The 576,716-nt window shown below is 43.9% G+C and overlaps 1 protein-coding gene and 3 long non-coding RNA genes across 25 annotated transcripts; all 4 read left to right on the forward strand.

Annotated features, from left to right (window-relative positions):
* The first annotated feature begins 37,621 nt into the window (after nt 1-37,621).
* On the forward strand, nt 37,622-395,500 carry MAGI1 (membrane associated guanylate kinase, WW and PDZ domain containing 1). 22 transcript variants are annotated; one of them, XM_075433242.1, is made up of 25 exons: nt 37,622-37,984; nt 219,074-219,190; nt 303,864-303,983; nt 315,875-316,081; nt 318,986-319,196; nt 322,708-322,790; nt 326,046-326,084; nt 330,590-330,647; nt 333,270-333,358; nt 334,397-334,489; nt 338,022-338,204; nt 339,280-339,900; nt 355,799-355,830; nt 363,399-363,615; nt 369,767-369,844; nt 372,573-372,664; nt 373,695-373,887; nt 377,025-377,318; nt 380,522-380,725; nt 385,660-385,750; nt 385,872-385,935; nt 386,946-387,092; nt 388,874-389,012; nt 390,986-391,074; nt 392,652-392,798. In XM_075433242.1, the coding sequence occupies exons 1-25, from the start codon at nt 37,699-37,701 to the stop codon at nt 392,706-392,708; spliced, it is 3,804 nt and encodes a 1,267-aa protein (XP_075289357.1). In that variant the 5' UTR covers nt 37,622-37,698; the 3' UTR covers nt 392,709-392,798. The 22 variants fall into 22 exon arrangements, with proteins under 22 accessions (XP_075289357.1, XP_075289358.1, XP_075289364.1 ...); XM_075433243.1 differs by having other exon boundaries at nt 386,949-387,092; XM_075433249.1 differs by having other exon boundaries at nt 326,049-326,084; nt 386,949-387,092.
* Nucleotides 395,501-470,908: 75,408 nt separating this feature from the next.
* Nucleotides 470,909-511,759, forward strand: LOC142362756 (uncharacterized). Its single transcript, XR_012765268.1, has 3 exons — nt 470,909-471,118; nt 502,002-502,089; nt 511,572-511,759. It is a non-coding gene; the product is annotated as an uncharacterized LOC142362756 (long non-coding RNA).
* A 114-nt stretch (nt 511,760-511,873) lies between these two features.
* Nucleotides 511,874-520,260, forward strand: LOC142362755 (uncharacterized). The gene is made up of 3 exons (XR_012765267.1): nt 511,874-512,006; nt 512,705-512,817; nt 518,916-520,260. It is a non-coding gene; the product is annotated as an uncharacterized LOC142362755 (long non-coding RNA).
* Nucleotides 520,261-520,506: 246 nt separating this feature from the next.
* Nucleotides 520,507-537,653, forward strand: LOC142362754 (uncharacterized). Its single transcript, XR_012765266.1, has 7 exons — nt 520,507-520,562; nt 521,927-522,008; nt 522,662-522,805; nt 526,006-526,295; nt 529,305-529,424; nt 530,688-532,371; nt 532,950-537,653. It is a non-coding gene; the product is annotated as an uncharacterized LOC142362754 (long non-coding RNA).
* The last annotated feature ends 39,063 nt before the right edge of the window (nt 537,654-576,716 follow it).

Consider the following 576,716-nt stretch of genomic DNA (forward strand, 5'->3'; position numbering starts at 1 on the left):
GCCAATAACTAACAGAGACAGTAAATACAATTTGATACCTTAGAGCTCCTCCAAGTCTGATTCTCATTGAGATGAAAGCCTTCAGGCAACCGAGAATTTGGCTCCTATGCTGCTGACAAAAATCTAATCAGAAATAGGGGTGGGATTCCCAGCGGTTCCCGAGAGATCCTTGCCTGGCTATGAAACAGGCATTTAGGGTTTCATTTCTGTCAGTTATCTTTTGGAAAAATAAAACCTGACATTTTAATGCGGGCCCTTCATACAAAAGGAGTTTTGGAAAGCAGAGAGGTCTGCAAAGCCACACACAAAAAGAGGAGAAGGGGGGAAAATTAGACAGAGGAAACATCTGCTAAAGTTTTCCTGTTATTTCAGGAATGTTTGTATAACTCCAGCATTCCCTAACTCTTTTCGTATCATGGACAAAATCTTCGCTAAAAGATTGTCTCGTGTCCCACTCCCCACCACATAACCTCTCTCCCTGCTTGCGTTTGCTTACACAGAAAAGCAGTATCAGGAACGTGCTTAATGCATCTGCGTTTTGTTTTAACGGAGCGGCGCAGCTGGAGATGAGCAGGGCGTTGCAGCTCGCTCCTCTCCGGCGCGCTGCTGGCGGCAGCTTTGCCAGCCACAACTGCAGACCCGCTGAAGCCCTTCATCTCCTCTTGCAGCTGTTAAAGCACACTGAATTATGCGGTGCTCCATAACCCAAGACTAAAGCAACTTTACGTCCAGTAGAGAGAAAACACTCTCAGAACTGAGGCAGCCTTGTGTTTCTTGTTATAAAGTTAATGCAAAAGGCTGGTCTCGTTAAAATTTTAGTAGCGGTTGGTTTTAGATCTGTGCATAAAAAGTGCTGAATACTGGTCTGATTATTGAATTTGCTCAGACCTTGCTGAAATTGTAATAGATGGAGTGCATTACATTTAGGATAAAAGGTAAAAACTCACTTGGATTGTCCTGGTGCCGTCATAAATGAATCATCACTTAGCTATTAAGACCCATGTTCGATCGTGCAATTTAGAGCATACTGAAAAGAAGCGCTGGCTGATTCATGTGACAATATCAGAGCAGAGCACATTTGGCTGCTTGTTCGCAGTGAAATATCCAGGAGGTTGGATGGAACTGGATGCACTGAGGTTGCAAAGCTGGAAGAGTGTTCCTGGTGGACGTATCTACCTACTTCCAGGTAGACTGAAAATCGTGGTCACCAAGGGATAGGCTGTCCCTCTGGGTGACCTGGTATCTGTTGTCATCTCAGGTTCTGACCTCACCACTTGTGCTGGCCCTGCTGTCACCTGCAATGTGGACACTTTCCCACTGGAGCGTGGACAGAAAACACCAAATTGTCTCAGTTTCTTGAGCAGCTTTCTGAAACAACTCCCCTAGCTGGGTTTTACACAGTAACATGGGGTCTTGGTCCTGTTACTAATCCTCTAAGGGTTTTCCCCTCCTCCATGCCTGTACAAGAGACATAACAAAATCCATCCTGTAAGGAAATGATTTTGATTTTTCTTGCTCGATCAGAAACATATGATATTAACCCTTGGGGAAAAATACATCAAGTTTTACATTTGCTCCTACAGTAACATTAGGAACTGATTTAGGACAGACTACAGCAGTACTACTTAGTACTTTAGCAGTACGGTAAAAATAGGTATCATGTTACTAGTATGGGAATCATTGCCTAGATACCATAATAACAGGCAATGTGGAAAAACCCTAAATAGACAGTGATTATGTATGTAAGTGAGAGCATGAAATTTAGTGTGGGAATGCCTGGGCTTAACACCTGTATTCAGTCTGTAAGTATGTTCAGCAAACTAATTTCCAGAAGCCTAAATTAATAAATTTTGTGGTGGTTTTGTTCTCATTCGACAGACTGGACTCCTTGTTTCCATTACCATTGCATGCCAAGTAAGGCACTTCTCTCCCTCAGGCCCAAGGACTGAGTAACAATTTCACACACAAAGCCCTCCCCAAAAGCTGCCTGTCCCTCTGCCTGCCCATTTCCCAGTGGGAGCGATGAGGTGGAGGGGGCTCCTGGCTGAAGAGTCCCATCCAGAGCTGCTCTTGAGATCTTGGGCAGCACAGAGGCCCTGGGCACCAGGCTGTATGGACGAGGAAGAAACTTATTCTCTTCCTGTAGATGCCAAAATATCCTGCTTATATATATATATATGTATATGTATATATATATATAAAAAGAACTAATGCAAACTTACACCTCCCTTAACGCCCACATTTCATACAGCAGCAAACACTGTCTGCTGGTAATGGTAAGCCTCTTTCTAGCACAGCTGCTACCCAAACCCTGCTTCTTTTCATTTTTTCCCCACTGTGACATTACCTGTGTGCTGTCTCACACGCAGACAAGCAGTACCTGGCAGATCCCCTCTGTATTCACACAGTTGCCTTCCTGCCTCACGTGTAATGTTTAGGCATTGGTTCCCGTTCCAGCTCCATGAGGACCTACATGCTCTTTTATTTGTCCTGAGGTAGGGTAGTGTGCCGTGCCACCAGTTTCAAGGAAGCTTCCCACCAACCTCAGTGTAATGTGTAGCACAGACCCTTCCACTGTGAACGTCATAAAAATCACTGCGATGTAGGATCAGCCACAGATGTTGTACAGCATAAAGTAATGTAAAATAGAATAACAGCTCTTAGTTTCCTTTACGTGCATGTGTATGGATGTAGCAGTGCACATGACTGTGTTTCTCTCTAGAAAGCAAGTTCTGTGAACATGAATGGAATAAAAGTAGTAACCCACTGGCTGAATTAGAGCCTTTGGGTAAACAACAGGGACCCACTGAAGCCAAAAAGAGTTTGCAAAGTTTTTTCCCCATTCTATGTCTCTGACAGCACTCCTCTGAAAATGAAAGCCTGTGCTAGATATGAAAACCAATTAGCAAGCATAGAGTAATCCAAATCTTTCATCTAGGAAATATTTTGCTGTATTTATTTTTACCCACAATCAAGCGATCTCTAAGAAGTTGGGTTCTGCTTTCTGTCAGGAGTAAATTAATAACCTCCATTTCTTCTTCCCTGCCTTCGAAAGAAGGTTTGTGTTAGTAACAGATCAGAGAACGCGCAGAGGTTTCTGATCAATTTGCAGCTGATGTTTGTTTGCATTGTTTCAGAGTTCGGTCATTTTATTAGATATCCTTCAGATAGCGCATGAAATATCCGCCAGAGCCCACGGGAGAGCTTGCAGCTTGCCTCTGCAGGCGCTTTGTTCTCGAAAAAGCATAAACCCTTTAGCAAAGAGCCGAGTGACCATGCAGTGCCTGGCTCTTGGCCACTGATGCCAGGGAGCGGTGTGCCCATGGATTTCTTTTAAAGATGCATCTGGAGTTTTAGCCAGAAAACAGGTTGGATCTTTAGTTTAGTGCACTTGGGGTTATTTACTGCATTGGCCTGAATCGGAGATGAAGGTTTTCAAAAGAAATTGGGATCTGAAAAGTAATGGCCCTGCTTATATTCATGGATTATGCCCCGGGAAGTGATTTACTGCACACCGGTCTGGAGAGCTGCAGCAGCCCCTCCGGAGCCTGGAGCCGTGGGCAGGCCAGAGGTACGGGAGCAGGAGGAGCTCCGGGATGCGATCCCGGCAGAGATCCACTGCGGCACTACCCTGCGGGACGGGGTGCACAACGAGCACCCTTCTCAGCACCGCGTGAGTCCGGAGCTGGGGCACTCGTGGGGGAAGAGGCAGCGGTCACTTACTGTTGGCAGAGCTGACGGATCATTGAAGTCACGCTCCGTCACCAAACGGTGCGAGACACATTGCACCCTCCGTCACGAGAAAGCCGTGCGGACAATCAGGGGGGTTAACAGATCAAGAGAGAATTTGCATGGTGTCAGTTATGACGGCTGCAAATTCTGCTAATTGCTAGCGATTGTCAGGAATTTCTATTGGACTGGGATCTCGATTCAAGTTTAGCCATAAAAATGTGTATTTTAACCAAGATAACAGTCAATGGTATCCTTGAAATGCTACAAACACTTTTCTGAACGGGCAGGTTGAACGCTCTGTTATTGAAGCTGCTAATCTAGCACATTGCCCAGCAGACACAAATCATAGATCACACGAACACCACCTTCTCGGTTCTTCAGCTAAAGGTAGTATTTCTTCTGGAGGCGTATTTGGACACTTTATGGTGGTCATTAATAATGCAGAACTTCAGCAGCAATTAAAATGAGAAAGAAGTATGTGCTCTGGTTTGTAGGACTGCTGAGTAACCGCAGTCCTAGTTAGAGATAACAGATGTTGTGGGCGTTCTGCACTTCGAAAATATCCTTCCCATGGTCCTCAGGAAAATGAATGGGCCTAATTTAAATGAAGAGATTCTTCAGTTTTCGGAAATATCATATGGATTTGTTTTATTGATTCATTAGTAAATTAACCCATTGATCCTTAAACTCTTGGATCAACGAAGTACACGCCTAGGAGTGTCTTGGGGCTATCATGGATACCATATCTAGTACAGTGGTTAGGCTGCTTTTGTTTTTTAATGAATTGCTTTGCTTTGGCTGTAAATAATGAACACTTTCCAGTGTGCACGGAACAAGCTTGGGGATGTGGAGGAGCCAAACAAATGTCCTCGGCCGCTTGCCACCACGAGAACAGCCACCTTGCATCTTAGCATATGCCGTTCTGTCACTGCTCAGCCCATGATGGGCTCCTCTTTCTGAGCTTCAGGATTTCCTTGTTTCCCTCTCCTGTAGTGTGCCCTTGCCGAGTGCCTGCCTTCCTTTGCCATTTCAAGCAGCCCTGTGTTTGCCAGGCTGGTTTTTCACAGCAGTTGGGTGATAAGGACCCAAGTTTTGAAGGGGTTAAGCTGTGTCCCCTTTTCTCTCTCCTGCGTGTGCGATCGGAGCTAGCTGCTTTCTCATCCCATGCAGGATTGCGTGATTAAACATGATGGGTCAAGTTCTCCGGACTAACCCAGCTGCTTCTAGCCCAGCTCTGAGAGCAGAGTGGTTGAATTGGTTTTAGGTCACCCTCTTGGCACTTCTCATTTTGGCTCAGCCTTAGTCTGAGCTCTGGGGAGAGAGAAGGGGGTCTTGGAGGCTGCAGTGGCTGACAGCAGCCTCAGCAATGGTGCTGGGGTGGCGATGCCTGCTGCTCAGGTCAGATGCAGCTGGGGAGCTGTGAGAGCCCTGGGCAGCGTGCTGGGGGGGCTGGGTGCGGGTCAGAGCCCCCAGCTTGGCCAGAGGAGCCTGAGGTGCAAATTTTTCCCTTCAGGTGCTGTTCCCTGCCCTCCCATCCAGGTCAGAGACATTTTAGTCCCATTTGTAAACCTTTGGTCCACTTCAGGAGGGCTTGCAGAGCTTGGATCCATTTTGGATGTGCTGCAGCTCCCCAGTTTGACATTGTAGGTTCTAGGTTTTGGTTTGGACTGGTCTGGAGTGAAATGTTGGGCATTGGAAAGGCATTACGCTTCTTCCAGAAAGCCTGAGCCTTCCTCGAGACCTCCCTTCGTTTGCTGGGTCTCAGCCAAACTTCTGACGTTGCAGGTGTTTTGTCCGCTGTCAGGATTTTTGCTTCTAAAGGCTGCTCATGAGTAATAAACTGCTTTCTGCCAGCATGAGCATCAGCTTTACTTTGAAAATGCCTGTTTTATTCTTCCTTATTAGACCATAAAAGACATGATAATCTGCTTTAACACTCTGAATAAAGAAACCATCGTATGAGCTCCCAATCCCCGTGCCCTAAAAAAAGGCTGGTTATACCTGTGTCTCCTGGAGTCCTGCAGAGCTGGAGCTAATCCAGGCTCCTAAATTAAAGGGAATTTTACATGTTCTCACTTTTTTGCCCGCTATCACAAACACTAAGGAAGTTGGGTGGTCTTAGATCAAGGTATGTTGATTATTTACATTATTTTTTTCTAGTGTAAATGTTCAGCTATGTCTTGGCTAGGATGATGAACTGTGGTTTTTTTTGCTTGATCTTTTAAAAGATTAGGATCAAAATGCAGAAGGATGGCTGTCCTTCTGTCTTCAAACAGGAGCAACAGTTTCAGGCTTTAATCCAGTTTATTAGGAGATCATGGCTGAAAGCTGGATTGTGAAGGTCTGTTGAATGCCAAAGTAAAAGCTGCAAATCTTTGTACTAAGCAAAAAGAACTGGTTTAAAATTAGGCGTTTCCATAAGGAAGAAGTCCTGTGGTCTCGCTTGTCCTAGCGGTGTCTGGGAAAGTTTGGTGCTCTTGTTGTTGTGTTGTATTGGGTAGAATAAAAGTGGCTTCATTAGATAGAAGCTCCATATGATAAATTATAGATCTAAAAATACCAATCACATTTAGATGACGCGGTGAAACCAATTTTCACTTACTAGCAGAAGAAAGAGAGGAACTTGATAAGTAGCAATTGGAGAAGACGTCTGCTGAGACTTCTGTGCTGTTTCTGCTAAACATTACGCACAATTAATTGCCTGTGTAAAACGCCATTTTAACCAGTCCCATACTTGGCCGTGCATCAGGATCTGTGCGTGGTCACAGAGGTGCAGAAACCTGGTGGGTAACATACTGAACTTTTGCTCTCAGCTTAATTTTGCAGCCTTTTCAGAAAAATAAGATTGCAAAATCCAAGCTGTCTATGGACATCACCTGGGGCTGACTGCAGGTATTTCTGGTCATGCAACATATTCTGTGGAGCTAAAACACTTCTAGACACTTTTTGATTGAATATGCCTTCACTCAAGTGACCTTTAGGGATTTACAGATTCGCTGCCTCGTTATATTTTGCATGTGATTTGCATTCCTTGGGGCGTGCTGAGAAGGGGAAGCCAGGAGCAGGCAGCTGGGTGATGTTGGACATCCCGTGCTAAGGACGCAGTCAGGAGCTCACGAAGGCAGGCTGGGCGGCCACGGTGTGCGTGGTGAGCTGGGACGTGCCTGAGGACAGCGATGGTCCCAGGTAGCAGTGTAGGTAAGGACTTTGGAAAAACTGCTGAGCCAAACTTCCCACCCAGCAGCCTGATACACATTTCCAAAGCAGTCTCTTGCACTGAAAAGGGCTAAGGAGCTGTAGACACTTAAAGAATGAAAGCTTGTATTAGGTGTGACAGGTACAGAAACTTGAAACTGAAGAAGCTGCCGCTGGAAGCCCTAAGGTCAACCATAGCTAGTGAGATCTCACGTCTCATTCAGGATCCATGCTGAAAACAAGTAGTTGTTACTCCGAGCATTGCTGGATGCTTCAGCAGGTTCCTACCATCAGAAGAGGTTCATCACTGTGGGCCCGGATTTTAATGCGGGATTTGCTTTAGGTGGGCTTTTCTAGTTTTAATTCATACAAAGTTACACATCAGATGTCACATCAGATGCCCAGTTAACCCTCCCAGCCTCACAGTCATAAATCCTCAGGTCTGTTGGCCATGGTTTTTTTTGTCTGTTTGCCTCCTACACGTAAGTGTTTTTGGTATCACTATCAATGTGTACCATTGGCTTCAACCCCGTGCTCCCATGCTTAGTGTAGGGCATAAATCAGCGAAATTAATTAATGATTCTTTGTGTACACTAATGCTTCCAAGTCTTTTAATGCCTTCCTTTAAAGAGGCAGTGCACTAGTAGCGTCATAGCCAAGGATGTGAAATGGTTTTTCAACTCTGCTGAAGCAACGGTCGTGGTGTGCATTGTTTATGTGGGTGACGGCAGGCTGCTGCCTTTAAATTCTTACTCAGTCTCCAGCCATTTACTGCAGGCCAGAAGCTGTAATGTTTAGGAAAGAAATTTGCTCTGTTCCAGACAGAGCTATTAAAAGAAAATTACTCTCAAAGTAATTCTTATCTCATGATGCGATTGCTGAATTACTGCGTATTATGGGAAAGGAAATTGCAAATGTGTTGGCTTTTCTTCCCATTAGAACTATTGTTTTATTACAGTTGTCAAACATGCAAGGACACATTTTTTAAAAATTCTTTTCTTAAGATGAAACCGTCCTGCATTAGGTACCGAACATAAGCTGGAGCTGGCAAAGTTAACGAGCAGACTGCTCAGAGAGGTTTGCAAAGGTGAGTGGGAATGGAGATTCCTTCCTTTGGCTTTGGAAGTGCACGTCCCAGACACAAGAAAGAGGGAGGCACGAAAGAACAACACCTCCATCCTTCTCGGACCACCCAGAGGGGTCATTCTGCCTAGGAGAGACAGCTCAGACAGTCTTGTACACTGACCCCTCTCCTCATTCCACCCCAGACTGTCACCAGGTTGCAAATCCATAATTAGGGCTTAATTAGCTGTCTAGTGTGGGAGTCTGCAGGCCAGTCCCACAAGTTAATCATGGTGAGAGCTCACTGCTTCCAGTTAAGGATCCTGGCAGCAGAGGGGTGCCAGTGCTCATGGTTTTATGCTGTCCCACAGGCAAAAAGGCCTTGCTCGTGCCTTCACATTTTTGGGTCGGTTTGTATTTCTAGTCCAGCCTGGCTCCTGTCTCCCACCACCCAACGTGCTGCTCGGTGGGGCCAGGAATCACCTCGCTTGCCTGCCCTTGCCCACGCAGCCTCCGTGGACGCTGCAGCTCCATTTGCAACTGAGCTGTGTGAGAAGAAACTGTTTTCACGCACCTCTGGTTTTAGACCAAAATACTAAATCTAAATGTGCTTCAATTTCTATCGCAAATGTCCAAGGCAATGGTGTAGAAATAATATGTAGCTTAAAAAAGAAATCAGAAGAAATACTTTTCTTGACCTCTTGGGTATTACACAACATTATTCCACCGACGCTTTCCTGCAGAAGTTGCTCAGGCGGGGCTTTTCGGTGTCGTTCCCAAAGCGTATGCCAGGTGCTTGGGATTTACGAGCCGAGCAGCGGCTGTGGGTCCGTCAGAACGCGGCCGTGCCGCCAGCCCAGGTGCGCGCAGCAGCACGGCGGACGCTCGCCCGAAGGACGCTGACCCGGGAGCCTGCAGCAGCCGCGACACTGAAACCTTTTCCTGTTGACGAAGGGCTTCGTCGTCTCTTCTCTTACCTTTAGTTTCCTGCTCCGAAAGCTTCTGCGTGATAACAGGACACAAATGTGAAATCAGGAAACAGCCTGATATGCCCCAGTTGACCAATTAATCACTGGTCCATGTGCCTGTGGTGATGGGCCCTGATAAACAGTGGTGCCACTGCCCCTTCCCCTTCCGACTGCTTATCTCTTCCAAAATGCCCCCTCCACGAGCTCAGCTCCTCTGCTCCCTGCTGCGGCACAGCTCTCCCCGCAGCACTGCAGCAGCCAGCTCAAGGACACAGCCTGGAGTTTCTCCCCAGAGGTTCCTCTGCTAAGACGACAGGCCATTCTTGTATGATAATGTGCATTTTTGTGCCCAAGCAAACAAACCCCCTATAGATCTATACATGCAGCTGCTCGTTATTGGCTGGGGTGGGATACCACAGAATCACAGAATCACAGAATGTTCGGGGTTGGAAGGGACCTCTGTGGGTCATCTAGTCCAACCCCCCTGACTAAGCAGGGTCACCTACAGCAGGCTGCACAGGACCTTGTCCAGGCGGGTCTTGAATATCTCCAGAGAAGGAGACTCCACAACCTCCCTGGGCAGCCTGTTCCAGGGCTCCGTCACCCTCAGAGTGAAGAAGTTCTTCCTCATGTTCCTCTGGAACTTCCTGTGCTTCAGTTTGTGCCCGTTGCCCCTTGTCCTGTCACTGGGCACCACTGAAAAGAGTTTGGCCCCATCCTCCTGACACCCACCCTTGAGATATTTATAAGCATTTATTAGGTCCTGTCATAGCCTTCTCTTCTTCAGGCTGAACAAGCCCAGCTCCCTCAGCCTCTCCTCCTAGGAGAGATGCTCCAGTCCCCTCATCATCCTCGTAGCCCTCCACTGGACTCTCTCCAGTAGCTCCTCATCTTTCTTGAAGTGGGGAGCCCAGAACTGGACACAGTACTCCAGATGGGGAAGAAGAACCTCCCTTGACCTGCTGGCCACACTCTTCCTAATGCTCCCCAGGATCCCATTGGCCTTCTTGGCACCCAGGGCACACTGGTGGCTCATGGTCAACCTGTCGTCCACCAGGACACCCAGGTCCCTCTCTACAGAGCTGCTCTCCAGCAGGTCCGCCGCAAGCCTGTACTGGTGCATGAGGTTGTTCCTCCCCAGGTGCAGGACCCTGCACTTGCCCTTGTTGAACCTCATCAGGTTCCTCTCTGCCCAGCTCTCCAGCCTGTCCAGGTCACGCTGAATGGCAGCACAGCCTTCCGGTGTATCCACCACTCCTTCCAGTTTTGTGTCATCAGCAAACTCTTCATCCAGGTCATTGATGAAGTTGAACAAGAGTGGGCCCAGTACTGACCCCTGGGGGACACCACTAGTTACCGGCCTCAGCCTTGGGAGGCAGAAACCAGCTGAAGCGAAGTGCGTGCCAGCTGCTCGGTTCCTGCCTTGCTCTGCCTCCCGGGATGAGGATAAGGACTCACATCGGCATGAAACCTTGCTGCTAACCTGGCTCCTCCTGTGAACGGTGTAGGAAGAGGAAACCATTTTTCTCTCCTGTAAGGTTGTGGTGTAATTTGAGAGTCAAGCTCTATGCAGATCGGAACACATTAGTAATGTCTGGAAAGTAATTATGGCATATATTATCATTTTAATATTTACTCAGTGCTGACAGTGTAATACTTTTAATAAAACTTTAGGGAGGGTGAAATACATACCACAAGGCATGGTGAAATGAAGATAGTCTTCTGAAATCACTCATTTATATTTCAATTTTGGAGTTGCTTTCCTGTGACCTACTTTTAATCATATGTTGGTTTATTTGTGTCTTAAATTATGTAAGGCGGCTAATGATTTTAATTTAAAATTCTTTATGGAAGAAAGCAAATAATATTTCTGCCTAGTGATGGCACACTCTGAACTTCTTATTGAAAAATGATTTATCATTGTATTCAAGAGCAGTGGAAGAGGTTTAACTTTGCTAGAAGCTGGAAGTCTTTCTTTACACTTACTACAGTCATGTAAGAGCAATATGCCAAGGGTTATCTGGAGAAGATCTCTGTGTTTAAAAAGGAACTGATGAAACTAAATTACTTTTGGCATCTTGTTTTTTTTTTTCTCTTCAATGAGGAGAATCAGCTAAAGTAATTTTGTATAATCGAAGTGCAGCATTTTCAGTTTTCTGCGTGTCTGGCAGGTTGAATAATCTAATCCAATCCAGATTTTCTACTGATTTTTTTTGCTCAAAGCAAATTTATCAAAGCCAGCCAAGTTAGGTTTAGACTTTCGGAGGATGTGCAGTTTTTGTCACTTGTCACCTAAAGCAATGGATTTCTTTATGGAGAAGCATTGGTGATAGTGATTTAACCCATTAATTTGCTGTCAAATTGATTATAAGCATTAGTGAACTTGATTTAGATACTCCATGAAGATTTGAGTCACAATGTCGGTGAACTGCTGAGGTGAGGGTCCTGGAACAAATGTTTGTGCTGCATCCAGACTAGGCTTCACCATAACATTTGGTAACTCAGGCCATTGGCCCATGACTATTTTAATTTAAAACAGGACCACAGACTTGAGAGAAAAATGTATAGCAATATAATTATATGAATATATGAACTTCGAGACAGCTGAGGGACACAAAAAACAACGAGACGCCCACAGACTACAAGAAATGAGTAGCGAATAGGTGGAGTTCCCCTAGCATCTGGGTTTCACTGCAGTGAAGCGTTGTGGAAACCTGACTGGATTGCAATTGCAGGCTCATACCCCATGGCTTTAGCTAAAACTCTTTGGTTTCATACTTTGTTTTAATTCCTAGGTTATTAATTGCCGATACAGATAACATGTCTTAATACGCGTGAGCTCACCTTCTATTGCATTCCATTAGGAAGACACTACATTTCAGCCACACATCATTAAACATTTCAAAATACATCCAGAAAGGCAGTTGTATATACGAGACACATTATTACAGGTAATATATTTTGCTGAGCCGCACAGCCCCGCAGATGAAGAGGCAGCGTGTGCCCTCGCCGCTGGCGCAGGCACGTTCAGGGATGCACGATGCGCGCCTGCTGACACACGTTGCAGCCGTGAAACACAATCAAACACTTTTTCGACTTCTTTTTCTCTGCCTCCCCTCCCACCCTTCAGACACCGAGGCTGCGCTGCCTTTGCAAGGGAAGAAAACAGATTGCAGCCCGAAAGCCAAAATCCTCGGTCAATACGAGGATAGATGCTTCACCACCAGGCCCCTTGTGTAGTTATTTGTGTGGGAGTGAAGTTCAAAGGCGGCAAGGTGCAAAACACTATCAACCCCCTCGATGCGAGGCGGTGGGGAATTGAGCCCTTAATCCACGCTGGGCTGTCTGGGCGGCGCTCGCATCGACAGATTTCTGCTTTCCACTAAATTGATTCGCTCTACAGTGCTGTTTCAGTGGTTCTGTGGGTTTGAGCAAGTCCTGTACCTATTGCCGGCCATTCTTCTTGTCCTCAGAGAACCTCGCTCAAAGTTCAGCGCTGCGAAGTTGCCCACAAGGTACAGTTATTATAGTCAATGCAAATATAGTAAGAGGCAACAGGAGAGCGGACAGGCTCCTTACACTGAGTGAGAGCTCAGGAGAGCTGTGATTTCTTAGAATATGGTACAGCAACTACACCACTGCCCTCAGATGTAAAAATCACCAGGCAGTCAATACCGTATTGAAGATTTGGGGTTTTTTTTCCCCAGCACTAGTGCAGCTGTGCTTTCTCAGAGACCTTTTCTGCAGCTATACGACAGATTATACCTAACATCATTATCATGCTAAAGGCAAGAAGTCTCCATTAAGACTCCTAGCTGGGCACACATGCTGGCATATTAATTTTCCAGACAGTATAGTACCACTGCGTTAAGCCACTGAGCAGGCTCAAATATATAAGGTTCTCCACGAGTCAGAAGATGCTCTCAGGTTCTTCCACGCTGCATGGTGCAGCTGCCCTGGGGGTCCAGGCTCCGTGGCGCAGAACTGGTCTGGGTAATCAGAGCAATGGGTAATCAGAGCGACGGCAGCCAGCAGGGGTGAATCTGTGATGGGTGCCCACCTCGAGACCATGTTCATACAGTTACTGCACACAGAAGGGACGGAGCACTGGGTTACGGGTAATAACTGAGCAAACTGTCTTTTTTTTAATATTATTCTTTGAGGGAAGGTGAAGGGATGTCTAGATTTGACTCATATCTCCCAATCTCCTTTCCCACAAGGGTGAAGTAAACGATCTCTGCTGTTGTGAGCGTTATTAGATGGCTTATCACACACTTAAATGCAATCCTTCAAACAGCAGAAGATGTCTACAAATCCTCTTTAAGCACGCTTTGAACTCTGGTGATTTACTCTTTCTCACCCACCCATGTACGCAGTTTTTGGTGTTTATCTGCTTTATCTTGCATTAACACCAGCACTACAGCCGTTCGCTGTGCCCGCTCCGGCTGCGTCAGTCTGCCCGAGCAGAGCTGTGCATCACACCGGCTGCCTCCGGAGAGGCAGTGGGACTTCAAGGAGGTTTTTCTTGTGTCGGCTACTGTAGCTGGATTAAAGAACTGATGTACCTAGCACTGCTTATTTTGTCCTGGTAGATTTACTGTAAATCTTTTCTGAAAGTCATATTTAGAAGGAGCCTGGTGGCATGTCTGTTCACACGCCTAGGACTGCAGCCGGTACTAAGATACAGGGCACCCAAACGTAGTGCTCTGGGTACAGACAGTGTTGGCACAGTTCTGGGTGGAATATTTTCCCCCTTCCCAACACATGCACCATGGGATATTCACCTGCACCTGATGGACTGGACGTTGACTGTGTCTGAGGCGGAAAACAGGATTTGTTCCCTCTGTCTTTAAAAGCTCTCTCCATGGCTGTATTTCTCCCTTTCTGTTTGCAAGAAATCCTCAAACCACATGGAAAAGGAATCGCATCAACGTGTGATAACGCATTCGCAGCCCAGCCTCGATCTGTGGAAAGCGGGGCATTCCCACAGCACACAGCCTGGCCGGGATTAGAGAAAACCCCAGGATGTTTTTTTTTTAATGCTAAAGCTGTTACTTGTATTTGATAAACAAACAGTTGCTTTTAGATATCAGTGAACAGTGTTAATGCTAGCAAGAACACCCCAAGGTGCTAGCAAACAAATTGCGTGTTGCAAACAGCGGGTAATTAGGCATTTGGGAAGGGAGGATCATGGTTTAATTAACTCTGCCACAAAGTGACAACTGAGTTTCGTGAGCCCAACACAGAGCAGACACCAAAAACCCGACGCGTCCCTGGGGGGCTGCAGGGTGCTGGTGGTGATGGTACATTTTGTGTGGCTGCGCATCCCCAGGCACCACCACCCACGAGGGACCGCAGCTGGGCAGGGGGAAGCGAGGGGACCCACGGAGGCAGCAGCAGCGTGGAAGGGGAGCAGCAATCCACGGAGAGATCCTGGAGACAGCAGAGTGAAGAGGAGCATCCTGCAGACGTCTGAACACGACAGGGGTGGAGGCGGGTTACGTTTCACTCCTGGTTTGATCACACAGGATGAAATATGTTGGGATCAGCATCCGTATGGGCAAGCGCTGTGCAGTGCGTGCGGCTCCCAAGGAACCAACTCCTGGCCACTGGCAGCAGGGAGCAAACTGGGAGACATCGGTTCGGCAGGAGTTTGGGCTACACACTGTCTCCTGAATGTAGTCTGCTGCTGACAGAGCCCGATAAAGGCAGCAAAATACGCAGTTTTCAGTGGAGCTCTATCATTAAGGCCCCATATAGAAAAAAACATTCAATTCCTCCATGAAGTCAGGTAACCCCAAACAGAAGGAAAATTCCCCTCCTGAATCCCTCTTTCCCAGAGCAGTTGCTTCATTTAGGTAATTCAGGCACCTCTGTTCCCTCTCCTCTGGGTGCTCATGGATGGAGGGGCTTTGCAGAGGGTCTGAGCCCCAGCGCACGCTGAGACGCGTGCCGGCTCCTCTGCAGGCACCGACTTCGGGCGACTGCCTGGGGAGGGAGGTTTGGGGAGCCCAGAAACCTCCCTGCTCTTCATTTGCTCTTCATTGCTGTACGTGCTGCTGCAGTGGAAAAAGCCATCAAGCCTCTCGGAGGGAGCAGGGATTGGTGCCATGCAGATAAAACCAGCAGCTGGAAAACTCTGGGTGAAAGTGTAATACTGTGAGTGCTTCTAGCTCGGTTTCATTCAAGTCCTGATACTGAAATTTTAGTATGATGCCAATTTTAGTTTGAATTGTCTGAAAGGTCCTCTTTGTGAACAGGAGCAGTATTGACAGAACAGCACTTTGTGAAAGAAAAGTGATTTTTTTTTTTCTCTCCAGAGAAAATAGACTCCATGTGTAATGGGTTGGTGCTGTTTTTTTTCCTTCTGAACTAAAGCTGCTTAAAAAGAAAGCCTGATAGCTGGCTTTCATTACAGTCATGGCTTTGAGTTTTCTGGAAGAATAGGTATCAATTATAGGATCTGAGTTCACAGTATTTTAGGGGGGTTCCCCTTGGAGTAATTGCTCAGGTGCTTTCTCTGGGACACTGGATGAAACGTAAGCCCTGGGCAAGTCCTGGCTAAATCCTGAGGATCCCAGGCAAAGAAAGCTGAAAATCACTTCATTTTTAATGTGGTTCTCATTAACTGTCCTCCTGAGCTGAAGGGGACCGTGGTGTATTAAATGATGTCAGTTCCATAAAGCAGAATTTGACCTGCAAGGTGATGAAGCAGCCCTTCACATGTGCGACGGCAGGACCAAAGGACCCATTCCCCCTTCCTGGGCTCCCAAAATCTTCTTCCTAAATACCACTTTGCAGTCCCCTGGACAGAGAAAATTATTTATGCTGGGAGAAAACTAACTGGCAACCCTCAATTTCTCTGCCAGGCTCCTTTTTCTTCATCGTACTTACTTTTTTTTCACATCCTGCTGTTCATTTCATGCCACAATGAGATGCAATGAGGAATGAGCTGCTGTCAATGAGTCCTGAATTCACATTGTGATGGTAAATCGTGAAGGCAGCATGGCCTCTGCAACCTGCAGCTTGGAAAGGGTGGGTGGACGGATGGACGCAGAGACCACTGGAGACACCTGATTTCCACGTACCTCGTCTGCCTGCAGCCTGCCTGCTGCAGGGAACTGTTTCCTTAACAAGAGACAAATAGATGGGAATATTTGACAGCCCCCTATGTAAGGCCCTGAAATATTCTTTCTAAGCACAAGGAGATCCAGAGAGAGAAAAGTCAGTATCATAATGAAAAATGTAATTAAAGTTTCGGTCAGATTGAATCCATTACATCTCTCACAAGTACCTGGTATTGATTTCAGTCTCAGTCCCAGGGGTATGTAGTCTGATACCTCTGATATCCCAAGAGCAGGGGCCTAAGCCCGGCATTCATGTCATTTGTATGGCTTAAACCCAAGAATATGCTTCCAACCAACTTTAACTCCGTAGGATTTGTGTATTATTGACTCTGAGCAAACGCAAGTGAGCGGAAGCTGTATCTGCCACAAGCAAGATGGCTTTTGAGACACAATCTGTAAATAGAAGGGAAAGGGCTATTTTGGCTGTATTTTTGAATTGGCAGAAAACTGCAGCAGATTGCGTTATTCAGGGGGTAATGTAATGTTAATGCAGCCTTGTAGCCGGCGGGGGGGAGAACTTAAGGTTTAATCATTTTGTAATGCACTTACATTGCCCATTTTAGATTTGTCAGCTGTCATAAGTGAACTGCAGTTTTATCCCGGGACTATATATAGAATTACTATTTATATATTTTTCATCTGCAGTTTATGCAGTTTAAACGAAGAAAAGGAAGAAAAGAGCCAGGACAGAGCGAGGGGGGGTGAGCCCTCAGCTCTGCTCCATTCAGAGAATTCCTCCGTGCCTCCACGCAGGAAAACGCTGCCTTCGCCTAAGCCTCGGCTTAGGTAGCTGGCATTTTCCATAAAAGAACACCCATTTTCAGCAAGCCATGTAATTTCATGGAGAGCAAGGCAAGCAAATACTGCATTTAGAAATAGAGACACATAGGAATGGCAGTTGGTGAACTCCTGTGTGTGTTATGTATTTATCATTCAGAAACACCAAACTCCGGGGAATCCTCTCCCATGGCATAGCTCCTCATTAGTTTTATTGAAAAACCGTAATATCCTATTGCATTCTAAATTCTGTCTAAAAGCCACCCACATTACGGCTTTTTGCATACATATTTTAGCACTTCTCAAACAAAGATGGTTCCTCCTTTGACCGAGTTTTGCTGCTTTCTCTGCTGCGTCTCCTCACAGCATCCCTGGAAATCTCATGGCGTGTTGCAGGCTGCCCAAGCAAGGCTTCGTGTCACTGCCAGAAAGAAAATGGGGGGGAAGTTGCAAAAGGATTTGCTGCTCCTATCAGCTCAAAGGAGTATTTGAATGTGTTTGCTTTTTTGGGGCAGCCATTTGAAAAAAATCCAAGGGAAGCCTGAGAAAGCAGAATGTCCTGCCAATCATAAATTTCAAATATTCCCATTGTCTCATCTTTTAATCAAATTCTTACTCTGGAAGCGATTTCTGTAGGGAGTTTTGCCTTGACTGTTCTCTCCACTTCAATGTCCTACAAGCCAAAGGATTTCTTTTCTCCAGCAATAATAATCGATGTTTTTTTAAGAAGCAAGAATACCCCTGTTTTCATCCATAACATTTACCTACAAAGAGCATGATAATTTATACAGAGAATTCAGTCTATCCCTCCTGCAGGACAGCCTGATTTATCGACTGTGCATCTGTTTCATATAAAGTGCCCGGAGTAGAACAAAAACTTCCATTCTACCAAAACCAGGACAGTCTCTTTAGTTTTCAATAAATCATGTTCTACCTGTGGGATACCTTGTTAACGATTATACACTAAATCCAGAGGGGGTTTTCCTTTTTCTTTTTTTTATTTTCCTTTCTCATTTCTAACTATCCATCACAAATATTCTGAGTTTCTGGGGCCAGCTGAACACCCTTGTTGCCCAGGCAAAGCTGGTTTTCATTTCTGAGGGAGTTTGGCATTAGTAAGCTGCCTACGTCCAATATATCATCAGTAACACACATCTCGCTAACAATCCATCTCGGAGTGACCAGGCTTCATAAACCAGCCTGGGAAAACCATAAGCCAGAGTCTTCCTTCATTCTGCTTGTTGTTAACACCTCTGCCTTTACCTACCCAACTATATTTTTTCTATTCAGGATGCAATTCAATTTTGATTAAGGAGGCTAAATTCTATATCTAGGGAAAATGCCTGGGTCCCCACTATGGGAAAAGCCTGCTTAGAGCGGGAGAGGACAGTGGCGTAAGCTAGAGAGTGAAGGAAGCGAAGGGACCAGCAGAAGTACGGAGAGTGGAATGAGTTTTCAGCAGAAAATGGGCTCTGTTCCCCCTCCTTGCGTGTCCCTTCCTCGCGGGGACCCCAGCCCCAGGCCTCCCCCCCTCAGCCCTCCTCCCGGGGACAGCCAGCGCAGGGATGCCGCAGGGCATTGCTCCTCGCTCCTGCTGCAAACCCCACTCTGCACCGTCAGCACCAACGTTCCCCAAACCCCCTGAGCTTTTAGGAGACTGAAGGATGGGAGGAAATCCATGTTTCCAGTGCAGCTCCACTGAAAATGCGTGAGCCGCAGCCAAACGGGACCCAAGGGGCCCGTGTCTGTCAAAGGCACTGCTGCAAAGCCGAAATCATCATTTGAAGACTTATATTGATGTAACTGGGAGTGGAAATTGTTTTTTTACTGAGGGCATAATTCATGCAGGAGGATGCTTATAGCATCCAAAGGCTTTAGGCTAGCGTTGCGATACTGTCAGTGAAGTACAAAGGTGTCTAGGGAAAAGGGAGTAAATTCCTGTAAAATACCAGCACAGTGAGCCGTGGCAGAGCTGGATCTCATCTCCCACCCTGTGGGCTGGACCCCCGGTGTGTCTGCATCCCCCTCCTCCCCAGCCCTTGCCTGGTGAGCCCCAGCCACACCAGCAGTTCCTCAGCAGAGCCGTGAGGTCTTTGCATGCGGCTGCAGTACCAGGTCCCTCTGAGGACCATCGTCCCCTCAACATCCCAACGACTGAGTGGCCCTCACTGGAGAAGGCTCTGGGGAGCTGGAGCCGGAGCACACGGCTCTGAGATAGGCACTGCCCCTCCTCTTTTTTTCCTGGGCAATGGGGGTCTTGATTTCTGACAAGGCCTCTTGTTCCCACTGTAATATAAATTGCAGTGTAGAAATATCACAGATGGGATGAGCTAAGTCCTTGACCTTGTTTCTTTGCTGCAAAAAGCCAGGTGGTGCTTCTGCCAGTTTCTCTATTGCCAGTCAGGAATCAAACAGTTCCCTGCCATTAAATTGCCAGTCCTTTGTCCCTGGGCAAAGAGCAAAATAAAGTCACCTTTCCAACAGTTTGCCAACTGTTGAGACAAGTTGCTATTTCAGTGTTTTCTGCAACGCTATTTCCTTTCTCAGGCGATGCATTGCCAAGCTGCTGGGACCAGACCTCAGGGATGAAGCGTGCAGCCTGCACATGAGACTGCTCTGAAAAGCTCCTCTTCTCTGCAGGGGACCTGAAGAAGCCCTTGGGCTTGAGGACACCTTGGTTTGCTTGTTCCTGTCCTCCTAGACCCGGGAACGCCCCAGGCTCCACCTCGTCCTGCCACCAGCGACCCAGGACGCCTGGCAGTGCACAGGACGTCCAAGGTGCCATTTTGGGCTTCTTCCTCCAAGGAATGCTTTCCAAAACACTTTGGTCTGTGACGGGGGTTGTGTTTATCCAGTGTTTTGTCAGGAGAGTTTCTGCTTTGGTCTTCTTCCAGCTGTTTTGCCTGCCTTTCTGATGCCTTTGCCAGCCTGGCCAGGACTGAAGTTGGCCCCTGATAAACATTTCTCCATTAATCAGATATTTGCCTCAGTGGCAGGGTTGTTCTGAGGTCTAATTAAGTTTGCAGTTTCTAATTAAATTGATTTGATCCTGGGGTGGAAGGCCTTTTAAGAGCAATCATTTATTAAAAAATTGGGATTTTTTCTCCAGCAACTTTTTGTGTTAGACTAATTATAGCATCGAGAAGTAAAGGATGAGTAATCCTTTCTCAGGCTTTGGCGATGTAGGTTGAAGCTTTTTCTCATTCACCTTAATCAAAGAAGCAATCAAAAATTGCTAATCACCTTTATGAAGGCACTTATGTCAGGGTGAAATATGTGGCAATCGTATACGCAGTCAGGAAGCAAATAATACTTGCTCAAAAAGAACAGAAGGCCCGGATCAAGGAGATGTGGGAGACCTTCACTGCAACCCCCATGTCCCTCTTGCTACGGGCATTTTTTCTCCCTGCCCCCAGATGATTAATAGGTGGTTTTCAGCAGGGTGTCTCACGTCCTGGTCCTGAGCCAGCCGCCTCGAAAATACTATTGCTGTGAACTGCACTGCTGCACACCATCCTCATTCAGATAAACTTTATAACTTCATTTCTTCAGACTCAATCAACCAAATCAAACATTTCCCATGGAAGATTTGATTAAATGTCATTCAGACATGGCACAGAACTTTCAAAATTGTCAAAATTGACCAATTCACTTTTCTTGCCTTTGTATGTCAAAGTTATCTTAACTCTTAATAACTTAACTCTTAATAAACCCTAATCAATGTCTACTTTACACTTACACATAAAAGCGACACTTTAAAGCCCTCCCTTGGGGGACTTTAAAGGAGCTTTGGGGTCAGACCAGGTGCTTACTCACACGGTGTCTGCTCCAGGGCCAACTGCACATTAGTTCACTTCTAGTCTTCGGAGAGTGAGGACCCATATTGCCTTTGTGCCCTGCTCGTGTCACAGCCTTTTGTCACAGGAAACTGAGCCACCCCATCGTGATTCTGAGAGTCAACGGAAATCTTATCTCCCCAGTCTTGCCTGTGGAGAAATGCTTGGGGTTTGACTGATATCTCATTTAAGATAACTAAGAGAATTTAAAGAAGAAAAGTGGTGGATAGATGAGATGTGGGAGATGTGGACTGCTGTCCTCCTGTCCTGCTTCACTTGGTCATATTCTGTTTCCAATGCCTGGATAATTAATCAAGGCTGTTTGGTGGGTTGTATCATTTAAGGCAACTAAGAAAACTTGTCATCCTCCAAGGTTCTTGCCTTTAGAGCTCAGTAATATGCAATGGATAAAGGACTGAAAGGGTCACGGATTTTTAAATGGAAGATTTTTCCCCAAAAAAAGTAATTTTGACTTGTTGAAAATGTCTTTTTCACCTCAGAAAGACATGTTTCAATAAAGCTTTTTACAACTTTGAAATGTTTTCAATGATTAAAATGAAATTGCTTTCCAGACATGCAGTCTGAACAGTGTTCTTCATAGTCAAAGGTAAAATAATTATAACACAGAATTATAATAAGGCCAGAGAGGAAACGACACATTTCAAACTAAGCAGATTCAGGGTGGATCTTGTCTGAAATTTCTTTCCCTCTTCAGTTTGCATTTCTTTTGTCCCGATTTATAACAAAGAAATATTTCAAAACCTTCCACGTGCAAAAACATTTCTCTGCCCAGCTCTAATTGCTCGATTGAGTTATTTGTGGACAGATCACAACTCCCTTCAATTAATCAGGCCCATGAATGCTTTTTTTTCCACAATCCCTGACCCATAGCTCATTCACAGACCTAATGCTTGTGCTGATTTAATTAGCCATTTAACTCACGTGGCCTGGGAGTGTTCCCTGTTTGCACAGACCCTCACTTGAGCTCAGGATTTGTATACAGCTTCTAATTCTCACTTAAAAACCACCCCTTCCAAAACCTTTTTTCCCCTCTGACCTCCCACGCTGGGATCCGTGTGGGAAGCTGATGGGAGCATGAACCCAGCTGGAAGGAATTTGTTTAAAAAGCTGAGAGGACTTTCACTGAGATTTTTTGGCATTGCTCACCCAGTTCTAATTGCTTTATAAATTTAATTGAGTTAATGCCAGCCACTGGGTGCTGGGCTGGTGGTGGACAAGGGATATAAAGGCAGCCCAGGGCCCCAAAACATCATATTTTGGTGCAGGGGTGGTGCCAAGGAGGGGAATGAGGAGTGGGAAGGAAACCTCATGCAAGTGAGACTTCAGACTCATGTGCGGTAAGTTGGCAGCCCAGGCGATGTTCTTCCTAAATTGCCGAATCCCTGGAGAGTCTGTGGGCTTTGGTCGGTGCCGTGGTGGTCCTGCAGAGCCTTTTGTCTCCCCTAAGCTGTTAAGGTGGTAAGCAACTACTTTTTTTTTTTGTCCAGTTTTGTTTGCAAGAGCTGATTACCTAGAGACTACTAGAAAATTGGGACTGCTAATATATCTCAGTTGTGCATTAAACTGTTGTTTGGGTATTTTTTTCACTTCAACCCATGTATGTTGTTGCTGTATTGACAATGGAAAGTTGAGGTTTTGATTCTGTATGAGAGAACTCTGTCATTCTCTGAAGAGTTAATAAATTAGATCAGGTTTAGGGTAATCTATAGCTCTCCTGTTCCTTTGCCGGTAGAAGAAATCTGCAAGTACATTAGATATTTCTCTTGCTGACTACTGCAGGGATTTTTACTGCAAGATAAATCTGCATTTTCACAAGCAGGAATGCTATCTAGATAGATGTTTCTAATATGCATCAAGGGCTATATCCGATAATGTTCCCCTCAATTGAAGGTGACAATAAATGTAGGAAAGAACTTGGTCTGCTTCTGTGCACATCCCAGAACACTAATTTCTTTGGTCAAATCAAGATCCTCAAGAACAAAATACTAAAACTGATCCAGATGAGGCTTAACACCCAATCAGCCAAATTCCCTTTGTGCCTCCTTACCTGCTCACCCAGCAACGTGCTGTCATCTGCTTTTGTACATGACTGAGGCTACAATGTGCAGAAAAGCGGAGCCTGATGTAACTCACAGAAAGAAAAAAATATTTGCAAAATATCTTGGCTTGGAAAGCTGCCCATGGAGTCAAACAGTATATCCGTGGTCATATGAAACTTAACTCTTGAAGAAAAGCTCCAAGTACTGGCTGGGTCTGGAGTGTCGGCTGGTGCACAGGAGGGTTGCTCTGCTCTTGCCCTGCCTGGGGCCATGCACAGGCTCTGCCTTCAGTTTGTCCTGTGCTCCGGCCTTGGGTACTGTAAGTAAAGCCCCAGCAGCCAGTTTAAGAAATTCATTTTGGAGAGCTCTGGCTTTATTTCTAGCTATTAACCAACAGGGCTGTCATCTGAGAAACTGTGTTATGGAGCCGCTCTGAGCGGGTTGCAGTGGGGTGTGCAGTCGATGGCCACACCAGGGCAGTCACAGAGAGTAAACAGCCCAGCTATAACTCTGTGTGTCACGGAGAGCAATAAAGCCCTATCAAGAAGGAATTGCAAGCACCTAATGAGAATCAGATGCAGCATAATGTAGGCCATGGGCATGCTCTTATCCAGATGCACAGGGAATTATGTACATAAACAGAGTATAATTTGGTTTTACATCTTATTTTTCATCCTCAGCTTCAGAGGGAAATGAGTTAGTTACTGGCAGTGGCGTGTAGGAAAGCTGCTGTTATGTACTCTGGGATTGCTCACGCAGCTTGGTGTGATGGAGCATCCCTCGGGCACCGGGCGTTTATCTCCACTCAAGGTGGGCTGGAGCAAACATCACAAAGTTCCCTGAGCAAAGCGCCCAGCTCTTGCTTGGCGGGGGGAAAAGGTAGGCCCTGCATCCGAGCAGCCTCTGGGGCAAGAGAGGTGAGCTGGGGACCCTCACTGCAGGGCAGGCAGTGGCAGTGTGTGGCTGGGTGCTGCTGCCTGGGGCAGCAATGGGACACGGGGCTGTCCCTCCACGCAGAAGGTCCTGACCTTAGAGTCAACCATCGAGTGGCTGGCAGACATGAAGGCTGCCTTTGCAAGGAGGTGCTGGTCTCTTCCTTGGGTGTTGGAGAAGAGGGCTCAGCTCCTCTGAAGCTGTGACTTTGGACTCGGCATTAGGGCTGGAGAAGGAGGATTTCGCCTGCTGTGCTTCTTGCTCCTGGTGTGCTGGTTGCCGTGGCTGAGGGTCAGAACGCTGTAAGGCATTAGCAGGAAATTTGCTTCCCGCATGAAGAGGAAAGCTGCTTGCAGCCTTGCCTGTCTCGCACCAGCTATTGCACATATGACTGCATTTGTTGTGATCAATGTAGAAAACCCTGGACTTAATGCATTCACCTTTCAAACGCAGAAGGGAAGGAGGCTGTCAGTCAGCCAGGCAGGCAGGGCTGGAAGGCAGATGATCTGAGTGTTAAGCCTTGCTTGGCCTTGGCAAGGTGCATAAATCTGGGCAGATAACCCCATTCCTTCTCCTTTAAACTGGGAATAACTCACAGAAAGTATTTACTTTTAAAAAGAAACCTGTCTTGAGCCACACCTCTGGGTGTGAAGTAGTATAAGCAGGACTTTATGTTGATGTAATGGACCTATGTCTCCTCTCCCGAGGCTACTTTAGGTTGGTTGACTTGTTTCCTGGACTGAGATTCCCAGTGTATGAGAGGGACCAGTCTGACCTCTGCACTGCGGAGGCAAGGACACTTCACCTGGGGGCCCAGCAGTGAGGGGATTTGTTGTCCCCAGCGATCCAAACCTGCTTGACAACCTCATTCCTCCCCACTGCATAGCTGGCTTCACAAAACCCATTCCTGATGCGCACCACAAAGTGGAGCAGAATTGCTGCAGGCCAACTGAGAGCTGCCTATCTTCCTACCACCAGCCCCAGCCTGCCAGGAAGGCTTTCTACCAAGTGGCACTGGTATCTGGTGATGCAGAGCAGTTGGTATCTCTTGGCTGCTTGGAGAAAAGAATAATATGTTTAGGGCAGATCTGCAGCAGTGTAAATGATGCTGTTTCTCCCTGGGGAAGTGATGCCCTCAAAGATTTGGCCCTTTGATTCCCTGTATCATGCTCAACTTTTGCCCGTGTATTTTTGAAGTCCTTTCCCTTGACCATAGCTGAGCAAGGATGTGGCTTTCCAGTGTGCTGCGGTCTGTGATCCAGGGACACCGCAGGGTACCCAGCCCCCCACCACCCTGTTACCAAAGGGCTCTGGGGATGCTCAGCATCCAGCTCCAGTACAGCCAGACCTGCAGTGCTGCGAGAGCTGTAGAGTCACAACAGATTTGTGTTGATTACCTATTTACCTGTGAAAACTTTAAGGTTCAGGATTAAGGGCACGGAAATTATACTCAGGGGATATTTTAATGAGCAGAAACACACTATACTTTGTCTCACAAGTTGCTTTTTACATTAAAACTTCCTGGGCTTATAATTAGAAATTAAATGTTTTGTGAACTGCAGTTCAGAAACTATGGGAAAACAGTTTATTTCCCACACCTCCACTGTCTTAATCAATGCTTTCAGGTTTTTTTGCCAGTCTCCTAATTTTGAAAATCTACCTGATTTTTTGACATGTCGAAAATCTCAGGAGACCGTTCACCCTCATGGCCCCGTCTTATGGGCAGTGTGGTGTGGGAGGATCTGCCCAGGGCAGGGACCATCTCCTCCAGAGGCCAGGGCATCATGCAGAACACTTAATAAATGTCATGGTTTAGAGGCAATTACATAATTATCTCTCTGCTGTGCTCCTGAGTTCAGTTCATGTTCCAGGCTCTTGGGCTGAGGCAGGTGTCACATTGCCTCCTGCAATGGTCACTTTTTGGAAAAGGGTCTTTCTCCACATGCTTTTTCCTCTCTTTACTTGGAGTCCAAAGACAGGAGAGCTGTTGGCCATCTTTTGCTCCTTCTGAGGGCACTGTATTTTCTCTGCCTTTCCTAATATCAACGCTGTAGCCCAAGCCATGCAAGCATAGTGTTTTAATGTGCAGCACTCCCGCTTTGCAAGGTAAATGCAGGTGTGGTGGTGAGGCTTGGTGTGTATGGAGAGACATCCTCCCTTAGACCGCTTCTGCTGCGGGACAGCACCATTGAAGGAAGCTACACAGGGAGGGAAGAGATCAGAAATAGCAACTAAGAGGCTGTGTATAGCTTCAGACTGCTGCCTCATTAATCTTGAAGTCACTTAAAAATAACCATGACCTTCTTTCCCCATCCATTTACATGAGGCAGTTTAATTGTTGGTGTTCCATGGAAAAGGACCACAGTGTCCATGGGCTGACTGGTTCTATAGCGAGCCAGGCTCAAAAGGAGAAAGGCTGGTGGGGCTTAGACTTGGCACTTTGGCGTTCAGGTGACTAAGCAGGAGGGAAAAGGTGCTTATCAGAGTTCGGTGGCTTGCAAAAGGCAGGAGGGCACAACCTTGGGGCTGGCTGTGCATGCTCTCTTGCTTGAGGAAAGTGGGTGCAAGGGATAGGTGTCCAGTGAGGAGGCAGCAGTGCTACGAGCCTGAGGGATGCTCAGCTGCGGGAGGAAGCTTGCAACCGCAAAAACAGATTTCTCAAATCTGGAAGCTGGGTTTTTAAGCCCAGAAGCAGACTTGTCGGTGGAAACATTTGGGGAACAGCTGGTATCAGCTCTTGCTGCTCCTCCTTGTCCATGGGGATGGATTGCATTGCTGTAAATTACTGTGTTGGCACTGCTCCCTGTTCACACCCCATGCCTCAAAGATCATAGGCTGGGAATGGAAGATGTGGAGCATCAGTCCTGGCTTTACGCCATCTGGGAGTTGCCTGTGTGAAGGCAATCCTCGGGTACCGTTTGGGTGAACTTTCTAGGAGATTTTTACTGCCTGAGAAGCCGGTTGTGAGGGACGAGCGAATTTGGACCTAGCTCACATTATCCGCATATAGCAGAAATCCAGATATACCCAGAATGAAAGAAGGGAAATCAGGACAACAGAAGTTGATGGGCTGGAGACTTAATGAACATGTTGCAAAATTGGACCTGGATTTGGGCTCTTTCCCTTTCTCTTTTCCTTTGTCCCTATTGGTGTGGTTGGGGTTTTGATTTTTAATGTTACTGCTCAGGATAAATTTTGCTCCTCATTTAGGAATAAGTTATATCAGCTAAATGTCAAGTGAATGTATTAATTCTGTTGCAATGCAGTGGAAAAATTGTATAACAGAGTTCCCCACTAATGTACCTTCCTCTGATTCACTCTGGCTCAGCTACTAGTTTCTCAGCCCTGTAGATTTCAAGTACCTGAATAAAAATCCGAAACTTTTCTCTGTATTGCATCCATCTGCTGCACTAGGATGAGGAACAGCTCCCTGTGATCTGCTCAGAATAACACATCTGCTGCTGTATGTTGCAGTACAGGGCCCTGGCCCCTTCTCTTACTTTCTATGACAAACAAGTAACGGAATGACAAATAAAGCTGTGGCTGCTTTTGTCAGCTCCAGCTCCTTGTGCTGCAGGGTAGATGAAATACCCACACAATCATGGCACCATCCCATATTTATTTAAAAATATTAAACTATTTATAATGGAGAGGTCATCAGCATGCTGCATTCATTAGCAAGGCCTCCAGGGAAGAGACAGTGGTGAGCAAAAAACACAAACAGGCTCTACACAAAAGCAGGAGCAAAGAAGTATCCTTTTGAAATGTCAGTGCTGAACAGCAATTAAAACCAAGAAGACTTAAAATACAAGGAATTTCAATAGTCTGAGTACAACAGCCAGCCCTGGCTGCCAGGGAACCCGTGGTGGGATTCCCATGGATGGAAGGACAGAGGATCAGATTTGTGCTACACAGTAAAATATAAATGGATTTTCTTTATGAAAGGAAGGATGAAATTTCTGCTTGTGTAGAGAACCGACAATGGCGGAGATGGGCACAGGGCACATTGCGGAGGCAGGCAAGGCTGGGTTCATGCAAGGGTTGGATGCTGCAGGATGCTGAGCACCTCTGAGCTGCGGGGTGTCTGCAAGCTGCACCCAGGTGAGTGTGAGGTCTCTGCCAGGAGCAGGCTGGAAAATGTCACTGGAGGGGAAGGTGCTACTCTGCATGATGGGGTGCAAGTCCAGCACTGGGTCAGGTTGCTCAGCAGGGGCTGTTTGACCTTGCAAAGTGCTCCTTGGCATCGCAGGGCAAGTGGGTGTCAGAGTCAAATGATAAAAGGGGGGAGTGGGGGATGTGCTTACTCTTGAAAATTGTTTCTGAGCAAACAGGAGTTTGCAGTGACTACACTTGAAATAATTTAATGCCATTGCGGTGGTTTTATAGCTCCTGGTCCCTTCATTCCATCTCCTGTTGAAATCTGTTCAGAAGAGCTGTTACACCTTGTGCAAGTGCCATCCGGTCTCTGCTGACTTTGCATGTAGGCAAAAGCTAGCTGTGGTACTGAAGCTCACATTAGGATAATGAATTGGAAGAGGTCAGAAAAGATGAAGAGATGAATATTTCATCTTTGGCTTGCCATGCCCTTTCAGAAATTAATTTGCATTGGGCAGTTGCATGGTACTTTTCCTTTTACATTTCTTTTTCTCATCCTTTTTTAAAATAGGCATGGATCACATCCAAAACCCAAAGCGCTCAGATGGGCTCTGGAGCTGTCCTTGGCTCTTTATATTTCCCATTTCTCAGGCTGCCTTCTGAAAATGTGTGTTTAGAGATTTCTCACTGCAACTTTTTCCTTATCTGTACAGAGCATTTTCATGATTTTGGTGACAACAGGGTTGCAGTGTCTGCAAAGTAGCCAAAACAAAGCCCAGAGCTGTATTTCCCTTCCTTCTCTGCCCCAGGGTTTTCCCCCTCCCTGGTTTCTGCCTTCGCTCTTTCTCCACTCCTGATCTGAAACTCTACAAAAGATTTCTCAGCTTTTAGGAGTCCCTGCAGACAGAGGGAATGATTCTTAATTCCCAAGTGCCATCCTACTGCTGGGCTCAGGGTATTTTATTTTAATGTGGAACTTTACAGGAATTCCTACAGGGACTTTTCACATCCATATTTCCTTGTAGCGCTGCTGCTGAATCATCTAGGCACTGAAACTTGCTTGGCTGGAGAGCAATGTGTTTTTGTAAATTATCGACATGCTGAAATTGGCCCTTGTCCAAAGCAAGCCTTCTACTTTGCTAATACGCCTTGAGTCTGATCCTTGTTGTGTTGTGGAGGACAAAGAGAGCTCAAGAGCTCATCTCCAGCTGGTAAGGCTGGACGTAGGGCCTAGTGACACATGCAGGAGATGGAAACCAGGAACAGCATTATAGCTAACACATTAGAAATGCAAAGACAGCTCTGTTGCTTCAGATGTTGTCTCCAAAGAGTCATCAGGGAGCAACAGCTCCCAAGAGCTGGCATGACTAATCCCCTGCAGGTCATCCTCCGACTGGCTTCTTTCTCCCAGTTCTGGCCCTCTGCTGGGCAGTGGGCTGTGTCTGTCACTGTGCGACACAATTCTGTTTCCATGGGTCCAGATCTTCAGCTAAAAGCTTATTTGATGCAGGTCAGGAGTGATAAGACTTAATTCTACAGCAATATAAAAGAAATGAGCCTAGCAGTAAAATGGCGTTAAAGGATGTATGGGAGACATGAAGTCCATCCATACGTGGTGCTGTACAGGTGAATTTCTTCCACAGGGTTTTGCTAAGTGGTCTTGGGATTGTGGAAAGCCTCCATGACCTCATGCTGACAACTGGGAATTGAGCTGTTCCTGTTGTGTGACGGGAGCAATATCCTGATTTATCCCTGCTGTGGTGGCTGCTGGTGATGGGTCTGGCAAGCTGCTGTCAGCAGAACCATGCAGTGGACGCCTTGACCTCTGCTGGGCAGAGCAGGAAGGTGGAGCTGCTTCCTCTTTGAGCCTGCCTGCCAGAGACATGATTCAGAATTTACAACTAATTGACTGTGCTGATCTTGCTGCCAGAAAAGGATAATATTCAAGGAGTTGCCTGTCTTTCAGTTGCTGCTGTCCAAGACCCTGCATGCATCTTATAAAACCAGCCCTGTGACTTGGCTGTATGGTCACATGGAGGTCCAGGTTCTCTCCCTTTCTCATTTTGCCTGCTGTTCTGCTTAACCCTCCACGCCTTGCAAGCACTCTGCTACCTGGGCAGGAGGTGGTGCCTATTTACTGAGTGACCCAGAGTCAAGATGGGATTTGTCATGATTTCACCATATCTCTGTGCTTCTGACTAAAGCCTCGCTCCACAGAGGTGGGAGTTGCTCTGTGAGAGGCTAATGAGCCCAGTGGAAATTAATGCTACTGGCCCCTGGTAGCAGGAGGAGCTTGACTCAAAGCCAACTGAAACTCGCTGTGGGAACTGGCTCAAAATGCCATCAGCCCGCAGCCCCACTGTGCTGGGTGCTGTGTCTTTCTATGGACAGCCCTGAGCTCGCAGCCGGAGGGCATGATGAGATAAGCGGCCCACGTGGCGGGTGCAAACTGATCAGCTGCTGAATATGAAACAAGGAAGGTTGTAAATACCACACCAAGGAGGCCAGCGTGTGCCATGAGGATGGGCTGGCAGTCGTACAAGCCCTGGTGCTGCCGCTCGCTTCTTGGTCTGCTCATGTGCCACCCACCCAGAGTTTATTTGGTAACACTTCTTCCCAAAGCTGACTCCCAGCAGGGCTGCCGCTGAGCTGGCTTTCGTCTGTGCTGCACTGGAGAGCGATGCCAGGCTGGAGCAGGAGCGAGCGCATAGCCGACAGCTCCAGGATCCGGCCCATCATACTTCTGTGGTGATGCGAGGGAAATATAGAGCAAACAATGCTGTGGGGATAACTTGGCCAACAAACGCTGTACAAGAGCTGTTCCCATGCTGTTTGCTCAGTCCCCGACTAATTTGGCACGCAGGACGGGCTGGCAGATTAGGCAGCGAGACGTGCTAATTCGGGCCTGTGGTTCGTGTGAAAGAATGACGAGCCGGTCTGGGAGACAATGTGAGCTAATATTAGGAGGCCAGGCAGGGAGTCAGGAATCCTAATCCCGACTGCCACTGACCTGCTCCCAGGCCCTGAATCCCTCGTTGGAGCCGCTTGGAGAAAAGGAGCGTCTCCCTTTATGCTGGGCTGAGTTAGCCCTGGGAGCTGTTTATCCCAGCCAAGGCTTCTGGCTGTTATCTATAAATAGTGAGGATGATCATAATCTTTCCATAGGGGGTATGGCACTGCAGGGGTAGCGCCTCGTATCCAAGATCCTGCTTTTGTTGGACCAAGCTCATATGTGTAGTGGATGCAGCGTTGGCACAAAGATGCTCCTCCAGGACCAGCAAGCAGTAAGCTGATCAGGGACGTTCCTGTGAAGATACAGCATCAGACACCGCCACGAATTCTTCTGCTTCAGTGCTTGAAAAAGCAAGACAGGGTTTGTATATCTTCCAAATCACTGACTGCTATCTTGTGGTGTGTTAATTGGCTCTGCTTCTGAGAACATTCATGTGTGTGCTCAGCCTGACACATGTGGCTTGTCTGGTGCCTGTAAATTACTCTCACGAGCAAAGTAACACCAGTCCCCAGATGGCTGCAGGATCAGGGCCGTGCTGTGTGTTGCTGCCTTATCTGTCATGGTTTTTGCCAAGATTATAATTATGACCCAGAGAGAGACCTCCCAGCTACTCCTCACGGTTGAAGGAAGAGCACATTGATACCCCTTGGGAGGAACTCCTTCCCAAAACCCCAGCTTGTCCCATCATCCTGCCTTACTGCTACCTATTAATATATTTCTTTTAATCTTATTGAGGGTACTTGGGCAAATTTTCTTGTAAGGATGAAATCAGTTCTCTATTGCAGAAATCTTTTCCCCCATTGAGAGTTTTTACTGGGTGGGAAGGGATTTCTGCTGTTTATTAATAGCAATTCTGTATACAGAATATTCTGTACTACGATTCTTCACTTTTCAGGAAAAACCTGCACAGTGGAGCTGGTGGACAAGATACTGCACTGGTTCAGTCCCATGTGCCAGTTAGTTTCGAGAAGCTGAGCCTTTGTGGCTAGTTTTATTTTCAAACCAAATCATGAGATTGGCACCTTTAATTTGCTCCACACAAGCTGTTTGAACCAGGCTGTGCTATGGGGAGAGGTGATTTTTTTCCAAGCTTTTTCTACCTGATTTTTTTTCTATGTTTGAGCCATCAGACTCAAATACACATCCATCACCAGGGACTATCAACTTACTCAACACGCAGCGGCTTTGAAAGGTTCAGAGTTTGTCTCTTTATAGTGCCATAAAGACTTCTAGCAGAAGTCTTTCCTGATTTAGCTGTCTCCTGCTGGTGTTCAGGGGTTTTAGGGGGGGTGAATAGCAAGTTTTATGTGTTGAAGATGCACAGAGAAAATAGAGGAGATACCGAGCATGGAATGGAGAGGTGGTACTGTGCAGAAAGCAGGGCAAGGACAGGGTGGCTGTGAAGTTTGAAGATGTGACATGCCTCTCTATCAGTAGAGGGACGGAGGAGGGTAACAAAGGAGGAGAGAACGAGACTTTCTGGGTCTGAAGTGAGTTTGGGTGACGGTTGGTGCCTTGGGCAGTTGTGCTGAGCTCTTGCAGCGCAAGTCAGAGGTGAGCCCTTTTCCTTTCGGAGCTGCAGGAGCAGAAAGGGGGAGGTTTATCAGCTGAGACAGATGAATTGGGATAGCTTATCTTAGCAGGGCAGAGCTATTGTCTACTGAAAAGTCTCTGGTAACTCATGTGGAGCCATTAAAATAGCAAAAGAAAAAATCCTAGGGAAGAATGTGACAATATCTGCCAGACTAGCGGCCGGAAGTTGCTCCTTCTATGACTAGATCATAGTCAAGAAGCCTAGAAAAGTCAAGACTATTCTTTTTCTTTTCAATTTTTTTCTCCTTTTTGGAAATAGTAGTTGGAAATGCTCTGATGTGTAGCAGACCTCCACTCCCATAAAATCAGCCTGAAATGGACAGTTGAAACATGTGGGAGGCTCAGCTTCCCTTGCAAAGTCCTTCTGATCCTTACTCCAACCAACAGGCTGTACCCTCTCCCCCCTGCTCTGGACTTCTCAGGAGCTTTCCAAGGCTGTGAGCAGCCTGATTTCCCCTTGCCAAAAAGCCGCACCCACAGCAATTATATCCTGGAGCAGCCACGGCTTCTGCAGGGGAGATACGCCTGAAAAAGACTAATAAACTCAGGAGCACAAATGGTCATGAAAGGTAATGAGATCTACAGTTTTTGATTGCGTAGGATTTTTGAGTTTTGCTTTTTAAAATGACTGGTTTCAAACTACCTGCAAGACACCCGGAGCCTGGCATCCTGGGGAGGGTGTACCTGCTGCCGGGTGGTCACTCGGTGTCCTTGTGCTGCCACCCAACCAGCTCAACATCCCAATATACCCATCCTATTGTGTGTTATTTAAGCCATGGGATATGACAGATCATGTTTTATGGAGCAATTAATTTATGCTATGGGTGACTTTAACCACCCAAGAAGTATATTAATGGGCCTATAAAATACACCCCGGAGTGTCTTAATATGGTTATGAGATTGATCTTCAGCTTTATATTCCACTGTATGTGATATTACAAAATAAATTGTAGAGGAAGATGACACGGGGGACCCCAGGAAGGGGTAAGATGCCTTTTTCTTCGGATCCCATGATCACAGATTCAGTTCGGGGAGTGAGCAGAAGGCTGAAGATGTCCCGCGCCAGGTGCTGCCTCTGGGGATGGAGTTTGCTGGCCCAGCTCTGTGAGTGACCTTAGGCAGTACCTGTCCGTGCCAGCTGACTGGGAGGTTTTCTGCAAATAGAGGGTTGAATCGATATCTGCAGCTTTGTCATCAGTTAAAACATTTGCCCGCCCCACGACTCAAAGCAGTGTCAGCCCGGCTCCTCCTTGCTACCAGAGAGCAGTAGCAGCTTGTCCAGAAATGCTGGATGCCACACAAAAAACTCTTCTCTGATAAAAGCTAGGTGGGATTGCTATGAACCACAACTGCTGTTTGGGAACTGCAGCAATTCAGGGCTTTCCTGTTGACAGATGCTGGTAGTGTGAGCATACCAACAGGAAACCTCAATGTCTGAAAGGCTGGACCTTGTTTAAAGTCTGTTTTTCTCCAAAGATCCACATACTCAGACTTCCAAAGCCTCAAGGCCTGTGATGTCCAAGTATTGAGAGTCTAGGGTTTAGCTGGAAAATAAGAATAAATTCTACTGTATTAAATAATCTGTATTCCTGTTGTAGCCTTAATCATTGTAATCTTTTTTATGCTCTCTGGTGGGAGTGCATGGCTCTGTACTGCCATAAACCCACAACATTCTCAGTGACTAGACATGGTTTTTCATCCCAAAACAAGTAAAACCGTGGTTTTCTCTAGTTTTAGTATGAAATCTGAGAGAGTGATTTGATGCTTGGGTGAGTTTTGACCCATTTTAAAATCCAGGACACAGCATGAAATTTCAGAGATGCTTGTGAGACCAAGATCGCGGGTCGATATTCTATTTGAAAGGACCATTTTAGGAGTGGTTGTGTGTTTGCAGTGGGGCCCAAAGCATGTGGGGCACCTTCTGAAGGAGGAAGAAAGCACCAACCCACTCATCCCAACAGATTAGAGGCTGCCAACAAATAGGCCACCAAACCATGGCGACTGCAGACAAAAGAGCAAGGGATTTGGGCTCAGCTTAAAGCTCTGAGCCAGCCCAAACCAGGTTTCACAGTGCTGTCATGGGCTGTGAGCTGTGAAGAGCGTGGGGCCCATGTGAGGTGATGCTGGACCAGCTGCTGCAGGTAAGGTAGGATGGCTGCAGCCAGCCCTGCTCGGACGAGGGATGTGCCCAAGCTTCTCCCTGCCCTGTGTCAATGTTCAGCTGTTCCCTAGGTGCCCTGTGAAGCTTCATTAACGAATGTTTATAAAGTGCTTGGAGACCTTTGCAAAAGGAGGGTATTGTTGGTGGAACTGCAGCTGTTGGAGATGAAGGCACTCTGTTAATCATTAAAGCAGTTCCCTGCCAAGGCAGGACCGCTGTCCCCTGGGAGAGGGGCTGCACTGCGCAGCTGAAATGCAAATACAGGTTTTTGTATGGTGTAATGATCTGATAATCCATCCGGCTGGTGTCAGGGGCTCTTCTGGGTAGGAGCAGCCCTGCCATGGGTCATGGGCTCAGCGCTGTTGACAGCTGACCCAGGGCTTCCTACAATAGAGGTGGCTGGAGCAGCTATGTCCTGAAACCATCGCATTGCAGCTGTGAGGTGCTGGGCAGTCACGGGGTCAGGAATGAGGACAACAAAATCTTGGCTATGTTGGAGCTGTTACAAGTGATGCCAGCTTCTAGCATCTAGGACTATCCTAACGGCTTGATCAGCTGGTCCTTACTGGATGCAACTAGGAGATAAAAAGGTAGGAAGTTGGTCAAGGAGGAAAGTCTCAAAATCAAGAGAAAGTTCTGGATGAGATTTGCGGGTTCTGCTAATTACCAGCAAGAACAATTTTGGGAACACAGTGGCCCAGACGTGAGGATGGCGTTAGGATTATGGTGGGAACAGCTCACACTTGCGTTAGTGTTCCAGCGTTTGGAAGTAAAACAGAAAATGTCCCTTGGAAATAGTCTCGTAAATCTTACCAGGAAAACTATGTTTCTAAATAGCGCTTTTTCAAAAATCTTTCCATGAGGCGTGAGTAGTTCTGCAAGACCTATTCAGGGCAGCCACAGCTCATGTGATACTCACATGGATCCCAGATGAATCTGAGCTTAGCAGGGCTGTCACATATCACATCCCGCAAAACCAGGGTGATGAAAACACGTCACACCCAGCCCTTGGCTGTGAACAAGGGTCTCCTTGCGCTATGAGCTCACACGTGTGACACAACTGTCAGCTGGCACACAGATGAGAGAGAAACCCTTCCCCGCTAGCCGTGCTGCCACTCCTCGGGGGTCGTGGGCCTCCGGAGCATTTATCCCTTGGGGGATTTAGCCTGATCGCTGATCCAGTTTTTACTGGTCAAGGTACAGTAAAAAGCCTGCTGTGATCCTAAGAGTGACAAATTGGGCAGCTGGTTACAGACCCAGTGGCAGCAGACCTAAGGCAACTACTGCTGCTCAAATAGAGGGGATCAGCGCAGCTTTAAGCGTGAAAATTAAGTATTAAAGTTCCACATGGAAAGAAGCGTCTTGGAGAGATGGAAGAAAACAAGGGCTAGACGCAGCGGGTAATTTGAATTTCATGAGTCCACGTTTGCATTTGCCCTTCACAGCCAGGAAGGCTCTGCCCCGCTCCCTAGAAGGGGCTCAAGGACTTACTCCAACTTTCTGAGCGCTGGTGATCCTGTCTGCTCCCCAGGGAGAGGAGCAGGGGATGGAGCTGGCTCACGGCTGTGCTGCGTGACATCGGGCAAAGCGTTCCTGCTCCCTTGCCTGGCGGTGGCTGTACTGCTTGGGCCAGAGACCTCGGCTTCCACAGCTGCAGAGCAGCGCCTGCAGCGACGGGGATTTTATGAAACAGCCACGTGAGAGATCTCAGTTGGAGGAAAGGAGTGATGGGGATGCAGGGTGTGGGGAAGGACAGGCTTCCCTGCTTCACCAAGGGCAGGGAAGGTACCCCTCTCACCCTGCTTTTTGAGGTCTGTGAGCTAAGCCTGGCTGATCAGCTCAGCCTGCACGGGAGGACGTTAGGCTGAGCTCCATCCCCGGCTATCCCACATGGGCTCTCCTGCACCACAGATCCTCTCGGTACATGTGTGGCTTGAAAGACACGAGATGAGAGAGCAATGGGGACAGCAGCAGCAGCCTGCGGGCCGTACGGGCAGCGTGAGGAGCGAGACAAGGCTCTCCGTTTCCCTGTGTCACTTCTCAGTCCGGGTTAGCAGCAAAATAGGGCACGTGCACATCCGACAAGTGAATTCCTTGCGGGAAGGGGGTTCGGTCATGCGTGAGACTGCTCAAAACTGAGGCCTGGCTTTCAGGTTTGGAAGCACGGAGCGTGACCTGGCAGGGACAGCTGGTACGCGCGTGCTTGCTTATTTTCCCTGAGTTTTGCACCAGTTCTGGGTGACTTTGAAGAGCCGTGGCCAAGGGCAGCCGGACGGGTGCACGTCCCCGTCCCCGTCCCCAGCAGACAGACCTTGCTGCGGGTCTGTCCGGCTTCCGAGCGGCTCCATGGGGGAAACAGAGCGGGGGAATGCAACCCGCATCACGCATTCGAGCACCGAAAAAGCGGGGAGCTGAGGGTGCGAGCACGGCTTCAACCCCGCGCTCCGGTAGCGTTCTCACGATTCCCTCCCGCAAGTTTTCCCTCGGGTCGCCCGCCTCGCCGCGCCCGCTCCTGGGCAGCGCAGGTGAGCGGCGGCTGCGGGGCTGCGCAACCGGGAGAATCCTGGAAAACCCTCCCGGGGGATGCGGGCGGGGGGAGCGCGGGATCACGGCCCCGCTCCCCGCCGGGACGCGGGTACCTCCCGGGGTGAGCAGCTCCGCTCCCCGGCCGGGAGCTCCTGCTGCCGTCGGGTCCCGCTCCGGGCCGGCACCCACCGGCTTCCCCCGGTGTAGCGGGGTGCGGGGGGGGGGGGGAGGGGGTCGCGGGGGGGGGGCGTGGCCGGGGGCGGGGCGCGCGAGGGCGCCTGCGCGGGCGGCGCGGAGCGCGGCGGAGCGGGACGGGGCGAAGTGTAACAAAACAAGCGGGGCTTTGTATCGCCTTAAAGGCGCCGCGCCCCGCCGAGAGCGGCCGCGGCGCGGAGCGGCGGCGCGGGAGGGAGGGCGGGCGGCGAGCAGCCGGGTTTGCTCTTTCAGCGCTTTTTTAAAAATTTATTTATTTTTTTAAATTTTTTTTTTTTTTTTGACACCCTCCTCCGCGGGCGCGGAGCCGCGCGTCCCCGCGGCGATGGCCTGAGGGGCGGCCCGGCGGCGGGTGGGGCGGCCCGCTGCGCACCTGCTCCCGCGGGCGCGGAGGGCCGCGCAGCGCCATGTCCCGCGTCGTCCAGAGGAAGAACCACTGGGCCGGGCGGGTGCGGCAGTGCTCGCTCACCCGCGGGCCCGGCGGGCAGCTGGGCTTCGCCTTGCTCGGCGGCGCGGAGCACGGCGAGTTCCCCTACGCGGGCGCGGCGGAGGGGGGCGGCGAGGCGGCGCTGAGCGAGGGGGAGCTGCTGCTGGAGGTGCAGGGGGTCCGCGTCTCCGGGCTGCCGCGCTACGACGTGCTGGAGGTGATCCGGAGCTGCAAGGACCCCATCGCGGTGAAGAGCGTCCGACAAGGTGCGAGCCGGGACGGGACACCCGCTCCGCGCTGCCCCGCGGTGGGGGGTGCGTGGGGGGGAAGGGCTGGGTGGGAGAGGCGAGCATCGTTAGGAAGATCGTCAGCCCTTCGGGGCAGCGCGGGACCGCGGACGGGGGTCTCCCGCGTGTGGCGGTGCGCGTACCTTTGCGCGCCTTTACCCCGCATCGCCCGGGGTCTCCCCGCAGTTTTCTGACCCGCCTCAAGCACGGCCAGCCGTTGCGTGAGGCTTTTCCCCACCAGCGCTCCCTGCCGAGGGCACCCACGGGTGTCGGGGGCAAAACCCCGTGTCCGGGGATGACCCCCACGGGTGTCGGGGGCAAAACCCCCTGTCCGGGGCTGACCCCCGGCGCGGCCGAGGCAGCCCCGCAGCTGGGGGAATGCGGGAGAGGTTCCCCCCTCCAGCAGCCGAGCATCCTTTCCAGCGCCCGCGCTGCTGGATGAGGGCTGGAGTCCGGTTCAAAAAGTGCTGCGTGTGACGGACGCCGGGAAGGGGACGAGCTGTGACCCTCCTGCGAGGGAAAGTCCCCTCTCTGGATGAACATCAGCTCGGGTTTGCTGTTTTTTGCCCCCTCCCAGCGCTTTTTTTCCCCGTGCCCAGTGCTCCCAGCGCGGCGGCACGCAGCTGAAGGCGTGCACAGGTCGCTTGGCAGGGGAAGAGGGTTGGAAGAGCCCTCCCGTGCGAGATGGGGAGAGGAGCAAAAGGAAGAATAAAAAAAAAAAGCCACTTCACATCCGTGTACACTCAACAGTCGCTCAACAGGTTGGCGTAACCAGGCCTGGCTGTGGGCTTGCCGTTTCCAGCGCAGGACTGGAGTTTGGTGCCAGGAACGCGTTCCCATTGCCAGGGCTGGGCTGGGGGAGCAGGACTGGGCTGGGGGAGCAGGGCTGCAGCCCCTCCAGGGCCGGAGGAGCGGCCGGGGACAGCCCGGAGCGGAGGGACGAAGGGAAGGCTTCTTCCTATTGCCCAAGAGATTCCTTAGGGGAAAGTTTATCTGTCGTCCGGACGCGCGTACATCCCAAAGTTGGGGGTTTTTCTGTGGCTGGTGGTGCGAGAGGGGGTTTTTTTTGCCTGTTCTTGGTTCAACCCAGCTGCTCGCTGCGGACACAATTTACACGGGGCTGGCAGGACCGTCACCTGAAGTCTTCTCCCCGGCCTCGCCGATGAGCAGAGCCGGAGGGCCGCGGGCACCCATTTCGCAGCCGTCCTTCAAACCTCCCGTGCCGGAGCAGATCGTGGCGATTGGGGTGTCGGAGAGGAGCTGGGCTGCGCAAATCCCCCTCTGCTCCCCTTTCTGGGGCAGCGTCAGCCCCAGACTGCCCCGGAGCTGGTGCACCGGAGCACGGCTGCTTGCTAGTCATTTCCAAGAGACGGTAGAAATATTCCAGCAAACAGTGTCGAACTCCAACTGTAACAGCTTTATTTTAAAAAAATGCCTATTTTCCCTGCTGCGTTTTCTCGGCTGCACGGGGAACTGGGGAGGGAAACTGAGCCTGCTGGCTTCCCTGCCCAGGCGGGAGGGGGAGGAAGGCATGGAGAAAAGTATGAGGAAACTAGGCAGGTGGTTTTGGTTTTTTTTGCATACTGATTGTTTTAGCAGTAGTGTTAAAATACAGCTCCTGATGTTGCAATGTGATGGGTGTTGGTGGACGGAGGAAGGTGCATAAAAAAACACTGAGAAATTTGTGATTAAACTTTCTGTTATTTTGGAAACACAGGTTAGTCTAAACAGAAACACGTCATGGAAATACACCAGAAATGACAGAATTTAGTGGTAAATGTGTCTCAGCTCCAGCAGGATATGGTTATAATAAGGGGCAGAGAGTGGAGTTTTAGCATACTAGTTGGGTTTGCCTGGAAGTTGGGAGGAAAAGGTTCAAAACCCTGCCTGCAGTCCAGGCAGGCTCTTGAACCTTGGACGATCCTCATCCAGAGAGGAGAACCCTGGTTACTGTGGGATTGTAGTTTCATTTTTTTTTCCCCCCATCTTTTTTGTTTTTTTTAATGCTTTAGTAGACAGGATTGTAGAATAAAAATATATATTAAAAAAAAAAAAAAATGTTTGTGGTCTGGAAAGCAGTTCCCTATGCCTGTCAATGATAGCCTGGCATCTGCACGCTGTTCTGCGCAGAGTGGGGAGCTCCCTTGTGGATCAGGATCATAAGCATAGAAAAGGAGAGTGTTTTAATTAAAATGCATTACTTCTGTGTTGATTAAAAATCTCATTATGGGAATCGCAACTGTCATTCCGCAAGAGGTGTGTGGTACTAGAGCAGACAGTGAAGGAGTATGAAGATAAGATCATAAACACATTTTTAGCTATGATTCTACTCCTCTTCCCGGTTCTGCGTGCCTAATCAACTGGTGCTGAAGTGCTAGGGCAATATGAGCCTGGAAATCTGTATGTTTTATTGCCTTGTCTATTTTGTATGACATTTACAAGGCTGGAAAAACAGGAAATTTACTATAAATCAGTCAGTCATCTGCAAGCATGAGCAGAGAAAAGAACTGTTCTGACCTTGCGCTTAGTGGAAGACCAGGGACTAGGGTGTGAAATGTAGGTGGAATAGGCTGTGCACGGGCTTTATTGTTAAACTAGGGTTTATGGACTTACAGGTTCACATGCAATATTTTTTCTCGCTTTTGTGAGTTGTAAGTTTGAATAGGTTCCCACAAAGTACATAAAGGGGGAACCTACATTAATTTGCTTAATTGGAATAACAGTATTTAGTATTGGTCATGTGGGATTGCTTGGTCCTTCGCTTAGCCCGTGAGGAAGCAGGAGGAAAGCAGAAGAGCTTCAGTGAAGCTTTCCCCTTTATTTTTTTCCCCATATGCACCCTTTTTTGGTATTACATTTGAGAAAAAAATACATCACTACAGTTGCCTGGGTTTTGGGGAGAGCGAGGAGAAATCTGCTGCCATGTATCTTAGTAACTTTCAGAACTGTCAAATGTGTGAAAAAACCTCAGTTAACATGTAGTGCTTTTATGACTGACTGTTTCCGTCTTACATCTGTGCCTAGATTCTGAAGAAATTGGCAATTAACTCCTGTGCAGTTAATAAATGCATTTTTATTATTACTTGGTCTGAGAGTATAGAATTAATAGATTGAATTGTAGGAGCAATGGTCGCATAATCTTTTGTGAAGCTGGCATTGCCTCAACACAATGATTTCTCTGCTGTATTGTGAATATTGTAGCTTCCTTGAATACACTCACTGTTTTCAGAATAGCTCACTGGGATAAATCGATAGCATGTAGCTCACTTGGATAAATCAATAATAAAATCGGGCACGCTGTTTCTTCTTATGTATCTTGATTAACAGACTCCAGCACAACAGAACAGAAGTTTATCGTGCCGTTCTTCACAAGGGAAGAATTAACGCTGTAGCTATAACGAAAAGGACCGTATTTTGTTGAAGGCAAGGTATCTGGGTTTGCTTTCTCCCTCAGTGAGAGATGGGCACATTCTGAGAGATTGCAGAATGCGGCCTCTTATTTTTTTCGCTCCTTGGTTAGATGACCTGTGCCAAATCAGACCAAGCCAGGTGCTTGGTGTGGGGAACTGTCACAGTTGATGTGTTACTGTGCTTATTTTTAAATTGTTTTCTAGTTCTCGGTTCAACGCTTTGCTTCCCTAACAAATCTCAGGATCCCAAGCTGTAAATGACCAATTGCTTTGAAACCTGGAGGACTTGAGATCAGTTTATGCAATGGATAATTTTCGTAGTACTCTGCAGCTGGGATGATCCCACAGTAGGGAGGTGGGGTGGGGTGGTTTGGTTTTTTTCAGCCCTGCACAGGGCAAACAGGAGCCGGCGTGGTGATCCCAAACAGAAACGGTCACTGTTTACCCGGCACTATCAGCTGCATTTGTTTCTTTTCAAACATTAACTTGACCCTAAGATAAATTCTGAAATGTGGTGCAGTGAGTTAACTCTTCAATGTCAGGCTGGCATTCGCTGTACGAAGCGATCGTAAAGAGTTGGAATCGGTTATGAGTAATAGTCTGAACGAAACCAGCATCCTTCAAAATGTTTGCGTGAGCTGGTCTTTGGACCTTTTCATTTTATTTTCCTGAGAGAGCTTGTGAGAGAATTGCTGTCTTGGATAATTTTTTTTTTTTTTTTTGTAGAGCATTAAAAAAAAAAAGGAGAGAGAAGTTGATGCATCTGTGATTTTTTTTTTTTTTTATGTGTTCAGTAGTTTTGCAAGGACTGGGAAGCAGGGTGTCACTTTGTTAGTGGGTGACGCTGAACACCCCATGTGAAGCGGGTTATGCCGGTGCCCGGCACTGCAGAGACCGAGGGCGAGGGCTGATGCCCGGTGCCTCCCCGAGATGCAGCAGAGCGTGCCTTCGGCTTAACGAGCAGGCAGCCGCCTCCGTTGGGCCGGCGAAGGGAAGAGCTGTTTGGAGAGCCAGCTCTTGCAGTTCCTAGGAGTTTTCTTCTGCAGCATCACGTGCGAGCTCCAAAAAGCGTTTCCCTTTAGTCTTTGCGTAGCTGACTGCCAGTCGCTTGCACGGTGAATTCTGTAAGTTGTTTTTCCACTTGACCCAAATTCTTTTAGGACCCAAGTGGATTTGGAGTGAAAGATTTGCCATCCGAAAACTTGGGAGACGTTCACGTATTTCAGATTTATAAGGCCTGTTTTCAACACTGGCCGGCTGGGATGAGCATTGTGCAGGGCTAGTCACTGCTAAAAGGTAAAATAAAAAAAGGCAGAATCTCTTCTTCACATCATTGCTAATATATTTTGCTGCGAATCGATAATCTTCTTTTAAGTAGTACTGCATTTAGTAGTTGTGAAGTGTATATGTCTGTGTGTTAAAATACTGCTGTGAGGAAGACCTTATCTTTACTCTGCCTGAATTTACAGTGTAGTGCTTGTCAGGATTTAGACGTTGATCCTGCTTGTGGCAAAGCAGTCATCCATCCTCTCCAGAGCCCAGAGGCAGCACCCCAGAGATGGGCCTTAGAGCCTAAGTGCCACATCTTTGCTCTTATAAAGATTTTCAGGAATTAATATGATCCTTTTAATGGTGTGAAATGGGATTATGTTTTCCACAATAAGGTTAATCTTTCCACCCGTTGAGATGGGACTCCAGGCTCCGTCTTTATGGCCAGTCAGATCACAGAGCAATTAAATCACAATTATAGTCTAATTATGAGCAGTCATTCAACATCATTGCAAAATAAGATGTTAACACCGTCCTGTGCGTTGTTTTGGTTTGTTTTTTAACACCCAGTTACAGCTCCTGCATGAGTGAATTATTGACCTGCTGTTGTGAGATTTAAGGTTCATCTTCCATGTATCTTGTTAGAAATTTAAGAACTGCTTTTAACAGCTTTGAAAGCCAAACCATCAGTTGCTCATCGTGTTCCTGTGTTTGGGATTGTCATTTTTCCCTGGTTCAGGCTGCAGTTTCACAGATCTCTTCCGAGTGTTTCTGTATCTCTTTACCTGATGCCTCCGAAATAGCCCTACTCCTTTGACGGTGTGTGTATGCAGAGGGAAGGCATTTGCCCAAGGGCAGCTATGTTAAGGTGTAAAGATCTTCTGAGTAGCACTTTTGTGGCTGTGCAGAACTGCAGATTTGGGCCAACGCGTCCCTCATTCGTTAGATTTCCGCATCCCTCAGTCTGAAGCCAGCGTGGAAACTGCAAAGGCGCTGCTGCCTCAAGGGCTTTTTCTACGGCATTAGCAAGGTCTGAGCTGTGGGCAAGAGTAGGAGCCTCGAGTCCTCTGTTGAGGTTTTTAAAATAATTGAACAAGTTTGTTACTGACATTTCCTTACCTTAGTCCAGACGTAAGCTACACTTGCTAGTTATTTCAGGTGTTTGGGGTATTTTTACACTTGCTCTGACTTTTTCTGGAACTTGTAAATGAAGGCATGTGGGTTTTGATCTTTGTCTGCTGTGAGTGGCTGAAATTTCTCAGTGAAAAGCATGGTGTACTGGTTCTGTATGAGCAGGTGCCATGAATTTATAGAGAGAATATAGAGAATTGAGGTAAAATGTTAGCTGAGGGCTGGGATCCTTACCGTGAGCAATCGGTGTTTGGAGGGCTGGTACTCAGACCCCTCCATCACATCTGAGCTCCTTCCAGCTCCGTGTCCCAACTCCTGGTACAGCAAAATTTGGGATCCTCTTGTTCTGTATTTCTGCCATCGTACTCTAGGTCAGCTGTAGAAGAAACTTTATTATTGCGTTTTAGAAACTATGAAGTGACCTTTTTGCAGCAAGGGCGCGGGGATGGGTCGTCCCCCCTGTGATCTGTGAAGATCTCGCCCGCTCCCGGTGCCCTGTCGCCGGAGGCACCGCTCGCAGGACGGGGAAAGGAGCCGCTCTTCGGGCTGAGTGACAGCGCTGCTGAGCGTGCAACGCCAGCTCCTGCAGAAACACAATTTTCACCGCTATCATCACTTTCTCTGTCTCTCTTGACACTTGGTGTTTTGTTTTCTCACTTTATATTTCGGTCTCGCGTGACTTGCTTTGGCTTTGCTGTTGTGGCGATTTGACGGGTGAGGCTCCGAGTCCCGCCGGAGCCGGCAGCCCACAGAGATCCACATATTCAGTGCTTTTGATGGTTGCAGTTTGGGATTCCCTGCAAGGATATGATTTTGGGAAACAAACCTAAGCCTGGGCTGTTGCCCAGAGTTTGTTTTCTACTGATCTGATGAAGAGCTGTGGAAGAGGCTGCCTGTTTCCAGAGCAGCTTTTACATTGGGCTGGTATGTTGGCTGATTTGTTTTGTTTTTTTTTTTTTCTCTTTGTTTTTCTTTTTTGCTTTTCCTTCTAGACCAAATAGGTGGGCCAGCATCCTTCCTGGCCCTGCAGGAGCAGCGTGGCTCAGGGTAGCTGGGATATTTCTGTTGAGATCCACCCCGCAAGTTTCCAAAGGTCAGACACTCCATCCATCCTCTCTCCTGTGACATCTTAAATGGTTTCCAGAGCTATTCTGCTGCTACAGGCTGGAATGATGGCACCGCTCGCTCTGCTAGTCCCTGGTCCTGACTTTGGCATCATTTGTGCTGAACTGTTTTGCGTTAGTAATATTATTTAAATCTACATAACTTCTTTTTTTTTTTAAACCGGCCCTAGCAGACCTTGGAGAAACAAAATAGTTTTTTCTTCAGGTCCTGACGTTTTGGGCTACATTTTTACAGACCTGGCCTTTGACTAAGAACAGTTCCTGTTTTTATGTTTGAGAGGGCTTGTATCGTAACTTAAAAGAAAAATAAGGTAAAAATATTTATTGAATTTCATTGACTGTCCCGTATTAGACTAAACAATAGCACTTAGTGTGAAAATAATGCAAAGTGCCCTGTCTTCATAATGGAGCAGGAAAAAAACCAAACAAAGCCTTTGGGATGACTTGCAAAGTGGAACAGATGCCCTTACAATTGGAAGGCATTTGAATAAGGAATCAGTTTTGCATGGTTTGCTAATCCTTGACTAAAGAGTTCATTGTCTTGGATTATACATCTGTAATTTTGGAGCCCCAAAGTCACTGCCTCAGTACAATTAGGTTGGGAAGAGACCGACTTTTCTTTCTTCATATCCTTAATCACAGTGGCTTGTTTTTTAAGGGGAAAACCTCAGCTCTGGGGTTTTAATTCAGTTATTAACAAAAAGCCTTTGAAAAAGAAGCTGCCTAAAATCCAGCCACTCCCTCAACACAAACAAAGCTGTGCAGATATTGTGTACTTTCAAAAAAAACAACCAGCCCCACTTTGATGTTCAACTTCTCTTATTCCAGTGGTGCAGAGCCCGTGCTAAGTGGGTGTTAGTCCGAACTGATGACAGACGCAGATGTCTGGGATTTTTTTGGATGCAAGAGAGAGAGAGAGAGGGGAAAGTTACCTCCCAAACAGGCTGAACTGGGCAGGTGAGGACCTGGGATGCAGAATAACTGTGAAGGCGTTTCTTAATATAGCAAGAAACATACCCGTCCTCCCCCTTTCCCAAAAGTGTGGGTAGAACTCCTGCTTAGGAACTTAAGTGGCAAGGATACAGGAGGATGCTCCTGGGACTTGGACTTGCAGAGGAACAATTCACTGAAGCCTTGCTGGAGGCCAGGGGTGGCTGGAGGGGAGGCGGGGAGAGGCGAGCAGCAGGAGGTACATGAAAGATGCCAAAAGCGTCAGGTTGAGGAAGGATTTCCCTGTTCACTGCTGGATTTGTTACTGACACTGAGGCCATCTCTAAAAGCAGAGGTAGCTGAGTGCGTTCTGCAGGACCAGCCAGGAGTGTGGCTGTCTTTCCAGCTGATGACAGAGTGGTCTAGACCAACATCTTCTTTTCTTGGGAACCCTAAATGCCTGTGTCGATGTGTAATATAGGATGCAACGTTGCTGTTGAATGCCCAGTTAGGATGCGGTGCCTCGAGCAGCTCGTGCTCCTCCGGGCCGTTGCTGGAGGACAGCCCGCACTGCTCCCCTGGGCTTGCTGAGCCTGGGGAGAAGTCTGTGGTTTGGCTGGGTTTGGGGACATTGTCATCTCCGGGCTGGGTCTCCCCTTTGCAGTGCTGGTGCGTGGGGACAGGACGCCTGATGGGGCTTTGGCAGCCCCTGGTCCAGCCTGGGCTTTGTTCTCTCCCTGTCCTCAGGGCAAAAGAGGGATTAATCCGATGCAAAACAAAGAATCATGTCCTTCTCTTTTCCCTGGTATGCATTTTTCCTTAAACAATAAAGTGACTAATATAGAATATCTTCTTAATTCGTGCTGGTTGTGGTTGGGAGGAGCAGCGGCAGCCTGTCTGCATGAGCACGTCCAGAGGCACCGCTGGGCTCACGGTGGGGCACCCTGAGGAGCATGGTTCAGCTGGTTTTGAAGAAAATCAGTAAGTTGTTTGTTTATTGGGAGGGGATGGCTTTTTTTGTTGTTGTTAGATTGGCTTTTGCCCATACCCTAGCAAACTTTGTGTGTTTATTTTATGTGCAAATACCAAACTTGCTTAGCAATGGTATATAGTGTTTTGTCAACTTCTATATAGTCTGCATGCGCTGTGGAGTCCTCCCTGTCACCTACTATCTGCTGTTACTAGTCAGACTGCTTCCAGCTGGAGATCTGAGCTGACAAATACTTTTCTACATCTACCATGGCTGTATTACCCCATTTTTGGTCTTTTTTTTATCTTTTTTTTTTCTAAATGAAGATGTATGGGCAGGCTGAAGCTGTTGACCTAAATTCACATGGAGATATTTTTCTCTGAACTTAACCATAGTCCGTATAAACCCTTCATGTAGCAGGAAGTGTCGTTTACTCCACGTGGAGTGAGGCAATTAAAACCCCAATAATAATGTCTCTGGCTTTCTGCGGGAGGTGCAGAGCTGCTCTGGGCGAATTCCGGATGGGTGTTGAGGACACCAGGGCTGTGCTGGTCCAAGGGTTGGCTGCTCGGGGAGGTTACGTATAGAGGAAAGGTTTATATCTACACACAGCCTGCACCCAGCCTAAGAGGAGGAGCTTGTGAAAATACTGTGTATCACCTATCAAAATAGTTCGAATTCTTGGGTGAGGCTCTTGGAACACGTGACTGGTGGGTATATATGAATATATAGATAGTTAATTTTTGCACTTTAGCATTCCCATTGTCAATGGAAACTCAGTGAAGAGTTCCAGAATCTCTTCTTCTTGTCTCTTTTTTTTTGTTTTTGTTTTTGATGGAAACTATTCCCATGACTCTGGCAGCTCAGGCTGTTAAACAGCCAGTGCCATAGATTTTGCCAGAAGTGGCAAAATTTGTTGTTGGCACAGCTATCTGAAAGCTGAAGAGTATGACACCCCTGCCATTATGGCTGAAAACCGTTCCCACGCCCGTTTCCTCACCACGAGATGCACCGGCAGATACTGGTCATGTAAAAACATTTAAATTCGCTTCTGTGGTCTTCCCGTGGTGCATCCATTTCAGCAATACTGGTCCTGTAAATCATCTGCAGGGACGCGTTGGTTTCGAAAGACAGCTCGGTCATGAGACCTCTCTCGCTTTCTAAGCGGGTTGTGCGACGTGGCTGCTGAAGAAGATCCAGATTCCCTTTTCCTGGCAAATTCTGGAGGCAGCTGCTATGTGGACCTTTGTCTGGTCCCTGTGAGTCATTTCCAGCGTGCGGGAGGGAAAACTTGAGCACACCTAGAAACGTTCTCTTGGGACGGTGCCCGGTTTCGCCACGCACGCAGGTCTCTGGCATTTTAAAGGCGATAAAGCGGCATTTAGCCCCCTCGTTCCAGGGACAGGTGGCAGTTACTCTTTAACAGAAAGTTGTTCCTGTCTGAGGGCGGGTGAAGTGGTGAGCACCCAGGTGCGCGATGGCAAGCCTGCAAGCCTGCTGAAGTTCAGGGCCCTCTTGCGCCAGGCAGCATGTGAACCCGGGCGAGTTGTCCCTGCCTGGGTGCTTTGCAGAAGAGGGAGAGCGAGGACCAAAAAGGCCCCAAGTGATGTTTGGAAGGGGAGAAGCCGAGCCCAAAGGCTGTGTGTGTCTCGGTCGGGATGCTTGTGGAGAGGTCGTGGACCCACAAATCTCAGCTCCCCATCGCGGTGCTGTGGGGCTCTGCCTCTTCCCAGATCCGCACTGGAGCAGGGGAAAGGGATGAATTGCTCCAGCTGGAGCAGCTCCCTCCTGCCTTGCCAGGCTGTCCTGATCAGGTGGAGGTTTGCCATGACAGTGTTTCCATTTAGAATACCTTACAGGTTTTTTACTGTGTGCTTGTAAAACACGCCAAAGGCTGGAATTTTTATCTGCAAAAGAGATGACCTAGGGACTGTCCAAGGTGGCTTTTCCATTTATTTTTGTTTTCTGTTGCCAGTTTTCCAGTTGTATTAGTTGATGCTGGAAATACACACGTATCAGTTTTTCCAGGAGCTAAATACAGTCTTAAATTTTTTTCACATAGTTCTGATCTGGGATAGCATATCTTGGTCACATTGCAGACTGGTAAGCGGTTAGTGTGTAAATTTGGATCTGCTGAAGCTGTTAGACATGAGAAAAGCCCCAGTAAAAATGAGAGCACTTAAATTTAAGCATGTGCTAACGTAACACATTGCAGAGGGCTTTTTCTGTCTGTCTATCTCGATGTAAAAGATGCTATAATCAGCGCTGAGGCTTGCCTAAACCGGTGTGGAAATTGCTGTTTGCCTAAAAGCCGGGCAAGTTGTCACAATCCCAGAAAGCTCACTGACGCTAAAAAGGTTGCAGCGGATTAACCCAAATCTATTTCGAATTGATTTAGTGTGGCTGGTGTGTAACTGGGCCTGGGCGTCTGTGCCCTGCTTTGGGACTGCCATGCTTCGCGCCGGCTGGGGTCCCGGGACCGAGCGGGTGGGTTGCGTTGCACCGTGCTGTAACAGTGCTGCCTGCTCTCCCCCGAGGATGCTGGGGAAAACCAGGAAACTCTGGCTCCCAAACTGGCCTCTCACAATTAACTTTTATTTTCAGTATTCTTCTTTCATTCGGTACAGCGTCTGCCACAGCGGTAGCTGCCCGGATTGGATCTTGCCCCTGGCTGGGAGTACAGATATTTTTCCACAGTGCGATGGAGTTGGCAGGGAAGGTTACATCAGCTGCCTGGCTGGAGCCCGGGTCGGGAGGCGCTGGATGCAGTAATTTGTTGGCTGATTTCTGACAAGGAGTGGTTCTGCTGCCTGCAGCACCTCCCGCCCTCCAGGTCCAGGGGGTTAAAAACTTGTCTTTAAAAAGTTAGGGACTTTTTGAGCCATTGGATTAAAAATGGCCTTCCTCTTTTCCTGGAGGTAGATTTTACAGACAATAGTCATGCCTCTGACTTTTGCCGCTGTTCTGCTCCTGTTGCTCCATTTTTATAAACCTCAAGCATCTTCCCAGCGACCTGTGGGCTGAGTCAGGCAGAGTCCGCTCCTCCCTGGGCTCCCGGCTGAGCAAAGCCTGCCCGTTAGCATCACCGACTGATAAACAAAACTTCAGCAAGGCCTCTAAACAACAGACCCTTCGGACACAGCAGCGGCGCTGCTGAATGCTGAGAACTGTCTGAACCGGTTGCAGGAATGGTGGGGGAATATTTGTTGTGTGTTTATTTTTCCTCAAAGTCCCTGATGTAGAAGAGACCTCAGCATTATCATGCATTGCAGTGGATCATGTTCGGATGACTTTTTGCTGTAAAAACATGTTTCTAGCTCAAGTTTAGTGAAAAGATGCTTTCAGACTCAGTTCTCTTTCAGATGATATTTCACACTTACGCCTTGTAACATCCAGAGGAGCTTTAAGTGGTAACATTTACAGAAAACATGTCTGAAGCTCCCCCCTCTTGGAGGTGAATAAGCAATATTCGCACTTCTTAGCACCCGCTCGCCAAGCTGCCTGAAACCAAGTTAGAAAATACAGAATGGTATTTGCATTGTTTTCCCCTGCTCTCAACTCTGCGTTTCCTCTTCACTGGTCAAATCAAATGGCAGTGACATTTCAAAGTCTTCCTGAATGGCAAAATTAGAAATATTCCTCTTCTAAGAAGTCTGCAAGAGGTAGTTTTAAACATTGCATGCAGCCACTCCGGTAGGAAGTTGTTTAACGTGTCGAAATCCCTCTTTTGCTACTGAACCTCTATTGAAAATGACAAATTGCTTAAAGCAGTTTCCATGTTAGTCTTTAAAAAATTCGGTTTCTTTCCACCCACAACACGTGGCAGGCATTTGTGCACTTGCCTGACTGTTTCTCTGTCCTGAGGCTCACGCTCCGTGGCTTTGGGCTTCATGTGATTTTCACACTCAGCTGCTTGGGTTTTTGTTTTCCTCAACTTTCTATTGAATGGGGGTTTCCCCCACCCCCCACCCACCCCCCCCGCCCTAGCTTAGACATGAAAAGTCAAGTATCTCCCTGGTTCAGACTTTGGGGACCACAGGGAGAGCAGAGGAGGAACGCTTGAAGGTCTTTACTTTTCAGAAGTGGTGTTCAGAGCATTGCAAAATCCATAATTTAAGCTGGAAAGTCAGCGTCTGCAGCCAAGCTGTTGTAATGTCCTTGAAAAGCATTGAGCGATGTTAACTCGTAACAAAATGATAAAACATCTTTTGCTTAAACTTTTTCAACTACTTTTCTGTAGCTGTCACATTAGCAGCAGGACACACATGGGCAGGTACCGGGTACAGAGCCATTCAGTTGGCTGTAACTGCTGTAAAAGTAAAAATTGCTCAGTTGAAAAGGCTTTTTTCTCTTTTTTTATTTTATTTTTTTTTAAAAAGAAAAGTGATTTCAAGTTACCACTGTGCTGGAGTGACCGTGCGCGGAGCAGCAGGCTGTGTGGGGTGTGTCCCGTGAGGAGGTATTTATTGCCAAGCCTTGCGCTTGAGCTTGTGCACGACGAGGGTGCGGGAGAGAAGTGAGTCTCCTTAGTGATGCCCGGTAAATGGCAGGGTTCGAAAATAAGGGGGAAATTATATTTCTGGAGCCTTAACAGGCTGAGATGAGGTTTTCTGTGCTCTGTCTCTCACCAGGAGCGGGTTACACCAGTGTATTAATTTGCAGAGCTGCCTTTTGGCGGCCCTGCCGAAGCCCCCCTGGCTGGTGGCAGGTCCTTCCCCGGGGCCATGAGCAGAAGGTCGCGTGCACCTCTGCCCTCATCTTCCAGACCTGGCCGAAAGGCGGGCTTTGGGCTGCACCCAGGTCTGTGAAACCGAGGGCACAAATTGTTCCCTTTCTGGCTGGAAGGTGCTTTGCCCCAAATGGCTTCAGATGAGAAAAAACAATCCGCGTTGCCCTGTTGCTCTGCTTGAGACAACCCTGTTGCTCAAGAGGGATGATTACCGAGTTAGACAGCAGGCAGGAGGGGATTTGAGGACAATCCAGATGCTTTTGCTATAACTCGAAGGCATGTCATATCCTGGCACTTCTATTTTTACCCACTTTTCTTGTATTACTGTTTTTCTTTTACCTGCTATGATCCCTGCATTTTCAGCAGGTTTGGGCTGATGTGATACTTTGACTTTTTTTGTAGCAATTTCTTTGTTGCTGTTTAACATTTTGTTACAATGTTGTTGTTTTCGCTAAAACGGTACTTAGAAAAAGTAACAGTTACAAATTTTCTGGGTTCTGGCTTTGTTTTTCTTCCCAAGTGGTTTCAGGAAATTCACTTGGTGCCAGCCCGATGCTGTGTTCTGTGGTGTAGGTTGTGTCACTGCGGATTCAGGTGAGCTGGCCCCTCAGTTGCTTTCCTGTTGGAAATACCAATTAAAACAATCTGTTTTAGCAGGTGACTGGCACCCACTGGTAAGAATAACCTGTCCTTGGGAGAGCGTCCTGAGCTTTTGTAGGCAGAAGGCAGTTTATGCCTGGAAGCATGGAGGCTTTCTATACCTTGTCTCTAGCATTTGTTGCCTTCTGTGGAATATGAAATGCTGCCTTCGGCTCTTATGTGAAGAAATGTCTGATCCATTTCTGAACCTTGCAGAACTCCCTGATAGCAGGTGTAAAATATGTTTTTGATGGGTATTAAACCTGCCTTGCTAGCTGTTGCATCTCCGGCTAAGAAAATCAGTGCATCTCAAGTACCCTGCAGTTAATTATTGCAAGTCCAACTTCTTTCTTTTGGTAAGAAAGTGAGGGTTTTTGTCTCTTTCATCTTGCCGTGTATTTGGATTGTTTTCTGCTTGTCCAACAGCCAGCATCATCAAAAGCAGGACTCTGTTGCTGTCGTGTTCCCACAGTTTCATGCCTGTGGTTGATAATTAACCCATTTCTTTAATAATGGTGCCATATTTACTCTGAAGACCTTTTTTCTTCCCTGCTCTGCAAGCACAAACCAGACTAAATGCAGTCTCTTCTCGGCAAAACACTGGAGTTAGTTAATATTCCACTGGAGGTGTGCTAATAAAACCGCTTGTTACTTGTGTGGAGGGAAGCAACCTCAATGCATTTGGTTTATTGGGTCAAGAGAATGCACTAAAATGCAGGAGTAAATGCCTTTAAAATGCAAGCTCATCACGTGGGTGGGGGTACCTGATCAGCAAGATTTGTAAGAATTGACATACCAGCAAGATTTTTTGGGGGGGAAAGTCTAATCTTTAGAGAATACAGATCAGAATTCCGTGTGCGACTGTGCGAGCTCGGAGGGCGGATTTGCGAGGGGCTGCGTCCCGCTCTGCTCGCTGTCCCTGCCAGGGCCGTGGCAGCAGTGGCTTTCGTGGAGCGAGCGGTGCAGGGGTCACTTGCATCACGAGTGATGCTTTGCGTGGGGGGTGATGCGGCTGGGGCTGCTGCTGGGTGCTTGCGAGGCCGGGTCCGACAGCAGCGGAGGCAGCGCCCTGCCGCAGCCCATTTCTGGGGCACGTGGAGGGCTCAGGGCCGTCTGGTCCCTCTGCAAACGTGCCAGCCGTACGCTCCGTGTGTTCCTAGGTGTGGGTATGGCAAAGCACATAGCATGAGAATTAATGAATACTCCTGCAATATTAACCATAATAAAAACTATTGCAAAACTGACATACTGAATAACACTAAAGTCTATTTTCCTGGGGAGAGGTGGGTGTTGGTGGAGCCACTGGGGCTTCTCTCCTGCATTGCTCCCCTTTCAAAGACAGCATGTTTTGATTTATCTTCTTTCCCCAGAATCTCCTTTCAGCCTTAAAAAAAGCAATGCTTGTCATCACTGTTGTCGGGAGCCTGTGCAGCAGTTTGAGTTACTGCCTTTCCATTTCTAGTGCCATGTAAGGAAGCATAAATCCGTGTATTATACCAAGTTACATTTGGTGGGATTTGTCCTGACACGTCCAAAGCTTCTGACTCTTGATTTGTTGTATGAGCAACTTCTTTAATATGGAGCCCTGGGGACAAGACCCAATTTAAAATAAAGTTGTGCAGGTAAAAACAGAAAGGCATGGACTGTACGCCTGTGCTCTGCAACTAAACTAACCGAGGAGTTTAAATTCTGCTCTCCGTTTCGTCTTGAGGGCTGTGCTCCCAAAGGCAAAGCGAGCTTCTGGCCTGAGCAGTGCCTTAGCCAGGACAGAAGCAGTCTGGTGCGGGCTGAGCGCGGCACCCAGGATTTCACAGTGGGAAGAGGCCGATAGCAGCAGTTCCTCGGCTGCTTGCAGGACGACATTGTCTTGTTTTCTCATGTGTACTACCTTTATTTAGGCCAACCTGTCCTCTTGAATTCAAAGATGCGTATACATTATCACCCTAAGTTTTTGTTCATGTGGATTTGGGTTGTATTATTATTATTTTATTTTATTTTTACTCTGCGTAGCATGCATTTCTTCATTCAGGAACAGGGTGGTTTTAAGTAAAGTGTAAACTGTAAAACTTCCATTAACTCTATCAAGGGATAGCAACGCACCCCTGCTAACTCTGTGGAACACCTTGGCTTGAAAATTTACTACGTCGGCTTTACGAGAGTCAAAGCTTTTTGGACCACATGAAAGGAAGGCTTTGCTGTAAAATCCTGTCCCTTACTAATCTGGCTTCTCTACACATATTCTGAAGTTAGATGCAGACTGTTATAGAACTTGCTGTGTGCTTTGTAAACCTGTAAAGGAGAAGCTGAGCGTACATGTGGATAACTGTGTTAAGTAAATGAAGCAAGACAACGTGCTGTAGTTGCTTGATAGAGGCTTCTGTCATTTGGGACTGATTTTTCAAAGAACTTCATTTCTAATTCTAGATAATGAGATTTTTCAGTATGTACTTAGGCTGTTGAAATCAGTGGCTCTAAAGGGCCAGATTTTAAGTGATACCTAAAATATACAGGTTTCTTATGCTGGGTGTTTTATACGTGCACCTAGCAGAAATTCACCACTGTGGGGTCAGGAATGGATCCCTGTACAGCTAGAAACTTCCAGGGAGGAAACTTAGTGTATTGCCAGTTTTGGGCTAACACTTTATTTTTCTTAGATACGTTTGCATTTCTTTTTATGGGTACTGAATCACTTCTGTGACACACCACGTTGCAGACAAGGGCACGAGTTTAGCAGTCTGCAGCGCAGAAGGGCTGATTCCACTGCCAGCTGCTGATGCTGGCTGTGCAGCCCTTGTACCAGCCAATTAAACCCACACTCATTACAGCCTTTGTGGTTTGGAAGTGAAGTGTTCCTGCCTTTAACTCGTAGTTTTACAGGATGTTGGTTTAGGCTGGAGGTTTGCAAAGCTTGAAATCTTATATTTTCCTCTGGTGTGTGCTCAAAGAGTAGGGGAGGTGAACAAGGAGAGCTACACAGGGAGCTGCGTACCATGAAATGGGAAGGTGTGCGTTGCTCTCCGACAGCATCGTGAACCTGCAGTCACCTCCTAAAATTTTCATGAAATACTGTAGCATCTGATGTACCAAGTTGCTGCAAATAGCAGTGATCTCTGCTGCGGTCTCGTGTTTGAAAAAATGACTAGTGCTGTAGGACATGCTGAGCAGCCCTTGATGAGCATATCCCTTCAGCTCCTCCGGCACAGATTTCTGCCTGCCTCCCTCGTGGGGAACTGCTGCCGTGTTTGCAGACGGCTTTGGGAAAGCTGCTGGGCAAAGAGGAGGTCGCAGAGGGGGAGGAGGCAGAGATGGCAGAAGAATGTGACCCGCTGAGCCGTTACTGGTAACTGCGCTATTTTAAAGTCAAACTTAATTTTGAGCTCTTCATAAACAAATCTTTGTGCCAGCTTTTTCATATAGCTCTGAAGTCAGTTGTGACTGCTGCTCCATGGCTGTATTCTCCCTGGGTGCCACAGGGAGAAGAGCCGACCTCCCCTTCCCAAAATGCCTCTTGGCACTCAGGAGGACCTTTGGAGAAGTGGTCTGCAGAGACACAAACCTTCCAGCTCTTCTGAACACTGCGTGACGGCTTCTTTACCCAGGGGTAAATACATTTAATGGGTGAAGTAAGATGCTGGACTCATGGCAGGTCACTACAGGAGCTGGTGTCCTTCATCCCGTGACCCAAGGGACCATCTTTGCCCCTAGTACCCTCATGGTTGACCTGGAAATGCAGTGTTTGCCCTGGAAATGCTGTATTGCAGCATGGGCAGGGAAGCAGCAAGGATCCCATCCCTCAAGAGAGGCTTAGTGATGTTTAGTTTTGTTACGCCGTTATAGCCCCGTTGATTTTAACTTGGAAACTTCAGTGAAAGCCACACACGCTGCTGTGAAAATTCATACTTAGTAACAAGTAAACAAGTGATCGAGCAGTCTGACTGACTCAGGAAATTCCCTCCAGACCTCGCAGGGAGGAGGAGCTTTGCATTTTTCTTGTCCCGTGTTTATTTTTAGTCTCGCCTCTAACATTGCTGGTAGTGCCATTACAGCCCTGCAGACTGAAGTCCCAGCATGGGGTAGAGTTGAAAGAATGATGCTGCAAAGCCGTCAAAACCTCTAGGATTTTGCAACCATGTCATGCTATGGGCAATTAATTTAGTCCGTTTTTTGCCTGCCTGGGTACAGCTCGGTGCCACAGCTCTGTGGCAGTCTTTTGATTTCCTTGTGCATCTCTTCTTGTCAGAGTTGATGTCTTCAGTGATGGCTCTGTCCTTGTGACTTGAAAGTGCCGTGCTTGTGATGCTAATACTCTGGGTGTAATAAATGTCTTTTGAGGCCCCTTCATCCTCTAAATATATTTTGCACTTGCTCAGAGGGTATTTTGTGTTTGAGAATGAAAATACAAGAGTTGAAGTCCTGTACAACCCTTGTATGAAGCTGTCAGTAACACTTGCGGAGTTTTGGGTGATGTTGGTGAGCACAGTCTTGATGGCAGCATCCGTCTGCAAGACCAGATGATTAACCCAAGAGCTCTTGGCCTTTCAAGGAGGCCCATTTTTTTCCAGGGTGAGCTGTGCTAGTCTGAGTCAACAGAAGGGTATTTGATCTTAAAGTCAAAGAACGGTGGTTGGGTTTTCTGAGTCGTCTTTTGCTGACAGTTAGTCAAAGTCCCCAGAGATGGCAGAGGACATTGTTCAGGCCTGTCTGGTGCTTGAAGACTCTAAGAAAGAGCAGTTTCTGTTAACAGCTGGTATGCAGTCTGGATTGTAGATGATTTCAGAGGAAGCAGTTTTGTCAGAAATAGCTGAATCTAAAGACATTTGTCTTCTGCAGTAATAGAATCTGTACCTGGTCTGCAATGAGGGACACATCGGAGTAATCTTTAATTACTGAGGAGCCTAATTCTGTATTTTAACCGCCCTAAAACTGGTTTTCCTTAGCTGTGAGCGGGGCAGCTGTTGCAACCTTGGAGAAAGTCACTGTGTCCCAGAGAACACATCCAGGAGACAGCCCGTGCTTGGTTGGTGGACGTGGTCTGGTCAAAATAAGGTGATGCAGAGGGCAAAAACCTTGTGGACACTCAGCAGTACAATGCTAACTTATGTCTTGGTAATTGTTAATGATCCTGGTGAGTCTTCTCATCCTCTGAGTTGATTTGGCTTCTGCTGATGTGCCTGTAGGGTGAGTGGGAAGGGTTTGCAGGAGGTTCCCAACCAGCATGTATTGTTTGGTGTTCTCATTAGTGGAAGGGTCCGGTTAACTGAGGTGGGAGATGGTGGGGAATGCGGGGCCTGGCTGTGCTCAGATGTAGTTCTGCTGCTACCCCGTGTACCCAAAATGTCACAGTGCCGTTGGGCTGTGGAGGAGGCAGCTGGTCTAACACTGGGAACTTGAAGAACACGTTTGAAGACTAGACCAACTGCTTTGCTGTTTGGTGGTTTGTGGGTTGTTTTTTTTTTTTATGTAGACTTCTGCCAAATTTGGGTGCTTAGAGAGCAATTCTTCTTGGCAAGCATCTGCAGGCTCTGATCAGCCTCCTTATAATTGAATGCTCTTCAACAAAACCAGCTTTTCTCCAAATGAACTGGCTGTTGGGTTTGCTTTATTTTTAAACAAAGCAAGATCTCTGGGGGCTGGTGCCTGTTGGAGTCTCTCTGTGATAACGTAGAAAGGTTCTTAGTTAAAATGCAGCTGAAGAATAATTTAAAAATACAACAGTGTGAGCAGGGGTGGTTACAGAAACTGCAGAGATCTGTTTCTCTGCTTGGGAATCTTGGGTTAAAGTATGTTGTTACAAGAAAATCCAAATGACAAGTTTTATTCAGTCTCTATTATTCATGCAGTGAATACCTCTTAAAGCTCTGCAGAAATACGTCCTTTTCTAGACTTACAATGAGTAGACAAACACTATGTGTTTATACCAAATGCTGGAGGATTTACGGGTAAGTACTATGTGGTTTGAAGTAACAATATACACAATGTATTGTAAATTATTCCCTTTTAATATTTGGCCTACGTTCAGTATAAGATTAAATGCAAGAATTTATAGGCTTAAAAAAAATATCTTTGCAATGCTGAAAGCAAAAAGAATGATCTATAATGAAGCTTTACAGTATATGGTATTTTTAAGAGCAATTAAAAAATTTCCTTACTGTATTTTCCATGTAAAAGTATTTGTTTTGCACTTCAAATAGGATACTGTTGGTTGCACTTACCAGCAAACAGCTGGGGGATTCTAGTGCCTCAACCACACAGCAGCTGCTAATTAAATATATATAATTCTACCCTGATTAGCTTATAATTATTATAATCCCCTTAAATTTGATTATTACCGCAGCCTGGTAACCTCAGCCACCCCCTGTTTCATTGTGGGGTCTGTGAGTAGCAAAACTAGTCATTAAGAGCTGATAGCTGGTTCCCGAAGGATCGCTTCCCAAAGAGAAGAGCGCGGGGGAGTAAAGATGCCCCGTTCCCACATGTCTTTGGAGGTGCTTGGTTTGAGTTGGTTTTCTCTTTTCTGCTCGGCTGGCGTCGGTTCAGCAGGGGCAGGTTCCGTGGCTGCGCAGGGAAGGGGGAAATCTGGGGAGCTGCAGGCGCAAGTATTGCGACTCCTGGTCAGAAATCCAGAGCCACTGCCCACGTCCGGATGCAGCAGGCAAGCGGCGTGGTTTAGGCTTGATGGTAGTGAATGTTCTCCAATGCTGCTTTGGTTGTTTGGTTGTGAGAAGTTTATTCTTGTGTTCTGATTCTTTTTTTTTTTTTTTTTTTTGTAAACCGCACCTGGTCAGCTTTGCAAAACATAAGTCATGCTTTTCAGCCCTGGGATTGCTTTGCTTTCATCTTGTGCCCATCTGCTTATCCTTCACCAGGTTTTTCTCAAGTTATTTTGTAGCCCTTGATAGCAGGGAATGGCTTCTTTCTTCTGCGGCACCTGGGTGCTCAGGAAGTGATGTTGTAGGACAGAGTAATAATAAATAACTGCTGCTGGAGAGCAGTTTGGAAAAGCTGGCTTCAGGACTGCAGCAAAAGGGGAAAAAATGGCCCAGAGACATGAAAAGAGGCCATGTCAAATGCCTTGTCAGAGAGATGCCCTGATCTGAAAGTATGGCTGCTTAGTGTCACTCGGAGTTCATCTCTGACTTGGGGATCTGCTATTAACGGAAGAGCTGAAAGGCCAGTCTTAATATACACAGGAGATAATAGAACCTGTCGTTAAAAAAAAAAAATATCCCTCAGAGCATGAAGAAGTGACTGCATCAGTGTGTTCATTAGTTAAGTGCTTGCATAGAGGATGGCTGGTGCCTGTCCCGGAGCGGCGCGCAGAGTGGCTGCGGGGGCTGGAGAAGGGCGATGGAGCAGCCGTGCCGGGGCAGGGGTCCGGCTGCTGCGCGGCTCCGGCGGCAGCTCCAACAGCATTCCCGCCCGGGTCCGACGGGTCTGAAAGCTGCTGCAGCCGGAGATGCTGGCTGCCCTTGGCCCGGAGATGCTGGCTGCCCTGCAGCCCTCGGGTAAGCTCTCGGCAGCCTGGCTGCCTGTCTGACCAGATCCCAAACTGGTTTGAACAGCAGAGGCGTGCTGGCCAGTGCAAACCAATAATTTGTCCCAAGATCTAGGTATTGGTGGGGTAGCCAGCCGGTTCTTCTTTTTACTTATTTTAAGCTATTAATGATGAGCTGTTCTGCATCTCAGGTAACAGAGCCTAGATGCCTTGCTGTAGAGCTGTTGTGGTCAGAGGTCAGGGTGAGGCTGGGGTGCCTCCTATGAGATAGAGGAGGAAAGAGGGTTTTTTTTTTTCCTTAACATTATTCTTATTATTCCCCTTAGCTGGTGTGTGTGTGTTTGTTTGTTTTTAAATTTATTTGGATTGGCACCAGATTTTTAGTGCATTTTTAAAAAAAAGTATGTAATTTATGTAAGGTTTTGATGCGCGCATGTTCCCTTCCAGTTTCATTCCACCACATACAGACGTTTGCATACAAATAAAAGGAAACGTTTTCTGTGCGTTTAGACAGTTGATAGCTATTCATTAGGTAAAGTCAGCTAATATAATGCTTGTTAATTTTAAAGCTCTCCTGCGGTTGGCAAGGAAGCAGACCTATCGATCAGGGTCCGAGAGGTGCAGTTCCTTGCAGCTCTGAAGGATGGTCTCTGGTCTGAGAGCTACAAGTCCACAGTCGACTTGTTCTCAGGTAAAAGAGGAAATTTACTGACTTCTAGCTTTCCCTTCAGACTCTGCCTGGGCTGCGAGATGGCTGCGGAAAAAGGACAGAGGGATAGAGATTTATGATTCTCTTCAGCGAAGAGACAACTTGCATTGCCATGACATCTTGTATCTCAGAAGAAGTTAATCACGGCTTTTTCTGTGTTGCTGGGTTACATTGCTTTGAGAAAAAACAGAAACTGCTATGAGCAATATGAATAGCTGAAACCACAAGTCCTGCTGAGATTACAGCCAACTCCTCCTAAAGGAAACGGATTCAACCACCAACATAGTTTTTCATTAGATGATTTTTTTTCTGAGTGAACAAAATACCCCTATTGTGGCATAATTGTTTAGCTTTTGGAGATGTAGGCAGAGTTGCAACTACATGACTGTTTAAAAAAATAATTCAACTCGATGAGGAGGGGAGGGCAAAGAGACGTTTGGCTTTTTATTACATTTTGTAGCATGTTGCAGAATAATGCAGCAGGTTTTAATTTTCTCAGTTTCTGTGCTTTTTGGCTGTGCGAGGAGGAGAAGGAGGAAAGTCTGTCTTGCATTTCAGGGCAAATTTAAATCTGATGGACAAAAGTTTTGGCTATCTGATTAAAACCTTTTGTTGCTGAGACTGAATGACTCTACCAGGCTGGCAGGGCTGGAGTGATTTGTATCTCAGATTCATTGTTTTTAACTGTTAAAATGTATTTACTTGTGGTTAATGGGGAAGTTAATCTTTTCATTATAGCAATATGATAATGGACAAAAATCAAGCTGAGGTGCAAGCAGGGAAAAAGCAGTATGGAAAAGCCATGGAAGTGGAGTTTGTACCCATGGATTTAATTTAACCTAAGCTTTTTTTTTTTTTTCATTTCTAGTACCTTGACCCTTCAGTACCCCAGAAATGTACCCAGTGCTTCAAGAAGTGCGAAACGATGGTGGTTTTCATAAACTTAATTAAACAGGAGATGGCTAAGTTTAGCATATTAATGCTTGTCAGCTGGAATTACTTCTGCATTTTAGCTGAAGGCCCAGAAATTGGTTTGGTTCATTCTTTCCCTGCCCTTGTGTTGACAAAGTACATGGCTGGTCAACAAAAGATGTTACTGTTTCATGCAGATGGACTCGTTAAAGGCAACGTCTGCTTAGGGGTTTAGGAAGTGCAGACAGTTAGGAATTTAAAAAGTGATTGAAGAATTGGGGGTCTTGGATCTGCAGTTGTTGGTGGGAAGAAAAGACACAAGTTTCCAAAAAGTGTTTGAATGTCTACCCGCTGGAAGCACGATGTCTGAAGATGCATCAAACTGGGCTAGCACAATCGCCTTTAATCCTACAAAGCCTTGGTTGTGCTCATGTAGTGTCTAGGCTAAATGTAGCAACCATACGTTAGGAAATTTTTAAATATAGCGTTAGCCAGTCGGTATTTCTTTGTAGACTTTTCTCATGGGAATTGCCTGGCTGGTTACACCATGACCACAAACTGTCAGACAATGCAAGGATCTTCCCCCCCGCCTTTATTTCCATCTCTCCTCACAAAGGCAGTTCCTTGGAGTGGTGGCTGTGGTTTGCTCCTTTTTTTTCCTCGGAAGTTTGTGAGCAGACTCTTGGACTTGGCTGGTAAAGTTCTTACAAATGTCAGATCTTTGCCGGAAAGCTTTCTGGATAAAGTTGCGCATGTTTCAGAATGCCTTTGGAAATTAATAACAAATGAGGGACTGCAATGAATGTCTTCATCTTTGTCAAAGATGGGTGTTTCCACGGGCGTTGCTCGGTGGATCTTTCAATGGCTGCAAGCTGCTGGGCTTGAAAACTGCACCATGAGCCTGCCCAGCACCGGGGCTGCCCGCGGCTCCTCGCCGGCCTGTATTTAAGGCCTCTTTTTAGGCAGGCTCTTGTCAGAGGTTTGGAAAGCACACAGCGTGTAGTAAGCAGTCTTGAAAGTAAAGAACGTCTTCACATCACTCTGGATTTAAATACTCTCATTTATTTGGTCTTTAATGTTCTCTTAACCATCTAAACCAGTTTAGATTGCAGCTGAAGTTTCAGCAGCAAAACCAGATAAAGCAGTGCGTTTTGCTAGATGGAACATTTGTTGGTCGGAGGGTATTCCTGCTGCTCTGGTGTGCTCCTGCAGAGAGCTGGATTGGTGAGGAGTGCAGCACGGAGCCCTGGCAAGGCCATGCAAAAGGTGAAACTCCAAAAGAGATGGAAACCATCCAGAGAAGACATATACTTCAAAGGGAGTAGAATCTAATTAAAATAATCCATCATGAGGAAATGAGCATGTTTGAGCCTTATTCAGCAAGAGGGAGTATAGCTGGAGGAAACCGATACGAGTAAACTTTGTCTAAATTGCAGAGGAAATTAATATAGACAGTTGATTAAAAATATGAGAAGGCTTTAAATTCAAAACTTCATAAAAAGCACAAATAAAATGCCATTCCCATAAACAAAGACAGACCAATAAAAGCCAAATCAAAATGAAAAACAGATAGCAAGTTATTTGTTTAGAAACAAATAAACAAAAAACCCAAACCCGTTTAAAAACGATGAAAAAAAAGCAAATTGCTCTTAGAAGATAGGAGACAGCTTGCGACTGTTGGTGCAGTGGCCCGTGTTCACATGAGATTTTGCAAATTAAGCTGCTGCTGCTTCTGGTCGCCGTCAGCTCTGAGCTCCGGAGGGCGGGGACGTACGTGGCTGTTTGAGATTATTTGATTTTTTTGAGGTTATGTGGTATTTGAGAGCAGCCTTCATCCCTAGGTCCCTGGCTCCCATGTAGGATGATTTGCTAGGGGATGGTTGGGATGGAAATTCAGGACCACACCATGCACAAGAGAAGTACTGTTTGACTGAAAAGTACTGGCACTCAGGTGAGGATGCTCAGCTGATGTCATGGCATCCTCTCCAGCACCGGCCTGTCCCACCCGCTGGCTCTGGTCCCTCGCTGGACCTTCAGTAGGGTCCCGCCGGGCGCAGGGGTGCCCGAAGTGCGGAGCAGCCCTTCTGGAGCACAGCCCGGCTGTGTTGCAAGGAGGGACAGCTCGATTTCTGCCTTTTCCCTCCGGTGTCAGCAATTCAGAAGCGTGCACTGAGGAAAAATCTGAGCGAAGCTGTACAGTGCTGCTTCCAGGAGCCTCTGGTGCAGATCAGCCATCCCTGGTCTTGCCTGGAGCCGGAGAGCTGTGCCACGGAGCGGGCGAGCTGCCTCTCGAGGGCAGATGCCAGCGATAACTGATCCGTGCGCTGGCAGCAGAAACAATGAGCGCGTTTGTATAAATAGAGCTCCCTGCAACTGCGCGAATATGATAACGCTGCTTGGGGTCCGCGGACTTCTGGGCTTTGTTACAGCTTGGAGAAGCGACTCCGATTTATTTAACGACTATAATTTTGTGAGCGTGCGTGGTGTTGGGGGGGTGGCTATTAACCGTTGCAAAACAAGCAAAGTTGTTTTAATCATCTCATGTAGCTTTTAAATAGGGGGGATTGCGTAATGTCTATTTATTTTTATGGTTTTTGAGACAGAAGGTTTGAACCTGCTGTGCTTTGAGGTGCAAACGGATCCCCCTGTATCTGCAAGAAGATCACTCTGCTCTGAAATGGGCCTGATGGGCACATCAGCAGCGGATTGCGGAGGAGCATTTGTCAATGGCCCCTGCATGCCAGAGCCAGCTCAAATCCAAAGGCAGGGGCTCAAGAATTAACATGGAAAACGCCTGGGATTTGCAGGAATGTAGTGTATGTGTATACCTGTGTGACAAGGAGGTCTGGGTGTGAGACTCCATCGCACAGCCACGTCTCACAGTGTTCCTGTCATCACGTAGCCTCAGGAAGCATCAGGGCAAGGCTATTTGCACTGATAAGGAAATGTCAGCATGTACCCTATGCAAATGTGTGTATATTATTTATTTTTATACCCCCCACCCCCTGTATGTATAAAATCTCTATCTTCCTTGAGAGCCAACTTTTTCACGTGCTGTGTGAGACAGTATTTGTCAAACTGAAGGTAACAGTGATGCAAGTCCCCAAAGCAATAAAAGGAGGTTCAAACGTGCACGGCTGCTCTGAGCGTAATAAACTGTGTCTCAGGGCTGCAGCTGTTTCAGGGGGAAAGTGAGAGGATGAGTATCTGGGGTTAGTTTTGGGGTTTTTTTTAATCCAGTTTTTTCATTGCACTCAATAAAACTGATGCATGTGCTTGTCAATCTGCGGTGTGTTTTGTAAGTACGTGCTGTAGAAGGAAGATGGAGGTGTCTCCTATGGAAGCTAGGTTTGTCCTTTCATATTGCAGAGGTGATTTAAATAGTCTGGAGAGCTGCCCCAAGGAAGACACCCATCATCTGGGGAAAACTAGGTCAGTAGATGTGAGGTGGGCCCCTCATGAGCTGCATTCATGGTAAATCTGGGGGAGAAGCGGGGTTATCTAATTGTAAATGGCAGCATGCTTTGGTCTGGAGAAGGCTAATTACTGCTTGGGAGATAGGATGGGATGTGTATAACTTTACCCACTGAAACCTCTGTAGTCTTCCTAGGGTAATTTTTCTTGTGGGTGTGCAACTACAGCTGAATGTTATACAAATGGCTTGTTGAGCTGAGGGCAGTCGGTATCGCACCTCTTGGGTGATCAGAGAAGGTGCAAGATCCTATCTGGATGGAGATACTGAGGAATTTTACCCCAGAAATATGTAGTGCAGATTTTCTGAAGTCGGAACATCATGACACCATCAATGCTTTAGCAGAGCTGTTGTAGTGCCTTTACCAAAACTCACTAACAAGAAAAGCAGTCAGCCAACCTACTCCTGAATACTGAAGTGACAGCCTTCCAGGAGGGTCTCCAAAGGTTATATGGACAGGTCTCTGTCAGCACACATGGTCCTGTCTCAGGGCAAGGGTTGAGATCATCAGTCCCTCCCCAGCTTGGACATGGGGACTCCCACAGTATCATGGTTGTTGTAATTACTCAACTGCAGGTAAATTAGAAAGTTTACTGTGGAACTTGTTCACTGGGGCAGTGTTTTTTTCTTCGCCACCCCATCTTCACCCGCTGCGTTTTCCTTGTTGCCGAACTGTTTTCTTACAGAGTGATATTCATCCATCTCGCCCCTGAGGAGAGTATTGGGTTACGTGTTGGAGTGATGGAGATAGCTGGGTTAGTCCCAAGCAATCCATTGCAATTTGCATACTGGTGAAGGTGGAGCACTGTCTCTCATTTAATGTCATGAAGTGAAATAATTGTTTTCCAACTGAGTGACCTGACATGACTTTGTAATTAATTTTGTAATTGATGGAACACATACATTCTAATGACATCGGTCAGTTGTTGGCCAGGACACAGTGCTGTGTTTACTACCAGATTGCTGCCTTTGACTAAAATCAACAGTTCCACACTGTGAGCACCGGATGATCCGTGGCACCGTGTCGCCCATGCCGCAGAGTGCTGTTGAATTGACTTACGGGGTTTGCTCTGAAGTTGTCGCTTAGCCTTGTAAACACTGCTTCTCTGCAAAATCATTCATAGCAGCTGGCAAGCTCAGTATAATTTTTGTGTGAAATACTTTATTTTTTTTTAATGTTTGCAGGTGTGGCTTTGCCTCCTCCTCAGGGGAGAATCATGTTCTTGTAGTGTTGCAAAGCAGTGTTGTATCTGCTGCGGGGCACGGTTGTGTGCAGGAAGGGCTGCTGATGTTGTAAAGTGTGTGTCTGTGTGTATGCGTGTGTCATTCTATCTATGTGTCGCGTCTCCAACTCTGCCAAGCTGAGAGGCATCTTGTACCAAGAGCTGCTGAGGGGTCACCAGTAGCTCCGCGGGGTGATGCTCAGCTCAACTCTAGGCACAAAGCAGCTGAGCAGAGTGTGGCCATCCTTGTGATGGATGAGAAAATAAAACAGGCAGGAGAAATTAGTATTTATTTGTTGGATAAAGATTGTTTATAGAGGGGAAAAGTTGATTTTTCTCAGATGATTTCCAGGTTTTCTGCTTTGTGGAGAGCTTGTAATCAAACCTGTTCTTAGCTGTAGTATTCCTTAACTTTCCCAACAGGGAAACCGCTTTGTGTTTGGCATTAGGGTGAGGCAGAAGCACCTTTGATGAAAATGTTGGTTCCAAGCCATTTTCTTACACATCAGTGCAAGTCCCAGCAGTGCTTAGCGATTTTCCTTGCAACGCTCAGCATACGACCTAGGTGACGTGCAGGAACTACTGGGAATGAAGCTACAAAAGTGCTCAGATAAGAAACTGTTACCACATAGATGAGGACTTGTGTGGTGGAAGGTAAATGAAGGTCATCAAGCTGTAAGGTCTCCTGGTGCAGAGAGTGTTACACGATGTGGAAGGCCATCTTTTGCGGACTGGACCCACGTGCACTCAGAGACAGGTCTTTGGTGGCTGCAGATGTCCCCTCCTGGGCACCCGGGTCCATGGGAAGCTGGAGGGAGGGTATCCTGGTGCCCTGGATGGCAGTTGGCATCGATGGGTCAGGCCAGTCTGCGGAGAGGGTATGGTGGCAGGTGAGTTTGGGGGATGTTTTGTCCTACTACCGTCTCAGCGAGCTGATGGGGTTTATATCATTTTCAGTCCCATAGGAAGCTGTTTTGGTCTGGTTTTGTGCCCAATGTAGCTTTAACCAGCACTGTATCAAGTGTGAGGGGGTATCAGAGCGTGGATCTCGGCGGAGACATGGTTCCTGACCTGGCTGTGATGGAGGAAGGCTTCAATCAAAGAGCTTAGTTTGTCTTTCGCATTTCCCAGATTGTGTGGCTGAAATCTCCTTCCTGCTCCGTCCACACTAACATTTCTCTCCCGTGGTCGTAACCGAGAGAAGCCTTGGAAAAGGCCCATACGGGCATGACCATGTTTATGCGGGAGATGTAATTAATGGCCCTCTCAGCGTGTTACCTCACTGGAGCACTGCTCTGAGTACCCACGGGGTCCCAGACCCTGAGCCGCTGCCTGTGCCTCTGGCTCGCGTCCCCCCTTGCTACCCGCATCGCTCAGCCCTGCCCCGGGAGCTCGGCGGCAGGGCATCGCCATCAGGCAACGAATTTGTGAGACCTCAGCTGACTGAGTGGGCGCTCGTTGATCAAAGGGGATGACACCCCTGTCGAAGCGCTATTACCCTAGAAAGAGGGGTTTGTGTGCTCTCCGTCGGTAGCGGGGTCGTTTCACATGCTGTTCCTCGTGCTCTCCCAGCACCGGTGTTGCTCTGGCCAGATCCGATGTAAAATAACCCCTTTGGCTGAGCTGTTTTCCCTGCCAGCTCCGTACCCTGACTTTATGCGTGCTTGCACAAACATTACGCGTATCACAAAAGGTGATAGGAAGGGGTCAGACAAAACTGGGTTTACTGCTTCTCCCCCGTGACGATTTTGGTTTCGATGCGCATCAGACTACCACCTAAGGGAAGGGGGGAGCTTAAATATTTGCCAAAGTTATGCTATTGCCATGGACAAATGTGTCGACTGTTGAAAGGTAAGGGAGGGTGAAGTTAACTCTGGAAAAAAGAGCTGATACTTCAGATTTCAAGGTGTGAGAAAATTCTTATTTTACCTAGTGCTAATTTGTAAGTGATATCCAGATGAGTGTGCCTGTTGCAGTTCAGGAGTGGCATATACAACACTCTTGATGGACGCTATGCACTTCATTTCAACCACAGAAGCCTAAGGCAGGTTGTTTCTAACATATTCCTTCGAGATGAACACTTTTCTGGAGGTCTCTTTAACTTTGGGTGGCCTGCATGGATTGTGACAACCCAGCACAGTAGGGATGAGTAATGTGAGAGTCACTGTTGTTTCTGAATTTCCTTGTCTTTGAAGACTGAGGTCAGATACTTGATTCTTATGGCTGCCATCAAAGCCTATGGTTTGATTTTTCTTCACTATATATATGTATTTCAAGTCTGTGCTCTCCCTTAAGAGTTTTGCTGGCCTTTTAGGGTTTTTTCTTCTTTCTTAAAACAAAAATGAGCTGGAGGTGTCTGTTCGACTCCAGTTGCTTTCGAAGTCTCACTGGGAGGAGCTGGTTGAAGGAGGGCTGTGGTGTGCAGTGACGTGGGGACTCCATCCCAGTTGCATCTTCAGGGTAGCTTTTGCCCCAGCAAGGTGCCCTCTTCCAGTGCTCTGGCAGAAACTCAACAACGCTGGGTATTTCACTGTCAAGGAGGCCCTACTCATCAAGGTATTTCACTGTGAGGAGGCCCTACTCGTGCCAGTCACTCCAAGCCTTGCTTTTATGGAGGGTGCTCGGCCCAGGCAAGAACCCTGGTATCGAGCAGACTGAGTCCTCTTCCTGCTGAGGCAGGGCCCTGCTGTGGATTGCGCTGGGAGCAGCCTGCAAAGGACAGAGCTTTCTTGTAGGACTAATCCAACAGTGGAAAAAAAGGGTTTTAGTTGCACCTTTTCCAGAAGGGCTGCAATTGCCTTTCACGTTCTTTGAGCTTTGCCCCATCCCTCTCTTAAAAGGACACAGAAACGCAAGGCCGTCACACCAGCATCTGCTTGGATACTGCCCGTGCGTCTGTGCCATGCTTGTGACATCTCATTCTTAGTTTGAAATGTTTGTATAAACTGTCACAGCTTTGGACACACAGGTTGCTCCTGCCAGACGGTCTCAACCGTGCTGCGTCGGTGCTTGGCTTGTGTCCGGAGAGCTCGTCTTAAATTAAAGAAAAAATAAAAGGCGGGGGGAAGGGGGTGTTATTTCATTTTGTGTGACAGCTCTTGAAGGGCAAATTTCGTTTTCTTCTTCGCTTTTTTTTTAATGTTGTGTGGTTATGGTCCCGCCGGTCTGGCAACTTCAGCTGAGGCTGCTGAGGGCTGTGCTACATTTTGGAGTGGGGAAGTTGAATTTTTTGTGTGACGGTTCTGGGAGAGAAGTGCCCGTTGGTTTGCTGTCCCCAGCCTCCTGGAAATCTCTTAATGGCCCAGATTTAAGCAAAGGTCTGCGGGACGAAGCTGCTCACATAAGCTGGTTTTGCTCATCGTTTGCTGCAGTTACATAGCCTTTGATTTTTATGGGGGTTTTTTTTGAAGTGAAACTACATAAAATTTAGTTATGGTGTTTCATTGATGTTTCCTCTGCAACAGTTCATTTAATATGTATAAATGCAGTGTTACGTGTTCCAGGTAATTTATATAATTACTGTGCCATTAAGCTTGTGTAGTTAGAATCAACAAAATTAGAAAATGTGAAATTCGAGTGTCTGCAGCAGTGGTTGCCTGGTTATGTTAAATCCGGTGTGGGATTCCTCTGTGAGATCCTTCTTTTCTCTTTTTTATGCATAAACCTTTAACACTAACATGAGTTGCTTTAAAGCTAAATGATTAAACAGGAAAAATATTTGATTGGAATGACATATATGTAAAACATGACTTCTTTAGTGATGTTATTAGAATATTTAATATTTTCATTTCCTGGCCTCTGGGAATTTAACTATGCAGCCTTAATGCTGCACTCCAAAGGCAACAGGGAATGTTTTCCCGCTTGTTAATTTGCAGAGCTGCTTGCCACAGGGTATTACTGAGGGCCAAAATTCAATGACATCTGAGAAGATGCCAATAATTAAATATATATGAACTGTTGGAGCAACTGAGATTAAGGCAAAAAGCCACCTAAAACAAAACCCAGCCCTTTGAAATTAAGAATATTGGGCGTCGTATGGCTTCATGCTTCAGGATATGTATCAATATTAAGTCTGGAGCTGGGAAGAAGGTTTCTCTGGAGCACATTAGGAGGCAACGCTGTCACTACTCCACCCAGTGTCCTGTGCCTCGTCTGGTCCAGCCGGGATGCTCTTGCTTGCCAGCAGTGGTGTTTAGCATCAGAGCATCGAGGGTTTATGAAAGAGCAAGGATTCCTCCTTCCTTGCTCCACCTCAACTGGAGGTCTTTGCAGCTCCTTCCTAGATGCTGTTTAAATCCCAGGACTCAGTGGTTGGTCATTTGTTACCCATCTGTGTTCGCTTGTCCCAGGTCTATGTTTCCACCTAAACAGCAAGTCACAGTTCGGGACCACCTGAGTGTTCTAGTGTTGGGGGAACATCTGTCCTGCTTACTGGCAGATGGGAAACTCTGCTGAACTGTTTAAAGAATAATAACCTGAAATATTTGAAAGATCTTTGTCTTTATGGGTTTTATGTGGCCATCAGTCACCACACCGCTGTGCTTCTGTATGAAATCACAGCAGTGGGAATAATTCTGAGTGTTTTCAGCCAAGGGCTATCAGGCAGCGCAATGTCACGGATGTCCTCAGTTCTCCCACACTTCCCTCAGCAGTTGTCCAAGGTCTGATGGCTCTTACTTCATTTTAAAATCTCTCAAATAAGACATGTGCCAGTCTGCAAGCTTGAATTGATTCTTTTGCCTGAATTGACAGGAGTTGCTGCCTTGATGGTGGGCCAGTGATGCAGGTCTGGTGCCTGAGAGTGTGCAGGGCAGGACCTTGGCTCTCAGGGTAAAGAATTCACTTCTGAATGGGGCATATCTTCACACACGGCAAGTTTGCTCCAGCTTGTTTGGAAGCGTTGTCAAGCCAGGCTTTGCTGAGGTTTAAACATGCTTTTTGACTGTGTTTGCTTTGGAGTTTTTTTATTCATTAAATTATAAAATCTTCGTGGAACAAGGGGGGTTGGATTCCAACTGGCACCAAAAAAAAAGCCTAAAAAACTGTGATCTTGTTTCCTTCATCCGATATCTTCCCCAGGTACTGTTTTCCTCAGACTTGGTCTTAGAAAAAGTATTTTTCTGCAGGAGTTAAAACTGGTTTATTCAGCCTTTAGGCCTTTCTTTGCTCTGTGGTGTTTTTTATCAGTTCCAGTCTAGAGCACAGTGCCCTTTTCCTTGCAAGAAAATATGAAGCTGTAGAGGGAGGGGGGAGAAAGAGAAGCAAGGTTATTTCCTCTCTGAAGCCATCGCCTACAGAGCTGCTACTGATGGCATTTTAATAGATGAGGTGCTCCCCATCCAATATTGTGATAGAAATTCATTGTGTGCAGAATCGGTGAAGCTGGGAAATAAAAAACAAAACAGAACAAAAAATTGATTTGTGTTGGGAAGAGGGGGAAGGGCAAAATGTAATAGAGGGGACTGTTAAATATTCAATGATTGAACGGCAGTTTCTTCGAAGAGCTCTTGGATCCTAATAAAATAATTCAGAAATCTTGGGGATAAACCTGCTGCTCCTCATAAAGCTCCTGTCCAGCCAAATTGTAGTCAAGTTTTTTTTGAGATTTTGCTTGATTGTGTTTAGTTTTCCTATTTGTGTTTAGATAAGGGTTTGACTGAAACAGGATTAACGTCAGGAAATTAGGGTGACACAACCATCAGTATAGGTACAACAATTTGCATTTCTCATGTGGGTTCTTTGCTTCTGTGGAGAATAATTGCTCAGGCTTCAGCATCTGAGCAATTGCCTCGGTTTATTATTTAGCTGTGCTGGTTTCTGTGTGCAAAGTCTCCCTTTTCCCACAAATTCCTCCTGTGGAGGCAGCTTTGGGGAAAGAAATTACTTCAGAGCATTGAAAAAACTAAAGTGCAAACTTTAACAAATTTCATCTTGGCCAAAAGCATTTAATACCAAGAATATTGTAAATGCTTTCTGTTGGAATTACTCCCTCCGGGCTGCTAATCTGGGAGCAGTCCAAGCATTTGCTCCTGACCTTACCCCCTTCCTGGAGATCTGAGCGCGTTGCTCATGGGAGAGCGAGACGGGGAAGGAGGGGCTGGCAGAGCTGTTGTTTTCCAGAGGAAATGAAGTAATGTCATTTTTGGTAGGAATTACTATAGGCTCTGCAACGTCTTCAGAAAAGGTGATGCTCCTCAGAAAGGAATAGCAGCTGACGAGAGGTCTTGAAGCAGCCTTGAACATTTGCATGCTTTCTTCTCTACCAGGCTGGCTATAGTTTTATGTCTGAGTCAGTAGTAGATAATTTTATCACTTAGTCCCTTTGTTTGTTTACCGGTGGATGGCAAAGACATCCCCCGGGATTAAATTAACAAGGTTACACCTGCAGGAGCAGGATGTAGAGCTGTGAGAATCCCTAGGGCGTGGAGAAGGTGGCCTTTAGTGTCCGTCCAAACTGTGGTGTAATGTGGTCCCACCTTACCTGGGAGCCTTCAGCCTGTCTCCACTAGAAATCTTATGTAATCTGCATTTTTATGGTATTCTTTAAGAGAATCCTGGTCCCGGTGGCGACGGACCCGGCGGGCGCTGCTCCATCCCATGGCACCCGCATGGACCCGTCGGACAGGTTTCCACCTGCGGAGCCCTGTTGCTTCGGTGCCGTTTAAACAGGGAGAGCGTTTCAAAGGCTTTCAGCCTTGGCAACAGCGTGCGCAGAGCACCGAAGCCAAAGACCGGCCTCCTGCAAACGGCAGCTTTGGAAGCCATCAGGTGGTTTTGATTTCTGCAGCAGGTCCTCGCTTCTGCTGCGGCACCGTGCTCCTTGGGACCGTGCTGGAGGCTGGGGCTTGCTGGGGAGAGCTTTTGTTCTGCTGGAGATAGCCATGCTGGCAGGCCCCCAGCCTATTTCAGTGATCAGCTGCCTGCTTCTTTTTTCTTTCTTCCATTTTTTCCCCCCTAGATGTAAAGTCTCAGTGTTTGTGGAGCCAATCGGTCTTGTGTACTTAGTTTTTTAGAACTAATAAAAACTTAAAATATTCCTCCCCCGAGCCCACAGCAGCCAGGCAGCACGGTGCGACTTGTAGAAGGGGCTGAGTGTGCTATGGTGCATCTGGGATGTTTGAGTGTTTGAGTCTGGTTTTCCTCAATTTTCTCCAGATCAACCAAGCATCACTAGCACTTCCAATGAGCACTTGGCCTTTGGATGCAAAACCTCTGCGTGCCCTGTGGCCTGTCCAGGGGGGACCTTCTGCAGCGCATCACTTGGGGAGGCTCGGGAAAGGTTAACAGAACTGTTTATCCATTTTTTTCTCAATTTTTTACCTCTTCCTGCCTTTCCTGTTCTTACCCGGCCGCTCAGCTATGGAGGGAGGAAAAAAAACACAACAGGTTTCCTCGCAATATTGGTTGAATGTTCTGGAAAACAGGAATCGTGAGTCATCGGTCCCAAATTAACGCCTGTGTGCAAGGCTGAAGTGACATGTAAGAGATGGGTCACCTCTGGAGACAGGAAGAGTGTGGTAAAGCACTCGTAAGTCTCAAGGCTACGGTGTGGCTTGTGTCGGCTCTTCCGTTGACAAGCCTCTCCAATGAGAACTTTATAAACACCTCTGTATACATTAGTCTCTCTCTGGAATTGAGTTGGAATTTTCAGCCTGGGAACAGGTTTTAAAAACAAACAGCCCTCTTCTGTGGCTCTTACACTTGAAAACTCGGCGTGTAAATGTTTCTTTACATGTCCTTGGAGCCTGCAGAGATCAGCAGTTTCTGGGGGAATTTGTTCTGCTGGGTTTCTTTTGAAAGATGTAAATACAAGCCACAGGTTTGAGATGGATTTCTGCATTTTGAGTCTCGAGGGTCTGGTCCTGACCTACTTGCTGGCATTGGGAACACCAGGTTTCTCTGCATTACCCAGGGAGTTTTTGCCAGTTGAAGGACACTGGGTTTTCTTCTTTTTTTTTTTTTCTTCCCTCTTTTCTGCCTTTCCCCATGTGCCCACCTTTTGCTAGACCCTGCCTTCCTCCCAGCAAAGCAGGCTGATGTCGACAGACCATAATCTCCTCCGTGTGAGTCACCTGGGCTGATGTCAGTGTTGAGCACGGGGGCACCCATGGGAGCACCCATGGACACCTCGGGGCTGCTGGGGCTGGAGGGGTCGGTGCTGCCCTCAGGGCGAGCCCTTGTTTAATGCCGATTTGCTGAACGCAAAACCATCTCTGCTTGTGGGTCAACGTCCTCATCTGCATGCGTCGGTGGAGCCGGGAGAGGTTGCTCCATCCAGCTTTAATCACCTCCCATGACAAGGAGGTCTGTGAGGGTCCTGTTCCGATTTCTGCCCAAATGAGGGGCTGTCTTGGCCGAGCAGTGGTCCCTTTGTCCGATAACGGTCCTCTCTTGGTAAGCTTGCTCAGCTACCGCATGCTGCTGTCAGGCACTGCTGGCTTTGGCTTTTTCTTCTTTTTGTTTGGCAGAGCACATATAGGACAATATTTATATACCTCTTCTGTCCATTGTGAGATCATTATCTTTTCCATAGCGCTTGACCTTTGTCACTTTGGTGACCAGGATTGACCTGAAGGGTGTTGGTTTAATCAGGACTTGGAGTTGTAATTGGTTGATATTGTTTAAGGAGCCAAAAAAGGCCCCAGAACTTACCTAGGTTAAAAACAAGTATCCCAAGTCAAGCTGAAATTCCTCCTTCACCGAAATGTACTGTGGAAAAATATTTCATCACTACAACTCCTTTCGAGAGGTTGACCTTGGATTGTTAATCTTAAAAATATGCAGTGCAGATGAGGTTTTTATCTAGAGAGGAGGAGAAATGCCACATTTCTCAAAGCACCTCCCTAGAATTAGGGAAAACAAACCCAAAAGCCAGAGTGGTTGATAAATGGAGTACAGGCTAACCTAGGAGTGCCAAGACTTTTATGCCATCAGAACTGGCTTTATTTTGTTAGTTTGCCCTTGTTTTCTTGCCCTCCCATTATTCTTGTTGCTGTTTGCTATTCATCAATGCGTGCATGCTAGTAAGTGCTTTAATTCTGTGTGAAATGCTAAAGCTGCAGCCTTGGAAATTGAAATGCTCCGTTTTTTGCCCCTGCTAATGTACCTTGTACCCAAGCTTCGTCCTGGCTGCTCAGCTCGGGTGGCCCAAAGCCTTCTGCTGAGCAGCTGGGGCAATTCATGTTCTGGTATCTCAGAAACTGCTAATGAACATGGCAATTTAGCAACAGCCACAGCCCTAAATGCAGCCCACTGTGTGCTGGGTGAGTGTGGGTGATGGAGGGAGTGGAGCTGTGATCTTTGGCAGACTGGATCAGTGTTGGGCAAGCAGATCTCTGCCTGGCCCTGCCGCCTGCCAGTGGTGATGCCAGCTCTCGGGAGTGGAGATGGTCACTCACTCGGGCCATGAAAGGGACTGGGAAGTGCCACGTTGAATGCTGAAGATGGTCTTTGAGGGTTTGGCTGGATTCAGCAACCTTGGACTGCTTTGAAGGGGTGGTGCAGCTGGGTGTGCCACTGGCCAGCCACGTGCCGGTGAGATCTCAGTTCGTGGTGGATGGTGTCAACCACCCAACAAAAACCACGCAGCCCTTGGTCAGGCGAGGGTGCCCTCCCCAGCTTGGCATCTGGACACGGCCATTGCTGCACGCTGTTGCCAGCACAAGCCTGCTCTTGTTTCTTCCACTGTTCCCATTTGTTTTGATCATCTGCTCTTTCTAAATACATTTAGGTATAATTATATTTTTGCTTCTCAACCCTATGTAGCAGCTGACTCTGTTAAGGCAGGAGGGCAGCGCTGGAGGGGTAAAACAGGGGCTGCCTGCGCTCCTGGACACAGATACGGCAGTGAACAGGACACGTGGGCGTCTGAATGTGTGAAACTCAGGGAGCTGGTGGAGAAATAGAGCCAAGTCCAGAAATAAGCGTGTTGGCAGGAGGAAGGTGATCAGTAGACAATCAACAGGTTTTGAAGCCACGGTGTGAAATAAAGAGGCAAACTCGCTTGCCACGGCATGGCTGTGCTTTTGGGAGAAGGCAGGCACAGAGATCCCAGTCCTCGTCCTGGGGAGTGGGGTGTGGGGCTGGGGGGCTCGGAGGGGACCGGGGAGCAGTGTGTGGGGCTGGGGGGTTCAGAGAGGGCCAGGGAGTGGTGTGCAGAGCTGGGGGGCTCGGAAGGGATGGAGGAGCGGTATGTGGGGCTGGGGGGCTTGGAGGGGACCAGGGAGTGGTGTGTGGGGCTGGGGGTCTCGGAAGGGACAGAGGAACGCTGTGCAGGGCTGGGGGGCTTGGAGGGGACCTGGGAGCAGTGTGCGGGACTGGGAGACTCGGAGGGGACCAGGGAGTGGTGTGTGGGGCTAGGTGCTTGGAGGGGACTGGGGAGCAGCGTGTGGGGCTGGGGGTCTCAGCGGGGCTGGGGAATGGGGCTTCTGGGGCAGAGCCCTGACTCTGCACTGAGCTGCAGACCTCAAGCGGCAGGCAGCCAGCCAGGTGTGGAAATGCTCTTCCTGGGCTGAGGAGGAGAGAGGTTTGGGCAATAGCTGTTCTCCAGCGCTGGCCAGTGAGCCCCCAGGGTGCGAGTTGTTCTGGTTTTTAATTAAAAACCCATAAGCGTGTGTAAATGCTTTTGGGGGGGGCGAGTATCATCGAAAATGTGCTCTTTGTTAAGGTTCTTGCTGATATTGGAAACTGAAGGTGATTAACTTTTAGACCTTTAATTTTTTTCATCTTTTATTGGCCGCAGATACGGAAGGAAGCAGGGCTTGTCACGGCGTTCACCGCTGCGGTGGCCGTTCCCAGATTTCACCCTGTTAAAGTGCATGTCATTTCCAGTTACGCTTTACAAAAGGGTGAGGGAATTTCTGTGTATTTATCAAGCAGATTTATTTTCCAGTCTTTCTTTCTCGGTTTTGAGAGCTGTTTTGCAGAGCTCAGTTTGCGTTGAGGAACATGTTGAGTGTTGAATAGATTAAAAAGTACAAATAAAGTGGTACAAAAATTGTGATGTGGGACTGGGTATGACTGAATATTGTAGCTGTGCTTTGAGTGCCGCGGACAGTGGACTTCCACTCACAGTGTATGGCATGAGCTGATGCGTTGGTTGGTGTTACTCCCACTTTGTCATCAGAGAAACGGCGAAGTGGAAAGGACTCGGGCGGTTTTTCTAGACGAGTGTTTCTTTGGAAAACATGTCCCAACAGGTGATTGAGCTGTGACAGCATTTGCTGCTTCTCTTTCTTGACTTAGTTTATTATTTGATAGTTTGGAAGTGCCTTTCCAGAGTGCTTGTGGGCATGAGCTCTGTCCCACTGCGGCGGTGCTGTGGCCAACGTGTCCTCGGGCATCTGGATGGTGAGACACCGTGACTTGCTGGGAAGCCACAGTGGGGATATTTTGGGATGTGCTCCTCGTGGGCAGCCATCCCCGGGGTGAGCACTGTGTCTGGGATCCTCGCAGCAGGGATCCCTGGTAGAGAGAGTGCTCGCAGGGAAGCTGGGGAGCCAGTTGTGGGGTTGAGGAGGACATCGTGGAGCAGGACTGGTGTGTGGAGCCTTTCCTGGGGGTAGTGGTACAGAAAGAGATGGGAAGAGATCATTGCTGAGATGGTCAGTATGAGCGTTCATGTATGGCAGACCCACATGCCTGCGAAGGTAGCTCCCAAGCTGGTGTAGGATACATCAGTGCAAATTCTAGCAGCGACTTCTGTCAAAGCTAGCCCACTCTTTTTGGTTTAACAGTGAAAAATACGGTTAAACTGGAGACCTGCCAAAATGCCCTTACGTGTGGGGTGTACAGGTTTGCTCGGCTTGGAGGTGCAAGTCCCCAAGTCTCCTTTGTGTGATTTAAGTGCTTGTGGATAAATCACGCCAATTAGGACACTGGGCAGAGCAAGTGTAAATGAACACAACAAGGAGCTGCTTTTGAAAGGAGCCTTTCAAAAAATGCTAGAAAAGTCATTAGACTCTCTCTGACCCTAGTGGAAAGTAGTAAATACTATGTTTTGCTTGTAGTTTCATACCTTCAAACTATTTAGTAGGCATGGTGGTGATGCGTTGACAGTTGGGCTTCATGATCTTAGAATTCTTTTCCAACCTTAATGATTCTGTGGTTCTGCTTTTCATATACCAGGATAGAGAAGGCGATGGGTACCAGGAGTCTATAAATTCCTTCTTGATTCTGTTTTGCAGAGTTGAAGTTATGTCAGAGATGTCCGAGTGTAGACCCAGTTGCACTCCCACAGTCCGTCTGTCTGATGGGACTGGTGCCCCTTGGCTGGCCGAGCTATCTGTCGGCAGCCCCGGCCCTGCCCGGTCTGGCAGTGGTGCTGCTGTCGGCTCCCAAAGCTGGGGCTGGGATTCACAACCTGCTGATGAGCACCTGCAGTCCTGCCCGAGGAGGAGGCACCCGGGCTCGTGTATACGAGTGACGGGAGGTCAGCAGCAGGACACTGATTAGAGCTGCTTGGTATTTCTGGCCTCTGCTTCATTAGGCTGTGTGAAAATTAGCAAAGGTGATCTTGAAGTTTGAATTGCACTGCTGGGGATCTGCATACGTGTTCCCTTCCTCTTTCACCAGATGCTGATGGTTTGATTTCACATATTTTAGTAGATGAAAATACTGAACTAGCACTTGAATGAGAATTAGGGCTTGAGCCAGAGGGTAAGAATTATAACCATGGGCTAAATTTCATTTTCTTCCCTCCAAGATACCGCTTCTCCCCACCTCTCTCACTGGAAGGGTTATCTCAGAAGGTACAGATGCTGCCAGGAATCTCCTCTACTGCACTGCGGCTGAGAAGCAGGATCACAGCCCTCTTAAAATCAGTGGTGAAACCAAAGTCAATGTGATAAAAAGTTCTTCAACATTTACCCCACACCTATAAATATTTTGATTATGAAATATGGCGTGCACATATGTAAATATTTGCCTGAATGAAGCGACGTGAACCTGCGGATATCAAGGGTGTCTTGCTCTTCTGGGCTTTGTGCAAGGATGTCGTGGGCGTAAGGGTACCTGGCACCAAGCAGCTGGCTGTGAGAAGGATGATCTGTAACAGGGAAGAGTTCATTTTCACTTTCAAGTGAAAGGGGAAACCTCGAGGGAGGAGGGAGGGAATTTGTGACACAGGAGTGGTAGAACTTCAGCCCTTGCAAAAATAGGCAACCAGTAGATGTGATAAAGAGGAGAGGTTAAAGTAATGCAATGGTGACTGGAAAAGCTGTGTGCACTGGGGAGACTTAGACATTTTAGAAGACACCCTGAAAAAAACAAATAAGAAGCAGAAAAAGGAAACTTTAAAAAAATAAATATATTTCTCTTCCCATCTGTCTTGTGCCAGGTCCCAGTTTGATATGGATTGATTTCTCTGTGCACCTGCAACCGTGTTATGACTGATAAAGGTCTGAGCAGGCAAAGGAGTCTGCTGGAATGGAAACGTGGGGATATTAGAATTTTTTTTAAATGCTGATTAATTTGGAGGAACCTTTTTTTTTAATGTGCCAGTGCAGTTCTGAATATATATGGGGTGTTGCACATCTATATTAACTGTATTAAGTGTTTCCACTGTATTATTTCTTATTTGTAATGCTTGAGGCCTTGTTAAAATGGGTTTTATGGAAATACTTGTTCACACATTTATATGAAATGGGCATGCATATAATTGTCCACTTAAAAATGAAGCTAGCAAATTGCAATTTCACGTTGTAGTATAACAGAAGTCTGGGTTTGGTGGGTTTTTTTGTGTGATTTTTTTCTTCTTTTTCACTTGGAGCCCCGTGCAACCCCTGCCTTTTGTTCTCCTGGGTCGCTTGCTCATTACTGTCTGTGTCTCCAGGTTGCAAGAAAACAGTCAAATGCTGTGGTTGTTCATCTCTGAAAGCTTATAATGAGCTTATCAGGAAAGAACTATAAATATATATGTTGTACCCCACTTGCATTGGGAGATGCTTCCTCAGGGCATGAATAATTAGGTTGGCCCACCTAAGCTAATTACAAGCTGTCTCACCATTCAAAATACCCTCTGGGTAACATTGTTAGGACTCTCTTACCAGGTTAATGGGTTCTCTGTACATGGGGCTGACCTTTACCATCCTGACCAAAAATGCACTGTGTGGGACCTTTTGCCATGCCAATTTGTGACTCGGTTGCTATGAAGTGCATCATCTTTCCTCTGCTTTGAGTGGTGAGCTCAGAGGGAAAGGGCACAGCTTGTCTTGATCAGGCACTTTGGATTCCATCCATCCAACATTGCAACCATAAAAACTTCTTGGAGAGTCTTTTGAATTGCAAGGTGGAAACAAGCAAGTCCTTAATGTCCCCAGTTGTGTTTAGAGCCACTGCAAAATTTGATCGTTTGCGCTTCTGATGTGATTAGCTTTCAAATCTGCTCAGTGTTGTCTGGCAAACTTAATCCACCCGCTTATCTTCAGGAAAACAAATGTACCCGTTATTGCCTACTAGAAAATGCAACTTGAGCTGTGTGGGTTGTTTTTTTTTTTCAGTGGGCTTGCTGTGATTTTGTTTTGACAGATTGAGCTGTGTTTCACTTTGCTTTCATTTTTCACCCTGTCAAAAGAATTTTTAGTGCATTTTTTTTTGCCCTTCCCCTGCCTCTTGCTGTCTGTATGGATCAGTGCACTGAAGCAGTGACTCCATCTCTGCGTTGCTTGCTTGCAGCTTCCCATGCTGCAGGGGCCTGAGCCGAACCTTCCCGATGGGAATCTTGGGTCGAGCCTTGGCCTTCTTGGTGGGCAGCATCTTCGTGGGCAGGACATGCAGGAGCACGTGGTAGGGCTGGGTGAACCTCCAAGGTGGGGAAGGTCTTCAGCAATCTGAAAGTTTTCTTTACTTTTCGCGTGACTTCTGACCTGCCCCAGGGAGCATGCCTTTGGCTGGATCATCTCCGCTGCTCGGGGTCGGCTCTACAAAATGTTGCTCTGCCTCGGTGGTGCAGAGGACGTGGGATGGTTGCTGTTCTCCGCTGCAGAAGGTGGTTTGTTGAAGTTGGAGTGTGTAAGAGTTTAGGGGTTCAACTTCCGTTCCTGCCCTCGGCTGAATGACGCCCCTTCATGAGCCCATACTGCAGTTACCAAAGGAATCTAGGGAGCCTTCAGGCTGTTGTTTGGATCAGTTGCCTATATTGGAAGAAAGCAGCTGTTTAACTAAATCAATTAGAAAATGATAGGGTTTACATCGAGCTCACTTGAATGTTGGCACAGTTAAGCTGACGTGGTGCTGCAGGGTTTAGCAATAAGTGAATGTCTGAGCTACACTGATTTAAGCAAGGGGAAGCTGAAATCAGCTTTAGGCGTACCATCTTCATGGCAATGGTTTCTGAATAGTCTTGGTAATGGAGCCTTAGGAGAATCAAGCGCAGGTGATGGTGTAAATCCGCAAGCGAAGGTGCGGTGCCTGCCCCTGGGGAGCCTCTGCTCCCAGGGGAGTGGGAGCACAGCAACACGCACGGCTGCCAGCGCTGCGGCTCGTGTGCTGCTCGAAAACAGCGTGTGCCAGATCCCCCCTGCACTGGGGGCACTCCCCCGTCGTACGTACAGCTGGGTTTGTTATTTAATCGGGCAAACGCGCCGCGTTCGTGCAGAGCGTGTGCACGGTGCTTTCCCTAGCCGTGAAGGCTGCAGGTCCCTGCGGCCGCAGCCGTGTCTGGTCCCTGTTGGGTCGGTGCTGGAGCTGTACTGGCACATTGCTCCGTGTCTCTCGCTGCCCTGGGATATGTTCTCCGAGGACCAGATATTGCTTCTCTGCCCATGAGGAACTGAAGTGATCATGATCACATATCAAATCCCTAAGTACCTTTTTTTCCACTTTTCTCTTTTAAACTTGAATTACTTTTTCTGGGTGCAGTTTCCCTTGTTTACTGGGCTGTATGTGCCATTCTGACCTGCTTAATACTTGAAACCCTTGCGTTCAGTCGCAATGCAGTGACCAGCAGGTCTGGCTATGTTGTGAAGTCTTCCAAATCCTCCCTCAGGCTCCAGGAGTGTACTTAGCACAAGCAGAGATTTATTTGTGTAACTGGTCAAATGGAGGTTAGAGTGAAATAAAACACACGCGTGTGCTCCTCTCGGCCTCCCTTGATGCCGGGTCAAGGCTGGCTTATTTTTTCTGGGTCCTCCCATTGTCAGAACCTTTTGGGGATCTGGGCTGTGGTCCGCTTGCTGTCAGTAGTAGTTTACTTTGCTTCTCAGTAAATTCTCTGAGTTTGCAAACCTCCCCCAAGGCTATTGTATGACAGCATCCTTCATGTGATGGGTCTGATAGTGGAGAAAAAAACCCCTCTGCTTTCTTGTAGTCCAAACATTTAGCCCTTTCAATTATGTATGAGTGAAGTGTTCAAAGGATGCAAATCCTTAGAAGTCAGCTCAGGTGTCTCTTGTCCCCCCTTGCTCGCTACCCTCCCTGGTGCCTTATCATAGTGATGGGGTGAATTTGACATTCCCTGGATGAAAGACAGGGAGAACAACAGGGAGAAACCAAACCAGAGTTACACCAAGACAACACTTCTGGCTTGGGTGGTCCTCGAGTCCCAGCCTCTGCGAGGGGGGGTCCTCTTCTGGCATTCCTCCCAAAGCAGTCACCACTGCTGTTCCTTGAGACGAGACCATGGAGTAGGTGGACTTGTGGTCTGACAAACTATGGCCTTTCTTCATAGGCTAAACGAAGCTGATGCCTTGAAGCAAGGCAGCTCAGTGCCTAAGTGACACACAACTAACGCTGTTAGAGCTCACTGAATGGCTGTCGGCCCAGTTCAGGTTTCCCCTCGAGTCCTGACCCTGAAATGTGCTGAGGCAATTCCCCTCTCAGACGTCCCTACAGCTTGGGACCCCAGAATGACAGATACGCCTGGATCTGCTACGTGAGGTGCTTTGGGCAAGGCCCGAGGACAGGCTGGGGTGCGGTCCTGGAGGGGAGTGATTTGTCTCTTGGAAGGTCTCTGCCTTCAAAAGATGGATATTCAATGGCACGTGCCCCTCCTGGAGCTGAGCATCCTGGTCCTCTCCTGGCTCTTGAAGTTGCAACCACAACACTGTCCTCGAGCAGTGAGGTGACCCTGGAGGAGGTGGCTTGCCAACGAGCTGCAAGGGCCAGTGTTCGCATTCTTGTTGGTCGATGTGTCCGTGGCCAGGGTGCCGGTTATGCTGCTTTTGAAAATGTGGCTCTGGTGACTATTGTCTCCTGGACTTCCCAGGCCCAGTTCTCATTGAGCTGTTGGTTGAGAGATTTGCTATCAGAATTCCTTTCCTTGATACCAGAGAGGTTGTAGATAAAAGGAAGGTGGTGTTAACCGTGGAAAAATAGCTTTTCCTTTCCACTCCTCTGTGACTGTAAAAGGCTTTATTCTGCCCAGAGTTTAGCTACAGGTTACATTTAAAGTGTTTGTCGAAGCTGAAAGCGGTTACACTGGTAGCTTAAAAGAAATAAAAGCAATGACTACAGATGGTAAGATAGGAGACGAAGCGGCAGCAGGGTTGTAACGGACTTATTTATTGCAGCCTGGAGAGTAAGAAGTATTACAGAGGACAAAATTCCTATAATGTTTGTATAAGGCTGTAAGAAATTGATTGCAGCTCAGATATGTTTTGTTACATGCTGCTGGGAGGAATCCGAAAAGTCATGCAACAAAGTTTTGAACACCGTGTTACTGCCCGTCCGTTTGAAAGCCTCACTGGCCACAATGAAAACATTTAATTTGTTCTTCTTGCCAACTCCAGTTGCGTTTTTTTCCAACTTCTGTGCCTTGCTGCTTGCAGGATTCAGGTCATTCAGGCTGCAGTCCTTCGGGGTGAATCATTTCTGATTTTCTCAGTCATTTAAAACCAAAAAAAGAGCTCAGGAATTTGCAGAAGTGTGTTTCCCCACAGAAGTGTTTTCTAATAGTTGTTATTTGTAAGGCAGGATTTGTCCTCTTCTGTCATGCTGCAAGCTTTGGAAAAGCCTTTCCTAATGTTCTTCCCAATTTGTCCCACCCAATCTCATGGTCCCACTGAATGGTGCAGGGCTTGGTGCATGGCACAAGGTGCCCAGCAGTGGCACGGGGAGGGGGCAGCTTGCCTGCAGCCCCCTGCCCACCCCGGCGGAACCAAGCCCTGCGCTTGCATCGCTGTCCTGGAGGATGTTGGGGTCCTCTGGCGTCCTCGGCGATAATTTGGGCCCCTGCCCCTCCCCCTCTTGTTACAGCCTTGGAGCGAGTACAAGTAACAGATTTCGTAAAGATTCATTTGGGTTTTGGCGTTTGAGACATGTTACAGCCAGAAATTCCTCTCTTGCTGTCCTCCCACCTGCCCAGGGCAGTATGTAATAAATCTCAGCGTCTCTGAGCATCCATAAGCCACTGCTGGTAAATGAAGTTACTTTCACCGGTTTACTTTCTGGTGCTCCCTTCCAGTGAATGTGCATTAAATAGCTTTGCAGTTGGATCTTCTCTAAAGCAATGGCTTTTATGTCCCTTCAGGAATTGCATCCGGTAGTAGAATGAAAGCTGTGAAAATAAAACACACGAGCTGCTTGTGTCCGGCAAGACTAAAGACTAAAACCGACAATACAAGAGGCAAGGGAGTGCTGTCTTCCCGTCTGCCACCTCGGAAGGTCCCCGGTCCCCCGGTGCAGGGGTGCTGGGGCAAGTCGGGATGGGTTGTATGGTAACTCGGCGATGGCTGTAGATGCTCTTTTAGCCTTTGTTTGCCAAAGTGTTGTTTGCAGAGCAGCCATGGTGGTTTAAGGGTTGTGAAGCCCATCTGCTGTTCGCTGGTGCGGTTTCAAATGTGGAGAGCGTGTGTGGGGACTGAGAGTGCTGACAGGCAGTTTCAGCACAGGTAGGACGGGTTTGGGCCAAGCTGTTAGTCAACACTTGGGTTGATGAGTTGCTGCAACTGTTTCCAGGCACACATCTGCCTGTGTTCTTATGTTACTTCAAGGAGAAATCCAGTAAGCTGGGCACAGGATTGCTAAGCTGCATGAAAGCAGCTCTAAAATTATTGACCTGCTAATTTGAAGCCATTGCAGTACTGTCACTGGCATCAATGAAAGCAGCACTTGCCACTTACTTTCTAGCACATCTGTGACAGGAGCGACGGAGAGAGGGATTTTAATTGCCATTTCTAGTTTTGCTGATGGTAGAGAATGGAAGGAGTCTGGACCTGACATTCTCTGAGCAATCATCCCACCAGATCTCACAGAAGATGATAGCAGCAAGCAAAGTGCCCAATCCCATTCACTCTGTTCATACCAAGAAGGAAAATCAAGGGAAGTACATCTAAAATAGCGGTGACCAGGGACAGTGGTCAAAATAATACGGCACTCAGATGTAAGGACTCAATTCTATTTGATATTAAGAGAATGGGGTTGAATGAGAATGTGTGTGCTGTTGGTTTCAGCACGTCTGGCATTTTGTAGTGTAGTTTTATGTGACAGTGAGGTGCAGTCTTAAGTTGCAGGATCCTGAATATGAGGATAATTTACTTGAAACGTCTTGAACAATAAAAAGGCGGTGCTATGGAAAGGCTGAGATTTCCACAAATCTGTGTCTGTAAAGATGGATTTCTGAGTTTATTTAAATACCAATAAAAGTGTCTTGACATTTGTTTTTATAATAATAAAAACATTACTATTATTATTATATTGTTAAGTGCTGAGTATCTTTGAGCCTTCATGGGCTGTAGAGGGAACTGCAAGATGTTCAGCACGTCTGATACTTCCTATGTACAAGGTCCAACCATGGATTTGAGTGCCTGGCACCTCTAGTAAACATCTTGATTCATGTAATGTAAGCTTAGGACAACAAAATTAGAATCAGATGCTGCTTTTTTTTTTTTTCCTTTCCCTGTTTCAGTCCTAAGCCGAAAGGTTTACTGTGGAATACAGCTGAATTGCTCGCTTTATCTCACAAAACAAATACGCCTTTGTTCCTCTTTCAGACTGATGTTTTCCTTAGCTCCGTGTTGTGGCTTAGCTGTACCTTACCTTCTCTCTTGTTCTTTTTGATTTTTCTCGGAGCACGTGCGGTTATAACAGTCTCGAGTTCAGCCTTCACTGGTAGCTGACAGAGTTGTCCTTTCCATGCCATGAGGAGATGCTGCGTGGGCTTTTGTGTTAGGTTTTTTGTTTTGTTTTCATACAGTATGTATCATTTCCCATTTGGACATGCTTTTATTGTATGGTTGGAAAAACCCTCTTACTTGGCATTGGCAAAGGAAGCAGAGTTGAAGAGGAAAGAAAAAAACCAAACACTTAATCTGCAGCATTTCATTTAATAAGCAGTATTTTGGGATTCCTTTTGTTACGTGCTACCTTTTGAACTCTGTAAACCAGCATGCAGATCTAATTCACAATAACGTCACTGTGTTGAGCTGCACAAGTAAACACTTTAAATGGGAGGAAGCACCTGCGTATCGCTATTGTCTCTCTGCTTCCATTAGCAAAAGTCTCTGGGCTGGTTCTGTTCAAGCCAAACCTTCCAGTGAGTGGAGATCCACGGGCAGCGGCAGGCAGGACGCGACCCTCGCTGCTGTCAGACTGGAGGAGTGAGTGCGGGTCGGAGGACAGCCCGTCATGGAGGGGAGCATGGAGGGGAGCATGGGTGCGCGGGTGGGCACCCGCACACGAGTGGGCTACCGGGCGCTTGCACATCTCCTCGGCCTGGGCCCCGAAAGAGCGGGCTGTCGGGACTACCAAGGTCGGCAAGGTAGGCTGGCGCAAGGCTTGCTGTCCCTGGAGCTGTTGGTGAGGCTGGGGAGGCTGACGAACCCCAAGGGCTATGGGGCTCTCATGGTACATAAAGCTCTGAACTTATTGCTGTCGTCCCACTTGTTGGGTTTGTGTGACCAGATGTTTGGCTTAATTGCTTTCCTGTTGAGTTTATACATTTCTTATGGACTGGCACAGTTCCTTGGTGAGGAACTGGTTAAGGTGTCATGGCTATGAATTCAGCCTGTAAGAAGTTTACAAGATAAGCTTTAAAGCTGAAAAAGCTGGCTTGTATAGAAGAGCCTTCAAGGCTAAAATCTCTTTAGTTTACCCAAGACGGGTCAGGAGGTGACTTATCATGATCTAAAAGTATCTGCAAACAGAAGATCTTTGATGGTAGAGAACTTCTTTTGATCCAGGAAACAAAAGTGTAAAAAAAAATGCAGTGACTTGAAGCTGAATTTGGCTAAGTTCAACTTAGAAAATAGTAGGATGGATTTTGTGTCTCCAGTGCTGTGTTAATACTGTGGCCTGTGCCTAACGAGAAGTTTGGGGCAGTGTAGAAGTGGATGAAGTGCTTAATGTGGTTGAGATCTTGTTAGAGTGGCATCACTTTTGGATGTCTAGGTTTCCGATATCTACGTATTAGAGATGTTTGGTGGTGTTGTAGTACCTGGAGAGTTGGAACTACATCTGAATTTATTGAGTGCTCATTTCCTGGTGTTTGAGATACCTTTGGTGAGATGCTAGTAATTATTTTATGAATCCTTCTAACATCAGTTTCCATTTAGGAGAAATTGTCTTTGTGCCCTCTAGTGGAAAAATTATTTATTTGGAGTCTTCCAAATTGGGAGAAGTTCTTGCAAAAGAAGTGGAATGTGTGAGGAAGGCCGTAGAGTAGCAGAGCAAGGCTGGAGAGGTGAGGGGTCGCAAGTGGCGGGCGGACGTGTGCTGTGCTTCCTCTGCTTCGGTCCTCACAGGACTGTGATGTTGATTACATACACAGACGTGTGGCTTTCTTTGGATAGGGGAGGTAAGGGAATGTGAATAGAGAAAGAAGAGACTATCCAATACTTGTGTCACCTGGGCTTGGTGAAATTTTTCTAGATAACCTGAGGAAAACCTGGTCTCAGCAAGCTCTGAAGCACTGGTGATTGCTGTTGATGTTCCCTGGGGTTGTGGGGCGGAGGGAAAAGGAGCAGAACAAAGCCCACGCCAGACCTGCAAAGGGAGGAAAAGGGAAGACCCAGAAAATGAAGGATCAGAGAGTCTGACCCTGATTCCTCAAAACAGTCCCACAGCAATATGTGAACAGCAGCGAGGAAGAGGAGGATGGGGACCAAAAGAAAATCTGACTTATAAGGAGACCAAAAAAAAAAGAAAAAAGGCAAATCTGTCCAACTTCCCTCTTTAATGGGATAACCTGTTAGTGCACGAGAGGGGCTGCTGGTGTGACTAAGGCTTAGGAGCAGAATTTCCGATCGTCTTGGTGAACAGCAAAACCAATCGGGCCACCAACATGGCGAGGTGTAGGGAAGAGGAGGGTGCGGTGGTGGCTTTGGAGGGAGCGGGAGCCGAACAATCAAATGCAAGCGGAGGAGCAGCGGGCTGGGCGGTGCGTGGTGACGGGGGCTGTGGTGGGTGGCCAGCTCAGAGTCAACAGCGTCCTGAGGTTTGAGGAAAGGAGTCAAACCTCTCTCCAGGTCATCGTTACAGAAGCACTCTGCGTAAGACGAGGCGGATAGTTACATCCTGCTGCACTGCGGGCAGTGCAAGGCAAGGGGGAACCGGCCACACTTGCGAGTCTGGCGTGACCTGGACAGGCTGGAAAGTTGGGCAGAGAGGAACCTGATGAGGTTCAATAAAGGCAAATGCAGGGTCCTGCACCTGGGGAGGAACAACCCCATGCATCAGTACAGGCTTGGGGAGGACCTGCTGGAGACCAGCTCTGCGGAGAGGGACCTGGGTGTCCTGGTGGACGACAGGTTAACCATGAGCCAGCAGTGTGCCCTGGCTGCCAAGAAAGCCAATGGGATCCTGGGGAGCATTAGGAGGAGTGTGGCCAGCAGGTCGAGGGAGGTTCTCCTTCCCCTCTACACTGCCCTAGTGAGGCCCCATCTGGAGTACTCTGTCCAATTCTGGGCTCCCCACTTCAAGAAAGATGAGGAGCTACTGGAGAGAGTCCAGCGCAGGGCTACGAGGATGATGAGGGGACTGGAACATCTCTCCTGTGAGGAGAGGCTGAGGGAGCTGGGCTTGTTCAGCCTGGAGAAGAGAAGGCTGCGAGGGGACCTAATATATACTTACAAATATCTCGAGGGTGGGTGTCAGGAGGATGGGGCCAAGGTCTTTTCAGTAGTGCCCAGTGACAGGACAAGGGGCAATGGGCACAAACTGAAGCACAGGAAGTTCCGTCTGAACATGAGGAAGAACTTCTTCCCTCTGAGGGTGACAGAGCCTTGGAACAGGCTGCCCAGGGAGGTTGTGGAGTCTCCTTCTCTGGAGATATTCAAGACCCCCCTGGACAAGGTCCTGTGCAGCCTACTGTATGTGACCCTTCTTTGGCAGGGGGGTTGGACTAGATGACCCACAGAGGTCCCTTCCAACCCCTACCATTCTGTGATTCTGTGATTCTGTGAACCACACAGATGGGCGGCTCAGCAAATGAGGCCGGAGAGGGAAAGCTGAAGGAATTGCATTTGGAAATAGAAGCCTGAGTGCAGGCAATGCATCTTCTGACGCATAAACGATTTCTGTAAAAAGGATGATGATCAGCTTTTAGTACCCACTGGGGGAAAATACCTTTATTTGCCTGAAAAAAAAAAAATCAAGGTAACTACTGGGGGACAGTTTCTCACTTGGAGGGTAATGAGGCAGTAGCGAAAGAAATGGTAAATCTGCTTCGCTGGAGGATTTGCAGAGCAGCCAAAACAAGGCCTCTCATGGATGGTGTGATTTCTTCCCCCATTCTGTTGCCTTCTGTCCATCCACCCACCACGCAAGGCCTATTTGACTCGTTAACCCATCAAGGTGAACTTTTTATTTCGGTTGCTAGAGGTGCTCTCAGGGGCCAGGGGTCAAAACCAGTAGCAGCGTTGTAGGCTGTTACATGGCTTTGGGATATAAATTCTGCTCTCAGTGCAGTCATGAAAACTTCAAGCACGGACGTAGATCACAAGAAATTGCTTCTGTCCCATGCATTTTTCCTTCCCTGTCTCTGTTTCTTTCTGGAGCTGCTCATTTGGGATGTTATGAGAGCTACAGATGTGAACGTGATGACGTCCCCACACCCCCCTCCCCATCACTGTCATCCTCCCTTTCCTTGTGCTGGACTGTCATTCTTGTTTATTTTCGTTTGAATTATAATTGCAAAAACTGTTACGGTGCTGTTTATTTGCTGTGTGTCATAAGTCACTGTTTATATTTGCTGCTGTTTGCACTGCCTCTCCTCTCCCTCTGTCTTACGCTCGCAGCCGCAGCTCTCCTCCAAGCATCTCGGAGCCTCTGCTCCTCTTTGGAGTCTGCCATGCTCTGCGCTCCTGTGAGGGCAGGGAAAAACGAGCTGACAGTGAAGATCCAGGATTAGGCTTTTTTCCTTCTTTTTTTTCCCTCTTTCTCCTGGCATTTTGCACGGGTCCTTGTTCGAATGAAAAGATTCCTTGGAGGCTCCTTCCCTGAGATCTCTGTGCTTAATTAGTCTCTATCTTATTTCTGCCAGGCAGTGAGATCGATACTGCTTTTTCTGGCTTGCAAATTTTGGGGAAGGGGGGCAAATCATGTCAAAAGGACCTTTTTTGAAGTTACTGAGATCCCCATGCACAGTTCCATCGTCTGCTGTCGTACTAGCGGGTGTTAATCCCTGCATCTGCACTTGTGACTGGGGTGCAGAGTCGAGCACCCTGCACGAGACCATAATGCGGGAAGGATTTTGAGGGGCTTTGCTCTCACCGTCTCAGAACAGCAGGATGTTGCTTTTCTTTGCCGTGCCTCAGTTTTCTGGTGTTTAAAATGGGGATAAAGTCGCAACATCCAGGCCCAGCTCCCGCTGCCACAGCTCCAGCCGTCACCCCTGGATGCTGAAGCACTTCCACCATCACTTGCTAGGTTTATTTTTAGTCCAGGATAATGTTTTGCGATGCATCAAAGCTTTGCGTGTCAAGATCCCTAAAGCAACCAGTCCTAATGCCTTTTTGTATTGGTCTTCTCTGGAGACAGCTGAAGCCCAAGGAGCTTGCAAGTGGTCGGTGTTCCAGCCCGAAGGGAGCAGAAGTTGTTCAGATGCGACACGTCTCTGCCAAATGGCACGCGGCAAGGTGTGAGGGAAGGACTGTGACCTTGGTGGCTGGTGACACGGTGCGTAGGGTGGCCATGGCAGCCGGTGTACCCCAGGGCTGCCCGAGAGAGGCTGACGTGTGCCTCGGTTTCCCTGCTGAAGGAAAGCGCTCGGTGACTCTGGCAGAGCGCTTTGAGCTCCGTGCGTTGGAAGTGCTGGGTAAGAGCTTGTTCTCAGCTGGAAAACCCCACTGACTCTTCATGGGTTCCTCTTCGTTCTCTAGGCTAAAATGAGAACAAAACTCTTCCTCCCAAGCAGTTTTAGGGAGGCTAAATGATCTCAAAAGGTTTGCTTTGAAGCTTACAGGCTTGGTGTCTGCTGCTCACACCACCAGCACAATTTCTGTCTGAGAAATTTGCTCTGGGTTGCAGCATCTGACCGCAAGGCCACGGTGTGGCCCCAGTTGCGAGGAGCTGCTGGTCTATCAGGAATGGGAGCCAAGCGAACTGGCCCCTGGGAGGGGCAGTGGGTGCTCTGGGTGGATGGGAGGGGGGGTTCTCCCAGCCTCCTGGCCTTGGGCAATCCCTTGTGCCTCCTTTTCTTGCTCCTGGTAAAGCGCTGTCACTGCTAGCCAAGAGAATCGTACAGCTCCTTGTCTTTGCAGTCTGAAAGGTAACGTCTTGTGAGTCATTCTGTGTATTTATCAAGGAGAAACAGGCAATTTATTTGTGTCAGATTAATAGAGCTTTGGCTTACAGGGAGTGGCAGAATTAATTAAAGACAGGTCCCAAGTCTGTCTCGGGTTGTCCACCAGCTCAGCAAATGTTTGATTGTGAATCCACTGTAAAATAGCTCCAAGTTTCTTGTGCCTCTGTTACCAGTCTTGGTAGAGAGCAGCCAGGTTTTCATGTGTCAAATGTCCGTTTTGACTCTTTAAGTGTTCTCAGGTGGCCCACGGAATGGAAATTTTTTACTCTATTTGTAATGAAAATCTTTTCATTATCTTCAATTTATAAATCCCCAGTTTGGTACTTGAGTGGCTGTAAGAAAATGCTCATCTTTTAGTGGATAGTAATCAGTGTCAGCGGAAACGAGGAATAGATAGCCTGTTTTAAATGGTGTCATTTCCAGCAACTGGAATGTATAATTTAAGTCACTTATATTTAATCATGCTTTAAACACTGAACTTCAGCCCCTGCTGCTTGACTCACAGGAAGCTGACAGCTTTGTAATGCCACTGTGGTAGCACATGAAATTTCCTTAAGCTGCTGTGCGCTGTGACGTGGCCCTTCACCGCGGGTGCTGGTGCTGCATCCGCAGCTGATTGTCCGAGCCTGGCTGCGGCTCGATGCAGGGCTTGGGCTCTGCTTCGCCTCCCCCAGCCCCAGATCTGGAAGTCTCAATTGATTTACCTTCTTACGGAGCTGTGATATCTACTGTAAACACCACAGCGAATGTAGCAGCTGCTGAGGGCGGGATTATGGATCTGGGGTCCACGCATAACGGCTAAACATCTTCTAGCAATTCAGCGGGTTGAAAAATAAAGCGGATAAAGCTGTGTGCATCGTGCTCCGGATCTATGCGGTGGGGATGCTTCCTGCTGGAGTGAGGTTGTGCCTGGTTCAGGCTGGGGTCCAGTGCCTGGAAGTGGAAAACTTGGATTTCCTGCGTTTCAGCAAGGAAAAGCTGCAATGTGGGGTGCAGCAGGTCCACAGGGCCTTGCAGGAGCCCACCGGCTGCAACCAAGTGCATGGGGCTGCCGGAGCTTCCTTTGGACAGTTGGTGACATGCCCGCAAGACGCTATCTATCCACTGCAGTGACAGTGTGCACGATTTAAATCTGCATTTTATGGCGGTGCAAGTATATGGATGCATATGTATATCCACCTATAAGTACATGGGCACATGTATAGGGATGACTGAAAATATTTTTAAAAAGCAGATGAGAAGCCCTGTATGTGTTTAGGATCATGTGGGATTCTGGTCCCTGGCTGCCTCTCCTCCACTTGCTCCCTCACCCCTGCCCCCATGGGCAGTCTGACTGTGGATGAAGTAATTTAATGCAATTCTTCTCTCAGCAGCTGGTTGATGGCGTTAGCGGAGGGAGTGGAATTTTGCCATTAAAAATACAACTGGGCTGCCGGGGAGTGAGCCCCAGCAGAAGGGGCTAGCAGCAAGGGGGACCCGTGTGACGCAGAAGTCGGTCGCCTTTATATAAAATTGCACATTGAGATGGCGTTACAACAGAGTGTTTGCCTACATGGGAAATAGGTAGGTTTTGTTGTGCCCAGCAGTCAGATTATATAGCCTTAAATTAGAAGCTGCCAGTTCTATTTAGAATAAAACTTGCTTTTCTGTATATGCATGAGAATATTAGCCTTTGAAGCCTGCCGAGCTCTACCAAATGTGCACTGGGTTTGCAAAGGAGCCCATTAGTGCTCGCGGAGGTTAACAGCAAGGAGGGGGCAGCAGGGGGGAACATCTTAATGAGAGAGGGTGAAGAGTTGACGCGAGGACACGGAGCGCTCGGAGCCACCTTCTGCTGTGGGAAGCATCCGGCTGTCGCTGGAGGAGCAGCGAACTCCGGGCGGTCCTGTCACCGTGAGGAGGAGGAGGAGGTTTCCAAACCGCCTCTCCGAGACTCTCCTGCAGCGCTGGAGGTGGCTCGAATGTGGATCGGGAGATGATGGAGGAGCTTTGGTCCTTTCCTGCTCACAGCCACCATGTGGCTTGGACGCAGAGGAGAGAAGAGCTCCTGTTGACCTCAGTTCCCTGGGGCTCTGGGTGTCCCGGGTCAAGCAGGGTTGGAGGGTGGCAAGTTCAGCCTGAGCTGTGGGAAGGACTTCACTGCCCTCCCACGAGACAGCCCAGTAAATGGGTGGGAGAACAGAAAATGAGCGTCAGCTAGCAATCTGTGCCCAGTGCTGCTCCGGAGCAGCCTTGAGGCTGCTCCCACCGGAGCTGCTGTGGCGATTCTGCTTGGGCACCGTCTGCTCGGGGCTGTGGTCAGAGCTGGCCCCTCTGCCTTCCACAAAACCCTCTTAGAAACACCACGGCTCAGCACCCGCCGGAGGTGTAACCACCTCTCCTCCTCCCCGCCGCAGGGTGTAGCAGCTGAGTGCATCTGGTGGAGGGGCGCAGGGCTGCATTTTCTGTTGTTATTCCTTAATTTTAGAAAGGTTTCAGTTCCTGAGGTGGCTCAGAGTTGGCAGGCACCAGCAGGCAGTGCTGCGTTGGATTTCAGTGGGAGTTTCATCTCAAAAATTGCAGGATTGGGCCTGGAAGCCCAATGGAAATCTTAAGAGTTGAATGGAGAAGGTATGACGGAGGAGTATGGACACCTTCATCTGTGCATTTACAGCTCTCTAGATTGTGTTTAATTTTTTATTTTATTATTTTAAAGACAGAGCACTCTGTAGTGACAGGAAGAACTGAAGGAATAATTGGGAATTTATTCTGTGCATGTCACCTTGTTTCGTACTGTTGAGGTAATGGCAGAGAGCTCGTCATTTCCTTGGATTTATTCACTGCTCAGAATTACTCACAGCATAAATTTCTTGGGGGAAAAAACCACCCTAACAGCTTAGATGTTCATGTAAGTTGTGAGATGAGCTCAAAAAAAAGCTTTTACCTTATTTAGTGCCTGCTTCTCCAAAGATTTAAAGCAATGGTAACTGTTGAAGGGTCTTTTAGCTCTAGGATTTTTCCCGTTTTGTAATGTAAAGGTTCATTTTTTTTGTTCCCTGGGCAAAAATGATGATCTAGAAGCCTTTTACTTAATAAAAGTGCATATTTCTACTTTATCGCGTGACTCCAGGAGCTGAGGTTTTTCAGAAAGCCATCAGATATGTGTGAAAACCATCAGTCTTGGCAGCGCTGAAGTCGTTGAGGAGTTCAGTGCTGTATTTGCTCAGCACCGAGCGTGTCGGGACTGGGTAGGGTGCAGCAGTCTGGCGTGCTGAGCAGCATGGCTTTTTTAAAGCTCCTAGTACAAGTGCATACCATTATATTTTGAAGTTTATTTTCTGCCACACTTGATAGAACTTTATTCACTGCAATGACTGACTTTTTAAAGGCACAATCCTGGAGCAGGTATCTTCTTTAGGGAAACGCGGATTTTGCTCTTTGCCAAGCTGTTGATGTCAGTAAAGCTGTAAACGCAGGTGCCCGGAGATGCACTGTGCACCATGCCTGTTTGGGGTGCCTGGAGGCTCCTCGTTTTCCTGTCTCTGGTGATACGTGCCCAGAACTGGGTGCCCTCGTCATCGTCACAGCATGGACGGTCCTGGTGGGCGGCTCTGAGCTGGGCTGTGGTCCCAAAAACGAGTCCCTGTGCACGCGACTGGGAGGTGACCCAAGCAGGGCTTTGCCTTGGGGCCGTTCCAGGTCGGGAGGTGAAGTAACGGGTAGGGTGGTGGCAAACGATGCAGATGTGGCTGGATCCAGGATGGCGGGGGCATGTTGGTGACATTTTACACCTTTGTTCAGTGAGAAACAGAGGGGATGGGGTAGAGTGAGGGTATTCTAGGGCAGGCGTAATGGAACTGGTAAGGTCTGATTTACTGTGAAAAGGTTGGCGGTCTCTTGTGATTATAAATTTTAGCAAAAGAATCAAACTGCTGATGACAAAAAACCCAAGGAAGCAGAAGAAAACCAAATAAGACCACCAAAACCTTGATGTGGCCGAAGTTTTCTGCGAGTGTAACCTATTTCCAGCCCCGTATGGGAATCACTATACTCTGATAAAGCTTCTTTTATGGATTGCAAAGTTGGAAGGGCCCTTCCCCAGTGTTGGACGCTTTATTTATTGTGTATGTTCTTCCTTTCACTGTGCCAGAAATCTTTCTTCCTTGGAATATATTGTACCCAACTGGCTTGAAAATTTAAAATTTGAACAACCCATGTTGTTCTTTCCATCCAGTATGGACCAGCAGGAGACCAAAGCCATTCTGGGGGAGACTGGCACGTCCTCTTGGGCAACATTACTGGGCCTTTGTAAGGAAAGACCCGATTTCAGCTGAATGTCTTTGAATTTCATGTTTTTTGAGAGCTGGACATTGACCCCTCTCTGCTCTGTGGTGAAGCCTGAGGCTGCCTGGTCCTGCCAGATCCTCCATCCCCAACATCACTGCCCTGAAGAGCCCCGTGGTGACAGTGACCCTGGCTCCTGGGGAGGTGTGTGGCTCCCGCTCAGGGCTAACCCTCACCTCCACCGCTCAGCTCTATCAGCCTCCTGGCCAACCCGCTGTGGCCTCTTCAGGTAGTTTAACTGTGCTAAGTTTCAATGTAAGATGATCCAGCCTGATATCACAGCTCTTGTGAGCACCAGGGGGACCTAAAGAAAGGAGAGGGCAGGATCACACCTCTGTTAGCTGTGCTCATGCTGATGGTTTCTGTCTGGGCCTCTCAGGCTGGGATACTGGTAACACTGGTTTTCAGTTGTCTACCTTCAGTATGACTGGGCTGCTTCTACATCGTCCTCCCCAGTAGCAACTCAACTGAAAGGGCGTATTTGCAGATTGGGAAGACCCGGGGAAATGGCATCATTTACAAGGCAGTTTTTGCTAAAAGTGGATATTTCCGTAGCTGGACGTGCAAGTCGGCGTTCCAGCTCTGCCCCAGCCAGCCGGCGGGGATGCCAGCCACCACGCCAGCACCCACCGGAGCCTTGGTCCCTGTCCCAGCCATCTGGCCAGATTGGCACTGGTGTCTTGCATAAATAGTACATTAATAAGAAGTTGGCTGATTTAGGATTTTCACCTGAGGTGTGACATGGACGTGCCGTGGGGATCCTGCTGTGGAATGGGCAGAGTGAGCCCTCCGACTGGGAGGGCAGCAGCTGTCCGGCCAAGCGTGGGTTTTCCTGCCGGGGTGCGGGCGACATAAGGAAACTGTATGGAAATTGGGTCGGATTCTAGTGCAAGATTGCTGGCAACCTTCGACTTCGGGGAAGCGGTAGTCCCTGAACCAAATGTGCGCTTACAGCTGCGGCAAAGCAGCCTGCCATTTTCATCCTTCTGCCTATTCCCCTTCCTGATCGATAGGATTTCACGTCTCGGCTCCAGCAGCTGTGGTTGTGTTGCCAGCACTGTTTGGATACTGGAGGAGACTTTTTTTTTTTTTGGCAGTCACTTGGGAGCTGTTCCTTATTTGCTCAAGTTCTGGGTTTACGGTGATGCAAGCAACGTGATACTATTTAGCAGCTGTAATAGAGGTCGAGGCCCTGTTTTCTTAGGTATTGTAAAAATGCCTTGTAAAAGGCTGTACATTATCCAAGTGTGCTACAGGCAAGGCAAGCAAAAGAAGGAATAAGCCAGGCCTTCACAGCTGCTCCTTATATATAGAAAACTGAGGCATAACCAAACCCACAGGTGTGTTTTGAGAACACCTGAAAGGGGACCCAGATCTCCTGTGTTTTTCTCTAAAGGACTTTTTATCTGTGTGGGTTGATTTAGAGTCAGTTGCTGAAACAAGCTACGGCTGTGTGCAATTTGCTCGCTGCTTTATCCCCTTTTGAGTTGAAATGCTTTGAAACGGATCCAGGATAAAGCTCCTCCACGGCTGGGACATCTCTAATCTGCTTTCAGGGAAGATTTCTATTTTTTTTCTCTCCCCTGAACCCTGGCCGGGGAGGAATGGGGGGAGCATGCTCAGTGTCCCGCGCCCAGGTATGAAGCAGAGGAGCGCCTGCGATCGCACCCGCTGCCAGCAGCTTCTGCGCCTCTGGCTGGGGATCCCACAACGGAGCGAGGGAGGCAGGTAAGGAGTGCCGAGCACAGGCTTGCACGGCGTAGCTGTGTCCCAGGGCAGGTTTTTTCTTTTCCACAAGATGCAAGGAAGAGTCTTGAGTAAGAGTGCGTGAGTCTGAAAGGAGTTTCTCAAGGTGCACCCCTGGGGCGGCTGCTGCGCTGGCTGCGGCCGCTCTTTGTTCTCTCCCTCTCCCGAGCCCACCCTTCGGAGCCATCTTGAGAGCCCGTGTTAATTTGGTTTGTCTCTCATTAAGTTCTTGGCCTGCTGGCGGTCAGGGCAGGGCTGCCCATCAGTCAGCCCAGCTTGCAGCGCACGTCTGTGTACTCGGTGCCAGTGTTGCCTTTGGCTCCAGCTTATGTTTTTGGGAATTAAGTTTACAAGCTGTAAGTCTTACCAACAAAAGCTCTTGGGTTAATTTATTTTTTTCTTTAAAAAGAAAAATCCTCTTCAGTTTCTTGCGTCTCTGAAAATAGTAAAATTCTTACGCTGGTTGTTGTTAGGTGGCTGCCAGGAAGGGCAGTGCTATAACCCTCTCCCCATGTTGCTAAGAAGTTGTGTGAGTTCTTTGCTGAATTGAAATCCTAAATATTTATGTTATGGTGTTGTGTCCTTGCCATGGTCTTTACTCATAGATCATTGTGGTTATAGTTCCTAAATGGCTTGAGCTCTAATAAATAGCCGAGTTATTCGATTTCACATCAACAAGACAAAATAATAATTAATCTTTCAGGTTATAAATTCCTTTTATTTTTTAAGGTATTGTTTGCTTGTACTATTAAAGTTGTTTACAAGAAAATGTTTTTAAGCAATATATTGTTCACTTGTGTATTCTGAAAGAATAATAATAAAACATTATTGTGCTCCTGATTTCCCTTTGAAAAGGCAAAGTAACCCTCCAAGCACAGTTGTTTTCCGTGCTGTAATGGTTCTATGCTCTTTACCATTGTGTTCCTTAAATAAAAAGCACAAGATGATCCTGCCTTACAGAAACCTAACAATTGTTTTTATAAACAGTGTGTGCTCTGGTAGCTGTTGCAAATAACTAGATTCTTGTTTATAATTGTATCATCATAATGAGAATTCAGGTTGTTGGATACTTCCGTGCTTTTTGGAACTAATTGTACTGTGATTTTAAAAAGTAGTTTATGTAATTGAGAGTCATTAACTTCTGATACAATGTGATGTAAATGGAGGAAATCCGTATCTGAAGGGCTCTCACTGCACAGATCATCCCAGCAAGGATTGCTCTGGATGCGTGTTCAGTGAATTCCGAAATTCAAAGCCTCTCATGGCTTGGTGTGGGAGCAGAGGTATGTACCAGCCTGTCCGTGGGCACTGGGTAGGGCTCGTGAAATTGGGAGGATCTCTGGTTCCTAGACGCAACTACCTTATTGAGTTCCTGTGGTTCCATAGGCTTAAATACCTTATTGAACTCAGCCTTAACATGTTCTCCCTTACTGCCTACACCTGCACGCACTGGAGATGGTGAAGAGGCCATGGTGAGGGTGGCTGGGTAGATTTTGTTCTTTGCTTTGAAGGGCTGGTGATAAATGTTAGAGTCCCCCCACCCCCAATCACCTTGTCAGGCAATGCAGATGCCTCTCTGGTGACTGGTGGGAAAGGAGAAGATCGATGTTCATAGCTCTGACCAGAGCTGCAAGAGAGTGCTCCTAAATCCAGCTCTGGGAGAGGCGAGGGCATGCCTGTGAGCAAGAGAGCCTGAGCTGTAAATCTGTCTGAAACAGTTGCAGGTGCTGGAAACTTGGCCGCAGGCACTTGAGCTGCAGCGGCGTGGGGTGGGTGATGGGTGCTGAGCTGGTGTTAGTGCTGCTGCTGCCCTGCCTGCCCTGCTCCTCGGACAGGAATGCGGCAGGAAAGTTGTTTTTCTCCAGCAGACGGAAAGGGCTGATGTATTTTCTTGTCCAAACCTTACTGCCAGGTGTGCTGCTGAGTTTCAAAGGGATAAGCTCGTCCTGGAAGTACTGACTGGTGTCGTTTGCTGCCTGTGCCCTACCCACTTTCCCAGCAGCATCTTCGTGGGTGACAAAAGCACCTAGGCTGGGACCGGTCTCCCTGTGAGGATCCCTGGGCTGTGGTCTGGGGGCTCTGCCCTTCCTCTGCTGCAGCATCGATAGTGGCTCTCCTGAGCTTCTCTCCATGTGTGGCTGGTGGTGGAGAGCCAGCACGATTTGTGGGAATCTTTGGGTTGTCTCGTTCATCTGTTTTAGTTGTGTCCTTTTTAACACAGATCCTCTCCTTCTTTGCTTTCTTTCTTTCTTTCTCCCTTTCTCTGTTGAAGTAATGCTGCCTGAGCCCAAAGGCTTTACCTGCTCTGTATAGGATCTTCTGACAGCGGAGCTCGAGGGATGCGTCCCTGTTGTATAACACTCGGTAATGTCTGATGATCTGGAACCTCCCCGCCGTGTTCGCACACCACAGCGGCGGTTTTGGGCGCGGGATGTGGGCTGTGCCTGGCTCCTCCTGGAGTCAGCCCTGCAGCGTCTTCCAGGGAGAGCCCTGGAGAAGAGAAAACTGCTTTCGCTTGCCATCGCCTGTGGCATTATCCATCTCCAAAACTATTCCTCTGTGAATGAGGTTAATGGTAAAACGAAGCCTGGCAATAAATGGCCTTCCAAAGTTGCGCATTTTGAGTCTGCTGATCTTGCTGCCTTTTGTCTCTGGCCTGTTCTGACCTGTGTATGTCAAGAGAGCAAAGAATCTGGGAGACTCTGATAAATCTGTGCAGCCCCTGCATGGTCTTGGACAAAGTCTAATTTGATCTGACGTTTACTAATCTGCCAAGACTTTCAGCGATTTGTTTTCATACCGAGTTGAATTTCACATGCCACAGAGAAATGGGTAAACATATTGTGTTGGTAACGACAGCCAGTATGAAGCCAAGTCTTTTGTATTCACACACTTGAAAATTCCTTTCTGCTCGCTCTTTATGGGGATTTATTCCTTTTGTTGATTGTCAGGTTGCTAATTTTGTTCACCTGGTGAAGTGCTGGCAGAGTATTTGCTGTGAATTGTGAGGCTTTTTGTTTGGTTTAGTCTTGCATTGCATTCATATTTTCCTAAGTCTGTCGCCTTAGCGTGCCAGTTGTAAAACCGATTCCAAATATCAGATCGTTTTTCTACCCAACGCGTGTGACTGGTCCAACAGCAACTTATACAGTGCATAGATATTCTTGAATTTGTGTCCTTAAATTGTTCTCACAATAGGGTGAGAATGTCCCTGGTTGTTTATGTGTTTCTGGCACTTTGTGAGTAAATTAATGAAACAGTGAAATTCCCCACTGTATGGTTTTCGTGTTTGGTGAGGTTTTTCGTGGTTTGGTGTTTTTTTTTTTTCCTTTCTATTGATTTAAGTATTTTAGGAAACCCTGGTTAGGTAACACTAGAAAGAGTTGGTTTTAGATCTGGAATCTGTATTCCCTGAAATTAAGCTAGGAGTTTATTCAAACCCCTGGATCAGAAAAACTCATTTTACAGTTCTGATCTTTATGTCTGAAATCCAGAGGGTGTCAGTCCCTTTTTTGTAAATACTGTTCCTTTACAGAAATCCGTAATGATGGCATAAATGTTGCACAGAAAAGTTTGTGCACAAGAAAAATTAATTGTCCTTTTAAGGAAAAAAAAAATCACACTACCTGCAAAACCTCTCACTATTAATTTTGATTTGAAGCCCCGCAGTGTATTGCCTGCCACAGAATAAAGCATGGTAATGGATCTGACAATAAAGATGCTCATATATGGGGTACCAAAGGAAGGTGCTGTCCTGGAGTATCCCATCAGTTTGTTTTCACAGCGCTGCAAGAAGTCTGTTTTGAAGCTGAGACACTGGAATGACGTTTCCAGGACTGAGTTTCAGGCTCGTGGGCACGTGCAGCCTGGCTGGGGGACACCGTGGTGCTTGAGCCTCCCCTTCTGTGAGGGCTCCGGCTTTGTTGCTTCTTTCAAGAAAAATCCAAATCAGTACTCACTGCGTGACCTTACATCACGTAAGGCCAATTTCTGTATCTGTTTTCCTTCCGTGCAAACCCTCCAGCTCCTTTGTGGATGGAAGACAGAAGGGAGCGCAGCAGGGGCTCTGTTCCCGTATGGGAATTAGGTGATGGTGCCTGCGAGGGCACGTGAACCCCCGCCATGGAGACAGAAAGAGCCTGGTGTCACTCTGCTTCCGTAACTCCCGTAACACCTCTGCAGCGCTTTATCTGGGGAAGGGGCTCCAGCCAGAGCAGCCGGCCCCGGGGCCTTGTGGCACAGTCATCTGCGTCCTTGTTTTATTTCCTCAGCTTGTATTTCGTTAACCTTTTACCCCGCTTGCTTTCTGCGGACTAATTTCCGACAGGCACGAGAGCGAGCTCGGGGTTTCTGGCCTCCTCTGCACCTGTGTGTGCATGATCAATACGCTTGGCCTTTCCGATGGACGCTTGGTGCTCCCGGAGCAGCCGGCGCTGGTGGAAGTGCCGAGCTCCTCTCCTCAGCATCCTCCTCCTCGCCTGCTGCCGCATCCCTGCCCGAGGAGGGGAGGGCTGCCTGCTTTAGAGCAATGCAGAGTGGTTTACAGCCATGTAACACAACAGCAACCGGGAAGGACTTTGTTCTTTCTGGAATTAGTAAAACGTTAATTGGCTGTCAATAAACCTGGAGTCGAGCGCAGCTTGCTATGCGTTTGGTTTGGTTTAAAAACTGTTTAGGATAAAATCTGTTGGCAGCTTAAAGTTGTGTAGCAAACTTTGAGGTTTTTTGCTTTGGTGTGGTGGGTTTTTTTGTTGTGTTTTGTTTTTTTTTTTTTTTTTCTTCATATTCACACCGTGAGTAAATTGGCAGAAGGTTTGAGATGTTCACCAGCTACATTACTCAGATTTTGGTCTCAGCATATTAACTGTACACCTGGCAATTTAAAATTGCAATGGCTTCATATTAAGCAATTCCTTTGATAATCATCAGAGGGATTCTGGCTTCAGAGAGCATCCATCGTGACTGGATTCTTTGTTAGGGTTTAAAAATAATACCAAGTTTTGAAGACAAAGGTTTTTAGAGAGGCCAACTTACTTCTCAGAGGGACTTTTAATAACTGACAGGATACCCATATCTCTAAAACTGTAGGGAAGCTCTGAGCCACCTCTGAACTGGAAGTCCTTTTGCTCCATTAGAATTTTTGCCATGTAAAAGTCATTCCTTAAAAAAAACCAAGCCAAAACACAACACCTTTTTGTTTTTTTTCCTCCCGAAGAGAGATTATTGTCCATTATGTCAAATGCTGTAAAGCTGGGTAGGTGAGGTGGCTCTGAGTAGAACTTTCTGCTTTCACCAGTGCTTCTTCTGACTGATGTCTAGAGTGACAGGGGAGAGGTTTGCATGTCCATTTTGGGGGGACACAGCCTGTCTTTGCCCAAATATTGTGTAGTTAGCAATGTGGAATCACAGGGGAGCTGTGCTGAAAGCCAGGGTGCCGCGCAGTCAGATGGAGCAGACTCTGCAAGACCTGAGCTGTCGCAGAAAGCCAGTCTTAGTAAATACATTTAAATACATTAATTGACAGTAGTTTGGACTGTGAATGGGAGGTGATGGTGAAGGAAAGGGGATTCTTCACTTAATTTCAACTGCTGCTGCTGTTTAGGCTTATCAGCCGTGAAACATTTGTACTCCCCCCTTTTATTTATTTGTTAATCCTGCGCGTCAGCTCACACCAATGAGCTGCTTAAGTATCTGCACTGCTGAAGTCTTTCCTCTCATTTGCAAAAAGTGTGGCTGTGGATTTTTGGTTTGGAATAGCCCAAGTTTTCAGGTCATCTCCAACCAGCTGAGGGCTGTCCACCTTTGTGGCCAAAATCAATGCTGTTATCTCCCAAACTGAGCCTCAGGAATCATGAAAGGCTTCATTTCTGGCATGGTCTCTGAGTCCCAGGTTGGTGCGTTGCTTGCTGGGAGCACTGTGCTGGTGCTGTGAGTCTCACATCTTGGTGCTTCTTGGCCAGGACCTGCATTGTTTTGTGGCCCATGACAGGTCCAAACCAGCACCGAAGGGTGCGAGGCGGCATGAGGTCACCTCTGGATGTCGGATATCTTGCCTCCTGAGATGAGGCTTGTCTTGACCTCTGGAGCAATTTGGGTCAGGCTGGTGACAGAGCTGATGTCTGAGACCTCACCCTTATTAAAAGAAGCCTGGATTGAAGCTTGCGTTACTATTATTGAGAAAGAATGGTCGCAGCAGGGATGTGGGGTGTTGCACTTTGCAGGGCAACCAGTAGATAATTGTTTAAAATAGTAAAGGCTTTTTTTCTTCTTTTTTCTCTCCTCCTTGTCCTTTTTTTTTTTATTATTATTATAAATGACCTAGGCAGTGCACTAAAGAATTTGATCCTGAAAGTCTTAAAAATGCTGGCTCAGGCCCAATCATTTTTATTTGCAAAGGTTAAGTAAGATGTGTGTTTTATATGCATCAGAAAAAGCTTATACATGCATGGCTTGTTTTATGTCTTCAAATATTTGACATGTGCAGAAAATAGAGCTTGTAACTCTTTGCTTGTTGAGATGCTTTTGTATGAGAAGCCAAAACTGAGGCACATTCTTCCCTGGCTTTTGTCACAGTAAACACTGCCTTACTAGTTCAGCTTGGTTTGATATGAATTATTAGACTGTAAGCTTGAGAAATTTCATCCCCACTTCACATGGCCAGGATGGGCTTGGGCAGCCCAGCTCTGCTTTTGTGGTAGAGCAGAGCTTTTTCAGTAGTCTGAGTGGCCTTTGGATAGGGCCTTCCACAGAGGAGAGTTTTTTTTATGTGTAGCAATTTGTTTAAGTACAACTTTCCCACCTGCACAGTTGCAATAGATCCTTTTTGTCAAGGTGTATCTCCTAGCAAATGAGTTTTTCCATCAAGGGCCTGGAGGCAATTATGCCGCTGTCACCAGAGAGCTTTGGTGCACCGTGGGTGTGCTCATGTCAACCCATGTGAGCAAGTACGTGGGGAAGGAAGGAGCGATAACCCACTTCTCCAGAGGTTTGCTTAGATGTGAAGGTGGATGTGGAAGTTCTCCGAGCAGATGAAGATCTGCATCCAGGGTGGTCTTGTTGCCCTAGCACGATGGACCCGTTCCTTATGAGGAGGAGCATGTTTGATGCCTGTGCGTTCTCATCCCAACCGGGAGGCTGTTTTAAAAGGCCAAGAGTGTTGCAGGGGGTCTTAATTCTTGTGCACAGGGTTTGTTGTCGGTGGATTTAGCATCTTTGTCAACTGTTTGGTGAACCAAGGTGGCTTTGATACAGCATATTAAAATAGTCATCTTTCACAGCCAACTGGTATGTCTGGGGAGTGATATGGGCCAGGTTGCTATCTGTTCATCTGGGAGCTCTTTTTAAATGTCTCTTCCTCATCTTTTCTATACAGTAGTATCTTCTTTTATGTCCTTTTTATTCAAGTGTATAAGAATGGGGTATTATGTTCTCGTTAGTCCATTCTTCAATAGCTAAGGATTAAAAAAGGCCATTTTATTAAAGCTCTGTTGTAATTTTACAAGTAATACATTGTCAGGAAATAGAATACGCTTTTTTTTTTTAACAGGGTGGATAATAAACCACTGAAGCAATTTATCAAGTGTTACCCAGTGGGTTCCCTGTTGTGGAAGGCGTTAAGTCAAGGATTGATGTGCAGGGAAATGCTCTAGTTAAAGCAGAAGCCAGGGAGGAATTGATTGATATGATGTGGCCTGTGTTATGTGGGGAGATGGGAATTGATCATCTTGGGATCCCTCGAGGCTATAAATCCATATGAATCTGTTACCTATAAAAATTGATAGAAGATTAGACCTAGATGTGTAAAATGTCTTCAATTTCTCTGAGTGACTGCAGTGCCATATTGAGTCATTGTTCAGGTCCTGACTCAGTGTCACCTTGTGAATTAACGGGGTGATTTAATGAGCAGTTCTGGGTGGCCGCCTCTGTGTGTGTTCACCAGAGCTGATGTGGCTTAGCTGGTGAGAGGGGAGAAGATCAGATGCTCGGAGACTGCGATGTCTCAGCAGAAAAGATTTCGCACTAGGAACTTTCCCCCTCCATTTGCGGCAATAAAACCCTAAATTGCCATAATTAAGGACTGTATATTTTATGCTTTTTTCTAAGGAGAAGTGTTGGTGGTGAAGAATATTATATATTCTTTTAAAAATGACTAAATGGATTTTTTTTTTTTTTTTTTGTGTTAAATGCGTTCAATAAAAAAGAAAGCACATCCTTGCTCACCTTCCTTAAGAGGGGAAAGGCTTGGAGGCTTTTAGGTTTTAATAACCCCTCTATTTGAATTCCATCCAATTTGATTGTAAAACAAATCCACCATTTTACAGCTGAGTAACGTTAGGAAGTGTTATAAACCTGTGGCCCCATTAGCCCTTCAGTGTAGGGGTACTGCACGCGTTCTGTAGGATTACTGCGCATGTGCTTAAGAAAATATTTTTCTAGTTGTGCTTCTGTGGTAGTCATTGGATTCGTACTAAGGGTTATCTTTTCTTTGTATTAGCATTTATTTAATCACAGATTTTTGTGCTGCAGCCCATGTTGAAAGTAATTGCCGGCTAAATGATGCTGTAGCTGTAGTTCACGTGGGAAGCACCTGCCCGTGGAGTGATGCTTGGGATATCGAGGCTTCATGGAAGCGCTGCGACTGATCCAATCTGTGTCGCTTTCAGTAGCAAAGTGTTGAGAGGGCGCATAGAGTCAGAGGAAGGAGTGAAGTTAGTTGTGGTTTTTAGAGATGAAGTGCTTAGACATAGAAACAGACTAAAAAACCCAAATGCCCAGAATTGGTTGTTTACATGGGGATTTACTGTAAGTGTTTTGCTTCTCAGCAATAATTTGATTTTTTTTTTTTTTCTTCTTCTTTTCCTGTGCTCCCTTCAGCTCAGTGTTGATGGGACTCGACATGTCTCAATCTTCTCCACTGAACGTAGAGGCTTGGGTGCGGGGTCTTCAGCGAGGTGTCTGCTCGCACAGGGGCTGCTCTGCTGGCAGCAGGGCTGGTGTCTGTCCGTCCCTGGCTGTCCCTTGGCACCCTGGGGACTGTCCTGCTGCCTGCTCAGTGCCGGGGGGGGGACGAAGCAAACGCTGCCAAAGCCCCGGGGAGCTCGGCTTCCTGCTCGTACCGCCAGGTCAGCAGCGTTGTCCCCACCGTGGCTGTTGCCAGTGATTAAACGTCCCCCCAGTTTTTTGGCTCGTTTCACGGTGGTGTTGCTGTGCACAGATTCGGAGCCTTCTTCCCGCGGTCTCTGCCATCTCCTGCTCCGTGTTCCCGGGTAGAGTGATGCTTCCCAGCGGAGGGAGTGGGGCTGGGGGGAGAGGGGTGCCGTGGGGTGCCTCCCGCGCCCGGTGTCTGCTGCCACCGCTTGATGGGGTCCGGGAAACTGATCTGCGCCCTGTCTTCGGGACAGCGGTTTTCTTGACCAATGGATTCAAAGGTCTGTCTGTCTCTGCTTTACTCCCGCTATTTATTGCCTTGGTATTTGTTTGGCAGAAGGTTTTTTGTGTTTTAATACCAGCCCTGCACTCCAATGCCAGGAAATTTAGAACCTGTGAGTGATTTCAAAGGCCATCTGACTCCAGTGCTTCCAGCAGGATTTATGTTTTCGCTGGTGCACAGTTACAGTGTCATAAGCTTTTTATTCGTTGTTATTATATCATGGGCATCTGTAGACTGTTGAGTCCAATTCTCTTCAGCTGTTTATGTGCAAATCCGTCTCTGATCTTGTGAAAAGAGGTCATTCTTTATTTTCACTGACTGCTGCTCCAAGAAAAAGCATCCCCCATAAGTCATTAAAAGAAAATGGAATTCGTCGTGCCAAAACTGATGGCTGCAAAATGCGTGTGACTGTGATGTTCATATGAAGGCTGGAAAAAGCTCCCTGTTATTTGGAATGTACTCCTAATTCGGTATCTGATCAGGCTTTACTCTGGTAAATCTGGCTTGCTGCATTCAGTTCAGCTGGCAGCGGAGCCTGGGGCGTGTTGCCAGGGCTGCAGTGGGATTCCAAAAAGACTTAATTTAGTTTCTAATTGTTGTAAAGAATTATTTATTTAGCAGTTAAGCTCCTACTCTGTTTCCTGCCTGGCCGAAACAGTAGCAAGTTCACTTTCTTCTGAGATTACTTCTAAAATTGTGACTTTTTGGGGAATCTGAAGGTTGCAGTACATGAGAATTAAAGTCTGGTCCCTTTGCTTGCAAATGACTTGTGAATTCTGAGTCAGGACTTCTTATTTCAACGTATTTCTGGCTGGCGTTATAGTAAGTGTGTTTATTACCGTGAGTGCTGTTGTGAGTTCTAACAACTGCCAAAAGTAACAGAATAGCTAGGTTCATTTTCTGGAGTGCTTCACTGGGGATCTGCCTTTTTCTTTCTGATTTTATTTTTATGCCTATTCTTTATTCTCTGACCTGACAATAAAATAAAATATATTTTTTTCAACTGGTGTGATATGTACTCCAGCGGGAAAACAAACACGCATTTTCCAGGTATTGGTCAGGTCTCCTGGGGAGTGGCAGTAGGCATTAATGAAGGAGACTGATTCTGGGAGGGCAGAGAGAAGGTATCTCGGGATCTGAGTTTGCGGATGTCCGAAGTGATGCGTGTCTGTGTGTGGGTACGTGGTGGGTGCTGGGTCGCTGTGACACGAAGCAGCTCAGCTGCTAGATTGCTCGGTTACCATTGCTTTATGAAACAAAGCAGTCATGACATTACCAGGTCATTTTATTTCTGCTTAAAGCTTTAAGATGTTCCATCTAAGAATATGATGCATCCAAATAAAACCCATTTCTGTGCCCTTAATAAAAGGTCTGTAACAGAGATCGGATTACTGAGTGATAAAAATCCAATTTTACTCTTCCCACAGGTTTTAGCTATGTCTTTCAAACATCATCTGCAGATGTCTTCATTATCTGTGTGTGTTTGTTGTGCCCTGGACAAGCAACAGAGATTTTTGTGGGAAAGCAATATCCTTTACAGGATAATATAGTTGAATGACTGTATGCATTTGCTAATACTGCTGCAGAAAAGACGCATTTGATTGCCGAGTCCTGGGCTGACAGCGTGCTGTCAGAGCGTATGCCATGCTGGCAGTGTAACCTCCGTTCCCATCTTCCTAGCATTTTATCTAGTATATGTTAGCTTATCCCAATATTACTTTGTTTTTTTCATAGCTGTCACTTGCTATTCAGCTCAGAATAGCAAATGTCACAAAAGAGTTACAAATAGCACCAGCGTTTTCTGCAGTTTATTTACTTGGTGGCTCCTCTGTATACCTATTTGAAAGGGGAAATGTTGAAGAGTGGTACAATTTTTGTGAGGCAGTCAAGGATTTGGGTTTTTGTCATCCTAGGCAATGCCACTTTGTACTGGGATTTCTAGTGTGGCAGGGACGGAGGGGAAACTCAATTGAGCCACCTCCAACTGGTCCAGAGGTGCTGATGGAAACTGCACTAGTGTTTTGAAGCATCAGGCCAAGTCAATGTGGTCTTAAGGCCTGAAAACGTCTCTTCTGAGTCCTTCACCAAAGGTGTCAAACGAGGAGCTTTTTTTGAAACATAATATAGATTATTTTTGTAACGAAAGGTAGATGTTCTGAAATGCCTATTTCTCATGTAGTCACCTTGCTGCCTAAGTAGGTTCTCTTACATTTGAAAAATGAACCATACTGTGCTTTACAGCTGGAATGATATCAACTGGCACATTATCTGTGAATTCTGGAGATGCTCTTGTTGTTGGGAAGAGTATTGGTGTTGACTCAGATATACCACTGGGTTTTTAGTAGGCGGATTTGAAAGGAGTACTGTAGCCTCAGCGGATGCTCCACTTTGTGCTGCGAGTGGTCGTCTAATAGTGCTTTGTAGCATGTCACTGTCCTGCACATCTCAGCTTGGATGCAGCTGTGTAACGCTAATTCCTAAATATAGTGAGGTGGTGCTTTTAAAACAAACATTATTTCAGTTTTCTTGGAGACAGCAAGAGAGATACCCTAGCTTACATATTTTTCCTCGAAGTCAGTGGATTGCTGACATCACCTTTGCAAGTGTTTGAGGCTGGGAGCCAGCTGCGCAAAATCCTGAGGAATCTTTCGGTCGTGGGGAGGAGCCTTGGGGGAAACTGGGTGGTCTGGTGGGAGGGGGACTCCAGGCTTTGGCCTCCAGGGTGGTCTCAGAGTGGTTCCACTTTTCTGTGCTTCAGCTCCCTTGTCTATGAAATAATGATAATGGTAGCGGCCAAATTGTTTGAGCTTTACTCACAGAGGTGGTGGCTATGTCCTTAAAATCTAGATCAACGAAAAGCAAGTTCTGTTTTCATTGTTGCCGTTGCTATGAAATTCTTCCGATGCTATCATTTCTTTTATAATCTGGTCCAAAAGGACCATATCAGTATGAGCAAAAGTCTCCCACTCAGCTGTGCGATTAGCGTGCCCTGATGTGCCAGGCCGTGGTCCGGAGCCGGGGTGGGCATGCGTCTGACCTTGACTCTGGGACTGTGGGGAAGGACTCTCTGGGGAACCCGAGACTAATTCCAGCCCTTTGGTTATTATTATTATTTTTTCTGCCTTCGTCCCCCTCAGTACAGTCTGGCTATTAATATCTGTGGAAGTTTAAGAGAAACAAAAATAAATATGGACTATTTCACTTACTTGACTTCCACTGTAACTGCCAGCCCGTACCTCCCTCCATTATCCTTTCATCTTCTTTTCAGACTGGCTAATAGTTGCTTAGTGATTACATTTAATGGCGTGAGAGCCTTTTAGTTTGGATACCCTGCTTTTCCTCCCTTATTGCTTATAGAGATGTTTACATTTTTAGCCAGAGCTATGATTTGTCTCCTATATAATTGCATGGAGAGCAGCAGTTCACATTCCTAGACGGGCATCCTGAATTTATTTTGATACCACTTCCTTTTTGATGCATTTCCCACACTCAGTTCACCCTGTACAATCTCTTGATTAGTTTAACTAACTGTGGCCCTTTCTGTAGATTTATTTCTTTGCAGTGGAATGTGTATCTTGGCCTGTCTAGTGCTGGCTTTAGGGCTAAGTTTCAGAAATTCATGGTAAGCAGGTTGAGGTGGAGGAAACCATGGTAGAGGAAATAATTCACCAGGTGCCGCTTCACGTGGCCAAAGTGTGCAGTTTCACTGGGATGCTCTCCTTGTGCAGGTGCAACTGGTGCTTGGGGAGCTTTGCTGGTGGAGCTGCGTCATGGTGCTGGAGAAAAGCAAGTGCTGGCAAAAGCTCTTTGGTTTTGGCTAACTGATCATGCTTGGACGGGATGGCAAAGTCATTCATAAATTATCCACTTCATCAGTGTTATTGGTGGAAATATTTAGGACGCAGCTCATCCAGGGAGAGAGCCTGAGCTCGCATCTCGCCTGTGTGGCCGCTGATGGAAAAGCACGGCCCCGAGCAGCCCGGCTGTGCCTGCACATCTCCCTGGCTGCGGGTGGTGGGTTTGGCACAGCTCTGTCAGCTCGGGCTCATCCTTCTGCTGCTCCACTAGTGAGGGGATGGGAGAGGGGGATGGTGTGAACACACGAGGTGCAAAGCCACCACCTCTCAGATGAGAGCTGCGGTATTTTTTTGCAGGAAAAACATGCCGTACAATACAAGGCTGGTAACTGAGAGTCTGGAGTGTTGCAAGCCCTGTAAGCGTTCAAAGCACAGGACTCTGAAGGCTTTTATCTGTCTGTGCATTTTCTGTTCTGGCACCAAGGAATTTGGAAACTCTTAGAAGAATGTCCAGTCTTAGTGTCCCTGGGGTAGCAGCATCGCTGATTCATCACCGCTTAAATACTGGATAAAGCCTTTGTCAGGCAGCGAGGAATCTTTGCTTTTTGTTAAGCAGCCAGGAGTTGTCTATTTTCATCACTGAGTTTGCAATCCTAGCAGTTGGAACGAAGCAAAATTCAAAGCTTTGGAGAAGTGGCTGGGGGTGTGTGGAATGAATAATGATCTAATATGAGGCCTCAGCAGGGTGAAAAATGTAAAACTAGCATCTCTTCTGCTGCTGAGGTGTTTTTGTTTGTTTGGGTGGTTTTTTTTTTATTTGGTTTTTTTTTTAGATAAATTCACTAGCAATGAGAAGTATTTTAAATGTTGCTGCTGTTGCTGATAGGAACAGGCTATTAAACTGCTACAGTCAACATTCCTTTGGGTCTTGGTCATAAGCCAAGCTGCCAAGTATTTGTAAATTTACTGACAGTCAGTAAGCAGAATACAATATTTAAACTGTCACAAAACTAATATCTGCTCGTTTCAGGGAAACATAGCTCTGCTTCTCTTGGGCTCTGGCTTTTCATAGTGTTTGGTTACTGCTGTTATTTTCTGCTGCTCTGAACTCCAAGACTGAACCAGGAAGAAGAGAGGAGCTGAAGAGTGGCTGCCTGCCTCCCCGTTCCCTGTGCACCCAGTTCTTCTCTTCATCCTGAACAGTGTCCTGGTCCTTGTTGGCAGAGATGCTCAAGACCGTAGCCAAATTCCTGGGCTCCCAGGGGCTGGGTTCTCTGCCTCGCCGTGGCGTGCAATGGATGCTGCTCAGTCTGAGTTAGCTGTAAATACAAAGGCAGACATCCACAAGTGCTAACTATGTATGCGTGCTAACTTCCTGGGGTGCACACTCAGAGATAGTGGAAAGCAGCTTGAGAAAGCCTACAAAATACTTTGAACTTATTTAACATGCTACCAAAATGTTGTGGGAAAAATGGCGGAATCACGTGTTTGCTGCCTGCTGTTGAAATGCAAAGATAGCTGTCCATGTGCGCCAGCGTTCTGTGAGGAAATCTGTTTTTCTTTACTGTACAGCAATGTTATGGGTTTACCCAGTTGTGCACCTTCATCTGAAATGGCTTTTTGTGTAACTACCTATGTGGGCATCCATAAAGCGTAAATCCAGGTGGGTTTTCCCCATGCCCTGCTGGGCAGTCACCCTCCTGTCCATCGGAAGGAGGAGTAGCCGAGCTGGCCGCAGGACGGATCTCCCCCAGCACGGCTCTCCTCCTCCCCTTCCCGTGCCCCATTCGCGGGGAGAGCGAGTATTTGCCTCTGGGAAGGGGTGATTGCACCTGGCACACGTAGGCTGTGGCCTTGATGAGCCCAGAAGGATGAGTTTGCACATCACTGGGGTGATTAGATTACAGGCAACAGCAAAAGAAGAGGTGACGAAGTTGTCGTTTGATCTAGAGAAGCCTTTTTCAGACCTCAGGAAAGCCCCTGTTCCATGTCAGGATTATGCCAAGCCTGAAATGTTTGGATGAAGAGGGGAAAGGGCACGATAGCAGCTTGCTCGGAGTGGTCGGTGACCCCTGCTGAGGGTGTTCACCTGCATATCGATTTCCCCGTTTCAGCTGGGCGCTGCAGAGTTGGATCCTTTCCCCTCATGTGCCAGAAAAGTGAGCATGCCTCCTCTGTTTGCCAGAAATTCTTCCCTTAAAATAAGGAACTCTCCTCCTCAAAGGCAGCACACTCCTCTGAGCAGTCCTGGCTTGGGTGAATCATTGTGTTCATAGAAAAAAAAATATGCGTTGAGACTCGCTTGAATTCCCCACCGTCTGTGCTCCTGGGGTTCGCTGCACGTAGTGCGTGGGAAAGCGATGCTGTGAATTTCCACTATCTCCTTTGAAGCTTGGCCCAGACAGAAGGTGTAAGAAACTGGAAGGTGGTGTGTGATCCGGAGTATCCTCGAGCTACAGCTGACATTACCTGGGCACGCAGAGGCCACTTGTGTGAGCTGTTACTGCTCAAGTGCAAATAAATATAATATTTATCACCGTGTGCTGTCAGCATGTTAGAAATTAAGCCTAAAGCCTGCTATACCAGTAAGTGTTTTACCGATCATTATAGCATTTGTCAACATTATGGGCTGCTGTCTGTGGCGGTAATAAATGTGTGGTGCTCCTTCTAGAGTAAATGTTTTTTCCAAGGAGAGGTGTATTTAATGAATAACGAACAGCACAAGCTGTAAAAGTGGGAAGATCAGTTATTTTTACAAAATGGTGGCAAATGGCATAGAGCAAGGTGACGCGGGCTGTGGAGGGATGTCTTGTTGCCTGACCCCAGAGGGTGTCCTGGAGCGAGCTGGGTTGGGCACCTCTGCTTGTAGAATCATAGCATGGTTTGGGTTGGAAGCGACCTTAAAGATTATCCAGTTCCAACCTCCCTGCCATGATCTGGGATACCTTCTACTACACCAGGCTGCTAAGAGCCCCGACCAACCTGGCCTTGAACACTTCCAGGGATGTGGCATCCACAGCTTCTCTGGGCAACCTGTGCCAGTGCCTCACCGCCCTCACAGCAACGAATTTCTTTCTTGCATCTGAACTAAGTCTACTCTCTCTCAGTTCGAATTGCTCGTTAGCAGATCATAGAACGGTGCAGGTTGCCAGGAACCTCTGTGGGTCATCTACTCCGACCCCTCTGCCGAAGCAGGGTTACCTTCACCTACAGCACGCTGCACAGGACCTCGTCCAGGGGGGTTTTGAATCTCTCCAGAGAAGAAGAATCCACAATCTCCCTGGGCAGCCTGGGCCAGGGCTCCGTCACCCTCAGAGGGAAGAAGTTCTTCCTCATGTTCAGACGGAACTTCCTTTGCTTCAGTTTGTGCCCATTGCCCCTTGTCCTATCACTGGGCACCACTGAAAAGAGTCTGGCCCCATCCTCTTGACACCCACCCTTCAGATATTTATAGGCATTTATAAGATCCCTCATCCCAGATGCTTTGGTGGATGCATTTAAATAAATAAAAAGAAGACAAGCAGCTAGCTGGTAAATAAAATAAGTTGCTGATTTGCTGTGGAGACACCTGGGGTGCAGAGCAGGGTGGGCAGCAGGCTGCGAGGCAGGGAAGGGGAGCGTGACCCGGAGTCAGGAGCCAGCCTGGTTTGGTTCAGCAGCACCCGGGAGAAGCATCGTTACTGGGCAAGCTCCTGAGCCGGGAATTTGGCCTCCCACCTGCTTCAGGGCAGGGGTGCACAGGCTGGGCTCCCAGCACTGCAGCCAGCAAGGGGACGGGCGTTCGGCAGCGCGTTTGGAAAGGAGGATGGAGCTGCAAAGGCTGTCCTTCCCTCCCTCGGGCTGGAAATGCACGGCTTGACTTTTGGTTTCTGCTTGCTTGATTTCAAAAGGGCAGTTTCGGTGTGTGCTCAGCTTGCCAGATGGAGGTATGCAAAAAAAAAAAAGGCCTGAAAGCACGGGGGAGGGAGGGAGAAGCATGTCCCGGCCCGGGACCGGGGGCAACCTGACCTCCTAAATGGCTGTCAGCTGTTGGAGAACCACAGGGCGTAGCGTGGGTTATGAAAATAGGGATTGTGGTATTTGTTAAAAATTCATATGTCCATCCCAATTCAGACAGTGAGGCTTTGATGTATGGATTTTGTACCAGCTCCTTTTTTTTTTTTTTAATCCTTGTTGTGCAGGGTTTGTCTTCCCTTGTCCAAATATCCCTCCTTCCCCCAGAGGAGGAAAGCAGGTTTTGCCACCTATGTTGATTTTGTGTGGGGTTTCTTTTTTTCTAATAGTATGTGATTGGTGAAGATGATACATAAGCAATGGTATTAGCTGAGATCCAGGAGGTTTTTCCACCTACTGCGTGGGGAGGGAGGGAGGAGATGTGATGACTCTTTCGTGGCTCTGTATCCATATTGCCTGCCGTTCCCTCTGGCGCGGCGTGGCCTGGAAGCCAGGCGGGAGGTGGCTCCAGAGCATCCCAAGGGATGGCACCCAATGGGGCAGGTGGAGAGGATGAGTAGCCATGGACATGTTGTTAGCAGGGAGCTGAAAGCCCGTGTGATCTGGGGACCTTCTTTCCTAGGGCTTCTGGGAGATTTCCAACCACTGCGCCGCATTTCACCATTGCTTCAGTTTCTACTTAAGTTGAAAGCTTTGCTCTTTAGGGGTCAGCCATGATACCTCGTTTTCTGAAGCGTGGCGGGGATCGAACTGTTTGAGTTCAGAGGTGTCCCTCTCGGACACCCCAGTGCCAGTTCAGAGCTTCCATATGTGCCCTGCACCCACTCTTGCAGAAAAACCTGATTGGCTGGAAGTCCTCAGTGGAGGAAAAGACGAAGAACTTCAGATACGTGAATCTGTGGTTTTAGAAAAACCCTGTGACAGTGGAAGCGAGGCAGGCTGTGCAGGAGGGCTTCATCCTCAGCAGCAGTTGTTTGTTGTTACTTTGCTTCCCTGGGCGGGGGTTTGCAGGTTGGACAGTCTTTTGCTCTCTCCTCTCAGCAGCCCCATTAGAGGCAGCCACGAGCACCCAGCACGTGCTTGGAGATCACATACCCTGGCTCGTGCATCACATGTGTTAGGCACCGGGCCTCCTAACTGTACTAGTGGACCGAAAAAATGGGACCTATATATGGTAAACTGTAGTAATTAAAAATAGCAGGGACCTACTATGCCGTCAGAAATTGTGTGTGCTCCCGGGAGGTGGCAGCTCACTACCTTGGCAGTGAATAGCAAGCAAGTGCATGTGCGGTATCTCTGGAACGCAGCTGTTGCTGACCACCACCGAGGTGGGACATCCAGGGCTGCTATAGCACACGGTGTCCCAGTAGTGCTGAAACCATTTTAAAAAAGTTGATTCATCAAAATACCAGGAGAGAGGACAAATGAAAAGCTGGGACCATTTGTTTGAAAGACGGGGTGATTAAGGATTCAAGTGAAGTAACAAAGCTGTTGGATTTAAAATTAGCTTAATATATTTTTTTTCTGAAGAAAAGTTGATGCTTTATCTCCCTAACTAATGGCTCGTGCTGCAGAAGTGAAGCACGACATCTTCTCCAAATCAGACTGTTCAACTTCATAAATGGCAGTGTCACCTATCACTGTGTCAGCAAGTTGAAAGGATCATTTTTCAAATGGTCTAAACACATTTATTTTTCCTGCAGTCAATATTCCACTTGTACCCAAAACATTACTGAAATAGCAGACTTTCTCTGTAGCCACTGCCTAGAAGTAAATACTATATAATTGTATAAGTTATGTATCTATTGTATATACTGTATATATATCTAGTATATCCATCTATATATGGTGTATAAGTATTTAAAATAATTAGCTATAGTAAATACTAGATAGTAAGATTGTACTTATGCAGGCACTAGAAATGGCAGTTAGTTTGTTTATATACCGTGCCTGGTACCTGCTAGCCAAAAATCAACCTGAGTAACCTTGAGACCTTAATGCTAAGGTGGTCAGAGGCACCATTACACCCTCTGTGTTGGAAATGGCTCTTTTCCTTCCCTTCTGTACCTCTTCTCTCCCACAGTGAGACACTGTAAGGTTTAAGCTTAATAACACAGTTCTGGATAGTGTCTGTCTTTTGCAATTGTAGTTCTAAAAATATTTACTGTTCCCTTTAGGAAAGAACTTTCAAGTCAATGTTCAGAAGATCCTTTGTTACTCCTCCATACATAAGTTTAATTTATAAAGTCTTGGTTAGTTAATGTGGTTTATAAGCTTTAGGCCGGGGGACTGTTAGATCATCAAGCCCGACCTGTGTAACCCCTGCCCTTGGATCCCACGCAGCAGTTCCTGGCGTTCAGGCTTCAGCATCGACCCCAGGGTCTGGGCAGTGCACTGGGGCTGTCCTCCGTATCCAGCTGCGCTTCACAGCTCTCTGCTTGATTTCTTTTTCTCTGAAGAGTTTTTTTTCTTTTCTTTTTTTTCTTTCTTTTTTCTTTTTGGGATCTGGCTGCAAATCTTTGTGGTTTCTGGATCTGCTCCAGAAAATCCTAAGAGTACTTAGGCAAAGCATTGCGTCGCTGCTCTCCTGTAAGGTACCGGCGGGGCGAGGAGGGGGGACACGGCCCAGGCTGCGGGTGATGTTATCGGCCTCACCCGTGCCCTTGGAGGGCTCGCACACAGGGAGTGGAAGAACAGGTTTCTCTATTAAAAAAGCAATGTCAGACAGCAGAATTTCCATTCAAAATTAGATTACACATCCGAGTCCATCAGCTCAGCGCACCGATGCACCCTTGACGTAAAGTGGTGATCGTGATACCCTCTGTTATAAATTTGAACTCCAGCGTTGCAGTGAATCTCATGAAGTGGCAGGCACAAGGCTTCTTCGTGATCAGCCTGGGGAAGGGAGGGGAAGGCAGCCCAAAGCAGTGTTTATTTCTCAGCAGTGGCGAGGTCAGGTTTCCAAAGCATCAGTGTTGGCTTCGTGATGTCTTTTAAATGCAGAGTTGAAAGGATGATGCAACTTCCAAGCGTTACGCAGAAGCGTGTCAAAAGAGATGACTGTTGGCCATCTCTAAAGAGAAGAAAGTTGAATTTTTTTTTTTATTTTTTTTTTTTTCTCCACAGCTTCTGGCTGAGGAGCTCCTATGGGAAGGGTTGTAGCATGGTAGGACTGACTTCTGAGCAGCTCCTGGCAAGCCAGAAGTGAACTAGCTTCAGTTAAATTAAAGCGGGGGAAGAGACTATCCATATCCTTTATATAGAAGTGCTCCAAATTTATGAAGGAAAGTGCTGATTTTTTTTTTTCTGTGGCCAACTGTGCTGCCTTAAGTACATTTTCAATCCCTTTTAATTAAAGGGTGTCTGTCAGCCTTTCTCAAGCGCTGAGTTATCATAAGCAGTGCAGTAATAGGTACCTGCAGAGAAGACCAAATGCTTTTCAGTGCTAAATGAGATTTGCAATCTGCAGTAGGTTAGATGAAACATTTAAATACCACCAAGGCTGTTGCTGCAGGGACAGGGCACTCTAGCTATTGGAGAGGCTTTGCACATCTTGTTTTCCCTACGTCTGTTTCCCTTTCTTCCCTCATCCTAAGATACCAACTTTGGAGCTAGTGTAATGGTCAGGTTCAAAATCTCAGGATTTTAATAATTCTTTGACCACGGTCACCACATGGAAAGAAAAAAAAGATCTGCTTGAGGGAAATTGCTTGGCTGATGATCTTTCACTGTATGCAAATAAAAATAAATTAACTTTTTGTAGTGTAAAAGTCTGAACGCTTTTTTAAATGCGCCTCTTTGAACCAAATATTGGTTACTGTGGCATCGCTTAGGAGAAAGTGTTTCACATTTTTAAAAGTGTGTGTGTGTGGTTTTGTAAATGCTTGGCTGCCTGCCTGATGTTGCAATCGTGGAGGCCTTGTCACCGAGCTCTTTGCACAGGGAAACATCTGTCTGAGATTTAATGTGCTGTTCGTAACACTGCTGTTAGAGCGGTAAATCCTTCCCAGGTCTTCTTACGAGGATTTGAGAATTACTTTTTTTTCCCCTTCTTAATCAAAGTGCTGTAGTCAGTGTTGTAATTAGCGTGTATTAATTTATTGATTGTCGCTGTTGTAATAATATGTAATAATAATGTGACAAGATTTTATTCATTCTATAATAAAATGTTTAAATGTTGTCACTTTAAATAACATTAAAATAGAGCTTTCGTATGTAGTTTTTTATTATCAGTTTAGTATTATCGACTAATTGGACTTGTTTTCATTGACACCGTTCTTCCCTGCAGACACAAGGTGTTTAAAGACTTAATTGTCATTTGAACTTCTTCGGTAGAAGGTTCCTAACCAGTTGGAGCAGGGGAGGGGGAAGGTTCTTGGGCACAGTTGTATGCAATCAGTGTGTGACATACTGAAAATATATTACATTTTCTGTTACTTACTCCATTGGTTTGGACAAAATGAAGTGTGTATTTTTTCCTCCCATATTGATAGCATGCTTTTTAAAACATGAAGTTGTCATCTTGCTTTGTTTCTTTCCCCACAACCACCTTGAAGTTCATCATTTTCATGGACTGCAGTTCAATTTAAACTCCTGTGCAAAGTATTAGATAACAATGGTACTTTATCTTAGTAACTAATACCTGGAAACACGCATGTGAGTGTTCATTTTTAAAGGATGGATTGGCATGTTGGGTGTTACCTCATTTAGCATTCTTGTCTGCTCTATGCCAACTCGTGTCACTAAAGCGTTGTGAAATTGCCCTTACCGTAGGGTTCCTTGAAATCCCAGGAGGGAGCTCCTGTGCGGGGTAGGCTCAGGGGCACCAAACCCGTAATGGATGGTTAGAGTTTGTCTTTGGAAACTTAACAGGGCAGGAAAGAACCGTCCGTTTTGGCAGTGAGGGGTGCTTGGGTGCCGGCTGCTCACGTCTCTGCAGGCGTTTTGGTCCCTCTTGTCTTGGCTCCCTGTGGCTTTCCTGGGAGAGGAAACGGGCTGCTTGTCCGCAGGCAGCGCCGAGGATGTCAGGAGTCCCTTGCTATTTCTTGTGACAGTTGCTTGAGAAATTTTGAAGCAGCAGCCAAGGCAGCAGAGCCCTTCTCATGGGAGAAGGGGTCCAAGGGCCACTGGTGCCGTGATGTGCAGAGGTGCCAGCAGCACATGTTCTATGTGCACAGCTGGGACTTGCAGATCCCGGGGGATTACAAGATGCCATGCTCCTGCAAGGCTTGTAGGGTAAATCACCTTGGCAGACCACAGCCTGAGACAGGGACGCAGTGGGAGGAAAAGAAAGGCCAGGAGGCACCTTGAATTCCCTGCACGCTGAACCCTACCTCTTGTTGGCCTGCTGCGCGTCCCTGGCCGTCCCTAACTTTTGCACCCAGCGGTGAGGCCAGCTGCATGGGGAACGGCTCTGGCTGCAAAGAAGGAAGATGTGGTAGCCAGGTCTGGGAGCCTGCAGGGAAGAAGGGGAGAAGATAAAAGGAGTGTTTTCTGCTGTGACCTGAATATTTGCCAAGTGTAAAATCTTCACATCTTGAAGCTAAGTGTTTTGGCTCAATCTGCAAGGTGTTCTCCAAAGGTGTTAGTGTCTCTCCGTGCGGGTTTCTGTGCCCAAACATTGCTCTCTTGGAGACTGCTGCCAGTCTTTAAACAGAGTGCTTGCTGCAGGCTGCTGGATAATGAAGTGGACTTGGAGAGGGAAGTGAATTTTCCTTCTAAGTAAGCACATCCTCCCTGCCTGTTATAGGAGCACACTGAAGGCTAGTATGAAATGCATAAACCTGTTAAATGTCACCTCTGTGAATGGACTTGGTGGGGTTTTTTTTCCAGACTGTGTGCTGGGCCCCTCTGAGCTCTCGTTCCATAAATCAGTGTGTAATGAGTTGTGTTACTGTCAGGGGTATCATCTTGCAGTTTGGCAGCGGCTGCGGTCTAACAAATGATCCCGGTGTGGTAAAGACCATTTGAAGAGAGCAGAAGGTAGACTTGCACACAGATTTTACCAGTGTCATCCATCAGCAATTTCTTCTCTCTTGCTTAGCTTCTTGTTATTTGTTTTGGTGTTTTGTTAGCTTTGTGTTTTCAGCAGGCAGATTGCTCTGGTTTCTAGGGAAAAATAAAAATCACCAAAGTTTGGCCAGAAGGCTTTTGCAAATCGTTAGGAACTCTGAATTGTGTTGGTCAATCATCTGAGCTGTCTCTGGTTGCTCTGTTGCCTTGCTATCCTAGGAAATTTTTAATGATTACTGTTCTTTAAAATCATGTAACTTCTGCCAGACTTATTTGCTTGTATGGTAGATACCAAAATAAGTTCTATTTACAGCTGGAGTAGTACGGCTGCTCTTTGCACAGACGGGGAGGAATGATTTAACTTTAGATGTGAGCCGCATAACTGACTTGCACACATGTGGAGTTCTGCTGGGGAAGCATTCAAGTGCAAAAACTGCGCCGTGGGGTTGAAGGAGCACAAGGCCAGGGTTTCCTACATTTTTGCATGTTTTTCTTCCACACAGACTCTAGTTTCTTTACAGCAGCAGCAATAGTAACAGCTGTTTGGTATAAGAAGGAAGTGAAATGAGTTTTGAAGTTTGAGTAGTATTGAGTAAAAGCACAGATAAGGAAGGGGACCTTAAATGAACTGTAACGTCACACATTTGGAAACAGGAGATGAGTACAGAGTCTACCTTTCTCTGAAATTAAGCAAAACTCCAACATAAAAAGCAATTATTTCTGTACCCAGGAGTCTGACCATCTCATTTTTCAGTTTCACAGGATCTTCCAAGCAATCATGGCTAATGACACATCTGCAAACCAAGGGCCGTGCATTGCTGCAAAACTTGGATGAATCCAAACTGTAATTATAAAATGAATGCTTCCTTCCTTTGGAGAGACTCCCCCTCCCTCCTCCATCTTCAGGAATTGAAAAGGAAATGATTTCACTTTTGTCTACAGATTTCAGATGTCAACTTTGAGATGTAATGGGAAAGCTTTCTGGTGGGATTTGGTGTTTCTGGCCCAAGGCTTTTGTGTGAAAAATGGTGCCTTTCCCTGTTAGACCTCTCTTGGCCATGACTCTGAAGCTCTTCTGTCACTTTTGTGTGGGACCTGTCTTAATCGTAGGGAGATGGTGTGTGCTGCGGAGGGTGGAGTTGAGCTTTTAGTCATGCTGTGCCATGTCTTATTTATCAAGTGCAATGTGAAACACAAAGTTAAAACAGACTTAAGCTATGTGCTGGGAATCAGATCACAGGCTGAGCCAGTGCTTGGGAGTTTTATGTCTGTGTTTATGAATGGGCATATTCAGTACATGTATTTCAGATGTCACTATTGTCTTAACAAGTGCCACAAACATAGCAACATCTGGGTGACACCAGTAGGTCTGTGTGTGAAGCAGTGTGTGTATTCGGTGTAAAGCTTGCCCATGAATTTAGCTTAGTCTTTAGTGACCTATTAGTAGATGCAGTTTTATTACCAGATTTGTTTTCTGAGGATTAAGTGGCATTTGGAGCATGTCAATTTAGTCAACTGACACTTTTGTTAGTGATGTGATTTAGTGAAGCAGTGTGGTCTGAATGGGGGACAAAAATGACATTTAATTATGTGTACAAAACACAAAGGTTTGCCTGTTTGAAATATATATGAAGAACAACAAAAGAATCCCAATTGGTTTTTTTTTTGTGCAAGTAACGACTGTAAATTCAGGGCTGCTGCAATAAGCAAGAGATTAAAGCAAGTGGGAGCTTGGAAGGGATTTGGTTTTTGTTTGCAGTTGGCTCATGCCTTGACTCCCTACACTAGGGAGCAGAGCACGGAGCCAGCTGGACAAGAGCAAAAACCAAGCCCTGGGCTGAGACGGCGTGCTTTGAAACTCTAGACCAAAGGATGCGAAGACTTACTCAGTGAGAGGGTGTGCAGGATGGGAAAGCCTCGAGAGGCGTTTTACAACAGAGCTTCCCCTTCGGGGAGACGTGCACTTCTAGCCCTGCCTTTGCACAGGGCCTGTCGAGGGGAATCTCTCTTCTGGGAGACCTGTTGGGCTGCTGCGGTTGCTGAGTCTGATGGAAGTGCGTGGAGCTCCAGCTAAGTTTCAGAAAGTCAGAAAGACCCCTTTCGTATTCTGGTAGCTGACAATCAACCATATTGCCCGTATATAATGTAATTGCCAGCATATGGGCCATTTGTATGACCACAAAAGCTTTTATTCACGTGCTTTAAATTTTTAAAGGCTTGTCATCAGCAGAAATATCACACAGCAGGAAGCTTTTTCTGCTTTTGCAGCCACTTAGCTGTGTGGCACAGTGATAGAGTGGGAAAAGTGTGCTGCCATGGATTTAGCTGTAGGCTGAAGTGTTTGGGGTGGGGAATGCTGATGGCCACCCCCGGGTGAGTAAGGAGTAAGTCTGTCTGGCTGTGGGGAGAGAAGGAGCCGGGAGTAAGGAAGCTGTAATTCTTTGCACGTCCTTATTGGAGACCCTGGTGTTCTGTTAAGGTCATGCTGAGCACTCAAGTATGCGGATTGCTTTTTAAGAGTGATATGTGACATTGCAAACAACCATGTCTGTAAGACAAAAAGTAATTTTGTCATCTCTTACCACGTTCATTTGTGTATAGGAGAAGTGCCACCATGGTGAGGTACATTCTGGTCCGATCTATTCATAGTATTCTCCTGTTGTTTGTGTGAATCTTCTGGAGGAGACACTTCTGAATATTTTGTAAGACTATGGAAATGTGACTGTGAAAACACTTGAAAGCACTTATGACTTCTCTCCAAATGATTAGATTTTAAATTGACAATATCCTTAACAGCAAAAACATGTACTGCCTGGAATTATGAAGAAGGCTAGATGTATCACACTATCAGCATTTGGTAACTAAATGCAAACTGTTGTTCTTTTATACAAAGCTTTCGAAGTTCGTAGTTTTGTCAATCTCTAACGTATTTTCAAATCTCTTATTTGTTTAAAAGCTGTGTGGACTGCAGAATAAATGTTATCTGCTTGAGCTACTAAGCTGTTGCCCTTGGTGAAGGATAAAGATAGATCTTGTTGGTGCTTCATTAGCTGCTACGTGAAAGCTTCCTCTTTCGCCTGTCTGAGACGCGGGACTGGAATAGACCTTACGGTCATTAGTTCAGATCCCTACAAGCCAAGAGCGGTCATGTCGTATATATAATGCTGTCACAGAATTTAATGAAATCATCTTCCTTTTCTTCCCTTGAACACCCCAAACCTCACTGCCTTGGTGGTTAAAAGCCTTTATAAGAAACCTTAATCCGTGCAGGGTCCCTGTGCCAGCTCCGGCATGTGGGTCCGGCAGGCATCCAAGAGCACTGCAGGCTGCTCCATCTCCCTCTCGCTTGAACGTTCACCGAGTGGCAGCATAGTGAGTGTCCATGGAAAATGCCAGAAATTATGTCATGCTTTACATCTCTTCCTTTTAATAAGCTGGCTTTGTGGCAGATGTGTTTTTAACTCCCCCCAGCCCAGCCCTTCAGCTCCCTGCGTTGGGGTGGGACCCGGTGAGGCTTTGCCTCGCCTGCTGGCAGTGGGCTTGGGGCAGATGTGTGCTCATGCATTTCTTGTGGATATGTGCTAGTCAGGCCACAGCTCTGACTTCCCTTGGCATGGCACTACCTATTTAGCAGTATTCAAAAATAGCGTGTATCCTCCTGTTCTCTAACAGGCTGTCACTTTTTCATTGCTATAGCGGCAGCACTTTGAATAATTTCTGTAATTTTTTTTTTCTTAAGAGATGAAACTGTTCTCTCTTGAAGTATCATTAGTAGAGGCGGGAGAAGAGAGGCTAGTTCGTAAGATCAAAAAGGCTTATCATTTCCTTGGGATAACAGCTAAAAGCTGGTGGTTGAGTTGTTGCTGTGACCAGTTTCTCAGAGACTATTGCGTAATTAATCATGTTGTTGAAGAAGGAGAGAGAACAGAAATGGAAGTTAGTTATTTGACTTCTTTGCATCATCCATCAAAATCCACCAAGGCCTTTTAGGTGCTTATCAGCTCTTTTCCAGGTTACGAGTCTAAGTCTCTCCCTAGCAAGACTGCTAGTTCCAGATGGATTGCTCTCTTCTGGGTTGGTGCTGGAGACAGGGAATTGGTCCCTATGTTAAAAGTCACAATAAAGTATTGTAATGCATCTTCTGAAGGGATCTCAGGAATTCTGCAAGTCTTTTGTTACCAGAGAGGATCAACTTTACTTCAACCTGTCTGAGCAGATATTTATTTAATGTGCCCATTAAAAAACTTTCTAAAAGAGACATTCTGTCAGCTCTGTCAGGTCGTTTATTTCCGTGCTTATTGGTGAAAAGAGGCAACAGCCAGAATCTGGAACTTGGGAAGTTTGGGCTTGTTATACTTACAATTTCTGTCCATGTGCTTCTTCCTTAATAATTTTGGGTTCTGCTTCTTTGTGATTTTGGGGGCTAATTGACACAGTAAAGATTATTCCTGTGCGTATGCTCAGTTTTTGTAAGTTTTATCGGCTGATATCTGTGCACAGACTGCCCGAAAGATTGTATCATTTAATTAAAGAAAGAGCAAACAAGAGGATTAATGTAATCTATGGGATGGGGACGGGAGACTGGAAAGGGTCAGGCGAGAGCTAGCGCTGGGCCTGCTTGAATGCTTGGCGAGAAACACACACGGTTCACTGCATGCTAAAATTGGTAAATAGAAATCCTTTAATACTTCTGGCAAATAACGAATGGTGAAGTCTTGGTGTCAAATATGAATGTTCTCATTTACATTTAAATAGTTTTGGTTTCCTTGCGTGTCATGCATAGCATAAAATAATGCTCTATTATTGCAAATATTACTTTTAATGAAGGTAAATACCATCATCACCAGTGTTAATCTGTTGCACTCAGGAGTCTGTTTCCAAATATTGTTTTCTGGTAAATGACCTTTATCAGCATTGTAAGATTTTTATTTGGAAAATGTTTTGTGTCAGAGCCTGGAAATGTTCACTGGTGGTCTGGTTACATTTGTTAATAACTTTACTATCAATTTGCTCAGTCTTGCAGACCTGTGAAGGATGGGGCTTCCTCTCCCGCAAAAATTTAGAGTCTGTGATGATGACATGGAGACCAGCTGGGGCTCGGTGGCAAATGCTGAGGTGAAGGGTGGTTGGCAGATCTCAGAGCCACAGGGTGACGACTTCTAGGAACATCAAAGTTGTGCGATTCTTGAAACCCTGGTGTGGGTTTCAGTGTGGTGCAGACAGTGGAGAAACCAATTCTGGCCTGCAGAGCTGGATGCTGGTCGTCATTTCTCAGCTTGGATTGAAAGCTGGGGACTGAACTTCATCTTCCAGGGGATTTTCTGTTTATAAAATTGTTGCAGCTTATCAGGTCTGACTTGGAAATAGTTTGCTCATCTACATAATTAAGCTATAAATAGCAGAGTAAATGAACCTGCTTTTTTACTATGAGGCTGTTTTTTCTTATGGAAGTTCAGGAGGCTTATTGCCCAGTATGTGGGTGATTTTCCTAAACCCTTGTCTTCGCCAGAATGATGGTTGTTCACGCTGGGGTTCTGCAGATTCAGGTGCTGTTTGGCAGTAGTGTAAATGATGACTTTGAGTTACAGAATCCTGTGAGCGACAATAACAGTTAGGAAAACCTCACCCATTTCTGTATTCTTCCATGTTTACTGTGATGCTGGAAGGTAGAGACAGTCAGGAGAAGATGGTTTCCTGTTGGTGTTTTCGCTCCCTCGGAAATAAAAATAAGATGTCTGAGGTGGCCAGTTGGCCGTAGCTCAGCAAGTTTGTGTCGGAGACAACTGTGTCTGTAGAGGTATCTAGTCATAATTCGTATGCCCCCAGGCCGGTTTTATTGATAATCCAGATAACAGGTTCTGCCATTGCAAGCTTGCGCTTAATTTATGATGGAGGAAGTCCCGCTGACTGTTGCTCTAGATGGTTTTTCCTATTTGAGTACCTTCTGACTTCAAGCTGGGATCCTGGCGTGGATATTGGACTAACGCTGTGTTGTACCACGCTGCAGCAAGCCGAGAGCAGCTGGTACAGGGGATTAGATTACCAGTCAAAAAAGTTTGTTTGCTGCCTGTCAGGAGTGCTTATCCAAAAAGAGACTCGAAACTCTTGCTTAGTTTTCAGACGATAATCAGCAGTGCACAACAAGAAACAGCTTAAAGTGCCTTGAAACTCAGAGTCCCTTGTGATGCCAGAGTAGCAGATGGCCTGTTGTCACTGCAGATGAAAATTATGTTAATTAATATATTACAAAACTGACTCCAGTTGAACATTTGTTTTTTATGAGCATGTGATTATCAGCTTTTCCGGAAGACAAATTTTGTGAATATTTGGACTGATTTCTTTCTCTGAAATAGCTTTCTGGAGATTTAATATGCTGTTTGTTTTTGATGCTGTAACTATAAATGGATATAAGTCATTCGGATGGTGAGGACACAGTTAAAAAACTTGGGGTAAATTAAAGAGTTTGTAAATATATTGGCCAATTGCTGTAACCTTGTGCAGAGTGTGCACTCTTGTCTGCTGCACATATGAGCACCTTGGAGATGGCTACGCCATGGCCCTGTCCCAAGGAGTAGCTATTTTTAATATTTATAGCAGCTAATTAATATAGAGATGGATTGACTGAAGATCTGAATTCTTTCTTATTCATGAACAGGTACCCTGTATGCACCTTCTTCCCTCCTGAGGGATACCTGGAGAAATCCAGGATGTTTTCAGGGGGCTCGTTGCCCACCCTGTAGATCTCCTGGCTGATACTAAATAACCGCCTTTGAGATGGGTGTTTGCTTGGGCAGATTTCATGAGCCAGGGCCAGCCCACGTTTTCACTGTTGAAAAATTAACTTCTGCGAGGCCCAGTACAATCAATATTTCATTCCTGTTCTTCCAAATTACCGAAAGTCTTTTGGAAAGTCTTGCATGCTGCCTCTCGAGGCCTTTGTATGAAACCCTGGAAGTTTTTCTTTCCTTGCCCGTAGGAGCATGTTGGCTTAGGCTGAAGGCTGATTTTGACAATAGCCGGCACAGATGCTTCAGAAGGTGTAAATCCTCCGCAGTCGGCAGATGCAGATAATCTGTCCCCTACTGTTAGCCACATCCTGATCTCTAACAGATAAAGCCTGGCTTAATCCCCCAAAGCATGAGCTTTAATACTCTTTATGAAAGCCTCCTCCTAATTCACAAGGCCCTTGCGTGGTTCCCCCCTGCCCTGAAGTCTCTGCTGGGTGGCTGAGAGCGACTCAGGGCTGTCTGAAAGGCGAAGAGGTGTTTGCTGGAAGGTGCCGAAGGCTGGTCACCAAACTGCCCCGGCACTGCTACCAGCTGCCTCTCTGCAATTTGCAGAAGCTGCTGATTTTTGTTTACTACTTATAGATATTTTTTTAAATTAATTTTTCATTCTTTTTCATTCTTTCCTTCACCTTCCTTGACTTGCTAACTTTTATTTCCTTATGAAAAGAGTTGGGTTCTGGTGATGTGGCCCTTGCTCGGGTGGTCTTTCGTCCTGCCTGGTCTGGTACAGCCCTACTCCTTCACCTCCCTCCTGCAGAAAGTTTTTCTTCTTGCGAAATGGAGAGTGCTGCGGCACCGACATGTTAGCCAGGAGAACGCACCAAGCATTGCTTTCTTTTGTGGACAAACCGACCCTGTCTGTCTGGGAGCCCTTTTCCATCTTCAAAGGTCCGGCTTTGCCTCCCTGCGAGCTGGTGTTGGCAGAAAGCCCTGAACGCTCGCAGCGGGGCAGAGCGGCCTGGCGGCTTTCCCCGCGGTGATGCTTTTCACGCCAAAATGCACGTGGCTTCTTGGTGAAGAGGGCTTTGCCACGGCATCGCTGCAGTGTGCTGGGTGGGATTCGGCAGGCTCTGCCGCTGCGGGTGGAACGCAGCCATCGGTGCCGGCGTGAAGGGCGGTTTTGCTGACTGTGTGCCGCAGTGCTGTTTCTAGATTAGAAAAGCATCTTGGATGAGTTGTGTGAAGAGCCAATGCTGGTCTGTGCAGAGAGCTCCGGGAACTTTGTAGCTCTCGTCGGCCGCCTCTAAAAATCTGAGCAGATCTGACTCTGTTTTCCCTCATTTCACCATGAAATGAGGCATGATGCTTTTCCACCCCACTGTGCGTTCTCTGGGAGGCAGTGATGATTGGGAGCATATCCATGTGCCTGACTCTGTGGGAGCACAAGGCTGACCCCTTCCCTGCTGCCCTGCACATTTGCAAAGTGTTTGAGATCCTGTACAGAAATCACAGCAAAATATTTTTGTTTTATTTATCCTAGTCATTATAAGGGAGAGATCTTCACATGAAGGTAAAAGCACAGATTTTACACAGCTGCAAAACACACTGCAAGCTCTTGTTGTAGAAGAACCTGGAGGGAGTAATGAGCTTGTGTTGAAGGGTGAGGAGGTTGGATGTTTTGGGTTTTTTTTCTTTATTTTGAGTAAATTGCAAAGGACTCTGAACACGCGTGAGAGCAACTTTTAATTGCTTTGTAGCAAGTGTTATTTTTCTTCACGATCTCACAATTAACCTACTCCCTGTGGTTTCCCAGCCTAAGTTCTGCTGTTGGTACAAATTGATTGTGCCTCTGCCTTTTGTATTGGGGGGAGAGGGGAAACTCCTTCCCAGTGCCCTCAGCTTGCTAGAAATCTCTTCCTGCCAGGATCTATCAATCCAAGTGGTGCTCCGGGATTATTTATGGGCTGAGCATTTTAGTGTTGTCCTGAATGCTATTTTATTCCCCCCGCCCCTCCAGTCTTTATTTTTTCTAGAACTTAAATTACAGTTTATATTAGTAATGAACAGTTTTGTGCAGGTGACTCAGTGATAAACCTTGTATGTCAGTGGCTTGTTACATTCAGGAAGGGAGGGGGAAGGAAAAAATCCTCTGCAGTTTTGAGCTGAAAATGTGAATGCGTGAACTAAACTAGCAATTCATTATATTTGAAGGAAAGTTTAGACAGGGATTTATCTGCCTAATTTGAAATTGTCTTTGAATTAGTCTGTGACAGTCTTTATGTGAAAACTCTAGAGTTTTATTTTACTTTCAGTGTCTAATCTGCGCATAATGGCAGTTGGAGTTTGTGAAGAGGCAGCAAATGTGTGTAGTTTGCACAGCTTCCAGTGCCATAAACAGATTTATTTCATACTCAGGCACGCATTTTCTTTTAAGCCTTGACTCAGAGCAGCGCATAGGCGTGTGCGTAAGCAGTCTCCCAGTGCCTGGCTCTGCCAGGGCTCCTGGTTGTGATAAGGACAGTAAAATCCCAACAGAGAGCGATGGGTCTGCGTGCAGCCGTGTCAGCACGGACACACGCCTGCCTGGAGCTCACAACCTGCCTCCGGTGCTTGGCTTCCCTGCCTCTTTTTTTTTGGAAAAGTGCGGAGGTGTGGGAAAATAGTGATACTAGATACTGGTGTCTGCGTTCGCTGTTGGCAAGTGCTGTCTGAACTGGCAAGCCCTGCTGCATGTGTCACTCGCTGCAGACGTGTAGTGGGTTGTTGGAGGCTGTCAGTCGTCGCGCTTCCCGGGCAGGATGAATCGCAGACAGACCTCGCTGGTCGGAAAACCGGGCAGGGGCACGCACCAGCCTGCAAGCCTGTGCTCACAAGCATCCATGGTTTGCGTGCATGGAGTGTCTTCAGACGCATTCAGAAAGAGCAGGTATCGCTGGAGAGAGGAAAACAAATATTATGTTCTGAAGGCAGATGAGGAGTGCACAGGAGAAGAAGCAAAGATAGCCAGAGAAGTTTAGAAATGAGCCAGGAAAGATTTCGGAGAATGTGGCCTCAAGCACCAAGAGCATCTTCCAACACCAAGAGGCTGCTCAAGACGAGTAAAAAGACAAACCATGGGTAAGGGTTTGGAGCAATATTCAAGTCAGTCAACCAAAGATTTGCAGCGGCAACCAACTATTAATGACAGATGGTTTGATGACAGAACTGGAGGAGAAAACCAGTGCTGCTGATATTGCACCACATATCTTGTCTTGCTTAGCAAGCCTTGCGTGGTAGTTTGGGGGAGTCTCAAATGAAGCATCCAGCCTGCTCCTCAGTTTCGCTCTGCGGGCAGTGACAACCCACGTTGCCCTCGAAGGAGGGCAGAGGGCTTCCCGACGACCTCGACGAGACCGTGGACGATGACATGATCATCACAGCAGTGTTGCACAATGTTATTCCTTTCTGTGGATCCTGGACATTTTGTTTTAGTACTCCCTGTAAATGCCTGTGGTCGTAGTCTGTCTTGCCTTAGGATAACATTGAATTTATTTTTGCCTGTTTCTTGGTTGCTATTGGTGTCTTTTTCTCCATATTTTTTTACCTCTTCATTTCACAAAGGGATCTCAGGTCTGTGTTCTCATTGCTCTGCCCTCTTGTGTAAGTGGTGAGGAAGATGTGCTGTGGGTTTGTACAGACGCACCCCCTTCTCCCCCATACTGTTGTTGCTAACAGGGTACTTAAAAGCAAAAAAAATAAGTGATCTCATCCTGTTGCAGAGAAGGTCTGCAGCCAGAATTGCCTTTGTCTTCTGTTTTTTCTCTATGGGTGGTGTTCTTCCCTTCGCCATTTTTCTCAAATACGTCTTGACATAGAACGTGTCTATACAGAGATCCTTGGGGAAGTTGAATTAACTAAAGGTGTGAATTTAAAAAGGATTACTTAAACCTTATTAAACAGCTGTGTTTGCACACTTTTTAAAATTAAAGTTGCTTTAATTTGATATCAGTTCACGTCGCTTCCTAAGTGGAGTAATCTCAATTTAATTAAGGCAAATTAATTGAGTAAATGTCCAGAGAGAGATTTAATGCCAGATGGAAAAGGAGCATTCAAGGAAAAGGAGTAAAAGGAAAGTTGAGCTTGTTCAAAACTAATAAAAACAAAAATTCTTTCCAGTCTTGAGATGTTGCAAGAATTAGATGTGATCTGCGGCAAACGCTGTAATTGTTACCCTGTAAAGGATACTATCATCAAGTGAAAACCATTTCTTTTGGCTCATGTGAGCAAACTCGGATCACTCCTTCAGTTCTGGGCACCAGCCCAGTGTTGTGAAAGGGGAAAGTTAGGTGTAATGAATGTCTTCTCATTTTACTTCATTTATTTCTTTAGGAACTAGAGTAGATTTATGCCAAAAAAAAAAAAAAAAGCGCATTTATGTTTGGTTTTGTTTTACCTCTTTGCCTCCTTCATCTCTTTCTTACACAAATTTTTTCTGGTGTTTTTTCTCAAGGAGTGAAGAGATTGGGAGGTAGAGGTATGAAAAGACATCCCTTCTTTCACGGGAAGGTACTTAAGTCCACCTGTGTATGAGGTGCTCAGCCAAATCTCATTTCTATCTGTTGTCCGAAGAAATTCATGTCAGGTCCTTATATGTCAGTTTTGCAGAAGGTTCAACAGCAGCAACAGTGAGAAAACTGAAGAGGTGTCATTCATGACAGCAGGAGGGTGACATGCAGGGGTTGGAGATTGTGTGATGTTGGTGGTGCTCAGCATGACCTTGAGTCAGATTTTTATCATCAGAGGAAAACAGCAATTAATGAAGAAGCTTCTTTGCTGCGGAGACAGGAATTAAGCAGCGTTAAACATCATGATATTTCATAAAACCTAGGAAAAAGGCGTGATTTGCAGTGCTGAGACCTTTTACCTCTTGGGAGAGGGTGAAACACAGGCGTATTAGCTTTGTTCATGCTTGTACTCTCATTGCTAGATTAGTAACTCCAAGTGCGTGGATGAGGACTTCTGGAAGTATTTTTTAGTTTCCTTGTTCTGGGTCTGTGCTGGAACAAATGTTTAACAAACTGGAGCTCATCCTGGGATAAGACGTGTGGGCAGTTTGTTTATTCTTTATCCTCTTATGTTATATTTTTAATGGTGGAAACAGGCTTATGTGGACTTCTGCTCAGGGCCTCTCCTTTGCTCCCTAACATGCAGTTGGGAAGGGAAAAAGGGGAATTTTTTTGGTGCGAGAATTTTGGGTTCTTTCCTCATCTCCTTTCGTATGGACCTCTGTGAAAAGAGCTTCTCTAAAGGGAGCAGAAGACGTGCCTGCTTCCAATGCTTCCTCCTTCCCTGAGATGTTTAGGAGCCAAACGTCTGCCTCCACCAATTTTGGGGACACCATGTTGTCATCCATAAGCTAAGCTCTGCCTAATGGCACTGTCACAGCAGGGCAGTTCAGAAGTGCAGACTGAATGGTCAGAGGTAGAGAACATAGGCTCTTGCCGTTTCTTTTGTATAGTGTTTATTGGTTAGAAATGTAGAATATCAAAGTATTTGTATCTGAAACAGGTTCTTCCTTCTACTTGGTTGCCTGAACAGTTAAACCTAAAATCCAGGTTTTGGGCATCTTTTGGACATGCAGTGCAAGAAGTACAAATTTGGTTTTGTGTATCTTCGGGCTGTCAGCTGTGCAAAGGAAGGGGAAAAGGGACACAGTTAACAAATGTGTCTATGCAGGAGATGATGTATCCTAAATTCAGAGACTGTTTAAACAAACATTTAACAAGAAAGCAAATATAATAGAGCTTTAGCTTATTCCCCCAAAATGTTTTTGATGGAAAAGAGTAAAGCGTAGGTAAGCTAGTGGTTTCTTTAGTAGCAGTAAATTACGTGATGTACTTGGAAAGCTTAGGAAAAAAAGTTATGAATAGAGACAAAAGTATTTAGATTGACCTTTGTTTAACAATTTATGCTTATATTTTATTCAGGCAAATTATTGCTGTGAAGGGATTGATACTACTGGTCCTTAGACACTGTTTAAAGTTAGTAGAAATTAATAATAAATCCTGTTATGTTTGATTTGTGTATCAGTAATACAGGTCAAAGAACGCCAGTGCCGTTGGAAAGCTGTCAAGGCAACTATTTAGATTTGATGTTGACTGCTAGCAGATGCAAACCCTATTTCTTACTTTGAAGTGGAAGCATCTATATTTTATGATCTGTCAGAGCCAACGACCTTACTATGTCTGAGTTGTAGGATTCAGTTTTTAAGGTTAAGCAGGCAAACACGAATGTGAATTTCCTCCCGTATACGTTCTTCAGTTGACTGACGGTGAACAGTTTTCACAAGGAGATGCTCTTTGTCAGCCAGTCTCCGATCATGGACTTTTCTGGCTTTTTTAGTAGTCAAATGAAGTGGCCAAAGCAGTGAAGAAGTACATGTTGTCCTCATCAGCAGTGTTGCTGCCTTTGCCTGCAGTGTGTTTTCCCTTTCTGAAAGCGCTGGAGCCTGAGGCTCCTAGGAGAGGCAACATGGTGTTGCGTGGGAGTTGCGTCTAGCGTTGATGAAAAATTTGTAGTATCAATTGGGAGTAGTTAAAAGGAAATATCCAGAGGCATCTCTTGCTGCCCAATCCTATTTTATTCGTATTGGAAGTGCTCCCCAAAGGTGCCGCCTGATTTTTCAAAGCTTTCTTACAGAAAGCTCAGAGCTGGTGGGGTTCTTGGCACATCATGTAGTCCTTTGTCCTGTCTGAAGGTGCTGCATACCGTTAGTCTCTCCTCTCTAGACTTTCACTGCAAAGCAAAACTGTCCTTGTGTCTTTCTTTTTGAGCCACTCCCAACTCTGTAATGGATGGAGCTGCAGCCTGAGTTCTGATGCCCTGTGAGAAAGTAAATTTGTTCTTCAAAGGAAGAAAGGACCTTCAGGGGGACTAACTTGTTGTCTTGATAGCTGACTAATGGATTTTATCTAATGGAGTTCAGTTTCTATGTAGTGTGCTGTACATGTGTTTGTCAGATGTCTAGAACATGGCTTTATTTGTTTAGGTGACACTAGGGATCCATCAAAAGATACTGATTTTAGTCCTCAGGGCCTTTTTTCTTTTTCCTACTGCTTCACCGTTACAGCTCCAATTAGAAGCTCATCCTGGGTAAGGTTGGTGTGATACTAAATTCTTGTGTCAGGGCCATTGTTGTAGGGTTTTAATGAACATTTTAATTAAAAAAAAAAAAAAGAAAAGTTTAAGCTCTTTCATTAGACCACTGAGCACCATGAAAGTCTTCTCAATGACTCTGAAAAAATCTTCAGTAGGACATTAAGATGGTATTTTTCCTATATAATAAAATATCTTCCAGGACTAGATGTAAACATAATTTTGGTAATCTTCTTGAACTTCATGCGAGTTGTGGCTACTTTGCCTCAAAAACTGCCTTGGGAAGAGAGGATGCTTGTAAAGGGGTTTATCCCTGTCATATGTATAGCTAGAAGGAAGAATATGAAAGGTCTGTTCTAACCCTTGGATATCTATCAGTTTGTTCTCAGCATCTTTTCTTTGAATGGGGTCTCACCTTTACAGTTTTCATTGTTGACTCTTGAAAACGATGGATGCAGCATTTGTCAGAATCTTCTGTGTTAATATTAACTTATCTTAAACAGCTTGCTGGTATTAAGGGAAAAACAACTCTGTGGTACTTGGCTAATGCCGTTTAGGAGGCTTTTGCCCTGTCTCAATTCATGGCAGACAGATTAGGCTGCTAGGTGTAGAGAATGGTCTCTTGCTATGCTTCAGTAAAAGCTCAGTATCTTGAAAAAAAAACCTAGGTGCCTTTTTCCATTTTAATTTGGGGACTATATTTAGCCGCTCTTTTTAAACTGTGTATAAATTGTTTTCCTTTGTTCTTGTATGTACTTTTAGCAGGGAGAGGTCAAGGCACTCTCAGGAACACAGGACAGCAGAAGTTTATGGTCCTGCAGAATCTAAATTAAAAAGGGAGAGATTTGAGGAAATTAGGAGGAGGAGGCCAAGGTGAGGTGATGGAGAGTGAGATGCCCAGAGCTGCACAGCTGGTCGCTAGCAGACATGTCCCAGCTCTCCTGAGACCCTTTTCCTTTGGGCTAGATTTCCATGCTTTTGTACTCAAGCTGCTACAAGATCACCATTGGCTTTGGAGTGACAGATACCTTGGCGCTGAGCTGGGAGCTGCTGCTGTCTTTCATGCTTATTACTTTACAGAGGGAAAACAGCTTGTGAATAACTGGCTTACATTCAACCTTGTTTTCTTCAGCTGCGTTGGAGTTCATGGGGATCTTGATGTATATAAGGAAGGGGGTATATGTGCATGTGAAAGATGCCAAGCTTATAAGATTAGGCGGTTTTTTGGTATGGATTTTTTTTGGCCAACTATTAGCTAGACTAGCCTGTAGAAAATGAAAGGCTGGACTGGTTTATAATATGGCATTACCAAATGTACGTGGTTTTCTTTCCTCTCTGCAGTGTCTTGCCTGTTAATGGAAAGAAGTGGTCAATAGGAAAACAGGTGCTGATTGGTGTGGAAGTAGTTTCTATATCTGCTTATTTGGACCTCAAATCTTGACATTAATTTTTTTTGTCTTCCCAAGACTGTGCTGACATTTGCAGCTCTTTTTAGAGACAAAGCTGTAATGACAAGGCAGTGAAGCTGTTCAAAATAGGAGGTAGTTTGTCCTTTCCTTTAGTATTGTGAAGACTTCTCATTAGGGTGAATTTCTTACCCCTTGCAAATCAGGTACTGCAATGTCGGTGGCTCTACCTTCTAAGCCTGTTTGCTGTACTTTAAATGCAGATAATGTCTTCACTGTTAAGAACAGAGATCATATTGTTTCAGATACAGTCAGTGCTCAAGAATAAACCCAGCTTGCTCCACGAACCCTCTTAGAAACTACTCTCCCTGCTCCCAAAGGATGTAGCCAAGCATCTTTGTGTTAGTGAGGCTGGGTTGGAAGACTGTACGAGGATGTCAGGAGCCTGGCTACCTCCCAGCTCCTGGGGAGCAGAGTGGGAATTGCATGGCCGTTACGTGGGGCTGGTTGAGCTTCAGCTGAGTTCTGGCTGCTTTTCCATCCTATGCCAATGCTTTAATGAGAAACATTTCCTTAAATGTTAAGGAAATAGTTGCAGTGCTTGTGTCTGCTCTACATGGCATAATCTGCATTTTGCAAATTCCATAGTGTAGCAAGACAAAGAGAAAAGTTTTCTCATCCTCAGTTTTGAACTGTGGTACAGTCCATGAATGAGCTACTATCAACATTAACAGACCAATGCTAATGTTTAGAGCAAGCAACCTTTAATTTTTTTTCCTCAACTCTCTCCTGCTTCTTTGTGTAAATTAGTTAACAATAAAGCTTTAAACAAACACGGTACCGAAGTAACAGTTGTCTTTACATATATTATTGTAATTAAAAAGCTTTTCCTTATGGTCTTTCAAATCTAAATCCTTATACAATAGGGTCTCCCTACCACAAGCCTTTTCAGAGGTTTCTGTAGTTCTCAGTGTACCAGCATTTATCGCTTTTTGCGCTCTCTCCTGAAAACTCTGAGGCTGTTAACACTGTGAATTGCATTGCAGTGCTGTCTGTGCTAATTAGGTTTTTTCCAGGCTTGGTTTACGCCTCAGATGTGCTGCAGAAAAAAAGGGCTAGATAAAGAAAGCTATTACAGCACTAATGAATCTGTGCAGCTCAACCGAAAGGTGGTGTAAGCTGAAGGCAGCAAGCCATGGGGTGGGGAAGAGGTTTGGTTCTGCCAGTCCACGAAGAGCCTGACCTCACACAAGTGAGATGTGGCCTCTCTGCCTCATTTCTTTGGTTGTAAAACTGAATTAGGACAACCCTGTTAGCAAATAAGGGTGCTGCAAAAGGTGCTTTGTGCTCCCTTTCCTGAAATGCTTTGCCCACTTCCTCCAAGAGGTGGGACTGAAGTATCACTGTGGAAATTGCAGGCTTTTCTCCTTTAAATGTAGTGGTAGTTGAGCAAGAGGCAAGGACCACTCGTTCTACTGCTTCTCTGAAGCAGCTCTTGAAGCTACTGCTCATAAAGTTGCTTCTTTTTGTGCTGCAAGTGCACAGTCCAGTCCTGCTCAGTTGTCTCCAAAGTTGGACAGAAGTGTGTAGAAACTTCATGAGCAAAGGAAACACTGGTTAGGAGCCCCTGGCCAGCCTGAAGATCCAGACGAGGTGCAGATCAGTGGGTTGCGATTCAGAGCTCTTCCTTAGAGGTTTGATCCAAGTGTGCAGCGAGCAGGCTGTGGTCAGCCCACCTGCATGGGGCAGTTACGGGTACAGGAGCAGATGGGACACCTTGGAGACCTCCCTGCTCTGGTGCAGCATTGTACCCAGTGCCAGAGCCTGCAGTCGTTTCGGTGCACACAGTTAAGAGCAGTCCGGTTGACTTGACCCTCTGTTTTATGCTTACTGGTTTCCCATTTGTTTAAGGGAAAAATGACAGTACCAGGTTTGTTATTTGTTTAAACTCCAGGACCGCTGTGATTCTTAGTGCCCTTAAGATGCACGCTGATGAGGCAGCGATGAGTGTAATTCCCTTTGGCACAAAGTACTGGTCAGATACCTGCTGCTGTGTATGGGGTCATTTACAAGAAACTGGATAAAACAGTACAAAAGGGAGAGGTGTGGGTTTTTTGTGGTTTTGGTTTGTTGTGTTTTTTTTTTTTAGCCTAAGGCTGTCAATCAACCAAAAATAGTGTTCAGCTGTAGCCAGCATTTCTCTCTCTCACATTATTGATGGGGAGGTTCAAGTGGAATACGTGTTCCCTGTAGCAGCCCATCATTTTGCAGTGCCAGTAGCCAGACTTGAGACTCTATTCTGGCAGTGGAGGACTTCCCCTGCTTACCTCCAAGCTAAGCTCACCAGAGGACAAGCGAGTCTTAAGTCTGCCACAGTTCTTTGCGCTACCAATGACTTTGCCCAGTTAAAGAAATACTACCTTATCTCTTTTATGTAGGATTGGCATAATGTACTGGGGTTTGTTGTATGTGCAAGTTTACACATAGCAGCTATGAGCAAATAGCTACTGTAATAAGACTTTGAAGAGCGTTAACCCTTGGAACGGGCTGTTAATTTGGCTCTGAATCAAGAGATGAAAATGCACAGCACTGTCAGAGGGAGAGGGGAAAGCTTGATCAGAAGCTGTTTTGATACAAACACTTTGCTTTTGGCAGAAGTCCTGCTGAGCACGCTTCATCCAGGACACACAGCTTTGTTGTAGTCTTTTATTTCTTTTTCTCTCCAATTGACAAAAAACACAATAATTAAAGCAACAGAGATAAACATGTCAAGCCAAGCTTTTTTATTTGTCCTCCTTTATTTTTTTTTTTCTTTCTTTTTCTATGAGCTGCTCAATTTTCCCTTAATTCAGCAGATCAGGTCTTCTAAAGAAGGTTGATTCAACAGCATGTTGGTGGCAGAGGGAGGAAAAAAGTCTTGCTCTCTGTCTGGAACTTCTTCATATAAATACTTTGGTGTACATTAATGAAAGAAAATTATCTTTGTAAGCAGCCTTTCTTCTGGCAATAAGCTTGACATAGCAGGCTTTTTGAGGCATTAAGAATAGAGATTTATTTCCAAATGACCGTCCAAACTGTTCAAAAGGATTTTGATTTTTATAATTAGTTTTTTCTGTTTATATGTTTAACTGTCTTTTCTTTGCTTGAGCAAAGGCAGCTTTTCATTTAAACACACGTACTTGCATTTGGTTGATTTTGTTCTGCTTGATATGGTAAATGCATCCAGCCAGTAATATAATGCTGCTTCTATGGAATTTCTGCCCAAAATGTTCATTGTGGCGTAATGAGTATTGGTATATTCCCAGTGAAAACAGTGTTACATCACAACAGCATTCTGATATGAGGAAAAATAAAGCTATTGATCTGTTCCAGAGCTTGAAGAATATGTTTGGGGCTGTAGTCCCCCACCTCATTATCTTGCAGAGGGGACCTGGGAAGGTTGCAGTGAAAGGAGCCATAGCTCACACGGTGCTTTTTGCTGCTCTCTTCTTCGAGAGTCGATCTTTGCCTGTGAGCACACAATTGCTGGAACAGCTATTAGGTATCTAGTGGATGCATTTTCATCGCATAACATAGAAGTAGGCTGCTGTGCTTGAGAAGTGCTGGAGGTCAGCCACGCTCCCTTTACAGAGCAGATCTGCTGGTGAGATGTTTCTGCTCCCTCCTGCATGAGAAGGGCTGTTGATGTGGTGGGAAGGGAGCTGGTGAAGAAGATAAGGCAAAGCTTTTTTCAGGTGGTGGTTGGCTGTAGGTCAGGACATCATGGGGCCCAGTTTAGCTCCGCTTCCAACTTGCCTTCCTAAGCCAGGGGTGAGAGAAGAAGAACTTGTGAAGCTGCCAGTGAGCTTTGTTTGCCTTACAAGGGTTTCCGTGGGACGGGGTGAGCATTCCCATGGTTGGTGAGCTGGCATGTGATTCTGTTGTGTCCCCGTTTGGGGTATAAAGTAGCTGGTGGAGAGCAAAGCTCTGAAATCACTCCCAAGGGCAGAGCAGACCTGGCAGCCACCACCTCCTGCCTTACCATGTCTATGTGGTTTATTACATCCCTGTTTAGCTTGGCCAGTCTCACCTGAATGGGCACAGGCCATAACCAGCTCTTGATGGATGTCCTGCTACCAGGTAGTGCTGGAGGGGCTGATGTAAACAGGGTTGGAGGCTGAGCTTTGGCACACACCTGGGCACTCCTCTCCTCCTGCTCTGTCCAGCCTTGGTGTATTATGCAGCATAAAACGGAACCACTATTGGCAGCCTTCTCGGAGAAAATCAGTGTGCTTGTCTGCTAAGCCCTGGTTAGTGATATCTTAAACTTGCGTCCATTGGGCTTCCAGTGAATGAGCTGTAGCACGGATGCACATTTTGTGTTTTTTTTTTTTTTTTTTTTTCCCCACTGGTACGCAGCAGGTAGAGTTAAAACAAACCAGTCTCTCTAACTTGCGTCACATTGCTCTGTTATCTGCAAATGCACTCTCTTGCTTTGCTGGAAGCCAGAGCGTTTGCCAGCCTGGCTCTTGTGTGTCTCTGGGATTTAGTTTCCACTCACCAAGGCTGACTGCTGCTATGCAGACAGAAAACCACAAAACTTTGATTTTTAGTTGGCAGTTGTACTTGGACCACTGTAAAAGAGAAAATGTATTTGGACTATGTCTGCCCATAACTCACCCACCCCTACACGCTTTGACTTCTCAGAAGAGATCAAGGCAAATGCTCTGCTCTGGATTAGAGTTGATAGAGCTTTGAGAAGGACCATTCCCCTCCGCAAAGCAGGGGCAGTGAATCTGGGGAAGCTTTGGGATGGTATGTGACCCTGAACCTGTCTCTAGTGTAGCCAAGTTGTTACTGTAACTTATGAAGACGAAATTGGTGATTTTTTTTCAAGTTTAGGTAGTTTGGGTGCTGATCCACACCTGGGCATAGAGCTTAGTGCGGGCAGTAGCACCCCCAGCCCTGGGAGCTTGGTGGCCCCTTGAGCAAGCTGTTACACAGCTGCCCTGGATAGATTTCCCAAGAACTGATCCCATTCCTCACCGCAGTGAAGATATACTTGCTCGTCCAGGACTCATTCCCCTGGAAAATAATGAACTTCTGTCTTTGTTCTTGGCTGTACGCTCTGTCCGTGTCAAGGTGTGCAGAGCCACCTTTCTGACCCTCCCAATCCGCTTATTTCTTATCTGCTTTGTATGACCAGAATGATCAGAAGCCGTTCAGCTGAGCATGGTCCAAGTTCAGCACAGTTCAAGCAGCTACAAAAGGAAGCCTTGTTCTATTGTTTAACAAGAAAAAAAAACCATTAGAGGTGTTTGGGGAGGAATTGAGTAGAAGATGCTCTGACAGCTTTATTTGCAGCCTTTTCCAACGGACTGCTTTTCTTCTCAATTATCTTTTAGCAGTATGTGTTTGGTTTGTTCTCTGCAGGCTCTTTCAACAAGGGGGCTTTCAAACTCATAGCATGTTTTTAGAATGCAAACTGCTCTTTCGCTACACACAAGTGCGTGCACGCACCCACGCTCTTTTCCGGCAGCACTCCACTGTTTGTGTTGTGTATAAAGCACGCTATTTTTCTTTGATCACAGTGGTATAATGTGTGTGATTTGCTGTCACTTATTGTTGGGAAAGTAGCCATCGTTACACTATTTAACACTACGCAGAAGAGACTCCGCTTGTATCCTCTCTGCTTTTTCACTGGAAAGCCTTTTTGGTGGTGAAGTTGTTGCTGTTTTCTGTGTACTGGCTCTTGCTGGCACTGCGAAAGCGAGACAGTGGCTCCCTCTGGAGCCCGCACTGCTGTGACTCCAGGAACTGTCTCTATTGCTGCATCTGTCACAGGTTTCAGCTAAGAATTTCCATTCAAGCAGTCTTTTGTTTTAGCGTTAGGGATGCCTGTTGCCTGCCGGTTGTGCATGTGGTGTACTTAGGAAAAAGTAATTAGCTCAAAAGTTGTACGAACAGAGACATGGGCTTGATGCTCTATAATTACTTTTCTAAAACCTATATTTAGCTGTCACCTTCCATCCCAGAAGATTCACATAATGTCATGTCTTTTAAACAGTATCTAGTGCAGTATTTCTGTGGATAAATTTCACTGAATTTGCCTGGCTGGAAGTGGAAGTACCCCTTGTCGGGGTAGACCAGTACAGCAGCTGGTATGCAATGAGAGCAGTGCTGTTGTAACTGTGCATGTGCCTGAGGTCTGTTGACATGATATGCTGTGATGGTCCCAAACGGTGAATACCGTTTGCACTGTTGGCTTTTTGAATTCATTGTTTAGATAAAGTAAGAATTGTTTTCAAAGAAATCCTTGCATCCGTTGCAGGAAAGGAGAGTGAGCAGTTAATTGGGGCTGTAAACCTTGAGCGTAACTAGGTGTTGCTGTACTGTGTAGGGACCTTAACTGGGCTCCTAATGTCAAGGTCATTTTACAGACACGTGAGCAGGTGACAATCCTGCCTTGGACAGCTTAAACACTTGTGGCCACAGGAGCCAGCCTGTGACCAAAAGCTGGCTTAGAGGATGCCCACCAAGAGAGATGACTGGCGTTTCTGCTGAGCGTGGTGGGCCTGATGACAGTCTGGTGAAGCTGGGCTTGCTGCACGGCTGCTCCTGCTTCAAACAGTGCCAAATGTGTCAGACTGGAGCTAGCTGAGGGGTCTCAGGCTTCCTTGTGTTGCTTGTCAGCCCTTGTCCTGACACAAGTCTAGTTTGAAAGCTCTGATTTTTATAGACACAGTGAAGTCGTGCTTCTGCCAGGTCTGCTGCAGACCTGCAGGCTTAATGGTCAACTAGTTTGTGGTCAGTTAAGCCTGCCTGAAAGGAGAGGGGAAACACTGACAAGCAATTAGTGAGAACACTGGTGGCTGGGGGATGTTTGGAAACCTGTTTGGAGTGTGTAGGTTAAGACTTGTGTGTAGGCTTGCTGGCCGTTAGCTAGGTCTCAGGCCTGTATGCCCAAGAGGTTCCTGCAGCAGGTGGGGCAGAGGTGCACTGGGTCTGCTATGGAGAGTCCTATGTCCAGCCATCAGTTTCTAGTGAACAAGTCTCTGAAGTGTCACCTCAGATGTCACCTGTGTGCTGTTGTCTGCTAGGAAGATGGTGAGCTCCGCAAGAGAGACAGGGTGGGTGGTAACCTCTAAACTATGGTACCATCTTCTGGACATGGTGAATAAGCTCTGTATTCATGATGGGGGATTTTTGCTTAATTGTTTTGTTTTGAAATTTAGGATACAAAATTATTTAATATTTTCCATTCAGATACTTTCTGACCTCGTGAGACCGAGGAAAACACTCTCCTTCCTTATGTGTCGTAGGGTCCACTAATCTTAATGCATACTAGCTCCTGAAGAGTCTTCCTTGGCTGCTAAGTGCTTTCCATAGGTGTCTATTGGTATAGAAATGACCCACAGAGAAGTACAGCTTGTGACACACAGCAGCTGAGATCCCTGGGTTTGCTTGTGACAGGTTTCGTTGTGCCCCTGGGTCCAGTGTGAAGAAAAGTGTCCTCTGGCATCCTCAATTTATAGAATAACTAAGCATCATCAGCCTTCTATCTGTACCAGCCAGATGTTGTTTATCATACTCTTTTGCTGCTAGATAATTTTGGCATTAGTAGGACTGTTACATATATTTGGCTTACGTTCATTGTTTTGCCAATATGTGTTTGAATGACTGCTCTGGTGTGGGAGGTCGCGCCGAATTCATCAGATTTCCTTGCAAGCTGAATTATAATGTCTGGTTTCCTGAGTGTTGTATACAGCAATATTTCAGCATAAAGAAATTCTGACACAAATGCTGAGTTTTTATTATCAACAGACTTTTTGTTATTGACAGGCTTTGTGGTGGCAAGGAGTAGAAAAGAGTCATTGTTAATTGTTTCATTGTACACAGTCCTGATGTCAGGTTTGTAGAAATCTGAGAGCGACCGAGGAGAGCAAGTTTCCTCTGCAATGTTTTCAAAAGGTTTATTGCAGGCAAATTGATGTGGAAAGCCCTGAATGGGATGGCGTGGAGTAAGGTATTGGAGACGGTATTGATTGGCTGCTCCCTTTTTGAACAAATGTGTTTGCTAGGGAATAATATCGCTGTTTTCCCTCTAATCAAAAAAGGATAATAGCTGGACCTGTGTATGAATCGTGTGTGCTGTTAAAATTGTTGAAATAAAATATACTTTTTCCTTTTAGGTTGATGTATTCCCCAGCAACTTGTTAAAATAACATGTAATTTTATATTGTGTTGCAAAGGAATATGTTTCATTTGTAATGTTTTTCATAAAGTTTTGAGGAAATACTAATATTTATATTTGTGATATATAGTATTGTGAACAAGGGAAAAAAATATATACTTACAGCTTTTGGTGGCTGCATTATAATCCAGTATTTATTAAAGTAAGTGATGGACTGTCTTCTATGCTTAAAAGAATTGTAGCAGGAGAGATCTGAATCTGTACAAGGTACTTTTACAGACCACTAATACAAAATAATGACCTTTCTGCAGATCTGCGTTCTCAGCTAATGTGCAGCATTTGGAACAGAAATGCGCTTCTGCTCGGTCTGCGGCAGGCTTCCAGCCTGGTGTTCTTGACAAATGCAGCCCTGAAATAAAGCTGGCAGGGTAGTGTACGTTATTCTGGAGTTTAAGGGGAAGGTGAATGCTTCATTTCCTAGAATATTTTAACACTGGTACTTTTGAGTGCAATTTAACTGCGTGTAAATCATTTACTTACGAAGAAGAGAAATGCAGAACTGACTTTGTGAGCATTCTGAAATTGCAGCTGACATTTCTAGATGACAGCAGACACGTGAGGTAACTTTACTGTCCACGCAGCACCGGTGCCAGTGAAGAAATGAGCAGTCTGTCACATGAATGTTTGTCCTGTCTCAGGCTTGAGTGCATTTATTGGCGTGTTGTGTTTTTTAATCTTGATGCTGGCTCTTCCCCGAGCAATTACTTTCCTCCTCCCCAAAACCTTTCTTCCCTCACTGGAATAGCATCTGCTCTTCAGTAGTTTTCTGCTTTAGGTTTTTAAAAAGTGCCCTCTCGTGGTCAGCGGCCGTTTCTGCACACTGATTTTATTTATTAATTTATTTGTGAAAATCCCTTTACAGAATACAGATGTCATGGATGTCACTTAGTCCTGTGCAGTAAATGTCTTGCATTCATACAAATAAATATTCCTCTTTGGCGCTTGTCTCATTACAGTGCTGGCTTTGCTTAGGCTGGAAGATGTGCCCCTTAGTCCCTTATCACTTAGGGACAGTGGGAAAACCTCAGGGGCTCGGAGTGTTGAGGTGAGAGATGCCAGCAGCTTTGAAAGTTGTGGCCTTTGGTTGTTCTCTTTGGTTTTGTGGGATATATTGTATTTAACTGTATATACTGCAAAGACTGTGTCATTGACTCCTCCTGATTGTTCACATCGGGTATTGTCAGGAGCGAAAACTGGATTTGCAAATCTGTTAATTGGATAGCAAAGAAGCATTAATTTACATTGAAAAGAAAAGAGAGCAACATGCAGTGTGAGATCTTGTGTTGCAGGCTGTGTCACCCTACCGCCTCTGAACCTGTGACCAATAGTGCTCCATAACAGCTTACACCCCGGCTTTTAGGAAACTTGGGCATTTTTCTTTATGAAAGGCAAGTTGCATCTTCATAACTCTTTACTGCTTTGCCTGAAAGACGCTTGTTCAGCTAGAGATATGAATACCAACTAGGATTCTTGGGGGCAAAGGAGCAACAGTGTATTAATTTGTGATTTTGACTAATACTCGAAAAAAAAAATAATTCTGAATTGTAAAGTAATTCTTGTTCTTAAAAGCTCCTATTAAGCAAAACACATGAGCAACCTATGCAGTGCAGAAGTGTTCTTAAGAGCTATGCTGAAGGAGGTTTGAACTACTCAAATTTCTGCTCCAAAGTCTTATGAACTTGTGCCTAAAACCTGTATCTGTAACTTGACTGACTAATCAGAGAAGATACTCATCTAAAATAGGACTGTTTCTGATTCAGCCGACTGAACAGTGAATCATCAGTATTTGAGCTATCAAACTTCAAACACAAATGTTAGACAAGAGAAATGTTGATTGTTTCAGTCTAGAACAGCTAAAAATGCTTCCTCCAAACCTTTCTAGTGGCTAACTGGGACCCTCTAATGTCAATTCAAGAGGAGTTGAATCAATTTGTTCACATGTTGCTGTAGAGCAAGGCTGTTTGCATTAATACTGGTAACGTCACTGGCTGGTGATGGAAGAGGTCGTATCTGCAGTAATGTGTGCTGGAGCATAAATTGAGTAGTTGAGATGAAAGAGAGGCTCGGTAACTTGCTACTGTTGTGGAATTTAAGAAATTTACACTGCTTCCAGCAATCCATTTAAAAGTCAATGGCTGGAACCCAAATGACTGAGAGTGTTCCTTGGCCTTAAAGGCACCTTTGTGTAATTTTTCATGAAGTGATTAGATAAGGGAAGGGTGAGAAGCAAGATGTGTGTGGTTTTTTTTTTTTTTTCTTTTTTGCGCTATCTCACGAATTGTACTCGCAAGGCGTAATACAGCCAGAAGTTCCCCTTTACGAGGATGTAGTTTTAATGCGAGTATTACAAATTATACACTGCTGTTACGTGAGGGCTTTCCAGAAGTTAGGAATAGGGTGAGAACTAAGAGCCAGACCTGTTTGAAGGCTTGAGTTAGACATCACACACTGCCTATTTTAATTCTGACAAGGCTGTAATCATAAGCGATGCTTTGCAAGTCAAACCCTATATTGCAAACTCAGGGTTAATACCAGCCACAAGCATTGAAGAGAATGCTGTGTAGCATGTAACTTGATGAACATAGTTTTGCCTCTCGTAGCCGATGTGTGTTTTAAGCATGTGCTTGCATCCTGTGTGCCATACTTTCTTGTAAAGCTGCCCATGTTTCAGCTCTTACTTCAGGTAAACAGGAGATAAATCAAAATAACGTCTTGGTCTTTGAGAAAAGATAAGCTGCCTGACATCTACTGTATAGTAAGGGCGTAGAGCAGGTCACATGGAGTAACAGATTTGTGGTGAATTTGTATCTTGTAGCATTTTCCAGCATCTGTACCCTGGAGCTGCTCAGGTAGTGGATTTGGGTGAGGTGGGTCTTGTACCTCCCATGTATTGCAAGCTTCATGTATTAAGGACTTTTTCCTAAAGCATGAAGCTAGCATAAGATCATTCTTGTGTTAAATTCCTGAAGAATAGAAGAAAATACTGTTGTGAGTCAGTAAAGTACTTGCTAGTTTTACTGGCATAAGCGGAGGGATCTGCGTTCTTCCTAGGAATGCAGACTTGTGTGATCTGTGCAGAGCTGGCGTTCAAACATCCAGTGGTAACAGCAGAACCTGACATTGAAAAGGAGGGTTTGTTGGGGGAGATTAAATGACCACTTGTTAACTAATCGGGCAAGTGTCTTTCATCTGCTCCTGGCTGTAGGCAACATAGAAATATGGTTTCTGTTAAATCTGTGGTTCCGCTGAGGGGCACCAGCTTTCATTGTTTTTTTTTTTTTTTTTTTTTTTCTTGGTGGTAGATTTTTTTTTTCTCCCTAATCTGATGGGTGAAGCTGGACTTCATTATTTTAGTGGTATGCATGCCCAAAGTCCTTCTGTCCCTGCCAACAAAATTAAATCTTCTTGCAAACTAATACAGTTGCCGAAGATGTGAGGTTTTATTTATTGGCTTATTTTTTGAAATAGCTTCATTGTGTACCTTTGTTAAAAAAAAAAAAAACAAGATAAATTTGAGTTCTACAGAACTGCTTTATTTGCAGTTTCTTATATGGCATATTTATTAGTTCTAGATGAAGATGATGTTGGCCAATAAAATGGGTAATCTCAGTTATATTTAAAGCTATTCTGCAGATTTTTTAGCTTTATAGTCACTATTACTTTTATTATTACCATATGAGCAATACAGTAATATGTATTTCTGTCATGCGGTATTGGGATTTTTTTTAATCTTTTCATTTTGATCTCCCATGAATAAAATGACAAACCTAAATAATATTTTGATTTCCTTTCCTCATCCTAGTGATCTAATTTCACCTATGCTAGCTTGTGCTGTATTTTTGCTCTCAGACTTCTTGCTTTGACAGTGATGTTTGTGACCGAATGAAGGGAACACCTGATTTTACTGGACAACATAATCCTGTGGAGTACTCTGCCAGATTAGATGCTAAAATCTTTGGCTGGTTCTTGCATCCTGGGTGCATAGCTGAAGCCTGGTGAGGATCATGGTGTTGCAAACACCAGTCAGTGCAACATGCAGAGCTTTCCTGTCTGTACAGTCAGTCTTACGCGCATCTTCCCTCATATCCTGTGGGATAACTGGAAAATCTTTCATTTTTTGGCAATTTTCTACTCAAACACAAGAAAAGTATAAGGTGGATGTATTTGCAAGTCCAGCTTGAAATAGGCAGGTATCTGCTGAAGAAAAGGACCTTCACATGTGATGGTAGAAATCTTTCCCTGAGGTGTGTCTGTCCACAATCGAGTCCCAACATTAGCTCAGCACAATAGGTCTTATTTGCCTTAGGTGCCAGTTCATCAAACCATATTAAGTACATATTTACACTTCTCCCAGCTGAGAAAAGCATTCAAGCATGTAATTAAGTTCTATCTAAATCGGTGGGATTTAAGTATAAGCTTAAACACATGTCGAAATGCCCTGCTGAACAGGGAAGGGTTGCTGGGCAGAGGCTGCGAGGCCCAGCTGTGTTTTCCACTTCGGGCATGCAGGCGTGATGGGAGAAGCCAGGTGTGTAAAAGCAGCCCCTTGCCAACATGCCCATGCTGTGTACTCTGCTCTCAGAGCATTCCCGGTGCTGCCAAACCAGCTGTTTATCAGTACTTTTTTTTTTTTTTTTTTTTTGTCTGGCCCTTCATCCCTTGTGCCTTGGCCCTGGTGAAATACAATCCCATAACAGGAGTGGAGCTGGGCCAGCACTGCTGTGACTGGGTAAAGGGCTTCGCCTGGCACCACCCTGCTGCCCTGGACCCCAGCCCGGAGCTGCGGTGACACCAGGGCTGCCTTAACGAGGAGTAAAAGTCAAACTAGAGGGTTGTCTGGCTTCGGCTCCATCTGAGTTAATGGTACAGTTGTTATAAATATAGCTGTGCAACACCCTAGTATGGGGGTAGCTGCAGGGTGGTGATGCTGCCCTGCAGCAGTCCAGCTCTCCCAGGTGAGACGGGGAATGGGCTGTTAGCAGTATAAATCACCTTCCTGCCTATCCCTGTGTTTGTGCTACAGGTTATAACTAGTGTAATTGTATTGATTTAAAAAAAAAAATTAAAAATCAGCCCTTCCTCTGGTATAATTAGGTACTGATGTATGGAGGCCTTTAAATCAAAGTAATTCTTATAACTAAGACAGCATTGTGCTTGATCTTTTGTTATGGTTAAAAACTAGTGAAATAAACTCTTAAGTAGAGGGGGGGAGTGGAGCCTGAAAGCAGCTGTAGGAAATCTGACTCTCCATTTTGGACATTTTTTTTTGTCAGCTATGATTTAACCCTTCAGGGGACAGCAGCGTTGTGCTTTCTGCCTCTGTTCATGAGCTTTAGTCTGCTGTTGCTTTTTAAGACATGAAGGTTGAGAACCCCTGAGGACCAGCTGTCTGGAGCTGGGGTGAAAACCATTTCTTTCACAGCAAAGAAGAGAAACTCAAGATGGCAACAGTACTGCTGTCAAAACAGGATGGCATGTTTGTAATAATTTTCTGTGTGATGTGTGTTTGTCATCCTTTGGGCTATGATTAAATTCTGCTCACTATCCTGATCCTTCTACTACACATGGGAGTTAAAACAAGCGCAGGATCCTTCACCTTGGCAAGGAGCAAGGCTGCCTTTGCAGAGAAGTGTTTTCTTCCTCTTCACAATGGTAAGAGCAAGAACATGGCCATCATCTATGCCTGCAGTGCTCCTGTTTAATCTTGCCTCTTTTGTGAAGGTATTTCAGTAGCAGACCTGGTTGAATGAGCACATGCCTCCCCACAGGAGTGAGGACCGGTGCTTGACTTCACTCTGCTTTTGTACACATGTGTTATTGCTTTGTGTAAGTTGTGTGTCACGTGGAGTGGGAAAACCTTGAGAAGATGAGGCTCTAAGGAACATCTTTGGCATGGTTTGTGGTATCTGTTTGCAATAACATGCTCGAAAGGAGCTGAGTTGGTGAGGAGGGAAGAAGTCAAAACAGGTTAATGTGTTTCAAGCTCTAGTGATTGTGAAGAGAAGGAACACTTAAGTGACGGTGCACAGCAGCTGACAAGTGGTCTCTGCCCCTGCCAGGCACAGCCTGAAGTTTCCCAGGGCCCCTCTGGGTCCCTCAGTGCTGCCGGTGGCACCTCTGTGGAAATGTACGTAAAAAGGGCAAAATGATACATGGCAGTGAGGAGAAAAGTGTGAGAAACAGCCCTGCGAGCCGCCAGGTCAGAGGAGGAGGAGGGAGGCCCTCCAAGTGCTGGAGCAGCCTTTTGCCCTCAGCTCATGGGAGATCATGTTGGAGCAGGTATCTGCACCGCAGCCCTGCAGTGGGTTGACCTTGTCTGGCTGCCTTATACCCACCCAGCTGCTCCCTCATTCCCCCTCCTCAACAGGACAAGAGGAGAAAATAAGATAAAAAAGCCTGTGGGTTGAGATAGAGGCAAGGAGATTGCTTACCGATTATCATCGCAGGCAAAACAGACTCAACTTGGTGAAAAATTAATTTATAGCCAATGAAAACAGGCTTGAATAGTGAGGAGCAGATAAATTTAAACACCTTTCCCCCCACCAGGCCCTTTTCCTCAGGCTCAGCTTCACTCCGTCCTTCCCAGCTCCTCCATGCCCCGCTGTCCCGGGCTGTGGCTGGTCCGTCACAGTTGTTCTCTGCCGCTCTTTTCTTCCTCACGCTTCTCCCCTTGCTCCAGCGTGGGTCCTTCCACGGGCTGCAGTCCTTTGGGAGCTACTGTGGTGTGGGTTTGTTGCAATGAACTTCCCCATATTGGAGGAGGAAGCCATTTGCTGTATTTGCTGTTGGACTTGGCATTACCGTTGGGCCAATGCCCCCCTCACTAATGACATCCCCGTGGCGTTAAGAGCAAACAAAATAAGCTGGAATGGTTCAGGTCTTCTTGAATTTGAAATAGTTCATTTTTTTACCCTACATTTAGATATTAAAATGCCTTTTTTTAATGACAGTTTCTTCCCAGGCTTTCAGCACTTTTATCTACCTTACTCATTTTCACCTGTCTTTTGTGCAGCCCTTCCACTCATCAGAGCTTTAATGAGATTTATGAGTGAAGTTAGTTAGCAGGGAATGAAATGCGCGTCACAGGGGTCATTTGTGAGTGAATGAATAGTTTTGACTTTAGCAGCTATTTTGAATTCAAATTCAAAGAGAAAGGATTTAAAAAAAAAAAAAAAAGAGGAAATTGGAGAGGCTGCAGGAACGGAACAGCTACCTGATGCCTGAGCAGGATCTGCGCGTGTGCTGTCAGTCTGGTTCAACCAAGGGGTTGGTGTCTGCCTGCTCAGTTCTGGACTATTATCTTTCTGAACATAATTAAGATCATATCGTCCCCAAATAAGTAGAAAAGTAAAAAGAAATTGTAGATTTAGCTCTTGCCAGTGCCTTGAGTATTTTTTTGTTTATTCTCAGCTAGCTAGTGTGGAGCTAACGTGTTTTTTTCCCCTGGAACACTCTGTGTGGCACAGTAGCTCTGAGTTCTGGGAATGCTCAATAACCTCACCCAGCCTACAGTACTTGCTTTTAGCTAAACTTAACTTGAAGCATAAGGTTGAGAATTAGTTTGCTTAATTGTGAATATTACAGTCAGAAGAAAGTGTAGCTCTTTAGTAATTTCAGTCCCTGGAGAATGGCCTACCAAGGAGAGCCCCTGCCTGATGAGGTGATTTTCCCTTTTTCCCTGCTGCTCCCCCGCCTTGTTGAAGGAACATTTCCTCTGCTTAATATGGTGGAACTTCAGTTTGCACCCGAGAGATCATGAGAAATTAGTGTCAGCAAAGACAGTCTCTCACAGTCAGTCATGAGCCCTTCATGGTTAGGTGAGGTACGTTCTGGAGACATCAGAGCCATAGAAGTCCTCTTGAAATATCGTCTTCTCTGTTGTGGATCTTGTGAATTCTTCCACTGCTGCAAAGAAGCATTTGCCTCTTGTTTTTTGTCTCTCCCCTCAAACGCTACCAGTTGCTCTTGACAACAGAGATTCAGTTGCAGAGACATTCGATGGGCAGTGTCTTCCAGGAGCTACAAGGATGGTGAGGGGACTGGAGCATCTCCCCTACGAGGAGAGGCTGAGGGAACTGGGCTTGTTCAGCCTGAAGAAGAGAAGGCTGCGAGGGGACCTTATAAATGCCTACAAATATCTGAAGGGTGGGTGTCAGGAGGAAGGGGCCAAGCTCTTTTCAATGGTGCCCAGTGACAGGACAAGGGGCAATGGGCACAAACTGAGGCACAGGAAGTTCCGTCTGAACATGAGGAAGAACTTCTTCCCTCTGAGGGTGACGGAACACTGGAACAGGCTGCCCAGGGAGGTTGTGGATTCTGCTTCTCTGGAGATATTCAAGACCCGCCTGGACAAGATCCTGTGCAGCCTGCTGTAGGTGACCCTGCTTCAGCAGGGGGGTTGGACTAGATGACCCACAGAGGTCCCTTCCAACCCCTACTATTCTGTGATTCTGTGATTCTATGTGATGGCTGGCAGTGAGAGATTGCAGGTTTTCCTCTAACGATTAAGATTCATTTTACTGATGCTTGCAGTGGGCTAGACCTTTTAAAAATCAAAAGATTTTTCATCATTTAAGAGGGAACGGGTAGTGCTTGTCAGTCTGTAAGGTGTTTTGGACACCTTGGCACAGGTCTCTCCAGACTGCTTTACTTTAGATATATTAACATGAGGGCTGGCCCTTCCACGTAATTCAGGGTGCACACTGTATACCCTCCTTACTGTGCTTGTTTATGTATTGTTCAGATTTGTGGTTTGAACTAATGTTGCATTTTACCCATGGGTCCTTTCTTTTGCATTTAATTACACACTTTTGTGCTAGGTTTCTTCTGAATCATGCTTGCTGTTACTTGAGGGGGAAGTAAGTCACGTGGATAGTTAGGCTATGCTCAGATTCTTCTTGTTTTAATTTTTTTAAAATAAGTTGAAGCAAGTGCAGAAAAACTTTGCCTTTTCATCTGCCATATGCTCAGCTGTGTCTTGGGGAACTGGTTTCTGCTAATGTGTCCACTGATGCCTCTCAGGGTAAATAACGATGTGTGATATATAGCTGAAGGCAACAGCGTAAACTCTTGAAATTTGATTGTGCTCATCAAATTGTCTGTTATTCCCCCTCTATTTTTTTGCATTTTGGTAGTAGCTCTTGATAAAGATGATGTCAGTAGGAAGCGAAGGTGCAAGCACTGCATATCTTTACTTTTAATAGAATGAGAAGCAGAAGATTTTTTTGCTGTTTATTTATGAACAAATGCCAGAATGTTGTTACTTCTTTATTTTGAAATTTTAACAAATCGTCCAAATGGTAGAGGATTTGTATAAACTATCTTGTGCTGTTATTGAGATGAAATAGTGAATTACAACTTGAAGCGATCAACAAATGCAGCTATTTTTGTTAAGGTGAAGAAAAAAATTATTTTTTTTCTGGTATTACATTACAAGATGCAGGGATTGGGAGTGATTGGATGGAATTATTGCCATAATTTCATGCATGTTACCCACGGTTATAAACACAAAAATATCCCTGGTGTTGAAATGCCCTGTGGGCACTATGTATGTGTGGTAGCATGCTGGGAAATCTACCCCAGAGTCGCTTTTCTGTACCTACAGCTGTCTAGGACTGGGAAAAAAGAGTATTTGGCTGGTCTTCCTCTCTGTTGCTGCCATGGAATATCCTAAGGGTCACACGTGCATCAGATGTCTGGCAAGAAGACTCGGACCTTTCCCTGCCCATAGCCACATTTTGGTCTTTGCCGCCTGCAGCTCTCTGCTTTCAGGGTCTTGGCGATGCCTCTTCAACCCTCCACTAATCCCAGAGGAGCTGCTGCCTCCGAGCAAATTTAACACAGTCTGTCTCCACCTAAAGGTGGGGACATCCGTGTGGATATACATTGCAGAGAGGAGCTTGTGTCCAGAGGACCAGCCCAGGGTCTTCAAGGGAGGTGGTCACAGCTGGAAGCAGAGGGGTTGAGGAGCTGCTGGGGCAGGAGCACGCACAGCTTTCCCGGGGTGGAAGGAAGAGCAACATCTGTAGTCTGGGCACCAAAGCTTGGTGGCTAGGTACCTGTGCTCGTTGGGTTCTTCTATTTCTGTTTGTTCCATCTCACGGAAAGTGTGGCATTAGCCGATTCTGTCATAAAGTCAGGCTTTTCCTCTTCCTTGCTGAATCTTACACTAGGGAGAGGAAAAAGCAGCCCAAACACAGTAAATATCACTTTAATGACAGTGTAATAACAAATAACACTATAATTTTATATCTACAATTTATGTTCCTTGTATTTTTTAGACTCTGGACGAAGTAAGTATAGTAATAACTGGTGTCAATTTAAATAAGGAGAGGCGATAATCGTAACCTTTGAAATAACTGGAACTTTTTATATACTTTGCAAATATATTCTCTGAAAGGTTATGCTAGTGCTTTAGCTAGACACAGAAATTTTAGTGTCTTTCCCCCAATAATTTCTTCAGTGCTATTTTCTCTTTATTAGTGTAATTATTACAGGTTAGCGCTGCTATCATTTTCTCTTTTCATGGCTCTGCAGCATGCTATTATTTTTAGGAAGCAAAAAGTAGGTGTCTTTAATAGTACCATTACTGCTCTTCAGCCTTTAAATTTCATGTGAACTAGTTAAGGGGTATGATCCTAGTGTTAAAATCGCTCTCCGTGGAATGCAATAAGATGATTTATGACATAAATATAAACCCTTAATAGGCACCCAAAATGGCAACCCTCAGAGATTTAGTGGCACCAATGCTAAGCTTTTGATCACTTTAACAGCACATTCCTAGGATTTTATGCATTGAAGGGAAATTTATTTCCTTAGCAATGGATCTCTGGGTATCAGCTTGTCTGCGTTTCGTTCTGTTGCCCTGAACTTTAGGTAATTTATTGACAGCATTGCGATGCAGGGATGGCAATTCTGGGGGTTTAGGATGATGGTAATGTAAATACTTGGAGTCAGCAGTGAAAATTCAGATCAGTTCTGAAGGGACTGAAGGTTTCATTAACAAAATTGTCTTGATGGCTCTTGCCCACACCTGAGAGCTTACTGCTGGCAGTGGCCTCAGTTGGTAATTCAGCAGCTGGAGATCTTGGAGCTGCGCTGGAGACAAGTCAGCCTGAAGCTTTAGGGCTGTGATTGTTGGTGCTTAAGGTTTCCGATTGGTTGGTCGTGTTTTTCCAACAGCTTTTAGTCACTCTGCCACCTTAGCGTAGCTGCTCTTGCCCCGTGAAAGGGAGATGGCAGCTCTGCATGGCTTAGCTGGACGTGTACCAGGGCAGTGCCTCCCATCTCCTTCCTCTCCTGTGCAGAACGCTATGTGGCAAGTTAGCTGCTTTCCTTACTAGGGGAAGGTGTGGTTATTGTAAATTATTTGGGTTCAGTGCCCTTTGTCTGAGGTTGTCTGGTCGCAGGAAGGCCAGGAGTGGGGGCCCCTTTGCAGCAGAAGGATTGCTCTGTTAGCAGCCACCTGGAAGTAATGGAGAGTCAGCACTGCAGTGAGTTGGGTAATAATTAATTCCCTAAGTACCTTTCTTTGTGTCCTCTCTTGAGATTCACTGTAGCAATGCAGAGCTGAATCTTTGGTCCGAATCTGATTCATCTCATTACCTTACCGTGAATGCTGAAGAATGGTACTTGTAGCTGTGTTAGTGCTACCTGCTGTGTATAGCTGTGCTCTTTCCCTGGCTGCCTGGTCCTCTGCAATATGAAGGGCTGGAGACTCTTCCCTCAGGGCAGAAATTTTGCAACCAGCAGAGGAGGTAAAAAAAAAAAAGTCATGGTTTCATAAAATATTTGGCGCTGTTTAACGTGGGACTGTTTCAATACCAAACATTTCCAGATTTCGTCGGAAATTCAGGTAACTGACCTCATTTGCTGTCAATATTTACTCAAACAGCTGAGAAGGTACTTGCTCCCCAGGCTGCTGGAATATTAATTTGACTGCAGATATGGTAACTCTTGATGTTTCCCTTTGGCATTTCTTTATTTGCTACCAGTAAACCCCTAACTTGCCTAAGGTTTTGGCACCCTTAGCCAAGGCTTAGTATTTAGATGAGTGTTAGTCCGTACCTAAGGTTGCAGTCATGAGGTTTTTAGCCATGACATTTTTTAGCCTTTGGAAGAAGTAAATGTTAGGAAAGTAATTTCCTCCCTACGCAGCTGTGTTCAGAAAGCTGCTAGTGAAAGCTGCTGTTGTTAAAATAACACTGAATTTTTAAACAAGTTCTTCATACTGCTATACACAATATGGTGTTCTTTTAAAGTTTTGAAATAAAGATTCTTTTTCATCTTTTATTGCTTCCATACCATGAAATCAGAGATGTATGAACTTGTTTGGCTGTGGCCTTAGTATTCTAGCTAATTGTTAAGATAACACAGCTGCAATGTAGAACTTGCATCAGCTTTACTCATCCAAACTGTTCGATGCAAGCAAGTCTATTTGTTTGATATTTTAGTTTTCTATCGTATTTCAGTTGCTGATGTTTGTTTCCCCAAGTTGCTATGTCATAATCATAAAGAGATATCAGAATAATTTCAGTTTTCTTTTAAGAACATTGTTTTTATTACTGGATTTCTGGTATAAACAGTGCATTCATCACCAGGATATTCTCATATGCTAACTCACAAGAGAAATTAAAAGCGTCTGGTAAAGATCAGCTGAATATTCAGATCTGTCCCTTTCAATTACTTTACAGTTTATATTTTGCAGTGTGAGCACGGCCAGAGTGCATGTATTCAATGTCTAACAGAATCACAGAATCACAGAATCACAGAATAGTAGGGGTTGGAAGGGACCTCTGTGGGTCATCTAGTCCAACCCCCCCGCCGAAGCAGGGTCACCTACAGCAGGCTGCACAGGACCTTGTCCAGGCGGGTCTTGAATATCTCCAGAGAAGGAGACTCCACAACCTCCCTGGGCAGCCTGTTCCAGTGCTCCGTCACCCTCAGAGAGAAGAAGTTCCTCCTCATGTTCAGACGGAACTTCCTGTGCCTCAGTTTGTGCCCATTACCCCTTGTCCTGTCACTGGGCACCACTGAAAAGAGCTTGGCCCCATCCTCCTGACACCCACCCTTCAGATATTTGTAGGCATTTATAAGGTCCCCTCGCAGCCTTCTCTTCTTCAGGCTGAACAAGCCCAGTTCTCTCAACCTCTCCTCGTAGGGGAGATGCTCCAGTCCCCTCACCATCCTTGTAGCCCTCCGCTGGACTCTCTCCAGTAGCTCTTCATCCTTCTTGAACTGGGGAGCCCAGAACTGGACACAGTACTCCAGATGAGGCCTCACCAGGGTAGTGTAGAGGGGAAGGAGAACCTCCCTTGTCCTGCTGGCCACACTCTTCTTGATGCACCCCAGGATCCCATTGGCCTTCTTGGCAGCCAGGGCACACTGCTGGCTCATAGTTAACCTGTCGTCCACCAGGACACCCAGGTCCCTCTCCGCAGAGCTGCTCTCCAGCAGGTCCTCCCCAAGCCTGTACTGGTGCATGAGGTTGTTCCTCCCCAGGTGCAGGACCCTGCACTTGCCCTTGTTGAACCTCATCAGGTTCCTCTCTGCCCAGCTTTCCAGCCTGTCCAGGTCACGCTGAATGGCAGCACAGCCTTCTGGTGTATCTACCACACCTCCCAGTTTGGTGTCGTCAGCAAACTTGCTGAGGGTACATTCTAACTCTTCATCCAGGTCGTTGATGAAGAAGTTAAACAAGACTGGGCCCAGTACTGACCCCTGAGGGACACCACTTGTCACCAGCCTCCAACTAGACTCAGCGCCGCTGATGACAACCCTCTGAGTTCTGCCATTCAGCCAGTTCTCTATCCACTTCACCGACCACTCATCCAGCCCACACTTCCTCAGCTTCCCCAGGAGGATATCATGGGAGACTGTGTCGAAAGCCTTGCTGAAGTCAAGGTAGATAACATCCACAGCTCTCCCTTCGTCTACCCAGCCAGTCATGTCATCGTAGAAAGCTATCAGATTGGTCAGGCATGATTTCCCCTTGGTGAATCCATGCTGACTACTCCTGATAACCTTCTTTTCTTCCACTTGCTTGATGATGGCCTCCAGGATAAGCTGCTCCATCACCTTTCCCGGGATGGAGGTGAGGCTGACCAGCCTGTAGTTCCCTGGGTCCTCCTTCTTGGCCTTTTTGAAGATTGGAGTGACATTGGCCTTTCTCCAGTCCTCGGGCACCTCTCCTGTCCTCCAGGACCTCTCAAAGATGATGGAGAGTGGCTCAGCAATGACATCCGCCAGCTCCCTCAGCACTCGTGGGTGCATTCCATCGGGGCCCATGGATTTGTGGGCATCCAGATTGCCTAAGCGATCCCTCACACAGTCCTCCTCGACCAAGGGAAAGTCGTCCTCTCTGTAGGCTTCTTCTCTTACCTCCGGGGCCTGGGATTCCTGAGGGCCAGTCTTAGCACTGAAGACTGAAGCAAAGAAGGCATTCATTAGCTCTGCCTTCTCCGCATCCTCCGTCACCAGGACACCCGCCTCATTCAGCAGCGGCCCCACGTTGTCCCTAGCCTTCCTTTTGCTGCTGATGTAGTTGAAGAAGCCCTTCTTGTTGTTTTTGACATCCCTTGCCAGCTTCAATTCCAGGTGAGCCTTGGCCTTCCTCGTCGCATCCCTGCATGCTCTCACCACGTTTCTGTACTCTTCCCAAGTGGCCATTTGTTTTACTCTGAAATGATCAGGAGAGGGAAGTATTTTTTAAGACCCGCTATTCAACAGTCAAAGCCAGCTTTGTTGTTACTTCTTTATATGCTGGAAGTGCCTCAGGTGGGATCAGGAGTCTGCTGCTGTGCACTGCAAGTCCCGACCTCGCAGAGTCGGGTCTCCCTGGGCTAGACGGAGGGTGCAGAGGGAGGGCTGAGGTGTGGAGCGAGTGGCCCGTGACTACCCGGCAGCTGGGTGGCAAAGTTGGGAGCTCTTACCAATTCCCCTCTCTGCTGACGTACTGAGGGTGAACGTGTTGTACGTCGGGGCTGATGTTGCCAGGAGCCATGATGTGTCTGCAGTGAGCTCCTGGGGACCTCTCGGGGATGGGCACCTGGAGGTCTGCTTGGGCTCCCATGCTGGTAGCAAGGTCAGGGAGAAATAAAAGTTTTAAAAATCTCTTTGAAGATACTTTGCAGAAGCAGTGGCAAATATGAAGGAAATGCTGGTGCGAGGTTTATTTGTAGCTTTCTCTGGAAAGTATTCAGATAATTCCTTTATGGCAATGAGCAATTCTGCCAGCCCAACATCAAGCAGATAAATCCCTCTGTTCCTTGGCCCAGATGTATGCATTTTAAATGGGAATGTCACACTTTTATCTAAAGTCCCCAAAGTATATCAGGTTTCCCGTGACATTGAAGCGGTGCTGTGCAAACAGAGCCACATGTCACTGCCATGCGTTAATGACACCTCTCACTGTGTGTGACGACCTCGGGCGCAGCAGCTCAGTGTATCACTTAGCAATGCTCTGCAGGAAGGAACGATCCCCTGTGTTTAAAGGGGGGAATGAGGTAAAATCTCCTCTCTGCAGGGAAACCAAGAGGTGATGCTGAGAATTAACAACTAGGCTTGGGACTTACACTAATTCAACATTGGAGCCTGTAAAGCTGAAATAAATTTTGATTTTCTTTCCATGTAATGTTGAGCTGAGCCAGCAATGTCTGTGTCAAATTCCCATCAAATATGGTTAAATCCTGTTAGTCTCGAGCTCTCCTGCCTAACATGTCTGTAACAGAAACCAGCATTTGAGGCTGAGCCAGGCGAGCGGCGTGATCTGTCATTGTATTTAAATGTAGTGGCTAAAGGAGAGACTTTTTGCTTCTCCTGTTCTGTGGCAGTGCTGGATCTACATCTGATAATCTCTTTGCTTGTTGCTGTGGGGCTGCATGATGTCCTCCTCATTGGGAGAGAGTGGCCGATGTTCAAGTTTTAAACTAAAATAGGGTAGATTTAGGCTGGATAGAAGGAATAAATTTTTTACAGTGCGGGTGGTGAAACCCTGGCACAGGTTGCCCAGGGAGGAGGTAGATGCCCTGTCGCTGGAAACATTCAAGGTCAGGTTGGACGGGGCTCTGAGCAACCTGATCTAGTGAAGATGTACCTGCTCATTGCAGGGGGGTTGGACTAAATGGCCTTTAAAGGTCTCTTCCAACCCAAACTGTTGTATGATTCTATGATACTTTGGTTAGATAGATGGATACCCATTTCTTTCAGCTTAAGCCAACACTCCACTCTGAAAGCCCATGGCATGTCTGCATAATTAAAATGCAATAAAAATTTTATAGAGAAGAAATTGCGTAGTGTTTATGCAGGATGAGGGAAGGTCGGAGATCTTTCCCATAGCTCCACCGGAGGAACCCAGGGAGTTGGGATGGCTTGTTTGTGTCTACTAGAAAATCAGCTATTTTTCCTGGTCTTTTGGAGGATTTCTTTTTATGTACACCAAAAACCCAACTCCAGGATCACTGAAGATTTCTTCCATTGCCTCCAATAGCAGAATTGGAAGGTATTTTGAGAGGGAAGAGGAAAAAAGGGAGATACAGTTTTGTGTACCCACATGAGATGAGGCACTACGTGGCTACTCCTTATTCCCATAGTTTTGCAGGCATATGCACTTTGGCTGTTTGACTTGGCTTTACATTGCTGCTTGAAGATGTCAGTGAAAAGCTCTAGTGTTTTATTGATGCTTTTTTTTTTTTAGTTCTGCAAGTTTTGTCCCTTGTGGTAGCTTTATACGTTAATACCTTTTTTAGATCAGTATAATCAATCTATGACTTAAGCCAGGGACTTCATGGCAATCGTATAGATTCTGACCAGACCCCTGTGGATTTCAGATCGTTCTAGGCTTATAAGTTTGTTCCTATTTACTGCTGAGACTTGCACCAAAAACATTTAGTACCAGAGCAGAGCCTCAGGGCTGCAGTCCATGTTCAATACCAATTGATCCAGGTGGATAGGGACTGCAGACTGGATGCGAGTGGGACATGAGGGAAAATGAAAGTGCTATCTGAAGTTTCCCTGAATGCTGGCCTGTGATTTGGTCCAGTGCCAAGCTTTGTGCACTGCTCCAGACTTGTCTGTGCGTGTCTCCTACCTGTCCCCCCCTGCCAGGGCTGTGTATTAGCTATGATCAGCACATGAAACCCCGGAGCATGGAATAGTGCTCCCAGGAACGTGTGCCATGCTGTGGCTTATGTCCCAGAGGGCTTTACTGGTGGGCAGGAGGGCCCCTGGGGGGTCTGTGGCTGTTGTGGCTTGGGTGGTAGCCCCTGGGCTGCTTAGAGCCGCCCTCCTTTATCCTGATGCTTGGGGGAACAAATGACTGTGGTCTGTAAGCTGGGGGTAATTATGGAAAGCGTTGTACTCCAGTGAGCTTGTATCTGGTAAGAATGTTAATCACGTCTCTCTGTTTGGTATAAATATTTACATCTGAACTGTTTTAATTGGAAACTACTGTTGATTTTAAAAACATTCTACACAAGTGATGCAGCGTCTTTGCATGCTTAATAGGAAGAACTGGTTTCACGTGTGATTTAGGGTACTAAATAAGATATTAAGTTATGCAGAATAAAATGTAAATGTCTGTTGCTTATTTATGTTTTTCAGGTAAGAAATTGCATTCCGTTAAGCAAGGCTGCCTAAGGGACTTGACAGATGCTGGCTCTGTGCATTCATTTGTAAGGTGCCAAATCATGCAAAGTATTCTAGCCTGCGAAATTAGGAGCTCTGATTGTAAGTAAGGTATTTTATCTCTTCTTGGTGAAGAATTTTTAAGAGAGTGGAGGTGAAGAGGGAGATCTCAGTAAATGTGTCTTAGCCTGATTTGCAAATTGCATAGGCAATCAGGTATCTTCTCAAGAGAAGCTGAGAGTAAAGATTAATTTGGCAAAAATTTCTTGCCAAACTCTTTGAGACCTGCCGTATCTGAACAGCTAGAAGTCCTAGTGCGGTGCTGAGAGACTATATGCCCTGCTGGCATTTCTCAGAACAGTTGGAGAACTACTGCTGCAGCTGGACAAGTGGGTTTTATGCCTGCTGTTCCAGACTGGACATTTTAAATTTCCAGTTTGAACAAGTTGCAGAAGCAGGGAAGAGCTGAACGGATTTGTGAGTCATTGCTGTTGGACTAAGATGCCTGTCAAAGCATATACTTTATTCCAAGTCCTAGTGCTCTGCTTCGGGATAAGGGCTTGGCTTCCCTGTTGGTACTACACTGGTATGATGTGCGCAGGTTGGGGAAGCAAAAGCAACAGCAAGTCTTCAATTTTTCTAGTGAAAAACAAGCATTTGGTTATAAATTTACTGTTAAAAGCCAATGTAATGTGTAGTTTTAGGACTCGCAGCAAAAAGCTTTGTGATAACAAGCATTTAGAGTGGTTTGTGTCTTTTTATTAAATTCCTGTTCTGACAGATGACATCAAACAGCAAGAAGTGAATAAGCAACATATTTCTTCCTGTAGCATTTTGAAAAGAAAGAATCATATACTATCCTTGAAAATATTCTAACATTTCCCATGAAAAATAATGATGATCACAATTGTTTCTGACTGTTCATATATCATTGTATCAGTGTTTCATTTGTGATTAATACTGGTTTCTCTGTCATGCTCATCCTATCACATTTTAAAAACAGAAAACCAGGACTAAACGCAGCAGGTCTGATTTTAAAATCTGATTTTTTTTTAAAGTCCAATTTAGTCTTCTAATATTTTTAAACTTACCTTTATGAATGAAAGGCAAGCTGTGAGTTTTCCTGATTGCTAACCTTTAAAGTATTTGTGTAAAGGCTTGGATCTTGAAATTGTATAACTATATGAGCATTTTAGTTACCTTTGGAAGAAAGCAGTTTCTGAACTATGGAAAACTCTGAAATCATCAGGCAGCTTTTTTTATCTGTTTCTGAATCTTGTATTTTAGGCCCATTCCCTTTATATTTTTGGAGGTAGTTGCATGTATTTTGATTACTTGGGGTTTTCATTGGGACTGCTGAAGGAAGGAAAACCTTCTTAATAACATTCTTGAATTATCATTTCTTTTCCTATACCATCACAAGCATCAGTGAAAAGGCAGATTGGCTGGCGTGTTTACAAGGATTTACTTCTCAATGCTAGAATGACTCTAGACCTCAAATTTGTCAAATACCAGAATTTGTCACTTAGGGTCTTGAACAGATTACGGATTTCCTCATTTGGAATATGGCTGCCTAAAAATACTTTCAGATTAGTGCTATGTGAATAATCAAATTTCTTTGGTTCGGTGGCCAATATGAAAAACAGTAAAGAAGAAAAATAATTCCTGGTCACTATTACTTGAAGGTCTTCTCCCCCAGTTTTCTCAGCACATTGAAAGTCAAAAAGAATCATTTGCCATAATGCATCATTCTATTTTTCCTTTTTAATCCTGTTTGATATTTCGGCATCTTTCTGAATTAAATTGTTGCTTTTAAACATCTGAACAAAATAATTCTTCCAAATTCTGCTCTTCCGTTCCTTCTCTTTGCAAATCTGTTGACTAAATACAATCCAATTTAAAGAATAGTTTTTGGTCCTTCCATAGACCTCCGCTTTTTTCAGTGAGTTTTGTATACAAATTTTGGCTGACTACGCTAGACCTTTCTGATATCTCTCAGATAATCAGCTGCACAGATAGATAGTTCTTTAAATGTCACAAGAGGCAGTGTACAGCTCTAGTTGTGTTGTATGTTTAAGTATTGCCACTCAGTATTTCATCTCCACAATGCTATCTTCTCCCCCTGCCTCAAAACTTCATTTTGTCCTACTTAATTTCCCCCCCCTCCTTTTCCTTTTTTGGTTTATCACTGTGGTAAGCAATACAAAAGGCGTAAAAATGTTGCTTTCAGTCTCTTATAGCTAGGAAGTCTACCAACTGCAATCAATAACTCTGAATTTCCAGGGTAAATTAAATGAAAGCAATATACATGGTTCTACCTCATTACACAGGAGAGGAATGAAAAGCTAGAAACGTGATCTGGTTCTTGTAGATACTTGATGAAAAATAATAAAGCTTTGCAGGAAGGTAGCCATGAAGAGTTTAAAATTGATTCTGTTTATTACACCTGCTTGAGATTTGCATTTTTTTTTTTATCAAGAGACTTTCACAATGAAAGACGTTTTTCCTTCTTAAGTAGTTTATTTGGTAAGACAAGGAGAGAAAAGATTTTGCTTATACAAACACCAAAGAAACCCCCAAGCTTTATTTTGTAAAGGCAAAGCTACCATCTGTCTTTACCATGGATACAGTGAGGCACAGGTGCAAGAGAGCTAATGCAAGTCATTAATCCTAATGTGACTACATTTCCTGGCCTTTCAGTGCCAAAAGGGTTGTTTGAAGGAGGTCACCAGTTTAATTCTAGAAGTAGATGGAGAAACGTGCCCTAAAATTGCTGTGTGGGCCCCTGGTGCTGCACTGGGCTCCTGTAAGGGAGCTCCTGCTCACACTTGTGTAGTCCCCTCCTGCCTCTCTTCTAATGCTCCTTTTTTAATCCCATGGCTGTGATTATTTTCATCAGCAAAGCACTTCGAGCACATGCTTAAATTAAAGCGTGGCTAGTCTCATGGAAGTCAAATGGGATATAAGCTGGTGTGATAGAAGCTTCCGTGGCTCAACCTGAGTTGGAAGCGCAGTGAGCCCTGGGGAGCACTTTGGTGCCCATCCCATTGCCGCATTGCACCCACCGTCCTGAAAATCACCCCTTCCCTCTCTGCACCAGAGCAGCAGGGAAGGATGCAATGAACAGCAGCCAAGGCCAAGAATTAACAACTATTTAACGCTATCAGTGTTTATAGGCTAACCAGGCGTAGCTGTAGTAAAGAGAGCAGCTATTGGCCTTTTGTACTGGAGAAGCTGTGAGAGTTAGACACATGTAAAACTCTCGACTAACATGCTGCCCGTCTACTTGGTTGCAATCTGTTCCTCTGCAAACGTGGCCTCTTGTTGGGTGGTAGATGATGGCGTGTTGAGAATGGCTACCAGTCTTTTGGATGATATGAACGGGCTTTAATTATTCGTAGCTGAACATAAGGCTGGAAAATATTTGGCAGGAAGGTGCCTTTGCATTTTAATTAGTCAGCGTCTTTTTCCTAGAAACAAAATGAACTCTGTGCGCTCGGTTGGCTTTGACAGTGGAGAGCAATGTCCTCAGCAGAGCTCACGTTTTACCGGTTAGTTCCAAAATATAGCCTGGACCTGGGCAAAGAAGGTTATATGGAGGTTATGCTGGTTTGGAATTTGTCCTGCATCTTCATTCTAATTCCCTGCATGATGCTGTCAGCCGACGGAGATGTCCCTTTAGTATGACAAAGGGGATGGATATGGGTGTTTTTCTTGCAGAAGTTAGACCCAGATTTATATGTCTGGGAAATTGGCTCTCCTACCCAGTTGATGCAGTGTGTGAATTTTCAAGCTGCATGCTGTGCTGTAGAGATTCTTCTTGCCTATCTGCTTTCAAACTATTTCCCCAGAATAAGTGCCAGCATAATTTTAATATGCATAAATTGTGGAGGCAATGATGATAATTAAGAGCAGGGTGCCCAATTTTGAAATACTGTATTTATCATTCCTTTTAGTTTTGGTTTTTTTTATCATTCTCAATTTTCATCAGGCTGGGAACAATTTCTGCCAGACAGAGCTGAAGTTTTCTTGTAGAAAAGGGAGAAGCGACACTATTTGGAGAAACCAGAGCCTAGTCCTGCCCTTCTTGAAGTAATTTCCAAGTCTGCCATTGATTTTTACCAGCACCCGGTTTAAACCCTTGCTCTGTAGCTCCTCCAAAAATACTCCAGGCTTCAGTATGACGAAATAAGTAGGATAGAACTAGGTTACTCTGCTTTCACTGTCCAAACTGCTGCCTTTAGATTTAACACAGAATTTCATTCCTGCACCAGTTTTCAGACATAGGGAATATTGACATCATTAATTCATTTTTACCATCTTGAAGAACTTAAATCAACTGGGAATTTTATTCTTCCAATTCAAAATATAATTTAAATCTGTCAGGAATTACAGTTGTTGTTAATGACTTACATAATTAATTTCTTTATGAAACAGAATGAATGCTTTGTGTCTCAGGTACTAAATGGTCTATATTCTTACAATGCTATTTCAATTTTAATTTAATTAAACTGTAGGATATCTAGTTGAGAAACATTATTAAAAAAGGGAACTTAATGTGCAAGGCAGAGTGATATTATTCTTGCAGTGATAAAACCTCAATCAGATGGAAATGGAGATCTAAATCAAGTGGAAGTCTAGTGCAGAATCTGTAATCTCTGTTTAAAATGTAAGACACTTTGCAGTCAATAACTTAATCTCATTTATTTTCAGATCAGTCTTATTTTAAAAGTGTATTTTCTTTCATTGTTTTGTGTTCTTTAGTGCAACAAGTCATGGCATCTGAGGTGGCTTGCACAATGCACCTGATTTTGTTCACTTCTGACACTTTTCTACAGCTGTAAATCTACTGGATGGTTTCTCAGCTGGCATTCAAGTCTCTTAAACTTGATAGATGGCACTGGTTTACACAGTTCTTGCCTGTTGTCTTTGCCAAGGTGATTAGTGTTTTGCAAAAGTTTGTGACAAAAGATTTGAGCTTTTGTAGCTGTAGCCTGTACTATTGTAGATTACTGTCGGTTGTTTTCGTTGGTTTTTTTTTTTTTTTTTTTTAACAATTGCATTGTAATTCAGTGTTTTAGGAACATACTGCCTTTATAAACATATACACTGTGTACTGCTTGTGCTTTCGATGAATATCATCAAGTCATTTGGGTTGGAAAGATTCCTGGGAGATTGTGTAGTCCAACCTCTTGCTCAAAGCTGGGACAGCACTGAATTCAGACCAGGTTGCTTAGGGCTTTGTGTAGTTAGGTATTGAAAACCTGCAAGGAGAGAGATTTTTCATCTTCTCTGGGCTTCAGTTCCAATCCTTAATTATACTCAGGGTGAGTGTATCCAGTATATCCAGTCCAGACTGTTGTATATCATTCTCCCACCATATACCTTAATGAAGAGCATAGCTATATTCTCTGTAAGCCCTGCTTAGGTACTTGTTGCCTTCTCTGGGTCCCCCTTAGCCTTCTCCTTTCCAGGTTAAACTAACTCAGCCTCTCCTCACAGCTTGTATGCTCCAGCACCTGACCATCTTGATGACCTCAGCTGGACTAGCTCAAGCTGATCAGCATCTTTCTTGTATTACAGAGCCCCAAAATTGGAGGAAGTGTTCTATCTGTGGCCTAATGAGTGCTGAGTAAAGGGGATTAATCACTTCCATTGATCTACTGGCTTATGACCTTGTTGCTACAACCTTGGATCCCAGTAGCCTTCACCACTGTGAGGGCTCCCATGTTGCTGACTGTCCACCTGGACCTGAGGTCCCCATGCAGTGTTGGTACAGATGTGGTGCTAGACAACAGTTTGCAGAACGCTGTTTTTCATTAAGAAAGGCAAACATTGTATTAATATCTCAAAACTTTGACTCACGTCTGCTTTCTTGCCAAAAGAGTGAACCGCCACCTGCTGTTAATTAAAACCAGCCTGCTTCAGCTAGTGGCTAAGACCAAACCCAGGCACATGCGTCTTCTGTTTAAGCAGAGGGGTTGTTTTAGGCATTCATGTGACTCTTTTGGCATCCTGTTTCTTTTAAAGGCCAAATTCAACCCTTTCTCTTGACTCCCACAGGCTTTGAGCTGTGCCTAAAACATTTCCTTTCAGTCAAAAGCTGTCCAACTATTGCTTTCTAGACTGTCTGCACACACACTGAAAGAGCTGTGTGGAAGCATTAGAGAGTGAATTAGAATGAATTAGAGAAGCCAGGTTTTATAAAGGCTGGAGGAAATGCAATGTAAATGCCAGTAACAGAGAGGAACTGCCAGTTCCTTCAAGCTGAAATCTCGTCTTTGTGTGCGTGCTTTTTTCTTCTTCGCAGAACCCACTGCCTCTGTGCCCTTCCTCACAGCTCCTTGCTATCTTTGTCTAGCAAGTTACTTGTCTTCACTTGTGGACTACATTTATCTTCACCCAAGTCACCTTTCTCAGTTAATACCAAGTTTTCCACTGCTGACGTTGGTGGGACCCTTCCATCTGTCCTCTCCCATTCCCAACCTGCGTAGCCTTTCTTGCCAAGCCAGACCTCGAACCCCACGCACCACCTCTGATTCCCATCGGACACAGTTTCATTCTCAGCTCTGTGCCTCCCTCACCTCTTCCATCATGCGTCCTCCTCTCCATTTCGCCTCATTGTTCCGGCTGATTTTTGTTTCATGTTAGAGCTGGTGCTTTAATTGTCAGGCTGACCCCTCTGCTGTCCTGTCCCCAGCTACAGCTGCGTGAGGAATCGCCTGGCTCTGTGCAGCGGGAGCAGTGGCTGCAGGCAAGTCCCAAGCAGGTCCCATGGAGCAGCGTTTCCGTGTAGGCCTGGGAATAGTTCCTGTGTCTGACGCGCAGGTGCTCAGGCTGGAGCATGCAAGCTGCAACTGTTGGAAAGTCCCAAACCTGACTGACCCACAGCATAGGGACAATGAGATTCATCTCCATCTAGTTCCACTGAACTTCAAGGACTTGGTCCAACTGTACAATTTCCAAGTAAAATGTTTGAAATACAGGGGTTTTTTTGTCAAAATAACACCTTTTCTCTGATCCCCATTCTTAGTTTTCTTTTATGAATTGGTATTTTGTTTTGCCGTGGTTTATATTTGGTTGTATGGCACAGTTGCACTTTCTCTCTGGTCTGCACAGCATTGAACACTTTTATTCTTGAGATTATTCATTGTGGGGAATAATTGTTCTGTTGGCCACCCTGTCATGTGTGATATGACAGCTATCCAATGTCTTTTTTCCTAACTATAGTTCTTTAAGCCTGTTTGGTTTTGCTGAGGCAACACAGAATTACTGCTGTTGTTTTCAGTCCCTAACTAAATGTTTAATGGCTCATTTGCATGGCATCTCTGCACAAGGGCTGGAACTGGTGCAGCCTAATGCAACCCGTTACTCCTCCCCTCCCAAAGCAGTATCCAAAGTAGAGGAGTAGGGGGGGGAAAAAAGTGTCGTTTAGACCCTTGGCTTTTTAAATAACTTTGTGCTAGAGCTATGAGGTCCAGCTGTTTTCTAGCACTCGCCTTTTCTTAATTTGATTAGAAGTTTAGACACAGGTTTACTTTGCAAAACCAAACCCTAGATCTTCACACAAAGGCAGTCCAGGATTGGCAGACATACTGCTGCTTGCAATAGCCAAGCTTTTAATTGATTAATTTTCTGCCAGTGCTGAAATGAGAACTGGACCTTTTATATAGTGCCATACTACTTTCAAAGTACTCTGAAGCACTTTTTAAAAAAGCTGAGTTGATACTGTTTGGCATCGCAACTGTGGGCAAAACTAACATCTCTCACTCTGTCAGCAGCTGTTCAACTGCCATAACAAATGGCAGAACTTGGGTTTTTTTGGAGGAAGTGTCCTCTGGCTGGGCCACTACCACACTGTCCTTATTTTTTTTTTTTTCCAGACCATGCAGCAAAGTTTTGCTGTAGCAATTCTGTTTGTAGAGCTTTTTTACTTTGAAATTACTCGAAACCATCACAGTGCCTCTCTGAGCAGTGCAGTTGTTTGGGGTTGCCTCTGGTGCCTCCTTTGGGGCATTTTACAGAGGGGAATGCTGCTGTTACCCTGGCCCATCTAAGTGTGGCCTTCATTAGGATAAAGCTTAATTTCAGTCTGACTGATGGCTTGTGTGGCACTTCGGATAGGTGATAGGTTGGACTCCAAACCAATGGTTTATATAGCTGGCATGCCCCCTCGTTGCTGTATTCAGCCATTCCCCCTCGCTGTGAGCATCGCAGCCCGTTTTGGTTCACTTGGCCTTCCTGTGCATAGGGAGTATTTTGCTGCAGAATGCACGAATTGATCTCCTCCTGCGCTTGGAGGAATGTTCTTCATGTGCTGGGAATTGTCTGATTCGCAGGAGACTGAGTGTGCCAGTGTATCCTCTGCCGTGGCCCATCTGGCTGCTTTCAGCACTCCTGGAAGTCATGTTATCTCCATTCATCTTAAATACTCCGGGGTTGTGAAGGCACCAGTAGATAGGACTTGACCAGAAGTAATTTGTGCCATATTCCGTATAATATTTGTAAAATGTGCCCCAGGCATTCGAAGCTTCAGGTAAGCTAAAGTGATGATGGCTACTTGGCATGCAGCGATCTGGATCTGGGAGGAAGAAGTCCTGGGGAGGTGCCAGCACAGAGGTGTGTACTGCTATGGAAACTGCTCCCACTGACCCACAGCACGTGCTGGTTTGCAGAGCTGCAGTGGGGTAGGGAGGTCTGTGGGTGCACAGTTAGCGCCTTGTGCCTTGAGACATGTGTTTATGGGTTTGTCTTGAGGCAAGAAGACGCATCTGTCCCTGCCTAAACCTTTTGCTGTGTTTGGGCAGCTGCTGGAGATGTTTGGGGCTGTCAGTCTCCCTCCAGAGCCTGTCTGGTGGTGGGGTGGCTGTTTGACATGGGAGCTGTTAACCCTGCCTCTGCTCTCACGTCAGTGTGTAGCCTTGGGGCAGACTAATCTCAGCTTGATCTCCTCAGAAGATCTGACCTTATTTCCCTACTGTATAATTTTTACAGTCACGTGAGGATTGAAGATTAATTAGTTAATGTCTGTGAAGTGCTTTGAGTGTGTTATTTAAGGGTGAAGTATTATTGTAATTTTCTAGGGAAATGTCACCGTGTTTAATGGTGTACTGGCATCTGTCCTTCCTCAAAACTTGTAACATGTAAATTCTGTTTCAGATCCTTTGATTTTCATATCTTCATTATTCATTTTATCCTAGTTTGGAACTCGCTTTTCATTCCATTTGAATTAGAAACATACCTTCTACATGGCAACAGTATGTGAAGTTAATTTCAGCTGTTGGGTATGTTACTAGTTCAGCAGCATTTCTGGGAAATGCTAACATAACCAGTCCAATCTATAGAATTTGAGGGACTGCTTTAATTCCTGTGTGTAATTTTCACTGCATGTACTTTTCCAGAGTGACTGTATCTTTTATATTTATTTTCATCCTGATACATCTGCACAGTGCTTAGAGGGAAACTGTAATGTCTCTCAGCGGTGAAAAGGATGCTCAGAAGGGTGCTTACCTTCATTCCCATTACTAACTAAAGAAATATTCAGAAAAACACACACACACTCACACATGCAATGTTTCTTTGGAGAGCTAGCCAATACAACGTGAAATGGAAAGCTGACATTCTTGCCCTTGCCTCTAAGATAAACTGTTTTATATATTCTGACTTCAAGTTTTCTGTCTTCTTCCGTGCAGAGTTTGCCCTGTGACTTTTGCTGTGCTTCTTATCCCTTAATTTCTTGCTCCTTCCTTTCGCTAATGCTATCATCATCTGTTGTTTAACGGAAAGCTGGTAAGTATGTGAACTAATCATCTTTCCTTCTGTCTGAAGTTTTCTCTCAGGTGATCTTTAGAAGGCAATTTCTTTTCTCTAAATCAAGGTGGAAGAAATCACATAGCCTTCATTTTGCTGATTCCGTGCAAGGTCATTTGGTATTTTTCAAGTTCTCCCACTGCTTAATAATCTGTCCTACTGTCCAAATATGTATTCTGTGAGTGTCCACTCCAGTGACATATTATATGTCTTGCTTTCAGAAGAAACCCTGCAGTTGCTATCAAATATGTGGCCTTTAGCCACTTCAGGAATCCTGAGGCAATGGCTGGGCAATTTCCTCTGTAGTCCAAGGCGACCCTGAGCTGGGGGCCAGAGCAGAAGGGCAGCAGGGGCCAAAGCCAAAGAGGCTGTTCCCTGGATATGTAGAGGAAGGAGAGGATTAGCCTCATAGTTCAACTGGCAGCACCTGAGGGTTTTTGTTAGGGTTGTGGGAGGGCACAGGAGCTGTGCCTGGATGCAGTGGTGTTTTTCCATCTGCTGTCTGCAGGCTGTTGTGGAAGGCCCCCAAGGGAAGAATTGCAAGTTCTCCGTTTGCTTTTGCTCTTTTGGCCCTGCCATCAATGCAGGGACTGTATTTGGCACGAAAACAGCTTTTCTACACTGCAGCTTGTCACATAAATGGTGGTTTAGGTCTAGGATGGATTAGATATAACTCCACTCCAGCCCCTATATATTGTGTTCATAGATAAGTATTTGTTGATCCATATGGGAATTGCTTTCCGTTTTTAGCATCTGTATAAAAATCCGTGCTATGTATAAATATGTACCCTTTGTAAGGACCTGAAACATCTTCCCACACACTTTTACAGAAGTGGGGGGTGGGGGGGTGATACAATGACACAAAAACACAACATTCAGCATCCGGAAGACCTGCCCGCTGACACAGTGTGCACTCGTTCTCACACAGACCAATTATTTAATCTACCAATATACATTTGAATACTCTGTGGAGGTCTGGAATGACCTAGCGATCTAGACAACTGCTTTGTGATTAGAAGTAACAGGAAGGCAGATGCCAGGCATTACAGAAGTGTCAATAGAGAAGCATTTGTCTGTATTGCTCACTCTGAAGTTAACTTGCACAGGCAAAATTATTGTTTAATTTCATCTGGTAATGTTGAGAGGGGCAGGTTTTCCAGTGCTGTTTCTGTGAGGTCTGTGCCAGTCCTCCTTTCCTGTCTCCTCTCCAGGAAGGCTACTCACAAGCTGACTGGGGGTTTGTGGTTATGTGGGAGCTGAAGCACGCTGGGCTCTAAACTCAGTGTTCATTTTTTGCGTTGCAGAAGTGCCTGGCAGCTCTTGTGGGTCCAGGACACCATGCAATAGAAGACGGCAAAGAAAAAGCCATGTGTGTCCCACATAGTTTACTTTCAGAGTAAGAGAGGGCCAACAAATACAAGACCATGTTTAGGCTGGCACAGAAAAGTGAGAGATCACATCGTCCAGCAGTGCCTCAGCACCAGCCCAGCCTCTGTCATACAATCATAGAATCGTTTAGGTTGGAAAAGACCTTTAAAATCATCGAGTCCAACCGTTAGCCTAACACTGCCAAGTCCACCACTAAACCATGTCCCTAAGTGCCACATCTACTTGTCTTTTGAACACCTCCAGGGATTGTAACTCAACCACTTCACTGAGCAGCCTATTCCAATGCTTGACAACTCTTTCAGTGGAGGAATTTTTCCTGGAGTTCCTGGAGGAATCTCTACTGGCACAACTTGAGGCCGTTTCCTCTGGTCCTGTTGCTTGTTACTTGTGAGAAGAGCCCAACACCCACCATGCTACAACCTCCTTTCAGATAGTTCTAGAGAGCGATGAGGTCTCCCTTCCGCCGCCTCTTCTCCAGGCTAACCAATCCCAGTTCCCTTGGTGCATCATCCATCACAACATGGACTCTGGAGAAGGGATGACTTTCAATATGACTGTATCTCCAGAGCTGTCTCGAGACTGTTGAAGATAGCTCTCTCATAGCTATACCTCCCCAGTATAAGTGTTACTGCAGCAGTGACTTGCACTTGGTCAGCCTTCTGGAAATCATTACCTGTGTTCTCATTTGTAAAAGGAATGAACTATAACTTCATGTAACTCCTAAACTTGCTTTTTTGCAGTTGCATAAATTACAAATATCCTGAGATAAAAATGAGTGTTTTGGTGTAATCAGTTTCCATAAATATTTCATTGGTGTAATTACCTGCTGTTTTAAATTATCTTCTTTCCTGGCTTGTGCCTGATAAAAAATATGAAATGTAATTCATTTCTGGAGTGTCAGTTTGAAAAAAGTGTGTGGATGTATTTGTAAAACCTATTAAAAGAAAGAGGGGAAGAAATAGTCACGCAGGAAACAAACATCAAATCATTTTCAGCAATGTGAGATGAAATTGAAAAATGCCCTTCCAGATTTGTGAAAATCTCAGCAGTTTACTTGATTAAAAAGGTATTTTGAATTGTAAGTTGTTGGAACATACAGCAAAGAGAACAAATCAGGTCTGAATACCTTTCCCTTTTTTTCCTTTTTCTCATTTTAAAGATTTGTGCTAGCGAGCTGATACGTAATACTGCAGCAGGTCTGAAAAATCTCTCTTAAACCACTGTAAAGTTACTGTGATTCTTTTGGATTAAAGGATTTATGTTTTTTCTTTTTTTTAACGTTTTGTTTGTGCTTTTTTCCCCATTGGCCAATTTCCTTTATTTTTTCAATAAATGATAGAGTATGCCATAAAGTCAACATTTTTCTTAATAATTTTAATTACATAAACTACATCAGAGAGATTTCTTCAGGGTGTTTTGCTTCTGTCTGGAGGACTGAACTGGACTGCAGCATGTGTATGAGTTCTTCACCCTTTGTCCAATTTTTTGAGGTTCTTTTCCCTTTAATTAGGTTATCTTTTTTGTTCTTACATCCGCACCAAAAAAACCAGCTGATGTCAGCAGGCTCAGATCACCATGGAGATCTTCCTAAAGTAAAATCTGGTATTAGTTACTGTTGGCCAGTAACGAAGCGTTAAGGATCAATAAAAGCCAGCTCCCCGAAATCCCAAGTCCTCTTGGGTATTCCTACCTCATAGAAAGAAGCTACAAGTTCCTGGCCTGATCCCTGATCAGCCCAGCCCTGCAGCTCCCTCTGGACTGGTGAGGGGCTGTTTGCCCAGGATGCCCATGTCTGTGCTCTGGGAATAGGTAAGCCACTGCAGAGGATGAAGCAATGTGTCCTGCCGAAGTACATTGCTCATTAAACTTGCATGGAAACAAGAGCTTGTTATGTTGTAAAGGCAGCAAAGAAAGGCTGGGTGTATTAACCTTGAATTTCACCGGGGCGATCTTGGCAAGAAGAGCAAATATAGCCATGGGATGCCTATGTTGGGGTCTGAACGCAGGCTGCTGCAGGGAGGGGTTGGTTGCTTGCACAGAGCAGGGTTGCTCTGTAGCCCAAGGCTCTCTAACGCGAGCACCCAGTGGGTGGCAGTGTACTAGCTTCGGATGAGGCAGGTTCTGCCTTGCTTTTTTAGTTCTCCAGCTAGTTTCCATGGTGATGACTGCAGCTTTGATGCCTGTGCAAAAGTGGAGAGGGAAAGAGAAATAAGAGGGCGGTATTGCATTAAACTAGCAGTTGAGTAAGCTGTGGAAGTCACAGTGGTCACAGCAAACAGCAAGTTCTGCCAATAAGAAAGTAGTAGAGACAGAAATTGTGGGTGCCTGAAGAGCAGCTTCCATCAAGCTGTTTTGTTGGAGTGGTCTAAAGGCAGCAATAAACCCGAAGGATTTAGGTAGAAAAAACCAAAGCCAATTTGTTGTGTATTTACATTAGGTGAACTAGATTCACTGATGATGGAGTTTTTGGAAGATTTTTACATTATATGGGTAAAGTTGTGATAAAGATAATAACAATACACAGTAAGATTGAACATGGGTTCTTCTGCCAGTAGTTTAATGTGGTACAACTAAATAATATTGTGGATTTAAATGACGGGTCAGAGAAGCGTTGTTTTTTATAAACTCATTCAAGTTTTGCATTGAATCAGTTTTATTTTGTTTTACAAGAAATAGTTGTCAGGCTTGAAATTTGGATTTGTTAAAACTATATCTAAAATTCTCTTTTGCACAGATTGTGCCTCCTGTGCAGCCATAACCTCCAAATTACACAGCAGAGGTCTTGAAATTCATGCGCTGCAGTAATTGTTGATACTGTTGACTTTGCACTGTAATCGTTTGTGACTGCTATGAGACGTGGCTGAATTTAATGCCCACAATGTACAGCTTGTCAGTGTAGATTGATCCAGGTCTATTTTATGTAAAATCTGCTGATCAAGGAGTGCTACAGGTCTGTTTCTCAGACCTGCCTTTTCCTCACTGCTTCAGTTCGGTCAACTTGTCCCGCTTAGCTGGAGCAGAGTGTCAGATGGAGAGGGGTCTGTCAGCTCTTGCGAGGGGGCAGAAGCTGAAGTCCTAAAGCGCACTGCACCATCTGGAGCTCTGGAACCATGCTATTTGTTTAAAATGTAACAAACGTGTACAAAAATGTGTATGAACGTTTTGATTTGTTTTTTGTAAGAAAAAAAAGGAGGGGGATGTTCAGAGGGATGCTTTACCACTGCAGCTTGTGGGAGCATGCATACGGATCATAGTGGTCTTTCTCCAAGCTTCCCTAGATTTCCAGTAAAACTGCATCCCTATTTCATCATTGGTGATGTCATATGTTTTCCCAGTTTCTCTGTCTCCCTTCGTGAGCTCTCATCACCTTTACTTTCAGGCTCCTTGACCCAGCACCCAGACACTAGCAAAAGTCTCCCTACATGCGATTTGATCCTGCCTCACTGAGGACCTTGCCAGCCCCTGAAGTGATTCTTCCCTAGTATTGCTAAGCTCACCTTCAGACTCCTGCTTTCCACAGCAGATCTGCAGCATGTCTGCGTTTCCTCCAAATCATGTTTGATATGCAGCCTCGGGTGGTACAGCGGGAAGACTTCAGCATGGCTCACTTCGGTGGTGGCTGGATTTAAAGCTTCATGTCTGATGTTGAATATTTGGTTTTGAGGTACAGATAAATGTAGTAGGAGCTGGAACACCATTGTTGGAAAGAGAGACAGTTGCCTCTTAGACTGCTAGAGGGGCAACATGGATGGCAAACCTTTTTTGCAGAAATTGCTGTTTGTATTTCTCGGTGTTCAGTGCAGTTTTCTAAAGGATCAAACAGGAGAAAAATCAGCCTTCCTGCAGCTCTGGGTGCATGAGTCTGCACAGAGGAGGTGTGCTAGAGTCTCCGTAAGCAGCAGGTTTGAGCAAGAGAGAAAAGAAAGTAACGAAAGCGATTGCTGGATATTCTTTTTCTTTTCTGTGGTTGCTTTATCTCTGGATGGACCTTTCTGTCTCATTCTCAGTGTGCACTTCTTTAATGAAAGATGACCAGGCACGTTAGATGCTTTGTGGTTCTTAAAACAGCTCTTCTGTGTGAAGGATGTTTGGGCATTGCATGGCTCTTAAACAAGTGATCTTTATATCAAAGGGTGGCCGGACAAGGTTAAGTAAAATATCCCTCTATGTTTAGTACAGAATATCCGAAGATATGTTTCCTCTGCAGAGTTCAATTACATTTCAGGGAGGTGGCTTGGTAAAATTGACTTCATGGGCATGAAACCTTCATTGTCATTGTGGAAAATCATCTCATTCAGAGGAGCTGTTTCCTGGACTTACACAGGTTCTTGCAAGCTGTTTGAGGGATGATAAATATATTGCAACTAAGGAAAGCTGACAAGGATCGTAACTGCCAAATTTCTAATAGCAACTTCATAATTTCATTGCTTTTTGAGAAACAAAGAGAAGAAAAATACTGTGAACTTGGCAAAACCTCTTTTTCTGTGTTTCTCAGGATGTGGTAGCAATTCTTACTAAAATAACTGAATATAAGTCAGCAAAAATATAACCTGCTTTCAACAAAAATTAAAGCTATATAACTCTGCCAGTGTCTAAAATTAGTGTATGACTTTCTGTATTGAAATACATCACCCTTCTCCAAACGAATTAGACAGACTGAGACTCAAGACTTGAGGATTAGTAGAGAGCTTAATTAAAACATTGTCAGTGTTGTCCCTGAAGAATCAAAATCCTGACACTCTCGTTACTGAACTATATTTGAGCCTTAACTTTAAATGACTGACTTTAAAGAGATCATCACTTAGAAACTTAAACATGGCTTTCTTTTCAGAATGGTTGCCTCACGCGTGTTTGCAGATCAAAATAATTCTCACCATTTTATTAGTGCTATGATCCTATTTTCAGGTTACTACAATGCTTTTAGAGTTTTGGCGCGTTAATGACGCTTACTCTCTTGGCTTTCAAAATGCAGTATTAATGGTTGTACAAAGTCTTTCAGATTTGCAGCATTCATCCTCCCCAGAAGTCCACGTTTTGCAAAAGGCTGAAGACTGATATCATTTTGGCTGTAGCCTGTCACATAAGCCTGAGAAATGCATACCAATCTCAAATGCTAAGCTTCAACAGGAAGTCATCTTTTTCAGTCTTAGCAAGAAACACTTAAGTCAGTAAAAATTTAAGATTAAAAATACCAAAAGAGTCCAACAAGTTCAAGCATTTGGTAGTCAAGAAAAGAGAGCTCAGATGTCCAGGGTTCCGATCAGGTTTCCAAACTGGAGAGAAGAAATTGGAAGTTCTTGTTATGTTATTGTTGTTTGAGCTGTCTTGTTTTTTTTTGTATATTTGTTGTGTATTTGTGTAAGCGAAGATACTGCAGCAGTTGGTGTTCGGTGCAGCTTTTGGCACTCCGGTAGAGTTTGGCTGCCTGTAGCTAAACCAAGGCTACATGACATGTAGCTGTGCCAGGGGAGTGCTAAGAAGGGTTTGTGCAAGATTTTTGGTGAGTCAAATGCATGAAAAAGAATATGCATTAAATGATGGAAAATACTTGATTTTCAGAAGGCTGGAGTGAATTACGAATAAGCCTAAGTTTGCGTATTTTAAGATTTAAGGAGAACTTGTCTCAGTGCTTGATTTTCTTCCTGAACTGAGAATGCCCTATTCATGTTTTTATAGCAGGCGGTGAGAGCCTTCCTTTTCTAGGAGCTTTAAAATCAATTTCCTTATTTAAATAACTCGACTTTCCTGAAATTGTAGGAACCCAATCCTGACACTCTCTTTGACCTTTCCTTGTTCTTCATCTGGCACATTAAACAGTTTGTGCCCGGCCCTGTGCCACTAAGTGAGTAACATTTGTTAGAGGTTTTGCTGTGGTGAGTGGAGGGAGGATATATTTTGTGGGTTTTTGCAGGCAAAATGCTGTATTTCATGCTTACCTGCAATTTCAGGAGGCTGGTTTTGACATAGATGGTGGCCTTCAGCATGATGTTCCTCAAATGATTATGTGGAGACGTGACTATCTTGACTTGCAGCCCAATGCTCTGGGATCACAGGTGTTCTTTTCTATCAGTTCTCTAATTGCCTGGGTATATTCTGTGTCTGCAGTCTGAAATCACATATTCAAAATAAATCAAACACATTTGGAGTAGCTTCTATCTTCATGACTTGTGGTTAGGGCTATTTTATGAGCTGTGCCAAAGTAGCGATTATAATAGAAGGACTTTAAAAAATAATGACCATGCCATATCCTAGGAGTGAATGGCTGAAACTTGAAAATCAAGAATACCTTATAAAACTGCTCCTGGTTCGCCTTTCACTCAAACTTCACTAAATTAGCTGTAGTACCACTCAAGTCAGTGGTTCAGAAAGAATATAAATGATGGGAGTAGGTGGTCCAGTATTTCAGGAGATACCAATTTAAGTGGTTCAGCTAATTCGCATAGTCTCAGATTCGTATCTCTGAATGCCACTTCAAATTTCTTCCATGTTTTGGATATAACACTTCCTAGTCACTAGCAATTTAAGCAGAATTCCTAGGCACAGACTACTTAGCCACAATGACCTATAGAAAATAAGACTTTTGGAAAATTCTAAAGGGCAAATCTTCTGTGTTAGCTCTAAATGTCAACATTGAATCTACTTGATTTTCTGCAATAAAAGCACAGGTGAATGTAAATGAAATGTGCATCCGACCAGGTTACCCAGTTTGCTGACCAGATTAAAGACTGCAAGAAATTTTTAATAGCTCTTGGTCAGTAAGGATTTTCTCCCCTTGTAGTCTGAGTAAGAGTTTCCCTCCAGGGACACATGCTGCCACTTTCATGGCTGCACATTTAAAATTTTGCCAAGCATTGGTCTTATTTCTTTGTGTGGCATCAGCTTGAAGCTACCCAGAGACTGGATCGTTGACAGTACTGAAGACCAGCTATGGAAAGTAACATCTAAGATGGCTGTTTTAGTCCCAGAAGAAGCCTGCTAACCGCAAGTGAAAAAGCACAAGCCATGCCTATGTACATGTCCTGGCTACACATGCAAGTGAAAGATTTCCTCATGGCTTTTACATTAATGTGCTCTAAACTGCTAAGTCAGAGCTCTTATTTTCCCCTTGAGCTGGCAGCACAGGCCGGCTCCCTTTAATCCACCCATTAAACACACGTTTTAAAATGTGTTGTTTTTGGAAAGATGCTTGGCAACTTCCAGTTCGAATCCAGACATAGAAGTCTCTTTCCAGAATTGATGGCCTGTACTCGAGTGAACTGCTCTGTCTCTGGGCTTTGTGAAAGACGAAGTCTGTGAGTTCAGGGATCGCCTTTCTAAATGGGGCCTCATAAAAGGCAAGGTGAAAGGAAGGGCAGCCTGAAGGGGGGAAAAAAGTAGATGAACCTCAAGAGTTTGGATTGGCAAGAAACAATGCAAGTTCGTTGTGCTTTGAAAACTCTTTCTGGACTCTCCCCTGTTTTAATTATACCTTATTTTTATTACTTTCATGGTGTTTTAATATATAAAGCATATGGATGTGGCACTGTACAAGTGTGACTTAGTTCCTTGAGCCTTAATTTCTCTCACGCATCCAGTCAGAGGAATCAGAGGCGTGAGGTCCTTGTGGCTTTCCTCACCTTGGCCTGCTAGGCTTATGGTGGTACCCAGCATGGACAGCTCTGTACTTGCCATACAGGGTGCAGGATTAATAGAGCAAACCCACAGCTTTACCCTCCTGAATACTTACAGTCAATGCAATTATCCAGCCAACACTGAGACCTCTCCTTAATGTCTTATGCCGTGTGCAGAAGCGAAGCCCTTCTCATGGGCTGGGGGTGACAGCTGGGTAGGGCATGTACTAGTGGTCATGGTGGCCTTCATGGTCCATTGTGGGGACTAATGCAATGTTCTTGTGTCTCATCTAGACGAGGAAGTTAAGGAGTGCTGTAAGGACCTACCTTGGCCATTTCTTATAGTCCTTCCAAGGCTACTGCACTTGCTGTGTGCTGAGGGTCATTCTTTTTAACTTGTGACCCATGTAATTATGATTACAGCAGGATTTGCTGCTGCATCTCATTAGTATTTCCTATGCGAACATTTCTCAGTGAGGCAGTTTATTTCATTTTACATGTCTGGAAAAAATGACTTGATTTCTTCAGTATTTCAATAGACTGACTGAGTTGTTAGCATTCTTTGAAGGCCTTTCTTAATGGGGTCAGCAATTTCTAGAAACAAGTTTTATACCGTCTTAGGAGTAAGTATTTTGGATATTTCATATAAAGGCTTCCTATATTTGCAGTTTTTTAAAAAAATCTCCTTATGTAGGCAAGGCGAATGCTAAGACATTTTGCTTGCAGTCTGCTAATGGCTTTTGCAAACTTTAAAAGTATTGCTGTTTCCACATGATTGATCAAGTGAGTTGCAATGAAATTTAATTTTGCTATGTCATTTAAAATAGTTCAGTGGAGTCAGAATACCTATTATGGTGCAGCCCCATTGCACGTGTTCTTGTGCTTTTGGTTATATGCATAATCTCAGAGACTCCACTTTAGTGCTGAGAAGCTGGTGCTTAACTCTAGAGAGTACTTGGAAGGGTGGATTTACCATATTCATGGCATGCACCATTTTCTTCCTTTCTAACCAGTCATTTTTCAAGGCATAAATATCTTACCTCCGTCCAGTGCAGGCACATGCAATCAGAACACCCCTTCCAACCTTTCAAATTCAGTAAAATAAAGAAAACTTTATATCCAGATGCTTGAAGACATAGTGGAACATGAAAAGTATGTAGGAGAAGACTTGTACATGTACATCTGTGTAATTAATAAGCCAGGCAAATATAGTTACAATCACTTTTGATTCCAGAAGGGAGACATTTGGGTTCAAATTAAATGTTTTTCTCCAAGTCTCACTCATTTCTTGAGCCAATGCCAAGTGTCTGAATTTAAAATTCAGCGTTATCCTTGCATTGCAGTTATGTCAGACTTGCTTTTTTCAATATATAGGTGAATGAAGAAAACACCAAAATAAATGTAGTGTTAGTCCTGTCAACATGAGTAGCTAGACTAAATTCAGGGTCTTGTAACTTATCACAGCCATTAGAACAAATTGCAGATGGAGTCAGATGTATTTTATTGTTATTCAGCTTATTTGCAAGCGTGTTCCAAGTTTGACTTTCTGGATGCATTTTTACGTCTGTTAATCTCAGGAACTCATTAAAATTATTCTGGATAACTAACGACAGGGGTTCTAGAAGAGATATATTGGAGTATCCAACCTTAGCAATCAGGTTAATTAAAAAATTTCCTAGTTTGTTGTAAAAGTTCAAAAGCACGCTGACTTGATTTTTGGAGGGAGAGAGGGTACTGTAGGAATACTGTGTTCATGCCAGCCGTAATAGTTATTTGTTGCAAATTAATGAAAGCCACCCAAAGGAGAGAGAATTGAGGACTATGTGTCCCACCAGGCGTGTTGCAATCGCACTTCTCCTTCCACCTAGGCCAGCTATTGAACCACACCGTACATTAGATGAAGCATTGGCCGTCTATTGAGGTTAGCAGATCTGGAGAACTTGCTCTGAGTCTAAACACGAAGCAGCAAAAAGAGGCTGCCCTTGCACTGAATTGTAAGGCTTAGCTACATGTTTTTCTTGAAGTCAGATACCGAAAAAACAACCCTAAAGTTGTCTTCGTTTAGGAGCGAAGGCTTTATACTGAGCCAAATGGATCGATCTAGCCATTCCAGCAAAATAAGTGTCTGTCTCATGTCTGTATCATGAATAACAGGGACTTTATTAGCCCCTTCTTTTCCCTTTTTCATTGCCAGTAGGAAGGCACTATGGAAGTCTCCAGAGGAGCCCACATAAAAGGGCTGGGAAGTGTCAGCGAACAGTGATGTTTGCTTATCTCTTCCCCCTCCTTACTCTCTCCATCTCCAAAAGGAGGTCCTGGCCAGCCGGATTTATAATCAACACAGCTCTCCATGTTTCCAGCTTCTTGCAGTGCTGTGTCAGTCTTTTATTACCGTACAGCGACTACTGAATTCTCACAACTTTCTTGGTCTGGGCTCTTAAGTGAGAGCAAAGGCTGCTGGAAACGGGGCGACTCAGAGCAGTTATTGCCAGGCTGCCTGGAGTGGGTCGTGCTGGAGCACTGGGGAATCTCTTCATACTCTTGTCTATTTTGCTGCAGATGTGTTGTCAACGATTAAGCTTTCTATAGGGAGCCACAACCCTGCCTATATTGATTTTTCTAAACAGTTGCTCTGTTTTAGTGCCCTTGAAGGGACTATATGTCTTTTTAATTAAAAATAAAGTAAATATCAAATGAGTGATGAGGGGTGCAGTGGGCAGAAAACAAACTGAATATTGACTTTTTGTTCTGGAAGTGGATTCATAGGAACAGCTTATGAGGAACTTCAGGACGTGAAAATGTTTTACCCTTACTGGTTATCTCACATGGTGACCTCACGGGAAACATACTGGCATGGCTTGGAAATACAACTGATCATTTAATTCAGGCTCTGGAAAATTCAAGAGGTTAAATTCATGCGACCGTTTTTTTCAAAGGCCTCAACCCAGTCTTCATTGATACTGTGATTTCATGAGCACTTCCACTGCTGTGCGTTCGGCTGTATGCTTGTGGGCCGTGAGCTTCCGTCTCACCGGTACGATGTGTGCGCTCTCAGTTGAAGGGATTATGTGTTTAAGGCACTGGGATGGAGGGTGTGGTACTGGCATAAGATACGTTCTTAGGGAAGCTTTGTGGAAGTCCTTAGTATACTAATACATTAAATTTCTGTTAGTATTGATGTTAGTTTTTCATCCTTTTTCAAAAGACTACTTAAGAGTATGTTCATGTACAGGTAGATATTTAAAAATGCTGCTAGAAATCTGGAGTTTAGATTTATGGCACATTAGGAAGCTGTTCCAGGTTAGAAGTATATGCATAGACGGGTACCACAGGATGTCTCGTATGCAATTAATTCACAACTGTCTTCTAGGTAATTTGGTTGCATAGCAGTAAGGCCAGCTGAAACAACTAAAGCAAGCTTATAAGAACACTAAAATGCCGGTTTATGAGTTGATTGTAAACTTTTTGTGCAGGTGTGTCAAGCTTCTATTTGCCCAACTCTCCCCAACACCCCCACCCCCAAAATCCTTGGTGGCATTTGTTCAGATATTTGGAGGCATGAAGGAGCTGAGGAAGAAGAGGGGTTTCTCTGACTCATACTGCATGCCTTGTGTTTGGTTCGTTGTGGGCATCAGTGAAATAATAGAATGAAAAGGAAAATAAACCCAACAAATAATCAGTAAATCTCAGTGTGCTAGTGAAAAACCATCATTATTTGAGACAAGGATATTGAAGGATGTAGAAAGACAGTCACTTTCTGGGGATCACCCAGGTGGCCAGGGCAGAGCTTGGCGCAAAGGCCTGCTCTGCAGAGGTCCACTCTTACATGCTGCTCACTGGACCCCCGTGCAAAAGAAAAGAGAAAAGTGGAATTGCACTTCTGACATTTCAATAGTAAGCATCGGTTAGAATTGCTCTTACAATTTTATGGCAATAAATCTTATTTGACAGTTTTGTTGTATTGTAGTGGGAGATGGATGAAACGGAGGATGCAAACAATCGATTGCTTCATCTAACTGGGCAAGAACAGGAGACATGAATTTACAGGAAGAGTAGTGAAGCTGTTCGGACCAACTAAGCTCCTTGGAAAATAATCTCAGAATTTTCTTGTGAAAGAACATCTTTGGCCATTTGCTATATAAGACATGAGACAACTTCGAAGGCAAGCTACAAGCTACACCACAGTGTGCTGGTCTGGGTGGTCTGTGTGGTGGACTCCAATAACTCAGCTGTTCGCTGGGCTGGAGATAAATTGCAGAGACAAAGGAAATCTTAATTTCTGTAGTTTAAATAGTGATTTAAAGAACCGTTCCTAAAGTGGATCGATAAAGTAATCTGTTTCAGGTAAACAGGTGGAGGGAGCAAAAACGTCCAGGGCAGTACACATCTCTTTCTCAAAGCCCTTAGCGTCTTGGTGGGCCCAGGCAGGCTGAACATGCTTTGTGCTTACTGAGCCTGGGTAGTGTTTTCTCTTTGCTGTGCTTTGTTTGGAAACAGTTCCTTTTAAGGGTGATTTAGCAGAGCAACAGTGCATTGATGCACACATAAGCCTATTTTACAAGGGTAGAAACCAGAAATCTCAGATTACATAGAAAAGGGGAAATTTTTTCAATTCCTTCTGCACCCACACCCCAAAAATTTGTAGGATAGGAGGTTTTATACTGGTCTATTAATAAGAATAGCCTTTCTAATTCTGGTTCTGGATCTAATTAGCAAATTGAGACAGCATTGTTGTCTGTGCTGCATGCAGTCTCCTACTTCTCCACAAGTTTATGGTCCAGTGGATACCAACGCAGAGCTGAAGTGAATATTATATATATTTTTTTTTTCTTGGTAAATGATGTTGTAGGGCTGTCCACAGCCACATGCAAGCATCTTGCAAGAGGAATGCCAAATTATGGATAAAAACCATCCCTTACCACTGGCAACACCATATGATTGCTTTTTCTCTGATTGTTACTGCTTTTGTCTTTGCTGTGTCCTGTGGCATTTAATGCTGTCGTGTACTTAGGAACGCTGGCTTGTGGAATAGCAGTATTCATCGCAAAATAATGAAGCATGGCCTTCATAGACGTGCTTTAAGGCAAGACTCTTGGCAGCCGTCTGATCAGGAGCTGGCCTTGCTAAAACTCAGCCTATGACAGAATATTCTCTTTGAAGCGTACCTACTGTAGCATTTGATATTCAGTGGCTCTGGGCACAGTACATCTAAAGGAGTTCATCCAATATTGATGGTCTTCCAGTAAAATTGTGAGGAAAAAAATATTCCTGTTTTCTAAAGCTCCTATTTTTAACTGTTCTTCTTGTTACCTGATCTTGGTCTGAAAGGTCACAAGTCTGAAGCCTTAGCAGGGTAAAACACACTGTTAAAGATCTGTACGTTGTCTTTTGTAAATGCAAGTTAATGTTTTCTGACTTGCAGCCTTATGGAGAAAAGAATGAGCCTGTTTCTGCAAACCTTGCTGTATATTGTAAATCAGTATAATAATCGGAAAGTTTCTTCGAGGCTGTTTTAGATCAGTTTGTGTTAGAGAGGGCTGGCACCAGAAAGCATGACTGTGCTGCTGTGTTTCAATGTGGTTTTAAGAGGGGTAGTCCTGCCTCTCTTTTGACACAAAGAAAATGGGTTTGGTTTCCTGATCTGACTGAATCTCTTTGGTTTATCGCTGTTGTCTTTTGCACCACTGCTTTGCCATCCCCGCACAGTTGTAAGTGCCAAGGGAAGGAAGGACTGCTGGAAGGGGCAAGAAAAGAGACTGATGATTTGACAGCCGTGCTGTCCAGATCAGCTTAGCCTGGTTGGCGTTTACACCCGTAGGCTGTGTTCACGTGTCCACAGAGGACGAAATTGGTGCTTGCTAAGGAGTTACTGGTCTCCAGCTCAGACCCAGTAGCTGGCTATGTGGGGCAGCGGCAGACTGTTGCAAAAGAGACTTTGTTTAAGCTGAGCTGATTTATTTTGCATTTTCCAAGAGGCTATAACTTCTTGAGACGCGTTACCTTGCTGAACATACTTTGACCTGCATGAGCAAGAGCAGTTTGTAGAGGTGTTGGCAGCGTTAGCAGCATTTGCTGATGCAGAGCAGCTGCCTGGGTGCCAGAGTCCTTAACCAGCGTTGCGGTCTGGTGTGAAGGTGGTGGATGTATGATCCCGGCCTGCGGAGGGACCCGGACACAACTAACTTTAAAGGTGCATTAGCGAGCTGCTTCGTGATCCTTTTCATGGCCCTGGCTATGCTGTATGTTCTGTGTGTATCTACGTGTTTATCTCTAAACCTCTCAGATGGGATTTCGCATGGTGTGTATGGGTAGGCTTTACACGTCTTTCCATGTACAAACTGGTCTTGGATGTCTGAGATAACAGGTTTATAATGAGAAACCGCTGAAGCCAGTCTTTGGCATTAGAGATTCATTCAGTGTTTATGGCTGAGGCGAACAACAACAAGGTTGTAACATTGCAGTGCAAACAAATATGGAAATAAGGCTACAGTTTACTTAAAATTCTCACATGGCGTGGAGCGAATGAGTAAATGGGATTTCATTTCTGATATTCTTTATTAGTTTTTCAAACACAGTGTGGTGTAGAAGCGTTTGTATTTCAATTTATTTTGTAGAAAAAGCCTTCTTTTGTAATCTCTCAGCTCATTATGAATAGCAACCTCTGATGGCAAAAGGCTATTAATTCTTAATTATCTGCTGGTAATTTACTTGTGCATGAATTTAGCAATTCATTAGGTGGTGATTTATTTTTGAGAGAAATATGTAATGAAAAGTTTTAGGATTTACTTTCCCTCACCCCCCTCCTTTTGGCTTGCAGTGGAATTAGCTGATTGATTAGATTACAGGATTTATCCAAACCATACTCTGTGTGTGAGAGATTGTAGTTAAATACATTAAGAAAATCTGAAGCAAGACATAGATAAATGAAATGGTGGTTTTGATGGCAGTCTCTGAATTAGGCTAGTGGCTGAAAAATTAGAAGTTAAATTAACAAACACTAGAAGATTGGTCTAATTCAGGGATTTTTTTTTTCTCTTTCTCCAATCTCTTTTGATTTATGGATGCCTACAGGTTTTTGAGTGGAAATATAAATCCTGCACAGCAGATGAGCTCAGTGGCAGTGAGCTGGTTTTCTTCCGTGCTGTGGGGCTACATGGAGTATGGACTGAAAACTTGGATCTAATGCTGCCTTTCCACATGACAGGGAGGGATGGAAGGCAAGACCTGAACCTCTCAAGGCCAGCTCAGCTTGTTTGTTGTGTGAAGCCATGTTCTGCCATCTTTCCTCCTGATGAATGCAAGCACAGAAAAACTGTTTTGCAGTTTTGCAAATAGTATGTTTTGTAAATAGTTTTCCAGAAGTGTGGGATGTCTCTAAAGCACTCACCTCTGGCCCTGTGCTTCATCTGTTGGGCATAGCATTAGTCTCAATTTTCAAAAAGCACCATAGCTTGCTGTCTCCTATACCAAGAGCTAAATATTTAATGGTAGGTGTCATCTGGCTGACTTGATACTAGTCTTAAATTTGTGACTGTGGCTCAGCAGCTGAGCTGTGGTAGCTGTCTGGGTATGCAGCTTTTGGTAATTTCATCTACCATCCCTTGCAGAGGATGGGGTGGGAAGTTAAACCCAGTTAGTTCTGTTAACAGTTGCCTCTTCACACCTTGTTCTGTGACTTACAGGCATAACATCACAATTTGTGCTTGAGGTACTGGAATACACTGGGACTTACTGGTTTTCCTAGTGTTTTCATGTGCATCAAATCAGGCCTCTGCTGAGCAGTTCAGTGTAGAAGTTAATTAGTCATTGAAAGAGTTGGTTCCTTTTCTAACTTGAGTTAGCTTTAGCGCGCTGTTGGAAAGCGACTGCTGTAATGTGATTTTTGCCGAGCGAGCCCGCTCTGTTTGGCTGCTCTTCTTGACAGCACAGAGCCATGAGCAGGGACTGCTTTTTCCTGCTGAATGCCCTGTCCCCTTGCACTAGTTTGCTACTTCTAGCTCTACTTGAAGGAGTGACAGAGACTATGGCACATTTGTCACGTCAAAGATTTTGTTAGTAATTGGCCTCAAGTCTGACAAGATAAATAACTTGGAGGAAGAAGATGTCGTTAAGTAAGTATCATTCACACTCTTCTGCTGTGCTGGACACAGTGGTCCCTAAGCAGGGCGCAGAGTGTAGCACATCCTCACTGATGGCTGAAAATGGCGAAAGATGCCGTTTGTGCCCCACATAGTGAATACCTAGGGGTCTGCTCACTGTGGGCAGCAGCTCTGCCTAATTAGCGTGGTTTGTGCATAACAAGGAATGGAAGACACCTTGCTGGTGACCGCTGTCCTTCATGCCACAGCCCAGAGGGCCGTGCCCTGGCCAGGCTTGTGCAGATCATCCCTCTGTGACCCTCTGTAACGCCTGTGGGCAGCAGGGCACAAATGGTTTCTCAAAGATACCTGAGCCAGAAAGGGGCAGAAACTGAGACTTGAAAAGCATAAGAAAGGCAGATCCCATATCTCTTAATCAATCTTCTTCTAAGTGGGCGCTCTTCTGTTTTCATAGCGTTTCTGATAGCAGAGTGATAGAGATGTCGTGAGCCAGAGGCAGTTCTGCTGGTCTGTACCTCTTTACATGTGCTCTTTACATGTCTCTTGCTCTAAGGTTGGGGAAGCACCAGCACAAGACTGGTGAGGGAGGGTAGTGATGGCAGAGGTTTCGTGGCCCATTGCCTGTGGTTTGTTTTCTCTCCCCCTAGAGCTGACAGAAGCATTAGCCAGCCCCACTGGTGGCAGCAGCCTGCCCCTTAGAGAAGAGTTTCCAGGTGTCTGGCCAGAATGACAGAGCTGAGATGCAGAAATTATGTTTTCATATAAGCATTATGCATTCTTCATCAGATTTTGGATTTTGTCTTAATTGTGTTTAGCCTGTAAGGAAGCTGATGTAGTTTGGGTAATTGGTAACCTCTCTTCTCACACCTAGCTATGGTGGCAGGACACACAGCAGTGGTCTGAAGTGATGGGCTGTGTTGACTCTTGGCTTCACTGTCTGCGGCTGTGGGCAAAGAGCAAGGTACGGCAGCAGGAGCAGGGTCTGGAGGTGCAGGCACGGTGTAGAGCCCAGCCCTGCGGGAGCTGCGCACTGGAAGTGCGGCTGGCTTGTTTCTCCCTCTTTCGAGAGGCTGTTTATCCAGATAAATAATGGCATGCTAGTTTGGGAGAGGGCACTTAATCAGCTATTTCTCCTTAGTTACAGATGTCTTTTCTTCAAAGCCATGTACTCAGCAAAGCACACAGCCAGCATTGCTGAAATAGCCGCAGAACAGCCATCCCAATTGATCACAAGGCTCCCAAACAAAGAGTCATTTGTTTCTGGAGTCTGAGGAGGGTATTCAGTGAAAACCTGATGGCAGTACATTAAAAATTGCAGTTTATCTTTCAAGCAGGCCTAGGGTTGCACAACATTTGCCCTGCATACGATCTGCAAGTATAGAACACTAGCAATTCTGTCTTGCCCATCATTTTCTGGAGGTTGTTAACAGCAAATAGCATTTCTTATTTTGACTGTGTATGAGTCTGGAGAACTCTTAATAAAATAGTTGAGAATTTTTTTCTTCTCTCAGGACTATGTGAGATATAACTTGATGATTGCTATGCATCTTATGATGAGCATAAATGAAAGAGTTCGGGGGGATTTTGAAGGTGCTTGATTGTCATTTGGTTTATAGAGAATTTCTGCAAAGATCTTAAAAAGTTGGGAATGCTTAGAAACAGTTTAGAAATGGTCAGGTAGCAACCATAGTCCTTAGAGAAGAGAATGTCAGTGGGAGCTCCTGGCATAGTAATCCTGATTTTTAAGTCAGATATTGCCCTCTGTATGTCCAGCACTCTCTGCCTTGTATTTTCCAAGGTAACTAACTCAAAACAAACCCTAGGGATGATGCTGGGTTCTGCTGTTTACAAATGAATTGAGAGGTTTTTAAGGATGAGGAAGAAGCCTAAAATTTATCCAGAACTGATTTGCATATGTTGGCCTTTGAGTTAACAAATTCAAGTTGGGAAAAGATCAAATTTCGTAACAAAGACATAATCTCATCTGAGTTTAAAAAAAAAAATCCCTTGCAACATCCTAAATTGCAGTTTAAGGTCTGAAATGCACAGAAGATACCCTGCTCTTATAGGCAAATTCATTTCTCTTCCAGTTTCAAACTCCGGGTGATTTGCAGTCTAGGTTTGAAGGTACTTAGCATAGGCCTGAGCAAAGTCTGTAAGCTGGCAATGAGCGCTCTTGAGCTCTACAGCTCTGCAAAGCAATAAAGGAGCGATACAAAGTGTATTTTTTCTGAGAAGCAGAAATAAATATTGGAGTGAAGTATTTTTGTTGATTAATATTTTACTTTGAAATGGATTGGGAAGAAACTGTGAATTATGTATTTTGGTTCAATCCACTGCTGCTTAAAATATAATCTTGGTAGGGTTTGCAGCTAGATAGGTGCATTTTAATTTTCACTTTTTAGTTTCCCAGAACCCAAGCTTAATTGTATCCATGTACACATGAATTGTATGTCTGTGGTGCGTGTTTTTGTACACACGTTTAAATGTTTAATGATCTTTGTAGCTTATTTTTATTTTTGATTTCACTTCAGTTTCTCAGGCCGCTTTAAACTCTTAGCAGGGTGCCACACTCCCCTCCAGCCACACAACCAAATGAGCATACGCTTCAGTGATAGCCAGGCAAAGTCAGCAGTATTCCTTACCTTGGACTTTGCAGATGAAGTTTTTTTGTTTGTTGGAAGCATCCATGGGACATGGTGGAGCAGAGCTCTTGTGCAAATACACCTTCATTTTAGGCAGGAGTGAGGGTGAGGAGCTGGCTGTCAATGGTGGAGGCAGCTGGCCACGCTTCACCGCTCAGCAGGGCAGGAGCACGACTGTGCTGCAGGCACGGTGCATCAGCAGCGAGCGGAGCTGCCTCCGAAAGCTCGCCAGCTCAGACAGCCAGAATCTGGAGGAGATAGTACTCTCTCCGTTTTGCTAAAGCTGAAGGAGATTGACTGTATACGAGAAGTTGGAGGCAGAAGTGACTATCGAATCTAGATGTCCTGGTTCATTTCTCCAGTTCCTCTCACAAAAATTATCCTCTGGTAGGGCAAAACAGTGGAGTTGTTCATCCCACTGTCAACAAGACACCATCTTCTCTTTGGAAGAACTATGTGTTATCCTCAGTGCTCATACAGTATAAAACCTTTCTGGTTTAGAATATATTTAAATGACCGTCTCCTTGGCTTAGAAAGTTACTGCCTTGTGTTCAGCCACTGTCAGCAGAAAATGGATGGAAGTTGTAATGTACAGTTCAGCGGCAGGTGTAATCACCAGTGGCTAGATCTCTTGCTGGAAGCATTTAAATCTTGCATATCTTTTCATTTTACATTAGCATCGCTTGCTGTCCTAAATTCCTAGGGTGTGCAGGTGCAAAATCAGCCATTGTTTTGTCTATCTTATTCAAAGTTTTAGCAGTACTTTATTTAATATATAAATGACTTAATATATGCACTTTAAGTGGGCAAAATTGCTATTTTTCTCTTGCATGGTTTTCATTAGACAAAATATGAGTAGCTGCTAGCATAAGCAACCCACTGAAACAGCTATTTTCCCTATCTGCAACACTACAAGACTAAACATGGAAATGGATGCATTTCTTGATTACAACTCCTACAATTCGCTGCTGAATACACACACTCATTATAAGAAAATTGTTGTTAGTCCACAAGCTACACAGCAGATGAGAAATTAAGCCAGGCTGAGGTGAAAGGACTGCACAAGCAGTGCGTAAAATGAAGATGGGCAGTGTCTGTGTGATTAGAACCAGTTACTTGGAGTGGAGATGTGTTGTGTCATAAATTTTGATAAATGTGCTTGTGGTTCCGAAGCCATTAAAAGCTTCTAAATTGAAAAGAGTTGGTACCTAAATGCTGAGGAACATCTTGAATGTTGAAGAAGCTTCAGACTGTTGGAATTACTGCATTTTAAGTTAAAAAAAGAAATAGTAAATAATTCATTTTAGTAAGGATCATAAGAAAAAGGACAAACACTGAAATCTGAAACAAATCCTGGAAGACTATAAAATTAATCTGATTTTACTTAGTTTCTAATTTTGCAGCCCAGAATTTTCCAGTGTGTTTCCAGAGCCTCTTTTTTTAGTCATTTAATTTTCAAACATGTTGGACACCCTGCAGCTCGTATTAGCTTTGCTGAGAGCTACAGACTTGAAAACTAAAATATTTCGTCAGAGATAGGAAGAGATCTAAGCAGGAGAGAACAGAGGCTGCAGTGATCTGCTGAAAAAGGCTGTAGTATGTAAGAAATATTGTACTTTTTTGGTGGGGGAAAGGTAAGACAGCAATTGTATTTGAATAAAGAACATTGATATTTTGCTGCGTAAAAGCAAAAAGTCCCTTGAAGAACCTGGTAACACATGTGACAAACTCAAAGCTTAGTCCTGCAATGGGCCAGAAAGTGGGTTGGGGTTTGAAATCTGTGAGCTGCAGAAGATTCACTTGTGAAAGCAGAAGTACTTTTCACTTCATACTTTGGCACATAATATCCTCCTTGCTGGCACTAATGATGTGGAGACATTTTTCTATCAAATGGTTTCTGACAGTTCAATTGCCAAAAATACTCAAGTGGCAGAATGCAACTGCAATTACTAACAGTGTGCTTGCCCCAGAGTCTGTAAATTCTCTCATGAAAGCCTAAAAAGCCCATTCACATTGTCTAGAAATAGCAGCAATAACCATGGTAATAAGTTCTTCTCTTTGCTGCTGTGGTTCAATTCTTTTCATGGGTAGGCTGCGAAAAAGCCATTTGATTTTTCAGTAGCTGCCTCTGTTGTAAGAAGATGTTTCTGTTCTCCAGGAACAACAGCGCTAGCGAAAGCCCTGCAGTAGCCTAGTTTCCAGATTCTGAAATTTAGCTGAGGGGAAACTTAGATCCCATTTCAGACAAGGTTGAAGCCTGTTTTGTGTTTGGGTGGTGGTGTGGAGAAGACAATGCGTCCCAAAGCAGGGTGCTAAGGAGGGAGGCACCTGCCCTGGGGCCACAGCATGGCTGAGAGGGCAGGATCCTCATAGGGATTTGGGTTCTGCCAAAGCCACCAAGTGATTTAGTGCACATCACGTCACTCCTCTGCGACTGCTTGCCAATCTAAAGTGAACCTAATGACTTCTACCATTCTTGTGATGTTTGTCTGTCCACATACACGTTGTCTGTTTGTGTTGCTTGTGCGTGCTTAGGGGTATTCCTTCATTATTCTCTTGAGCTGTAGTGCAGTCCATCCAGAGAACTCAGGATTTTGAAATTCTTCCCATCTAGACTAGTTTTACTCAGTTTAATGTGGCCAAATATGCTACAATCCTGCAAATTGCTCCTGGGCAGATTTCTGCACGGAGCACTACTGACAATAATTAAGATGTAAGATATGTGCATAAAGAGTATCGTGAAGGACTGGGGTACAGGAAAAGAGTAAGTAGTAGTTATGTGAGGCAGCTTGTCTGTGCCAAGTTGCTCACATATGTAAGGGTTTGCAGCATTACGGCTCTATAGTACTTGGAGACTGTGGTTCAGTCATATGGACAGTCAGCTTTGCTTGTTAGAAGCAAGAAGCATGAATGTAGACTTACTCACCCTGTTATTAAAGATTATTTTATCCTATAAGATTGTTGTCGTGGTATGATGCTTGAACAATTTACAAACGTAGCTTCAGAATATAAATGTCGTTGCTTCTGTAAGCCGTCCGAATCAGAAGCATTGAAGTTTTCAGCAGCCATTTATCAGAGGCCATTGAATGATACAAGCATTTGTTTATTTAGCTTGATTTTTAGGACATTCCAAGAGATAAATACTGGAAACGGCTGTCATTAAAAAAACCCAGAATTTATTTAAAAAAAACTTATTAGTTTTCAGTGTTGTGAAGTGTCTCAAGAACTTTTGTGGGGGAAAAGGGGGGAAAAAACACACAACAAACAAGGTTTACTTTACAATTCATTTTTTACTAGAGGCTACCTCTGTGCTATTAAATGTGCTTGTGAATGTGTTGGGCACTGAGGCCAGCTGGTACAGAATGACCCACATCCATACCATTAAAAGTCTCTTAACCTACAAAACACTCCCATAGGACTGGAAATGATGCCAACTCTCAAACTGTGCCTGGGATTGCGTGGGAAACTGATAGTTGGCACAGGTCAAAATTGTGCCAGGGACCCTTCTAACAGCTTGATAATGCAGAGAGTCGTGGCCCGGGGTGCAGGAGCATCCCTGGGCACTGCTGTGCTGTAAGTTCGGCACAGCTGGAGTCACAGGTACAGCTGCTAAATGAACTTTCCAGTGCTTTTAAGACAGAATGTAAATGGGGTTGCTTAATTGCAGTGTCCCAGAATGATATTGCTACTTTTGCTGAAAGGATTTTGTGTGACACTTTGGGGAATGTTAGTGTTGGTTTGTTTGTTTTTTTTTTTCTCTATGTAGCTTTAAAACCTATCAGCAAGTCAGGTGCATATATCCTCTAATATTGAGCTCTAGCTCTTCACAGCAGTGAAAATCATCAAACTGATAAAGAGACATTTCTGCAAGCTTTCAGTTTGTTTAGTAAATGAGTATTATGCATAGATCGCTATGCAACAGCAATGTGCTTTGTCATGTTGTGTGATGCCTCACACGCGTCACCTTTGCCACTCTAGCAGTGCTTAGACTCCAATGTTGATTCTTTTCACATGAGAGCATCTGTGTAGGGAGAGCAAGGACAGATATGGGGATTTTTAAGGCAAGATGCTAGCATAGTTGTTAGAGATGTTTCTGCACTTGCTATGTAAATGACTTAACATTTTCTGAATGCAAAGTAAATCGGTTCTTTCATGTTGCTTGGGTTTAATCATTTTTGATTCTTGGTTAGCATATTTCATAACCAAAGCCTGAATTTTTTATTCTGCATTTGTCAATGATGCAACAATCACCTAGTTATGTAGGATGAAGAATTATGTGTGTGGAATTTGGGCTGAACTATAAGCTTCTAGGAAAGCAAGAAGCTATTAAGACATTCTAAGACTGTACATAATACAATGTCCTATATTGGACTCTCTGACAGAGCTGTGTGAATTTATCTCTGTTCTAGCAGATGACAGCTCTGCTTTTCCCATACTGGGCTTCTCCAAAGCAGCGGAATACCATTTATTTTTCAAGTATATCAAGTAATAGTTTTTCTAAGTCTTGCTAGACAGAGTCTCCCAGACTTTGTTCTTACGGTTTAATCTAATTTGAATTGACAGTCGGTACCAAATATCAAAAAGTGTTGTGTGTCATAACTTCACCCTTGGGTTTTGCTAAGTGGAAGCAATTTAAAATGAGTCGTATCATAGTTAGCCCAATGAATGGGACATGACTCTAATCTTGGTTTCCCAGGAACTTGGTTTCTTCACCTTTTTACAGGTTACGGAAGAGCAAATCTTTCTGAAGATCTACTGGGTAATGCATCTGACACTTTAAAGCCTCTGCATTTTCCGGGGTATACTATGATTTGATTCTTTTACAAATTCTCATCCCTTGACAGGCATATGGTGAAATATCTGGATTTGAGATCCAGAAAAGTCACTGGTGAACAAAATGCTGCCAGTAAATTCAGCTTGGAAGATTATTCTGTTCATTCACAGCCTATGATTCTTTTGTGAAATGAACATCTAACCAAACCGAATTCTTAAATGCAGACTGAAGATCCCTGTTGGCTTGTTTAATGTGAAATCTTTACTTGGGAAGGGGAAAAGTAACTTTTTATTACTGATGAAGAATATCTATGTGCTTTTAGTCATCTTTATTTCACACGCTCTGCAATGCAAAAAGTTGTATTCAGAAGGTAGAATTTGTGGAAATTAGTACATTTGAGTTCCTTATTCCAACTGGCATTAGCAGTATTTAAGTCAGCTTCACAATAAGCTTATATGTATTAAAACAAAAAAATAAAAGATTTTTAGATAATGACTCTAATGAAAAAGTATTGCTGAGAAGCTATCAAAGAGATCAAATGTACTTAGAAGTGCCATGAAAAGAATATTAAATAGAATACCAGTGCATGTGTAATGGCAGCCTAGATTCAAATCCATGATCCTTTTGCTAGTGTAAATGGATGCCATTGCAGTAAAACTTTCATACTCTAACTTTAACCTGTTTACCCGGAAACTATAAAGTAGTTTTGACTTTTGTTTTGGAAAAACAGTGGTTCTTCTCTTGCAACTGGTACTGAATTAAAATGACAACCAAAGCATTCCCAGCCGTGCTGCAGTAGGACAAAGCTCCTTGCCTACAATAAAGTGAATGAAATGTGGGAAACAGAGCATTTGCAATCCAGAAGTTGACCGTTTGTGTTACAGAAAAAAAAAATGGTGCAAGTTTTATTGAAGATTGTTACAAGCAAAAAAGTCCTTGAGGCTATGAATCAGTATCTTCAAAGAGTTTGGATCTGTCTTAGCCTGTTGTTACTATGAGAAGTGGCCGAACTTGTTCTAGCAAAGGAGAGGGGATGCATGGCTTTCCTTTAAAAATGCCATACACTTCTGCTAGTTTATGTTCAGATAATGTAGAGTTACATGAGCAATTAGATTAACAGCAGTATGGCAATGCTAGTATATTAAATACGACTTCTTGATAACTCTTCTAAGTTTTTGAGTGACCAAAGCAGGCAGCTGAATCACCTAGAACTTCACATCAGTGTGGTAGGAAAGATAAATTGGCAGAAATACTGACTTTACAATAGCAGTGAACTTCTCTGGCTGTATTTGCTGGGTGGTTCCATTATCCCTTCTTAACCATAGAGGCACATGGAGAGTGATTCCTTCCCAGTCATGTACAGGGGAAAAATGATATTTTTAGTGCCTATTTTGGGAGTATTTTAGTATGCTCCACATAAAAAGATGAATTTTCTAGTTTTTGTCTTTGCCACTGGTTTGTTTTATTTAGTCAGCTAGCTAGCCAAGCAAAACCTGGGGTTGTGTGGAAAAGAGAATGCAGAATCTGTACCTTAATTTGTTCCCTTCGCTTACCACACGTAGCGTGCTGGTGCCTCTCTGAACATTTTCCCAGTTAGCTGTAGGCTGAACCTGGTAACAATGTGCTCGGTTTGGATTCCCGTCCCAGCCTGACAGCTGTGTTTGGCCTCGAGACCCCTGGGTTTGTACGGCTTTCAATCACCAGAAATGCTAAATTGACAGTTACTTTCAAGTTCATGCCATGGCACCAATTCCCTGCTGCTCTACCCTGTGTGGTTTCGTAGCTGCCCTTTGTATTCAGTTTCTTCCAAATGAACTTCATTTGTTGACAGATTTTGAGATTTTCATGGTTGCCCTGTGCATTTCAGTGCACAGTCCTAGTGTATGGTCTTGAAATAGTTTATAGCATAATGAACTGTTATAGAGCTATGTGATAAAATCACACCAAGAGGATGGAATCTAAATGAAGAAAGAATTCACAAAATGTTTTAGAACTGATCTGTGCCCCCAACAGTTCCTAACTGAGTGCTCTCTCTGACCACTGTTAGCTCTGCTGCTCTCTGCAATGTCTCATCCAAGGCCAAGAGTGGTAAAAGCACTTGGGTCAGGGAGGTGAGTGGCCTCAAGTGGGCTGTTCTCTTCTGTCCATACTCGTTCCCCATGTGCTTCTGAATCAAAATTTTTCTAATATAAAATGCTGAGTGCTCCCCTGCCCTGCATGTGAGAATACGTTGTATTTTTGTCCACAATGTACATTACAGATACGACTGCATAACAGGTTGTAACCACAGTATATGGTAAGATATACACCTATATATATATCTAGATAATGGGAACTTAACGTAGTGGTGTTATGGGGTTTTTCTGTGATCAATGAAATAACAGATGTGACTTGAATCCTACAATGTGGAAAAAGGTTTCAAGCTCATGTTAGTAATTTTCTGTGTCCTTTCATTAGTGACATTTTTACTGCAGCTAATAAGGAACTCAAGATGTTCTCAGGTCTTGAATACGTTACAATGAAGGAGATATAAACTTTTCAGCCATTTTAACCACCTTCTCCAACGTTAAGACTGGAACACATTCTCCTTTTGTGCCTCAGCCAGTTTGTATGGTCTGCTGTTTTGTGTTGCTGCAGCAGACTTTGCTTTCGCTGCCTTGTTTTCTTAGATGATTCTACTCTGAATTGCCTTTAATTTCAGTGATGCTATTCAGCACGAAAGATATAATCCTAGAAGTGTGCTTTCTGCATAGCAGACTGATGGGAAATCATTTTGTTCTGCACTTTACATATGGTAATAACAGTAACTCTTGACATTTGCTGTTCTTTGTGGTTATTTTTGGTCTGTACAGCAAAGCAAAAAGGCTATTTGGTCTGGGACTGGCCTGTAATGGAACAATTAAACTGTTTCTGCTCAGTCACATGAGGATGCACGGCAGTGGTTATTTGGATTTGGGTTTCTCAATATCCTTGTTATTCCTGAAATGTCTGATTTAAGTTTTGGAGAAGTTAGAACAAATACAGATCTGTCCCCCAGATAAGTTTGCATCCTCAAGTAGAAGAAAAGGATGTAACTGTGTGCAAGTAGCATGCGTGTATCTGTATATTTGTGTTGTGGGTATCATATGAGGTTCAGGGTGCTTGCTACTGTGTGAGTGATCTTTGGAAGATGGCTAGTAGTTTGTTGAACTTCTCATCTGAGCAGACAGGAGGGTTGAGTAAAGAAAAAAAAGGCACAATAAGTTGAAAAGTGGGTAACAATTTGAGGTATTGGAAAAATATCCAGTCTCTTTCAGACAAAAAAGAAAAGAGAAAAAAGAAAAGAAAAATGAAAAAAAAAATAGTGGTTTGGAAAAAAGTGTCCTTTTCGTTTAATGATTGTCTGTCCTCATCATGTGTTTGTATCTCTCTCACGCCTCCTGTCGTTCACTTCGATGGTCACTGGGTACTTAAACAGCAAAAACTGTTTTTCTGAGTTGTGGACCATTTTGTCGTGCTTTAGCAAGAGGAACATGACATTTGAAGCATACCAGTAAAAGGAGACTTTGTGGTCCTGGAAGGGTCCATAAGAATAGCAGCCACTCACTTGGTAGTCTGAAGACTTCTAAAAAGCAACAGGCTAAAGAGCAAACTTGAACCACTGAAGAACCTCAGTGCAGTGAAGGAGTTTATCCATTAATGTTTCTTACCACTCTGCTCTGCCTAAACTGTAGATGCTGAATAAAAAGAACCTTGTACTCCTGAAACCCCATCCATTCAGTTTTAGATTTCTGAAATATTTTCTCAATGAAATTATGGAAGTGATGACAAGCCCGTGCTGTTTTCATCTTTTCTCTTTTTAGTTCCCCCACAACATTGTGACACATACCAGATTTGAAGTATAACTGTGAAAATGTTTCCTGTGATATTTAGTTGAGAATCCATTGTGAAATCAGGCATTTGCTTAATGTCGAGCCTGCTGCTTTGGTTAGGTGAGGGACTTGGAAGAGGAAGGTGTTGGGTACGTTTTTCATTTTCAGGGCACATAATACTTAGACTGGCATTTAATGGGAGATGAAGGGATGGCAGTGAGTTCATTTGCACAGAGCGATTTCAGTCATTTCTAATGATTTACCAGGAAGGAAAAACCAAGGTGGAGCTGGCAAGCTTTATAGAGGTTTAAGCTGTAAAATGCAAAGAGGAGAAAATCCGTTGTGAGGAATTACGAGGAAAAAGTTGTAGAAGACACCATCCAGAGACGTATGATTTCCTTGCGCTGACAACCACAGCAGGCTGCTGTCTCTAATGCAGGCAGCTTACACTGTTGCTCTGATTCTCTTCGAGCTTATGCAGACATAACTGCTTTGACATTAATAAGTTCCTGGAATAGCTGATGGAAGAACTGAACTGAAACCTGTCAGGTATCTTTTTCTGGCTTCCCTTTGAACACCTGTAGTCCTCTCACCCATTTTATGTCCTTTAGTGAGGGGAATAAACCATGATCCTAAATAAATGAGTTAATGGTTTAGAGTATGTTTGTATGTGTGCATTTAACAATCCCAGGTTCGTTCTTTGTTATTGCCCAAGTCAAATCAACCTTCTTCTGATATTAGTAATTCTTTCTGTTGTGTGAGCTATATTGCATGCAGTATTGAACAGATTTTTCTTAAAGCAATCAGGCTGAAGTCAAAGGTGAATTGTTACTGAAACAGGTTGTTGAAGGGATGCAGAAGTGTTCAAAGGCTTCTATTGCATGTATGCGATTGGACACAGAGAAAACACCTAATCCGTTTGTCTTCTGTTCATAAGAAGATCAAAACAATTTGTCGCGTTGCTTATGGAAACTGAAATGTTTCATAAAAAAGTTCTGTGTGTATATACATATACAGAAAAAATAAGTCAGTTAGATGGGTTGAGAAGTATACAGTTTATTTAGCTTGCATTAATTTGCCTACATGATAAAGCTAAAGAGAATAATGGCCTGTGCTTTGCGTGTTGCAGTGGTACTGTCCTTCATGTACTTCTCTAAAAAGTATTCAAGCACAGAATTATTCATGGCTGCTGGACAGTAAAGCTGCTCAAATCCTTTCAAAATTAAACCTGGTGGTCGAAACACCAATGTCTTAACCAGATTGGTGACTTTCAAAACGAAATACGAGTACTTCCTTTTGCTTTAGCATAGATGTATTTATGTTTAGTGTATGGTAACTGTAGTAACTTAAAAGTAACTACTTTTTTATTGGGGAAACAAGGTGACTTTCCTTAGAAACAGATTTAAACATGATATTTTGTAGGTAAGCAATGACACTTGGCGACATTGTTTGATGTGCAATACTCAGTTTTGTCCAGAGGACTTATTTCTACTCTGTATCTTCCGCTGAGGTATGCATATAAGCAGTCTTTTTGTGTGCCATATTTCTCAAATTCTCCTGCAAAATCACTTTGCTACTTTGCCTGGAAAGATACAGGCATTCTCTGGCAGGAAATCTTAATTCAAATTATGAGATGCATGTTTCTCGCTTCCTTTTCAATAATGTCTGATTCAGTTTTCTTCATGTTAATGAAATCCTTAGATCTGCCTTTAGATGGAAAACCACAATGTAAAGAGAGAAATGTTGTTACAAGAACACTGCAATAATTGTAGCCTTTGTGTCCTGAACTTGATTCTCCCCTTCTCATTTTGACCCAGTGTCAATAGGTCACTGTTGTATTTGCTTGTTCACAAATTTCTACTCTCCTTTCTTTTAGTGCAAATGAATTGTCATAGCCATGAATACTTTGCATAAATAGCTCATCATTTCATTAAACTCTGATTTATGGCTGTCGCACTGGAGTGTTTGTGTTCTTCAGCCCTTCTGTTCAGTAGACACTAATCTGCTAGACAGTGTGATTTGATCATTTATCAGATATGTTTTGCTATTGGGTTACCTCAGTCAGCTTAACTGCATTCTCAATGGTATGTTGTTTAGCTGTTAATTCCATTCTTTTTTGTCTTTTTCTTTTTTTTTTTTTTTATTTTAGATGTTTGTTTTTGAGTGGCTTTATTCTTTGGTTATAGCGAGTGGCATAACATATACAGGTATTGATCATTATTTGTAGATGTTCAGGTTTGAATGTCCTATGTTATCCAATAAGCAGAAGATATTTGTGTTTCTGCTCATGTTGTTGTGTATTTAAAAAATTTGGAAATATAGTAAGAGGACTTTTGTATATAAGCTCTTGCACAGGTGATGGTGATCTGTAGTTTTAAGCTTGTGTGAGACGGGCAGAAGGACAGCATGGAGTTTTCCAGAGGAGCTGGTGGCCATGGAAGGAAAGGCTCATGGCTCTGCTCCTCTCAAGTGTGAAGTGCTGTTGTCATGGGGGTGGCTGGTGCTGGGACGGACCATTGCAAACCCCAAGCAACTTTCAACTCCAACACCCATAACCCGGAGCTGTGAGGAGCTTCAGATGCCATCCACTTGCCTCCTGTTGAGTTTGAGTAGAGTGATGGTGATTATTAGCACTTAATTCACACTCTTCTGTGGTTTATTGGCGTGGTTTCCTCAAACTTTTAATACCTTTAAAACCCACTTACCTTTTTAATGCAACTATTTTTCCTTTTGCATTAAAGCTAAATTTAAAAGGAATTATCTTGATAAGCCATGCAAACTCTTTGTTTCTATGTTTTCAGGCAATTTGAATTTCTCTCTCTGAAATACAGATTGGTTTTTTAATTTTTTTTGTCAGTATAGCCTGTCATATCAATTCAAAATTAGAAACCAATCTTCTACTAATTGATGTTTCTCTGTCTTCATCTTTGCTAAATATTTTAAATTTCTAACACTGTGTATGGAGCTGAAAAAGCCCCTGAAACAAAACCCAACCCAGTTCCTCCTCTTCAAAAAAATGGAGAATAACTTTCAGTTCTTTCTTTTTTTGGACCCAGAAAGGTCAGCATTGATACAGCAGGATAAAACTGCAAATGAATTAAACTGTGTAGCATTACATGTAAGCATGGTCTTTTTCAATTCCTATTGATACTTTTGAATCACTCTGAACTGGTCAGGCTATGTATTATATTTGTTTTAATTAAAAATCAGCATATTAAGCTTCCTTTGGCTGTAGAAAATCCACTAACATCACTGTGCACCGTTCAGCATCTGAGACTTTCTGTTGTCCCCTCCCCTCCTCCCAGGATTCGTGCGCCTTTTTCTTCAAGACGCTGGATTGACTAGCTAGTAGGACGCAGATGAGTTAAAAGAGAGAAGAGGCAGGCTCCCGCTGCCTGTGCCTTCACACTGGCACAAGAACTTTCTGCAGGTGATAAAGAGCTTTAACAACAGTCGTGTAGCCTTGCACACTGTTCTAAGCAGAAGACATTTTAAAACTTTTTTGGGAACTGACATAAGAGGAAATTAGAGGAAAAGGTTGTGTATTTGAACACTGGAAATGCAGGGAGTCTGCAAAAGGTTGATGTCTGGTGTCTTCATGCTGCTTGGAGAAACAATACCAGCTAAATGGGATATAATTCACTAGTCTGATGTGATGTGTTAAGCACATGAGCAAAAAGCTCCAAGTTCTTTCTCCTTAAATTGCAGACAGAATACATTAATATTCATTTTGTTCTGTGCCATCGTCTCATGTTTCAACCCTCCAGATGACAATTAAGACAATAGAAGATAAAATTTTATACTGTATAAAATTGCATTCAAGCCTTAACAAATAAGAGATTATTCTGTCCAGTAAACAAAACATAATCATCCTGGCACCCTTACGAAGGAGAGCCTAAAATAGAAACTCTACTTTTTATAGGTCATGTAAAATGTCATCATCTTTTTCATTATCTGTACTGTTTGGATGAAAAAGAACTGATTAATTTAAAAGGACCTTGGCTTATTTGCTAACAAGGTTATTTTCTCATTGATTGCTGGAAGTCTAGTTCCTTTAGAAGGGGTTGCAAATTATGAGTAAATAAATTGTTGGCCTGTGTAGACACATCTGCCGTTTACGTGCTGGCATTGTAGGCTTCTGTGTACACGGTGTTTATGTAGCAATTTCGGATGTACCTCGTTTGAATGAAACTTCTGAGTCTGGGCAGAGATGGAAAGGCAGCAACAGGACAACATCATATCACTAAAGGGCAAATCTCTCCAAAGCTTCTTTTAAAAGCTTAACTATCAAAAAGGCTGTGTCTTAAAGGAAAGACCGAAAAACAAAGAAATGTAAAATTAGACCAATGAATTAAAATTTAGACATATAATTTTAAAACTCCCAGGACAGAATTGTGCAAAACCACCACATTTCAAAGATGGCCAGTTTATCAGGCCAGCCTGGCTGGACTTGCTCAGAAACAGAAGTAGCGTTTATTTCTAGGAAACCCAGGGCCTCGCCACGGGGCTCGTTAGCGGGGGAGTGTGACTGGCACAAAGCTGCGTGTCTGGAGGGGACTTGGGATTTTGAGTTCCCTGTGTGAACTGTTCATCTGTGGGTCCTGGACATCTGTTGTGCATTATGCTCAAACTGATTTAATTCCAAAAAAACCCACGGTCTTTCGAAGTTCCTCCTTTGTTCATCTACCCCGATTCAGACTCTGAAAGTGGGACTGTGTTCAAGTGGGAACAGTGCATTCTGGATTGTTCCTTTGATAAATAGCTATGCCTTTTGCATGCTATTTGTCTGACACCTTTTCTTGTCAAGCTGGGAGGTCCTGACCCAAAGTCCTTTTAAGTCAGCAGGAAAACTTCCAATGACTTAATGAGTGGAGGTAAAGCTTTCCAAAGTCCCAAAGTAGCATAAGAGCAGAAACTGCAGTGACATTCATTCAGCAGAAATTCAAGGCCAATACTGTGCTTCCTTGCATCTCTTGATAGATCATTTTAGAGCTCTCCAAAATATTTTTCCCCTCTAGTAGTAGATGGAGTACAAGGGGCTCCTGTGTTACTCAAGAAGTCTTTCATCTTTGCAGGACTTCTAGAGCTTTGACTGTGCAGTCCCAAAAGTGAGAGAAACATAAAATGAATTTGAGGCTAAGCTGATTAGAGCTTTCCATTTCAGAATCAGTGTGAGAGACCTCCATCCGAATGCATTCGATTAAGTGGGGCTGAAAAATGTTTGTTAGCAAACCAACTGAGAAAGTACAAGTGGAGCTCTCTGAGATAATAGTAAGAATAGAGAGGTGAGGAGGAAGAATTAGTATTTGGACACTTAATGCTGATTTTTATTGCTTTCTATTGCATCTTTTGTTGTCTGTAGCTGGGTCATCACAATGCTTATCAAAATAATTTAAAAAATAAAGTGGCTAGTGGCTTTAATGGCAATGACAGTAAAGCCGATTCTTGAGTATGCAGATTTCCTGGTAGAATTGCAAATTGGTGAAAATCATATGAGTCTGGAGAGCTGACACTTACCAGGCAAAAATGGGAATAAAACCATGGTCAGGTCTACTTTCATCCTGCGAAACAAGAAAAGTCCCATGAAGCCAAAGTCATCAGCAAAGCCTGATTAAACATTTCATCTCTGCTTTTCCTGTTAATCTTTCACAAAAGCCATTCATTATGGGTATACAAGAAAGCCACCAAGACTGCTGCTGGAAACAGTAATATAAAAGGATTCCATTTTGAATTCTGGGAAACTGTTATTTTGCCCACTTCTGGTCTTGTATTTTCCAGTTACTTGTTTTTAGTGTGAGATGCCTGCAGCTAAGCAGATGTGCTTACACAAGCAAGGCCTCACTATCCAAAAAAAGCCTATATTTCCTTTTCTACCAAACCAGAATCTGTGAAACTTTATTCTGGAGATGTCAATTTTTGGTATTTTCAGAACTGATCCGATGCTTTGGCTCCCTTTTTGTTTGCAATGTGAATATCTAACTTGGGTAGCAGTAGCCTTTCATAAGCCACCGGTTTCAGATTAATGTGCTAGTTCTTATTCCTGCAGTATTAATTTTCTAAGGATTGTAAGAAGGGGAGAGATATGAGGCACGTGGGCAGAAGGGCTTGACTGGACTGAGCTTGGAAACTTATGAACCGGTGGCAGGATCAGGGTAGCCTGGTGATCTGAAAAGGCACCATCAGAACTATGTCAGATTTCTGCAGAAATGTCACGTCCCTGCAGAATGTCTTCATTTTGACAAATGCCATTTTGTGATCAAAAGCATTCCATGGAAAATGTCTAGCCCGCCGTATGCTTGAGTAGAACTTTTCTCTCTTTATTCCAGTACTCTGTTTTTCACCAAAAGAGACCATATTCTTTTGATTCTGTTGCAGAACCGCTCTGATTAAATCTAAAGGAGCCATTTGTATGCTGTTTCTTTGTAATTAAAATTCTTATCCCCAAAAATGTGTTTTCCATTAAAAATTCCTGCCTTGCATTAATAAATCGTAATCTTGTAGCTATTGTCTCTGGAAATATAGATTTTATTATATGCCACATATAAACATATATTTCCTGTTTGAGAAAATGTGGGTTTTACCATCTGTAATATGAATATTTGTTTCTTGGGGGGAAAGTTAGGGTGACAGAAACATGATACAGGCACTCCTAAACACATCAAGAAAACAAGACCTTGTGACCAAGGCAAAAAAAATGTCTGTTACAGAGTCTAGTAGGCTTTTTCATGTACATTGCTTTTGTTTTTTATTGCCAAACTTGCTTTATACGAGGTATCAAATTTATGTTGGAGACCAAAGCTGTTCAAGTTCATTTGGCTTTTGTTTCTGAATGCAAGTTTTTCAATATTTTAGCTGCTGTCATTGACCAGCCTTTAACATGGTGGTTACAGAAGAGAAGGGTTGCTCTGCGTGGAAGAGGCAGTCCAAAGAATCAGAGCGTTTTTGTTTTACGTGACGTGTGTGTGGAATAGCTAGCAGCAATGTTGCACTTTTAATTTGGCTGACAATTTGAGGTTTGCCAATAAGATACGGTAGTACTTTATTAAAACTCATGACAAACTGGCCTGCCATGGTTCTTGCTTGCTCCAGCCAATTCGTTTATTTTGTCAGTGTTTTAAAATCTTGTTTTAGAATTCATTTCCATTTCCTGCACAGAAGGGAGGCCTACAATGCTGTGTATTGAAGTGCTTTCACAACAGAATCAGCACGTTAAGTCCTTTTACCAGTGAGGTTTTCTGCACTTGCGTGGGCTCTTGGTCAACTGAGCAATTGAAAAGATGTAGCTCATTGCATCATTTTGCTCTGAACTCTTTTAAATTGCTGTTGGATCTCCCATTCTTGCAGATCCTTTACCTGCCTGTTCAGCACTGTCTTTCTAAATTAGGTTTCCAAGTAATAGTCCAGGACCCTGTAGAACTAGTTTGAATCAATTCCTCTTTAAACTTGAATGCGTTTTGTCGAGAAAAACATTCAGTCATGATACAACATTTTCCAGGGATAAAGAATATCCTCCAACCATCAGAAAACTGTTCCAATGGCAGACTAAAAATAAAACAAAAATATTTGCAGTTAGAATAATTAACCAGAGCTCGTCCAGTTTCTTAGATTTTGTTTTACCACTGTCTACAATACGAAATTAAAAAAAGCTGCAGTCACTTTCCCCGTAGGCTAGGTTGGTTTTTTAACCAGTATGACCTTCTGACTTAATTTTTGTGGCTGCTTGTGCCTCTTGTAAAAAATGCTTCAACAGCTCCCAACTGTTATACATGTTTTTCTGTTTAAATGTAATTTTCCCCCAAAATTACTAAAATAATTTAGTAATTATTTTTGGCTTTGGGAGCCTGACTTTCTAAGTCACAAAGTAGTGTAAAACAACAACCAATCAACCAAACAAAACCAACAACAAAAAGGCGCAGGTCCATCTCAGGTTGAGTTTAGTTCTGTGCTCTTTGAAAATAATGTAGTAGGAACAGGACCTTTGCTTGCTACAGCAAGACCACTGCAATTCTTGTTTCTGGTTTTGTTTCTTGGCAGGTCTTGTTTCTGGGAAATTGCTAGAGCAGGTTAATCTGTAGCCCTCTGTGTAAATGAATATATTGGAGAGAGAAAAAGAATTTTTTTTTCTTTGGTGAGACACTGGAGCACCTGTGTGCATCATCCGGCCATGCCAGAGAATGGGCTGTCAGTCAGCACGTGCTTTGGACAGAGCTTCCAGTGGACGCGTTGTGATTTTTTAGCTGTTTTCTTCCAAGAAGGCCACCTTTTTATGTCCAATAGAGATACTTGCGAGCAAAAAAAAAATAAATTAAAAAGCAGCTGCAAAATTCTGGTTTTCTGACCGTGTCTGCATTTAGTGTGTGTTTATGGCCTGACCATCACAGGTTCTCAGCATTAGATTTTATGTATTCAGTACCTCTGGAAATCAGGCTGTTAATATTGACATATGCCCAGGAGCCAGTGAGGGCAGAGTGAAAAACAATAAAGCTGCGATTAGCATTCAGAGGTGACCTGGCTGGGCAATGCGAGTTTGTCCCTCCAGCAATCAAGGAAGAACAAGGATGAAGAGGGACTTAGGTTGAATGCTGAAGGAGTTTGAGGTCGTTGGTGTATTTTTTTTTTTCTTTTTTTTTTTTTTCCCCCACAAAAAACAGGCACCAAAAACACTACCCATGCTTAGGTTACAGAGAAGAGCAAGGAAAAAAATCAAAGAATATGAATAGGTACTCAGAATTCCTCAATACTGGGATATATGTCACTTTTTCCCCATTTTTCTGGAAGGAACAAATGCTGTATTTGGGGAATCAGTTTCAGATTTTGCAAATATTTTCCTAGTGCCGTTCTAGAAAATGAGTTTGTTGGCATATTGTTATATGGGGCTTGTTCTGCTAAAGCATTGTAATGCCGTCTGTTTCTCAAGCTGATTTGGCTTTCACAGCTCAAATATTATATCCTAGTTTTAGAACATATGGTAACTCCTTTCAGGAGACATACAGAGATATGCATCTAATTTCCAGAAATGGGTCGTTGCCTTTGAGTGAGAGACTGCAAATGCTTTTCATCTTGATTTTCCTGTTTTTAGTATTCTATCTAGACTGTCTTCTTTACCCCCTACCCTGCTTCTGCCACCTCCCGTAAGCCCTCCACGTGTCCCAGAAAAGGAAAGACTTACGGGCAGTTTTGAGCTCAAGCAAAGGCAAAGAAACAATGCTCCCTTCTCCAGGTTGCTTCGTGCAACAGTTTTACAGAGTAGGTGTCAGTGACAAATGCTGTTATGTGGCTTCCGTGCAGACTGTGCTTCCCTGATGAAGTATTATGGGAAGATTGGGTTGCTCATGTAGCCCAGTCTGTGTTCATTGATGGAGAGGCTTAGCAGAGATGGGGCGTGAGCTGCTCAGCCCGAAGCTTTCAAAGTCGCTCATGGAAAGAGGCTGTATCCCATGCCACCCTCTTACAAAGATTTCATTCTGCATTCACGTCGGATGTGTAGGAGGTTTTTCTTTTCTTTCTTTCTTTCTTTTTTTTTTTTTTTCTCTAAAGCCTACGTGGCAACATCAACGATTCTTGCCACTAATGACTGCTTCGTACTCCTCATTGCTCTTCCTTGCTGGAACACACAGTGCAAAATGCCCAAACACAGCAGTGTCTTTGTGTGCAAGACAAAATGCCTTTCTCAGAGGAACGCCTCTGCTTCCCTAAGTTCACCTCTGGGTCTGGCTTTCTGTAAAGTTTTGCAGAGCTGAGGCTTTGCTCTAGGTGCTTGGTTTAAGGTCACTGCCAAGAGGAAGCGTTTATGCACATGACTTTAATGTTATAGCTTGCTTGTAGAGCCAGTTAACTTAAGCCCTTAGTTCAACGCTGATCTGGCCACAGAACTGCCTCAAGTATTTTGCTTGATGCTAATGCAGATTTTGTTGAAAACAAGTCTAGAAGGTGGTGCATTACTTTGTTCTTTGCACATCTACCTCCCCAGGCTTTCCTATGAGAATCTTATAGCATGTATGACTATTAATCAGTATTATGATTTATCTTGGAGATTTTTTGTTTTAGTAGGAAAATATCCTGCATTTGTGATCCCAGCAGGTCCCTTTTTTCACCTTGGCTCACCTTGCTCTCTGCTGTCATTCCCAGAAACCGTGTGAGAGTCTGGGTTCCATCCTTGTCCTGTGTTTGTGGATTTTGCAAGGTGAAAAACGAAAACAAAAAGCTGAAGCACGAGCTTACAGTATTTCTTGAAAATAGCATGAGAGGGAAAAAAAGAAGACTTCTTTGAGTCAATAGCAGAGTAGTAGTGGTTAATTTCCAGCTTTTAGTTAGTTGGGTTCATGATTAACTAGGCTGTAGGCAAGAAGCACCCTAGCTGGTCTACATCTGCCAGCACCCATATGGATGCAGTAAAGCCATGTTTGTGAAGCTGTCTGCCTGACCAGTTCAAACGTGCTTGGAGGTGTCCATGGCCAATAGGTGTTAATACTGCTGACCTTTCGTTTCCCTGTTCTATTCATCATATGTTCTTGTTGCTGGGGTGCCGTTGTGGCTGTGTGGCCTCCCTCTCTCCCAGGTCAGGGTTGTCCTGGGCTGCAAAGAATTTGGAAGGTGAAGGAACGCTTATTCTCCAGGAGCTTTGAGAACTTCAGGGCTGAAACTCAAGGGCACCAGAAGCTTGAGTAGGCCAAAGGGGGAGAAAGGCTGGGCTTTCTGCTGTGTTTGCTGGCATTGCTGATATGAATTCAGCTAGGGGCAACAGAAATGTATTGGTCCCAAGTGTTCAAAATTTTCAGGCCTGGTGTATAAATGAAAATATTTTTGCTTTTCAGCCTCCAAACTGTGGGGTTTTTTGGCACTTCTCGACTGAAAGACTGTTTGTTTAAGTTTATATGAGAAATATGAATCACTATTAATGCACAGAAAATAAGGTGGAGCACCCTGCGAATACAGTAGGTTAGGTTAGATGTTCTTAGAATAGTTTCACCCTGGATTTATGATCTGTTAAGTGCATTTCTGTAGCAGCAAATGCTGAATTACCACTTCAGTGCTGTTTCATTCACCCATGCAGATTGAGAGCGATACCAAAAGGTACTGTGCCAAGAAGGCTCTTGCCTGGTGCTGATTCTGCACACGACCTGAAAGTTTTAAGTGAATACATCTCATTCAGATTCACAGCTTACACCTAAAATAATATTTTTAAGATGTTCTGTTGGTAATAAAGTAACAGGTGTTATTCATTCTGCAGATAGGAATTACTAGCTGCACTGAAGTGCTATCTGCTGATTCAGCAGCTAGGCTGCTGTTGAAGTCTTAACCATGCTCCGTCAAAGCTGAGTTTTATTGCTGTGTAGGTAGTTCATCCTGTGAATTCGTGCAATGCTTTATAGCGTAACCCTCCATCTTATTGTAATTTCTTGCCACTGGAAGGATTTTGCAATGGATGTGGCTTTGTTGTTTTGAGTGGGTTTTAAAGCATAAAAATTGGAAAGTATTTTATGTTTTACTTCAGGTAGGTGAAGGATGAGCAGTCATTTTGCTTTGGTTATGGTATGGATTTGTTAGAATAATGAAAACGTCTAGGCTCTGATCTGAGCAGTTCATCTATCTGGAGTCTGGCTATAACAGGCTGGTACAAATTAAAGTAATATACTGATTGGGACTGGATGTAGGATTTCCATCAAAGATGCAGTTCCTACCCCCAGACCAGTAGTTTTTGTCACCAGAGGCTCTCCAAACTGGTATAGAGGCAATTGTTGACAATGACAGGTGAGGCTATTGAAGCATTTGTGTAGGACATCCAAACATGTGGACTTTATGGGACTAGTTTGTACCCAGCAGTAAAAGTTCACTGTTTGTTTGTTTGTTTGTTTTTAATAGAGGAAAAAAAGAGAAGAAAACAGAATTGGAATCAAATCAGGTGGCTGCTGAGCCATGTTAATTGTTAAGCTGAACTCCCATGGCAATGTTTAAATAGCTTCTTAACACACTGAGCCATAAAAGGTTTTAAAGTTTACTTGTGTTAGGAAAATGTAGTAGCAATTAATTTACCAACATGTTGTGGGTTTACAAGATGCCTTCATTTCATGGGTGGCTGGAAGATAGAACATGCTTAGACTGTACTGAATTTAAGAAGCCACATGAATACTTTAACGCTTTCAAACTGGATGTTTTTGCTTTGTGATCTTATTTGAACTTTGTCCAACCATGATGAATGTTTTGTGTCTTACTATATATCCTTGTGTCTTTGACCTCACAAGAGACATGAAATAACAAACATAGGTACTGGACTTTATTTACTTGTTTACTTAGTAGTTAAAACAAGAAAGCAAACAAAACCATGATGTATTTCACCTCTTCTCCCTGCACCTCCTTGACAAATGGCTGTTGGAACAGTGTTAAACTGTGACCTTAAAGCCACAGGCATAATGAAACTGTGATCTGGCAGATGTGACAGACTCATCTTATATAAATCACTCTCTTTTGTCACTGCTGGCGTATGGCCAATGAATCTTCTAATTATTGAATGGCTTTTATAGCCCCATTATTTATAATCACTTGGACAGCAGCTGGATGACAAGGATGGGACAGAATGAAATGATATAGCACAAACTATTATCATTTGTGTAACAACTGCTGGGATTAGGAATATTTGATGATGGTGTGGTTACCAGTGCAGTCTTGTTAAATGATAAAAATCCACTCAGCCTTCATTTTGTCTTCTGAGATGGGCTGCTGCCTACTAGACCTTGCCATGAAGATTATTATATTAATTGATCCAGAAGTAGAATATGAATCTCTCCAGACATTAAGAAAATAGATGTGTGAGTATCAGGGCCACCTGTATGCGAGGACTTCAGGAAAATCCATTGCAGGCATTAGTAAGACACAGTGGTGATGCCATGGCACTACTGTTGTGCCAAGTGCTGTACAGAAAAGTGTTGCTTCTGCTTCCCAGCAGTCCTGTCTACACCCCTCTATGTAGTAAGAATTTAACGACAGATGTAGAAGTTGTCTTTAGCTCCTTCATTAATATTTTAACTTTTCTTTTAAAAAGCTAGGTGGTTTTTGTAAGGGAGCTGATGGGTTTAGAACAATTTACAATTTAGGGGAGCTGTTTTGACTGTAATTATAGATGAGTTTGTGCTGAGTCCTGTCTTCTGGGTAGAGAAGCAGCCTTGGAGAAAGGAGCACAACTGAAGTCACCCAGCTTGTAAGGCCAGCCAACTCAGATTGCAAGTCTACGCACTGCTTTAGAAAGTGTGAGCTGCGGGTTCTCTGCTTGTGCCTCTAAACAAGTGGGTTGGTTTTGTTTGTTTTGGGTTTTTTTTTTCCCCTTTTCTGCAGTTCTGCGTTTTGAGCACAGAAATAAAACCCCACCAGCCATCATAATTTATTAATCTTTGTTAAATACCTACAGAGATCTTCAAATGAAAGACAGTATGTTATAATCAGGGGTTTATGCTGCAAATCTAACATGTGCAATTTTTGTGTCTTTGAGAAATTTAGTTCTTCCTTCTCAATGTAGACATCAGGGCAGCGAGAGTCTTAATCCAGATGACTCTATTGCACTTTTATCCCTTTAGCGAGGCCTTTAACCTTTCATTGCTTCATGGCCCTGTTGTTTTGAAATGGTCTTTGTCTGCCCACAGAGAATCCCGCTGCTAAAGACGCCTTTAAATAGAGATCACGGCAAGAGAAGGGGGGATTCTGCTGCAATTCAGGGATGGAAAATGGATTTTTCCAGTTCAGATGCTATCAGTCACTGTGAATGTAGCAATTGGTAGCCTTCCCAAAGAAGAGTAAAGCAAAAATTATCACTACTGTAAACCTGCTTATAGGAGTGCAGTATAGGTCAGAGAGCACTGTGTCCGGGGCCTGACCCTGACCCATCTTCGAACAAGCATCTATAGGCTCTGACAGAACGTAGCTCTTTATCAGGATTATCTATGACCATCTCAAAACCATAAATGGGATAAAACAGCTGCAGTAATTAATACAAACATAAACTACAAAATGATAGTTTACAAATGCATAAAACATGAGCTCAAAATCTATCTTCAGAATGTACATATTGCACAGCTCTGGCAGAGACTGTCTGCCAGCTGGCAGAAAGGTGCTGTCAGCCCTGCGATGTTCACGCTCAGCTTTTTCTTGAAAAAAATCAGATTTTGCTTGGTCATTTCTTCAGTCTGCTTTACTTATTGGAATCCTATATGTCAACAAGGCAAGAGGCTTTCAGCCCCCCAGGTCTGCACTGCTGCGTGCTGGTGGTAGTGCTCTGAAAGAGATGGATGTGCTTATGCAGCAAAGACGGTGTTAGGTGATCTTGTATGCAGCTTTCTCCCCTGCAGAAACTGGAAATTGTAGCAATACGCATCAGAGCATAATTCAAAGCATAGTTTCTCTAGTGACTTTAATATTAGGCAACATTTGGAGGGCAAATGTGTGACAGAGGATTGAAGGTTAGAAAGAAGTGTACTTAGAAACAGTCAATATTTTTCATTAATCATAAAAACATCTAGATTACGTATTTATCTCCACAAAATTGACAAGTGCAGTTTATTGTTTCTCAGAAAACTGTATGTCAGTAACATTATTTTTTTCTGTGAAAGATACTTTATTTCCCCATGGGGTTTGTTTTTGATACTAAGGTATTTTTATGATGTAATGATTTGGGAGAACGATTGACGTACTCTAAAATGCAGTACAATAATTCAGAATAATTGAGAAAACCAGCCATTCAGTGAGTTTCCCTTTGTTTCATTCAAAGGTGAAGAAAGATTCAGATAATAAGATGGAAACAGCTCAGATTTAGAGTAGTACAGTGGGGGGAGCGGGGCAGTGGAAGGTTGGTTCTCTGACTGTATCTTCACATCAAGGTGTTGATTTTGTTCAGCGGGGGAAAAAAATGGAAGGAAACTGTTGCAACAACAAAATCCAATCTTTGAACATGCTTTACTTCTAGAACTTTAAAATATGAATTTTGGTAAGTTTATTAGGGAAGATTTTTCTTTTGCGTTTTTTGTGCCTGATTTTCTAAAGCTAGATTGATTACAGAAATAACAAGGTGATTTTTCTGTGTGCAAATAAATGCATTTCCAATATATCCTGGCCAGCAGGAAGGAAGAGCTGAGCACTGGCTCACAAGATCTGTATCCTCTGGTTTGGAAACCGCTATTTCTGGCTTGCATCTTTTGTTCCTCTGCTGTTATCACTGTAGGGTCTCTTTACATGCTTTTAGCAGAAGAAAAGAAAGGATCTCAAAAGAGTAGATGTAAGATCCAATCTTCTTGAGAACAGAGGAGTATTTTGAAGGGTAGTAGTATGCTTGTAGTTAACACGGCTCATCTCTAAGGAAACTGGAGCCAGGTATTTTCTTGAGCACAACATATGCATGCAATTTGACTTTACGAAGGAAGGACTTTTGCTTTAAAAAAGGTGGCTCTGGGCACCTACCCTTCAACCCAGCCTGGTGGTGGTTGGTGTGTGGACAGAAGCCGTCAGAGGGTGAGACTCGTTTGCAGAGGGAGCGTGCACAAGCAAGGTGTGCCCCTGAGGGTCAGAATGAAATTTTACTGCTACACTTTGCACACAGGAGGTTGCTGAAATGTCACTGGTATATCTTTCAGATTCTCAGGGATTGCAGGTGCATACATGTCAGACTCAAAAAGAATTTATCAGAGTTTATAAACTCGTGTCTATCACTAGAATCTGCTAAATAATGCCGGTGTCAAGCACATGCCCTCTCAAGTCTGAGGAGAACTTTGTAAAAGGTAATCAGAGTGGACTGGAACATTTCGAATGGTAAAGAATCCAGCATGTACCAGGGTGGATCCATTTGGCAGCTTTCTACACGATGTTAGTTTCTGTGTTAGCTCATTTTCTTCTTTCATGCTCTGGAGTGAGCTGCATGGGGTGAGCCTGCTTTAGTCCACAGCCAGTGGTCTCTGCAGCTGCTGAGCTGAGATCATCAGGGCTGCAAGAAACCTTTATTTCTATCAAGAATTTTCTAGAATTTAGCAATAAAAATGTGGCTTAGCAAGCGTTTCAGTGGGGTATTTTCACTTTTCTTTTTTTCTCCCCATTTAAAAAAAAAAAAAGTAATAGAAATGAGCATCACTGTGAGCTCCCTGAGGGGACAATCATGTGAGTGCAAGTATTGCTATAGCCCCTATTTTTGCAACTGCCATCTTGGCTAGTGCATCAGTGACTCAGCTGGGAAATCCCAGCTACTGCATAAACCAAATAACCAAACTTTCCAGTGGGGGCCGTAATAGACTGAGATGCTAGATGGAATGGGCACAGAGGGAAGCTAAAAACAGATATCATCAGTAAACTGCATATTTTCTGTGGTCAAACAAGCCCTAGCTCAGCAGAGCTTTTTCACCTCTAGACATTATTGTGGCATAAATCATTGAATCGTGAATCCCACAGTATTTCAGGAGAAAGCCTGCTTTATGATACAAGCAGTTCAGTGCATTAATTTCTTTACTGGAATAAGCCCTTGCATTATGTCCAAATTGTTTGTCATATCTGTTCTTTTTGCTGTCAGAAACCACCTTGTGTTATTATGTCTTGTGCAAAGAAAAATAGTTAAAAGATGAAGAAATGCTATATTATTTCCTTTTTTTTTTTTTTTTTTTGTGCCCAGTCTGCCTCTGGAGTAAGACGATGTGGTATGACATCAGATGTCTGGGGTTTGGAAGGTCAGCTCGGAAATTGGAAAATGGTAGCTCACAGGTCTACCAAGCCCTCCAAGGGCTTCCTATGTGGGAAACCATTTTTATAGTGTAATAACTGGAGACCATTTGTTAGAAAATGGGTTGATAACCTGTTCTTGGAGGGGTGCTGCTGGGGTAACCCAGGAAAATGCGATGAGCCAGTTTTATCTGCCTTAATTTCAGTTTTGTTGTTTGAGCCATTTCTGAAATTAGCATCTTGGTCTTTAAAATTTTTCCTTCTTTTAATAGCTGTGCCTGCTGCCTAAGCCTTCTTTTCCTCAATAAGAAATATAATCTTAAAAAAGCTGTCTGGAGAACCTAAATACAAATCACCTCTTTATTTTATAGGTTTTGACTTAGTATTTTACACTAGGGTTTTTTGTGTTTAGATTTGTTTTTGAAGGTAGAATTCCTGTTAAAATGTTGCAGGACGGTATTAGGCAGATCGGCTGTTCCTGCCCATGGTCATTTAACCGTCTACACTCTTTTTCCCATTTGTCTGGTACCGCTGCTGCCTCCCAGACCCACTGTCCAACTGCAATCCATTGCAGTATTATTATTCTTGATTTGCTCTGCAGTGATTCCTAGAGGCTTCAGTCAGGAATCTGCATCTGTGATGCTATGTTCAGCATCAACAAGTATTGAGATGACCTCTGTATACATATTCACAATCCAAAAAATCAGAATGCAAATTATAAAAGACCATAGAAACAGCTGGTTCAGCCCAAGGTCCATGTAGCCCAGCATTCTGGCTCCAGCTGTGGCCATAAATAAGATGTCTAGCAACGGAAAGGAAAAGAACAAGGTGTTTGATATTCCCCCACTTCTTTTCCCAGATCTCCCAGCCACCAGCAACTCATTTTCAGCTCAAGGGATTTCCTACACCCTCTTTTGCAGCCTCCGATGGGTCTGTCCGCCAAGTGCTTTTCCAGTCTCCCCTTGAAGCTCGTCAGCAAGCTTCTTGCACCCACAGTGCTCTCCAGCAAGGAGATCTGCCACAGCCTGTGTCAACTGCTGCCACTGTTACGTGGTCTTGAACCAAGCTCCCGTTAGCTTTCGTTGGTGTCTCCCTGTCCTTGTGTCAGGAGAGGCTGGGAGCAGCCAGTCCCCACCCTCCAGCTGGGCCTGATGGAAGGTGGTGTCCCCAACAGGCTGCAGCATCCCAGTCGCTCTCTTGGTCCTCGTACGGCAGCTGCTCCAGACTCTGATCATCCTGCTTGCGTTTCTCTGAAGCTTTTCCAGGGGTTTTTTTTCTTTACTTTTTAGAACAGAAGATTTTCTATCCCTGTTCTCTGTATGCTCTTGGGGGGTTGTTTTTGCTCTTCAGTCAAATTAATGTTAATGGTTTTCCAGACTTGGAAATGTTTCATATCTGGAAAAAGAATTCATTAAGTTGCTCCAGTTCGTATGTTCTGCTACAAAAATGGATTTGGTGTTCAGCAACTAGCAACGTTGATTAACAACTATGTTTCTTTCTCTTTGGTGTTTTTTGTTTGTTTGTTTTCTGTTCATCTTTATTCTCGCGCACTTCTGAAAGTGTTCGAAACTGAACAGGGAAATAAATAGATTCAAGCGAAAAGTGTTGGATGTTATTCTGTTGTTTTTAAGGACTTTGGGTGCTCTTAACTCCTGCAGTCAATTCTTGTGTGCTGGGGTAGCTGTCAGTGCACAGCATAGGCCTTGTTTGGTTTTGTGCCACATTCAGCTATATTAGTACCTCTAATGGGAGCAGTCTTTGCCTTTGCCTAGTCTGTCTGCCTAGCTCACCCGCCAGCAAGCTGCAAAAGCAATACTCTACCTTTATTATTTTTCTTCTTTTTCACATCATCTGTCTTTCTCCATTTGCTCAGACAAATAAGTGATAAAAGGGAATGATGATCTGTTTAACACCACAGGAAGAAAGATGCATTATGAGACAAGAGAGACCTCTTGTTTACAGGGAGTTATTTTTGGTAATTAGCCATTTGTAGAGGAAGATGAGCCTCCGCTCGTAAAGTCAGCATGCCATAATTTAGGGGACTCTGAATGGAAGTCTAACATTTGCCTGAATTGGAAATGTTAATTGTGTGCATTTAGAAATAAATAAATGGCTGTTTTTTTCTTTGCAGGAAGCAGACTGAACAAAGACCTGAGACATTATCTCAACCAGAGGTTTCAGAAGGGATCACCAGATCACGATCTGCAGCAGACTATTAGAGATAACCTTTATCGCCATGCTGTGCCTTGTAAGTAACAAAACATTGACCTGGTGGATTACATGTAGTAGAATTTCGTTGGTTTTTTTGTTATTGTTGTTGGGTTTTTTCGTTTTGTTTTTTTGAGGCAGCCTTCACGTGGTGGTGTGCACGGCTTCAGGGGAGACTTGGTTTTCAGCTAGGGCAGACTTCTATGTGAGATAGCAGGTGGGGTTCAGGTAGGGTTGAAAAGGAAACCAGTTCATTCCTGAACTCTGCTTTTTTGATGACCTTTTTGGAACAGTTTATGGTTTGGTGCTTACTGTGGGGGAAAAAACCCTAAAAAACAGCCATGAAGTGAGTACTTGCCTTAGAAATAGTCTTCATTAATAACATTATGGTGAATGTTCCTTTATTGGTTTGAAACCTATGAATAAAGAAATCTGCTTTTATTTTTATTTCTTTAGCAGAATGTTATTTCTGATGCTTATTTAACTTGTGAAATTGAACAGCATTTTATGGCTGGGTGCCATTGTAACAGGCAGCTGTCACTGTTGGAAGGTCATCTTCAATGCAAGTAGGAAAGAAGCAGCAAGAGGTAGTGAAGCTGAGAAAGAAATGCTCTTTTTTGCTCAAAAAACAATCAGAAGGAAAACTGAGGAGTTTAGAGAATGTAATCTTTAGAAGTTCATAATCTTTACTCAAAATCAGTCTGTATTTGGCATTTTGGGAAGATGTACAGAGTGGAGAATGTCCAGTTTTGTTGCACCTCTGTTTGGCATTCCACAGCTGCCAGGAGAGGCTATTCTAAAGAAAAGGTTTTTCTGCTGGAACGTTGATGAGCTGTGGGGATAATGGTATACCTTTCAGATCAGGCGGGGATAAGAACTAGTAAACATCTTAGTTACAACATACTGAGATGAGCAGCAAAATAGTTTGAAATTTTCTATCTCAACATGAATCAGAGGTTGTTTATCCTGGTAGACTTATATAAATATTGAATAATGATGTTGCCACTCAAAAACTGGTATTTGCCAACAAATATCCCATGATGGTACGTAGAGTAATAGCCGTCCTCAATGTAATTGTTGTGTGCAGGAGCACTGTGTAGGGCCACAGTTAAAATTGTGTTGTAACACTGACAAATGTTGATTCTTCAAATGGCAGATGCTGTATATCACCATTGAGTTTATTCTCATTTTATCAGTGGAAAGCATGGACCAAATTACTTTTGAAGTGCGGTTGCATGGACATAGAGAATAAATATGGATTATTATTTTCTATTGAGCACTTCCATTTTCAATTTTGTCAACGTGAAATATGATTAGTTTTCAATCATCTAGCTTGCCAGGCTGCAGATTTCTAAAGCATACTGCAGAAAGAGCCTTCTAGGAGAGCACAGGCAGCGTCAGGCTCAGGAGATGCAATGTCGTGATGCTAATGTCTTTCTGCCTGTGTGTTATATTCTAATTTCTAAAGCAGCAAATAAAGCAAATGAGTCTAAGTTCTGTGGAAGCATTTTGTTTGTTACCAAGGTTACATTTTGAAATTCTTTCCATTGATTCTTTTCTCTGATTTATTGGACTTAATGGTAAGCTAAACTGCTTGGACTCACGAAAGACTTTTGATTTAAAATTAAGAGCACTGAAAGCGATTCCTGCCTTTTAGAAATAGCTGGGGGAGATATGTGTTGTCAATTTATTAATAAGAACATCAGTACTTCTGTTCCATTTATGAAACAAATGGAAAATCTGAGAAGTGGAGTTAGTTATTGTGTGTCTCCATACTTGCTGGGTTGCAAAGCAGGCAGCATTTAATTTTTCCTTCATGTACTTTGGGGATTATATTAGCGGTAGCTTTTCAGAATGATGCTAATATTTGTATGTGAATTTGAATGAGTCTGCTGCACACACGGTGGGTTGGGATGCTTTACAGGTCTGGAGATTAATCTAGCTGTACACTCATATTTTTATTCCTTGGTACACGTGACCAGTAAATCCAGAGCCCTGGACCAATCTCTAGTGCTAATGGATTATGAAGTCTTGTATTTTGAAAATGGAATTCCCTGCTGATTATGTGGTAAACACGAACAAGAACACAAGGTCACTTGGACTGAGCATGCTTGGCCTGACAGATGCTTTTTGTTGCACTAATATAAGGCGTAAAGGAAATGATAATTAGTAGATGCAAAATGGAGAAAGGCGATATTAACCAGTTCTTCCCCAGAAATTCTAGTAAGAATCCCAGGTGGATCAGCTCTGACTAGTTTGGTACCGGCGGTGAGAAAACCAAGAGGGCTTCTGTTTCCCACACAGCCGCGTGCCGGTTGCGTGCTTGGCTGACTTGGGAGCTGAGCAAAGATACAGCTATAGCTTTTGTACAAGACAGAGGTCAAGCAGAGGGGAGGAAAGATGCAGAAAGCTTGACTGGACCTCATTTTTTCATATGACAATGATACGCTGCTTAAGCATCATTTAGATTTTTACTTTAGGAGTGTTGGTTAAGAATTTGCTTTATTTTCTGGTGAACAATCGAGGGTAAGAGCGGGATGATGGCAGCTCCCAAAGGGGATATATGAGCATTGCCTAAATGGGTGACACAGGGATAGTTTTCTGAGAGACCGGAGGACTTCATCCCTAAACGTGGGAGCTGTCATAAAGAAACTAGGTCTTGAAATGGACCCAAAAGTCGTGTAATATTGAAATAAGTAGATGAATCGCATGGTGACTTTTGAAAACTGAACTCTTCCCTGCTCCTCAGTGCCCTCTGCCCCTCCAGCATGCTTCCTCCAACTCTTCGTACCCTCAGCTCCCTGCACCCCATTGAGCTGATTTTTTCTGCAGAGATCTTTAGTAAACAACAGCTGTGACAAGCTTCCAGGTGGCCTCCCAATTTGGTTGTGCTGTTGCGAGTGCTCTGCTGTTACTGTCACACCAAACCCACGGGTCTGTTTACAGACCCAAAGCATTCTCCTGTGGAATTTACAACTTCAGCATCATAATCTAGGACTGAGCCAGAGTAAGGAAGAGAGGCAGGACACCTTATTTTATGTATTTGGATAGCATGTAAGTGCTTATGAAGCCATACATTTACAACGTACAAAACTTTGAAAGAATTAGTGTTGTTCAGCCACTGAATTAGTTTTTATTTCGGCTGAACCGACTGTGGGTTGTTTCCTTCACTTTCTTCCTGATGCCCTCATTTCACTGTTAATTTCACATGCTGGGTCAGAAACTTTTTTTAGAGTATTTTTGTCTTCTGCTTAAGAAAAAGCAGCACCTTAAACTTGAGTAAAGTTATTCCCCTTATGTGTTCAGATAAATAGCTATTCTCATTCCTAGCATGTAGCATCCACTGCCAAAACTAGAAAAAAACCTCAAATACATCATCCAGATTAGCAAGATGTTGGTCCTGTCTCAAGCTATCCCCTCTGCCTCATTTTGTTTTGAAGCACCACATTTTTCCTGTTTTCTGATGTGCCTAATGAAGATCACCAGAAATGATGCTCTGTTTGTGGGCTAGTTAATGGCTCCATTGAGCTTGGAGTAGACTGTGAATTGGCAACAATTTCATGATTACTGATTGGCCATGACTGTACCAGAAGTGCTTTGACTGATGCAGAGACTTTCCCTGCAGCTTGTTTCTAGTGTGGATTTCACTTATTCCAGCTCAGTTTTGCCAGCCTAAGCACTTAAGAGCAGGTTTCCCAACTGTGTGAGGCATCTTGCTGGGGCACCCTGCGGCATGTCTGAGGCCGCCGGAGCTAGCAGAAGTCGGTGTGACTTGCATTGCACCTGATCTGGGGGGAGGCTGAGCATCCGTGATGCAGAGTGTGTTGACATCCTGGTTTTAGGTTTCGGAGAGCGTTTCTCAGGAGCAGAACTCCCCAAATAGGATTGGCGTATGTGAAGATTTACTTAGTGGAAAATGTGATTAGTTGGAAGTACATGTAAGAATATAGCCATTAAATAGGTGTTTCTGAGTAACCTTACCTTGGGATATCTGTGCAATGGTGTTAATTGAGAAAGAAATGCGATAGCAACTTTAACCTTATAGTGCAGCAGCATGTCTAAAACCACTGTTCATGGAAGGCAGAACAGACGGGATTATCCTCCTCATTTTGAAATGATGGCAAAGGGCATCTGTTTAAAATAAACCATCAGTACTGGCCATTTGTCCTAGTTGCTTATTCTCAACAACCTGACAGTGTTTTCTTTTCACAGTGTATCGAGAAGAATCAGAGAGATGATATTATTTCCATAAAAGCTTATCTCAGCATGTATTTTTTTCCCTCTGAGCACATTTACTTGATTCTCCATTTGTCTGAGTCCTGTGTGACATGCGGAGGCAGCTATGGTGGGTCTGGCATCTGTGTCTTTACTTGCCAAAACAGTGTACCTGGTGCAGGCGTGACTGAAACAACAGACCAGCGGTCCCCTCTCTATTCATGTATATTTTGCATTTGTCTTATTTTGGTACTGTGCAATTCCTTTCTTTGCCAGGCTGTAGTCTTATGAAGCAAAACTCTGGAAAAAGCCAGGTCTTTTTGATGGTAGATGAAACAGGGACAATGTAATGGCTAGCGTAGAGTGAAGCCATGTTAGCCTAGGCATTCTGTGGCAGTATTTTTTTTTTTTTTCTTCTTCCCAAAATTGGCTTTTAAAACTTCAGGAGGTCATAATTCAACAGTTGATTCACTTTCCCAAAACAAGTACGTGCCTTGGGATTAACTGGCTGGAGAGTTTAATGTCAGAGATTTACCGCTTTCATTTCTGCTGTCTGTTCTCTCACCTTCCCAGAGTTTGATCTGTTCCTCTGTCTTCAGTTACAGAACTGTAGCTCCGACTGTCGCAGTTAGTCTTGCAGGGGAGGGGGGAGCAAAATGGAAAGCATTGGATACATATCAATACTGTAAGTGTCAAGTGATCTGTAAGGAGGCTTAGAAAAAGGCAGCGACACCCAGGCACCTGGCTGGCCAGAGCGCTCTCACATTTCAGTGGGACATTTGAGAAGAAGTTTCTTTATTCCGAACAATCTGCTGGTGCAAAGAAGTCTCCTTTCTGTGGAAAACCGAAAATACTGAACACGGAAACTTGACAGTATTTATAGGATAAACTTTTAGTAAGTGGATGTAGAAGAGCACATTGAAATTTAGTATCTGGACTGAATGTTTTCATGGATAACTGAATTACCAAAGGGTAGGTTAGTTACTCCAGGAGTTGGGTAAGCTGCTACAGGCATAACCACCATCATCTGCAACTAATGTGGGACTAGAGAGTAAGCGGGCTGGGGTGTGACAAAACTGCTGTCAGACATGCAGACTTCAGTGATTTCCCAGGATAGCTTTTAAAGTCCTGTAGCACTGGGTTCCCCCTATGTACTTCTGAACTTCGAAAGGAATTGATAGAAGGGATATGCAAACCAGCTTACAGCAGGTTCTTTCCTTTAGAATATTGACTATAATAGCGCATCAGTACACGGGGAAAAATTGTTGAAGTGAAGCAGAAAGACCTTTGTGTTACAAATGCATGTGTTTTTACATGTGGAGATATTTGAGTCACAATTTCAAAGTTATTTTTAGTTACTAATTTTTATTAAGGGTAAACAGAATCACTGACAGTGCACATTATTTTTCTTCACAGGCAATAAATCATCAGTTTATGTTACACAAATGTTCTTTGAATTCTCAAAAGCTTTCCAGACCTGCAGCCGTATTTATTATCCAAGTACCTTTTGTTGCAGTTCCCTTCCTAGAGGTGTAATTCTGCTTTTGTAATGAGAAAAAAGTTGCAGTGTCCATGAAATATTCATGTGAGGGCCCACACTGATAAGGTGATGAACAGCCGGCTGATCTTTTTCCTAACACCCAAAAAGTAATTAATTGTTTTGCAAGATTTATGTTAGGAAAAAGTTTTAAATATTTTTAAAATAGCGTCCTTATCACTAGGGTGCAACATACAGGTACCGGCACTATGTAAAGATAATTTTTCTCAGGAACATTTTCTTGTGAGTTAATCTAACTCTGAAGAATATGAGGCATATTTTCCATGCCAGCTAATGTACACACATTTACTTTTTTCAATATTTTCAGCAGGGACTGTATCCGGAGTACAACCAGTGGGGTTTAGAAGATCCTTGTAGCTGTGTTCCAGGGGGTGCAGAACTGCAGCAGAGTCCCCTGCAGTTTTCAGGGATAGAATTATTTCACGTATTAGTGAACCAGATGTGTGTTTACTTTTGAGAGAGAAAACTGCCCTGTTTTGAGCAACAGGGCCACTATTTCTGTAGCTTAGTTCCTTTCTGTACCCAGTCATTTTTGTTTAAACTAGGAGGCTTCAGACCTTTTTTTCCATCTGGTCTGTCCTTTCAGATCAATAGTGCATTTTGTGCCAGTGGAACTATTGGGTTGGGGTTTTTTTTGGTTTGGTAGTGTTTCTTTCTCTTTTTTTGCATTTGGAAATAAAAGCACTTATGATAGCAAATATTGCTCCATCTGCTTACCCATTTGTGAGGAATAGGTTTTTTGTATTTCACTGTACATCCCGTTGAAATTGCGTGAGGCACCAGAGAACAGTACAAAGCAGAAGAGCTCAGCCTTATAGGCTCTCCCATGCCACTTGCCAAAGGAGATTTGGGCAAGAAGTGTGGGAAGAGATTACATGGCTAGTTTTCTTTGTTTTCTTTGTTAGTCCCCAGTGTACTTAATTTTGCGTTTTTTCATTGCGGTTGCTTTGTGCTATGGCAAAGCATCTGCGAGTGGGTATTTAGGTAGTGCAGGCAACGTCTGTGCATATGTTTTAAAATGTAGAGGTTACTAAGGTTGTGAGTCTCTTGAAAAGCAGAGTAAATCAGAGCTGAGAGCAGGTAATGCTGTTTGGAGGTTGAAGGGGTGAAGATGAATTACCCCACATTATTTACTTCAAAACTAGCTCTGTCCTGCCGTAGTTTTATTCACCATCACAATTCAAACTATAGAAAAGGCAAACCACAGTATGCCCCAAGGTAGCGGAATGAAAATCTGCTGAAGAGTGTGTGGTCACAGGTGATAACTGCCCTTACAGCCAAATTTTTCATACAATGTCCCAGGGTCCTGATTAGATCTTTTGTGATGGCTGCAGTATCCCAGCTTTTGATTTCATTGAGGCATTTGGATTTCTTTTCAACTGCCACCATGTATCTGTTCACGGTTTACAGTGTATTGATTATGCTACAAGTCAACAGAATGAGTGTTCCAGACGAAAGGAACATTTTAAAATGAGGGAAAATTAAATGTATAGCTTTGTTTAACCAGTTCTTCCACTCACGTCTGCCTTTGGCACTCACATTGGGTATTTCATTATTAACTCCTTCTAGAAAGCACCCATCACTCTGTATAGGTATGTTTATGCTTGGAAGTGTTGATTTTTGTGGTGGTTTCACAGTTACAAAAGTCCCGTGCTTCGTTCATCAAAGATGTCAGTACTTTAAAGAGGACACCTGAAAATCCTATTTATATGATATTATTCTGGTCCAGTGCGGTATCTGCAATGTAGTGTGAGCAAAACCAGTGGCACTGCAGAAGAGGAAATGCCTGTGTGATTCCCAGTCACATCTATTGCTGCCGAGACAGTCTCCGAGCCCAGGAGGGAAGTGGCAGATGCAAGCATCTGATGGTTTGACGGGGATGCAGACTTGCTACATTTCATCTTCAAACAATTATTCTTTTTTTAACATTACCATGGTTCTTCACGTAAAACGTCCTCTAAATCCTTTCTCTCTTTATTTCAGCAGAGAGGAGATTAGCCGTGTAATCATTTATAAAGCTGTGTAGATTCTGCTGGCTGGTTTTCTTTGGGGAGAGTCATACCCAGTACCTTTATTAGGAATAACTCCGTAAATTAATCTTCATTGATTTCGTTCCCCCCCACCCCCAGGGAATAAGAAGGTAGAAAAAATAGAACAAATATTTCTAGTTCTGCCCTGTTGAAGGAGAAATAAATCTTTCCTATTAGTCATAAAGGTCTATATATATATATATATATATTTTTTTTTTTTATAGTGTCCTCTTGAATAATTAGAGCTTTGAGTTATGAAGTCAAGATTCCTGGGTCATTGCCAGAACAGATTTGTCTAAGAGGGACACTAGTTCCCTGAATTCCTTTTAAAGGGCTTTGTAATGTCCCAGGCTGCTCTTAATTAGTGATTTAAGAGGGAATACATCTGTTTCACTGAGGACTGTGAAAATTATTATTTAAATGGAAATGTTTAATAAATGGCTCTTTGAAAGGCTAATGTATCTTCAAAATGAGACGTGTACCACAGAGTAATCAGGTGGATAGCAATCTAGCAGTTCTACTTGCAGGGTCTTTTTGGAGCTGAAGATGGAGAAAAACATCAAAGATCCTTGGAAGCGTCATATGCCATTGAATTATATTTCATACTTCATCATTCATTCACTACCTGCACTTTTTCTTTAAACTTCAGGTTTAACACTTCGTTTACCAGGGGAAAAAAAAGTAAGCAAATGTTGATATTGGTAAAAGGAGGTCTGTAGGAAGAAGCAGTATTGCCTAGTAGATAAATTGATGATGCTTCCTTTTTATCTCGGACCATCATGGCAACTCAAATATTGCCACTACAGTATGGACTTTTTTACCAAATTTAAAATTACTTGATGCGAGATTGTCATATGCTAAAAATGTGCAGGTAATCTTTGCTGCGTTAGGAATTTGAACTGGATTCCCTCTGAATGGAGGGGCTGGGGCAGGTGATGGGGAAAGGAGGAACTCCAAATTAAGAAGCTGCTGCTTTTAGCACACTCTTCCTTGAATACATGAGGAGATGGATATTTATAAATGCAGCATTACCATCTCCTGCTGTTCACAGGTCTTGAATTAATAATCAAAACTTGAAGCTGGATATTTTGACTCTTCATTTACCTCTAGTTTTCTGATCCCTTACTGCCATCTTCTTTCACATTTTTTAGGGTGTGTGGGTTTTTAGTGTTTTGTTTTGTTTAGAGGGGGCTAATCTGTATGACCTGAAAATGTGCTTGAATAGTGAGGTTATTTACAGCTCTCCTAAATCCAGGTATGTAAGATGTTGAGGAAAGCAGCAAGTGTTGCGAGATGTGCAAGAGAGTTGAGGAAAATTCATCAGGATGCTAAATGACAGTGTAGAAGTGGGGCAGAGCTGGACCCAGTTCTTTCGGGAATGTAAACACCTCTTAATGTTCATAATTCTTTCCCATTTTTGTATTCCCATAATTTTAAATATATATTTTGCTATCTCACCTAGCCTCCTGCAATCCTCTGCAAAACACCCAGTGTTTTCTAGAAGGGAAGAGCTGATGAGATGCGCTAGTGCTGCTCCTGTGTAACTAACCACACTGGAGAATCACATTGACAGACATTCTGTAAATTGCCCACATTATGGAACATTGATGATACCATTAAAATGGTAAATTTAATATTATAGTACTATTAGATTTCTCCCTCATTAACTCTGATCTGATAAACAACCTCCGGCAAATTTTGAAGGTAATAGTCACCTTACAATCACTACTGCTCCTCTCTATCTGACATTTCAAGCTCCTATAGATTTATAGTTCTCCTGTCATCTGCTCTGTACTTACTCCTTTATTTTTTCTTTTTTCTTTGAACTTGTGCTTACAAGCAGACCCTTTCCTAGATGGCCCTGGGCATGCAATTAACACTTCACAGCAAGCATAAAGTCATCCTAAATTCCATTCCTGGGACTTAGGACAATATCTGTTTCGGAGAATAAAATGAACCCCATGTTCAGGCAAGCGTGATGCAGACCTCCAGAGGTTTTTGAGTACCAGTCACTTTGTAAGGCTTGGTGCAGGGTAATGCTGGTAGAAGTGGTTGTGTTCTTGGCTTTTGCAAACAGGTATCAGAGCAGCCTCTGCAAAATCCTGCTGGAGATGTAGGTGGTGAAGAATGGACCAAGCGGGTGCTGGGGCAGGGGCTGTGGTGGGTGCTGGACACAGCCCTGCCAGGCAGAGTGGCCCTGCTGCAGCACGCCTGGGATCTGGAATTGGTAAAGAAATTTTTTTCGGCTGTGTCTGTCCAGTAGAGACAACCTCCACTTCCAAACGTTAATCCTCAGCAGCAAAACCATGAGCCACAGCTTAACAAAGTAACCTTAGCTCCTCTCGACTGGCAGGGAGGCTTCCGTGGAGGTATCACTTGGCTCCTTGTTTTCCTAAGTGAGTCATGGTTTAATTAGAGCTCTGTCTTGAGGAGGAGGTGGTTGTTATACATCACCTATCACAATGTAAAAGTGGAAAGCGACACTGAAACGCTGACCCTTAATCTGAAGTGCACCATCTGTGTTTTATTTCCACATCTTGCTGAGTTTACAGTTATTTGAATTCACAGTTTGTTCCCCATTTGCTGTTCCCACATGGTAAGTGAATTGGATCCAAAATGTACTGATGAAAGATTGAGAAGTCTGTTGGAGAAGTTTGTTCCTACCTACAAGAGTGCTCTATCTCACACTTCTTCCACACTGTGAGTTAAATCCCAGCTGTAAAATCTTGTCTCAAGATGGTCTTCTTTCATGGTGGGAAGTTGGGGTTACCGTAAGGACAAAGACTTCTTTCCCCATCCTGATGTGATTTATGGTTTGCCTTTGACTTTCTGCTCAAGAAAAGGTAGAGAGAGTTCTCTCACATCTGACAAAGTATTTGATTTACTGTTCTTGTATATTTGTGTGGATGCTTATCTGAGGGTGCTTGGCATTGGAACACCACTCTTATTTAAGACAATTACGATTGTAACAGTTTTCATGGTGCAACTTTGAGTTACTCTGATTTTAGAATGGGTAAGCAGCTCAAAACCAGGTTGAATTTCATTTAGTCTCCTTTGTTTCTATTTTTCTACTGACAGCAACCATTTTCTTAAGACATAACTAACTGTAAAAAAGATATAAAATTTAAACATGTATTTCAAAAGCAAGCCATCAAAATGCTGAAGGCTGTATAAACTTAAGTACCTTCTTTGGCTTTTGCTGTGGACCACACAAGCTCTGAGAAATTGATTACTCTGGTGCTCGAAGGGGCTTTCATGATACAGAAACAGAGGTTTGCATTGAATTTCTTTCTTTGTGTGTGGGACTTTTTTTTGGAAACTGGAGAAGCCTTTAAACCCCAGATTAAAAATAAGTCATTTCATTCTTTCCTTTTTCCCCCTTCTAAGTCTTATGAAAGAGTTTTCATAAATGATTGGGGAGCTGCATCTCTGAATAAACGTGAAGTAAAATGCTCAATTTCTTTTTTTAATAAAGAGGCTTTTTTTCTGGAATGTCCTATTTAGGTGCTGCCTCATTGAAGTATCATCTGGTGAGAGAGTTTCAGTTTGGCTTGTGGAGATTTTTTTTTTTGTTTTGTGGACATGAAGAGGTGGGGCAAGGAATTAAGAGTTACTTATATTTATATTGCCATTTTCAAATTTACTGTATCCCGTACTTTAAACCCATCATTATCAAAGGCTTTGGACTTGCCGTGGGGACTGAGCTGAGCAGACACATACCCAAAACCCAGCCTAAGACTCAATGAGGCTGTTGTTGAAAAAATCAGGAAGGTGAATCTTGAATTTTTATCTTTTTTTTTATCTTTTTTTTTTTTAGACAAGATAAATAACGGGCCAGCACCTTGGGCCAGATGGTGTTTTCATGAAAATATTTATGTCCCCTAAATGTAAGACTCTTTTATATATTTGTAATCAGGCCATTCTCCTGTTTGTGTGTGGCTGTTTGTCTTACAAAGTTTTTCTGGGCACAAACTGAAGCACAGGAAGTTCCGTCTGAAGATGAGGAAGAACTACTTCCCTCTGAGGGTGACGGAGCCCTGGAACAGGCTGACCAGGGAGGTGGTGGAGTCTCCTTCTCTGGAGATATTCAAGACCCGCCTGGACAAGGTCCTGTGCAGCCTGCTGTAGGCGACCCTGCTTCGGCAGGGGGGTTGGACTGGATGACCCACAGAGGTCCCTTCCAACCCCGAACATTCAGTGATTCTGTAATATAAGGCTTGCTATCTCTTGGTGGCATTTTGCCGCTACCCGCTTCAAACGCTGTTGGGAGCAGAGCTCTTGAGCAGGAACCTTCCCTGTATTTGCCCGGTTGGGTTTGGTAGTGGAATGGAGATGATTCTTCCTGACGCTGCCTGGCCCTCGCACACACGTGCTGTAAACTTGCGAGCCGTCGCCTGTGTCCGCACCTGTACGGAGCTGTTTGGCAAGCGATGGCTCTTCGCTGGCGTGGTTCTAAACGCCGGCTTGTCGGAGCAGCACGCTGGGTGCTGTCCCTGCTGTGCCTGGGCCCCACTCCGTGGGAGCAGGACACCAGGGCTGGCCCCACAGCACCCTGTGCCCACCCCGCCGGCACCTCCTGCGCCTGCCTCGGGGTCTGCACATCCCTTCCCACCTCGGTGGAGCCCCGGTGAAGCAGCCGTTGAGCTGCGGGGGAGCAGGTTTCCTTGCGAGGCTGGAGTCCCCTGGGATTGCAGTACGGCATCCGAGCAGTCCTGTGCTGTGAGATACATGGAAGGTGTCCAAGACGGACACCTGCTGGCTCTGAAGCAGTCAAGTGCTTTTTCAAAATATCTTTGGCCCCTGTTCTTGATGTTTACTTTTAAAAAGATACAGGCATGTGTTAGCTGTAAAAGAAAGGGGGGGAAAAAAAATCATTGTTACTGTCACTGACGTTCCCTGCGGATTTAAAAGGAAGATGAAAGTTGGTACTTGAAGAGAAACTCGAAGCCCTTGGGACAGGCAAGCAGAAACCAGAAAGATGTTCTGTATTCTGTCTGATTGCTTGCAAAAATGAGTGCTGTATCTCCTAGGGAGAGAGAGAGCGAGCTAGAAATACATATTCACATCGTTCCCCCATTCTCGTGCCTTGCAAACTAGGACAATACCATTTTGCACTTCCCTGGGCACATTCTCAAACAGCAGCTTGGTGAAGGTGACAGAGGAAATACAAAGGGTGAGGGAGAAAGAGGAGAGGGGGGGAAAAATCTGCCTCATGGCATTTCAGATTTCCAGCATACACAGGTGCTTTTTAATCCCTCTGGCCTACATATTCCACAGCCCCTAGGAATAGAGGAGTCGTGATGTAATGCTCCTTTCCTCACACTCCCAGCTTAAATACAGATGGAAATTGTTGTCATGTGTTAGAAATGTCACCAATAATATAAAAGGCAGGCTTCTGCATTCTCCCTTTTGCACTGTCAGCTGCTGCTGCCAGCTTATTCTTCCCTCTCAAACCTATTGTCATGTGGCAGAAACCCTGATGTAAGTAAGCCCTGTCCTCCCCCTGCTTATGATCCCTGCATTTTTTATTCCCCTCTGCTGCAGTGCTGAGGATCATTACATACCACGACTTAAAGACAAGACCTCACAAAGGAAGGATTAATCTTGTATTTGTGCTTGAATTTCGAAGGACTCAGGCAAGTGAGAATGTTCTGTTGTATTCTCTTTTTTTTTCCCTTCTGCTACCGTAACAAACGAAAAACAGTAAATGTGATGAGCTAGGTCTGTGTTTACCGAGCGAAGCCAGCGGTTCCTCAGCCGCAGGTTGTGCCTGGAAGGAGAGCGCGGGCTGTAGCGGGAGGCAGGGGAGGCTGTGGGCTTGGGGAAGCGGGCTGCCGAGCGGAGCTGCACAGCCGTAGCCCAGCCTGGGAGGACAGATGGCTAGTGCTGCTTTTGAATTCATCAAGCAGGCTTTCCGTGAGGCCCGTTGGCGAGCGGGTGCGCTGCGAGAAGCGGGGTCAATGGGCACGAATAGGCTGAGATCAGGACCAGATGCCTGCCGAACAAAGGGGCTTTTGAGCGAGATGCGGGAGGAAGCGTGGCGCCCGCTTTGTGCTGCCTCCGCATTGCAGGTTGGAGTGGGGCCGCTCCGATTTAATGAAGTGCATTCCTAAACGTGGTCGTCAGCCCGGGCTGGGAGACAAGGGGACATGTCAGAAAGGGGGCTTGTGGGGCTGGCGTGGCGGGGGGAGCGATCCGCTGATGGATCGCCCCGAACAATGCGGTCTTAGTGTTGGATGGGAAAAACCATCAATACATCCCTGTGCATATTAATGCGATGCAGCAGGTGTTGCTAAATGTCTGTCCCCGGATTGTTCTCCCGCGGCTCAGCCAGGGAGGGGGCAGGAAGGAGACCTCGCGAGGGGTGCACTCATCTGGGGTAGAAATGTAGCTGCTCCCCAGACGGCCGCGCATGCCGAAAGCAGAGCAGGAGGCGAGAACCGGCGCGTGTTTCCGCTCTTGGGGTCGCGGCGTGGGGCGAGGTGCTGGCCCCTGTGAGCTGAGCTGGGCAGCAGTCCCCTGTGCTGGCTCTGGTAAGCAAGGAGGGGACAGGCTCAGAGAGGCTGGTCGCATCTTAAAGGCATAGCAGGGCCAGGAGGGTACTTTTTTCTGCAAAACATCCCTAAAACTAGGCAGGTGTGAGGGCTGGGAAGTGAATCTCCCGAGAGCAGGCTGGGTCACCAGGGCAGAGGGCAAGGAGGGAAGAGGCAGAGGTGGTGTCTCAGTTGAAATTCAGCAGTGAGAGAGTTAAAAAAGGGCATATATTTTTTTTTCAACTTCTTCAGAAACAACAATTGTGAATGAGTTGCAAAAGCTGTGTGTGAATTGCAATAAACAAGGTGTACAACATAAATAAAACCAAACAGAATATGTATTTCTGCATTTGTGCATACCCTGCTGCACTGGCTGGATATACTCCTCCTTAAGATAGTTTTCTCTGTAAAAGAAGTAGCGTCCCTAAATACCTACAGCCATGTTAGCCAGTGTAATTCCTGAAGGCTTGGGGGTGTGTGTGTACGTAGTCTCTCATTATTATATGTATTTCTTAATAAAAAGACACCCATTTAATTGCTGCCATTGTGTTGTCTGCTCCCCTTGTGATTTGTGACATGCTATACTGTATTTGTCAGCAGAATGAAAGGGGTCTTTGTTCCTTGTTCGTGTTACGGCACACTGCATCTCAGTGAAAATGGAATATTTGCCTTTAGAGCTAACTTAGCTGGTGATCTGTGCCCACTGTTACGCTGGGAAGGGTTTCTGTGTTTTCGCAGGACTTTCAGAGGAATTTGCAGGCAGGGCTTGTATTCTATTATTTATTTATTTTTACGTATCAGTGTGGTAATAGTGATGAAGAGTGATCAGCTTCATTTGCCCACAGGACAGGTAAAGCATGGCCAGTGGCTGCAGCAGCTTTGCATGTTGCGGCTGCCTTTCCATGTGTTGCTTCTCTCTGGCTGAACGGCCAAGTCGACCATGAAGTAGGATTTAGTCCTTGTGCACCTTCGATCATTTACTGCTGTGTGAACTGCTAACGAGAGTTTAGAAACATAAACCAGAAGTCTGTAATATGGACAAGCTTGTGTGCCTGCTCAAAGGTTGGCCGAGACTGCAGATTAGCAAAGGCAGTTGTTGAACGGCCAGCTGCGAGAGTGACTATTTGGGGATGCCAGTAGCACTTGTAGAGCACTTTCCAGCCACCACGGCCGAGTGTGCGCTGGATTAGGTTACAGCTATCTATTTACTGTCCTTTTCATGCTCTAGCTACTCAGGTGTTGGTCTGCGTGCATGTAAATGGAAATGCTTTACAAGCGTAGCGGCTGGAATTAGTAGCTGAAAAGGATCTGAATTTAAGGCCTTGCCCAGACAATTAATAAGACTTCTTTCTAACACACTTATATCGCATGAATGTATGGAGCTTGTGTTTAAATTGAACTACCAGGTTCAGCAGCTTGAGCTTTACATTGTTAATTATTCTGATTTTCTACTCTGCAGTGCACAAAGAAAAATGTGCAAAAGGCAAAGACTAGCTCAGTCCCAGGAGGCTCTGGTCTGCTGCGAATGGCTTTGCTATTAGAGGGTCTGGCTCAGTAAAGGGCTGGATTGTGAACCTGTTGCTTGTTGATGCGTGGCTCCTCCTGCAACATGGGAAGTTATATCAAGGAGTAGCTTTGCTCTGGAGAGAGCAAGGATTCAGTCAGTGGTGCAAAAGAGCAGGGAGTGTTTTCCCCCTTGCCAGCTTGTTTCCACTTGTCATTGCCTGCTGCTAGCTCCTGTCAGATGGAAGCACTGATGGATCCATGTCGATCCAAGAAGGAGGCTTCACTTCCTTCTGGGAAACTGCTACAGAGCTGGTGAGAAACAACACCAGCAGCTGCTCCAGGAGCACTTCAGCTCCTTGCTGTTGAAGTCTTGCAGAGCCAGGTTTTGCCATAACAGTAATAAGACTTTTCCAGCTGAATTTCTTTCTCTTTTGTACACTCTTCTAATGTAGGTAATCCAACCTGCAATTTGAAGTTTAGAGTATCCCTTCTGTCGTTATTGACAACCCCTAGCACAAGTAAGACTGTCATAGCAGTCAAAGTGTTGTGGAAAGAAAAAAGCAACAATGAAAGCCATTAATTCAGCAGCAGAAGCTGATTAAACAGTGCTGGGTTCTTGACTCTGCATCTGACAGTAATAATACTTACCCTGTGTTTCAGTCATTGAAAAGTTCATATGCTGCAGGTGAGGGTCTTGCCTGCCCTCTGAAGCTTGCGTATAGACGCCTTTTTGACAGCCTGCTATTCCTTCCAGTCCACCGAGTCTTTAAATGATTGCACAAGAAATGCTTCTGAAATGAATGCACATTAGGTCGTTTTGGTCAAGAGATGCTGGGTGCTGTGGTATTCAATAAAGCTTATTCAAAATGGGGTGCTATCTTCAGTCCAATTCTGCTAAATCCTGTCCTGAAATCCCCTGAATATTTTGCTCTTGGATATTCTGGTAAGCATGATGACTGGTTCACTGTGTTAATCCTATAGGGTCTGTCTGTCTGCAGCTAATCCTGAGCTGTTGCTGCTGCTCCGCATACATGAGTTAGATTCTTTCCCCCCTCCCCTTGATGATATCCAGTAGAATTCCAGCTGACTACTAGAAGATAAGAGAGCAAATGTCCTACTCTTCCTTTTTCTTCTCCTTAAGTATGAGAGTTGAGTTTCTTCTGCTTCAAAAACAAAACCTGGAGAAGTAGGAAAAATATCCTTGATGGGTTGTGCTCTGTTTGCAGGCGTGCGCTGGTTCTGGCTTCCGTGCAGGGTATCTCCAGGAATCTCGGCTGCCAACAAATCTGGAAGAAAAGACATGTTTAAAGCAAGTTTCTGAATTCACATGGATTTGACAGAATTTCAGTCACAACTTGTCATTAATTAGAGATGAAGCTGATGGTGATGGCTATAGTTAATATTGTTGCCCTAAAATAAAGTTATTGGATTTTCCTGGTTTTTCCTTGTACAGTGAAATGCAGGGAGGAAGGGTGATTTTTTTTTTTTTTTTTTTTTTTTTTTTTAAAGCTGGACCTACCTGTGGGAGATGTGCTTTGGCAAAATCTGTCCATTTCTGATGGAAAAAAACTTTTCCTTTTAGGACACTTAGTAGCACCTCAAAATTACTACTTGACCATATTTCAGATTTAGTAGAAAAGCTGATGTAAGGAAGGGAGATGGTTTAACCTTAGGCTGATTCCTCCAACCCCCGCTGATTTCATCCACGGGACAGACGTTGTATCTCCATATAGTAAGATCAGCATACTTGCATAAAATATTTTTATATCAATATGCCTGATAATGACATGATTGCATGGGATGTATATGTTTGGCGTGTGTGTAGTATAAATGCTCACACCTGCATTTAACTGCTAACATCAAAATGTCATGAACTGGAGAGTCCACAGAAGTAAAATTTATCTTAAAAGTTGCGTAATATTTAGTTGATGTAAAATGTCGCAATCACCCACATCTTCCCTTACAAGAGATTGAATATTTTTTTCTTTTAAATGGGTTTTCAAATGATTCATTAAGAAAATGAAATCCAGGAAGAAAAATAGTTGACCCAGCAGTTTGAGGCCAGTGAGGCAAAATTCCCAACAAAATCATGTAAAGTCAGCACGAAGTGAGCTGCACCTGAATGACTTGGTTATATATTTTCTGAAAATTTTCAGTATTGAAATAGGGAGAAAACTGCTAGAAGAATAACGTAGTCCTGTCAGCAATTGGAATATGGCTGTGGATGTCATTTACTGTATTGAAAAACAGCTTGTTGCTTTTCCTGCCCAGAGGCAGTGTCCCACCTGGAATCAGCAGTGTTATCGCCTGCTTCATTTGCCTGAGGAAACCCTTGAACTGTTGTAGGTTGGAAATTTTAATTTTTTGTGGTTTTTTTCCTTGTATTTTGTTTTCATTAGTGTACAAGACTGCCTTTTAATGAATTTGAAGATAGGACGAGAGTCAGGCACACAAAAAAAAACTTAGGCGCAGGTTTTACCAGAAGCCTTTTGTAGGTTTATTTCTAGCACTGAGAATGCTCTGGTGTTGATTTTTTACATCAGTTTAAATGAATAGGGAGCAGACTGAATAATAGTCATGGAGAAGGTGCTATTGGAAATGCACGCTTTGTCAGCACTGCGGTGGTGATTAATAGTGTGTCATGTCTTTGATGGTGCACTAACAATTCGGCACCAGAACACAAGCCCTTGATAAAGGTGGGGAAGTGGCTGGGGGGAAAAAAAGTCTCGTCTTCCTCTTTTTCTTATGTGGACCACAAAAAGAGCCTGAGACTTGAGACATCACCCGAGGCTGCTGCCTGAGGAACCCAACTACTACTCTGTAGCAGAGGCTGGGAATGGGCTGTAGCAGTGCAAGCCACTTGCACAGTGCTGCAGCGATGGCTGGTTAAAGGTGTGTTTTGAATGTAGTTTAGTTGACAAGTACTGGTGTCCTGATGTTGAGAAGGTAATATTTTAACATATGATAATCTGTCATGCTAAACTCTTAAGGGAAATCAAGGGTTTACCCCATTCAGATGCATGAGCTAAAACTGTCCTTTGCCTTTTCTACACAAAGACTTTAATTTTCATTTTTTTTCTTGGTGAAGATGAAGTCAACTCATTTTGAGTCCTAATCAGGAAGTGATTCAGATTCTGTGCTCATTAAATCCTTCCCTTCACTCCTGGGACTGCCAGCGAGGATGTCACACATTACCTGCTGATGAGATGATGTTTTTGTGAAGGAGATGAATACCCCAGAAAGTATTTTCACAGTGCCAAACCACTGGGAAACTGGAAAGGATCTAGAAAGCCACAGTGAGGCTGGAATTTGGGTGCTTGAACTAGTTTTAGCATCACTCTGTTAAGCAGCTGCTTACCCATTAGAGAGAACTCGTCTTTAGTCATCTGTGATTTGGGCAACATGAAGGTTGAGCACTGCTGCTTCTCATTATTTGAAGTTTCAGATTTTCTTTGGGTTATTAGAGTATAACACAGAGCATTTAATTCCCCTTATCAGCTCCTTTAGTCATCGCTTGACTGGATGAATTCTTTTCCATTTTTTTCCATTTTTCTCTTTCTCATATTTCATGTATTCTATTGTTTTATTAGTTCAGTGGCCTTTTCGGGTCATTGCAGTCTAAGTATTCTGACTTTTATAAAGGTCTTGGTGACTAAATATTAGTGACCTCTATTCATCTTCCTTGTGCTTCTCCAAGACAGCGCAGTCTGATTTTGAGCTGCACTGTGCTACACTATCAGTGAGTTCATCGCATGCTGAATCAAAACCCATTTCTTCTCCGCAGTTGAAGGTGTCTGTTCAGTACATCACATTGCTGGGTTTCTGCTTCAGTGTTTGGGGTAGGTAGGATCCCTGTGAAAGAGGTGAAGGAGAAACCAGCCTGTGGAGCTTCACTAGCCGAACTAAAATAAAGAAATATACTGTGACACAACTAAAAGTATGTTGTTGGATTCAGGAGAGTCCTAGGTGAGATTAGCAAGCTAAGCACGATTGACTTGAATTTCTAAATTTATATAAGGGGAAATGGAAGAGTTATCATTAACTTTGTTAGGGAGCTTGTTATATCAACAGAAATATTTTTGGAAAATTCAGCCTTGTATAGACTCATATTTTGGGGCATTCTTTCTTAGGCACCATCCGCGAGGCATTTCCCTAGCTCGGACTAGCTCTTCGTCAGAGCTGAATAGACATGGGTCTGAGCAAAATTTGGGGTTAGAGCTGAATAGACGTGGGTCTGAGGAGAATTTGGGGTTCCGAGGTTGGGAAATCTCAGAAATGAGGCTGCCATAATTTTCCCATTTTACATATTATGTTCTGCCATTATCTAGGCATGGCTTGTCAAATAGACATCTAACGCAAGAGCTTTCTTCTTGCTCAAACTTACTTTCTGCTTCTGGTAACTCTCTGCCTCATTTGTTATTCTCTGCTGCACACGAAGTGAAGTGAGAAACGGGTTTTATATGTGAAATGATAATGTCCAGCTTTAGGATGGAAAAATTCTTGAGAAATATCTGCATGCACAAAGAGAAACAAAAACTGTTCCAGCAACCTGGACTGTGGTCTTTGGTAGCTCAGATGCACTTCATTTGGGAGACTGTATTTTAGCAGGCATTTTTTTCTGTGTAATGCTGGAGGCTTTAGAAAAAATAAAAATGGCAGAGAGGAGTAAAGTAACACCCCTAAATTTCAAAGTCCTACCTTCCTCCCAAAACTGAGAGCAAGCTGTTAAGGAGGGGCAGAGAACAACTATGGGAGATTTCATCCAAAATATTTAAAGTTTGGGAAACTGAAATGGGAGTCAGTGAAAGCAGAAGCTTATAATGGAGTGTGTTGCTGCTGGCTGCATCTGACACACACAAAGCTTAAATTTTTAAGCAAGGGGAGATTTTGATGCTGCCCAGATGTTGCTTTTATACGTAGAACTCTTTGCATCTCTACCTGCAAAATGGCACACTGTCACCATGGGGAGATCTTTAAATTGAAGGACCTTTCTCTAATAAAAGGTCTGCTTCACTGTAAAGGGGCTGCTAGGGTTATATCACCTTGAAGGGCAAGCTGGTGAATGAAATGTTATTATCTCAGTGTGTTCTTTTAGTAAAATATTTAAAAGTGGCTCTACTCCTGGTGAATTACCTGCTGACCTGATCTTCTAGCAGCCTTATTAAATAGCTGTCTGTTGTAACGTTCTTTGTGAAGTTAAAGAGTGTCCCACTGCACTAAGCACTATTTCAGATATCCCCATTATAACGAAAAGTCTTTATATAGTAATAGTGAAGCCGATGGCTCTCATGGGTGCTCCATAATGAGGTTTTGTGGTAACTGTTCTCTGATCCCTTTTCTGCTTTTACCAGTGTATCAAATTTATTCAATTTCTCTCCATATTCATAGAGCTTAACAAATTCGCTCTTCTAACTCCTCTGATACTCCAAACAACACCACTTCTGATGCAGAATGAGTTTACCAAAACAAACGGTGTCATAAAATAAGGGTATCTTTGTACAGCACAGTTGCTTGGGCTGGCATGGCTTAATGAGCTTCTGCTCATCAGCTGAGCTGCTGCAGCTAGCCATGTATGCACTGCTTGCCCTCAGCAAATGCAAAATGAAATTAGTTAGTTTAAAATCTTAAACTTTTGTTGTTTGAAAGCTTATACTCTGCTTGAGCACTGGGGTGCTCTGATGCTATTGCATGGCCAGTGGTAACTGTATTTCTTTTGGTCATCTGTTTATAACCCGAGAAGGGTTTTAAAAGCAAGTAAGTATGCATCAGTACAGGCTTGGGGCGGACCTGCTGGAGAGCAGCTCTGCGGAGAGGGACCTGGGTGTCCTAGTGGACGACAGGTTAATCATGAGCCAGCAGTGTGCCCTGGCTGCCAAGAAGGCCAATGGGATCCTGGGGTGCATCAAGAGGAGTGTGGCCAGCAGGTCGAGGGAGGTTCTCCTTCCCCTCTATACTGCTCTAGTGAGGCCTCATCTGGAGTACTGTGTGCAGTTCTGGGCTCCCCACTTCAAGAAAGATGAAGAGCTACTGGAGAGAGTCCAGCGGAGGGCTACGAGGATGGTGAGGGACCTGGAACATCCCTCCTACGAGGAGAGGCTAAGGGAGCTGGGCTTGTTCAGCCTGAAGAAGAGAAGGCTGAGAGGGGACCTTATAAATGCTTACAAATATCTGAAGGGTGGGTGTCAGGAGGATGGGGCCAGGCTCTTTTCAGTGGTGCCCAGCGACAGGGCAAGGGGCAATGGGCACAAACTGAGGCACAGGAAGTTCCGTCTGAACATGAGGAAGAACTTCTTCCCTCTGAGGGTGACGGAGCCCTGGAACAGGCTGCCCAGGGAGGTTGTGGAGTCTCCTTCTCTGGAGATATTCAAGACCCGCCTGGACAAGGTCCTCTGCGCCTACTGTAGGTGACCCTGCTTAGTCAGGGGGGTTGGACTAGATGACCCACAGAGGTCCCTTCCAACCCCTACCATTCTGTGATTCTGTGATTTCTCTTCACTGTACGGCGGTAGATAGCTGCCCTTGCTGGTGCTACTTGAGGTTTGTTACAGCCACAGAAATAATGGGGATGTGACTAGCACCTGAACAAACAATTGCACTTGTGCCTTGGGCTTTGAAACTGTATTACTTGGTTATTCTTGGGTGGAGTAGAAGAAATCTTAAACTCCTTTGATGTCTTTCCTGACCTCATATCTAATTACATTATTTTTTGATAGCTTTCCCTCAGGAATTCCTTATTTTAAATGCATTATACAAATATGCATTCAAATGAGCCTGGCATGATTAATTTTTGTAGTCTAATTATTTTGTGTTGCTGACCATCCCCTTGGTACTCGAACCTCTTCCTACAGAGAGTCTTCAGTGTACTTCAAGAAATGGTGGTCTGTCCTTCTCGCTGAAATAGAAAGCATGATTGGGTTAAAACCTTCTCGTTTTCCTTCCTTGACTTGTATGCCTTCTCCCTGTTTGTCTGTGTTTGGTTTGGTTCTGATGTATCTCAGCAGTAACAAACAGAGGTGCTCAGAGACTGCCAGTTCTGCTTCTGTGATTTGTACTAGCCAAGTTTGCCAAATTTCATCTTTATGCTCTGAGGCTTGTGGCAGTGACCGTCGGCAGCGTGCAGTGGGAGCTGGTGGTCTGGACCACATCTTTGCAGTGAGCCAACAGATATTGGTGTAGATGGATGGGTGTCTCCTAGCCATGTATTCTCTGGGAGCTTCCAGTCTTTGCTACCAGCCACCTTCATCTCTGCATGCTGGAGGCATATCTATCTCTGAAAAACAGGGGAATTGAGAAAGTGATCCGTCCTGAGATACTGCAGGCTCTGTTAATAGGAGAGTGTTATGGCTGGGTGCAGTGATTGATCTTTTGCATATCCTTCAACAGTTTATCTCAGTCCTGAGAATTATTTTTGCTCTCTGAAGAGCTGTTTTGTTAGGTGTCGGCTGTGTTTCAAAAAAAAAAGAGGAAAAAAAAGATAAATTTAAAAATGTTACATGAAGCAACAGCAAGGAACAATCCCGCTTTCTAGAAAAATGCTGTAGGAGCTGGTGTGGCTGCTCTGTTGGTCTCTGCTGCTGTTTGATATAGCCTACAGACTGCCCAAACTGTGTGCGGCAGTAGGACTAAAACAGCTTCGGGATTCAAAGCTTCTCTAGCTTAAAGTTTTATTAAAAAAGGTTTGTTGGGCTTTGCTTGCAAGCCAATACGTACCGTACTATGCTGACTGTGAGGTCTGATACCATCTCAGTAATTAAGTGTCGGCATCCTACGGCACTGTGGGCTTAATAGGTTGTCAGCAGCTTAAATACCACCTGATATTAAATTTATCAGTCTAACTTTTTCGGCGTTCTGCACCTGACCCACAGTAACAATGACTGTGGCAAGCTATGTCTAGGCAGTGCCTGCTGCACAGGCACTGCTTGGTTGCTTTGATTGCTGATCTGTTATCTTCCTCACAAGACAGGAGGAGTGGAGGCGAAGAAAGGCAGCGCTCTACTTGGGGCAGGTTTTGCCCAGCTCCCATCAGTCCGTTCTCTAGTAGACTTTTTGAGATTCACAGCTGTTGCTAAACCAGCTGCAGCAACAGCTACCTGCTTTTATGGGGGAGTGGCCCACGTGCTGCAAGGAAAGGAGCAAGAGTGAATGGCCAGGAGGTGGGAGAGGGCCTGGGGCTTGGGTCTGCTTGTGCTGCTGTGGAGCTGCAGCCTTATTGACCGCTCTTTGGGGCAAAAACCTCTATAATTTGGCATCATGTAGAAGACATGCTACTGTAGGGTCCCAGCTGCACTAAGAGTTTCTCATGCCTGCTTGAAATACAAATAATGGTGAGAATTCATCCCTCTCTGCCTTATTTTCTCCCATTGTAAGTTGAGGCTAATGGTATGCTCCTTTTCTAAAGCTCTTTGGGATCGGTGGATGAAAAGCACTATGTAATTATAAAAGTGTAGCTTTTAGGGTGGTGCCTTTAGAAGGAAGGGGGAAAAATACATTCACTTATCAAAATATTGTGTTGTAGATGGAGCTTTAGAAATCTGACTTCCATTGTTAAAGCTAAAATTAAAAAGGACAGTTCTGCTGTATATTCTCCTACCGAAACCAGGCTTGTGTTGGGGCTGCATAGACGCGTTCTGCACCACTGGAAATGTATAAAACAAGAAAAAAGAAGAGCAAACTGAAACAAAGAGGGGCTGATCCAAAATAAAATGAGGTAAAGCCAGTGATGCCTGTGAGTGCCACTTGTCTGTCTTAGGGACTCAAGAGATGCTTAGGCCATGTAGCATCTAGTTCCTGGCAGTGTATACGCTTCTGGCCACATCGTTTTCATGGCCATTAAGTTCAAATGCTTGTCTGTTTCCTGAGATGAAAGAAGTGAGAGCTGTCTCAAAAAAAGAAGCCTGCGATTTCTGAAGCAGCTGTGCTGCGTGCGATTTGTCTGGGAACTATACCTTAAAATACCATTTTTACCTACTTTGAACAAGGCAGAGGCTGATATAAATGCCTCATTGTTTTGTCTCAAGATTGTTTTCCCAGAAAATATCTTTCAAAATATTTTTTTTGTAAATGCATGCATATACTTATAGATAAAGGCTAATTCATTTCTCTGTATATTGTACTGTTAAATGGAAGCTGAGTGGTTGAACACCAAAACAGGACTTCGCATTTAAAGCATACCCATGTGCAATGGATTCAGTCATCACCTACATTGTTTTTCCTAAATAACGTGCCATATTAGATTGTCTAATGGTTTATTTGGAAAATGGGAAGCAAAAATGATACTGCATTGGGTCAAAACTGTAATATTAAAGTTAAAAAGCAGGCAAAAACTAATGCCACATTTTTCTGCCCATGTGTACTCAGCCTTGCTGAACACATGGATTTGTGGATCACCGGGATGCTGGAAAGTGTGATGAATTTGACTAAATCATTGAAAAATCTCAAAAAAAGTCATGAAAACTAATAAATGGGTAATTTTTGGTAGCAACATCTGAACCTGAAGGTGAAATTCTTGCTCAAAGCACCACAGGTTGTTATCAATACTCAGACTTTACGTTCCAGTTAAAGCCTACCTGTGTGCAGATTTTTGGAAAATGAGAAGGGTAAAGTCATGACACTGTCACCACGATGGGATCATCCAAATCATGAAAAAAAAAAAAGCTTTGGAAGTCAATTCTTTCGGTCTCAAAATCAATACAAACAGAGTATTTCAGAGGACAAGTCTGCTTTCCCATGCGTTGGGCCAAGTTGTTCACGCTTACCACTTTTTTTTTTTTCTTTGTGACATCGGATGTGCCTGGGTCAAACAGATCCACCACCCAGCTGGAAAAAGCTAATGCACTGCAATATACAGCTCAGCTAGTATTCATATGGTCAGTCCACATGATAATGATTTAAATGATCACGAAGCTGTTCATTTGATAATACAGAATAAAATTTTTTAAAAAAAATGTTTCTTGGTAGGCTTGCTAGTTGCCAAACTTTTCAGAATTCTTTTCCTTGGAACTGCTTAGAAGTTCCTGTGAAATCTATGTTATTTATTTGTAAGCCCAGATGAAAATGTTCAACTGAATATGACCCCAATCAGTTAAAACATTTGCAAGTTACAGAACTGTGGCCAAAAGAAAAGTCCTGCTTCTGCCAAAAAAATAACTTAATTTAAAAAAAATGTAATTTTACAGGTAGTTAATTTTTAATGCAGACAGGTGCCTTTTTGGTGTTTAAAAGCTGTCTTTTATTGGGCAAGAGGCATTGGAAAATAGAATAGCTATGGAGAGCTTGTGGAAACTTGCTTTGGAATGAAAATAATGCAATTTTAGCACTTAGTATTTTTTTGGTGTGCTTACAAACGGCTTTGTGTGAAGAACTGAGGGGAGAACGTTGCCGTTACAGCCGTAATGCATTCCAGGTATGAATTTTCCAGCTATAATTTGTCTTAATTCGCTTCTCATACATGTTTTTGGAGTTTCAGAGAGAACAGTTGTGTTCTGCGGGTATGACAGGGACAGGGCACTTGCATTTGACCTGATCCCACTGATTTCAGGTGAGCATTGGATCAGGGTTTTGTTGCTTTAGTGGGGCTATAGATGATGCTTTTGGAGGGAGGAGGAGGAGGGTCTGCAGCTCTAGTGCTGCTGTGTAGTGGCCACTGACCAGCGTTACAGCTTGGTTCAAGCCACTTGCTACCAAATTTCCTGAGTTGTTCCAGGAGATGAGCCTCCTCTGACTTGGGGGATAATCAATCAGTTCATTTATAATGCATACTCATGAGCTGGGCTTTAATTTGTTTATTTGTTGTGTTACTAGTTTGATGGGAAAGGTTTCTGTAACGTACGTTATTTGTGTAGAGGGCTGCTGCTCTGATCCTGGCAGCTGACAGCGCTGACCCCTCCGGACAGCACTCTTCACTCTGGAAATACCTCAGCCTTGTAAATAAGGAATTTGCATAGCACTAGCTAGAGATTTAAAAGAACGAAGAAAGACTCCTCTTGGCTATCTCCTGAACCGATTAAGTATCTTGGCTTTGTTTTGTTGCTTTACTACATACAAAATAGGTCCTGACAAACTTCTGAAGGGATAAGTGGGATTCTTCCAGTCTTGGAAACATCCAGGTGCTTTAAACATCACCTTAAAAGGTACTGCGGTGTTGAAATTGTAGCCGTGGTGGAGGAATTACTGGGTAAAGCATTCTTTACTTGTCTTGAGAGATCAGACTAGGTTATCATAGGGGTGTTTTCCTGTGGAAAAGTTTCTTTCTTTCGGATTGTTTTAAGCTTGAGTCATAACAGCAAAAGATACTCGTGCATCACAAGAGAGGCCCGTCTCCTAGTTTAACCTCCCCAGCTGGCATAAATCACTGCAACCTTTTTTTTGTGTCAGGTCACAGGCTTGGATAAGCATATTTGTTCATATCAAGCCACTGAATGTTTTGAGGTTCATCTATGACTAACTGAAAGCCTTTGAAAATAGACCAAATATCAGAAAGCTCTTGAAATGTTTTGTGATATAATGTCTACTTTAGATAAATGAGATAGTCTCAATTGCCTCTCATAGTTGGTTCATTTTAATGGATTTTTATCCTCTTTTCTTTCCCTGATCAAAACAAATGCAGCTCACCTCTGGTATGAGGTCAGACGGGCACTTGATGAGATTTGCTAATGCCCATGGTTATAACAACAGGCATGGAGCCACCTGATGCAAAAGGCCTCCTTCACACTCAGCCCTGCGCACCCAGGTCACCTGCTCGTGTGGGGACAGTCCAGGACAGTCTTTGGACGCTCTGACACATAGCAGGAATCTTACGGTCAACTCTATAAGAGCAAGGTTTGGTACGCGGGTAACTGTTACCTGTTGAAAAACAGCTAATAAAGAGTAAGTGAGGGGCCACAAGACCTAGTATAAAACAGCTTTTTAGATGAGGCTCCCCTTTAATTAAGGATCTTCCCCAGCATTAAGCATGCCATTTGCATACTGAGATGATGTTGTTTTGAGGATCCCTGTGTCTGGGCTTTCGGTCCTTTAGAATTTGGTACTTGTATTGGGATGCCACTTAAACAAGGCTTGTGCTAATGGATCTTGGATCTGAGCCTATCGGTTCTGAACAGAAATTGGCACCAGTTCAAACTATAGGTAGCTCACATTGCTGGGATGCAAGATATGAAGGAGGTGCACACTGAACAGCTTCAGATGAATATGAGGGACAGACAGTCCAGAGCCACTGGCAGCTACAGAGCTCTTAAAAGAGGAGATGTTTTGGTTTTTTTTTCATTGTATAGGGATGAAAAGGCTTCTCTTAAGTTGAAATTCAGTTATGTTGTTCTTTATGAATTTAAACCATTTGGTGGGGCAGACAATATGAAGTGAAAACTGAATGCAATGTCATTGAGCCATACAATGGGCGCGTGGATTATGGACCATGCACAGAGGCTTGAAAACGTTTAGTTTTAAAAACCTTATTATGTAAGGGGGCACAAAACAATGTAAAAGACTCGGGGCCACGCTCGCAACTGGTATGCATCAGTGCAGCACCATGGATTTCAAGGTAGCAACACTGATTTCTGCTGATTAAAATCCTGGCCTTTAATCTGTCATCAATCTAATAAAATTGAGCTGTTCTAATTACCACAGTGCTGTCAGAAATATGTTTGCCTGAAATGATAAAGCTGAGCTGGATCCTGGAGCCCACACAAGTCAGCAAACACTGTGCAGATCTGAGTTAAACCATTTGTTTGCCCACTTAAGGAGAGGTTGTCCACGGTCATGGTATGTGTGGAGAGACAGCGGGGGAGTGAGAGGAACAACTGAAACATATGGCCAAAGTGAGCTGTCTCTTTATTCCAATGCATCAGGATAAGACAAGCTGTTGAACCGATGAGAACGCTTCTTTATATATATATGTACACCATGTTTCAAGATGAAAACTGGAAGAAATTCAGTCAACTGATCTCACATATATGTTTGAATGAAGGTGTAGCAAACTGTTAAACTGAAAGCAGGGGAAAAAGCCCCCAAGCCCAACCTCCCCAAATCCATAATAGCTGCATCATTATGTAAAAGAAAACAGCAATTCTCCCACCAAAGTGTCCATAAACTGAAACCTTATCAATACTTCCAGATGCTCACTGACTTTATGATACTGTTAAGTTTAATTGAGCTGATATAATGGATTGTATTTGCATGGAACAAGGTCTTTTCAGAATCAGATTTGGGGAGCATGCAAGCACAAGAGAGGGGTGACATAAATTGAGCCATGCTCTTCACTGCATCTTAACTGTTAATTCTGACCTTGTGTTTCTTGAAGAAAAATTTGGAAGTGGCGTTTTCCTGGTAGCTGTGACCTCCTGAATGGTCAAATTTGAGAACTTCTTGTGTTGCAGCTGCACTTGCTGCAATTTATGCCCTTGCAGTGTCGGTTAATTTAATTTTTAGTAAGGGACATGAGTTTATTATTTAAGTCAAGAGTTACAATTTTGAGCTGTATTCTTTGGGCTGATTCTGCCCCAGTCAATGGATAGAGGAGATTTACCATTAGTTTCAGGGTGAACAGAGAGGTCAACATCCACTGGGTCTGAAAATTCCAATTTGCAATGAATCCAGGGAAAAGCTTGGTGCCTGTTCTTGAAGTCTTTTATCAGCACAGGCTTTCCATCACCAAAACCTAGTATTTGAAGGTTTTATCAGCTGTCCTACTGGGATAAATTCATTTTGTTGTTCTTTCCCATCATTTATTTATTCAATACATTGGCTTTGTTTTACAAAATGTACCAGTAACATTTCATAGCATCAGATCATTTTTAAGAAATTTGGAAAAAAAGTACCACTATTCATTTTCTCCCTCTCCCCCAGAAAACTGGGACACCAACAGGGATTTCTGGTCTCCAAACCAAGATACTACCTCAGAACCAGGAATGAAAACTATGTAGATTTTGTCATGTTTTTTTAGTTACATGTAAATAAAGGTAACTGTATGACAACTGGTGGCTATAGTATGGCTTACTGTGAGTAACACTGGGTGGCTCTGCCCTGGCTGTGCCTTGGCAGTGCCTTCTGAGGTGTCCACAATGAAAAATGCAAAAGCCAGAACTATCAGTTTGACATTGTAGCATGGTTGATGTCAGAGAAAGCGATCCTGTGCGTGGTACAAGGGAGCAGCAGTAGTGACCGGCCTCCTATGACAGTCAGGCATTTAAGAGAATATATTCCAGTCCCCCAAAGCTGCTGGTGTTTTCCAAGATGCATGGGTAGTTGTTTTCCTGAGTTTTTGTTTCATTTAAGGTAGCGCTTTTGTGTCTGAAAGTGTTGCTAAACATGACCTGACATGACAACATCAAAGGAATTTCCCTTCATGTAATATAAAATATAAGTGAATCTTCTGTGGAAAATCACTACGATTATTTTCAAACAGAAAAACAGGACTGTGATAATTTTTAAGTGGGAATAATGAAAAGTATGAATTCTCCAACTTATTTGCGTGTGTACACAGTCTCCCATGATATCCTCCTAGGCAAGCTCAGGAAGTGTGGGCTGGATGAGTGGTCGGTGAAGTGGATTGAGAACTGGCTGAATGGCAGAACTCAGAGGGTTGTCATCAGTGGCGCTGAGTCTAGTTGGAGGCTGGTAACTAGTGGTATCCTTCAGGGGTCAGTACTGGGCCCAGCCTTGTTTATCTTCTTCATCAACGACCTGGATGAAGAGTTGGAATGTACCATCAGCAAGTTTGCTGATGACACCAAACTGGGAGGTGTGGTAGACACACCAGAAGGTTGTGCTGCCGTTCAGCGTGACCTGGATAGGCTGGAAAGTTGGGCAGAGAGGAACCTGATGAGGTTCAACAAAGGCAAATGCAGGGTCCTGCACCTGGGGAGGAATAACCCCATGCACCAGTACAGGCTTGGGGCTGACCGGCTGGAGAGCAGCTCTGCAGAGAGGGACCTGGGTGTCCTAGTGGACGACAGGTTGACCATGAGCCAGCAGTGTGCCCTGGCTGCCAAGAAGGCCAGTGGCATCCTGGGATGCATCAAGAGGAGTGTGGCCAGCAGGTCGAGGGAGGTTCTCCTTCCCCTCTACACTGCCCTAGTGAGGCCTCATCTGGAGTACTGTGTGCAGTTCTGGGCTCCCTACTTCAAGAAAGATGAGGAGCTACTGGAGAGAGTCCAGTGGAGGGCTACAAGAATGGTGAGGGGACTGGAACATCTCCCCTGTGAGGAGAGGCTGAGGGAGCTGGGCTTGTTCAGCCTGAAGAAGAGAAGGCTGAGAGGAGACCTAATATGTACTTACAAATATGTGAAGGGTGGGTGTCAGGAGGATGGGGCCAGACTCTTTTCAGTGGTGCCCAGCGACAGGACAAGGGGCAATGGACACAAACTGAAGCACAGGAAGTTCCGTCTGAATATGAGGAAGAATTTCTTCCCTCTGAGGGTGACGGAGCACTGGACCAGGCTGCCCAGGGAGGTTGTGGATTCTCCTTCTCTGGAGATATTCAAGACCCCCCTGGACAAGGTCCTGTGCAGTCTGCTGTAGGTGACCCTTCTTTGGCAGGGGGGTTGGACTAGATGACCCACAGAGGTCCCTTCCAACCCCTACCATTCTGTGATTCTGTAAGTATTGACAAGACCAAAATCATAAGGTATCTTTTGGCTTCTGCTGTTGATTAGATGTCTTGTGTGCTTTTAATAAACATTCACAGTCCTGCATTCTCATTAAACGGGCATATTTATGTTCTAGCACTCAGTTGGGAAGGAAAGATTGCAACTGTTATTTTATAATGGAGAAATTTGTTTGGCATCAGTGCACATGCAAAACCAAGTTCCACTTTTGGAAAGTATTGACTAAGTGATCAGCTCTTGCAATGAATTTGAATAGAGTCACGCAAACAAATGAAGAATCTGATTTAAGGACAAAGTACATTTTATACAGTCCATATTGGGAATGCTATCCTGTCTCACCTAAAAGAACACATTTTCTTTTTCTTCTGTGTTCTCCTGATAGTCCAGCTGTAGTTACTGTCTGACTTACCTGGTATCAGTATTCTGCAGAGTACTTTGGGAGCTGTAGCTCACCAAGCACGTTTTTACCTACCGCTAGATGTCAAGTGTGATCGTTTCGTTCATGTGCTGGCTGAGCGAGCCATGCTATTTCATTCAGCTTTGTTGGAATGTATTCATTGCTTTTTGATTGGCTTTCAGTTGCAAATCATGCCTTGAAGTACATTTTATTCTGTTTGTTGTACCACATAGGACTATAATGAGCAATTTTTCTAATGACAATAGTTTCACAAATTCAGCAGCCAGGGAAACATGCAGATCACTGTGGTTATGCTCCCACAAAATCTTTTGTTTAGAGTTACGCCATTCGTGTTTGTGAAGGAGCGGAGTGACATTGTTCAATATTTTCCTTTATGGATATATAGGAGAGAATAAAATATGCAGGCTAACTAGATGGTACAGTCAGGGTGCTTTGCAGAGGATTAGTGGAAACAGAGGGGTTCTTTTCCATGTTACTCTTTGAGAGCTTTCAGCTGAGGCAGCTTTCTCTATGTATCATATATGCAATACTTATGCTATATTACTTAAGTATTTTTTGGATGTTGATGGAGTGCTAGGGTTGGCTAACATCCCTCAACAATCTTAGCACCATCACCTTCCAATTCCTGCCTGGAACGGTGTTCCGGCATCAAATGCTCTGCTGAGTAAATTGTTTTTTTCATCTTGCCTCTCGGAAGTGATAGTTACTGTCAGAAATCTAGACCTACATCAGTCATGGTTCAGCCTAAGCGTGTGTATGTGTAAATATAATATATGTATTTATTTTTCCATTATTTTGAAAGATTCTTGAATGTGTTTCTAGAAAGTGCGTAGCTCTCCACTTTTCTTTCTCTGGGTGAAGTATTCCCTTTTATTACCATAAGAAAATCTTCAGCTCTTCTCCATTACTGTGTCATTTAGTCATTATAGGCAGATGAGTTTATCTTCTAAAAAGTGTCTTAGAGATGTTAAAGTGATAGCATTACAATTTAAAATCCTTCTGACACTGTCTATTCTACTACAGTACTAAATCTTGTCTTCACATGCGAATGAAAATCAAATAAAGCTTTCACTTGCTTGACAATTGTTGCAAAATGTAAGAAAATGCTCACACTTTCACACAGTGATGACTGTGTCGTCTCAGTGAAGTTCAAAGAGCAAACCCTTTTATGCACATAGACAACATCTACATTTGAGATCCATTGCTATTTCCTAGATTTTTGTGGCAAAAAATGACCAGGGTTTTGTAGTTACCATGCCATTTACCACAGTGTCACTTAGACAATCTTGCTCATTCATACTCTGAAAAAGAAGAGAAAACTGTGGTGGTAAAAAAGCCAAAACTTCCTAATCAAGGGACCAGAAACAAACTGAGAAGCATGGAAGTTTGGGTTTTGGTGGTTTTTTTTCCTTCTGTGCATGATAGCGTAGCTGACATCTGCATGTCACCATTTAGAAGGGAAATCAGAAGTGGTGTGTCTGTAGTTTTATCTCCAAGTGCCAAAGCTGTAATGAAAGCTGTACAGCAGATGAAGTTTCAGAAAAGCAAGATCTCTTCTAGAGCATCACAGACTTGGAAAGCAGAACAAAATTTCATGGTTGAAATGCCATCATCAGGGTTGAAAGTGTCGTCTGTTCTCTTCTTCCAGGTAGACGAAAAGCTAGTAACTCTGGGTGCTGGTTAATTCTCTAATATGTGGTGATGGAGTTTCTGAAATCTGAGTTTCCATAGGGCTTTGTGTATGTGCACGTGTAATTGATGCTGCAAACAGCCTAGTCCAAGGCCTACGGCTCTGCAATAATAGAGCAACAACTGCTGAATGCGACTTGCCTTTTTAATTATCGCTTCAATCATGGGTACTCAGCATTGGTAATGGCAATCGATACAATAATCAAGGCAAAACTAGGAATCGTTGAGTAGAGCAAAATCCATCACATTTACTTAGCCTTTTGACCCTTGGGGGAAAAAAATCTGTCTTTTACTGAATTATTGTATGCATGATAAGGTAAAACCGGATGAGAAGGGATGACTTCTGATGCCAGATGCAGTCTTCTCTCATGCTGTCTCCCAGGCCAGAGGATGCCTAGCCAGCAATGTAATGCGTATTTTCATGGGGTACATTTAAATTGAAGGGACGTTATGAGGTTTCCTCCCTCCATGTGCAGTCCCATGGGAATAAGCAGGATCTTCCTGGCCAGGGGAACGTTGAGCCCATCAGACTTGGGGCAAGCTGGCAGTTTTCAAACTCAAAGGAAGGTCCCTTCTACCTCCGCTTATCATCCTTGCAAGGCCAAGCTCCTGCTCTTACTTTGTCTGCACATGTATTAATCACATCCATCCCACTCCCCTCAGTTCTGGGACCCATCTGTAACTGGCACCTGCCTGCAGCTTTGAGCAGGACTTGTGCAAGCTAGCTGTCTTCTCTGCATGGAGTTTTCTGAAGCTGCAGCTCAGTCCTGCAGAACCTGCTGGTTCCTCTGCTCCTCCCATCCCACATGTGTAAAAATCCTGACCAGACCGTGGTTTGCAACATGACATAGGGACCACTGATCCCTCGGGCAATTCTGTTTGCTGATTCTGGGCTACAGGTTCCAAAAAATGAAAAGATCTCTTTGGGAGTTAACACAAGAGTCCCAATGAACCTGTATCTGTACGTCCTTTCTCATTTTTCCATTGCCTGAGTCTGTTTGCCACATGGTAGCATTTGACTTGCTGTATATTAGTAGTTACTGGCATGGGGCAACTGGCAAGTGATTTGTTTTTTAGACTTCAGGAAGGATGTTATCTTCCTTCAAAAAAATTTCAATATCTCTCCACTGAGACAAAAATAAAAGGAAGGGGTCAGTTCCTACTGCCGTTATTTTGTAGTAGCTCTGTTGGATAAAGCTGATTACTTACATGGCCAGTGAACTTGGATTGCTTGTTTGATTTAGGTTGCATTGTATGAACTGAAACAAAAACCACATCCAGACTGCTTTGGAATGGAAGAGTTCTGCTATCAGTTCAATCTGTTTTCCTTGTTGTTGTTTCCATGTAATGAAAAGATAAATATGCAAACATATTTGCTTCATTAATTTTAAACGGTGCCAGGAAAAAGGTTCTGTCTAGGGTTGGTGGGAAAATATTGTGAAAATTAGCTCTACATATTTTGCTTTCAGTCAACTCTGTTAATTAGGATCAAAGTACTGCAATTTTTAAAAGTTCTCACTGCCTCTTCCCACACACTTCCGTATTTCAAAAAGATGCAGTTAACTAAGTCTGAGATTGTCAGTAAAGCCTTTGGGAATGAGGGTTCATGTACTAATAGCTGGGTACCAGCACCCCTGAGGCCTCTGAAAATGGTTGTTTTGCAGTGAGAGCTGGTTGGGCCACCTGTCCCTTGGGGTGGCCACGGGGACAGGAATGGGGCAATCGTTTTCCCACCCATCCTCCTTGCAAGTTCTCTTCTTTGTGTTTGTTGTCTGTGGTTTCATCTTCGCTCTGATAAGAGAAGCGCTGTGAGATAGCTACTTTTACAGGTGAGAAAATATCTTTTTGCCTTTTGATTACCTATGGGATACTTGGAGGAAGAGGGAAGACATGAATAATAAACTGAGTTGGTGCTTTCCAGCAGTAGATTGAGGCTTTCCAAATGAGGTCAATACCAAGTGAAGTCTGTAAGGTGGTGGTTGTCTGAAAAGGAGACAGAGGCACGGAAAGGTGCTGCACAATCCCCCAAATCCCCAGCAGACTGGGGACAGAGCTGCCATGCCAGAGTCATCACACACGGAGCTGCTCACGCTGTGTTTCATCTGGCTTTCCTCTCAAGCATAAAGACATTTCAATTTTAAGCAGGCACATAGTTACAGAAGGATGTTGAGTCAGCTTAAAAATCATGCTGAGATAAATAATTTACCTTGATTTGCACTGATAACACTTACAATTCTAAATACTGTATTTTCTGTGTTTGGAGGGGATTCGTGACTGTACTGTATGTTGCTGTGTTGCTTTTTCTCAGTTCAGATGCAAGGCTTACCAGTTTCATGCTTTGAAATGTATTTTACTTCCCAGTTATCATGCATTAAAAGACCACAGTATTTGGATTTAAAACATTGTGTGAACTCCTCTGGGTTCATTGCTGGATCTCTGGTGTTCAGACTGTTAGTCAAGGCTCGTTGGATTTTTGTTTTTAAATGTAAACGCTATGTAACTGTTTCTAAATCTGACGCAAAATTCTATACAATGGGCACAGATCTGGCCTAATTTAATCACATTGGAAAAGCAGCAGGAGGTTTGTTTTGCTCCTGTTGCAGAAGTGTGAGCTCTTTTCCCGCTGGTGAGAAGCCCTCGGTGCTCTGCTGGTCCGTTCTCAGTGAGACAGAGCTTGCCTTGTAATTCACGATGGCTGAGTGAGTTATTGCATGCATCAAATACGCGTTTCCCCGACTCCAATGACTGTCAGCAGCGTATCAGAATGGGTCATGGGTGAAGGATCGTTGTTACTTAGCTGTAGGTGCCTTGGAGCTGGAATCAGTCTCATTATTCTTTGTTAGTACAGCATCTTCCAGAAAGCAGACCTGGTCTGTAGTTTGGCTATAAAACAAGTCCTGCTGCAGGCTCTTACAGCTCTGTACCTGCTTCCTTTACTGTTAAATGCAACTGGCTGCAGAGCTGTAACTGCACCGGAGGGGGGACAAAGGCACAGGCAGGCTTTCGTTTGGAAAATGAGACGATGGAGAGTCTGGCTTTGGTGCCAGAAATCGTCCTCTTTTGCATCTCTTGAAACTTTACATTTATTTGAATCGACCACGTGTTCCACTTTACAAATGGCCAACGGCATTGTCCCCTGCCTTTCTTGGGACACTTGCTGCTGATCTAATCTGGCTGGACACGCGTAGCAGCTACCAGCCTTCTCTTCTCTTGCTCTCGCTTCTAATAACCGTTTTGGGCATAGCTGCTAATAGAAGGTACTGTGGTTTGTTGCTTTTTTTGGTGGGGGGTTTCTTTTAGTGTCTGGTAGGATATGATTTTCTTGAAAAGTACACAGCTAGTTGGTTAACTTTTAAATAAAATTCAAAATTAATCCATTTCTGTCTTTGGATGTGGTTTAATGGGAGGCCTGTAATAGGCTGCTCTGTGCCATTAATCGTCAGTTTTCTGCGGTGAAGCTGGGATGCATTTGTATTCAGGCAGAGAATTTCTAGGTGCAGGGGGAGATTTCAGGCTGATTCAACGTGCATTATAAGCAGCGGGCCATGCGTGCATGCCTCCCCTCTGCATCTCGCTTGTGCATTCTCCTCGGCTCCTGGGGTCCCGGCCTGGAGACCGTGGCCAAAGCTTCCCGGCAGAGACGCGGTCTTGGCTGACAGCACACTTGAGCATTCGGGAGCCGTGGGTCCAAATCCCAGTCCTGCCCTTACTTGGCTGCTTGATTTTAGGAAAATAACCTCCCTTCCTCTGTGTCCCTTTGTGCTTGCCTTTTTTAAGAAGTATGAATGCTGCTTAGTTCTCATATGAAGTGTATTGAATTCCATAGACCTAGGGCTCTGTTTAAGGGCTTGTGTTCCTTGTTATTTCACCAAAGTGTAAACAAAAAGAACAAGCTATTTAGTGCTTGATGTTTGGTAGCAGGATTAAAGAAAATTGCCTTTAGTTTGAAACAATAAAAAAAAAAAAGAGTGTGTATTGCATGTTCCTGACTCATGAAAAATAGAGATACGGTTTCTAATCCTCAGCCTGATCTCCTCTGTGTTTGAATTAATACGAATAACTTCTATCACAGGACATTATTTTAAGACAGAACTCCAAGAACCAGTTGCAGGTGGGTGATTGGTCAGTCTGTGGTAACACAGGGTGGGTGACCAGCCTGTGTTTTCTGCGCAGTTTGCAGTGTACAGCGGCCAGTCGGGCTGGGTGGGCATGGGTGCTGGGAGTTAGCCAGATCCCCGGCGAGGAGAGGGCCGTTAGCAGGGGTCTGCGTGCTGTGGCTGGCAGGGCTGCCGAGGGCCGCAAGCGGGTTCGGGCTGGCTGTGTGGCACAACGGAGCAGTAGGACACATCATGCCTTTGAACTGCTGACGGGACGTGTCTCAGGGCATGTGTCGTTCGGTACAGACTTCACAGGTCTGCAAAGCTGAGGTGTTGGCAGTGGCATGTAAAAAATCTAGTTGCAGTGTACCAAGGCGATGCATAAACCTGCATTGGAAACCATTGCCTTTACGTGGACCTCGGGAGCAAGATGTAAAGTTGTAGGCATCAGCTGGAAACAAGGAGCTGAGGAGGGGGACAGTGAGGAAAATGGGAAAGCAAACTAGCTCCTCAATTTGTCTGTGCTCGGGGAAGTGTCCTTGCTCATCTGTGAAGGATCTCAAAATCCTGCTCCCTGACTGTTGTTCCTGATGTTGCATCCTGATGTTCTCCCTGACTGGGGAAACTCAGGTGCCTTCCAGCAGCGCAGCTTGCGAGGCCGCAGTGTTTGTGGAGAGAGAGCTGACTCTCACCTTGCAGGAGCGAGCTAAGCTCCCAGTGTCTGTGATCACACAGGTCCAAAAGGGCAGAGCGTGCTGCCGCTGAATCACCAGGATTGCAAGCTATTTATTATTATTTTTGTTGTTGTTGATGATTGAGCCCTGTGCAGACGAGTAGATTGCTGCCAGGTGTCCTTTACTTATGGAAGCATAATGCTAGTCTAAAAATAATGATATTTTAGAGCTGGTCTCAATGGACAGCTCATCCTGGCAGACTGGAAGCTGTGATCTGAATTGCACTGGTTTCGGTTTAAGTTTAGCCTCCTGCAGCACAACTTCGCAGTGATCATTGAAAAGAAATAGTTGAAAATGTAATAAATTGCAGCAAGTGGATCCTTTGATGTCAACCGGCTGCATGTCTGAGCCTGGCTCACGATAACAGCTCGTGTCAGGAGGAGCAGATGTTCCCACGGGTCCGTGGGCAGAGGAGCTACTAGTGTGTAATGAAGTGAGTTGTGGCTGTGGCTTTCTAAAATGTTTTATTCTTCTGTTTGTTTATTTTTAAAGATGACATGAAGATGGGAAGGAGTGATGACAGCTTTGTATTCCTCCTATGTTTGTCAGCTCATGCCTTTCTAAAAATGTCAGACTTAAATTTTAATGTTTCAGTATTGCAGGAAAAATTGTATTCTAATCACTTTGTCTGCAGGGTTTCCCTAGAGTTTGCATCACCTAATTTTGATTTAAAATTAGCCTTTTCTTAGGCCAGTAAAGAGATAGCGAAGGCTAGAATTATGGCTGCGGTAAATCTGTACAGCTCCCTCGGCAGGGAGCAGCCAGGCGCTGGGTTGTTAGTGTGGATGGTGCCCAAGTACCCGTGTCCTGCCAGACCATAAAGCCAGCTGTGGTTTGCCTGTCCTAGAACACTGAATCAGTGCTAAGAAAGTGACATAAGGCACGGGAAAGTCCAGACCTCCCTCCCAGCACAGCATTCCCTGGGGCCTCGAGGACTCCAGGGAATGGTCTCTTGGCTCAGTGGCCCTTTGCTCCCATGCGCTCCTGAACATTTCCAATGTTTCCATTTTCTTCTGTCCAAAACCAGCACTGCCCTGCTTCGGACTCAGGTCTTTCAAAGGAAAACCCATGTTGCCGATGGTCCATCACCTGTGGCCATCTCAGCCCAGGTGCTTTCTTCCCTCGCACTCGTATAAATCTGCGTGGCTGCATTGACAGCAAGGCCACTTCTACCCCTCAACTTAATGGCATCACTTTACATCCAAGTATCAATTTCTATATTACTGATGTCAGACTTCTTTATGTTAAAGAAATGTAAGGCACCATGAACATAATCCTCCATGTCACTGGCAGCAAACATACCTTCAGAGGTGCCTCAGCTGAGTGCAATGTGAGCTGCCCTCCAGCTACGCAGAACAAAAGGTTGTGTGTTAACAGTATTAATGGCTGCATGCAACCAGTGCAGATGCGATCAGGCTTACTTTTAATCAGTCTTCAGGGGTTTCATGTGCTGAGGCTATTTGTTTATAGCCGAGGCCAGGTTGTGCCAGAATCTATTAAGCACTTGGAACACTGATCGGTCCTTTTTTTGCTCATTCATAATGCGAGAAGAGACACTCCATGGCAGAGAAACAGACCTGAAATGAAACTTTGCAGAGCTCCTCTGCAGTCTGAGTGAGGCTGGGGTACAGCAATAAACCCCGTGATGAAGCTGTAAAAGATCCTTTTAGCATCTACATCTATAAACATCAAAACTTAATGCTGTCTGTGTGGTGCTCCAAGGGAATGCTCTTCTCTTCAGGGGGCTGTATGTCTCGTAAGGGTGAGAAAGGGATTTTTGGGTGTGGGTAAATACAGCATCTCATAATTTGCTTGTGGTTTGTATACTGGTAAAATATTAGTCATTGACCACTTGGGTGAAACGCTGCTCTGATTCAGTACAGCAAGCGCTATTTCTTTTGATAGAAAGTTTTGTTTGGTAGGAAAGTTGTCGTCTTGCTGTTTTGTGATGCTTAGAAGTATTGTTTACTATAAATCAACTAGAATCTGCTTAACTGATCCTTTATGGTATGGGGGATATCTTTTAAAGATTATTTTTATTATACAAATCCATGCAGAAGTTTAAAGATAGGAAGTTTTAATTTTGTAACACTCGAAGAATTTTCCTGCTTTCCTCTTGCAAAACAAACAGAAGATTCACATTGAAATGTAAAAGTGTACCAGGAGTCCAAGTTTCATATTGAACTTTTTCAAAACCAGACATTTTCAAGATCTGTATTCAGTACATTTCCATTTATCAGTAAAAATACTGCTGTTCAGAGGAAGTCACTGGAATACATGCTTCCAGACATTCTATGTAAAAGCAAGAAGGAATATCAAAACATTGTGGGTTGGTTTTTTGTTGTTTTGGTTTGGTTTTTTTTAAGCTGATAATAGTTCTGCCATCTTACCTGCCTGGGCACAGTACCAGAGGAACTCATTGAAATTTTAGGCCTGGTTTATACAATGCAGATTAAATTATCTGTTCCTAAATCAATGAATATGAAGAAAAAAGTCGTGCATACCAATGCAAGTAGTTGATTACAGTTTCCAGATGACAGTGATTATTGCTTTCAGGATTGTGCCTCAATCATGTACCTTCGTGTAGTATCCTGAAAAAAGCCAGCCTTGCTCTCCAAGGACAGACACACGTATTCCTTGTTTAGGATGAGTAAAGGTGGGAAGCACCAGCTTAGAAATGAAGCAATGAACTGAGAACTTCCTCTTGTTGAGATGTTTGCTTGTACTGCATTGATCAGGCTTTTACCTTCTTCCTTCCTCTCGTGTTATACCTGAAATAAATAAGTATAGTGAAATAAGCATCAAATTAGAGTCTCAGAGAAGTTGGGAACCAACCGGTTGTGCTGCCAGCCAGCTTCAAAGAGTGAGGTTGGATTTCTCCTTCTGCAACACAGAACCTTGTGGATATAGGCTCCGACTGTTTTTCTCTGAAGTCACATTTTCAGGCTGCTTTAAGGTTGCCTCTGTGTTTTTCTCCTTTCTTCGTTCCTTTCTACAGAGTCTTGGCCAATGCCAGGACGACGTGGCGAGCGGTAGCGTTTCGGCTGGAGACTGTGGATGCGGAGAGCCCTGTGTTGGCTGTGCCAGGGCGGCACCGCAGCCGTCGCTGCCCGGGGGGTGCTTCAGGGATGCTGAGCAACAGGGCTTCAGAGATCCCACGAGAGAAAGAGCTCAAGGGATTTTGGAGAACTAGATTGCGTTCCGTTCACAAGTGATCAAATATGCAGAGGGAAAATGACTTATGAATCACTTTATCCCGCTTCAAATTATTTTAAAGAAGTGTTAAGTTAAATCCTAGCAATGCTCTAAGCTGTCTTTCAGGAATCCAATAGAACAGTAAAGAATGGACTTTCATTTTCACCTGTCAAAGGTGATGAATTGGACCCTTTTTTTTTCCTAATGTCCCACATCCTGCTGCCATCAAGGACAATGACAAAATCCTATTGACAAAAACAGGAGAACGGTTTGGCCTTTTATCAAGGCTAAATTCTAATTAAGCCTGAAAAATAGGTCTTGGGCTCACTGTGCTTTGCACTGCGGGTATCACACCTGGCCCGCGTATCTTTGCGTTGTGCATACCCGATCTTTTGCTGCTGCTTGAGTTTTCCCCAGCTCTGCCTCTGTGCTCTGGGCACCTGGAGTCGCTCTGAGGTACGGAGCAGTGGGTCTTGCTGAAAAGGCGAGGGAGGATGAGGATGCTGACTCCTGGGAGGTGCCAGCTGATAACCAGGAGGGGCACTGGGGGTGCAGTATCCTTCACCTCTCCTGCAGCCATGTCGATTGGATTCATATTTGCCAAACAAAACAGAAGGCAAGTGCTTCGTGTCCTTCTCCTCGGGACTGAAGCTGCTCCCCATGGCTCTCGGGTGGGTGCGCTTGACCCTACCCAGGCCACGTACTGCCCACAGCGTGTTGCCCCAGCTGCTTGCGTGTTTATGTGAGCAGCAGCGGTAGGTTTGATGGCAGTATAGACTGCCCTTACCCTGGATCATGGATCATACTTCCATATGGGGTGAGGGATGGCGATGTGCCGAGTTTATGAAATACTCTAATGCAATCCTGAAGTGACCTCAATCCTGCCTCCTGCTTCCTCTCACCTTTCAGGCAAGAGAGGTAATGAGTGAGCAGGGATGAGCGAAGGGGGCTAGTACCAAACCTCCCCACTCAGACAGGAGCGAATTAAAGATAACAGCTTATTGCTGACACTGGAAATTGCCAACAGGCAGAGGAACAACTTTACCCTTCAAGACTGCCGAAGGCCCTGCTCCCTCCCTGCCCCTTCAGTTCATTTTTTTGTGTTTCATTTCTTCCCCCAAGTCTGAAATTAATTTATAACCCATTCCAAGAGCTTTCCACACTTCAGTCTTATCTTTGTTGAGATGTTTCTTACTGCCTGCAGTCACATTTGGACAGTGGCCATGATTAAAGCTTCATTTGCTTTTGGGTATCACCAGCCTTGTGAAGCTGGAAATGGCATAGGAAGAAGCATGAGGTTTGTTTGTTTTCTTTATTATTCCCCCCTGCCCCCCCCACCCCCTCCCCAACCTTTTATTCTGTTCTCTTTTAATCCTCTGAGGAATTTCGGGAGTAAGTTCAAACTTTTTTTTCAGAGCCATAAAAACACTGAGCTCCTTTCCCTTTTTAGAAAAAGAAGAAGGTTTTATGGAGTTTTTTGTTTGTGTGGTTTGTGTGCGATGGCTCCAGGAGCCAGGATTTTAAGCCAACTACACAACCAGGTGATGCTATGCCATGATGTGTTTCTGTTAACCCATTTTTGGATAAACCTGACTTTTTTTAAAGCATCACATACCTTATCAGTGTTTACCTTTGGTTTATGTGGACGGCTTACACTAACTCCTAGTTAAGTGCAAATGCTGACGTGAAGTAGGCAGCTGTCAGCGATCAGCCAGACTGTTTGGAAAACTCTTCCAATTAACTGTGCTATTTTGTGAAGGGAGAGTTTAGATAACCAAGAGAGAAACTGTGTTTATAGGATATTTATATGTGTGTGTATTTATAGCACCCCTCCATATACATGTTTCTTCCTGTGTTGAAGGGGATGAAGAAGGACACTGTTAGTCCTAAGGATACACTGGGGAGCACAGAGAAGGGCTTAGTCTTCTCTCCATTGTGCAATGATAGAAAAATCAAATGACTTTTATAAATGTTTCTTCTTCATGTTTGACCCTGTGGATCCCACTCATGAATGTATTTCAGAGTCCTGTGCCTCTTGGGTGCTGTGTCCACCAGGCTTGCTCTCCACTCCCAAGGATGGCAGACAGTGCGTGCCGTCTGCCCCCTCATTAGAGGTTTATTTCTCAGTGTGTGTGTATGTTTATTTCTATAAGCATATTTTAAGATGGTTTGTGGTGGGGAAAGGAGGAGAAGAAAAGGGCTTGTCACAGTTTCTTTTTTAAAACAACAACGTTGAAAATCCGTGGCTTTGTACAGACCAAGGATGCACTGGCTGTGGTCAGCAGCTCTCTCCAGGACCGTATCAGGCTTCATCCAGGGTCTCTGTCTGATACTTTGTGCTTATCAGAAGCCTGAATGACACTTCATTTCAGAGTGACACTTCATTTTCAGAACTAAGCTGATTTGGAAGATATTATGCATCTTCAGATCTTTGGGTTTGGTGGGTTTTTTTTTCCTCCTTAGGGGAGAAAAAAGATTAAAAAGGAAAGGAAAAAAAGGAAAAGAAAAATAAGGCTTTTCCCTTTAAAGTAAACCCATTCCTAGGCTTTTCCCTTTTAGCCAGATCCCGACGCTTTACTCTGGCGAAGCGAGAGGTCGGCTCGGCGATTGCCTGCGCTGTTGGTCGTCAGGATCATGTGGTTGGCTCCGTGGGTGCTGCGCGAGCCGTGTTTATCCAGGGCCATGTGGAGGTGGGCGGGTGCCTGCCCAGGGACAGGGGGACAGGAGAAGCCGGGCTCACACAACAGCCACACTGTGAATAGCCCACATTGACTGAACTGTCTAACCGGACTAATTTGCTGTGCCTGTGGGCTTGATAAAAGAAGCAGCTGCTGGTAAGGGCTTGCTCAGATGCATGTAGATGAGACTGTGGACTGCCAGAAGGATCCAAGCAGATTTTTCTTCTTCCTTGCTGCATTTCTTCTGGAATCTCTACCTCTGGCTCCCGTGAAGTTCCATTGATCAGGTAAACTATTTTAGTTCTTCCCTGCCTTTCGTGCTTGCCGGCCGGCGTGCCTGCCCGCTGGATAGATAGCTGAATGGACGGGCTCTGCTGCAGGGGTGGCAGGAACAGCTCCCTTTAGAGCAGACACACATTTTCCCTGCTCCCTGCAAGCTGGCAGTTGTAAGGCTTTGAAAATCGTGCAGCCATGTTACACAGCCACAATTATTTCCCTTCCTCCCCCTCTCCTGCCCGTTTAATTTTGCTGTGATCTAAATAAGGCTAAGTCTGGTATTTCTCGTTTGCATCTGTCGATGCACCAGCCAGCCATGTTTTTCATGTGATTATGTACACTGTGCGGGTCTTGCTGGGAATGCAAAGATGTTCGCTGTCCTTTCCGTGTCAGGCCCTTTACATCTTCTCCCGGAAAACAAAAAAATCTGAAAATATCTGTAGTATGCTGCATGGATTTTTGTGAGCGCTGGGGAAGCGGGCTGAAGGGCTTAGTTGGAAGAAGGCTCCCCCCATCCCCTCACCCACCAAATGTGATCGTTTGTATTAAAATAGGTGTTGCCCCGTATTAGCCTCCCCCCCCCCCCCTTCTCTACCCCCTCCCACATTTGCATCTATTTTTTAAGTGTTGACTGAATAAAGCTATGGCTCAGCTGGAGAAAATGAAGAAGAAAAAAGGATGAAAAGGATGGCCTTTTGTGTTGAGATCTTTTGTGCAGCTCACCCACCCCCCTACAGCTTCCCGGGGTAGTACCAGCAGCCCTTAGTTTAACTGGCTGCTGCCTGCAAAAACAGCCTTGCAGAATTCGGGAGGGGGAAGAGTGGGAGCTCAGATGTGTCTGCTTGCAGTGTGAGAGAGATGTTAAATGGGATTGAGAATCTGCAGACTGGAAAATGCTGCACAATTTAACAGGAAGGGTATTACCTGCAGGGATTAACCCTATTTACTGACAATCTCTTCTCTTTCTGCTTCTTCACACTTGCTGTGTAATAGCTGTTGAGTTTCTGCAGCAAGAGCCTTGGTGCTTTGGAGCACAGTAGTGATTTTACCTGACATGTTTAAGAAATGCCCTGTAAATGCATTAAAATCTGTGTGTTTCACTTCTCGAAGGAAGTGTTAGAAGGTGGTCTTGTCCCTCCCTGAAAGACGTGTTGATCTGCAGGCAAATGAGTTTAGAAGTCACTCACTGTGAATATTTTGCCACTTCTCCACAATTAAAGTGCTCCTATCCCAAATGTATCTTTGCGCAATCGTTCCTGTAAGTATTGCCACTTTTGGGGTCAAGGATGGTTTGCTGTTGTGGTATTAATGATTCCTGTGGTCTCTGTTACTGGAGGTGCTAGGTCTCTGAAAGAGCCCTGGCATCGCCTTTTGCATGAGAAAGTGTTGATTTATCCTCACATATACATGTAGATAGATAGATATCCTGGCTAAGCGGGGAGAGTTTAAGCTGGTCCTTGCCTGCATTGAAGAGCTGAACGTCTCTTTAATATTACACCTTAGATTTAGACTTTGCTGTTTTGCAGATCTAGGGGAGCATAATACCTTGAGCGCACTCGCCCACTGGAGACCAGAGCACTTAGTACAGCGCTGCTTGTATTGCTCTGCTTTCCCTGGCTCTCAAACCCCTCATTTACACAAACTCATACCTGAATATGTACTTTCGGCTTCACAGCATCTTACAGGCTGATTACTGTTGTCCCCCACAGTCAGAACTGAGCATGCTGCAGATAGCAATGTGCCCATAGGACTGTGTTTGAGTTTACAGATGTGTCTAAGACCTGATTTTGCCTTTTTCACTGTAAAGACTGTAATGAGGCTTGCAACTGGGTAGCTTTGGACACTTACCATCCAGCTCTGTGCAAAAATGGGGTTGTTATTAAGCAAATGTTTTCCAAAGTTTCAGAGAGAGTGGAGCGGGTCCAGACCTTTCCTGGAGGGCTCTGAACCCTAACCCAGCAGCCTGAGCTTTGTTGTTCTCCCAGGATGCCGCTGCCTGATTAATCCCTTTTCTTGTGGGATATGGGCTGAGCAGAGATTGGCTATTGTCAATGTGAATTACAGAGTGGATGAGCATGTCATCTGTTGCTTTTAGCGGTATGCACTATAAAATACTCATACAGGCAGTTCAAACAAGCTGAAAGAGGATAAATCTGAAGGAATGAAAACAGAAAAAATTGTGAAACTCCAAGTTGCATATGGACTGTCTCGCCAGAGGGGGATGCTTTGTTGGGATTCAGATGCCTCTACTAGGATCAGCACATGAAAACATATGTCTGACTCAGGTGTCAGTAGGGTCAGAAAAATTCAGCTGGCAGTTTAGGAAACAACAGCAGCAACAAATCTATGGGATAGCAAGTCCCTTCAAAATTCCTTATTTCTGGGTAAGTTTCCAACTATCATTTTTATCTGCTTTTATTTTTACTTTTGTTTTTCTCCAGGATGAAAATAGGTGAGCCTAGAAAGGAAACAATGAGGTGAACTTTACATAGAATATTGCTGAACAAAAGTGTAAAATATAAAATAATTAAAAATTAAAAAGGACCTATTTTTCCCCTATCATCTGCCTTGCAGGCAGACTAGAGACCAGATTTCAGACAGAGGAGTGATTTTCAACTTGACAGTGTTCCTTTTAAGCCTTCGTTGGCTTGCTCACCAGCGGCTGGTGTCTGGATAGACACATGATTGGAAAAGCACAGTCTGCAATATGAGGTGCTGTTTTTCAGCTGTCCTTTCACTGTGTATTTAAAATACTGGTCTTCATATGTCTTCTGCGGTTTTGTAGGATGGTGAGATTATCATACCGTTTTCTTAGGTTCCATTGTAAAAAGGAAATAAAAAGCTTTTCAAAATATTGGATAGTAATAAGTAAATAAGAAACAAATAAACCCTCCATGCTACTGCCTAAAAAGAGCTTCACCCATGAATGATGATCTGCTGTATAGGTTGTCACTCTGCTTAAATTCCACAGCAGAACTGTGGCACCATCTGTTCCCTTTCACTGTGTGCAAAAAATGGTTTCCTTTCATTAGCATGAAGCTGCATAAAGAGACTGGAGATCTAGAAATATCCCGGTCTTTCAGTGACACATACCTTCTTAAGACAGAGTTTGTTGTGAGCATTGCTCGTATGTGAGTTTTTGAGTAACATGCTGTTAAAGGGCTTTGAATAGCAGAGGGAGGGGAATAAAAATCTCCCCATCAATACATTGTGATGAAACCAGAAAGCTTTCTGAGATGTGTGAAGATGTTGGTGATTCAGAACAGCCGTCCTTACTATTGTGTTCCCTGAAGGCAGCAGGTCTGGTGTTACGCCAGTCTTGGTGTGGTAACTGGGCTGCTTGGGTGCCTCTGGGGTGCTGCGATTGCCCGGGCATGGGGCAGACCCCACCACGCCCGTCCGCAGTGGCCGTCAAATTTTAAGGTACCGTCCTCTTTTCACTAAAAGATCAGGGCCCTCTGCAAACTCCTCAGATGGAGCTCAGTTGCAGAATTTTGCGTAAAGTTACACATTTTGCTTTCATTATCTCTTTTCATTGATCACACTGTGTTTTAATGTCATTTTAATGCTGGCATGCTGATGACACAGAGATGTGTATTCAGCAGTGCCCTGTTGCAGGCTTGGCTTCTGACCACTCTGTTAGGATGACTTGGTAAATAAATGCAGGGCAGGAGAAATCAGGATTATTATTCTCTGAAATGCTATCTATATGTAAACCTATAGTACCATTTTTTTTTCCCTTTTAAAGTGGAAAAGCACTTTCGGTTCCTGTTTAACAGTTGCTCCCTCTGAATTACCTGAAGCAATGGGAGAGGTCAGCCAATGCTGTCCTACAGGAAGGAAACCTCTTTTTGTTGTCATTCCACGAAGCTGTTGCAAATAACATTGGAGATGCAGCGAACGTAGAGCAAAACAAACCACCAGAATTACACCGCATACCCAGTGGATCGCAATCATAAAATATTAATCAGGCACTGCAGATATGAGTTGTCATCTCCTCATATGAAACAAGGCACATAGCCCACTCCACCCCTTCCCCCCGAAGGTCCCAGAATTAAAATATTTTGTTGGCTGTGATTAATAAAGACACCTGACTGAGCCTGTGTTGAAAGGAATAGTCTCTCAGCATTTTGGATCAGGTTTAATGATCAAACTTTGGAGCTTGATAAGCACAAGCCTACACTGAGTACTGGAGGGAGTACAACATACTCGGTTTAAGCTTATGCCAGCTGATGAAATTCAGCTCCCTTGGATGTGACTGTGTTGCACCATGACTTGGAAAGTGGTTTTGCCTAGTTATCTTTTAGCAATTCATTTTTCATTTAAACCCAGTTAGCTCTTCCCATTTCTCTGCTTCAGCAGTGAAAAGAGCCATGTTGCTCAGGTGCATTTTGAATGCCTCAGTTCTGATGGCATCTCCTGTGTCAAACCATCTAAATACCACCACAGCTCTTTCTCTACAGGCTGGAATGAAGGAGTGGTCGAGTGTAAGAACTTTGCTTGCCATGCAGTCACAGGGAAAGACTTTAGAAGATATCACGAAATCACAGAATGTTCGGGGTTGGAAGGGACCTCTGTGGGTCATCTAGTCCAACCCCCCTGCTGAAGCAGGGTCACCCAGAGCAGGCTGCACAGGACCGCGTCTAGGCAGGTCTTGAATATCTCCAGAGGAGGAGACTCCACAGCCTCCCTGGGCAGCCTGTTCCAGTGCTCCGTCACCCTCAGAGGGAAGAAGTTCTTCCTCATGTTCAGACGGAACTTCCTGTGCTTCAGTTTGTGCCCGTTGCCCCTTGTGCTGTCACTGGGCACCACTGAAAAGAGCCTGGCCCCATCCTCCTGACACCCACCCTTCAGATATTTATAAGCATTTAAAAGGTCTCCTCTGTGCTCCTTCTCGGATTTGATGCTGTCAGATCAGCTGGTAATTTCTCATTTGCCTGTCTAGTGAGGGCCTGCTAGTCCCTGGTAGAAAGAGCAGCATGTCCTGAACACGCGGTATGGTTCAGCTGGTTAGTTTATTCCACAGACACATACTTAGGTTTGTGGGATACTGCTGTGCGTGACCTACGTGCTTACAGTTAGCTTTTCTCCACCAGAGACTTCCCTCCACCCAAGCATTTTTCATAAAATGCATTGAAGCTTGAATAAGTTTGCAATTTTCTGCTAATGCAAAATAAAAGGTCTGATTTTACGACTCTCAGATTAAATGGAGAGATTTTGACTACAGCAGTATGATGATAATGGTGAAAGACAAAGCAGATATCTGTAAATAGCCCCACTGTCAAAGTCCCAGGAGCAACAGGAATCCTTCGCAAAGCAGTCCTGATTTCAGGAATTGCTCCCCTGAGCTCTCACCTAAATTGCATGGCTTCATGTCGCAGTTCTTGAGATGACCCACAAAAACATGAAATCTAATTTGTGACAGCAGTCTGTTATCCAGTGTATAAGGAAACGACTGGAGATGCAGAACAAGGAGGCAGGACTTGTTGGGATTCGAGGTGCTGGGCTGCAGCATTTGCTCATCACTATGCAAAGTTGTGCCTGTCCTCCACCACCCTGTCCTGGTGCAGAAATCCCCGTGACGAGTCTGGAGGGCGGTCGAGCTTTGTGGCTGAGTCTGTGAGCAAGCTGCATCCCCCCGAATCGGTGATGGGTGGGTACCCGGGATCCAGCGGTGTACCAGCCGGTGGGAAAAACGTGGTGGATAGCAGAAGGAGGCTTCAGAAGGGGTAAAGCTGTGATGCTGAAATGTCCTGAATATCCCTAGATTGTACCCAGAAAAGAATCAGATCCTCCCCTTCTCCCTAGTTAGTGGGTGTGGTGTTGTGTCTTGCAGATGTGTTGAAAATCTGTGTTAGAGCTGTGAGCAATTAACACATGGAGAGAAACTGAACTTGCGTGTGATCTATTGCAGTTCTGCCTTTATAGATCATGGCTATGTCTACGATTTAAAATTGTTTCACTGACACACAACCCTATTTAAACTCTGGTGGTGTTCTGGTTGTGTGGAGAGCGTTCGCGATGCCCTTGCAGGCTGCTTAGTCTCCTGTATTCAAGTTGCTGGGATGCTGTGAAGCTTCCCATTGAAATGGACTCAGACTTTGATTTGACTTCAGACTGGCAGTTTTTACCTTGAAAAATGTGCTTACCTTCTTTTTAAGGAGGTGCTTTCAGAAAAAAAAAAAAAGTAATGAGTTGAATGGGAAACAGTTTTCTTTGCTACAAAGTATTTTAAGATATCTGGAGCAAGAACATTTTATAAGTTCAAGACCCATTGCATTTTTTGTTGAAGAAAGATGAGACACAAATGAAAAATAACCCTCACTGCAGCCAAAACACATGCTGGGGAGAGCATGGGAGAGCTGCCCGTCAATAAACCGGTTCGGTGCTCTCACCACGCTCTGGGAGCACGGAAAGCACGTCCAGTTCCTGCACTGCTCAGTGGAGACCGGGTGCGTACAGAAAGGAACAGGACCGGGTTAACATCTGCGTGAGGAGGGAAACAGCAGGCAGCGGGGGACTCATGGAGGAGGAGAGGATGGGGATGAAAGGCAGTACAGCAATGGTGATGATCTAGGGAATGTTTTTCAGATAGCATGGCATGGAAGAGGACTAAAGACAGTGGGCTTTTTGGAAGAAGACTCCTAGCCTTAAGCTTCAGAGATTTAATATTGATTTGAGATTTAAATTGTGCAATCTGAACGTATCAATGACTTTTCTCTGTAATTAGAGCTCCCGATACTCTGTTGGATGCTGTGCATACACGAAGACCTCATTCAGAACACTTGAACACAGATTTTAGTACTGTGCTGGACGGGGGCCACAGTAATAAATACAAATGTTAATGATTTTCCAGGCTCATACTTAAAATTCAGTGGTTGAAGTTTGCAAACTGATTGTGTAGATTGCCAAATTAGGTCCAATTACTCAAATTTAGATGAGCTTTGCATAAAACATACAAATGTGTTCAATGCAGTATTCTGCTTAGGTCTGTGATTTCGTTTCACCAGGCTTATATTTGCATGAGTTCATTAAAATTGGTTTCATTTCTTTTTTTCCCTAGAATCGCTTTGAAAAAGTGGTATTTAAGCCTGGGAAAAATAGTAAAGAACAGGCATGTAATTATAAAATGAAGCTAAATGAAGTCATGCAGCACAGTTGTGGTCCATTCTGTCAAAGAGGGAACTTGAGAGCTCATTACTGAGCCCAAAGTTCAAAATGACCGCTCTCTGTCAAAGGTTTCTAGTGCATCAGTCAATTAAATGAGACCTTCTCCTGTATGGTTATCCAGTCTCGGTGGTCCAGTCGTTGGTTGGTGAGGGAGAAAAACATTTCCACTTCATCAGGACTGCTCTTGGTTTGTATTCTAATTAGTATTTGTTTTTCTTATTAAAAATAATAGCTTGGACAAGGAAGCACTGCTCCTCTTCTGTTTGTTAATCCTTTGAAAAAAAAGCGAGACATCTCTCAGCCTGAACAAATGAGAAAATCTCCAGACAGACTAAAGGTTTTAATGAGGTCGTTACCTCTCTCTAAAGCCACCCACCCTTTCAAAAAGGTGATGGTCTCACATCTTCTGGAGCATGGAGACATGCCTTCTTGTCTTTATTAATGACATTGTTTATTGCTGTGTAAGATAACCAAGTGTCAAAATAATATTTATGTTTATTTAGAAGTACCATTTAGTGCTCCAGTAAGTTACGGTTTGTTATTTGGAAATGAATTTATCTAGTTCATGGTCCAGATATTAAAAACCACACTTAGTCTGCAGGCAAAATCACTTTTTAAAAATGAACTGTAATATAGCTATACACACATATTATATGTGTATCTGTATTGGCATAAGAATGAATTATCCATGCTGTGAGCCAGTACACTTTCAAACGGCAGTTTAAACAATAATCCCTAACAGTCTTGAAGAAGTCCTAATGTTTTAATAAATTGGTAATGAGCTGCTTAAAAAATGTATTATGGTATCTTAACAACAACTTTGTAACCAAGATTGCAAACCGATTTTCTGTTGCAAGCAAGTTCTGACCTTCTGCTCTTTCCCAGCCTTCTCCAAAGCATGGTTTTCAACTTGAAATTCCTTGTGCGTGGTGGGGAGGGGTTGTTCCACCTCTCCCAGTCCCTCATCATCCGAGGGCAATGGCACAAGTTGTTTGCTTTCCTTCTCCTATTTTGTCAAGGTATAGCAATTTTGCTTTTGAAAAAGTGTTGTAGCTCTCAGACAAAGTGGAGTATGTCAGAAATGATTTTATATAGGAAGAAATATTAGTGTTTCATTGCCTGCTATGACAGTTACTCAGGTATTTTTAGAATTGTAGAGTTGTTCACAGGCAGTGAAAATTTGTGAGACAATGCTCTCTGACCTCGGTAAACCATGTAAACCTTAGTTACTGCTTGGGTGTGGTAGCTTAAATACCTTTCTGTAGTCCCTTGGCTTGTAAAAAATAGCCAAGAAAATAGAAACCGATCTCTGGAGAGCCCAGAGTGTCCTATTTCCCCACTACTTCCCAGTGCAGCACTCTTGAAAATCTTTGTGTGCTGGATCTGCCTTCGTTAGTGGAGCCCCTTTGGGCGTAGGTGCTTGTGGGCCATCCCCTCCTCTGGACTGGAAACAGGAACAGTAGCTCCGTTATTTCTGGCATTATTCCTGGTGAGTGGTAACATTTCAGCCACTTCCTCCGAGTGCCGCGGTGGTGTCAGCCCGAGTTTCAGCATGCGAGGATGTGAATTTGCGCGGAATGCAGTTATACTTAGTTTCCACGTTGGCACAACCGAAACAGGCAAGACAGTCGGGGCAGAAATGTCTGGTGCCATTAATTTTCAGTGGCTTTCTCCATGAAAGCTGTTGCTTATTCATTTCATTTGTTTCTCTGCTGTATTTCGGAATAAAAGCTGTAGAAAATACAGACCTCCAAGTGATAATTGTGTGAAGTTTCGAGGCTAACCTCAGTGACTGAGCTGCGAAACAGAGGGTTTTAAGTAAAGGCTGCAGTTATCCTTGGACTACAGTCTTTTATAAATGTTTCAGCATTTTCACTCAGTCTGTCACTTCTAGCAAGGCACTGATTGTATCGGTCGGAGTTGCCTCATCTAAAAAGTGACATTAGTTGTTTTTACCTACCTCCCAGAAGCACGATGAGGCTTCCCAGGACAAGCAGGGTGTGTTGCCTGCGGGACAGCCCCGTGCTGCGGGACAGCCCAGCTCCCTTCCCGCTTCCCCCGCGCTCGGCAGCGATGATCCATTTGTGCTCAGCGGCAGCTGAGGTATTTGACACCTCTGAAAAATGAGGCTTATATCAAATAGCCTGTTCGAGCACTTTATAAAAATGAACTCTTTAGTCTTTGCCATATAAAACAAGACAGCAAACTGAGGCAGAGGAGGGAAAGCCAAGCAGACAGGCAGCTGCAAAACTCTGGAGCCTTCACGTGTCGGGGCTGAGCTTGTTCTGCCAGGATGATGCTTTGCTAAAGAAGCAGGGAAGGCGGCAAAGGTAAGAACGCTACTGACCACCAGCAGAAACAAAAGAAAACAGTCACTGAAAAGAACATTTCAACTGGAGTCTTCTAATCAGAGGTGCTCTGAGGCTTCCCTTTGCCTTTCCCCACCTGCAGCTGCTCTGGCCAAAATTAGTATGATGGAGGGCTATGTGACTTGCAAGCCATGTTTTGTGGTGCACTGAGGTATGGGGGCAGTTGTAGTCCAGGCAGGATGACCTGGTTCTGGGTGTCATCTCCCTCACGGGGAGCAGTAGGAACTCTCAGCCACAGTGACAGGGTTGCTATACGTCTCACTTGAACTTTTATCATGGTGTTTTGTGCTATTTCTCCAAGAGAAGAGTAGATTTTAAACTTGTGTGAATGCGTTAACTCGGGAATCTGTCTCTTGTGACTTCCACGTTGAGATTTACCAAGCTTTACCTGAATTTGTATTGTCAAGACTTAAAATATTTCTTGATCTTCCTCTAAAAGTGAGATCCATCAGGGCCATCTGTATTCCCTCCAAAGTTTAAGCAAAAGTGTGCTACCACTCCCTGCATTTCCAGAGGTAGAGGGGTGGGCCATCAGTGTTGTGTGTTTGGACACCGTAGAGGCTGGCGTAATTCAACTTAGAAGATAAAATAATGTGAATTCATATAGGTTTTTTGAGAAATGAGTTAAATGTTTACCTAAAAACTCAGTCTGTGAAGCTTCTAGAGTGTGGCTTAATGGGCAAAGCACGGGAATTAAGGTACGTAGGTGATGGTTGCAGATATGTGTTTATGACCTTCTTTTGTAACCTTGGGAAGCTTTTCCTTTTCTTTAAAATAGGGATAAAAGTGCATCCCTGCTTTAGTAAACTGCCTTTAAGTGTACCAATGAAGTGCTATGTGCAACCAGCCCAGGATAAGAGCCTTTATCTGCTGCGTCAGTTATTCCTATGCTAAGGCTGGCTGCTGGAGGAATAAATAGAACCTGTTCCTCTGTATTAAGTGACTGTTCGAGTTCACGGCTGTTTTATATTTAAACGTGCAGTTATATGTTTTAAGACATACTTCTTTACAAGTTTTGTTATTAAGCACATGTGCCTTTCATAGCGTCACTGGGACCATAATGTTTAAATGCTGGATGCAGAAAGGGGAGAACAAGAAAACCTTTTAACCTATACATTATTAGAAATCCATTTCAGATGATCCCTGTGGAAATGTTACTGGTAGTTTTTTCTCTGAAGGCAGACGGTAACTAGTCATGATTTTCTCTAGAAAGGAAATAATATGAACTCTGCAAAGCCTAATGAAGGGGAAGTGGCTGATTTATTGTGAAAACGTATAGCTTTCTGATGTTGCCTGGTTTTTATGTTAATCTTGTTGTGTGGACTGCGTGTTGGGAATAATTGAGAAACACGGAGGACAGAGTATTTTTTGTAGTCCATAAATTATTATCTAGTGAGTGTAAGTTATAGCCTCGATCAACAGCAGCACTGGTTTCTTCTAAAACTTTTCCAGAGTTTTAGCCACTTTAATATACCGAGTTATAATAGAATTGAGAATAGAGTTGTGTTCTGTACAAGATCGCTTCAAGGAGAGATTCCTTTAAACCTCAAGGAGAGAGGACAGGAGGAAGCAAAAAATGAAAGAAAACCCAGCCTATGTATAGTGGAAATTCTCTCACTTGACTTCTGAGCATAGGTTTCTTTAGTTACAAGAAAGATACAATGGCAACGCCACTGCTGTATTTGCTGCTATTGCAGAAACTGGAAAGCTGTGTGAGACCTTCCATGCTGGGAATGATCAAAAGTCCCCCCAGGTTTTTGGCTCTTCCTTTGGTCTTAAAATGCCTTTTGAAGAGAACATATGTGGAAGAAGTAAGAGCAGAGGACAAGGTGCCAAGGTTTCTGCCATGGTGCCTGACTGCCGCTGAATTTCAGGGCCAGCTGGGTACAGTGGGAGGTGAGCACCTTTGGGCATCCTTTGAGATGGCTTCCAAAGCCCCACTCTGCAGCTGGGTTTGCTGCAGGCTTGTCATAAAATCCTTTTATTTTCCTCCTGGCCTTCATGAACAGTGAGTTGTGCATGATCCATAGGTTGTCTCTTCATAGTGACTCCAGATTAAACAGAAACAGCCATGCTGCTCCTAAATAGCTATTTTATTTTAGGGGTTCTGCTGCAGTCTTTTTAGGGGGAGCACTGCAGTGTGTACCAAGCTTAAACCTGTGCCTGCAACCTCTTTCTTTATTGACAAAAATTAACACATAAAAAAGGGATTTTAAAGGTGCATTATGTAAATTAACGCTAGGCTTTAGAGGAAGAGTGGCCTTTCTGTGTTAAATACGCTTTTGTAGAGTAAAATGTGTGTTTGTGTGTGAATTGTATAGCAAGTACGTGGTCGTGATAACTGAGGTACATTTATCATATATATTTGAACTCACTATCTCAGCTGACTTTGAACTGGTGACATCTCCTGCTTAAAAAGAAGAAAAATCTATTTCTGGCAAAGGCAAATTCTTCTTTCCTGCTCTCTACCCTCAAATTAATTATTTACATGACATATTTTTAATGTCACGCAGATAGCTAGGAAATCCTCCTTCTTCCTTACAAAATTCAATGCCGGAGCTGAGGGTGGGATGGAGGGGATTTATCTTGCACCAAGCACAGCTTTTCTGGATGCTGGGTGTTTAAAAAGGTTTCCTAGAGAGCTGGAGAAACAAGAGCTGTATGTTACTGAAGTGTGGAAATTTGTACCTACCCTGTGAGAGGTTCACCTCTAGACTTGAGAAAGAACTATGCAATCAGACTTGAAAGCTGTCACACTTAAAAGCTCTCTTTTTATTTTAGTGTTTTATTATATCCTGCTGCGTTTCTACATCAGTGCAAAAATATGTTTCAGTACAGTGCATGTATTTTTATTAAACTATGGTCTTTCCAAATTTTCTATGCACCACTGTAGAAGAAGGAAAATCTGCAGAGGGCCTCAGAGACTGCTGCTGGGAATGACCACTGGAACTCCAGCCGTGCTTTAGTGAATAAGGGTTATTTGCAACAGCTGATGAGTCCCATTCGTGTTGGTTTTAGTATGGCTTAAACTTAAAGCTAAAGAAGACAGCTTGTGCATACTGGACAGCAGATAGAAAGCTGTCTCGCTGTTTTTTGTTTTTGGTGTAGTGTGGAGTAGCCTGGGAAGGGCACCCTAGTCACAGCCCAGAGCTATGCTGGGTGCTGTAGACACCCAGCACAAAATCATTATGCAAGATTACCAACAACGTGTGATGCAAACTGATGTAGAAAGGAAGGGACCCTGTGAAACTACTTGTTGGGCAGTAGTCGGTGGTCCTGGCACCCTGACAAGCCAGTCCCTGTCGCAGGGTCTTTTGGTTTTAGAGCATCCTAGAGAAAGAAAACTGGGAAAGGTATGCGTAGTACTGGTGGCTTCTCACCATGAATGCCTGTCAGTGTTACTGTAAGCAGAAGACAGTAGCGTGTAGGAGGATGGAGAAAACACTGCTAAATGCAGATGGATGGCATTAATTGTCAGTGGATATTCCCTAAATTGAAATAGTAATAAGTAAGAGAGAAAGACATATACTGACTTAGTAAGGTCTCATATTAACTAGTGTTTAATGGTCCCTCTGTTTTGGACAGAGGAGTTAACAGATTCCGCTTCAGTTTTCTCACCATCACTTGGACTCCCAGTAAGCTGGCTGCAACCGGCTATAATCTCAGAAGCAGCAGAAGCAAAGGTAGAAAGAGATTTTGTGCCATCGCTCTGCTTTTTCATTCCTTCTTCTTGAGAGAGATTAGGATTTTCTCCACCTTTCACCCTTGGCACGCTTCCAGGTTGTTTTTAGTTGCAAAGCAATGTGGTGCTTTTTCCTCAGCCGGAAGAGTTGGCACATAGTTCTTTTGTGCAACTGAGGCAGTAAACAGCTGTATTAATCGCTTCACACAAGGTAATAAACAATAACGGAACTGTTGCTTTTGCCTCTCACGTTTCTACTAAATAGTCCAACTTCCTGAAGACCTTAGAAGTGGGATCCTGAAACTGGATTTAGACCTGTGTCTTTCCTATCAGCTTCTGCCTGACCTTACACCATTTGAGATACTGAATCTAAGTCTTGTTTGCAGTGTAATTCCTAAAATGTGATATTATTTGGAAGCAGGGTTGTGGACAAACTTTGTGTCTCATGAAGCTAGTAAAGTCTCATTACGGTGTGGGGAAAAGAACAGTTACTTTGCCATGCTCGCATCCTGAGCCATATGGCTTTTTGTGAAATGTTGCTGCATCCAAGCTACTTTTTTTTCTCCAGCAAGATTAGAAGGAAAACCCATTTGGGATGGGTAGAGATGGGATGTGAGAAGCCCTTCAGAATTCCTTTTCTCAGTGTTGCTTATTTTGCCAGCAGTACAAAGCATTGCACGCACACCTCAGCAGATAAGGGGAGTTTGGAAATCAGACCCAAACCATTTTTTCAAAGTCATGGGGTTTTGATCTTTTGAGAACAACGCTGCTTTATTTTCCCTAAACACGCTTATAAACACCAGTCTGGGATAGCACTGCAGGAACAAAGATTTCAGAGACACCACATAAAGGTTGTAGGCTGATGAGTTCCCCAGCGAGCCAGAGGGTGAAGTTGCATTCTTCTGCTTGGGGGATGGGGGACCCAGGTAACATGTTTGTCAAGAAGATGTTACAGGTAGAAGCAAACAGTCAGATGAACTGCAGAAAGTGAGCATTTAAATGCATTTAGCCCAGTGCAAAGGTAAGATGATGAAGTTATATCACCATATAATTAAGTTTAGGAAGGACTATGCAATGATGTGCTGCAGAAGAGCTGGGCTACAGTCAGTGCTAAATGATGGTAGCTGGATAGAAGCACTTCAGAATCTCAGAAGAGCTCACATATTTTTGTTTCCTTTAATTTTTGAAAGCAACAAAGGCTGCTTGCAATGTAAATGGCTGCTGGAATTTAAATACACTTCAGACAGAACAAATGCCAGAACAGAGCAATTTTTCAGGTTAACAGTCTTTGCGATATTGGTGGCAATATTTCTGTACAGGGTTCTCTTGCAAGCTAGGCACAAAGCAAGAGTGCTTGAAAAGCAGAAAACCGCAACATTTACACTGGAGAAGGCTATAACTTTCCCTACTGGGACAAGGTGCCCATCAACGAAACAGCTGTTCTGTTCCGTTCTGCAAAGGACACTGCCAAGGTTGTTTGTGTCTGCAAACTGAGTATCTTCCCCATGGCCTTTTGTGAAGTTTTTAATTTCTAGGTGAGGGAAGGAGGAGTGGATAAATTATCCCTTGTCAGATCTCTCCTTTGTGAAGTGCAGCCATTGTACTCCCAATCTCGGATTGGCTTCTGTATTTTTAATTAAAAAATTAAAATATTGTAATGATTAAACTTTGCTCAGGAGCAATAGCAATCTCAATTGTTTAACCACCCCCAAAAAGAAGAAAGTCTAAGCCCTAAGTTATAATGTGGGTCATGTACACACTAAATATGTTGGCGTGTGTTAAAAAACAAGGTCACTTCAGTATTTCAGGGTGATTCTGCAGCATTTCTGCAGTCTGATTGTGCTCCCACAGTTTGCCAGCTGGGCCAATACTGCTACCAACAGGGAGAGAAAATGCCAAAGCTCATGGAAAACTGTTAAATTTTTCAAGGATTGGCTGCCAGAGTAGAATGGGCTTTGGGAAGGTTTGCTGACATGGGGAGCCTGCATGATACTTATCAAAATGAATTGGGCAGCCAGAGTTGTAACAGGATCAAGAAGTGATCCTGAGCCGACTCTCAAATGCTTTGGGTGTTTTTTTCACTGTCAAATTTGGCCTTTTTTTTTTTTTTTTTTTTAAGTGTGAAAGAATAATCTCGATTTTCATGAATATCACTCAAAATGTATGAGCTGCAAGCATAGATTTGGCTTGTTGAAATCAGGGAACACACATTGCATATGCTTGTGTGATTTTCTTTTAAAAGACAATAGTGGATAGATTCAAAATTCAGAATTCATAAGAGGTTTCTTAATAAGCACAGATGCAACCCAGAGGAGAACTTTCCTATTCCAAATTGTATCGCTTGGATTTTTTAAACTAAAACTTGACCTACATTAGCAGTCCCATCTAAAATAGCACACCTTGCAGGTGTTTTTCATGTGGTTTTATTTTCCAGCAGATTACTGTGATGATGGCAGAATTTCTTTTTTAATAATGCAACAAAAATGTAAGCAGGCAAAGGTAACTCAGCTGCCAAGCCACAGGCAGAGGTTCATGGTTGATTCAGTTGATGGAAGAAACCTTCAGAAGGTTAAGAGACAGCAGAAAGTGCTGCTTCTGTCTTAGGAAGAGATCTGACCTGTAGTATATCATGAAAATGCGACTGGGGAGAACCTGCCGTGTGGCAAGCAGCCAGCATGTCTGGGGCACTCATGAGGGAGGTGCTGGGGAATGTACAAGTGAGCCTGAAAAAACCTATCCGGTTTGGAAGGAGTGTGCAGAGAGACAGGAGAAGAGATGGAAGAGGGAGGGAAGGCTGCCTGGGCAATCCTAGGGATAGGATGAAGAAGCTGAGGCTGTTGGGTGAAGTACAGAAGGGCTTATGGTAATAAGAACAGAAAGCAGGGATAGACACCAAAATTCAGTGCCACTGGAAACAGGGCTGGTGACACTGGGTTGGTGTCGCTGCGTTGGTTATGCTGCTGAGGTAGCATTCATCTCACCTGACTGCAGATATCAACATCTGAGCTAATGCTCGAGAAGCCCTTTAAGGCCAATAAACAGAAACTGATGCTCCTGGCATGCAGCTCAGCTCATCATAAGGTGATCGTTGAGCTAAGCGGTGCTGTGGATGACGGTGTTTGTGTCTCGTTGTTGAGAGCAAGCGGAGCCTGAAGCACTAGTTCCGTTTGAGATGTCTACCTTGTCAGCCTCGAAAGCTAGGTGAGATAGATGCCACCTCCAGGACATAACCCAAGTCCTGCTGCAGCTAACGACAGGTTTTTTTGGTGGACATTAAGGGACAATGGAGTTCAGCCTTAACAGCAGCAGTACAGAAGAGATTTAAATGACAGAACAGCAATGGAAGAGATTTCTGGCAGATGAGACTGAGCTGCTCCTTGCACGACTGGCTGCTCTGAAAATACAGTCCGTTTGGTTAGGTGCACACTGAGTGCTAATAAGATGGCTTGTGTTGCATTATTTCATGAGGGTGGTGTCAAAGGCTACAGAGGATCTTGTTAGTAGCTGCGGGAGGACTATGATATAGTCTGATTTTGTTTTCTCTTCTCCCCAAGGAAAAGGGTCATTTAATACTTTTCTCAGGGGAACCAAGGGCTGGAGTAAACTCCAGGGTCATGAAATCCAGTGACCTGTTCCCTCAGGCAGACACATAATATCATCTCTTTCACAAACTGATCAAATATTTGATCTCGCAGAAACCCAGCAAACTGCAGGTTATGCTGACAAAAATAAAACAAGCTTTTGTGGGGGAGAAAGAAGCGTTGCTCTGTGTCTTTCCCTAGCTTTTTTATTTGTTGTTTTATGCACTGTGGTGTCGGTACTCAGGGCTTTACTGAAGCTGTAAATATAGGTTTTAAGAGAAGATTTGGATTCGCTTCGTATTTGAACTTCTTTGTGCTGTCCATGGTAATTCTCACCTATCTCCTCGTGGCTTTGAAACGGCAGTCGCGTTTGTGAACGGCTTGGAGATAATTGATGAAAGAGATGATTTGCATCAAGAACAAAGCAGTGCTGAAACTTTGGCTGGGACCTATCCACACCTTTCTGGTGCTTGGGGAAATATAAAATGAAAAGGGGAAAAGGTTTTTTTTGTTGTTTGGGTTTTTTTTCCACTTCCACGTGCCTTTGTTCCTGCTGGTGCAGGATGCCTGTAAAGTGCAACGGCTGTATTCCCAAGCAGGCTTTCAAAAAGTAACCAGTTGGTTGGAAGTATAAACAAACTGTGTCAGATCAAATAAGTGATGCAAGGTCCAAAAATCTAAATTAGAAATCACCTTTCCTTATTACCCTGGAGAGGTGACTGGCTGGGTTCAGGGAAGAAGGCTGGGGCACAGCTCCCTGGCAGCTCCCGCAGAGCACCAGTGCCTTGTGGTAGTACAAGATGGAAGGTTAAAAATAGACCTAAAAATGAAGTGTTTGTTTGAGAAATAGGTGTAAGGATTTATTAAAGGTTTAGGGATGATCAGATACCTTTCTGTGTGTGTTTTGTTTTTTTTTCTTTTAAACTGTAAAAGAACTGAGCAGTTGCTCACGATGTAATGAAGAGAACAACTCGTAAAATACACACAAGCAAACTTAGTCAAATCTTCTAGGGATTTTATTCTTTGAGGTTAGTTACTGTAAATGAGCCTTGTAGAGAATTGCATACCTCTTCCAAAAACCAAACTGGAAAAAAGCTCTGGGACCGAGAAACCACCAAACTTTCCCGACACCGATGTTTGAAAGTGGGCTGGGGCCGAGGGCTGATGCCGATGGGTTTTGAAGCACTGCTGCGTGTTTCGGAAGGGCGAGGATGCTTCTCCGGCGGAGCGGAGCGCCGACACGCCGCAGATGCAGCGAGGGGCGGAGGCGGGGGTGCGGGCGGCAGCCGCGCTGTGGGATCTCCATCTCGCCCTCGCATCTCCCACCGTCCCCGAAGGCCTCGCCGTGGCGGGGCTGCCGCCGCCATGCCTTGTCCAGGCAGGAGCCCTCCCAGACGCTGGCTCTGCGCTGCCCACTCCTCTCTTACGAAGGTTTTTCTCGCCTCGCGCTTGCTGCTTTGCTCGACACATCTCTTTTCGGCGTCCGTGCGTGCGGGGTGGACGCGGGGTGGCGGGCCCCCTCCAGCCGCCGTTTGGCCGTGGTGCCGGCAGTCGGTAGTCGGCGGGAGGTGGTGATTGATGTCAAGGCTGGGAGCGAACAGCTGCTGATTTGGTTATTACTGTTTCATCTCCTAACCTTTTGGAGCGTTATGGGAGTATTTATTCACCTAGTCACGCTTAATGGTATTTGGCGCGGTGCTTCCCCAGGAACAATGAAGCAGTGGTGTTGTACAGAGGTAGCTCAGAAATTCCCGTGCTTGTTCTTTGTAAGTGTGTACAGATATAGGGAGAGAAGTGAAGAAAATCTTGTTGTAGGGGGGAATGGAAAATTTGGCTATTTGACTGGGAGCAGTTACAGACATAGATGTGCGATATGTTAATAAAGTAATTGTGCTATGTTGCTATAAAGAGGATAGCTTCATTAAAAAATTCTTGGTTTAATACTGTCATTATAGCAGATGTATAGCATATGAACTAATTTGCATGCAGATAAGGAGGCTCTGACAGCTTGGTAGCATAATTACTGCATAGCATACAGCTCGCTGGTGCTGGGAGTCGAAGCTGTTACTGGAGGGGTGCTTATGGGACTAATTATGTTGGCTTTGTTAAAATTAAAATAGTGTATAGCCAGGAAAGAGACCCCTCTCTTGTGCTCCGTGGTGTTGTGTACAAGAAGTTACAGAAGCCTTGAAATGCTGCAGCCATTTTAAGCCATGCAAGTGTCTGGATCTCAGCACCTCCCAGCATAGTGGACTGATAGACTTTTATTTAACCAGGGAGCTCCCAAACAAAAGGTTTTAAAACTGTGATATTTCTGTATATTAAAACTCCACTTAGGTCTTTTTGATAAGTGAACAAAGCTGTAGCTGCAGTAACTTTGTGTTATTTAGTGTCTGATGGAAGCAGATGCTGCATGTGTGAACTTGGGCTGGTGAGTGGATTCGCTTCCCTTTCCCTGGTGTGCCTATTGCTTTGCTTCACCATAACTGTGTCGTAGTGATTTGTCTCCACTTAATTTCAAGCATATTGCTGCTTCTTTTTTTCCCTTTCCTTTGACTGTGTCTGCAGTTTTTAAAGATCTTATTATTGAGGTTCCTTTACGGATTTCAAAATGTTTAATTCATTACCAGGCCATTATAAACTGAAGGCATTTTATTTTTCTGGGGAAATCAAGACGGTACCACAGGAGATTTTTTTTTTTTCCCCCGTTACATTCCCTGCCCCGCTACTGTCAGATTAGCTTGCAAAGAAGGGAGGAATTTGTGAATGCACAGTTGACTTTGATTACATAAGCTGGAAATTGGCAAACAGTATGGATTTATTTCAATTCCACTAACTTTAAAAAGAAATACTTATTAAATTGGAAGTGCCTTAGGGCATCAGGCAAATGGGAAGCCAACCAGAAAGTGTGTATTCCCTCCCTGACCTCTCCTGTGGAGCTGTAGGTGATGCCGGGAGGCTGGGCAGACGGAGCTGCTGGGGTTGGGAGTGGGATAGGTTCACCGAGGGAGGTGGGAAGGAGACAGGGACCAGTTTGTACCCAGCGACAGGGGCTGCTGTGGGCTCTCTGCCGTCGGGGAGCAAAGAGGCAGCGCTGCCGGGTGTGCGGGTGCTGTGATTCCTGGCATCTCGCTGGGAGCGGCCAAGGGAAGCACCCTCCTCCCCACCCTGTTGGTGACACGGCGCCGAGGGACGAGGTTATCGGATGAGCGAGGGCGATGCTCGAACAGGTACTGTGGGGGGCTGCTTGGCCCGGCTCCCTGCAGGCTTTGCCCCTGGCTCAGCAGAGCCCGACTGTCACACCGGTAGGGCTCTTGTTCCGTGTATCTGAGCCGGGATGGGGCTAGAAAGCAGGCGGTGAGGGAGCGCTCAGCTGCTTAGCTCCTCTGGCCCATTTTATGGGTAAGGGTGTTGTGCTCCACCAGCTTATAACATTCACTCCTTCAGGGTAAATGTTGCAGAGCCCCTATACCTGTTGCCATAATACCCCGTGCTAGACAAATACTAACTTAACACCTTTTTTCTTTTATGATAAATATTGGCGCAGGTATTTTGCTTTGCAAAATTCAAGCTCATCCTTGTATGAACTGCTTCCATTTTGTTAATCTGGGAGTATTTATAGCCTGCTGGCATTACTGTTAATTTGGAGTTTGTGCTGTAGAGCGAATATGGTAACAAATTTTTGGAACGGTTTGTTAATCTTATCAACAGTCATTATGCGTTTATTAATAGTAATTAGAGCAAATCACAGCGTCACATTTGGAACTTTTGGTATCAATCAAACAAGCATTTTTTGAGAAAATTCACATTTTGTGGGAAAATTATTATGTAAATATTTAAAAAATGAGATCTGGTAAGAGAAAAGGGGTACAGGAAAACACTGAACAGTTTTCACCAAAAGTCTTGTCTCTTCCTTCCCTTCCCCCCTGCCTCCCAAGCAAAGTAAAAAGAGGAGGAAGGAGGGAAAGACCTTGTCCCTCTTTAAACAGAAATTGCTCTTTGAAGGAGTTTGAATAGGCTTCTTTTCCATATACCATCAGAGATTTCAAGGCAATTTTTTCAAGTTGTTCAAACAGTTTTAATGTAGTATCATGTGTGTTGTGTTGTTTTTTTTTTTTTTTTCTGTGTACCTTTATTTTTGGTGCTAGAATTGAGACACTTTCAAAGTTTTTGATTTTTAAGAGGTCAGGAAGGAACACAGTTCTTTTCAAAATCAGTGCTCTGTGTTCTCTCGACTGGGTGCCTGCTATCTCAGTCGCGTAATCAGACCTTCCCCTCCCACCTGTGCTGCACATACCTCCAGGTAACTTGCAATGTCCTTTTAGCACAAGCCCTGAAGTCCTTTAGCACGAGTCCTTTAGATCTCTTGCAATCACATGAACAATAAAAGGAGTAAGAGCATCTCTAAGGATTCATGATTGGACTTTGTTGTTATTTCCTTACCAACTCTGCTCCTCCCTTTATGCTCTTCAGGCCTGCTGTTGCCACTCAGGAAACAGATTTTCCAACACTTCGCCATTTTCCAGCCCAATCAGAGATTCCTCCTGAATCAGCAGTGCTTATTATCTCCAACTGTACGAAATTATGGTAGAGAGGTTGCACCACCATAACTGGGTAATGTCAGCATTTCTAGTACAGCCCCGTATTTTCAGTATCCTGAAATGTGGATATAAAAACTCAGTTTAGCTTTATAGTATTTCCCGAGGTGAGAGATAAAGTGTGTGCAATCAGCCTTTAAGCAGTTAGAGAAACCCAGAACAAATAATTCCTCCACTTGTATACTGCTGAGTTCAGTAGACTACAATTGGGACGTCAGTTGTGTGAACGCGTTGTTTGACTTGGGCTTTGCTCACTGTCAGGCTGGAAAGCGTGCAACAGCCTGCAGAGTTTGAGCATAAAGCAATAAACCTTTCTCTCCCATTTAGAAAGCTTGTTACTAACTGGGATCGATTGCATTTTTGTAAAAGTGTTAAGCAGCTGAAGTTAGTGAACGTCTGTGATAAGATCAATCGTGCAGAAATGCAGAGGGATTTGCAGGTTGGTTCAACAAAGGGAAAAGAAATAGGTGTGGGGTGCAGTTTGTCACAAGTGTGCCAAAATGTAGTGAATATTTACTAAGGGTGAGGAATGACTCCTGCAGAGCTGTTCTACTCCAGGAAACACTGGAGTATATGTATTTAACAATCTAATAATACAGTTGTATAAAAACTTTTATATGTATTTAATCAGTTAAGAAAATGGCACTTCACGTGTGAGTCTGTTTTACAAAGGTCAGCTTTTCACGGTTTTTCTTTAAGATTTTAGTGGCATTTTTAACCCTTTTTCTCGCTGCACCGTCTGCTCTCTTCCTCACCTTACGCCCAGCCCCAATTGCAAGAACATGAATTAAGGGCAGGAGGCTGGCATTAACCTAGGTTCCTGGGGCCTCTGCAGTATGAACCAGCCTGATGTTCTTTTAAAACATGCAGTATGGTCTTTTTCAAGCAGCAGAAGAGCGTGGGGCTTAGTCTGTCTTTAAGAACTCAGATAAGAGTTCTACCTCATGCTGTGCTGGTTATCATACTCGTACCAGCGGAATGACCGGTGATGGTTGCAATGCTCTGCCTGACTTCTGACACACGTCTAATTATAGCATACAGTGGTGTAAACTCCAGAGGTGATAATGAATCCCAGACTCATGTGTCAGCAGAGCTTTGAAGGGGTCATGCATTCCTGTTCTGCCTCACAGTTCTTATTTGCATGGTTGTAGGGACATAGACTCGTGCAATCATGTCGTGCTTATTTTCACTGAGCTGGGAGGTGAAACATGCAGAGCAGTGGAGATTTGTAATTTTATGAAAGTAATTGAGTATTGACTGTTTGTCTTCCCTTTGGGAGATGCACAAGGAGAGAGGCAAAGGTGGGAGGCCGTTCATACGAGACCTTCATGAAATTTGTTGCCTAGGAAGCGATGACAGGTCTTTAGTACGCTGATGTCTGATGACAAACTTGCTCTGCTTCTGAGCTTGGGCTGTAGGAAATGAGTGACCCCTGTAAAGCAGCCTTATTTATATTGCACAACTTCAGCATCCACAAAATCACGATATGTAGCGTGTGGAGGTGCGCAAAGTAAGGAAGGGAATGCATTGAAGATGAGCTAGAAACTTCCCCTAGGAAGCTCGTGGTGACTGACAAAGGCTCTCTTTTTCCAGAAGTGATGAGCATAGCCCTGGCATTCTCTTACGCTTTCCTGAGGTGTGAACCCATCACACAGACCTGGACGCATTCTGCTCTTTAATCTTTGCATGTGGACCAAGCTAGCTCTCAGAGGGGGAGTTAACCAACTTTGCTCTTCCTTCAGGCTGTCTAAGGAGAGAAAAAAATAGTCTTCCAGGATTTGATCACCAAGAATATCTTCATGTCTGGATGACCTGACAAGTTTAAGTAGACCTGCTTCTTAAGGCAGAGAAGTCAGTACTGTCCATGTGACAGATTTGGTCTTCCGTTTGCTTTGGTGGTGACAGGAGGTGTGTCTTGAAGCAGAATATGAGGGTGTAGGAACTGGCATCTGCTGTAGCCGTTTACTACTTAGTGGAAGAAGTAGGTGGAAGTGGCATTATGGTCCAGTGTTCCTGCAGCCTGTGCGAGAGAGGTGTCTCCTCCTGGAGTTCTCATCCCTCGGTTTGTGAGAAGGTTGAGACCTTATCCCAAGGTCCAAGTTAAGCATTTGAAAGATAGAATAGCTTGACTCTTATGGATGTGTTCGATGTGGGCCAAGGGTACGTTTCTACCAGAAATACCTATAACAAGATGCAATTTCAGTCTCTAGGAGGAACTCACAGAGGTTGTCCACGGCCTTGGCATTGGGTCAGAAGGGGCTGAGGAAGGAGAAATCTAATTTAGCAGAGGTTTAACAACTAACAAGCTCCAAAAATTTCAATATGTGTTGGGGACAAATCTGACACAACTGGAGTTATACGAAAAGCAGGATTTTTTTCCTACTGGCCTCACCTGTTTATGTCCAAGAGAGGGACAGAACCCTGTGTTCGTGAGGGAGGGGGGAATTCCTTGAACTAGTATGAAAGAAAAACAAAAAAAGCCCTTCTGCTATAGTCTCCTGATGTGCTAAGCCAGAGAACTGCAGCCCTGCAAAAAGCTGAGCGCTGAAGAGTACAAGGCATTTTGGTTCATCCATCTCTCTCTTTCTGTCTCTCTAAATATATTCGTTCAGTTGTCTGTTACCAGCTTTTATCTGCCTGAACCATGATCATCACACACAGCTGTTTCCAAGGTTATACAGAAAATCATTTAAAATTAGCTGGTATTGTTTAAATCCAAATGCAACTGCTGAGGGCTGGCAGGCTGTGCTGCCCGGAGGGGTGTTGTGAGGATGAGCCAGCAGCGGGAGGTGGTGATGTGCAGACAGACTGCGAGGGCAAGGGGCACTTGGAGGTGAGGAGGGGGTGGGAGCTGGCTGAGCAGGTGGCATCGTGCTTATCTCGACATCTCACAAACTTTTAGAACTGTTAATCTGCAAAGTGAGTTTATGTAAGCCTGCATGTGGAAGTGAGCGTGTGGCTCTGTCTACACTGGTAAGGGTTGATCACAGGTGGTAAAGGTCCTTGGCTGTATTTGAAGTTGAGTGTTGCTCATAATCCAGTTGCACAATCTCATGCCCTTGGCAAGCTGCAGCACCTGCCCTAACAAATCCATAAATACTTGGCTGCTAATACGAGCTCTGTCCTCAAGTGACTGTAGTGTAGCTGTGCGCTTGGTAAAAACTCATTTAAAAGAGGCATACTCTAAACAGATGAATGAGTTGGCTTGGATATCTTTAAAAAAAAAAATCTAATTCTACCAGCACACTTTACTACAACTCTGACATAATTTAGAACAACTCTGCCCTCCTGAAATTTCTGCTACATGATTACAGTGTTGCCAGCTCTTGTGATTTGCAGACTTAAGAGGAGACCTTGAAGGAGGTCATTTAGTCCATTCCTGTAGCTCAAGGCAAGAGTGACTATGCCTAGGCATCATCCCTGAGTGGTGTGATGGGTAGAGTTGTTTTTCTGGCCTTTGTGGTTTCAAAGAGACTGACCATTACGACCAATTGTAGCTGCGAGCAAGGATTCTCCATTGATGGTACCTGGTGGTAGGTGCCTTTGGTTCAACACTTGCCTTTTTCCTGGGGGAGAGTGGGGAAGGTGTTGCCCTGAAAGTTATAAAATCACAATAACTATGTATCTTGAACATCACAGAATTATTTTTAAGATGGTCTCTCTTTGTGAGTCTATCTTGGTTTTTAGGAAGGAAAGGAATGAGCTGGTTTGAAAAGCTATGCTAGGTGCCTGTGACAGCCCTTGAAAGAGGCCACTTTCTCTCCTGCAGTAACCTCACCTTCAGCTCTCCTCCAGCCCCAAAGACAAACTAGTTTTACAGTGTTTTGGCATCAACAAAACAAATAGCTAGGTTAGGGCTATCCCAAATGTCTGCTACTGTAGACTCCAAGCTTGCATTTTTTGATGTTGAACTCTTAAAAATCTACCTGTAAGTGTCCTATAGTAGGGGTAGCATTTTGGAAGATCTAGTTTTTACCTAGATACTTAAATATCACCCAAGGAATCTGAAGTCCTTTGCATGGGAACAGTGTATGGGAAAATAGGATGCCATCAAGTAGACATGTCCCATCAGCCAGTCCATGAGGTTACTGACCCGTGTCTGTAGTACAGAGCATACAAAATAAGCTTCTTACTAGCAACTCATTTTTTTTTGTGCTACTGTTAGGCTTGGGAAGAGGGACAGCAAGTGCTGGATGGCTGCAAATGAGTTGCTTTCTATGTCCAGTTATATAAATACTGTGACCATTGCTACCTGACTAGCATGTATGCCAGTTCATTATTATTTATAAACTCATACATTGTGGTAACTCTGTAGCAACAGTTTCCAAAAAGATTAGGAGTGTAAGCTAAAGATCATGAAGTAGTACTTCAAATAGCCTGTAGATATCTTCAGCGCTTGAGCTTTCGTTGGTGTCTTCTCATGGCCACATGTATAAATCCCACTGGCGCTAATGGGCATTGCTTGCACACACCAAATGGGGAATAGACCAGGAAATCACTTACCTGTCCATGAGAGACGCTGTATCCAGATCTGTGCCAAGCAGGAGTCACAACTGGCACCACTTGCTGTGAACCATTTCTGCTGAACAATGCTGATGGGTGCACCATGGAAAATACCCACTTAGGTCCGGGGTAGCAAGAGACTTATATTAATCAAAGAGGCTTTTTGAAAGTTAGACTTTTTAAAAGTGTAGAAGTTCATCCTCGTGCATTTATCTTGCTGATCAATGGTTGCATTAATTATGCACAAAAGGTTCAACTCTGCCAGCCGCCTTCACTTTGAATGCTGCTTTACCCTGGTAAGAATTGACTTGCATTATGCAGGTTGGACAAATTCACCTGCAGTCTGAACTTCTGTAAAGGACTTCAGGGAAGGTCAAATTTCTGTTATTTTCAATAATAAATGAGGTCCCGTTGAGTAAAATGATCCAGGAAAGCAGCTTCAGCTCCCTGAATAACAGTTGTGTGGCCTCTAATGGAGAGCTGGGAATAACTGAGAGAGCTGGAGGAGAGATGAATCTCTCTGAGCCGTAGGTCTTGCAGTTCTAACCCGGTAGAGGTGGCTCCAAGGAAGCACGAGTGTTAATGAGTTTTTAGGTGTTTTGAAGAATGTCTCAGAGCTGTGATTTTAAAATACACTTGCTTACAGTCTTGACCTATCTCAAGTAAAGTTCTTGTAGGCGAAAGAGAGCTACAGCCAGAAGAGGAGAGGATGGTATTTGTGTAGTAGACAAAATAATTTCTCACAACTCATGGCAATGTTTTTCCCTCACCTTGGTTGTTTTTCCAAATGGATGTTTGGAAGTGTTAATAATTGTGTTTTCCTCTTCAACTCTGGAAGTAGCTTAAGTTGGCTTAACAGTCAGAGAGAAAAAAATTATAAAATAATAATTAATGTGATTCATTCATGTAGAAAGTGTAAAGCGTAACTTATCAAATGGCAATAGTGGTAGGAAAAATGCTGTAGTGAATGTTTCAAACTTTGTATTTTCTGTTGAGGTATGAAGTGACCTGAAAGGAGTGAGTGGCAGTTCATCAAAAGGAAGTATATTTCCTTGTAATACTGTTTTACTGGCTCTTTCCAGTTATTAATCTCAGAATTGCTAAAAATATATGGGATAATGGATGATTGCTACTCAGAGCTCTAATTTACTGCACAGTCACTGTGGGAAAGTGCTTTAGCTACTTTGGCTCTTTTGTATTGCCTCAAGAGAGAAATTTACCCATGTGTTTCATTCCAGAAGTCATCTGTTGTTTTTCAGTGTATGTACATAAACAGCTCTTGCCGCTACGCCTAAACATTGAGTCAGCAGTTCGCTCTGATGAAGCCATCACCAAGAGCTGTCACGTTTATCTCAACAGATCCGCATCACAGAGCAACTAATACTATTAGCCCCCAAACGTTGTCTGCTAACCACAGACTCATGGGACACAAATGACCTTCTGCTCTTTTGCTTCCTAATTGTCTCTGAGCTTGGGCTGTGGTGTGGCTGCTCTGTGCCTCCATAACCCATCTGAAAAATGGGCGCAGTTTCATCTTCCAGCCATACTGAAGGCGTTTCGAAAGTGAATATACTGACAAATGGGAGCTGCTCTGATTTTTTAATGGATTTTGGGTGATCGGGTGATCATTTTATTTTTATTTAGATATTTAAAATACCTGCAGTTGAATTAGGTCACATCCATTGAGCTTTGGTCACCCTCACCCTGCAGTCACAGAAGTTAGCAGGGATTCCCCTCTGGTTCTTTTTTGCAGTGCTTCGTACGCAAGGTGAGAGAAGTGTTTCTTTAAAAAAAAAAAGTGCTTTTGGTGTCATGAAATGATACATCACTAGTCATGCTCTTGGATGTTTGAGCTTTTTTGCTATATTTCATTTATGACTTCATCTAGGTACATAACTGTATGTCATCGTACTGGGAATTTAGACTCCTAAGAGATTAATGAATGGCTAGTCTGGTAATCAAGGCTCTGATTCACTGTGTCTCGTGGATTTACTGGATATCAGGTAAGACGTCACTAGGCTTTCTGACTGCCATGGTGCTCTGCCACAGGTTGTCACCTGCGTGAGAGCAGATGTGAAGAAAGCGCACGTTGCTCTTCACAGCCTAGCGTGGGCCTCCGGTGAGGTCTGGCAGCCTGGTGCTGGGACGTGCAGTGCCGGGAGGTGGGACAACCATTGCCAGCCAGCCTTGCTGCCAGCATGACGGGCAGCGGGGACCACACTTCACCTTAAATCGGCAGAGTGCCCTGTGTCAGAACCCCAGCTAGGAACAAGAAAAAAAAAAAGTGTTTCTTTTTCAGGTCCTCAAAATGTTTGTTGCCCCTAGGCTGCTATCCTGCAGAAGCTTGAGCACATGTTTAACACCAAGCATGGAGATTGGTCTTGAAGCAGTTGGGATACTTGTGTGCTTTGAACTGAGCAGGGGATTTGGAGCAAGTGCCATTAGCCGTTCTGTGTCAGCATCTGTCTGGCAAGGTGGTTTCACCTGCGTCACTCCTCTGAAGGACTCGGTACAGTTGTCAAAGGATAAATGCTTCACAATTTGAAAATAAGTGCTGGAGTTTAGGTTTAAACTTCATTTTTTTGGTAAGGTCTTATCTGCTATGTGACATCCTTGTCCTGAAGAAAAGCATTCTGTCTCTCTGGTAATCACTTGACTGTCGTTGAAGTCAAATAACATACAGGTACTTCTCAGAGAATCTCGTCTCGCTGTGTTTCTAAAGCCTGGTTCTGATTGTGTGTTTTCAGGCATTCATTTTCCAGGCGTGTACTGATCTAGTAGCATGAGAAGGCAGTTTTCTGGGAAACTGTCTTCTCACCACCCCAGATCACAATGTCCTTCACAACCATGTCTAATTTGAGGAGGTAAATGCGGTTTTGAGGATTACTGCCTCATCCCCGGTGTGATGCCGACCCAGGTACAAGCTGAAACCTGGTGGTGGTTTTGTTTGTCGGGAACTGGACGGAAGACAAGGAACAGCTCATTTTGTTTGGGCTGCCAGACAGTTGCACGAGGGTAATTTTTGTGTGCTGTTTATTTATGTTGGATTCAAACCAGTGACAGTGGGGACCAGGAGATACTCTGGAATTACTCACCGCAGTGAAAGCAGGAGCTGCTGGCATTATGGCTCGTGTTGTCTGTTGGCCAGTCAACACCAGAAGGGCATTGGTAAACCAGCAAGTGAGTTTCAAATGGCATTTAAAATTGGGGCCCTTGCAGAAAATGATTTGCAAGAAGCTAATAAAATGACGGCGTGTGTAATGTGATGGAATGATTGTTTTGTGTGAATGCAGAGCTATAAACGCCTACACAGGGACGTTTAACAGAGAGAAGGTATAACTAGAGGTAATCAGATGAAATGAAGCAAAGACCATTTAAGCCGAACACTATGTCATTGTCCTCAGTTTATGCACTGGAGTATTTTATAGGGGCGGTGCTTGGCTTCAGACAGGCAGAGTAAAGCACCCTGTGGGTGTATATCCTATGAAATTCATGGGTGATGACAGGATATGGAGGCATGGATTTTACTAGTTGTGTACAACTGAAAAAGCAATGAAACAAATGGAGAAGCCTGTATACATTATGAGTAGCACGACAGTTAGCTTCGGGCTGCAAAGATGCAGAGTTACGGGCTACCTAACCAGCAGGCTTACTGTACCAGGGAATGTTTCAATTAAAAGTGAGGAAAATGTATTGTAACTTGCATTTTCTTTGGTATTTTATTGCACTTACAAAACTATAAGGATTAATAAGCTTTTTCTGTGTTACAGCTGGGGGTGTGGAATTTACAGCAAGGGAGCTGTAAATAATAAAGTATTTTAATAGTTTTTATTTCAGTGAGGTAATAAAAGAATAAAAATTAATGTATTTGTTTTCTTTCACATTGTAACGCTTCCAATTATCAATAGGGATGAATCTGAAACTCAAACACCAATCAGCTTCTAAATGTTTGGCATTTTTTCAACATCCTGAGCAGTTACCTAATCACAACATTACAGAAAGTGAACCAGGAGAATGTTTTTAAACCAGCTAAAGTGTTAGCAATCATGAAGAACTAAAGCATGCTGTGCATACAGAGCTGCTGAAAAAAAATGCAGAAATAGGTAGCAGTGAAGAACAGGTGAAATTAAGGGACGGGATCAGTAGGGAATAGTGCCTAAATGCGCATATTGCTGGGTAGATTTGCTGTCTGTTCTAGTCCTTCCCTGGAGTTTTACAGTAAGTGCGTCCATATGGCTGCGTAACTGTGTGGTTCTGTAGTCTGCGTACTTCTTGCTATATCTGATACCTGTGCATTTATCGGTCAGTATTGCATATCAAGCTGGAAAACAACTAAGCAAGTGTCAAGGAGGATTTCTCAAGGAACAAAACCCATCTGAACCAAGGGTTGGTCAGTGGGCAGAGCCAAAAACTGAAGAGCCACAGGACAGTGGTGGCTTTCTAAGAGACTGATGAGGTTATCACAGCTGGAAGTCCATTAGGTTTACAGTATTTCATGGCACTGGGCTGGCGGGAGAAAATATACCGTGGAGACACTATCTCCAGTGTACGTTGTTCAGGGAAAAAGACTGGTTTAAGTAACTATATTGATGTCCTGTAGAGGTGTGGTGGAACGGTGTTCTGTTTTTAAAAAAGGAAAAGGAAAAAACCTCTCTTTGGGTCTCTCATCTCAGTAGACTGGATGTGGTCACTGAACAAACTTCGGGCAGTGCCTCAGAGATAAATGTGTAGGTTTTATATAACTATTTCTTTCTATGGTGAAATTTTACAGAGATTGGACTAATGAACTTATCTAGTTTAAGGCACATGCTGTTAGGTGAGGTATTTTATGAAGACTTTTAATGGCAAATTAAAAGTCTGCTAGAAGGGTAATTAAAATCAACAGAAGGAGTTTTACATCACACCCAACCAGGGATGACCCACATTGTGTTGTACTTATCTCGGCAGTACAAACAGCCTCAGAAGACAAACAGCAAGGGAGGTAAGTAATCTTTGTTGAAGCAGCTGAGCTATTGGACATCAAGTAATCTCCTTTTATTACTGTAGCTTGAAAGTGCAGAATATCTTTTCATGGATATATGTGCACATATGTATGCAGTTGTCAAAAGCAAACTTTTTTTTTTAATGAAAACTGAATTGAAATACTGCAGGTGTTTGGTCTGTGATGGATAATCAATTTATTACGAGCTTAATTGCAATATCTGTTGACAGGACACATCTGAAGCCTGGAAGTAGAGTAGAAAATACGATACCTTGTTTTAGGTTGATTAAAATTTTTTTGTATCCAAGTTTCAAAGAAAAGAGAGAAGTTTTTTCCTTCCAATAATTGTACCAGCTTGTGAGTAGTGTCATTCTGGGGAACAAACAGGCAGTGTTGCTCCTGGGAAGAATTACTGCTAATCTGACTGTGAGAAGATTTACACATATAAGGCTAACAGTAGTTTCTGATATGTTGGTTTTTTTTTTGTTGTTCTTCCTTTGGTTACAATAGTCACATATATTGTCGAAACAAGTTTTAGTTATTTTTCTTTTTAATTTTAAAAATCAAACATAAAACTGTTGTGTTCTTGTTCACTGTATTTCTGCTTCAAGACTCCACTGCATGTCTTCCACCAAACTCGGTCATTCCTCCAGTACTTCATGGTGGGTGAAGACCATTGTGCAATGTTTACAAAACCCCTAAATTTTCCTGGAAAGCCAGTGAACCCAGTGTATCTGATCTGTGTCTCCCTCTGCTCTGTGACTTGGCGATTCATCTTGCCCGAGTTTGCAGTACACTCAGTCCCAAGGGCTGTCTTGGCCCCTCACCTTTCCCGAAGCCCTCTCCTCCCAGTCTTCTGTCTCTAACATTAAGCAAAAGGATTAAGAGTAATTTATTTTTTTACCTGTTCTGTGATTCAGCTGAAATATGACCTACTCAAAACTTATACCAAGCCACACGAAGATCCGATAGTTAATGAAAGACAGTTTTTGATACTACAGTGACTTAACTGTATGCCACTCAGCCAGACTTGACAGGGAGCTGACGGGTGTTTTGCTCCTCAGCAGCTGAGTGCCTCAGCTGAGCAGTTCACAGCTGGGTTTTAGTGCTAGCCCTTGACTTATGAAACTCTCAGACTGAGCTGCACCTTCTCTTTGGCAATTTGTAGGAATCAGATGGCTTTGTAAGTAGCCACGAAAAAAACAGATATAGAGGAAGATAGGTTGTACCTCCAGATAAACTACTTTCTATAAGGCGAAAATAGAAATAAGACAATGAGGTATTTGTTGAGAAGTGCTGTTTGTGTGGGAGCAGCCCTACATCCCAGGTCTCCTGTGACTTATTTCGAAGTAGATTTTAATCACTGACCCCCCACCCACCTTTGGCCTGTTGTATTTAGTACGGCTGTGCACATTTGTGTGGAATAGTCGTATTAATCCACATCGTGCTTTTCTGTACCTGCTCTGGGCACGCGGCGTGGAGCGCTGCTGTCCCTCTGCCTGGTAAGGTTTGAGCTGGCTGATGTGGGGCAGCCCTGAGCAAGCGCTGCAGGGATCAGGTTAGGCTTCGGTTGAGATAGTCCGGAGTGAATGATCTACAGAATTAAAAATAACGAGCTAATAAGGGTGCTCTGTAATTATCTAGTGTACGTATTTAATTTACCATCTTCAGCTGTAGCCTTTTCCAAGATAGACAAAATTTTTACTGAAACCGTGACAATTTTTACATAGAATAAAGGTGCTCCACTTGAAATAGAGGTGTGTCATGGTTGTAGCATTATGTAGACTTCTGAAAATGCATATATGAGAGAAACTGAATATAGATGCAAGTATGTAATCACTCGGTTAATTTACTTACAGCTAATTTCACTTCCCATAAGTCACATACACGCTTACACAAATGGCAATTTTCATTCATTTCTGTGCCAATATTTAAAAGCAGAACATTACAGTGCGATCTCATTACTACAGCTTTATTGATTTATAAAATTACACTTTATTACACTAATCCATATATTAGAAAGAATAAAATTGTGTGTAGTTACAGCAAAGGTTGTCTCACCAAGGAGGTACATAGTTTGCTTTTTCATCAGTGGTTCACAATTTAAATTAGCAGATGTCATGCAGTTGGACTCCACGAATGCAGGATTAATGGCAAACTCATTAGTTCATGAAGTTTAATCTTCTTGGTGGGTGTCCCACCTTGTAGGAAATGAGAGGGATTCAGCTGCAGGTGTCTGGTGAGGTAACAGCAGTCCCTCAGAGAGGGATCCAGAAGGCAAGCTGCTGCTGTTGCAAATACAGGAACATGTATTATTTATGTTTTATATGATGCCAGAATACTCTGTTTTTCCTTAGGAGAAAGCAAATGGATGCTCTGAAGGACACATGAAGAGGTTGTAATTGCATTAGCAAGTGCCACACTGCAGTAGTACCATCAGTGGTCCTTTCCCAGGTCCGGGAGGTGCTGCTGAATATTTGGCATAGATCCTTAAACAGGTCTTTTAAAGTGTCTTTCTTGGGGAGTGTGGCATGTTTTGTACCCTTTCTTCTTCTAGTTATCAGTAATTATCACTTTCTTTTAAATTGATATTACAGTTGAGAACGAACCCCCTCATGCTGAACTGGCTTTGTGTAGCCACAGCATGGTGTTTCACGACACGTACAAATGAGCTTGCAAAGCCCTAACACAGCAGCAAGTTATCTTTGTTCCTTTTAATCTTAGGCTCTGATCCTGATCTGTAGGGTTTCCTCAATCCCACTGATTTCTGTAGAAGTAGGCTCCTGACGTCCTTTGAGAGCCTGGGTCTGGCTGATCTTGTGCTATAAAATGAAAACAAACCCACTTTCTCTACCTCAAAACTCTAGAAGGATAGATGAGCTGAAGATTATCCATGTTCTCACTCGGTGGCAGTGACGGCCACAGGAATACCACAAATAGATTTAAAGGGGACAAAAATAACTTGCTGCCTGGAGGGTATACACAAGCTCCGAGCCGTTGGTGCGCAGCTTGGCTGAATCATTTCTCCAGGGAGGCTCCGGGCAGTCAGTACTTCTTTGAGAGAGAGGACCCGAGAGACACAACTGGACACGATGTGTTAAATGCCTTGTATGCTTGGCCAGCATGGTCCTTTGAGCAAGAGGCGATCCTCACAGGCTGCGGCTGTGGGATTGGGCTTTGGCCGCATAGTGTTGCTGATGGGAGGAAGAGGTACTGAGCTCTTTGTACGAATCCCTCCCATCTCCCCCTGTAGAAGAAAAATTACTTTAGACCACAGCCACAAAATGCATTTCTCTCTGAAATGTGTCTGTAGAAAGACAAGTTTGTCTTAGTCAGCTGTTTTCTGGGTTTAATCAGTCATTCCTGCTGACCACGATGACAGAAATTTGCTTTTACTATCGCGGTTGTCTGCGTGGCCAGGAAGAGTCAATCAGCATCTGTTCCTGCGCATGCAGCATTAACAGAGCTGTGAATTAATTTCTAGTGACAGACCGCATTCTCCTTTGGACTGAATTTCTACTCCGCCACTGAGACACTTTGAATGCTTGTCACATTCTTGTGGTTTATAGGTATCAAGTCACTGGCTGGAGAAGGGACAGACAATGTTTAAAATCCCAGAATGAGCTTCCTGAGTTTTGAGTTTCAGGAGAAAATTGTATTTATAAGTTGAGCATGTTTGGTTTGTAGCAGACCAGACCTTTCTGAAGCTTCTATAGTTTGATGTATTCACAACGATAAATTACCCTTTACCCCTTACCATAGGTAAGTGGGGACGCACACGTGTATAATGGGTAGCATAGCAGTGTCCAAATACAATTCCTTCTACTGCTGTTGAAAAAAACCAAGTCAGCAGTCTTAGTTTGGATAACCCCAGAAGTAAATAAGATGAAGTAGTTCTGTGCACAATGTTTTCTTACAGATAGGTTACACTTTATTTTTTGTTAATGTAGATAAGGCTATTTCTGATACTGTGCTGCAGATATTTCTGCCTGAAGCTTGGCTGCCGATCAAGTGGCCTCTTCTGGAGACAGACCAGGTCGTCTCTGTCTCTTCCCTTCTCTGCTTGCCATCAGCAGATCTGTGGAGTTTGCTCTGCCTTCCAGTTATCTGGCACCATAGGTGACGGATGCAGGAGAGCCAAAGCAGGCTCTCCAAATTATCCTGTGACATGAGGGAAGAAGGTGACCTCTAAACACCTTGCAGGGGGAAGAGGGGCTGTTTTCGTCATATGTTTCTTTCTTGGCAGCTGAAGTTTTTTTTCGGTGTAGGTGATGAGAGCAGTCTCTTCTTGGTGAATTAACACAAATATCAGTCTTCAAGAGCAGTGGAAAGAACAGCATCCTTCCTTCTAACCTGCCTGCAAACAGGCTCTCAGCACACCCCCCAACAGCGCTTGGTATTGCAGCTTTGTGAGTCAGCAGCATCCCTGTACGCTTCACACTAAAACCTGGTTTATTATAGTTCCATTCACCGTTGGCAACCACCAGTGACCTGAGATTGTGTAAAAATATGGTTGTAGCAACTGTATCATTACTCTGAGTGTGCAACTCCCACATTATCTGTCATTTTAAGAGAAGATGGTCAGTGGAAATAAGCAAATGTCTTGCGATTTGAGCAGCTATATTTTGGTGGCTCACTGGATTGCCACTGCCAGCCAGTGAAACTGGATAAGGAGTTTTGCAGTAATCATTGCTTTGCAAGTGAGAGACGTGGGTGTTCTGCACTTGAGAAGTCGACTCCTAAATGACTTGCTAGGGGCTGTTTTGGTGCATGGTAACAGAATTACTGCTCAAGACTGCTTTTGTTTTAACAAGAAAGTAATTGAAGTGACTACGGCCCCCTTGAAGTCTTATTTTTAGATTACAATAAGCAAGATTCTGATTAATTTAGCAGCAGGGTATCAGTGGCTATTAACAGCATAACATGAGGCCCTGGTAGATTGATAAGGAGCTAAACAGCCCCTGCATCACGTATTAACAATCTGGACATATACTATAAGTGAGGCTCATGTTGGGTAATTGTCAGCGTGGTTGATAGTCAACACAACAGCAGCAGCTATTTATCATTTAAATGGGTGTTTAAATTATTCATAGTAGTAGTTGACAGTCATCAGTACATCTGAGCCACAGTCCAGTTATTCTAGGCGTGGGTGACAAGCTTTAATTTAGTTAGCTTAGGTACAGCACTGGGCTCTGCTTGCACAAACTCACCTGTGTCAGTAAGCAATTTCTCAGGTGGTGTCTCCAGCCCATGATCAGATCCTTCATCTGTGGCCCAAGCATTAGTGATGCATGAATAAACAGGGATGCATCTAGCTTGGGTGTGATAACCAAACCAACAGCCGGGCAAACGTTTCTCCTACCATCAGAGCCACTCATGTTATATGTAGTTTTACCTCCCCAGACGAAGAAAGAAGGTAAAACCTGCAATGCTGACCGGTAGTCTTATTTTTATCTATTTATTTTCTTAAGTCTGCTTTGGTTGCAGAAGACTTGAGCAATTCCCCTGTGAACTTAATGTCTCTTAACTAGTTTTATACGTTTTGGGACATTCTAGCTAAATAAGAGTGAAAGTTTAGGAACCATTAAAGGTGCAGAAGGAGTTGGTAACCACTCAGTTTGTCCTCCAGTTCCTTCTTGTTGTAGCATTAGCAATTCTGAGCTAGTCACACAGTGGGATGTAGCTTAAATTAATTAGCTAAATTGCTACCTAATGCCAAGAAGATTTGATGCCACTTAATATTTCAGTGCAAACACGGCAGGCAGGTTAATGTATTTAAATACGATTGGCTCGCCTTTTCTAGTGGAGTATCTTAACTCCTGTTTGGGCTGTCTGCAGCACTCATTGTGCTCAATTAATTCTGCCATTAGCAGTGGTCTGATCTGCTCTTAGCTCTGATAAAATGTACAGTCATCTCCATGGCCCTCTCATTAAGTGATGACCATCCTGTGGTAAGGATGCTGAAATGCAGTTTAAAGGGGGAGGGAGGACACACACTATGCTTTGTACATAATTAAGTCACATTAGCAATGGGAGACTTAATTACAATTTGGAGTTTATCAGCAGAAATCTCCAACGGTAGCTTGCAGCCGGCGATAGTGCGGGGCTGTGCACGCACACGCTGCACAGTAGAGGAGCAGTTGTTTCAGGCCGTGGAAGAGCTCCGGATGGAAGGTGCTGATTATTCTTAGCATCCCGTGCCTGGGAAAAGTCATCGAGTTTGCTTATGCGCCTCTTGGTTTTCTTTTCTTTCTGCCCGCCCTCTCCCCCCACCCTCCTTGTGAAGCAGCCCTTCTGGCTTTGTTGTAAGTGTGCTCTGTAATCATTGTACACATCCCAGATGGTTCATGAAAACTCTTTGAAATGCCATCTGCCAGGCGTGTGTCCAGCCGGCAGCCTGTCATTCTGCTACAAGAAAAACGGAGGCGGGTTTTCCCTTCCCCCTGCCTTTCTGAATTGCGTTCAGTAACACTTGCTCAGATGTGAAGCAGGATAACAGCCCAAGCATCTGCAAGCAATCTTTGCTCTAGACAGCAACATGGAAAGTTGTTGGGTTTTTCGCCTTCGCCCAGATAAGATATCCTAACCAGCGCAGTTTTTATTTTCTCTCTGTTTGTTGTTGAGGACCAATGCGAGGTGACAAATGTTATCTCTGTGGTGTAATGTTTTTCTTTTACGTGGCGAGTTGGTGTTTCTAATGCATTCAGCGTGTGTTGCAGGCAGTCGTGCTGATAGCAAGCACATCTGCGATTTTTTGACTTGAACATATTCAGGAAATTAAGAACACTGAGATGAAACAAATAGATCCATTAAAATGGCTCAGAGGAATTATGGCAGAGATATAATTGTCATGTCAAATAGGCAGCCAGCACTAGTAAACTGCTGACTGCAATTTCACCGCTCTAAAAATTCAGAAGGAAAAAAAAAGATTAATAAATACTCTCTGTGAGAAGATATAGATAAAGAAGAGGGCTTTAAAAGATAAAGTAAAATGAATCCTGAACTTCCCTGATCTTTGTGTCTCATGAATATGTGTTGTCAGTTACTGGGAAAAAGTATGTCCCGATCTTTGTCATTCAGCTTGCGTGCCGCTTGGCTTGGGGTGACGTTTGACTGATGCATTGGGTGAGGAGCACTGCAGAGTCTAATTCTCATTTCCACTGTGCTCCAGGCATGGGACAGCTACAGCGCATCCCTGGACATACTTATTGCTGAGGCTTTTCGTTCTTCTTCCTTCCCTCTTGTGGGCCTGCTTTAGGGAAACCTGGCAGTGGTCAACAACCACGCTGCTCCGGCGGTGGTGCGCACAGCCTGAACATCTACAGCAGGACCGATGCTCAGGGAGGAGATGCTGCCTCCGGGCTGTGACCCTTCATCCCAGTTGCTGGCTGCATGCGTGTTTCTTGCGTGCAGGGAGGGACCTGCGTGGGCATTGCCCGCTCAGTCTCACTGTGCCTGCCTTTGGGCAGAGAGGGGCGTGTGGTGCAGTTCCAGTATTTCTCTGTTCTGGAGCTGTGAAAGATATCTGTCCTCAAACAAAGATATCTGTGCTACAAACTACTTGGTACAAACCGTTGTAGTCTTACTGTAAGGATTCCAGAGTACAAAGAATGCAAAATTGAATCCTTGCAAATATGAAAGAGTAATTCTGCTAGTTGAGTGAAGATATCCATCCCCATTTCCATCTCCTTTTTTGCTTTTCCTCCTCCTGCCTTCACCCATTCACACAGCTCCAAGAGCAGGAATGATTGAAAAGCACAGGAATTTATAAACTATCTTAAGGCTGATGGCAACTAATAAAAAGAGAGAATTTCTATTTTGAAACAAGAAATGGAGGATGTTAGAGAAAGTGGATGTCTATCAAGGAAATTAATCTAGTGATAGTCTTTCAAGGGTGTCACTCTGTCAAGACTGACCTCTTGAGCAGTCTCTTGGATGAATAGCGCATAAGCAGACTTTCCGCTTCCCTGGCACTTGAGGAAAACATTTTCCAGATGCAGGCACGGTGAATTTATGCCCTTTCAACTTCTGAGAGCTGGAATCTTCCAAATTAGTTTCCAGAAGCTCAGCTTCTTTAGACTGTCTTCAGTCCTTTTATAGAAATTGTATGCACTGAGAAGGCACTGACTGCCCAGGGGCCAGAAGGGTCCCACAGAAGTGAGAACTCACGCTTCATTAAATGTTAGGTATGGTTTCCACATCTTTAAAGTTATTCCCAAGCCAGCAGATTGGTTGCAGCCACAGCACTTGGACACCTCCAACTCTCTAACGCCGCTCTTTCTTCTAAAGTTCAGTTTCCTGTACCATCTGTAAGTCTGTCATTTATATTTAATCTCAGATGTACAGAATCCAGCCATCTCCTAGTCTCCAGAGTCATGGCAAAAAAAGGCTATTGAACAGAAATTGATCCTAATGAATTAAGCTGTGCTTAGTGACCTAAAATGCAGTGGCCCAAACCATCTTAGCAAAAAGTCATGCAATGACTCATCTTGCACCATGCTTCAAAGGGCTGTAAATTGGTCAGAAGAGAGAAGAGTTTCAGAGCTGACAGAGTAGCAGTGATGAGACTCCTGTTCTCCATGGGTACTATTGGAATTGTCAAGTGCTAGAGAGAGATTGAGTGTGAATTATTACTCAAAAGTAAAAGTATTTCTTGAACTGGAATGAGCTTGTAGGTGAACTTCTGTGAGAAGAGTTTGCAGGTTGTCTCTTTAGTGAGCGCGTGTGAACAGTGCATCAGAACTGTCTCATGGTACTTTTTAATGCTGAATAAAAAATAATAGCATAAATAGAGATGAAGTATTAAGAAAAAATAAGGGAGAAAAGATCTTTATGATGTGAAAGGATATTTGGTGAGATAAAGTGGTACAGGAAAAAATGAAAGCTGGAAAGAAATTGCCTTATCTGAGAATACAGATTGCAATTTTAGTGAAGGTGAATGAAGTATGAGAGACTGTGCCGATAGCGGGAAGGTAATTGCTGGCGTATTCCCAGATGCCAGCTCCTCCAGCTGTGTTTCTGCATGTGCTATGAGAGATTTGTTTGCCAGAGAGTCTTTCTGAGAATATCAAAAACATGGTCGTTGGGTGGAACAACTGGTACCACCAGCTCAGCCTGTGATCTATGTCTTGTGTTTTTACATGGGCTCCTAACTTCTGACTGAACTCTTGTGACACTGCTCTCTGGTGTAGCTCATGGAACTGTATTTTACAGATACTGTTGTGCCTTTATGATAATTTTTTACTGTCTCTTTTAACTCTTGATAAGAAAACTATATTAACATGCTAGTTTTTGCTTTCAGGCACAACCCGCCCTCCAAGAGAAGGAGAAGTGCCTGGTGTGGACTATAACTTTCTGACTGTGGAGGAGTTTCTGGAGTTGGAGCGAAGCGGGACCCTTCTGGAAGTAGGAACTTATGAAGGTATGGAGCCACAGGCAGTGAAAAAGCACTGCAAATAACCGTGGTAGGACACCAGGTTTGCACCACCCTCACTCATGTTAACCAGCTGGAGTTAAGTACCTCCCTTTCTGTCCTAGTGCTCTACTTCCCTCTCTCTCTGCACCTTGAGAGAGGGGAGTCCAATATTGCTGTGCTTTTGTCTTCTCCCTTCAAGTTAACTACCTCAAAAGGTTAACATCAGCAGTCCAGGAATATCCAGTATGAAATCCAGTAAAGAAATACTGAGGGAAGACAGTGCAGCAGTGAATGAAAATGCATCTATTCTTCATATCCACTGTGGCTCATCTCTTCGTTCACTTTTTTTTCCCTCCTGCTGTCTCTCCCTCCATCTTCCCTGAATACACATCCTTCATCACCCAAGCTCTGCAGCTACATGATGCACTGCTTTTGGCCTTTTTTTTTTTCTTCTTTATTCTTGGATAATTATTTCTAACTTGGGTCATGGTGTTGATCGTTTTTACAGCACAGCTTTGCAAACAACAGCACCGAGACAGCCAAGGGGCACCGAGATGTCACCAGGGTGAGAGCAGGAAAAGGATAGCTGTGACTCCCAGAGAAATGCAAGGCAAATTGGCCATGTTTAGGTACACAATAGGATTTGTGTAACTAAACCTACAATCTGTATCTCCTTTAAACTGAAAACTCCTTTTTGGGGTGGTAGGGTTTTTTTGTTTTGGCTTGTTTTTTTTTTTCTTTTGCTTGGAGAACATTCAAACGTGCCTCTTAAGAAGACAGTGGTAAGAAATACGTTACAGGTTTTAAAGTCCTTCCAGTGTATTTCAGCTCACGCATGTCATATTTCAGTTGGCAAGAAGTTAAGTGTAATTACAAGAAGTTGAAAAAGACTTATTCTTGCAGCCATTAATAAGAAACGTGAAATACATTTAAAGATACGAACTACACACAAATTGCCGATGGTCTTTGAAAAGTATTCATCAGATATGAACAGAAAAGATGGTGACATGTGGTTTTGGTTTTCAAGCTCTAAAAAATAGTCCTGAAACACTGTTTGTTTAGTCTAGTTTTTAAAAAACTCCCTTGTAAGGTCACCTTTAAACCTTGCTCTTATTCCCAACTGCAGACAATTGCAGTGTCAAACCTGGTTTGCATGAAGATGCGAAGTGTATAATTTGGTTTCACTCTTCCACCTCTCTGAGCTGATTAGCTCCATCAGCACCAATGCCGTTCCAGCCGCAGCACTTCTCCAGAATGAGCATTTTCCTCTCCATGTTTCTAATTATAACACTAAATTAGTTTTCTTTGTCATGGTGCTCGAAATAGATCAGCTGAACTGCCTCGCCGTTACTTCCTGATCGTATTTGTTCTGGTGACCTTTCCACTTGGAAAGACAAAATGGGTAACTGTCTGTAAGCTGGCTCCTGGGACATGCTGGGAATTAGTTTTCAGGAAATGCTGTACCCATCTGGGAAAGTTAGAACGTGGTTGTTTCATTGCTTATGTGATTATACACAGTAGCAGCTAAACTGTTTAGATTTCATGGGTTGCTCTGGAGTTTCTGAAGATGAGGTTGTTTTCTCATAAGTCTAATGGGTATTTCATTTCTGTGGGTGATAGAAATGTCTGAACTTTAGAGGAATAATTTGTCAGAAGTGCTGAGAAGCCTCTTTCTCCGTTGACATCAGTGACGCTGGTGCATAGTGGTTCTGAAGAGATGGCCCATAGAAGGAAAAATCAATATGAATAAAGCAAATGATGATGCATCTGTGCACATATGCATCAAGACACATTACTATTTGATTGTAATGTGAAATAAATAAAGTTCATTTTTCACTTGCAGCTTCAAGAAATGATTTTGCTGCCTTCCAAGATTTCTTTAATGGCTTTGTTGTACTTTTTTTTGGAAATCTTATTTTACAACTGTATTGATCAAGACAGTGTTGATCTTGATTAGATCTCAGAAGATGGTGTGATTCAGACTCAATGCTGCAATCATCAGCAATTTTGTCTGTAAAAAAACCCCAATCTGCCAGAAAACTCAGACCACAAAGTTAGACTTCTAATATCCAAGTCTTTGTTACGGCCCAGCTTTTTATAGTCTTAGATTAATTATCATTTATTTTATGCTACATTTTTCTTCCTGCTTTTTTTTTTTACATGTACAACTGTGATGAGTTTGATTGTATTTTTGACCCTGCCAGTAATAGCTTATTGTAAGCCAGAGGGAAGGAACCCAACAAAAGGAAATAATCTATTTCTCTCTGGAGAACAATGAAATAATACCCTTAATGCATGGCTTTTACTCTTAGTAATGCTACCTGTTATACTGAGCAGGAATCAAACAAATGTAAAGATAAGGTTGCTTTTGATTACAGTGTAATTAGGTGATTTAGAGATAATGGAAGGGGAATGCTATGAAATGAAGAGTAGGGATGGTGAATGGGGAACTTTTCGTGTGCCCGGCAGCCACAAGCTCCCGCGGCTCAAGCAGGCTGGTGTTTTGCGGCCAGGGTGGTCCCAAGGCCCCTTCTGGCCCTTAATTTCTAACTGTCTGCGTGTAGTGGAGGGGAGATGGATGTATGCTCTGTATTTCTGACCTGCATAATCAAGATAAAGGTTTTGGCGTTACTGGGTGACATTTTCTTGCCTCTTGAAGGCATAAAGCCATCCAGATACTGGGACTGTCATTGGGAAAAACCTTGTGGGAGAAGACATAACACAAGCATTTGTTTAGTAACAGCTACTGAAGAGAATTTCTGGGGAGAAAGGTTAGAAAATAGGGAGCCGTCAGAAGAGGGGGGTAAGACACAGGACTTTGATGCTGGTATGGATACTGTTGATTTGGAGAGAATAAAGACCAAGCAGAAGAGAACAGTTGGAAACCACAAAAGAGTAGGAGAGTGTATCAGGTTTTGAAAGAACAACCTGGGGTTCGAAAGTTCTCTAATTGCAGAGAGAGAAGCTGCAAGCTGAAAAGGACAAAAAAAAGGTGTTGCCTACCTACTGGGCTGCATAATGTCATTATTACCTCTGGTGCACTGCAGATAGGTTCCTCTGGGAAGTTGTTTAATTCCCATCCCGGTGAATGCAGAGCAGCCATGGCAGCTGCTTTTCTGGTCACCTGTCACCTCCATGGTGCGCTCTGCACCCAAAAGGCTCCAAAAATCCAGATCGGGTGGGAGACAGTGTTTGCAAGCCGTAATTCCTGAGGTTTTCAGTTCCAGTTTTAACATACTGATTTTTAACCATAAAGCCTAGAAACTTCCTTTTTCCCCAAATGAAAGCTATGTGTTGATCACGTGAATCCAGGAGCTGGAGCTGAAATCCTGGAAGACCTGCCCAAGGCTGCGATGCTGCACCAGTACTGGTGCTTGCTGCACTACGTGCATGCTGGTAAAGCTGCAGACAACATGCTCAAGACAATTAGTAATTCCCATTGACAAGACTCATTAGGAAGGAAAAATCTTTTTAGACTGCACATTGTTTAGGCCTTCTGGTGGACAGGAAACCATGATAATTGTAATCTCAAGCATTTATTGACTGATCCTTCGGGGCATTAAATACTGACAGATGCATGGAGGTAATTGTGTAGGTTACTAATCGTTTAGCAATTACTTCTGTATTTGAATTGCAGGCGCTCACAGGGACCCCAAGGGAGGACTGTTTTGAGCAGAACCACAGCTTCTGGATTTTATTCCCATTTCTTCCCCAGGTGCTGAGTGGCCCTGGGCAAATCAGGTGACTGCTCTATACTTCAAGTTACTGGCCTGGAGACTATTAAAACAGCACTTACTTCTCTCTTCATTAGTATTTCAGCAGATATCCTGTGGCGGCGGTTATCTCCTGTTTCAAATAGGAGAGCGAGGGTGTTTCAGACGGCTGTGCTGAATGCAGCCGCGGAGATGGGCGCTGTGCAGAGACACGCGGGGACGTTGGCGTGGTGGCTGACTTTTGAATGGGGATGGCTGTGTCACCAGGGTCTGGTGAGGCTGTATTAATGAATGCCTGCCCAGCACTTAGTGATCCTCAAAAGAAAAAGTGCTGCACTTTATAACATGTGAAGGGTTATTACATTATAGCGTATTATTGTCAAGGCATCATCTTTCATTCTCAGGACAAGTGTTATGTGATTGCCAAGAGAAGTAATAAGTAATCTGCATTAGTCTCATGACTAAGATGTAATGGGGTGACTTGCTAACATTTTTAAAGTGTATAAAACTAGCTACTGTAGACAGGGTCTCTGATTGTGGTACTTAATGAGTGTAATAAATTACCTTAATAGTGCAGTTAGAATTTCAGCGAAGTAGAGAGGTGTATTCAGCAACATGCTTCAAATCAAGATGCCTTTAGCCTAATTTATCTGATGTGCTCGCTCGCCTTGGGTTTCCTCGCAGCAGCCCCGCGCCCCCAGCTGCTTTTGCAAAATGGCTAGGTTTTCTCTGCTGCTCTTCATGGGTCTTCGCAGCCTGTGGGTCTTGCCCGCTTGGTTCAACCTTGAAATGCGAGCTGTGTCCGTGGCATGCAGAGCATGACAGGAAGATTGGGCGAGTAAGGGCAGCAGATGCTGGGGATGCCCATGCAGCGGAACATGTTCCGCTTAATGAGATAAGATCCCCTTATTAATGTCTCCATACTACAGATTGACTCAATAAATCGTAATGTCTCCTTTAGCACTATTACAATGTATCATGTCAAATATCCACTTATTAACATCTGTGCACTGCAGAAAGATTCCTGTTCTGTCTTTGGCTCTTATGGTTTTCTTTCTTTTTGTTTGTTTGTTGTTATTTTTTTAAACCACTAGTAAGAAAAACAGGCAGCATGTTCTTGTGTGTGTGCATGATTATCAGTGTTAGGCACGAGCGCTGCTATGCTGAAGTGTCATCTGATAACAATGCTGCATTCGGCAAACAGCTGAAGTGGTAGCTGAGTAACTCTCTCTAAAAGCAAATATTCAAATATCTGATAGAGTTTTAGGGCAGGTTTGAATTTCCTATGGTATTCCTGATTGGCTTCTCTCTGTGCGCTTTCAATGAGGAGTTTTTCAGTGTGAGCTCTGTTTGAAATTGCACATTAGCAGTCCTGCTGCTCAGTGGTTATGATGCATTTTAAAACACAGACGTTGGGGCAAAAGGTTCCCAAACACCTCTGGCAAAAAAGAGTATGGTGAGTTCTGTTTTTTTTTTCCTAGGTTAGACTGCAGGTCATTTTAAGGTGTTACTTACTCTCCACCACACCCTGATGTGTGGAAGGCTGTTCGTAGTAGTCCATTGATAGATGGCAGCCAGGCACATTTTGGCCTTGTTTCTTGGTAGTGGACGTGCTCAGGACTGTCCCTAGAACCGGCTGCTCCTCGCTGGTGCTGCCCAGCTCCTCGGCAGCCGGGTTCTGTGCTGGCACGCTGCCGGCTGCGGTGCACCCGCGCTGCCGGCTGGGAGGAAGGCTGTCCGTGGCACACGTCCTCGTCGGGGGAGCACGTGTGTGAGTATTTCGGTATTTGCAAGAAGATGACTTGCACATTGCTGTGGCTTAACATCGCATTTTCCTGATTCCTACAGCCTTGTGCTAGGTAGGGTGTGTTCCAGCTGCTTCTCCTGTGCTCTCTGTCTATACCGTGCACAAGCACATGCTTATTTATGTTCCCTATGATTTTTTTAAAATCTATTAGCAAGTGGATATAACAGTTGCTCTAATATAGCTGAATTCAGGAAACACCCTGAGCTTCTATAGCCATCTCATACCTCATGCTACCAAGGACTTACTGCTTACATGTTGCTTTAGGTATCTTTGCTTTGTTTTGGCTTGTTAGAAATTTTCTATGCATTAAAAGTGCTTGGATGCAGCTGTACATGAGTGTGAGCAATAGCATGTGGCAATAGGTAGTGATATCTCAACACAGGAAATACCAGAATAGATGAGACTGATTTGATCTGTAGGTGACTTTCTGCTATGCTGTCATTGCCTATAATGACACTAATTGGAGTATATGTTAAATTTCAGACATAAATTGAAATATGCATATGGTAACATTTTGACTAATTTAACAAGAAACCCAGAATGATCTTTCAGTCGACATCACCATTACTAACTGCTAAAATTGACAGAAAATCTACTATTTAAAGCAAATTGGATTTGCACGTATTGTAGGTTAATTTCTCCGAGATCTCTTTCCGTTGCCGATGTTTTGCTTCCGATCCAGATGCTGTATCTGCGGCCGCCTCCCTGTTGCCTGGATACTCTGAATTTCCTCGAGGCAATTGCTAATCAATGTGCAGTCGCAGCTAGGTGAATCCCGCAGACAGCAGCCAGATCTGTCATCTAAATGTAGAAATCTGTGGCAGAATGTGAATCTGGGAAGAGAACAGACAAAACACTGTAGCAGGAGCCCTGCTGCCAGGAATCAGTTCATCCTGTGCTAATCAGACACCAGCACTCTTGCTGGTAGAGGAGCAGAAGTTCTTCTGCTGAAATAAAGGGTCAATTGTTTTGGTTCTTTTACAGTGCGGAGAAGAAGAGCTGCATCTCGGAAAGAAAGCAATTATATTAATAATTACATTTAAAGTCTTTGTGTCGAGGCCTTGCTTAATTTTGCTGCTGATCGCAAAGTCTCTTTCCCGAAATACCGATCTGCATCAATACAGTAAGCTACGAACTGCTTTCTGAAACAGGAGCTGTTAACGGAGTCCTTTTAACATGGAGTGGTAGCTTTGAAGATCAGGTGCACTTCTCGTGGATGCAGGGTTCTCTGTGCTACACAGAGGCTTTGGAGTTTCTTGGGGCTTTTTTTATAATTGCAAAATTATGCCTCACAGTAGGTGTCAGTAACTTCAGAACTGCGAGAACACTGCTTAGTCCTTTGCTGAGAGACAAATGCGCACCCAGTCCCAGGCCTAAATCTCTTTGCACGAGAAAAGCAGGACAAATTCTCCTCCCCCAGAAAAGCGAATAGCTACTGCAGAGCCAACACCTACAGATTAAAGTAACTGAAATGGTACAACAGCCCTTGAAGAGGGATGGTTTGGGACCGCATTCTTACACCTACTTTCATATCCATTCCACTTTAGACCCTTTTAGATTGTGTCTCTGTTCTTGTGCATTTCTACCCGTTCCAGAAACAACATCTTGGCTGGATGGACTCCACTCAAATTGAATTGAGTGGTGACTGACAAAAGATTTTATGGATTAGATTCAGAGTTGTTTTACTTAAGGGTATCTAATTGGTGTATTTTTGTAAATGACGTTCCAAATTCCAGGTCACATAAAAAAAAATTAAGGTTGTCTGTGAATTTACTGCCCATTAGGGGAATATTTAGTAAGAATGTTTTGTTATTTTGAAATATAAGAAAAGGTTTCCATTACCTCTGGGTCTCTAAAATGTAAAAAATTTCTCTTGGCTGACAGCGTTGCTTGAATTCGTAAGCTGCGGGACAGTGTAGAAGCTGCTGTAGATTGCTTTCATTGATTATGATCCCTGCTTGAATTGGCAGAGGAAGAAGTGTTATGATGCTGAGAATTTGTCTTATTGTTGTGATTAGCTGTTACCAAAGTCTAATTAATGTGCGTGATGCTAGAATGTGTAAGATGCTGACACTTAGAGATAAGGAGATGAAAAGAAATCAACTAATTCCAAATAGCTATTCTGTTTTTTTTCATTATTATTGTTATTTTTGCACACTCTCCTGAGTGGCGCTTTGGAGTGCATGGATTAAGTTGTGGTTTTGGCTGCACAAGCTGCCGTCAAACTTCGGCTGTGGTTGAATAAGGTTTAAGCACCAAGGGACTGAATAAAATAAGGGTTAGTGAAAGGTGATGACAAGGAATTCAGTTAATGCTATGTGCATCTGCTGAGTGAAAGCATTGTTATTAGCTGTTAACTTTGTTGCTGGAGGCAGGATCCAAACATGACTGAGAAGAGGGTAAAGCTTAGGGACCCGGTTCCCACCGGAATCAGACATGGGAAAAACTTGACGTTTCTGCCACGCTGGCTGCTTCAGAACGGGCCTTTCCACAGAAAAGTAGAGGTTTTCCTGCTGGCTTCATCAACAAATCTCCTTCGTCTGGGAGACAGGCCGCTCTTTTCCAGCTTTGAGACGTGGCGTTAGGGACACCGTCCTCGAGTTTTGCAGAGCATCACCTGAGCCGTGGGGGGAGCTGAGCGCCCCGGGCAGTCCTGCTGTAACCACTGTGCTGGCTTCAGAAAATGTTTTGGGATCCTCTGGGATGACAGATGCTTCTGTATGCGCATGTAACATGCTGTTAATAATTAGAGCTGATTGGATATTCAGTGCAAATTACACTGGCTATGAAGTTAGCCCCTTCTTTAGTCTTACAAGTGGCTCACAAAACACTGTTAAAGCATATTTTTAAATGTATGTTTTTTCATAAACATTGACAGATTTAATTTGAACAAATAATGTCGAGTCTGAGAGGTTTAAAACTCTTGCTGGGCTGTTCACTGTCAGTTGTTAATGGTGCACGTTTGGATTTCTGAGTCACAGGGTAAATATTTTCTCTTTCTAATTTCTAGGCCTAAACACGAGTTTCAGTGATAATTTTAAGTGCCAGTCCCTCCTAATGGTGTGTCTGCCCCCACACTCAGGCCCACGTGCCATGTCTTCAAAAAGAACTGCTTAGAGAAGATAAATAGGTCTGACTGCATCCACCACACATGAGGAAAAGAGAGTATTTCCTTTTTCTCTCATTCTCCAAGTCACTTGGAAGCTGGGTTGAAGCTTTCTTTTGCAGTTTATCATCACGAGCTGGGTTGTTTCCTGAAGCTGTATGCCCTTGCGTGAATCTGAAGAAAGAGCTGTGATTTTCTGGAATATTGACACAGGTTGAATCTCACTCCTGTGGAGAAAAATCTTCAGCCCCAATGGCTGTGTTTCCCGTATTCTGCAAAACAAAACCCACACATGCAGAGCCATGCTCAGTTGCAGATTCATATTTGCTCTTTGTATCTCTTCGTATATCCTTGTAGGGATCCTCTAAGATAGCACAGTGTGTTGGCAGAAAATAATTATTCACTAATAGTAGTACCAACAGCCGTGTCTTGTTTGAAAAGTGACTAGTGATTTTGGTGTAAGCGAATCTGAAATACTTTCGAGAAGCCTGTTTTCTGCCTGAGGAACAGCTCTCTGTGGACTGTTAGGAGCTCCAGCCTTGCTTGTTGCTAGAGGAACTGGAAAGGAACAAACCTCAAAGATATAATCATATATTTCTCTGTAATTGGAGGAAGGGTGGTAACATCTGTGCTAAGTTCTTGTCCAGGAGAAATTAAAATCCACACTAGCAGCATCTATATATGCACTTCCATTCTTTCCATCCATCACAAAAAGATTTAACCGTTTACAACAGACCTGAAATAAATTTTGCGCAGAATAGTGATGTGCAGTGCCATAAGTAAAAGCTGTTCTCACGTATATGGCACACATTTGGAACACATGTTTTTATCTGTAAAAAACAACAACCGCCACTCCCCACCCCTCTCAAAAAAACCCACTAAACTAGCAGTGTTCTTCTGGAGAAATGCCGAAGAGGATAGCATGGGAGCAGGGTTGATTACCATTTTTCTGCCCGCCTACCTCTGCATTTTCCCTTCACACTCCCTGTCCCCCATTCCTCCTCTTTTTGTATGAAATAATCTTGCAGTATGTAGAGCATAAGAATCATTTGTCTAGCAGAGACTGCAACCTGCTTGAGGAGCCTCCATCTCCATTAGAGGCTCTTTCCAGAAGAAGTAATTTCCTTCTCCCTATAAATTATGCATCGATGTACATTTAAGATTCTGAAATGATGAACAGAAGATGAAAGCATTGCAGAGTGTTGCTGCTTCTGTGGAGCTGAATCCACGATGTTGTATACAGGCTCAAACACACCTTGTTCAGACAAACCTGCATGTGTTGCTGTCCTAGTACTCCGGCTCTGAAAGCATGGAGGTAGGAGCTCCTCAGACTTCTCCAGCCTCAGCTCTGTAAGAAAGACTTTTTCTCCTCTTGGAAGGCAGTGAGGGAGAAAGACAGCAAAGTGTATCCAAAGTTGTCTTCCCCAGCCTGAGCCAGGGTGATTCCTGGTCTCCTTTGCTTCTGATGTGTCCAGAGACCTTACAGAGGCACAAGTTGAGATCTGTGAGTGTTGGGACATGGATGATGCCTGCAGCCTTACGCTATTGCTGACAACAGGCACAGCTTTGGGGTTGTAAGGGACTTAGATGCTCTAATGGGAAAGGCAATTTCAGACAGCTGGTACTTCTAAACTGAAATAAGGATATGTCACTTTGAACCTCAAATGTGTGATGGCTGAGCAGTGTGAAATGCCTTGGATGAGTGGAACTACTGCATACAGCAGTGGGGGAGGTCCATGCAGAGCTGCTTGGCTCACTTTAAACTCCATGTTGTACCTCCGTGTATGAATGATGTCGTTGGCTTCTTCAACAAAAATACACATGCATACGTATAAAAATAAGTGAAGGAAAGTATCTTTTTTAGCACAGACGATGTTTTAAAGTACCTTTGCACAACCTACCTTTGGCATGTGCTTTCCATTTACAGTAACATGGGTAATAAAGGGGTGTGTGCACTTTCTGGGGAATGGATAGTAAATAGATAATGTAACTATGCACTGAAAAATTGGAAAATGCTTTCAGGTTATACACAGCCTATGGAGATAGATGAAGAACATTATCAAATGTGTTTATTTCATACATAGTTTAGAGAAGAGTTTTGTGCTGCTGCCACGGTTGAAGCTATATGCGTGCACCCACACATGGGTTTGTGCAAAGCTATATGGGAGGGCATCCTTTATATTTTGTCGTGCCGGAGAGTATAGGGAGAATTTTCAAGTTCACCCTTGGAATCTGAAGGTGGCAAATGAAAACTAATAATAATTCTTAAAAGGGAAAATTTGGGGAGTGTCACTGTATAAAAAGTAAAAGATGCACCAAGCAATAGGTCTGAATTCCTGAAGTCCCAGTACTGCGGGAACCGATTGCAGATCTGAGATTCCTGTGGAGCGTTTCAGGGCAAGTGAAGCACTACTGTGGTGTGGAAGTGAAACAGGAACAGTGAAATACCTGTGTGCAGTTCTGGCATCAATGAACCTGTGCTTCTTCTGTATTTCTTCCATGGTCACTTACAATGACAGCGAAGTGTCCCAAGTGCTTTGCACTGTTTGTGTCACACCTGGTGATGGCTGCTAAGAGCTGTGCGTTTGCAGAACTGTGGGTGCATCTTTATCCCTTGAAGTTTTGCTGTAAGGTCTGGCTGTTCACTTCTACCCTAGATGACCCAACTGCTGAGTTTCCTCTTTGAAGCAAGCAGTTCCACGTGGTACCTTTCCTTTCCTCCCCTTTGACAGTTTTCTTTCAGAGAGAGAATAGTTTTTGCTTTTTAAACGCAACATCCATCCTACAAGAACATGTGTATTAAAGCAGGCCATTGAGCCTTTCATCACTTATCTGGGTGATGGCAGTCATGAATTTTTTATTTTCTGCAGGGCTCACTCCAGATCTGCCACAGCATTGTGTGGGTGCACACATGTAAAAAGGCGACTAATTGAAATTCAGACGTAACAAGATCGAGGTTTGCTATTCACCATGAGTGCCTTTTGTTTTAGCCCTTGTACGCTGAGTGCACCTAAACAATGCGACCATTGCTTCTCCTTTTAGATTCAACAAGAATAAATTAAAAGGCAAAAAAATTTCCATGGCTGCTCTAGAGATGAAATATGCCCCTCCACCCGCCCAAAAGGGAATGCCGTGTGTTAGTTTATTTTCTTACTTACTTCCTTGGGGGGAGAGAGAGAGATTTTAATGGAACTGAAAATAAAATAAAATAGAAATCTTGCTGCTATAAATTGCTCTCTTTTGAAAATGCAAATGTGTTTCTATTGCCTAGGTAACTATTATGGAACGCCCAAGCCTCCCAGCCAGCCCCTCAGTGGGAAAGTGACTTCCACCGATGCGTTGCAAAACCTGCAGTCTGGCTCCAAGCAATCAACTCCAAAGCGAACCAAGTCTTACAATGATATGCAAAATGCTGGCATAGTGCATACAGAGAATGAGGAGGAGGACGATGTACCTGAAATGAGCAGTAGCTTCACAGGTAAAATGAAAATATCACAGTCTATTAGTTACAATACATGGGGAAGATTTTTGGAGGGGGATTTTTTTGGAAATTGTTTTTAATGGGTTTCCTGTGAAGCTGTCAATCCCAGACAGAAGTGGCAAACAACACAGGGATAGCACGTGTCTGGGTGTGGACAATCACATGCTCAGTTGTGTCTTCTGAAAGGGCCTTGTGGGATTGAGCTTGATGGGGAAAAAAAAGGGGAAAAGCTCCAATCCATTAGTTGTAGAACGTTCAAGGAAGAGTTGAGCTATGGTTGACAGTTCCAGTCATTAAAAACAGTACAAAATGGCTCAACCAGGATACATTCGAAATTAATTACTGTTCCTTCCAAAATACGTTGCTGTCCTTTCCCCTTCCTTGCATCTGAAGATACCTGTCACATGCAATTACTAGATCCTCTTCTCCAAGGTACCTTCCAGAAAACCAAGGGCTGCTTGCTGCAGGAATTGGGTCTGAAGCATGGGTGCAAGCTCTCTATCTTTATGAAGGCCTCGTCTCCTCCTGAACAAAGATCTCAATCCCTCAGTTGGCTGAAAGATCGCTGGAAACTTTTGCAATCTAAAGTCAAGTGCTGTGCAGGCAGATTCAGAACAAAACACTGTTGGAGATGAGTTGAGTTTCCACAGAAATGAACTGAAAGTTTGTGAAGCTCTGAGGGGCAAGAGCTCTTCCCCATGTCTGCAGTTCTAGTATTTGTTAGCACTTAGAGCATTACTTCCTCAGCTCAGTTTCAAACACTGAATTAATGTTCCTAGCTCCCTTTCAGGTAAGTACTTTGCAAGCAGCATTATCCACACCTTCAAGCTTCTCACAGCTGCTTGCTGTGGGTGCTCACCATCACTGGTGCTTGGTCCTTTCTCCTCTGGTCACTTCCTACTCCCGTGAACATTTTCCTTCCCGGCCTCTGATGAGTCGTAGGTGCTGTCATTCCAGTTTCTATCTGCCAAAGTCTTGGCTCTCACGTCAGTACAGAGCTTTAAAAGGTTTTAGGCTGAGATTTAGTTTTGACCCTCTCTGGGTCAAACTGTCAAATGGCTTTGAGAGTTGCACTCTGTTACGTCTTTCTAACCCAAATCAATCCTGGCTGGCCTAATCCCTCCCAGGCTGGAGTTTCTGTCTCTGCTTACCAGCTCCTTTACAAAGTTTTGCACTTAAGGGTGGTTTGTCACGTGCTGTGACATGGCAGCAACCTCAGCTCTTGTCACAGGATCTGATTTTGGGAGGAAGCTGGTGGGAGATGTTGGTCAACCCCTTTGCTGCCCTTCTCAGTGTGGTGCCCCTGAACTGACTCTAGCATCATTTCTCTTGCCTGTTTTCCTTCACAAGATAAAACACTGGAAGGTGCAGCTCATTTGTCACAACGTTATCGCACCCTGGCCCCTTGCCTCCATTAAATGGGCACAGAATCAAGAAAAGAGTTATTTCTCATATAGCAAACTGGTTTCTTACGCTTCTTTCACATGTAAGTGTGCTAGCCATATTAAAATGCTGCTGCTTCCTTAGAAGACTTTCTCGATGACTTGTGTTTTCCAGACTTTGGCATGTTTACACTTGCAGTCTTAAGCTGGGGATGATTCATTCATGCTTCTTTATCTTGTCAGCTTCTACCTAAAAATATCGAGCGCCAGGAAGGCTAGAAAGCAGGCAGCTGAGCCTGCTGGTGTAGTCTAGGTCTTTTTCTTCCCTCTTCTCCCAGTTTATTATTTTCAGTATCTTGCCTTTTCATAAAGGCAGCACACAGACTAGAAATAACAGAGGAGCTGCAGTTAGCGGCCCCCCTAGAAAGCATGTCTGTGGGCTGTGAGTTGAGGAGGTCCGTGGTCTGCGGTCTGGAGCGCGCAGCCGGGGTCTTGGCCCTTTCAGTCCTGCTGCTCGGGGACTTGGCAGAGTGTCGCGCTGATCTCTCTGTCATTTGCTCAGTGTGTTGCCTGCTGCGTGTACTGGAGACTGGTGGTCTCAGGTGGTTTGGAAGTACTGCATCAATTTTCAACACCTTAAAGAACCAGAGAAAATCCTTTTGTAGACACAAGGGTAATTTTAGAATTTGTCTGTTGCCAAAACCTCTCTGTGAAGAATTTAGGGGCACAGACCTGGTTTGTGGAGAGCATTTACTGTGATTAGGGGTGGAGGGAATGAGCAGCCGTGTTTCATGGATACAGCTCAAAACTGCATGGGTGTAAGCATCAGAAATGTTTCCTTGAAGGGAGAAGGGCCAGATACATCATAAAATCCTCCTGAGCGACTTTGACTGGAAGGATAGAGTGATGAGCTGTGGAATAAACCTCCTCAGACAGCTAGAACAGGCTCTAGTGGGCAGCAACATGTGGACACATGGTGTAGTGCTGACATTCGTTTTAATTTTTAATTTAAAAAAACGCACTGTACTAAAAGCATTCACCATTAGCTTGTTGACTTTGAGCTTCTGGCTACCTTCTGCACTTCTAAAAATCTCCCCTTTTGATCATTCTTCAAACAGGAAATTTTACACTCCTAATCCCTGTCCCACAGTTGGCACTGCGGGAGTGAACCTGTAAGCCTGCTCAGAAGCCCATTGAACTCCTCTACATCAGTGAGCCCTGGCCTCAGATGGCTTGGAAGACTTTGGTACCTCAGCAGGGCTGATTAGAGCGAACAGGGTGGCTGATCACAGCTTCCGATTTGTGCTGGCGAGGGTCTGGCTGGCAGAGGGTGTGTGAGCAAAGCAAGCTCCTCCCTGCTGGGAAAAAGACTGCAGAGTCTCTGCCCTCGGTTCATCTGTTGCTGTGTCTTGCGAAATAAAAAGCAAGGAGAGGAAAACTGTAAGGATAAGCCCCGAGAATCAAATGGGAGGAGAAAAAGACTGATTTTCAATGTTATTCCTGCTTGTTTATTCTACAGCAGAGTCTGGTGACCAAGACGAGCATAATACGCATATCGTAAGAGAGACAGCTCCACCGTCTGTGATTGATAGCCACACCAACGTTCCCACCACGGAACCATCTCAGAACCTCCCTCAATACCTACCTCCTCCTGCCGAGGATAACCTAGGTCCTCTGCCGGAAAACTGGGAGATGGCCTACACCGAGAACGGAGAAGTCTATTTTATAGAGTAAAGCACATTTTTGTTGTTCTAATTCCATCTCTCTCCCTCTCTCTCTGGGCATAAGTAAACCTCCACGGATGCATTTTTGTGTATATGTGCGTGTATTACATATTTAATGCATACAGTTATGTTGTAGAGCTGTAAATTCTTTACTGCTTCTGGAGGGGTTTTGCATTTCCTGGTTGGATTAACATCCAAATCACTCCGGAGTTCAAAGGCAGGGGGAACAGCTCGTTTTATGAGGGTAGTTACAAAAGCAACAGACACTGATAAAATATGGGCCAGTTGTTTTCATGGGTGGGATGAAAGCTCCTAGCTGAAAGGGCTGTGGCTTCATTTCTGGAGCCTGCCTCTGTGCATAACGCAGCAGAGAGGATTCCTCTGGTCGTGCTCAGGCGGCAGCAGAGCCCGGGAGTGGACTTTGTGTGTCATCCTCTTGTCAGAGCAAATGGGCCAAATGTGTCAACATGCTCCAGTGGTTTGCAGAAGGCACAGCTCAGTGCAGAGTAGGCACAGTGAGTTTGGAAAAGCAAGAAGTACCTCGTGCTCTGCAGGCTTTTCCTACGAGCTGAGTGCTGTCAGCAGTTTTATGATATTGACTTTTTCATGCCATAAATAATAGTCTCTAATTATACTTGTCTAGATTTATTGAAATAGGGGTAACTTACAAAATGGGACCTGTTAGTGGAAGAGGTTTCTTGCACGGAGTTTAGCTAGACATTAAAATTCAATTAGCTTTTGAAACTCAAGCTGCCCAAGTAGAGGAAGGGGGAGAGGAATTGATTTGGAATTTGATGGTCTGTTTAATGCGGTCTTGGAAACTGAGATCCTCTGTCTGTGCACCAGAAGCCAGTGACCAGTTAGTACAGAAGAACGTCCTCCGCTCCTGGTACTCCGGAGAATCACGCTGGAGTAGGGCAGTGCAGGAAGCAGTCCTGCTCCGTCATCGGGAGAGGGGACTTTGGACAGGGCCAAGGAAAGGCTCGTCAGAGCAGGTTTTCCCTTGGCTGCAGTGGCAGGGGATCACATCAGAGGAGAGTGCCAGAAGAGCTGTGAGGACTGAGAGCACCGCAGCAGCCCTTCACCAGCTGGGAGAGGGCTGCTGTAAAAAAGGCCAGGTTCCAGGGTGCTCTCAATTACTTGAAGAGGCTCCACCAACCCCCCAGTGTAAGCTTAAGTCTAGAAGGAGCAATGCAAATTCTCATCAGCTGCATATCGTATGAAACTGAAACGTGTTCATTATCCCGAACACAGTATTCTGCCCCTCATTATGTCCTCAGGGTGCCTCATTCTTTGACGTACTTTCTGGCCTTAATGTATATAACACAGCCTGAGTAATAGCCCATCCAGCCTGCTATTTTACTCTGTGGAGGAGGACAGATGATGAGCACTAAATGCTGCCCAAGGAGCCAGTTGCTCTCTTTTTTTGTTCCCACATGGGCGTCTGCTGTCCTTTACAGGTGCTTCAGCAAGGGGTTCTGCTGCCACCACAAATTTCCCCAAAACCCATCCCCATCACTGCTATGTTCTTTATGAGCATGTGTTCTCTTAGCAATGCAGGGCTGTAGCACCTTAAATAATTCATTAGACCTTTTGCAGGAGAATCATATGTGTGGTGGAAAAATATAGCCTGCGTACACGGCAGTCTGTCTGACATGAAAATCTGGTAGCACACCAACTGCTGCCTTCCCTTGCAGTGCAGGTTGACCGCTTTGAGTTTGCACACACACAGAGGGTGATTTTTGTGCAAGAACGTGTTAGTGTGGGTGCAGCACTGAATGACTGCAGTTCTATTAATTCTAAGGACACCCTGAGCCTAGAAACGATTTAGCTTGATTTGTATCAAATTAAGAGAGCAAGCTAATGAGCTGTGGGGACCCAAGCTGGCTCAGATGACTATACTGTCATCTACAGCGCTTTGGGTTATCAAGGCAGGGTGCTGAAGAGAACAGTATGGGAACATCTGAGCTGATTGCATAGAACCAGCACAGGACCAGTGGGGCCCGAGCTGCGTGTCGGATAACCGATCCTGATGGCTTGTAGCTGAAGCAATTTGGCTCTTGAGATCTGTTTCTCTGGTGCTTTAATTGGGATTTTCATTACCCAAGTATCCCAGTCCCTCATTACCCTGCGTGTAGATCTGTGCGTGTTACAGGTCGCACACAATCCTGTCCCACCGAGTGTATGATCTGAGAGGTGGTTAGCTAAATTTTCTGTGCCTCAGCAAACCGCACTGTTGTGAGCCTTTGGTGAGCGAGACAAAGTTGCAAGAAATATGCAAATATTTCATTGCTCTTCTCCCACTGCCCTCTTTCTCAGCTAGACTACAGGCTTTCGTATTTATAAGTTGGCAGAACCCCTCTGCTTTATTGCTGTTAATTTGCCTGACTTGCTGAATTTCTGCTATTCAGTTTTCTAGTTGGCGAGTAATTGCTCTGAAGCGTGCCAAAGGATTAAATGCATTTGCTCATCCTGCCTTGGGAGGACTGAGTAGTAGGATGTGTAAAACAAGGACCTTTTATGTACATACTCCGATCCTAGGAGCAGGGCGGTCCCCTCTGTGCAGTAAAAGACAAGTTTGCTGGTCGGTTGTTGGTTCCTTGGGGATCATAGCCCTCATTACAGCATTTCCAGCTTCGTGAGGCTGTTGTGAGGCTAAGGTTAAGTTTGTAAACCTCTCTGAGACCTTGGAGGAGAAGTAAATAGAATTACTATGGTATTGAAACTTCAGACTGTTAAGTAGTGTTAAAAACTCAGCTAGATAAATGATACCTCAGGGACTGGAGGGCTGCCTTTGCAGGTTATGTATAAGATGACATCAGGTTGTAGAAGAGGCGTTATATTACAGGTTTGTCTCCATAAACAAATGAAATGATGGGTGAAAATAATTTCTAGAAAAATTTATTTCATGCCTGTTTACTACGCAGCCTTCCCCGCTGGGACTGGCATTGCGATACTGTCAGGGGACTTGTAGAAAGGAAGAGTTGAAAGTAAAGCTGTTCAACTTCCATCAAAGGCTTTGACAGAACATTTTTATTTGTGTAATTAAAAAGTTTTCACTGGAAATTTTGTTTTTGACTAATGCTTGGGTCAAATCTAGACAAATGAGAAAGGTCTTTCGCAGGAACAGAGATCGCTGCATAGTTGAGGGAGGAAGGGAAACTTCTGTCTTTTTGTCTGAAGGCAAACGGCTCAGAGATAGCTCCTGGAATTAAGAAACAAATGACCAAACATAATATGGAAATGAATATTATAATATTGCAGCTTTCACATGCATCCATCCAGTCAGGAATGCTGATCTATGTATTTTCACTTTTCACCTATGTGTTTTCAATGCCTAGATTTTTGTGATTTGGTAGACTAGTTTGCAGAACATCTAATTGTAATGCTGTTTCTTCTCAAGAAAAAGTATGCCTTCAGGTCTATTTAATAACAAAGAGGATGTATACTTTTATGTCACTGATACTTCATCTCTGCTGTTTTTAACAAAGGTCATATTTCCATTTTTGGTTTCCAGCCATAACACAAAAACAACATCTTGGCTTGATCCACGGTGCCTGAACAAACAGCAGAAACCTCTAGAAGAATGTGAAGATGATGGTAAGAGACTGAAAATAGTAAGATAATAATGCATTTGGTCCACTTCTAGTTAACTTTGTGCCTTTCCTTTTCCCCTGTCCGATAACCTGTGTTCAGAAATACTTTAAAAAAAACCAACAGGTTTATTAGTAAGTGCATAGAGACAGTATCTGTTATGTTGTAAAATCACTTGTCTGTGTATGTGAGGTGGCAGTCATTTAATAAGAATTAAAGAGGTGCTAGAAGTAAGAGGCCTCTGTTTTTGCGAAGGCATCTGAATAGTTGCTGACGCTGAACAAGACTCGGAGCTTTCCAGCATGTTCACTCCTTGGATCATTGTGTAGGAGGAGGCGGCTGAGTCTGTGTGCTCCGTTGTGTTACGCTTCAACCACCTGTTTTACATGAGTTTGAAAGAGTTGCATTGTTATTTCCTTGTTTGAGCAGGAATAACTCAATTGCTTCACTTCTACTGTTAAACACTGACAGTCCACTTAGTGTTCTGATTGCTGAAAACAATTTCAGTTTGAAAGTGTAGATATCTGCCACTGAAAATTTACACTGATGTAATTTTGTATTCCTTGAGATGTTGGAAATGCAAGCCACTGTCCAATGTAGAGCAGCCAAATGCAGGACTGTTAAAGGAGGTACTTTCCCTGCATCCTTTAGGAGATGCTGGAAGAAAAAGGGAATCACAATGAAAACAAATGTTTGGGAAAACCTGTTTGGAAATTTTGGTGAACTGACCAGGAAAGGTGATGGTAGCCTAATTAGTAATTTTGGTTAGCACAATGTTATCATGGTAGGTATAGCTTAAAAACTGAAGGTTTTCCTTCGTCAGTGTTGGTGCTGTCTTTGTAAAATTAGCTTTCATAATACAATTAACCTCCTCCTGTTGTGAGTCAGCTCAATAAGAGTTATGATTTTACTTCGGAAAAGGATCAACTCACTTGATCTCTTTTTTACTGGTAGGTTGAAATCTGGCCTCTGGAACTGCAGTTACTGGTTTTGCACATGCAGTTTTTCAACCACTGCTTCCTTTCCCGTGTGAGATTTTTCAGGATGTGAGAATTTGCCTGTGCATCCTTCGCTGCCATGGTGAAGCGGGTCGCCAACTTCTTAGTGCGCAATGTAGCGTGCGCCCAAGGATCTGCAAAGCCCAGGCAGAAACCAAGCATAGCGAGCTGCCGCCTGCCTCAGATCCTTAGCAACTGGCGTCGTTTGTCAAGGAGCGAGCGCAGGGAGCTGGATTAATGAAGGCCTTGCTCTGCACCTAAAAATGGATATGTCTGTCGGTAATCAGAACTAGCACAAAATTAAATAATAGCATATGCAGGAAAGCTCCCTCCTCCTTGCAGATAAGCATTGCTGGCAATTTAGAGAGGAGGTTGCTAAGTCTCAGCACAAGCTTTCCTCTTTCAGAAGGTAGTTTTCCCTGAAGCACAACTTCTGCCCTGGCTTTCTCTGCCAGCAAGACTCCCAGTACATTGATAGCCCCAGTGACGCCAGCAAGCAGCAAGTGCCGCTGTGGGTCAGCGTGCCTCCTGCCTGCTCTGAGCCGGGGCAAGGAGCAGCTGGAAGGATGAGGCAACAGCGGCTGGCCGAGCTCCTCGGTTAGACAGTTTGAAGTCTCCTCGCAGAAGGGAATGTCTTTCAAAACTCTTGTCGTAGTAACAGTGACAAAACACGCATTGGGATAATTTACTTAATTGGGACTAGAAACATACAGCTGGGTATTTTTTCGTATTCAGTTAAGTTCGTAATTTTACAGAGTAGTGGCATTTTTGTTTATCAGGTCCTTAAAATCAGCTAATTTCATCTTCCCCCACACCCTTTCACTCCATTCACTAAATTGCTCATTAATGAATATTTTTAACATTCAGTAGCCAAACCGATTGCTTCATAGGTACAGCAGTGCACTGCACTGTTTTGCTTGGCTGCTCCGATCTTCCTTCGTGTGTAAGAACAATTTTACTTTAGAAAACAATCTGAGCACAAAGCAGAGAGAAGGTTTTTCTTACTGCATCACAGGAGCTGGACATTTTTGGTGAGGGTCGCTGTTGGGAGCTTTTCCGCTGAAGTCAGTGGGACAGCCCCTCTGTTTTGTTTGTTGCGTGTGCGTGCGCTTGAGTTCTCAGGCTCGATCCCATCCTGTTTGTGGTTTTTATCAATGTTAGATGTCGCTTCAGATTTGTTTGGGTGCAGTTGCCTTGTGTTCTTCCTTCGTTAGGATACATGTCCCTAACAGGTTTTTGGTCGTTTCCAGTTGTTTAGGCTATCGAAGGAAATTGCAATTTGTATTTCACGCTAACGGTCCTAAACAACTGTTTTGGTAGAATATATTGCAAGCAGGTCGTGGAACTGTGTTTTTAGGTGTCAAAATTTTCAGAATCAATGCTGTGACACTACGTCTTCTGTTTGCTTCTGTCATTCATTTATGTGGCTTATACTTCACTGTACTAGGTCCGAGATTGTTTTTACCATCTTTGGTCTGATTTTGGTCATCATCTTTCATTTTCAGACTGCATTATTATTATTATTTATAGGCTAAGCAATACTTTAATCATCTGTGTCACTGTTAACTTATGAATATGGAGCAGATAAAGATAAATGGAGCAACAGTAAATATTGATGGCTTTGTGTGTTTGAAGAATTATGTGATCTTTGTCCCAGGTGCCCGGCTAAAACTGGTGCATTCCTGTATATGCCTCACCAGTGCATCTGGACTTTGGTGTGGGCCTGCGACTCTGGTTAAACAAAGAGCTTCGCTTCATGGCTATCTTAAATCATCGAAGTGGTTACAGTGAAGTCAATTGGACCTTGTTTGCACATAAATTTAGGTACTGTCTTGAAAACCTGGCTACATTAGTTCTTATTTAGATGCAAGGTTTTCCTCTCAGATTTCTTCATTAGTATTCAGGTCTGGCCGCCTGATAGATCCGTGTGTCTACAGAACAGATTCCAAAGGTCGGACTGTACAGATCTGAGGGAGAAGCTTCACTACAGTAAGAACAGCACAAATGTACTACTTTGCCATATCGAGCTGTGGCATGGAAGTAGTCGATTGATACAGATATTTCAAGAACCAGTTCTTTCATTATCTACATCAGATCCATCAATATTCTGATCACTAAAGTGTGATAAATGGAAAGCTTGGGCTTGGTCTGTAGAAAATTAGTGCCGGTTCTGCTGTTTGCTGTAGGCAATTTCTTGCTTGGTGCTGGTATCTGAAATTTTCTTTTAATTTTTTCTGTCTCATTTACTGCTCTTCCCTTGGAGAAGAAGGGGTACACACGGAGGAACTGGACAGTGAACTAGGTAAATCATCCATCTCTCTTTTTGATGTTTGACTTCAACTGCACTGTTTTAAGCCTTTAATTACTTACTTTCTCCTTTGTATCATTTTGCATCTTTCTGGTTTTTTTTATTTTAACAAGCCTGATTTATCACCAAAACTTCCCTAGCGCACAAAGCATTAATCTTCTCTTGGCTTCAGATCTACAGTATTTTTCTTACCGATTCAGTGCTTGAAGAAAGCTGAAGGGCCTTAATCTTGCAAAGTTTGTTCGAAGTTGCTTCCTTCTGGACCATGCAGAAGTCAGGGGATTTTCTGTTAGCATCACTGGCTCCAGGAAAAAGTTTATAGATGCCAGGTTTGAAATCAAGTAGCTAATGATGCTTTTTCACTGGGGCCAAATATGTTTCCCAGACAAGAGAAGCAGAGCGTGATTTAGAAAGTTTAAGTATTACATAGGATGCTTCTGCTGAGCTGGTGAATAAAACAGCTGAAAATTTTGCCTTGGTAGGTGATTTTATAAACAGATGATTTTCAGTGATGTGGTACGCTTTTATTTGCTGCATCTTTTTGCGAAGAATGCTGTCTTGATACCTAATCTCAGCGGTGCTCATTCTGTTGGTACTGATGGTGGAGGTAGTTGTTATTTCTGTTCAGCTATGCTCTAGTGCACTCGGAAAGCTGAAAGGCATAAGAGATTGCACAGGATTTTATTTCCACTAGGTCTATTATTGCTTTTAAAGAGGACTGTATTTACAGCTTATGGTTCTGCGTACTGGAGGATTGTATTACCAGAGAATTAACTTCTGGTTTCTGTAATGACTTGCAAGTAAGTGTATTCAGCTTGCCGCTTCTGTGTGATTGATACGGCATCAGCAGCCAACAGCTAGTGAGTGGACTTTTAACACTACTCCAGGAACTGTTCTTCTGGATAATATGCCTGGAATAGTATTGGAGGCTTAACTTCTTCTTCTAGTGCAAGAATATGAAAGAAATCGCAATTTGAAGAAGAATGCAGTCACTTTTTCATAGTGGTATATTAGTATTATGCACAGCTCATACAAATAATCAGCAGCAGACCAAGAAACATCAGAAGTAGGTGGATGCATACCAACAACCTGCAAAGATTTCTCATTAGGGTCTTCACAAAGGGTTACTTAAAAGAAGAGAGAGATTAAAAAATTCAGAGCGAATTCAGAGGCAATAATGAAATGGAAATCTTTACTTCTTTCAGTCTGATACCAGGATGTAGTGCAAGAGAAGAAGAGCTGAAAAAATAGATGCAGGGCAACTCATTAATTGATAAGCCTGACCCCAGTTCTGCAGGCACTTAGGTACACAATTGTTTTGCTGGAACATCATGAGATGTTCCCTGTGTTTTAATGCAGATAAGCTTTATTGAGCTCATAGCCCATCGATACACTGTTGAGATTTGCCAGTGTTTCAGTGTAAATAAAGACATTTTCAAATGGCTCAGCTGGTTACAGCAACATGAGGAAGGAGGCATGAAAGCATGTGGCCTGTTCACTAACTGTACTCATGAGAAGTATAAACTGGTTGTTGCCTGATATTTAGCTCCTTAGTTTATTAACAGTTTCTTTTCTAAATATAAGAAAATTAAAACTTGAAACATTTGCACAACTTCTGGTTTGCCAAAGAGGTGGATTGAACATGGAGTAATAAATCACCTCTCTTTTAACAGAAGGTTATACAAAAGGACACAAAAATTTAACTTTTGGAGTAGAATTGGACGTATGCTTGGGCAGATCCTGCTGGGCTTGCAGGAAGCTCTAAGAGCTGAGTATCCTGAAGTTATATCCAGCTCATTTACAGTGCAGTTAAAATCCCTGGTGACTGGAGAAGTTCTTTTTTAGGAATTCATCCATCCCTTCTGTAAAGTTGGATACTGATCAAGAGCATCTCAGTAAGAGTCCATGTATTTACCCCAGGCTTAAAAGTGTAAAATTGGGTATTTGTCCATTGACTCTACCTGCTGACAAATGCTCTGAGACTGCAGTGCTGCATGGATGTACCAAAATAAAACCATTATGGCTCAGACTCCTAGTGATGCACAATGTCTTTGGAAATCTTAATATTAGTGATAAAATCTAATGCTCTGGGTCATCTTCACTTTGGCAGGAGAGGTAATGAAGGGAGATGAATAATTTAAAGCCACTAAGAAGCCAGACTGTGCAACATGGTTATGGAGAATATTGCCTTTTGCTTTAGAGAATTTTTCAGAGGCTTTTAGAAGTCAGAAAGAGCATCTATGTAATCAGCAAGTAATGTGTTGAAAGCTGCAGTTTTGTGTATTGTTACTTCCGAAAACATAGAAATGTGTTCCTCAAATGGAAAGCTGCAGGGAGAGAAAACTGGAAAGATTTTGGCATGACACCATTTTTGGGGTTAGGAAAATGCTGGTTTTCTGACCTTCCATGAAAATTCTTTAAAAGAAAAGAGAAAAAGTAATACCAAAACTTTTTGTGAACAAAGAAAAAGCAAAACATTTTCGTTTGAGCTTTAAAAATCAAAACCATTTAGTAGTCCAAAATAGTTAAAAGATATTTTGCAAGAAAAATTGTGGAAAACTAATTTTAAGGCATTTGTGTATTACTTCTCCCATTCATTTTTTTTGTTCTTCCACCCCAGCTTGGTCTCTTTACCATTCAAATTACATTGTAGTGCAAAGAACGAAATGCCTGCTGCAGCTTGTGATTTTCCTGGTTGTAGGCTAGGTCTGAAGCTAATTGCACTGAAACTCTTTAAGGCAGTCCCACAGTGTTTTCACCATGTGGGACTCCTTTGCAAACCTGAGAGTTCCCTTTGCGAAAAGACTTTGAAGATTGGCCTTTAGCTTTCTAACTTTTTCTAGCGCTCACTTCCACTCTGTAAAGAAATATCTGTTCCTGAAGCGTTCATTTCAGATTGATCTGCAGATAAGATTGTGGAGTATTTTCATGCCCAGAAGTTAGCACTGGCTTGCATTTAATTGCTTATGTCTCAAGGAATCCAAAGATGTTAAACGCAATAAGGATAAGATAAGAATGGAAAATCTACCTTACATCTGCAAGTAAGGGACATGTGGAGCAAACCCCATGAAAATATTTCCTCTGATCTCCAGCCAATTCTGAGCACAAATAACAAAAACTTTGAGTAGTTAGTCCATGGGTGTTTGTGTAGATCCTGTTCATCTCCAGTCTGGAGATATTTCTATCCTTATGGCAACATGGTTGAAGTCTATAAATGCAGAACTAGATAGTTACATTTATTCTAATTAATGAGTGATTGCTGATTATATTGGCTCACCAATTGATGTTGCTAATGAAAATAAATCTTTGCATTTGATAATAACCAAACATAGATTATTTACTATCAACCTTGTCAATTTAGTGACAAATTTTGAGGAATTGTTTTGCATGGGGTATTTGAACTTGTGCTGTCTGACAATGACACTTTTCTAAAAATCATACTTTTTTTATATAAATGCGTGTGCAGAGCCTGTGGGACCACACTTGCACAGTCCATAGTGTGGTGGAGCCTTCTTTCAAGTTGATTTGCAGTATTACACAAACACACCATGCTGTATTGTTAATAGGATGATTATTTTGGTACCCCCAGCCAATGGGAACACTGTGTTTAAATGAGTGGGACAAGGATCAGGCCCTTAAGTAATACACACAGCTTTAATAACTCTCAGTTGGATGCTGAAGTGATTACATTCACTAATTATAGTTAAGATATGATGTGCAGTCTAGAAAATCAACAGGAACAAAAGTGGATATATTTCCAAATGTTAATTTCATCTTCCGAACTGTTTTTTGTTAATTATGCTAATTAAAAAAGGAATGTGATTATGACAATATGTGTTTTTACATTAAGTGCTATGCAGTGAAATACATCTGTGTGTGCCAGCCCCACTTGGGTGGATTCCATATGCCAGGCGTTTACACTAAATTCACTTTGTCCTGTTTCAAGATACGCTTTTGTGTTGGGCTTGCGGCTGAGCAACACAGTGTAAATCCCTGAGAAAGGAGTCAAAAAAACCTTTTTTCGGCAGCGGAGAGCATAAATGGCTCAGCCCTGGTACAGGAGATGAAAGTGGTCTCTCTGTTAGTGTGCTGCAATTGCTTGCCATAACCTCACCCATCTTCATATGCCCCTGGCCTGTCACCTGCATCGACTTCCACTGCAGTGCCTCTGTCCACGGCCACTCTGCCCATGAGGGTGAAACCAAGAGGGTACTTGAGGCACTCCCAGAAAGGAAATTTATTGATCATTTGTTCATTTAATGTAAAAAGCAAATCTAAAATTGACTGGCATGGGCATCTTCCCACTGATTTGCCAACCCAGCACTGGTAGGACAGGCTACGATGCTGGAGCCGTGCTATGTCAGCCTTTAAAAGGAGGCTGTGATCGTTCTGAAAAGTGTTCGAAGCAAATTCTGAGCTACTGGTGAGTTTTGCACGCTGAGCAGGAGCTCAGAAAAAAACTGCATTGGAGGCTTCAGTAATGCTTTTTCTATTTCCAGAGTTGCCTGCTGGTTGGGAGAAAATTGAGGATCCCGTATATGGTGTCTACTATGTAGAGTAAGTTCTGCTCTCCGGTTCTGGCGTGGCTGTAGGCTTTCTTCCACAGAGCTCTGTGTGCTCCGCTTTTGCATCTCGTACGGAGGAGAAGACCCTGGCCCCTTACTGGCTGGGGGAGACTGTAGGATGCTGTAGCCCTGCCTTGCTGTTCATCATCCTCTGGTGGGCTCTGGCAGCAGCACCCTGGGGTGGGGTGAACTCAGGGGAGGCAGGAACACCCCTGGGTCAGGGCAGGAGCCCCAGCACCTCACAAAGTACTTTTACCCAGTGAACATTAACAAGTCTGCAATTAACTGATCTTGAGCCCATTCGTATAGTGCTATGATGAGGAATTTTCATAGGAGGAAAGGCTGAGAGAGTTGGGGCTGTTCAGCCTGGAGAAGAGAAGGCTCTGGGGAGACCTTATTGTGGCCTTCCAGTATCTTGAAGCAGCCTGCAAGAAACCTGGAGAGGGACTTTTTACAGGGCATGGCGTGATGGGACAAGGGGTAATGACTTCAAACTGAAAGAGAGTAGATTTAGATTAGATATAAGGAAGAAATTCGTTATTATAGGGGTGGTGAGGCACTGGCACAGGTTGCCCAAAGAAGCTGTGGATGCCCCCTCCCTGGAGGTGCTCAAGGCCAGGCTGGATGGGGCTTTGAGCAACCTGGTCAGTGGAAGGGGTCCCTGCCCATGGCAGGAGGGTTGGAGCTGGATGATCTATAATGTCCCTTCCAATCCAAACCATTCTGTGATCACAGTACGAGTGTGCAAAGCAGACCTCCAACTCAGTTACAAGTCGGAAGACTCTCAAAAGGAGGAATGGATGAGCCTGTGTGACCAAACAGCCCCAGCAGAGGTTCTTGCATCAAGCTGTGTTGATGTGAATAGAATTACAGGTTTAATGGGACTCTCTCCAGAATTAGAACAGCTTCTTTATCTAGATGTCAGATCGCTCCCTTGGGAAATGAGAGATCTGAGTTTTGTTTCATCACTGACCCCATAAAATGAATTTTTAATTATGTGTATGCTCCCATCTAGTAGGATGGCTTATGATAGCCCTCAGAATAGACATGGAATACGGTTTCAGTCTGCTTTGACTCGTTTCTGACCCTACCATCTGTGCCTAGGGAAACAAGGTTAGCAAACTGTGTAATTAAGCCTTGACATTTATTTACCAAAGACATCAAAAATATTTTTTGGCTGTTAAATGCCATGCCAAGAGAGTCTTTCCACCATTTTTTCCTGTCACTTTATGTATACATGCCCGTTAGTTTTGTGGCACTCCTTAGTGATGAAAGTGAATAGAAAAATAACCACAATTAAACATAAGTTTGTTTTACTTGGTGTCTATAAGCTAGCAAGTTGGTTATGATATGAGCATTTGTCTCTATCCCTTCCAATTCAGGCATTGTATTATTGCATAATAGTTTTTGTTGAGAAACAACTGTACGATGAAAAAGTTCATACCGTTTTTAAAGTAGTTATCATTTTTTCTTAACTTTCTGAAGATATCTCGAAATGGGCAATCTTCTACAGAACTCATTGTTTTTGTTTGATTAGTTAAATATTTTTACAGTGATTTAATATTGATCTTTAGCAGAAAAAATTCTATCTAGAGTGCTTCTATCGTAATTACTTGAAAAAGTGATTGGTTGTTCATTCAGGGGTGTTTTTGATAAAGATGTGTGGGACAAGAGACAATAAGACAGCAAGTTCTTAGTGGGTAAACTTTGCTTTGGATGCAAAGATGGGCTTTAATGTAATTTTCTGAGGCCTACCTGCTCCTCTGCTGTAGCAAAATTACTACTGAAAAATTGCCATTGAATTGAGCAGTTGATGAGCAGCTCATCTCAGCTGCATCTGACAGCCACAGAGTCCCCAGACCTCTGCCCCCACCGCCCTGTGGCTGGTGGCCATCCTTGGGTTTCATTAAATGGTCAGTTCTCTGTGAAGTGCGTTGCTTGTCCGCCACATTTGGGACTGGGCTGTTCCTTTCCTGAGATTGGTAAGAAGTATTAGCTCTCAACATCTCATACAGAGAGATGTGTCCAAGGAGGACAGCTGAAGTTTCACCAAATGCTGCTTTTCACTGGGAGCATTTGCTGGTGGCTAGTTCTGGAGATGTTTTGATCCATTCGGAGCCCCGCTTTTCAGCTCATAGCCTGCATCCCTGTAGATATTTTCAAGACACCCTGTTAATAGTGTGCATTTATCAGATAGCTGACAGATGTTACTAGTTGTTGGGTTTTGTTTTGTTCTTTTTTTAACTTCGGTGAGCCAGGAAATGACTGCACCTCCGGGAATCTGATTAAAGCAAGGATGATGTAGGCCTGTCTTTTAAAACGCAATCAGACAGAGCGCCTTTTCTGCTTTAATCTCATTTTTCATAGATAGATCACTACTTTAATGTATTTGAAGGAATTAGCCATTCCTACTCAAGACATCATATCAATACTGGAATCCGCTTGTTTTCCTAAATATGCTTTTTGGCGCGACTAGGTGAGCCTCGCTCCACATGCACTGCTGTTGGGTTTATTTGGTATTTTACTCCTTTCCTCAGAGGAGTTTCATGCCTGGCCATCATTCCTGCTTGTCGCATAAAGTGTTTCCTAATTTATTGCTCCCTTTCATCTCCAGCCACATCAACCGGAAGACACAATATGAAAACCCAGTTCTTGAAGCGAAGAGGAAGAAACAGCTTGAGCAACAGCAACAGCCGCCCGAAGGTTGGCACTGCCAGGGCGCGGTGGTTGGGGTTCTCACAGGGAGTGTGCCCTCCCTCGCCTTGGCAGCACCGTGCCAGTGTGTTTGTCCCTCCTGCTGTGGCCTTAACGTTCAAAGGCAAAGTACGGGCGTAGGAAAGGTTGTGTATGCCCTTCATGTAAGATGCAGCCAAAAAAAAAAAACGACACCACATAACCACTTTAACATAGTAGCTTTCACCCCTGTAAAGAGGGAAGGATTTTTCTGCTTATGTCCTTTGTGGAAAGTTTCTAGGCTTCCTAGAACATGCTTTTTCCTCTTTAATCTGCTCCATTAAGTTGTTTGTAGCCGGTTTTGTTTTAGTCTGCACTGGGACTCAGGCTGCTAAAGGGGATGAGGAGTGGGCCTTTACATGTGCACTAGAGAAACCTCTCTGCATGAGAGACTGCTTAAACCAAGACCTTTGGGTGATGTCAAGCTCAAACACCTGAAATAATTTCATTATTTCAAAACATTTTTATTTTTTTAATTTTCCTTTTTTTTTTCCTTTCTTTATTCCTTTTTCCTTTTTTTTTGTTTTTTTTTTGTTTAAATGCAGCCCAACTGCAGTGAGGGGCTATGGCATTTGGGTTTATTTTGGTACCTTTGTAGATTTCACACCAAGTTATTTCACAACAGTCATTATTCAAGGGGAAGATAACTCAGGCTTCAAAATTCCTCCTGCAGCTCCCTTTCCCACAAGGTGAACTGATGCTACAAGGGCCATGGGGAACAGATTTCATACAAATATGGAGACCACTTAAATGCGAATCAAGTCCCGACTTTGAGTGTGAAGTAGGGTGTCCCAGCAGACCGATCAGTTGACCTGGACATAGAGTCTCCTTCAAAACTGGTTTTGAACATCCCATTCATTTTATTCCATCTCGCTGTGACTCTGTTTCCTCTCTTGCCGTGCTTCTCGTGTCTCGTCTGCTTGAACCCCACGCTCCCAGTGTGTGTACACGTAGGAACTCATAGTACTGTTGTGAAACAAGTAACATTTCCCTCTCTGCCCTCTCTAGAATGGACAGAGGAGTGTCCATCTCTCCCACCACCCGCTGCTCCAAACCATGTTTCAAACAACCAAGAGGCAGTTCGGGAAGCACCAGTGCAAGGTAACAACCTTGTTAAACCAGCTGTAAAAGTGCAACAAGTCTTTGAAAAGGCATGGTGAAAAAATGAGTTGCAACATTGCTGGGATTTAACAGCAACTGTTCACGTATACAAGTGCAAATAAAAGGACACCCTTTTCTACAGAGCTGTACGGTTATGCAAGTATTAGGCTTTTACACCTTCTAAACTCTACAGAGTTTAGAATGTGGCTCTTATAATAAGATCTGGCGCAGAGATTTCTTTCTGTTCTCATAGGTCAACATTCCCTCCCAACAAAAAGGACAAAATCTCACTGTGTTGCACTGTGAGTAAGACAAGGACATGCAGTAGCGTGGTCATGTTTTAGTTTGTGAGCCAAAGCTAATGTCACCCCATGTCTGCATTCATGGGCAGGCAGAGTTTCAAGTTATAGTAGTGTAAGAGCCCTGGAAACTGGTCGATGTGTTTGGGAGCTGTCATGTGCACAGGTTGTCGGCACTGTTTGGCAGGACCTTGGTTATGGAGAGCTTGAGTGTCTTGGTTGCATTTGTGACATCTGATCAACCAGGTTCTAGTATTGCCAGAAATGGGGCTGGCTTGTGACTCTGTATTTTCCTTTTGTGTTCTTTGAATCTGGATGAAAATTTTAGAGGGGATAGGAGCTGGAGGAACACCAGAAGAGGGAGGTCCTCTGCCAATTGGGGAGCTTGGCAGAGCTGCCAGGCCTCCATGCTGAATCTGACTTTCTGTAGTAACAGAAGGTGAAGAGGCACAAGCGCCTTGGCCACACATTAGGGGCAAATTATATCCTGTTTCTGACAAATCTGAGTTGAAGCTCCTCTAGGAAGCGCTACATGAGGAGGGAATGATGATAGCTCCAAATACTGTGGACCTGCTTTGAAGTCGTACGTGTGTACAAGTACTTTGGGCTATTACAGCCTTATTTGTTAGTGTCAGTGGTCTGTGGATGGCCAGCTGCTCACAGACCAGTCGCTTCTCTTAAATAACTAACCAGACAGGACATGAATCGTTCCTGAATTTGCAGCATGAGCTGAAACGTTGCCAGATCAGGTTGCCAGCGAGGGCAGAGAGTTCCACTTGGACCTGTTGCAGTACAAGTGCTCTCTGGTTACAAGTGGTTCTAAGTAGGCTTCATCTTTGGCTACAGCTAAATTCCATAGCAAGCGAGTGGCATTGCCCTGGTCTGCAGGAACCAGAGGCTGGGGAAGATCAGAGAGGGGGGATAAGGCTGGAGCACGTCATCCTGGCAGAGCTGGGAGCAGCCGGGGTGAGGCTGGCCGCGGGAGCTGGGAGATGCTCCCTTGCTCTGCAGGTCAGCTGTGGCTTCCGATGGTGAGGCCAGGGGCGTTTGCTTCTGTCCCGGGCTGCCTTTCCTGCCAGGAAGAGCCAGGGAGTGCTCTCTGCTGCAGCTGGCAGCAGATCAGCCCTTCCAAAACAGACGTGTCAAATTTGACAGTATCCAAAGCTCTCAGCATGTTCCCGAGGGACAGTAGAGTACGTTGGAGTAATCCAGACTTTCAGCAAGGAAAAATGTGGGAGCTCTGGGGATGGTACCCTGACCACCCGGCATTGCGGGTTAGGCATCTCGGCAGAGTGCCCCAAAAATGCTGGTCTTCCTCAGGCAGACATCTGTGAATGCCAGCTCTGCCTTTCACACTTTTACACTGTCAGGCTGGAGCGAGGGCTGCCCAAGTGTCCATGCATGGCAGTGCAAAGGACCCGTCCCGCAGGGGATGACATTAGGAGCCGTGCTCAGCTCTCCACCCACTCCTGGCTGCCAGCTGCTGAAATTTTGCAGCAACGTTACAGGAGAGCATTCGCCTGTCTGAGCACCACTCTGAGTGACGTGTCCTGATACCTGCTGGTGTCTCCTCTCTTTCGCTCCTTCCTTTCTCAGTGCTGCTCCCTCTTCTCTCGCTCCCCATCTGCAGCAGCTGTTTCCAGCTTCTCTGTCGCCCTGCCCTATTCCCAGGGGTTTCCGTCTCTCCCACTGATGGCACTGCTGGTGGGGATGTGGGCACAAGGAGCCCTCCTTTTGCCCCTGGCACCGCTCTCCCAGTTGGAGTTTTGTATTTACTCTCATTTAAAATGTGATCTCCTCCCAGGTGCTGTAGCTGGGACATAGCCTGTGGTGCTGCCATCCTGTTACTACAGGGCAAGTTCACCCAGTCTTTGTAGGCAGATGGCAGCAAGCTGTGCTTGTTCTGCTGGTCTTTTGAACTAGAAATCCGCAGAGGACCAAGCCCCGCTGCACGCTGTCTCTCAGCCTGTTTGTTACCTGAGATGTTGGGTTGCACTTTGATGGTCAGGGCTTTTTTGCAGAATGGGTGCCGAGCAGAGCTTCTGCCCGCGACGTGCAGGATTGCCGTGTTCCTGTACCTACCCTTCAAAGGCAGAAGGCTGCAAGTCCTCACACTGCCCCCTCATGAATAATCTTCAGATATACTTTTTTTTTCCCCAGTCAAAGGCTTACAAGTCTCAGATCCCCTCACTCTCCCTCAAGGTCTCCTTTCTGAACGGAGGCCCACGGCGATGCCGCCGAAGTTCTTGACAGTGCGCCAGCTCCGCTGGCTGCGCCGCACGCTGCTGATCCTGGAGCTGTCACCAGAGGGCTTAGCGGCACAGTCTTCTCCCCTCTGAGCATTAAAAACAATTAAAAGCGCAAAGGTGTTTAGTGTTGGCGCTGTGAAGTACAGCAACTGTGATTCCTTCTCTGAGGCTGTGCAACGTGCTTTGCAAGGATGCACTTTTGTCTTTGGAGCCCCTCGTTCCCCCTTAACCGTGCTCCCAGAGAGCACTGACAGCCCTCCAGCACAGCCGCTCTGGTCCCGGGCCGCTCTTTGATCCCTGCTTCACAACGGCAGCGTTTCATCTACAACAGGCAAGGAGCACCAGGGAAGTAGAAAAGACTTCAAACAGTGTCTGAAGAACAACATCAGTGGCCTCCTCTTTTTCACCGGAGGAGGTCACAGGGTGGTAGCGACGGTGGGGCGGAGGGGGGGGAGGGTTATGCTAAGGGGTTACGCGGTGTCTTGCCACAGCTCGGAAGTTGCTTTTTGCTCAGTGGGTTGGGAGAAAGTCAAGTGGTAAAAACGTAATGATGCTGCTTGCTGCAGATATTCTTGCTGCAGACTCCTTCTTCTGTAGGAGGTCCCTGTCCCATCCCTCCTGGGATGGATGTAACCACCTCAGGACAGAGATAAGACATATATCTAAGCCAACGCTGCCGGCTTTAATGTATTTCCTGAAAGCCGCATGTTTTCCCCTTTGTAGCCTTGGGTCTTTGGTGTGCACAACCACAGCTAACAAAGCACCAGGTTCTAGGGGCTTTGCTCACTCTTTTTACTGGATGATTGGGGTCCAGGGAGACAGGAGGAGTGCGATGAGGTGAGAAGATGCTGAAGCGAAGTTCAGTCCCGTCCCAGCACACCGCTGTGTTTGTCCATGTACTTGTTAGAGCGGGGAGGGGAAGAGAAAAAACAGATCAAACTCTCTTGCCTGCCTGTTTATAGATTTTCCAAACTTCCTACACAGGAAAACCTTTTTTTACACGAAACCCTTCTGAGTTGAAAGGGAAGTTCATCCACACCAAGCTAAGGAAAAGCAGCAGGGGTTTTGGCTTCACCGTCGTCGGAGGGGATGAGCCGGATGAATTTCTCCAAATCAAAAGTTTGGTGCTTGACGGCCCCGCAGCACTGGATGGCAAAATGGAAACAGGTAGGGATGCTTTACATCAAAATCACAACCACCACTTTGGGTTATGTTTTCGCAGCTGGTTTTATGTGCCGTTCACAAAGAATTTTAGTCCTCATCTCCTTTTTGGGGAAAGGCATTCAGCTTTCCCATCAGCAAGCAGGGAAGTGGGAAACATTGAGGAATATATTCAGAATTTTATAGCGAGGCACTTCATGTGCTGGAATTTCACCTCAGGTGTCAAAATATCCAGCTGGGGCTCTGCCAGCTGCTGCTCTCCCCGTGCTGACTGTGGAGAGGAGCCAGCAGTCGCAGGGTCCCACATCAGGCTGCGGGTTACTGCTCCCTGCCGCAGCAATGGCTGCCATATTTCTGCAGGGCTGCGTCACTGTGTTCTGTCTATCTGCCCTGCTGCTCCTCCCCTCTCCACAGCTACCCCCAGGGAATGGGCGGAGGAGCGGGCTAGTTTGCATTTCCCTGGGTGGAGGTGCCTAGGACCCATTTTTTTTTTTCCAGAGATCAGGCCCAGCGTGATGAAATCCGGTTAGCATTCACCTGAGGTCACGAGTCCTCACTTGCGGGTGGAGCATCGCAACGTTAATCATCCCTGTGTTGCAGCCCATGTTAAGAAATGAATCATAACTTAATTGATACCTTGATTTCAGGCCGAAGTATGAGACATGACACATGGCACCATATCTGAGCAGTTGGTATTTGAGAGCCTACTGTTACAGCTCTCATGTGCTCTCAGTTTTATTTCTGTCATATGTCAGGGTGGCACAGTGTGTAACAGTGAGAGCTGGGCTTCAAAATAACTGTTAAATGGGCCATATACCGTCTTTTGAATTAATTAGATTTTTGCATGAGCCAATTCCATTTTCACTTTCAAAAACATTTATGTACATAAAGGTTTTATGCAGTGAATCGACTGTGTACAGATAGTTCTTGCTTGCCCACTGCTCCTTTTCCTTGCAAAGTACCTAAATGCTGCTATTTACCGGTGAGCGGTACCTGTGGACCAGCTCACAGGCTCTAGTCCTCACCTTCCCGGGGTGCACAGAACGCATGGGTTTGGTAAATGTGTCTGTGTCCTCTGCAGGGGACGTCATAGTCAGCGTGAACGATACCTGCGTGCTGGGGCACACTCACGCTCAAGTTGTGAAAATCTTCCAGTCCATCCCCATCGGTGCCAGCGTGGATCTTGAACTGTGCCGAGGCTATCCCCTGCCCTTCGATCCCGACGATCCCAACACGAGCCTGGTTACGTCTGTGGCAATTTTGGACAAAGAACCGATCATTGTGAACGGGCAGGAAAATTACGACTCCCCAGCGAGCCACAGTAGTAAAACAGGGAAAGTAAATGGCACAAAGGAAGCAAGACCCAGCAGCCCGGCTGAGGTCTCTTCCAACGGACCCCATGGTTACCCCAATGACACGGTCTCTTTGGCGTCTTCGATAGCAACACAACCTGAACTCATAACTGTGCATATAGTCAAAGGGCCTATGGGCTTTGGGTTTACTATAGCAGACAGTCCCGGTGGGGGCGGCCAAAGGGTGAAGCAAATCGTGGACAGCCCGCGGTGCCGCGGCCTGAAGGAAGGCGATCTTATAGTCGAAGTCAACAAGAAGAATGTGCAGAGCCTCACTCACAACCAGGTGGTGGATATGCTGATTGAATGTCCTAAGGGAAGCGAAGTCACGTTGCTGGTGCAGCGAGGAGGTAGGTCTTCAAAACTGCTTTTATTTATTTCTTCCTGAAATTTAAAGAAAATGCATGTAATGAAAGACCTGCTTTCCTAAGCTTCTCTGTAGAAAAAGTTTTATGTCCTGAGGTGTAGAAACTGCCCCAGGTGGGCAGTTGTCAATTCACACAGATGGTTAAAATTACGTATTGTTGGATGCTGCACTGGGGGAAACGTGCATCTAGTTCCCATGTGCACATGCACTACACGTGTCTAATGGTAATGCACAAAAGGGTGGTATGGTTACACGTATGGCTACACCTTTACTTACCTAACAAACCCTGATCTCATGCTCATGAAACTTAGAAGTGTTTAAAATAGAATATGGACATTTCTTGACCTGTTTTGGGAGATGGAAGAGTCTGGCAATACGTTCTGTAATCTGCAGTGTTCAAAATCAGATCTCCAATGACTTTTCACTTGGAAGTGTTACGCCTAGATACAGTTGGAAGTGGAGGAGAGAATTTAAATGTCTCCAAGTTGTAAGCAACCGAAGTGTTACTTCTGGACAGGTTTATTTGCTGCACGATGCGGAGCTGAGCTCATTTTCGGGTGCGTTGCGGAGAGACCACCAGCAGATACAAAAAGCACCCTGCAGGCAGTGTGTCTGCAGCACACGTGGGAGCACGGGCGGTGGGTTACCTGTCAGTGTGGCCAGGCCGTCCACAGGAATGCTCTCCCACGCACATAGTAAGTGTAAAGTAGTCTGAGGTGGTGCACCCCACCACACGTAGCACGCTCTTAGCCTGCAGATTTAAACTAGAAGGAAGAGTTGATGTGGAGCTCACCGGGAAAGTCCGAGTCAGTTGTGGAGGTGCAGCATGCACCGTGGGGCTCAGCACCTCGCAGGGATGAGCACGCTGCAGAGACACTTTTAGGCTGACAAGTAGGTGCTGAATGCAGCCCCCAGCCAGCCCTGGGAGGAGTGTTCAGTATAAAAGTGCTTTTCTGGTGCCTTTTCTAAAATGTTTTGATTGTAGTAAGTTAGCCACAAAAGCCGGTTCGTTTTAGCTTGCTGAATTTGCAACTCTGCTTTGTTGTTTTGAAAGACCTATTGCTAGGAATTGAGGACATTGATCCTGCAATTAATAGCAGCTCTGGAGAAAGCACTGTCTATCTTATACTCCTTCCTTTCCAAATGCTTACTGTGTTTTTGTGTTTTGATAGTAAATTAAAAAGTAGAGAACAGAATGTTTTAAGAATTCTTCAATTTTCAAAGTGTGAGTTCCTTAAAGAATTTCAGTACTAGAGAGGTTTAAAAAATGCACTGCATTCTCATGATTAATATATTTATTATTGAGAAATTATGGTTGGAAGAAAAATAGCAGCTATTATTAATCCTCCTGGAGAGAGCATATCTATCTGGTAACACCATACATTAATTATTTGAATTGTGGCTGACATGTAATAATCCTCCTTATGTCTTGAAGGCATAATGAAAAGATTTGATGAGGAAATAAAAGCACAGTTTTAATAAGATAGTGAATAGTTCCCTGATAATCTTGCTGAATCTCTCTCTTTTTTCTTTTATTTAATCGATACTAACCACATGTTGAGCATTTGCTATCACCTTACTAGGTAGATACCATATCAATCTGCTTGAACCGCCTCCCTCCCTCCTTCAAGGTCTTGACATTTCCATCTGAGCCTAGAGTACTTGCAGTTCCAAATTTCACGCTCTTGTGGCACAGGACTTGGAAACTGTGGTGGCCCTGGATCCACGGTTAATCGCTGAAGCACGTTTTCCTTCACACCCAGAAGAAAGCTGGACCGAAAGGCACTCGAGTTGTGGCACAGAAGCCAAGCAGAGTACAGACAGTAGTAGCCCCGGAATCAAAAAGAGTCAGGTTAGTTTAAAGCTTGTAAGATGGAGCTGGCTAAAATGCACCCAGCACGCAGTGCTGCTGCGCGTGGGTCTGTTCTCCCGTAACTTTACCTTGTGTTACCCCTGCCAAGTGTTTTTTCAGAAGCACCATCCCCAGACAAGGTGCCGCTATTCATTTTGGTCCGATTACAGCAATGCGTTTGGCTCCAGCGCCAGAGAAGCTCCTTCAGGGCTCCTGAAGCAATTCTTCTTTCGCTTCACTGTCAGTTGTCCTTTCCTCCTCCTCCCTCTGCTGTCCAGTGAAGAAAATGCTCAGATGCTGTCAGGCATCCTTGCGTTAGCCTAATGTTTGCGTTCAGTCAGGCTTGGCGTGAAGCATCCCTGTAACGCTGAGGCTGGTGTTCAGAGCTATCGGAAGGATTTGTCAGAAGTGGTTACTAATCGGGCAGAAAAATATCAGAAAGAGGTATGTAATATACAGGAAAAGCTCTGCCTGCTCCGAGCTGCTGGTGCGCTCCCAACAACGAGGTTTAATTGTTAAAAAGCAAACCCACAGCTGCTGAGAGCAGCCTGTAAAACATTTACTGTAAAGTCTGTTCAGCGGAAGCGCCGGCTGCTGGGAGCGGGCGAGCCCTGCTGTTGCCTTTGGGTGCGGAGCAGAAGGGTGATTTCAGGAAGGAGGAAGCCGAAATGCCCCCTCTCTGTGCTCAGCTGCTCACGTGTCATCTGAAGATCATTTGCAGGACTCCTACGAGATTGGGGCAGGGGGATAAATACATGAAGAGTGGGACAATGTCAGGTCATTGAGATTTTGCTTTCCAGAGGCACCGTACAAAACTTGCCTTAGCTATGTTCTGATTTAATTTTTTATTTTCCCCTTCCTCCTCCCCTCTCTGGGGCTTAAGTGTGTTATTGCTGTTGGTTTCCTGTTTCACCTATTCGCAGTGCTGGGTAAAACTCACTGAGCTATCTCATGGTTTGGACTTCAACACCTGAGGGGTTCAGAGAGGATGAAGTCCGAGCGGAGGCAGGGTGCAGAGTTGCTAATCGGGCTGTACACAAGAGCAGATCAGAAAAGCTGCTTTTGCTTAGCAAATTGGACAGAGGGGACAAAATTATTGTCTCAAACTATTAGGTAGGAGAGATAGAAGATATTTAAACAACGAGTTGGCTGAAGAACAACTGGGTGTTGTTCAGCCGTGAGTAATTTAAACTGGAAATAAGAAGAAAGTGCCAACCCATTAGAGCCTGGAAGTCACACTGGAGGAGGCAAAAAGGCTTCCCTGCCTGAAAGTGAAGCTCAGCGCATTTGGTGTCTGCAGCAGCAGAGGAGATGCTTGATAATGCAGCAGGACTGTTCAAGGGCTGAGTACCTGAAAGTAAACCAGTGCTGCTGGTTACAAAATGCAGAATTAAGCGTAGGTTTTTGTGCCTGCACTGCACAATGTGATTACACATTTCAGTTCTTTTAAAGAATTATTGTTAATAAGGCCACAAAAGGCACGTCTTTATTTTGAATATTTGCAGCTGAAAAGGTTCTCTTAACCTTGTACCTACCAAGTACATAAAGTACTTTTCTCAAAAAAAAAAATAAAGAACGTAATAATGTTTGCCACTTGAAATCCATTTGTCGTTGAAGTCTTGTGTACGCACAGTAATCGACTGAAATAACCAATGCTCAAATACCTCTCCATTCTGCACAGATTCTATTCATAACAAAAGCAACATTTTGTCAGAATAATTTCCCTGCTTCCCAAGGGACTTTTATTCTGGGGGTTGTGTCTATGCTGGGACAGGTGGGGGGCTGTTTCAGAACAAGCTATTCTATAAAACTAGTGTGCTGTATTTTTTGGAGTCATTAAGATCTAACATTTGTTTCAGTGAGAACATTTGTGTGTCTTATTGATGTATTTTGTGAATTACCTCAGATGAGAGAGGATTATTTTTTCCTTTTTTTTCCCCCGTGTTTTTTTATTAGGTCAGTCTTCAGTTCAAGTCATACAAAAATACTGTGATTAGTTTGTGTTCAGGTACGAGAATTAAGCTAAGCAGTTTTCATGCAGGTTTGAATGGACAGTTTCCCTTCAAAGGGAACTTTCACAGTTAGTGCTCACTAACATCTGTATTCACTGAAAGGTTGAAAATAGCATAAAACGTAATCCCCTTGAAGATATGTTCCCACTTTGTTCCAGATCAAAGTAAAAGCATGCAGGTGAAATGGCACTTACATGTCATGGGCAAATCAGTGGAGTTTCTAATAGCTTTCCCTAGTGCCAAATTCACATTAACCTGGGGAATGGAAATCTGTCTTCTGAAAAATATATGATAGAGTTTCAAAACTAAATGTATATTATAACAAGAACCAATGCAACATCGACCGACAGTGGGCACCTGAGTCTTACCTTCATATAAAAGCACAGTCCATAATAAATTCCCTTTTCATGGTTCAATTGAATGGAAGGTGTTTGTGGGGAGCAATGAGGTAGGTGGAAGCATGGAGAGGTCTGTGCCAACAGTCCTGCTCGTTTGGTCCAGAGAAGGTCCTCGTGATACATATAACTACAGCAAAGATTTGCAGCAATGGAACAAAATTACAAAGCTCTAAAGCAAAAAAACTATGCAGTCTTCTTAACTAGATGGACCTTCCCTTGCTGTTCCAGTGATGCTTTGGGCATGTGAGGGTAATTAACCTCCGACACTTCCCACAGAGAGGAGTTAACTTCTCATTTTTATGCTGAAAACGTGTGCTAGAGACAACTGCCCTGGACTTCAAGGCTCTTTCTGTGACCTAAAATGGAAGAACATATTTTTTTTCCTCTCTCTGTTTATGTTGTGCCCATGCCATTGAAACATTGAATAGTAATATAGAGATGAATATCTTCATGCTGCTTACTGCAGCTTCAGGCTCCCGTCAGCCAGGATAGAGTGAGTTACAAGATTCTTTAGATAGTATGAAAACTTTACAAACAATATATCATAACAACTTCTAATTGCAAGCACATTATAACAGTGTAATTGAATTTAGATTGCTCTTTGAGATCTAGAGTGTCAAAATACAATGCTCAGGCATAAATGAGCAGTAGCATTGAACATTAAATATCTGAGCTGAGTGATATCCGTTACCGCTGGAGGTTGCAGAGGGTGTCTCCTCACTACTACATCCTTTCTGCCCCACCACAAATATTGATCTGTCTGAATTTTATAAGCACAAGTATTGTCTTTATATTTGTTTATCAAGACCCTCTTTGCCCCCCTGGAAATGAAGTTTTCCCTTCCTGTCCTTACCAGAAGTGTTGGAAATGGATCATTTAGTGGCAAGAGCCAAACAAACAAAAGAAAGCGCAATATTTCACAGTGCTGGAATTAGAGCTCCTTTTCAGTTGCTGTCCCTAATGATGTAAAACCATGGTAATTAGAGTTGCAATCAGCTATTCAGTGCAGACTTGAACTCTTTTGAACAAGCCACTCACTTCTGTTTGCCCTTTAGGCTCGCAGTGAAGAGCAAGTTGAAAGTCACGCCACTTAGACATCTAGCTGCCCGAAAATTTCAAACTGTCTCAGCAGCTGCTGAGTTAGAGAAAAAGTGAGTCCAAAATGCATTTAGGACAAAAATCACAACCTGGGAATCGTCTGACCGTTACCACAGAGCGTGTTCATCTGTGCCAAAGCTTCTGGAAAGGAAAGGAAAGTTCACCATTTCCAGAAGTGTTTTCAGTTCCTAACACAGAGGGAGCAGAGCATTATACTGAGGTCTTTGTCCCATGTTGGATCCGTAGCAACCCCCTTGAAACCCATCTCGCTGAGCACAGAGCTGCCGGTACTGATCACCATGTGTCCCACCTTGATGGCTGGTTTTCTTGCTCTACTGCCCAGCCTGCCATGTTGTGGCAGCTTCTTCCCTCACCTGGAGCAGGAGCAGATCTAATTCCTCTCTGCCATCTGGTGTGCTCAACTGACCTCTACCTTTGTGGAAAATCCCATTTCAAGTATCCTTTTTTTTCCCCTTGCCTTACCTTCTGTCAACCACCACCAGCTACCAAAGCTCCTAGTACCTTCTACTCGGGTATCTCCCATCAAACCTGTTTGTTGAATCTCTCAGTAGTTTGTCACTCAGTGTAGGTTATTTGGGGCTGTGCACTGAAAAATACCTGATATTGTAGTACAAATAATACCATCCAGTGGGGGATATTTTTGGTAGCTCATAGACACCCCTCAACAGCTGGTAAATTATATTTAAAAAACCAGAGTCATAGTATGCTTAAAGAAATATATGTCCATGTGTAATGCCAAGATTTATTTTTCAAGTTCATTACTTTGTATTCCAGGGTTATTACTTTGTAATTCCAAAGTTATGGATTTCGTGAACAAATTGGGAATCTCATTTGGCATTTGGAAATCTGTCTTGAATTGTTTCCTCTTGTTTATTTTTGTTACTATTTCCTTCAAAGAGATTTGCCTGGGAAGAAGGGAATCAGATCATTAAAGTCTGTAAGTTGGTCTACAAACTGCATTAGGAGTGAAATGGAAGGTTTTTAAAATGTTTTGCAATGTTACTTTTCCATTTTCTGAAAACAGGTGATCCTAGTAAAAATACATTGCTAAAACTTGTGACTTCTGTGCAGGGAAGGAGCAGGTCTGGGGGAATCTTTAGTAGCTGCGTCTTTTTTTTCCACACCACCAAGTCACTTTTTGTTATTCTTTTCTCTCTGTTAAGCGGAATGATATTCTAACAAGACCAAAAAAAAAGCTGATTAAACTTTAAAGCAAGTTTGATGTCACATTTACTACTCCATTACAGCCTGATTCTGATACTACTATATCAAGGAACAGATATAAACATCAGTTCAAGCCAGGAAAAGATGAAATAAAGGAAATGTTACACATGTTGATATTTTTAATAAGAAATTTGAAGTTCATACCCCTTACTGGAATTGCTTGTGTGCATGTATTTCAATCCACTGTGCAAGTTAATTTTCCTCTAAACAGCTCCGGAGCGTTAGATACACTGTTTTGGGGCAACGCTGTGTATTGTTATGCGGCACCATACACTGATCACTGGTAATTGGTTTTGTAAAGCAAGCTGGCAGGAACTTGTTTTCTCTTTGTGATAAAAATAAGCCGAACTTAACATTTAAAATCAGGTCGTCTTATAAATAATGTAATATTTGGGTATTATGCAGTGCTTTTCTCCTTCAAAGCACTTTACAGGTGTTAATCTTAGTGACATTAGCAATTTGTTTTTGATGATGTGAATTTGCAAGGTTTGGGATAACTCTGCTCACCAAAACTTGGAAGGGGGAACTCTTGGTGCTGCTGACGCCCATGGCAAGGCTCCCAGTAGACTCCAGGAGGCAGCAGGGTTTCACCAAGGCTTTGGATGCCTGCAAATGCCTGCAGCCACAAAGGGTCATTGTCAGCAGCTTGTTCAGACACCAAATAGTTTGATTTGCGTTACTAATGTTCATACAAATAGTTCATTTGCAGGAACTAATTAATTAGCATTACCAGGTCGTGCTGGAGTTTCTCAATGCAAGGCGTGCAGTTGAAGTAGCAAGCAACAAATTCAAATATCAGCCTCAAAAAGCCCAAGCGCTTAAAAATTCTACGTTAAACTCCCAAAATTCCAGACATAAAAATACTACATCGTAGTTCTTTCTGTCTTTTTATTTCAAGCCCCTATTGAATATTCGTATTCAATTGCCTTTTCTAAACTCTGGGACGCTAAGAAACTCCAAACAAAGCACATTGTCACACAAGTACCTGGCTCCAAAAACAACAGCTTTGTAATATTACAGTTCAGATAATAAAGAAGAATCGGTGTCACTGATATGTGGACATTTTAATTGCCTGCAGAATTTCCAGCTCGTGCTGGTGTGACGCATGCGAAGTGCTGACACTAATCTGTTAGTTGTTCCAGGCACAAGTGTTTTCCCCTCAGCTACCCTTCATTAACTCCATTTGCACTAATTCTCTGCTAGAAATGAGTAAGCAGACGAGGAGATGCCTGTGAAATCTGCTTTTTGGGTCAGCATTAGTTTTACATCAGTTGCCCTGCATTTCTGTGGCCGCGTGGCCTATCTGTGCCATAGCTTGTGTCCCCTAGATATGTGTGTCATCTGAGCTCCAGAGTCACTTGGAAAGGTATAATAAGATAGAACAGTTGCTGATTCACTGCTTGGCATTTTGTTCCACATTTTGCCTTAATTTCAAGGGCTGAGATAATTTCCTAAAGTTTTGTGATATTTCACGAAGCGTGCTTTAAGGCCAGGAGGAAACCTGTACTTTAATTATGAAGGAGGTGAACAATTAACGTATTTGGAATAATGAGATAATTTCAGTTTTGCGTAGCCTTGCATGCTGACAGCATGACAGTGGTGGTGCGCACGTTTCGCACACGGCTGCCTTTCTGTTGCAGGGAATCTAGATCTGCTGTAAAATCAGTAAGAAAACCAAAGCGTTTGCTGAATGCTGGCAGAAAAAAACGTCTGAAATCTTCCCGTCGGGATGTTTTATTGCATGAACCGCCTTATCTTGCAGAAAGCAGTAGGCTCTTAGATGAGAACAAAACGGAAGGTTGCTTAGCAAATGAAAGATGAGAGCTCTGAATTTCTTCCTAAAGGCTTTTTTTTCTTCCTAGCTTGAGGTTTTGAAAGTTGGCTTTTTTTTGCCCCGCATGTTTTGGTTTGGTTTTGGTATTAAATGCTGAAGCGGTATAAGTGGAGTAACTCAAACCCACACAGAGTTGTTTTATATCAAATGTGATGTGCAGTAACACAAGGTGGCACAGCAGAACCTAATACTACACATTAGATAAGGCAGATTTAGCTGGAGATGTGCCTCCCACATCTTCATCGGGATTTGCGCAGCAGGAAATGGAGCAGACTTGGAGCTGTGCAGCAAGGAGAGGTTTATTCCACCCAGTTTTCCCTCCTACCCTAACACACCGCCTGTGCGGCGTTTTGGTGTGCATGTACTTGTAAATAATGAGTATTTATCAGCCACGTTGCAGGTAGATGCAGTGGCTGCTGCCCTGATTTGGCATTCTAATAACCAGTCGTAGCAGAATTAATGAGGTATAAGAAATCGAAGAAAGGTCTTTGTTTATCGCTGTAATTAAATACATTTGGAGAGTCGTTAAATGCAATAGCAGGTGGGCAAAACTGAGGAAGAAGGATGGCTTTGTAATGGATTAATCAATGGTATTGTTCTGAGACAGATTGTTTTTAAATATGTATCCTCATGTCTCTAAGTCTTTCTATTCTGACTTTAATTTTTTTCCCCATTCTGCATTGGGTTTTATGTTTATTCATTTTCATATTTATCTCTTCCTGGTCAGGTGGATTTATTTTTGTGACGGTGATTGTAAGTAGGACTATACCAGCTTTAAGACCCTGTTAAAGCGGTGTCTTTGGTGGCAGAAGACCTGCAATGTACCACGAATTGGACTTGAGAAGTTGGCAGGTGTTGTAGAGCAGACAGATGTGGTAGAGGAGCCTGAGCTTCAGGGAGATGATGCAGCTGGCTGAGGATGCTGGGGCAGGTCAGGGCCCTGTTCCCGGGGGCACGTGAAGGTAGTGTTGGTAAGGATGTGGCAGGTGAGTATCAGTCCCCAGAAGGCTGGACTCCATCCTTATCCTTAAGGGTTAGTTTCGGAGATGTACAGTTACTTGCTTGGAAGTATATTTGAGTTACTGATTTATTTTGATAGAAAACTGTATTTTAAATCAAAGAAAGTCATGTTTTGTGAAAACATCTGCAAATCCATTGTCCTCTAGTAAAGATTTTCTGCCTTAGCGTGCTTCACGTGCACGTGCACCCCCCAGGGCTGAATCTGGCTAAGCATTCTATAAATATTAGCTTGCTATTAAATTATATTATTTATTAATAGCAACATCAAACTAATGCCAAGAGGACCCTGTTTGTAGGCATCCCCTTTGTGCAGGCTGCTTTCCAAATATGAAATATGAGAAGCTGCCATAAGCCACACGGGTTGGAGCGTGTGGATTTACACCTTGTAACAGTGCTGTGATAAGTCTGAAGAGAAACACCCTCCCTGAGCAGGATAAATACAGATGTGACAATAGCAAAATATGGTTTCTCCTCTACCAGTGTCCTCCCTGCTGAGCTTGGAGTGGCACATGGGATTGGCCTTGAGGTGCTGCTGAAAAAAAGAATATAATACATGTATACACACACACACATGTATCTATGCAAAAAGAACATGGGAATTTCTAATTACTTTCCAATTCTGGTGTTTATCATTCGTGAGGTTTCAGAAATTTAATGTCTATGTACATATTTGTTTAAATATTAACAGAGATTTTAATCTAAGCATATGACTCCAACAGCTTGAGCCTTAGGAAAAATTTTTCGTTTAATGAGCTTCAAAATAAAAATGTAAGAACTGCTGACATGCTTTCAACCATAGAGTAATTTTCACACTAATTCTCAATATCTTTATTATCTTACTGTCTTGGCATTACCGTATGTGTCTTACTACATAGTCAAATTTATATTTTTGTAGTAATTAAATAGCACTTTATTAGCCTATATCTTCTTTATTGCTTCTAAAATCAGTTCTGGTTTGAGATGCTGTGAAAATGACAGAGACTTCAATTATGAGGAATTCTTTAGTATCCTGATCAAAAATGAGTAATTGAAGCCAATACAATTTAACATCTTTAGATCATCTAGAACTGAAATTCTTGTTAATGGCAATAATATACTATGCCTCATTATGTTTTCTGCCAGTGCCAATGGGTTAATAAGGCCCGAGATGATCTCTTGAAAACATCGCTTCCTTAGCATTAGCACTGAACATTAGCATTAGAAATGTGGCATTTTTCACTGCATTTGGTAGTTACCGAACTTGATTTATGGCAGGGCTATATTCCTGCAGTGTAAATTATTCTCTTGCTTAAAGCTTGTATTGCATAGCTAATTTTTTTGCTAGTGCAGGGGATACTCTTGTGATGCAAATCACGATGGTGAGCAGAAAAGTTGGGCAGGGACAAGGTATGGACTTTTTCCTTGATGGTGCTCCTTATGCCTGCATAGGCTTGCCTCTCTTGCTGCAAATTATTCTGGTATGTTTTCTTATTCTTTCTTCAGTCTGGAAAAGATCATGTTCTGTGATTATTTTTTTTTTATTTTTTTTTTAGACAGTATTTGTCCTTTATTCAAAATTCTTCAGCAAAGGATTATAAGAGAGTCAAGGGGATTGCTTTTTCACCACCAACCTCCTGTCGTCTGTCCCTCCAGCAGCACTGATGGCCATTAGTGTTAATTATTTAGTTCCTTGTTTTGCACACAGAAAGCAGCGATCAATGTGCGATGCCAGGTATACGGTTGTATACCCCCTGACTCCAGTACTTTACCCCTCATCTTTCGAAGTGTCTCTTTTCTTTGATACAGCCTTTGGTTTTTATTCAGCAGGGTGTAAGCAGCACTATTTAGAAAGCTTGGAGTTTTGGAGGGTTTTTTTTTTTCTAGGCAGGATCATTTTCTCTGTAAATGTTGGCTTTGTGACACAGTGTGAAACTTTTCTTTTCTTGTGTTTTTATTCATCTCCTGCTAATTATCAGCTGTTGTACATTCTGGGCTGTGGATGACACAAAGGTGAAACCGAATGGGTGACCTTTGCACTCAGGCTCACTGTAGGGTTTTTTTGTTGTTGGATGAGGACAGTCCACAAGGTGTCCAGATTGGAAGTGCTAAGCAGTCATGAGGAGTTAAGACCTTAGACACAGTTTTTCTTTTCTGTCCTGTGCAAAAACACCCCAAAACTCAAAAATGTTGAGCAGCAGCCCCAGATGTTGTAAGCAGTAAATAAGATGATACTCTGGTGGCTAGACTGGCTTTTAGCAATTTCAAGCACCTTTGGTCCTACAAGTGGATTGTGCAAACTGGTACTGAATTGTTCCAACTTCGGTTGAAGTTGCATTGAAATGTATAATCTTTTTTTTTTTTTTTTTATGGTGGAGGGAGAAGTGTTCACACCAGCTGGGCTTCATATAACTGACCTGTTCGGATGGGTTGACTGGATGACTCCTGTGGTGCCTAGAGAAAGATCTTCCTTAAGATTCAAATTCTGGTCATTTTGATCCACTGTCTCTAAAATGTAGGGCTGTGGAACAGGGCATGATGTGTCTGGTGTTTATGTAGGTAATTTTTGAGCATTTATGGCCTTCTGAGCTCTCTCCAGAATCAGGCCCAGGCTATGGTATGGATTTGTAGTCACACAATGCATTCTCTATATGCTCAGTAAAACAGAATTTGCTATGTGTTGTGGTCTTCCTATGTTACTTCGATTGCATAAAGACAAAAGATTTGAGAAGATGTTTCTGTAAAAATTGAGGACCACTGCGTATTAGAAACAGCAACACTTGGGGTCACAGTTTTGTCCCATGGGTTCTTCCATGAACTCCAAAAGTTTTACTGCAGAAGACTGCAAAACTAACACGTGCCAAATAATATGAAATAAACTGGGTTGTGGCCTGCCTTCATGGGCTGCATAACTCACAACATAATACAATGTCACACAACAGAAATACTGCTCCTGATGGGTAATGGCGTTAAGAGTGCTGAAGTCATGGTACAAAACTTGCTTAATGATTTGCATTTTTTCCCCTATGTTACAAAATGTAGTTGAGCAGATGGATGCAGCCAGCTGTACATAGAGCTTTAGGGAGGACTGGGGAGAAAAGAGAGAGGTTTTTGTTAAGATAAATGTAATAATCTCTGTGATAATTAGTTTAATTTAGATCCCTGCATCTGACTCATTTTTGACTAACCTTGTACGAAGCCTTTCTTCCCTTGCTGACGAGTCTTTGAATTTAGTTTGATTACAATCCCTTTTTTTGTGCTTGTGGATTGCTCACTGATCACTGATATTTTTCATTAAGCAGTTGCTTTATTACATTGTTATTTAGAGGGGAGTAATTTGTGTTTTCTAATTAATTTAATTCCAGGCACATTTAGTAAGTAGCTACAATGAGCCCATTCAAGGGGTTTTAGGTCATATTGACATTGTTTACCAGATGTGCTCGTTTGTTTTAAAACACTATTAACTCTGTGATGACAACAGCCCCATTCAGTTGCATGACTCTGCCACCTTCTCTAATCTGCACCTCCAAACCTCCCAAAATTAGAAGGTGCATTTGAAGTGCTAGTGAGAGCTGTCCATAGGCATTAAATCACAGAGGAATTACATTGCGAACAGTGTCGATATAGGCTATTACTATTCCATTATCGGACCTGATGGCAGAGCAGCAGACAAGCCTTTTGGCTTCTCTTAGCCAGGGATGTGAATGCCATTACTCCAACCCCAAAAAAATTGGACAGTGCCCAAGAGATGCAAACTGGGTGTTAAATCCATGCTTGTCCCGTTTACCTCTGAAAAACTTGCAGTGAGGCTTCAGGAGAGAGCGGGCAGCCAGGAGGGTGAGCATACCAAGCAAGACATGGCATGAGCAGTGGCTTGGGCAGTGACGGGACACGTTACTGTAATCAAAAGGTGCATGTTGTAGTTCATAGTTGTCACCATCCCCAAACTCAAAGGCTTGGGCAATGGTTTTTGCCAGAAGCTTTTCAGAAAAGCTTAGCCTTTTTTTTGCTGGTGGTGCTCCCAGGATTTGGGGATTATTCAAGCACTTTGTGTTCATCACTGTCAAATACTATATCCATTCCATCCTCTGAGCATGAAAACTACACGTTATACCTATCATTTGCTCATTTGGCTTGCTGCATCGAGAGCTGGAGTTTTAAAATGAGACTCTAATTAGGTGATTAAATAACATTTTTTACAGGAAAAGGTACAGGCAGGTTATTCCCCTGAGTATAAGCTTGTCCTGTGAAAAACTACCAACATTTGTTAGTGTGTTCTGCAGTCACTCATTTTGGTAAAAAGTCAATTACTGCTTGTTCTGCAGTGAAGTCTGGCACAGAGCAGTGAACACTGCAAGATTCATCGGCCTCTGAAGGACCTGCCAAACAGTGGCCTTGATGTGTTTTCCATTATTTTTCAACCCTTTTCCATCTATATTGGAATGGAGCAGCCAAAATTAATGACAAACTTTGAAGGAAAGGTTCGTTCGGTAGTTCATACTTAGTAAATGTTAACATTCAGTGCTTGTGATGGAATAAACAGATTTCTGTACATTTTGGACCAATAGCCTAGCTGCATCTCAGCTTTATTTTTTACAGTGAACATGTAAGTAGCTGTAATACCTCTTCTGGCTCATGTTGGTCTGTTAAGGGTGCGTGGGTGCATCAGAATCTGTTCTACCTATTGATTTAATAGGAAAGAGCATCTCTCGGAAAGGGAGAGTAAACGTGTGTGCACGCATGTGGAAGGGGAGAGAGAGAGAGGGAGAATCTCTATCTGTGTGTTTATCTCTGTGATAAATGATGCCTGTTAAAAATGTGACTTGCCGTGGATGTTATTAGTGCTTTCTTCTGTAAGTGTATTTTACAAACACAGTCACTGTCAGCAGAAATGAAGCTGCGGTCTTGATTGTTTAGTTCAAACAGTTGTGATGTTTCATAGTCCCTCGATCGATCAGTGCCTGGAGGGGTATCAGCTATTGGCTGGGAATGCTTCAGAGTGACGCGCAGAGCAAAGATATTCCTCAAAAGCTGAAAATATCTGATTTCAAATACTCATTACAGTTTGCATCCGAGTCTGTGAACAGGCAGCAAAGCAAGCTCTGTTTATCATTCTTAATTGTGAATCTTCCCTATTTAGAACTAACATCTCCCAAATTACCTTAAAATGAGCCTTTTCCTAGACAGATTTGTAATTCGCTTGCATCACTTATTTTATTCCCTGTGTAAAAGTTAGATGAGGGCATGGGTTTTAGCACAAACAAAATGCATAAAGTACAAAACATAATGCGGCATAAATGCCACATAAATCACATCCTAAAGACAAAAGCAGATTTCAAACATCTGAATTACTGAGCACTTAACGTGGAGTGTAATCTCCTGGTTTGGTTTATGTTTGTTTTCTGGAGTGCCACACAGAGCAAAATACGGGGAGTTCCCTGTCCTCCAACAGCGGAGGAAAGGGAAGGTGGTTTGCAAAATGCCCAGGAAAGAGCTTTTCCTGCGTTGCAGGTAAATCCCCCGGCCAAGTGTCTCCTGTGCTGCTGGGAATTGAACTACACGCAGAAGCAATCGATAGAAATCCCACTTGAGCTCTCTTGCCCATCACAGGGCAAGTGAGAGGATGCTCCAAAAGACAAAATTGTCCTTGAAAAAACCTTCTCTTGTGCCCTCCGAGTCGCTTCTTCCTTTGCATCGACGGCAACCTGTGCAAGCCTCCCCTTTCCAAGCTCCCTAGCATCCCCCCAAGGGTCAGGACGTTTCCAGTGCTGTTTTCAAGCCACAGCTCTTGGAAATTGTAACTAACAGATAAAATCTCTGGCTTCAAAGACTTCCACCTAGGATAGACAGGAAGGAAAATGCGTGTTTTCTCAGAAACTTGCACGTTTTTAGGGATAAAAGCTTATTCTTCCGCAAGCTTTTGTTTTCCTTTGCCCAGCCTGTGCCTCCCAGCTCCAGCTGACGCGCATTTTCCTTTGAAAAATCCATTTCTAGAGAAACACTTTTTAAAAAATCAACCTGTTCCCCCCGCGCCGCCGCGATTGGTCCGATAAAATCGCCGAGCCGATGGCGTCAAAAGGAAATAGCCTGGGCTTAATTGTAAGCGAAGTCTCCCCTAATCTAGGGGAGCGTTTGAGATTCTGCCCAGGCGCTGGGTTTCGGCGACCGCTGAGGGCTGTGGGTTTCTCTCCCAGCCTCCCGGCTCTGCAGCACAAGTCAGCATAGCTAATGCAGATAGAGCTCTCCCCCCGCTCCCGTCTCTCGCTCGCTCTCCCTCTCCCTCTGCTTTGATTCGATATGAACAGACTGGTAACTCCGATGCGAGAGCGAAAGCTGACATAACTCTGCAGATGGCTACGTTCGGATGATACACCTAGGGATTTTTCTGTAGGGGAAGGTAACGTTTAGATGCTAATGTTGATTTTTCCCTTGTTGCCATTTTTCAGGACTGCCGGTCCCAAAGAAGAGCCCAAAGTCGGTAAGCACTTTTCAGCTACTATTTTTGTCTGTTTGTCTGCTTTGAAGGAGAAAGGCATGAGTTCGGCTCTTTTTCTTTGTGGGTCTCGGTTGTTTGAAGTTGTATTTCTGTTGCAACCATGATTGCCTTGCACGGCTCCTGCTGCATGGGGAGGTGAACAGGGAATGCAGTACGGAAGGGGGACTTGTTTGCAAATAAAGCCTCAGGTTTACAGATCCTCTTCCCTGACAGATCAGCTTCTCTGTCATTTAACTTAGCAAAAAAAAAAAAAGCTATTGTTTCCTTTTGGAAAGATGGGAGGCTCCACCTTCATGCCAGATAGCAATTCCTATCGGGTGCTCATAGGCACCAACCTTTTCCATTAACTCCCTGAGTTTTCTCGAGTACCCTCGGCTGAATTATTAACAGAATGGGAAAGCATGCACCTTGTCGAGAGAGACAGAGCATGAATGGAGCATGATTACGGTTCCTGGGGAATACAGTTAGCTGTCCGAGTGCTTGCTCTGGAGGCATTTTCATCCTGAGCAGGATTGTGTGGCAGGTGTGAGATTCCTTATTAAAAAAAAAAAACAAACAACAGAACAGTGTTTTCTTGTCCCTTCTGATCATATTTCCAGGTAAAGCAGTTATCTGGATGACATTTTAGCTAATAGCGTGGAAGCCGTGATCTAAAGTATCATTAAAGCTCCATGCATGATATTGTGGAAGAAATTAATGTGCTATTCTGTGTGCAACAAAAAGAAATGTTTTATTTTTAAAGGAAGTGGAATGCGTAATGCCTGAAAGTTTCCAGGTATCTGTTGAGAGAGAGGAAAAATGAGAATTCTCTCCCAGCAGCTTTGGGGAAGCAGAGCGAATGAGGTCTTTGCCGTGTTGTAAGACGGCGCAAAACTTCACCGACAGCCCCCGATGGGTGCCAAAAACTGCAGCTGGGCACAGCCCACCCTGCTGCAAGCCTGGGCCAGAGGTTTGTGAAGGGGCTGAGCAGAAGGCTGCCGCTTTCAATACGAGTTCTCTGTTCATCCAAAAAGAAAGCCCTGAAATAATTAATGTGATTCTGATGGCTTAGGGCAGCGCTGATTACAGTCACGTGAGCCCAGGCCTCTACCATTGTCAGCTCTCATTAATGCTGAGAGGCAGAAGTGCGGGGTGTGCTCCCTCGCAGATCACGGGCATGTCAGACCCTGCGCGCTCGCTGCTGTCATACGCGGAGATTATTTCAGCCTTCGGTAAAACAGAAGCGGGTGTGTAAGATACGTATGCGTCTGGCACGTTTCTCTTCGATGCCTGCACTTTTTTGCCTGGTTGGAGCGGGAATCGCTGCACGCGATCCACACCCCGACTCCCATCGTTAAACCAGCCCCGATCCATGAGTCTCGGTCTTTTCAAAGGGTTGAGGCTCCCGCTTTGCCACAGGCACATTCGGCAGCAGGTAAAGTGGGATACTGCTGTGTCAGACACCTCTCTGGTCGGCAGTGATGCGCCGTGAAAATCTGAGCAGCATCTAAATCCACGTCAGGATAATCCTGCCTTGGTGAACAAAGAGGCTGCTTGCAAACAGGTGTAGCCCTGCGACGGCAGGCTTCTCCCCACTATTTGCTTTGAGGAGGCAGTCAGCCCTGGGAAAGCAGTCCCCTTCCCTCGTGTGCCTCCCTCGTGTGCCTCTCCCGAGCCCCTCTCACCTGGCTTTAAGGTCCCTCCAGTATTTTTTACTGTGGCCCTGGGCAGTCCTGTTGCCTCTAAAGCGCAGGACTCACAAAAAGCAGAGCCTGCTGTTCCCCCTGCCTGCACACCGGATCATTTGCATCAGCAATTAGCAGCGATGTTTTACACTGCCGCATTGTGCGGCAGCTTTAATGACCGACGGCTCCTCGGAAAGGCAGAGCAGAGCGCGTTGGAGCCCGCACAGCCGCTCCCTCTTTCCCAGGCATCGGTGACTGCATGAGCTGAGCACAGAAACCTGGAGGAAGGCACCTTGGGGCATACGTATGCAGAGGAGGAGACTCTCCTCGGGGCTGTCGGGGATGGATTTACACCAACACCAGAGCCTGTGTGGCCAACGCGATGGTGAAAAGCACGGAAGTGCTGGTATTGCTTCACACCTTCCTTCCTCAGTGTATTTGCAGGGCTGGTGCTCAGCTGCGGGGTGGAAGGACCCTGTCCCTCATGGCCATGAAGATTCCCCCTTGCTCTTGTCCTGACAGGGGAGAGCCAGACCTGCCCCGTTGGCCGGCTACCTGGCTGGGACGGCGTCTCGCTGTGCCCTGCCCCGGCATTTCCCAGGGATGCTTTGCTGTGCTTGCAGCCGTGGGGTGAACATGGGTGCTGCCAGCTGAGCTGTGCACCCGTGGGCTGTCCCCAGCCCCGCGCGGGGCTGGCTGTGGGGACTGGGCTGGACGTGCTTAGCACGCCCGCTTCTTCTGCTCCCTTTGCCCAACGCAGAGGAACTGTTTTCCAGCATTGCTTGATTCATGAATTAGCTGCAGTTAGAGGGCAGCGTACATCCAGGACAGGAGCAGTTGGCCCAGTCTGAACTTGTGCTCATTCTTTGTTTCTTCTGCTGCATCAGGGAAAACATGAGCTCAGGTCTCCATCCTCTTCTGTATCGCTCAGTGCCATGATGAGCCTTCTCTTGTTACCTCATATCCTTTCCCAGAGCCCGGACGCGCTCCCGACTTACTGCCAAGGGCTGTCTCTTTCTCAAACAAGCCCTATTTTTAGCTATCAGCCCCGATCCCGTATTCCCGACTTCAGGCTGTTGGGTACCTCCCACCTGGGAGGAGGTGTTCTAGCCCCTTGGAGAGGTTTGTTAGTGCTGGGGCTGTGACACCATCTGGGAATATTTTGCTGCCTTGAGCTCCGTTTTCTTGGGCTGTATTTTTCAGCTTGTGTATATCTTCTGATGGGCTTTGCTCTTCTTGGTTTTTAAAGATGGTTTTTCAACCTTGGTGTAAGAGACAAATTAGTAAAAAACAGTTTGCAGCCAGGCGTGGGACTGGGCACTTCCAAGTTTTTTCATCCTCATTTCCACCCACCAAGGATATGCTCACAGCAGCTCTCTGTGCTGCTTGTTTGTTCTCAGTGTCCCATTGATTCTTCTTTAGATCAAAATGGGTAATATTATTATATTGACCATCTGGGGATACACATTTTCAGTATGCAAGATCTGTAGTATAGCAATTTCTTCTGCAGTTATCCTAGTATAACATGGATGAAAACAAACTTTTTTTTTTCTTTTTTTTTCCCTTGTTGCTTGCATCAGAATACTCCACAAGGGGGCAAAGATTCCCATTTCCAGCTCAGTTTGCTGTCGCTGCCAGGACCAGTTTCTCCAAAATGCTCTAGAGCACAAAATCTGCAGCTAGTTCATCAGAAGACAGAGATGACTGCAGGGGGAAGAAAGTGCTAAGCTCTTCCAAAAATCTAATTTTTCTTTTGGTTGTAAATAAATACATTGTCTGCATAGCTGAATTTTGGCCAAAAATGCAATTCCTATGCACAGCCTGTCCCTGACAAGAGACTTGCTGCGTATTTCAGGTGGATAGGCAGCACTCGGGACTCTGCTGATGTCCTTTTTTTGTCAGGAGGAGAAGTAGGTTGCGTAACAGGAGTGTTTGTACAACACATCCCTCTTCATTTAGAGATGATTTTTGTCCCCTCACCTTGAAATGCAGTGGGAGGGAAGCACAGCAACTCTTCCATCTCGCAGTTTAATGCCTGGAGAATCCCGTGCCAAAAAGCTTCGGTGTCCGTTCGTGCCGCAGGACGTGCTCCCTGCCGCCGTCGCCTCTTCTGCTGCGGGTTTCTCTCTGCCTGACACAGACATACACAACTGCTGCTAATAATTAGCGTCCCATCTCTGCCTCCAGCCACCTCTCAGCCGTGTCATGGGCCTCGGTTATTTTAGCAGTCGCTGTACAAAGTGACATTTAATTACTCTTTCGTTTAGCACGAATGACAAACTGGTCTCTGCTGTGTGGGTATCTGTAGCATTTTCCAGGCACTTGGAGACTTCTGTAAGCAGTTTTCCTCCTGTGTCCTTTTGAAGCACAACAGCTCCAAGCTCCCTGGCTCACACCGCCTTTGCTGTTTTCTTCCCTCCTCATAATCAGAGGAGAATGTAGTGCTCAGTGTGGGCTCACTCAGCCTCTCTGCTGAGGGAGAAGCTGCCTTTCAGGTCAGCAAATGCAGTGCCTGTGGCTGAAAATGGGATTGCACAGTGTGGGAAAGAAATCCTGGAAGGCTGATGTATGCCCAAACCCTGGCCGCTGCTGCCTGCTCTTCTGCAGCAATTGCCCCCACAGCTGCACTCGGGAATCGGAGCCACGCTGACACTCCTGTTAACCTCAGCTAATGGGGAAAGGGCAGCTAGAAAAGACTTTCTTCCCAATAGTATGTTTTATTCGTCTTGTGTTTTGCAGGATGAGCACTGTGAAGTTTCTGCAAGTGCATAGGGAAGCTGGCACAGGCCATGTGTCTCAAACCTGGGGCTTGGGTAGGGCATGAGAAGCTTCAGCCTCCCATGTATTTATTTTGTCATGGCTGTAATGCAGTACCAAGGTGATTGTTTTTTCCCATCACCTGTATTGAAGTGTGCTGTCTGCCTAAAGAGACTCAAGGTAGTCATCATAGTCTTGATTACTAGCCACTTTTGGTCAAGAGTCTTTCTGGCAAGTTACTTATGCTTATCCACAGCTCTGGAGAAGACCCATAGACTCTGGAGGGTCGGGGTGACTCTTTCTGGCTTGGGTAGTTCAGTGCCCCGTGCTATTGTAGCTACTGTCAGAAGTCAACAAGATCCAGCTGATCTGCTTTACTTTGCACTGAAAGATGTGATCAGTGTCTCAGAGTGAGGTCTGAACCAGCCACTCTACAGAGGTCTGTCACCGAACGGCCCCGTGCCCGTCTGGCCCTGGTTTAGATGCTTTCCTGGCCCTGTGTGAGCTGAGTGAGCTGGACAGTCAGATCCAGACCCGGGACGATTGGCCCCAAAGCTAGAAACAAGGCAGGAGGTAGAGAAGCCATCCTTTTATTAGCAGATGATCAGCTCATTCTCTCTTGGCAAAGGTCCGTCTTTGCACCGAGGCACAAACTTCGTCCTCTGGGCAGTCCCTGTTGCAGGAGTGCCATGGAGAGCAGAGCGGTCGGACCCCTGCGAGTCCTGCTGCTGCTGATGTGCTGAAGCTGCCACAGCACCTGTGAAAGTTTGACCTCAAACCTATTTGGCCTCCTCTGGTGATGTGAAAGTCAATTAATATTGACTTGAATTAATTTAATTACACATATTCATGTTTTCGATGATTGTGTTCCCCTTTCTCTACCCCTATCTTCAACTCCGAAGCAGAGATTTTTAAAGGCTTTTTAAAGGAGCTATTGTTTGGAATAATAACTGTCCCTCTGAAGAAGTATTCTGCTATTTCTTGCAAAATGTCTGTGTGTTTGCAATTGCAACTCTACTTCAATTAGAGGAGGTTTTGCCTGAGATATGCTGACACTTCCTTTTGCAACCCAAATACAGAACAGAATTCATAGTTTGTTCAATGTTTAGACCTTCCATATCATAAAGTGAGTACTTTTTAAAGTTCAAACTTTGTTTCTTTTTAAATCAGAAAGTTTTCAGAGAGTTCTCAACATTTCCCCAAGGGCTGAATAAAGCTTCACATTTTAGTCTCCGTACTCCAACTTCTGTAAACCAGCTATTTCCAGTGAGATTGGCCTGAAGTTTCACAGGATGCTTGTAGTTATTTTAGTAGTTTGGCCAAACAAACAAAACAATCCAGATGGCTGGACTGAGAGCTGCAAAGTGGTTTTTATTTTTTTTTTACTTTTAAGTTACAAAGGAGTGATTATGCACAGCATAGATGTTTTAAAACTGCTTCATTTAAAAACTGAAGGGCTGCATGTGAATTAGCTTCTTTTACCACTTAAAGAGCTAAAAATGTTTGAAATTGTATTTGAAAGTCTGCAGATGAGTAATCACAGCAGGTACGCTTTGTTCAAAATTGCTTTAAAGGACAGAGGCAATTTCACATTCTAGTTGATCGAGGTATCATTTAAAAATATGCTTGTAGTGGATCAACAACTCAAATGTAAGACTGCGAGGTTAAAGTCATTTGGGCTGTTGGAACTGTTTTTTTTTTTAGTGAAAACCTAAAAATATATGCTACTTAAAAAAAAAAAAAAACCCAAAATATTATTGTTGAGACTCAAAAAGAGGGTGCTTTCGTACGGTGACTTCCTCCTCTGTAATGAGTTTGGCCCTGCTGTGATGGAGCACTGGCTGCCTGGAGCTTGGCGTTCAGAGTAAAGGAGGGGGGCCCAGACCTGTGTGCGCTGCAGCCCCCTGTGCTGATCTGCTCTGGGTTTGCCGCTGGCTGTTCTCCCTACCCCTGCTCGGTTTTCTGCGGGGACAGCCCTGAGAGCAGAGACTCCTGTTGCAGTGTTTTTGGGTACCCCCTGCCAGCAGAAGGCTTTAAATTTTTGTCTGAGGTTTCTTGGTACGAGCGGCTGACCCCTTTTAGCCAGGAAATTGGGGATGTTGTAAAAACAACTTGTAGGACGCTGTTTTTCCGGCCGCCCTCTGCGTCACAGCAGCCCCGGGAAGGTGCCAGTTCCCTGTGCTGGAGCAGGTGAGAGATTGGACTCAACCCTGATGCCAACCCAAAGTCATCTCAAAAGAGCATTAAAAAGCATTTGCTGTACAGTTTGGGGAGCTCTTGTTGAGGGAGGGTTTTGCTGCATATTGAGTAGTACAAATCCTGGCAATGCAAATGTGACTCGTGCTTCGTTTGAGCGCACCGTTGTGAATTTGAGTTAAGAATTATGTACCCTGCTTAGCTAAATATTGAGCAGACAGAGCTCTTGACATACTGCTTTTGAATAAGCCTTGAATTTAGGCAGACGTATTTTTTCCTGTTTTAATACGCTCGATTAAAACAGGGAAATCAAGCTGCAAATAGACGTTTTCACATTTTTTGTGATGGTCTGCTGTAATCCTGTGGATGCTCTGGGAAGCAGAGATGTGGAACTGGTACTCTCCTGGCCACAGATTTGTGATGAGGGGGTTGCAAGGACTGCAGAGGAAAAGTGATCTTTCGTAGTAAGCGCTGCGCTTGCACCTGTTTCAGAGGGACTGTTTCAGTTTTCACAGTGCAATTTGGTAGTTTTTCCTTCTTCTTGCAGGCTCAAGTTAGATTCTAATGTTATCTGGGTAGAAGGTTGTTGAGTTTTTCTGCCTTAATGTAGGAAAAAAATAAGCGCATTGAAACTAGTAACCTATAATGAGATTTAGATTTGTTTTATGTGTGAGATGGAGAACTGCATATTTTTTTGTGATAAGTGACTTTGTTTTGCATATCTCTTTCTGTCAGTCTGCCTATCAAAATCTATCATTGGGGAATTTAACTGTACCCAGCATTAACTGGTGGCAGCAAAACTGTGATTTATATATTTACTTATGTGCATGCAGAAACCCTGATCAAAGAAGAGAGAAAAATTGATGGAAAACACCCACTCAAAGACCAATAACCGTCTGTTCTCTCTCTTTCCACTCGCTTTCTTCCTTACAGCAACCACTTGAAAGGAAAGACAGCCAAAACAGTTCTCAGCATAGCGTCTCCAGCCACCGCAGTGGGCACACCGCTTCCCCCGTTCACAGCACGCAGGTGCTGCCGGACTACACTGCCGCGGAGGCGCCGGCTGCGGATCAACCGGACAGTTCTGGGCAGAAAAAGCCAGATCCATTCAAAATCTGGGCCCAGTCCAGGAGCATGTATGAAAGCCGACGTGAGTATGAAGCAGGTGTGGTTGCTAAGGCTACGGCTCTGGCAGCTGCTCTCTGTATATTTTCTTCGCGAAGAACTGATTCTTTTAAATTTATGTTGAAAATATAAAGCTTCAGTTTGTTAATTTGCTATCTGATATCTACTTGATAGAGGTGCAGTTTTGACTCTGGTGAGGAATGGATTTGGGTCATCTCTGGGAACAGGCACTTAGACCAAAGCGTAATACAAAATAAGATCACTTTAAAATTAGGACCATCTTTTTCCCTCTTTTTTTTAAATTTTCCTTTTAAATTAGGCTGGAGAAGAATTTCCAAGTTTGTTAACCAGATCCTAAACTCTTTTTTGGGGTTAAGACATGTTGTCTGATATGCACAGGAATTTCAGTGAGGGGGGAAAGTATTTGGTCTGCTGAAATTCATATCAGATGCTTTCCAGTCTCACTCTGGGGAGGAGAAAATCCAGCTGAGAGATTTTACTTTGACCAGAGTGGACAATTTAACAATACAGATATCAAATGCATATTGTAAGTGGCTTTTATGGCAATTAATAATCTGCACACTTGGCTAGTAGTTCAGCAGGGCTTTGACTCTGCTCCAAGACTATAAATACAGTTTCAATCAGTTTCTTCTCTGCAAACAAAATCAACGTGCAGGCTTTGCTTTAATTGCACTGCTGAAGATGATCAAATCTGTAAAAAGCTTCTTAAAGAAAGAGTTAAGAGTATTAGGTTCATTTTCAAAAGCAATAGTTACTTTAGTTACAGAAATGGGAACTTCAAGGTCTTGATGCTGTGGAAGAGCATCACCTGGAGTTTGATTTTATTGTGCTAAGTGGAAATTAGTAAAACCGATATGAAATTAACATTACTCCAGAATGAAAAATGGTAGGACTGTGTTTTTCTGACCAAATGAATCACTTCAAAATCTTATGTCCTGGAAAAATTAAATCATGAGTCACAATTTCTTGGCTGAAGATGCATCTCTTCAGATTGAATGTCTCAGCAATGCAGTTTGTAGGTGTCTCAGCTTCTGTGCGCCCCTTCCCTTCCCTTCCCTTCCCTTCCCTTCCCTTCCCTTCCCTTCCCTTCCCTTCCCTTCCCTTCCCTTCCCTTCCCTTCCCTTCCCTTCCCTTCCCTTCCCTTCCCTTCCCTTCCCTTCCCTTCCCTTCCCTTCCCTTCCCTTCCCTTCCCTTCCCTTCCCTTCCCTTCCCTTCCCTTCCCTTCCCTTCCCTTCCCTTCCCAGGGGCCAGGCATGCCCACCTTGCAGGCTCATGGGCCAGGTCGTGCTGATCTACGGAGAAATGCAGTGACAGAACTTGCACGTGCATCTGGTTGAAGTAGGGAAAAGGGGCAAGAGCTGAGGGACGGTGACTCTTGAGCCCTGCAGAGCTGCGGGCAGAGCTCCTCCTTCTCCTGCCCGGGTGGACTGAGCTGAGGCCATCCCGTGGCACCGGCATTCCCCCTGCTCAGCTCACGTGGTTCCCACAGGCACTGTGCTGGCATTGCCCCTGACCCCCTGCAGCTACTTAGCTAATTTCTAATTTACTGTTTAACTCATACTAATTAGTCATTGGTATCAGCTTAGCAGCCTGAACTCCTGCCTGTCTTTCCCAATAAAACCCGAGGCTGAGCCAGAAAATCCTGGAATGCAAAGGCAGGCAGTCGCTCTTCTGCATCCACCTCCAGCACCATGTGCTAAATCTTCCTTTCCTCGATGTCTGCAGGTATCTTGTAGAGATTTGATCCTTGTCTGTGATTAAGCCCTTCCAGAGGCCTTTTCACTGTCTCTTGACCTGCTGGTTTCCCACAACCCATCTCTCTCTGTGCCATAATCCTCTCTGCTTTGGCCTTTTGCTATACTGGGTTCTGCTGTGCCCCTTCAGCTTCCCTGTCTCACCTTTCTGCGGTCCAGCATCTCTGTAGTGGGGTTGATGCTCTTCTGTTGCTTCAGTCCTTGTCTCCTACCTCTTCTACCAGATGAAACCGACCTGTTTGAACATCAGTACTGTTCTACCACCTTTTCATCCCATTGCCATTTCCTTCCCAGGAGGGTGTTTTCTGAGTTTTCTTGGTTTCACAGATAGAGGGTTTTTGGAGGATGGCAGAAGTGTGATATGGTCGCGTCTCCTTATAAGCATATGCCACTAGAAGTGTCCAAGAGCTTATGAATTTCTGAACCGAAGCTGGAGTGAAACACCTTCCCTGGGGATTAACCTGCACTTTTGTCTAGTGACATGGCTTTGCTGCATCTAGTGAAAGGTGAAGAGAACCAGGAAAGATATAGCCTATGTGGAAACAGGCAGTTGGACGTGCTTTGTCTCCTGTCGTGGTCTGTTCCCAAAGCATGACAGAAGGTTCTGTTTAAAGGTCAATGGTCAGCTCCTTCTCCTTCCTTCACCTTTTCTCCCTCTCACCAGTCTCATAAATGGAGACTGTGTCTCACAGCTGAAACCCGGCTCCTCTTCTGCCCTGGGAGCTTCGGATGAGCCACCATGTTTCTCTCCCTGTCTGCATGCAAAGTGGGCAGTTGGTGGCTGCTCCATTATGAGTCCCTTCGAGACTCGCTTCCCTGTGTTGCCCAAGCACTGGCTGCGTGGCTCTTGGGCCGCTCACAGGAAGCCCTGCTGACAGGGAGCACCACAGACCGCGGGACGGGAGAAATTGCTCCCTGGGCCTCCGGTTTCACTGTCTGTCTGCTCCACATGTACTGTTCATCATGGTTTTGCCCAGCTGCAGTTCAGTTTAACTCCAGTGTCCTCTTTGGGTGGCAGTGATACAGCCATGTCATTACTTTCTTCTTTACTTGAGCACCCATTCCTTTTGGCTTTGGGACTGAGGTTTGCATCTCCTCTCCCATGACATCCATAGCTTTGGGTGCTAGGTGTGACTCTCTCTGCATTCTTCTGATGGAGGTGTGAGCAGAACTAAATGAAAGTCTAATGTACAGCAGGAGAATACCACCCTAGTGCCAGTGCTGAGATTGGCTGATGCATCCAGTAGCTGGGGCTTTTGGTGGGTCCTAGAAGCCCCCACTGCCCGAGGAGCCCCAGCCCAGCTCTTCCTGCTGCCCAGTCCAGGGCTTGCTCTCTGTTGATTCACGGCCTTTAATTTTAGTAAACCTGAAAAAGATTAGCAAATGTTCTTTTGAGAGGCAGGGTTTTGAATCCCCAACAAGTGGACTGAAAAACAGCAACAACGCTTTTTGTTGAAGGATATGATGAAGTTAAAAAAGAGAGAATTTTAGAGCATTAAATCATCTTCAGTGTTTCCTTTCATCCCGTTTGTGAAATTGTTGAGTATAAAGAGAACATAGTGCAATTTTTCAAGTGCAGTTGACACAAAAAGATGAATTCATTAGCCCCAGCCCAGACACATTTTTTTTCAATCTAAAAATAATAATATAAAGAGGTTTTATTTGATACATGAATACATCATCTCCAGCATGTTTCTAAGAAGTACTGAATCTATAATGACCACCTACTGTCTTTTTCATTGGGAGTGCCTCCCACTGTTATTAACATTAATAATAATAATGTAGACATGGAAAGCAGACAGGCAACATTTTAATTTTTCAAAATTGGCAAAATGTGTTCTTCCTTTCTTGGAGTATTCTTTGGATCATCAAAAAAAAGACTATTTGACTTAGATGACGTGTCTCACTGAAGCCATTAGTAGAGCAGAATTTGGTTCAAAAGCGCCAGATAACCCATAATTTTGTAGAAGTATGTATTTTTTGTTTTACCCAATGCATCTTAATATCAGGAAGTACTCAGATTGTGCGGAGGAGAGCCACAGACATTGCCTGTTTAGGGGAAGAAAAAAAAAGATGAAAACTTTAGCTTGAATTAATAATGCAAAGCTAAGCAATGGCTCCATAACTGTGTCTGGCTGAGTAGCCACAGATAAGAACTGCAACTTTATTCAACAAATACAGGCTCAAGTTCCTTCAGCTGCAGCTCCCCTGGGTGAGGAGATCAGGCCTGTAAGGTGCTGAGTCCTTGGGCTCCAGTCCAAGGAAGCTCATTTTCAAGCTGTAAACCCAAATGAACTTGGATGCTTGAAGGCCAAGGCTGAGCTCAAATGCTCTGCTGCAGTCTGGCCCAGAGACGCAATTCTTTGCTGAATGAAGACTTTTGAGAATAGCCGGCTTTGCATGAAGTGAATCTGAAAACAGATCATTTGGTGGCGATAAAAAGTGCACTCTTTGCTGGTGCTGTTTTAGCTGCCTGAGGTCCCCTTTATGGGTAACTCATTGCTGCTAGTGGGAGTTGTGTACATGAATCAGAGAGAAGGACAAACCTTTAAGGTTTAAAAACTGAAGCGGTTCCAAGATCCAGGAATGACATACGTGAAGAGCACTCGGTGAGAGAAACAGTAACTGAATAGTTTATCAGAGAACCGCAATTCTGAAATCTTGCACTGTTTTCTTGAAAATATATTTTTATAATATGCTTTTTTATTTTTCAATGTATTAATAAACTTCCTTAAAGATTAATGCAATCTGTTGTCAAATTTTTCTCATGTGGCCTGATAGCTTTGCAAAATACCATATCCTACATATGGCCATCTGTCAAAACAGAAGTGACAAAACGAATTAATCTGAATTGCAGATGTGTTAATGAATCCCTTTGAAGGGCTTAAGCATTTAATTAAAAGTAAAGAAGAGTAAAGAGTAAGATACACAATTTTTAAAGCTTTTAAAATATTCTAAGTTGTCATTAATATTTGAATTTTATTTTCAGGCACATAATTTATTTGGTAGGGTTTGCTCCCCCCAAATCTAATTAAAATAATACAAACAAGTCTCGACCCCAGTGTGTATCATTCACTCACCAGCAGTTACATAGAATTAAAAATATTTGCACAATGATACCAAACAGTAGATACTTTCTCCCTAAAATAGAAAAGAAAAATATTCTCAGGAAGTCACAGCCGCCGCCTGAGCAGACTGGCTTTAAAGAAGAGAGTTAGTAGAAGCCCCTTGGTAGGGTTATGTCCTTTTATTGTGCTAACAGGAGACAAACAGTTACTGTCATACACTTGGGCACACAGATGTGTCCATGCCCTCAGAGGATGCCTTGCTAAAAAGGACCGTAGTCCTTGCAGCACGCTGCGTGAGCGGCAGAGGCTGCAGAGCTGCTGACGGAGCTGACTTTTCTGTTTCCCTGCTGTGGACAGACTTCACTGACGTTCGTCTGGCACCAGCCTGGTCCATGGCTCAGTTGAAGCATCACGCCTTCCCCGGACCTTGGTGGCAGAACTTGGTCATCTTGTCAAGAACATGCTGAAGCCATCTTTTGAAAGCTCTCCATGCCACCAGAAGGGTTGATTAAAAGGAAAAGTCAGAAAAACTATAATTCTTCTGCAGTGGGATAGTTTAGAAAACAAGGCTTTCCTGCAAATATGGAATCTCATGAGATTTATGGCTAAATCTCAGGACTTTTCAACCTTGAACTCTCCATCAGCTTCAGTGAGACTATTCACTCTTAATGTCAGACTTGTCCTTATACACTTTACTGAATCTGGGCCTTAAAACTTTTTTACTTTGCCAAGCTATGAGTCATTGAAAGTGCTGCTGCCTCAAATGAGCTAGTGACTAAAGCAAATGCATACTGATTATTTTGAATCCATCTTCTGCTGAAACTGATATCACTCTGGGCAGAATTATTTTTTTTTATATAACATGTAAGATAATTGTTGAAGTTTGTTTGATTAAAATGACCTCTAATTAAGCACTGTGTTCATTGTTCATCACCATGTATTTAGAATTTCTTTTGACGTTAGAAAAAGATATTTCCGCTTGGAAAGCTTAACCGTGTCATGGTGGTGAAATTTTTTTTTTTTTTTTAGAAAAGTATTTTTAAGGTGTTCTCAAAGAGATTCTTCCTCTGAGGAGGAAAAACAGTTCTTCAAGTATACCTGCATGCATGTGCATAAATGTATAAATTCATATGTGTTTGTATTATATATCCACATATACACAGGCATGTGCAAATAGACATGAAAATTAGTATGTCATAATCTATAGCAGCTATAATCTTAGCAGTTAAATGCATGAAAGCCTAACATGATCCATGCAGTCAAAATTAATTAAATGAACTAACAAGAAAGCAGATACATTAAGCTTTGCAAAACTGTAAAATTAATATTACAGCTATGTCACCTTCGCCTGCAACTGGACTGAGCAAGGGTGAGAGAGAGAGAGAAATCAATTCCACGAGTTTTGGAGAATGTAAGACTGTGCCGAGAATGTATCTGTGTCTTGTGATGTCTTGTTCGGTGTCTTTGCTGCTCTGTGGCGGGGGGCTCTTCATCACCAAGGGAGTCTGGCAGGGCCGTACGCCAAGGTTAGCCACGAAGGTGCGAAGTACTTGCTTCACTGTCTACTGGCTGGCGGCGGATTTCGTAGGCGTCGGTGGGGGGTATCATGTTCCTGTTCCATTCATGTGTTTGCCCACGTTGGTCATTGACGGGGCCGTGGCACTCACCTCTCCTTCCATTCCTCCTCACGGCCCCAGCAGAACTCTTCTTACCACTTCTGCGACGCTCTCCAAATGGTCTGGTTTAATTCAGGACGAGCAGACTGGCAAGTTTTACCCATTTGGGCTGTGTACATGTTTTTTTCAGAAAGTCAGGCATGCTTGAGGTTAGGTCAAGGTGCAAAGATGCAATGAAAGACTCCTAGAGGCCATTTTTGATTCATTTTCAACAAAAGTTTCAGCACCACAGTGACATTTTCCCTTGAAGTAAGAAAAGTGGCTCCTCTGAAACGCTGCTGAATAGCAGAGAGCCTAAAGTAGTTCTCCAGTATGGAGAGCCTGAGGGCATCCTACCTCAGCTGTACGGAAACACGGAGGTGGATGGGGTTTTCTGGGCTGTGCCAGTGAATCACCACACTGCAGAGTTGGCGCAAAAAGCGGTAAAAGGAGTTTTGTTCGGTTTGTACTCATGCTGTGTAAACGTGTGTTGTCTGTATGTTTGTTGTATCTGTGTTGCATCTCCCTGTAATCCTTCCAGCTGAAGCAGCATTACATGAATGAACTTGATGCTTTGGGTATAGACTTGTCTTTATTTGTTGCTTTGATTTGACACCGCCGTTACACCTCGGCTTGCCGTTATCTCCAGCGGCCATTAATTGGCTAGCTGGTACCCAAACTAGGAGCATAAGGCATCGTTCAGTGAGGCTGGAGAGTTGACAAATAGGAAAGTGTTGAGAGGTGCTGAGGAAACGGGCCCACGCTGAAGCTCTCTGCAGAAGCCATTTTGCCTCTGACAGATCCAAGACGTGGTATTAATCGATTGGGGCCAGGCTTTGCCAAAAAAGCCTGCAAAGTGCTGGAGAGACGCTTCCAAATGTGTCTGCTCTTCACGCTCCCACTCACTGAAGGCAGTGACAAACACCAATTAATTCGTTGTTGAAGTTCTGCTCTTGTGGTGCGTGTCTGGAGGGTGGCGAGCTGGCTGAAGGCAGCTCGCCTGAACGGATGAACCATGCAGGCTTCCAGCATGCTCATTACCTGATTACTCTTTAATTGTACCTGGACAAAAATTAGCCTCTAGTTCAGTAAGGTAACGTGCATGGGTCTTAATCTTAGTTTGTAATTGCAAGTAATTAGAGTGTGCAAATATGATCTAGAAAAGCAATGGTCTAAACAAGTTTGAATAAAAATATGAAACCAGACATCTGTGCCTTAGCACTCACCTGTTCTTTTAATTTTTAGTATTCCCAGGTCTTCACCTGTTGAGTCATTGAGAAGAGAGCACGTCAGATCTAGCTAAAAGTCTTAACACTGAAAAGCACCAGATGACTAGACTCAAACCTTGGTGCAACAGGCACCAACAGTGTAAAATGCAATTAGGGGCCAGTCTGTCACTCACTGGTGTCAATGGAAAACAACCAGTTTATCTGCTTATAGATACAGGAAACTAGATCATGTTTCATTAACCGTGTTGCTTCCCATATCTGAGTATGCACTTATTTAAATTACATTCCTGAAGAACATGCTTTGATTTCTTTACTGAAGATATAGACAGCTGACTTGTAAAGGAACAACTTTTTTCATCATTAATTATAAATTTTGGGAGGGGATCATTAAAAAATTAATCAATTTTGCAGATACTAACCAATAAATATTAAATGAACCTGAAGTTGTCTTATGATATGGTTTAATGTTAGCAATTAACTTTGCATTTTTATAAAAGAGATGAAAGCAAGCATGAATAAGTTAATATAAAACATTTCCGTTCAACTGCACTTCAAGGTTAGTACTTCACTGTGTGTAATATTCATTGTAAAAACCTCACTGGTGTTCCATACTAATGAGTAGGTAAGGCTGGTCTTTTTTATGTTTCCAGCTGGTTTTGTCTGTTCAGTGGTTTTACAGAGCCCGTACACGGACAAGTGAGAGTTAGGAGTGCTGCGTTGTTTTCAGTGGAGCCCTTCTGTTTTACATCCACCAGGGATCTGTCCCATAGTTATTTAAAGCAGTGTCAGTAGACAGATAGCAAACTATGCTTGTGAAAGTTAATTAAACAGTAGAAGTCATAACAAGTCGCGCTTTTGTCTCCCATGAAAGAGCAGGCAGCTGTATTGTTTCTGGCAGAGTGATTCTCTGTTGTACCCATTTATTTATTGATGATTTGGAAAAGGCTCTTGCACAGAGTAATGATGCTAATAATGATAGAAGGAAATAATACAGTGATAAACAAAATGCAATTCACAATTAGACACCTAGAAAGTACAAACCACCGTATAATTTTTAGTAGTGATTTAAATAATAATTCTTTGGTATTTAAACTTATAAACGTTCTTAATTATGTCTAAAAATTCAAGACTGCCTCGTTTAAAGAGTAAAATTGTGCAGCAGACCACTCTACACATATGTCAGAGTAATCCTGATTTGGGTATAAAGGGGGGGTGGGGTTGATTAACAATTATAGTTTTCCTTCTTTCATTTCAGTTCCAGATTACCAAGAGCAGGATATCTTTCTATGGAGAAAGGAAACCGGTTTTGGATTTAGGATTCTAGGTGGAAATGAGCCCGGAGAACCTGTAAGTACATCTAGAAGTGGTCTTGTTTTAACTTGCAACATCTTCCAGAATCATGACAGTAGCATGTACAGATGTGCAGAATTGCGCCATGGCATCTCTATTAAAATAATTAGTGGATTCTGTGTTTACATCCTGCTACTCCTCCCCACCCTCCCTCCAGAAAACAAACCAAAACTCCCATAATTCAAATGGCTGTGGCTTCCCCAGCTGTTCCCTGCTTTTGCGATAATCCAAATGAAAACACATAGGTCTGAAATTGCCTGGGCACTGAGAAAAGGATGTCCTCGTCAGGTTTGCAAGTATTTTGATCTTAGAGTGTCAGGTTTTCTGTTTGCTCAATTCCCTTCTTGAATTTGCTTAACTTCTTTACCAGAAATCCGGTACCTGTGGAAGGTAATCGGGCTAAAAATGTGGTCTTTCATGTGCTGCACAGGTCAAAGCTATATAGTGGCAGCATAAATTTCCACATATTTCCCTGCTAAAATTATTTAGCTCATTTGTGGAAAGAGAGGCCATGAGTTCCTCTCATGTTAGAGTAACTCCACAGAACTCGCTGAAGATAAACCGAGACTGAGATGGTGGGTAGGCGAGCGGTACGAAGCTTGTAAACCCTAGAGGCAACTGAAAGGATGACTCCATCTCAGCCTCCCTGACAAGACCCTCAGTGCTTTTAACCGTCTTCCTCTCTGGTCACTCACTGGTTGAACACATTTCCCAAGGCCATCTGTCATTAGAGTGAACAGACCGCCTAAAGAAAGGAGATGTCAATTTATTACAATTTCACGATGTGGCTATATTCGCCTGGAGCTGCTTCCATGGGAGCAACTTTCCTGACCAGCAGACGTTTGTCAACGATTTCCCCACTAAATTGGGTCTAACTACCAGTGCCCCTAGCTTCCAGCTGGCTGTTGAGCTAGTTCTCATGGATCACTATTTGTCTCCTTCCTTTCTCCTTCCTTTGCTTCCTTCCTGTCTTCTTCCTTCCTTTCCTTCCTTTCCTTTCTTTCTCCTGTTTGTGCTAATTCATCAGATTTACATTGGTCACATTGTGCCACTGGGTGCTGCTGATGCTGACGGTCGCCTGAGATCGGGTGATGAACTGATCTGCGTGGATGGGACGCCTGTTGTCGGGAAATCGCACCAGCTTGTCGTCCAGCTCATGCAACAGGCAGCCAAACAAGGTCACGTCAATCTGACCGTCAGGCGCAAAGTGGTTTACACAGGTAGGCTGCAGTGTCGCTCTGCAGGCGGAGATTTTCTGGCCAGACTCCATCTGTTCAGCAAACGGTTTAAAGGAAAAAAGCTCCTGCTTATAATACTTGGAAAACTCAGGGGATGTGGTGTTATTCTTCCTCTTTGGTGATTTTTAGTCTTTTTTATTCTTGATCAAGTAAGTTTCAAACATTTTCTTTCCAGTCAAGACTCTCTCCACCTTAGTTGGCTTCCCCAGTCTTCGTGAAGTTTTCTGATAAAACAGGGAACTGTTCAGTTGCGACGTACCATTTTTAGGTGGGCTCATGCAGCAACAGACACTGTACCTGGCTGCTTGTGTCTTCTGTTTTCTTCCCAAAACAACTGTGCTGCCTGATAGCCACCCTTAAACTGGGAGTGAGGGGAAAGATGCTGAAGAATCCACAGGAGGGGAGTCAAGGCCAGAGAGCGAGTGAGGGCATAGGTGTGTGATGGCTAACGTCCCAGGAGCAGGAGAAGCTTCAGCTGAGGTTGCACTATCTAGTGAGCTAACTGCAGGATGCAAAACTGTGAGTGTCACTGGTTCTGGTAGTGCAGGGTGTGCACGTTTGTTGTAACAGAGAAGTTTCTGTGTGCAGCGCACTGCACAAGCGTATGCTGTAACTGGACAAAAAAGAAGCTGGCAGAAAGACAAAGCCACAGAGGGAACTGACACTGCCTGGTGGCACCCAAATTAGAGATACAAAAACATCCTGATAGCAAAGAAAAAGAAGACACAAGCATGAGCATTTCTAAATGACATGTGACCTTGTGCAGAATGTTGGAGAGTAACACCGGGATGCTGCATCTTCTTGTGAGTCCCTTTAGGGAGATCTAGTGTGGGAGTCAGTTTAGCTCACTCGTTCGAGAGAAATGAGGACATTGGATAGCTTTTCAAGTTTAGGCATCAGCAGAAAAGTAGGCAGTGATGTACTTTAATCTTGAAGAGCATCAAAATAACGTTCAGGTTGAAAATTGGGCCCACAGTAGAAGTTAGGACTAGAACAGTACCTCTGAAATAGCTCTGTGTTCTTATCCAGAGCTGAGCTCTTTCTGCACAATATTAAATAAATGTTCACTTTGCATTTCTTTCCTTCTTCCCATTGTGGATTAAATGGCGGGTTATGCCTCTCCTCTAATAGCGTCTCTCATTCCTTTCTAAGAGCTTCCAATGTGAGAGAAGCTTTGGAAGGAAGGGGAAGGGCGGATGAATTTTGTTATTGTTTTTGTGCATAGATTTTCTGTCCAGTTTTGCAGCCTCTGGGCTGGAAATTACCGTGAAAGATTTAGATGTATGAGAGGTCTTGATAAAGACCCTTGGTATTTCATTCCGGGGCTTGTTACTTCAGACCTAGCTATTTCTGAATCATTTCAAATGTGGACACTTACTCTAGGATAAATTATTCAGGATCCCTTCTTTCACCTTCTATTTGCAGGCTTTTAAATTCCAGCATAACTTTGTAGAGATGCCTCTTGCTGAATTTTGATCTCTTATTCCTCCTCTCATCTATATGCCAGTAGAAAAAGATTGTTCGCCTAAATGGGTACTCCATGTCCTGAGATTCATATAAGGGAAAGCTTATACCCCTGTATTCTTAATATGTAGAATACTATATATTTAGTACATACTTTGAGTATATAAATGCAGATGGGTACTCCTTTCCAAGAATATTTTAAAGTTCTTTTTCTTTGGATCATGGGTTTACAGGTTTAGATTTTGTTTGGCATCCATTTTCTTGTTGTCGCTTTTAAGATCTTCAGCTTAGTTTTGATTCACCAAATTGGAGAAGTGACCCAATTAGTGGAGGCAGCCATTCAGTAGAGACAAGCGCAATATGCTGCTCTTGGCTGCGCAAATGGGCTGTGGAGAACTGGCTGAATAACAAGGAGTGGAAGCTATTGTGCGCCACAGGCTTTAACCTGAGGTTGGCTCAGGTGAAGGAAAACACTCTGCTGGGATGTAGGCAGGAGGGAACTCTCCTGATTTCCCAGCAGATGATGGCTTAGCTGCAATATGGTCCAGCACTTCAAGAAAGACATGTTTGAGTTGGAGAGCGCCCAACTGGAGGGAGTCCAGAGGACCAGAGAGAATAAGGAGAGCTCTAGAAAACATGGTCTGCAAGGAAATATTGAACAAATTGGGATTGTTTAGCCTAAAGCAGAAAAGGGGGAGGAGGTGTTAAACTCCCCAAGACTATAAGAGGCTGCTGCAAAGAGGAAGGGAATAATATGTTCTCCATATGCCTGCTAGATAGAACTAGAAAGAATAGCCTTATGTTGCAGCAGGGAAAATTTAAATTAGATATTGCACCAATAGGTTGCCTGGGGAGATATTTAACAGCAGATTAGACAAACATCTGTCAGGACTTCACAGTGCGTAATAAGCGATTTTTTTGAGATTTCTTAAAGCCTTGTGGTAGCTGATTAGATTTTAAACTATAATACCACTTCCAACTTCAGTTGCTGTTAAACATTTGTTTAATAGTAATGTTAATGTTAATAATGTTTAATGGTTCCCCCCTGACTGTGCCAGACTGTACAGATGATAGTTCTTCCATCCAGAGAAGCTTGGTTCACAAGTTTTTTTGCTTTAGTATGCGTGGTTATTATTACTTATTATTAATCAAGCACAATTAGCGGTATACAACTGATAGCATGGAGTTAAAAAAATACACAGGTGTTGAGTGGTGGATGTTTGATGTTATTCTGTCTCCTCACGTATTGTGCACATATACACGGTTGTACATATATAACTGAAGTGGGGATGTGCTAGCTACAGGAGGCACCCTGAACTAATGTAATCCAGGCTGGAAAAGACACAGAGCATCCAAGCACACAGCGCTGCACTGGTCTAACTGTGCTGCTGCTGTAGTGCAGCAGCGAAAGGCTTTGGCTGCACGACCATACGCTGGAGAGGGTGAGCATGTGTGGTCAGCTCTGCCACCAAACAGAGCTGTTGGTGGTGACGTCTGAAAGTAGACAGAGTCCTTGGTCATTGTGGCCATGAGCTATACATTAGAGCAGGTGATTTGCTTTTCTTTTTCCTAAGCTTCTTGTCAGTGTATGGCACTTTTCAAGCTCTAAACAATGCAGCCTGCTCAGACAGTCTTTTTTTTTTTTTCCTCTGCAGTTCCCAAGGCAGAGAATGAAGTCCCATCCCCAGCTTCTTCCCACCACAGCAGCAACCAGCCAGCCTCGCTGACCGAGGAGAAGCGAACGCCGCAGGGCAGCCAGAACTCCCTCAACACCGTCAGCTCGGGCAGCGGCAGCACCAGCGGCATCGGCAGCGGCGGTGGCGGGGGCAGCGGTGTTGTCAGCGCCGTGGTCCAGCCCTACGATGTGGAAATCCGCCGCGGCGAAAACGAGGGGTTCGGCTTCGTCATCGTCTCGTCGGTGAGCAGGCCGGAGGCGGGGACAACTTTCGGTAAGTCTTGGGGTTTTTTCAACGCACCTCGATTGGAGCGCTGCAGTGCAAGGAGGCGAGTGGGGATCTGTTTAATTAAAAGTCATGAGCATGCCCTAATTAATGTAATTAATAGCTTAATCGGAGGCCAAGACTTGGTAGGTGTTTGCCTCCTGGGTTTTGTTCAGTTGAGAACAGCAAAATGAGAAATCCCAACCTGAAGAGCAAAAATGCCACCGATGGCAATTCCTGATGCTCCCCAAAGTGCCGGCTCTCCCTGCTCGCTGGACGCCTTTCTGAGTTTGCTCTCAGAAGAGCAGCCGAGGATCCCCCCAGTGATGCTGTTTGCTAATGCAGAAGTGGAGCAGGTGGAATGAAACATGTCTCCTGATGGTGGAATTGAGCCAGCTGATTTAAAAGCAGTAACGCTTAAACTGATTAACTTGTCTTTGGCAATCAGGGTTATTCTGATCCTCATTATGGAGTGAGCATGCTGATAGCTGGAAAGTTTTAATTAATAGTGCTTGCTGGTAAGACATAAAATGGAGAATACTGTTAAAAAAACAGGGTGTTTTTTTGACCCATTCCACCTCTTCCCAAATCCGTAAGTTTATGCAATGTCACACTTAATATCGTGCCCTACTAGAAGGACTCATGGTTTCTTTCTGAAGACAGTCCTTTCTGCTAGGCAGACGCCCATTTCCAGGTGTTGCTGTAAAAGCAGGGTACACAAGCTGGTGCTACAAGTATGCAAAGAACAGCCTGCTCTAGAGCAGAACTGTCATTGCAAGCGGGGAACCGGTCAGAGGTGCTGTTTTCTTCCCTTTCCATCTCTTCCAAAAGGGCCAGAGGCAGCATCCACTTACGTTTTGTAGGGGAAAAAGGAGGTGTTCACTCCCTGTTCATCTGTGGTGTGTGATAGGGGTGGAGGGGGAAAGGAAAGACGGAACAAGTGCCCTGGCCATCTTCACACTAGCTCTCAGAGCAGGGTTGTGGTTTGCAGAAAAAGTGCATTTCAGTCTCCCTGTACAGCTCTAATGTTCCTGGGTCACGCAGGTGCATTGGCAAGAAGTGGCCTTTCCCCTTTTTTCCTAGGCTTTTTTCTCTGAAATTTCCTGCCGTTGCCCAGTGGCAGTGCCATCGCTAATAAATGAAGGGAGTATCATCTCCTTTGCTGGTATTGATGTAGAATGGGCCGTTGCTAGGACTGTTCTGGGCAGTCATGGCAGCAGAGGTTTCAAGGGGGAGATATATAGTATGAACCTGGCACATCAAGTTCTGTCAGTTCCCAGGTGCTAGGCTACCTCACGCTGTCCTTGCTGCTGGAAACTGCTCTTCCAGAACAGGTGTTTTGGAGCCAGAACACAATAGTGCAATGTAATACAGTTTAAACTGAACTCAGTCTAAACTACAGGGCAAGCTTTCATCTTCTGAAAATATTTGCAAACGTGTGTGTAAATGATTTTTGCTGTATGAAGACTATGCTCTAACTCTTTTCTGCAGAGAAACCTTGACCTGAGGTTGTAAAGAGTTGTGTTTGCTTTAGCCCAAGATACTAACTGAAAATTTTCTATGCAGGGGCTCCTCATGGAGATCTGTTGATCTGTGACTGTTTTTCCTTTAATTTTTTTCAAGTGTATTCAGCTTTTTCCTAATACTCTGCATGAGATGTGTTCCCTCTGCTGCGTGGTGCTTGCTTTGGACCTGCTTTATAGTTTTTTCCTTTCGTGGGTAGTATTTAGAGATGGGCCAAACTGGTTCTAAAACCCACCTTGGTCACTTTGGTGTGGGCTCTGTCATCTGTGTCTAGTGGATTGGATACAGTAGGAACTCATTTCAAATACCCTCAAAACAGCCTTTAAACTGGATGGGTCTTTGTATTTTGAGAAACTTTCTAAAGTCACAGTAAAATAAAAGAAGAAAAATCCTCCCACCATTTGCAACTAATATTAACGCTTTCTGCCAGTTTTCATCACACGTTTCGAACGTTATGCTCTCACCTCACATTCCTTTTCTTAGCCTTTTCTTCTTTATGTTCTTTCTGGCGTATTCATATGTGCAGTAATGTCTGTCTCTAAAGCTGCTAATCAAATAAAGACTACAGCACAGATGGGAAAGTGCGTCTTGAGGGTAAATGTATCGTGGATGCAAAGTATGAGATGACCAGTCTGTATACCTCATGGTTTTAACCATATACTGCGTGCCTGAGGGCCTATTGTCCGTGTAAAGAAGCCATATAAAAGCCTGGTGGATTTATCTGAGTGAAGCTGTGTATCCCCTGTGTCTGGATTCTGCGTTTTGTGGACGAGCCTGTGTTTTTGGGACAAACAGTTGCATGGAACCAGGAGGAGAGTTCATTCTCCAAAACACATTCATCCTAAAGTGCTCTTGCTCTGTTTGTCAGACAACCCAATGGTTTTGTGTGTGGTTTTAGAGGTGTTTAAATGAGGAGGTGCTTATTCGTGGCCTGCTCCTCTCCCGATGCCATCCAAGATTATAAAAAGGGTTAACAGAGGCGGAGGTGGATGCCTGCACCAAAGAGGTTACCTTTGTCAGTCTTGGCCCATCTGTAGTGATCCTGTACTTTCCCTGGTAGTACCTTCATTCACGATGGGAGAAAACTGTTTCATGTTGCTTCCCCATGCAGCGCTGGTAGATTGGGTCTTCATGGTAGAAAGGGATTTGCACTCCCTCCTAGGCCTAGAACAATTTTGTCTTTCTAAATTGAGAAAGAACAAAACATTGGCAGAAGCTTGAACAACAGTTGACATGGAGAAAGACTAGAGATGCTGACACCGATGTAGTCTTGGAGGAGAAGGATTGAGTTTTCTACTAACAGTTTCAATTTTTTTGTTCAAAAACAGAATCAGGATTTGGGTTACAATGAGGCTGCGAAGTGCAGTTGTAGTCTATAAAAATCTCACCATTTATTAACAGAAATCAAGGGGGGGAGTTTTGAATGATTAACAAAACACCTTTTTGCAACAGAAGTAAAGTATTGTGCTCTCGTACTAGTTGATTGCCAATGTTTTGAACACTGGCAGCAAAGCTATCCTATAATAACTTTTGCTTGATGCATTAATTAATTAACCCTTAACCTTCTCTTTCCCTTTTCAACCCTTTTTCTCCTTTTCCCCTTCACCATATTCCCATGTATGTAAAAAATAAAAAAACAAAATCAAAACAAAACAAAACAAAAAACAACCCCCAAACCAATACAAAAGCGGGAAATGCATGTGTGGCCATGCCTCACAAAATAGGTCGGATAATTGAAGGGAGTCCCGCAGACCGCTGTGGCAAGCTGAAAGTAGGCGATCGGATCTTGGCCGTGAATGGGTGCTCCATCACCAACAAGTCGCATTCAGACATCGTCAACCTCATTAAGGAAGCGGGAAACACCGTTACCCTGCGCATCATTCCAGGAGATGGTAAAGTATATGTTTCCTGCTGTCTTACCTGACCCTCTTGTTGGTTTTTTTCCTGGGCTTTTTGCATCAAACAGAGCTGCAAAGTCGTGGAGGACTCAGTTTCCACTCCTGCTTTGGGAATTAGCAGTGAGGGACGTTGTGAATCTCCTATAGCTTAATTTTTTGTTTCTTTCTATAGAAATGGGAGTTCTTTTTTTAAATAGGGAGGTGGTGATTCTACATTCCATTCTGTTGTGTTCCTCCACGTACCTCCTTAAAATGATCTTCTGTAAATTTGATGCATGTCTCGGTACACTTTGATTTGGTTCTTAGGTTAATAGTGCAGCTTTAGAATATTTGGTAGTCACTCGTTAATATGTGGGATTCCTGAAGCTTTGTATATACACAAGCAGGCTGTAAAGAGATCACAGAAAGGGCTAAACACTTTGTCATGTTTTAAGCTGTTTGAAAAGAAGATTTGTTTTTATTCTGGGTAAGATACTTTGGGAGAGAGCTCAGTACATTTTGAAATGACTTTGTTAGATGGAGATGGCTCTGGACCTGCTGTGTGCTTGCAGCTGATCCTTCCTTGTAAGAGTTACACTAGACAGGATCTCAGTGTTTCAGATCAGAGGGATCATGCAGGATTCCTAATTAATATTCTGACACTTGATACTGGTTTCAGGTCATTGAACTATTTAGTAAAAATAAGGATCCACGTAATATATCAGTTTCATTACACTACCCCTAGCTGTTGATGCCAAATAGGAACAGGGCAGAAACACGTGTAAAGTTTCTGTAGCAGAACTCAGATTGCTGTGGTTCTAAATTCTGAGTGTTTTGTTTGTTCATTGTCCTGCTCTGCCATGCATGGGTTCATAGTGAGAACTCTTAGGTAGAAATCTTTTTACATTGCTCTCTTTTTAAGCTGAATCTACAGGTATGAGTTTGGATGGCTCAGATACAGTGCTATTGAGCTTTTCTTAGAGTCGTACAGGATACTATTTGCATTCAGTTGTGATTAAGTTAGAAAGGTTGAGAAGGTGTGGCTGAATTGAACCTGGTACCTGTAAAGCAAAATGAGTAAGTTACATGATGTGGTTTCCAGTGAGAAGCATTCGGTAGTTGCTAACTCTCGTGCTTACTAATCTGAAACATGGACTTGGTTACCACACAGAGCATGATTATGCTATGTTTAGTTATAGGATAAAAATATGCCAGGATGAGAAATGATCTGTTTATAAGTAATTTCTGTTTAGGATTGTCTGTTTTGCTTAAACACTGTATTTTTCTAGTGTTTAGTAGCTACCAGGTCAAATGGTATGCAATCCTTTGCTGCTTCCAGCAGCAGAATGTTCATGAATAATAAAATGGCTGTGAATCAGGCTAACATCTGAGCTGGCCAGTGCATGCCAGTTTTGGAAGGTGAAATGGGAGAAGAATTGTTCATTATTTGTATTTTGGGATCTGATAAAAATCAAGGAAGGTAAATCTTTGAAAAAATATATTTTTTTAAAGGCAAAAAAACCCCTAAGAAATAAGTAACTTTTGAATGGTTTAAGAATTTTTTAAGAACTATATAGCTTCCTGACATGAATGCTCAGCTAGACTTATTCACGGAAATACCTGTACAAAATACCATGCTAAACTGCTTAGGTTAGAAGGGAAATCTGTATCTGTGACTGACATCAGGTTATCCTAGAGAGGGTGGAAAACTGTCATTTTGTGAAGAAGTCAACTCTTCTCTCTCATAGCAATGCAGGCTTCAAGTCTTTTTATTTACTGTCCCTTTGAAATTCCAAGTCAGACTGCCAGCTCTGCATGGAAGTACCTGCACTGAATTTCCAAAAGCCAGTAAGACCAGACAGTCTCAAAATTGCTGAGAGGTTTGCTCTAAAAAATGAGATCTAAGAAATTCTTCTCAATGTTGTTTTCTTTTTCCTGTCTTTGGGTGATTTTGTTGATTTGTTGATTTCTTTTTGTTGTTTTTGAGGGGCTTTGTGGTTAAATTTAGGTGGTCTAACAGTGCATTTAAACATGGGAAAGGAGAATAAATCAGAAGCCATGCTTCTCAGATAAACAAGAAACTAAGGCTCATCACAAGACTCACAATAAACTCACACTGCTAATCTCTTCTAACATTATTAAAAACACGAAGGGTTTTTGCTGTGTAATAAGTTTTGCACCAACTCATTGCCACAGACCACTGCAGGAGTGCATTTGCAATGAAATTACGACGCTTTAACGTACTGCCAGCTGATGCAAGGATATGGAAAGCTGAGAAATGACGAGCTTACATTAGGCATTTAATTGGTGTCTGCGTGTTCTAGGGCAGAACAAGGAAAGGCATCAAAGAAATATTTAGGATTTAGAACATACAATTGTAATTCTACTAGAGAAAATTTTTGCTGTAGTTGTGTTCTGTTCCAGTTATGCATGGTGGCTGGCACGTGTCCTGAACCAGCGCTTGAAAAACTAGCAAGCTCCTGACTCGTGGGATGGGGTGAGCTAAAGATAGATACAGTACAGTGGTGTGAAGATACATCTGCACCAAGATGTGTTGTTGCTCTACTTGGTACTGTTAGTGTGACCTACTAAAGGGTACGAATCTTGCATTCTCTTTGAAGCCCATCTTCAGTTGATCTCCAAATATTTGTGGAGGTTTTCAGAGGCTTTTGTTCTGGATGAATACAGAACACTTAACCATGTTTTGGGGCCTTCTTATGTTGGAGACAAATTTTAGCAACAAGGCATCTTTACAAAATACACAGAGTTATTTCTTAAAATCCAACAGTGTAACCAGCCATAGGGATGTCCCCTCCTCACACAAGCCAGCTGTCAGTGCCACATCCTCACAAGGGCATGCTTGGGTCATGCCTACCCTGAGAGTTGCAGGCAGACACAGGAGCCTCTCTTGCTCTCTGAGCCACCGGCCACAAGCCAGCTCTGGTCTGGAAGATGTTACAGCTCCATATGCTGAGGGTTTGGGCATGTTAACTTGGGCACAGTGCTGTAGGCAAAGGAGCTGTGCTCTCGTTGCACCCATCTGTTTAAATGGTTCTTCTGTTTCTCTTTCCCTTTTCCCAAGTTTCCTTAGACATGCACAGAAAGGAAAAACCTTCACCTTGTCTAGATATCTCCACAATTAACATAAATCCATGAAGTAAAATAGGTTCCCAGGACCAAGTAAGAACATGACCACCACCTCTCCTTATTTCAGGCACAAACCCTCCCATTCCTGTAATTTTGTATTACAGCTGGACTCTGTTAAATAATGGCAGATTTCTCCATACTCAATAAAATTAATTACTGGATGCCTGAAGCTTAAGAGGCAAACAAGGGCAGGGTAGAAGACCTTGTAATTTTATGTTGGAAAGCCAGATGTTTCCACCCAGTTTTCATTGCTGTTGTCTGTTGGTGGCTTTTTTTTAAGTGGGGTTGGAACTAGAGAAATTTAATCAAGAAACAAGATGCATGACCTTAATTTTAGGCAGAATTTTAAATCAGTCCTGGATTTACTCTGATATTATTGAAGTCTATGATAAAGCTCCAAAATGACAAGGGGACCATTTTGCCATGCCCTGCTGTGAGGGACACCTAGATAGTCCTTTTTCAGTTGTGCCTACAGCAACTCCCTTCCGAGTTTTGCAAAGCAGGAGAGAGGACCTCTCCTGGAAGCGCCTCCTTCTGTGCTTAGAGAAATACGGCATTTTCACTGGCTGCTGTGTGGACTGAGAGCCCTTTACTGTGACATAAACTGAGTTTTGAAATTAATCGTCTCCTCTGTATTCTCTTGATGAGCCCTTTTGTAAGTGGTAGCCAGAGCTTCTGATGCATTTGGTACAGGTAGTTCCACGTCCCTGCGTGCAGCTTTGAGTGCTCAGGCAACAGTGGGTTGTATTTCAGAGATGGATTTCAGAAAGTTTTGGTTTTATCCACATTCAATATCACCTTGTGAGGTATTAGATAAAAGCCACATCTCAATCCTACTGAAGACTGCAGTTTCTGATGGAGGAAGCGCTGATAAGCTTATAATCCATGGAATAGTTTTTGCTCCTATAAAATTAATCCAGTCAACCTACCATATTTGGAGAGTTTAATGATTGGAATTCATGATGTTAGACAACAGACAAAACATCTTTCAGCCCTTCCTCCACAAGTCGGTCTTTGTTCTGAGTGTGTCTAATCATCAGAGATATTTCTAATACAGATTTCCCAATTATTTTTTTTTTTCATTTGTTGTGGGTTTTTTTTCCCTTGCTTTTTCCAGTTGAGTGGCCTCGGGTATTTCTTGAGATTAATGAGAGTGCTGATGTATATGGCTACTGGAAAAAAAGAAACCAAAACTGATTTGTGTATTTATTATGCAAGTAGACTATATATTGTATAAATATATATAAATATTTGACTCCCTGCTCTACAATATTTGTGATGGGTAGCTGTGGCATTTTCTGGTACACACATTTTTTGCTAATTAGCCTTTGCCGTGATGATTAAGCTAAATATGATGCCTTCACTAAAGCCTTGACTTTTTCAAGAGCATAGGATAGAGCAGCAGTTATATGAGAGTGTTTCCTAGTTGGTTAGGGGTGTTTAGAAGTTTTTGTGTTGCACAGAAAAAAAACAGATTACACAGTAATTTGGTACGTCTGATGACAGATACCAGAAAAAAGCTGAGCCATAAGGGATGTATCACGTTAAGTTTCAACGTGCAACTCAAAGACCAATATTTCTCTGCAATTGTGGTGCTGTACAGTTTCATATACATAATTACTATGGCGTAGCTTAGACTTTATCCAGTTGATTTTTGGATTTAAGAAATCTGAGCCAATCTCAAGTTCTTTAAAAACAACATGAAGATGCTTTCCAGTGAAATGCCTTTGTAAAACTTTTGTTTTATCAGTGAACAGCCAATAGCCTTCCTTCATAATGAAAAAAAAAAAATTATTTTGCAGAATCCTCCAATGCTACTTTATTGACCAATGCAGAAAAAATTGCTACAATTACCACCACACATACTCCTCAGCAAATACCGCAGGAGACCAGGTCAGATTGTTTTCCTTCAGACGAGCATGTTGACATGCTCTCTCTTTGGTTCCTGCTTGATCATCTTCATGTCCCATGAGCTGTATTTTTCCTCTCTCTCTCTTTCTGTCGTTCGTTACAGCAAGAACAACACCAAACCAAAGCAGGAATCCCAGTTTGATTTCAAACCACCCCAAGCAGCACAGGTAAGCAGTACTTTTTGAATTGTTTTGTTTACCACAGACTGTTGCTTCAAATCTGCTTGAGGGCTGTGTTGAAATATTTCTCTGGAAAATTCCTACTGGAAAGTTGTTCTCCCTCAGTCTGTTTGCTGGAGAAAGAGGAATTTGCTGATTAGTTTCTTAGTATGTGTTGCTGCTGTTTCAGATGAGAAACATTTCCAACACATTCTCATCAAGACTTTTAGGGAGGAAAAAAAAAGAAAGAAAGAAAAAAAAAAGCTGACATTTTTACAACAGTAATAATTTATGTGTTTGTTTATTGAGTTGTATATTTTGAGGGGCCTCTCCAGAAAGTCCTGTTTTGTGCAAACGATGAATTCAGAGGACAAAAAGAGTAAAACTTAATAAAAGGCAATAGCTGGAGTGTTCTAGCTTTCTGAGACAACATCTCTTAGAGAGATTATCTGGCTCACTGTTCACTTTCCTTACCACTGGCCATCCCAGAAGTAAACTCTGCCGTTAGAGACTTCAGAACATCCCTACACTAGCAGAATTTGTGAAAAACAATGCATGTGCTTCTGAGCTTCTTGTAAAGGCATGGATGAGGTGGTAACAAAAAGGAAAAGCCAGCAGCATGGCATAGACTCATCCCAGGTACCGTGAGGCTTTTAACTGAAGCCCGGCGCTGGAAGTGAGGTTGCCCTGGTGCCCCTTTGCAGTTGGTAGAACTCCAGAAATAAGCCCTTTCTGCATGGGCACAGGAGGTGCGTTGCAACAGAGGTGCCTAAAGATGTGTGGGACATGGCCAAGCCCATTCATTCAAACAGCCATTTGCAGACCACTGCCAGCACTCCAAATTTCTGGGTGGGATCTGAGGAAGCAGGAAATCCTTGTTGGTGTGTGAAAACTCAACTGATTTTCTTGATTTATTTATGAGTAACAAAAATAATATTCTTTGGTTGAATAATTTAAAAATGAGAGTAGAAAAGCATTTAACTTTCTGTTCAATTGCACATATGTTGTCTTCCCTCCAGCAGGACCAAGACTTTTACACTGTTGAGCTGGAAAGAGGAGCCAAAGGGTTTGGCTTTAGCCTGCGAGGCGGCCGGGAATATAATATGGATCTGTACGTGTTGCGGCTAGCTGAGGATGGTCCAGCTGAGAGATGTGGGAAGATGAGGGTATGCACAATCTGATTTAAGAAACATGCTTCTTTGCAATAAGCTGACTTCCCTGCCTCTCCCCTACAGGCGCACCTTCTGCTATGCAAGCTAAGAGGAGAATCATATGTTACCTGAAATGAGCAGTGATTCCTATTTACTTCTGTCACTGACTTCTGTCACTTTTTGTATACCCTCTATAACAGTGTGTGTCCATTGGAAGATTTCAACCCCTTGTTCCAACCCAGGTTTCCAAATTCTAATAAATAATCTGACTTTTAAAGCTTAACGAAGATATGTGTAGAAATGAAAATGTAATAGCCACACTCTTTGTCAGCTCCTTTAAGGCTGCAGCCATGAAGAAAGAATCGAGGTGTTCCATCTCATCCTCTCCTCTGCCAGTGGGCAGAGTGGTGAGGGAGCATGTGTATTGACCCACAGGTTACAAAATTATAGTGTAGTTTTTGATTAGTATTAAGTGTTAACTTCACATCAGATAAATTATAAACTTTATAACAAGGGCATATGTTATAAAATGCCTACAGAAAAATTAAATTGCCAAGTTCTACATATTCCTTGCTCGTCTGTTAGAGAATGCATGATAACTTTACAGCGTATGTCTTCTTCAGGTATATCATGCGAAGGGCGTTTTCAAAATTCTTTTGCTAGGGGTAGATTTACAAGTCCAAAATTATTTCTGATGGAAATAAATCAGTGCTGCCCTGTGGAAGTCAATGCTTTGACAAGCTCTTCCAAGCCTTTTTTTCCTATCCTGATAAATGATTTTATTTACAAAAGCAGGTTTTCTGGTTCATAGTAGGTATCTAGATCCAAGTGAGAAACAGATCTCAAAAAGCATTTGAACATCCCAGTTACAGCAGACTGTAAAACAACCACTTTGACCAAAGAGTTTAGAAATAATCAAAATAAAATAAAGTAACACCAGTTCTAACACAGCTCTAGCTATAGAGAAATACTCCTTCCCCTCTACACTGCCCTGGTGAGGCCTCATCTGGAGTACTGTGTCCAGTTCTGGGCTCCCCAGTTCAAGAAAGATGAAGAGCTACTGGAGAGAGTCCAGCAGAGGGCTACAAGGATGGTGAGGGGACTGGAACATCTCTCCTACGAGGAGAGGCTGAGGGAGCTGGGCTTGTTCAGCCTGAAGAAGAGAAGGCTGCGAGGGGACCTAATATATACTTACAAATATCTGAAGGGTGGGTGTCAGGAAGATGGGGCCAAGCTCTTTTCAGTAGTGCCCAACGACAGGACAAGGGGCAATGGGCACAAACTGAAGCACAGGAAGTTCTGTCTGAAGATGAGGAAGAACTTCTTCCCTCTGAGGGTGACGGAGCACTGGAACAGGCTGCCCAGGGAGGTTGTGGAGTCTCCTTCTCTGGAGATATTCAAGACCCGCCTGGACAAGGTCCTGTGCAGCCTGCTCTGGATGACCCTTCTTCGGCAGGGGGGTTGGACTAGATGACCCACAGAGGTCCCTTCCAACCCCGAACATTCTGTGATTTTGTGAATACAGTAATGCAAGGTGGTTTTACAAACAGCAATGAAATAATACAGAACAACAATGAAATATTTTGTTACCTCAAGCTTTCCCTGTCATCTTCATGTTTCCAGGCCCCTGCATACTGTTTTTTGTGGACTGTCAGTGGAAGGAGTTGCGTGTATTTAGCTTTGCCTGGTGCATAGTTGTCCTTCCACCTTTGCTGTGACTGTTGTCTTGTGGTGTGCTGGTGGTGACCCTCGTGGGGGTTTGTTTCTAATATTAGACTCTTTTATTACATTGACAGATCGGTGACGAAATCTTAGAGATCAATGGAGAAACTACCAAGAACATGAAGCATGCTCGGGCCATCGAACTGATTAAAAATGGTGGCCGCAGGGTCCGCCTGTTTCTGAAACGTGGAGATGGCTCTGTCCCAGAATATGGTGGGTCAAACTATGAAAACATTCCTTTCTTCCCTGGCATCACTCCATGAATGATTTGTCTCAAGATCTGAAGCGGGAATTCTTTTTTATTTTCCTTTCTCACCAGTGTCTTACCAACCTTTGCAACATATGGTTAATTGCCTCGCTTGTGCTGAATTTTCTACACATTTCATCCTTTGCTTGCTTCCATGGACTTGGGGCGCAGTGTAAGGCAAGATCATCATAGCAGTATTTTTGGTGATCAGAGAGGAAAACAAAACAAAACAAACCTTATTGTCTTGTCCAGCCAAACAAGGAATGTCATTGAACTGTGCCAAACTGTTTCTCAGCAGCTGAATTGTTGTTTTAAATAGGTCTTTACTTCTAATCAATGCAAAAACTGGGATCTCGAGTTATTATTCTGAAGCAGTGATTTTTTTGTTAGGTTTTTCTCTAAGTTCCTGTCTGTATCCGTAGACATGAATGCCAAGATGGCTTATGAGATTTTTGCCTTCCCTTAATATTTATGTAAATATTTATAAAGTTATTTAAGAAAGAAGGAAAAAAAAAAAAGCTTTACTACAAAAATAGATTTATTTGGCCTCCTGAGCCCTTTTCTCCCCTGTTAAACTGTCTGCTGGTTTCAAATAGTTAATTTGTAAGGTCTGAAAAGGTGAGGAGGTTATGAAAAGGTGCTCTCGTGTCTGTCTTGGGGGAAACATTCCATCTTTGTTTCTTACTAAGTATTGCATTAGATTTCCTTTTCTTCCGTGGAGGTTGGATTGCTGGGTGGCTTAACATAGCACACTATTTAATATTATAATTATGTCTTATTTATTTGAGATAATTGTCAAATATTGTGCCCTCGATGGAGGGCTACTCCCAACCAAAGGTCTTTGAGGTTTCTATAGAAACTGAGGATTGAAGAGATGTTCCTTGTACTTTTCTCCCCGTATTTGGGTTATTTCTGTGTCAGTAAGTTCTGTGTTTATCATTCACTCCATGTCCTAAAACCAGAAGCAAAACCCTTCTGCACAATTTATGAACTAGATTTTCTTTTCATTTACTGTACCACGTTTGAGAGTTTCTGCTCACTCTGCTCATTATTTGACTTAAAATGACCAGTTCAGAGTATAACTGACAAACAATTGAAGTGTTTAACAAGATGGAAGGGAAGTTGTGGGTTTACACTTCTGTAATATAAATAGCACACCAGAAGGTTCAATGATGGCACTGAAATTCTGTAATGTTCTTTCTACTTTTGTCTTTTCCTATACTCCTCTGGATGTACAGTACTGTATCATATGCTAGACTGCATAAATACCCTGTAAATTAAGTGCTTCACTTCTAAAAGCATATGTCTGTTGCACTGAGGATGGAAATCCATCACCAATTTTCTTTTGGCTAATGCTAAACCACTAAACGTTCATTCTCCAAGCAAGGATTTAATATACAGGGGTTGCACTACTGTAAAGAATATCCTTGTAACATTTGGGACACCTTCCTCTCTCTGTTCTGTTCGCTGCAGTCGCAAATGGTTCCTCTAATAATGTTAAGTTCCAATATTTTTCTGACTCGATTGGAACGTGCTTCTCTATGAGGCTGTATATTTTTGTAATGAGTTTTGTACTTATTTTTAATGTTGTGGTCTCTGGTGGACTTTATTTTTCGTTGTTGTTTGATTGTTAATGTTTTTTCTATGACATTCTGTGTCGCTGTTTCAACTGTCTTTTAGAATGGATGCTCTCGTTGTCTGGGTTATTGAATCACCTCTTAGATGTCTCTTTATGTCACGATAATAACAACTGCTGTCTTTGCAGCCTTATATTTGGGTGAAGCCTAGACAATCTGACTGGAAAAATAAACTTTCTTTATTCTAAGATAAAATATGAAGATTTTTCTTTCTTTCATCTTTATTATAGGGAATCTAAATTTTCTACTTTTCTCTTTCTCTTTCTCTTACTTTTCTTGGTGCTGGGCTCTTCCTTCCTCAGCGATGATACCTCCTAATATCGCTGCATGTATGAGAAATGACAAGCTCGGGGAGTCTTGCTTCTACCTTATGGGCCATAATCAAACTACGGTTTGTAGCTAAAATCAATATTAGGTGTTTTTGTGCTGTGGCCTAATTCCCTCACATTGCTTTCCGCTTCGCTATATTTTATATGTACAGCAATTCATTCTGAGCACCCTGCGTCCCCCGAATTGTAAGTACACCACAGGACACGTTTAAACCTCGCTTGTACCTTGTGCGATAGCCAGGTGGCTGCAAGCCACGTGCTTACAGCTACGGAAAAAGCGGTGTGGTCCCCAGCTGCTGCCTGAAAATGCTGATAAGCAAAAATGCACACACGTGAGTCGCAACACGGGTTTCACCTGGAAATCACAAAAATCATGGCCCATATACACACTGACCCTCCCAAGCTCAGGAATGGAAGTGCCATCAAATGGGAGACGCTTTGCGCGATGGCAGGAGGAAGGAGCAGGTAGAGTGTTTGGCTTGGGGGAGGGAAGACAAAAAGGAGGATAACAGGAAAAGCAGCCTGTCCCCACAGATGTTTGTGAGGGTTCTCAGCCGTTGCCATCAGGACAGTCCACCTCGAGATGGGTGTCGGTGCGAGCGGCAGGGAGCCTGCAGGAAGCGTAGCTAACGCCAGCCGAGCTGCCCTGCAGAAGTTACTCTGAAAAAGGAAACAATAAGCAAATAAAAGCTGCGCTCGCATAAAGTCAGCACAGCTCCTTTAGTGTTTGCCATGTCTATAATGAATCATTCACAAACATCCATTACAAATGATGTGAATAATTGTAGCTTAGCTGCAGTGCAGGGCTGGTTTTTAGTTTGGGGGTTGGTTTTTTTTCTACTGCTTTGCAGTTTGTCTTGCAGAGGTAGCTCAGCTGTATTTTACCTGACATACTACATTAGAAGTAATGAACTGGAGATTAGGTTTTAATCAAAGCCATCCTACATATTACAATATCTTTCCATTGCTTTGATATGAAAAAATCATAACTTCTGTCATCGTTGTTTGAATCATTGTGGCAAAACCAAAATCTACCCTAGGACTTTTCATAACATGGTAGAACTAAGTGAGACCAAGTAAAGTCTTAAATGAAATAGAAATTGCATGATTACAGTCTAATTCTCACACTTTCAAAATGTTATTTTATGAGGTGAAAACTCAATAATCAATTCTTTTTTCTGTACATTTTCTGCTATTTGAAACAAGGCCTCCCACACCCGGAAGGAGGTTCTTTCAAAAAACTTAAAAAAAAGTCATTTCCTAAAGGCCCTCTTTATTGGAAACCGTTAAAAAACAGCCAACAACCTGAACTGCAATATTTTTTTTTCACTGGAAAGAAAGTAGTGTAACCGAAACATTACGAGTTGGGCTTGGGGAAAATGTAAAATGCCCCATGACCAGAAGAGCGTAAAGATGATATCGGCTTGGACCAAAACACGGCTAACGAACAGAGCAGCACCAGTACTAACCTGTAACTCTCGTTGTTCGCAGTTAAATTAACAAAAGCTTCGGTTAGCCTTCGCTGACTGCTTTAACAGTTGTTTGTTTTTGTCACTAATGAAGTCTGAAGAGTGATAAGTGGTGTCACGGCACCACGGAAGGCATCGGTACCAAATGCTTTGCTGTTATTTTCTTTCAGACCCCAGCAGTGACAGGAACAGTCCCGCCACAGGTTCACAAAATGTATCGGAAATGAAACCCTTGCCATCCGACCGACGGCAGCACCCATCATCGGAGTCCAGTTATCCACCAGACCTTCACAAATCATCACCACATGGGGACAAGCGGACTTACGTTAGAGACCTAAAAGGCAGCAGAGAGTTTAGCAGACATCCCAACGAACACCACACTTGGAATGGGACTTCTAAAAGCAACGACCACGTGCCAGGCAGGAGGACGGAGAGGTCGCCGGAGAGGAGGCGCGAGAGGCAGATGGAGAGGACGATGGTGAACGGGCAGAAGAGGAGGTCTCCCGAAAAGCGCAGGGAAGGGACGCGGAGCGCTGACAACACTTTGGAGAGGCGGGAGCGACACGAGAGGAGGAGAGACCTCTCCCCCGAGAGGCGCCGGGAGCGGTCACCCGGTCGCCGGCGGCGGTCGCTGGAGAGACTCACGGAGCCCAGGAGGTCTCCCAACCGGAGAAGAGAGAGCTCCCTTGACCGGCGGGCCAAGTCCTCCGACCGGCGGAGGGAGAGGTCGCCCGACAGACGGCTCAGGGAGGAGCGAGCCGGCCGCCGGGAGAGGGAAGACCCCGGCTGGAAGCACGAGCCGAGCCGCAGGCAGCCACCCGAGCAGCGCCGGCGGCCGTACAAGGAGTGCAGCACCGACCTCAGCATCTGAGGGGCTCCGAGGGGTCCCCGTCACCTTCCCCATGCCGCGGGAGCGCAGGAGAGAGTGCGGGAGCTGAAACCATCTGGCTTTCGCAGGCGAGGAGATCTCCGGCACCTGCTGATCCTACAAACCTTTTATGCAGATGAAATCTTATAACAAAAAAATAAAAAAGTGTTGTGCCTGATGTATATTATTAAAGAAACTATTTTTCGGTGTATTCCTTTTTTTTTAATTACTTGCCAAATGTTGGTCCTAAAGGATTATAAAATTTCGTTTCTACATTCTTTGTAGATTTCTTAAGAATAATTCCTTTATTGGGCTACTTTCCCCCCTCCCCAATATAGTAAATGGGGGTAGCCAGTAATATGATATAGGCAAAGGATTTTATCACCAAGTTTGAATAACCAGACTGTTCTCTATTGACTCACTGCTACACTGTATCTAGAAAATTTTTTAAGGGTTGGGGGTGGGGAAGGAAGAAAATTGTTCATCTCAGTAGGACTGGAGCGCTCCTGCTGAAGGAATTAAAAAGAGACAAATGTTCCTAAAATTGCAAGAACTGTTTGAAGAGACTACTGTTTCAATGAAGGATATTTATAATAATAATAATAAATAATAAAAAAAAAATACAAACCCACACAGCACAAGATGATTTACGATAAGGAATTTCTAGTTTGTTCCGTGAACAGTTTATACGTTCAGGCCCCCTCTACAGGACGTGCAAAGGCAGAAGGACTGGTAACCACCATGCCTGTGTCACACGCTAACGTAGACTGTTGATCTCTCATTAGCCTCAGCGACATTTAACGATATTTCATTCAGGCAGCCGCCGCAGCCCTGCTCATCTTCTAGATGTATATGGACAGCAACCCGAGCATGCATGGTATTGTTTGTCTGCTTTGAAGCAAGGGAAGGGATCGGGATCCTGGGACAAGGCACAGTGCGGTGGGAGCAAAGTTCTCCCTCTGGGAGTAGGTGTATTCCTTCTGCTCAGGCAAAACCAGTGGGTTTTCCTTATTTTGCCAAATTCCAAAAGCTCTCTCTTCTTCTCGCTCTTTATTTAAGTTTTTTATTTTACTGGTTCATCCTTACTGAGACAAAAGGAGTGCACTTGCTGAAAAAAAAAAAAGGAAAAAAAGAAAAAAAAAAAGATGTATCAAAGGAAAAACACAGGCAAGAAGAGGCAATCGTTGGGACAACTTGGTTGTAGAAGCCTATCCATACTGGTTATATGCTGTAAATTAGAATCTAAGAACAGCAGCGAAAGGGAAAACCTGCAACTTTCCAAGTTGTATTTTTAAATTTGCAAGTTGTGTGGTAAGTCTGCTGTAGTACTGGTATAAGATTTTAATGGATTACTGCCTAGCTGAGCCAAAATGTTTGCCGTTACTGTTGGACCACTAAAGTAAACTGCTGCTTTTTACAGTGCATTGGTGTGTACATGTATACTGTTTCACATTTTCCATATGAACACAAAAATCATTGCAAGTCTATCACTGTTGTTGCCATGGTACTGTAAAAACAAAACCAAGAAAGAAGATGGCCTATCATTGTGTGTACAGTTTAAATTGTAATTAATAGAGCCTGTTGGAAAAAAAATCAAAACTGTTGCCTTTTTCTTGTATAAAAGAGGATTTATGACAAAATTTAGCTGTGAGGAATGTGATTAAGTGTTTATATTTCTGAAAATGGAACAAATTGATTCAGGGGATATATTTTAATGTAAACTGAATCAGGTATGTAAAGCTGTTTTAAAATGGGAGACTATATAAGTAATTCTAAAGCTGTTGATTTGAATATAATTTCTTCATGGTGGGCCTGCTTATGTATCATTAAGCACTTGTATGCAGCCTCTGTTCTTCAATCATCATTTCTTGCAACGTGCTATAGACATAATGCTCTTTTCTGTGTTGATGAAAAGCAGTATGTGGGCCAATCTTTTTTATAAAACACTATGCATATATAAATACTACATTGTTCATAGCTTTATTTGACTTACTGGGTTTATACATAACACTAGTATGAGTAGATGTGGACTTACCCAGTATGAGCTTCTTTCCTTGGAACAGACACTATGTATATGATGTAGCAACAAAGAAGGAGAAAGTCTGTGAATGCTATTTTTATTATCAAATAAAGTTTTCCATACAAAGCATACATACGAGTGTAGTGATAAGATAAAGGAGGAGCCACACCTTAATGTTACTTACTCATCCCTGTCTACATTAGTAAACGGTAGGTTGCAGTCTCCAAGGACCATCCATTAAATAAGTATTAATCATCCATTAAATATATATTAATCATTTGACAAGCCTTAAGGCACTGGTTCACAGTTTTCCAATATATGATTTTCTTGCCCCAAGTAATCAGAAGCGAAGGGCTTAGGTGAAGCAGGGCTTGTTACTATGTCTGGGTTTGCTATCACTGGTGCTTGGTAACATGTCAGCATGTGCAGCAGTGTAAAGTCAAGACAAGGCAGCAACTACTCTATTGCCGGTGTTGAGTTTGTTGGTGCCATGTATATATATGTTATGTGTGTATATGTATACATACGCATATATACATGTGTGCGTATGTATCAATGAGACTATAGTTAGTTCTTAAAATGTGTAAAGACTATTAAGATTGTGAAACTGTTTACTCAGGTTTTTAAAATAACTTTTAAACGTTATGTAGTTTATCAGGCCCCACTCATGTTTTCCTGCTACGTCAGCTAACCTGCTGGGAGCCTGGGCAGCTGGAGAGTCACCGCTGAATGGTTTGCGTTTCCAGCCACAGCATCTGCAGACGGGTTTGTCTGATGCATTTAAGGGTATGGCTGGGTCACTGAGAAGGTGTTTGGGTATTTTAGGTTTGAATCTTTTATGATGTTCAATGCCTTTTTACTCTGAAATGATATCGTGATGATATACATTGGTTCTGATTTTGTGTCTTCTGCTGTTACTACTGTTTGTCCTCTCCTTGTTCTCCTTGTGTTGTAGCATACTTTAAATGATCTTAAAAGAGCTGATTAGGTGAGTGTCAAGCTTTTGAAGTGTGGAGTCTCAAGCTAAAGAAGACACTACATAGTTAATACTGAAATTAAGTTTTACAGAAACATTTAATTAAAAAAACACTGCGAGCTGACAGAAAAAAAGTTATTTAAAATGCCTCATTAGTGATGGCATCCTTTCTACTGCTTCCAAACCCACGGAGAGCTGGAGCCCTGCTCTAAAACATGAGCACTGCAGCTCCATATTCCATGGTGCAGCCTTAGTCACTTTAGTTAATTCCAGCCTTATTTCTGACCTTAAAATATTTTTCAAAACTTCTAAAAATGAATAGAAACACTTTTTTAGATTATAGATTGGCTCGTGATTTGTCAAACAATATTCTACAGCTATGAAGCTGCCAAAAAGATGATTTTGAGTCTGTCTCTGATGAAGAACTGAAAAGTTTATGAAGCGGTAAGTGAAGAAGCTCTGCAAATTGATATTGTTAGTTTTGGTTTTGAGTTTTACATCTTTTTTTATCAGTGTTACATGGTCAGGATCCTGTGCCATCAGTGTGCTCAATCCTGTCATTTCTATAAGTGTTGATTAATATCTTGAAAGTTTTTGACTGCAGAGGAGATGGTTGACCAGTGTTGAGAATTATGTGGTTTTGGTCTTTTTGGTTAGAGTTAGAAGTGACTTCTAGGTTAGCTGAGCTACGTTTGCTGCCTTCATACGCTTTCACTCATTTCACTCGCTCTTGAATATTCATTCCTTGGCATTCGAGCCAGTGTTTTATTTAATAGTGATCTCGTGTTAGATCCATCTGCTGTACTATGCTTGTTTTATCACCGGAGTAGTAATTATAGATACTGTTCTCCTCCTCACTTTGATACCTTTTGTTACAACAGGCTTTCAGCTCTGTCTCTTGGCTGACTGTTCTACTGAAGAACATTATAAATGGCTCGTAATATGTTCAGTTTCTTTGGCTCTCATAAATAGTACCAGGAAAAGATGTCATTTATGACCCACTGCTGCCATCTGTAAATGTGTGCCTGTTAGGCCTTTGGGATTGTATTTTCTTAAGATTTATTTTTAAAAAAGGAAAAGTAGGAACTAAAAGAAGTATCCCAATTTATTTAGCAGTTGTAAATCTCAAGAGTCTGAGATGATGCCAGTTTCTGATTTGGGTGCACTGCTAATCCATCAGCATTGCTTTCCAGGTGTATAATGAAAAGGCAGTAAAGTGTCGTACAAATGGAAAATTGTGGGGTTTCAGGACAGATGGGAGCATAAAATATGTGCTGCCACAAGGGCTGCTGCTTAATGTGTGTAGAAATTCAGTGGTTGGGATTGACCATGATATGACAATCTGCCAAAAAAGCATGAACTTCAAGTCAGAGATTGCTTTTCAAAATTTAAGGCATTTGTATTTCTTTTTCCTTACTGCCTTTATTGCCATGAACTCACAGCAAAGTAGTGTTGTACCTGTACAGCAAGCTGGGAGAAACTTGGCTTTGCTTTCTAGGACGTCCTTGTATCTTCCAAATTCCTATAAAAGGCCTTGAAACCACACCTTCAAATGAACTCTTGGCAATTAACATACAGGTTGCTGTCATCTAAAATTTACCCTTTAAAATGCTGCTGTAAATTATAAATGGCCATCAAAGTTTTAAAATGCAGTCGTCGCTCTGGACACAGAGTTTCTAAAATATTTAAAAACATTATGTTTGCTGATATTTCCAGGGCCTGGGAGAGGGAGACAGCACACATGCTCCTTCCCAGGTGGATTTGTGCTAACTACAGGACTGTTTCTAAAACAAACTAACAAATTATATCAAAACGTAGGAAGTTGCAGAATTGTGTCTGAATTCTCCATTAAATATCTGTAAGCAGCTAAGGCCTGGAGCACATCCGATCAATTAGGGTATAAATGGCATTAAATTCAAGTGAGGTTTATGCATGAGTTTGGGCTCAGGCAGTACTCACCCCCATATTTCAGCAGAGTTCAGTGCCCAACTGAGTTTGCATGTCTGGGCCTAGAGGCACCAACAGATGAGCTCTAGCAAGTCAGCGGAAAGTAATGCATGCCCCGGCCCTTCCACCACAGAGTCAAACACCTCTGCATAATCCCATGTCAGTGATAAGGTCAGCTAAAATAGTGTGCCCTTCTTCGAATCAGCAGAGATGGACACCCACCATCTGTGTTGCTGACTAGACAAGCATGGAGGAGATGACGAGGGCAGTTATCCTCAGCAAATCTTCTTTGGCAGTATGTGAATTGTAAATCCTCAGTTTCAAAGAGTTGTCTGAGCCTGAAGATGTTGAGGCTGAAGTGGAAGGGGTTTAATCTCAGCAAGAAGCCTCATTAGCTTTAATTTTGCAGCGAATAGTTTCTTAGAAGAGAACTTTTGAGGGGGATTGCTGCAGCAGGAGGGAAGGAAGACTAGAAAATGGTCTGTGGAGAAATACTTAAGCTGAGCATTTTCTTTGGACATACTCAAGAAAATCCAAATTGCTGTCAGTGTCCCTCAGCCAAGGTTATTTGGTTTGTTCCTAAGTTGATGTGACTTTGGTGCTGACTGTAAAAATGAGTCAGGCTTGTATGGAGTGGGAATCCCACCTATGCTTATATGTTTTTTATAGGCCAGGCTTCATCTCCACCCCTGTGTCATCTATGGCCATTCTTAAATTTCCTCTTTTTTTCCTCTTGCACTTTTTAGAAATTTCAGTCTTCAGATTTTCCGTCTGTTGTTAGAGAACCGAGCATAAGTGACATTACCTTGCATCTGCTGTGAAGTAAGAGCATACATATGGATGTATCTGTGGCTGAGCTTATCTGCAGTAATTTAATGAGTCAGGAAAACTGGATGGTGAGACTGTCCTTCTGAGCCTGGTGACTCCCATAATTATGAATGAGATTCGTTGAATTGGCTGTCTTGCTTCTTTCTAAGGATAGTCAGAAACAAGAATGTCTGGGGGAGGAAGTTGGCTGAAGCTCATTCCATATGTGCTAGAGAAAATATTGCTTGGATGTGGAAGCAACTTGGAGTTTCTTGAGGACTCAGGCTTTTGTTCCACATAAATAAGCAGGTTTTTTCTCATTGTTTCTCAGTAAGATTCTTCTGGATCCTTTTTTTGCTGCTGAGACTCGTTTGCTTTGGGGACCCACAACTTTTTTCCTCTCTGTTTGATCCAACCATTGTTGCCACTGCTTTGAAGTGTTGAGTCTGCTGGCAAAGCCTGTGCCTTTGTAACCTTTGAACCGCAGTTGTGTAAGAGAGGGCTCACTTCCAAGAACACGAGGCAGTCTCTCTGCTGTACAGTACAGCCCCAAACATGGTCAGCATGTGCCACTCCTGCTCCTCAGTGGAAACTGAGGTCCTAACCGCAGGCATGGAGAGCTGAGGAAAGGACATCCAAGCCAAGAATCACTCTCTGAAGGTGCACCAAAGTGTTGTGTCCGACAGGATTCCAGATGTGACAAAGAAACCTAGAAGTTGTAAAATTTGCATGGCTGGTTCGCAGTACTGAATTCGTTATTCTATGAAATGGTTTACTGAATGGTTAGAAGATGTTTAAAGATCTCAGTGCACATTGTTAGCATGGTGTTAATAATGGTAACGGAAAGAAAAGACCATAAAAAAAATACATGGCATATGTTTTCTTATCATGCTTTCTTACATTCTTGTTGAGGATGCATTGGACATCTGTTGTCCTTCTCCAGTCCCTTCTCTGATTGAAAGGATAGCTTGATGGGACAGGTGTTTTTAGAAAAAATGCTGGGGATTTCAAAAGGAAATCTTCTGGCTGGAACCTCAGAGAAGTCGTCTAAACCTGTTCTTCAGTGGTCCTTGGGAAGTGTCATTTTATACAAGTGATACTTGATGTCACTTCATGCACATTTGCTACCCTGAGAAAGGTTGAATTCTGAATAAAAGAAGCTGCTGACTACACCTTCCTGACATGCATGGCACACATTGGCCCAAGCAGTTTCTTTTTTTAACTCTGACCTATTATCAGGATTGCAAGTTGACTACCACTGAATTTCCTTGTGCTTTTGGGACAGCTTGATCTGGAAGTCTTCAGTTTAATTGTGCAATAACAATGCAAAAATATGCAAACTATAAGCAGCTCTGAAGTGCTTAACATAACAACGCGCACACAATTTTGATTATCTAGAGTCTGTGTCGAGAGCCTGGAGCCAGCCTGCGTGAGGAACCCCGTATCTGCAGGGTGCATCGCTGTTGCCTGGTGCCTTCCAGCTGCCGCCCACGAAGCTGGAGCATCTGGGGCTCGGAGGCAGCTGGGCTGCCTTTACTCCAGCACTCAGTGGCTTGAAAACAGCTCTGCATCACTCCTGAGTGCGTGCACGCGTGCATCTCTGGGGCATGCCAGAGCCAGAGGAGAGGTTTTCCCCTATGAAGACCTCCAATTGAGGAGGACTGCTTCCTTTTGCTGAGAGCAGAGTGATGAACGCTATCCTCCCCTCTGACATTACATCAACTCAAATATTTTACCCTGAAATTCTTCCTATTTTGGCGATTAATCTTGCTTTATAACTAAAATTAATATTTACGATCATTGCTTCTGCTATAGCATTGCTTCAGCTTATTGTAAAAATTCATATCCCTCTGCTTACTGAAATTTCATTCATCAGACTGACTTTCCTTATTCCAGTTATGATTTAATAAAGACAGATCCTTCTAACACAGCTGCATGGCATTTCCAAATTATTAACCCTTTCTATGACTGACATGTGTTTTCCAGCCATGAAGCCTCATGATTTTTGCATCAAAATTTCTTCTATAAAAGGGATGCACTTCAATTCAGCAAGCCAAAAATAGACACACACTGCCTTCAGGTTTAGATGTGCTTTACTTCCTGCTTCATTGTGAAAAATGATCCATAAGGATAACTGTTCGGAGGGAAAAGTCAAGTGAATTTCAAAATAACGTACTGAGTAAAGAGACAAGTAGAATGTTACTGTGAACTTCATTAAACAGTGAACGTAACCTGGTTTGCACTTCTGTCCAAAATGAGGTTTGGTTTCCAGTATGTTTTTGCATGTATGTTTTTTCTGCTTTGCGTTATTTTGTTTGCCTTCCTACCTGAAATCTCCTAAAACTGCTACAGCCTCATCTTTTTAATAATTGTCTCACTGTATCTCCTTTGATAAACTGGCATACAGTTGATTCCTTCATTTTCAGCACGCTCTTTGTCTTTATTAGCTTTTACTGCAAGCTATAGCAATTCATTCTTTCTCAGTCTCTGGTTCCTACAAGGTCTTGTACTAAAGGCAGGAAGGTGTGAGATTTGGGGCTTCATTTATCATAAGAGAATTGCATCAACAGTTTTGCAGCAAAAAGGAAAAGTTGGGAAAATAGCGAAAAGCTGCACCAGCAGATTTCATACATCAGGCTATTGCAAAACTTGATTTTCCAGTTTTGCGCAAAAACAGAGCAACTTTTTTTTGCATGGAGTCCTGCCAAGCCCACATTAATTGTGTTTAATTTGATTGCCTGGAGCCCAGATGAAAATGCTTTTCAAATAATTAGTTGACTGTAATCATGGAGATCCTGGTTCAGAAAAAAATCCTTGCTGAGGAAAGTGCACAAGCATATGTCCGAGTTCTGTTGAACTCGAAGGGCATATTTCATTAGGAGCCTTCCTGAGCAAGGTCAGGAATGTTCATAGGAGTCGTAATGACCAGCATTGTCTCAACCCATGCCAGAAACAACACCACTTGCGGTCTACTGATTAATGGTTTTCATGGTTTCCTGTCCTTTGCTTTTTTCTTAGCATTTTGACAAGGATCTCCACCTCTGAGACTCGTTCCACATGTGCTATCAAGTGGCAATGTCCCTTGTGCAGCACGAGCACATTCAGGTTGTATCTTTGCCTCCTGTTACTGTCCTCTCCCTCCTCAAGAAGTTCCTCTTCGTGATGTCTTCCCCGCGTTTCTCCACTTGCTTTTCTCTGCAGTGCTTGTGTTCTCCAGGATGGAAACTGGCTCTACACAGGGGGTATCCATTCACCTAGGTGTGCTGGATGAAAGAGCATCTCTTCTCTCTTGTGATGGCCAGTAGCAAATATTCTGTGGGTTTCTGTTTCTTTTGGTCACAGGTTCTTATGGTTCCTATGCTGGGCAGTATTCCCAGTCTTGCCATGATGGTATTTCATAGCTCAACCTCAGGTAGGTACTCAGACTCGTAGGACACGTTTGCATCTTGGGCACCACCAGATCCTGGCTGAGGGGCTCAGTACTGACCGAAGGACGCAGACCAGAACGCTGTGCTGCACGTGCCTTCAATAAAGCCCCCTGCACTGTCGGTGAGCAGTTTTGTATTGAAATTAAGGTGCCAAAAAACAGGTATACAGAACTGTGCAGCTGCTTCAAATAAAATAGTGTTTCCATAGCAATGAAGTAGTGATGTACTACACAAACAGTCTAGAGTTAATAAAGAATCAGGAGTAGAAGCTGAGGTTTGAGTATTTTGTATGGTGGAAGGGAACCAGAAATGCTAAGGGAAAGGCAGATGTTGAAACAAAGATAAAGCCAAGTGTAGAAAAATTATTTTTCTTAAAAACAACAACAAAAAAGGCCTGTCAGAATGATAGTCAGGGTAGCACTTAGCTCTTAATGAGTAAGTTAAAAACAAAAAGACTGCAAAAACCAAGCAAAATGGAAAGGTAAACAGCTGAAGAGAGATTTCTGCTCAAAAGACAGCAAAAAGTTTTTCAAATTTTTCTTGTATTTTGTCACAATATTAACCTTTGAAAAATTCAAACTTGTATGAAAAAATACCAAACCCAACAGCTCCAAAAACCAAACCCCACAAAAAAGAACCCAAACAGCCTCCCTTGAAATGTTACCATGTTTTTCCTTTCTTGGTACACCCATAAGAAGACCTGACAGTGCAAATATTTCAAGGGAGTATGAATATTAAAGATAAAGCATCAGAGGAGTACTGAGGAAATAGAGAAAACCTCGGACTGCTTTGCCCCGCACACTCTCATTTTGTTTCTTTGCATATTTATTTAGCAGGGTTAAAACTGGGTCAGGCTCTGCCCGCCACGTGCTGAAGCTGCGGCTGTGACATTAGCCTGGAGCTGCCTCTGGCTGCTGTCAGTTTTCAGGGCTGGTACGAGATTTCTGGTGGGGTCGGCAAGCATGAGCTTCCTCTTGCAGACCATGGCGTAAATCAGAGCGACTCTGCAGAGGCAGTGGTGTAAGACATGGCGAGGGGTGGAGAAGGCACAGGTCGAGTACCTGCGAATGCGGCAGGAACCAGCAGGAGGGTGATCTTGAAGGCATGGTCAGGAGGGACCAGAAGGGTCTGTCATGCGAACAGCATTCACCCTTGGGGAATGGCAGGACGCCTGGGTTGCAGCAGAGCTCATGGCTTTGGACAAGGGAGGGTTTCACGCTCCTCTGCCGGAGAGGCAGCCAAAGGCTTTCTTCCTGACAAGGGCAGTGGTGGGGGGACGAGATGTGTGGGCAGGGACACTTGCTCTGGGTTAAATACGAGTCTGCCTGTTGTTACCGAAGAGAAAACAGAGCAGATAATCTTCCCTGTATAAAATAATGTGCACATCAGCACACAGCTGCTTGCCACCGTTGGGTGGCCTTTTGGCTTAAGCGAGAGTGTTGCTGGCCAAGGACCGAACCCTGAGCTGGGTGCTCAGCTCCAGCGCATTAACATGAGAGGAGATGAAGCATTTTTTGTGGCAGAGGCAGCAATTCCTTATCAAAGTTTGGCTCCCAGCAGTCAGGGCGGGGGGCAGTGGGGTTCACCATCGCAGCGGGAAGGGTTGGCCTCAGGGTCGTCGGCACCAGCGATGGAGGCAGCCCGGTTTCAGTGGGACTCGTGGGCCAGAGGGTCCCGGGAGAGGTTCTGAAGGGGGGAGATGACAGGACCAGCCTGGCTGCCTGGAGCAGTCCCTGTGTCGTTTGCTGCTCTTCGGTTTCTGATCACGTTGTTTTACCGCTCTGTCTCACTGCCAGCATCCCCTCATGGAAAAATGTCCTGTTGTCACTACAATTGTGGCACGTTAGTCCCTGCACCTAATTACAGCTTTTTTTGTACTGCATTAGAGCTTAAAGGACAGACCAAAGTCCAGTAACTAAAGTTCCTTGGATTTCTGAAATGAACCCATCTTTACAGGGAAGCGTAAATCCTCAGATGCTGACACTGCAGCAACGTGTTAGCCCTGACAAATGGACCTTTAACAAGTCAGGGTCAACATCGACAAGGTGAGAGATTTCCTTCTTTTTTTATTATTCAGAAACACAAAAGAAGTCAATGGGAAGGGAAGCCATCCCCAAACATGTCTCTGAGAAACTCCCAAAACAAGTGCACTCGATAATGCTTGTTTATTATAAGAAAAGCTTGGAGGGCACGCAGGCTTTGGGTCCCATGCTGGTGAGAATGTACCTGCTCTTTTTTATCATGGGGTATTCTGCTTTATTTCACCCTTGATTAATAAATTGAGATTGTGTTTTTAGAAGGAAGGATAATCACAGTACCTCACCCCAGACGTGTTGGTCAGGAGGTTGGTGGGGTGGGACGAGTGGCACCAAAATGAAGGTTCTGTATTAGCTGTCTGGAGAATTTCCTCCTCCACACTCATTGTGTTAAGTTCAGATTTCAAGGACCTAGAATTAAATGGTGTGAAGACTACAGTTTGTTTTTATCCCTACCACTCAGGACGAAATGGTGGACTTCTAGAATATCTTGATGATAGTAGGATATAGCGAGGAGGAGGAGGAGGCAGTAAACATGAGAAGAGGCAATCCAAGTATCTCCCTTGGTTTTGGCTGAGTTGAGCAGTGAAATGAAGGCAGTGTATCAGCCAATACTGTTGTGTAAAGATGCAAGGTGCATCTGTCATGCTTCGCAGGCTGCAGAAGCTGTTAGCCTTTGTGAAAGGCAGAATATTTCACTAGGAATATTTGAGCTATGCCTGATCTGCTGGATGCTGCTGAAATGAGCTCTCGGGCTTAGTATCCGATCAGCCCAGCTGTGCTGAGCCGGGCCTCTTGCGAAGCCCCCGGGTACAGTGGGGACTTTGACTCCATGGAGTCCCTCTGAGTAACACACACCGTGCAGGGGAGAATTCACTGGCTTGAGCCCTGCGGCACGTACGTGTGCTGGGGCAATCCAGGCAGGGCGAGAGAGCTGCTGATGGTGGCACTGACTTGGAGAACTGACAGTGAAGCTGCCACAGCTCTCCAAATCTGGCCCCTGCAGAGCAGCTGGGGCCGAGCTGAGAAGGAGCTCTTAGCAACCTTCCCACTGAGAGCCAAGCCATGACCATCTAAGAGCTGAGGATGCACAGCTCAGTGCATCCCACAAGGCTGCGACGCGTGGCTCGGCTCAGGACTGATGAGATGGCTGGCACAGATGCTGGAGGAGAGTTGCTCATCTCCTCCGTTTTGCACAAGGGCAGAGGTATTTGGTAGCAATAGATGTGATAGTCCTGAGCAGATTCTCACTTCTGAATGCTCTGGTTGCTGTCTTAGAAACTAGACACCTGCAGTTTATTTTGTATGCTTGCACACAGGTATGCAGTCCCCGGTCCCCATCTCCCTCCCAGGATTTCCTGCACGCTAAACCAGCCAAAGATGGTTGGATCTTTTTCCACCGTCAGACAAGTGAATTTAATGGTTTTCTTCAATCAGGATTGGAATCCATCAGATCACCTGTCCGTGCCTAAGTGCAGTCTGCTCTCCTGCGTGCTCCTGGCTCTTGGCAGCCCTCAGCTGTAGCTGCAAGCAGCAGCTCTGGAATGTGGGGTGCCCTTCCCACCTCAGCAGTCCCTGCTGATAACGACTGGTTGTCAGAGTAAGTTCCCTGTGGCTTAGAGGTGAAGGGGGGAGATGGCTTTTCTAAACTGCTTGACTCCTTCAGGTGAGGGTGGTTTTCCCATGTCATTTGTGGTAGTTCAGCCTTTGAAGAGGATTGCTCAGGCTGGGGTTTAGACATGGGAAGCAGGCGTCAAGCTGAGCAGGAGCTCTTCAGCCACTGGGCATAGAGAAGGGAAAGACAGATAGGCTGCCAGGAGCTCTACTGAGGTTAGTGTGCAGCAAGACCTTTGGTTGTCCCTGTCGCACGTGCTGGTGGCCAACACAATACAATCCCACTGCAGTCCTTTCAGGCCTGGGGATGGGAGAAAAGGAGGATGCTACAGGCAGTTGTGAATGACAGGGGCCCATTCTCACAGTAGAAAGGAGGCTTCCAAAACCACATGGGACCTCTGACCCTTTTGGACCTGACCTGCAGGCCGTGTCCCTGGGGTGCGGGAGCCAAATCCACCATTGCATTGGGTGTGAGGGGCATCGTGTTGGACGCTCCCAGGAATGTTAGAACTGAAATTCTCTCTCAAGCGCCTGTGTGTTTATCTTGGAGAGCTTGAAAGAGTTATGAATCTGCTGAGTGCGTACCAGGCTGAGGTGGAGAGCACAAGAACAATCATCATTGATGTGGCAGGCAATATATTATGGCTGCCTTGCTGGGTTGAAAAGTGAATGTGATTCGTCTTTGTATTTGCTTTAGCGAGGGATAAGAGACTGTTTTGCTTGCTCAGGTGTTTTGAGTCTTTTAACTCTGCCTTTGTCTTGCTGGGTTTGGGAATTAGCTTCTAAGTGTTTGTGCATTCCTCCTTCTCAAACTGGAGGTTATTTGTGTGTTTGTTCAGAATGAAACAGGTCTGCTGCATGTGACATTACTTCACGCTCTCATTGATTGCTTTGCTGCTGCTGCAGTTTTGGGGGGAAGTGGCACAAAGAAGCTGAAGTAGCGTTTCTGTTTGGGAGGAATGAGGCGCGGAAGTTTGCTGTTTATTTAAGAAGTTGTTGCTGTGTTTATTAAAGCAACATTGGTTTGCACAGGTCTCCTCTTCTGCTGTAAGAGAGGAGCATAAAAAGAAAGAATTCCAGTTCAGGTTGAAGGACTCAAAGGCAAGAAAGTCACCTGAAACGGAGACAAATAGAAGCAAACAGTGGCTTCCAGAAAACTGTGTAGTTGCAAAAATTTTGGCCTTGCTTCTCAAGTGAGCTGTCTTCCTGCTAACATGGCTATCTGCCTCTGGAACAGAAATAGTTTGCATCTGGTCGGCTCAGAGCCGGGGCATGAAGTGTAATTCTGTCAGTCCTCATCCGTGCAGTCGTGCCCTTAGTGCGACATTAATGCCAAATGTGCAGCTGGTAATAATTTTTTTTTTTTTGAGAGAGAATTATTGAGTTTGACACTGAGGTAGTAAGGATTTTGTAGGATATCTCCAGACTTTGTTCCTGCAGAGAGAAGAGGAACCATTCTATAATAATTCACCGTCTGATTTACCTAGAGATGTCACAAAATATTTCCTCCGAGTGGCCTGCATGAGCACTGAATGGGTAGAGGACTTTTTTATTGTTGTTTCTGAATTCATTGGGAATAATTCATCGGCTCACAGTTGTGCTTGTGAAATGACTAGGTGCATCCCTCAGAAACAAGCCCTGACAATCCTCTCAGCACCCAATTTGGCTTCACTGCATCTGTGCACTTGTAGTCACTCTGTTATGCAACCTCTGTGCCTCTACCCACAGTCTGTTGACATTCATTTATTCATTTGATTTCAGCTTCGTATGCGACAACCGCTGTCATTTCCATATTATGAAAGGAGGCTGGGAACATGTTGACACAAGGCTTGGGCTCGTGTCTATGCGCAGATAGCAGATGGGGAAAGCTCTGTACTCATCAAGGAAAAGGGGGTATTGAAGGACATCTTCCCTTCAGATGGAGGCTCTATTGGGAGAGATGATCAGAAGTGGGACTTCTGTTCCATGAGAAAGATTGGAGTAAAGATTTTGTCCTATTTTTGCGAATCAAAATTCCAGTTTATATGGGTGGGAAGAGGCAAGCACATTACAGTGTTGAGTAGAAACAACCCAAATGCTCTGATACTTCTGAACAAAACTGAGCCTGAAACGCCAAGCATGAAGTAAATCTGCTTGCTCTGGGTGCTCCAAAGGGCCTTGGATCCAGTCTTCCTCAATCAGGACTAAAAAAAAAAATTAGAGCTTTTGAACATGGCACTCAGCTCTGCAAGACAACTAGGAAGCCCCAAAGTCCTCGCAAAAGGCAGATCTTCCAGTCTGTCTCCTCTACAGCTTGGTGCCTACAAATGCCCATTGTGGTATGCAAAATGGATGGCTTGCAATAGGCACACAAAAAAGATTTAGGAGTGATTTTTGGACTAAATGGCTTCATGTTTGCTTGGGGCTGTGGGGAAATGGACTGGATAGTTCTTACTTGATTTCTCACTGTACTCATCTGTCTAGCTAATGCTCTTCTTTTCAGTCTACATCGCCCACATTTCCCTCCCCCATTCCCAATTTGATCTATCAACTTGACACAAGAAATGTGGTGTGGGTACATTTCTCATCTGTATTACAGGATAAAAGTTGCTCTTTTATTTCTACACTTTGGTGGAAGAGCTTTCCACAAAAAGGTGAGAGCAGCAGGTGCCCTTTCATTTTCTGGGGTTGTCTGCTTGTCCTGGAAGAAGATGGATCTTGGCTGAGAGACAAAAACACAAAACACCTATTGAATAATATTCTACAGGTGACAAAGGCTGCAGTGCTAAGGGAAAAGAGAATCTTCCTGAAGACAAAATGCAGCTCACCTGGAAAACTGACTTTAGCCTTTGCACATCTTCATTTGACCTATTGTCACAAACTGGCCAAAGCTCTGAAAGGACCTGCTTTATTTCTCCACAGATAGGAAACCCGCCTCCTTGTAATTTTGATCTAAAGTAGTTATGCTCTAAAAATGTGATGACTGCCTCTGCAGCACTCACCTGTTTCTATAATGGGATAACTGCAGATAAAAGTAATGTGTTTTTAATTTCCTATCATTATTCGGTTGCTGGTAGGTAAATGTATAGGAGATGGTTTAATAAAGCAATTTGAAGTTTCCCATAGCAAGCTGTTGGAAGGTCATATCAACCATGAGTGAACGTTACAGAGTTAGCTGATATTTGCAAAACTGCTAGAGAGGGGATTAGAAGGGGAGGTAAAATGTGATGGCCTGTCCCTAGCTCTGCCAGAGACGGCTGTTTCTGAAGTCAAGTAATTCTAGTGCCACTATAAAGTGAGACCAAAATGATTCCCTTGCCTCCTGCTCTGGAAAGGCATGGAAGAGAAATTTTCTTCTTTGAGCACCTGTGGGTGTTGGGGGTAGCTGAACTCCCTGTTGATGTCTTCTGGGCCGGCTAACGACCAAATCGAGCACCCAACAAGCTGGAGTTTTGATGTTCCCTTCCATCAGTGGAGGAAAATTCCTTTAACTTAATCTGTCTTGCATCGTTTGACAGGAAAGATCAGCTACGCTGTTCCTGCCCTTTGCCTGCAGCCATCAAGGCTGGTGAGGAGTGGCCTGGTCTCTCCTCTGTTGGTGGAGCTGCTCACACACAGGTAGGCATTGCGTGAAGAAACTGGCTCTTAGTCCTCCATTCAGTGTGTTTAGTCCATAGCACTTTCTTTACACAAAAGGATTTTTCCCAGCACTGAAAGCACAAGCATTTCTCTATTATTAAATTTCTGCTTCACTCCCTGACATCTCTTTGATTTCCCATATTGTCCAAACCTCCGTTGTCTCAGTCAATAACATGCTCAACCCTCCAGCCATGCAGGGAGCATCCACTCACTCGCTAGTCTTCAGATACTCAGTTCTTTATGGTGGTTTTTTTTCCATTTTTATGTCTGGCTTACAGCTGTGCTCACCTTATGGAAATCTTAGCCGGTGTGCTCAGGTCTTAGTGGAAATACATGCTGCTTGCCAAGCAGTCTCTTCAGCTGCTTGCTTTCAATTCATCGCTCCTTAGAATTCAGCCCCTGACTTTTGTACCAAGTAGGATTGCAGTAGCTGACCCCTGCCAGATTCGTATGTTAAAGTACGGTATCCCTTGTACGTGGAAATAACTTTAATAGCCCTGAATATGAAGGGAGTACAGATTCTTCTGCCTAGAATGGGGTTTTGACTCTGATTAAATTCTTAAAGATAGCATTATTATCATATTTCTTATGAATGGTTGGATAAGGACAAATTATTTTCAACTAATATTGCTAAAGAAAGAAGTTCTTTTATTTATATTTGTGCTCTAAGGCTGAATTATATGATAACAAATTCCATCTGTCTGTTTAATTAATGCTCACAGCACATCGAAGAGGGCCACCCAGCAATAGAGATTATGACTTTTGACTCGGCAAATCGAAAAGTCATGATAAAAGGTGATTAATGTTATTTAAAAATGCAATTACCATTTGGCACGAGGCAGGTTTGGGTCTTCTCTGATTGCCGAGGAGATGCTGGCTGGATGTAAAAGCCACTTGATGCTGCTGGTGCTTGGTGAACTGTAAATGTTTTATGACTTCTCTCATCTTAGAAAAAGTGCAGTGCCAACCTGTCACAGGAGCACATTTAATTGCTCTTTGACAACATTTTCATTGTTGCCTGAATATGCACTGTGGCCCTGCCTTCCACCCCCACCCCTGCCCTCAGAGCTCTTGACATTAAAAGCTATTGATGGATGAGCTTGTTTTGACTAATTTTGAATCCACTTGAACACCATGGGTTTGAAAGTTCAATGCTGATGTAACTGAGTTCACATCCTGAGGGAAAGCAGGACGCTGGCAGAAGGGGAAGGAATTCCAGTGGAAAAAACTGGTGGAAGAGAGGGAAAGGTGGTGAGGAGAGACATCAAGACCCAGCTGGTGGTGGGAAAGGATCAGAGGCAGAGGAGAGAATGGAAAATTAAACACAGTATGTGTGTGTGGGCACGTATTTGGCTCATTCCTGAAGCTGTGCTAGCAGTGGGGTTTCTTCTTGCCTGAAAAGTGACTTAGTTAAGAAAATGAAATCTGTTTTGCAAGGAAAAATACCAGTTGTACATGTGGTGGGCTGAAAAAAAGCTGGTGAACTTGCTCCTGTGTTCCAGACCATGGAAACTTAGATTTTTGACTTTTTAAAGAAATAATCCCGTCCCTCCCCACCTTTTCCCCTCCGGTCTGCGGGCTCAGGCACAGAGGAGAACGGGTTTAGTGCAGAAACACAACTCTGACAGACATGCTAAAGGCAGTTTTCGACCTGGGGGAACTGAAAAATATCATCAGGCTGCAGTTGGATTATATAAAGTCAGGTGCTGTGTAAGACCAAGCTGATCACTGCCACATGCCGAGAGACCATCCTCTCCCGCAGAGGTCTCCTCTGCAACAGGGCTTGTGTGAGCAGGCAGAGGACGCTCAGGAAAAGCGAAGATTGCATAAAGCAATCTCCCATTGCTTCCAGCATCTTTTCCAGAATGTGAGCTCCCTTTCATCACCATTGAGAAATATTAATATCTGCTCCGCTCATTGCATCACATCTGGATGGCTGACAGCATATAATAGAGGTCAGAAAGGGTTGTATTTCTTGGTCTCCACTTCGCTGGTCAGGAACTGGATGGTGTAGATGAGGCATGCTTACAAGATTATAATGGTAATTTGTAAGCCTTTGCTCGAAGCACTGCAACTGAATCTGTTGTACAAGTGAAGCTGATGGCTGAAATCCAAGTCTTTGATAAATCACTTTATTGCTGACCTAATGAGTTCTTCTTGACAAGAAGATTTCTGCAGCGGCTCATTCAACAAGCTATTTTCTGTACCGGTGGTCAGGACTGAAGAAATGGCTGCACGCAGAACAACTAGGAGGTATCCCACTTTGCAGAGATTAATTGGAGACTCAATTGGTCTCACTGTCAAACACCAGATGTTCTTCCTTTTGTTAAAAAAATAAAATAAATAATAAAAAAGTGCCCAGACAGTGGCTTAATTTAGATTTACTTCGTTGGCTGCTGCTGTCACTGCATTCCACCTTATTCAGATAATTGATAAGATTAATGTCTGTCCTTCCTGAGAGAGACTCATCCTCTCTTTTAATTAATCCTAAAAGCTTGATTTGAGGGAGAGGGGGGCAAAAAAATCTCTGAACCTGCTTTCCTTTTTTCTTCCTTGCAGAGGAGGGTGTATCGGGAAAGATCTGGATCCATGTGATTCATGGGTAGGGGAGCGAAGCTGCGGCTGCCCGCCCCGGGGGGCTCCTTAGCCCATCATCCCATGCAGAAAATAGCCCTCCTACAAGCAGGCCTGAAGGCGAGGGACTATCACGGCCCGCAGTGATGCTACTGGGGTTCCGTTGTTCCTGCTCATCATGGGGATGCAAATCTGAAGCTGTAATGAAAGCTATTCTCTGCCTTGTGAAGGGGCTGGTGTCTTTTCTCCCTAATTACAGAAGGAAGAGCTGAGGTGGGCAGCCGAGATGGCCGTTGAGCTGCCATCTCTGTCTTGTTATATCTTTCCGTGTCTGTTCTCCTGGGTTCCCTGCAGCACGGGAGCCCATTCTTTTGTAGAGAGGCCCCCTTTAAGACTCTAGTATAACAACCAGATGGAGCTGTTTGAGGTCTTTAAAAAATGGTATCTTAGATGACTAATTATCATGAGGTGACTAATACCTAGTGCTTCTGGGCAGAGCTGTACCTATAATACACAGTCGTCTCTACATTTGCTAAAAAAGAGGAGGAAAAAAAAAGATAAATTTTGCCTGAGCTGGAACTTTTTCCAGGTCAAGTCTCTTCTTATTTCACTGTTAATCTTGAAGTATTATGTAAAGTTTGGGGCTGCAAAACTTCTGCGAGGTTGGATCTGAGATAATTAAAATGAAACCTTTTCTCTCCAGAGACTCTGTGTCAATCTGGGCAGCACAGGGCCATCTCGTGGGACCATCCCCAGGAGACATCTCACCACGCTGGCTGCTGTGTGTGCAGTGCAGCGGGGTCTTGGTGTCCCTCCTTGGGTGAGGACACAAAGAGCTCCCCTGAAATCCCTGCAAAGGTCCAACAGGCTCTGCTTAAATAGAAGCTAAAAAGAATTAGTTTAAAAAAAGCACATGATTTTGCACTGACACCAGCCCTCTACAGCAAAATTCAAAGTCCTTATTCAAGGCGAGTGCCCGGGGTGTCCGGAGCATCAAGGCGGAACTGCCCACCAGCTGCAGGGGCGGCCATGGTTTTTTGCCGAGAAGTTTGATTTACCAGCAGTGGAGACTTCTCTCGTATCCTCCATGCTCCTGGCCTGGATTGCTGACCCCGCAGTTCCCCCTCAGCAGACATTTCACTAGCTTTCTCTGACTCTTTGGGCCATATTTTTGTGTTTTGCTTTTCTTTTCTCTCTCCAGGAAAGTTCCCATGTTGACCACAGTGGTCGAGATTTGGTGTCTCAGTAACATTTTGTTTTCTCCTTTCCTCCCAGGAATTTTCTTGGGCTGCACAAAGACCTCTAATTCTCTGCAGGAGCCTTCAGCAGCCTCCTTCAGGGCTTGGAGGAAGAAGGATGGGGCCATGTCCACCTCCAGCAACCTCCTGGGGTATCTGTCACCTCTATTTCTGTAGCACCTGTGGGACCTATAGTCCATACGCTGTGTACATGCCGAAGAGGACGTGTAAGTGAGAAGCAGGCAGATCCTCTCGCCTGCTGTAATTCAGCGTTGCTCTGTTGACTTGCAACCCAAAGCATGCTAACAAATTGTGTGTGTCAGAGGCAAGAAGTGATGTGAAATAGAAGATCACTGGGTATCATTTAGAATCAAAAATGGTTTTAAATATTCACTGGGCTTCAGTCAGCTTGCACAGGATGACTTTTTACTTTCGTATGTGCTAATGCATGTGCGTTTGGATGTAAATTTTTCCAATAGCCATAATTTTAGTAGGTTCATTCCACAAAGGATTCTCAAAACCAGACTGGTTTTGCCATATTGGAGCTTTCACTGGGACGTGAACTGTGCACGTTAAACAATTGTCTAAAGATAAGTTTATTGATATTGCAGGCAAGCTCAGGCTGCTGAGACTGGTTTTTTTTTTTTTTAAATGGCAAAAATCACACTATCTGAGTTCACACCGAGAGAGATGGATTTAATTCAGTTATTTGTTTTACTTTCTTTCTGGGCTCACTTCTTATTTGGTTTGTTTTCTTTCCATTTAACCCTTCGCTAACATAAGCAGTGGTAACCAGTGCTTGACACCTGCATGTCCTTAATTGGATGTTGGCATCTGATTGTAGGATCAATGTATTTGTCGTAATAGCTAGGAGAAGAAAGATGTCTGACATTTGGGGGGAGGGGGGGAAGGGGGGCAGGTGTGTACGTGATGAAAATTAGGCAACCAATTCAATTCCCTATTGCAAATCACAACGTGCATTATCTGCTATCTCATCGTGCCTGCGCAGAGCTAGCAACAGCCATGACAGCACAGCTGGCAACTCATACAACCTTGCAACTTATGATTAACAGGATTTCCTTTTTGGTTATTAAAGTAATAACAAGAGATACTCTGTGGAAAGTAACAGAATCCGCAGCGATTGAATGTACTGGTTCCCTGAGACACATCTCAGCTTATTTTCTAGCAAAAGGCACTAAGCGCCACACTTATAATACCTGTAGTCAGCCGGCTTTACGGGCTGCATCTCACCAAACGTGAGCTGGGTAAACTCCCTTGATTTCAAGGCAGACTTACGCTGAGACTTTGGCTCTGGTTAAGTTATTTAGTGTTTGGTCTCTGGTGGGACCTGCAGTCAGCCAGGGCTCTGGTGGACGTGCTGGGACCTTTCCTGTAAACTGAGTACACTAAGGACATCAAAGGGGCTTTGAATTATTAAACTGGCCTAGTGTTGGGTGTGTAGAACATACACTAAGAAAGACAACTTTTGAAAAGGATAAATTTAGATCTGATGAATACATAAAAGGGTTCAGAAACTAATTTCTCCCCAACCTTACATATCCTCAGCAGGACAGACATTGCTCTTGCATTAGCCTTTGCCTACCACCTTCCTGGGGGCTCCAGCACACTCTGTGCAGGTTCCTCTGGGTCTCTGACACACCATTCTTCCCACTGTGCCCCGTGGGAAGGGCTGGCACCGGCTCCCCAGCGCTTCCAGGGCTTCCTCAATCCTGCATGCCACATCCCACCCCTTCACGGGCTCCTGCCATCCTGCCCGGAGCTCCCTGGCTTGGCTGTGGCACCTCCTGGACCACTGCCACCTGGAACATGCTGGATACCTGGCAGGCAGCACACACCTTCTCCCGGGCATCACCTGGGTTAAGACAGCTGTCACAAATCTTTGTGGGGTGATAGATCCCATTGTAAACAACCGAATTATTCCTGAAAGCCCTAAATTTGGTAGTTAGCATTTAACTAGTTAGTAAATCGTATTTCCTTGTGTGCGTTGAACTTCCTTGTGGCAGTAGTCATTACCAAGAGCACTCTTGCCTTTAACTTTCTAATGAACGTCAACCAGTGTAGAATAACAACCAAGACAGTCAACCAATTCTTTTGCAGCTGTTCTTCAGTGTAACCTCCAAAACAACCCCATGCTGTTCATCCAGGAACCTGATAACGCGATGGAGGTCTGTGTCACGGCTGCGTGTTTGAGATTCCCCAAACATGGTAAGTTCTTCGTCTTGTCCTGGTGGGCTTGTGTGATCTTTATCAATTCCTTTTCTTCTGTTTCCCATCTGGAAAATCAAATTACTGCTCTGCCTTGTCTAGCAAGATGCTGGTGAGCTGGGCCAGAATTTCTGCTGGAGCCAGCTGGACCTACTGTAAATGATAAAGTGAAACTCAAATTTGACATTTTGTGGTCCAGCCCCAATATGCCTGGCTGTCTCTCTATCTGTCAGTGTTCCTGTGTGTGTTTGTCTGTCTATCTAGCCAACTTGTGCTATAGCCAACAACTAGACACATATATATGAAATTACATTTCAGTCCTGATTCACAGAAGTATTTAGTGCCTTATAAATCCCTCTGCAATTCTGGACATTTCATCTTTTTGCTGGTATTTTTGGTGAAAAGCTGACAAATAAACAGCAAAATCTTTCATTCATTGTCTGCTGTAATCAACTAGCTATAAGAAGAACTGGCAAAGTTATTTATATTTTTCAGAGAGAATAATTGTTTTCTCTCCTTCCACATGGCAGAAAAAAATGCTCTGGCAATGTAGGAGCTTAGAATTTCCTTTGAAAGGGCCTCTAGTTGACTTACAAGACAAATGAAAGCAGTTCATGTGTATTAAGAAAAGGTTTTATAATCCTTCTATACAATGAAAATGATGTGAGAGGTGTAAATATTCTGGAGTAATAATTGCATCCATTAACATTTGTGAAAGAAATAACCAAGGAAAATGATGTTGCGAGCGATTTCTCACTTGACCTGGGGCTTTGCAGCTCATCAGCCAGCCAGCTTGGATGTTCTCTCCTGCTTTCCAGTTCCGGCTTATTTCAGGCCGGCATGACTTGGTGAACGGCTGTGCACTGTGGCTTATTAAATTAACACTAAATAGGGTGTTTCCATTGAAGCTGTACTTATTTAAGTACCAAGGTCAGACTTCTTCAGTATCTGAGGTGGCACCTCAGGGACCCTGATGTCCCCATGCTAACATCCTGGGGCAGGCTGGTAGGTCCTCTTGGAAATCAAGGAACTTATATTCACATACTGTTCAGGCAATCTTTTTTCAGCTTTATAAAGGAGAATTGGCTGTAAATTTGACTCCTTGCGTGTTAGGTATTTCAGACTTCATATATATATACACTTCTTTTTTTTAAGTTGTTTTTCCATGAAGAATGAAATGAACATTTCCTGTAAATACTTTGTCTTTTGTCCATTTTTCCTTACCTTGAGAAATGCTTATCTTCATGTGCTTGTTTACTCGTAAGATGTAAAAGTACCTTTTCTTCCTAGTCATCGTGTACGAATCTACAATAAAAATGAGGCATATAAGCCATCAGAGACATAGCTACAGGCAAGAAGTAAAGTGGGCTTAGTGACCTTGATGTGCATGCCGTAGTTGTTATGGCAACAGGCAAGTGAAATCACTGTTGCTAAGGCTCAGAGAAATAAAGCAATCTCAGTCACTTAATGGCCATTATTCTCTAGTAACTTAATTTTGAGTTTGCTGCAAGCTAAACTGCAAAATGAGTCAGCAAACAATACGAAATACTTGGTAGAAATATGAATGAGAGGGGTTTTCTTTTCAGTCCCCTTCCTCTGAGCCCCTCCAGTGATATTGTCAGGAGCAGCCACAGAGGTTTTCGAGCACCGGCGGAGTCGGGGAGACGATTCCCAGCAGTTGTGAGGAGCCATGCTGCAACATGGAGCGCAGCCTTGAGGCAGGAGCAGGTGCTGACCCCCTGGAAGAGCAGGAGGCAGCATGGCCTGGAGACACCTCCCTTTCTTGTCCAGGAATGATGATTTGCAGCTTGTGTTTGAACAACAAATTATAATACTGTTCTCAACAATACTAGAAAGTATAGGTCTCTTCCTCCTCTCCTCATATTGACTTATTTGCTTGGTGGAAAAAGAGGGTGATGCCATACTTCTATTCTTGCTTGACCAGAGCTAGGATCTGGCTAGTCCTCTCAGATGTTGTAGTTAGACTCAGTGAAAAGTAATTCATTTTACTGGTGATTTTAACAGTTAAAAATAAAGACCCCTTTAAGAAATTCTAGCAAGCTAAATGTTGGAAACCAATTTTTGGGCTGAATTTTGTAAAGCTTAAACAGGTGTAGGGGTTTTAGCAGAACAGAATATTTCAAAACTTCAGAACAAGTGTACAAATATCAATGCCAGTTTTCATAGCAAAGGGCAAAAAAAAAAGCCATGAAAAATCTCAATCCCAGTAACATTCATGGAAATTGAATGCACACAGTGGGAAACTGTAGTCAAATTGCGTTTTGCTGTGAAAATGAATATCACCATATGTTTGGAATATTGCAGTGCTTGAATTCTTTCATAGACCAAAGCCAAAAAGAAGAGCCTTTCCCTAAAATAAATACACAAACTCCCCTATTACAGACACACCATCAAATCTCTCAGAAATGTCATTGCAGGCTCTGGTGTCCTGTTCCGTGGTTGTGAATCAGTGAAGATTTTTCCAAAGGCTAATTGCAAACCCCTTTTGATTCCCAGTTAATTTCCAACAAGGCCAGATGTGAGTTTGTGGTTCAGGCCTCTATATTGTTCCAGAAAAAGCAGTGGCATTAGCAGCTGAAAGCAGTCATTATGTGTTTGTTCCCCGCAGCAAACTGATTGCTCATCAAGCGGAGCAGAACCTTGTGCAGGCTGAGCTGGATCGCAGCGCTATGCATATGTATTCCTGCTTGAAAATGGACACAATCAGGCCATTCGTGTATCCTGCCAAGATGCCTCTTGGTTTCAGATGCCCTGGGTGATTGCAGGGAAGATTTGCTTCTGCGTCTGTGTGCGCTGGCATTTATCAGGATAGTCTCCATTGAAATCAGCAGTATTTTACTGAAATGTAGATGGAATTGGAATCGATCCTGAGGATGAAAGCCAGTCTTATGGAGGACATTAGGATTGGTGCCCCCAAATTCACGTGGCTTTGAAAATGTGCCTGGTGCATCTCTGTGATGCTGGGCTGCAGGGATAGAGATGAGTGCTAGGACTTGCTGTTGTCCTTAGGCATTGCTGCTGGCTCAGCCGTACAGCACTGAGCAGAGGGCTTTGGCTGCTTAGCTGGATTTTGTGAAGGTTGTTCTGCCATACAGGAGATGTTGCAGAGTTGCTTTTCTGGAGTAGCTGTGTCACAGCTGCAGGTTTGGCATCAACCCACTTCTGAGCGAGCTGGCCAGGGTGGGGGAAGGTGCTGCTTTCCTCTCACCTGCTGAGGAGGATGCTCCAGGGCTGATCCACCCGCTGACCCTGTCAGCCAGGCACTAGCATTCCCCTCCCCTGCCCCAGCTGGAGACCCAGTGGGCCGGGGAACCCTGTGGCCACACAGCTCAAATCCGAGGAGGGTGCATACGAAGTCAAGAGGATGACTGATGACTGAGAGATGCCACAGGCACTATTTGACATGCTACTGTAGTATAGAAAAATAGGGGCACCAGTATTACCATTTTCTTTCAGAGTTTTACATCTTCTTTGATGCCATAGTCTGCAGTGCCTTTCTTAGGTGTGCTAAGGACTTTGCTAGCATCTGATGTAGGGACTTCTGTCGCTCTCTGACTGCTCTGTATTATGCTGATTTTGGAGTAATCCACTTAACGACATAAACTGCTAAGGCTCCTCTTATATCCAGTACTCTTTCATCTGTTTCTTTAAAACTCAGACCAGCTGATTGTTGGCAGGGCCCCTGGCAACCACATGTAATTAAAGTATTCATTTAAAAAAATTGATCATTGAATTAAATGGTTATTGAGAATGTTGTTGCTAAACAGCCAAGCAGATGCTTAAGCAAAGCTTTGCATGAATATCCAGAATAGCAAAAACAATGGTGAGAAGTGCCATTCTCCTTGACATGAACTGCAGTATATTCCCCTTCACACTGGAGTTTTCAGCTGTATCATCAGAAGGGGAATAGCTGCAAGAGGTCTGCCTCGACAGTGTGTTGCTAAGTGGTAAACAAGTTCACACAGTGATGCCTTGGCATGACATATGCACATTTTCATTGTCTGTAGAGTTGAGTATGGGAACATGAGAGTCTGAAATTGGCGCATGAAGGTGTCAACGGAGAAAGACAAACAGGTTTTTTTCTTTCTGAGGGAATGGAAATGTATTTCAGCTGATCTCTTGACTTGCTGAATTTTCTGTTCCACTCTTTTCATCTTTGAAAAACCCTTTCCGTTTACTTCCCAATGCATCCTTCAGCAAGATACCCCCAGCCAATGCATCTGTCTGTAGCAGGGATTTTGTTTTGCTGATCAATGGCATCAGAATTGCTGCATTTGAAGTTTTATGGCATTCTCTGATTTAGTTGGGTTTTTTTAATAGTGTATTGTGCTTGAGACCTACCTCTGTGATTGAAATGTCACTTGGAGTCAATGTGGCCACTTCTTGGGAGAGGGAGAGCAAGAAAGTTCAAATTCAAAAAAAGAAATAAGGAAAGAAACGAAGAGCTGGTGATGTCCAGCTGCTTGGGAAAAGCTGGAGGTGTCTGTGAGTACTTATTTGAACATTCACAGCCTCCCATCACCCTTCTCACCACATTGCCTTCTGTTGCAGTTAAAAGATACTAGAAATTTTTACCTTACTGTTCCAAACATTGTAATGTATGGTGGGTACAATTGTTTTTGTGCATGCTTATAATAAGAGACAGTTATTTCTAGAAAAACCTTCCTCTACATATAAGAGGAAAAAAGCCAAAAGGAAGCAAAAAGGACCGATCTTCTTATGACTAGATGATGTGGGCATGTCAACGTCGCAGATGCAATCTGTGAAGGGATGCCTATGGAAGTGGTGGGAGTTCATCCACCATCTTCTGCGTCTTTTTGGCTTTTGCAAGGTGTCTGGGCCTGTTCCTTGAAACATGCAGTCAGACTGCAGTGATGCAGTTTTCCTTTGAACATATTTGGGAAGTGGCTACTAAAGCTTCTACGCTATATCTGACAGAAGAATCTGGTTGGAAGAACAACTTATCTTGTTAGTAGTGTGATGCCTGTTTGTGCACATTTAATCAACAACCTCATGTAGTACCTCACTGCTTTTATTGTTGGCATTGTTTTTGCTGCTAAAGGTGCTAAAAAGGACAGTGGAGACAAACAGAGATTTAATTTTTAAAACTGGAATTGGTCTCAAAGTAGTGGAAGAATTCATATAAATCAAGCTGGTAGTGTTTTGTGATCATCAGTAACTGCCAACAATTTTCTCCGCAATCTCAATTAATAGTGTCCTGTAAAAGGCTCTTGTAGAAAGCTTGTGGCACTTGGGAGTAGTTCAACTGTCTTGTCTGTGCTGTTTGCCAGAAAGACTCTGGGTTATTTTACTTGTTTGCCAGGGTTTTGGATTACAAGCAGTGTGAAAACAACAATGGCATAGAAGAGCTCTCTTAATTATTCAGTGCCTTTGATTAGAGAAAAATTATGCTTTTAATGATCCCCATTTCCCCAAAGCAACATTTTTGGAAAAAGCATTCAATTTATCGATTTAATAATGAGCATGCTCTCGCCCCTGGGCTTCACCTTTGACTGAGGAGGGAGCTGTACTCTATCCCTCTGCATCATTCAGTCTAAGGCTTGAAATAGTCACAAGGGGTGTCAGTTCATACCAACCGTCCTATGGCCTGAAGGTGAAACTTGTCTCTCTCTGTTTGTAAATAAGTGTAGATTTTACAAGAAAGATTAATAGAGGATGTGTATTCCTTTATATGCAAATAAAATAATAAAAGGAGGTAACAGACAATGGAGAATATGGAGACCTGGAATTTTGTAAGACCTACACTATAAACAATCTCCTGAGGAGTGCTTTTGGTGGGAAGGTTTAAACAAAGAGGGAAAGGGGAATTGCCTCCTGCTCCCTGGGGTACAATGAAGATGAAAGAAAACCTTCTCTCCCTCCTCAAAAAACATGCGGGCAGGACATCCCTGCAAATGTGGTGGGGAAGGAAAGGACAACTCATTTCTCTCAGCTGAAGCTGTGGCGTGTTGGCCATGAGACCTCGACTGTGCCTTACACCTCGCAAAGGCTCTGGAGGCTTCAGGAATCTCAGACCACTTGAACATCACGGTTTTGATGTTAACCTAAACAACCTAAAAATTGCTGCCCTGCTTCTATCCTCTCCCCTCGACAGGCTGCTTGTTAGCCTCAGAGCCTGGCTGCTTTGGAGAACTGTCCACAGAAAACTGTTTGCAGCGCTGGCCATCGTGTTAGCAGTGAGTAATCAATCAGCTCCGCTTGCCTAAACAGAGAGAGCGCGATTGATTACCCACAGCTCTGCTAACGATTGCAGTACCAACAGGCCCCAGGGCTTTAGGGCTTTAAATGGACTGAAAATTCATGGTTGCTATTTGGATCTGATCACCTTTCATCCTACTCAGAAAGTTAAAAATAAATGAGTTTTTTGTCACTAGGATGTGTGTAAAAACAACCTTCTTTAATGCAATCCGTAAGCTGACTCTGGTGAATAAGCTGCTGAGTGCTAAGGGGAGCTCCTGATGCTGTTCTCATGTACCTCTGCAGCTATTCTGCTGCCGCCTTCTGCATCTCCGCCAAACCTGGCCCGGAGCGAGTGCTACGAAGAGGAGAAAGAGTAGTGTTATGTCTGTGTAACTGGTGTTGGGTTTGACTGGGGAAGGAAATGCTAGTGACACTGCGAAGCCGCGGTCTGTGCTCTCTGATAGTTTGTGCGTAGGGATTATCCCAGGTGTGCCAGGTTTATGCAAAGCATGATTACGCTGGAAGTACTTCGCAAAATTCAAGGGAAATTTTCAGGAGGAAGGAATATCTCTGGAAGATTTTGTTTGAAGGTCTGAAAACTCAATCTCCCCAATTTCTTTCTTGCCTGGCCATCCCATGGGATGGTGATGATGTACTAAATTGGAAGAAAAGGACAGTTCCTCTCAGTGAGAAGAAGGGCTGAACTTTTCAAGATAAACAAATACATTAATATTGTTGCAATCAAGACAGACAGACTATTTGTTGGCAACATTTGAAAAAGTGTTAATGTAGTTAAGTCTGCTCTGTGTGGCAATAGCAATATGGAGATAAAGGAGCTTTATAGGGCTGCATGTAGCTTCCCAAACAAGAAGATTACTTGCATTTTAAATAGTTTCCAATACCTAAAATGACGCGACTGGATTGGAGACAATCTTCAAGTAAGTCTTTCACCTTCCATTAAGTTTCATTTTGAATTGAGTGCCTGCTCAAAGCAGATATATCTTTGCTGCACGGTAATACGGATAGTGTCTCTAATCTCTTCCTCCTCTAAATGCAGAATATTTCCCTCTGTGGCCTGGGCACCATCCTGCAGGACAGTTACTCACAAACAACTCCCACCTTCAGAGGGGCTAATATCATGAATAACCCCATGGGGCTGGAGCACCTCGGGTCTGAGAGCAGCGAGATACCCCTGCACATAACCGGGACTCTGCAGACACCTCTCCCCATCGCTCTTTCCCTCCCCTCCCCACAAATTCCTGGTTCCTTTTCCCCCATGGCTGTTTTGACTTGTAGCCTCTTCTTAGCTAGCATTATTTTGCAGAATAAGCCCTTAAATTCCTTTTTGCAGTGTGAATGTGTTGCTTGTTGGTTACAGCTAAGCTGATACAACTTGTGCTAAGTTAAAGTCAAAATACTTTTCAGCATTGATTCAATTAACACGGTGGGTTATCACTGACATCCCAATGACTAAGCACAGCCAGAGTTTAACTGATTTAATTTAAATGTCTTACAGCAAAGGAATTATCCAGGGTAAATCTGAACCCTTTGACCAGTGCTTTATTGGTTTTGAATGCAAAATTAACTCATCAAAGAACCTGGCAGCATCCGGACATTTTAACATCTTTAGATCCTTTAATATTTTTGAAACATTTCATTACTGAAATGAATGTATGAAGAGTATCACAGCTCCTGTATCAAATGTGACTTAAATTCTACATGCTCAGGGAGTGGTTCCGCCCTTCTTATCAAGGCTGGATAATGACTCATTCCTCCAGGATTACAATGCTACTCAGCCAGAGAAAAGGAGCAAAAACCAGATCCAGAGGGCAAAGTGAAAATAATAGCCTCTTCTGTATCTTGAAGTAAGCCAGAGATTTAGGAAACCATTTTTGTTATGTTGTAAATGTTTTATGGCTCTGGACTTTCCCATGCAAAAGGTTACACTGTGTTAACACTGAGGTTTTAATGTAAATTATCCTCAGAGCAGACTGTAAATATACACAGGGATGGAGTAAGAGGATGCACTGTGGAGAAAAGTACAGTTAAGCACCAAATATGTGAAAAATGCAATTGAGGTGATCAGCAGAACGCTGGAACGAGGACTTGGCACATAGGGCTGGGGGTCATGGGGACCAGTGGTGTCCTCCTCTGGCACGGCTTAATGAGGGGTTCAGCTTTTTGCTGTGTTACAGGAGTTTGGTACCTTGGTTTCTTGAGCTCTGAGGCAGTGGTTGTGCACATGCGAAAGATGGCAGCAGACTGACTTTGTCTTCCATGTTGATTTGAAACACCTCTCAAACTGTGCTATTTCGGGTAAAACCTCACTGCTGAAGCAGATCTCAGGGGCTTCTGCACCTGAGAGTCAGTCTGCTGCTTCCTACTGCATCAGCTATTCTGGTAGGAGTTGCTTCTGCTCCTTGTGCAACTTGTGTCTCTCTTTGAGAAGAGTGTGTTTCTGCTGGGTGTTAACTTGCAAGAGTTTGCTGTCCTGTTGTGTAGCTGGGACAAGGCACGGGGTTTTCCTATGAGATAAACCACTGAATATCAACAGTCAGTGTGTGTGATGGAGAAGACATAGAAGCTGATCGAGCTAACAGTCTCTAAAAACTACTAGCACCTTGTGTCAGCCAACATTGCACGGTGAGGGGATAGTAACGTCACTGTGCTGGGAAAAAGAAAACCTGGTGCAGATAATATTGAAGTTCCTCTCTTTGTCACGTTACACAGCACACTTTGAGCAGCACCCCAGTGTTCATATGCACATCTTCTACATGAGCTTTGCTCCTTGGCTGCTTTTCCTCAGGGCATGGGGGAGCGTAACAGCTCATCAAGAAAGTGTGTGTGTGGTGAGAGAGAGGATGGCTTCTTTTGGGACCAGTACACCTCTGGTGCAGACCTGGAAGAAGAAAAGAGCAGCTATGATTTAATCCGAGAATCTCCCTGGTTTTGGGGGAACAAGAGACTCCCCATATTGCATGTGAGCTCTTGCCTCCTGAACCAGCTTGCCTTATGGCAGCACTAAAAAGCAAGGTGGGCACTGCTTTCAACAGTCAATTTATCCCTTAATGATGGAATGTATTGCTGGTGAAGTCCAAAAATCTGACAATTACAGTCGTTCTTTAATTGTAACTTGAGTTGTATATTTGGAAGATTAGTCTGGTGGTTTATGGCTGGCTACTTTATCTTTTAATTAAATGCCCATCAAGCCTCTTTGATCTGAGGAACAAGGGCTCATAAGATGCAGAGTCACTGCTCTGCCCAGGTAATTCTCAGTAATCCAGATTGCCTCGTCCTGCAGCCTGGAGGTAATTTGAATTGAGGCTGCAGGTTGCTGTTGGACTCCCATCTCTGCTGAACTTGTTGATTTGCATTCTGAGAGGATCTTCCAGGAGATAATGGGATTTGTGAGGAAAGTTGATTTTGTCTTGTTATTCGATGAGGGAATAATGTCATCCTCTGAAAGAGAGGCAAAGCAGGATGGTAATTACTCAGCCAGGTGGAAGATAGCAGGGAATGGGGGAGGCACAGCTACTTGGCCTGACCAGCCCTGGATGTTCCCTATTACAGAACTGCCATCATAGAGTTTCTTTAAGTAATTCCCTGAGGCTAGGAAATGAGAGAAAATAAACCCCCAGTCCTAGGTTGCAAAAATCATGAGCACAATTGCAGGAAATCATGAAAAGCTTTGACTTCATCAGGTAAAATGTGGATAGCTTTGGGTTTCTTTTGAGTGTATTTGCTGAGGGGTTTGGACTCCTAGATCCAAATTTAAAGCTGCTTCTGGCACCCTTAGGAGCAGGAATTTTATTTTTTCTTGAAGTTGAGGCGGCTTCTTGTGATCACCTGAACTGAAAAGCTCAAGAACCCCAAATAATGCAAGGTGCATCATAAAATAAAAAATAAAATGTTTGCAAGAACCTATCACCCCGAAGCATCCCATATCTGTTTAGTGGCATCCTTCCTGCTTTCAGGCACCATGGCTCACTGCAGCAGTCCCTGGTTCGGAGGCCCTGGGCCCTGTGGTCTCGTGAAGTCTTCGCTTTGACCTTCCCTCCCCTCTGATTCAGTTCTATTTAATTACACATGTGTGTGCCTGTTGCATGCATCTGAGTGCGGTGTTGCTGGGAAGCCTGTGCCCCTGGGGACCAAGCACAGAGGTAGAAAGGAGGAGTGGAATAACATGGAATTGGAAGAGGGGAGAAAGAGAGAACCAGCCAATGGTTAACAGGGCCCTGGGCAGTGGGCAGCAGGGCTGAGGAGCTCCCAGCAGCCATGGCCTCTGCCCATCCTATCCCTTCGTTGCTCCTCCTCTTGGCCAGATGTTTCCAGCCCCAGCACTATGCTGGTTACTGCCGCTTCACGTCCTGGACTTCGTTCAGGCATATGCTTGACTGCGCTTCTAGCAGTTCCCAGGAAATGCCCTCCCTTTCTCCTCACCTTTCATATCTTCCCAGCTTGAGAACCACTTCATAAAAATGTATATGAGAGAGCAGAGCCCAAAACAAGCTTAGGCAGTAACTGTTTATATGCATAAATGTGTGAGTCTGTATCCCAAGCTGTTCTACAGAAACATGTTTATTTTTAAAAAGGAGCTGTCTTATTTACTCATTCCTCAGGACAACTTCTCTTTCTGTCAGAGCTCCTCACCTCTGACCCAGCTCTCTCCTGGAGGAGTCCCTCCAAGGGCCCTTCAACAGTAACGTGTGAGTACCTACCAAACTTCAGTGCACATCATTTAATGTACATCACGGGTTAGTTTGTAGTGATGCTTCACACCTCCTCTGAGTGCTGACCCAGAAGGTGTACGTAGAGCTACAGAAGAAGGCTGGTTTGGTAAATGGCTGATCTGTTTATAAGGTTGCCCCATAAACTCTAACCATACAGCTTCTGCTGTTGATAACTACCATGGTTGTACACTGGTTTTATGCTATTTGCATAGTGCCCTTAGCATTAAGCTTGATGCAGTGGTTTTAAGAATTGGGTTGAGTGTCTTGACCACAAAGTAAATTAACAATCAGATTTGTTCATCCAGAAATCACCAAGATTCCCTGTGGGTCTTGTCCTTTTGTTTGTGTGCAGTTGCCACTGGATCTTCCTCAGCGTCTCAGAGGTAAAATCACATTTTTCGTACCTTCAGGAGCTTCCTGGGTTTCCCCTCTCGGTCAACAGGGGAAGACAACAGTGGTCACTTACATGAAGAACGGATGGACATTATCCACATAAGGACTTGCAAAACATACCATACATCACAGTAAGCATACCTTAAATGATAGTTAAAGCACTTCATTGCATTGGTTAATCTTACAGTTAAATCATTCGTATGGAATACTACCACCACAGGCTGTCAAAGGTCATCTCTTTCCTTATCTTGAAAGCCACAGTCTGAGTTCACTACTGTCTTACGAGGACACAAGGTGCTAAAGCATTGTTTTTGTATGGTTCAGAGGTATTTCAAACTCAACTTGCTTGAAAGATAATTGTTCTTATTTCTCCATTGACAGGAACTTTATGCCCTTTTGTGCATGAAAGCAAACCACAGTGTAACTCTGAGATGAGATCCTAACTACCTTCTACCACACAAAATGTTCTTATGTATATTTTGTAGAAACTAACAAACTTTTTGTTTAGACACCAAAAAGCCTCATTGATTTCTATTCGTAGACTTTGATTAGATACTAGTGCTAAAGACAAACATTTTGATTTAGTCACCACTTCTAGCAAAAACCTACTAATACTCCTCCCAACAGCAAGTGGGAATAAAAGCAAAAGTTCTCCTAAAGTCTTAAAACTTGTAGCTAGTCTAGAAAAACAACTTAATTGATGTTCTCCCTGACCTTTCCATCTTTTCATTTCAGAGCAGGGAAACTGAGCCTTGAAGAGCTTTATGGCAGCGGGGTGCAAGTGTTCTTTGTGCTATAGCTTTTCATTGTGAACTCAAATATTAAAAACTGTTTGTGATTGCTTCTGGTATTAAATGTTAGAGTGACATCTATAATCACTTAACTTTGTCCCTTAAATATAAACTTTTAAGATATTCTTTACCAAACTCCGTGTATAGAATTTGACCTGTCAATTAGCACCCACAATGCAGCCACACAAAAGTTGTCCAGCATAAACAAAATCAATTCTATTGATTTCTAAGGGAAAGTTCACTTGAAGTAAGGCTCACAAAGTCCTAAAATGCATGATTTCAGTACTAAACATATCTATGGCCGGGGCTCTTTTTTCCACAATGCACTGTATGACTTTCCTCTGATTTGAGCTGAACCCTACCAAGAATCATGGGTTTAACCACCACCTTTCATATGGCAGCTGTAAAAGACAGTGACCACCTGCTCCTGTTCCCTCTCTCAAAAAAAAAAAAAAAAAAAAAAAAAAAAAAAAAGACAAACGAAAAAACCCGAATGGCCTAATGAGTCTTGTTTGGGATTTTGAAAGCCCGGAGATTGGACGGGTGCTCTTTTGCAAAGTAGCGTACGAGCGGGTCTGCAGGAGACAGAAAGAGGCACTGAACCTGGAAACGGTGTGTGTTGAGGGGAGCTTAGGAAGGGCTTTGGAGCCGTGAGGAGGGCTTTTCAGTGTGGTTGTCACTGCAGTGGAGCTACCTGACCCATCAACTTCCCCTTAAATGAAATAACTTCCAAGGGTCTGAACTGTGACTAATTTCTCAGGTCAGAAGTACAAGCAATATCAGTGGCTTCTCCTTCAGTATCTGCCCACTGCACTGCCTGCTCAATCACCAATGCCTCTGATCCGGGAGAGAGATATTAAAAATGAAGGAAGACAGCGAATGTCATCACATATTTTTCCGTGCACGTGGGGTAATGCCAGAGCTGACCGCTGACGCACACAAGGGAAGGCTCTGTATCCAAATGCACCTGCAAACACACGCCCTGGAGCCAAGGCGACCTCAGGACAGGCTCTGGGAGAAAAGACCCATCTCCTGCACAGTCCTCTGTGAGTCACTCCCCTCATCTTTTGGCTGAGCTGATTTGAGTATTTGGAGCAGGTAACCACATTTGGCTTTACAGATTATGCTTTATAAAAGGCCTGCCTTTTGGCACGAGTGTTACAACTATAATTCACTGTATAGGTTTTCTCAAATTCTTCCTTTCATAAATACTCTGTCCACTAGTGCAACTAAATGAGGTATCCAGGGTAGGATAAACTAAGCCCCTTTGAGGACATCTGCCTTTACTCATCAGTGGCAGAAGGAACCTTTTGAATAACTTATTTAGACCTTCCATGCCTGACTTTGAGATAACCGAAGGAAGGTGAGATGAATATCAACCAACCAATAAAAATGTTGTGCTGCTGCCAGTCTGCCCCTCATCCTCATTTCTGGCACAACTACTGCTGAAAAAGAGTTCTTTATGTCAGTAACCTGTCCCCAGGAACAGGCACATCAGTTCTTTAGTGCATGATCAACAGTGCCGTGTCTAAGAGACAACTTACCCAGGATGGAGGTTTCTTTGTAGACTTTACTAGTTAAGGGTGGCTGGTCATCTTAAAAGGCTGGCTTATCATTGCACACCATGAACATTTTATTTATTTGAGGAAAATCTGTTAGCAGTAGATAATACCGATTTAGAAATGAGCTGACCTCAGAGGAGGAGGGTCTTGCATTTCTTTTTGGAAGCATCTTGATAAATGTCGCGTAATTCAAAAAGTCATAAATCCCCAAACGCAGACCCTGCCTGAAAGGCCAGAGTAGAAAGGGATGCTCCCATCTTCAGTTTCTCGGGAGCCTGCTGGATTCTCCATGAGCTTCACTATGAAAAATAACATAATAGCAGAACACCATTTGTATTTAAAAGATGCATTTTGGAATGAAGCCCAGGAAACCCCCAAGCTCCCCTTGTCAAATTCTTGTCCACTTTTTCACAGATTCTGTGCTCTGTGAAAACGCTTGCATTTTTGTTGTTGTTTATCTTAACGCCTTCTTTTCCTAATTAGGTCTGCACTGTACAGCTTTCAGTCTGTCACGTTGTGAGATACAACTGAGATGGTGCGTTACATTGCAAAGGCGGTGGCTGCAGCAGTCTGAGGTGGGTGATGGAATCACTTTGGAGGCTTTGCTTTGATTAGCAGTGAGGCTTAGTTGCAATTAGCTGACATAATGCCAACTGCAATTTGGCCTGGTCTAAGCAGAACAGCCAGCATCATGTCACCTAACTCAGCTCCTCACACTTCACCACATCCCTAATGAAGACTAGCCCTTTGGTGGACATCTGTCATGAAATTCTCCATCCTTCTCCCCTGCTCTCTCTTACATGGTGCAATGGACAAAATCATTACAAATGGAGCATGAGTATAGGTATTTGCTTGTTGGTCTGGCTTTCTTAAGTCTCAGGGCACTCAGGCTGTGCTGTGCTTGGTAAAAAGATGAACTCGTTAGTGTAAGAGGAAATGGGAAGCATGGGTCAAGCTTTCAGCAGGACTTCCCATCCCTCAGCTCCTACAAAGTGAGAATGGGATCACTTCTCCTCCCCTGTTCTTCCCTGGGGGAGCATGTTCTGTCAAATATGCAATTGCCTAAAGATGTGGGGAATCCCTGTTGGCCTGGGGTATGATATTTCTCTTACATTGCCCTAGCAGCCGGGGTGGTGAGCATGCAACCCCACAAATTGTCGTGGCTGTTTGTTCACCTCATTCCTCATCATCACAGAAAATGACTCTTCACTAGCTGACAGTAGGTGAGGGTTTACTCATTGAAATCTGCTGCTTTAAGATGTTGATGATGTCTCTCTCTGATTTTTAGAAAACAACTATGCTGTCTTCCCCCCCTTGATTTTTTTTTTGTTTCTGCATTTTATGTAGGCTTTTTGATCCTAAACTCAACAGGTTTAGGTTTGTAAAGGTACTTAGACATTGAAACAATTCATTAGAATCAGGTCCCTTTTGAAAATATCGCTACACTCCTGTCTCTTCCGTTAAGATTTTAACTACTGTTAAACATATGACCCTAAAATTGTGTTTCTGAAACCAGACTGAGCTCAGATGTAGCCTTTCTACTATCTAAAGCCTGTGCCCCACATTTTGGCAAATCAATCATTGCTATTCCTGCTTTGGAGCTGTGGAACAGGCTGTCAACTTATATTAATCAATCTTTGTCATTGCCCATTTCCAGAAGTCATTAGCATGCTCAGCCTCACATTATATTCTCCAGCAGAAATATAACACGTTATCAACTGTACTTTGTTATGAGTTACTATGCAAGTGACCTTATTGATTGCACGTATGTAATAGAGGTCTGTATTTACCGAGAACCTTCAAGTTTTTGTGTTTATCATATTTCTACTTTCCCTTTTTTTTTAGTATTACTTTGTTTTCCTTAACAGGCAAAACAGTTGTTTCCAAGGAAATGAAGATAACTGAGTAGCTGGTATGAACGTTATAAGTAAATGAAGATATCAAGTACATCTGACTGTTGGAACACTAAGAAATGATTAATGACCCCTTAACACATTAAAAAAAGGTCTACCAACAGATAGCTGTTTCTGTTGTCACATAGTAACACTTTAAATTTCCACAAATGTGGCCGTGGTGGAGTTGGCATCTGTAAAAATCTTTCTTCTTAGCCATCAAGGCTTTACAGATGGATTTCTCTTGGTAGTTATTCCTCACGATGCTTGGCAAAGGCTGGCTGTAGGAAGATACCTACTTTCTCTTTTTTTTTTCCTTTTTTTTTTCAGAGAAGAACAATTCATTTTCGAAAGGCCTTTGTACCATATTACTTGTCTGGCTTTGTTGTTGTTTCTCCCTGCATGCTGAGGGAAAGAAGTCATGTATCCTCTGTGGACTGATCCACACTGTGGATGCCATGGTCCCCAGAGCGATGCTGTGGACCACCACCCACGGGACACTGAGGGGCTGATCCCCCCCAGGAGCTGCAGCCCCATCTCAGCATCCCCAGCTTCTGCAGAGCCCCAGGGCTCCCACACCCGCACTCTCCGCCAAGACATTTAATAAGGAAAACCTTCACGGGCTCCTGAGCACAAAATCAATCCAGTTCTGCCGACAGGTCTGAGACCTCAGAAGACAGGGCTGCAGGATCCTTTGCAAGGACTGGCGATTAATGGGTATTTTTTCACCATCAGGTGAACATGGAAACTTCAATAGTGTTGAAAGTTACAGGGTTGCACTAATGAGGGCCTTTGGGGTCAGTGAATCCCGTCCCCTGCTGCCATAGGCAAGCACACCATAAAACCCCGTTATAAATGGAACAGTCTTTACATTAAAGCTACCTATCTGCAAAGCTGAATCAGAAGTGGGTCCAGCCCAGGATGATTATAAATACGTTTCCAGAGTAAATTGATTCTGGGCAATAATAACAATTTTTGCCTTTTGTACTGGCTTCTCAATGTTTTCTCACAGTCCTCACTGTTGGCTGAGATCTCACACGCACTTAGAAAAAAACATGAGCACTTGGTGTAGGCAATGGAGCAGAAGTAAGATTTCTAGTGGATTTTTTTTTTTTTAAGAAAAAACTTCATTGAGTAAAAAAACCCCTACCATACTCAATAAGTAGGAATCCTCACTCCCTTCCATTTCTAGATTGCCTTAAGGTGTAGCCTCAGGAAAAACACATTACAGACTCAAGTCCTGAGCTGATGAATGCTACTCTTATGGCAGTAAGTTCAAGATCTGAAACAAACTCTTAAGAGTTATCGCTAGCTGGAGACAGCAGCAGGTAATGGGAAGCATTCCAGGGCATTGCTACTGAAAAACCCTTTCTAGCAGCTGAGGATCCACAGACCCCCACAGTACAGGTTGTGACATCAAGACATCCTCAACTGGAAAAGAAAATACAGTATTAGTCAGGGCTTCAACAGCCCTTCGACATGTCATCAGTTTTATTGGGACTAAATCTGAGGCAGGTCATCCTGCTATATTCTCATCCAGCACTGTGTTTTGCTTTAACTGGTTTATCAGAAGAATCTATCTCACTGGTGTAATAAGAGTTCTGGTAACTCTGGAAGGAATTTCTGCTTCTGGCTGGTAGAAAAAGAATACAGAAGTTTTAAATCAGTTCACACAAGGACACCTTAAACTCTGGCTGGTAAAATCTTCACAACATAATTTGTCTGTCTTTCCTGGGACGTTTTATTATGAATACTTAGTAGGAGATGTCAACACAAAAATGTCAAGTTTTCTGGTCCAAAAACTTTTGTCATCTTTTCGTATCTAGATGTTATTTAGAAAAATGCATGCAGCAGTTTCTGACGTACCAGCTCCAGCCTGAGTCGGTGACAATAGTAGATAATTGCCAGCAAACCACTTAGTGCATTTTAATAATATCTGAAGAACTTCCCAAATCCTCGGCCACGTCTCTCCCTAACGTAAGCATTTTCAATATTTAGTGTGGGTGATGCCAAGGAAGACTGCTGTCCTCTTCCTACCAGCTGAAAAATTGTGAACAGGTCTCACAAGCGCTGGGGCAAACAGCAGTAATGACCTGCCTCGACGGAGAGGGAGGAAGGCTGTTGTGATCATCCCCTGTCAGCTCCTCTATCACAGTGAGAGGGGTGCAAAGACCTGGATTTTGAATCCCCTTTAGAGGCTTTTTTTTTTTCCCTATAGCTTTGTATCGTAGCAAATGAGCCTCATCCTGTTTCAGCCAGCGTAAGCTGGTGTAGCTTCGGTGATTACATATTTCATAGGCCTTTGATTGAAGTGCTCTTACAGTCCTTTCGCCTTCTGAATGAATGTTTATCCCCTGGAGACTTCTTCAAAGGACCCAGGGACAAAGGTTTCAGCTTAAGAAAACATTTTTGCAGGTCCGCATCGGCAGCCTTGCTCTGCACGGCAGGTAAGCACATACATAAGCACATTAGAGATTATGGCGTGAAAACATACAGTGTTATATACACGCCTAAGTGTGCAGCTGGCTAGGGACAGACTGTTCTAAAATCGTTTAGAAAATGATGCAGGGTGCTCGTGTCTGTATCTTGGCATCTGATGTATTTTCTTTCCATTTTTTTCTCTTCTGCTTATGCCACTGATCCATTAACTAGCAATACCCAAGAAAGAATCAGGATTGTGTCAGAAAAGCACATTTTCCCTTGTGCCATTATCAGTTTTTCTTTCTTCTCTGGGAGTATCATTCCTTCCTCCTCCAGTGAGCTTCTGTTGCCTTTCTGCTTGAATGCTATGGTTACTGCATTGCACCTACTGATTTTTAAAAATAAGTTTTTTAAATGCCCATTGCTGTCAGGTATGAAGTGCTGTCCAAGCCAAGTCTGATAAATAGTGAGAGAAAATCAGACCGGATCTATGTCCCCTCTGCTGAAGAAAGAGGTGATCTGCAGCCATTTGAACGGTGTTGTGGATGCACAGGGGGAGATCCTGCAGTGCAGACTGCGTGATGGTGCACGCCCCGGTGCCTCTGCATTTCTGCAGCCTCTCTCCACGGGCTGTCCCATTGATTCCAGCTCTGCATCAGGAGCCTGGGAGGCAGGGCAGCAGGTTGCGTTGGGTGCACAGCCACCGTAACTGGGCCACCAAGGACCGAGATTGCCTCAGTCAGAGTCCTTTAAGTGGGTGAAGCAGTGGATGACTTCAGGGATGGGATGTCTTCTCAAAGGTGTAGCAGTATTGCTGAGATCTTTATCCCCAGCAGAAATGCTGTATTGCCCATGAGGCCTCAAGGGATTATGGAGCAATAAATGTGTATCCTGAAAATATGGAGCAATAAATGTGTATCCTGAAAATATACTCCCTACAGTCTATTGGAGACTGTGCGGAGGGAAAGCCTCTAGCCCCAGACATGCTATTGCCCATGATTACTGAGCTGATTGTAGTTATTTCTAGGTAAAACATTAATCATGATGGATTGATTAGTCTCTGCTTGGGATATGTGACTCTAAAGAACTAAATTTTAACAGAGCATTAATTAAATGCTGATTCCTGCCATTAACCAGTGCTTTAAAAATGTTTAAGACAGCCTCTGTGAGGGAAAGTGCTTTCATAGTAGTGCAGTTTTCTATTTGATATCTTTTCAGTTGTTCCTCCACCTTGAGTTGTGGTTATGTTGCTATTTTCCTTTTGATATTATTACCTATACCGATCTTTTTAATTTCCCTGCCCAGAGTGGATGGGTAGCATAGACTGTGCAGGACATCCATGCTTTGAGAATGGCGAGAAATGGAAGTGGTTTGGTCTCTTGGGATAAAAATAACCATGGGCATTGCTTTACAAACAACTGGGGGAAATCGGTTTTGTAGACTGCCCTTCCCTCCAATTAAAAAATGAAAATAATCACCTAACGGCTAAGGCCCCTCGTGTTGAAGCACAAGAGGGCAGTGTTACGTCGAATTGAGTCGCACGAGGGTGTGATTAGCATGGGAACACTTTATGGCTGATTAATATAGGCTGTTCATGGAGAGGCATCTGCCAGGGAAGCGGCAGGGTGAGGCCAGCTCCCACCCGGGGCTGGGTGGTGGAAGATGCAGCCAAGCTCATAAACCACCTTCTTTGCCTGGTTTAGCATCAGCTGCCTTGGGACACTGCTGGGCTGGGCATTTTAGGGTACTGGCCTTGCTCTGGAGTCCCGACAGCCACCCCCATGGGGGTCTGCTGTGACTTACATCACCTGTCACCTGTCTGTCTGTCTGTCTCTGCCCGCTGGGATTTCTAATCCTACCTTGGGCACAGGGGTGCCTCGGTGGCACTTGCCTGAAAGCTCAGCAGAGCAGCTGCTTCATTATCTGCATCTGGGATTAATGGGGCAGGAATGCCAATTTTTTATCAAATTCCTCCCCTGGCATGGCTGGGGGTGAGATGTCCCAGCTCCCACAGTCTCTGCTGGAGCTACTGGAGCATTTGTGCCACATCCCATCATCCACGGGAACAAACAGGCTGGTCCAAGACAGGGACTTGCCAGCCCTGTACTGTCTCAGTGAAAGACAACCTCGTTGTCAGTCAGTGCCTTTTATAGCGCAATAAAAGAGAATTGAAAAAAAAATATTATGCATGGAAACAGCTGTGACTGTATAAAACTAAAGCTGTCCTCCCAGAGAGAGGAGGAATGGGGAGAGGAACCTCTCCACAAAACAAGCACCGCATCTCTGCAGGGATTCAGTAACCTGATCTTTCACAACATGGTCCTGTTTTACCAGGAGCTCTCTGGCCTCAGAGGCTCCTTTGTCAGCCTCTGGTTTTTCCCGAATTATCTGAGAGTGTGAGTTATATCTAACTTTTCCCCTGTTTTCAAGGAAGCAAGATGTTAAAAGCAAAGGTTTTGTGTGTAACTGTGGTGGCTAATCTTGAAACATGTATTACTGCACACGCAAAGTAAGGGTTGAGCTTAGACATACATCATGTATTTGTGCCTGGAGCCTGGTTGCTTTTGTGCTCTCTAGTTTTCTGGTGGTCGTATCATGCCTGGGAACGGACTTCAGCCACGGACACGAGCAAGGTGCTCTGACCCTGAAATACAAGCCAGTAAAGGACTCATCAGCGCTTCATGCTGTCTCAGCCAAGCCTCCCAGACTCAGCTGGTGCAAAGTCCTAGTAGATCCCACTGCAGGCTCAAAGCCTCGGGCACCATTTTTTGATGTACACAAAAGACCTTGTTTTAATAGGAATTAATTAGCAGTTTAAACACTTGCAGGGTAGGAAATCCCCCACGGGGTATACTCGTTAAGGTTTCTTTACACATTACCTCCCAGGAGGATGCAGACTTTCCCTTACTTTCCAGCATGCCTCGCTGCTTCAGCAGTAACTCCAGTAACTGTGTTACAGCCGCAAAACACCGCAACTGCAACCATAAAATCTTTGCAGTGCTCATCCTTTCCCCTGTGTTAGATAGGATTGTGATGGGCAATAATTTATGAAAGAGTCTGAGGTTATAGTGTCACATATTCATGCCCAGGGTGCCTTTAAACAAAGACAAGGTGATAATGTCAGTGTAACCACACATCCTGTTTGCAATATTTATTGCTCTCGTGAATGAAAAATTTGTATTTTAAAATGGCTGAGACATTTATCTGCTGTCCCAGAAAGCAAAATTATGAATGTGACATAACCTTATCTCTAGGACAGACATTTCCTTTTATTATTGGTATTTAATAAGAGAATGTGTAATTAAAGGAAGGTAATTAACCTATTTCTAGGAACTTTGTATCTTCAATAAACAGGCAGCTAATGCAGCTGTAGGTGTGCTGCTGGGAGTCCTGCCTGCCGAAGCCATCTTCTGAGGCCGGTGGTCTGCATTATAACGAGGAAGAGGACTGCATATGAATGTCTATAAAATGGTACCGCAGCATTGCATTCTCTTTAGGAGTTTGAATTTTGGAAGCATTTTGCAAAGGGGTGATTTCTCCTCCTATGGGGTGACCAGGCTGTTGCGGGAGAGACTGAGGCGAGAGGAATCCCAGCTGAACCCTGGCATGGCTTTACCACAGATGTAACAGTCCTGGTGATTTGGGAGACCCCCACAAGTGGGATGACTGAATGGGACAGGAACCCCATTCAGTTTTCCTTGGCTAGTGACAATCACCAACGACTCAAGGTGGGAAATTAGTAGAAGCAGTGTAAGAGTTAAGTAATGCTGAGTTCTCCCACCAGCAAAAATCACTACTTGCAGTGTGGGCTGGCTCTCCACTGCCGTGTGTGCTCTGTGTGGTGTGTGGCTCGCCCATGCCACATTTGCTGCAGTGTGGGATGCTTAGCTGGAAGCCGCTCTGCTGCGCATAGCAGGAGAGGGTAATCACAGAAAAAATCCTATGAGTCCTCTGTCACTGTTCCATGTTTCCCCCTTCTTGAAAAATGTGACTAGTTCCTATAATTTAAAAAAACCCTCCTGATAGAACATTTCATCTTTCAATAGCACAACATATTGTGGAGGTGAAGAGTGCATCCGGAAAGACAATAGGCATGAGTAGCAGCAAAAGAAATTGGAAGTAGACATATGGGAAAACTTCTTCACAATGGATGTGGTCAAACGCTAGAAAGAGAGACTGTGGGATCCTGGAGATATCCATATACTCTGCATGAGGCCCTGAGCAATCTGATCCACCTTTGAAGTGAGACCTGCTTGGATCAGGGGTTGGTGACCAACCACCAGCAATGCCTCCCAACCCAAACTACTCTGTATCTGGAAGCTGATCAGCTCCCTGACCACTTGAATCGTTGAAAGCTCTTGCCTGGCTGCCTGGGCAGCCCTGAGATGGGGGCTGTGCCTCTGGGGAAGCCAAGGATGGAGAGCACTGGCTGGAAGGAATATGGTAACTGTGCTGTAGCTGCCCCAAATACAGGTGCGTGCTGTGCTTTTGGTGCTGCCAGGCAGAGCAACCTTTGATGCAGTTTATCACAGAGATTCGAGAAAATGGTATTCAAGAATTCGTGCAAATTATGAAGATGCTGAGAAACTGTTCTGATACCTGATGAGCCACTGCTCTTCTGCTCTAAAAATACTCTGTATCTGCTTATCCTTTGCAAAGTGACACCAGTAAGAATGTGTCTGATTTTCTAAAGTGTGCTTTTTCTGTAAGTATTCAAGCTGCTTTGGGCTGCATGATTATGAGAGCTGAATCTCAGCTCCTGCTTTGCTGTCATCGTCAGCACTCATAACTGTTGCCTGAGAGGTGCTGGGCGGTGGGAATCAAGCCCTGGTGCAGCTCCAAGTGATTGCCTTCCGCTCACAGAGCTGCAGCACATGCTGCATGAGTGTCACCGTGAGGTGATTGCCGTCATCTGGCCCCTCCACTGGATAGCCAGGCAGGTAAGGAAGGCAGTGCCGATGATTTAAATGAGATGCTGGCTCATATGAAATTCACAGTCCTGCCTCGAGGTTAATTACTTTTCTTTAAATAAATATGGCAGTGAAATCTTCCATTCTTTTCTTTGGTATACTGACAGAAAGTTCAAGGAAAGGAAAACTGATATGAATTTACACTTCACAATTGCACTACTATGCCTGGAAAATGTTTGCCCTAGTATAAACCTAGTGCAGATGCAGACAAACCACGGTTGCTGGTGAAGTGATCCCATGGACAGTAGAAATCCTATCTGCATGAGTGCAACCAGCAAACCATTCCTCGTGTAACCAAAGCCTAACCAGTTCTGAGAGCTGGAGAGGTGACCGTGGCAGGTGCCATAAAGTTCAAGCAAATGTCCATAACCATCCAGAGGTTTCGGGGTTTGCTGTAACTAATCTAAGTTGGGAGTGCATGCAGTGAGCTGATGTCCCAGCACCTTCCTCGGACCCCCTGCTGCTGTCAGCTGAGTGTGCTTGCACGCGGTGTCAGCTAGCTGGGATTTGCAAATGCCTAATGGGATGGAGCACAAATACGAGTCCTGATATTATGTCTGGAGACAGTGTCAGAACTATTTGACACTTTATCAATTCATAACACATCCGCTTTCAAAATGCTCCACTCGAACCAGGAGCTTTGCATGTGAAATCATGCTGCGCAGTGTGCTCAGGGTAGCTGTCACGCACTTCAGCTGTCAAATGCTGTGCCTGCTATCCAGTTCAGAGTGGGGTGGTCCCCTGCAGTGCTACGGTTTTGGCTATTTGTTCGTTTGGACTCTTCCTAAATGAGGGAATCACTGCAGCTTTCATGCTACAGTGGCTCCTCCAGCACTGGCTCTCCACCCGCCACCTCCATCCAAAGGTCCCCAAGCAGGAAAGCAGCCCCCAAGCCGGTGGCTGGTACTCCAGCACAGCTGCAGGAACAGCCTCCTGACTTCCCAAGGAATAAAAAAAGGAAGGACGTTCATTTTCTGCTGTGAGCTCATATTCTGAGAATGGACTGTGGCAGCTCATTTCTAAAATATGCAGTGCTAGACTATACACAGTCAAGGCTGGGGGGCCTCTGGGGATGCTGAGCCCTTTTGCCTGCCCAGACAACAAAGCAGGAGAGGTTTACAGTGGGGTGACAATGGTGATTGCACCTCCTGGTGCTGCCAAGCGATCAGAAAACAACTGGCCAGATGTTAACACGCAGGGGTTTTAACCAAGCATGGTACTTTGAAGTTTTTCCTGAGCTCTGAGTGTATTTTTTTAAAGGCTAAAATACACTATGAGCACTGTGCTGTCGTTGCTGCGTCCGGTCCTGCCGTAGGACGTGCCAGTGTCCCAGAATAGAAGGCAGATTTTTTTTGCTGAGGTTTAGTTTCTGAATAAATGAAACATCAAGCAATTGCCATAAAGATTTCTCTGAGTAATGTTCTTGTCCCTGTAGATTTGGGCGACTATCTGACACAGTCTATATTGGCTGAAGAATAAAGCGTAGAAGGAGTCTGTGGGTCTGGCTGTAGTTTCCTTCCACCCTGTCCTAGCAAAACAAAGCAAAGACAGAAGTGACATCCCACCCCGTGCGTTAGGCAGGGGAGCGGTGTGGGGACTCGGAGGCAGGTGGGCTGGGGGATGCTGGGCTTGTTGCCCGCAGGGCTGGGGCCAGGCTGAGTCCGTCCTTACTGGCCACAGTGCATGGGGGAAGGAGAACACTCTGGGAACTGCAGCTGTGTTGTGCCAGGTGCCGGCAGGAAAGATTGGCAAAGCACACCGAGGATATCCTGGGAAGGACCATATGGTCTTTGGAAGGCTTTTAGGACATGTCAGATTAACATGCATTGAGAAAGCTGAGGTGTAGCTGGTCCTTGGGACAAGGGTGTGCTACAGTCCAGAAGTGCTCAGCTGGGGTCCTTCACAGCCTTTTTGCCCCTGTGACTCTCCAACCACGGCCTCCTCCCTCTTCCATGATGTGACTGGGTCTAAGCCCATGAAGACACCATGTTCTTCATAGCCTCAGACTCTGTTTGGCAGAGGTGTTACTAGGCTTACCGCATCCGCTTTTTTTATCTCCCCGTGACAGCACTGCCATACCCAGTGTTTGCTTCATGGTCCTCCAGCCCCAGAGAGGACAGCCAGGGCAGAAGGGTGCTGGGGGTGCTGGGAGCTGTGACCCCATCCCAGCAGCCTCCATCTCTGCACTTTGGCAGGTAGGCAGTTGTGAAGCCAGGCAAGTAGAGAAGATGGACGTGTAAAAAGCCAGACATGGTTTATGCCCAAAGGTCAGACAGAATCAATATGTTCCCACAGAGCATATTGCATCTGATCCGTGTTTTCTGGTGGAAAATTTCTGATGCGCTTGAAACTTGAGGCTGGATTTATTTGCAAATGCCTAGTGAGTGATAAGCAGGTGATTTAGTACAACATTAAGTTTGCACTCGAAAAAGAAATATATTAAGGCTAGCGTGATTCTTTTTCTCTGCAGTGTTGAGAACGATGACTGCCCAGCGGGTTGTGGCAGAAGCTGTGTCTGCTTTACTTCTGGGCCAATTGTTATGGTTTTGCTACTGGAGATGGCAAAAAATAACCACCGTTAATTAGAGTTGGGGAGATGCCAGTTCTTGATTTGGAATAAAACCGAAAGTGCTGGCAATTTTTAGGGAAAGCTTTTTCTTGCAAATCAATTGAGATTCACAAGTCACTAGATCTCACATCTAGAGGTGATTACAAGAAACAGTAATAAACGCCCTTAGCTAGCTGGGAAAAATGCTTGTTTTTCAGCATGCTGTATTCAGCTCCTTCCAGATGAAGGGGTCAAACAGAGTTACCAGCAGAACGAAGAGCCTTTCCTTGCTTTTATGCTGGAGTGTGTAAGCTATTGCAAACTGCTGTTTGTACAGTAAGCTAAAGAAAACTTCTGTAGCTTGAGGGGTTTAGAGATACCAGACTTTCAGCTTGTCCTGAATCTGCTCGAAATATCCCTCGTGAAAAAATGAAGCATTATAACAGTCATTGCTATGCAGAAGAAAACCACTACAGAAATTGTTATTTACACACAAATATATAAAAATCAAACCAGAGCCAAGAGGACGTATTTCAGCTGTATGGAATTATAAAGATTTGCTAACTCCCTAATGAAGACAGTGAGCTGAAGCAGAGCATTTTGCACAGAATGTGTCAATATGGTCAAAATGGCAGTTTTTGCTGAAAAGAAAGAAGCAGAAACTCTGCTGGGAGGGTTTTTCCCAGCTCTGAAGCAGCGGGCTAAAGGCAGCACGCACAATGCCACCACCGCTGATGCATGCTTTACTCTGATCCACCACATCAGGGAGAGCCAGGAAAAAACCATTAGTCCACCTCTTTCCCCCTGCAAGGTGGTTGGTTAAAACTGGGAGAAACAGCCCAAGATTTCACCCCAGGGACCTTCCTGGCTGGGATCCCCTCTACTGAGATGCCCTCCAGGGGTGGTCACCCTGTGGTGGCCTCAGTCGTGAGACCTGGCCCATGGAGTGGTGGCATGCATGGGTCAGGAGGGGTAGGGAAGGAGACATCTGCTTTCCCTATTCTCTTTCCTTCCACTGATTGCAGGGTGCCATCCTGTACTGAGCCCCACCTTTGCTTTTCCAGTGAATTAGAGAATCTATGGGGAGAAGTGCTTGTTTTGTATGTCAAGGTGAGAATTGCACTCGGAGTTAGCTCTAAGACTAAAAACAAATTTTACATCCACCCCGAGGATGGGCTTTTTCCAGCCGGCTCCATAAAGCTCCTGCATGCTGCTGTGGAGACTCCCGTCCTCTCCATGATGCAGTGAAAACCTTGTATCCCTCTGCAAGAGGGGAACGGTGACTGGAAGCCATCAGCGGCCGCCACGCCCCAGCCCCATCCACCAGCCCGGTGCTCAGCCCCATCATGGCTGCAGCTCACTCTTCGGGGTTTGCATGGCTGTGCAGAGGGACTTGTTCCTGATGGTTCATCCAGGATTTCTGGCAAGGGAGCGGAGGGAGGCTTAGCCCACCCACGAGCTCCTGCCTCCTGCTCTCCCACCACCACGATGCACAGAGTCCCAGTGTCTCCCTAAAAGATGGGGAGAAGTTGTGTCTAGGGTCACGTTGGGGGGCAATATGTGTCCCAGCTGCTCATCCTGCACCTGGTGACATTGCAGCAGCGAGGTCCCCGGGGAAAATCACCCAGCCTGAGAGGGCTCAGGTGTTTGATTTCCACCCAAATCCCAACACCTGAGTGTGAGCCTTGCTCTTGACAGGCTTAGCAAGATGCCTTTGGGAGATGCCCCTTGGTCTGGTGGCAGAAGCTCTCCTCTCTGCAGGGCTTGAAGTGTGCTGGTGCTCGATAAATCTGCTTTGATCGAAATTTACTGCAAGATGCCATCTCTTCAGAAAAGCGTCTTTATTTTCCTTTTGTCAGTGACCCAGCAACACGACGCTGCGACTGCACAGAATTGCAAGTGCAGTGTATTAAATTATTGCTGCTCCTTTGACTGACATGCAGAATGGAGGTTATAACTGATCTGTTTTTCCATGGAAATCTATTGCATTTAAGTACATCTAATTGAGTAAATCTTATCTGCACACAGGGACTGCTTGTCCTATTACTCCTCTGTCACTCTGGGATTTTATTAAGGTCCCTCATTGTGACAGAGTATGTACCCTTATAGACCCATGTGCGTATCCCCGTTGCAGCAAGTGTTCTATGACCTTTTCTTTCAACCTCCTTCTGGCTATGCCTACCAAAAAATAAAAGGTAAAAGCAGGTCCTCTAGCCTCCATCAGACTCTGAGCTCTCAGGTTTTTTTGTGGGCCCCAGAAAACTCAGCTTTATACCTCTTATTTCAGCCAGACATGAGTCTGCTGATTGCTTTCTGCATAAAGCACAGTCTCTTCTCCCAATTACCATGCCTGTTGGAGCTTTAAAGTTAATGATTTCATGTTGTTGGAATACAAATTGATCATTAGAAATATTAATAATGACTCCTTGAGTTTACAATTAGCTGTGTATCTATATTGCATTCAGGAATGGTTAGTCTCCAATGAACATGTTTCAAATAATCCATTTGTATTTAAATAAATTGACATGCAATAGCTATCTTAATCAATCTAAAACTAATGCCTATTTAGGAGCCTTGGCTTTGCCACTTGTAATTTTTTTTAGGATAGCAGCAGTTGGGTTTGGTGGACCACAGGGTTTGCTTGGGATTTGGAGCCCCAGAAGTGCCAAGTGGTAGAACAGGCAATGGTCTGCTCCCCTTACACCTTCCCTGTCCTCAGCTACAGGGAAATTCAGGTCACGATAGTGGGACTGTAGCCTTGGTGGGACAGAGGTTTGGGTCTTCTGTCACCTGCGTGAATTAATGGATGTTTTCAGCAGTTAATAAGATTCCTTGAATCTGAGATTGTTAAAAATTAACTTTCATTTTTCCATCCATAAAATTCAAAATTATCTGCCAATACATATAATAGCTTGATTTAAGTCTGTTGGTCACTTTATTGATTTACTAAGGTAAAGGCTCTCCTGGCTTGTTGTCACACCTGTTCGAATTCCCAGTAATGGGCCTATGAGGGAGCTTCACAGCAGTCAACAGCAATGTGCAGGTGAGATGGTTGCAGAGAGCTGGGAACTTTAAGCTGAGTTTGCTCTACAAAATTTGGATCCTGTCAGTCCCAGGCAAGTGAGTTTTGCAATTCAATCCCCCACCCATGAAGTGAAGATTATAATTCTCAGGATCTTGAAGCTTCTAATATTTTACCAATTTGGGGCGAATATTTGAAAGTGGGTGAGCAACAAACTTCATATCATGCCTGATAAAAATCAGTTAGCAGATTTTTACTGGGAGAAGGAATTGCATGTTTATTCTGTTTTGGACTGTCATCCTTAGTCATTCCTTGCTTATCTGTGTGGATGTTGAAGAGAAAAAGACTGCACTGTTTCTGCCGATGAGAGGACCGGTCCTCAGCTGGTGCACACTCTGCATGACTTTGCAAAAGCCACATTAGCACTCAGGGGCTGAGGATCCCAGTGATGAGTTTCTGGTTTGGGGGTGTTGGATTTTTCACTAACAAAAGAGAGGTGCTCTTTTTATTGGGCGCAGTCCAAACCTGAGGAAGTTCCTCCTCCCTAGAGGACCAGCGTAGGTGTGAATATCTCAGCAGTGAGCAAAGACTTTGAAACCCCACCAGGGAGTTCCTGAAGGTGATGAAAATACTGTTTTCAACTGCTTTGCAGTATGTTTTTATCCCCTTGAAGCTCCTATCAAAACAATCACATGAAAAAACACATCTTGCTGCAGACTGATCTGATTTCTCTGTGCTTTCCTCTTAGTGAAAATAAACAAACAAAATAATAACCAAAAAACCTCCAGCTTATGATGCAAATAGAGATTGCTAAATGCTACAGTGCCTGAGGGGGTGTTGCAGGTTCTGCTAGGTGTGTTGCATACTGTCCCTGGCCCTGGACAGTCGCTGAGAGACAAGTCAGATAAAGGAAAGGGAAGAGAAAGAGAGGCACAGACATGGATACAGCTGGTAGGTCAGCCCTGCCTGAGACCTGGGCTAGCTGGAGTGGCAGGAGACCTGGGGAACATTGCTTTACCAACTACAGGTGTTTGGCTGCAGAGGAGATTTATCTGGCTGCAGTGTCCTGGCCACCATCTCTTGCTTGGGAACACCCCACCAGATGGATAGAGCTCCGTCCTTCCCCAGAATAAGGGAGGTGCCTTGCTGGGCAATGCTCCCAGCCCCCAGGGACTCCGTAGCACGAGCAGCGCTGGAGTTGCTGGTAAGGAGCCGAAAACCTGCCAAACCTCAGCCAGGACAAGTAGAGAGAGCCCGTGTGGGGCTTCGTTAGTAGGGAGCCGTTAGAGGTTGCTGAACAAAAGAACTTGTCCTGCAACGGTACAGTAGACAGGGAGAAACTGGGTTTATTTGACTGTGTTTCAGCCAGGTCTGATGTGTTTTTTTCCACTTTGAAAATTCCTTTATTCTCATTTGTGCTTCCACACAACAGCTGCGGTGTTTCAGGGCTCCCAGGGTGTTTTTGTGCGCACAGTGGAGAGGGGTCCGGATCAGGGCTGGGATGGGTTCACACCACATGCCAGAAACTTCCCTCAGCCCCATCCAGCGAACTTAAAACCTCCTATAGCCCAGATCAACACCTAAAATCACTGCAAGGTGCCACAGCAGGAGACCAAAAAGGGCAAAGGACAGCAACAGTTTCATACAACTTCACAGGTAGAGGGAATTCGTGAGATGAGAATGGCCACTTGATGCGAGAAGTGGAAAAACCCCAGTGGCTCTACCAGATTTAACCCTGGCATGGGGGGACCCTAGGAATAATACATGTTTTATACAGGTTTTCATGGTTTTCATTGTTAGCTTTTCCTGGTCACATTGTTCATCTGGTGGGGTTTTGTTCACTAAAGCTCTTAGATGTTGCCTTTCATTTTCCCTGGTCATTCTTCCTTTCCAATGGCCTGTTGCTGTCTGTCCTTATTACCTAGAGTCATTTGGGTGATATCCCTTTTTACTTCTTAAAAAATTCCACTACCTTTGCTAAAGGATGTTTCACATTCTATTTAAAGTCAATAGAAAGATTTCAATGAGCCCTAAACTAGTCCTGAAATTGTTGCTTCCTTTCAGGTTTCTCAATATGGTATTTGCCTCCTAGCAACCACCATTTGCAGGCAGTGGAACAGCAATATTAAGCTCTTGCTTGTGTGCTGCAACTGGCATCCTGGCGCATCCCGCAGAGCTTTACAAAGCACCCGGCAGTATCAACTCACTCACTTGCTGTAGGTGTCATTTACACAGCAGCGTTACACAACAGTCTGAAAAGCAAAGGAAAGTACTGTCCTACAGAGGCTGGAATGGGGAGATAGGGAGTGTTGCAGGCTAGGTTAACACCCCAGGTGTGACAGAAGTGCCCAGAGGATGTTTCGGGATCACCTGTGGTTTTACTGCCAGGAGTATCCAAAACAGGTGGTGAAGTTCTGCCTCAGAGCCGCACACTGTGCATTGGCTTATCCTATGTGCAGTCCTGCTCTTTGACAGCTAATTTGGTGCCTTTTTCCTCCTTTAATTACTGCAATTCATCACACTCTCTGCCAGTTCATCCTCTCTGATATACCGGGATGGTGAATGTCATTTGTTTAGAAAGGACAAGGTGAAGCTTGCCTGCTGGGAGCAGTGATTTTTCCTTAAGGACTTGGCAAATGCTCCCAGCTGGGTGAAGTCTTTGAGTTATTTTGGCTCCCTTCTGCTTCGTTTTCTCCTATTTTTGCATGACCTTTCCATAGATTCAGTTCCTGGTTAGCCAAATTACATCAGTTGTGGGTCTGTTTAGGGAATCTCAAGATCTTCTCTTACCTTGAGCTGTATCAGTAGAGTTGTGTGTTGTTCCTGTGGGGCTGGAGAACCAACAGTGTTCGAGCGGCTCCATCAGCAGGACATCTCAAATGGGTATTTGTGGTTCAGAACAGCCTGGCCTCATCGGCTCCTCTAAGAATCTCACAATAACAGATGTCTCACAGGGTTTGGATGAATAACCTCCATTCTGGCATGTCCTATTCGAAACTTGCCAGTGATTCTTCCCTGTTTGGTAGTCACTAAATTAAGATCTGAAGGACTTGTTGCTCTTGACATTGGGGGGGTGATTCAAGGTTATTTAGTGGTGGTATTCATGAGAATCTCCGCTTTCATTAGAGGAGAGGAAAGAAGTAAATATTTTGTCCACTAAAGAATTCCAAAAAGAAAGATCAACATACAGAGCTGCAGGGCCAAAATTCAGAAGGCAAGTTAAGATTCTGCCCTTAAAACTATGTTATAGGTACTATTTATAGACGTTGTGAAGCTTTTAATGAAATTCTGAATTTTTAGAGCTTGGAGCAATTCCATTGGGAAGAATTATAGTTTTAAACTGCATCACACCTTTGGAATCTTCCTTGGTTTAGCTGAGAGGGAAGAGGATGCACTAGGGAGCTGCATGTATATGGATTTTTTGGTACTCCACATATATATGTATACGTATTAGCACATTCATTTTACTTTAATTGTAAGTGTCTTGTTAAGTGGATGGTTTGCAAGGGTCACGTCTATAACCCAAGAAGGTTAAAAGTTTAAGAGTAATGGCACAAATATACCATGCTTTTTACTGGTTCAACAGTCATAATATCTGGATCATATAGAAATAGCTATTTGCAACACCTGTTTCTCCCACAGCAATTAAGAACCTATGAAAGTTGAAAGATGATGAGCGTCATATAATTGGTTTGTGCAGAGTCTAATGAGACTCTATTTTCTCAGTAAATAGAATATTCTCTTTCTTGAGAATAGAAAGAATAACTGATGATAAATATTTGTAAGTGAATCTTATCTTTCTCCTGTCATGGAGTCTTCATCAACAAACTACATTTCAGAAAAAAGTACTTACTTTAGAAATGCAGCTTATTTAATACTGTTTAGTATTTGTTCTGCAGTGGTGGCCAGAAGACCAAATCCAAGATCTCGTGTTTCCCATGCCAAATTTCTGGATGCTCAGATCAGGCTATAGTGAAAGTCCGGGTAACTCAAATGGCTCCTTGGTGTCCAAACCTGTCATAGAAAGGTGTCTGGATGTCTCCCTGTGCCATGCCCCGATGGCCATGGCAGCAGCATGAAGAGCACTCAATCATCCATTGAGGCCATTTCATCTGAAGATAACGATCGACCAAGGCATGAGAGCTGGACACTGCTCCTCGTGTCTGCTCTGGGAGCAAATCCTGGACTAATGCACCATGAAACAACAGAAGCAATCTCAGGGTTACGTATGGCTTTTCTTAGCTACTTGTGTAGCTGTTTACTGTGCTTTATCATCAAAGCGGGTTGGACGCTACACAGCATGAGTGGTTTGTATCAGGGCACTGGGTAAGTGTGTGTATCTTGAGGAATAAGTCAGCTACAAGATGTCTTTCAGCAAGTAAAATTTTTCTTTACAGCTTTGTTATTTAGTCTGATTGTACACAAGTTTTAACAAAAGACTTCCAAACAGTTTCCTCTGTAGACAAAAAAAAATATCCTGTTTGGGCTATGCTCCCAATGATCTATGTTTTGATGTGAAGCACAACATCCTTGGATCTGTCGCGCCTGCTAGGACAGAGCAAGCTGGGGGTCCCAGGCACCGGCTCCCCATTCTGCTGCCTGCAAGCTATCCCATGCAAGCATCATGATTTTGGGGAGAATTTTGGAATCTAGTTCTATATAATACGTCTTCTAGTTGCTGCCTTATTTTCTTTCTGCAACTCCAGTTAAGGTTACTGATGTGAGTTTTGGGGGATGCATTTTCTGCAGTAATTCCAGTCACTATTGGTGTGACCACTTGAGAGCCGTTTTGGCCGTGGTGTGTGCTGTGCGTGTGCAGACTGAATATGTTTTTTCAACATAGATTGTGCAATGCACTCTCGTAAGATCTCTTGGCCAGCTCAGTTGACGTATGCTACAATAACGGCCTGACTGCAAGTAAAATAATGTGAAAATATATATTGATATTTCAATTACTTTTTAAATTGTACTTGCTCAGATCCCTGTGCATGACTGGGGTATTAAAGCATGGATTGTATCTCATTCTGAGAACACATCATTTTGTCTGCTCAATGCGTATAATAGCTTATACTTCCATGCTTGGGTAATCACCTCTGCTTTAAAGAGTGACCCTAAATTTTATTTACACAATAAATTAATGTCCACTTCTTATGGAGGAAAGATTGCTCCAAGGAATCTATGTAAGTGCAATTTTCTCTGCCCTTCTTCCATGGTCTCAATCATAAATAAGTAGCTTAGCTATGAGTGCTCATGGGACAGTGCAAGGGCTTCTTACAAGCAGTTGCTTTTACAGCTCTTTTATGGCTAGGGTGTTGAGAAACTAACAGTTTAAAACAGAACCAATGGGCGTTGTAAATATATCTCTTAATGTGGATATAGCTTCTTTTTTTCTTTTCCAGGAAACCAGGTGATGGAAGAACAGAGATTCCTGAAGAAACTCCTTCTGAAGGCAAAGGTGACCTCTTTTCAGCAACATATTAATGGGTATCATGTGGACAACTGCTGTGACTGCCAGGCAAGTTTCTTTATTTAAGAAGGAAGAATTCATGCTTGTCATCAGGGAAAATTTTAAAAGCACAAGAAGTATCTCATGTACTAAGAAATACTACTGCACTCTTTCTGAGGCATATGCTTACATAGGATTTTCTCTGAAGAAACGAGGGGGGAACATTGCATGCCAGATGTCTTCTTAAAAGTAGTTGCTAAACAAGGTCATGTTAATTCATCTGGGTTCGAAATACTTGCACTTACAGGATCAGGGATTATTATTTCACGGAGACTGAATAAAGGTGCAGATCTTTAAAGCAACAGATTTTTTTTTTTTTAATTGATTTTCTGGATGGAAATTATATTCCTTTCTTAAAAGAGATCAAGTGAAACAAAGCATTATGAGTGCTGCTGACCTGCACCTCTGCTGAGAAACGGGGACACAGGAGAACAGAGGGTGGATGGTTTAACCTCTGCCTGCTGCATTCTTATGGTGAAACTGGAACAGCAAACGCAGTTCTGCCTTCCACGTCTCGGAAAGGATGTTGCGAAACTGGAAAGGATGCCAGAAAGAGCCACAGTAAAGATATGACGATGGAAAAATGTGCCTTATGGTGTGAGATTTACAGAGCTCGGTCTGTTTGGCTTATCAGAAAGATTTCAGCCTTGAACTGATTACAGATTTTATCTTAATGAGGAATGAATATTATATAGGTATTATTCCATCCAATGCCTAGAGGCTTAGCAAGAACTAGTGTTTGAAAGTTAAACTTAGACCTATTTATGTTCTAAATAGCGCACACATTTTCACTGTTGACATGGCTAGCCACCAAGAAAAGGATACTTTCAGGCAGTAAATAGTCCATTTTCATGCCTAATATCATGAGTTTCTTCAAAGTATGCAAGCACAAGTTGGCAGCCAGTCCATCTCCAGCGGAGTGACCGGTTGTGGGTCTCCGGCCGTAGGGGCAATGCCCTGTGCGAGGTCTGAGCACTCAGCTGAGCCGTCCGTGTGTCCGTCCACAGACAGCAGCTGTGTCCAGATATGCACCAGGTCTGGCCCCCAGTGGGCAGGGTCAGAGCAGAGGGTGCTCTGAGCTCGTCGTGGCTCTCCGGGGAGAGGCAGTGGAGTTTGCCCCGCAAACTGCCCCGGGAGGAGGGAGCTGGCTAATCGAGCCGGGCAGGCATTCTGTGGTCAGGCTTGTGAAGGCTCTTACCCTGTGAATTGAATCGCTGCACAAAGGCAAGGGCCTTGAGAGCCATCGCTGCCCCTTTTTTTGGCTGGGAAGCTGGAGCAGGGCTGCGTATGCGATTCCCGGCGAGGGTGGTTATGTAAATACCACTCTCCCGATAGTTAGCTAACAGAATTAACTGGGCTGGGAGGCAGAGGCAGTATTCTGCTAATGTGTCCGCCACAGTCCTTTCCCCACCACACTGTTGGTAAAAGGGCATTCTTGTATCAAAGCTCTGACAGGACTTTTAATCAAAATAATCCATTTTGGAATAATTTCTCATTTATGCTTCCTGTTTCCCTTTCTCTTTTTTTTTTTTTTTCCTTTTAACTTTTCTCACTGAAAAAAAGAAAAAAGGGCAGGGAGGAACATGGAAAAAAAATACACTACTCATTTCCTGGTTTTGTTTCTAAAAAAAAAAATATTGGAAAACTTTCAAAATCTCTGAAGGACTGCTTGTGAAAATTTCCCATTTCACAGTCAGGCCGGTATCTGGGCTTGGGGGAGAAAGCCTCCAGCTCACTCCAGCCAGTTTTCATAGCCATTTTAAAACACACTGTTGATACTTAAGCTAAGGATGGAATATCAACTCCTTCCTGAAAGAGGAAGGGGAGCAAGCTCAGATGATATAGCAAAGGAGCATGTGGGAAGCAAATCATTGCTTAATTTCTCTTCCAGAGAACGCACCCTGCAACATGGGATTGGGGACGGAGGAAGGAGAGGGGATCCTTGCAACAGCCCCAGCTGCTGCAGGGCCTGCGAAAAATGGTGATGGGCTGAGCATGAAAAGAAGTCAGTCTGCCATTGCTGGGTTTTGGGGGTCCTCTCTAATCTCATGAGGCTGCTGCACAGAGATGCTGGAGTCCTCCAAGGGAGCATTGCCCTAAACGCGCTCCTTGGCATTTGAAGGTGCAGCACACTGCCAGCTGTGGCTTGTTAGTCATTCTGGGTTCCCTGCCCCTCCAAATCTTCAAGGAAAAACTTGATATTTTCTCCCTGACATTTTATTTGCTAGAGGACTGTTCTTAAAATACTGTGGTTTATGTACAAAATTTGGTTTATGTATAAAATACCATAGAAGCTCAGTTGGGTCCTGAGCTGACCTCTGCCTAGCCCTCAGATCTTTCAGCTTCTTATTTGATCTGTCTGACAGTGCAAGACACACTACTCCCCCTCTCCTAAACAGTACACAAAGTTTGCTTCCCAGTACACATACCTAATTTGTGGCTAATACTCTCATTGTAGCTACTTTAATAACAGTATAGATTTTTTTTTTCTAAATGAGATGCACATGTGGCTCCTAAACCAGCATTTTTCTGTTTCAGATTAAGCATTTTTTTTTCCAAGATGCCAGATCATATATAATTTTCTATAATCTTTTCTATTGATTTAATTCTTGGCCTTCACCAAAACGGTGCAGGAGCAATTGAGGAGCAGATTGTGACCTACCTTGCAGACAAGGAAAGGGCATGAGGAATCTACTTACACCATTCTATTGACCTTCTGCTTTGTGGGTAATAGCCTTGGGTCAAAGGAACAGTATTACCTAAAGAATACTGTTTCCAGGAATGGGAGTTCTTGTGATTTTGTCTCCTGCTAAGGCTCCTACAAAGTAGTTCTCACATAGGACACTGAGCTGCTAGGTGGTACCATCCCCTTCCAGCAAAATTCAGAAGACGCCTGTGACATTCTTGCAAGGCCACAGGCAATGAGTACAATAAACACAAGCCCAAATCTTGTAGGGGAACAAAGTTATAACTCAACCAGCTGGAGCTGAAAAAGGTCACTGGCTCAGCTCCAGAAAGACTGGCATGTTTTGATGTTTGTGGAATACCCTCATGTTTCCTACCCGGACACACTGCTGGGACGAGATCATGCCGAAGCAAATTTATGATGCTCAAGCATCTCCCGGGTTTGTCTGCAGCAGAAATACCTTGTGGTTTTTCTACATCTGGGTGAAATTACTAAGTCCTGGAACACATGAAAATTAATAATAAAAATAAAAAGCTTTCCTTCCACCCCCCGTCACCTCCTCCCACTGACACGATTTAAAGATTTAAAATCAGTTTGTATTGTGGCCAGAGATTGGAGTTATGATTGTAATGTTTCCATTTAGAACAAGGAAATTGAAGTACAGCAATTGATCAATAGCAATATGGGAAAGTAAAGACTGAGACAGTCACTTAAAACTTGCCTGCCTAGCTGGGTGAGGGGAATTTTACAAAACTTCTGTCTTTTACTGCCTGTATAAGTTTTATATTATCAGCTTTCAAATACAGAGAGAAGTGGTGCTTTGTGTTGGACTACTACACCCAGCATTGTAAACCCATTCATTTACAGGGAGCGGATACTTAATTATGAATAATCCCAAAGTGTTTCACTGCCTGTTGTACAAACTGTTCACTCAGGCCCACTTCATACAGCCATGAAATGCCATCATCCCTCAGGTGAAACAAAGCAACTCTTCAGCAGCACAAAGCAAATCTGCAGAGCAATTTAGGAAAGGAAGTGAAGAATAATAGATTCATTTGAAACTGCAGGGGGATTTTAACTACGCAGAATGCAATTACCAGAACTGGAGTGTGTCCAGGACACTGGGGTTAAGACCCCATCCATTACAAAAGATGCCACAGAATTGCCAGCATCCTTCCCCTCATTTCCTAAGTGTTACTCACTGGGCTTCCGAGTACACACTGAAAGAGGCCAGTCCTGTTTAGGTTGTGAAAAATGGTGAGACCTCAGGATAACGTGCAGGAATAAAAAACGAGGGTTTCTCACTGACCAGAGCTTTCTCGTTGCATGTGTTGCAAAGGGCTTTGTACTGCAGAGGGAAATGAAGGTCTCATAGGTGTGTGACTCCACCCAGAGCCATCAGATCAGGGCAGCTCCTGGCCTGTGGGGTAAGTGGTGGGCTGCTGAGATAGCAGCCTGGCTTCGCAGCCTAAATTTGGTCATCAGTACCTTGAGCCAGAAATGGACCATTTCCTCACCAAGTTTATGCAAGTTAGACTGAATTCATTTAAGTAGCTAAATACTTCTTAATCTGGATCAGAAATTCCACATTTCAATGGAGGCAATAAACCAAGGACGGTGTTTCTAACTTCCTGGCTCTCAGTGAAGAGCAGCGTCACAGCACAGAAGGAAGACTTCAACCTCATCTGCATGGCATCTGCTAGGAGCTCGCCCAAACTGTTTGACTTTTGGAGAGTTCCTTGACCTCCCGAGCCCGACTGCCATCAGGCCCTCCTCTGCCTCGCACTTCTACACACAGTCCTTCCCATTATTTAATGATGACATCTGAAAAATAACCCTTCCTCTTGGATCATTTACATCCCAGCAGAATCAGAGAGAAAAAATCAGCTGCCACAAGCTGGCTGCAAAGGAGAGAGGAGAAGGGGGAAGCAGAGCAGTAAAGCCTGGTCTGGGCATGGATGTGCAGAGCGAAGAGCAGAGCAGGGGCTGCTCTGCAGCTTTGTGTCCCAGGACTGCCCCCGCCTCACCTCTCACCGCAGGCAAACAAGTGGCGTCGGTTCTGCAGGGGAGGAGGAGAGGCAATATTTGTTCAAATATATGTGTATTTTTAACTCTCACAGATATACCAGTTGTGAAACTTTGGGAGCAGCATTTTTCAACTTGGCAGGAAAGCTCAAGCGTGTATGGAAAGCTTTCAGCTGATTTGTGAGATACAGAAGTCAGTGTTCAACACTTCTATCTCTGGGCATTTAACTGATTAAATTAAAAGTCAATAAGCCCTGTGTCTTTTAGCCTAGTGATCCAGGTATTAGGTGTGCTTAGTGCTGGAAACTCCTGCCTGTCTTACATCCCGTCCATTTGCTGTTGAGAGTGTTTAGGTCTTATTTAAATGTGTGTAGGTAGATACCCGTAACTACTGTTATTCTCTCAAGGTTGGTGAGAACAGGCAAATAAATAAAAGAAGTAACCATCACAGAAAATGCAGAACAGAATCTGCCTGCCCACTCACAGGTGTTGGGCGAAAAGTTACCATTTACTAGTGAAACCCCAATAAATAATGCTTCAGCCTTGTAACTGCAAATCTTTCTAATAGAATCTGGCTATTTCATGGCCTGCACCATCAATCAGTGCCCCTGATGAGTGGGCTTTGAATGGCTGGACAAAAATAATTAATCAAGATTAAATCAAAAGCAGCATGCTGCATGTGAAGGCAGTGTCAGCCAGGATGCATTCCTATAAACGAAATCGCTTAGAAGTGGCTTATAAATCTGGGACATGGCTGAGGCTGATGTGAAGAAATGTGACTGGTATGGATTTTTAGGTTTTATTGCGCAGAGATATTGCATATGGTTGTCTTCTTGCCCCTCCAGACAGCATCAGCTTTCAGGCCCCGTGTATCTTGCAGCTTTGTCTGCTAAACACAACAGGCGACGATGCTGGGCTGAAGGACCACTCTCACACCCCTCCTGCGATGGCACTCAGCGGAGCAGCATCTGATTTAAACCAGCGGAAATGCAGAGAGGACCACAAACAACAAAAAGAAACCTGGGGAGATCAGACACCATTTGTGGTTTTACTGGGTAGATGAAGGACATGCAAAATCTGGAAAAATAAACATTGCTGGGGTATAGTTTTACTCCATTTTAGCTGACGTTCTCCCTTGCGGTGTCTGACTGAACCGAGTGCTGTGTGTATTTTCAAGCAGATTGGAAGTGACGGTGTTCTGATGGCTACTGTGCTGAGCATTGGCCCAATCATTGACTGTTTATCCAGGTTTTCTCTTGTATTTATTGACCATTAGTGAATCAGGACTTCTTCACAGACTGATTGAGCTAAGGCTGTGTCTGTGATACAACCAGGAGCAATGTTCAGAAATACAAGAATATACACTTGCCAGCATCCACAGGTAAATTAAATATGCATCAGAGATGGTCCATTTACCTAATGTGAAATAATGCTCTATTTCAAATTCATCCTTAATATCCTCTCTTAAATTATTCTAATTTATTTTTTACACATAACGTTCCTGTCTGGAATATTTTTCAGCTTATTTTCTCCAATTCTTCTCTAGGGCAGCAAAGATTTGCATACCATTAGGTAGAAAGCCCATTGAGGATATACTACATGGAAATTTTGTAAAACAGATTCTTCTTCTGTTTGTGAAGGGGAACTGGGCTCAGAGCACAGCTTTACAAAGGCACCGAAAGCCAGACAAAACCCAGAGGTTCTGCTTGCTACCAGCAGTGCCTGGCAGAAGATGTGAAGGCACTGAATAGTTAGTAGGTCCATCACTACGGTACGTAAAGCAGACATTACCGGGGCAATATAAAGTCTCCCCAGAAGAATGATAAGGTGGTTACTGAAAAGTGATAATGGTTCATTAGCTCATGGAACGGGCAGGGCTGGTGCTAAGTGTCTCAGCATGGCAGAGTCACCTTTAATGTAGTGGCTGTACACCTACTAGTCTGTAATGGAGCACACCTTGTTATCTTTATTTCCCATCTCTCAGCATGGATAAAAATTTGTATTTGGGATGATTTTTAACTTTCAAACAGTGAATAATATACGTTTTCTTGGTTTTCTGCCTTTCAGCAAAAGAACAATAACCTCAACCTTTTTAATAGCCTTCATCATTCAGCAATCATGCTGAGAAGATTAAGAGGAATAGCCATATTTTATTATCTTTATAGCAGGTTGTAAGGGAAATGAATGTTAGTTTCTGTGTCAAATGAAGGTCACCCTGACCACCACTTGTTCTAGGGAAACTTTAGTGCAATTGATGCTATAGTTCAACTTTAGGTAACATCATTGATGAGGAAGGGGAAAAAAAGGCTTAAAAATTCAGTGAACAGAAACCTTGCAATGCCCAAACAAAATCAATAGCAGAGTATGAAAAATGGCATAGGAAGTAAAATAGATGGTCTGCTGGCTCATTTACGAATACTCCATCCTGGCCTGAAGTTTCAACTAAAGGAAATCCACATTTTTCATCAAAACTTATGTTCATTGTTTTAATGAACTCAAATCTGACCAAAAAGGGCCCAGGCTGCCTAATTCTGCCTCCTGTCATGTTTCTTCTCACTCCTCCCTGCCTAGTTTTGTTCAGGTCGCGCTGGAGGACAAGCACCGTGCTGCGCAGAAGCTGGAGGGTGAGACTTGCAGCGCTGGGTCGTGGTGGGCTTGGAGAAACAAGGGAGAGCGACACGGGCCACAAGACAGTGTGGGAAACCTAATTTTAAGGAATTCTGCTGGGTTTTGGGTCTTACCATTTTTATATTTTCAGGACTTAAGGTCTGTCTGGTCTGGGGCTCAGGATAGGTATGTTCCCAGACCTGTAGCTGAAGAAGGAAAGATAGGGGGAGAAAAAAAGCATCCCCAGTGAAAACTGTGGACAAACTAAGATCCTGTGTATTTTTGCTGCGATGCTGGGGGACTCTCACCCTGTCATATCAGCTCGCTCTACCTCAGAAAGCATTTTGCTGCCATAAGCATAGTTCAATCTCCTTCTAAACACAGCTCCACTGTGGATGCTCACACTAACACCTGTGAAAGCTTTTGGCACAGGTGTTCACACTAAACCCCTGTGAAGACTTTTGGGGTAGTTTTCCTTCTGCCTGTGCATGCAACCCTCTGGGCAGACTCCTGTGTTTTCTATCTTAGTTTGTTCTGAAAATGTATGTATTATTTGCAGTCCAAGTCAACATGGCTCCTCAGCTGAAGACAAGCTGCTTGAGTTAATTCCTCTTCCAAACCCATCAGTTAACACGAGCTGCTGATTAAAAAAAAGGGGCCACAGGAGGTTCTCATGAGTGCCTAATGACCACATGTGTTCTCCAGCCTGATAAAGAGGTTTTAAATGGAGGAGAAACAAAGGAGTTGTACGTATTTTCCTTAGTCTGAAGAAGCTGGCCTGTGGAGGACAGGACATGCTCAGCACTGCCAGTGTTGTCTTCTTGGCAGGATGGTGAGTGAAACCTGCTGGCTCTACAGCCACTGCTTTGTACCTCAGCAGTAGACTGGCTTGCATTGTGTGCAGCTTGGTCTGGAATTAGATCAGGAAATTTTGTGGCTGCTGGTTTTGGGTTGTGTTTCAAAAGCCATGCCTTCTCTTGTCTTATTGAATATGGGTTTGCCTGTCCTGCTGCTAACTAGCAGTTTTATTATAGACCCTGTTGAATCAGAGGCAATGGGGGGAGGAAGAAACAATTTAGTAGGCATGCAAGAATAGAAATAATCCTTAAAATATGTTGGGGTGGAACAGTAAGGATTAGAAGAGGATAGCAATTGTCTCTTTATCTGTAGGAGTTTTTCCCCACCCAGAATCAGTCTTGAGAATCTTCCTGCTTTTTCCAAAAATAAAGGCCCTCTTATATCCAAAACACTTCAGAGTAATTCCATCTCCTGTTTAACTCCTGGCTAATAATTTAATCTTTTATTTCCTCCTATTGTTTCCCCTGGCATGCATCCCGTCTATTCCAAGCCCCAGATATCATAAAGTAATTTTTTTAGATTTAGGGAGAGGGAAATAAGAGTCAGGTGTTCTGAAGTAAGGTTTTTATAGCAGCACAAGTTCTGGAATCATTGCACAGAGACTAGTATTAAAAAAAATAGTTCCATGGGAGGAAACTAGAGTGAGGAGACAAAGCAGCTCTGGCTTTTGGTAAGAGCTGTATTGCTGCCAAGGCAAGGGTAATTGCTCCTTTTTAGGACTCTAATGCAAGTTGGTGCTTTGCAGGCACTAAGGAGAATTACGAGGTTTTTCACAGGCACAAAGTATCTGCTGGATAAATACTCATGGAAGCAGGGTTTTCTGAAAATCTCCTTCTAATTACTGTACTGAAAAAGCTGGTGGCAGAAGAGCTTATTTACAAAATTAAAATGTCTGTGAATATGGCTTTTGCCTCCGTGTCTGCGTGCACACTGGCAGAAACTGCAGAGCCCGACAGCTGGACTAGAGTATGTATTTCCCAGCAGGGACTGGGCTCTGCTGTATCATGCCTCAAGGTGTTGTGTCACTTCCATACCTTCCTCCTTTCCCCTGAGAGAAACAGCTCTAAGACTTTACCTTCCTTTTGTCTTACGAAGGTGGATCAGAATCCCCCAAATATCAGCAAAACCTGACCTAGCAGACTTGTCTCAGAGCATCAAGTGTGGTGTAGCTCTGCTAATGAACTCCTGGATTCATTAATGAATGCTAATGAACCCCCCTGGATCTGTTTCTTTTCCTCCTGTACCCATACCATCATGTTTTGCCTACCGGGTCGCTTAAAGGTGTGTGAGTGCTCTTTGGCCATTTAAACAGCGCAGGAGGATGGAGCTTTCTGGAGGACACACAAAACTGGTCCTACTGGCAAAGCTACAGAGGAAATGGGTGGAGGAACAGGAGGTGCAGTCAATGGGGTTCTGTTTGCACTGGTGCTCCTCATTCAGTTCAGAAACAAAATGTATAGCAGGTGGGAGATGGGACACTTCATCCAAAAAATTGCTATAGGAGTCCCAAATCATAAGAAAGCCTGTACAGATTAGACTTCACTTTGGAGCAGGCAATCTGGGTGCTGTCCTGGATCAGCAGACCTGTCTCTGTCACTGTGGGTTTTCTCTCCTTGCTCCGAGATGTAAGGGATACCTTATAACCTGTAGTGCGAATAGCTGGCTATGCTTTGATGGGTAGAACTCGGGTTAATTAGACAATATTTTTATACATCACAGCTTTTCACCAAATTCTTCATCTCCTGTACCCCAGGGCCCTGAGCCAGACAGAGGGCTGACACTTTTCAGGCTCACAACAGCAAGAGATGCCTGCACATTAGAAAAGCAACTCTGCTAGTTTCCAGGGAGCCTAAAGTTGTTTTTGAGAATATCTTTCTCAAGTAGTATCACCGCCCGCACCAAATGCAGACGTGACAGGAACTGAAGGCCAGACAATTGTAGTTTGCTTATTCTGAAGAATTCTTTCATGGAAAGGCCGTAGGAGGGCTTCTGGAGAAGAAAACTTAAGTTTAGAAAGGGAATAAGAACACTTAGGGTACAGCAATGGCTCTATCGGGTCAGTCCAAGGTTCAACTTCATTAGAATGTGGATACCAGTACCAGAGGCAATGGTGAAAGCATCGGAAAAAGATGGAAGATGCTTCAGAGTGAGTTAGGAGGTAAACAACACATGATGCTTACCGTTAGCTTGTCCACAACCCATCTTTCTCTTGTGTCTGTCCAAAACATTGTCCAATAATTCAAGTCTATTGTAACTTGCTTTAAATGTATGTTTTCATCTAGAACTACTGAGGGGATAAATGTTCATTTCTCCTTGAAGAATTATTAATGCTGGTAATGAGGGAGGTTATAATAGCTGTTTTACAACAGTTCTGTGAAACTCTTTGAGGGATAAAGGAATAAGGTTTCTTGTGGTGTATGCTGTGATGACTTGCAGTGTGGTGGTTCACCATGCCAATGTGCTGCATGTTGTTAATGACCTGGGTATTTCCAGCAGCTCCCTAGGACTTGACCTCGCTGTGCTGTTCAGCAGTTATCCTGAATACCTTGGATCTTCCAGCATTTCCAGTGGCCCTGTGTTTAAGATTTTTGTGCAAGGACATAGGCCTGGCCCTACAAATGTTAGTTTTTTAAATCCTTACTGTTCTGGATTAATTGTTGCTCACCTGTAACTGTGTTTTGGATTTAATGAACAGTTATGATGATAACCAGGTTCTTACTCCTTATGGAAAGGCAGCACTTCATAAATACTGAAATGTGCTCTTTCTACATCTGTGCTGGTTTCCTACAAACCTGGAAATGAAATTATGTGGCTGCTGTCTTAGGACTGTAGCTATTGAATAACTATTGCTAACAGATTCATCCAAAATACGTAAATAAGGAAAGGAATTCCATATGGTCCAGAAAAACAAACAAATACCACACAAATGTGTCATGGTGTTTCTAAAGAGGAGGAAAGAGTTGCTTGCTCTTTTCTTTTTTTACTGCAATGTTACAATGAAAGCCTTACTGTCTTCAGCCTTGTGTCAGCTCCTTGGCCTCCCAGGGTTTGCTCCGCCAGACCCTCTACTTGTTGTGTGCTGATGGCTGAGGTTCCCTGGGTTATCTTTGATGTGATATATACAGCGGTTTCTTCCATTTGCAAGGAGAAAATGGGCATGATCCCTGTTTTAGGGCTGCAAGAGGTCAGGGCCAGTATCTTGGTACCATCTAATGTGTCTAACAGTCCTGGTGTCTCTGAACTCTGGCACAACAATGAAATCACACGATTTTTTTGTTTTGTGTGGATTTTTTTCCCCTTGATCTCTCTGAAAGGACAGGTTGAACTGGGAACATAGAGAACAAAGGAGGGAAGTTGTTGGAGCAGAGGTAGAACATATGAATCTAAAAAATAAATTGCTGATGTTCAGCTGCAACAGCTAGTGAGGGTTTCTTAGAGGATGATGTGAGACACAGGGAGAAAATAACTGTAAGATCTTTTAGAAACATCTTCTAGGATATTTTAGTTGTGAGATCAGATTATTTTAAATCTTGCATAAAGCCTAAAGTAAGTTGATATTGTTCATGAATTCAAAATGGGTGTTTGGGACCAATGTATTTCATGTAGCAACTGGCATAACCTAACAGCAATAACCTGATTCTGAACTTTGCTGAAGGATTCCCATTGGCTTTAGATGATGATTTTGAGTTAATTGCAGAAACTCTAGAAATTCCAAGAGCACAGTTTCCTGAAACATCACAGCCCTCCCATCCCCTCCATACGCATGGAAGAGATACAGGAAGCCTAGAGAGGGCCAGGAGAAGGGACGGTCTTTCAGAGCAGGTAATAAAGGATATTTCTGGAGGGTAGCTTAAAATGAAGCAAAAGGAAAAAGAACAATATCTGCAGTGAGTATTTTCAGCATGGGAAGATTTGTGGATGATTTCTTGTTGTTCTTTTTTGTTTTTAATTATCCAATGGAAAGTCCTCAGGAGAGCTGTGAAAAACTAGGCAAATATAAAGAAAAACTGGTTATTTCACTGCAGAACTTGAGGAAGGGAAGCCTGCCAATGAGAAATTCCTGGAAATGTGGCAGACCAAAGGAAAAAAACCTTACTATGAGAGAAGCAAGAGTTGGTGGGTTGTCCCCAGCTGGGGTGCTCTGAGGATCCTTGCGGGTGGGACAGGAGAAGTGTATGCTGTTCTGAAACATCATTGAAGATGTTATGTGGCTTTAAATCACCATGGGAGCAAGTCAGTGCTGAACACATAGTGACCCAGAAAGACGACCAGAAGCTGCTATTTTCTTCCCCTTCACCTCTTCTGTTCGTAGTCTGTTCACAAAGGAGGGGATGGCAGCAAAGAGTTAAAAACTACAACAAAAACTCTAGGCAGATTAAACATTAAATTATTCTGACATTCATTATATTAAACAGTCAATTATTTACTACTGGCACCAGAGAGAGCACATGAATTCTCTAGAACTGAACAAATGTAGTGATGCAGTCCACGCTATTTTTAATAGTAAATCTCTGGACACAGTGTGCTGAATCCGATGTCTCATCACTACGTGCATCATTTAAAGCTTTTATAAACAGCCATGCTTCTTCAGGAGTCAGCCGTTAGGCAAGCACTTGAGCAGCACCACGGAGGAGTGACGTAGCAGCATGATAAACATTCACAGAGATCCAAGTAGGGCCTTGAGATGGCTAAATGTTTGGGAAAACAGATTATGTGGGAAGGGGGGGGTTGTTATGGGACTTGGAAGGCTGTACTGGCTGTGCTAGCGATTGTGTAAGAAGCAAATTCTCTCGAGCTTCCAAATTCCCAGAGTCCTCTCGAGGTCTGTGCCAATCAAAATAGGAGCAGGTTGTTGAAGAACTCTTTCAGCAAAGGGTAATGCATCTCTCCTGCTACTTGCAGCAACATAGCAATGGCAGAGGAAACTCCTGCAGAAGCCAGGAGGCAGCTGTACAGGGCAGGATGCTGCTTCTTCCTCCTGCCCATGTTGGCTGCATGGAGATGAGCCGAACTGCCCAGTGCCCTGACTCTTCCTCCCTCCTGTAGGATTGCCACGTGCGGAAGTGACTGTGTGATAATCTTGTCAGAGCTGTAGGGGGAGAGATTTTAATTTACAGTGTGTTCTAGTAGAAGTTGCCATGGTTTTTAAGTACCTATACCTCTCATGTAACAGAAGTACAGGTCAGAGCCCACTTTCTTGGAGACCTTGCATTGTGAACAGCTGCTTGTAGCATTACTGGTGCAGGAGGGTGTGTGGTGGTGGTTTAGGTTCCCTATTTCTAAGCTTAAACATGAGTTCTGGAGCTGACCTGCAATGCAATACAAAGATGAACTGTAAGGAACTAGTGCAGTTGATGTGGGACCCCATATATATGTACTACAGTGAGCTGCTTTTTGGGAAGGTACCTGCTGTGGATCCTTGGAGGAGAGGAGCTGGCAGGTCTTGTAGGAAGGCAGTACATCAAAAGAGGGAAGACTATTTTGTGTATGCATTGGACATAACCACCTTTTGTTCCCCATATTACCTCTGTGCAGGCTGCAAACCATTTACAGCTGGGATAGACTTTTTGCTGGTTTGAGTCCAGCAGTCAGTGTAGTGGACTCTTCTCCCTAACTGAAGTAGAGAGGCAAACTGAAATATGAGTATCAGAAAATGGGCTATCTAGCTGACCTCCAAAGTAACATTATTTAACAGCAGCAACAAATGCGCTGACAAACCATTGGAAAAATGACACACAATGTGAAGCTGTAACTGTGTGATTTAAACACAAAAGGGCAATGCAAAATTGATGTTCAGTCTGTTCCCAAGTGCTTTTGTCATCATCTGTTACAAGTGCTGTATACCCGCCCAACTATGCAATTCCCATGGATGTCTTGGCAGCACTTGAGTTACATCCCACCCCAAGGGAGATGACCCTTGCTTCACTGAGAGGGGGGGAGGGGGGAAAGTCCTTCTCCAGATTCAATGACCCTGTTCCAGTTTGACCATGTACTTTCTGATGGCTTGCTGAGGTCATACGCGTTGACTTACCCTTTTCCCGCGTAATAAAAATGGGCAAATCTCTTTGGAGAGAGCCTGTGACTCTGCACTTACTGAGCAGCATCAGACTGCTGAGTTGTGTCTCATTTTGGCAGTTCTCACAATGCTGTGGCTAGTTTCCATAAGCTGGAGCAAAGAGAGATGCAAGGCAAAGAGGTCAAAATGGAACAGGGAGAAGGTGCTACCTCTCCCCGTGAAAAGCCATCCTAAACAATTCATCTGGGATCAGAAAGGTCACATTGCAGAGTAAATAAACGGAGTCAGCTTTGACAGCAGTTCTTTCTACCAACACAAAGGAAGGAAGAGAGCATGTGTTCTTGAAGTGTGTGTCAGCAGCAGTAAGGGATTGGTTGGTGAAAGCAGAGTTTATAACTGTTGGCTTACAAAATGTAAAGATCAAGACTACGGAGAGAGAGAGAGAATAAATGAAATAATAAAAATACAGTAAAAGAAATAGTGGGAAAACAAGCTGCAGAAAGGAGAAGAAAATAGAGATCTGGGCAGAAGACAAAAGAGAATAGTGAAGAGCATGATCAAACAAAAAAGATATTAAGAACAAAAGTTGAAGAGTGATGCTCCTTTTCCCCTTAGATGCTCAGATCAAAATTAAAAACAAAGTGTTTGGAAATTAAGGTAATGAATGAAGTGGGGAACTGGGATGTTATTGTCAAAAGAAGAAAAGCTTTCTAAAAACTTTAGGACTGAGAGAGATTGGAATATTTCTTGCCTGTACTGTCATCAGCCTCTGTTTTTTTCCCCCCATCTCATCCCTGCAGGGCTGTGTCACTCACTGAATCTGTATGGAGCACTGATGGTGAGTAAGGAGGAGCGAGAAAAAGAGCGAGCTGAACTTTGACTCTCCATATTAGCACAGAAATCAACACTTATGAAACTTCTTCATATTTTTTTTTTCGCAGCTGAAAGTTAACTTTTAATGTTAACTATTTAAAGAGAATTTTAAATAGACACAATTGAAAAGTGATGTAGCTAGAACTTCTTTCACACACTGCTCCCCAGATGGAGCAGTACACAATCTCACGGTGCCATTTTCTTTCAAAGGACTTTTTTTAAGCATATGTAGTGCGCAGAATCTCTACAATAGTCAAAATGGGAATGCTGTGCACCCTGTCAGGCTTTGCTTTGATACCGAGAAACAAGAGCTTGCACTAAGAGAACTCTGCTGATGCCTTAGTCCTTGAAGCAGGTTTCTCTTCAGCTGACATCTGCTGCTGCTTGATGAATCACATCAGCTCCGTTGGCAGAGAAACCATTGCAAAAATATTTCAAGTATGGAGGATTAAATGGCTAATGTGGTAGCCCGAGAGCCCCTGAAGATGTTAGCTACCTCTCATCTAGTAGCCTGATTTAGTTTCAGGAGCCATTCAAATATTTGCACTGCTTAAGGCTTTAGAAAAAAAGAAAAGCCTGTGCTATGGAAAATGTGACAGTGTTTCATAGGGATCCGGCTGCACAAGCAATCCTCAGGACTGAGCTCGCTGAGGGTACGGCAGTAGGGCCTGGCTGTGCTAGCGTGTGCAGATGCTGCAACCTGTGCGGCCACAGCGAAGCTGCTGGTGCTGTGGGGTTGGCTCATCATTTGTAGGATACTGTCACCTCAGTGTAGCAGTGCCAAATGAGAAAGGGGTCTTGCAATCTCCAGCAACAGGAGCATGAGGACAGAAAAGTGATAGAGCAGTGAGGCAGAAAAGAAAAAACCCACAAGGCTCACAGGAAAAGCAAGTGAGGTATTTTCTGTCTGGATATACACTGTGGCAGTCAGCAACAGCTCTTTTGAGAATGAATAAATCCAAGTACTGACTGTGATAGAGGTTTTTAAGATCCCTTTTCCCTGCAATAAAACTGTTCATTCTTTAAATGAAAACCTCTGTTATAAAGCCATTAAAGATTTTTGTTTGCCCTGCCTTTGGGCTAACTGCTGATATACTGTACCTGGGATGCAGCAAAGGACTTGCTTTTGTGAAAAAGTGCCAAATGGGAGATGAATTTTAACAGACACTAGGTCTGCTCAAACCCCAGAGCACTCAAAAATCCAGCAAGTACCCTGCTTGCCTGTCCTCCCTGTTTTTGATACTCATCCACAGCTCTACGTTCCCTGTTGGTTTCATTTTACAAAATAGAAAAACTTCAGCATAGTAAAACAACCAGTGATGTGCTAGGACTGTTTAAAATGGATGGTTGTTTTTTGGATGCTCTGAAAAGATCGTAAACTAAACTTGACTCTTTCTCCATATATTAAACTCAGCTGCTGCTTCCCTTTCTGATCTAATCTGCCATAGGCGGTTATCATATCCTGAATGCTTCTCCACCTGGGTCTCTTTGTGGTTTCTGTAAAAAGTCAGGTATTCTTACTGGAGAAATACAATATGCACATAAATCTGGCATGCTGTTCATTACAGAAGGCTAAATCCTATATCATCCATCCCATGACAAAGTCTGAGTGGTTGCAGCAATCTACCATCACAGATTGCATTTGCAGAATATGAGCACCACAAACTTTGCACTTTATGGTATAAACACTACAGCTGAAATGTGAAAATGTTTCTGCAGACACTGCAGTGTCACTGCAGTGGAAGAACAATGCTGTGTTATTGATTCAACCGAAATGCTTCTTGCAGAGCAAGCATCAAAGCAAGGCTGTTTTATCAGTTTACATACTTTAAGCTGAGAGTTCATTCCTTGCGTAACCCTGCTCTGGTGGCTGAGCAGAACCGTTGCCAGAAGTGTCTGTTTCCTGCTCTGCAAATGTAATTTCTGCTCCCTTTCCTCTGTTTTGGGGCTGACTTCTGTGAGTTCTCTATATGTGCTGTTGCTGAACCCAATAGAGGGCTTTTTTTACAAAGAAAGCATGGATTTGGATTTTTAAAGGATTCCCAAGTTTAGACAAAAATGGCTTATTTGGTCCTTTGAGATGAGTCTCATCTTACTGTGAAAGTGTGCTGCAACAAGGGACAATTTTCTCTGTGGTACAGAGGAACACACTGGGGCCAAAACCTACTGTCTTGCTTGACTGCAGGTCTGCTGCATTGCACTTCAGCTATCTGTTCATCAGTCCCTCTAGCTGTTAAAAAACCTTGGTAAAAGTGATTAGCTGTGAGCATTTTGAGGGCAGCTGGTGTCTAACAGACAGGTCTGACTTTAGGTGGTGGGCTTTAATGCAGGAATCCTGCAGCATGATATGCTTAGAGAAGTATCTTCTGTTTCTGTGCTCTCCTCTTGATATTAAGATGGACATCTTATAAAGATAACTTATACCTTGAACCAATAGTGACGACCAGAAAAAGAAGTTTATTAACTGTACCTGTGCATTGACTCTATCTCAGGGAATCTTCCGTATGTGAGCTTCATGGGAGATGTGTACCAAGAAAAAGATGAAGCTGTGTTAGGATGTAGGTGAGGTGGGCTCATTGCTTTCGAGGGTGAAATGTCTGTCTTCGGTGGGAAGTCTGTTGCAGTTCCTAGTAGAGTAGGTGTTTTGATTATGAAGGCTTTTGTCCTGTGTAAGTATTCACAGGTCACTGCATAGCTGGGTATTTCTGTTGTCTTGCTTATGGTAAAACCTGAGCAGTGTAGACTGAGTCATGCTTACAGAGATGTGCTTGAGCACTGAGCAAAGCCCACGTAGTCTCCTACTCCTATGCCCTGACCCCAAGACCAGGCTGAGGTTCCATTTGGATGATTTGGTTTACGCATGATTAATGTAGTGGCTCCCGGAAAATAATGATAGCCAAGCTAAGGAATGGTGTGGTACCTGCTATTAGCTTTATTTTCTATGTTGTGTTGAAGTCCCTGGAGTTCGGTGGGACTGATCTAACACCAGGCTCTGCTGATGATGCACTCAGCAGGTGAGAAGGCTGCTCCCTGTACCTCTTCTTGCTCTGGGGGCTGTTTTCTCCTATGCTGTTGTTGTTCTTACCCCTAGTGCCTCCTGATTGGTTTGTCCAAAATAAAGCTGCTAACACCTATTTTAGCTCTGCAGGACAAGCCTGTGTGGCAATTTTGAGGAGAGAGAACTAGCGCAGCAATTCTTTTTTGGGAAGTTTTGTTCCTAAACACAGAAGTTGTAAAATTGCAGATAATGAGCTAGTTCATACATAGCTGATGCCAGAAATCACTGCTTTCTCTCAAGGCACCATCTTCTTGAAAAAGAGCTGAGGATTGAGAAAAGCAGGGAGTTGTCAGTTCTGACTATTTCAGGTACAGTGGATGCGTTTTTTGCCTTTAAGTCTGTTATCTTCAACTATTTCCCTCAGAGTAGGTAGTCTAAGTTGGGGTCTGTTCACTTTTTCAGTAATTAACAACACCTCTCCAATGCCATTTCTCTGTTGTGGATTCTACCGACCAGATGCCAAAGGTTATTTTCTGAGCTGTTGTAAATCGTTGACATTTCAGCTCCTGTATTGTCACTGAGTTGTTCTGAGAAATATTTTCTAAATGTGTTTCCTAACATCACAGAAATGCTATATTTACTTCTCAAGATACAATGAGGTGCGTTAGTCCACAGAAGAATGCACCCCAAGACTGAAACATGATTCTTGGCACTAAACAGCCATGCTGCTTTTATGGGCTAATTTAAATCAAAATAAGTTACAGGCGAGTAACAATCAGTGTCTCCTTTCAGCAGAGACTTGTTTCACATTTTTTTGCGTTCACCATAGAGACATGAGGATTCATTTTCTTGAAGCGCTTCCTTTTTTGTGTACTTCACATACTTGTGGAAAAACAAATGGTCTAGGGGGTGGATTTTGGTATTAATTCTATTTTCCCATCTTTGCTCCCACCCGATATCTCTGGAACATCAGGAGATATATCGTGACTTCAGGGAGGAAGCTGAAAGATGGCTGTTTCTAGTTACAGTTGCGTCTGGTAATCTAAACAATACTACGGGACGTGCTGGAGCACGGATTACTTGCAACAAGGGCACATTGACCCAAACTTCTTGTTTTCATTACCACTTCTTTTATTTTTGTGGGCATTTTTTAGGAGTGGCCTTGACTGTAACATTGCTGTCAGTTTCACTCCCTCTTCATTTGGTTTGTGGTTTCCCTCCTGAGACTTGCAGTGAGGGTCGTAATTAAATCAGCTGGAAGACTGGCAAAGGGGAGATGATGTGAGGTGGTACCCCTGTAAGTCAAGGTCTCCTTTCCAGAGTCTTGTGTCCTCTCTCCTTGAGGTATCAGCTAAGGTTGCACGGAAGCAGGAAGCACATTGTACAAGGTATAACCCTGACTCTAAATGCTTCTGATTTCCTATTCACCTATATGTACTGGGGAACTTCAGGGCAAAGTCCTTCAGGACATCTATTCTGGTAGTCTCCTTGCCTTCTTAGTAGGGCCCTGCCATCTCATTGTGACTTTCCCATAAAACTTGTCCCCTCTGTCTTTCTAATGTTGCTTTTAGATGCATTACAAGCTGCTCTTCAGGCAGGGTAGATATCCAGAATAACACTTTTTCAGCCAAAGCAAAAAAAAAAAAAAAAAATCGTAGAATTGTTAAGGTTGGAAAAGACCTCTAAGATCATCAAGTCCAACCTTCAACACAACACCACCATGGCTGCTGCTAAACCATGTCCTTAAGTGCCATATCCACATGTTTTTTGAACACCTACATGGATGGTGACTCCACCACTTCCTGGGCAGCCTGTTCCAATGCCTGACCACTCTTTCAGTAAAGAATTTTTTCCTAATATCCAATCTAAACCTCCCCTGACACAACTTGAGGCCATTTTCTCTTGTCCTATCACTAGTTACTTGGGAGAAGAGACCAGCACCTGCCTCATTATAACCTCCTTTTAGGTAGTTGTAGAGAGCAAGAAGGTCTCCCCTCAGCCTCCTCCAGACTAAACAGCCCCAGTTCCTTCAGCTGCTCCTCGTAAGACTTGTTCTCTAGACCCTTCACCAGTTTTGTTGCTCTTCTTTGGACATGCTCCAGCCCCTCAATGTTGTTCTTGTAGTGAAGGACCCAAAACTGAACACAGTACTCCAGATGCAGCCTCATCAGTGATGAGTACAGGGAGATGATTGTTTCCCTACTCCTGCTGGCCATACTATTCCTGATACAAGCCAGGATGCCATTGGCCTTCTTGGCCACCTGGGCCCACTGATGTTTCATGTCCAGCTGGCTGTCAACCAGCACCTCCAGGTCCTTTTCTGCTGGGCTGCTTTCCAGCCACAATAGATATATAAATATAGTCTTCCCAGTCAGACTGAGGTTCTTGCTGTCTAAGATTTGCTGATGCAACAGTTATATCTACCACACTGCCTTAGGATTGACAAATGGCAGTGAAATTGGAATGGCTGCCTTGACTTATGCTATGTTAATTTGGTAAATACAATATATGTAACTACCCGGGGTTGGGCTTAACAGGATATGATCTGGGAATTCAATGTTTATATACCATAATGTGTTGGTATCTTTGCTCCCATTCTTCTGTATTTAAGCATGAACTTTAGAATAGTTCACTTCTTAAATTAAAAACATCTGTGCATTTTTTGTGTTACTGAGACTGAAGAATTAGAGGAGTTCTTCAATTTTAAATCTAAAATAAGTTGTAGAACTCATCTTGGCTGCACTGAGGAGTCTGAAGCTGGGGTCTGGTATAGTCCTCTCCAGTGTTTTGTCATAGAAGTAGAGGCAGAACAGCCAGCCACTGGGGAAGAGGAAAATCTGCTGTCACTCTAGCAAGCTCTGAGACACGTTGGGTCCTCCTACAAGCTCTTACTGGGTCCCTGAGGTTGGTTTACACTTTTAGATGGATATCCAGCTATGTTGCAAGAATGGAATGGCTCTTTACCCTTAACAGTCCACACAGATAAGGATTGCTTGCTGCCAGAGAACCTGTTTTTCAGAGTAATGCAGTAAAGCCAACAGGATTGGTGACAAGGGCTTGCCTTTACTAGACAGGATTCATCCCAGGAGAGTGTGGTGCACAGTAGTCAACAGCTCGGACATGGCTGCAGCAGAATAACCACGAATCTGGGGTACTTGCTGGTCTGTGAGTACTAAGCAGATTTTTTTTTTGTAACCTCTAGCAATGGCTTTTAGGTGAAGTCATTAATCTGATGCAAGTAATTAACAGTAAAATTTTAGTAGCGTGTGTGCATGATGTAGTCTTGCTGAGAAAGTGAGATGATCCTCATTAGTGCACAGGGAGTTGAAGTCCTAAATGTGCCTTGCATGTTTTTTTTCTTGAAAGAATTAAGTTGCAGGACTGGATTATCCTATAGAGAATATGTGTCTGCTCAGAAAACAAATCAGGATGTAATGTTACATATACTGTAGATCATCTTATGTACATTGTTTTTTGCCACTGCGGTGATAAGCCTGTTCAGTTATGGATAGCTTTATGCATAAATCTCAGTACATATGCCAATAGAGTTATACACTTCTGTTGCAATTGCTGGGTTGTGCTGATCTAAATTTAAGGAGGATTTGTCCAACTAAAAAGAAAATGTGTATGTATTTAATCAAATTCCACCTTATATTGTTCTCCTGTTCAACTCCGTTGGTTTCAGCAAAGATATGATGGTTACTAACATCAGGCTTTGGCTTTGCTGTGTGGGTTTGCAGGAAAAGCAAAGCAAGGCTTGCCACTACTCAGTGCAGAATTTCTGTCACTGGGGAAAGTTGTTACATTCACACAGGGAAAGACATTCAGTTAGATGATGTTTTTTTGTTCGCAGCAATTTTCAAAGCAGTGCAGTTGACAGAATTAGTCCCCCGTTAGTGGAATATGCATGTGAAGCTGCTGAAAGCAGCTGAAGAACCAGGAGAGCTGGGAAATCTGCAGCCCATTGGCTGCACTAACAACACTGAGAAACAGCGGCACTGCCAGTCTCTCAATTCTGCTGGCTATGTTTAATTATTTAGAGCAGAGTGAGCATTTGAGTCCATTTTTTCTTCCTCTGAGAGTAGATGCATTAACACTTTCCTGGTGATTTGTACAGATAAGGTAGCTATTCTAAGCGTGTTTCATGATGCAAGATATGCTTTTGGAGACTTTCAGATACTTAAGTGAAGAACACAAAATGATCTTGCTACTTCATCAATCAGTGTAAAATGCTGCCTGTGATTACTGTTAATGTAGATGTTAATCTCTTGAACTGCTTGAAAAAATGTTTCAAGTGCAACATATTGGTGCATTAAAAATAAAGTACTGATCAGTGCAATGTGTTGCCAGAGTCAGTTTACATGTTTGATGTCTCCAGTACAGATCAGGCTGGGGATAGTGCTGAACGCAGGGACTTCTTATTTGTCTCCAGCAAGGAAGCAAGCATGTAGCAAATAGTATCTTTTTCTGGTTATAACAACTCCTATTATATATTTATAGCCTTTGTGCAGTGGAAACTAAAACTATTTGTCATAGGCTGAGACACCCATGATGAGTAATGAAATGCATAGATCTCAAAGTAACATGGTGTTCTATAATATTTTATGAAATGTTCCCAGTAAATCATTTACAGATGCATATGTTCCATTAGAGGGCAGGACCCTCAGGGTTTTTAATCCCAGATTGGGCACTTATTTTCTTTCTGCTTAGAAGAAATCCTTTGACATTTCCATTGAGTCTCTAAGGGTCACTTTCTTCCCTGATACTGGTGTTGTAAAGACCACTTAGTGACAGTCTGTAAAGTTAATTAAGGAACAAAGGTTCCACAAAAGGCAAGTGTCAGGTACAACTGTTTATAAGTTGTGTATTTGAAATGCATGCATGGGACAGGACTCTTCAGACAATAAACTGTATTGAAGTGTGATCAATCACACAGCTTTGCACATCCCCCATTGAAGGTCAGTCCGCTTTGCTCCAGGAAAACACTAACCTGACCATATTGTAAATGCAATCTACTTAAAGTGAAATGTAGGACAAGATATATGGTCATAGTTAGAAATGACAGCATAAAAGTGAAAACTTTGTACTGAATTGCTCTGATCTCATATTTGAGAAGAATCCACTATGGATGCTCTGGTGTGCTCTTCTGCTCTTCAAAGCAGCAGCCCTGTGTTGATGTGCTGTAGTTGGAGAATGTGACCAATAGTTCTTGTCTGGAGACTGGGATGGAGAAACCCTTAGGGCAGTTGCATCTCCCCATTAAACACAAAGCATCCACACTCCTAACCTACTCCCCTGAAATCATACGTGTCCTAGGCTGGTTCTCTGACAGATGAACAAGCTCTTCATGCAGTGACTGTGTATGTTTCAGCATCTTCACTGAGCAATGTGCTGATAGTTCGGAAAAATTAGCGCAGGATGACAATAAGATGGTGGGTCTATTTGTTCTGAGCACCATGGCAACAGTTTCTCTCATTTGAAGGCCTAGTTCAGAGCCTGATGGCACCAACAGTCCTAAGAGAGAAATTCTTTGCTGTGAGGGTGGTGAGGCACTGGCATGAGTTGCCCAGAAAAGTTCTGGATGCCCCATGCCTGGAAACGTTCAAGGCCAGGCTGGATGGGGCTTTGAGCAACCTGGTCTGGTGGGAGGTGTCCCTGCACTTGACAGGGGGGTTGGAACGAGATGATCTTTAAGGTGCCTTCCAACCCAAACCATTCTATGAACAGTGCGATACCATGAATGTATCTCCAACTTTGCTTATTGGTTTATAATATTGTGTTGAGTCTTAGATGAATGAGAAGCTGCAGCATCCCTTGGATTTGTTGATCTAATCAAGCATATGATTTGTTTTACAAGGGAAAACCAGGTGAGGCTTTGTGTAATGGATAATTGAATGTTTGAGGGAGCATTACTGGCTGGAGTGTCCCCCTGAGGTGTCAATGAGAGAAAACACAACATATTTCATACAGAAACTATGTGAGAAATAACCATGGAAACAGTGTCATTGGAGCCTCCCAGGAGGTGAAAACCAGCTCTTTCCCCACCGTTTTCCATTATCACAGGTCCTGTGTGGTGGGAGGAAAGCGAGGGACCAGGCAGCAGGACAACTGTGGGGTGTGAAGGAGCTTAGCTCTGTGAAGCAAGCAAAGTTCTCTGTGACATTGATGTTCCTTCTGCATCCAGGTTATGGTCTGGGCCATGCCCAGAGGATCACACCCGTTATTCTGACAGCAGAGAGGGGACATGTGATTGCATGGCTCAGGGATGCTCAGTACTAGCCAACCTTGCAAGGATGGCTTATCCAAAACCTATGGGGAGCAACTGCTAGAGGGGAGAAGAAACTCATTTGAATGTTCTGGGCGTTATTAGAGGATCAAGAGGGACTCCACTACTTATTTGCACAGTCCTGCAGAGAAAGTGTATTCTCAGGAAGCCTGAGGATCTCCTAACCCATCTGCTAGCAAAAAAGTTCTTGCCGCCCTCATTGGAGCAATGGAGTGAGAGCTGAAATCAATTATGAAAGTGCCAAGAGTGATGAAAATAAGTTCCACTGGGGATTCACCTTCAAACTTTTTTCCATCTGAGGAAGGAGGAGAATGGATCACAGAAGAACAAGGTATTGATTTTATAGCAAAGAAACAGTTAAAAATGAAATAGTCAAGGCACAGCTCTCCTCAGACATAGGGCAGCAGACCTGTTCAGCGGGAGATTGGAAGGACATTTACAGGGCTGAAGACATGCCAGTCGTGAAGCCAGGAGAGCTGAAGAATAGGAGGATACTTAAGAGGGTGGACACCAAAGTTGCATGGAAAAGTCTTCAGAAAGGTATATAATTCAGAAGAAGAAAGCCTAGAGTAGATTAATTATAGAACCATGCAGGTCTCAGTCAAGACACCAAGAGCAGACAGACGTTGGTGAGGTGGCTCAGCATGCCACCACTGTGATATGAAAATCTAGCCAAGAGGAAGAGTTCTGCTGCTCATCCAAGTACTTGTCTAAGCAGCAAATTTTGTGAAATTTCTCGGTTCAGAAGAAGCCAAAATTTCAAGAAGAGATTGGTCTTGAGTTGTTTTGGATTAGATTTTAATTCTGATTGATCTGTTCCTTGAAAAAACAATTCTGTTTAAATCTTTTGAGTGGTATTACAAAATAAACATTTCAATTTGATTTGAAGGAGTTAAACAATGTGATCTCATTATATAGGAGTGAAGACACTATATTAAAGCGCTGACAGACATTGAGGTCCACTTTCCTCCATAATTAAAGCACTACTTGAATCAAAATTGAAAAGTTGTTGCCAGATCTCTTCTTTCAACCTTCTTTCATTACATTTGAAGTTCAGGTTTTGTATAAACCTTGGCAGAAACTTGAGAACCACAGTTAAATCCAGACTGTTTTTGACAAATAGAAACAAGCATGGCTGGGCACTTGTGGCCAAGTGCATGTTGGAGTTTTATGACTCTTTGCGATGGAGACCTCAGTCATCACTTGTGGTGTTCTTTGAAAATCAGCTTCTTTCCCACTTTCTTCAGAATTAGAACATTTGTAATATAAAATGTAAATATTTGTATTTCTGTTGCAATATTGCACTCAAAGCTTTCAGCAAAAATATTTTATTTCTCATTCATCTGGCTCTCACTTGAAAGTGCGAACTTTTTTGCTATATTTGATCCAAAACAGCAGTTTTGAAGTAAAGTCTCAATTATTTTGTTGTAGATGCTCCTTCTAACAACTTGGCCAAGCCAATATGTTTTGTTCATGACCACATTTCACAAGATCTAGATAGATTTCTCTGTGGAGATATTTATGGAGATACTTATCTATTTATCTCCTCTATCGTGATTAGAATCTATCACAGTCTCTGCTGTATGACCTTGTAGCAAGGTCTTATCAGCCAAAGCTATGTTTTATGCCTATTATCTTGTATGAAATTCCTGACTGACGTTTACTGACCCTTGCCTCCTGTTCCAGCTCTGTCAGGAGCAGGACGTCAATTTATTTGTAGTGCTATAATGTGTGGTGTAGGAAGAGGTGGGGCGGGGGAACTGTTTCAAAGCAGTTATTATGCTATGTATTGAATTAGCTACTACATGCTAAACTTTTGCAAGGAGTGAAAGGTATTTGCAATGCTTTTTTCTGCAAGTGTGGATTAGGTACCTAATATGCCCTCTGTTTCTTGGGGAATACAGATGACATGACGTCCCTGGAAGGCAAAGTAATAATCGCTGAAGTTGGATAGAAAACTTGCTCTCCACTGAACAGAAGGGCATCTGAATGGCTTTGTTAATGCTAAGTACACTGAGGACACAAAACACAGGCAGAATACTGTGGAAGAGTAGGAAAAGCAGCTGACAACAAGACTAGTCTTTTCCACTGATCTGAAAAAAAATCAGGACAGGGTATTTGTGAACCATCCAAGAGTACATGACTCTAAAATCTTCACAGCTGGGATGGACAGGGGGTCCTTGCTGTAGTACTGCGCGAAGTCAATGTGGGATATCTACAGTATGTGCAACCTGCTATTAAGACTGAAGAGAGTCGCTGCTCTTCTGAGATGAAATTTTCCCTTGTCTGTCTCAACAGGCTGAAGCACGATTAGGGCTGGGTTGAACAGTCTATCCTGAGGTGAACTGTGCTCTTTGGAAACTCCCTGTAACTGTACCCAACCTGTGCTGGTTATTGTTCTGTAGCAGTCATGTGTGCTGATGTTTTTGTTTAATTGGGTGAGTGCTGTAAGATTGGTAAACGTTGGCAATTGTACGCTTAACTGTGGTTTTCCTGCTTGTATTTAGTGGTTTCAAGAATATGATTTGCTTGCTGTCAGATTATGCATCTATCCACCGCCTTGGTAGAACTATTTCTACTAGAAATTGTTGTGTTATGGATTTATTTTTAATGCGTGTCCATTCTTAGTACCTTTAAAAGAAAGGGACATAGTCTCCTCTTCCTTTTCATTCATTAAAACCTTGCTTCTGATTGTGAAAGCTTGGTTAGATCATGAGCAGGCTGGGGTTACTCCAATGTGATGTCACCCTAACAGCTGAGTATTGATACGAATGTGTTTCCTGCAGAACCACCTACAAGAATCCTGACAAACAAGACTGTATCTAGAAGCTCTGATTCCTGACTATAAAGGGAACAAAATCAAATGTGGGTTGATAGAAATACAAAAGAAATGTGGACTTACACATAGCACTAAGGAGGAACAAATATCCTGACTTGTGCCACAGAGCAGTGTGAGGCAAGGGAAGGCGGGTTGCCAGCCTGATGGGGCTGACAGCATGCGATTGGGCTGTGTGCCTTGGAAAGGGGGCAGAGCTGACATCTGGAGCCCACAAATGGGATCCAAACTGGAGGGGGGGGAAGTCTAAATGAGTTTTGATACCTTAATATTTGAGGCTATGGACTGGCGCTGGTAGGGAGTGCCTGCACACAACTCTGCAAGAAACTGCTGTGTTGAGCAATGAAATGAAACCTTAGTGTTTCTTCCTAACATGTTTCAGTTAGACTTTATCTCATATTGTTATTTTGGAAATACTTTAATGCTAATCCATGCCTGATGTTGTTTTAAACTTAAAGAAAAACCCATTCTCCCAAAATACTTGATGGTAGTGCATTACCTAAGCTTACTCATGTGTTAAGCATTTTAAATTTGCTTCACCACTGCTTCACTGCAGTTTTATTTTTAGCTGGTTCCTAGTGAGAGTGAATAAACAGAAGGCCATACCTAAGCTTTCTACATAGATTATCTTAGGTATAATTTTTTTCTCTGCTGCTTGTAATAACTTCTAAGTAATGCTGTAGGTACTGCAGAAAATAAATAGCGCATGTTTTATTTTAGAGGAATGACATAAGTATGACAATATAAATAAAAAACAGTGGGGGGAAAAAAGGTTGCTGGTTCAGATGCTGAAGGCAGCATAGCTGTGACTGCCTGAAGCATAGCAGGGAGGCAAAGCTCAACAGCTTACCTAGACCAGCATTTGTGGGACACAACTTCACGCCTTTTCTTTGGACCCAGGCAGAAGCTAAGCTGAGCCTAACTCCCTGCTCTAGAGGAATGCCTGAACTGCTGCAGGGGCACACCACAGGCTGTTCTAGTAATCCTGTGTTCTTACAGAAGCAAACATTTTGGAGACATGCCAAATTTCAGCCATGCAAATCTCCCCTGAGGAAAGGGAACACCCACAGTAACCATGTATTTAAATTCCCAGTCTGAAACCTCTGATACTAAAATTCTTTCTTTATTGTTTTTTTAACTTAAGCAGTCATGTTCCAAATGGAAGCTGTTAAATCTTTGGGCAACTGGAGCATCTAAGAGTGAAGCTTCCTCCTTTCCTGCCCCAGATGCAGACATAAAGCAAACTCTTATTTGCATAGTATTTTCCAGGCTCCTGCGTGTAAATGAAGTAACACAGTGTTCAGTAACCCTGTCTATGGAGTTGCTGGAGGAAGTATTGAGAAACTGGAGTGCCTTGCTTTCTTTAAAATGGTTATTGTTCTCTGTACAGAACTCCTGACATGCATGGAGCAGTCCCAGCTCGAAATATAGTACTGGGATTCTCCAGGTTTTTTCTTTTTGTGTGCATTGCTTTTGTGTCACTCGTATATCATATTTTTGCTTGGCATCATGTGGTTTTTATACTGCTGCTAACACTTTGTGGGTGTCTGTTCTCAGTGCTGCTTTTGGCCACTGCTTTTTTGTTAACTTACATCTGCGTGGCAAACTTCAATTTATTTTTTTTTTTTTTAGTTCAGACTAATTCTACTCGTCACCTTATGGGAGTTCATTAAAAAGTCTGGCTTGTAAGTCAAACAAAAATTTGTTCCCTGAGTCTGTGGTTATGCTCTCTTTATTCAACAACTTTTGCAGCTTTCTTGATGATGCGGGTCTGAATTTGTTTTACAGATGACTCAGGGCTTTGCTGTGAAACTTGTAAATTATCTAATTAGATTTGTACAAACTGTTCTTCTGGAATAAACTGGAGTCACTTAGTCTTTGAGGGGTTGTGCTGGTAGAGGGATTTACACTTTTCTTTTTAGAGCTTCAGGTTACCAAAGCAACTGATCGCGTCCTGAACTTCAGATCTGGAAATAGGTCTTTTGGGTGTTTGACTATGTGTTACAGTACCACATCGATAAGCTGCTAGCATCTTCTGTAAGCAATGGCAAGAAAGAGGTGTTTTCATAGCAGGGTTCATTGTCTTTAATAAACTATGTATGTAAGACTTCTCTCTCTTTGCAGTGCCTGACTGAAGCAGGAGCACAGACTGCCATTTTACACTAAAAGCCTTGCATTTAGCGGGCTGAAGCTCGGGAGGGGACTCATCTTTGGCTCTGCTGCTCCTGTGTGGAAGAAGGGTTTCAGTTGCAAAGGAAGAATGCTGCTCAGCAGGATTAAGAAGGGTAGCAGTAGGGCCTAAAGTGTCTTCTGGACTGATTATTGAAAGCCACAGGGATAAAATTCTGGTGATTTTAATATGATAATGTTCTCCTTTTTAACACCAGCTAACTCCAGCTGAGCCTACCGAGGTCACCTTGCAGCTAGAAGATCTGTCTATGGAAAGGGAATGGTGCCCTGAAGTGGAGGGAAAGGATTGTTACGTTGAATAAATGTGCAATAAGTAGGACTGTGTGAGCCCTGTAAGTGACTCCAGACTTCTGTGTGTGCAGCTAATGGAGTTGAGCTAAGCTCTGCTCAGGGCAGGCGTGCCTTTGAGAGGTAAACCAGCGTGTTACAATGATGAAGATCAAACACCAGTGGCCCTCACTTTCTTCTGCCACAGCATGATGTAGTCTACATGTAGTCTGCTGTTTCTGGGATTTAAAATCGGCTTCTTCCACCTCCCCTTGCTCCCCTCTGCTGTCAGCGGTGGCATTTTCCAGATCCCTTCCCAGGACTTAACTCACATTCTGAGCCTGAGCAGTCCTCCCTCTTGGGCTTGCGTTAAAGCATCTGCCTCGGGTAGGAGATGATATACAGTAGTCTCCTTTATTTACAGGAATGTCTCTTTAATGAGAAATGCCCTCCAGAATTTCCCCCCGAATAACAGTCCGGCTGCTAAGTACTCGCAAGTCCTGTTCCCTGGGACACCCACGGAAAGGGCAGATGGATTTCTCACTGCCCTGAGTAAAAAATGTTCCTGGTGAATGTAAATTTTCTTCTGAAGCTCATAGCTATATTGGGATCTACAGTCTTTTTGTGTGGTTTGGAGTGGTGCTCTGCTCTTTGCCTCTGAAAGAGGGTTTGATTTATAGCTATTCTCTGTGAAAAATTGTAATATATGATTTATAATAGTATTCAGCAAACCATGATTTCCTAAGTGCTCATTTAAAAAAAAAGTGCAGGGGGAGGCTTAAGCTATCTGATGGATTTGAGGCCATCTCCACGATGCCCAAGACCTTAAGATGTGGGTACTTGTGGGAAGATCTGGGAAAGAGATGGGTTTGTCTGCAAGATTTGACAGAGGCTCCCCATAAGCAATACAAGACCCCTGGGAAAAACTGCAACCCATTATGCCCCGTCCCAAAGGGGCTCAGTAGGCTGTGGGGTTTCCCCCCAGCTTGCCCTCCACTCCCCACCAAGCGCCTGTGAAATTCAGACCCGGATCACAGCATCTGTGCCCTGAGCAGTGATTCTGGTCCAGCCTTTGTCTGTGGAAGCTGAGGCTCTTGCTTAGGTCAGACAAAAACAGTGGAAGAGCTGTCCCGTAACACTTGAGCACTCCGAATCCACTGTGTAATGTGACTGCAGGATGCATCTCCTCTTGTTTTGGGATAAAACTACATGTTTTCTTATTTCCACGAGAGCTCTGGGGATAACTTTTCTTCCAACTGCCAGATCAAATGGTTGGGGGCTTCTGGACCCTGCTTGGAGTTGGGAAAAGCGGTTGCATGTTGATATCTTGTTGTTGTTCTTCAGTAGTTTCCTTCACCTTGCACTTCTGATGAGATCTCTTTCTCTTTCCACTGAATCTGCTTCCCTTCCTTGGTGTGTGAGTTGGTGTCAGAATGCAAATGTAGAGGAGCTCCTTGCTCGGCCTCCCTCCTGCCTGCTCAGTTGGTGCTAGTGCCTTGTTTGATAGAAACAGACCCCTTGGTGAATAAATACCTGTCTCTAAAGGGAAAAAGCCTTGTATTCTCCTTGCTGCCAAATGGGTGTGCTTGGAACAGCAGCAGGCAGTTGCTGCCTGATTCTCTGCCAGCAGCTCCTTAGCCCGGCATTTCCTCCAAGGGAGCTTTTGGCTTCAGTGATGTATTACTTGTAAAGATAAGGAACTGTGGCCTTTTCTCTACTGACTAGGCATAGCAAGTTTCTCTTGTTAAGAATATTTCACTAAAACTTTATCCCTATGTGCCGCAAACTGCTCTTGTCATAACAATGTCCAGATGTGTCTTTAAAATTGTCTTTATCCATTGGTTTTGATAACCTTCCTTGGCAACTTACGCCCTGTGCTGAACACTGTATGCATTATCATGAGGAGTTCTGCTCAAGTGCTTGGGTCTCTCCTGGTGTTTCATTATTTTAGTAAGAGGTTCAATAAACTAGGAAACACCAGCTTATTTCATGTTGGCCAGGGCTTTAGATTTATAGATCTCTGTTTGGGGACCAAACAAGTTAAAATAAAACCCAGTCATTTTGCCTTATCTCACTGGTGAGACACTGTCTGCAGGAGCTGAATTCATCCTTGTGTTTCTGCTGGCTTAGCTGTTCGTTATTCTCCCTGCCTTTTCTATTCAGTGTGTCCCAGCCTCTTGCACAGCAAAGCTCTTCTTTCCCATGCTTTGATTGAAACTTCCTCCCGTTTCAGCTGTGCTTTACCAAGAGTACTTTGTCCTTAGCAGTAAAGGAAAGACGCAGCTCCTCGACGCTGGCTTGTGAAGCCCATGCTGAGAATTCTTGTTTTCGTATAATAACGGCCTTCCTAAGGAAGGCAGTCGGAACGGCGCACACGTCATCCGCGCTGTGTAAGGCAATGGCATCACTCGGGCTGGTATGATGTCCTTTGTTAATGCACCCTCTGGACCTATTTGCATTCATACGTACAGTGGGAAATTGTAAGGGCTTCATGAGAGCTAGAACCAATGAAGCTTCTCAGGAAGGGATTCCTGGGGGCCTATGTTGTTTCAATTTAAGAGGTTTGCATCTTGTTTTTTTCGTTGCTTGCAAATACTTTGCATCAGGCTTGCATTTTTTTATTCTATTTAGAAGGTATATTTTGAATTCTCAGTAGAATTCTTCTTTATGCTACTCTAGTGTCACAGACACAGATAAAGCAAAATGTTTACTCTTCAGTTCTTAAATTATCAGCAAACTTTGTCTGGTATTTTATTTTCATTTTCTCCTAGTGATGTAAAAATACCTATAAAAAAGGGCTTTTCCTTATTTTTCTTTTATCAGAATCTTTTACCAATGGTTGCTACTGCTTCTGAACACTTTCTGTATCCTGTGACTCTTTAATATTAATGTCTTGGTTTGAGTGACCTGGGTGCTGGCATCCCTTTGGTAGCAACAGAGCTGGATTTGTAACCAGAATCTGCCTCAGTAATGACACATATTAGCTTCAGAGGTGTCCTTAAGCTGGGCAAGTTTAGCATCTTCCTGCCACCTTGCATCTGTGGCTTGCAGCAGCACTGAGGGGAGCTGCATTCAGCAAACGGCATGCCTGCTTCACCCTTGCATATTTGGAGAATTGTGGCTTCTGAATGTTTGTTGTGTCCTGCTCCGCTTCTCTGATTAAGCCTTCCTTTCGTAAATCTATTTCTGATGCAAGTGCTACCCTTTTGCATGTGTTCTTGAATATTTTTCCAGCATTAGTTTTCAGTTTTATCCAATATCAGGCCTATTACTGAAAATTCCGTGCACAGAGATATAAAATAAGTGAACATGAATATTTCAATAGTGACTTAAAGCATAAATCCCTGAATTCAGATCTACTTTATTTTTGCTGACAAGAAAATATGATATTAAAGGGAAAGAGTAGGTAGGAGTAAAATTAAGGAATTACAGTTCTTGATTGCTTGATGCATGGATGATAAGAGTTTCAGATCTTCACAGATCTCATTATTCTCCACTCCATCATTTGCCATTTCAAATGAATTGGCATCCTTTCAGCGACTCAGTCTTGCTCTCTTCTTGCAAGAAATGCATCTGAGTCAATCTGAGTTAAAGTATGGTACCAACTGTGCAAACAGCAACGTTTCAGTCATGTCAGCAGGAAAAAATGGGAAGTGCTGCCTGTGTCATACCAAGATTTGGCTGACAACCTTTTTGGTGCTGCCTGTCGCTGCCTTTTGCTGTCCTAGGAACCAGACTGACCCTTCATGTGAGTCCTTTAAGCACTGTTAATGCCAGTCCTGTTCTGTAATGCAGAAGAATGCTTCCTACAGACAGGACTGTAATGCTAGCCATGCTGCTGTGTGGAGCTTTGCCTGTGGCACTGCTGTCCCTCCTCGTCCCTGGGGCTCGCAGCATGCTATTGAGGCCAGAGGATGTGGGATGATGCAGAACAGGGAGCCTGTGCTGCTCCTGCTGCTCTCAGCAAGGACTCCTCTGAGTGGTGGTAAGGCGAAAAGGGTGTGCATCCTGTAGTCTTGTAGGCTTTTAGAAAGACATTTATGTTTGATACATCCAATCCTCAAAAAAATAATCTAAAAATAGCTCCAAAAGTGATCAAAGTACTGATTTCTTTTCTATTGAAATCTTGTTGCCACCAGAAGAGAACTGTTGTGTTACCTAATGCAAAAAGCACAAGTTTGAGAATGAATTACTCTAAATTGTGGTCCTGCTTTTATTATGTGAAGTCGTTTTGCTGGTTGTTGCAGTTTTATTTCTTTTAATTCCAGCTGCAGTGGCCTGTGGATAAAAACAGAGCTCTTGTTTTCTGATGATTACAGTAGAAGTATGGCATAATACTCTAATATTTACGCTGGAGTAAATGCTGCTGTTGCTGCGAGGCAGACATAGTCTGGTGTGGACCTCCAGGCATCTGGCATGGGAGAGCCCCGATAGCCCCACACAGCAGGGAGGAGGAAAACAGGGAAGAGAACTCCTTGGGCTGCCCAGGCTAATAGACTCTATCTTCTGCACGCCCTGCAAAATGGTATATTCTGTGCAACCTTTTTGCTAAATGAAGAAAGAATCTGGCCCTTTAATCCTCTTTCTCTAATTACCTTACATCTGTACCTTGCTTGATTTGGGCATTAATGCAGCAAAGTTTTTTAAGCATGTTAAAGTGTTTTCTTAATCAGGTCCTTGGGTTCTAATTCAACTACTCCCAGAGGCTTTTTTTCCCCTGGTTTGGACAGTGTTTCCACATTTCCAGACAGAGGATAATACAGCACGGGTTTTTTGCCTCCTTGGCATGCCTCTCAAACTTTTTATCAGTAGTTAAAAGCATTTTGGCTCTTTTTCTCTAAGCATGCTGGCAATAAAGCTGGGCTGATACATAGTTAGTCAGGACAGGCCTTTCAACAGGGCTCAGGAGCTGCTGCTCACCCTGCTGAGTGCTCCAGGGTGAGCATCTGACATGCAACTGAGCCCTGCTGCCCACCCTAACTGTTAGGGTGCTTCCCAGGGCTCTCCGCGTCCTCCTGCCTGCTGTGAACTCAACTGACAGCACCTTGTACATGGCCATGGAGCCATCTACCTTTCCTCCTTTTCCAAGGCAAAGGACTTGGATTCTTCCCGAATGTTTGCTTCAGTTTTCATGTCACTTCAAATCTTCTTCAGAAAGTTGATTTGCTGTTTTGCCACCCAAAAGTTGGTTCCCAGCATCCTCTGGTACCTGTACCAGCCAACAGCAACCCCTCTCCTCTTTTGCAGTACCTCCCTTTTTGCTTGGTGCCTGGCTGGTTTCTGGTGGATTTTACGTGGTGCCATTATTTCGCACTGCAGGCAAGCAAGTGCCAAGCGTATTTAGCCTGTTTCTGCCCGTGGGTATGACCCTCCCATGCCTCTGCCCTGCCTCACCATCTTTCTGCCCATCCTTTTTCCTTACCTCCTTCTCTAGCTAATTTGCTCCTAAGTCTTGCACCCATTCATGCTCAAGAAATGAATCTCAGACAGGGTGCACAGGACTCCAGGCACCTGCAAGCAGTTGCTGTATTGCCTCTAGGCGATGTTTTTCCTCCATCTCCATGTCTGTCTTCTCTACTGAGACTGCAGGGCAGAGATCTTCTCGATTTTCAGAGAGGATCATGATTTCAGCTGAGCCCTACAGGCTTCTGCGTAATACAGAGCAATACTTGCTTTAATTAACTCTTTGTAATCTCTTGATGGGTTGCATTCTGCTCTGAAGATTTTGTGTTGCTAGGCAGGTTGCTATTGCTAAACAACCTGACGGTACTGAAGAGCAATCCCGAACCTTTTAAGTGGGGTAGTTCAGGCAACGTTGAAGAGCGTATACTGATGTGCAGCATAACCCTTCTATGGTAAAGCCAGATAATTTATACCCCCATAGAACACTCTCTATGAGGGTCTGTGCGCTTTAAAGGGAGCTTTATGAATCCACTCAGGTTTTACAGAATTGTATGGGTGTTGTCCATGTTTACAATTTTATTGGCCATCTTCATTGTGACAGAAAATTGAGTTTCCCTTTTATTAGTCTATAATGGTGGCTGGTATATGTCACACCACTCACAGTAAAAAACTAAAACAAAGCCTACTTTAAAGTTGGAGACTCTGCTGTATTTCATCTTTCCACTGCCCCAAGGAAATATCTTAGAATTGCTTTATTCCTTTAGAAAGACAAATGTTCTGGCTGGATTTGGCACTGAAGTGGGCTGTTGTATCCGTATTTCTCATTAAAGAAGCTAAGCTGTAAGGAAGAGCTGCCTCTATGCTTATCACAAACCTGTGGCAGAACGCCATAGGATATAAAGCGCAGATGAATGCAGAGAAAGTCGCGCTCTAATAAAAAGTGTGGAAACAATTTCGCTGCCTCTTTATCCATACAATGACCTGTGGTCATAGAAGGCAACAAAGGGTATCCCAAGGTAACTTGATACAGGCCAAAAGAGCAGCCAGAGTGACAGCAGCATGCAAAGGTAGTCATGCCCAACACCTGAGATGTGACACATCCACAGGTTTGCAAACTGCAGCTCCAGAAAGCAACTTCAGTTTCTCCCTTGTGTTCAGATTCCCTCTTTCACCTTGGGCCTTGCTCCAGTTTGTGCTGAAATTGAGAGCAAAGCCTTAGCTAAAGGGCATAGAGTGGGTTTTACCCCCCTGAGGTCTTTTACATCCCCAACCATCAACCCTTGGGTTGAAAGAAAGGGGTAGTGTCTTCCATTCTGTCCCCTCTTCCTAGAGAGCAGCAAGCACTTTGGCATCCAGAGAGACTTGTTTTTTCTATATCTTGATGGTATTTAACACCTCAGCTCTGCATCTCAGCTGGGACTTTGAGGTGTTACTGTGATATTATCATAATCATTGCAGGCAAATGGACAAAGGATTCAGGGCTCAGTAGATGTTTTCTCTTGGGTTTGGCCACTGGCATCTGCCTGCATGTGATTTGTTGCTGTAATCTTGTCCAAGCACGTTGCAAGTGCCTACTGTTTGCTTTTGGGATTCATCAAACACATTGTTAAATTACTTCTGCAAGTTAATTGAAGAAGCTACATGAGTTCAGGTGTTAGGATGAGCTGACTACTAATCCCCTCTGTGTTTTGAAAGCCCATCTCGAAATCAGTAAGTATGTAGCTATTCTCTTCTTTTAAATAAATATTGCCGTAAAGGGCCTGGTGCTTGCTGGTGTAGACAGTGCTCCTTGGGCTGTTCTGTGACAGTATTTTTCGGAGGAGGACACAAAACACCAAGCCATAAACCCAAAGAACAACACTTTATAGAGCGAGTCAGATGAAAATCAAGTAGGCTGTAGAGGAAATGATGCCTGGTTTAGTGTGCTTTAATTAATCTATTTTAGGCTTGCATCCTTAACTAATCTCTTTCATGGTTCACAGTACTGCATGCAAGTGCATATTTGCAACGTGATAGTTTGTCCTAACTGCCAGCATATCCTTGTAAAATAAGTAGTCGTTTCTGTCTGCAGTTGTTTTCTGTGAATTTCTAGTCTTTCAATGACTTGACATGAAATGCCATGTAGCTGCGGTTGGAGACAGGAGGCTCTGCATGGTCAGCAATAACTCTGTTAAGAGCAATAACTGGAGCTTCTGGTCACTCACAGGTTGTGATCCAGTAGCATCCTTGAGCAAAACACTTGCTTTTCAGAAACTCTCATCCCTTAAGAGCATCCCTATCTGATGACCAGTATTTGCAAGATAGTAGGCATAAGCTTTGTACGTGTAACGAGGCAGATTGTGTGATGGTTTTCACCATGGGTGGGAACATAATAATGCAAGTTTTCAAGTTACAGGAATGAGTGAGACAGAGTAAACAGTGAAATGTCAGAATTGACTGTCCTCCTGGATGTTGCTATGCTAAAATCCATCTTCAGGCAGTCAAGTATTTGCACAGCCCTAGAAGGATCCAGGTTGGACAGAGCTTCAAAGCTGGTCGGTTTGCTGTGAAAACACGACCCTTTAGAGGTCTTGCTTCAGGTCCAAATCTATTGGGTGCCTTTTCTTCCACTCCCAGCTGTGGTTTCTGGTGCAAGGTACAGGACAGGACTTGGTTTTTAGGCACTGAAATAATGCAGCTTCCAAAAGTAGAGGCATCAAAGAATCAGCTATCTCTTTAAGCCTGCTTGTGGGGGGCTGCCTCCATCCTAGCAGATGGGTGCGGCTGTGGCTGGCAGATCATTGCATTAAAACACTCTGGCACCCAATATTATTATCAACAGGGAAGGGATGAGATTGATGCACAAATTGGTCTGGGTAGTCTGAACGCAGAAGCTGTGTTTAACTGAGCAGTAGGAAAAAGGAGGCTTCCATATTTCTGACACAACCCTCAAAGAGGCTTTGCAGATCCTGAGGAATCATTGATATCTAGCTGGAGGGAAACTGAGAAAAATGACTTGCTGCTGTGCAGAGGGAGGCTCTTTCACTGCCAGTGGTGTGCAGCATGCTGCCTCCAAAGAGAATGAAAAGAAGGAAACAAAGCTTGCGGGTGAGATGCATGACAAATTAAACCTCTGGATAACCTCATGTCAGTAAATCACTTGCCCCAAACACTAGCACTTCGTTCCTCAATGTGCCATGAAATCTTCTAAAAGCAGGACTTTACATCCTGCTTATTTGAAGCTGAAGCCTTACTTAACTGTATAAAATAGCAGATTTGGGGAAAACTCTGCAGGGCCATTATGTATCACAGGCTGTACCTTCATGTGGTGTTCCAGTCAAAACACCCCATGGTTGGGGTGAAACAGGGGAAATGCTTTTGGTATAGTATTTGGGGGCACATCACAAGTAGGCTATATGTTTTATGCTTAACTTGAATTTCAACTAGAAAACCAAACTAAGCTCTATCCTCTAGGGACCAGCCTCAGTTCTACACATTTGTGGCAAGCTGGGACCCTCCTGTGCAATGTAAGGTCTCTCTTCAGACCCTTGTATATGATAGAATGACTTAATTGTGAAAACCTCTCATTACTTACTAAATAGCTGAGATAACTATTGCTTTACAATGATTACAGGTAATGCAATGTTCCTAATTAAATTATATATATGCTGGAATTCAGCTAGAAAGAGCACTTTGGGGAACCTTTCCTTTGCCTCCCTGCGCTTTTTCCCTGCTGCTCAACACAGCAGAGAGCCAAAGCCAGGTGCAGCCCACGTGGTCGGATAGATTTGTTCCTTTGCACTTCCTTTGGTAGGCAGGGCAGAAATGCTTGCATTTTCAGGTACATGAAGGAATTCAGTGCCTTTGTTAATGCTGTTTTGTTAGTGGACTTGATTCCAAGAGGCTATCTTGTTTTAAATTGGTTAAAATTACTTTTTGGGGTATTTTTTCTTTTGGACTAAAATGCCTCATAAAAGTCTGGCTTTGAGATGGATTTTGGTCTCTTATGTGTGTCTCTGATATTACTTTATTTACTATTTCTATTGCAATAATATTGAGGACCAGGATGTTGTTATACCTAGAACAAATGCAATTAAAAAATGAAGGAAAGAAAAAAAATATCAAACTCTCAATAAACTAATTCTGTATTTTCTCTTAGTAAGGCAGCAAAATACAGGTAGACTTTAAGAAGGGCTTGAAGGTGAGCATTGTGTTTATAAACAGAGTGATTATAAAATCCCGCACGTGTTGCCTACCCATAATGCTGCCTGGGTGATTTAGTAAATGGTCAGCCGTGGGGCAACATCACTGTGGGAAGAGAACTGGGGCTGTAGAGAGGTGAAGTGGTAGGGCAGGCTGCTCAGGCCCTGAAGAGTCCTGTGTTGAGGTAAGGGGGTGAAGAGATGCGGCCATGGGTATGGGTAAAGCCCCAGGAAGAGACTAACAGCAGTGCTGCCGGGAGCCTGCCATTCATCTGCCTGTCTGTGTCACAAACTGACAGTCTAGCAACCATCTTAAACTTGAAAGAGAAGGGAAGTTTCTAAAATGAACCGATTCACACAGAAGTAAAAATTCTGCTTTTTTTCAGGAAAGTCCTCTTGCCTGCATCATTGCAGAATAAGCTGCTAGTTTGTGGTAGTTTTACGAAGCCCAGCTCCTTGTGGGTGAGCTCTGAAATGGGCTTGAAAATGCAAACAAATTCTTCTACCTTCTGCATTTTTTTCTGATAGTGGCTTCTCAAATGTCCCAGGTTTGAGGCAGTAAAATGTGGCTTCCAGCTGGAGCTGAATTGCGGTGTATTACTGTTGTAGAGTCCTGAGTTTTGCTTCATGAAGACACAGTTCTAGGTAATTGCATGTCTTTCCCAAATGGTGTTAAATTTCAAATCCAAGTGCAAATTCTAGTAATGCCTGCTGTTCTTCAGGCTCTGATAGAACCACCAGCTCCAGCCAGTTGTAACCACATGTAAAATGGTGCGTGAAGCTATGAGGCTTTTTTTATAAAGCATTGTACCAACCAAAGGCAGACATGTAGATGTTTGTGACACAGGGATGTTGATAAAGGCTGCCTTGAAGGTAAAGGGATGAGCCAGGCGGGCACAGTGTTGAGCCGATGCCCCTGCACAACCAGCTGCTCTGAAGTGTAACCCGTTGCAGGCAAAGGGAGTCAGGCAGAGATGCCCCTACTGTAAGTTCAAGTAAAACTGTTTTGGAATTTGCTTTATCTCAGAACTGCAGTTTGACAGTAGACTGGATAAAGTGAACTTACATTTTACCAATAGGCATACCTGAAACTGCAGGGATGAGGCAGATGGAGGGGAAAAAGAGAAAAAAATAGGGTGCTCTGTCTTAACAGAGTTTGTAGATCAGCAGTAAGTGAGAGCGCAGCCTGTTTTGGAGGGTTGCTTTCATGCATCGGAGGCAGGCTCCCATCCTTGGACTTCCCTGCCAGGCTGTAAGCTGAGAGCTCGCAATGGCTTTGGTCACGGGTACCGGAGCCGCCCTCCCGCAGGAGCAGCAGCAGAAGGACTGTGCCTGGAGAGCTGTGAGACTCCTGACCTCCAGCTCAGCTCTGCGGTTTGATCTCCCCTCTGCTGTGGGAGAAGCTTTGTCTGGTTTATTTTGCCCAGTCAGCACAGAAATCTGCACATCTATTTTTCCAGCCTGAGACCATTCTTGTCTTTAAGTCTCACTTGAACAAATGAGATATTGTTCACTAGTTCTGAGCGCTGTTTGTTGGTTAAAAAAAAAAAAATCTCCCTTGTAGCAAAGAAAGTTAATTGAAGTAACAACTGGTTTAACACTACCTTGTCTAAAAAAAAAATTCTAATGTTTAACATTTCAACAAAGTTCAGGACAAGCTTCAGCAGTACTGCATCTGTGTTTCCTCTGCTGTCTTTTTTTAAGCTTGGCATACAAAGTACCATTTAAATAGCATGGTGAAAAGGGCAAGCATTCGATTTAATGCCTTTGAAATTATTCTGGAATTAAATCCTGGGCAATATATCTCAGTCGAGCAGTGTTGCATGTAGCCACATGCAGCTAATGAGCCATTGAAGGCAATGCTTTAAATTTCCATGCATACAGTACACAGATCCTTTATTTTTGCTGTCGTAACACAAATCATCAACCTTGATTCTAAATCAAACACAGGTAAAAGGCAGAAAGAAGGAGAAAAATCAAACAAAAAAACCACAAATCAAAAAAGGAGGGTATAATTTCGTGGTTAATTGGAAAGAAATCTGAAACAACACTTGGGATTTCTTTCAACACCATTAATCACCTCTGCTGGAACATCCTTCAGAACCCAAGCTTTTCTTGTCCTAGTTGCTGTTTTCCCTCTTTAACATGGCATAAATGTACATACTCTTTGTTGTTCATGAAAGCCATTTCTCTCACACTGTGGTGGAAGGACTTAGAGCATGGCCCATTACAAGTCCCTTTGGTCTTGGTGGGGCTGCAGGTTTTCTGCCTTCATCTGGTGCCCTGTACTTACCAATGAGGGTGGTTCTGCCCAGCAGGCTGCAGGGGAGAGACGCTGATTCAACTTCTGCACTGTCCAGCACAGCAAGGCTGAGACCTCGAGGACATAATGCAATAAAAATAAGGCTGAATGGGAGGGTGCAAGGTGGTATTTGTGTACAGAGTCATGACATGGGTTCTTCCAGGATATCTTTCCTCTACCTTGTTTTTTCCCCAGGCAAAATGCAACAGCTTTGAATCCATGCTGGTTGCCTTCAGGCTGCTTAATGGCCAGTGTAAAATGAGTGATGGCCGTTGGCCAACTCCATAACCATGAGCACTCACCTTGCTAATATCCTTGAGGTACCTGGAAGCAGGAGGCTCTGCTGAAGGCCACCTGGGGCTCCTGCCGTCTTCAAGCAGAGGAGCAGTGCTGGGAATGAGTGGATAGCCACACCAGTGGCCTTGGCCACCTTGATTTTTCACAGGTACTGTGGGGGACGTCAAAGTAGGTTATCCACAACCTATTTTCCATTTGGTTGAGCTGCTTGCCAGCAAGACAGATGAACGGGTGCTGGGTGTGTATTTATTAGTAGTAGGTTTTAAAGGTGAGGAGTTGTCAATGCATATAAGAAGGCTTGTAGCTGTGAAGTGAGGGGCTGTACACATTCCACGTGTGCAGTTACCTGTGCCTTTTCTTGACTGGTTTGTGTTTTGGCTATCATGTCATAGTCATTAATTGCACGATGATGATGGAAGCTAGAAAAGGAGCAACTGCAAGAAACACCTATTTGTGTTAGGTGAAAGATGTTTGTAGGATAAGTAGTAGTGCTTTCCTTAAACAATTGAAATGCCCAAGGTAGTTAAAGAGGTGGGAGCAGGCTGTTATTGCCTCTACAGCTGCATCAGTGTGGCACAGAGGAATTAACCTGTCCAGAGATGTCAGGGAGAGGATCACTTCAACCCAGCCTTACCGACGGAGGTGTGTTACAATGCTGTGACTTAGTGTCCATATGCTGCTCCTGTGTAGCAGGAAGCCACATGTGTATGTAGATCACATATGTGTGTGGAAACGCTGCAGTATTCTGAAGGGGTGAGTGAAGAAGACTGAGTTGGAATTTGTAACTATGATAATCCTTTAAAAAATAATTAATAATCTAGGAAGCAATAATGAAAAATGCTTAGGAGACTGGAGAGGAGATCTGTACGAGTCCTTCAGCCTGCTGTGTTAAACAGGGTATTCCCAAGCTCTTACACTGTATCTCTGCAGTGTAATTTTTTAGCAAAATAATGTTTGTGTATTTTTATTTAAATGTTATCTTCAGTTCTCACTAATGGAGTGGTTAAGAGGTTATAACGTTTACTGAGCTTTGAATTTTCTCTGGTTTTGATCCTCAGGCAATATGACTCAGATGTTTAACTTTCTGGTGAAAGAGGTATAGAAAATAAATTAAGCTTTAATATAAACTAAAATAAATGTTTCTACTTTAAAGTATTTTTGTCTATATGTTTATGTATGCATGTTTATATAGCATATACAAGTTTTCATGCTTTTTTCCTATAGTGGAAATTCTATTCGTATCTTAAAAAAAAGGCATCAGTGGAGACTGGTCATCTTTATATTCAGCATACGTTAATGTGATGAATAGAGATATTTTCCCTGTACCATTGCAAATGTTTATAAACTACACATCACCGCAATTTACTTTAAAACGTATTTTCTCTCACAGGGGTTTCCTCTGTTTGTCATGGTATTTATCCAACTAAGAAACACTGAAAAATGGGAATGTGTTAACAGAACTAGCTAGAAAAATACAAATCATTCTCTTTCTGCCCCTCTGTGGGAGTAATGTGAATATTTATAGATCTGGAAAGCTTTCAGGAGTCTTTAATAAGTGAGAGCCAAACTGTTCTTTTTGTGCTGATGCCATTTCTTGCTTTGACCTGAACATCCATCAGCTGGGAGCTGTAGCACCAAGGAGACTGAATCTAATCAGTTATCTATATTTAAGGCAAACTTGTGGGTTTTTTTTCTATTAAAATCGCAGTAAAGTGAGAGCAAAGGTGTGTGGAGCCATGCAAGGGTAACGTTGTTTGCAGCACACAGCAAAAAGGACGCTTAAATACAGTTGTCTTGGGGAGTGGGAAGCATGTGGCTGCTTGCTTTTAGCCATCACTGTGACGTTGCATGGGTCAAATGTGAGACCTAGGTGACCGGCTTGTCTCACACAGCTAGCGGTGTTCCCTGTGTGATGTTTAGCAGTGTTTCCAGGCCTCTGACGCGGTCACCTTTTGCCAAACTGTTTTATGTAGAAGGTGGGTAGGAATTTATAAGAAGTGAAAGCATGCTGATAAGACAAAAGAGGAGGTTCCAGTGAGCTCCTCTCACTTATTGAAGCCAACTGATGGAGTGGGGAAAGGAGGAGGGTTAACATGATCCGGTGGGAAAGCAGAGAGCAGAAAAAGCACTTCAAAGCAAAGGCTGAGCAGGGGTCAGAAGAAGTGTCAGGTCCAAAGAGAAATGGAGAGGGGAAAACTTGAACTCCCTGCACCTTCCCTGACAAAGAGAGCAGTGTCAGGCACTAGAGGGAAGAGTGGAGGCTGGCTAAAATGGACACACTGCAGGGAAAAGGTTAGAGAAATCCGGGAAAAAGAAAATTCATTGTGATTACAAAAAAAAAAGGCAAGCAGAGTATCTCATGAAAAAACAGTGAAAGCTCTCCTGTTGTCTTTTCTTTTTTTGAGCTTCTGGGAACAAGGTAGGAGCAAAGCTCCTGGAAGTGAGTGGGAGTGTGTGTCTTGTAAGAGGAGATGCAAGGTTGGATTTTAGCATAGCTCATTCTTCATATGACTCTTTCACGTAAACGTCATATTTGAGTCTTTTGTTGCTCTTGGCTTTAGGATGGGAGGCCCAATCCTGACCCAGGCACAAGTCTCCCTTTCTGTAATACAGTACCATTCTAAGATGAAGCTGCAGGATAGATCCTCAATTCTTTGTTCACATACAGCCAAAACAAATCAATAAAATGTACTAGAAGACTCACTTGGGATCTTAGATCCTATAAAATCTTCCAGAATGTGAACATTTACCAGAGTATTTTGCCTGAGGATGTTGTGTGGACTTGTAGCAACTATATCCTATAGCAGTAAATGGTCCTACAAGAACTGGAAAGTTATCTAGTATAAAACGTCCCTAATAAAATTTGTATGTGTTGTCTAAGGATGGAGGCAAAGTGATCACAAGTCAAGTAGTGCACGAAGAATGGAATACAGTTGCTCCAGTCTGCATTAAATCCAGCACTGGGGGAAGAAGGGAGGGAATAACCATGAAACGAGACTAAGTACAACACCAGGAGATGCGCTGGCTACGGTGGGGTCGCATCCAGACAACAGACTGCTGCACCCAGCTGTGAGTGCTGGTAGAGAGTGGGGTGTGGGACCACCCCAGTGGCCATGTGTGCAGCTTCACGGGAGGAGTGATAAAGGAGTATCTTTAGGGGAAGGTTGACTAGCTGATACCAAAGCAGAGAAGTTACTGCTGACTTGTGCTGAAGCACTGGCCCTTTGCCTGATTCCTGCCAAGCTGCTTGGCAAGCTCTCGGGGAGTTCAGGATTCTAGGGTCTGCTGGCTCAGTGCCTCCCAGCCATTCAAGCTGCTCCTGGCTCGGGTGTCTGCAGGTTTAGCACAGACGTGTTCCAGCAGCTGCCTGCGTTGAGGGTACCCAGCTCCATGGTTTCCTTGTGGAGAAGCCAGTGGTCTGGCAACCTCTGCTGCACCCTCCTGCCAGCCTGGGAACAGGCTTGGGGACACCTGGCTGCCTCTCAGGTTACTGGAGCCAAAGGAAAAATGAGTGCCTGGCAGCTTGAGGGACCAAGAAATGGGAATCTCAGCTGTTGCCTGATTTGGAAAAACTTAATATTGTTTTGATGTGTTTTTCTCTTTCCTGCCTATGAAGAGCACTGTAATTTCTAATCCTTTCTCCAAAACAGAATGATGATAATTTTATTCCAAACACCCCATGGACTGAATTTCAGACAGCTCTACCCTCAAGATTAATCAGATCTTCTTTTGTGTGTCTTTTCTCCAGACCATAGTCTCTGCTTTCCTGTGCTAGTCCTTCAGAGTCTTCAGAGTCTTCAGAGTTCAGTTGCCTCGACCATGCACACACTGTAAAATAGTGATTTTGTCTCTTCTTCCAGTGCTTAGAGAAACTTTTTTGCCACCGTTTATTCCCAAAGGCTAATTTAATTGCTGTTTTCTGTTTGGTAATTCTTTCTGTCCTTTTAATAATCCTGGGATGTGGTGGAGCCAGTCTATGCTCACTTTTCAGTCCCTACTTCTGAGCTGCTCGCTCCTCTTTCTCTGTTGCCTACCAGTCCTATTTTGGGACTCCTGGCCTCCCCAGGCCTGCAGTCTCATTGCTGTCACCAAGGCTGCCCAACTGCTCCTTCCATGCTGGAGCAACCTCAAAATACAGTAACCTCTTACGGCTAAAAGAAAATGTCTGAGTTGGGGAGCAAACAGACACGGAGAACTGAAATCTGTCAGAGCATCAGCTGCATTAGCAATTACTGAAGGAAGAAGAGTGAGCATGGGAGACTGTGGCTTCTCCTCTCATTTTTGATGATTTCTAAGCCAAAATCTTAGTGATAAGGTCATGTTGTCCCCCAGTTAAGGGACTGTTGTATTCAGCAGGTGAAATACATAAACACTTAAGAAAAGGAGGCTGGGCACCAATGTAGTGTATTGATTGTTAAGAAATCTTCAGTTACAGAAAATTCAGGAAGGGTTTTCTTGGTTTATTTCAATTTTGTGGAGTGCTAGATAACTGCAGCAGGAAAACATGCTATGTGCTCAGAGCAAACGCACTGATCTTGGAGACTGCTGGATGTGTTGAGCCTGGGCAGACACCTAGAATGGTAGTTTCATCATTTCTGTGCAGACAATAGCCCTCACCAAAAGCTTCAGTTGTCCCATTGCTGGCATGAGCATCCTGGTTCAGCTCAGCCTTTCCTTGCTCATAGGGGACAGAGTAGCATGCTGAAGAGACTCACCCGTGTGCTGGGTGAAGTGCCTTGTCCTGGATCGCCAGTCTGCTGTCCACAATAACTCAGAGCAGTACTAATCTGAGGCTTTGAGGAGATGACGAGGCTTGCACCTTAGCCCTGCTGCGACCTGGGGATGAAAGGATGTTCTGGAAAGTTAGCTGTATCAAGATTTGGTCCAAGAAGAATACCCCTCCACATGTCCTTAGAAAATACAGTTATTAAATGTCCTCCATTTCAGGGGCTATGTGTTAGAGCGTTTGGGAATTTAAATTAGTAGGTCAGGTTGGTGTGTCACAAGTACCCCTTCTCACACTTCAGTATTATTTTTAACCAAACTGTTAAATAACAATACTTTTAAAAGAAAAAAAACCATTTCAGGAGAACATTGAGTCCTGAAGTACCCCAAACAATAACACTGCTCCAAATTCCTGCTCTGTGTGTGGTGAGGAGACCAGGAGAATCATGGGACTTTCTATTATGAGACCTGAGCTACCGCCACTGATGAGAAATGGAGTAAGAAGGGTGGAAGGGAGTGTTTAACAACACAGAGGCAATGCTGATGTCTAAAACTGGCCCTTTATATAATCTGAGATGTCAGCAAACTTTTGCTGGGGTTTATTTTAATAACTCTTAGTGGTTACGGCTGATTGGCAATGGCAGGGCATGCAGCCTGCCTTGGAGGGGTAGCCCGGAGCAGTCAGTGGCATTGCAAACCTCCGCACCCTGCCACCAGCACACCCCAACCCTGAGGGGACCGTGCCTGATCCCCGGCGGTCATTCACCCGTGCTCTTTTCCTCCTTGCTTTCCTGGCTGAGCCTGGCAAGAACTTGAATTACTTCCAATTGTGTTGACGGCTTTACATGAGGTTAGACACCTGTCTGCTGCATCGGGGAACAAGCAGACCACCTCATTAGGCCACCAAGCAACCTGTCAGTGGTGGCTGCTTTCCGTCATGGCCAATCTGGCTTGCTTCTGTGTAGCCATGGCTGTACACCTCTAGCATGGCCACCAGCTGCTCTCTTCCCAAGAAGAATGAATGGCCCCACTATCACTTATGTTCTTCTCAACCCTGACACATACTTCTGGCTCACAGGGAGTAGCGTTGCATAAACTTAAGCAGCTGAAGGACAGATTCAGTCCTTGGGCAGATCCAAACCAGGTGAAATTGTAACCTCTGATGTGAATGCAGCATGGAGAAGCAATCCCATATTTATATTTTACCTGTACAAAAGCCTAGTGGATGCTGTCGTACAGCTTGTGTTAGAAGAAATTTGAGGCTTGGTGGATTGGCTGAGCGATGGATACATACACAAGGAAACGAGGGATACAGAAAGGTGGGAAGCTGGAAGGGGATGAGTAAAATCACGTTGTATGGAGCAAAGCTGGAGTGATCGCGCATCCCCAGGAGAAAGAACAGGTCTCCAGCACCTGCAATAACTAACCAAAACCATGGCTAGATAGGTTTTGGGGGAGCTGGGAGCAGAAGCCAGAAAGCTAAATTGCCACTCCTTCAAAAGGCTCTAGCTCTGGAAAGGTTAGCATTCTCTACAGAGAATGACAATACTCAAGAGATCTCTCCCTCTTCATTCATCATATCTACACAGCCATGGTTTTGGTGCTGTACGATGATGTGTTACTAGCTGAAAATGGAGACTTCCAAAAGTCAATAGGATTTATGCAGCTGATTTCAAGAAGGACAGAGTTTTGCCCTCTGTAAGAGCAGACTGTTCATTTTGTAAATGGTTACTCAGGGAGAGTACGATTGCACACTCTGTGCTTGTAGCAGAAGCTTTCAGTTGCATATCTGTCGACCAAATGTTGCAGAGTGCAAATGCGCTTTGGGGTACCTGGCTATGACCTCTGTGTGTCTCAGCATGGTGATATTAATCTCATTTCTAGTGGCCTCCAAGCAACTATGTGCCTGCTTGCAGCAACTTCCTAAGATGTAGTTAGAGACATTTCAGAAAGAGTCTTCCCTATTCTTCCAAGGAATCAGATAGCAGGAATACCTCTTGCAATAGTCTTGCTTTAGATACGCTTGAGCTCACTGGTTTACAATTCAAAAGCAGGTGGTAATAAAACACCCTTAGAATGCAGTAGCTTTTTCTCCTCCCTGTCAATAAGCTCTTGAATTATTTTCCACATTGTATTTCATTAGATTTTTTTTTTTATGGTAACAAAAAAAAAGTTTAGTTGATATATTCATTTAAGCAAGATGTTGGTGTCACCTTTTTTTCTACTTGGTTGTGCTGCATTCATCCCTGTTCTTCAGGAATGAGCTTCTTAATGCAGTTTGATTTGTGGTGTTGGCTGGTTGGTTTTTATGACTCCTTCTGTTCCAGCAGTTTCATGCCTGAGGGCAGCAGAAATCTTCCTGTGGAGACAGGTCCATGTGAAGTTCTGTCCATTCCCTTCTTCTGTCATTGCTTTCTGCTCCCTCTTCTGTTTCTTCTTCCTTTGGAATGGCTGTTCAAGGAGGATGGGGGAATTGTGGGTTAGGACACACTGGACCCTCAGTCAGGATTGTTAATTTTCTAGATTTGCTGTGTACTGCTGAAAGAACGTAAGCAATATTTAGGTTATTATGTATTACAATAGCAGTCGGAGGCCTAAAGCAAACACAAGGACCTTTGTTCTTGCTATCATGCGGACAGGAGTCCCACCCCATGAAACATCAAAATGCACAAGACTGGTATTGAGTTAGGGAATGTCGAGTCCCTGGGGGCTTCCCACTTCTTAGGCAGTTGTATTCTGGGACTGGATTTCTCTCTGCAGAGCTGGAATAATAATTTACTCTGTCAATGTTGTGCTTAAGTCTTTGTCATGCATGAAACATTTGACTATTTTGGTCTTGAGCAATGATAAAAACTCTTTTGTTTTACATTTTCCTTTTACATCCCCTTCTTTTTGAGGCTGTGTGTTTCCATGCGTTCACTTTCTTCTCCTGTCCCTCTCTGTTGTTTGAGCACAAGCATACAGCAAATCCATCAATCCCAATCCAGCCGTTATACCTTTATTTCCTCTTAAAGGATCATTTACGTGTGTAGCAATGTCACCAAGCTCATTAGAGACCACTTGTTTGAAATCTGTGTGATTGCTCGCGTTTAGATAACCAGATGGAAAACTGGCTGAAACGCCTTTCAGAGCATGGTCAGAAACCTGTGCTTTACCTCCCTGTTTTGTTTAGATGAACCAAACTTAGAGCACTGTGTCCTCTTAGTTTGGAAAGGTTTTGCCCTTTACATTGATCAGGGCTGCAGGGCACTTTTCTTGAGCATGGTTTAGTCCACACGAGCAGACAGTGAAAGATAGTGATTTAAGGGTAGACTTTAGTCTTTAATGAGAGACTGTCCTAACCAGGCTGAGACAGGAGATTATAGAAATTAAAGGACAGCTCTAATTGGGTGCTAGCCAACCTCTGCTGCACTCTCTACATCTTCATCTGCCAAAAACTCAGGAAGCCGAGTGTGTTCTCATCCTGAGGAATTGAACTGTAATGTAAAAAAATCACTATATCCTTAACACAGATGTCACAACTATCATGTTAATCACTTTCTGTACCATAATTTAAGGCCTTTACATCTTAAAGGTGAGATTATAATGAAATAGTAGTAGTGACTGAAAACTTTATAGTCCAGTTGGTAATTTGGAGCTGTGTTGTCAGCTTAGCAAAGACTGATAAAGCATCAAAGGTAAAACACCATCTTCCATTCCTGAAGACATCAGTTTCATGTTCATAAACAAAAAAGTAAGTCTTGGTATTAAAGTACTTTATCCAAATTTATGTATTGAAATTTATATATCAAATACTATGCTATAGAAACATCAGTGAATGACATCCTTAATGTTGTCTGATTTTTTTTTTGTTGTTACAAAGGCAAAGAAGCAGAACAGAGCAGAAAGCTTTCCCCCATTTTCATTGTCACTAGCTGTGAAGCACCAGTAGTTGCAAGAGGTAGCTACAGGTACCTTAGCGCTTTTAGATATTGGGAGAAGGCTCATGTGCTGTCCTGTGTGAGAGAGGGACCCTCTTGCCCTGAGAGCTGGGCAAAGCCTACAAATAGTGTATATTTTACCTGTATCTTTCTGGAGTCCGGTGATGACAAGGAGTAGGCAGAGTTCCTTTTCCAAGCACAGCTTCCTTCAAGAATCTATGAGTGGGTGAACATGAGACATAATCGGTGATTTCACCTGTAAAACAGTGCAGCTGAATAGCAGATTCTTGGTGTGGTTTTCTCCTGGCCTATGGAGTACAGTTCACTTGAGGTGAAGAACATCAGTCATTGTTCTCTGCCAGTGAAGCACTGCTCCTGAGAAAATAGGGTACAGCTGGTCACCAGAAGAGCTTTGATGGATTTTTTTCCATCAGAGACTACACAGAGAGCTGCGTTTTCCTAATCTAGGGCAGAAAGTGTGTGGAAAACGTTTGCAGAAGGCTACCTGGCAGTGAATGCTGGTGAACTTTATTTTAAAGCCCTTGATAAGGGCTCCAGTTTTGTGTTAGCTACAGATGTCATGAGGACAAAGTCAAATATCAACCGGCTCTTAGAATAATGCAGTGAAGCCTTCGGTACATTCTGTTAAAATAAGACGGATTTTTGTCTTTGTGGCAGTCTTGCACAACCTGAAAGTCAACATTTGAATATGATGTGATACTCCCATTAAAAAAAAAAAAAAAAGAAAATATAGCATCTACAGCAGACCCAACCAAATCAATTAAATTTTGGTGTTGTCAGGGAGATTTCAATCAAATGTGTATAATTTCAAATGTGATGTGTGTTCCATTTCCATTCTTTGAGTAATTTTTTGTTACCTCATGAACATCTCAGTTTGACTATGAGAACCCGCTGCAGACCTCATACGCAGAAGGAGCTTTGTGTCAAATTTTGAAAATAGTTCCTTGCTCCCTGACTGAATCCAAACACTTGGGTTTTCAGTGGTCAAGTTCAGCTTTTCACACGCACACCTCCTCTACTGATGTCAATAGCAGTTGCACATGAACATTTACGAGTGCAATTGGTCCTGATGAGTAGAGTAATTTGCCCTTTATACATACTGCTAATATGTCAGGGAAGTGATATGTTTTTTCTGTGCTCTACATTATTGTTGCTGAAACTGTGTGTGTTTGATTTTTTTGGACAAAAACATAATAAGAAAATGTTTGGCACAAAACTAAGATGTACACTTGTACCCAAAACTTACATGGTGGGCTCCAAGAAGTTGTAGAGGTACTTGACTGGGAGTAGAGTTGCAGGGTATGCCCCACGTTAAGCAAGTAACGTACTTTGCACAAAGACAGGATTTAGGAATTGAAATTTTCAAGCTGTTTCTGAGCTTATAAATCTCCTTTTGTCTCTGACAGATATGATGATACAGCATGTGCTTTTGGAGCTCTTGCAAGGTGTAACAATATTTACTTTTTGTTAGGGTTTCATAGAAAAATATTATATTGGTGCCTGACAGTTGGTATGGGAATACTTATTCCTTATATAGTAACCTTATAAAAAATGGCACTTTCAGGAGATTATGAAGATTACTTCCTACCAAGTTGTTCCATGGCTGTTCTTTCATTTCAGATTGGACATAGGAAGAACACACGGCCATGGTTACCTAATGGTGCTGGAAGAGTACCATCCTCTTTCACCTTTCACTGCACTTTTAATGGTAATGTATGAATCAGAGTTATCGTTTGGTACATTTTCATCATGATGCATGGTGATTCAAATGTGCGTATCTGTAATTAGCGAGAGGGAGTTGCATGGCTAATTCCCTGTGCACTGCTGACATCCTGTCTGCAGCTTTGTCCCTGAGCTTTTACTTACGTGTCTCAAACGGCCGGTTATTGCATTATATCCTTGTATTATATAAATAAATCCTTGACCTTTCTCCTTTGCAATATTGGTTTAGAGCAGTTTTAATTCCATTTAGAAAAGAATTCTAAAGTGTTTAAACCATTTGAATCTCCTTAGATACCTTAAACATAGATGGGACTATTCTGCTCAAGAGAAGGCACTAAGGCCAAGAAATTGCCTTCTAGCTTTTTGTCATTGACAAATGAGTGCGTGTTTTTTCAGATTGAAACTACGCAGGAAGTCCTTTCCGGACAGGGAGTACGCGTACTGCTCTGCATTGCAAGGCATCAGGGTTCTACAGAAGTTATTAGTAGTGCAGTATTTTGTTTATTATTTCATCAAACAATTCTGAAACAATAACCCTCCTCAGGCAAGTTCCTTCCCCTGCTGCAGGTAAATCTTCAGTAGTCTCTTTATTTTTCCCCACCACCATTTTTTATAGCTTACTTATGGCTTGTGTCTGTGAATTGTCCCTGAATAAGCCAGGCCAGCCCTAGAAACTTTGCAGTTCATTAAGACAGAGACCGGCTCACAGGTATATAGGTGTCAGGAGCTCACGCCCTCTCCAGGAAGAGTCTGAACTGTTTTCTCTGTCACCATCCAGGTGGTTGTGTTGGTTTTTTTTCCAAACGTGTGTTAGAAGTGGAGGTAAGCAAGGTTCTTATGTGTCTGAGCATCTAAACCATGTTACTGCTGAGCTTCAGTTCCCTACTGATAGAAAATGGGGATAAAGGTGCTTAATTATCTTCTGTGGATACTGTGGGATAACTTCATTAAAGATTTGGAGTATTAGAGCTAGACACAATCTGGCTTTTATTAAAATCGCTGTGATTTTAATGCTGTCAGTACCTCTGTGCAAATCCTACCAAAAGTAATTTTTTTATAATGATGGAGATACAGATCCTCTAATTATCCAAGACAACTCAAATTAGCACCACAAATAACTGCTAAAATTTATGTGAAACTTAATTGATTTTGAATTTGTTAGGGCACAACTGCTGTTAAGTGATGTACAATGTTATTTTCTCCTGTTGGACGTTTAACAATGCTTTGAAGAAACAGAGATTTGTACTGTTGCTAGAGATCTTTGGGAGCAGAAGCCTCAGAGAAACAAGGAAAGGAAAACAAACTCACACCTTCCTTGAATTTTTCACCCATTGCCATTTCCACCTTGTCTTATTTAATTAGAAGTGGCTTGATATCCATTTTGTATTATTTGCAGATTTTAAACTGGGTGCAGTTACAAAATCAGAATTAATTTTTTTTTTTTATTCTTCATTTCAGATTTTTCCCGTTAGTAGAGAAAAAAGGATTCCTAGCACACCTCTATAGGTTTCCTTCGGGAGAAGTAAAATAAACCTTGATCACTGATAAGCTGACTTACTCCATTTAGGTTCCCTCCCCTACCCTTCTGCCCCATTATTTTTAGTGCAATTATGTGTAAGGAGCGATTGCGTGGAGCTGCCTGGATTCCGTGTAAATGATACGTCTTTGGCATACAGGAATTTTTGTAAATCATTTAAAGCAAGGCATTCTTCCATGCTTGGCAGAAGAAAGATACAGAGAGCTTTTGTACCTCAGTTGCATCAAATCGAATATTTCTTTAATCACCCTGGAGAAGAATGTGCTTGATTGCATTCTGCAAGTTGTGCTGTTATTGTTCCTGGGTAGACCTGGTGGGTAACGGATGACCTGACTCCACACCCACCGCTATCCCCGCCACCCCCTCGAATCCACCAGCTCTTCTCCCTTGGGCAAGACCTGCTCCACTGGAGTAGTTACTGTGCAATAGTCAAAAGAAAAGAATGTGAGGGAATAGGCATTAATAACAAAATTGGCAACCCCTTGTGAGGAGAGCTATTTTCACATGAAAATCTTCCCCACAGAAGTAATGAAGCCTTGCTTCATTTGACAGCTTATCAGGTAATTGCACAGAAGGTGATTTCCAGGTAAGGATTTCCCTCCTCCCTCCCCCCCCCCCACCTCTAATGTAGGGTGAATACCCAGTATTTTTAAATGGACAAAAAGACCTGCAGACTGCTTGTACTGTTAAAGAAGTAGGACCCAGTTCAGAAGTTTCATGTGGAGATTTTTTCCTAATAAAATTGTGCTAAAAATGGTAATGGTAACTGCTATATGAGAGATTAGTAATCCTCCAGAACAGAAGAGAGACACTGATGAAAGCTTGGGACTGTTTCTGCATATGGCTGCACTGTGACGTATTTAATTTTGAAGAATATTAAACAAATCTGAACCTTTCCCTCCCCTTTTGAGTTTACAGAAAATAGTAAATGTAAGGTCATAACCAAAAAAGAAAGTAAATTGTGCTGTCATTAGTTTAGATGTTTTTCTGGGAAATATTATGAAAATTAGTAATGGGGAAAAAACACTTTTCTCTATTTTGGTATGCTCAGTTTACACTCATACTCCAAATTCGAAGTGGCTGCTTAAATTAATCTAGTCTCAATCCTCATCCAGAAACAGTGGAAAGGAGTCTTATTGTGCTGGTATCTTAAATTGGTATAGTCGGAATGAGTACCAGAAAGCCAAGAGGAATTGCAATCCTTGGCCTCAGATCAGGAGCTAATTACTGATTTGACAAATGTAACTTTTTCAGTGGTGGACTCACTCTGAAACTGTGTTTTCTGGCAGTGGTAAGAAAGAAGTTAAACTGCTGCTGGTGCCTCCCCGCCGAAGGAGGAGTACAGGAGCCTTTCCCTGGTGCTTTGGTGCGTGGTGCTCAGCATGGCAGGGCTGAGCCTCTCCCAGCAGGCAGAGGAGGTCATGCTGTTAGGCAGGAGCAGGAAGGGCTCATCCCGCGCTTGGACCAGCTACTAGAAAGCGATACGCGACATCCTGAGCAGACAGCGTGAACGCATCTTGTTCCTACTGAGCTCTACAAGCATGTGGGGACAGAGTTTTGCCTGTCCTATTTGTCATTGATTCCCTGTGTTGGAGGCTTTATTTTTGACACGGTCAGCAAAATCTCTGAAGATATGTCCGTGTGAACAGGTGTAAACGTTTGCTTTGCTATCTCCATCTGGGTGGGAGGCAGCCCAGGCTGGGAGCTGTGCAGCCGCGTTTTATGCACTGAGGCAGTTTAACTCAAACTCAGTAAAGCAAAAAAAGGGGACTTTCCAGCTGCAAGCAGCTTGCTTCTGGTGGGACCCAAGTGAGCGCATGGCTGCCTGTGCCCATATGTGTAGACATATCGAATGTAAACATGAATCCGGTTAATTTTCACACATTTGTTACAGCTTCCCCTGCCTCCATGGAGGCCTCCCACAGTCCTCCTTCTTGATCTTGCTGGGAAAGCCTGTATTTATGACAATGTAGACTGTTTCTTGGCCTCTTACTGGGGTGCCAGAAGTGGAGCTGTAGCTTCATTGCAGTGTCAAGCAGAGAGGCAAGCCAGGCTGGGAGGAGACTCAGCCTAATCAACCCATGTTGTCGAGTTAATTTATCAGCCACTGCCACAGAGAACAGGGAGCAAGGCGGATGGAAGGGGAAGGCTCTTTTAAAGTAACACCCAGGAGGTCATAAAATGTCTTTTAAATTGGGAGGAGGGGCTTACTTGTAAATCAGAGCTTTCCTGCTCACAACGTGTCCCCTGGCATGGCTTTCTAGATACGCACATCCCAAAATAGAGTAGCCGGGATGGGAAGTGATTTGTCTCACTGGTTTGATGCTTGCTCTTTTAACCAGAACCCGGGAAGAGGGAAATATCAATGATTTCTCATACGTGTACTAAGTGCACATGTTATGATTATGTATATTTTGTTTCCTGTGAGTATTTGGGGTCCATTTAAAGTGGCAGCGCAGTGCTCTGCTAGTGTAGCATGCCGGTGGTCAGACTTCAGCAGGAGAAAGCAAGGTGGGGAAAAGCTACTTCGCTTTGCACTTGGATCCGTCAGTCCTGCCAAAGTTTCGGGTGCCTGCTCCATGGCAGGGTGTGGCTGGGGTGTGGTGGCTGCTGGAGTAGCTGGGACCGGGCTCTCCTTCCCGCGTAAGGGCGGACTGGGACAATGGTGAATCAGCACTCGGACTCGCCCTGCAATCAGCTGCGCGGTGCTCAGGAAACAAGCCACCTGCCCTGCTTCCTCTCATTTAACTGATTTATTTTTAAGTGGAAAAGGCTATGAGCTGTGTTCCTTTTTCTCAGGGACTTTGTGTCCCTTAGAGATCCCTGAAGGCTGCAGTGCAGTACGAGCTGCCCAAGGGACCCTCCTTTGGGGACCACGTCCTGGTACCTTCACTCAGCACCAGGCACTAAAACTGAGGCTATTCATGAGATACACATGGACCAAACTACTGGGCAGAGTGGCAGAAATTCCTGATGTTATCTGAGCCTCCTTCTACCATATTCCCAAGGAGAGCTGTGGAAATTGTCACTGGACAAAGGTCCCCAGGTCCTAGCTCTGCTGAACGTGTGTTGTCAACACCTGCATCTAGTGACTGCTACTCATGTGGTCCCGGTGAGCAGTAAGGCTCTAGGGCTGGGAGGCAGTGTGATTGCCATTAGTTTGGTCTGGACTTTTGCTGACGTCTAGAGCATTATAACCTGTAAACCTGTCTCACTGTTGATTTGTGACCATGCACTCTGACATTTCTTCTACTGTACGTTCAGTGTAAGAAAAATGTGAATCTAAGGTCTGTCTATGGACCAGTGCCATTTCCTCCATGGGGTTACTCCTCTCGTGAGTAGGTTTTGAGATACTCCCAGACTCTGAACCAGCACAAAATAGTCCACCCCAGATACTGCAAACGTGATTTCCTAGGGTCTTCCTTTGTAAATCAGCTCAGGAAACATCAAGGTGGTCTGACGTAATAGATGCTTCTTTTCTATATTTTGAAAAAAATGTGTTGTGCTTGGGCTCTTTCACTCAGCCATTACTATGCCTCCATCTCACACCTTGTTGCTGTGTGTGAAGATAGCTTATCTATGTCCTTGCTGAGTGCTGTGGGTCTGGGCCCAGTGCTGTCTCCAAGTGAGATGTTGCTACGAGGTGATGCTGTTTCTGGGACCTGAACTGCTTTGTCTCTTCAGCACAGCATCGCACTGTGTGGACATGCTAGTTTCCTCCTATGTCTGGCCTGGGGATCTCCAGCACACCTCTGCATTACACGGTTTGAGGCATGCCTGAATTTGCAAAACATCAGCAGTAATTAATGATTAAGTAGAAAACAAAGGAATGCATGTAAGATCTTTTCTTAGAGCAATTAAAGGTCTATCTGTGCATAAAACTCCCTCCTTTTATTCTACTCTTATCTCTATATATACTAATTCACTTTAGTACCACTTAATCCGTATGTTTCAACCTACTCACCCATCCTCTTTTTTTCAGGTTAGAATAGCTTCTGGGAGTGGTTCTTTATCTCTCACTGAACTTTTGCCAAACCAGAGGCTCTCTGGGAGGAACATCAAGTGCTTAACGAAAATTAGTTTTAGTCAGAGAATAAATAGCATGCTACCACAAGTATCAGAGCAAAACCTGTCTTTGTGGCGTTAGGGTGGATTTTAACCATAGGATTTAACCATCCGCTCAAAGGATGTGCCCATTATACCTCTTTCTGTAGGGAAGGGAGGGAAAGAGGACTCTCTGAGTCATATTTCCTATTGGGTTCTGCTGGAGAAGGGGCACACCATTTCACATCTGCAAAGGTGTGTGTGTAGGTAATTGGAGAGAATGGTCTTACTTGTATATCCCTCAATTTTGTGTGGTTATTGCTATTTGCAAAGCAAAGCTTTGCAGATGCAGAAGTAAAGATAGACCAGAGTGAATCTAAAATCCCAAGTCTTACAACTGCTGTGATACTTCATCCAAATTTATCCAGCTGCTGTGACTAAAATATTGGTGAGTTTTTTGACATTTAACTCCTTTCACAAGGCCGATGAACAAGTCGGAGGTCTGTGGACACCCATGTAAACTCAGCAGAACTTCTTTTGTACTTCTGATCCTTCCTCTCTCAACCTCTTCACCCTATTTTTAAATATCCTCGTAAATCCTTACTTCAACCTTTGTTCAGGAAGTAGCTAACAATATTAATATAAACTATGTAAACAAGGCATCATTCCACAAGGCCAACATATGACACTATTGATTGATATTTCTAGCTATGATAGTTTCATTCTCCTTTTTTGAATATCCTTTTTTGGACTGCAACCTTTCTTTCCATTCTAATGTTTGTCTTTTCCCAGTTGACAAATGTAGGGTTTTACTCTGTTTCTTGCAAAACATGAACCAGCCTGGCTTTCCTCATTAACTTCCTTATTATCATAAGCACCACCACCTGTAACATTCATTAAGTTAGCAGCATGGTGCTTGGAGATGTGTACGTTAGCTAACCCATATTCCCTCTCAGAACTAGATGGCAGGATGGAAAAATATTGCAAGTTCATGCTTTCAGGGCAGGAGTTCTTCTCCTCAGCTATTTTGCAGGAGTTCGATAAAGTAAAAATAAAAGAAAAATATCTCTTAGATGGCTGAAATCTGGAGAAAACGGAACTCTTGGTTGTCTTGCACAAGAAATCCAGGCAACCGTGCAGGGCTGGAACCATTTTCTTCTTGTTGGTAAGACTGGCTAGAGTCAAATCAAAAGAAGAGTCTTTTACTCAAAGTCATGCAATTTATTACTCCATTGCAGGTTCTCCAGAAGAACACAGTACATCGCAGTAACGGTAACCAGAAAAATAACTTGAGGTTTTAAAACAGGATGCGCAGCTTCTGCTGGTTACTGAGTGATGAGTGATACAAATGGCACTGAAAAACTATACAAATGCATTATTTCAGCTAGCACAGCAATACGGTTTAGACATAAATTAAAAATAACTGCAGTCTTGTGGTGCTTGTCAGTTATTTACAAGCCTCTTGACATATTTTCTTCTCTGCCTTCCTCATAAGAAATTAGGCAATTACAATAAATAAGTTTGAAGCTGGGAGAGCATCAAATAGTGAATCATTATGGCATCATTACATGGGAAGCAGTAATGAGGGGAAGGCCAAAAGAAAACTCAAAGGTTTTGCAGCTTCAGGAAATCTATTTTAAATGAAATTGAAATAAAAGCCTTAAATAAGTTTAACGTAATTCTGTGGAAAAGGCAGTTGCACATTGAAGAGGTATTTGCAGCCTGAAATTTAACTTCATGATATTCAGGATATTTCTAAACAGGAAAGAAATAATTACCATGTCATTGAACTAGTCACAAAACTTTGTATATGAGAATCTGTCATTTGAGAGAGAGAAATGTAGTCTGGAATGCCACTGATTCAGAAGTTTCTGAAAGATGGGGGAAAAAAGGAAATGTTTCATTTAGGTATTGTTTGGTAGCATCAAGGTATATGCACTCCTTATTAATTTTTATTTTAATTACATAGTATATATATGCTCAACATTTTATTTAAGTGTCTATAATATAGCAAGAAAATATATTGCTTTGTAACAACACTGCATCACAAGAAAGTATTTTGGGACCAGCATAGGTGGGGTGTGGGGTTTTGGGGGTTGTTTTCTCCAATTCTGATAGTGACTTGATTTTTTTTTTTTCTTCTGAATCGGCACAAAAGCAAATTTCAAGATGCTTAATGTTCTTTTTTTAGGGTGAAAATTCAAGCTTTATTAAAAAAGCACTACATTCCTTGCAAAGCCAATCAGGCATTAAAACTGCGTTCAGCTCTCCTGAGCATCAAAGGAGTGATCGGCAAGGCTCGGGTTTGGTCCTGATTTGGCAATTTTAATTTTAAGGTAACATTTTTTGACATTGCCTCTACAAACCTGGTAAGGTCTACAGAGCATTGCTCCAAAGGCAGAGGCATCCAGCAGGTGCAGATAAAATGAGCGACTGGCCTTCAGGAAAGGAGTTGTTGATGTCCTATTGGGCTTGTGCTCTGTGAAAGATGAAATCACGAAACTGATGCCCCCACTTGCCAAAAATTGCAGTCTGATCATGACAGGCAGGACTGATGGCTTTGATTGTTAAATGCTTCCCACAGTCCTCTCCTCTGGCTGCACTGCGATTAATCAGAGCAATGGCCCATCATACCTGGGAAATTTTCTGTCGTTTAAAAAAAAAAAATTAAAGAATTGTCTAGTCTGCTTTTTAGTTCAAGTATTTCTTCTTTTTAATAAATTGTGTCAAAGCAGGGCACATTGGGTGGAAAAGACACTATTTTAGCTGCCTCAGATTTGCTCAAACCAAGTGGCTCTTAAGGACACCTCTCTATCATGTGCTTAGTATCGGTAAGACCTAAGAACGTGATTATCTCTGAGCATGTATCTGAGTACTAACCTGAAGAATAAGGCTTGGAAACCCAATATGTTTTCCAGACCTCAAATGTGCTATAAGGCAATGAATGACTAAATTTTCATTTTGTGAAGGATAAGAATACTCTAAAGCAGTCATAGTAGTTCATGAGATGTCATTCTTGATTTGGGTAATGACAGGGATGAGAACTCAAAATTTTGGGTAAATGGAGTACCAGGTCACCAGGTCTACATGAAATACAGCTGAAAAACGTATAGGTAATAATAACAGCTGGCAATGGGAGATGGCATGCCATTGTTCACAAAAGGACAGGCTATAGCAAATTGAGTCATGAAAAGGCAAACCTTGGTGTTACTCAAGAAGAAATTATAAAATCCATTTCAGAATATTCAGCTTGGGTTCTGAGTAAAACATATCACTTCTAATAAGGGTGTTCACATTTTAAACATTGATGTTTAAAGTACTCTGTATGGACTCACACCACTTCAAAACAAATCCATCCTGGACCGTGCAAAAGGTATTGGATGGTGCATACCAAATGGGAGGCTTATCACAGTTATGTCTACAAAGTCAGGCACCAGAAGGAATTAAAAAACAGACATCAAATGGTAGATGCATAGCTGTATCCTGGATGTATCTGTTTAATGCTGTAATGTATAACTGCTTGATTATTGACAATGAAATCCTCGTGCTGCTACTCATCTCCACCTGTCTCAAAATACATTGAGATCAGTCCCTAGATTTATTTCTTGCTCTCAGTCTCAGGTGTAGCAATTAAAGAAATGTTTGGTATTGCTGAGAGCACCAGATGCGTGCAGTGGAGCATCCTATACTGACAAACATTTTGCTTTAATAGTTCCTTTGGGTACACATTGGCGTCTGGTTTTATTTTTCTGTTTATACTTTATTTTTCTGTTTTATGGAGCTGTTTCCTTGATGGGATATTTCAGTTCCTTGCCTCAGAGGATGGTTTGGGTAGCATGGATTATGGCACAGCAGCATTAAGAGCAGTCTCCTGTTTCTGTTTTCAGTTTTTAAGGTCATTCCAAGTTCTTCATTTGAATCCTCCCATATGAAACATGAGTAATGCAAAATGCCAACTGATTCTGAAACCTGCGTTGTGGATCCTGCTGATGTCTTCCTAGACCTTCCTTGATGTCTTCTTGACACCTCTCTTGTCTTCCTGGACCTGGAACCAGACTTAACAAATATATGACATGTTTCCTTCAGGAGCAAGGTCAAGGAGAAAAATTTTTCAGTCACAGTAGTTGCAAACATTCATTCACCCACACCCTGGAGGTGGTGGGTACTAGAAGGTGGAAGGTGATTTTTCCCTAAAGGCTTACGTTTGAAGATTTTCTTCTCCAATCTAACTTTCAGTTGGTTCTTCGTTGCTAAGTGGAACAAGATGCTGATTGCGACTCTCAGTGTGACCCAAATGACGACAGGCTGGAGTGCAGCAGCAGGTATGTTCTAATGATTTAGAGAGATCTGATCTGTTTTTCTCTGGGGTATTTTGTACCAGATTGAGCGTGCCATGATGGATAAGACTAGCTAACAAGATAGAAGAGCCATAAACTGCTTATTCCTATAAGTAGAGTAGAAGGTCTTTCCTGATCTCTGCAAGCAAGTATCGTACTTCCTGAAGGGTGGAATTTGACTACTTCAGCTATAGTATGAACGCTTTTAAAGGTTGTTCAGTGTGGTGGATGCTATTTATTCAAAGTAATACAGGCAGTGAAAAAACACACTCTTATTATTTATAAGCAGTGCCAGGTGTATCATGATGCCATGACCAACAGAATTCTAATATGAGAACTCCATATCTTGCAAAAAAATTTTTTATGTATTTCGAACAACGGTTCAGATAAAACCACAATGAGAAAAAGATTAAAGCTCTGTCAGATAAAAAGCAATGCTGTGCTATTTCAACTAGCCTAGTTTTCAAAACAGAATGAAATATGCGGTAATTCACGCAGACAACATAAATATTAAATAACCATTGCAATGGATTGTATTAATAGATATACAAGATGAATAAAACCACATTTGATTTAGTCCTCTGCTGATAATGCCAGTGGATTACAAGGACTAACCTGTCTACTACAATGTTACCTGTCAAATAGCTATAATTCAAATGTTTCCCTTTTTTTTCCCCTTCCAGAAAAACAAAGTAGTCATGATGAATAACTGCCTTTACATCGTTTTTTTTCTCTGGAGACTGATCCTGATCTTACCCATCTAATTTCGTGCAAATGAATGTTCCCGTCAAGTAAGGTAAGAAAGTTTTTTACATCCATAAATCATTTTGGGATTTGGAGCCATGATGTGTCAAATTAATCCCTGACCTCGCACTGTGCATCTACTTGGCCTGATACCATATGACACAACTTGGGCATGAATTTGGTATGAGAACTCTCAAAGCACAGACGGGAGCCAGGCTCCCACTGATCGTCAGCTGAGGTCAGGTCCCATGCTGCCCTCTCTCCTTCTGTCTTGTAGGGACAAGCATTTTGAGGGTGGAGGTCAACAGGAGTTCCTGACTGTGATGGACCATTTCCTAGGAGGTAGCTCAATCAAATACATTATTTGAGAGGTATTCATGTTAAAAAAATTCCATGGAGTTGATCTTTACAGGAGACTCCTATTACGAGTTAGCTAGCTATGGATCAGGGCTTCAAGATGTTGCAGATATGATCCATTTCCCTCTTCATTCTGTGGCAAAAGCTGTGTGTGGTGAGACGACTAAAACCCTTTTTCCTGTATTACACTGCCAGGTAGCTGGGGAGTGCTGCAGAGAGCCCCGGGTTCCCTGGCTCTTGGTGGCCCCTGGTTCCTCCTTGGTGCTGACCCTTTACAGTAACATCTCCAACAGGTTGAGGACAAGCGGGAGTGATGTTAATAGGAGGTTTTCTACTTCTGTCCCCATGGATCTAGTGCAGTGCAGTGTGCTTCAAGGCCCAAAATCTTGAGGCTGCAATGTGATATCCGCCTGTGCGCTTGAGAAGTGATAAATCATACCCTCTGTTTGGATTAGCTTCCATCCACCTCCAGTGGCTTTTCAGATCACATCTACTGAAAGAATTGCCCACGAGTTGGCATTAGAGGTGTGCCTCTAGGAAATATATTACCTGAACTAAAATGTGTTAATTCAGAAATACCTTTCCCACCTTTTTATTGCCCTTGTTAGGGAAAAATACTTCGCTTTAAACTCCAACTAATTGATTACCTGCCAGTTCTGAGGCTGTGCTCTGAATTAATCCGCTCCAAAAGCCAACAGAGATGACTTATGTTTGGGCACCTCACAGGAAAGCAGGGAGATGAAAAGCCTTACAAAAACTTTGACAAACAACTTGGAGTGTTCAACCAACTATGTGCAGCTGCTGCTGAATGAAGAATGTAAGGAACAAGCCAAACAGAGACAAGAGGCGATCAACGGGGAAGGCAGCTTTTGTATCTGCACTGAACATTTTCTTTTCAGGAAAGGAGAGGAAATATGCTGAATTACCTGTAGGAGGTGTGCCTGCTTTTGCTAATAGATGTACTGGATTTATGCATTAATTCCTAACCGGTCAGATCCTGTACCAAAGTACACTGGAATTCCTCTGAGGTCAGTGGAGATACACTCACGCACAGCACCTTAATTTGATTGATTTCATCCTACACGTTTAAACATGCCTTAGAGTTGTTTGCAGAGCTAAACCGAAATATCTCTGCCCCCTCCAATACCCGATTACAGGCGATAATGTCTCCTCATAAATCCTGGATGCGATAGCACCAGCATGACCCATCACTTCATTACATCAGTGTGCAAAGCTGTGTATTGTACTGAGGAGGAGTTTGTCTGGTCAGAATGGATTCAGTCCAGGAACAAATAAAGGAGTTAGGAATCTGATTATTTCTGGGCCAATTCCATGTGAATTACAGCTTCTCAATTTTCCTCATGTCAGCTAGTTCTTCTCTTCATTTTCCCTGCCCACACAGGAGGTGAAGTATCCAGCTAGCATAGGCATCTTGATTAGCCCCACCATTTAGCTGATTTCTTGACAATGCAGCCATCAGGAGAGCTGACCTGAATTCCGGATCAGGTTGGGATGAAACATATCATGCTCAGTGTCCTTTGAGCACCGGCTGGCTCTGTGCGTGCCAAGCTTGTTCCCAAACGGGGGATCCTCCTTACTTGCCAGGAGCAGGGGGGGTGCGGTAGCTCTTCAGCCCCCCTCCCTCTGGCTCATCCGCGCTGTCTGGGAGGCGCAGCCTAATTTCCTTAGCTTTGTGCAGACGAGGAATCCCCATACAGAGAGGTAATATCCTGATGGTCACACATGGTGGGCTTTTGTACAGCGCTTTTCACTGTAAGCATGAAGGGATTAAAGGAAGATGGTATGTTAGGCTCTAGGCTGCTCTGCACTGGTTCAGATATGACTGGTAGGGAGAAAGAATCAACTTTTTTAATTTTTCAGCCTTTTTTATTATTATTTTCCAATGTCTCCAAAGATAGTGCAAAACCAAGAAAGAACAGCTAGCTTGTTTAGTCTGATGTGGTATATATCGGTTGTTTATTTCTTCTAGGCATTATGTTTTCCATGTATTTACTTAATGGTTTATATTTAACTAACACACATCTTTCAGAAAGACATTCAAGCTTGATTCAATGATTGCTGGAATTTCCTATGTTTTCCAAAACATTAAAAATTACATCAGTGTGTGAAGAGCCTCGCCTTGCAAAACTCTTCTGTGATTTTCCTATGCAAGTTTTGCAGACCTGATGGATTTAGCAGACATAACTCTTGGAGGTACTCATGAAGGTTTAAAAGTATTTAATTGGTCTTGAATATATGGTGCATCTTTCCAAACACAGGACTGAGAGATTTAGTGACCCCTTTTGTCTATTCTGTGCACTTAAGTTGTCATTTTCAGGTAGGCTGACACTTGTATAGAGGGATTGTACACTGTAGTGTTTTCAGCAGAAAAGGAGATGTTGCTAAGGGGAACTCATGGGTGTATGAAATGCAGCACGGTGACAGCTCTCTGGTTACTGCTTCTGGCACCTCTCTTTGTGCCTGCTCTGAAGTTTAGAATAAGCAAAGCTTTTATTCCCCAGAAATGTTTTTACCCTTTTGTAAAATCTGTTTACTTAGCAAGTTTTCATGTGCATTTTTTTCATTCAAGTTTTCATTTGATTGAGAAGTACTTGTGCAGAGCCTTGTGGAAATGTTAGCTGGATGTTTTGTTCTGCTCCCTCCCAGGCGTGTGCCTGCCTGGTCCCAGCGCTCCTGGACCTTTTTGGTGCGCAGATTCCTGTGCTGCAAACTCGGAACTGCTGAACAGCTAACTTGCTTATTTGTTTGTTCAATTTAGTTTCAAATTCTTACCCTGCTGGGGAGTCAATCCTTTTACAAGAGCTATGGACCGACATACAACTTTTACTGGTATTAGTTTGCACTGGTAACTTAAATGCTAGGTGGCACCTTCAGCATCATTTTCAGAACTTCAGTGCAGGAATTAAACCAAATGTCTCTGCTTACAGAAAACTGTTTGAAAATGAGTGTAACGCTACAAGCTTTGGGGGCTAAAACATAAAGGACATCGTGTGAACCCTCAGTGAACACCACAGTCTGGAGCTCCCTTGCCTGACCTCTGTTACACCACAGATTTTTGGCCCATGGAACAGGATTTCCTGTGCCAAATGTTGAGAATAACATTGGGAAAAATTAATACCCAGCTCTAGAGCCTATTGTTAGATGTTATGGTGCTATTGCCCAGAGATGGAGGCGTGGGCACGCCAGTCCTGCCAGCCTCCCTGAGCAGTCAGTGTTGATACCCTGCTCTTGCCGCCAGGGATGGGAATGAAGAAAACACATCATCGTGGTATGAAACTCTTCTAGGCTCGCGCCGAGTAATGGAGGGGGAAAGCTCTCTTACTTAGCCAGCAGTCATGTTGATTTAGCTAGCTGATTTCTAATCAGGTAGTGGTTTAGACAGAATTTTGAATAAGTATTCGGATTTTTCGAGCTGTGCCTTTTCTGTCACATTGTCTGAGAATGATGGTTGTTGAGAAGAGAGTTCATTGTCAGGCTGGTATCAAGAGTCACAAGAGAAAGATCTGTCAGATGCAGCTGGTAAAAATCTCATTTTATCATGCAACAAACACATGAGCTTCTCCAATCTTCCTTTCTATTGGCAAAACAAGTGGTGTCACGTGCATAGCCTCTCCTCCAAAATTCAGGCTGTGGTAGAAGGAATCACATGCACCAGCAAAGTGTTTCTGTGCCAGAGATGATACCGCAGACCAGGACATGCTCAGTTCTCAGCTGAGGGCAGGAGGAAAATCCTCTGGACAAAAAAATTCAGAGTGTTTCTGTTGTGTTTCCTTCTAAAATACATGCGAATTAATCCATTGAGGTTCTTGTCCTTTTGTCGGTTGTTCCTTAGTGGTGAGAACCCTCTGTGTATTTTTACAGAATGCATTCATGCATCTTTTAGTTTTTAAATTAATATCTTTCTCTGCTTAAAATTAAACTTGAAGGCATGTATTTTGGAATGATGACAGCCTAAATTTGTTGTGAATGCCTAAAATAAAATTACATTTTCTTATTAATAAACCCTTTCATTAAAGTAGCAGTTGAGTATATATTCACTGCCAAAATTCTGAAGAATGTCAGATCACTAAATGGGAGAAATTACTAGCTAGACACCTGGAATTCAAACTTCTTGAGTAATAAACTAGCTTCTGACAGCTGTAGTCTTTTTTGCAGGTGCAAAAAGAACATTTTCTTCTTTTTATTTTATCTGCTTTACGTCACTTAATGACTAGAATATTCCAAGTTGGGAAAACAACTGGGAGTTGAAAGAAAGGGAAAATTTGTTTATCTTCGCCTGTCTTATGAGTAAAAAGGGGGTGGGGGAGGGGGGAGTATGAGATTGACTAATTCTGATGTTGGAGAACATGGAAGGAAAGAAAAAATAGCTCAGCTGGTTAATATTTGCACAGTTAGGTACACCAACTACCTTGAAATGCAATACGTGTTTTGATAATATTTCCTCAAATGTGCAGGAGACAATGTAGTTCTATTTAAACAATTATGCTCTTCTGGATATTTTTGTTCAGAAGCAGCATGACACAAAGCACATGTTAAAAAGTTAATCAGGTGTTTAAAAATGCCATGTCCTGTTTTCTTGCGAATCGAATGCAAAAATCATATGCCATAATAAATACTGAGATGTATAGTGGTGTCAGTGTGGTTTTAATGTATTCTCTTAGTTAACAAAAACAAACATTAAATACAACCTCAAAGGTATCTTTCCTTGCACTTCAACATTTCTATTAGTTGTCTCTCTGACAATAACTCTTTCTTATGAATATCTGTTAGAAGGTGCAACTGCAATGCAAACTGAGTTACTTAAATTGTGGTTTCGTGGTTCTGATTTAAACCACAATTAACAAAGCTGATATAAATCAAAGTGATATAAATTGGTCCATCCTGCTTTAAAACTAATTAAACGTTTGCCTTGAAATCATGCTTATATCAGTGCTCTGACTCGGTGGGTTCTCAGTATCACTCAAGTCTTAATAAATCACAGCAAGGGATGAAAATTTTTAGCGCAACAGTCTCAATCTCTGAATTTAAGGCCACTGAAGAATAGATTAACATTTATAATTGCTAGGTTGATCAGTAACGCAAATTTAAAATGGCGATTTCAAAACAAATTAACCTTTGCAGCAAATCATGAGGAGACAGACAAAGAAATCGTTGTAAAGGTTCCCCTCGTCCTTGAAGTGATTTGTCACAAATCACCATGTCCTCCATGGTGCCTTACTGCTCTGTGGCAAGCAGCCTCTGGAGTCTAAATGTCCAAAAAATAAACTGTGATAACTGAAAGAACAACACGGGCAGTTTGAGACTGGCAAGTCACTACATGGGCTATCGTTGCTTTGCGTCTCTCTGGGCAGACTTGTATATTTTGAGACTAAGATTAGGATATTTAGGCTAGGGCCAAATGGGTTTATAACTAGATATGTGGAGGCTCTGACCTACTGAGTTTTATGCTTCCCTACATCTACCCTCCACGTTTAACAAGACTGTGCTTGAAAGCAGTCAATGGAAAAAGGGTCTTCTGTCCCCACACTGTTTTCTGCTTCAAATCTGACTATTCCACCCTTCGCTGAGACCCTTTCACTGCTTGGTTGAGAGGGACATCTCGGGCTTTTCCCAAAAGCCGTCCCTCTTTGGGATACCACCTGGATAGAACAGGGCAGCTTGTCAATGTAGTTTGTGTTGTGTGTATTTATAACATTAAGAGCTAGATCCCACCTGGAGAAAACAACTATATGTGGTCAGCACCTATGTATGCGACATGTTTCTCTTGGACAGGAAAGTGGTCGTGGATGGAGAAGACAGAGTGGATTTTGATGGCACCATATAAAATCCGAGGAGATCCAAGACTGTTCATTTCATGCACAGACATCTACAGAGACAGGAGATGCTGTCAAATGCAGGAAAAGGTTATAGACCCCTGTGGAGGGATGTATGGAGTAAAGTGTGGAGAAGTCTAAGGCTGGACAAGCATCAGGGAACGAAAAGGCAAACAGCTTCGGTCTCTTCACTCGCAGATATGTCAACTCTTGGAGAGTTCTTGTCAATCGATGCAGCGAATGAGGACTTCAAGTTCACTGTGTGGTGTTGTCCTATGGAACAGAAGACAAGCTACCTGCGCTTTCAGTGCAAGCATGTATCATGTGCTTTGCTGCCGTGGTCTATAGGTTCCTAGAAAATCACTGTTTGCATATCTTCAGTGCTCTGACTGAAATTTCAGTTCCCATGGGCAACCTTTAGCACCTTCAATGTGCAGCCCTGGTGATGGAAGTTGAAGGTGGAAGAAATATTCCATGTTTCTTATAATTTAAATGTGCATGCCCACTGTCCTTACCAGAGCTGAGTAGTTAGAAACCAGTTGAAGAGTACGTGACCCACCAGTCAGACCCTGTGGAAAATATGATATTACGCAAATGCTTATGCACATCCTTTGTGTAATTGTAGAGCCAACTTCTGTTTTTCTGAGTGGACTGACATGGGGGGAAACTGGTAGTATTATCTCCTGGTCCCAAGGCTCCAGGAGGATATAAATAGGGAACCAACAGTGGTATTAAAAGCTTCCTCTGAACAGAATACCTTTTTTTTTTTTTTTTTTTAAGATTCTATACAGGACTAAAACTAAAGCAAGCTAAACTAAACAGACTGGAACAGACACAGAACTGTGGCAGGTATTTTCATTACTGCTGACAGCGAGTGAGTGGTATTTTGGTTAATGGGAAAGCAAAGGCAGGGAGGATCCTCAAAGCTGTCTAAACTTGAGCAGTGGAAATGCAAAATGTTCTTCTATGTGGCAGAGCACAGATGAACGACCTAGCTCCTGATGCTACAGCATGGGGTGCCGATGGCACTAGTAAAGGCTTGGCAGTCAGCCCTGTGGTGCACGCACAGGCACGGCATCAGGCGTGGGAGGTGGGGACAGACCTCTCCTTCCTGCTGGGGCCATGCCAGCCACTGCCAGCTGAGATGCACTTGGCTTATGTCATCCACAGGATGGTAAAAAGTGGGTGGTAGGTGAAGAAAAGCTGATGCGGCCTGTATCGATAAGGCTACTGAATAGTCAGCCAAATACTTGGAATATTTTCCAGAAGTTCTGGCAGACAGCACAGGATCACAGCCTAGAAGAAAAAGGTACCTGTCTGTCTGTCTTGTCCATTTGGTGTTTCCGTCTGCTAGTAATGGTATTGCCAATAAGAGCTAGTTAATAGATGGAAAATTATTGTTCTTTAATGTGTGCAAAGATTGCGTGACTTCCATAGATGTTCATGCCCTATTTTGCATGCTTCATCTTTTCTCATCTAAATAAACAGCAATCTCTCCCTCTCCCCATGCTATATTATTTGCTGAATAATTTTTTTTCTTCTTTTCCCATAAGGAGAATGAAGTATTGCACGTGGACTTTTTCCAAAATCAAAGCTCTTTCATACGGTTAGCCTTTCTTTTCTATCTTATTGCTGATATTTATACAGATGTACTGGCAAAAACAAATTTATTGCAATATTTATTGGACTGAATTTGGGGTTATTTGTAATGTGGTTAGATAGCTATTTATTAGACATGTCACAGTAGCTATTTAACACTTCTATAGCTGTCTAGCTGGGATTATGACATAAACCAGTATTTATTATATATAATCCAGAAAATGTTACAGGAAGGGTAAATTCTAAGCAAGGAAGACACAACCATCAGAGTAATGGAAGGACAAAGAACAAAAATGTAGTTTTAAACAGCAATTTTCAGCCGGGCTGAAGGAAGGAAATATTTATGGTGTGAGGAAGTCCAGGTGCAGATTTTAAGTTCTCTAAAGTGCACCAGCACTCTGCCTAACAGCTGACCTTTCCTCATGAAATGGACATTTTTCATTTAGAAAAGGAAATTAGAATCATCTTCTCTATGGGTTTTTTTGCACTGATTAAGTAGAGTTAAAAAGTTCTATGGGACCATTTTCTGCAGGGAAGAATTTCCTTAAAAATCAAGTGTTTCACAGGCAGGTGTTACTTTGATATTATGCTTTGTATTAAGGTGGTATTGACCATTGTATTTCACTGAGGGATTCGAATGACAACATTTTTTCCATATCAGTGTTTTTTTTAGCTCTGTGTTTCACTGTTGTGTCACCATGACAGTTTTTTGAAAGATCAGGACAAAAGCTTTCGTTTCTGTTAACATCTATGAGTTTTGGTTCTTTTTCTTATTTCAGTCAGAAAACGAATGCATATATCCAGTATCGCATGAAGCAATCTGGATGAGGCTTGCCTGTAGGGAAGAAGAGATTGTAAGGGCAAAAATTTCCCAAAATAATGATTTCCTGTAATCTTCAGAAAATGTAGATTCTTTAGGAAAACAAATCCTCCATTTTCACATACAGATACAGGCCATCTTAAAATATTTCACCAAAAACGTCAGTCTCATTCCTTCTGGTTAACAGATAGACCCGTTTCTGTGGGAGGATGCGGAGGAGAGAGGAAATGAGGCCACTGGAAGTTTCCACAGGTGTGAGGGTGAAGGAGGGCTGCCGTCAGTCTCCGTTTCTCCTGAAGATGTAGCGGGGGAAGGATGGATCATGTGGTGAAGAGAGTTGTCCTCCTTTTTCTCATGCCTCCTTTTTACACTTTCTCATAGTAAAAGAGTGTGTTTGGAGACAGTGTCACCACTGCGCAGAAGCTTTTGCCTTTCCAGCCTAATTCAAGTTGTCCACTTGACTACCTTCCCTGCATAAGCGTAGTTACCTCATCACAGGACAGCAGCTATTGTGGACCAATAAATATGTATTTATCCTTTGCTTCTTGCAGATGGAAGAGCTGAAATACTCCATCCAGTCTTTAGATATGTCAGCTTTAAATGGCGTAGGATGAGATGCTGAGTAACACAGAGGTAGGAGGGCATGGGGGGAAATTCTTTGTCTGGATCACACATGGACTGGGAAGAGTTTTAATGATGATTTGTAAAAGACTGTAGCTGCCAGCTAAATTCAAGCTCATGCTGGTGAGGAATTACAGTAGGTAATTCAAGGAGACTATACATTTTCTTAAATTCATTAGCTGCCCATAGAGTGTTAAAGACAACATAACTAAAAATAATTACAAAAGAATTATGGAGTTCAAACAGAATGTATTACTCTGCTCACATAAAACTTCAAGGGAGACAAATTAGAGAGGATTATTAGCATATTCCACTTTTTCAACAAATCTTACAAGGAAGGAAAAACATAACAACATAAAGGAGCTGACGATTCATGATTCCATAATAGCTGTATCTGCATTATCCTACCTGCAAAATTTACTGTCTGTAGGTGATGCTGTTAAATATTTTTGATTTCTTAGCCATCTCATTTTTCCCCTGTAAGCAGCTCTGTTGAGTATGGATATTAACCTGCAATCCTCTCCCAACTAAAACTTTCTTTGTCCACCTTACGCTTGGGCAAGGGCTCTAACAGGGAGCAAAGAGCAGCATGCAAAAGCGATCAGAAACACACTCACAAAAGTTCATTTTTATTTGACCTTTTTCATTCTAATCTTTCTCTTGAGGCCTGATCCGGAGTGCGGAGAAATCCGAAGGGGGCTCGCGGGGCTGTGGGTCAGGTTTTTGGGTCACCTGTACCTGGCAAGCGGTGAATAATGAGAAGCACGCTGCACGGTGCCGGCTCCTCGGGCCTTACCCTGATAATGGAGGTAAGAATTTGGACACTGATCTCACTAAGTTCAGTCTCAGGGCTGGAGGACAGCATCACCACTTGCTCCTTTGCAGTTAACGGCAATCACAGACGTTAATGATCAGCAGGCTGGTGTGCCCCAGTAATGCAGCTGACCATGCCCTGATTAACTGGTGCAAGCTGTGCCCCAGAATGTTTTCTCTGTAGAGTTAGCTCTTTTATGGATGGCGATTGTCCAAGAAGTTGTTACAGTCACTGCTGCGACTTGATATGATTACAAGTATATTTCCATGTGTGATTGAGTATTGTGATTGCTGATTTGTCCCTCCCACTGTCCTTCCCATGACAGAAAAAGACATGTTCAAGCCTGGAACAAAAGAGTTAATATAAAGCTAATTTCCCTTACCTACTTTCCGAAGGCGCCAACCTTCCTACATAAATTCCCCTGTCATTAATCTAATAAAGCTCTACTTTGTTCATAATTTACTACACCCTTCAATAAGCATTGTAATATTTGTGCAGGGCAAGTATATAAATCATTGTTGCCTTTCTCTACTTTTTTACTTATCTGGTTCTTTCAAGGTCACTAACCTACCTTATAGCTTTCATCTGGTTTAAATATTCTGCTATTACCTTCTACACCTTTCTTCCTAGTTCATGCCCATTTATATATCTGCAGCTTCTCGAATAGCTATTGATCCATGTCTCCTTGCCAAAGGTTACTAACTTCATCAGCATTAATGATACAAATTACATCTGTTAGGGTTCACTGGCACTTTTTTGCTGGTTAGAAATGGGGTACTGTTTTCTGATTTTGTTGTTATTGACCATCTCTTCTGCTTGGGATACCTGAAAAAAAACAAAGAAAAATAATCTTCAGCAAAATATCCTCATTTTGACACATGTAGGCTTTCAGCACCCAGGTCATTCAGAGAGACTAATCAATCCGTACTGAACTCCAAGAGCCTGAAACGTAGCTGGATAAGGCCCCAATCCAGCAAAGCACTTAAGGATATCCTTATGTAAACATATGATCAGTCCCATTTTCAGTGTGATTTGGCGAGAAGCACGTTTCAGGGTAGAGCATCTCAGGGGATGCTGTTCCTCGCAAGGGCTGTGCAAGACCAGGCTCTACTGGTTGCAAATGCAAGCTTAGTCCATGGTGTCTGGTATTCTTGCACTGGGCAAAGTAACTGTCCTCAAGTGTATTGCTTGTGGGGACATCCCCATGCTTTGGGGGAGCCTGTTGAGGTGCCCCCGCTTTAGAGTCATGGTGTACATTTGTGAGTGTGAGCCCTTGTCCTCTGCAAAGGCAGTGAGCTCTTAGGGTGCCTGAGTTTCTTTTGCTGATTGTTTTAGAGACAATTAAATGATTTAGGAGTCGGCAGAGTAATCACCTGAGTCCTGCAGGACCTGACAGCTGTGCTTGCTGTGTGATGACTGGGAAGAGCATCCTATCTTCTGGCTTCATCAGGTCCTTGAGCCAAATGTGTTGCTGCCATAGGATTGCCATCCTACACTGAAAAACACAGGCAAAGTGAAGTTTTGCCGTAGCCGGCTGCCATGGAGCGAGACTGGGATGGTTATCACCATGGTATGAAAGAAAACAGGGCTAGAAGGGACCTAAGGAGGTCATCTCATCCACTCCCACGCAAACTACTGCTGACATATGTTTGTCTAATGTGTTTCTTTAACCCTGCCAGCAGTGGAGAACCCCAGCCTCCCTAGGCCATGTCCTCCAGTGCCTAATGACCCTTGCAGTAGGGAAGTTTTTCTAGTGCTGAGCTGAACTCTCCCTTGCCGCATTTAAACCCATTACTTTTTGTGCTCTCCCCGTGGATGTGGATAACAATTTATTGCCTTCCTCTTTGAACAAGCATTTTCCATAACTGAAGACTGTTATCACATCTCCTCTCTGTCTTCTCTGCTCTACACTAAATAGCCCAGATAGGAGGATGAAAGCTGGAACTGGGTGTCAGGGAGAAGGAGTTAGAGGCAGAAATCAGAGGGATTAATCCTGCTTCCTGTCCCTACAGAAATGGACTTTTCCTTCCAAAGGAAGCAGGCGGGGGAGGGGGAGACATGCTTCTCGTTGCTGGTGATTCACTAACACATCTCTGTGCACCTGATTGATGGGTTGCTGCCTCACAGCCTAAGGAAGAGGGGTTCGGGCTGAACCTCTGCTGAGCTGCACCACTCCCATGCAGCCTGTGTGCTTGGGAAATAAGGCTTTAATTTCTTGTATTGGTGAGGAGTATATCCAACTCACAGGTCAGCTCCTGGGGCAAGTATGTGGTTTAACTTCTGTGTATCATGAAACCTGTTCCTAGGTGCTGTGCATGTTATGCAGTCAGATGAAACAACAGTTGACCACCGTCACCCTGCAGCAGCATACAGGCAGTCCACCATAAGCCCTGCCCAGGGAGCAGGAGCCCTCTCCTCCAACAGCAAAATGGGGTTTCTGTTGGGACTCTTGCCTTCACCACGTCTGCATGTTTCCCACCCACACGCAGGATGGAAAGCCACCCGCCACACACACTGCCTACATGTGTTTCACAACTTGATTGCTATTCATAAAACCAACACGTGGAACAGGCAAACACTGTCTGATCCAAAACGCCCCAGGGCATATTATGTCAATGTCACATACATTAAGAAAGTACAGCGAGCACTCGCTGTGACTTCTTGTGTTCATAACCCTTTTCCATTATTCACGTCTGCTGTCAGGTCTGTATCACGTACACAGCTGTTGCGTTGTGGCTGTCATAACCTGGAGGAAACAAAAGTAGCTGCCAGCCTGGAGACTTCCAAAAGCACAAAGTGGCGATAACATAGGGAAAAAATAGTTCTTCACCACTTGACGGTCCCAAACAGCTTTCAGTGACACCTTTCGCCTTGCTCTAAGCACTCCAAGAACAGCACATAAAGTGGAGCTGTTTTCCCTAGACATCTGGCCACATGGGATCACAGGTTTATTTACATCAGAGAAAAGGCTGGCTTTGAATATTAGAGGTTGTTTGGGACAGTGGGGAAGTCCTTGGCATTGCAAGCACCTTGCAGACTAGCTCCAGCACACCCAGCCCCTCTCCAGGTCCCCCACTTGCTCATCACTTGAATGTTAAGACTTTCCAGTTCAATTTCACAGTAAAAAAATCTTGATAAATTGCAATCCATCTTATTTTTTTTTTTTAAAACTCCTTTCTTTCCCTTCCTCCCCAGGGACTTTGAAGATGACATTTGTACTTCTGAATTAAAACCACATTTGCCCAACGCTGGGAAGGAAGGAGGCAGGGGCAGAAGCAAGAGAAACTCTTTTGTTGTTCTCCTCATTGTTCCACCTCACCTGCCAGGGCCAAGCTCCAAAATAATTCCTAACAGCTGAGGTTAGCTGGGGACACCTAATCCCGGAAAGCTGGCTCTGAATTCCAGCACATGGTGTTTGAGTTTCATCAACAGCCATTTACATGTAATTCCCCCAAACCTCTGAAGAAGTGTGAGTATATGCACAGGTACGTGCTTATTTAATTGAAAAGAAAAACACATTTTTTTCAATAAATCAGAGCCTAAATGGCATCAACAGCAGTGGTAATATTCAACTTTTTAAAGCTAAGCAAGCTTAGGAACTGTTTTGAGGATGCAATGGAGTCTTTTGAGCGCTGTCTAAACAGCCATGTCTATAGGATGCCCGAGAATTCTGATTCTTAACCAAAGCAAGGGCTGGTTCCTCTGCTGATTCCCTGTAAGGAAAAAGACTGCTCTGTGCAAATGGAGCGCAAAGCATCTTGTCAAGTTTGCCGAGACCTGTCCTGTTTGTTTACAGAGGGGCGTAAGGAGCATCCTGGCAACACAACAGAGAAAAACCTCTTGGGGTTCAGCTAGACTGAAGTGGGAGGATGTAGCAGCAACGGGCCCGCCCTGAGGGAAATATACCTTTCTAGGCATGGACAGGGACCAAATGGGATGTGTTGGGTAAAATTGCAGGTTTCTTTTTTCTTTTGGAATCAGTCATCAGGGGTGACGTGCTATTTGTCTCAGGGGAGTTTGAATTTTTTCAAAGGGAGTTCCCCGGTTGGCCCTAAGTATTAATGACCCAAAGATAAAACTCCCTGCCACTTCTGTTGTGCAACTTCCCAGCAAGAAAATTTCCAGCATCTTTAGTTTTGGTGGTGTTTGCTTTGAGATCACACACTTTTCATTAAGAAAAAGCTTTGGTTTTGCTGTTCAGCCAATTGAAATGAGTAATGAAAATGTTATTTGTATGGGACAAAGGAAATATTTGCTTCTCAATTATCTCATCTTACCAATTGATTGCCATGGGATTGCTTGGATGTGTGCAGTGTACAGCATCCGGTCCCCCTGCTCAGAGCAGGGCTTTAGCCCAGCCGGTATAAACCAACCCAGGGGTGAAAATCAGAGTAAAAGTTGTCAGAAATCTAAGGGTTGCCTCTCCCACAGATCCAGCTTAGCCTCCATCAGGAAATAATTTGAGTGTCTGAAAAGAATGTCCTAAAAATATTGGAAGTCTCTGTGGAAGATGAAACACTGGAGAATATTGATAATTAAAAACATTGTCTAGAAACAAAAAATCAAAATAATATCTAGACAAAAGTCTTTCAAGGAACAGGTGTTTTCTGTTGTTCAGTGCAGACATCACCGATAGCCTGCTAGTGTGCAAAGTACCTGTTATCACTGAAAACCAATGATATAAATCCATAGTATGCCTGAATTTAAATCAGAAAGGGGAAACAATTCATATAAAGGTTTACAATATTACAGTAAAATTTCCCTGAGATGCAAAAACATCTCATATTTGACTTGAACATAATAATCTTCAAATACTCATAGTTGAAAACATTTCCTACATGCTGTTTCCAAAATAGGTGTCATGGGACAGCAACTGTGTCCTGAGCTGATTTCAAAACCATGGCAAATAATGTTCACATAAACACAGAAGAAAATGTCGCATCAACAGAAATGAAAGGGGGAAAAAGATGGTCCAGGTCTTTGTGTCAAGGATGGAGAAAAAGATAGAGAAAAGGCTTAGACAGGAAAGCTAGAAAAGCCAACTTGGAGAAGCAATGTCATTCCCAGCTCACAAACCCATCCGTGCGGTCTGCCTGGTTATGATCTATTCCCCCTTGGCTCCACTCTCACAGCTGCGTACTGCCAAGAAGTAGGTCAGAAACCTATTTTTGTCTCTGTTCTTCTGTGGCCACATCGCAGTCCCTACTCCTGTGCAGAGATGGGAAAACCTCTGAACGGAGGCGGTAAGACCAGACCCATCCTGCACAGTGCTGGGCTGAGCAGGGTGACCTGTGCCCAGCTCCCTCTATAGTCAGTGGCAAGAGAGAAAAACGATGTCTCCAGCAGCAGGGATTGTCGCTGGGGGTGCCCGTCTCCCTCCGCTTGCTGGAGAGGGGTTCGAAGGGAATTAGGGATTTAGTCTGTGGTGAAGTGCCCAAATTTAACAGGATGAATCTGAGCCAAAGCATGCGTGATGTGCCAGCCCCATCCAGGAAGCCTGCATCCAAGTAGCGCAGAAGATTTTGGTGTTCACCCAGCTCTCAGTGGTCTGGTTAGAGAGCGGCCTTGCAAACACTTGTGCTAATGTGGCTGAGGGTGGGGATGAACTGGGACATGAGGCAGAAGCAGGGAGCTGGGGATGAAGCAGAAGGAACTGGGTTGTTTAGTACTCCCGGCTGAGCGCTGCCTGTTTTTCCTGCGGTCCCCTAGGTCTAATGATTTTATACCTCTGCTTGCTAACATCCTTCTTTCCTACCTAGGCAGCAGTTCCTCTCCCCCCACCTTGTGGGGTTTTTTTTTCTTTCAAATTATCCAATTGATTAACATAATTCACTTAAATTCAGCAATTGTTTTCAACTAGTACTTATCTTTGAAGTTAGCTAGAAGACAAGGTGCTCTGATTTTCCTGCCATATCACCTAGAAATTAAAAATAATAATAATAATAAATTAACCTGAAGATATTATCTCTCCTTGCAGACTTGCCTTATTTGTATTTTTGTGTCACAAGCGCCAAAATCCTCGTCTCACTGCCTCACCCCTCTCCTGTCAATGCAAAGCAAAGGCTGGCAGGGACAGTGGTTTTGCCGTTCTGGAGCCCTATGACCTTTGGAGGACAAGTGATCTATCTTCCCATGGGAGACGTTGCGTTTTGCTGCTAGTCAACAAAATACTGTCCCCAAGTGAACAGTTTTACAGGTGGCAAACCCTGCCAATGCTCCTGCCTCAGGGCTTGGCACTGTCCTAAAACTCTTTGCCATTTGTCCCCACTGTGGTGAGTTGCAGGAGATGCCAAGCAAGAACATTAATCATAACGTTCACCTCTAATTATGTTTCCCTAAAATATCTGCAGGGTTCACTCAAATGCTGCGCTACTTTGGCCGAGGGAGTTGCAGTCTCTGTGACATGAAAACAAACTGCAAAGCTGATGCCTCATCATTCTGCTTCTAGCAGGTCTGGAGTCCAGCTTTTCAGACCAATTCTTCCCTTTTCACAGTGCATCTGTCAAGATTCCCGCTCTGGAAAAGAAGATCAGAGCAAATGGGGACCGAGGAGAACAAAAGCTGACCCAAACCTTTGACCTAAACTTAACATAAAGCCAAATGAAACCTTAGAGGTTTGTAAACCTTCATGAAACATTTCCACCTCCTGCTCCCCTCTCCTTTATCTTTAGTTTCTTTATACTTCTACACTTACTGTTTCTAATTGAAAGTCTAATGTAAAGCCCACTAAATTAATGGAAAGACTCTCACTGACTTTAGAGGCTTTTGATTCAGCCTCCCAAAGAAAGGAAATAATTTCTTTAATGAAAGCATCTTTAAACTTAAGAGAAAACAAAACCTGAAAAGAGATAGGGAAAATCAGAGGTCAAATGCAGTTTTCCAGCTAGCAGCACATGTTCTTGATCCAAACCATGCCCACAAAATTGATACGGATATTCTTAACCCAGGAAAATAAAAATCACTGTACACAAACAGAGAATTGCTGAGCTAAAAGTGAACTGGTTTAAAAAGCTATAATGTCGGTTTGTAACAACTGGAAATATTGCTGTTCTTTACTGTCAGCTTGTGCTGTAGAATACCACTGGTAATCGGCTGGCGTTTATGACCTGAAGTTTCCATTTGTGTGTGTGAGATTGAATCTTTCCCTTTGTGCCAAAATCGCAACAAAAATGTCAATCACATGAAAGCTTTATTAGGGAAAGAACTCTCTGCTACTGATACAGTTTTGAACTTTCTAGGTGACTTTTGTCAGACGGGGGTAGAAATGTGATCGTTTATAGGGCTTAATAATACATGAGCTTCCCTGAATGTTGCATTAGATGGTCAGAATAAGAGTGTTCCCTCTGCATTATATTCTGGATTCATGGATGAAGAAGGTTGATGGTGTAAAGCTGTCATTTGGCAGAGACAGTTCTGATGGGTTGGTGTTGCCACTTCAGAGCTTGGTCACCTCTAAAGTACTGACCTGCCTTGAGCTCCTATTTTGCATGGACAAACTGAGTGGGTTTTGTGTGAAGACTGGTATGGCTACGTATTTTACTTGTGAATACACGCACAGTCTATCTGGAGAATAATTTCCCAATATTTGGGTAATGGACAGTTTTGATTTTCACAGTCACCAGGTAGGCGCACACAGAACAGTGTGTGCTCCAGAGACTGTTACTCGGTCTTAATGGAAAACACAGATGTGGTAAACGGTCCTAGGAAGAGGCTGCTAATAGGCAGCTACTGTTGGTTCATAATGCTGCTGTAATTGAGCATTATTTTATCTTGTCATTTATATGCAAATTTTACATGGCATAGTTTTTTATGTCATTGTCTTTTTCTTAATTTTCTTTTCTTCTCCTCTGTGTCTTTTTTCCCTTCTCTCCTACTAGGTTTTCTGTTTCTGAACTCCTCCAAAGCAATCTTCAGTGCCAGCTCTGGAATGTGGGGTCTCTGCCACCAATATGCTCTCTGTCTCCCTCGGAGTGCCCGACGGCAGCGATGGCACCGTCTCGCTGGGGGACCTTGCAGTGGGCACGCTGACAGGCTTGCTGCCTCCAGAGCATCTGCTGGATGACTTTGTCTTTGGAGGCTTGGCTAGTTCTGTCCATTCACTAAACATCACTCAGCTCCTAAAGGAAGTACAGACCTTGACCCAAAGGTGCTGGCTGAGGTCTGTGGACCATCCAGTGCAGGGCAGCAGTGGTGGAGGGAATGCTCTGGAAAGAGAGATCAGGGACAGAAGAAATGATCCTATTTGGTTTTTTCAGCCCAAGTTAGAAAGGGAATAATCTGTGTGTTGGCCCAGTGACAATCTATTTTGACTGTCAAGACTTAGAAATCTTGTCTTTTTCTCCCCACTCATCTTGGATCCACTTTTTCATTGGCTGCAATGTGTCCACTGGTGTGTTTTTAATAAATATTTGATCTATCTGTTTCTAGAAATCATACGGGGCATGAATAACTGGAAATGAAGCAAAATGTACCAGACACAAACTCAGCGCATTCTCTATAGCTCATATTCTCTGAAGACTCATTTGTCCCTTTCCTCCTTTTAAATATTTCCTCTCTTCTTTCTGGCCTGATCTTGTTATTTGTTTCATTTGCTATTTGTTATCCAACTCTTGGCAAAATATCAGGGAAACCTTCCTGACAGTGAACTGGGAAGAGCTTTCTTAAGGGAACAACAACAGCTTCTTTACTTGGGAGAGCTGAAAACGAGACAAGCCCAAATATTGTCTTTGCTGAGACAAAGTTTGTGAGTTCTGCAATGTGCGTTGTTGGACTCAGTTTTGTAGCTGATGAAGCTTGTCCAGCTGGACTTTTCTTTGGGTTTTACAGGGTTTAAGGTGTCATTTCTCCCTGTAAAACTTGCCCCTCTGCTATGACAGTGGTCAAGTAGGCAGCAAAAGAGGGATGGACCCAGCTGCTGTCTGGTGGGAGCTGAGCTCTATGTGTGTGGCTCCATAGAGGTGGTGAGTCTTCTCATCCAGGGGTGGAGATGCCTTTCTGGCTACGGGCAGCCTGGACAGTCATTAAAACAAGCGAATTCCATACTTTCATCTGTCCTGAGCCTACAGCATCCTCAGCCCAGATGAGATGGGCTTAGACCCAGTCTGGGCCTCAATAAACTTTTCACTTTCGCAGTTTCACTGAAAGTTTGACTTTGCTCTGGGATTATCCTGACATTCGGCTGCTCCGGGGCTGCTGGGTTCCTCTCTGTCTCCTCTCCAGCTGAAAGTTTTTAGCTGAGCTGCACAAGCGTGTCCTAACTTCAGAGCAAACTCCAGCAAAGGCAGCTCCAGCTGCAGCTCGCAGCCTGCCAGAGAGACTCCCCTGGCAGGTCTCCGACCAGCCTGTTACTACAAGTTCGCCCCAACCGGCTATTCTGGCAAACGGGAAAATCTGCATGAAGTTCATATTAGTTCAACATTAGCTCATGTTGCCAGCAATTCAGTAGCTCCTTCTAACTGCTTGAATCGCAGCTGAAAGATTTAAGCGCTCTTGCCATGCAGCCTCTCTGAGAAAGTCATGAAGGTGGACAAGCACTTAGTTTTCACAGGTATCATGGCACAGGTGAGTATGATGTTTTCTGAAAGGACTGAAGATTTTAAGTCCTAATACATAGTTTGCGTCTCTGCAAGGTGTAATAGCATTTAGATTAACTTTCAAAACAGCATAGGACATAGAAAAAGTAGTTTTATGTAATAATTTTCATTTCCACTCACTGATTCAGTGAGGTCTTACACCAATTGTAAAAAAACAAATATTTACAAAGCCTTTCTTTTAAAATAGCTTCTAACGCTTTGGCTGTATGTATGAAAACACAGCCTGTTCAAAAGCAGTTTCTCCCCCTAAAGCACTCTGCATTATGACCTCTGTAACACCTTCAGCTGCTGCAGAGACCTTGCAGAGCTGAGGATGTTCATGCTAAATAGATTTTGCATTTTGTTTTGTAAGTTTGTCAGAAGTCTTTCTGCTAAAAAAAAAAACCAAACCCAAAAACTGTGTTGGTCAAATTTTGGAGAAGGATTGATTGGATTTCCATTTTAATCTGGAAATTGAGTCAAATTTCAGCAGGTTTTTAATGAATGGTGTTATGCAAATATTAGCAACATAGCTGACATTTTCTGTTCTCTCCTGACTTATTATAGATTAACAAGGACTAACTATTGTCTCATCCCTTGTGTTGGGTGAACGCCACGTAGTCTGGGCTAAAACTAATGAGTCAACCGCAGTCCTCTACCAGATCTGGAGCAAGGCGGGGGCTTCTACGGCTCCTCAGAAATTTCTACAGTGCAAAAGGTAGCACCACGTCCAAAGACCTGGTCTGGTATCTGCTCACACACCGCCTGGAGAAGTACCCTCAGCGTCTGGAGCAAGGCCCACTTCCATCCTCCTGGAAAGGGCTTTGCAAAGAAGAAGCAAAACTCCTCCCTGGTGCTGCACAGAACAGACGGTGGCTTTGCAGGGACGCCTGTGGGAAGGGACATCCGTGGGAAGGGTTGGCTCCTGCCCGGCCCCGAGAATGGGAGGCATGTCCGCAGTGGGAGGCAGCGCTCACAGGGTTCCCAGCTCTCACCACTGAGCATTGTTCAGAACAAACATGGATGCTGTATATGAATGTAAATCTTAATTTGTGGTTTTTACACCCACCACATTTCTTGGAGTTGACATTTTCTGGAACTTTCGGGCTTTTTATCTCTAGGCTGTTGTTTTGTTGGGGTTTTTCTTTTGTTCATTTTATAGAAAACTAACAGCCCATGTTTTTTCACCTACATAATAAAATAGCCTGCAGTCACACTGACCCATGCTTTAGTCAAAGCAGCTGCGTAATGCTGTCCTCTACTCAAAGGTGTACAAACCTGCAGGGCAGGGTTGGTATAACGTGGTACAGCTGCGCCATGACATTGCTTGGGTGGATGCTGAGAAATCTGGAGGAATTCCCTGGGGAAATGTGGAGTTGGGGAAAAAAAAATATGCCTGCTTCACCCACTGTTCCACTTTATACCCAACAGTGGGAACAAAGTGACTTCTTTTTCAGAAATGCCTTGGACCAACTGTGACTGAACAGCACACAGGCTGTTTCTTGTTCCTGACAGTGCCGAAAACACGCAGACTGTTTTCCAGGTGGAATAAAGTCAGAGCTAAAGAGATACAGAAGAGAGAGCGAGGAAATTCAAGGCAGCAGTTATTTAGCGTAAGTGCAATATTATTCATTGTAAAATGTCAGCCCTTTGTGCTGCCTTCATAGTTTAAAATAAAAAATATTTTTCTGCTTTTTTATGAGTACTGGAAAGCTCCTTGCTCCTCCCTTTCTGTGGCAGAAGATACTGTATTAATATTTGGTCAAGGCTTTGGTGTGAGGTATGCAGTGCTCACCTCTGAAAATCAGATTAAGATTTTCCCTGAAGATGGAAAAAAGATGGGACAGTCACCCTTTTTCTGGGAATTTCCAGCCAAGGAGAACAGTTATGCAATTTAGTTCATTGGCAAGTGTGCTGCCGTGCAGAATATTGGGTCCCCTTGTTGGGCACGAGATGACAGGTGTGTGGAGGTGGCAGGATTGTTGTCACCTCCTGTTCTACCATCATCAGGTGTGCAGCTTTGGGAGACATTGTGACCTACCACGATCCTTTTCTCAAAGCTATCCCTTCATCCTTTACCAGTCAGCATGGTGGATTTTGGCACATTAGGCAAAAAAATCAAACAGACCCAGGTGGAAGAGACTGGTAGTATTCCCAGACAGGCGTTTATGTACATTCCCCATTGGTTGAAAGTTTCTAGTCTAGTTTCGAGGACACTTTAATTTTCAAATCCTTTTTCCATTGGATGTGTGTGTGTGAAGTCAGGTAGCAGAGAGAAAGGCTGGCACAAGAATATATGCCTATCTACTTGATTTCTATTGTATACCATAATTATAGTAGCACACACTTTGGACTGACAGCATTTTTCAGCAACAGAGTACTTCAGAAATATTAATCTCACATCAGCTATTTGTGTTGACTATTGCCTTCTTCAGCAGGTGATGTGAGCCAATATTATCCTACTTTTATAGACAGTAAAATGGAGAGAGAAAGAAAGATTAAGTGACTCACCTAAGGTCAAGCAATATGTCCAAGAGAAAACCTAGTTAGGGCTGTGGATTACTGCCTCCCAGTGATGAAGAAATGTGTGCAAGTTCTGAGAAGCTAATGTATGTGCACCTACGATAAATTAGAAATGATACTAACTTAGGAGTTTACTTGTTCACCAGCGTGAGGGACATTTTCATTGCATAGTATTGCAAAAGCCAGCAAGACACATTGCTTACAGGCAGCAATGGCCAGATCTTGCAAAAAGTCGCCATATTCCTATTTGTGCAAATCCCATGGACTGCAGTTTCTTAAAGGAGAGCTGGATCTTCAGCAGGTGATTAATAACAAGGCTAGAGTTGCGATCAGCTTGTGATTTGGCAAAAATGGCCAAAGTTTTAACTCTTTAAACCTCTTCTTGTCACTATTGGCCATTTGCCATTCCATTAGCTAAAAGGGATTAATACTGATGGGACTATTTCCCAAATATGGGGATTGGCTACATTATGAGAGAAGAGGAAAAAGTTGTTTGTCCATGCGACTTGTACAACAACAAGTCTTGAGGTAGCAGCACCCCTGAAATTGAGCACTGACAGTACGGTAATTTTAGGAAACTACTCATGCCTTAAAAGTTGAGTAAATTCCAGTAAAAAAAAAATGGCGACATTGAAAAATTGTTTAATAACAGGGCTGATGTATTTGTACATGGGGGAAAGGAGAAGCCAGGCCTTTTGTTACTGGACTGTCTTCTCTTACGTTGCATTATGAATGCCATACAAGGAAGCAACCTCTGCAGAATAGGTCTAATTGCTAACTAATTATCTTTCAACAAAAATGAGCAGGGTCACAGATTTTACTTGGCTTGGATGTTTAAAGGCAAATTATAAGTTACTTCATAAAACAACAGAATCATTAAACATTGATTTACATGTTTATTTTGCTATAAGAAATGAAATTGTTATTGGAACGTAATTAAAAAGAGGTTTATGTGCTTGTATTCCCCATAGACTGTTATAGTCTAGTAATATAGCAATATTCATAAATCATACCAAAGTTTTCAAATTTCCTTAGGAGTGACCTAGACAAGAAACCCTTAACAACTTGCTGAGAGACTTTGAAATTAAATTCATCTGTAATATTATCATGACTAATTTATGGCTAGTTTGGTTGTTACAAAGACACATTTAAAGAAACTGGAGTACCTGGTGAGGATAAGGTAAAACATGGGGTTTAGTATCATGTAGTTATTCCACTAGAAATATTTATTCTGTGTTTCATTACTTTACTGAACATGGCAAACCAGTCTTTTCCTTGAAAGACAGGAAATCTTAATTATATAATGAAACATGTAAATATTAGGCCTTCTACCAAGCAATACGGGGAAAATGCTTGATATGAAATTAAATCTTTTTGTAGCTATTGAAGGACTCCGTTCCCTTTTCCTTCAGACCTAATTGTGCATGGGTATGAACACACATGCAGCAGCATGCACACGCATGTACTCTCTATACATACATGTGTATGTAAAAATATACACATGCTAAAGCACACATATGGTCTCCAGCTTAGAACAGGCTGAATAGTAAAATATTATTAAAGCTGAGACAGACATTATCTGGCACAATCTGAACTATGTTTCTGCAATGCCCAGCATCCCTGAAGCCGGTTTTCGTCCCACTGCAGCCTTTGAACTTCCTGCAAGGCTCATTATGCCAAATTGAGATTGATGACAAAGTGAAACATTTTGAAATTATTAAAGGTATTTGTTTTTCCTTTAGTTTCTTTTACCACAGAATGAAAATGATGAAAAGTCATTCTTTTTTTCACAGTAATTACGTGCCTGACTTCTCAAATTTTATGCGGGCAGTAAACTCCCTCTGAACTCTGTGTGTGCTGGGACCCATCTCATAATCATCTTACTTTATTCCACTCCAGCATCATCATTATCTCTTGTTTGAGATGCGGATTTTCATTCTGTCCTTGCTGGTTAAGACCAGTGAATCATTTCAGGCAGGAGTAAAGCTAAAATATTTCTTGGTGTATATCTTTTCATGCCACCTGTCTTCCAGTAAGTGGCTTCCTATTGCTGTTGAACCTTCTAGCATGTCAAGTGTCTGTAGGTGACCTTCTCTAGGACTTCTCGTCCTTACTGACCGCTTTTCCACCTACACCCAAGAGGCTGAACCACAACGAAAGCACTGAGCCACCAAAACTCCCGAGATCATCATCTTCCCAGCCACTCTGTGTGGTGACAACTTGGCATCGTACAGTGAGAAGCAGTTTACAAGAGCCCCTATGACTGACCAGAGATCTCCGCCATGTCCCAGTCACCCTGCAGTCACGTCGCTGCCTACGGCCAGCTGGCTGATGGCTGGCTCAGTGCTGCACCCCTGATTCAGCGTGTGCCCTCCCAGCACTGCCCATATGGCGACTGTGGCGAACACGTAAAGTCCACGGCAAGTATTCAGCCAGCGGCAGCGCGAACCAGTGCGCTCCCTATTTAATATGCAATGGAAATGAGCTGCAGCTAAACTCTTTGTACACATCCTTTATGTGAGAGAAGCGTCAATATTTCTGTAAATCCACCAGGGAATTTATTAATCTCAGCCTCCATCAACCATGAATTACCCTGGTTACTGGTGCAATTCAGAAGCATATACAGCCATAATGAGAAAGTACCGTGGTTTCCCTTCAAGTAATATTGTGGTTATTGCTGATAGTTACTGCCTTTGTGAAGTATTAACGCATGGTTATAGTGCAGTCATGTAGCAAAAATATAGGGGCCTGAAGGGTGTTACTTAGCAACACATGTTAATGTTGAGGTGGTAATGAAGAAGTGGAGTAAAAGAAACACAAAGTATATTGGAGTCATAAAATAAAGTGCAGTGTGACTTGAGAAAGCTGTTCTGAAAATAAAGGTGTTGTCTATTTCTCTTTTTGCCATGTGAGTATGGTAGAAGAACTTAAGAGCTGATTTGAAGCAACACATTTGAAATATCTAAGTAACAGAAACAAGCATTGCGTTGTGGGTTTTTTTTATCATTCCTGCTGCCTGGGAAAAGCATCAGTATTTCTGGGCTGTTGAAGATCCTCTCATCGTCATTTCAAACCCATTCTGAGGCACTAGCCGGCCAATTAAAATAATCTCTCCTTTGGAAAGCTAGCATTCGTCAGCATTAAGAATGAAGGCTTCTTTCTACTACATCTGTTTACCCCATTCATTCATTTACATAACTCCCTCCACCATTAATCAAGCGCCTGTAGGCATATCTCAAGGAAAGGGTAAGGCCATAAAAATAAAGGCAGACATTTCCAGTTATAGATGAACCTTCCACAAGTTGCAGATCTGTCTCAGGCACTTATCTTAGTTTATCTCCACCTGTTTAAATTGGAAAACTCACAAAAATCCATCTCCCATGAGATTTCCAAGGTTTCTTGATTTCGTTTGGGTCAGAACTGCCACAAGAGATGCATTTCTCAGAGCATTTCTGAGCTGCTGCCAGGAACAGGGAGTGCTGGACTGTGCCACTTAAAAAAAAAAAAAAAAAAAAAAAAAAGAGTTTTCTTTGAAAAGTCACCAAATTTTATAAGCTTTAAAAATAAAAATTTGGCCTAGTTCAGTCTTGGGTATGATTAAAAGAGCTGCTCTGATTTATTGGTGTCAAACAAAGTATGTTTGGGTAGAACATTATTTTGTAATGGAAAAAGTGTCAGTGGAAGCACTGCTTATCAGCACTGCTTAGACTGGATGAGGACTGAGGCTTAAATTGTAAGAGTCTTTAACACAGGAGAGAAGGAAGACTGCTCAAAATGTTGTAACTAGAAGGCCATCTCTTAGTCTCCCAGATAATGGTTACTGTGAAGTCAACCTCAACAACATTTGGAGTTCTGCTGATTAAATAACAGATAATATTTGCCTGCTTTGCACCTCACCCTGGTCCTGCAAAGCAAATGGGAAAAAGTTTCTCATTCCTATCTCACCAGAAGTGCTGAGCCCTGAACACAGAGTTTGGGGAATGTTTCACAGGAGAAAATTTCTGTATACGTGAATTTAATAAAAAAATAATATTCTCCAGTTGGTAACATAGTTGTTTCCCACTGTCCTTTATTTTTGCCCTTTTTCTTTTTTCCTGGTAACTGACAAAGTAATTTTACTTTGACTAAGTTCTTGTTCTTGCACATGGCTTTACCCACTGAGATGCTCTACCAGAGCATTACCACCAGGACACGTCTGCCAGGGACTACCCAGAGACAAATGGAAAATCGAATCTGACTGGTGATGCAGGGGAGCCAAGCCTGCTGTTAATAAACCAGTCTGTTTCACCACATGCTAGTTCCACCAAAATAAAAAAAATCATTATTCTTCTGAAGCATTTTTAATAAAAGAACCTCTCTGCAAAGGGAGACCTTACTAAGAGAGCTACTCATGCCCTTCCTGAAACCACCATGTTCATTTTTCCTCAAAACATGCAACTGAGGTGACTTTTGGTTTTAAATTTGCTTTAAGATGCCCTCAAGGGCAGCTGAGGCCCTTAACAGGACAAAATTTGTAGCAAATATAAATTTAGTTTGGTGAACTTGGGATAGATATGATATGGAAAAATCAACGCTGACAGGAAAACTAACATGAAAAATTATACTGGAACTAGCAGAGTCCTCTGCACCTACACACATTTCTTCTAGCAGAAGTTCTGGCTGTCCCACTTTTGGGCAACCACTCTTGGTCAAAATGTTCCAGACGTTAAAAAAAGGTGGTCCTCATTTTGTAAACTTTAGCAGTGTCTATTTTGGATTAACATAATTGTCTTCTGTCTTAAGATGTTTAATCATTATTTGAAAGCAACTTGATGAATAGAAGAGCGTGTACTCCCACTTGGGGCAAATGTATTTTTGGAGTGATTCATAATAATTAATCTTTGTCCAAGTGGAATGCATTAATTTCTCCTACTGCTGGTGACTGTACTTCTGTTTCTTTTCCTGAGTTAGGTGGTTCTGCTCCAGAGGCATACTTGCTGATTAAATTGGACCGCGACTGGGTACTCAGGTTATGTCACTATTATCCAAACGATCTTTTAAAGAACACAGAGTACTTGTTTTTGCAGATATCGAGTGCTCCACATTTAATCACGGACCTTTGTAGCTTGTTATTTCTAGAATTCAGATTACTGCAATTTAAAAGTCTCTCTGTCCTTGCCAGTGCTCAGTGACATAAAATCAACCTGCACATTAAGAAAAAAAAGCCCACAAAAGTTGTCAAGTTGCACTGAGGGACGGAAAGAGAAAGCATGCTTTATGGTGATCTATAATTTCCTAATATTTTCCATGTAGCCAGAACTTTATTTTTCAGAGTGCTGCTACCGATGACAGTACCCAGGCGGCGGGGGTCCCCGGCGAGCGTGGGGTCCCGCGGTGCGGGTGGGTTGCAGATGCCTAGCGAGACAGGGTTCATACCCCGCAGAACGTACAGTGCCGGCAGGCAGCGAGAGGGGGAAGGGGAGCCAGGCAGAGGACGAGATTTCTCGCAGTTGCATGCCTCTCCTCGGCAGGACCAGCCACGAAACCCCAGGATTCGCCTCGTCTTTTCTTCTCCCAACCCTGCTGTGGGCTGTCCCACATCCCTGGGGTCGCTTGGGGACGGCCCGAGCTCGCTGGGGGATGCCGAGCTGCTGTTGTGGAGCAGGGTGCCTGTTGCCATTTTCCTCCTGCCTCCTCCTCCTCCTCGGCTCCAGGGATTGCGGCGAGGACGCAGACAGAGCCAGCACAGCCTCTGCAGCCCTCGATGGACTGAAGTGCTCCAAGTTCCTTTTTTAGTAAAATCGCTTTGTCTCGAAAGCACTGCGGAGCAGAGCCTGCTCGCTGCCGCTGCCCCCCTCCCGGCGCTCGGCGCGGTGGAGGTGCCAGGCCAACATGCCAGAAATGCTCCTTCTCCCCAGAGACGCAGCAGCCCGGGGCCCCGCAGCCCGTACCCCAACCCGAGCCCCAGCCCAGCGTCGGGTTTAGCCAGGAAGCACAGCCCATCCTCCCTGCCCCATCAGGTCCCTCTCGGGTGAGGGCTGGTGGCAGCATTGCTCCTTTGTTCCTTTGAAATGTGGCATGTAAGGAATGGACAGAAACCATGAACCGATTTATTTTTGGCCTGGGATAACAAATAACTTGCATGCAGCTGTAAAACGCTACACACAGGGCAGGACTGCACTTGGCTGCAGTGTCACTCTGTGCAGTGTCATTAGTTTCTTCCATACGCAGTTTTGCCTTTTCCATGCTGGTCCTGAGCAGCCCACGCTGCTGCTGCTGGGGCATGGCCAGGGTGTGAGGAAGGAAAGTGACCCTAAGTGGTGGTCGGGGCAAGTATCACTGTATGTTGCGGAGTTTTGTTGTGTTCCATTCCCAGCTCTTATCTCTTCTGAGATTCTGAGCTCTGCTTAGGCTTTGGCCCTAAGTCTTTGCCAGTATTCCACCACATAAACAAATCATTTACTTGCCCAGATACCTCCTCTAGGTCGGATGACAGCTTGAGGTGGGGATGGCTGGCATCAGGTTGCCCTCAGTGGAGAAGCACAAGCGAGGAGGTGGGCAGAGGAAGAATGAGGAGTGGGTGGACAGGGAGTTGTATGGGACTCAGGGAGCTGCTAGGAGCTAATGAGCTGCTAACGAGGCTGACAAGGAACATGTGAAGATGAAGGAAGAGAGCTGTAAGCAGGAGAGATTGTTGGAGGCAACGTGAGGAGACTCACAAGGACATGAAGAGTGAATATGAGGCAGGGGACAAAACTAGGGTGAAGAAGACAAGGTAGAAGAGGTGGAGCTAAGGTGAGGGCAGGACATTTGAGGTTGCAGGTGAGAAGGGGCAGACTTGCAGTCACAAGTTTAATGAACTGACTTGTTGCCTGTTGGGATGTTATTTCCTCCAGCACCTAACTGGAGCTCAGTGCTCCTGGTTCAGCTCTGAGCTCTGGCAAAGGGTCCCTGTCTCTCCCTAACCTTTCCAGAGGCCATCTGCATCTGTGCCAGCACATGGGACAGGTGCCTGTGCACACACCATGGCTGCAGGTAAGATGCCAAGTGTGAGGGAGTGTGTCTGGTTTGGGGAAATTATGTGCTGCACAACAACGCAATCCTTGGTGGCACAACAGGGTACTGCTGGGTGTTGAGGCAGGCTTTGTATGTTTTGGGTCTGGGATTTTTGTTATTTATTTCTGTAGGTCTCCTGCCACCCTGGGTGGCTCTGCTCAAGTGACAGATCCTGGAAGAAAGATGTTATGTCAGATTCCTCTGCCTACATGATGGGAGGTGAGTCTGGGACTTCGGGCAAGGCAGGATGGTCCCATGATTAAGGTCTCATGCATTTGAATGCCGTCCTGATGAACTGGATTCAATTTCCTCCGTTACCCGAACTAAACTCTTTCAAGATGACTACTTCTGTGGTTTTGGCCAAGGACTGGTTTTTGCAGACATTGTATATTCCCAGTTGCAACAGATATTAATAAGAGATGAGTTTTGCATTCCCAGTGTAAAGGCCTCTGAGAAACAAGTTTTCTGCACAGTTTGGACACCCCAAGATTAGTAAAACTTTTTTACTTTATTCTGATTATTTCTCACCCTTCTTTATTCTCACAGCCTGTGATTTAGCTGCAGGAATACTTACGTTGTTTTTGGATGACCCAGTAACGAGAAGTACAGAAAACCCACGAGGCTGTGAACTGTTTTGTGTTATGTGCTCAAGTAACAGGCAGCAAGTAAAGCATGGTGTAACGCAGAAAGCAGCAAGTGGAAAACCAAGCATAAAATCGTTAAAATGTACCCTCCACTCTATGCAAATGAGGGGCAGAAAATTCCTAGGAAAATCTCTGTAAATTTAGCTGCTGTTGCTGAACTCCAGTCAGTGCAAAGATGGTGTTCATGTAAGTCCTTGTACTTTTGCATAGCTAAGGTCCCCTTTCAGCCACTCTGCTGACACTGGTTCATATTTATTCTGACACTAGGTGTTATGTTACAGTGTGACTAAAACAGTCACTAACTGATAGAGTAACTTCGACTTGCCTTGAGGGACAGTGACATTACTGGGCCCTGTATTAGAGGCTGAAGATGGCTGATCAGTTACTGCATCTCTGGACCCTGCTGGGAACCTGAACTGTTAACCCGAATGCTCATTTTTTATAGGTTTTCCACTGAAACAGTTTAAAAGCATCTCTATTACTGTGAATTCTTGCTTATTTGTCATAAAGGGGGAAAAACACCAAACAGGAATTAACAAGAGGATTTTTTTTTTGTGACTTCAGTCCCTCATTAGGAGGTTTATGATCAGGCTTTGGGAAAGCTTTCCTTGAATTATTTTAAGGTTCTAATGATAAAAACCTCAGGGAGGTCATGCACATGGGGGATTTAATACCCATTCAGAACCATCTGGCTTTAGATTACATGCAGAGAAAGAACAAAATCTGGCAGTAATATTCATCTCCATTAACCCAGAGTACAGACTGATACGATTATAGCAAAGAAAATACTCTCACTCTTTCACCAGGAAAAGCTCTTAATAGAGCTGGGCTAAATAAGTTTATAAAACCAAAGAGTTCTTCAAGTGTGGATTTGCCCTCTGACTGAGTGCATTTGCTTTGGCTTTTAATACACATTTCATATCTTTTTAACCTTCACAACTACTATGTTAAGGTACAAAATCTTGCTAGGGTGAAAGGTTGTGCTTGCAGCTCCGAACTTACTCTGTGCATGCAGTCTTCGTAGTGTAGGCATAATACTGGAGTACAGCCCATTCATGCTTTGCTTCTACCTCTTCTCAGGAGCATCACTGAGATCACCATCCCAGTGACAACCTCAGCAAAACTCCCACGCGTGTCAGTGGTGATGAGAACTTCCCCTTAAATCATTCCTTTAAGACCCTGAACCAGCTATGTGCTGAAGCCTGTGCTTGGCCTGAAGCACCGTGACTAGTGAGAGTTCTGGTACAAACCCAGCTGAGAGAGTGAAGAACACTGGGGATATCTCAGCCAGATTAACTGTCTTTCACCCTAACCGCTGTGCAGGCTCTCTCCAGCTTTCTGTGCTGCTCGTTATTTCTTGCACCATTTTCATCTTGTCATTCCCATCAGTGCAATGACTTCTCCGGAGAAGGTCTTTCTTTGCCCTCCAAATTCTCCTCTACTCTTGTCTCCTCTCCCAGCTCAGCACAGTCAGACTGCTTCCCTCCTTCAGCCAACGTTATGAATCACTTACTATATGGAAAGCAAAATGATATGGGAGACAAGAAAGGCCATTTATCTCAATGTCTATTAAGATGTGAACATCTTGCATTAAGGCTTCAGTTCAGCCAGGCTTTCTTGCACATGTTGCTGTCATCTCTTTTCACGAGAAGAGGGATGGACTCCTGCATCAGCCAAAATGATCCTCTTTGCTTGTCATCTGGTTTGTACTTAGCATGGCTCTGCATACAGAGCATTCAAAGGAAAACAGAAAAAAATAATCTTATTATGCCTTTTCCTGTGTTATGAGAAGCCACCTGTGCCAGTTTTCCCTTTGGAGACTGCTATCTGGCGAAGGAAATTGTCATCAACCCAAGATAGGGCTGTAGTTCAGTAAACTCAATGTGCATAAAGCCTGGCAACAGGAAGTTTGTTCTATGTTCACTAATTAGATAATCCTCCATCAGTGACTGGGAGGGGATAATATTACTCAATCAATAATTACTTGAAGGATGGGAGACCAGAGGGTGGAGTCCCAGTAAAGGCAGCCGTGCAGCCGGTTGAGGGGCAGTGAGCACAGCACGTGGCCCAAGACACTGCTCCGAGGTGCCCCAGTGCTTCCTCAGACGAGGAAGACCTCAAGCGTGTAACCAGGTACTTAATGCTCCTTATCTGATATTGGCTCCCTGTTTCTTTCTGCAGTCTTCACCAACAAAAAGAAATGACAGCTCATTAAATTTGGCGTGAAAGCCTCCATCTTTTGCACTTTGGAGAATTAAGAAATAGGGAGCCCTCCGAGACGGAGCTCCGGTGGACATCCTGCAGTGTCTGCTGGTACGTTTCTGCTTCCTTCTCTGGGGTTGTAATGTATTCACTGACGGATTTATGCTGCAGTTGGAAACCAGAACCCAGGACAGCCTGTTCTCTGGCTTCATGCTATAAACATAAATACACTCACATAGCCATTTGTATCTGGTTCTTTCTGTCTGCACCAGGATTTTATTATCTCTCTGAAACCGTCCTGAAGGGGAGCAACAAAAGGAAGTGCTCTAACAGGAACGAGAACAAAAAGGAGCAAAGGTCAGGAGGCTGCTAAAAGACCACGCAGGCGAGAGCAGGCAATTAATGGCAGGTATCGAAGCGGCTGTTGGAAACCACATGTTTTCCTGCGAGGGCTCATCTTTTGAGTAGGAGCTGCCATCGGATCAAGTCAGAGTCACTCTGGGCTGAAGTGCATTTGTGCATTTTTAACATGGAGAAAACTTTTTTCCCATCTCCAGTTTTGAACTTTGCAGAATGAGTTTCTAAGTTAATGACAGACCTTTAAATTGAGTCACTGTGGAGCAGTGAAGTGAATAATGGGGGGGAAAAAATGCAAGCAATTATGGTTTAAATAAGCTTCACCCACCATGTTATTAGAAACTACCTGAGATGAGATTTCAGCAGTATTAAATTCATCTTCCAAACAAGTTATCCCAGTTCTTCTGTGTGAGAAAGTGGGAACCAGAGGCTTTGCGAAGTGTAGGAAACACTGAGTAATTTCAGGCAGGCAGTGCTGAGCTCTCGGTTGCTTTCTCCAAGCCCTCATATTAGGGTCCTGGTTTTGTTGTAACTTTGCCCCCAGTACGCTGAGGATCTTTCGAGGATGCAAGACCCCAGATGCTGAACTAGACAAGGCAAGTGGGGAAGGGGGCAAGAGGGCAAACAAAAAATGATTGAAAGCTGCTTAGCTGATAATGGGATGTTTGTGATGACTAGAAAAAGCCCATACTAACTCCCTGCCAACTACCGATTCTGGACTCTGCTGAGAGTAAATGTCTTTCATACCCCATCAGACCCAGCCATCCTGAAGAAGCCAGGGTGCTATGCTGGCTTTGCTTGCATTGGTAAAATTATTGCCATCTTTCAATCACTATTCTTGGAGAATGGCTCAAACTATCATATTTTGAATTATTCCAGCTGTTCTCCGCTCCCTCAGAGATATCATCAGAAAGTAGTTGCTTACCCTGAGATTACTTTAATGATATCAGAGGGTGTGGGGGAAGGATGCTAACTAGTAAACCCTCAAGGTACAAAGATACAAATAGCCCTGGAGCAGCGAGAGCAGATCCAAATCTACAGCCTAACACTATCTTGGGATGAAAGCATTACGTGTAGACTGATTCCACTAGAGAAGAGTGATTGAACTTGCCTGTTGAGCTGAACAGCAGGGCTTGTTTTCATAGATAAAGCTCCATGTCAGATTGTGCAGTGTATTATCAACTTATTGAGCCACCTGCCAAGTCTGAGACAGGAGCAACAGTAGCAAGAACTTAGTCTGGGATGAGCAGTCATTTTGAAGGGGAAGTACTGTACTTGTACTTATTTAAATAAATAAATAAAATAGCACCTATCTCAAGTTACTTTGCCAAAAGCTAAAATGCTTTTGGGGTCCAGCCAAAAGGCAAAAATTGTAATAAGCAGCTGAAATTTATCAACTGAGTGTTTACTAGAAAAATAAGCCTATCCTCCCCAATACAGCCATGGCAGAGAGGAAATGTCAGGGCTGGGAGAGATGGGTAGTACAGCATTGCCCATTCTCGGGCTCTTTGCGTACTCAGGAGCCGCGCTCCTCCCCTCCCAGTGCCAGTGATAGTTCATTCTCTGTCTTCCAGCACAACTGCAGCTGGCAAACCAGTCCGCTGCTCTTAAATGGCCTTCCTGTGTTTGGATGCAACTCACTGTACTCCTCCACACTTTGCTTTCTGTACGGTTTACTTAAAGGTTGGTTGTTTTTTTTTTTTTTTAGTCCTAGGCTGTGTCTCTTGAACACGACACAAACCAGCCACTTGCAGCGGCTTGACAGCACTATCACCCTGTGATAAACTTAGAGAACCTGGTTTTAAAGTGAAGGCTGTCTTAAGGGAAGAGGGGGGGAACATACAAAAACTAAACCAAGCTTCCCTTCAAAATACCAGCCCAGCTGTAAGCGCGGACTCGCACAGCTGTTCCCAAAGGCAGGATCGGAGCACCGCACGTAAGGAGCGCTTCTGCAGGACCACACAAGTTTACTGCTGTTCTTCAATCCTAGCCTCGTACCGGGAAACTCCTGCCAAGTTGTTGGAGACAGTGGCACCTGGGAAGTATTATATGAATCTGTATTGCATCATGAGAACCCTTGCTGCACTTAATTACACATCTCCCTCCCTCCCCCAATATAACGAGGGATACAGATGCTGTATCTACAAATCGAGAAAGAAACATGGTTTTAAAGTGGAATCTGACAGCCAGAAGCCTAAGAACAGGCTTCAGACAAGATCCCAGCGATGAAGATCCTGAACAGTTCGGACCAGTGAATTTTGGTGCTGTCTATAGCTGTGATTCCATATATCCTAACACAGCTGAGATTCGAACAGGTTGTCTTGCACTTCTGCTTCCTTGTGCTGAATACTGGTGGAGATGTCTTGATCTCCTTTCTCTCCTTCAGACTCTCTCTGTGAGTCCATCTCTTAGCCAAAAAGTCTGGACGTTATCTCCGCAGACCTCCTGCCAGGTGTTTTGTGTGGTGCTGACCATAACAGCCTTACCCAAATCGTGTTCAGATTCCTTGCAAGGATTACCCTGTCTCTGTATTTGGGGCAGTAGGTTAACAGGCATGAACTGGGCTAACAGAACTTCTAACGCAGGCTGCTCCTGCAAGGGACGGGCAACGAGGAGGCAGGAAAGCCTCACGCCGGCTTTGCTGGCCCACGGCATGGAACGGCTGCACCACTGCGTTGTGTTGAACAGAAGCAGATCCCCTGTAAACAGACACAGCTGGTAGGTGAGTGCGGATCCATCACCGGCTAACACTCCTCTGAGGCCCAGTGTGCTTATTCCCTGGAATGGCTGGAAGGCAGGATACTTTTGTTTCATAGGGCAACTCCATGGTGTACTTACTACAAATGTGCAAATCGGTCTTTTTAAAGCAAATCTTTGTAACTGTGCGTCTCCGCGAGAGAGTCCAACTTGGGGTCATTACCCACGGATGTGCTGTTCTGTGTACTGAGGGGCTTTACCCTCTTATCCTCCCCTCCTTTACAAGTCAAATCCCCCATCCTCTGTCATCTAATCCAAGACAGGAAATATCTTTTCTGTTTACATCAGGCCGTGGTAATGTAGTCGTTAATCTGGCACAAGTCTGGGCTGCTGTGAGGGGGTGATCCTCTTCCCACTGCCCTTCTCCCACCAGCCCCCTCACGCTGGCCGTGCAATTCGCGGGTCTGGGCTTTAATTCTGTAACTTCTTTGCAGAAGTCCCAGAAGATATGATGGAAATGTGTGTTTATCAGATGTGATATAGTTGAGCGAATAAAGTGAATGGTCCTCTACATGTTAAAAATGTAAATTTAGCAAGGGAAGTTTCAGTTTACCTGGCTCAACAAATGTGTAGCTTGTGGTAATTGTCTTGGCTGAGAAGCGGAGTTCCTCCATATTTCGTAGTTCATCTGCATGGCGCCCACTTGACACAACGTTGAAGTTAACTGGAGATCACAAGCTGCCTCTGCACAGCTCCTCAGTATGATGGCTTTCAGTAGAAAATGGAGGATCTTCTGTAGTTTCACTTTAAAACTTGTCTGATTAAATCTATCACTTAAAGCACATTCTGGATTTTGAAAAGAAAGAAGGAAAATATATGTGAGCAAAGTCACACTTTGACACTCTTCAGAATTTCCGGCGTCTTTTCAGATGATGGGTAAGTTCATTCTACAGATTAATCGTTAACACTTTTTCATATACTTTCATTTTAATATGTATCAGGGCTTCAAGCAAACTTCGGGATGCTTAAAAATAAACAGCACCCCCCCCCCCCCAAAAAAAAAAAAAAACAAACCCCAACCGACAGTTTAGCTTTCCTGTTTACTTTGATGTGTGGTTTAAGCATGTTCTGCTGACTACACCACGGCTAGTTGGTGTCTTGCCTATTTGGCACATTCAGGAAACATACATGTCTAGCTTTGCAGCTGAAATGTGAGTCATTACAGCAATTAAATTATTTATGTGCTGAGAAACACAGTGTGTATACATAACACAAAGCACTGTTTACAATGCAATGCATATTGGATACTACTAGGTGAAAAAATATTTCTTTTACTATGATTGTAATTGATTTCTTCTCTGTAAAGTTGTAGTAAGTTGTCCCACACTCCCAGTTTTAAATGTGTTTCTGTTTTAATGAAGTGTCTGGTTTAATGATGTGTCTATTTTAACGATGTGTGAATCCCAGTCAGAAAAAGCCTATTTACGCGAAGATGAGAAGAGGGTGGGTTTCCTCCCAAATCTTCAGGAGCTTTGTCCTGTGACCAAGTTGCCCTGTGAGGCAGTAGCTCAGGTTTCCTACTGTACTGGAAAAAGCACCATGAAGAAGATCTCATGGATATTACTGCTTTTCAGATCTCTCCAGAATATGGTAAAATGGACAGTAGGTGGAACTTTCCATGATTAAATTCCTTTCAGAACTGGGAAACTGATATTCGTTCACATTCAAGGCTTTTTAATCTGATTGTGTGTCATCTGGCTATTAAATTATTCAATAAGATATGCTGGCTAGGGAATGCAAAGTGGAATTGCTGTAAAATAGCTGTGGTATGAAACAATCCCTATACTTGATGTTGCTTTTGCTCAAACTTTCTCACAACCTTCTGGCATTGAATTAATTCTGTTTTTCACATTAATAACTAGGTAGCATTCAGCAGTGCAAGATCTCTCACTTTGTATTATGGATGTTTCTTCTCATGAGGGGAAGGACCTTCTACACTTCAAAGTGAGTTTAATTCAGCTGCTACGTGGGCAGGCACTTGTTGGAAAGAAGGCTGTTTTAGTGGCTCGAAAAAAAATAATTGAAACTTCGTGGAAAACTGTTTGGATCCTTCTGGAAGGCTGGAAGTGCCTGTCTTTGCAGGGCTCTATTGGAAGTCACTTCTGGTTACACATGTGCTTAAATATTTTGTGGAACCGGCCCCTCAAAGCATGCAGAAACACCCACGCACTTCCTGAGACTATCCAGGGACTCAAACACTTTCCATTCTTCCCCCAGAGAAACTCGCCTTGTCCTCACCTTGCTGAGAAGCGTAACCTCAGCAGCAAAGACAACTTTGCCTGGGTGACAGGGTAGACGTGGTAGGGCTCGCCCAGCGCTTCTGGTGTGGGAGGAACAGACCACAGTGCACCCATCAGGGAGCACCTAAAAGTGGTGGGTTTTCCTTTGGCTGCAGCACGTCTCCTGAGGCAGCCTAAGGATTCCTGGACTCTTGTTTTATCGGTGTATTCCACCAGAGACTGCAGACATCTCATCCCGAATCAGCTGCATATAGCTGGAGCAACGCAAGGAGATTTTTTAGAGGGTATACTCATTTCTTAAAGCAAAAATAAAATGTTAGCCTCCTCCGATCTAGGACAAGTACATATTAGATGTGCACGAGTGTGTGTGTTGCTCTAAGAACAGTCAAGAAAACTAACTATATCTCTTACTCATGCTGCAGGTATGAGGGAGGATGGACAGCAGCTGACTCCTGCCCGGATACTCTGATTGAACAACAAAATGGGTTAGGTCAGGGTTTTCCTCACTTGTGCTCCTTCCAGGTCGCTCAGTAAGAGCTGGCCTGCAGCCCTGCTCTCTCCACTGCAGCATCGAGGATGGAGGTGGAAGTTTTTCTGCCCTGTGCAGCTCAGCAAGCTGGGGACTGTCAGCCTAGCCAGCAGGAAAGGAGAAGTCCCATGGTGTAGGGCTGTTTGCTGAAAACCTCATCACAAATCAAACCCTGAGTCCTGCTGAAAAAGATATGATTCATCTGCTTGCTTGAATTTGTTCTTTCTATTGTCTCAGACAGATTGCCCGTGCCTTCAGGCATGCAGCTGATGCCTGGAAGGAAGGATGCACCTCGATTGCCCAAAGCCCTGCTTTGCTCCGTGTGCAGCATGCTCGCTTCTGCATGGCATTCAATTGACACAGCGCTTCCAGCCTGGCCTGAAACCCCCAGTCTCTGCTGCTGAGTGGATTGAATGTGGTTTTGCTGAAGCAGATTACGGGGCACAGCCGCTCTGTGTCCAAGCCAGCGGAGCTGCTGCACAGCGGCAGCGCAGGTGGTGGCACCGGCAGCGGGAGGCATCGCGCTGTGCCCAGCCCCAGCATTGGCCCCGCTTCACCGGGAGCCAGGTAAGCTTGGACTGGCCAAAAAACCACTTGGCCTTGGGCGTTTCTGGGTAGAACTCCGTGTACCCACTCAGCTTCTGCCTGCCTGCTGGCCACTGCAGTCTGTGGGTTGATGACTCCAGCCTACATTGACTCGAAGAGGGTTTTGTCTATAGTTTATGTCAATTTTTTGAGAATACCTCATTTGAAAGAAAAGAAAAATGTGTGCATTGGAAGATGCAAAAGACATTCAAGAAATGCACAGATCATCATTTCAGGCAGGCTGAGCAGTGGGACTGAGTTAAATCACTGATATAATCCATTTTGATTTTTGAGTGCTTTTAAATTGTACAGTTACGCTAAACAATTTTGAGTAAAGAAATATTTCCTAGGTAGCTTCCAATTTATTCCTTTGTTTTCTCAATCAGTATTGCTATGCTCTGCCAAACATCAGCACAGTTGTGTGGCTACAGCTAGACACTTTCAGGTAGATGAACAAATGCTTTCTCATAATGCTGCAAAAAATACATATAAATAAACAGATTCAGGGACAATTTGTCCAACAAGAGTCTATAGGACAGAGGGGATTCTGGAGTCATCTTCAAAGTGTATGCTTATGTTTTTAAAATGACCTATGAATGTCTCTCTAGTTTGAGAAGAGTCCAGAGGGATTTTCAAGATGATAGATTTGGGTTATTAAATTACTGTTGGAAACGTGGAGCTGACCTCCAGTGGCAAATATTTCTGTGAAAACATTGGCAAACATTTCATTTGGTGAACTTCCCTCTATTGTTTCTTTCCTAAAATCAAAATAAAGAACAGAAATGTATTGGAGGAGGCAAGAAAGCAAAATAAGCCTATTTTGTTGCTTTTTCTGATAAGCAGTATAGTCTAACTGCTAACAAATGTTGGATGCATCTAGTTTTACAGATACTCTGTCCAAGATGCCTTTGAACTTGCACATAAAATTGGATTAAATTACCACCCCTTTTCTGATGATTTTGACCAGAGGTGGTGAGAAACATCCCCCCGTACCAGTGCTTTATTGCTCAACGCTGACCGGCGGAAACGCACGGGGTGAGGTAACACTGTGATGGAGGGAGGTTCCTGGGGATGGGTTTTTGGCTCTGAAAGGTGGACTGAGTGGCACAGGTGGGAGATGGGCACCCAGAGCTGTGACACTTCCCCAAAAGACTCCTGGTTTGGGACCTCTAGGGGAGTTTCCGTCTCCTGGCTGTCATCCTGGAGACCAGATTACACTGGTAGGAGCTTTAATCTGGTGAATGCTTCACTGTTTATACAAATTAAGCAGTTCCAGCAGAAGGGAGCAAAAAAAAAGCTCGTAATGGGCAGAAAAAAAGTCTTGAACCTGAGCCTCTTGCACTGAGATGAGTACTTGCATGTGTACTTTTTAAATGAAAAAGTTTTGATTTTGACCATTAATAGGCCCAGCCCATAGAGTTCAGATGATGGATTTCTCTGTGCTTTCAGGCTCTTTGTGGAGAATTTTGATTCAGCCCTTTAGTAATGGCCTCAGAATTTAAGGCATTTTCCTTATGACCTCTGAAACTTCCAGACTCGGTGCAATAGAAAGAAATCTTTACAGACTCTGTTGCCCTAGTGCATGTGACATTTTTTTGACATTAATACCCTGCGACCAGATCCCCATCTGAAAAGCTGGCTCACTCCACCAGTGCTAGCCTCCTTTCCAGCACCTTGTGCTGGAGAAACCCAGTCTGATTATTGACCCCATAACTGTATCTGGATCCCTGGGGTACCCTTCAAGGCAAAATCCTGTATCTGGCATTTTCCCTGGGCAGAGAGGTCCCAAGGTCCAGTCCCTTATACCTAAAACTTCATGCTAGAGTAATTTTGTGAGAGCTCATTAACCAAAAATAAGGGAAAAAAGTATGACACAAAAACAAGGGACACTGGAATAGCAGAGATAGATAAGTTTCAAGCACAGGAAATGTTATTTTTAAACAGCTTGAGAGGGTTAAATCAACAAAAACCTAAACTCCTCCCTGCGGACCCGGCTCCCATCTCCTTGGAAGCAAGAGGTCTGGACGGCGTCCCCAGGCCAGATCGCACATTCTGCTTTCAGAGCTGTGACTCCTCGGACGTGCCCATGGAGCGGCTGTTAGCAGGCTGGCCCCTTTTCACGCTTGGTTTCTGGTGTTATGGCTCTGTCCAAGTCATCCAGCGGTAGCCTTTCCACTAGGTATTAAGCTCTGCAAAAAAAAACCTCTTTGATATTTCAAGTCAGCACAGTGCAAGAAAACTGGGAGGCCTGATCATGACATACGGATTATTAAGCAAAATAACAATTATGATGCAAAATAACAATTACAATGTTAAATAAAGCTTGGGGGGATGGAAACATCAAGGTCTACAAAATAAAGCTAAGATTGCTGTTATTTGTACTGTATTTCCTAGTAGTGGGAAACGCTGAGATAATTCTAAAGCAAAAAAATAAAACGTGACCCAGGTCAGATCCTTGAATCCTGATGTTCATGATGTGTGGGAAGCAGAATCGCGTCTCTGTCATGCACCCAAAGTCCATTTCTATACAGTAAGGTAATCAGCAGTTTTGTGATCGTGAATTAAAGCCGAAACAAAGCACTACCATTCTGCAGATGCAAGCAGAATATACTGACACGTACAGGGCGCCATGTTTTACAGTCACTTCACTGCTTTCTGCTTGCTGTAGGAAAACATGCAGTTTGCTCATTGTTTTGCCATGTGCTCCATAGCATTAAGAGGAGCGATCGGTGATAAAATGGTAATAACTAGGGAAGAGTGCAGCTCCGCTTTCTCACTTCAGCTTGCCAAGATTTGGGGAGCTGACTAAGCACTGTCCAGGCTAGGAGTGGACAGAGAGCAGGTCTGGATATCTTATGTATGGAGTGGAAATACCCCAAGGGGAACTGCAATCTGAAACTAGCTCAAGTGGTTTGGCACATAGTGTGATATAACCTTCACATCAATAGCATCACCCATGAGATGCAAAACAAAGGCCATGCTATTGTATAAAATCTTTCTTCCCTCTGGGCAGAAATGGATCTTGCTTCCTCACTGCTTGCCAGCTACCCAAGTCATTTAGTAATTGTTTAACTTCATGCTGATGAATGAATGGTAAAACTGAACCAGAGCTGCAGAACACAGTTCAAACAGCAAGATAAAAAGGATGGATAATGCATGAATAGCAGTGGCCAGCAATGAAATGTGAAAATGCTGATAAATGAGAGCTAAATTTCTAAATGGCAAGAAAGCAACACATGGAATGGATAAAAAATGAAGTGAAACATAGGGAGGGTAGCATATTGTGGCCTTGCTTGCCACGTGTTGCTCATTTTCTGGTCATCTGAGGGCAAATTTTTGGGTTTCCTATTCAGCATCACTTATGAAAGTATCACCCTTTCTGCTCCAGAGCCAGACTAATGGTCCAACTTTTTGGCCACACTGTCAGCCTCACCGGAGATGGATCAGCCCTTTGGAGCATACACAGATTGGGCTTTGTAAAGTTAATGGCACTTCTAGGATTTTTCTTAGTCTCTTCTATTGTTCTCCTACTGAAGATTAAATTTTGCTTGAATTTACTTGAAGATCTTACCAGTGTTGATCGGGATGAATTCTCTTCTTCACAGGGAGGGCTAAAAGGAGGTACCACCTATGCAGGAGGGAGGGCTGTCTGCACTGGGCCACAGGTGTCTGATGGGCTCAAGACATGCTCTATAAGCGATGGGAGAAAAACACTTTTCTCTCTTTAAAGTAATGTGTTTAGCACACTGAAAAGCATATTAATATTCTGCTCTGTGTATTTCTGAGCCTGGTAGCGGAAGGTGAGTACCTGTTGGCTTGTAACTGTGATGAGCAATGTGATGCATTAGCTCTTCTTGTCCTGCAAAGAAATAAACTGGGTCATCTTATGATCATTTATACCCAGACAGAGCAGTGGTTGTCCACATGACACTGCTTCTTCTGCAGGCAGTGCCATGGATATCAGTGAGACTGCCTGTTGGGCATGCGATGATTCAAAATGACCTGTAACAAGGAATAATTCAGAGATCTGGGGACATTTCTGTGTCAGATCATGTTTCAGTGAGTCACACATCCAGGGTTTAAAGACTAGAGGGGACTGTTCGATCATCCATACTAGACCCCTTCTACCTCGGGCTGTTTAACCTCACCCATCCATCCCTGTATGAAGCAGGAAACCTGTATTTGGCTTGCACGTGTCTTCCAGGAAGGCATCCAGTCTACATTTAAAGATACCAGGAGACAGATGATCCATCACTTCATTGGGTAGTTCATTTCAAAGGTTAATCCCCCTCACTCTGAAAATGTAATGCCTTATTTCTTGTCTGAATTTGTCTGGCTTCAGTCCCTACCCAGTCCTTCTTGTTGTCTTCCCTCATTATTAAATAGCCTTTACGTGCTTGGTATTTTCTCCTCAAAGTTTCTTCTGCCCTATAGTCCAAGGATTTCTAATCTTCTTCAAAAGAACAAGCTCTGTAAGTGCGTGCCAAACAAGTGTTTCCCTAGCACTGAGCTCACTGTGCCCTCCCCTCCAGTAAAACAGCTCCTGCCTTTCTACGTCCTTCAGAAGCCAAACAACAGCATTGTCCGTGGTGTTGCAGCACTGTCCTCCCTGCTCCTGCATACCCAGGAAAGGCTGTGCCCTCCTGGCAGTGCATCCTGCAATCACACAAGCCCCTTTTTGCCATAGCATCCTTCTGGAGATGCACGACATCCATTCCCTGCCCCTAGCTGTCTGCACTCGATCTGGCCATGGTAAAAGTCTTTTTATCTCACCAAAGCAAGCAATCCAGGCGACAGACTGCTCTCTCCATGTCTACCATGCTGTGAATTCTCATCTTGCACCCAGATGTTATCAGTGATATTTTTTACTTCTAATTAGACATTTCTAATTAGCTTCCTCATATTTTTTTTGTAATCAGTGGCTGCAGCAAAACAATACGCTGTGTGTGTTTAGAAAATATGTTTTTAGTAACAAGGAAGAACAAGAAAATCTTGAGCCAAGGGAGTACTTTGCGTTTTTTGTTCTAGTTTTGTCTTTATGTTGACAGTTATGTCTCTATCTGCTCCATAGGCTGTTGCACAGACAGCAGCTCCACCCCAATCTGGGGCTGGTTCTGAGGGTATGAAAATTTACTCACCGATTCACTCTATGCACTGTGGCTTTCATGAAATGGATTCATTTAGAAGTTTAATTACTGGAGATTAAATATATGACAGTAGAGGTAGACTGGAACATAATACCGGTGCTCAGCCAACCTTGAACCTGCATATTTGACTTGCTCAGCAAAACCCCATCGGATTTGTAGAACCACCAGATTTACTTATGTACATTTTCAGGTTGGTGTTCGTGGGAGCTGGATTTTTCTTCTGTGATTTACGTGATGTTGGAGGATTATGTTAAAAACACTTAAGTCTGCATCTTTTTTTCTTGGGCTTGAAAAAGTGCCCAGCTATGGATTAAAGAAAGTTAATACTATGCAAACAGTGGTCCTTCATACATTTTTTTGCAAGATGCGTTTCCAGCTTTATTTTGCTAACAAAGGCATAACATACATGGGTTGAAGCCCACTTTCAGCTTTACTGTGTCATAAAAAGTCATGATAGTCGATGCAGAAGAACAGAAACATGTAATTTAAAACAACAACAACAACAAGCAACAGAAAAAAGATGGAGCCCAAAAAATCCCAGAAGGGAGAAATGAAAGCTGTAAAATGACAAAAAGGGTTTCAAACTATTTTAATTAGATTTTCTAATAAGATGAAGAAGTGACTCATACTGATTATGAGAAAGCAATCTGTGACAGCCCAGGCACTGTCCATTTTGCCCAGGCTGATAGTGACTGTGGATGGACCTCACCGACCCACTTGCTTGACTGCTTGTTTGCTCCAAGAGCAGCTCATGTCCCAGCCACTGGCCAGTTCCCAACTGGGAACATTTTACACATGTCCATATTTTTCCCGCAGGACATGTGTTCGGTGCATGAGTGGCTTTGCAAACCAATATCCACCTGCATCTGCTGCAGAGGCTGCATGGCTGACCCTGCCCACCCAGGGTGAAGTACGGCTAAGGCAGCTCCTTGCCCCCTGCATCTCTTGTGTCTGATGAGGCTGGAAGGGCTCCAAAGGCACATTTGGAAACACCTCCCCCTCGGGATCATAAAGTAACACTGAGATGTTACCTTGTTCATTCACTAGAAAAGACCAGCTGTGCCCAGGCTACTCCCTACAGATACAAATCCAAGCTGCACCTCATTACTGAGATGTTTCACCTGCCCAAATGATGTAGTCCAGCGCTTAACGAGCTTTACTGCAGGGGAGCAACCCACAGCTCACCCACCTGTGGTGGAACATTGGGAGTGTGAGCTGGCCACATGAAGCTCTTTAAAAGCACTGATGCTCCAGTTCTCCTCTTTGCTGGCTGAGAAGGCTCCTTGGAGGCAGCAGGGGGTGCAGAGATCCTGTCCTCTAGCCCTCTCTTTGTAGGTGTTATACATGGAGTACAGCAGGTGGGTGGGGACCCTCTGTGTAGCAGCATTGTCACCCTTGAAGAGGAAGGAGGCAAACTTCAAGTGAGATGAGCAGATTGCTTCCCCCATCATCACACAGGTATGTGCTGGCCCTCCTTGGGGCGGATGGTTTGCTCTCAGAGCAAGGGTGGCTGTACTCACTGCTCCTGGACATCCATTACTGCACCTTTCTACTGACAACGTTCATGAGCAAACATTAAGTAGGTTTTCTGTCCAGTTCTGGGCTCCCCAGTTCAAGAAAGATGAAGAGCTACTGGAGAGAGTCCAGGGGAGGGCTACAAGGATGATGAGGGGACTGGAGCATCTCTCCTGTGAGGAGAGGCTGAGGGAGCTGGGCTTGTTCAGCCTGAAGAAGAGAAGGCTGAGAGGGAACCTAATATATACTTACAAATATCTGAAGGGTGGGTGTCAGGAGGATGGGGCCAAGCTCTTTTCAGTGGTGCCCAGCAACAGGACAAGGGGCAATGGGCACAAACTGAAGCATAGGAAGTTCCATCTGAACAAGAGGAAGAACTTCTTCCCTCTGAGGGTGACAGAGCCCTGGCCCAGGCTGCCCAGGGAGGTTGTGGATTCTCCTTCTCTGGAGATATTCAAGACCCGCCTGGACAAGGTCCTGTGCAGCCTGCTCTGGGTGACCCTGCTTCGGCAGCAGGGTTGGACTAGATGACACACAGAGGTCCCTTCCAACCCCGCCCGTTCTGTGATTCCGTAGGTGGTTTGCAGAGTGTATTTAACTGCTCCTCTCTTTCCTAATACAGTTTTAGCTGGCTGTCTCTGTGCCATTCTTTTCTTGCTGTATCTGAAAATATAGGGCTAACAGCTGGTGCAGACACATGTTGTTATACCCCCACTGACTTCATTAGCCTACACTGATTTAAATCGATACAGGATTTTCTTTCTTTTTTTTAAAAAAAAGAAAGAAAAAAAAGCCAGAATTGACTTTGCATGCTGTGTAAGGTGATGTGCTCTGACACAGAGCAGTGCTGGCATGGGGTTGGATCAGAAGCAGAAAGGACTGACAGATCCCTTTTCTTAAAGCTGGTTCTTGTGCTACTGCCACGGTGACACAGATATGCCTTGTGCTTTGTGTGCGCACTCGTGTGTTATGTGCCCCTTGAATACTAACGCATGATTTTCTGGGTCTGTAATTAGAAAATCCTGAGTTCTTCCTGCACTTTCCAGCAGTCAAGCTAAGAGCTAATTTTGAGAAATATGGAATCAACTGCTGTATCTCTGGATCCCAGAGCACATTTCTCCGAGAGACGCATTCCTGGAGACAGTAATATACCACAGTCATAATTTTGCAAGGAAAAACAATAGCAGCATCCTCATACATCAGGGAGAGCTCTTTTATGTGGTGAGGTCGGCACCAACCTCACTGCTCAATAGGAGATTACACATCAGCTACAAAGTGCCAAATGTGTGAAAATGAGTCGGTGTTTCGTCCTGCCCAGCTCCCTGTGCCCAGCGGGTCAGAGCTGGGCAGCCAGGAGAGACTCCAGCTCCATGGCTTGGGGGGGGGAGGTCCCAGCACCTCCTCAGCAAGCTGAACCCTGACTGCAGACATGACTTTCATGACTATTTTTAATGCTCTCAGCTTCTGGCTGTAGGTTTTGGCACACGCACTCCCTCGAGGCTCTCGCATGATGCTTGGTTCAGCACAGATTCATGGACTGGGCTGAGCTGTGACCTTTGTTTGCTGGGGTGGCCCCTGCTCACACACAGACCCTGTGCAAAGGATGCAGGATCACATCTGTGATCTTCATGGCTAAGAAGAGAATGAACTTGAGGTGTACTAAGGACAGCTGAAAATAATTACTTTCTAACTGCTCTGGTGGAGCCTGGCCCTCAGAAACCTTTTGATTTGTGTGAATCAGTTTCCTAGGAATTACACTCAGTCATTGATGTGATGAACCGTAATACTGTTTTCTACAGTTCTGTGGCCTTTATGTCGCCGTGTTTTGAGCCAATACAATTCACATCAATATGCCAAGGAAAACTTCCTCAACATACTTCTCGCATCTGTTCAGTAGTTGGTTTTCAAAGTTAAACATCCCTGCTGTTTCACATTTTTTTAGATGCCAGCAGTGATTAGACATTACCATGGGCTAATTGCTTATAGAATTTCAGTTTTTACCTTGCAGCTGCCTTGAAATTTACAGCTGCAACAACAGGAACCAACCCCATGCTCTCAGCCAATACAAATTAGTCAAAAACAAAACAAAACTGGTTTTTCTTCTGTTTTGTTTGCAGCTGTTTTTCCCAAAATTGGAGAGCTACTTACACACACCCCCTCCTGCACCCCCCATCTGAACCTTATAAACAGGCATTGCCCAAGTCTGAGGCAACATATATTCAATGTCAGCCCAGAGCTCAGCAAAGGCATCTTCTCCACTCAGAGAGAAATACTCACGTTTACGATTAGTCCTCTGGATCTCATGTATTTTCTCATAATGCTAAATTCCTTGGTTAAAGATTTGTGTGATTTGTATTTTTTCATGTCTTTGATATTGTTGTTCATATCAGATTTATGCAAACAGAATGCTGTAATTGCTGCATGTACACCTTGGAATCAGACAGGATTGCGAACACATCATGGGGAGCAGCTGGATTTTCAAGCCCCTCATGCTGCAAGCGCTACTGCTCAGCTCCTGACTGCAGCATGTAAACCATAGTTCAGAACTTCACGTACAGTTTTTTCATTAATAGCATGTGTGGTGTTTAAAAACAAGGTACGCAGACAAGCCCCCAGAATGATGCCTCTTTGGGGCAGCATTGCTCAAGGGTTAATGCCTTTCTCCCCAGAATGAATTTCTGTATTAACCAAGCAGGGTGTGTAATCTCCCTTTAGCAGAGCAGCTGTAGCTGACACTAATGTGTTTCCAGCCTGTCCTGGCTTCAAACAGCTCTCCTGGCCCAGGCATTGCCACCCAAAAGAGCAAGGAATCACCTTGCTGCCTTCTGCAAATTTTGGCATGCCGTTATTAGATTCAGATGCTGGAACATGTGCTAATGCTGGAGAGCCTACATCATGCCTGCGGATGTTTGCTAATCCCAAATTTCAGAGCCTCTCTGGTCTTGCCAGAACATCAAAGCTTAGCAGAGCATTGCAGCACAGATGAGGAAATTACAAAGGGGCAGTCCATGGCAGGTAATGGATTAGGCTCTTGCAGAGGAGTGAATGTTTGGATCAGGAAAATGATAGGTAATTATGAACAGTATGGGACTTGAGATGCTTCCAGGATTAATTCATATCTAGCTGCTTATTCTCTTGTCAGCATTTCCTCTGCCCCTTTCCCTGTATTCCCTACAGGCAGAAATGCGAGGCCAAGCAGCTGCCCTGGAGGGAGGAGGACCTGCTGCTCATCTTCTCCTATTCCTCCCATTATGGGTCTGCCTCCAGGTGCTGTGGGGCTCAGACCTCGCATGGGCTCTGGAGGCTGTCTGCTCCATCATTAGCAACTCTTCATCTCGACTGTTACAAAAACATATGGGAAATCAGTCCTTCTGCCCCATTTTGTGGGGACAAATCCCTGAGCAAAGATCAGCAGGTGGGCTCAGACACACACATACTCCCACGAATGCTAGTGAATGCCAAAACAAAAGTAGGAATAAGTAACCAAATCTTAAGCCACCTTAGGAAACTCTGTTTTTAAAAGTGTTTATGTGAGTATTTGTGAAAAGATGTTAAAATAGGCTGGGCCAATTTCAGTTCCTAATTCTAGGAATGGCCTTGAAACGAAATACTAAACTGCTGCTTACTGGACGTGGACAACGTAAGCTCAGCCTGGCTAAGCTGGGAAGTTGATTGCTAGACAGCATAGGCTGGGGGGATTGTGACTTGGCCTTTCTCTCTCCGTGCATAGTCAGAGCCAATAACAAGCCACTGAAAAAGCTGCTTGAAGTGTTCATGTGTTAGTGAAAGCAGAGAGGGTCTGTAGCAAGGGCTCTCCTTGCCTTCTGGCTCGGCAGATGCGTGTGCGCACTGGCTGGGCCACTCAGAGGGACAAAAATACTCACAGGCAAAAGGTCGTACTTGTACTGTAGAGATCTGCGACGGCTAATAAGGCCAGAGCAGTCTCCATGCTGTTGGAGTTAATGCACAATGTGATCTTTGCTTCTGCATTTTCCACCTAGCATGACTTCTAACAAAACCTGAAGTAGCCCAGCTACTTTCTGCCCTCTTGTCTCGAGCTACCTCTGCTCCACCTCTCCAAAACCCTTCGCCCCTTCTTGACGCTCAGAAATCAACAGGGCCTCCAAAGCCGCGTCATTCATACAAAAACCTTCAGTGGAGTTTCTCACCCCCGGTCCTGAGATGTTACACAAGTACTGTATATGCTAAGAGAAAGGCTTCATCCTATTTCCCCATGGGAATTACTTGGCTGTATAAAGATTTAAGATATGCTATGTAGTCCAGGTGCCTTTTGATTTGAGTTGTGGCTGTGTTAGTCATACAAGAGACGAGGTAACATATTTCATTGGAGCTGCTGGGAGTAGACCGTGGCCAGGAAATGAGAAAATGTGGCCGTCCCTCACCTGCATTTTCATTGCTTTCCTCCCTCGATGCTCCAGTCTCTCCTAACATATGGGGAGGCATTCAGCGGCCCCAGGAAAGCATTTGTGCATGTGCTGTGCTCTCTCTGGAGACTCAGTAATACCTCGCTACTGTTATTAGCAAGTAAATTTATTTCCTTAGCAAAAAATGGCAATGCTTGTACTGCAGTACTGGTGGCTCTAAAGCTTTGACCAGTAGGTCATTACATTATCTGCACCCCAAAGCACCAGTTAGTCTGTTTATTGCTTTTCTTCCTCTCTTTCTCTTTTTGTCATGAGCAAGAAATAAGAAACTGTCCTTTCCCCTACTTACCTCATTAGGACTTTAATAACTGAAAGCACATTTTTGGCAATTAAAGTTGGCAGTCATCAGGGTTTCTTTTTTTCTAAAACAAGTCTGAACCTTTGCAGCAACCTCAACAAAAACCAAGGTTTTTTCCCTTCTCTTTTTTTTTTTTTTTTGGAAGCTCAAAAAAAGAAAGTCCGTGCCACTGTTGTGTAACGTTCTCATGTAGAACAACTAACTTTCTATACAGCTAGCAAAATTAAAGAGTTTACAGTTTTTCCAGCTGTTTTCTGTGATACAAAGTAAACAGTAAGAGCGATAGCCTGCCTTGGAAATGCTCCGTGCAAGCCACACAATTGGATTCCAGCACGATAAGGTTAGGTTATGCTGTCTGCTGCTGCTTGTTGTTCTTCTCAAATTTCTGAGTCAGCAAAAGCATCAAGGAGAAAACATGCTGATATCTTACCATCACCCATTTTCATTCCTTCCCCATGCCAGGAGGAATGCAATAAAATTGATGTAGGGACATGGGGAGTTACCGAGGAAGTTTTTGTGGCTTCTAGAGGAGAAGCATTGGGCTCTGCATTTTGGGGGGAAAAAAAAAAATCCAAACTCTTGTGGTATTTCCAGAAATAAAAACTTGCCGAATAAGCGAGCTTTTACGCCTGTCTGTAAGGTGAGCTGTGCAAAGCAGAGTCCTATCCATCAGCACTGTGGGCAGAAGTTGCTTGGACTGGCCCTTGCTGTGAAATGCTCCATGGATGGATGTAGCCATGGGTGCTCTGCCCATGCTGTGGTTAGACATCAGGCAGCTCTGGTCTCAACACAGGCTAGTTTTTACCCATCTGCATAAATCATTCCTTGCAGAAGGCACAAAGCATGTGATTCCCTCCCCATCATGTGGAAGTGGGAGGGATGGTGAGCTGGAAGCAGGTGTGGGGCGCGAGGCATGGAAAGAGGCTGTGTACCACCAGGGGTGGTTTGATGCTGCTGTCCCTCTGGCCCGAGAGCCACACTGGAGTAAATGTCAGTACATCTAAGAGTTGGAGATAGGAGTTGAACTGGGGTGAGTACAGCGGCATGGCACAAAAATACTGTTCTGAAATAGACCCAGATGGCAACTAAGCACCAAATTTAGGTGGCAAGCACGTGGTTGGAGTATCTAAGCTAATACCTGCTCTGATACTGAGGCAGTGCTCTCCATGTGGGAGTAAGCTAATGGAAAGCTCCATCAATTGTGTCTGCAGGTGCTGCAATTGCACATGCTGATGAAGAACGAATGTAGCCAAGGACTTAAGATGAAACATCCTCTGAAAATGGATAAACCCTTCTAGAGCTCAGAATCCACTTGAGAGTATCTTGCTGAGGGAAAAACAATCAACAAAGTGAGTCTATTTTTTATCCTAGGGCTGAGCTTTCTGAAACAACCATGGCTGTTTATTAAATCCAAGGCAAAGCCACAGAGGCTCTGTACTGCTTCAGCTCCTGTGGAAATCTGCAAGCCTGAGGTGCTTTTACAGGTCTAGACATCACATACCAGCAGGTCCAGCAGCTGGAAAGGTACATTTCCTGTGAACACTGTTATTTTATTGTTGAAGTTCAAGTGGAAAATCAAGTGAAAGATGGCAGTGCTGCTAGCATCCAATTCTACTTCTCGGTTACACTTTATCCTTCCATGATCTCATCAACTGGTGAGAAATGACAGGGTCTGATGCTGGTTTTGTGCCAAGGGAAATCATCTGAATCTGAACATAGCCTTCCAAAAAGATTTTTAGCGAATTACAAAGTTTTTTTCCCTCCGTTGACGTGAAACAAGCCCTCTCCTGCCTCCCCCCACGCCTGTCTTTTTCTATGGCTGCAACGTCTGGTCATGCCCTGCTCCACGGAGAAGAAGGCAGGCATGTCTGAAATGTTTGTAGTTGTTGTTGCCAAGATACAGAAGACTCATTGGGTGCGCCAAGCTATTAGCTACTGAAAGTGTACCAAGTCAGGGACTACAAATGCGCAGACTGACAGGTCCCTTGCTAATGAGAAGACCGAAGGCAACAAGCAGTATTTTTGGAGCAATTTTGAGTCATTCCTCTAGGCAGACTAATCTAGGAGACAAAATCATCTGATATCAATGGTGGGTACCCATGCAGCTGAGAACAGAGCATTAGCTCCAGTGGTTTGATCTGGTTGGCATTGATCAAAGTTCTCCAGTGAATTGTGAAGAGGGGGATTCAGCAACTACGTTCTTTGCAGTCTTTCCCTCTGAAATCTCCAATTCTTGTTGAATCAGAGTCTTACGGAAGAAGAAACTGATATGAGGAGCTGGAAGAGAAACAGGCTTCCTGTGCCCAAAGATTTTCTAGATTTCAGAGATTTTTCTGTTCTGTTTCAACTCAAACTCAAAGCCTCCCAAAAAGTTCTGCAGAAAGAAGATTGGAGGAGGCCTGTCCAGGAATAATAGAGAGCCTGAGGGCAAGGCCATTTGTGTGGGCTTTGGGAGGTGCAGCTTGCTCTGAGTCATGGTGCAGGCTCTTGGCTTTGGTTCTTCCATGTTCCTGATGAGCTACCCAAGAGGCAGGCAACTCCTTACTCTGCAGAGACTCTCTGGGCCTTCACTGAGGGATACTGGCCAGGAGCTGAGATGAAAGTCTCATCAGCATCAATACATTATCACAAAGTCTTTTGATGAGCTGACACCTTGCAGTGTAGATGTTTCACTGGCAGAGTCCCAGCCTCTTCTAAATACAACACTCTAACAGGCTTAGCAGCAGTATAAACACCAACTTCGATGAAAGATATTCGAACAAATATTCTAGTATTGTCTCTCAGTTTAATGGTGCTTTGATGGTATCATCCTGTAAAGCAATACAGCAGTTTCCTGCTAGACTGCTGAAGCTTTTTATCACATACAGCTACTGACTGCAGTGCATTGGGGTTTATAGATAATTAAGAGATGCATCAGGACAGAAACCCTTTAATCACTTTAATACTCTTACTCCCCTCAGCCTTATATGTATGTACCATGCACAGTGCATCACATAAATTTATTTAGCCTGATAACAGCTATACAGAGGAAATTTCCCTGTAGATAGGTTTCTTGGAGAAACTCCTGCAGCTTTCAGAAATGCACAGCCATAGGCATTCTGTTGTTGAACCTTTTCAAATAAGGTTGAAATAAACTCTATTACAAACTAATGATTCCTGCAGTGTTATCAGAACAGTGTTGTTAACGTGCCACTTCATCGCTGTTCTGCCCGTAACTTCAAGCTTCCTTAAGTGTTCATGCATGCATAAAACCCTTGGTTTCCCTTTTTCAATATACAATTTTTAATCTTCACAGTTGGATTCATCTTGGGTTTAAGCATGACCTTGAAGGCTGTATATCCAAAAAGCTAAACAGAAAAATCCCTGATATATCTTGTTCATTTTCTTGATTTTTTTTTTTTTTAAAGAAAATCGGTTGATCCTAAACTCCTGACTGTTGTAAAAGACTAACAGTGACTAAGGTTGCATTACTTTATAACCTTTGTATCAGAAAGAAGCATGTACTACATTAAAAGCCGTATTGTTTTAAGTTAAACTTAATATTATTACCATGGAAAATAAAGGGAAGCATTATCTCAAATACAGTTCACCAAGAGAAATACCAAGTACTGGAAATCTCCCATCTAATTGCTGCACAGGTTGATAATGGAATGATTAATATGGAGACAAAAAAAAGTGCAGAGCATTGGACTGGGTATGCAAAAAACCATCTTCAAACTAAGAAGTAGCTAATAATTTTCAGTGTATTCTGAAGGAACAATGTAAGAGAACCGAAGGATGGAAAACCTCACTCCGTGCTTTGAATAGGTGTGGGCAGAGGAAGCACAAATTGCCAATGCTGGGATATTCTTAGGAGCCTTTAAGGTTACCATCATTGGTGTGTCTCACCCTGGGACTGTGAGCAGGGGACCTGCCCCACTGGGGACAATGGCAGACCTCTCTGTGGGCGAAAGAAGGGTCATGCCCTGGCAGAGTACATTATGCCTATTGAACTGTTCCTTTTTCCTTTCTGAATTATTGTTTGTTAGTATCTCCTTCCTGCAGAGATCCCTGGACTTGGTCTCAGCTGGCGAAGGGTGGGTTTGTAAGTTGATTCCTTTATTAAGCAGAATGCGGGACCTCTTTGCTGTTGCTGTCATAAAGTCCTGCACAAACTGGTACCAACTCTCCTGCTAACCAGAAGGCTGATCTCTACTATCAGTGAGGAGCAGCTGAGCTTTGAGTTCACTTGTTAGCTTTGGCAAGCTCAGTGATTTTTTTTAATCTTCCAATAAGGCTTTTCCCCCCCCTCCAAATGACTCTGGATCCTTTATTAGAAGGATGTTGTAAATCACTCCAGAAGCTGGGGGGAAGGAAGTTAAGACACTTGTCCAGCTTCTCAGCATGTATCTGAAATACCTCTTTTGCTCCCACCAATATCAAGGATGTTTTCACAAATTACACTCCAAGTTTTTAGGAAATGGACATGAATTTAATAGCTTCCTTAATACTGCTTTTTTATTCCCTCTAGCTGGTGCACATGTTCCTTGACTCTCTTTATGGTATGGCAACCTGGAGTTGACTGTAACTGCATGGACACCTGTAGAAACTTGGCCTTGAATGTACTCACGGCCTCTTGGCAGGCCTTCTCCAGTTAATCTGGGATTGAACCAGCAGTAATTGACTTTCAGGAAAGGACTAGTAATTTCCCTTTCCAAGCCAAGTGCTAGACTCTGGCAGGACACAAATGCTTGTGCTGGAAGAAGAGCAAGGCTCATACTTGTCTGTCAGCTAGATCTGCACTGTGAGCAGAACAGGCAGGGCAGGACGTTTGTTTCCCTAGTTCCTGGTGGAGTTGTATCTAAAATTTTGCCATATTCTTTGCTTAGAGCATGACAGTCCCAAGTTCCATTTGCTCCAAAAGTGGAACGCAAGGGGCCATAGCTCCAGCAGCATCACTCGTGCCCTGGGACCAAAGGCAGGACCACCCCTTCATGGTGGCCAACGCCTGACTCCATGGGAAAGGTGGACCTGGACCCACCTTGTGCCAACAAGAGCAGATCAGGCCCCTTGGCTGTGAAACTCTCTCCATCGTCTGCTCGAGCTGTGGGTGGTGGTGACAAGCAGCTCGTCGGCTGCGTGTTAAACCCAGCACCCCTCTTCATGCTATTAAGTGTATTCTTCTAGGCTGAGTAGATTACCACTGGACATCTGTAAAACACATTTATGTGATTAGAATGTGTCTGTAGACAAAGATGGGTTAGCTCTAGCTACCCTCCCAGTTTAGCCCCAGGGTACGTTTCTGCTGTGGATCGTCTCCAGTGACGAACAGCATTCCAGAGTTAACAAAAGGCAAGAGAAGCATTTTTGGTCTGTGTTATCCATTAGTTGCTGGAAGCTTGTGCCAAACAAATTCTCATTGTTACAGTTGATTTGTGTGTAGATATCAACGTATATACCTCTGAGAGCAAGGGAATTCTGTATATAAGAACCAGTGTCCAACAGTTCACTTTTTTATGGCTTTCCACGCACTGTGCTGGGTATTGCACGTTATTAATACGTATGCTTTCTGATTGCTGAAACCCGGGGGGATACATTTGCTTTTCCTCATTCCTCAGACTTGCAAAAGTGCATTCAGTGTTCCAGTTTTTGCATGGTTACTGTCTTTACTGACTTCGTTGGATCATTCACAACACTGTGTTAGGCATATAGACGTTTTTGGAAGGACCAGAACCTTATTCTGATCTTTTCAAAAAGAAACAAAAAAGCTGTCGTAACTTTGGGACAGATGCAAAGCTTTTGTTCTTGGTCCCTGCAGTGCCTAGCTGTGGATTCCTCAGCCATGAATCCTGTACCTCTGTACCATAATTATTTAAGGAACAACTACATAAGAGCTGTATACAAAGGCAATAGAGCACCCAGGGACACACTCTACCCTCCTGCACAAAGATACAGATTAAGAGCTGCTTTAGACGAGTGGCACTGCTCACGGCACAGGGGTCATGCATCATTGCTACACCGAAATGCATACACTGAAAAATTTGACAAACACTAACAAATTTCCAAGTTCCTCATGGTGCAAGTAATTTTTCTAGTTTTTAAAGATAATTTGAAGAAAATAAAGCACCAAAACCTTTTCTATTGACAAGGGCCTCTTAAAACTGGGAATCAAAATTACCTTCTAGCAACAGCTAATCTTTGGCAGACAAATGTCTACTGATCCCATTTTTGGAATTATTTATACCTTGCTCTCAGTCTATATACGAAGTATATTGCTAACATAGCATTCATCTAATTTAAAGCTGGGAATGAAGCCATTGTGTATAGTAGAAGGTATAAGTGGGAGAATCCAAAGATATTGTTTTCCAGGCCATATTTGTTTTTAAATCTGAGACATGCTGCAATCTGGTTATTCTAAAGGGTGACGGGAAGAGGGAAATTTCTCAAGAAGTATTTTTATGAACATGAAGATAAATCACCTTCTTCAGAGCTGAGTTAGCAGTAGTCAAAGAAGCCATAACTCCCGAGCAGGGAAGGAACTCCCTGTAACCCTTGTTCTGTGTGCCGGCCGTACGCTGCACCCGCAGAGCATTTGTTTAAAAGCTTAGTTCCACCAAAACCTAGGGGAATCCTGGTGAAAGGGAGCACTAATGACATCTGAAGTTACTAACATGCTATTAAAAGCAAGCCTGCTGTTTAAAGTTGGCAGTGCATGGATCTTTTGTGGTTAGAGGAAGAAGAGCAACAGATAACAAGATAAAGATATCTACCAGAGCTGACTCACAATATTTGCAGAGCACAAAGGAGAAATGGAGAACTGTGCTGCTATGAGCAGCCCTCACTTCATCTGTCCTTTAACATTTCAATTGGTTTGAGTCATGCCTGTGCTTCACATGTGCAGTTTAACCACTAAAGGGCCAAGCAGAAGTCGTGCTTGCTTCTGGCCATCCAGCTGGGTTGGAATTTGATGCCCATCGGAGCCAAATGCAAACTGCCCTCCAAGAGCAACTTTCAGAGACATCCTAGACTGCAAGTGGTGTTTGCTCCTAATGCTGTGATGCTCCAAAGCTCCAGGGAGAGGCTGAGCAGGGCCTTTGGGAGAGGAGAGCGTCACTGCAGGAGGGTTCACACTTCTCCCAGTCTTCGCACACACCCCATTCTACATTACTGCTGTGGGACAGCCTTTTGATGGACACGCTATCTTTTACAGCTGGACAAAGGGGCTCCTCTCCTGGAATAGATCTCCTGGGGAGGCATTTCATCTACCATCCAATCCCTTCCTGCTGGCTAAGCTCAGACAAAAGCACTGAGGGATTAACCCTTGGAGACCTGATTCTGTCCAGACCTTTGGATGACTTTGGTCAGGAACAGCTTTGCAGATTTTAGGCACAAGCAAGCACGAGATCATGTCTTTAATTTTGCTTTTTGGTGTCCACAGCTGAAAACAGGATCTAAAGTGCCAAAAAAATCAGAGCAAAAATAGGGAACAGAAATGTGTAACTCATCTAAGGTACTAGACAGTGACAGACTATATAAAATGTTATTGTTCAACAAACACTGTCTCTAATAAACTCCATTTACTGGTGTTAGCAGCTTGGCAACTTGGAAACCCCAAACTCCAGTTAAGTAAGGAAACAAAAAGCAGAGCCATACGATGATACCCATAAACTACGCAGCTGGTTTCTGTTTTAAGAGATATTCTACTTTCCATATTAAATAAAGCTGCTTAGAGTGCAAAAAATACCATATGGCTTTCTGGAAAATGAGAACCAAGTTCCAAAATAAAAAATCCCTGGCCATGTACAGCCATCAAAAAAAAAAAAATAATTGTGCTTTTTCTCTAACTAGCTACTGTAACATCGGAGAGGAATCCACCTCAGTGGAGTGAGGAGTGGGGGAGACTTTTGTTCTCAGGAGACACTTGGACTTTGGGAGATGCTGCAGTGGGAGCTGTGATGCTCACTGCCCCTATGATTTGCATGTAAGGCCAGGTCCCGCATCCCTACCTGCCATAGGTTTCAGTAGGAATGGAAAGACCTCAGGGTTTTGCATGAAAAATCCTTAATCCTTTATAACAAGTTGACCTTCTCTACCATCCTTATTGGTTCAGTTTGACCTCATATGCTCATTTCTGGTTATACCCGAAGATTTCTGACTAAAGATGATATAAAGAACTGTAAAAATATTGCTGTACTTCATAAATCTTGTATATACTTGTGAAATGAAGATATATGAAGTATTGTTGTATTTGTTTGAAAGTATTTCAAACATCCCCTGATTAAATCTTCAGTTCAGTTACTGATGGCAGTGAAAGAGACGGCTGCTAATTTTGCCTTTGGTTTGGCCAGTCTCCTCATGTATTTTACTTTCCGTGCTTGTCTGCAGTTTGATAATTCTGTTACCTTCAAAGTCCTGGAAAGCCCCCAGTTCTCTGTATTGCAATCAGCAGACTAGACAGCCTCTGACAAAATAAAATTGTGGCACTGGTCTATCAACATTGCCAGCAGTTGGTTCTACTTGTGCGTACTGGTTATCTGTATTTATGGCCAGGTAAAAGTAGCCGAAGTCCTCTTAGCATGTTTTTTGTATTTATAACTCTGCCACATGCTGGCAGAGTTCTTCTGTTGTGCTGGTTTCTGTACATACGCAAGTCGCGGACCCAGGGACACACTTACAGCAATGGTGTTCTGATGTCATGGACTTCTGATATAGGCTGGAGAGGTCAGATGGAAATATTTGTCTAAATCCACAGATGTCTCATTCTTCTCTGGAGGCTGGAAGAGACATCAGCAAAATTGTAATCCAAGTTTAGTTTGGATTTTGATCATTTCTAATGCTTCTGTGCTGTTTTCATCTGAAATTTCAGGTTTGAAGTCACCTTTCCTGATGTTATCAGGATTCACAAAGGACATGTGATGTAGTAGTCCCCAGTCATTGCTCTTCTGGTGGGACATTTCTCTATGAACAGCTGCTCTTGTGGAATCTGTCAGCAGTTTTTAAAACATCCAAATGATGTTTTACTGAGACTTTTACAAAATAATTTTTGAATGTAAAGCATAATTGTCTTCTATCATTTGCTGTCATAAGTAGCCTTTGTAGAAAAACAAACCAATTTAAGCAGCAGCACTTAAATTTGGGAAAGAGTTTTGGCAGACTGAACAGTTTTAGGAAGCAAATCTTTCCAGAGGCCAGGATGTAAGTAAGAACACATTTATACACATGTGGATTAACATGGCAGAGATGAAAAAAAAAAAAACAAACAGTCAGAGAAAGTTGTTGGCATTGCCTATCAGAGTTGGAGACTGTTGGTGAACTGCTGCCCCTTCTATGTAATTCTGTACACTGCTTTGGACAGCACAGCTCTCCAAAGTCTTTGCAGGACTATAGTACCATTCACCTTGTGCTTACAAAAAGATTATGAGGGGGCAACAAACCTGCAGGGAAGGTGGTGGGGAGACTGCGGTTGCAGGATTCAGCCTACAGATGGCCTGGCTGGGTGCTGAACAGTGGTTGAAGTCTGTAGGTGGTTTCCTTCATAAAGAGCTGGTTTAGGTTAACAGTCCTAGACCCCTCCGTGCACAGTACGTGGGCTGCAGTGACAGCAGTCAGCATGTCCCCAGCTAAAGAGAGAAATACAATTGTGAAAATACAAAGCAGCATCTGGAGGGCTGAAAAGTGGAAAAGGCAGCATGGGAAGGAAAGAGGAACAGCCTGGAGGGATTCAGGCTTTCAGGACAACTGGATAAAAAGCCTTACACAAACTTTGTAGTAAGAGGCAAGAACTGGCAACGGGGTTGGGGGAGATAAAGATGAAATGATATCTTCTTTCCATCTCATAGTGAGGAGATAAGGACAAGGTGAGCAAGCTGGTCTTTTCAGGAGGAGAGCCCCATTTTCCAGATCTGCTGCCCAGGGGTCACATGAACACATCAATCTCAAAGACGAGGTGAGTGATGTTTTCAGCTTCAGTGAAGAAGAAACAAGGAGGTTTTCACTGGAGCATGCAGGACTAGGACTGCAAGTCTGGAGACAGAAAATCTTACTAATTACAGATTAGGTTATTTATGAAGTGTGGGGCTTCATCTTGCAGGAGCCAGTGGTGAGACAGGCAGCTCTAACCCTAGAGAAATGCCTCCTGAGAGCCAGCAGCCTGGGAGATAAGCACAGAGAGATCCCAAGAAAGGAAGAACATGAGTCAAACAGAGGAAGAAAAAGCAAACAGAAGCTGTCTGGAGAACTGAGCATCCTGGGTCACACTACGTCCTGTGGAGAGACCATGGAGAAATGGTCCATCTCTGAGCTATCATGCAAAGGGTGGGGAGCAGAGCTTTGCCTTGTCCCAAAGCTTCAGTGACTGCAAGAACTAAAAGAAGAAGCAGCAGAAGAAAAGAACAGCACAAAGGAAGAGGCTTGCCGTGTGAATTTGTCAGATCCAGACTCAATAAATCCATGAGGCAGAAGAGGGCTGCCAACCATTCGGCTGCATTCACACTTACGTTATTGAATCAACAACCTCTTCCCCGCCAGCTGGACTGTCATCTGATAAGCAGAAAAAAACCTAGCTGCAGAAATATAGTAAAACCATTCTGAGGGCAGTGGAGGAACGCAGGCTGGTGATAGGAAACCTCCAGAACAGGCAGTGTTACCCCTTGGGCTTTATGAGAGCAGCTGGCAGAGCGGAGTGCCACCTCCAGCAGTGCAGGAGGAGGCATGGACGTGGCTGCAACGCAGCACCGCAATACCCTCAGCTTACACCCAGGACGATGGTCCCTCTGCACCTTGTCCAGGGCGCAAGGCTTTGCCAGGCCTTACTCTGCAGAGGTGGATGGATTCAGGGAGAATTCTGTTTAGTCTTGATGGAGCCATTAAATAATAAACTGGCAAACCTTCAAAGAAGAGGCATTAATGCACCCATAAAAACCAACATACACTGGATCAGCAGCCGCATAAAGGAAAGAAAAAACTTCTAGGAAAAGTAAAGCACGGCTTATCTAAGTGGAGGAACCACTTAGCCGAACACTGAAAAGAAGTCTCTCACTACTATCAGCACTTCAGGACAGGCCAGCTCATCTACCTGGAGCAAAGCATCCCGTGGCTGGGAGATCAAGAGCAGCTGCTGGCAGCCTGAGCCAGACAGGAGCAGCGTCGCCAGCCAGTTCGGGGGAGCTGGCTTTCCAGAAGAAGAGCAGGGAAGAGCTGTGCCCGGAAGCCTGAGGATAAATTTGCCACAGATTCAGAACCCTCCTTCGGCTTCCTGCTTTAATTCTTGGGATGGATGGTATAAATCAGCCTCAAATGAAGAGAGGCTGAAAAGACATAAAATATCTTCGGGTATTAAGCCAATAACAAATCAAAATGGATCAAAGCAGGGAGCTTCTATGTGTAATAAACCACTGCACTGACAATTCGAAGATTAATTCTGCTCTGATTCAGTCATGCACTTGCCCTCGTCCTGGCTGCCTCTGTGTCTCCTGGCCTCCCTCCAGCACCCAGGTCTCACCCTTGGGTCCATTGAAGGTGCTGACACATCCCACTTATTCTCCTCAGCCAGGTTGCTTCAACAGCCACTCAAGAAGAGCATGCCACTTCTGAGGAGTATGAAACGTATCTCTTCTGGCCCCTTTGTTCCTGCCTGTTCAAGATTGAGTCATGACATCTGCACTTTTCAACAGCCCCTTTTTCCCTCATGCTGCCTCCAAGTGCAACTGGAGGAAAAAAAAAAAATCTGCATCTGCCCTCCAACAGGTAAGCAATCGGTTTTATCCCCAGTGCAATGGTACAGTCTGTCTCAGACATTAGCCGATCCAAAAACTGATGTCTTCATGGTGGAGACCTACAAAAGCATGGCATGGGCTGCAGCTTATTTTCAATGGAATAAACATTATAGATATGACTTCAATTTTTTTAGAACTGCATATGTGTTCCTTGGGAAAGGGAGAATCTGATCAGACAGGAAATGGGAACTGACTTCATCCCACGGTTCAGACAAGACTTAATCCAATCCCTTTGCATATCTGAAGGTGCCTATACAAACCCACCAGAGACTCCACCCTTCTACTGAACTCCGTTTGAGTAAGAAAGTGGACGTCGTCTTTGGACGTCCCAAGTTTATGAGTTTCCCTCAGCCCAGGGAAAGGGGTGATATATTTTGACATGCGGCTTATTCGGAGAAGCCCTAGAGATCACGAGGCTTGGAAGCACCACTTTGTCAAGCCCCAGCAGAGAAAGTACCAGACCTGTGGAGACTGCCGAGTGCGGCATCACTCCATGAAACAGCACTGCCTGGCACCAAGGAGTCTTCTAGGGAACAAAGAGTTTGGGGAGGGGGAAAAGGAGGCAAGTAATGAATGTACAGGGCTGGAAGGAAGGAAAAGAGTAGCCTGAACTGAGAGGCTTCAGTGTATAGCGGGTAACAGGAGAGCACTGGGGAGAGCTCAACGCATATTGGAAGTGTTTTCGCATGTCTGATCCAGACTGAGTGACCCTGTAGGGCACTTGGCATCTTTGGTAGGATCCAATGGTAATGTCGTTTAAAGCGAAAAGAGCTGTGGCCAAGTTTCAGAAGCGTGGGTTCACAGCGCGCTTGCACCTGCAGTCTGCTATATTACACATGCAGTCACTGTAAGCACATAAGCAGATTAAATGCAGACCTTAGCTGTACTCTTGGCTCGTGCACTTCCAGGCAAATGGTCGGCACTTATTTAAAGCTGTTGCAATGTGTTGTAAGTATATAGCCTTGCTTTCATCATGCTTTCGAACACACCTTTTTCATAAAGAGTTTATTTCACTACTTGACTGATATCTAACCCAATCCTTGTGGCAGAGGGAGAACATGTTGTAACTGGCAGTACCGATCATAATGACCTTGCTCCTTTACCCCTCATTTGCACAGCCCTTCCTGACACAGCTGTGATATTACCAGCCTGGGACTTCGCATCTCAATTTTCACTGTGAGTAAGCCAAGATGGTTTTTCAATACTGTGCTTTAATCATGTTGCATCCTTTAGCATTAGTGGAAAGAGGGCTCTAAAACGCTGGCCCAGTGTACACCATGATGAAAGCACCACCTCACCGCTATCCTGCTAAAACAGGTACAATCTGAACTGGGACAAATGTTGGATATCTCGTTTCTGGGAAGCAGATCCAAGCACCTGAGTTGTACCAAATACTGTTCATCCTTTGTATCCTTGCTTACTTACTCTGCTCTTTTCAGTGTGCATTCCCTGCTGCACTAACGCTCTGATGCTAGCTAAAATTGCCTCATCATTTGTCTATTGAATTAAAAGATCATAAGGGCATTAAAATGTTATTTAGTATCTGCTGTTTACACAGATTGGTCATTAAAGATTCCAAGCTCCATTTGGCTCAGAGCTTACAAAGAAACTCATTAAGCTAAGACTGCAAGGGCCCCCATTCAGTGAAGCAACTAGCACACACTTACATCCCATTAAATTCAGCGAGTGTTAGGCTCAGCATTTTGACTTTTGCCATTTTGTTCTTCAGACATTGCAGCTGTTTATAGTGGTTATTTTAAATTACATCTTCTCTGATGCCACAAAAAAACCTGAAAAAATCATCAAAGCCAGAACACTGAAGGCCATTTTAGAAAGCATCTATCCACCTGTACCATGAATAGGCCAGTATTTATACACACAAGCTTTATACTTGTAAGTGAAACTTACAGTGTGGGCTGTGCATTGCCATTTGAGAGGAGGCAGTGACTGGGATACACCTTGACCATTGTTGACTCAAGTGTTACCTTTCTGCAAGGCTGAAAAAATTAAACCAAGTCACAGAACACCTGCATCACTCATTTATTATGTTATTCAATAGAGCTTTCTGTGTTGGCTTCTTTGTTTCTCTGACTCCGTTGACACTATTGTAGATTAATTGGCACCACTGGAAATGTTCACAGCTGTCTACAAGATGTTGGTGAGTGCATCATGTCAGTCAAGCATGCTATCACCAAGGAGATGAATTTATTTCATTCTTCAGGAAGACAGTTCTGTAATGTGACCTAATAAAATGAAATCTTTCAGCAAGAGTTGGGAGAATATCCATCAGTCTTCGGGTTAAAC

This window comes from Opisthocomus hoazin, chromosome 11 (assembly GCF_030867145.1).
Source record: "Opisthocomus hoazin isolate bOpiHoa1 chromosome 11, bOpiHoa1.hap1, whole genome shotgun sequence".
NCBI classification, from domain to species: Eukaryota; Metazoa; Chordata; class Aves; order Opisthocomiformes; family Opisthocomidae; genus Opisthocomus; species Opisthocomus hoazin.

Coding starts and splice junctions, on each gene's coding strand:
- MAGI1 (XM_075433225.1), top strand. CDS start 37,699: ATGTCCCGCGTCGTCCAGAGGAAGAACCACTGGGCCGGGCGGGTGCGG. Junction 319,197..322,707: donor GGAGAAGTCTATTTTATAGA/GTAAAGCACATT, acceptor TTTGGTTTCCAG/CCATAACACAAAAACAACAT. Junction 387,093..388,873: donor AGAGATGTGGGAAGATGAGG/GTATGCACAATC, acceptor TTACATTGACAG/ATCGGTGACGAAATCTTAGA.